The sequence below is a fragment of the Carcharhinus amblyrhynchos genome, chromosome 7, assembly GCF_965287045.1.
Source record: "Carcharhinus amblyrhynchos chromosome 7, sCarAmb.v2.hapA, whole genome shotgun sequence".
Classification (NCBI taxonomy): Eukaryota; Metazoa; Chordata; class Chondrichthyes; order Carcharhiniformes; family Carcharhinidae; genus Carcharhinus; species Carcharhinus amblyrhynchos.
Window position 1 is genome coordinate 101126768 of NC_137330.1, and position 576716 is coordinate 101703483.

General features: G+C 43.6%; 4 protein-coding genes across 11 annotated transcripts in view; 2 read left to right on the forward strand and 2 right to left on the reverse strand.

Moving 5' to 3' along the window:
• The window catches only part of atg5 (ATG5 autophagy related 5 homolog (S. cerevisiae)), a 156125-nt gene extending 130597 nt beyond the window's left edge, over positions 1-25528 (reverse strand). The window contains exons 1-4 of one of the 4 annotated variants that reach the window (XM_080192827.1): positions 25440-25528; positions 18554-18709; positions 15550-15677; positions 5442-5520 (exon numbers count right to left, since the gene is read on the reverse strand). In XM_080192827.1, the coding sequence (XP_080048953.1) occupies positions 5442-5520; positions 15550-15677; positions 18554-18661 (315 nt within the window). In that variant the 5' untranslated portion in view covers positions 18662-18709; positions 25440-25528. Of the gene's footprint in view, positions 1-5441; positions 5521-15549; positions 15678-18553; positions 18710-19227; positions 19298-24962; positions 24991-25396 lie in introns of those variants that run through there. The other 3 variants (XM_080192829.1, XM_080192830.1, XM_080192831.1) reach the window with 3 other exon arrangements.
• A 46940-nt stretch (positions 25529-72468) lies between these two features.
• Positions 72469-286883, forward strand: LOC145345157 (uncharacterized). Of its 3 annotated transcripts, XM_080192832.1 has the most exons (22): positions 72469-72759; positions 123020-123176; positions 193510-195716; positions 202871-206219; positions 209049-209093; positions 209177-209295; positions 218216-218387; positions 220986-221125; positions 225691-225817; positions 228654-228689; positions 232397-232545; positions 234958-235084; positions 241569-241714; positions 248021-248147; positions 256553-256585; positions 258179-258291; positions 260458-260587; positions 262317-262456; positions 264926-265049; positions 270269-270427; positions 275466-275628; positions 285138-286883. In XM_080192832.1, exons 1-22 carry the CDS (start codon positions 72485-72487, stop codon positions 285224-285226), a joined length of 8127 nt encoding a protein of 2708 aa, XP_080048958.1. In that variant the 5' UTR covers positions 72469-72484; the 3' UTR covers positions 285227-286883. The 3 variants fall into 3 exon arrangements, with proteins under 3 accessions (XP_080048958.1, XP_080048959.1, XP_080048960.1); XM_080192833.1 differs by lacking the exons at positions 72469-72759; positions 123020-123176 and adding an exon at positions 131838-131974; XM_080192834.1 differs by lacking the exons at positions 72469-72759; positions 123020-123176 and adding an exon at positions 179810-179900.
• rtn4ip1 (reticulon 4 interacting protein 1) lies at positions 286874-346057 on the reverse strand. Its single transcript, XM_080192835.1, has 9 exons — positions 345580-346057; positions 342828-342979; positions 334448-334516; positions 329651-329775; positions 323638-323686; positions 319905-320041; positions 316879-317062; positions 314281-314373; positions 286874-287088 (listed from the first exon to the last, which is right to left on the reverse strand). The coding sequence occupies exons 1-9, from the start codon at positions 345842-345844 to the stop codon at positions 286969-286971; spliced, it is 1194 nt and encodes a 397-aa protein (XP_080048961.1). The 5' UTR covers positions 345845-346057; the 3' UTR covers positions 286874-286968.
• A 92-nt stretch (positions 346058-346149) lies between these two features.
• Positions 346150-385969, forward strand: qrsl1 (glutaminyl-tRNA amidotransferase subunit QRSL1). Of its 3 annotated transcripts, XM_080192836.1 has the most exons (11): positions 346150-346275; positions 356603-356762; positions 360453-360551; positions 365698-365794; positions 367124-367294; positions 368070-368245; positions 371046-371158; positions 375046-375238; positions 378483-378600; positions 379896-380101; positions 384451-385969. In XM_080192836.1, the coding sequence occupies exons 1-11, from the start codon at positions 346252-346254 to the stop codon at positions 384663-384665; spliced, it is 1572 nt and encodes a 523-aa protein (XP_080048962.1). In that variant the 5' UTR covers positions 346150-346251; the 3' UTR covers positions 384666-385969. The 3 variants fall into 3 exon arrangements, with proteins under 3 accessions (XP_080048962.1, XP_080048965.1, XP_080048964.1); XM_080192839.1 differs by lacking the exon at positions 356603-356762 and having other exon boundaries at positions 346154-346275; XM_080192838.1 differs by lacking the exons at positions 346150-346275; positions 356603-356762 and adding an exon at positions 360202-360317.
• Positions 385970-576716: the final 190747 nt, after the last annotated feature.

The window sequence follows — 576716 nt, forward strand, 5'->3', positions numbered from 1 at the left end:
CTTGCTAGGCCATTTCAGAGCGCATTTTAAAAGTCAACCACATTGCTGTGAACATGGAGTTACATTTAGGCCAGGCAAAGGACATTAGTGAACCAATCGACAAAGTTCAACTTCTTGTTGGAGCCAGGAAAGAGCAAGCCTGTGGAACACTTAGTATTAATTTTTGCCAGCAAAACTTCATGGTAAAATGGCCAGTGGCATTCCCCACAACCAAACCATGCAATTTTACAAGTGGCTCTGAATGCTGTTAATGTAAAAAATCTTCCTTCCAATATTTTATTTCAAAACGTAGTTTGACAATTCACTATTTTTGATCTTTTTTGCATAAAATTTGACTGGGGTACAATTTTGTTTCAAGGTGCAACATATGGAAACAAATTTAGATTAGTTAGCCAAACAGAAGAGATACTTTATATCTCATCTCAAGCCAATCATGTAAATTTTTGGCAGTTTTGCTTAAATTACTGACTTTTTCTACTGAAAACTTTCATATGAAAGATGGGTGCATCATCAAGGCTGCTGCAACTCTGTATGCAAGAGGACAATTTTTGAAATACTTGTCAAGATCACTTTTCTGGTAAAAATTTTGCATTCTATTTGCTGCAACGTGACATTGAAGGAAGAACCCTTTTGCTCTTCATTCTTGCATCCAATCTATGCTAACTGATATTCAGTCCAAACCATAGGAACTTAAGACATAGGAGCAGAAATAGGCCAATTGGCCAACAAGTCACTATTCAATGAGATCATGACTGATCTGAAATGATGATCCTCAAAACCACTTTCGCATATTAATCCCATAAACACTTGAATCTTTTACTGATTAAAAATCTCAGTCTTAAATATATTTAACAACCCAGCCCTGACAGCCTTCTGCGGTAAAGAATTCCACAGTTTCATTATCCTCAGAGGGAATAATTCCCCATTCCGTTCTTAAATGGGCAACCCCTTACTCTTATGCCCTCTGGTCCTAGATTCTCCCACATAGGGAAACAAACTCTCAGCTTCAGAAAGGAAGAATGGAGGCTTTGTTAATAAAAGGAATAAAACATTGATTTTACATCTTGGCATTTATTTTCATGGATGACAGAAGAGATAAAATTCAGTCAGTTAGATTAGCTTTGACCAGTATTACAATCCCAGCTGATGTTATTACCGGACAGTCAGGTCAGAGTGGAAGCCAGTTCAATATATCCTAATTTTATTTTTCGATTAGACACACGGATGAACAGTTACAGGGCTGTCAGTTAACTTCTAACCAAAGAATAAAACATGTATTAAACAAGACTAACTATACTACACCACTCCTTCATTCAAACTATCCATTTACACATTTTTTTTTAAGAATAACACAAGTTACAACCTTTATCTTATACTCTAATGTTCTTACTGAGTACATAATCCATGTAAACCAATAGGTAAAATGTGGTCAGACATATCACGCTCCGAAACCAAGTGACAGGTGCTACCCAAAGCAACCTCTGTGAATTTCTCATCAAATCCTCAGGTGCTGGTTACATAGTGGGTCAGCTGGTCTCACTGGAACTTTTGACTTTCATGGGTGGAAGTTTCCAAATTCCATTCTTGAAGAACATGCCATGGAATATTCTCCCTGGCAATGCTTTCTCTCAGATGTCTTCACTGATGCACATCTAGGGTTTCAAACCCTCATTTCATTATTCCACTGCCCTGGACCATCACTGGCATTTAAGATTCCACATAATCTCTCAAATACCCAGACATGCCAACAGAACACCACTGCTTCACAGGCTGTGTTAAAGTGCAACCACGGTTGTATGGCTTCTCATGAACTGTCTTCAGATCTGCAAAGTCTTTAACAGGGAGCCTCTCTCTGCCCATTTCTTTAATTTCAGTGAACAGTACCTTATTTAGATTCTGACTCTTTGTCCCTTTGCCTTCAATGTTCCTGGATTTTCTCCTTTATTTTCTGGGACGTGTTATCTGTCCCTCTGCATTGTCCTGCTAGTAATGGCATGTTCCATGGAAAGTTTCTTGCTTCTGGGTTACCTGGTTCCTAAGCCGTTCTGTTTTTTAGTGCGAGCTGTTAATTGCTAAGCAACATCTTAAAAACCTCATTTCTGAAACCTGCAATTGTTTTTACATCATAAAACCTTAATTACATTGTGGGTAAAGTTTAAACTGAAACTAAAATGTACAGACTTGAATGCACCTTTGATTAACATGAAGCTAAACTGAAGCCTTAACTCTTTTTTACCACAGAAAGCATTCTTTCCAGATGACAATGAAGGATAAAGTTAAGACATAAGAGTGAATGCATGGAAAAAAGAGGTAGATCGTAAACAGCACCTCAAAAGAGGAATGAGAGGCGGAGAGGCAAAATGGTTTGGGGAGAGAATAGATTTTAATATAAAGCATTTTAGAATTGAGATGTTGATGAAGCAAGAGTCAAGTATGTCCACAAACGCAGGGAGATGGATGAACAAGAATCGGTCAGCAAGAGCATGTCCTCCACCTGGATGCTATGGATGAACCTGTATTTGTGGTCACCACTGCAGATGTCAGAGCAGCTTTCTCGAAGGGCAGTCCACAGAAAGCGACTGGCCTAGAAGGCCAGATGTCTTCACTGATGCACATCTAAGGTTTCAACCCCTCATTTCATTATTCCACTGCCCTGGACCACCACTGGCATTTAAGTTTCCACATAATCTCTCAAATACCCAGACATGCCAACAGAACACCACTGCTTCACAGGCTAGCAGGAGTATTCGCAGACTTCTTCAACCTCTCTTTACAACAATCTGAGGTCCCTACCCATTTCAAGATGACCATCATCCCGGTACCTTAAAAAAACCAAGCAATGTGCCTTAATTACTATTGGCCGGTGGCTCCAACATCCATCATTGTGAAGTGCTTCGAAAGGCTAGTCATGGCACGAATCAATTCCAGATTCCTGGACTACTTGGATCCACTACAGTTTGCCTTTCACCGGAACAGGCCCACAGTAGACGCCATCTCCCTGGCCCTGCCTTGGAACACCTAGATAACAAGGACATCTGTGTCAGACTCCTATTTATTGGCTACAGCTCAGCCTTCAACACCATTATTCCCTCATCTCAACTCCGTAGCACCTCCTTCTGCAACTGGATCCTGAACTTCCTAACTCACAGACCACAATCAGTAAGGATAGGCAACAACACCTCCTCCACAATCATCCTCAACATCGGTGCCCACAAGGCTGTGTTCTCAGCCCCTTACAATACTCCTTGTACTGCGTGGTCAAATTCCCCTCCAATCCAATTTTCAAGTTTGTTGACGACACCACCGTAGTGGGTCGGATCTCAAACAATAACGAGACAGAGTATAGGAATTTGATAGAGAATCTGGTGAACTGGTGTGGCAACAATAATCCCAACATCAACAAAAAAAGAGACTGCTGTCGATTTCAGGAAGCGTAAAAGGGAACATGCCCCTGTCTACATCAATGGGGACGAAGTAGAAAGGGTCGAGAGCTTCAGGTTTTTAGATGTCCAGATCACCAACAACCTGTCCTGGTTCCCCCTCATGCTTACACTAACATTAAGAAAGCCTTCCAATGCTCTATTTTCTCAAAAGACTAAGGAAATTTGGCATGTCAGCTACAACTCTCACCAACTTTTACAGATGTACCATAGAAAACATTCTTCCTGGTTGTATCGCAGCTTGGTATGGCTCCTGCTCTGCCCAAGACTGCAAGAAACTACCAAAGGTCGTGAATGTAGCCCAATCCATCACGCAAACCAGCTTCCCATTCATTGACTCTGTCTACACTCGCCGCTGCCTTGGCAAAGCAGCCAGCATAATTAAGGACCCAACGCAATCTGGACATTCTCTCTTCAATCGGGAAAAAGATACAAAAGCCTGAGGTCACTTTACTGTTCGTCCATCGTCGTCGATGAGGACCTTGACACCATTAGTCATTTTGAGGCTGATTGCGGTGTGTCCAAAGATGACTGATCAGGCCAATTCGGGCATAGAATGCCCTGGCACATATTGGACAGACTTATGTAGACACTGTAGTTGTTGCACTGGTTGTTCTGGACTTGCGCAGTTCACGCTTAAGTTGTGCTTCAGCAATGCACCTTGCTTCATAAGCTTGACAGTCCTTGTGGATGAGGCAGCACCAGGTAGGGCGGTTTTGTGCCAGCGTTTCCCAGATGGTCGTGTCTATTTCAAGCGACTTCAGGGGAGCCTCAAGCGTGTCTTTGTAACGTTTCTTCTGCTCTCCATGCAAGCTTCTTCCAGCAGAGAGTTCCCCAAAAGGGAGCTGCTTGCGTATGCGCTCGTCTGACATACGGATGACATGACCTGCCCACCGGGTCTGCACTCTCATCAGCAGTGTGTGGACTGATGGTAGACTTGCTGTAGAGAGAACTCTAGAAAGAACTTCTGGTGCTTTGTTCCCATACAGTGGAGCGTAGTCTACCGAAATCAGGACTTGCCTTTACTATTCTGCAGTTAATTTCTGTATCAATAACCACTGCTTGGTAGAGCAGGGTGCTGCCAAGATAAGTTAACTGGTCCACTGCCTGTAGCTTCTGTCCTTTGATTGTGATTATGGGTTCTGTGTACAGTGCATGAGGAGCAGGCTGGTGCATGACTTCAGTCTTTTTAAATGTTGATGGTGAGTCCAAAGTTATCACAAGCCGTGGAAAATTTGTCCATACTGACTTGCATCTCTGGATCTGAGTCAGTATATAGGGCGCAGTCATCAGCAAAGAGGAAGTCTCTCAGAACAGTCTCCTTCACTTTGGTAATAGCTTGAAGTCTCCTCAGGTTGAAGAGCTTCCCAGCCACTCTGTACTTGACGTACCAACCGACTCAAGAACAGCTCCTTCCCTGCTGCTGTCAGACTTTTGAATGGACTTATCTTGCATGAAATTGATCTTTCTCTACACCCTAGCAATGACTGTAACACTACATTCTGCACTCGTTTCTTCTCTATGGACAGTATGCTTTGTCTGTATAGTGCACAAGAAACAATACTTTACACTGTATGTTAATACGTGACAATAAATCAAATCAAAATTATAGGTATAGGTACATATGGTAACAATTTGGATAAGCAGCATACAGACCATGCACTCAAGAGTTGCTTTCAGAACTGCTTCATTTCTTCAAGTAAGCCATTTTCAAGCCCCATTGCTCAATTTAGATTATGACCTTCATAATTTGCTACTGTTTTGCTTCGATACAATCAACAAAGCATTATGATTTTAAGTAGTACAACAGGTAGTTTAATGCAGAACTTGAATATGTTGGAAATAGTACCCACCAAATTCCAATTAATTATTGCAATTAACACTGTAGTTTACAGACATGGGTGAAAAATAAACAAAGCAGCAGCTGTATTATAAGCCCAGGGTATTTGCTTTCATGCAGCAATTTTAACCCCTGCAGCAGCAGTAATAGTGCAAAATTACCTTGAAATGTACTATAACGTTCCATGGTAGTGCAGTGTTCGTCGCATGAAGATCAAAAAGTAAACCAATTGGATAATGCCTAAAGAGAAAGGAAACAAGAATGGTAATTGAAAAATGAACAAAAATGGCCCTTCCATCATTAAAAATGGTTTAAAAAATCTGTAACCCTATTTGATTAAGTAGATAACACATATGAATTTTCAGTACAGGCACCAGATGGTTGTATAAGTCATTAATACTCATCAACCTTTAATATGAGAAACTGATCGGTTTCCCATTTAGACTGTGATCATGTACATTGTATATGAATACTGCAATACTGTACTTTTGTCTGCAACATATGGCAAACTGCTTCTTTGTCTTTAGCATAAAACAGGCATGAGATGAATTAATCGTTTGGTAATAGAGAACATGAAAAAAGACTTTGATGGCATGTCTTTTTTTCTGAGCAATACTTGAACAATTTTAACTGTGAGCCACCAAGTCAGGTAACAAAAAGTGATAAAAAGTTTGGAACTCTTCTGCAAATGTCAATTTGTATTGCATCTGTTGTTAATTTCAAACCAAGATTGACAGATTTTGTGTTGGCCAAAAGTATTAATGAAGATGGGGCAAAGCTGGGTATCTGGGAGTATCTGGGTATCTGAGACATATAAGATGATGAATGGGATGGATAGGATAGAGGTGGAGAGACTCTTCCCACTCAGAAAGGATAGTAGGACTAGGGGGCACAGTCTCAAGATAAAGGAGGAGCGGTTTAGAATGGAGTTGAGGAGGAACTTCTTCACTCAAAGGGTGGTGAATCTCTGGAATTCTCTGCCCGTTGAAGTGGTGGAGGCTGCCTTGCTAGATATTTTTAAGACGTGGGTTGATGGATTTTTGATAAGCGAGGGGATTAAGGGTGATGGGGAGAGGGCGGGAATGTGGAACTGAGCCACGACAAATCAGCCATGATCTTATTGAATGGCGGGGCAGGCTCGAAGGGCTAGGTGGCCTACTCCTGCTCCTATTTCTTATGTTCTTATGTTAAGTCACAGAACAGTCATGATCATACAGAAAGGCAGTTGTATAAGCTTGAGGAATTGTCATTATTAGATCAGACTGGTGAACAAAACTGAAGAAGATCTGTTGGATTGAAATAGTGTCCAGTTATAAAATCCTTCGTTCTTGCATAATAACCTGTAAATCATGCCACAGTATCCACCTTTTTCAAATTCAGATCTGGATTTTCTGTTGTGACTGACATTTAATCCAACTTTTGACAATTAACTTTTTACAAATCATAATAAAGGATATTATTCTTTTAGTTCTCATTTATCTTTCAAAATTCTTGCCTTCAGCATCTCTGAGCTTAGATGGGGCTTCTGCATCTCTTCTATTGCTAACCTATATTCTAAGAATGCAACTTCACCTTAATTGACAATTGATTGCCTGAAGCCTGGTCCTCTTAAATTAGGTGTGCAGATTGTCCATTTCCCTTTCAGCTATAGCACGCGGTCAGTGACGTTCAAGTTTCTCTTCACTGCTGCACAGATGGATTGTGTTCCAGATTAGAAAAAAAATAGAAAATGCTGAAAAAACTCAGCAGGTCTGGTAGCATCTGTGGAGTGGAAAACACAGTTAACGGTCTGAGCCCGTATGACTTCTTCAGAGCTGGAGGGGTAGAAATGTAAGGGATTTTATACAGTGGAATAAGGGGAACAAAATAGGTCAGGGGTAGGTGGGAGCTCAGGAGAGATTTGACAAAGATATCATGGACATAAGACAATGAGAGTGTTAAAGACTAAGAAAGGTGCTAATAGTAGCCTAAAGTTCAGATGGCAGAATGTGTTAATAGCAGAATAAGGATCAGCACTCCCTGAAAGCAAAACGCAAAAGCAAATTACAAGATGGCCTTGTGGGGGAGAGTGTTGAGGGAAAAAAGGAGAGAGAGAAAAATGTTCAAAATAGAGGATAGAGTTCATGATCTCAAGTTGTTGAACTCAATGTTAAGTTCAGAAGGCATTAAAGTGTTTAATTAGAAGGCTGTTCCTCCAGTTTGAGTTGGGTTTCACTGCAACACTGCAGCAGGCCAAGGACAGAAATGAAACAGAGAGCAAGATGGTGAGTTGAAATGGCAAGCAACAGAAAGGTCAGAGTTATGCTTTCAGGCTGAGCAAAGGTGCCCGGCAAGGCAGTCAGCCAGTCTGTGTTTAGTCTTCCGAGTGTAGAGGAGACCACATTGGGAGCAGCAAATATAGTCGACCAAATTGAAAGTGTAACTGAAACTCTGCTCCAGCTGAGAGTTTTGGGTCTTGGACTATGAGAAGATAAAGGGACAGGCGTTACAACTGCTATGATTGCATTGGAAGGTGCAATGGGAAGGAGCTGAGGGGATGGGGATGATGGAGGAGTGAACCAGGGTGCCACAGAGGGTGTTGTGAGGGCAAGATGTATTGGTGGTGGCATCATGCAAGGGTGATCCTTTAAAAGAGGAAGGCTGCTGGGGTGAAAAACAAGAACAGTCCTACCAGGGTTATGGAAGGGAGGGGAGATGGGAGGGCACAAGTGCAGGAAATGGATTGGACTCAGGCCCTGTGAACCACAGTGAGGGGGATGGGGGGGAACAAGGCATACTGAGGCAGAGAAATGGAGGATGGGAGCATTTTTGTAACTATTCTGTCTCAATTTCAACAAAAACTGCATATGCTCAGTTTGAGGCTCGCCTTCTACCCTCATCATCAATGTAATACTTCTTGTTCACCAGTTAAGGGGAAAAACCAACATGGTTATTTACAGATAAAGGCTGTGCAGAGGCTTACAGCTTCATGGCTGCAATCAGGTCCCAAGAAAGTTCTGGCATAGAAACCACTGCTTACTCAGGTAAACACCAACCTGGTCCATCACTGGCTTACTAGGTCACATGACCCTTATTCTGCAGACTGATCCTTAATGGGACAATCACCAGATTTGGGATTTGGTGAGCTTATAACAAATATTGCTGGACAGCCAATCACCAGAAATGAAGAAAGAAAAGTCAAGGAAGGGAAGAGAAGTGTCAGAGTTGGACTACGTGAAGCTGAGAGGTGTCATTTGAAAGCAAAAATCAACACATTTTTACAGGTCCAGACATGAGTATGAAGCGGCACCAATACAGTCATTGATGTACTGGAAAAACAGTTGAGATGGAGCCAAAGTAAGACAAGGAACGTTCCATATACTCCACAATAAGATAGGAGGGATGAGAGTCCACGTGGGTACACACGGCCACATCCTTTACTTGGAGAAAGTGAGACCAGTTAAAAAGAGAAATTGTGGAGCCAAGAGAACACGTTCAGCGAGGCAGAGGAGAATAAGAACATGGTGGATGGGAATTGTTCGGGCTTCTGTTCAAGCAAGGAGTGTCCTTGGACTATTGTGGGACGATGCTGTCAGATCCATTGAGCTTTTCTGGCACTTTGTTTTCATCTACAGCTTATGCCTTTATTCCAGGACTTTCCTTCATCAAGCATTAAATGGTACAAATTTATGCATCAATCTAACTTTCAAAAATCAACATATGGTCTGAGGAAATGTATGTTAATGTTACATAAGAACATAAGAAATAGCAGCAGCAGTAGGCCATCTAGCCCTTCAAACCTGCCCCGCCATTCAATAAGATCATGGCTGATCTGAAGTGGATCAGTTCCACTTTCCTGCTTTCTCCCCATAACCCTTAATTCCCTTGTCTGTCAAAAACCTATCTACCTGTGGCTTAAATATATTTAGCGAGGTAGCCTCCACCACTTCAACTGGCAGAGAATTCCAGAGATTCACCACCCTTTGAGTGAAGAAGTTCCTCCTCAACTCTGTTCTAAACTGCTCCCGCCTTATCTTGAGGCTGTACCCTCTGATCCTGCTGTCCTTTCTGAGCAGGAAGAATCTCTCTACCTCTACCCTATCCATCCCTTTCATCATTTTATACGTCTCTATAAGATCCTCCCTCATCCTTCTAAACTCCAACGAGTATAGACACAATCTATTTAGTCTCTCTTCACAGTCTAACCCCCTCATCTCCAGTATCAGCCTAGTGAACCACCTCTGCACTCCCTCCAAGGCCAAAATATCCTTGCGCAAGTGCGGCGACCAAAACTGCACACAGTACTCCAGCTGCGGCCTCACCAGTGCCCTGTACAGTTGCAGCAAGACCTCCCCGCTTTTATATTCTACCCCCCTCGCTATAAAGGCCAGCATTCCATTCGCCTTCTTGATCACCTGCTGCACTTGCAGACTGGGTTTTTGCGACTCATGCGCAAGGACCCCCAGGTCCCTCTGCACCGTAGCATGCTGCAGCTTTTCGCCCTTTAAATAGTAATCCCTCCTACTGTTATTTCTGCCAAAGTGGATAACCTCACACTTGCTAACATTGTACACCATCTGCCAGGTCCTCGCCCACTCACTCAGCCTATCCAGATCCCTCTGCAAACTTTCCACACCCTCTGCACAATTTGCTTTTCCACTCATCTTTGTGTCATCAGCAAATTTCGACACCCTACACTCCGCCCCCTCCTCCAGATCATCTATATAAATGGTAAATAGCTGAGGCCCCAGCACTGATCCCTGCAGCACTCCACTAGTCACCAACCGCCAATCAGAATAGCACCCATTGATACCAACTCTTTGCCTCCTATTAGACAACCAATCCTCTATCCATGCTAACACCTTACTCCCAACTCCATGCCCCCTAAACTTCTGAGGCAACCTTTTGTGCGGCACCTTATCAAACGCCTTTTGAAAATCGAGAAACACCACATCCACCGGTTCCCCTCTGACTACCGCACGAGTCACATCCTCATAGAAATCCAATAAATTCGTCAAACACGACTTCCCCTTAACGAATCCATGCTGCGTCTGCTCTATCAAACCATTCTTTTCTAGGTGCCTCGCTATTTCTTCTTTGATGACGGATTCAAGCATTTTTCCAACTACAGACGTTAAACTAACTGGCCTATAATTCCCTGCCTTTTGCCTGCTACTTTTAAACAGCGGCGTAACATTAGCCGTTTTCCAACCTTCTAGCACTTCCCCGGAATCCAGCAAAGTTTGGTAAATAATCACTAAGGCATCTACTATCACCTCTGCCATTTCCTTCAGAACCCTAATGTTACTCCAATGCCATCTTGAGTGCCAACTCTCAAACTCTTCTTATTACTTGATCAATGATCAAGTCATTGGTTTCAGGGCTATCACTGACTACATCTCCTTTGGAGATCATCTCTCCAAAGCTTCCAACCTCAGTCACTTAATCCGCCACAGCTCACTTCTACCTCCTTCCCAAAATCCACAAATAGGATTGCCTTGGTAGATCCATCATTTCAGCCTGTTCTTGAACACCTGAACTTATTTCTTTCTACCTTGACTCTATTCTCTCCTTATCCAAACTCTCCCCACCTCCATTCAAGAGTCCTCGGGTTATCTTGAGCATATTAACAATTTCCAGTTTCTCTAACTGCTTCCTCTTCACAATGAATGCCCAATCCCCCTAAGTCTCCATTCCCACCAGTTCATGTCCAAATGCAGCAAGACCTGAACAATATGCAGGCTTGGGCAGACAAATGGCAAGTAACATTCACACCACAGGCAACAACCATCTCCAAGAAGAGAATTTAAACATCATCCTTTGACATTCAATGGCATTACCATCTCAGAATCCCCAACTATCAACATCTTGAGGGTTATCATTGATCAGAAATTGAACTGGATGAACCACATAAATACTATGGCTACAAGAGCACATCAGAGGCTAAGAATTCAACAATGACTAACTCACTACTAGACTCCTTAAAGTTTGTCCACCACCAACAAGGCAGAGGTCAGGAATGTGATGGACTGCTGTCCACTTGTCTTAATGAGTGCAGCTCCAACAACACTCAAGGAGCTTGACATCATCCAAGACAAAGCAGTCCACTTGTTTGGTACCCCATCCACTAATATTCATCACCCCCATCTTGGATGCACAATGGCATTAGTGTGTACCATCTACAAGGTGCACTGCAAAAACTCACCAAGACACCTGAGACAGCACATTCCAAACCCACAACTGCTACCATCTAGAAGGACAAAGGCAGCAGACACGCGGGAACATATCCACCTGGAAGTTAATATAAGCTATCTTATGACACTAACAAACTTTACTTAAATATCAAATGATCAGTCTCTCTCCTTTTCTATGGGAAAGGAATGCCCTGATGGATAGACTAAAAGTTTGTGAGGATCCAAATCAGGAATACCAACTTGTAACAACCAAAAAATTAATTAAGTTAGTTACTTAGGAAAATTACAAATACTTTTGGTGTGCTCAGTCTTTAAAAAAAAATAACCTTTGAAAATCTATTATCTGCCAAACTTCTCTTAGCATGCTGCTGTGGTATTCACTCCATCACCAGGAGCACCAACACTATTTCTATCACTCAATTTCATCTCTACTTCTTCCACTACTGAATCCTGCATATATGTTACCTTTACATTCTACACTTCCAGCACTCCCCCGGTTGGTCTCCCATCTTCCAGAAACTTACACTCTTCCAAAACTCTGCTTAATTCACAGCAAGTCTCCTTCAGCCAACACCCGTGTATTCTAGTCAAAATAAAGGTCGAGTGTCCAACAGGTCTATGAAATTATTATGTGCACTTATCCACTAACTTTCAGTGATATCTGTGCATGGATCGGGTTACTACGCAACCACAGTTCTAAACCTATTTAAAAAATACTCTGATCTATCTCTCCCCCCACCCCATATTGATCAATACTGCCCCTTTACGTCAGGAGGATTAGCAAGGTATTAACATGGTTACAGGGATAGAAGCATGGTGATATTCTGGTTTGTGCACTCGATGAGCTGGCTGAATGACCTCTTTCTGCACAATAGGAATTATATGATATGGCTGATAGCATCTTAATCTACCAATATCCCTTTGTAACTTTCCTCTCCCATCTTACTCACTGAGCCCTCAATTTAAGTGCTGTCATCAGTATTCACTCATTCAGGTTTTTCATAAGTATAGTAAAAAGTTGAGTTCCGTCCTGCAGATACCAAAGGGACATTATATCTCACACACATCAATGGAGCAAATAGCTATTATTCCAATTCTATCTCCTCCTACCCAACCAACCAGTTCACTGCCTGTGTTTATAGACTGTATTGATTACACCCAGAAAACCACCATTTTCCCTCCCAATATAACCACAAGTTTCCAAACACCATAGCCTGAAATGTTACCAAATGACCTACATCAGTTTCTTGCCGTCAACTGCCAGTTGACAGCATGACATGGAGATGCCAGTGTTGGATGGAGGTAAACACAGTAAGAAGTCTCACAACACTAGATTAAAGTCTAATCCAAGTCTCACAACACCAGGTTAAAGTTGGACTTTAACCCGGTGTTGAGAGACATCTCAGTGTTGACAACATGCCAGACTTCAAATGCTCTTTAATTACCTGCCACAAACCTGTTACATCGATAGTCACTCAACAAATCTTGTTATAAATAAACATAAGCTTCAAATGCAATCTCATCAACATTAGTATTTGAAAATCTAATATTTATTCTCCTTTCCATAATGTTTTCTGATAACTTTCTTTTATATATAAATGGCATTACTTGGCAGGATTTAATAAAACTGCAATTGCAACAGTAAAAGTTAAATACAGGTTGGTATTTTGGAGCAGCACCGTAGTTAGCACTGCTGTTTCAGAGCACCAGGAACCTGGGTTCAATTCCCAGCTTTGGTCACTGTCTGTGCAGAGTCTGCACATTCTCCCCGTCAGTGTGGGTTTCCTCTGGGTGCTCCAGTTTCCTCTTACATTCTGAAAGACATGCAGATTAGGTGCATTGACCTGAACAGGCTCCGAAGTGTGGCAACTAGGGGAAATCTCACAGTAACTTCATTGCAGTGTTAAGACTTACCACAGCCAAGGCCAGAATGCTTTTAAGATTAAATAGCCCGCTGAGTGCCTGTGAGTCTAAACACAAATTACCAACCTGCCTTTTCCCTTAACAAGCCTTACTTGTGACTAATAAATAAACTTTTAAAAACTTGTAATCATACAATGATCATTGCAAATCTCCCCAACAGAAAAAAAACGTAGAACATAGAACATTACAGCGCAGTACAGGCCCTTCGGCCCTCGATGTTACGCCGACCAGTGGAACCAATCTAATGGCCCTCTAACCTAAACTATTCCAATATTATCCATATGCCTATCCAATGACCATTTGAATGCCCTTAAAGTTGGCGAGTCAACTCGTTAAGAAGTGGACGAGAAACGCTGATGGAACGTTATCAACCTGAAACATCAACTCTGTCTCTCTCACTCCACAGATCTATTGTGTTTCTTTTTATGTTTGTGTTGTACAGGATACGATTACTCTATACATGATACTCCAGCACCATCTAGTGGCAAACGTGCATATGCATACAATGTGAGATAAAGCACTTGTCAAGAGAAAAGACAGGTTAGTATTTTGTTTAGATTCGTATGCACTCAGCAGGCTATCTAACCTTAAAAGTATACAGGTTTTGGCTACGATAAGCTTTAGCAATCGCATCAAAATAGATTTGCGAGAGATTTTACTTTGCAATCAGAAATAGAAATACAGACCAACTTTATTTTGTCCCACCACAGGGGTGCCAAGGTCAATTTAGTTTGATCTCATTCAATAGGATTTTACTGCACAGTCCATTAGTCAGTTAGCACATGAAGTTGCTTGTTACACACATTGGTCAATTTAAACGAATCTTGATAATTTTATGATTGTAGTTCTGCATCGTTACTGAAATCAGCTCCAATCTTCAAATAGGGGCAGCACAATAGCCCTGCTGCCTCACAGCACCAGGGATCTGTGTTGAATTCCCAGCTTGGGTCACTATCTGCACATTCTCCCTGCGTCTGCGTGGGTTTCCTCCAAGTGCTCCAGGTTCCTCCCACAGTCCAAAGGACATGCTGGTTAGGTGCATTGGCCATGCTAAAATTCTCCCTCAATGTACCCAAACAGGCGTAAGAAATAGGAGCAGGAGTAGGCTATCTAACCCTTCGAGCCTGCCCTGCCATTCAATAAGATCACGGCTGATCTGAAGGGGATCAGCTCCACTTTCCTGCCTGCAACCCATAACCCTTAATTCCCTTGTCTATCAGAAATCTATCTACCTGTGACTTAAAACAGTAAGAAATCTCACAACACCAGGTTAAAGTCCAACAAGTTTACTTGGTAGTGCAACCCACTAACTTTCGGAGCGCTGCTTCTTCGTCAAGTAAGTGGGAGTTCTGTTCACGAACACAGCATATAAATACACAAACTCAATTTACAGAATAATGGTTGCAATGCGAGTCTTTACAGGTAATTAAGTCTTAAAAGGTACAGACAATGTGAGCAGAGAGAGGGTTAAGCACAGATTAAAGAGATGCGTATTGTCTTCAGCCGGGACAGTTAGTGAGATTTTGCAAGCCCAGGCAAGTCGTGGGGGTTACAGATAGCGTGATATGAATCCAAGATCCCGGCTGAGGCTATCCTCAAACGTGCGTAACTTGACTATTAGTCTCTGCACTGTTGTGGCTTCTGTTACCAAATAGGTTTGTGAACAGAACTCCTACTTACCCAATGAAGGGGCAACGCTCCGAAAGCTAGTGGCTTGTGCTACCAAATAAACCTGTTAAACTTTAACCTGGTGTTATGAGACTTATTACTGTGTTTACCCCAGTCCAACGCCAGCATCTCCACATCATAACTGATAACAGACATAATATGCAGGAACCTTCCAATCCCCAATTATATAAAATGTGGATTGTGTTTGGTTAATGTAATTAAGATAAAGTATCAAAACACTAATTATTTAAAATATTGGGATCAATTTGAGTACCCAAATAAATATGCAAATGTACTCACATTCAAAACAGAACTATTGTAAGTATAAATCGATTGCCTGATTCTTTAAAAGTAGAGTTGAACGTGCTCTTTAGCAAGCTATAATTTTATTTTAATAGAGGACAAAATTCCAACTTTGAAGAACCTACGTCTACGGCAGGCACCAAAAGGCCAAACGCCTATGTAAAATTTACAGTGGAGAAGTTACATATGATCAGAAACTCACCACTTCAGAGGTACTCCTTCATATTCAAACCACATCTCTCCCACATCCTCTTGTCTCATAACTTTTTGGAAGTGCTTTTTAGCTTTGTCAGTCACCAACATCAAATAACTCACTCTTGGTAAAAGAAGCTGAAAAGAAATTGAGAAAAGAAATTACATTTATGATTGTAGAATGGTGAAATGCTGACATGGCCACATTACGTTATAAGAAACAGTATTGGCCTTTTCACAACAGTGAGGGTGGAATCTATTGTTTCATGGAGGCTTGCTGTGAACAAGAAGATCCATTCACATTTCAATTGAGAAAAGTCCATATAATTTTTTTTAAAAAATCATTTGAGGTGAGAGTGGCAATTCAAACTTTATTTACTATACTCAGGTGATAGCCATGACCTTACACACTTGCAGAAAACAAACAGGTTTTAATTACAAAGTAAGTTTATAAATCACTGAATAGGCTGATTAGCTTTAAACAGACAATTAATTAACGAGAAGGTAAAATTAGTTTTTGTTTAATGGCTGTGGAGTTGGCAAATTCACAAAATTAATTTAACCAGTTTAGTTTGGAAAACATTATTTCTACAAATTTTAGGAACAGGCGCCAGCCATTCAGCCTCAGGCACGAGTTATGGGCTCTGTAATAATATCTGTAATAAACTCAATGCATCTTTCTTTATGTACTTGGAAGTTAAAAATAAAATTTTTAATAAACTTAAATTGTAGTTTATACCTGAAACCACATTTTCTGACAAGCATTTTCTACTATTTGAAAGCTGGAACAAGAAATTACTACAACAACATGCATTTAAAGTGTTTTGCTGGAGCATTTTAAAAAGAACTTTTATTACATTTGAGGTGGAACATAAAGAGGATACCCAAGGCATTTTATAGGACCATTACAAAATTAAACACCAAGCTACATAAAGAGATATTAAGGCAGATGATGAAAGCTCCACAAAGTAAGGTTTTAAGTAACATCGTAGAAAGAAAGGTCGAAAGGTTTGAGGGCTTAGTAACTAAAGGCAAAGCTACAAATGTGGGGCAATTAAAATCAGCCACAATCAAGAGGCCAGATTTAGAATAGTACACTTATCTCAGAGTTGTGGTACGAGAGGACATTCCATAGAAAATAAAAGTGAGGCCTTGATGGATTCAAAAACAAGGATGAGAATTTTAAAACTGTGTTGCTTAACCAGGAGTCAATATAGGTCAGCAGGAATAGGGATGTTCATTGAACAACACTTGGTATGAGTTAGGAGACAGGCAGTAAAGTTTTAGACATTTATAAGTATCTAGAGGATAGAACAGCCAGGGACATATCAGAATGGTCAAATCTACAGAGTACAAAGGCATGGATAAGAGTCCAAAAGTAAATGAGCTAAGGCAGAAGCAGGCAATGCCACAGAGATAGAAATCGGCAGAGTTAATCATATCGTGAACATATGGTCAGAAAATCATCTTGGAATCAACATTGACCACATTTATGGAGAGATAACGGTGTAGCTGTAATGTTGCTGAACTCAGACTCTGGCTTCAAGATTTCAAATCCCACCACAGCAGCTGATGGAAAGGTGGGATTTGAACGTGGTTAATAAATCTGGAATAGAAGCTAGTCTGAGTTATGGTGACCATTTGACTGTCATAAAACAAATATCCCTTAAGGAAGGAAATCTGCCATTCTTATCTGGTCAGGACTACATGTCACTCAGACCCACAATAATGTGGTCAACTCTTAATTGCCCTCTGAAGTGACCCAAGAAACAATACAATTAAAAGGAAATTGGAAATGGCGAACAAATACTGGCTTTGTCAGTGACACCCACGAAACAATAAGAAAGAACATGAACATAATTTACTGTCTGCGAGGAACTGTGGCCTGTCGAGCACATGGAAAGCTTTACACTACGTGGGTACTTTTTTTCAATTCCAAGCTAACAAAGTCAACAAGGAAACACTTCATTTGCCAAATCTTTGCCCACTCGATTAACAGCAAATTAAGATATAGGAGGAGAGATTTGTTTTGGCTTACGTATATGACATTGAAAATACTTCACCCAAAACACTGAGTGGCAAAAGTGGAAGTGTCCTATCTTCCCTCAAGACTAGATATCAACTGCTACTTTAAAATATAGAGGGCTGACTGCTTCTATCAGGGCCTGGTTAGAAGAACGAACAATCAATGGGTGACCAACAAGAGGAAAAAGCAAAAATCTGCTTATGTTACAAATACTGCCCTTGTTTATCAAATAAACTGCTCACTACTTTTTAATATGAAACAATGCCAAAAGTAAAATCAGGTGTTTAAATATCCTGAATTTTAATAGAACGTTTAAAAGTTTAGTTTATTTATTAATGTCACAAGTTGGTTTATATTAACACAGCAATTAAGTTACTGTGAAAATCCCCTAAGCACCACACTTCGGTGCCTATTCAGGCACACTGAGGGAGAACTTAGCGTGGCCAATGCACCTAGGGAGCATGATCACACAGTATCAGGTACCCAGGTTCAGTTCCCAGCTTAGGTCACTGTCTGTGTGGAGTCTGCATTTTTCTCCCAGTATCGCACGGGATTCCTCTGGTGCTCTGGTTCCCTCCCACAGTCTGAAAGGCATGCTGGTTAGGTGCAATGGCCAAGCTAAATTCTCCCTCAGTGTACCTGAACAGGCGCCGGAGTACGACGACTAAGGAATTTTCTTGTGACACTAATAAACAAACATTAAACTTTAAAAATCCTAATCAGTACATCTTTCGTACTGTGGGAGGAAACTGGAGCACCCAGAGGAAATCCAGACACGGGGAGAATGTGCAGGTTCCAAACAAATAGTGACCCAAGTTGGGAATCCAACCCGGGTCACTGGTGCTACGAGGCAGCAGTGCTAACCATTGTGCCATCCCATAACCTGGAGATGAGTATAAAACATTATTAGAGGGTTAAACCGAATAGTACTTGCCTTATTCCATATACTAGAGATATGCAAACAATTATTTTCTTTCTTCATACTTACATAATAAGGTTCAGCCTCCCTTTCAGTTATTTCATCCTGAGATAAGGTGAAACAGGTTGGTATTCTTCCAAACCAAACATCCCGTAATACATCTCTGTCATCTGTCATTTTTCCAACTCTTGATGTAGCACATATAGACTGAAGTGCCTGTCAAAGCTTTGGGAGCAAAGACAAAAAATAATAATACATTCAGCTGACGAAACATTAGCAAACAATGACCTTGTGTTCATCCACTCTTCCCTCCTCCCGCTAACCCAGGACGAACTATTCACAACAGCATGACTGTACATAAGAACCTGAGTAAAGGGTGACTGCACACCCACATATTCCCCACAACCAGCCACCCACACACTATATAACCTATTATAACATATAACTAGATCTGAAAATCTTTAACGTTTTACATTGGGAGGTTTTGTGGTGCAGTGGACAGCATCCCCACCCCAACCTGAAGCACTGAGTTCAATTCCCATTCCAGACTTGATAACCAAGGAAGGTGCATTCCTATTGCCAAACAGGTTGAGTACAGACTTGTAAATGCCCCAACATACACTAAAGCAAGCAACAAGAGCAGGAGATTCCTAGTTAAGCAAGGCAGTACAGAAAGAGGCCATGCAGCTCATTTTGCCCATGTAATCTCTCTGCCTTACGCTTTTCCATTTTCAAGTACTTACCTACTTGCCTTTTGAAAGCTATGGCTTCTGATTCCATCACTTTTACAGCAAATGCATGTCCTAACATCCCTGGCATTAAAAATAAATCTGCTAGCCTCCCTGGGTTTACAAGGAAGAAGATAAATAGAATGTTTTTATTAATTTATGGGATGAGGGCATCATTGGCCAGGCCAGCATGAATTGCCCATCCTTAGTTGGCCTTCAGAAGGTGTTGATGAGCTGTCTTCTTGCGGCGCTGCAGTCCTAAGAAGTAGGTACATCCAATCTTCCGGCACTTCCCCACTCCGTCACACCCTCTTGTCTCTGACTATTAACCATATCAGAAAACACTATTCTAAGGGGTGTGATCATCCCCTGGAACAAGTTGCCCAGGTAACTTCCCCCTCCTTGATGCAACATTTCACATTTTCTATTTCAAATTTATCGGCTCAACTTAACAGCCAAGCTTTATTCTTATCAGAATAAAGGAAATAGGGAGTATGCCATTTGAACCTACTCCACTTTTCAATACAATCATGGCTGATCTTCTCCCTCAACTCCAGCTTCCTGCACTGACTTGATAACCTCTGATTCTCTTATTATCCAAAAAAATCTATCAATTTCTGTTTTAATTTCACACCCCGGTCCTAAATGACTGATCACTTATTCGGAGACTGTGATCCCGTGTTTGCGACTCCCAGGACAGGAAATACATCCTCCTAGCATCTACCCTATCAACTCCCTTAAGAATTGTGTGTTTCAATGAGATCATTCACAGTCTTCTAAATTCCAGTTTATTCAATCAATCCTCTGAAGTCAATCCTCTCATCCCAGGAATCTATCCACTGAATCTTTGTAGCATTCCCTCCAAGACTAGATTACCACAAATGTACACAGTACGCCAAGTGTGATCTCAAGTACAGTTAATAAAATTACAATAAGACTATTTCACTCTTCTATTCAAACCCCTTTGCAATTAAAGCTATCACACCATTGCTTTCACAATTGATTGTTGTAACTTAATGTTAACTTTATAATAAGCGCAAGGATACCCAGGTACATCTGAATCCCAACTTTTTCCAATTTCTCAAATTAAAAAAATTATTCGCATCCATCTCACATACATAATTTCAGACTTCCAATGAAGTCTTACTTTAGAGAAAAACAGACATTTAGATACATAATAATGAAGCATTTCAAATTGTGTGGATTAAAGCAGTCATAGAATCCATACAGTGCCAAAGGAGATCACTTGGCCCATCAAGACTACACTGACTCTAACAGAGCATCCCACCTAGGCCCCATTCCGTAACCCTATGTATATACCTCACTAATCCCCCAAACCTTTAAATCTTTGGACACTAAGTGACATTTTAGCATGGCCAATCAACGTAACTTGCACGTTGTTTGACTGTGGGAGGATATCTAAACACCAGGAGGAAGTCACGCAGACAGTCACCCAAGGTTGAAATCGAATCCAGGTCCATGCCACTGTTAGGCAGCAATGCTAACCACTGTGCCACCTTATGTCTAGTTATGAAAGTGTTGCTTTACAAGTGGTTCAAACTCTCGAAATACATTTCTGATTTAAATAAATATATCGACGGTGGGGAGGGGGGGTGATTTCAGAATAAACTTGCATCAAGATTGCAAAATCTAACTTCTGATCAGCACTTTTCCTTAACCCTGGGCCTAACTATGTGGATGCACAGGAAAAATACTGCAAAATACAAAAACAAAAGAAAGGGCTGCCAAATCGACATAATGGGTTCATGGCTTTTGGCAGCAATCCTTCAGCAAGTTCGTGCCTCAACAAACACACATGGTTGGGGAGAGGAGGGGACGCAACCCTCTGATATTGGAAGGAAAGTGTTTAAAAAGAGTACCAACTTACAGCGAGAGCATAAAGTCAGACACTGAAATAGTCACTCTTGTAACATGTCAATGAAAGCTGGCACTGAAAGGAAACTGCTGCATCAAGTCAGACCTTTCCTCTTATAGCCCATTGCCTCCCAGCCCCATCACAACTGCCATTATAATCAGTAAGGATAGACAACAACACCAGTGCTCCACAAGGCAGTATTCTCAGCCCCTACTATACTCCTTTTACACCTATGACTGTATGGCCAAATTCCCCTCCAATTCAATTTCAAGTTTGCTGATGAACGTAGTGGGTAGGATCTCAAACAATGACGAGACAGAGTGCAAGAATGGGGTAGACAATCTGGTGAATTGGTGCAATGACAATAATCTCTCCCTGAATATCAACAAAACAAAGGCAATTGCCATCAATTTCAGGAAGCGTAAAGGAGAACATGCCCCTGTCTACGTCAATGGGGCCAAAGTAGAAAGGATTGAGAGCTTCAAGTTTTTAGGTGTCCAGATCAACAACAACTGTCTTGGCACCCCAAACCGACACTATAGATAAGAAAGCTCACCAATGCCTCTACTTTCTCAGAAGGCCAAGAAAATTTGGCATGTCAGCTATGACTCTCACCAACTTTTACAGATGTACCATGGAAAGCATTTTTTCTGGTTGTATCACAGCTTAGCATAGCTCCTGCTCTGCCCAAGACCGCAAGAATGTATAAAAGGCCGCAAATGTAGCCCAGTCCATCACACAAACCAGTCTACCATCCATTGACTCTGTCCCACTGCCTCAGCAAAGCAGCCAGTATAATTAAGGACCAACGCACCTTGGACATTCTCTCTTCACCTTCTTCCTTCAGGAAAAAGAAACAAAATTCTAAAGTCATCAACTGACTCAAGAACAGCTTCTTTCCTGCTGCTGTCAGACTTTTGACTGGACTTACTTTGCATTAAGTTGATCTTTCTCTACTGCCAAGCTAAGACTGTAACACTACATTCTGCACTCTCTCCTTGCCTTCTCTAGAATGGTATGTTTTGTTTGCATAGCGTGCAAGAACAATACACTGTATGATAATACACGTACAATAAACATAGAACAGTACAGGCCCTTTGGTCCTCGATGTTGTGCCGAGCTATGTCCAAACCCAAGACCAAGTTATCCCACTCCGTATCATTTGGTGTGCTCCACGTGCCTACCCAGTAACCACTTGAAAGTTCCTGAAGTGTCCAACTCCACTATCACAGCAGGCAGTGCATTCCACACCCCAACCACTCTGAGTAAAGAACCTACCTCGGACATCCCTCCTATATCTCCCTCCGTGAACCTTATAGTTATGCCCCCTATTAACAGCTACATCCACCCGAGGAAACAGTCTCGGCACATCCACTCTATCCCCCTCATCATCTTATAAACCTCTATTAAGTCGCCCCTCATCCTCCTCTGCTCAAAAGAGAAAAGCCCTAGCTCCCTCAACCTTTCCTCATAAGACCTACCCTCCAAACCAGGCAGCATCCTGGTAAATCTCCTCTGCACACTCTCCAATGCTTTCACATCCTCCTTATAGTGAGGTGACTGGACCTGCACACAATATTCCAAATGTGGGTGCAGCATATTGCAATTGCAGCGTAACCCCACGACTCAAACTCAAACCCCCCGTCAATAAATGCTAACACACTGTAAGCCTTCTTCACGGCTCTCTCCACTTGTGTGGCAACTTTGAGATCTGTGGATATGAACCCCAAGATCTCTCTGTTCATCCACATTCCCTCAGAACCCTGCTGTTGACCCTGTAATCCGCATTCAAGTTTGCCCTACCAAAATGAATCACTGGGGACTTATCAGGGTTAAACTCCAGCTGCCACTTTTCTGCCCAGCTCTGCATCCTATCAATGTCTCTTTGCAGCGTACAAGTGCCCACCACCTCATCCACTACTCCACCAATCTTGGTGTCATCAGCAAAGTTACTAACTCACCCTTCAGTCCCCTCTTCCAAGTCATTGATAAAAATCACAAACAGCAGAGGACCCAGGACTGATCTGTGTACTACACTGCTGGTAACTGGCCTCCAGTCTGAAAATTTTCCCTCCACCACCACCCTCTGTCTATGAGACAGCCAGTTACTTACTTATCCAGTCAGCCAAATTTCCTTCTATCCCACACCTCCTGACTTTCTTCATGAGCCTACCACAGAGAACCTTATCAAACATCTTACTAAAATCCATGTATACGACATCAACTGTTTGACTACACACTTAGTTACCTCCTCAAAGAATTCAATCAAATTTGTGAGGCAGGACTTACCCCTCACGAAACCATGCTGACTATCCCAGAGTAAGCTGCATCTTTCAGAATGGTCATAAATCCTTTCTCTCAGAATCCTTGCCATTAACTTACCGACCACCGAAGTAAGACTAACTAGCCTACAATTACCAGGAATTACATTCCTTTTTCCTTTCTTGAAGACAGGAGCAACATTTGCCACTCTCCAGTCCTCTGGCACAATCCCTGTGGACAGTGAGGACACAAAGATCAAAGCTAAAGGTCCTGCAATCTCATCCTTTGCCTCCCAAAGTATCTTAGGATGTATCCCATCTGGCCCAGGGGACTTATCAACCTTCAGGTTTTTCAAAATTGATAATACATCTTCCCCCAGAACATCTACTCCCTCCATCCTGCGTCACACTCATCCTCAAAAACATGGCCCCTCTCCTTAAAGATACTTGAAGAGAAGTATTCATTCAATACCTCACCTATCTCTTCCGATTCCATGCACAAGTTCCCACTACTATTCTTGACTGGCCCTAACCTCACCCTGGTCATTGTTTTATTTTTCACATAAGACTAGAAAGCCTTGGGGTTTTCCTTTATCTGACCCGCCAAGGACTTCTCATGCCCCCTCCTAGCTCTCCTAAGCCCTCTTAACTCATTCCTTGCTCCTTGTAACCCTCAAGTCATCCAACTGAACCTTGTTTTCTCATCCTTACATACGCTTCCTTTTTCCTCTTGACAAAACATTCAACCTCCTTTGTGAACCATGATTCCCTCACTCAGCCACTTCTTCCATGCCTGACATGGACATACCTATCAAGGACACACAGTACTTGTTCCTTAAACAAGCTCCACTTTTCATTTGTGCCCATACCTGACAGTTTCTGTTCCCATCTTATACTCCCTAATTCTTGCCTAATCGCATTATAATTACCCATGCCCCAATTATAAACCTTGCCCTGCCATGTGACCCTAACCCTCTCCATTGCAATAATGAAGGGCACCAAATTATGGTCACTATCTCCAAAGCATTCTCCCACAAATCTAACACTTAGCCTAAATCATTACCCAGTACCCATCAGGGTGTGATGGAATACTTCCCACTTGCCTGGATGGGTCCAGCTGCAACAACGCTCAAGAAGCTTGTGGCCCCACCTCTTGTTGGCTTGTTCACATACTGTGTCAGGAAACCCTCTTGCACACACTGTACACAAAATGTCCCATCCGAGCTATTCGACCTATAAAGTTTCCAATCAATATTTGGAAAGTTAAAGTCATCCACGATAACTACCCTGTGACCTCCACACGTAACCATAATCTGTTTTGCCATTTCCTTCTCCGCATCTCTATTACTATTTAGGAGCGTATAAAAAACTCCGAACAACGCAACCAATCCTTTCCTATTTCTAACTTCAGCCCATATTACCTCAGTAGGCAGATCGCCCTTGAAATGCCTTTCAGCAGCCGTTATCCTTGATTAACAATGCTACTCCTTCACCTCTTTTACCACCTTCCCTACGCTTACTGAAACATCTATACCCAGGAACTGCCAACAACCATTCTTGCCCATGTTCTAAGCATATATCTGTAATGGCCACAACATCATAGTTCCAAGTACCAATCCATGCTCCAAGTTAATAATAAATCAAATCCATTTCCATTCAGGCCTCTGCTGCAGCATGATTCCAACTGGCAGGCCCCCACCACCGCAAATCCTTATCGGCCACGCGCTCACCAACGTGGCCCCGCCCCCTAGAACTCGGGGGGAGCCCCACAGAGGCCCCGCCCCCTTACCAATTCGGGTTGGGCGCTGGTGGCTCGCCCCGACTCCAGTCTCGCGCGCGCACGCACGCTGGCGGCCCCGCCCTGACTCCAGCCGCGCGCACACTGGCGGCCCCGCCCCCTCCAGCTCGTGCCGCCGGCCCGTTGCCCTGCCCCGCCCCCTTGCCTAACCGCCTTCAGCAGCAAAGCGACGGAAGTGACTGTAGAGGCCCTGCCATCAAACCCAACTCTTACACACAGGCCAAGCCTCTGCCCTTCCACAATGATTACCCTTTGCAGCCGCTACCAGCCCCCGCACTCATATATGGCTCACCGCCGTCTCCCTGGTTCTCGAGCAACCAGCTCCGCAGCTTCTTCACAAACTCAAAGCTAACGCGACGCTGCCTCGCACCGCCGCCCCCCCACACACACACAAACACACACGTCACCAACACACGTGACCCCCGACTCGGACCTTCCTCCCGACAGCGCCAGCGGCAGGATGGGTATGGGCGGAGAAACAATGCAAGCGAACTACGACAGCGCCACCTACTGCACCGGAGGACCAAAACATAATCTCAGTGCAAGCAGCCAATGCGTGAAAGGAAGGTTCATCCGTAGAATCTCTACAATGCTGAAGGAGACCATCGGGCCCAAGTGTGTTCTGATTCTTCCAACAAAGCATCTTACCCAGGCCCAACCCCCCACACTATCCTCATCACCCCATGCATTTACCCCACTAATCCCCCTAACATACACACATCTTGGGCCACTAAGGGTCAAATCCACCTAAACAGCACATCTTTGGACTGTGGGAAGAAACTGGGGCACCTGGAGGAACTCCACACAGACATGGGGAGAATGTGCAACCTCCACACACATAGACACCAGAGGCTGGAATGGAACCCAGATCGCTGGCAGTGTGAGGCTGCAGTGCTAACTATTCTGCCATCGTGCCACCCCAGACTTGAAATATTAGCTCTATTCTCTCCAAAGATCTGTCAGACCTGAAATTTTCTAGCATTTTCTGTTTATCTTTCAGATTCCAACATGCACAGTAATTTGGTTTTTAAAAGACTGCTGCCATCCACACCTTAGCTGCATACTTTTTTATCTTCATTTTGCCTATTGTAAGTCTCTTCGTGTTACGAAAAACGTTATCGTCTAAATCTCCCCTACTCTATCACAGACTTCACCTTTTATTCTTTCTCCCATCCACCGCTAGCTCAAAACCATCCTCAACCTGAAATGATAACTCTTGTTTCTCTGCACAGATACTGCTGGACAATGCTGAGTATTTTCTGTTTTTATTTCAGATTTCCACCAATCTTAGATGCTTCAATCCCTTGCACTTATTTGTGAAAAGAACAATGATTTTTAATGGGAGAACTTCTTGTTTATCCTTCCTACCAAAATGGACAATTTCACATCTGCCCACATTTTACTTCATTTACCAGATTTTTGCCCATTCACATAGCCTATTTATGTTACTTTGTAGCTTCCTTACATCCTCTTCGCAATTTACTTTTATATCTATCTTTGTGTCATCAACAAATTTAGCAACCATACCTTCTGTCTTTTCATTCTAGACTTTTTGACAAACTGTAAAAAGCACTGACCCCTATGGCATGCCTATCATGACATCCCACCAAACAGAAAAAGACCCAAAAATGACCCTATGTTTCCTGTTAGCTAGCCAATCTTCAGTCCACGCCAAAATGTTACAGCCTTTTATTTTCTGCAATAACCTTTGATGTGACAGCTTATCAAATGCCTTCTCAAAATCTAAGTACAGTATATCCACAGGTTCCCCTTTATCCACAGCACACATGACTCCTTCAAGGATCTCCAATAAATTGCTTAAACGTGATTTCCCTTTCACAAAAACCCATATTCAATCTGCCTGATTGACTTAAACCTTCCCAAGGTGCCCTGCTATAACATCTTGACTAAATGCTCCTAACATTTTCCCTATAACAAATGTTAAGCTACCCAGCCCATAATTTCCTGTCCCCCTCACCTTTTGATTCTCAGTAAACCAAGAGGATTCTTGTAGTCAAATTTTCAGGAGGTTGATTCTCAGGCTGGAACAAGTCCTCCCCCTTTCAAGTAACTATTGTTTATTACCTTGGTTGTTTGAATGACCTTATAGCTGGATAGATGGCTTTCAGTGGAGTGATATCTATTGTAGTATGCCCTTTATGGATATCAGCATGATAACATTAGAATGCAAACATGTCATGTGAGTGGAGCACGCACACAGACCTCTGATATCTTCAAGTTCTTACCAATGTATAATTGCTTTCATGTGCCTGGTCTTAATAAATGAACCCATGATGTGTTTAGCAAATCCCTTATTAGTAATTGGTGTCTTGTGCTTTTTATAGTCAATAAGTCCAAAGTATTTTATTATACTGACATGGTCTACATGCAGCCTCACGTTGGATTTTAAATTTTGACGATGAAATTACTTCTCATCGTGTGACTTGTACAAGTTCAAAGTCCTTTTTTTCCAAACATGCTGGTGTAGATTACAGATCCTGTGTTGTCGTTTGACACCTTAAAAGTCTGAGACAGCCAATGTTTTTGTGCTTGAATGACCCATTCAATCCTGGAAAAACTGGATAACAAAGACACCAATATTAGACTCCTATTTATTGACTACAGCTCAGCCTTCAACACCATTATTCCTACAAAACTCATCTCCAAACTCCATGGCCCAGGGCTCAGCTCCTCCCTCTGCAACTGAATCCTGAACTTCCTAATCCACAGACCGCAATCAGTAAGGATAGACAACAAAACCTCCTCCATGATCATCCTCAAACTGGTGCCCCATAAGAGTGTACCCTCAGCCCCTTACTATACTCCTTATGACTGTGTGGCCAAATTCCCTTTCAACTCAATTTTCAAGTTTGCTGATGACACTACCGTAGTGGGTTGGATCTCAAACAATGATGAGACGGAGTACAAGAAAGAGATAGAGAATCTGGTGAACTGTGCAACAGCAATAATGTCAATGTCAATGAAATGATGGAGATTGTCATCGTCTTCAGGAAGAGTAGTGGAGGACAGACCACTGTCTATATCAATGGGGATGAAGTGGAAATGCTCAAGAGCTTCAGGTTTCTAGGTGTCCAGATCACAGACAACCTGTCCTGTTCCCTCCACACCAATGCTATAGTTAAGAAAGCCCATCAATGCCTCTACTTTCTCAGCAGGCTAAGGAAATTTGGCATGCCTGCTATGACCCTCACCAATTTTCGCAGATGCATCATTGACAGTATTCTTTCTGGTTGTATCACAACTTGGTACGGCTCCTGTTGTGTCCAGGACCGCAAGGAACTACAAAGGGTAGTAAATGAAGCCCACTCCATCATGCAAACCAGCCTCCTATCCATTGACACTATCTGCTCTGTCTTCATCTCCTTTTGTTGGGAAAAAAGATACAGAAGTCTGAGGTCAAGTACCAACCGACTCATGAACAGCTTCTTCCCTGCTGCCATCAGATTCTTGAATGGACCTACTTGTATTAAGTTGATTTTTCTCTACACCCATGACTATAACTATATGACTATAACACTTCAACATGCACCTTCTCCTTTCCTTTCCTATGTATGGTATGCTTTTTATAGCATGCAAAAAACAATACTTCTCACTGTATACAAATGCATGTGACAATAATAAATCAATTAAAAAAATTGAAATTACCCTTTTGTTTCAGGAAGGACATTGATACAGCAACAGTCTTGAAGGTTCCTTTTTTTCCCTCCTGATTCAGGGGGACAGTCTTAATCCACAAAACCAGTCAAGTGGCTCTCAGGCAGCCACTTCAGGCTTTTGCTTCAGTTTTTAAAAACATAGAGTATTGACTGAAAGTTTGGAATATGCCATAATTCCGAAGTCTCCTAGTTTTCAGCCAATTAGTCATGTTCCACTGTCATCTTGGGTGATATTAATATTGTTCAGAGATTGAAACTTGAATCTGTCTAGTTTAAATGGATCAGAAACATGCGAGATGATACTTGATAAGAGAAAATCTATTTCAATAGGGTTTCACATTTTGAAATGCTCTTCAGCCCAAGTTGTTCAGAAATATTTTCTTTGTTATTTTTCTATTGCCTTACAATTTTTTTTACGAACCTGCCCCAGGCCAATGGAGAGTGCCGTTCTCCAAGCCCCCAGAATCAGGACAGGCATGTTGCTAAAATTCCAGCCAGAGAGTTTGGCGTTCAGCAGGACCAGTGAATTGCAACTGTGGGGTGAGGTCAGAGAGTCTGGCCCATTGCCTTCTCGACCAGTAATTTTGATTAATTGATGCTGGTGTCAGTTTGAGCTAATGCTTTTTCTATGTTTGTTAATGATCTTACATAAAGTAATTAATCTTCTACATGATTAAAAGCTCTTGGAGCTTGTTGAGGTCACTGATATTAAAATGTCCTGCTATTTCTAAATGATTTAATTATAGTAATTATACTTAACCTTAAATTTTCAATCTCATAAAGCAATTGTATTCAAAATAAGCCTGGCTTTTCTGTTCACTAAGTACCTTTAATTAGAACATTTGGAAAGACAACTGTACCCATATCAAGTTTATATACTTAATACTTCTTTTCAAATGTAAGAACTTGTGATCCTACAAAGTGAATGCTAGGGTAGTATGAACCTGATCCTTATTGTTCTGTTCATTTCATCTTCTGAGAAAAACTTCTGAGCAAAGCTTCTCCCTCCAAAGACTAAACAATAGTTATTTACATACTTGTTATATTAATTACTACAAAATACATCAAAAGTAACGCAGAACAGCTAGAGTGCTGTGTGCAGTTCTAGTCACCATACTATAAAAAGGACGCGTTCGGGACCAGATCGGAATCTTCAATGTATTTTATGCAGTTAGCCTAGGCATTAACTTCTTCCTTTTGATTTTGACATTAGAGTGAGCATTAGGTGTTTGGCTATAGGTATGATTCAATTGACTCACTAGGAAGCTTTTATCAAAACAAACTTTATTTAAGAACACAGTTAGAATTTAGGCAAAAGAATCAGCATAACCTTTAACAATTAAAATACTAAAACTTGGCAAAGTATAATTCTTAACAGCTAGCAATCACTATAATTCCAGCTGTAAACAACATGCCCCATAGACATAAACTCTTTTTTCAGTATCAGTTAGCACTAAAAACCAATATGCTCACCTGGCTGCTAGATTTCCAGCCTTTTAACACCTCTGAACAGAGATCCAGACAGACACCTGTCTTCAGACTCTCATAATGCAACCTCCAGAGAAAGATCCACTCCCAAGCAGCAGAATCTCAGAGAAAGAGACTTATTTCCTAGCAGATCCTAGTCTCTAAATCCAGAGACAGAAAGAGAGACAGAGAAAGAGAGCTTGGTCTAAAGATCTTAAACAGCAGACTGAGCTTGAGTTCTCTGTGTAAACCTAGCTCTACCATGTCACCTGATTTTTTTTCTGTCAATCAATCCAATCAACTCCTGCTCTTTCCAGGGAAATAACAAAACAGCCTTAGTCCGGAATAAAACAAACATTCTAGCAATTCGCGGCAATTATGCTGCTGCAGTAACAGCACAATGTTGCCAAATGTAGACCCAGCAGCTCCGGTTAGAACAGACTTAAAAAAAAACAATCCTATGCAAGATATATGACTCAAATACATTTCTCAAAGGCACAGTATCATCACAGATGTGATTGGACTATAAGGACACAGAGGAGATTTACAAGGATGTCACCTGGACTGCTGTGTTTCAGCTATGATGAGAGGCTGGATAGGCTGGGGTGGTTTTCCCCAGAGCAGAGGACACTGAGCCGTGGGGTGGTGGGGGGAGGGGGGGAAGAACTTCATTGAGAATTATGAGGGATATAGATAGGGTAGATAGGAAGACACTTTTGCCCTTAGTAGAGGGGTCAATGATCAGGGGACATAGATTTAAGGTAAGGAGCAGGAAATGTAATAGGGATTTGTGGAAAGGCTTTTTCACCTAGACAGTGGTGGGAATCTAGAAGTCACTGCCTGAAATGGTATTAGAGGTGGGATCCTCACAACATTTAGGAACCATTTAGATGAGCACTTGAAACGCCATAGCTACAGGACTAAATGCCAAAAAGTGGAATTAGTACAGGTAGGTACTTGATGGTGGCACAGACGTAATGGGCTGAAGAGCCTCTTTCTGTGCTCTGAAACCCCCTGGGGGCAATCTTGAGTCCATGCTCACCATCGGCGGGAATGGCAGCAGCGATTCAAAACTTTGTGAAACCCCGGGGTAACAGATCTCAATGGGAGGATCAACTTCTACCCATCGCCCTGTGATGTAATCAGGTTCAGGCCCACAACAGAAGACTCCCCGGCATCAGCTTTGAGGTTACGCCAAGCATCATTTGGGAAATTCCTCTTGGACCTTTACAAGTAAGGATTTGTACAGCAATTGCCCAGAAGTCCTAACTTTCTCTGGACGATTGCATTGCGTTGGGAATCATCTGAAAATTCAAGTTAAATTGCAAACTTTGAATAGTTCTGCCAGGGTTGCACCAATCAGAAAAAGTTAGAAGAATTAAAACCTCTTCTATCTTCTGGGAGCTATTGTAGAGCCCTAGGCTGATTCCACACTGCCCCCGCCATGGGACTCCCTGCACACCCTGACTATCCCTCACCAAGGTTTTTCCCACCATCCCAAAGCTCCAGTATTGTTTCTTACGTGCGAGACAGACAAAGGATATCATACATAAAGAAGAAAAAGAGAGGGTACAGAATGAGTGAGAGAGTTTAAAAGAGTTAGAATACAGTTTTAGAAGAATAGACCGAGAGTAAAAGAGAGAATTAGAGGGTATGTTGGGCACAGCTTGCAAGAAGTCACCACACTCTGGCGCCATCTTGAATTTTTGATTCCTGGGGGCAATTACTTTTTGACATTGGTTGGAAATTGTGGATCAACATTATTTGATGGAAGCAGACATTAGTTGAAGCTCCACTTCCATCTCTGTTAAAAGTCCAATCACCACCAAGTGGTACAAATTCGTACTCTCCACAGTGCAGTGTTGCAGTTGGAAAGAGTAAAAAACAGGGAAATGAAAAAAAATCCCCACTGTATTCTTACGCGCTCAGATAGGTATTAACAGACACCAAGCATTAAGTTATCCAACTGCTATTTTGGTCACTGTCATTGTTTTTCATAGGAGATTAAGAAGAGTCTACAAATAAATTCAGGCTGTGACAGGGAATTACCTCTGCTGCACTGCAAGGCTTCCTGTTTGTCAACGTGGTCACCATGGAAATAAAAGTTTACAATTGTTGTTCCTACCTGTTCCAAAAGCTGAACCGAAAGGATGTTCCTTCTAGAGTGAATGTGTGTATCATGACGTAATAAAAGTCCTTGCTTATGTTTCCAAGGAAATCTTTCACATGCCGCTCCATAATAAGAAAAAAAACACTCAAGCGTGATGATCTTATGAAATGGGCTTCTTGAGAAATTCTAACCAAAGAATACTGTACAGAGAGAAGCCTGATTTGAAACATCTTTCCACAAAGTTCAAAATCTGGAATTCGATTACTCCTAAACTCCGTGATCAATAGATCAATTGTTGTCTTCCGAACTGAGGTCAATTGATCTTTGTTGGGTAAAGCTATCACAGGATATGAAGCAAAAATGAGCAAAGTGGAGATGAGGGATAGATTAGCATGATCTAATTGAATGGCAGAAGAGGCTCTTGTGGCTGAATGGCCTATTCCTGTTCCTAAATTGCGTAGGCCGACTCCTCATGAAAGCTTGAATGAGTTAAATACTGTGGCAGAAACAATAACATTCCTGTTTAACTCACATAGCCTTCTGTCATTATAGCAGAGCTTAGCTATTATAAAGCAGTAGCAATGTTTCTTAAAGAGACTTCTTCACCACCACCCCTACCTCATCCCTTGTCCGTACTCTCCTGAGGCAATTACAATGCTGCAATGGGTTCAATAGATAGCATAATTCCCCCTTATTGAAGTACTTGGCCCAAGAAATCAATCTTAATGTATGACCATGTGTTCCAACTCTACTTATTTTAATGTTGGCAGCATCTCAACAAGAATAAATGGGCGACTGTCAGCAGTTGTCCCCCTTAGTTGAAGGGTCAGTCACAAGAAGCCATAGGTTCAAGGTGAGGGACAGGAAGTTTAGGGAGGATGTGAGGAAAAACCTTTTTACTCAGAAGGTGGTGACGGTCTGGAGTTGCTGCCTGGGAGGGTGGAGATGGGTTGCCTCACATCCCTTAAAAAGCATCTGGATGAGAACTTGGCACATCGTACGTAACGTTCAGGACTATGCACCAAGTGCTGGTAAATGGGAGTAGATAGGTAGGTCAGGTGTTTCATACATGTCAGTGCAGACTGGATAGGCCAAAGGGCTTCCTCTGAACTATGCGATTCTGTGAGTCTATGATTCTGTGATTAAAATCTTCTTCAGTCTTTGCCAAAGGCAGGTTGGCACACAACACCTTGATTAGGGCAAGGATGCAGATTTTGAATTCTCTCCAGCCAGAACGGGGATCAAGTCCCTTACTGTTGGCATCAACCTGATCCACATCAGCCATCCTGCCAACTGAACCAACCTGCTCCACAAGACCAAGTTGCTCTGACAACATACTGTTTTCACATGCATGTTTTAGTCCAGAGTAATGAATAGTGGCTCCATTAGTCTTCCCATCACATGGCTTACCACAAACCTTCCCCATTCTCACCATCTGCCATTGGCATTTATTGGAAGGACTTGCAGATTGATACTCAACCTGCTTGACCACATTATAAATGCCATTATAAATCTTAGAATGGAACTTGAACCTGAAGATTCTAGCTCAGAGGCTACCCACTGTGTCACAAGACCACCTCAGCACAGAAATACTACTTGGTTTGTTGGTGGCTATTCCATCCACTATGAGATACATCACAGACAAGTCTGATTCTGTTCTCACCTGATATGTAAGTGTGCTTTCAAGAAGAGGCCACTGCACAGTGACCAGGAGCAAGTGGTTTAACTTCTCTCCTTTTTTTAATTTTTTCAATGGACATGGGTATCATTGGCTGGCCAGCACTCATTGCCCATCCCTAGTTGCCCTGAGAAGGTGATGGTGAGGTGCCTTCTTCAATCATTGCAGTCCACGTGCTGTGGGTTGACCCACAATGCCATTAGGGAGGGAATAATAGGATTTTGACCCAGTGACTGTGAAGGAACGGTGATATATTTCCAAGTCAGGATGGTGAGTGGCTTGGAGGGGAACTTGTAGGTCCCATTTATCCGCTAACTTTGTCCTTCTAGATGGAAGTGGTCATGGGTTTGGAAGGTGCTGCCTCAGGATCTTTGGTGAATTGCAGCAATGCATCTTTAGACAGTACGCACCGCTGCAACTGGTGAGTGTCTGTGGTGAGGGAGTGATTTTTGTGGATGAGGTGACAATCAAGCTTTTTTGTCTTTGACAGTGTCAAGCTTCTTGAGTGTTGTTGGAGCTGCACCCATCCAGGCAAGTGAGGAGTCTTCCATCACACTCCTGACTTATGCCTTGGACAGGCTTTGGGGAGTCAGGAGGTGAGTTACTCCCAGCTGCTGACTTACTCTTGTAGCTAATGTGTTTATGTGGTAAGACCAGTTGAGTTTTTGGTCAATTGCACAATACAGTGACTTGAACAATAATTTAAGGTATATGCTTTGGAAAAATAACTAAGCTAGGATCTGTGGAGATGCTGTTTTTCAATGCTGTAGATTGGCTACATCTAATCATTGAAGCACAAGGCAAAGATAATTCTAACTGTTGCTCCAGAGGGAGCTGAAGCTTCTTTTTATGGCAAATCTAAGTGAAACAAACATGTTCTGATCATATTATTTATTTCTTCAGGTATTATTCAGAACAAGCACCATTAAAGCAAAGCAGCACTTCTTGTGTATGTATCAGCTCCAGTTGCATTGTCTCGCTGAATTTCTCTCCTCAAGGTACAATAATATCAAATCTTTTAGTGTTTTTAATTGAAAGTTCAAATATTGCCCATACACACTTAACTAGAATACCTGTAGTTCTGCTTTTCGGTTATGTCTACTGTGTCTAGACTTGTAAAGGTGTCTTTGGCAGATGCTCTCAATTTCAATTGTTTTTGAATTGTTGTTAGTGTTACCACTCAACAAAGTTGTTTTGTTCATGTTATTGTTACTATAGCTATACTTTGTTCCCTATTATGACAACGTAGCTACTAATTATCCTGAAAAATCCCTTTTCATTACAATGATAGTGATCCTAATTTCTTCCATTTCTCAGTGACACAACAGCATGAAGTTTTGATTTGGGCCTTTGGTCCGGTAGAAATCAGTAAGAAGTCTCACAACACCAGGTTAAAGTCCAACAGGTTTATTTGGTAGTAAACGTCATAGCTTTTGGAATGCTGTTCCTTCATCAGGTGAGTGGGGAGTTCTGATCACAAACAGGGCATATAAATGCCTTTATCTGCCCTGTTTGTGAACAGAACTCCCCACTCACTTGACGAAGGAACAGCGTTCTGAAAGCTAGTGGCATTTACTACCAAATAAACCTGTTGGACTTTAACTTGGTGTTGTGAGACTTCTTACTATGTTTATGGAGGGAGCTGTGGATCAGTTGCAGGAAATATCTATTACGGGGAGGAAGTGCTAGGGCTTTTAGGTAGCGTAAGGACTGATAAAGCTCCGGGGCCTGATGGTATTTATCCCAGGCTGCTTAGGGAGGTGAAAGATGAAATTGCTGGGCCTCTGGCGCAAATCTTTGTCTCTTCTTTGGACACAGGTGAGGTCCCAGAAGACTGGAGGGTAGCAAATGTGGTACCGCTGTTTAAAAAAGGTAGTAGGGATAACCCTAGAAATTATAGACCGGTGAGTTTGACATCGGTGGTAGGGAAATTAATGGAAAAAATACTTAGGGGTAGGATGTATGAGCATTTGGAGCGTTGCGATCTGATTAGGGATACGCAGCACGGCTTTGTTAGAGGGAGGTCTTGCCTTACGAATCTGGTAGAATTCTTTGAGGAGGTGACAAAAACGGTTGACGATGGGAGAGCCGTTGATGTCATCTATATGGATTTCAGTAAGGCGTTTGACAAAGTCCCTCATGGTAGGCTGGTAGAAAAGGTTAAGGCATATGGGATACGAGGTCAGGTAGCTAGGTAGATTGAGAACTGGCTGGGCAATAGGAGACAGAGGGTAGTTGTGGAGGGGACCTTTTCGGGCTGGAGGCCAGTGACCAGTGGTGTGCCGCAGGGCTCAGTACTGGGACCTCTCCTCTTTGTAGTATACATAAGCGACTTGGAAGAGAGCGTAGGTGGTGTGATCAGCAAGTTTGCGGATGACACCAAGATGGCAGGGTTGGTGGGTACTGAAGTGGAATGTCAGGTGATACAACAGGATATAGATAGGTTGGTGCATTGGGCAGATAGGTGGCAGATGGAATTTAATCCTGACAAATGTGAGGTGATGCATTTTGGAAGGGATAATGCAGAGAGGAGCTATGTGATAAAAGGCAGACCGATTAGGAGTATAGAAATACAGAGGGACCTGGGAGTGCAGGTTCACAAGTCCATGAAGGTTGCGACACAAGTGGAGAAGGTTGTTAGGAAGGCTTATGGAATGCTAGCCTTTATAGGAAGAGGTATAGAGTATAAAAGCTGCCGTCTAATGCTTCAGTTGTACAGAACGTTGGTTAGACCGCATTTGGAGTATTGCGTCCAGTTCTGGTCACCTTACTACCGGAAGGACGTGGAGTCTCTGGAGAGGGTTCAGAGGAGGTTTACCAGGATGTTGCCTGGCATGGAGGGGCTGGGTTACGAGGAAAGGTTGGAGAAACTGGGACTTTTCTCCTTGGAAAGACGGAGATTGAGGGGGGACATGATAGAGGTATATAAGATACTGAAGGGAATAGATAGAGTCAATAGTGAGAGACTGCTCCCTAGACTGGGTACAAATACGAGAGGTCATGATTTAAAGGTGAGGGGGGAGAGGTATAATTTGGATGTGAGAGGAAGGGTCTTTACACAGAGAGTCGTGGGGGTATGGAACGCGCTACTGAGTAGGGTGGTGGAGGCAGGAACGTTGGACTCGTTTAAGTTTCAATTAGACAGACACATGAGCGAAACGAGGATGGAGGGTTATAGTAGGGGCTATTAAATAAGGTCAGAGCCTCGGGAGACACCGGAAATGCAGACTTGTAAGTTAACGTTTTTGTCTTTTGTTCCACAGGTGGAGGTCCACCTCGTTGTCAAACAAGGGGCATGCACACGTGGGCTGCCCTTGGAGGTTCCGGGAGTGGCCTAGTCCTTCGTGTCGGTGTGTGTGCTTGATCCTGGACCGGTAGACGGGCACCGCAACAGCTCGGTGACTAGCACAGCTGGCTGTGCAGATACATGGATTTGGGCCTGTGTCTGAGGGAGTTTGCACATTCTCCCTGTGGTTGCGTGGGTTTCCTCCGGGTGCTCCGGTTTCCTCCCACACCCCAAAGATGTGCTCTTAGGCTGATTGGTTTACCAAATTGACACTATTCTCCCCTGAATCTGGCTAAGTCAGGGGTTCCATTCGTAGACACGCAGGGTAGAATAGGTGTAGGGTGATGCGGCGGCGCAGGCTCATTGGGCCGAAGGGCCTGTTTCCTGTGCTGGGTTGTTCTATGTTCTTTGTTCTTTGTACCCCAGTCCAAAGCCGGCATCTCTACATCATGACTACCAGTAGAAATCATGCAGTATGTAATTAGCATGCCGCCCTGTTCACTGTGTTGATTTGGGCTGTTATTTTCATTCTAACACTGAGTAGATGACTATTCAGCATGGATAACACCTCTGGTAGACGGTAAAGGAAGTGGGTAAAGTAGACAGTAAAGGTTTGGCGATGATTCTTGTAGATGGTACAGACTGCTGCCACTCTGCGCCAGTAGTGGAGGCAGCGAATGGTGCATGAGGTGCAAATCGAGTGAGTTGCTTTGTTCTTGCTTCTTTGCTGTGTCTCTTGAATGTTTGGGAGTTGCGTTCATCCAGGCAAATGGACAATATTTCACATTACTCCTGATTTGTGGCTTGTAATTGGTGGACAGGCTTTGGATTGTTAGGAGATGAATTACTCCCTGCAGGATTCCCAATCTCTGACTGAAGTAAGTTATTAATTAGTGTATTTATTAGTCACAGGTAGGCTTACATCAACGCTACAATTAAGTTACTGTGAAAATCCCCTAGTACAGTGGTATGTACTTGCTCTTGTAGCCATAGTAAGACTATAGGACCATAAGATATAGGAGCAGAATTAGGCCACTCGGCCCATCAAATCTGCTCTGCCATTCAATCATGGCTGATGTTTTTTCTCATCCCCAATCTCCTGCCTTTCCCCATAACCCCAGATCCCCTTATTAATCAAGAATTTATCTACCTCTGTCTTAAAGACACTCAATGACCTGGCCTCCACAGCCCTCTGTGGCCAAGTGTCCCACAGATTCATCATTCTCTGGCTGAAGAAATTTCTCCTCACTTCTGTTTTAAAAGATCATCCCTGTAGCCTGAGGTTGCGCTCTCTGGCTCTAGTTTTTCCTATTAGTTGAAACATCCTCTCCACGTCCACTCTCAGTATCCTGTGTTTCGATGGCTGATGATTGGCTTTGTCCATGATTATGACTTTTTTCCCTAATGGCTCTATTTTGAGGCATGGAGCTCTGGCTCCAATGGCTTCCCATCCTGGTGCCTGCAGGCCTCTCTAAGCAGCTGCTGGACTCTGCACACAGAAATGGCTCACTCTTACAATGAAACTCTTATCATCTTTGGAAAAATAGGAGATCATTGGCTGCCCACCTCCCTGGAGCAGGCTGTTGACTTTGCTCCCAGCCAAACCCTGGAAACTCACCTGGAGGTGTGTAAGCATCAGGGAACTCGTCTTTCATCAGGAACCTGATCATTAACTCTATTGTTCTCTACACAGGTGCTGACTGACCTGCTGAGCATTTCCAGCAATCTCTGTTTCCAATTTCTAGCGTGTATTCCCTTTGTATTTACATGAATACCTTAAATTAAAGTTTATTTATTAGTTACAAGTAAGCCTTACATTAAGACAGCGATGAGATTACTGTGAAATTCCCCTATGCCACAATGCACCTAGCCAGCATGTCTTTTGGAATGTGAGAGGAAACCCACACAGAAATGGGGAGAGAATGTGCAAACTCTAAACAGGCAGTCGCCCAAGCCAGGAATCGAACATGGGTCCCTGGTGTTGTGAAGCAGCAGTGCTAACCACCACTGTGCTACCATACCTTGGCAGTATTGTCACTCCCATAATGTAATAAATAAAAGAATGATCCCAGGGAGGTGTAAAAGGCAATGTTTAACCATAGGAGAAAGAACAGCTGTGGGAAATGTCCAGCTTAACAATTTGCAATCTTATTTATTATCTATTTAAATATGATCATTGGTACTTTGTCATAAATTTTATGGACAGGGTAATTGTGCCTTAAGTAGGTGCACTGGTACTGGACTTATTTTCAACAATTAAATGCAGTGCATGTAGATCATTTACCCTAGAATATAAATCAAAAAATGAACAACTACAGACAGAAAGCCAATTCACTGAGTAATATGATGCAGTTCTTTATTCTTGGGGCTTAGTTAGCTTTGATGGCTTGATGACTGGTTAGTGGTCCTGAATTATGCCAACAGCATAGGTTCGATTCCTGTACCAGCTGAGGTTATCCATGAAGGCCTTCTCAACCTTGCTCATTGCATGAGGTGAGGTGATCCTCAGGTTAAATCACCACCAGCTAGCTCTCCCCTTTGAGGAGGAGAGCAGCCTATAGTCATCTGGGAGTCTGGTGACTTTACCTTTAATCTTCAACTAGCCATGAAACATCTGTACCTTCTCCTACTGAGTGATTGGACATAAATGCATTCCTGTTTAGTGTGATCTCAATCTCAGTCAGAGGACATTGGGAGAAATAGCAGGCCATTTAGCCCCTGAGCCCATTCTGACATTTAAGTAGATCTCATCTGGTCTGTATCTCAACTTGATTCACTTGTTTTGATTCAGTAACCCTTACTGCTCTTACCTAACAATAATCTATTAGCCCTGGTTTTGGAGTTTTCAATTGACCCAGCCACAACAGTTATTTAATGAAGTAACTCCGGGTGTACAATTTTCCCAGGAATTATGGCAGGCGGGACAGAAAATGCAGCAGACCATGTGAAGGTCCATTGACCTTGGGTGGGAATTTCCACCTTAAGGTGGAAAATCCCACCCTGGATTTCCACTTTCCTTTGTGTGGAGGATTGAATCCTGAGGTCACCCCAAAATGCCCTCACTCTAATTTTAATGTTATGCTTACTTGTCTTGAAGTCCCAGCACATCTGAGTGGTTTCCCTCAATCTGGTGATGGTAATGAGGGGTTAGGGATAGGGTTGGTGTTTTCAAAGACTCCATTCCAAAGAAAGAAAGAGCTAACTTGTACTCATATTATGCTTCTCGTAACTTCAGGACAACCCAAAGTACTTTACAGCCAATTACATACTTTAGAAATTTGGTCACCACTGTAATTTAGGGAATGGAATTTTCTTTTTTAATTTGACTTGATTTATTGTCACATGCATTAACATACAGTGTATTGTTCCTTGCACGCCACTCAGACAAAGAATACCGTTCACATAGAAAGAAATGAGAGAGTGCAGAATGTAGTGTTACAGTCATAGCTATGGTGTAGAGAAAGATCAACTTAAAGCATTGTTAGAGAGTTTAAAAGAGTTAGAATGAACCTTTAGAAGCGTAGAACGAGGGTAAAATATAGAATTAGAAGGTACGCTGGGCACAGCTTGAAAGAAGTCGCCCTGCTCCGGTGCCATCTTGAAAAACAAGAAGAATTCACTGGCAACTGCAGGTGGCACTGCACATTTCATAGAACATTAAACAATTTAATTCAATATTTGACTCATGAGAAAATTAGCTTGAAGTCCAGCTGGGCGTCACTGTGGTTACAACAAAAATCTGTTCCCGATGACCAGGTGTTTCAGACAGGTTGTAACTTATCCAAAGACCATGATTCATAGTGTTCATTATGTAAATTATGAGCTTACTTATTAATGGAGTTACTGTGACTTAATGCCACTCCTGTGATGATCTTAATGTCAGGAGATCACACACAGTCAATGGGTAAAAGCACGAGAGGAGAAAGAGACATTATAGTTACCAGAGCCTCATTATTAATTGAACCACAGCTCTCCAGCCTGGTACGCGATGATATTGCTTAATACCAAGTCTCATTAGTTCAACTAGAAAACAAAACCTTTGTCCAGATTACCATGGAGAAAAATTTCCTCTTCACTGCAGCTGAAAGTTTGTGTTCCCTGGGAGCAGGAAAAAGACAAAGTTCTATTCCTTCAGGTTTCGCTGTGACGGTGCTGCCTCAGGATTTCTCTGGGCTTCCCCAGTAGCTGTCAATGGGTTTCACATCGGCACGAGTCAATCATCGCTATTGTAAGCAGACACAATGGTGCCCTCCCAACTTTCCATCTCATTCAGTTGTGGTTTTATTCAAAGAGCTGATAGTGCAGTGATGTTTGAAGAGAGCTGCAACAGAGGTCGTTATAGAACCTATACAGTGCTGAAAGAAGCCATTCGGCCCATCGAGTCTGCACCAATCACAATCCCACCCAGGCCTATTCCCACAATCCCACATATTTTACCCCGCTATTCCCCAACACTGGGGTCAAATTATCGTGGCCAATCAACCTGATCCGCACATCTTTGGACTGTGGGAAAAAAATACCCGAAACACCCGGAGGAAACCCACGCAGACACAGGGAGAATGTGTAAACACCACACAGACAGTCACCCAAGGCCTGAATTGAACCTGGGTGCCTGGCACTGTGATGCAGCAATGCTAACCACGGTGCCACCATGCCGCCCATTCACCATGGCCACTGCAAACTGCAATGTTTGTGGGGCAGTCTATAGTTTATTGAAACTGCTGAATTGTTCTAAATCTGTCACATGGTGATCTGTCAGAAAAGGGATTAGTTGAATTTATGTAGGATCTTTCATGATATCAGGACATCCCAAATTACTATACAGGCAATGAAGTGTAATCACTGTTGCATTGTAGGAACTGTGATAGTTAATTTCCATCAGTCCCATAAACAAAACTGAGGTATCTAGATCATCTATTTCTGTGAAGTTGATTGAGAGATGGCCCAGTGGTAAGATCGCTGAGCTATTAATCCAGAAACTCAGCTAATGTTCTGGGGACACAGGTTCGAATCCCATTACAGCAGCTGTGGAACTTGAATTCAATAATAAATATCTGGAATTAAGAACCTGCTGATGACCATAAAGCCATTGTCAATTATTGGGAGAAACCATCTGATTCACTAATGTTCTTTAGGGAAGGAAATCTGCTGTCCTTGCCTGGCCTATGTGACTCCAGAGCCATAGCAATATGATTGACTGTCAAATCCTTCCAAGGTCAACATGGGCTGGCCAGCCAGTGACAACCATGTCTGACAAATAAATGGAGACTGGGAAGGCCCAATTTTTTCTTCAAGTTATGTCTTCCTGAGAGAAGTTCATCCAAGGTCTCAGTCTGACATACCATCAAACTATCTTTCTTAGTATCAGCATTGAGTTGTCAGCCTAGGCCATATACTCAATAAGTCTCTGAGTGGGGTGCAACTGGATCCACCTGTTGGTCTGCATACAACAGCACTATCATTGAGCCAGACAGTATGTGGGCCTTCAGATTATTGCTCCCGAGCATGAGGCGGGATTCTTCTCCCAGCAGCTGGAGTTTGAGATGTGCTGCTCCACCATCAGAACCCTAACTTGGTTTATTTTTCTGATGTGTGGGATGGGCTACCCAACACAATTCTTGTTGCCAGAAAAGAAGCCACCATTACCTCAATGGTGCTGCAGTATGGCCACTGCCACAGCTACAGAAAAGGTGGTCCATGTTAACCGAGCAAAAGCACTCAGAATATTAACAGTCTAGTAGACCTCAACAGACAGCAAGCTATTCAGCCCAACGAGTCTATACCAATGTTTATTATCCTCATGGACCCTCTCCGACACTTAATTTTCCCTCTACCCATCTTTAATGCATGTTAAGCTCACCGGTAAGTGTGAGCATCTTTCCACATCAATGTGGCAGAGCTCTGTCCCTCGGGGCTACATTATTGTGCTGGCACTCAACACTACAACTCTGGGCCTTTCTCACCTTGAATCTGTCAACATTGCAGCCAAAAGGGTCTTGTCACAATGTAGGGAATGCAGCGCTGTTCCATACATTCTGTGTAACATCCTGAGGTCATTGACCATACATCCAGATGGTGATGTGTTGAGGGCAATGCTGCCTTTGGGCATGTTCTGGAAGTGCAAATGGTAGCTTTAGACAATATCGAGGGCAGTCATGAGATAGTAGTGAGGATGTAGTGAAGCTGAAGTGTGTCCTTTATAGTTGATGAAGTATGAAATTGAGGGCTTCATGGTTTCTTAACATTTTGGAGTTCACAAGGTTGAGGGCTGGTAACAAGACAAGACTGACTGTGTTTTAAGAAGAGGCATTTTAATGTATAGAAGATAAGTGTGCAAACATCGTAATCCTCAGTCGGTCCACATCCACAAAAAGATCAGGATGAATGCAGGCCTGCATTGCTAACTGAGCGTGCCAGATGTCAATGCGATGGAGTTGAAGGTGGCACAGCAGATTAAGTGATCTCCAAATAGAATAAGACTTGTGCAATGTCCTTGGCTGCATTAGCTTAAGTGTCAGCTATCAGTATCACTGTCGATGTGACACAGAATGCATTGACCCACTGGTGTAGATAAATCTCGTTGAGGAACTTTGTCAGACTGAAGGCACACTGCTATGTGTAGAGTGTAGCGCAGCTCCTTCCTCTACTGGGTTGCTGTAGTGCCTGTGATGCTGCAGAGTTGGTAGAAATAAAATGCCTTCTGATTTTGATTTGATTTGATTTGACTTATTATTGTCACATGTATTAACATGCAGTGAAAAGTACTGTTTCTTGCACACTATACAGAAAAAACACACCATTCATAGAGAAGGAAACGAAAGAGTGCAGAATGTAGTGTTACAGTCATAACTAGAGTGTAGAGAAAGATCAACTTAATGCAAGGTAAGTCCATTCAAAAGTCTGACAGCAGCAGGGAAGAAGCCGCTCTTGAGTCGGTTGGTACGTGACCTCAGGCTCTTGTAACTTTTCCTGAAGGAAGACGGTGGAAGAGAGAATGTCCGAGGTGCGTGGTGTCCTTAATTATACTGGTTGCTTTGCCGATGCAGCGGGAAGCATAGACAGAATCAATGGATGGGAAGCTGGTTTGCATGATGGATTGGGCTACATTCATGATCCTTTGTAATTCCTTGCAGTCTTGGGCAGAGCAGGAGCCATACCAAGCTGTGTTACATCCAGAAAGAATGCTTTCTATGGTGCACCTGTAAAAGTTGGCGAGAGTTGTAGCTGACATGCCAAATTTTCTTAGTCTTCTGAGAAAGTAGAGGCGTTGGTGGGCTTTCTTAACTGTCGTGTCAGCATGTGGAGACCAGGACGGGTTGTTGATGACCTGGACAACTAAACTTTGAAGCTCTCGACCTTTTCTGCTTCGACCCTATTAATGTAGAAAGGGGCGTGTTCTCCTTTATGCTTCCTGAAGTTGATGACAATCTCCTTCATTTTGTTAACATTGACGGAAATATTATTGTTGCTGTACCAGTTCACCAGATTCTCTATCTCATTCCTGTACTCTGTCTCATCATTGTTTGAGATCCGAACCGCTACGGTGGTGTCATCAGCAAACTTGAAAATTGAATTGGAGGTGAATTTGGCCGCACAATCATAGGTGTATAAGGAGTATAGTAGAGGGCTGAGAACACAGTCTTGTGGGGCATCGGTGTTGAGGATGATTGTGGACAATGTGTTGTTGCCTATTCTTACAGATTGTGGTCTGTGAGTTGGAAGTACAGGATCCAGATGCAGAGGAAGGTGCCGAGGCCCACACCATGGAGTTTGGAGATGAGTTTCGTGGGAATAATAGTGTTAAAGGCTGAGCTGTAGTCAATAAATAGGAGTTTGACATAGGTGTTCCTGCTATCTAGGTGTTCCAGGATTAAGTGCAGGGCCAGAGAAATGGCATCTGCTGTGGATCTGTTGTGACGGTAGGCAAACTGTATTGGGTCCAGGTAGTCCAGGAGGCTGGAATTGATTCATGGCATCACTAATCTTTCAAAGCACTTCATAATGATGGATGTCAGAGCCACTGGCCAATAGACATTGAGGCATGCTGCTTGGTTTTTCTTAGGTACCGGGATGATGGTCATCTTCTTGAAGCAGATTGGGACCTCAGATTATTGTAAAGAGGGTTGAAAAGTCTGTGAATACCTCTGCTTGCTGACCAAGCTGGATCTGAGCACACATCCAGGTACCCCGTCTGGGCCAGTTGCATTCCGTGGGTTGATCTTCAGGAAAGCTGCGCTGACATCTGCAAAGGTGACTCCAGGGCTTCCAGGGTGGAGGGCATGTTCTCACTGACCTCTTGCTCAAAACGGGTGTAGAATGCATTGAGATCATCAGGGAGGAGTGCGTTGGAGTTGGCGATTTTACATATTATCATCTTGTAGTTTGTTATATCTTGCAGACCTTGCCACAGTCGGCTGGGGTTGGTGTGGCTAGCCTGGGACTCAAGCTTGGTCTGGTACTGATTTTTGGCATCTTTGATGGATCTCCTTCGATTGTATCTGTCTTTCTTGTATAGGTCAGTGTTGCCTGACTTGAATGCCTCAGACCTGGTCTTCAGCAAGCAGCGGATATCCCTGTTCACCCATGGTTTCCAGTTGGGGAACACACAGATTTGCTTCTTTGGCATACAGTCTTCTACACGTTTACGAATGAAGTCAGCAGTGGCATATTCGTTCAGGTTGGACGCAGAGTTTTTAAATACTGACCAGTCCACTGACCCAAGCAGCACCATAGGAGATCATCCAATTCCTCAGACCAACATTGCACGATTCTCTGGCAGATTCTCCCACTTCAATTTTTGCTTGTAAGCTGGGAGCAGCCTTGTGATCCGATTTACCAAAGTGTGGGCAGGTGATAGAGTGATAAGCATGTTTGATATTTGTGCAGCAGTAGACTGGGATGTTTGGGCCACTGGTGGAGCAGGAGATATGTTAGTGGTAACTTGGTAGCACACTTCTTGAGCTGATATCTATGAACAATAATTATCTTATTAAGTATCATTACATACTGCTTTATACAATCAGTACAAGAGGATTTTATGTGGGCGTTAGTTCCGCCTAAGCAGAATGCGTCATTCAGGAATCTTTGCTTTCATGCGTTTGAAAGTTTGTTCACCATTTGGCTCAGGCATATCATCTGATAAAGTTATTTTTTCTTCAGCTTCTGCAGGTGCTGTTGGTTCAATTTGTGTAGAATCTGAATTTGATTCAACTGTGATCATCGGTTCTTGGATTTCCCAACTTTGATGTCAGATGTTGGCCTTTCAGATACCAACTCTGCAAATCCTCTTTTTGAAGTGAGGATTTGATCTGTGTGCCTCCCTCAAAACTCTTTTGTCATCAGCTTGCGCTATATAAGAATTATGTCCTGTCTGTGCGAGTATTGGGTCAGATACCCACTTCTCACTGGAAGAGTAGTTTCTTGCTAAAACGCTTTCCCCTTGGTTAAAACTTTTTGGTTTCAATGGCAAGTAACAGCTTTGTTTGTCACTCTACTATGGTAGCAGTATTAGGTGGTAAGAGCAAATCAAACTTGGTTCTCAATTTACTCTTTAAAAACAACATTGCCAGTGAGTTTTGGGTTGTCACATGGGCTGTGTTTCTGTAGGCTATGAGAATGTTGGCTAATGCTCTTTTGGCTAATGGTCCTTCATCCTATGATGCTTTGATGGCATCCTTCAATGACTGTAAAGTTTACTTATTCGTCACAAGTAGACTTACATTCACACTGTGATGAAGGTACTGTGAAAATCCTCTAGTCGCCACATTCTGGCGCCTGTTTGGGTACACAGAGGGAAAATGTAGCATGGCTAATTCACCTACTCTGCACATCTTTTGGACTGCAGGAGGAAACCAGAGCACCCAAAGGAAACCCAAGCAGACAAGGGAGAATATGCAAACTCCACACAGATAGCGACTCAAGCTGGGAATCTAACCCGAGTCCCTGACACTGTGATGCAGCAATGCCAATCACTGTGCCACTATGGCATCCCTGTACCAACTTCTCCATCAATCCATTGGTGGAAAGATGGTAAGGCATAGATCTGATATGTTGTACGTCAGGGTTTCTGAGGTAGTCCACAAATTTCTCTGATGTGAACTGAGTGCCGTTATCACTAACTAATTGTTCTGGGTTGCCAAATTGTGCAAATACTTTATCTGGTTGGACAAATGTCTTTTCAGTAGTCATCAACTTCATCTTCATGATTTCGAGCCATTTGGAACATGTGTCCATTCAGAGGAGAAACATATATCCCTCAATTGGTCCTGCAAAGTCAATATGAATTCTCTGCCATTGGTGTCTTGGCTGCTCCCGTGGGTGAAGTGATTGAAGAGGTGGAGTATTTTGTATCCCAGCACAAGATTGACACTGTCTTACTCCTTCTACAATCTATGAGTCTAGTCCTGGCCATCAGAAATAACTCCTTGTGAGTTCTTTCATACGTAGGACTCCTGGATGTCCATCGTGAAGCTGGTCCAGTATACAACTCCGCAAGCATGAAGGAATGATGACTCTAATTCCCCCATAGCAATACTCCATTTTGTGCTGTTAATTCAAGTTCCCTACTTCTGCACAGCTTGGATTCTTCCCTATATCCAATAGTATTCTTTTCAAAATCATGTTCCCGAGCTTCCCCATCGCCAGATCTGACTGTGAGCGTCTTTGTACTTGAGATGCTGTAATAAGATCACTATCAACTTAGGAAAGTGCAAAATTACCACATAGGGTGGCATGGTAGCACAGTGGTTAGCACTGTTGCCTCACAATGCCAGGGACCCAAGTTCAATCCTCGGCTTGGGTCACTGTTTGTGTGGAGTTTGCACTTTCTTCCCCTGTCTGCGTGCGTTTCCTCCAGGTGCTCCAGTTTCCTCCCACAGTCTAAAAGATGTGCTGGCTAGGTGGATTGGCCATGCTAAATTCTCCCTCAATGTATCCAGACAGGTGCCAGGATATGGCGACTTGGGGATTTTCACAGTAACTTCATTGCAATGTTAATGTAAGCCTACTTGTGACACGAATAAATAATAATAAACTAATTCCCTTGTAGTTCAGCTTTGTCCTGAATTGGCATTCATACATTTCTCAGATCTTCTGCATTTAATCTCATAATTATGTGTTGATAAGATGAGAAACGATCTCTGCAAATGACTCACAGCTTGAGAAGGTATTCCTTTGCACAGACTAAAGATTGTTGTGAAAGGCCTGTGGTCTGCTAAAATGACTTCTATATAGATAGCGATGAAATCTCTTGATTCCAAAAACTATGATCAGGGTTTTCTTTTCCGATTGGGCATAGTTTTGTTCAGCACTTTTCAAGTTCTCAAAGTGAAAGCTATGGGTGTTGCATCTCCATTTGGCATTAAATGACAGACAACTGCACCCACCGATAGGGCGATGTGTTATATGCGAGCTGTATTTTTAAATTAGGGTCAAAATGAACTGAGACAGCTGATTTTGTTGGCCTGTTTTTGACTTCATTATATGCCTTTTTGCAAACCATCTACTTACCTTATTGATTACTTGAAAAATTTGCATTTTTCTTTCTTCATACAAAGATAGTACTTTTCTAGATGCACCAATGTTATTTCCATGCTCAGTAAATGTTCGTGTCCATCTTTGCTTGTGATTAAAATGTTGTCCAAATAATACTGGACACCGTTAAGGCCACTTAGGATTTGATCCATTGATTTTTGCAATAAGGTTGGCACTGAAGTTATTCTGAATGGTAAGCATTTATACTGGAACAACCCTTTGTGAGTAACAATCTTTAGCAGTGGTTGCAACTCAGTTGCCATCTTTATTTGGAGGTATGCTTGGGACAAGGCTATCTTACTGAACTACTGACCCCCAGACAATCCAGTGAATACGTCCTCATTTGATGGTAAGGGGAACTGGTTGCACACAGCACTGGATTGATCATCATTGAGAAGTCACCGCGAATTTTTATAGAACCATCTAGTTAAATGACAGAGACAATTGAAGTTGCCTAATCGCTTGTGGTTATTGACTTGATCACTCCATCTTTCATTCATTTTTTGACTTCCATTTCAAGTTTATGCTTGATAGCATAAGGCACAGTTCTTGCCTTTAAGCATTTTGGGGTTTTACCTTGAACCTGGTCATTTCCCCTTAAGTATTTTCAAATCACTTCTTATATTGTTGTAAGAGTTTCTTTCCAACAGCTAAAAAGTTTATTTATTAGTGTCACAAGTAGGCTAACATTCGCACTGCAATGAAATTACTGTGAAAATCCCCTAGTCGCCACACTCCGGTGCCTGTTTGGGTACACTGAGGGAGAATTTAGCATGGCCAATTCACCTAACCAGCATGTCTTTGGAGTATGGAAGGAAACTGGAGCACCTGGAGGAAACTCACGCAGAGAGAACATGCAGACTCTGCACAGACAGTTACCCAAGCCGGGAATTGAACCTGGGTCCCTAGCACTGTGCGGCAGGCAGTGTTAATCACTGTGCCACTGTGCCGCCCAGAGCAGTTTTTCAGATTAACTACTTATTTCAGTGTGCACCACAATATGACTGTCATTGGAACTACCTCTTCTATCTCAGATCTCAGGATTACATTAGACGGCTTTTGTGAACCCCAGTTCCACTCATGTGAACATTCTACTTCTGCTTCCTACAGCCATGGTGCAGTGTTCATGGCTGTTTCAGCTATCCAGTTAGAAAATGCGGTGCTAAAAATCACATTGAAATTTATGTCAATGGCACTTGGGAGATAAGAATAGGTTGTTTCTTTTGTAGGTGGAAAGCTACAGAAGCTGATCTGGTTTCTTCTTATTTTCCAGGTACTATGCCCTAAGAAGTCATTGCCGATCATGGACGGATCTTTTGGTCATGTTTGACAGTGGTTTGCCTTTGCCTTCAGTTGACATTTGGCTGACCAGGATCTGTCTACTCTGGTTAGACTTCATCCCAATGACATGGTGTAGGTGACCAAGAAAGCACAGAGACAATTCACTTCACAGCAGGATAGGATGGGTGTCTGAGATCAAGAAGAACATATTTCAAAGGAGACTTCAATCAGCTGAATATTCAAAGAATGCAAATAATCTAGTGTTGGTAAATGCAATGTATGAATGCTTTGTGGCCCAGTGTACCAGATAAGCCACAAGAGGCTGTGCTCATCTCCAGCTGCTACTCATAAATGGAAATGCACGAGAAATGTAAACCGCTGGCTCATTGAATACAGCCAGCATAGAATAATTATGTTTGATAAGATCTGATGCAGAAATATTAAAGGCAGAATTTTACATGGCTGAAGTGGGACTGCCGTTGTGTCAAAACTGACAATGATAATGTTAGGTCTGCAATAATATGGGGCTGGATTTTCTGGGATGGGCGAGTTATGCAAAAGGTCATAGACACATACAGGACCAGGAGATCCTTCTGGCAGCCAATGGCAAGCTATCTCCACCACAAGAAAAAGGGCCGTGTCACCACACCAATGCAATTTTCCATCTTCTTTGTCACATCACTCCACTCCATCTCCATGATGTTCCCAGCCGGAGTGCAATTACTCTGTGGGACTAGCGGGAAACTATTCAAATTAGCTACCAAAGCACCAGTCAGGCAGCCAGCGGCTTCTATCAACCACAAGGACTATCAGTCCATAAATATGCAGATAATGTATGACCACAAAGAATCATGCAAGTGTGTGCATGTCACTCAGTAAGCAGACACAATGCATCCATTCTCTGATATTCCCAGGTAGCCGGGATGTTTACTGGTCCTGACACGTTGCATGCTGGTCCTGACACGTTGCATGGATGGTTATTCAGAGATATAGGGAATCCCCTGAAGAAATGGTTGATGACTCTGGAACAATGTCCAAGGACAGAGCCTGCATCTCATTTCAACGAAATTTGAGTATTGCTGAAAAAGGCCACTTGCTGTCAAAGCTTTTCATCTTGCACACTTCAGGACAATGCATAAGAATACCATTTCTAAAAAAAACAACAATCCATTTTGGGTAATAAGAGAATACTGATTGGCTAGCAAGTGAGCTCTGAGTGATAGCTACGTTGCCATGGAGAACACAAAAGTTAACTGATAATTGACAGTAAACTGCCAAGCTTTGTTTAAATTCAAGCCAAGAAGATTGACTCTGATTGCTCTGTTAATCAGAAGATTCCAGTAGCTGAGTCTCTGCAAATCAATATCACCTTAAAGGCTATCATAACCGTCTCTATGTAGATCCATGACATCACCATATGAGGAATGTTACTCAACCAAATCAATTAAAAAGCAGGACCTCTAGTGTTGTAATCTCAGGATTACTCCCTGTGCCATGTGCCAGTGAGGCTAGAAATAGGAAGATAGTGCAGCTCAACACATGGCTAAACAGTTGGTGTAGGAGGGAAGGTTTCAGATATCTGGACCATTGGGATCTCATCCGGGGCAGTTGGGACCTGTATAAGAGGGACAGTTGCAAGTAAACTGGAGGGGCATAAATATTCTGGCTGGGAGATTTGCTAGTGTCACACAGGAGGATTTAAACTAGTTTGGCAAGGGGTGGGACCAAAGCAAATTAATTGAAGGGGAACCAGAGAGTAGGGTCAGTAACACTTGGAGAAAGAGTAGGCAGGGTGGACCTGCGCAAGGATATTTTGGCCCTGGAGGGAGTGCAGAGGAGGTTTACTAGGCTGATACCGGAGTTGAGGGGATTGAGCTATGAGGAGAGGCTGAATAAACTAGGCTTGTACTCGTTAGAGTTTAGAAGAATGAGGGGAGATCTCATTGAGACGTATAAGATGATGAATGGGATGGATAGGATAGAGGTGGAGAGACTCTTCCCGCTCAAAAAAGACAGTAGGACTAGGGGGCACAGCCTCAAGATAAAGGGGAGGCGGTTTAGAACGGAGTTGAGGAGGAACTTCTTCACTCAAAGGGTGGTGAATCTCTGGAATTCTCTGCCCGTTGAAGTGGTGGAGGCTGCCTCGCTAAATATTTTTAAGAATCGGGTTGATGGGTTCTTGATAAGAGAGGGGATTAAGGGTTATGGGGAGAGGGTGGGAAAGTGGAACTGAGCCACAACAGATCAGCCATGATCTTATTGAATGGCGGGGCAGGCTCGAAGGGCTAGATGGCCTACTCCTGCTCCTATTTCTTATGTTCTTATGTTCTTATGTAATCAAAGAGGGTCTGGTGGACTGAAGTGCATTTGTTTCAATGCAAGAAGGCAGATGAACTTAGAGTTTGGATTAGTACTTGGAACTATGATGTTGTTGCTATTACAGAGAGTTGGTTAATGGAAGGACAGGATTGGCAGCTTAACGTTCCACGATACAAATGTTTCAGACAGGATAGAGGGGAATGTAAAAGGGGTGGGAAAGTGCACTATTGGTTCAGGAGACTATCACAGCTGTACTGTGGGAGGACACCTCGGAGGGTTCATACAGCGAGGTAATATGGGCAGAGCTCAGGAATAGGAAAGGTGTGGTCAAAATGTTGGGTGTTTACTATAGGCTGCTCAACTGTCAGTGGGAGATAGAGGAACAGATATGTAGGCAGATTTTGGCAAGGTGTAAAAGTATCAGGGTTGTTGTGGTGGAAGATTTTAATTTCCCCTATATTGACTGGGACTCACTTCGTGCTAGGGGATTGATGGGGCAGAGTTTGTAAGGAGCATCCAGGAGGGCTTTTTGAAACAGTATCTAGATCGTCCAACCAGGGAAGGGGTCATACTGGACCTGGTATTGGGGAATGAGCCCGACCAGATGGTCGACATTTCAGTAGGGGAGCAGTTCGGGAACAGTGACCACAATTCAGTAAGCTTTAAGGTACTGATGGATAAAGATAAGTGTAGTCCTCAAGTTAAAGTGCTAAACTGGGGGAAAGCTAATTACAACAATATTAGGCACGAACTGAAGAATGTAGATTGGGGGTAGATGTTTGAGGGCTAATAAACATCTGGCATGTGGGAGGCTTTCCAGAATAAGTTGATAGGGATTCAGGGCCAGCACATTCCTGTAAGGATGATGGATAAGTATGGCAAGTTTTGGGAACCTTGGATAATGAGAGATATTGTGAGCCTAGTCAAAGAGGAAAAGGAAGCATTTGTCAAGGCTAGGAACACATGAAGCAAGTGTGGAATACAAGGAAAATAGAAAGAAACTTAAGCAAGGAGTAAGGAGGTTTAAAAGGGGTCATGAAAAATAATTGGCCAAAAGGATTATATGAGAAAGAGCAAGAGGGAAACCAGGGAGGGGATTGGCCCACTCAAGGACAGGGGAGGGAATTTAGGCATGGAGCCAGAGAAAATGGGCAAGATATTAAATGAATACTTTGTGTAAGTATGCACCAAAGAGAAGGATTTGGTGGATGATGAGTCTGGGAAGGGGTGTATAGATAGCTTGAGTCATGTTGAGATCAAAAAAGAGGAGATATTGAGGTTCTTGAGAAACATTAAGGTAGATAAGTTCCCAGGGCCTAATGGGATATACCCCAGAATACTGAGAGAGGCAAGGGAGGAAATTGCTGGGGTCTTAAGAGAAATCTTTGTATCTTCACTGGTTACAGAGGAGGCCTCAGAGGAAAGGAGAATAGCCAATACTGTTCCTTTGTTTAAGAAAGTACCAAAAATAATCCGGGTAATTACAGGCTGGTGAGCCTTACATGAGTGGTAGGAAATTATTGGAGAGGATTCTTCGAGACAGGGTTTACTCCCACTTGAAAATAAATGGACGTATTAGCGAGAAGCAATATGGTTTTGTGAAGGGGAGGTCATGTCTCACTAACTCGATTGAGTCTTTCGAGGAAGTGACAAAGGTGATTGATGTGGTTAGGGCAGTGGACCTTGTCTACATGGACTTCATAAAGTCTTTGACAAGGTTCCACATGGCAGATTGGTGCAGAGGCTGAAGTTGCATGGGATCAGAGGTGAGCTGGCAAAGTGGCAAAGTTAGGCCGCACTTGGAATATAGTGTTCAATTCTGGTCGCCACACTACCAGAGGCTTTAGGGAAAGTACAGAAATGATTTACCAGGATGTTGCCTGGTATGGAGGGCATTAGCTCTGAGGAGAGGTTGGAGAAACTTGATATGTTCTCGTTGGAACGATGGAGATTGAGGGGTGATCTGATTGAAGTCTACAAAATTTTGAGGGGCATGGACAGAGTGAATAGTCAAAAGCTTTCTCCCAGGGTGGAAGAGTCAATTACTAGGGGACATAGGTTTAAAGTGTGAGGGGCAAGGTTTAAAGGAGATGTACAAGGCAAGTTTTTTACACAGAGGGTGGTTGGTGCTGGAACTCGCTGCTGGGGAGGTGGTGGAAACAGATACGATAGTGAGTTTTAAGGAGCATCTGGACAAATAAATGAATAGGTTGGGAATAGATGCATATAGTTCCCGGAATGGTAGGGGATTTTAGTTCAGTCGGGCAGCATGATCGGTGCAGGCCTGGAGGGCCAAATGGCCTGTTCCTGTACTGTAATTTTGTTTGTTTTTTGTTTGTTCATATCATTCGGAAGGACACACATAATAACAGATTCACATAAGACCATCAAATAAATCCATATCCATACATTCAAACAAAGATAATGAACAAATGCAGCAGATAAAAATTGGAAATAACTATCATTTAGGTGCACAGTAGTTTGTCTCAATGTTCCAGTTGCACAAATAGGAGGAATCCAGGTGCATCCAAGTGTGACCAATGTGGGTTGTTTCTATTTCTTATCCTGGTGCTGTGGCATGGTGTGCCCTCTCATTGCCAGTGGCGATGGAAACAAGCCGCTGACTATTATCGCCTCTTGCCTCAGATGACTTTGGCAGCCCTGGTGTGGTGGTAGCCCTCTCTGCACAGCAGCTGGTGGTTCACTGCTGGCCGTGGCATTCGGAAGCATCTATGGCATTGGCAGAGGGGTTGAGGACAGGACGTGGCCACCGGAAGTGCCCTAATGGCACGAGGAGCTCGATGTTACTCGAGGCTCCTCATCCCCTTGGTTCTGCTCTGTACATCAGAAGTAGGTGTACAATTTAAAAGAGGCTAGTTCTAAAACAGAGAGAGGGCAAATAAAGCAAGTGGATTGTGGTTAGTTGTTGCCTTCAGTTCAAGGCAAAGGAGGCATGTTTAAAAGCATAATATTTAACATATATGATCTAAGAATCACCAAATCTAGGTTGAGTCGATGCGAATCTAAATGGATTAGTAAATAATTCAAAAATGGTGTGGGAGGAAAATTAACTTGTCCAAATCTTACAGTGAGAAAGCAGATAAGGTTCACTTACTTATATTTGTAAAAGAACACGCAGAAGCCTGCCAAAAGATTCAAGAAAGAGTGAAAAACAATGTAGTTATTGATGCAAAGTACAACAGCCATGACTTAATATTAAGCACCTTGAATGTAATAAGATGTCTGAGGTACTTTACAGGAGCATCAAGAAACAGATATGTCACTGCTCCACATGAAGTTATATTGGGCTGGATTTCACTAGCTTCTGTGGAGACAGAACAGGAGGCAAGAAGATTGGTAAATGTCTTCAGAAGGAATGTAGAGGGGAGCCTGAGATCTGCCCTTTAATATGCAGTTAGTTGGAGCGGTTGCCCACTGAATAACCAATTCTTCTGATTAGGACTACCTTCCTAATCCACTAGTACGTTACTGGCAGACTCCAAGCAGCTTCCTGAAGGGTCTCCTTTACGACTGCTCCATGGCCCCCTGTGGTACTTTCCAACAGCAATGACTGCACCAAAGGGGCTATGGCTCTGCTGTAGGATGATGAATCCCCAGCACTACCTGCAAACCTCCCACCACCCAAACCCATTCCCAGTCCCGTAACCCAATCACCAGGGCATGCCTGCCTGACTGGCCACAGCAACATATGTAAAATAACCTTGTCTTTGAGGTGACTCAGCACAGAGACACTCTCTCCTTCATCCTGCAGCCTCAGCACTGGCCATTTCTTTCAGTGGTACTGTCAAGCCCTCTGCCCATTGATTGGGTCAGCAACTCTAGAATGTTTGATTTTATTTGATTTGATTTATTATTGTCACATGTATTAGCATACAGTAAAAAGTATTGTTCCTTGCGTGCTATACAAAGCATACTGTTCGGAGAGAAGGAAACAAGAGAGTGCAGAATGTAGTCTTACAGTGATAGCTAGGGTGTAGAGAAAGATCAACTTAATGCAAGGTAGGTTCAGTCTGACAGCAGCAGGGAAGAAGCTGTTCTTGAGTCAGTGGGTGCAAGACCTCAGGTTTTTGTATCGTTTTCTTGAAGGAAGAAGGTGGAAAAGAGAATTTCCAGGATGCATGGGGTCCTTAATTATGTTGGCTGCTTTTCCAAGGCAAAGGGAGGAGTAGACAGAGTCAATGGATGGGAGGCTGGTTTGAGTGATGGATTGGGCTACATTCACAGCCATTTGTAGTTCCTTGCGGTCTTGAGCAGAGCAGGAGCCACATCACGCTGTGATATAAAGGTGGGCCACTATTCACAATTGGACAGCAGTCCTGGTTGCAGCTTCTTATAACTGGCCACCACTGCTAAGTAAATTGCGATGATGTGGAGATGCCGGTGTTGGACTCGGGTAAACACAGTAAGAAGTCTCACAACACCAGGTTAAAGTCCAACAGGTTTATTTGTAGCAAATGCCACTAGCTTTGGAACTGGCTGTTCCTTCATCAGGTGGGTGGGAGTTCTGAACTCCCAACCACCTGACGAAGGAACAGCCAGTTCAAAAAGTTAGTGGCGTAATCTACAAATAAACCTGTTGGTCATTAACCTGGTAAATTGTGGTCCAGAGCCCCACTGCTGACCTATGTGGGGTCAAGTGCTACTTTCAATCCCACCCATAGGGCTTCTTACATCTTCAGAAAGTCCAGCCCATTAAATCTGATGACCTAAAGCTTGATTAAAAATTAACTTTCAAGGAAAACAGGACAGAGAGGTGAAGAGCTGTAGGTGAAGATTTCAGAGCTCAGGACCTAAGCACCTAAAGGCATGACCATCAATAGCGGAGTGATTAAAATCAGGAATACTCAAGAGGCCAGAACTAGAGGAGTGCAGATACCCCAGAGAGCAGTGAGGTCAGAGGAGGTTACAGAGGGAGAGGCAATGCCATGGAGAGCTTTGGAAACAAAATTAAGACATTAATTTTGCAGTCAATGTTGGTCACTGAGTATAGGGTGATAAGGGAAGGTTTAAGATTTAATTATTAATGTCACAATTAATCTTACATTAACATTGCAATGAAGTTACTGTGAAAATCCCCTGGTTGCCACACCCCGGTGCCTGTTCAGGTACACTGAGAGAGGATTTAGCATGGCCAATGCACCTAACCAGCACATCTTTCAGGGAATGGGACTGGCTTTGAGCAGAAGAATTTTGGATGACCTCAATTTGAGGAAAGGTAGAACGTGGGAGAGCTGTCAGCAGCAGGTAAGAATAGTCAAGTATTGAGGTAGTAAAGGCATGAATAAGGATTTCACAGCAGATGAGCTGAGGCAGGGATGAAGTCAGACAACAGTACAGAGGTAGAAATAGAGAGACTTAGAGACAGGGCAATGATACGATTGGATGAAAGCACACATTGTGGCCAAATGTGAGTCCAAGGATGCAAACAGGCTGGTTTAGTCTCAGACTGCTGCCAGAGGACATGATGGAGTTAGAATCTCATAGAATCCCTACAGCACAGAAGGAAGCCATTCAGCCCATCGAGTCTGTGCCACAATCCCACACAGGCCCTATTCCTGTAACCCCACATATTTACCCTGCTAATCCACCTGACACTAAGCATCAATTTAGCATGGCCAATCAACTTGATGCACACATCTTCGGACTATGGGAAGAAACCTGAGCACCTGGCAGAAGCCCTCACAGGCATGGGCCAACATTAAGGGCATTTAAATGGTCATTGGATAAACATATGGATGATATTGGAATAGTGTGGGTTAGATGGGCTTTAGATTGGTTTCACAGGTCAATGCAACATCGAGGGCCAAAGGGCCTATACTGCACTATAATGTTCTAAGTTCTATGTATGTGCAGACTCCACACAGGAAGTGCCCTGAGGCTAGAATTGAACCTGGGTCCCTGGCCCTGTGAGACAGCAGTGCTAACCACTGTGCCACCATACTGCCTTAAGTTGGTAACAAGGGAACTGAATTTAGTGTGTAGACTGAAAACAATAGTTTCAATCTTGGAGGAAATTTTTGCTCATTCCGTACAAGATGCCAAAGCAACAGTTTGCTAATGTTGCATGGGTTAGAACATAAGAACATAAAGAACATAAGAAATAGGAGCAGGAGTAGGCTATCTAGCCCTTCGAGCCTGCCCCACCATTCAATAAGATCATGGCTGATCTGTCGTGGCTCAGTTCCACATTCCCGCCCTCTCCCCATAACCCTTAATCCCCTCTCTTATCAAAAACCCATCAACCCGCGTCTTAAAAATATTTAGCGAGGTAGCCTCCACCACTTCAACGGGCAGAGAATTCCAGAGATTCACCACCCTTTGAGTGAAGAAGTTCCTCCTCAACTCCATTCTAAACCGCCCCCCCCTTTTATCTTGAGGCTGTGCCCCCTAGTCCTACTGTCCTTTCTGAGCGGGAAGAGTATCTTCACCTCTATCCTATCCATCCCATTCATTATCTTATACGTCTCAATGAGATCTCCCCTCATTCTTCTAAACTCTAACGAGTACAAGCCTAATTTATTCAGCCTCTCCTCATAGCTCAACCCCCTCAACTCCGGCATCAGCCTAGTAAACCTCCTCTGCACTCCCTCCAAGGCCAAAATATCCTTGCGTAAGTACAGCGCCCAAAACTACACACAGTACTGGAGTCAAGAGAGGTGGTGGTGAGGTAGTGCTGGGTGTTGTCAGCCTACATTATTTTCCAGTGAAAACTCAGGCTGCGCTTTCGGCTGTTGAGGGACTGCATGTAGCTGAGAAATAGTAGGGGGGTCAGGATAAATTCTTGGAGGACATCAGAAGAAAGTGCTGGAAAAGAAGTCAGTGATGGTGACTCTCTAGTTATAACTGATAGATAAGAATGGATCCAGGTGAGAGCAGTCCCACCCAGATGGAGGGGATGGTCAAGGATTGTTTACATGGTCTGGAAAAGAACTGCAAACTGCCATAGGAGGACTACATTTTAATATATTTAAATAAGTCGGGCTTTTCCTTGGGAGTCCATGCTAAGAACTGGACCTTGGCCCTCAGGTACAATCCAATACCAAAATCTGTCACCCTGGGTCAAAACCTTCAAATGACATGTTGGATTCTTCCAAGGGCCAACAATCTTTAATATCTGGAGTTCAAATTCCCTGCCCCTACTTACGCTTCCAACCTTGTAAAGGTCAAGCAAAGGTCCAGCTCTTGTGGAAATCCCGATATAAGATCAGGACTGGGATGACAAAGATCTGACTCCGATACTTTTGTGGATATACTGCTGATTTTCAGGTCTGTACAAGTCATTCATACAGCTTTTCACTCTGCCATTGGGCATGCGTATGTGTTTTTGTAACTTACTGTAGGAACACCCAGTGTGCGGAATCCTGGATTATCGACCCACATCCTCTGGAGAGTGTCATATAACTTCATCCAGGCACAGTGGGAGAAATTTTGTGCCTTCCCCTGTGGCAGGTTTGATGGTGGCCAGGAAGGCTGGGGTTGGGGTGGGGGTGGTGGGTGGCAATATTTATTGAGGTGGGAAGGTGGTGGTGAGGAACCCACCACCTTCCCCCTTCTACCCGATTAAGTCCATAGTGGGAAGGCCTATGGACAATCTTCCACTGGTGTTAACCCACTGGCAGGCGGAGGACTGGCCATGTAGGGACCACAACAAGCAAACCATGTCAGAGTTGCTTGCAGGCTCCCAGGCAAAGAGTCCCACTTCCCAAGGGCACACGGTGTATGATCAAGTGTACAACCATCAGGAAAGGTGGGCACACTGAAAGCCACCAACTAACCTTTGCTACTGACTTTCCTTTCCTCATTCCTTTGTAATCCCAAACCTGAGATCCTCAATCCTGCCATTACTCACTTCTGACTTGGGGTCCAGTGATGATCCTCAGCCTTGGCTGGGCGTCATACAAGGACCAGCCAAGCCTTCCCTGGAGGCCTCCGATTGGGTGGCAGCTCTTGGCAGGTAGAATTTCCACCCCCACTGTTCTCGATCCTGGGGGATGGCTCAACGTTGGCCTGACAAGGGGTGAAAAAAGATGCAGCAGAAAAGACAACGCGGGGCTCCCACTTTCCAACTGGTAGCCAAGACCCGTCACTTCATAAGATTCTGGCCAGCGTTCACATAAACAATTGCATCATCTAAGTACAGAATGGATGCACACACCAGTCCTTGGCCCAACAATAGCAGAGGTAATATATCACTGCATTTGTCACAAAACAAACAGCCACAATTGATTATATATTCACAGTTTTGTTTTCTAGTATAATTCACAAGGGAAAGTGTTTTGAAGGAGTTTATTATAGATTATGGATATTCATAGCTTGAACATTACAAATGGAGATACTTTTCAACACAAAAGATTGACATTAGTGCTGAGAAATGGACTGCTAGTGTCAGAATAGCAGTTACTACCTTGATTCATCAGGCTGCATACAGTGAACTCCTAGCTGATGCAGTAGGAGGCCAGTTATACTGGCAACAGTGAACACAATGCAGAAAAAGCACACCCCAGTTCCAGTGCTAAATTGTTCAGTAACCGTAAGTAGTTTCACAACACCAGGTTAAAGTCTAACAGGGTTATTTGGTAGCACGAGCTTTCTGAGCATTGCCCCTTCAGCAGGTGAGTCACCTGATGAAGGGGCAATGCTCCAAAAGCTCATGCTACCAAATAAACCTGTTGGATTTTAACCCTGGTGTTATGAGACTATTCACTGTGCCCACTCCAGTCCAACGCCGGCAGCTCCACATCATTACTCAGTAACGACAGAAGTGAGTTACATTGAAATGGTGGATGAGTCAACATTATGGAAATTAAAAGTTAATCTTTAAAATCTCCCTAACTGCCCTGGGGCCTTTTTAAACCTGGCTTCACATCATATTGTTTCACCTGGGGATGATTCACCTTTGGCTTTAGGCTTTTATTTAGAAGTTTGAGTGAATTGCCTTGAGGAAAATTAAACATGAAAACATTTTCCATTTTGGGCTCTTATAATCGGTGCTTAGAAATCTTCAGTCAAGAATACAACAAAGTTAGATGCAGCAAAAAGTTCCCTCTGATCTACCCGGTTGTATGTATGATGGGATTGGATCCACAGTGTGAGGATGCGGGGTAGATCATTTAGGACGGAGGTGAGGAGACATTTCTTCACCCAAAGAGTGGTGATACTGTGGAATTCATTACAGGGAAAGTAGTTGATGCTAAAATATTGAACGTATTCAAGAGGCAGCTAGACACAGCACTTGGAGCGAATGGGATCAAAGGTAATGGAAAGAAAGCAGGATTAGGCTATTGAGTTGGATGATCAGCCATGATCGTAATGAATGGCGGAGCAGGCTCGAAGGGCTGAATGGCCTTCTCCTGCTTCTATCTTCTATGTTTCTACGTAAAAGCCGAAAGGAAGTCCAATCGTTGACAAACCCAAACTCCAAAGCCATAATCATCATTAGAGTTGACACTTGGAATGTGCGAACACTCTTCCAGTATGGGATGGTGTCTCAGATGCTGTGAAAATTGAGAACATACTAATTGACGTCTTAGGCTTCAGCAAGATATGGTGGACAGGCCAAGTATGAATCAACCATAAGGATGCAACCATCTAGACCTGTGGACAAGAACGCCACATCCAAGGAGTTGGCCTCATACTCAATAGATGCATGACACAAACATTAGTTGGACGGAAGCCAGTAACCCACCACATCACCACTGCCAGATTCCAGACAAAGCAGGCCAATGTCACCATTGTGCAAGTTTACACAACATCAGAAGCAATCACAGAGAAAGATTAATTCCACCAGTAATGGAAGGATACGCTGGATGACTTACCGCACTGTGATATCATTGGTTACTGATCTGTAACCTCAATGCTGAGCTTGATGACAACTGAGACTAATTGGGTCCCGTGGGTCAGCAAGTAAGTTCAGTGGAAAGGGAGAACCTCTTCTCCTGGGATCAGCATTTGCAATACCTTCAAACATGAGAAAATCCACAAAATGACATGAATATCTTCCGATGGTAACATCTTGCCATGACAACGGATCAATGGTCCAAATTACATATGGACATATTGACCTTTTAAATAAGACATGTTTTTTTGTAAGGGACATACAAATCAAAGTTGGCTGAGCCAGCTGAGTAACCATTACTGGAATTCCAATGTGGATTATATTCAGTCTTGAGAGAGACAATAGAATGGTGCACCCTGTTTCAGACAGAGATATTTCCAAGGAAGAGGCAAGGCAGAAAATGAACTGTAATCTCCTGTGGAGATAATGGAAGCTGACTGCCATCTCAACAGAAATTACTACCATGTGAATTATATCCCAAACATATTTGTGGTTTTCCCTTTTCAGTAATACACAAGAAAAGGGGTTAAAAAGCAATTCTCGTCTCTGTGTGCCAACCTACTGCTCTAGTTCCACTGTACTAGTACATGCTGTGAGGGTCACAGCTGAAAAACATTCTCTGAGTCACCCCGGCAACTGGCAGGTAAAGTCTCACTCTCTCTTTGATTGCTGGAAGCAAGTCAAGTCAGCAAAGCTGCAGTTGAAAAGGAAGCAGGAAACTCTGTTCAGCTAAACTGCAGAACCAAGAATCTACAAATCAACTGCTGAAGTCAGTGCTACCGGAATCACCCACCTTAAAGGCTGCAATGTTTCACCATCTACTCTTCACGGACAAGTCAAACACTGATCCATATGTCATTTTTTTGACTCACTTTGGACTTTAATTTTTGGACTCACTTCTCGGGAGCGATTCTCCCATCCCGATCCGCAAATTTTCTGGTGGGTTGGCTCAGGAGATACGTGTGTCAGCCATTTTGGAGTTTGCGACCCGCCAACACCTCCCAACCAGGAAAGAATGGTGCCACTGGGACCACGCAGAAAACTGGCGTGCCGCTGATTTGCATTACTTTCCATACCTTAGCATCCCATTGTCAGGATCGACACAACAATCTCCGCCCACATTTGCACCTCCGACCTCTTTGGCGTGATGTCATCTTGGTGCGAATCAGAGTAGGTATATCAAAGCCTCAACCTGGTGTGGCGGCCTTGAACTGGCATGAGGAGATAAGTGCTGCGAGTGGAGCATGGGTGAAGTTGTAGACAGACCCTGGAGATGCCTGGTGGCCTTCCTCCTGCTGTCTTCAGGTGCTGAGCCAGTGATATCTGGGGTGGGGGTCTGCGGGGTGGTGGGGGGGGGCTTCTACTGCCTCAGAGCTCTCTGGATGAGGCTCCGTGAACGAATACTGCTCAGCCTTCCCTTCCAGGGCACTGTGCAGTGGCATTGCCTTGCTGCGGGGTGTAGTCGGGGACTCATCTGTGTTCCGGGGTGGGGGAGGAGTGCACAATGTGCTGACTGAGACCTAACCAGATGAAGCAGCTGCTGGTCCAGGCCGGGGTGCAGAGGTTCAGACATGAACTACATGGAATCTGCTGTCACTGAGCAGACATCTGGTGCTGCTTTGCAGTTTGTCCCTGCACAGTGACACAGACCAGCAACACATGCCTGAAACAGATGTTGCAGTTGGCTCAAGGGCGCACACTGACCTGCATAATCTGTGCCAGCGTTTGTCATGATGGGAATCTCACACAACCCTAACTGGGCCGTGCATGGCACCATGGATTGTGTGGGATTGCCAGCTCCCATAAGTGGGGGAACTGGCCCAAGTGAGGGATTGGAGTGGTGCTGGGTCAATGCAGCCAATGATAATAATCCATCATTCTATGCTCTTTCCAAACCCCATTGTGCAGGTGGATCTCGGTTTGTTCAAGCTGCAGCTGGCCATGTTGGTGGCAGCAGGAGCGGAGGAGGAGGAGGCGGCTCAGGAGGTCACCGCAAAGGCAGCCACCACTAGGCCCTCAGGATGGAGGGCAGGGAACTGCCGCAGAGGGCCAGGAGGTGGGTGAGAGGGTGCATAGAAGGTGGAGGGTGCCAAGGCCAAGGAGGTATTGGCCGCACAATTCATTCGAGGCCCTCTCAAAGGCAATGTGCCATCTCTGGCTGTGGCTCTCCAAGACCATGGTGCAGCACATTTGAGAGGTGCTCACACACCTGGCACCTCAGGAGAGGGATGGCCACCCGCTCCCTGTGGATGTGAAGGTTATAGCTGCCCTGAATTTTCATGCCTCCAGCTCATTTCAGGCACGCAGTTGCGACCTAGTTGGGATCTCCCAGACCTCCATGCACAGATACCCTGTATGCCCGGGCAGTACATTAATTTAAATGTCAGCCGTGCACACAGGAGGCCCGGGCACTTGGCTTCGCTTCCTTTTCTAGGATTCCTAATGTCTAGGGAGCAGTGGACCCGACGCACATTGCCTGCGAGTCCCACATGCAGGTCCGGAGCAATTTGTGAACAGGAGGGGGTTCCACTTCTTGAACATCCTAATTGTCTACGGCCATCTAAAGAGGATCATGCAGGTCGATGCATGCCATCCAGGGACTGTCCATGACAGTTTTGTCCTCAGGCAGTCGGACATCCTTGGGCTCTTTGAAGACCAGCCCAGGTGCTCCTGGTCGGCCTCTGTAAATCTGGGTGCAGGTTTCCACACAGTGTGACTGGCTGTGTGTCCATTCCTGCAGCTTATATATCGGCTCTGGCTTATTAGGGGAGTGCAGGAGCAGGGAGTGTGGCCAGTCAAGGGCCCATTGGCAACAAATACTTGTGAGAGATTTTGAAGGCTGCTTTCAGTTGAGTGTCATGTATCCCTTAGTATGCTGATTGGCTGCCATTCAATAGACTGCATGTCCGAGGTTGGGGGGGAGGGGTCTTAACCCCCAAGAACTAAGGGTCACTGTTTAAGAATAAGGGATCACCCGTTTAAAGCAGAGATGAGGTGAGATTTTCTCTCTCAGGGGGGCATGAGTCTTTGGAGCTCTCTTCTTGGAAAGGTGGTGGAAGCAGAGTCTTTGAATATTTTTAAGGCTGAGGTAGATAGATCCTTGGTAAGTAAGGAGGTGATAGGTTTTGGCAGGTAGGCAGGATATGGATTTGAGATTACTGTCAGATTATCTTATTAAATGGCGAAACAGGCTCCAGGGGCTGAATGGCCTACTCCTGCTTCATGTTTATATAGGACCTTTCATGGTCTGAGCTAATTCAATCGCACTTTCCAGCCAGTGAAATTCTTTTGAAGTGTAGTCACTTGTAATGTGGGAAACATGGCAGCTATATTGCACATAGCAAACTCCCATAATGTGATAATGATATGATAATATGTTTCAGTAACATTGGCTGAAGGATAAATAATGGCCAGGGTACCAGGGAGAAGTCCTCAGTCTTCTGCAAAAGGTATGGGATGTTTTAATTTACAGAGTCAGTAAACAGGCTCTTGGTTTAATGTCTCATTTGAAAGATGGTATTTCCATCAGTGCAGTTGTCTCCATACTGCACAGGGATATCATACTAGATTGTATGCTCATGTCCTTGGACTGGGCTGACACAATGGCTGATACCTTTTCCATCAGTAGAATATTTTGTTGTTATCCACACCAGCCGGCCTGTGACCTTTTAAATAATGTTGTGAATAGTCAGGAAAGATCCTTAGACAGTGCCTTCCAAACCCATGACTACTTCCATTTAGAAGGTCAAGGGCAGCAGGTACATGGGAACACCACCACCTGCAAGTTCCCCTTCAAGACACTCACCGTCCTGACTTGGAAATACATCACCGTTCCTTCGCAGTCATTGGATCAGAATCTTAGAATTCCCTCCTTTGCGGCATTGTGGGTCAACCCACAGAACATGGACTGCCTTCTCAAGGGCAACTAGGGATGGGCAACAAATGCTGGCCAGCCAATGGTGCCCATGTCTCACGAATGAATAAACAAAATAGTAGCCATTCTCATCCAAACTGAAATATACAAATTACACAAGACCCTTCTAGACAGTAGATGGAGGAAATTTCCATCCCTTTGAATGGGGGCTGAGTTTAAAGCCAGTCCCATACATCTTCTGTCTTCATCACAATCAGATTCCACATCTGACTCCTCAATTGTACTCCTGGTTTTGCACCAAGGTCTAAATTGTTGCCAAAGCAGCACCAGAACAGGCTCACATGTTTGGTTGGACAAAATATTTCACCGCCTCTCTGCTTTCATCAAACCTCTGTTTCTTCTCTAAAATAGTGGCACAGCCACCAACCACTCTCATCACTCCTTCCCTGAATCTCTTCAGTCCTGTCCTTCCTGATCAAAGTCACCCACAACATACTTTTGATATTGGCCACAATTCTGTGTCTTTCCTTGCCCCCTCAACTGTTCCTCTTTTATTGTTTCTCTTCTGTGGTTCACCTCACCAGCAGAGCCTTCATGCACTCCTGCTTAACCCAATGCAGGCAATAAACCGCTTCTAATCCTTGCAGTAAAGTAATTTTGAAACATAGTTGTTACGTAGAATATGCATAGTGAGATCCTTCAAACAGCAATGAGATGAATAACGGATTCTCCATGTTTTAGTCTTTGCTGAGAGATCAATGTTGGCCAAAACACTGGGAAAGCACCCAGACCTTCAAAGCAAGTACAGAGGAGATGTTAGGGGTAAGTTTTTCACTCAGAGAGTGGTGAGTGAATGGAATCGGCTGCCGTCGGTGGTGGTGGAGGCGAACTCGCTGGGGTCTTTTAAAAGACTTCTGGATGAGTATATGGGATCTAATGGGATTGGGGGTTATAGATAGGTCTGTGGCTTAGTAGGTATAGAAGTGATCGGCGCAACTAGTGGGCCGAAGGGCCTGTTTGTGCTGTAGTGCTCTATGTTCTATGTTCTACCTTCTTTGAAAACTGTCACAGAATTTTTTTATTCCACTCGCCAGGATCTAAATTTAGCGTTTCGTCTGAATGATGGCATCACTGTTAGTACAGGTGGGGAAGTGGCTGGTGGGAGCACAAGGGGGTGGGAGTGGGGGAGGGGCAGGGGTTGGTGCAGGGTCAGTTGCTCACAGGACCCTACGAATCATCTTTCAGAAACAACCAATTGATTGGCTGCCAGAGGGGCTGCCATCCCTAATATGCCTGCCCCCAAGATCTACACAGGAGGGCTGGCAGCTCAGCAAGGTTAGCAAGAAGGGTGGCCGTTTCCGCGGCTGTACCTGGAGGATGAGGGCACATCAATGGACTTTTATTCTCACAGGGAGATAAATGAAATCTGAGGCCAACTAACCTAGTTAGGGAGATCCTAGAGCACAGTAGGGGGCAGGATGGGGGGGTATAATCTCCTTGGGCAATATGGTGTCATTGGCCCATGGGATGCCATTCACAACAAAGGGACCCCTCACAGGGCCAACAACTGCCTAAAAATCGGAGGCTTGGCCCAGAGCCCACCACTCTCAGAGTGTAGATACCAGCATGCCAGCCTTTTCACATGACACATGGCCCCCAAATAAAATGCCAACAGAGGCAGACACACCACCCACCATTTTCCTGTGCTATTTTATCAGTCTTTCCACCTCCCAGTCCACCTGCAAAGATTCAATCAAATCAAGTCCTTTTTTTCCTATCCTGGTGCCTGTTCTGTTGGCTCACTTACTTTGCAGCCCGTTCTTTTTCTACTCCATCTTCAGTGACATAAGTTTTATATATTCTCCCCAAAGCCTCCACTTGGTTAGCACTGTTCCCTCCTTTAACAGCTGCTGCGATGAGTATTGAAGCCCAAGGTGTGCGACTGGGAAGAGCTACATCAGGTGGAAACCTTGTTGAAAATAGCAGACATTTGAATTAAAGTTTTGAAGACCAAAGTGGGTTCCATGTGAAAAGCATTGTAACATGGCTCAGATGGTTCCACTCCCACTCAACAGCCCATCAATATTGACTGTTTGGGCTCATGCTTGAATAATGACCTCTTTGTTAAATTGCTAGGGACCGTGGAATTGAATCCCATCCTACAAAGATCCAATGCAAGTGCAGTAATGATGCTGGGGACAACAGGTTAACTTGCGGGTTTATCATGATTTTTGGGTGGTGATGGCCCAGTGGTATTATTATTACACTACTAATCCAGAAACTCAGCTAATGTTCTGGGGACCTAGGTTCGAATCCTGCCATGGCAGCTGGTGGAATTTGAATTCAATGAAAAATATCTGAAATCTACTGATGACCTACTTCACCAATGTCCCTTTAGGGAAGGAAATTCACTGTCCTTAGCCAGTCTGGCCTACATGTGTCTCCAGAGCCGCAACAATGTGGTTGATTTCAACTGCTCTCCAAGGGCAAGTAAGAATGGGCAATAAATATTGGCTAGTGAGCAACGCCCATGTCCCACTAATTGAATAAAGAAAATAAAACTCTCACAATTGATATAGAAAAGCCATTTAATTATTAAAAAAAAATGTAAAGGAGAATCTCAAAGGCTGTCACTCATGTGTAATGTGTGCCAGTTTAAATTTTTAGATTAGGAGAGGACAAAGGATCTTGCAATAAACAAATTAGCTGCCAGGTTTCCTACATCATAAGAGTGACTACACATGAAAAGTATCTTGTCAGTTGCAGAGCATTCCAGGATGTACCAAAGCTGTGATAAGGTTCTATGTAAATGCAAATTATTTATTTATTTAAAATGCAAAGCAATTGAAAGGGTTGGCTTATGAGGAGAGACTGAGTAGACTATACTCATTGGAATTCAAGAATGAGGGGAGACCTTCTAGAAACATACAAGACTATGAAGGGAATAGACAAGGTAGAAGCAGGGAAGTTGTTTCCACTGGCAGTGAAACTAGAACTAGTGGGTATGGCCTCAAAATAAGGGGGAACAGGTTTAGGACTGAGCTGGGGAGGAACTTCTTCATCCAAAGATGTGAATCTCTGGAATTCCCTGCCCAATGAAACAGTTGAGGCCAGCTCATTGAATGCTTTTATGGCAAGGATAGAAACATTTTTGAACAGTAAAGGAATTAAGGGTTATGGTGAGTGGACGAGTAACAGCAGCTAAGTCCACAAAAAGACCAGTCATGATCTTATTGAATGGCGGAGCAGGGGCGAGGGACCAGATGGCCTCCTCCTGCTCCTAGTTCTCATGTTCTTAATACTGAACATCATTATATCCAGCATATACAATTGTTGTCAAAAATGTGCCATGGAGAACCTTAGTTTATATATATTTATTTTAATAATAATTTTAATAAGTTACATATTTAATTATTGTATGGACACATTAACATTTAGCATCATAACATAATTCACTCTACAGAGAACTAAACTGATTTTCTCCTGTAACCAGGTCCACATGTGGAGTATGATTTTCTGGACAAAAATGTCTTCTGAATGATTATGCTATGTTATTTGAAGTCAAGTAGAACTAACTAAACACTGTAATCAACATAGTAGACATGTAATGTCACCAAACTTGATTTTCTCATCGATTTCCAGCCTTTAGGGCAATATTGTATGACACAAGCACAGACTGGAAGAGCATGACCTACATAACAAAGTCCTGGGTAGGATTCTCCCCCAAAAGAAATCAAAGTGTCGATTTAGCATAAAATCTGCAGTAAATCTTGCTGGTTTTTTCACAGGATTTTCAAAATGAATTTTCCATGCTATGCACTGCAGAGTGAATCGTGCACAAAAATCAGTGGGCAGAGTCTACTCCTGTCGAAGAGGCCGGTAGCATAGTGCTGGGTGGGCCACTGCACATGCACCGATCTGTCAGCTCCGAGATCAGTGCAAGTTCAAGGAAATGCCCTGCACTTCCAGCCTCTTGATTGCTGGCCAGCTCAATCGATAGCCAGCACAGCAAACCCCCATCGCTGGCACACAGATTCCCTCACGCCCCTTACGCTGACCCCCTCAGATGTTCCCAATCCAGCCTTGACCCCTATTCCCCCCCCCCAGCCCCGCCTCGATCTCCCCCCCATCCTGGCAGTCCTGATCTTCTCCCCCACCAACCACCACTCCCACTAGCCATTCCAACCAACTCCCCCCTCCAGTCCTGACCCCTCCCCCTACCTGGCAGGCTGATCCTCACCCCTATATCCCGATGGCCAGCCCGATCGCTTGCCTCCCTCCCTCTTGTCACCGCATGTGCAGAGAGGCAGCGGGAACCCCCTGCTCCATTAGGCCCCATCCCCCCTGGCCCCGCCTCTTTGGCATTAACCAATGCCCAGTAGCAGTGCCAAGCTGCCCCTTCGGCACTGCTACTTTGCCACATGGGCAGTGTCAGGGGGCCAGGCTGGCATAGCCCATGGGGGCAACAAACCCCCCCCCCCCCCCACTCTTGATATCCTAGGGAGCCTCCGTGGCCCCCCTTTACTCCAGTGGGGTTGGGTTGCCAGCTCCCTGCAAATGAGGAGCCTATTGTAAACCCTGCTGGAGTGAAATTCTCCTGATTGAGGGCAGGGCCACAGGGTGGTGGCGAGGAGCCTAGCAGCCACGGAGATTTCAGTCCCAGGCCTGCTAATGGTATGCAAATTCTAATTTAAATAAATAATACAGCTCCGCACCAATTTCTGGCATGGAGCTGTTGGCACTGGAAGGCAGCAGCACCCAGCAGGAAGCCTGCTAAATGGCCTTCACTTGAGTTTCCCAGTCCATTGGGCTGCTAAAGCTGTTCTAATCTAGGTGAGAGGAACCATTGGCACAATACACACTGCAATATTTTAACAGTTTACAGTGATGATTACTCTCCATTTGAAAATGGTGCCCATTTGTTCAGATGAAGATTGGCAAGGTCATAGTTACAGCAGAGGTATCCCACCCAGCATACCTTAATTCTTTTATTGGGGAAAACCTAACAACATTCCTGATACTATCATCCCCAGTTGCTCGGAAACTATTGCAGGATTTATGTGTCCACAATTCCATTTCATGATCGCTGTGTGTAAAAGTATCGATTCTAATTACCTTTCACTACTATATTTTGAACACGTTACCGAATTCTAGCCCCACCATTCACCTGACGAAGGGACAAACCTGAAAGCTAGTGAGTTTACTATCAAATAAATTGGTTGGACTTAAACATGGTGTTGTCAGACTTTTTACTGTGTTTACCCCAGTCCAACGCCGGCATATCCACATCATGACTCCAAAGGTGTACAGGTTAGGTGCATTGGTTGTGCTAAATTACCATTTAGTGTCCAAAAATGTGTAGGTAAATGGATTAGTAGGTAAATATGTGAGGTTACGGAGATAGGGCCTGGGTGGAATTGTTGTCAGTGCAGGCTTGATGGGCCGAATGGTCCCCTGCTGCACTGCAGGGATTTCAAGGATAATTATACCACTTCTTCGGTGGTTCCTCTTGAAGCTGAGTAGCCTGGAGTCTCCTCCAATCTTCCTTGTAACTCAGACTGCCAGCAATCAACCAGTATTTGAGCTTTTCTCTGCAGTGGGCCCAACCCTGGAATGCCTCTCTCTGGTTTCTTGGTGACCAGCCAGCCCGGAGTACAGAGGGTGCAGTCTGAGCAGAACAGAACTGGATCGTGGCTCCCCCCACCCCTCGCCCCTGCTCGGCATTATTTACTAACACCCACTATTCACTGAGGCTCTTCCAGTTCCATCCACAGTCACTTCAACACTTTGCTGGATTATTCAGGAGTGGAGTAAACCTTTGCTCTATCCACTGATCTTGGTCATGTAACAGTTTGGACAATTGGTGGCGGTACTTCCCAAGTTAGAAAAGGGAGGCTGAGCCAAGGTAACCTGTTTGGAAAGAACAGTAACCGGGAAATTGGAAATCTGGCAGATTGATGTATTTTTTTTCTCTCTCCCTCTCCACATGTCGCAATGCCTGTTTAAACAGCACTCAATTGTTTGGCTTGGCAGTCAGATTGTGAAGAGGGACTGAAGTGAACTGGGTTCTCTTTTTTGTTTGCCCCTGTTTCTCTTACTTTGCTATATCAACTCGCCCCTAAGTTTGTGCGGTACACTCTGGAAGTGTATGCTTAACTGGGGTGCCTCCCCACCCTCCCCAAGTTACTGACCACCCAAAGCTGTGTCCACACTCACTGCCCCAAGAGGGGTGTGTGGGGGGGGGGGGGTGGTGGAATATGGAGAACTCGGGGGGCAGGACGCCGCCGCCAGAGGAGAAGCAGCAGAAAGGCTTCAAGAAGAAATTGCGCCGTGTCTTCCACCGCAGCAAGTCGAGCGGCGACCAGGAGGAGGAGGATACCCCGAGCGGCGGCAGCAGCAGCAGCAAGCAGCCGGGCAGCCCCGCTGTTACCGGCAGCTTCAGGAGAAGCTGGGGGAGCTGGCGACAGAAGAAGAAGCAGCAACATCACAGCGAGTCACTGACACCTCCACTGTCCCCGCCGAGAGACCGCATGTAATTCTATTCTTCTCATTTTGCTGGGGTTGCCGCCCACCCCAAAAAATACATTATTATTATTCTCCTTCCGGGTAAGGTGTAATTTTCTAACATATAGGGAGAGTCAGTCAGCTTAATGTCCAAGCAGGGAGGGTTGATGAAGATGACCTACAATAAACCTGGGTCTATAATAACTTATCCTCTGGTCCCCAGTCACTGGAGCATGTACTGGGATAGACAGGGCAGTCTAATAATGTGTTTGCAAAGTGGCTCCCAGAGGATTCTCTGCAGCAACAGAAACAGTCATTCACGTCCGATGCGAAATTACCCACTGCAGATAGATTGAGGGAATCTTAAACCATTCTGCTGGTCAAAGACCAAAAAAAAACAAACTGATGGGATTTAGAAAGCCGAGCAAACAGGAGGATAGCTAGCTAGCTAGAGCACACTTTCCCCAGCCACCTCTCCCACTTTCCAGCACCCCAACCCCTCCCTTCCCCCCCCCGACCCCCGCACCGATTTAGAGTATTGCAGAGAGAGGGTGCCAGTATATGCGTGTCAGTACAGTTACTACAGAACAGCAGATCCTCCTCCCCCCCCCCCCGCACCCCCTCCCCCCCAAAGACTGGACAGTGAGCTGTCAGGCTCTCATCTGCAATGACAGCTAGTATTGATCGATCGGGCAGATCAGCCACTATAGGCATCACTGATGAAACCAACACGGATGAACTTCCCCACACGCCGCTGTCAACGTGAGGCATGTTGCTATTTACAAAACAAGTCATTTTTCTTGGAAACGGGGGTGGGCGCTAGATGCTGTTTCCCCTAGTGATTTTGTCAACTATTTGTGTTCATCCATATGTTTTTCTGTGAGAGGATGGGAGGAGATGTTTTAACCTTACATTGTTGTGATCCGTCACATTAAAGGTGAAAAGACTTTATAGCACAGGGTCAGGATATATACAGGAGTCCGGGTCTACAAGCCTGGCTTCAAGAAGTCATGAAAATATAACCAAACCTTAGTTTGTGAAAGTGTAAAACTGAATCTAAGACGTCTCTGAAACTCCAGCTTGACAGAACTTTCAGAAACCATGGTTGGGGTGTTCAAACAGTGGTGTTGTATAAGATATGTGGTAATTGTTAGCTACGCAGATGATAAAGGGACAAGACTAAATGCCTGACTAAACTCTTTTATAATGGGTGCATTACACAGCAGTAGTATACATGGCCAAGAGTACAAATGATGTGGAGATGCCAGCGTTGGACTGGGCATAGTAAGAAGTCTTCTTACAAGACTCTCTACAAGGGTCTAAAGCCACTTTTATATTTGCACTAATGAACTGGCTCACAAATTTTGCATTACTAACTCCAACTCTGTTATTTTGGAGCCAGCAACTTGTTCCTGTCCTACAGACCTCAGCATCACATCCACCCGGACAACAGAGGAGGGTAGTGTGCTAAACATTGCAGTCAAGACAGCAAGGATTGGGTGGGGTAATACAGAAGAGTCACTGTTGAAGACATTGGTGACTTTGGTTAGGACTATTGCGCTGTTGTGTGACAGGCAACAACCAGATTGGTGGAAGTTATGGGAGAGATGGGCACCAAATGGGGAGGCAGTGCCTTCTTGAAAGACTTGAGAGAAGAAAGGGAGCTTGGAGCTGGGGCAATAGTTAGCGAAGACAACCATTTAGGAGGAGTTGATTGATTTTGAAATTGGGGAGAGAGTGTTTGTGGAGAAGCTAGATGGGTGTGAGTTTAGTGGTAATGGAGGAAGTATAGGAAGGTTGGAAAATAATGTATGGGGAGTCAGGATTTTGGGCTATTGTGGTGGCACTAGGGGAAGGTTTGGCTTTTGGGGTATGGGGAAAGGGAAGCAGCGTATACAGTTGCACAGATGGGTTATATCTTCATGATAAAATTCATGAGCTCCACACACTCAAGAATAAGTGTTACTGTAGTTGAGACCATCTAATCAGCTAACTCCACTGAATTCCTCTCTTTCTCTTCCCTATCAACATTAGTTGCCCCTTCCTCAGCTCGGGACTTGCATCTCTTTCAGCCACCTCCCCTCACACCATTTTCAAACTCATCTTATTCATGAAACACACCTCTCACTAAACTTTATTTTACTAAATTGTTGACCACCTGACTTGGCTCCCGTGCTGGCAGATAGTGCAAACGATTTCCTCTCCTCAGGCACCATACTCTTCCCTTTCACATATTCTTTTCCCAACCTCTCTATTGCCTCAAAAGTAAATTTCCCCTCTCTCCTTGCAAACTACCCATCTACCTCTAATTTCCCTCTCCTTTTGAGATTCTTTGAATGTGTTGTTGCCTTTCAGATCTGTGGCCAAATTCCTACGTTCTGTGTTGGGATCTCCATTCAGGTTTCCACCCCCACTACCGAAGTGAAATATCCCAAATCAAAACCACTGCACCTATGGTACTCTTATCACCCCTCATCCTTCTTGAGTTTGCAGAAACCTTTAATAAGGTCAACCCTGCCTGCCATCTCCAACACCTATCTTTGGATATCGAGCCTGATTGGAACTGTTTTCACCAGGTTCCACTCTTACCTACCCAATGATAGAGAATCTCCTACACTTGCTTCTCTTCCTATCCCTGCACCATTACCTCTGGAGTGTCTTTTATTCCTCATCGACTTCAAATACATATCATCCGTTCGTAAATGTATGTGGGTGACAGCCAGCTCTGTCTCGCAATCACCTGGCTTAACACCTGCATTACCTCTGTTCTTACCCTGCTTACCCAATATCCAGTTTTGGATGAAGCCCAATTTCTCGCACTTAATGATATTGCAAAGACTGAAGCCATTGTCTTGAGCTACCACAACAAACTCCAGTTTCTTGCCGCTTTGCCAAAACATTAGTGGATTAGATGGATTAGTCATGGCAAATGTGTGAAATTACAGAAGTAGGGCGAGAGGGACTGGATAAGATACTCTAACAGAGGGTCGGTGCAGATTCGATGGACTGAATGGCCTCTTCTGCACTGTAGTGATTCTATAATTCTATGATTATTAACTTTGTAACAGTTAACATCTGATTAGTAAGATAGTTTAAATTTTTCAGATTGCTAGACTACAGCTAATTTGCATATAAAGTTGCTGCATCTGCAAATCAAGTACATTTGAAATAGAGTATTTGACCCTGGAAGGCTGTGAAACGTAACTGGATGCAGAAAACTGATTGTGCCCCCAAGTGTGTGTATAAGGCAGTGTGGGAGAGTTGAGTCAGATTTGTGTGGGAAGTTCTGACTGGCAACAATGTTTTCAGAAACATAAGTGAGGAGAAAAATATGTAATTGTATTGGCCAGAGCTCGGGACTAGCACTGCTGCCAGAATCAGAACCTTCGGAGTTCAAGCACTACTCCAAGGACTTGAGCACATAATCTAAACTGACACTTCAGTGCAGTCCTGTGTGCGTGTTATACTGTCTTTCAGTTCAGATACTAAACCAAGGCCCTGTTTGTTCTGTCAGATGGAACAAAAAGATCCCTTGGCATTATTTGGAAAAGAACAGGGGGAGTTCCTCCCAGGGTTGGAGGGCACTCTAGTCTGTGGACGTACACTCCTGCCCCACTATCAGCTAAAAGGGTGAAAGGGCAGCCCGCTCCCCCTCCAGCTGGCAGACCCGCAGCCAGTTAATCTCCAGCTGGCTGTTAATTTATTTGAAGCAAGGCTTCAGAATCAGGACAGCCCATCTGAGAGATCTGCCAGTCAATCAGAGACTGGGAACTCCCCAGTACCGGCAGTGCCATCAGCAGTGGTGGCCACTGCAGATACTGCATCGATAGCGAGAGGTGGAGTATGGTGATGGATCCTGGCCCTTGGGTGAGTCTGGCATCTCACTGGGGCCAGGCTGGCAAGCCTTGCTGAGGGGGATGGGGTGGGAGGGGAACCTGGAAGGTGGGGGGAGGTTATATCATTGGGGAATGCTTTGATGATGAGGGGCCGCATTAAGAGAAGACTACTTCCTGCCAGCACGCCCAGCTTGGCCTGAGCCACTCTCGTCACCAGTTAAACCCTCATGGTGGTGCAATCAGGTCCTTATGAGATGTCAATTGCCTCGGAAGGCTGATGGATGGGCAGCCTCACTGTCATTAGTAAAATAGCAATGGAGGCAGGGGTAGGAGTGTAGGAGGTGAGCACATTGCTCACTGGATTTAATCTGTCGCCTATTTTCAAACCCCTTGGTGGGAGCAAGTTAAATATCGCCCTCAGTAACTTTGCTAGTATTCATATCACAATGAACACTTGAAACAGAAGATCCAGCATTTCTTTCATCATTGTTTGTCTGATCCTGCTACCGTGTAAATTGCTGCCTAATTTCCTGTATTCAACCAGTGACAACTTCAAATGAACTTAATTGGCAGTAAACAGTTTTGAGAAGTCTGGTGTCATGGAAAATGCAACTTTATAACTATATAAATGCAATTTTTATTTCCTGAAGCTTCTGGAAATACAACAGACACTGTATGTATTTAAGAACAAAGAAAAGTACATTATAGGAACAGGCCCTTTGGCCCTCCAAGCCTGTGCTGGTGCCCTAATTAAACGAAAAAAAGCCTTTGCCCTTACTTGGTCCTTATCCCTCCATTTCCTCCCTATTTAAGTACCCATCCAGATACCTCTTAAATGTTGATAATGTGCCTGCTTCACCACCTCCTCTGTCAGTGTGTTCCAGGCACCTACCACCCTCTGAGTGAAAAACTTCCCCCACACACCTCCCTTAAAACTTTCCCCCTCTCACCTTGAACCTGTGCCCCCTTGTAATTGACACTTCCACCCTTGGAAAAAGCCTCTGACTGTCCACTCTGTCTATGCCTGTCATAATTTTGTAGACCTTTATCAGGTCTCCCCTCAGCCTCTGTCTTTCCAGTGAAAACCATCCTAGTTTATTCAATCTCTCCTCATAGCCAAAACCCTTGAGATCAGGCAGCATCCTGGTGAACCTTCTTTGCACTCTCTCCAAAGCTTCCACATCCTTCCGGCTGTGTGGTGACCAGAACTGCTCGCAATACTCCACATATGGCCTAACCAAGGTTTTATATTGGTGCAACATGATTTCCCAATTCCTGTACTCAGTGCCCCAGCTGATGATGGCAAGTGTGCCATATGTCTTTTTAATCACCTTGGCTACCTGCATTTCCACTTTCAGGGAACTGTGGACCTGCGTGCCTGGATCCTTCTGTATTGTTATTCAGGGTTCAGCCATTTACAGTATAATTCACACCTACATTTGATCGTTCAAAATGCATCACCTCACATTTGTCTGGATTAAACTCCATCTACCATTCCTGTGCCCAAGTCCCCAATCCTGTTGTATCCTCTGACAATCCCTGACACAATCAGCAACTTGATCAATCTTTGTGTCATCCTCAAACCTGCTTATCAGACCACTCACGTTTTCTTCCAGATCATTTATATATAAACAACAGAGGTCCCAGCACTGACCCCTGCGGAACATCTCCAGTTATAGATCTCCATTCTGAAAAACACCCTTCCACCACTATTCAGTCTCCTTTAACCAAACCAGTCCTGTATCCATCTAGCTAACCATCCCCGACTCCCATGTGATTTTAGTTTTTGTACCCCTAATCCCGTGCATTTACCATGGCTAATCCACCTAATGTTTTGGACACTAAGGGACAATTTATCATGGCTAATCCATCTAATCTGCATGTCTTTGGACTGTGGGAGGAAACCGGAGGAATTCCACGCAGATACAGGAAGAATGTGCAAACTAGTGGCTTTTTTCAAATTAGATGTTAGTGATGGAACATTACTACGTAATGCATCTTTCTTGTTTATGCCTTAGTGATGCTGGGTAACAGGAGGATACTACCAATATATCCTGCAATTGGTTGATTGCTGGGCATTGGAGGAAATTTTAAGTATCTTTCTTTAAATCTGTCTCTGGTGCTGCCAGCCAAGCTGTTCTCTCAGCTGTATTCTACTGTCTTTGTGGTGACGTTTTCCGGGATTCCTCTCCTCTCCAGTCCGAGGTGTAAAATTCCCCTTTTCTTCTAGGCTTGTCAGCCACAGAACATAGAAAATCAATCCTCTCTTCCAGAATACTCTCAGACAACACTGGAGGATCAGCAACTCAATCCAATCTGAGGCAGAACACCCAATAAAGATGCAACCATCATTGGAACCTATCACATTTGTACAACTGTGCTTGTTTTATCAGCCTGTTTTATCATTCCCTGTAATGTGATGGCACCATCTCAGAAAATCTGCCTTGCTCTTTTCAGCTTTCTCAACCAAGTTAATCTTTTATCCCTATTTCTTGGCCATCAGCATTTGAACAAACATTTAAAAGATTTGACAAAAATAGATTGTCTGTGCTAAATAGAGAGAAGAATTTATTGTTCATGAGCTGAAAAGGAACATTAAGAACAGGATGAGGTAATTCAACCCTTCAGGCATGTTTCTCTCAGTCAATTAGATCACTGCTGATCTGCGCCACAATTTTTCAGCTTTGCTCCATATCCATTCATATTGAAGCACAGGGCTTATTTTTCATTTGTTCAGAGAATGTGGACACTAAGGCCAGTATTTACTGCCCATGTCCAATTGCTCTTGAGAAGATAAGCTGCCTTCTTGAACAGCTGCAGTCATTGTGGTGTAGGTACGCCCACAAGTTGATGATGTGGGATCCAGCAATGGCAATGTCATTGAATTTCAAGGAGAGGTGCTTAGACAATCTATTGTTGGTCATTGCCTGGCACTTGTTTGACATGAATGTTGCTAGCCATTTATCAGCCCAAGCCTGGATGTTGTCCAAACTCTGAAGGAATTCTGAAGAAATCATGCGCACTCAGAATCATAGAATAGTACAGTGCAGAAGAAGCCCTTTGGCCCATCAAGCCTGTACTGACGCATGAAATACCCTGACCTGCCCACCTACTTGCTAGCACTTGGCCCATAGCCTTGAATGTTATGAGTGTCAAGTACTCGAAATGTTTTCTGTTTCTCTCTTCAGATCTGCTGCATTTTTTCCAGGATTTTATCTTTTTATTTTAGATATCCAGTGTCCACAGCATTTTGTTTTTATCTGAAGTTGTGCAGGTCTTTCTGCAGGCAATCACAGACTGCTTCATTGTTTGAGGCATTACACATGTGACTGAACGCTGTGCCATCAACTGTGAACATTTCCACTTGTAATGAAGGATTGGCAATTGATGGAGTGGCTGAAAATTATTGGGCCTCAGACACTACTATGAAGAAACACCTACAGTGATGTTCTGGAGCTGAGATGATTGGCCTCCAAGATCCACAACTATCTTTCTTTGTTCTATATATGTTTCCAGTTACCCCCCACCCTCAACTTCTCATTGGCTTCAATTTTACAAAGGCTCCTTGCCGCCACACATGGTCAAATGCTGCTTTGATGTCAAAGGTAGTCATTCTCACCTCTGGAATCCTTTTGTCTATGTTTGAACAAAGGTTGCGATGAGGTCTGGAGTTGAGTGGTCCTGGCAGAACCCAAACTGAGCATGCATGATTCAGTTATTGCTGAGTATGTGTTGACAGTATGTCACTGTTAACAACATTTTCCATCACTTTGCTAACGATTGATTGCAGAACGATAGGGTAGTCATTGGCCAAATTGGATTTGTCCTGGTTTTTTGTGCTCAGGACAAACCTGAGCAATTTTCCACATTATCGGAGAGTGCCTGTGTTGTACTGGAGCAGAGTTCTGCAGAGAATCTAATTTAATTTTAGATTCAAGAAGCTTTTTTCCAGAAATGTGGGGGGTTAGGACTTTGATTATTACAAAATGTACCAGATGTATTGTTGGAATTTAAGCTATCTGATATGTTCAAAGTGGATGTTTGGATGAACACTTAAAAGTGAGTTTTTTGAGCACAAGCACTCAACTTGACCTAACTGCTTCAATTTAAAAGCTGGCAAGTTTCCTGTAAAAGTTTCTCATGAACAAATTGGTGCCATAAAAAATGAAGCTGATAATTATCTTTTCAAGTGGCAAAGTGCTGCAACTTGACATAGTGCCTTTTAACTTAAGATGTAGTGTTGTATGAATCTCATGTTGTAAGAGGTGGCATGCAGAGGGCAGACTTCAATACATATTGCTTTCTAGTACAAACCAGTAAAGGCCATTGGCTGTCTGCAAACAAATTCAGTTGAACAGACACAAAATAAAAATGGTGTGAGTGCCCTGACTGGGATAAGAAATCCCTGTTCTTCAAATTCTCAGAAATGCAATTGAAATGTAAGAAGTTGCATCTCCGTCTTCCCCTCCCTTTATAATAACCTAACACTCCTGGAGCTAACTAGGACATTTGCCAATCAGATAAATTATTGCACTAGGATTGGATCAAATCCTTAATGACAGCACTCCTGCTCACCACCACATACTCCCACAACTGAAGGAAGCCTTGGGCCGTCCTTGAAATAACCTCAGCCAAACTTTTATCGGGTCCATGCAATGTCAAACCAGTGTCTTAACTTTCTCAACATTGGAACATAGAAACAGGAGCAAATTGCTTGCCCCCTCAATCAGTTCAGCCATTCAATTCAATCATGGCTCATTTGAATCTTAATTCTATTTACCTGCCCTGATTCCTGTTACAATCATAAAAGGGGAGATTCTCCCAAAAGTACTGAATTGGTGAGAAAACTGGAGTAAATCATGATTGTTTTTCCAGTTCAACTTCACACTTGAATCTCCCCTCTCTGTGCAACGTAGAGGTCACAATCGTGAATCTCATTAAAAGCTGGGGGTGGCGAGGGGGGGTCACTAAAGCTTGTTTCTCTCAGTACTTCTGGTATATTATTCACATCTTGCTTTGTGAAGACTGAAGCAAAGTATAAATTTAACTCCTCAACCATTTCTTTATATCCCATTATGAATTCTCCTGTTTCTGACTGTAAGGGACCTACATTCGTTTTTGTCAATCTTTTTCTCTTTACATAATTATAGAAACTTTTACAGTCAGTTTTTATGTTCCCCGCCAGTTTACTTTCCTACTCTATTTTTCCTCTCTTAATCAATCCTTTGATCCTCCTTTGCTGAATTTTAAACTGCTCCCAATCCTCAGGCCTCTTGCTTTTTCTTGCCAATTTGTTTCTTCCTTGAATCTGATATTATCTCTAATTTCCCTTGTAAGCCATGGTTTGGTCACAATTTCCTTACCATTCTTGTGCCAAACAGGAATAAACAACTTCTGGAATTCACTTATTCATTCTTTGAATGCCTACCATTGCCTGTCCATTGTCGTTCCTTTCAGTAATGTTTCCTAGTCCATCATAGCCAGTTCATGCCTTATACCATCATAGTTACCTTTATTGAGCTCAGAACCCTGGTTTCAGAATCAGCTACATCATTATCCATTTTGATGAAGAATTATACCGTATTATCATCCCCAAAGACTCTCTCACAACTAGATTGCCAACTAATCCTTTCTCATTGCATTACACTTAGTCCAAGATGGCCTGCTCCCTTTTGGTTCCTCAACGTATTGCTCCAGAAAACCATTCTGTATGCACTCCTGAAATTACTCCTCTATTGTACAGTTACTAATTTGACTCTCCCAATCTATATGCAGACTAAAGTCGCCCATAATCACAGATGCTCCTTTAACACATGGATCTCTAATTTCCTGTCTAATGCTTTTCCCAATATTACTACTACAGTTTAGTGATCTGTATACCACCCCCATCTGTATACCATTCCTTATTATTTCTTAACTCGACCCATGCAGATTGCACATCATCTATGTTAAAAACTTTCCTCAATATTGTATCAATATCATCTTGGATCAACTTTGCAAGTCCACCACCTTTTCCTTTCTGTCTGTCCTTCCTAAACACTGATGAAGATGCATTTCTAGGAGAAATGTGAAATTGTCCATTTTGACAAGAAAAATGAAAACAAAACATATTATCTAAATAATGAGCAATTGCAGACTTCTGAGATGCAGAGGGATCTGGGTGTCCTGGTGCATGGTTTGCAAAAGGTTAGGATGCAGACACGGTGAGTAATTAGGAAAGCTAATAGACTGTTGTTGTATATTGTGAGGGGAATGCAAAAATACAGAGCTTCAGTTGCACAGGGCACTAATGAGACTACATGCGCAGTACTGAGTATAGTATTGGCCTCCTTATTTAAGGAAGGATATAAATGTGTTGGAAGTAGTTCAGTGAAAGTTTACGAGGCTAATACTTGGAATTGGTGGGTTGTCATATGAGGAAAGGTTGAGAAGGCTAGGATTGTATCCACTGGAGTTTAGTAGAGTAAGAGCTGACTTGATTGAAACCTTTAAAATCCTGAAGGGTCTTGAAAGGGTGGATGTTTCCTTTTGTGGGAGAACATAAGAACATAAGAAATAGGAGCAGGAGTAGGCCATCTGGCCCTTCGAGCCTGCCCCGCCATTCAATAAGATCATGGCTGATCTGTCGTGGCTCAGTTCCACATTCCTGCCCTCTCCCCATAACCCTTAATCCCCTCTCTTATCAAAAACCCATCAACCCGCGTCTTAAAAATATTTAGCGAGGTAGCCTCCACCACTTCAACGGGCAGAGAATTCCAGAGATTCACCACCCTTTGAGTGAAGAAATTCTTCCTCAACTCCGTTCTAAACCGCCCTCCCCCTTTATCTTGAGGCTGTGCCCCCTAGTCCTACTGTCCTTTCTGAAACTGGGTCATTGCTTAAAATAAGGGGTCACCATTTAAGGTAGAGATGAGGAAAATACTTTTCTCTGAGTGTTATGAGTCTTTAGAATCTCTGCCTTAAAAGAGGCAAAATCTTTGAATATATTTAAGGCAAAGGTAGATAGAAGCTTGATAAGCAAGGGAGTATAAGGCTATAAGGGAAAAGTAGGAATGTGGAGTTGCAAGTATAACAAGATCAATCATGATCCTATTGAGTGGTGGAGCAGGCCCATAGGGCTGAGAGGCCTACTTCTGCTCCTTATTTGTGTGTATCCTAATCTGTAGTTTAACATATAAGTTGGTACAAAGATAGTCCTTAATTAATAGCGCTTTTAGTCTTTGCTACAGTAAACATATTAAAACATTAAATTTGATATGTTCCTTCAGCTATAAACTAGCTTTTTGAATTTCTTTTTAAAATGTGTGGGTTGCGGCGAGGATCATAACATTCCGTATTTCTTAATACACTTACCTCACAAAAATCTACAAATCTCAGTCTTGACGTTTTCAATTCATCTCATCTCAAATTTACAGTATAGACACAATTTGTATGACAGTTGAAGGGGAAACAATCCGGTTTTTGAGTTAAGACTACTTTATGTGCTCACTACATTATTCTTTGAAAAGTTCAGAACAATTCTGCTCAACACTTCAATCCACTGTACATTTTTTTGAAGCTGCTGGTATACGTTAGATTGGAAAATCATGAGGATAGTGTCATTAATGTAAAAGGAACAGATGCCATTTTGGTACTTTGTGATTTGATGCCAAAGATCAGAATGGTAAGGTCATATTAGCTACAGATTTGAACTGGTTTGTGAATGTGGTGATTTCCTTGTAGTCACTTTTGTAACATCAATTGATTGCCCTGTGATTAGTTATCCTTCGAGAATCAGCATTAGGTCTCCAGTTTCACCACTGCTACGGTCAAAATGCCAACTGTATGCAGATGTATGAAATAAAGACAAATTTATTCAGCACTTTCACAATGTCTCAAATTGCTTCACAGTCAATTAAATACTTTTTAGTTGTAGTCACTGATGTAATGTTGGCAATGTTATCAAATGATGGAGCAGGCTTGAAGGACCGAATGGCTCACTCCTGTTCATAATAAGCACGTTTGTACATTATTCAGGGACGAATGAGATAAACTAGGGCAGGTGACCTTTGTCATCCAAAATTATCTTGTGAGTAGAGGGTAGAATCATGGCTAGAGTTCTGTTTATTTTGTTGATATTTAAAGCTTACTGTGACTGGGATTTGTGGAGTGAAATTACCACAACAGGAGTGCGTTAGAGGCTTGTAGTGAATCAGTAACCTGTTATACCCTGCACATTATTGTCAACTCAAGTAAAGACAAACTCGTTAAGTCTACTTAACATAACCACTTGCAAGGTTGAAATGAGTAATTATTCTGTTCTCTCAGTATCTAAACTGCATTCCTACCAGACATGCTGACTGCCTGCAGAAAAACCTGAACATTAAATCATCCTCCTGAAACATTAAAAAAACTCACTGTATATATGAATTAATTAGTAGACTTTCGTCACACCTGTCTAGTCCTGCTAAGAGTTTCATAGCTTTTGGGAGATCCCCCATCATTCTCCTGAACTCCAGCAAACACAATCATAATCAACTCACTCTCTCCATATATGTCTGTCCCGCCATCCTAGGAATCAGTCTTGTAAACCTTCTCTGCAGTCCCTCTATAGCAGATCATCCTTCCTCTGATAAAGAGACCAAAATGTCAAGTAATATTCCAGGTGTGACCTCACCAAGGCCCTTTTTAATTGCAACAAGATATCCCTGCTCTTTTCTATTGATTTTAATCTTGGCATTTTGTGTATTTACTTGTTACCCTACTGTGTCTTGGTGCTTTTTTTGAGGTGTAACATATTGTGATTGTATTGCATGGTAGATATTGAAAAAATATTGTAGTGAGAAGCAGCAATCAGGAGAGTCTTCAGAGTTGCTGATCAAGAAAGCACAGGTACAATTGTAAACTGTTCAGTCTTTGTCCTCTGGCCTCTTAAAAGTTATGGTGCACAGAGACACCTGAGGACTCCAGTGCTTCTCATTGTCAGCGAAGGCCTATGTTGTTTACTCATTTCACTTTGATGCTCAGGAGTCATTCGGTCTTTCAACCATATTGGATTACTGATAAAATAGAATCCAATTACACCTCTTCTATGAAATAATTACATTGAATAATATCATACACCCAGGCAGGAGAAAGTTTTTAAATTCTTCTACGGAATGGAAAAGATTGTGTATAGTTTATCAGGGTTGCAAGTTTGAATCTTTCCCCCAAATATGAGTTTACTGCTTTTGTGTTTATGTGGTGCAATGTGTTGAACACGTTAATGAAGGCTGAAGTAAGCAGTGAGAGCAGTGTTATTCTCTGCACAGTGGTATAAATAAACAATGGGATATTTTCCTGTCAAATTAACAATATTGCATGACGCTGTTAAAGTAAAATTTTTAATAGTCGTGGTGAAATCTCTTATAAGGTGCAGTCAAAGTAACACTGCATATTTAGACCATAAGAAATAGGAACAGGAGAAGGCCATTCAGCTTTCCAGGCCTGCTCCACCATTTCATAGAAATCATAGAAACCCTATGGTGCAGTAAGAGGCCATTGGGCTATCAACTCTGCACTGATCACAATCCCACCTAGGCCCTACCCCCATATCCCTACACATTTACCCATAAATGCCTCTAACTTATGTATCTTAGGACACTAAGGGGCAATTTTAGCATGACCAATCAACCTAACCCGCACATCTTTGGACTATGGGAGGAAACTGGAGCACTTGGAGGAAACCCACGCAGACATGGGGTGAATGTGCAAACTCCACACAGGCAGTGACCCAAGCTGGGAATCGAATCCAGGTCCCTGAAGCTGTGAAGCAGCAGTGCTAACCATTGTGCTGCCATGCCGCCCTTTGATTTAATAAGATCATGGCTGATTTACACTCACTAAGTCCACTTTCCAGGTTTCTGTCCGCAATCTTTTATTCCCCTACTGATTAACTAGCAATCTCAGCCTTGAAAATCTTCAAGGATTCACCCTCCACAGCTTCCAGAGGTAAAGAGTTCCAAGATTCACCGTTCTTTGAGACAAAAAATTCTTCCTCAAATCCATCTTAAATACGCACCCCATTAGATCATAGTTGTGCTTAATATGACTGAATATATGTATATCAGATGATATTTGCAACCAGATGCCAACCATATATGTTATATTCCATGTTTCTCACAAAAAGGCAAAAATCCTTTAATTAAAAAAGTCAAATCAGAAACTGGCCAAGAAAGCTTGCTTTTGTTAATGCAACATGCTTGAGTTATTGTCAACATTGCTCTCCATTTAATTGTCTTCATGTAACATTGCACTGAGTGCTGAACCAACCGTGACTGAGGAAATAATTTGATTCTAAAACATACAATGGACAGCATTCTCTGACATCATGAAATTGTTCAGTTATTACTAATCTTTCGTTAACTCTTCGAAGTGAAAGATCCCAGGTTGATTCTGAGTCTGATCTGAGGTTGGCATTCTGTGGAATGCTGGAGTTAGCCACTATCTCCAAACTCCAAAAGATCAGGAGTTGAGCTGGGGGAAAGGTGATGCTGTGGCCATCAGCCAGTTTTTTTTATTCATTCAAGTGATACGGGCATCACTGGCTAGCATTTATTGTCCATCCCTAAGTTCCCTTCAGAAGGTGGTGGTGGTGAGCTGCCTGCTTGAGCTGCAGTCCACATGGTGTAGGTACATCCACAGTGTTATTCGGGAAGATGTTCCAGTAACAGTGAAGGAACGGTGCCATGTTCAAGTCAAGATGGTGAGTGGCTTAGAGTGGAACTTCCAGGTGGTTGTGACCCCAGGTGTCTTCTGCCATTGTCCTTCCAGTGGTTTTCTCTGTAACCACATCCATAGGCTTGATTAATAGAAGGCACCAGTCAAAGGTACATATAATCAAACACTGAGTAATTCAACACAAGTGTTGAGATCTCTGTATTCCAACTTTGGCCTCTTGTGTATCCCTGATTTTCATCACTCCATCATTGGTTGCCATGCCCTCAGTTTGCTTGATCCAAAGCTCTGGAATTCACAGAATCATAGAAACCCTACAGAACAGAAAGAGGCCATTTGGCTCATTGAGTCTGCACCGACCACAATCCTACCCAGGCCCTACCCTCATATCTCTACATTCTACTTTAAAATCTCTCTATCTCTTGTCCTTTAGGACAACTATCTGTTCCCCTTGGAAATCTCACTCACAAGGAATGGAAATATTGAATGACAACATTTCTGTAAGAAACATGAACATTGTTTCTACTCATATTATAGATAGGCCAGTTAATTGCTGGGTTCATTATGTGTCAATCATTAGCCATTCTTGAAATTACTGATGATTTAAATATTCATTATATGTGTGTCAGAATCCAGACAGTCACTAGAGACAAACTTGCTCTATTCAGCTCATACATTCAGTCGTTAATTTAATCCATTTTAAAATCTAATTATGAAAATGGGTGTGAAGTTACTTGTGCTTCTTTCTGTTATGGGAATACCCCGTGTGGGTGGGTTGGGATGGAGAAATGGAGATAAGAGTGAGATTGCAGTGGAGCCTCATCTATCTATGTAAGAAAGTAGTGATATGCTTGCTGCTGCTGACTGAGGGAAGGCAGTGACACTAAGTGAACAGTTTAACTGGAAATGATCCCATTGCTGGGATCAATCCCCTTGCCATTTAGCCAGGGCATTTCTCTTCAATCATATTAATTTCCTCAATAACTAAGGAAGGGATCGCAATAAATGAGTACAGTGTGAAATGTGGAACCTATGGTTTGTGATTCATGCAGAACCTTGGGTCTGTGCAGAAACAGCCCATTTTTATAAAGCAATTTGAACATTTTTAAAATTCTGGATTAATTTCTGTGCACATGAGGGAGAAGATTATTAAATAAAAGCAAATTACTGTGGATGCTGGAATCTGAAAACAAAAAGAGAAAAGGCTGGAAAATCTCAGCGGGTCTGGCAGCACCTGTAAAGAGAGAAAAGAGTTGACATTTCAAGTCCAGATGAACCTTTGTCAGATTCAAAGGGCATAGAAAGTGGGAGATATTTAAACAGTGGAGTGAGGGAATGAAAGATGAGCCATCCTCACAAAAACAAGGGGAAAGACTGCTAATGGCAGTCCATAGAGAGAATAGAAGGTGTGAATGGCCAAAAGGCAGAGAAGCTGAAATCAGAGGGTAAAATGTGACAGATGAAGATGCGGGGGGAGATAGGTGGGAGAGAGGTAAAATTGAGAAAAGGGGGGAAAGGGGAAGCAAAAGGGAGATAAAATAGGGGGAAAGAGTGGGGGTGAAGAAAAATAAGAAAAGACAATAAAGAAGTAAAAGGTAGAGAACAGTTAAAAACAGAAAAAAATGATTAGATCCACAATGGAAATTATATCACGCAAAGATTGGAGCACTATAGATCCAGATGTATCTCCGAGTATTCTCCCTCAGTAATAGTCTTTACTTGCATTGGGCTGAATCTTCCCAGCAGTGGTAATCACTGTCAGATTGCCACTCCACTCTTATTTTATTTTACTTGGTGCTAGAGCATTTTGGGCTGGACTTCTGAACTGGACCTCTTCAGGAACATGGAGAACTTCTTCACTAAACAGGATCATTGGGGAAGTCCAGCCATGCCCTTCTTTATGGCACTGGCTGTCATATTTTGGTAAATCATCATTCACTAACACGGTAAAAAGCTATCAGATATTAAAATAGCTTTTAACTGTGTTAGTGAATGAGTGTTACTGGGATAAGTGAATAGAGTGGCACGGTGGTAGGATGCCAGCTGGGTTGGGCAATAAGGTGAGTAGAACATAGAACATTACAGCGCAGTACAGGCCCTCCGGCCCTCAATGTTGTGCCACCGTGCCACCAGTAGGGTGCCACGGTGGTAGAATGTCAGCTGGGTTGGGTGATAGGGTGAGTAGGATGGCAGCATGGTGGGTGGCAGGATACGTAGGGTGGTGAGATTGTGTCAAGTTGGGTTGGGAAAGTTGGAGGATTAGGGGCTCAGACAGTCACATGGAGTCAGAAGATTGGGGGCTGAAAGGTCAGAAAAGCATTGGCAGATGTCAGGGTTGGAGGTGACTGAGTGTCAGGGGTATGGGGGAGAGTCAGTCAGAGGATGAGGGCTGTCAGAGATAGAGATGTTGGAGGGTCAGGAGTCTGTGGGCCAGGGGATGATGTTGGAGAGTTGGGGGTATTGGAGGTTGGTGGAGTTGGAGGGTGGAATGGGTTGGAAGTTCTAGGTGTCTGTGGGAGAATGTGTTGGAGGGTCAGGGGAGTCGGGGGGGGAGTGATTCAGTGTGGAGTCAGGGCTGGCAGGCGGAGGGGGAAGAGGTTGATCAGTTGCATAATTACCCAGAAGTTAGGTGTCAATTTCTTTCCCCATCTAACATTGCCTGGGTGACCATTCAGATAAGTGAATTAATCCCTCTGACATTCCTGGCTGCAAGTCAAGAGTTGGAGATTTTTTAGAGGTTTTTGGTTATGGGAATTATCCATTGGAAACTGAAACTTCTAAGGCAAATCTCACGAATCTTTGCATTGGAACTTCAGAGAGGTCCCCCAGCATATCTCCCAAATAATCCAGGTATGACCATTTTGTTCATTCCAGTGTCATTAAACTCCACTTCCCAGACTAAACATAACTGCAGTTTTTCTGAATGGAATTGCCAATCTGCATTTAATTGTCAGAGGAAAGGTGAAGAGGGGTTGTAATACAGGATCTTAAATTTGAGAGGCATAGATGATATACAAACAAGCAGGTATATAAATGTTAAAAGCATATTAATGTTAAAAGTGCTTGTAAAACCACAGGAGAGTAGCACTCCAAAGAGATGTGATGAAATCAGCTCTCCTGTCATGGGTGGTTGATGTAGAAATTACAGTGAGCTAAATAAGTTTGTACAATTCCAATCAATGACTTTTAATAGGAAGTGGATAATTATCTGATTAGATACTATATAACCTATCGTTCAGAAGACGATTAAATGTTGCTGGGATAATTAAATAGAATGGTAGCATTGAGGATTATCTGTGGAATGGATTGAGTTGAAAATCAGAGTTTGCGATGTGCTTAGCTTTGTTTGCTAGCAATGGTGGCTTCTGTCTCAAGGCAGAACAGAGTGCTTGCTCAGTCCATCTTTTGAGAGAATGAAAGAGAATAAGTGCAAAGCATAACAATTTGAACCAGATCACGGAGGGTATATGGTTGCACCCTCCAGTCATTATTATTGTAAAAATAGATATAGAGCAGCATAAGTCAACTTGCATAAAAACTGTTGGACAACTGTCATAGAGTCATGGGGTCATAGAGGTTTACAGCATGGAAACAGGCCTTTCGGCCCAATTTGTCCACGCTGCCCCTTTTTTTAACCTCTGAGCTCGTCCCAATTTGCCGGCGTTTGGCCCATATCCCTCTATACCCATCTTATCCACGTAACTGTCTAAACGCTTTTTAAAAGACAAAATTGTACCGGCCTCTACTACTACCTCTGGCAGCTTGTTCCAGACATTCACCACCCTCTGTGTGAAAAAAGTGCTCCTCTGGACCCTTTTGTATCTCTCCCCTCTCACTTTAAACCTATGATCTCTAGAATTAGACTCCCCAACCTTGGGAAAAGATACTAACTTTCTAGCTGATCTATGCCCCTCATTATTTTATAAGTCTCTATAAGATTACCACCAAGCCTCCTACACTCCAGAGAAAAAAGTCCTAGGCTATCCAGCCTCTCCTTATAACTCAATCCATCAAGTCCCGGTAGCATCTTAGTAAATCATTTCTGCACTCTTTCTATTTAATCATATCCTTTTTATAATAGGACTATACATGGTATTACCAATGTCTTGTACAATTTCAGCAAGACATCCCAATTCCTGTATTCACTACTCTGTCCATCTGTGACTCCACTTTCAAGGAGCTATGAACATGTAGTCTTGGATCTCTTTGTTCTATAACTTTCCCCAACACCCTACCATTAACTGGGTAAATTCTGTCCTGGTTCGATCAATCAAAATGCATCACCTCGCATTTATCTAAATTAAACTCCATGTGCCATTCATCAGCCCACTGGTCCAATTGAGTAAGATCCCACTGCAGGCCTAGATAACCTTCTTCACTGTCCAATATGCCACCAATCTTGGCGTCATCTGCAAGCTTACTAACCATGCCGACTAAATTCTCATCCAAATCATTAATATAAATGACAAATAACAGTGGACCCAGCACCGAGCCCTGACACATATCGCTGGTCACAGGCCTTCAGTTTGAAAAACAACCCGCTACAACCACCTTCCGGCTTCTGTCAACAAGGCAATTTTTTTATCCATTTGGCTACCTCGCCCTGGATCCTGTGAGATTTAACCCTATGCAACAACCCAGGAAGACATGAATCTGTAGTAAGCATTTGCTACTCTTCAGATTTGGATTGAAGCTGAAATTACTTATTGTATATGTTGGACATGCTGTGGTAGCACTCTCGCATCTGAGTCAGAAAGCTCAGGGTATAAATTCCAGTCCAGACTTAAGCACAAAATCAAAGCTAATGCTCCATTGCAATACTGAGGGAACGCTGCACTGTTGGAAATGCTGTCTCCCTATGAAATATTGAACTGAAGTCTTGTCTGTCTCTCAGTGGGTGTAAAAGATCCAATGGCGTTGTTTCAAAGAGGTTGAGGTCGAAATGTTGCCTAATTTCAAGAAGAATTTAGATATAGGTCTAGGGGCTAAAGGGATCAAGGGATATGGGAGAAGTGGGGGTGGGGATATTGAATTTAATGATCAGCCATGATCAAAATGAATGGCGGAGCAGGCTCGATGGGCCGAATGGGCTACTCCTGCTTCTAGTTTCTTTGTTTCGAAGAGCAGCAGATTATCCCCAGTGTCTTGACCAATGGTTATCCTTCATTTAAGATCACAAGGAGAGACTACCTAGTCATGATCACATTGCAGTCTGTGGGAACTTGCTGTGTGAATTTAACTGCCAGGCTTCCTACATTCCAACAAGGATTACACTTCCAATCTACTTCTTTGCCTGAACAGGGCTTTGAGACATCCACTGACCATGAGAATGCAATGTAAATGCAAATCCTTTTCTTTTGCATTTCAGACTCTTTGGGTGGAAGTTTCCACACCGGGTATAGGGTGCTGGCTGAGGTGAGAAACTCAGCACGCAGCTCTGGTACACAACCCGGTTTTCTCTCCATAAAACCCTGTGCAGGAAAAATCTGGAGGAATGCCCCTGCACACACAAAAGGGCAACCATCTCTCCCTACCGTGGATAAGGGAAACCACCCCCACCCCTCATAATTTAGTCATTAATCCTTAGTGTGGAACCTGGCTGAAAGCTTTCAAAACAGTACTAGTGTTATGGTATCGTAGCATTGTCCTGCCCATCAAGTCAGTAAAAGACTCTGGTTAGACAAACAAGGCCTCCAATTAAAAAATCCTGGCTATTAATAGAAAACTGGTCCTTTAAGATACTTCTGCTTTCCTCAAGTCATTTATGGGAAACTTTATTACATATCAAAATTGAATTCTTTCAAGCCTGCTTTACAAATAATGATTGCAAACTTACTTGAAGCAGATTGCAATACAGCAGACAAGCTGAGAGCAATGAATTGCTGAGTCGGGTATATTTGCTCACCCTGTTTGTACAGTGTTAACATTCACAGTTTGTTCTGGAGCGCCCTGAACTATTTTTCAATGCCACACTTTGAATAATCAGTTGGGCAAACAATGGGCATGGAAATTAATACATGATAACATTTACTCAGCTATTTTAAGTGAGTGTCAAAGTTAATTAAAGATTTATTTCTGATCATTTATACCCAGGAACTGGAGTTCCAGTTGCCAGTCTGACGTGAACATGAACTGAATTGTTGATTTGCATTTGGGCTTTTTGTTTTGCTTTTGCTTAAAAAACTGTGCATTAAACTGAGAAGCTGCTGGTTGTACTTACAACAAAACTGTTGGCAAACAAAGATTGGGGACGAGGGTTGAATGGATAGAGTGACATGCATGGCTTCACTTCTCCCTATCTCTGTAATCTCAGGCCTCATAACCCACATGTGCTCCTGTAATTCTGGTTTGTTGGCACTTCATTCTGAGGTATGTCTGGTGTTGCTCCTGGCATGCCCTCCTGCACCTTTATTGAAAAAGCTTGATCCCCTGGCTCGATGGTGATGGTTGAGTGAGGAGGTATATAAGAACATAACAACATAAGAAATAGGAGCAGGAGTAGGCCATCTGGCCCTTCGCGCCTGCCCCGCCATTCAATAAGATCATGGCTGATCTGTCGTGGCTCAGTTCCACTTTCCCGCCCTCTCCCCATAACCCTTAATCCCCTCTCTTATCAAAAACCCATCAACCCGCTTCTTAAAAATATTTAGCGAGGCAGCCTCCACCACTTCAACGGGCAGAGAATTCCAGAGATTCACCACCCTTTGAGTGAAGAAGTTCCTCCTCAACTCCGTTCTAAACCGCCCCCCCTTTATCTTGAGGCTGTGCCCCCTAGTCCTACTGTCTTTTTTGAGCGGGAAGAGTCTCTCCACCTCTATCCTATCCATCCCATTCATCATCTTATACGTCTCAATGAGATCTCCCCTCATTCTTCTAAACTCTAACGAGTACAAGCCTAGTTTATTCAGCCTCTCCTCATAGCTCAACCCCCTCAACTCCGGTATCAGCCTAGTAAACCTCCTCTGCACTCCCTCCAAGGCCAAAATATCCTTGCGCAGGTGCGGCGCCCAAAACTGCACACAGTACTCCAGCTGCGGCCTCACCAATGCCCTATACAGCTGCAGAGGTTACAGATTGTGCTGGAGTACAGTTTCACTGCTGTTGGTAGCCCGCAGCCCCTCATGGATGCCCAGCCTTGAGTTGCCAGATCAATTTGAAGTCTGTCCCATATAGCATGGTGAAAGTGCCACACAACACAGTGGAAATTATTCTCAATGTGAAGGCAGGACTTCATCCTTTAGGACCCGACCAGCTTGATCAGTAATGCTGCTGCCAAGCCAGTCTTGGTGGTGTACATTGAAACCCCCCACCCGAGTACATTTTGTGCTTCCTCCATGTGTTGTCCAATAGGTAGGAGTACTGATTCATCAGCCAAAGGAGGACGGTACGTAGTAACCAGTAAGAGGTTTCCTTGTCCATGTTTAACCTGAAGCCATGGGACGTCATGGGGCCCAGAGTCAATGTTGAGGAGTCCCAGGGCAATTCCCTCCCGACTGTATACCACTGTGCTGCCACCTCTGCTGGGTCTGTCCTGCCGGTGGGATAGGACATATAGACAATGGTGTCATGGTCATCGGTAGACTCTTAATTCCAGATATATTTATTTCATTGAATTCAAATTCCACCATCTGTCATGGTGGTTTAAAACCCAGGTCCCCAGAACATTAGCTCAGTTTCTGGGTTAATAATTTAGTGAAAATACAATGAGGTCATTGACTCCCCTTTTTCTTAGTACAGCTGTAAGGGAATCACGGTATACTCCTTCTCCAGATTTGTATCCTGCCCACTCCTCTATCTTCCGCTTTCCTTCCAAATTCTTCTAAATTGAGATTTGGGAATACGTGAGCTATCCAAGGACCAGGATTCAGTGAGCTGCATGAAGTTGGCAAAGCAGGAGTTCAAAGTTTGGAACAGGCAAATTAATAATGGTTTACATCCAAAGAGGAGTCCTATTGGACTTGGAATATTAACTCACTCTCCCTGTCTCCCTCTACAGATACTGCCAGACCTGCTAAGTTTTTCCAGCACTTTCCGTTTTTAATTGATGCCAAATTCATATTGTGCTTGAGAATCTGGAGCAGAAAGTAGGGAGGCATGCCTCAAATTTATCTTCACCACAATGTCTGCTTTCCTTTCCTTTGTCTGGAGCTTAGGTTATTCATGTTAAACATATTGCCCAGCAAGCAGGCATAAGCAACTGGAAGCGAGTCTTTTGTAGAACCATCTGCTGGCCAATGTATTCAACACAGTTGACAATACTGTAGTGAGCTGCTACTTTTCCAGCTAACTTTACTGGGACACATTGAAACTGAAAATCTGCCATTTGCAGTGTCACTTATAGATGGGAGGGTGTAATTGCTATACAACATCTTCATATTTGCCTAGAATATGGACATTGGAATTTATTATGAAAATCATAAAATAATTTGCAATACTTTCAAGGTTCGAGGCTGCATTAGTGAAGTGATTGAATACAAATCTCAGGATCATACACTGCAGAAGGGGCCTTTTGGCCTATCGAGTCTGCACCAACACGTGAGAAGCACTTAACCAATATACCTAATCCCATTTACCAGCACTTGGCCCATTGTGCAGTCTCAGAGATTTCAAAGAGCAAATTTAAGACAAACAGTTGGGAATATTTTTTTCACACGAAATCTGAAGCAGAGTGCCAGCGCAATATATCAGGAAGATGGTAACGTTAAATTCTAAACTTTTATAAAGCGATAGAATCAAATGGGCCTGCAACAAATATGAATTGGTTTTGCTTAATATTTAACTTAATGTTGCCCTCGTTTAATGATCGGGTCACCTCAGGAGGTAGAAATAACCTTATTAGTAGAAATAGGCCACCTACAGCCGACACGTTATTCAGCTGAACTCTTGATCTGTTTGCTCAGGGAGGATCCAAGGAACTTAATGTATGAACAAGCGATTTGAATGATTCTTTCAGATGCTCTTGAGTTTAAAGAGCAGGTATTTAAATTCATGCCGTTCTGGTTCACAGAGGGATCCGTCAGCAGGTCATTTACAAATACCAAGTTGGATGTGGTATCTTAAAACATGCATTGAGTGACTGAAACCATGGAAGGAAATAAGACAATCAAGGCAATTTTCACATTCGTTGAAACAAGTATTGAGAAATTATAATTATCTACATTGTCTCACCACCTGAGTTGCAATTTATGTTAATTTATACTGTACAAGGAAGTGTGCAGAATAAGGCTTGTAGAAGGAAGCTTGCCCCAAGAAGTGCATGTTGTGTTTATCTTCCGTCTGAGCATTGCTCAGGTTGAGGAGAGTCCCTACAGTGTAGAAGGAGGCCACTTGGCCCATCGCGTCTGCACCAGCTACAATCCCACCCAGGCCCTATTCCCATAACCCCATGTATTTACCCTGTTAATCCCCCTGACACTAAGGGGCAATTTAGCATGGCCAATCAACCTGACCCATACATCTTTGGGCTGTGGGAGGAAACCGGAGCACCCGGAGGATATCCAGGCACACACATGCAAACTCCACACATACTGGGACCCGAGACCGGAATTGAACCCGGGTCTCTGGTGCTGTGAGTCAGCAGAGCTAACCACTGTGCCACTGTGCTGGAAGTAAAAAAGTTTATCAATAATTTATTGAGTATATATGTTATGATTCTATTGTCCTCTTCCTCAATTACTGTTTAGTTTCTGAAGCCTGGAAGTGTTTGTGGTGCTGTGCCATCTCCTAAAACTGAAGAAAGTTAATTGTTTTGGAGGAATTGGATCAAACCATTGTCCAAAATCATCATAAAATGGTGCTCAGTTCATTATCCTAGGCCTATCACATGACCGCATCCTGATATGAAAACCAATGAGACACATGAGGAGACAGGATTTTTCTATTCTTTGCATTAGTCAAATCCAAAAGGACCCAAGAACACGGAAGTATAACAGAGCCAAAGGAAGATCTTCAGCCAGACATACGTTGTGAGCTATTGTTAGTTTTGATTAATGGAACAACCAGACCATCAGGTTTTGCTGAAATTTAGTTGCTTCAGGCGGGACAGATGGTGCTGATGTGGCAAACATCTTTTTTCATTTGTTCTGATGGTAACTGTTCCTGTCAGACTCATTGAAATTTATGACAGCACAGTGGTTAGCACTGCTGCCTCACAGTACCAGGGACCTGGGTTCGATTCCCGACTTGGGTCACCGTCTGTGTGGAGTTTGCACATTCTCTCTGAGTCTGCGTGGGTTTCCTCTGGATGCTGTGGTTTCCTCCCACAGTCAGAAAGATGTGTGGGTTTGGTGGATTGGCCATGCTAAATTGCCCCTTAGTGTCAGAGGGACTAGCCGCACTAAATGCATAGAGTTATGTTGATAGGGCCTGGTGGGATAGTGATTGGTGCAGACTCAATGGGCCAAATGGCCTCCTTCTGCACTGTAGGATTCTATGACACATAGAAAATAAGATCAGGGGTAGGCTGTTGGGCCCTTTAAGCATGCTCCTCCATTCAGCATGATCATGGCTGATTGTCTTTCTCAAATTCTCTCTGTTTTCATTGCTCTATCACTGCAGACAAGAAATATAGCACAAGTTCATTGAAAAATGTAATTAGGAGAGGCTTGTGTTTGTATAGTGTCTTCAAAAAATATCATTCCTGCGGAGGTACATTGCTGCTGTGCAAGCAAACCTGGCAAGTAAATAGCACACAGCAAAATCCCATGAAGTGAATGATCGGTCTGTTATTGCGTTATTGGTTAAGGGAGGAATATTAATCAGGTTTCCAGCGTGGGATGAAGGAGCTTTGCTTTTCCCCTGTGGTGATTAAAGATAGATTGTTTCTTTTTGTGATGAAATGAAAGGCAGGATTGGTGAAGGTAATGTGATAGAATTTGCACATATGATGGACTTTCAAATGCAATATTAAAGGGGTGGTGGTAACTTGGCTACGTAATCGGCATGGGCAGTAGACTGACAGTGGTGGTGAATGGATGTTTCTTTTGACTGGAGTGGAGTTTGCTGTAGGGTCTCCCCTACAGGATTATTGCTGATATTATTTTGCAATATGTAAATGACATGGATACAAGGAGTGCAATTTTAAAGTTTGAAGATGATACAAAACATGGCAATATTGTCAATCGTGCGTCAAATCGTAGAATCTCTACAGTGCAGGAGGAGGCCATTCGGCCCATCAGGTCTGAACCCTCTGATACAAGAGGAATAGACGGGGCTCAATACACAGAGTGCATACTTCTTCTGGGCTAATAATACCGAGGGAGATGAAAAACAGAAAGTAATCTCATTGACAGCATATGAGGCCCCAGCATGCAGTGCAATAAAAAATCTTGACCTATCCAGATATCCCGACTCAAAAGCTTTTAATGAACTAGTAGACTTGAGCTAGTAGACCCTAAGACACTGTGACCCTAAGCCCTTTGTTAGAATCCAGTCGTAATACAGCAGGGAGAATCTTTGGGGAGCCTGTCACCAAATATTTGTGATGTGGAGATGCCGGCGTTGGATTTGGGTAAACACAGTAAGAAATCTCACAACACCAGGTTAAAGTCTAACAGGTGTTGTGAGATGTATATTTGGCCAGGTTACATAGATTGGCAGAATTTGAGCCACCCCTGAATGAAATGTTGCGAGACAGATTGGTATGCAGAATTAACAACTTGACAGCTCAATAAAGTTATTGGCAGAACGCAACCTGGATTTTTAAAAAATTAATTGAAACAACACTATCACTGGAAAACACTGAGATAGTGATCTGGTAGTGATAGTGATATGGATATGATCTGGTGGCCATTACAGAGACGTGGCTGCAATGTGACAGGGACTGGGAGCTGAATGTCCAGGGGTATCAAGTGTTTAGGAAGGATAGGCGGGAGGAAAATGGGGGGGGGGTAGCTCTGCTGATTAAGGATAGCATCAGGGTGGTAGCAAGGGATGATATTGGAGCCAAAGAGCAGAAAGTGGAATCGTTGTGGGTAGAGATTAGGAACAGCAAAGGGAGGAAGACGCTGGTGGGTGTCGTCTATAGGCCCCCGAAAAATGATCTGGAGGTGGGGCGGGCTGTTAACGCGCAAATAAATGCGGCGTGCAGGAATGGGACGGCCGTAGTTATGGGGGATTTCAATCTGCGTATTGATTGGTCGACCCATGTTGGACGCGGTGGGCTCGAGGAGGAGTTCTTGGAATGCTGCCGGGATAGTTTCCTTGAACAGTGTGTGTTGGAGCTGACGAGGGAGCGAGCTATCTTGGATCTGGTGTTATGTAATGAGGCGGGTAGAATCGGGGACCTTGCGGTGAAGGATCCTCTTGGGGAGAGTGATCATTGTATGGTGGAGTTTCTGGTGCAGATGGAGGAGGACAAAGTGGGTTCCCGGACACGTGTCCTTTGTTTGAACAGAGGGGAGTACGGTAGGATGAGAGAGGAATTGGCGAATGTGGACTGGGGGAGCATGTTGGAAGGTAGGTCTGCTGAGGAGCAGTGGAGGATTTTTAAGGAGATCTTTCTTGGTCCTCAGCAGAAATTTATTCCAATGGTCAAAAAGGACCGTAGGAGGAGAAGTAATAAGCCGTGGATAACGAAGGAGGTGAAGGAAAGTGTTAAATTAAAAGCGGAGGCGTTTAGAGTAGCTAAGAGTAGTGGGCGAGAAGATGATTGGGAGAGGTTTAAATGCCAACAAGGATTGACAAAGAAATTGATAAAGAAGGGTAGGAGAAGCTATGAAGCTGGGCTAGCGCTTAATATAAAAAAGGATAGCAAGAGTTTTTATAAGTATATAAAAAGGAAGAGGCTGGCTAGGGTGAACGTTGGACCCTTAGAGGATGAGAAAGGGGACTTAGTGGTAGGGGATGGGGAAATGGCTGAGGTCTTAAATAACATTTTTGTTTCGGTCTTCATGGAGGAGGACGTGAATAATTTGCCGGGTGTTAGCGATGGAAAGGTGGTAGGACTGGAGGGTCTCAATGACATTACTGTTACTAGAGAGGCGGTGCTCGACAGACTGGAGGGGGCTGATTGTGGACAAGTCCCCAGGACCGGATGGAATGCACCCGAGGGTTCTGAAAGAAATGGCAGAGGTGATAGTGGATGCCTTGGTGGTTATTTTCCAGACGTCGCTGGATTCCGGGGAAGTGCCGGAAGATTGGAAAACGGCTAATGTTACGCTGTTGTTTAAGAAGGGTGCCAGGCAAAAGGTGGGGAATTATAGGCCGGTTAGTTTAATGTCTGTCGTAGGTAAAATGTTAGAATCCATCATCAAGGAGGAAATAACAAGGCATCTTGAGGGAAATTGCTTGATAGAGCAGACGCAGCACGGTTTCGTTAAGGGGAAGTTGTGTCTGACAAATTTACTGGAGTTCTATGAGGATGTGTCTAGGGCGGTGGATAGAGGAGAGCCGGTGGATGTGGTCTTTCTTGATTTTCAGAAGGCGTTTGACAAGGTACCTCACAAGAGGTTATTGCAGAAGGTCAGGGGACATGGAGTTGGGGGTAGGGTGTTAGCGTGGATAGAGGACTGGTTGTCAAATAGGACGCAGAGAGTGGGGGTCATTGGGTGCTATTCGGATTGGAGGTTGGTGACTAGTGGAGTGCCCCAGGGGTCGGTGCTGGGGCCTCAGCTATTTACCATTTATATAGATGATCTGGAGGAGGGAACCAAATGTATGGTGTCGAAATTTGCTGATGACACCAAGATTGGTGGAACGGCAAATTGCGCAGAGGGTGTGGAGTGTCTGCAGAAGGATCTAGATAGGCTGGGCGAATGGGCCAGGAACTGGCAAATGGAATTTAATGTTGGCAAGTGCGAGGTGGTCCACTTTGGTAGGAATAATGGTAGGAAGGATTATTACTTACGTGGAGAAAAACTGCAGCAGGCGACAGTGCAGAGGGACCTCGGGGTCCTTGTGCATGAGTCGCAAAAACCCAGCTTGCAGGTACAGCAGGTGGTCAGGAAGGCAAATGGGATGCTGGCCTTCATAGCGAGGGGGATTGAATATAAAAGTAGGGAGGTCTTGCTGCGGCTGTCTAGGGCATTGGTGAGACCGCAGCTGGAGTACTGTGTGCAGTTTTGGGCGCCGTACTTACGCAAGGATATTTTGGCCTTGGAGGGAGTGCAGAGGAGGTTTACTAGGCTGATGCCGGAGTTGAGGGGGTTGAGCTATGAGGAGAGGCTGAATAAACTAGGCTTGTACTCGTTAGAGTTTAGAAGAATGAGGGGAGATCTCATTGAGACGTATAAGATGATGAATGGGATGGATAGGATAGAGGTGGAGAGACTCTTCCCGCTCAAAAAAGACAGTAGGACTAGGGGGCACAGCCTCAAGATAAAGGGAGGGCGGTTTAGAACGGAGTTGAGGAGGAACTTCTTCACTCAAAGGGTGGTGAATCTCTGGAATTCTCTGCCCGTTGAGGTGGTGGAGGCTACCTCGCTAAATATTTTTAAGACGCGGGTTGATGGGTTTTTGATAAGAGAGGGGATTAAGGGTTATGGGGAGAGGGCGGGAATGTGGAACTGAGACACGACAGATCAGCCATGATCTTATTGAATGGCGGGGCAGGCTCGAAGGGCCAGATGGCCTACTCATGCTCCTATTTCTTATGTTCTTATGTTCTTATGTTAGTGGGTCAGAAGTTATAGGGAGCATCAGACAGCAATGTCCTTTGGTTAAGGGAAGGGGCCCCATGTAACAGTGATCACTCGTCAACTGAGATCGCTTGCGTAGGTAAGATGCCAGAGAGTCCATTACAACATAGGAGCTCAAGTTGCATCACTAGATAGTCAAGGAAAAGCAATGACGGCCTTGAGAATACTAAGGAACATATTCCAGAAGGCTGTAGATGCCAGACGATGGATTATTGCAAGAATTGCTAAAGGGCACAGCTAAGGCAAAGTTATCAGAACAGGGAAAACACATGCTTTTCAGGGAAGAAGCCATGGCCAGTGCTGGATTGTACCATGCAGGTATACCCATGACCACAAACAGAGACAATGCCACCAAACCGTATCAGCATGACAAAGGTTGCCCCTATCATGGTGGAGTTGCTGGTAAATGGCCATCTGTTGAAAATAGAGGTGGATACAGGAGCTGCGGTCTCCATAATCGGGGTGCAGGCATGTGATCACCTCCGAACTGGTACTCAAATTCTAGCTTAGAAGGCACGAAAGTCAGACTAGCCATCTACACAGGGGATCCATTATGAATAAGGGGCACCCGATGACCCCAGTGATTTACAGGCAGAAATCAAACCAAATCTCACTCATCGTTGGACAAAGACCAAGTCTTATAACTTAGAACCATGGAACCATAGAATCCCTAGACTGCAAAAAGAGGCCCTTTGGCCCATCAAGTCTGCACCGATCACAATTCCACCCAGACCCTACCCCCATATCCCTACATGCTAATCTCTCTAACCTTAAGCACCTCAGGACACTAAGGGGCAATTTTAGCATGGTGAATCAACCTAACCCACACATCTTTGGATTGTGGGAGGAAACCAGAGCACCCGGAGGAAACCCACACAGACACAAGGAGAACGTGCAAACTCCACACAGACAGTGACCCAAGCTGGGAATCGAACCCAGGTCCCTGGAGCTGCAAAGCAGCAGTGCTAACCACTGTACTACCGTGCCGCCCAAATGGAGGGAGATTGGTTCCAGCAGATCAGGCTGAACTAATAGGAGATATTGGGCATGGGGGGAAGACTCTATGAAGTTATCAGCAGATACCCTGAAGTTTTCCAGGTAGGATTTGGAAGAAAATGAGGAGCCAAAGCCCAGATTATGTTGACCCAGATGCTATGCCTATGTATTTTTGGAGTCTGAACTTGGGTGTCTGGAAAATCTAGGCATCATAAGACCCATGCAATTTGTGGAATGGGCGCACTTATCATCCCTGTCCTTAAGCTGGACAAATTGGTCCGTCTCTGTGGAGAGTATAGTCTCACAGTCCATTGGGTTCCCAAACTTGACAAATACCCCATGTCCCGAATCGAAGACTTGTAAGCCAACTTAGCAGGCCAGACAGTTGGATATGATCCACGCTTATCTTCAACTTGAATTAGAGGAGCCTTCCTGAAATTATGTTGCAATTAGCACGCACAAAAGCATATACAAGTACACTCACCTTCCCTTTGGAGTCTTGTTAGCCATATTCCAATGGTCATGGAGAAGATACTCCAAGGGTTACCCAAAGTGGCAGTGTACTTGGATGACGCCCTGGTCAAGGAGACTTCAGAGCGAGAGTACCTGGCAAATTTAGAAGAAGTTTTGATGAGATTCTCAAGAGCTGGCATATACCTGAAAAGGGAAAAATGTGTTTTACAACCAAATCAAGTGGCTTATCTAAGCTTTGCGGTGGATGGCAAAGGTTTACATCTAGCTGTTCTCCTTTTTGTGAATGAAGGGTAATGCTAACGGAAGACTGGTCTTGGCGAGGTTATTACACCTTCCAGATCTCTGCTGCCCATGTCTTAAATTGCAGCAAGTCCTGATTATCTTTTGTCTCTATGCTCACTAACATACATTGCCTGGTAATACCTTGATTTCAAAATTGATTTCAAACCCTTCCATGGCTTCGCAATCTGTCATCTCCTCCAGCTCCGGAACACTCTAAGAAGTCTACGCTCCTCTCATTCGAGACACTTGAGCATCCCCAATTTTAATTGCTCCACCTCTGGTGGCTGTGCTATCAGCTGCTTGGGCCAAGCTTTGGAGCACCCTCCTTATATCTGTCTGCGTCTCTTCATCATTTTCCTCCTTTCAGGCACTCGTTAAAACCTATCTTTGACCAAACCTTTGCTCATTTTGACCTTATGCAGCTCAGTGTAATTTTTGTGTTTTATAATAATCTTATGAAGCACCTTGGAACATTTTATTACATTAAAGGAGATATAATTGTAAGCTGTTGTTGTAGCTGATTTAATGTAAGTAAGTGTGAAGCGATGCATGTTAGGAGGAATAATATGGAGTAGCTTAATCTAATTGGTGCAATCTGAGTGGGGTGTAAAAGCTAAGGGAGCTAGGGATATATTTGACAGGTTTTTGAAGGTATCTCAGCAAGTTGATAGATGGTCAGGAAAGTGCAGCTATAATTGATTATCGTAATGTGATATGGTTGTCACTGGCTGGGTCAGCATTTATTGCCCAGCCCTAATTGCCCCCAACTGAATTACTCGCTAAGCTATTTCAGATGACATTTAACAGTTAGCCACATTGCAGTGGATCTGAAGTCACATTTAGGCCAGACCAGGTAGATTTGCTTAACTAAAGGACATTAACAAAGTAGGTGGGCTTTTACAGCAATGGACAATGGTTTCATGGCCATCGTTAGATTTTTAACTCCAGATTTTTATTGAATTTAACTTTTAGCATCTGCCATGGGTATTTGAATGCAGTGGGATTTGAATCCAGGTTCCCAAAGCATTGCCCTTGACCTCTGCATTACTAGTCCATTAACAATATGGACTAGTAATGCAGGGGAGTGCTCCTCGAGGAGTCACTAACATAGTGACTCCTCGAGGGCTATGGAATACAAAAATAAGGAAGTCATACTAACCCTTTACTAATCACTGGTAAGGTTTCAACGAAAGTATAGTGTATAGTTCTGGACACCACACTTTTCACTGGGCGTCAAAGCCTTGGAGAAGGCACAGAGGGTATTTACCAGGATGGTAACAGGGATGAAGGACTGCAGTTGTGTGGACAGATTGGGGAAACTACAATTAGTCTTAGAGAAGAGAATGTTTAAGTGTTCTTAGAGAAAAGAAGGTTAAGGACTGAGATATTCAAAATTATGAGAGGTTTTGATACACTAAGTAAGGAGAGACTTTCCACAGGCAAGTGGGTTGGTTACACTGGGGGTCAATCTTACCAATAAATGGTGGGGTTGTTTACAGCGAGAAAACTTGTGTGGAAATTGGTTGGTTTACTCTGAGATCGTACGACACTCTGCCAAAAAGAAATCAAGGCTGCGTGTTTCATGGCATCATGTGGGGAGGGGTGGAGCCTCAACATGCCATGAAATCTTGCACTGAAATCAGGGCATCATCCTTAAAAGGCACCCCTATCAGAACACGGATAAACTTCTCCCTCAGCCCACCACAGAAGTTTCAGAGGCTCCCATCCTGACCTCCGATCGGAGTTAGCACTTCTCTGCATCCCCCCTGATCATTGTCCACCTCCCCCCACCCTGATATTTGGCCCAATTCCAATCCCCCCATCCTCCCAATCATCGGCCCTCTCTATCCCCTCCACCACAGTCGGAACCAGTGCCTAACTACAAACCTCTCCTCCTCCACCAACGCCACCACCACCCCCCCCACCCCTTTCGGCCAGCGACAGCATTCCCAGAGCCTCTGGCAGCTCATTTCAGACACTCACCACCCTCTGTGTGAAAAAGTATCTTCTTAAGAAGGCTTAAAGTCACTCAAATAATGGAGACAGCTAAGGGGAGAGAGGTGGTGTTATCTCCAAGACGGTTAATGTTACTTATGGGAGGGAGGACAGTCCAGCATCCCCTCCTGGCTACCACCACATAGAAATTAATCTTCCCCTCCCACTCCCCTATGACGCTCCCATTGGCACAGGCCACAAGGTTATGGGAAGAAGGCTGGGCGTGGGGTCAAATTTGACAACCCTTTTAAAGAGCTGGCACAAATACGATAGGCTGAATGGCCACCTCCTTTATGATTCTACTATCATGGACGCCATTATATTCATCTGAACCTCTGACAATGCAGCACTTCCAAAATACTGCATCGACATGTCAGTTTAGATTGTTTCAAGTCCCGATATGGGTGTCAACCCAATATTTGCATCAATATTTGCATCAATCAACTGTGTTGCCACCTTTGTGTTCGTTAGTATTCTGAAGGTAAAGGATGGAAGTTAAAAGTTGATCTGTGAGATTTTAGTAGGTTAAAGTGCTTCTCTCAACTGCAACTGCAAATCAAGTTTATGCATGTCTTTTTATAGTTTTGAAAGTTTGCAAGAAAGGATCCAGTGCTACAGTAAACCAGTCTCAATTCTGTTGGTTTATTCTCATGGGTACAACTGTTTTGGGCTTGTTGTGAGATTGAATTGATAATGAAAATTCATTTTCAGTTTAACTGTGCTACAACACAGGAGATCCTCAAGCAAAGCAATCATTTCAGTACGCACTCTGTCATTAGTTCGTACATTTTGCTTCCATTTCCACGGCTGCTTGATTTTGAACTATGCTATAGCACAAACCTGAAAAAGAGGCCAAAAAGTGAACCGTGAGCACAATGAATTTGGAGTTGTTTCAGATTGAAATAAGCTGCTTTCTTATTTGTTCTTGGGCTATGAGTGATGTTGGAAATCCCACATTTATTGTAATTCCTGAGGAGGTTGCAGATAGAGTCATAGAGGTTTACAGCATGGAAACTGGATCTTCGGCCCAACTTGTCCATGCTGCCCAGTTTTTAATGCTAAGCTTGTCCCGATTTCCTGCATTTGCACCATATCCCTCTATACCCATTGGCCCATATCCCTCTAAATGCTTTTTAAAAGACAAAATTGTACCTGCTTCTATTTCTGCCTCTGGTAGCTCGTTTCAGACACTCAGCACCCTCTGTGTGAAAAAGTATCTTCTTAAGAAGGCTGAAAGTCACCCTAATAATGGAGACAGCTAAGGGGAAAGAGATGGTGTTATCTCCAAGATGGTTAATGTTACTTCTGGGAGGGAGGACAGTCGAAATTCACTGAGGAGTTGGGTCATTGAGGAATTGACTGGGTCAGGGGAGAAATGAGGCAGGAAAAACAGAACAAAAAAAATGATTCTGATTAAATATAAATGTAATACGTCCTTGGAGGCAGATGTCCCTTCACCAAAATCTATCTATTTACAAATCTGACAGTAGCGTACAGAGTGCTTTCCGTTAGCCATCTACACTGGGAGTACCAGAGAAACTGACACTCCTGGTTAAATACAAAGCAAGAGGCTCCCTGATTGGCCCATCAGTTTGGCCTTTAATCAGGGCATTCATATTCTAACAGGCCAACCTCAATTGACTGATTAAAGTTGTTACAATAAAACACTCCCATCTTTCTGTCCTAACCCTGATGTGGAGATGCCGGTGTTGGACTGAGGTAGGCACAGTAAGTAGTCTCACAACACAGGTTGAAGTCCAACAGGTTTGTTTGGTAGGTGAGTGCAGGATTTGTTTCACAGACAGGACATATATAGACATAAACTCGACTATAATATAATGGTTGGAATGCGAGTCTTAACAGGTAATCAAGTTTTTACAGATGCAGACAATGTGAGTGGAGAGAGGGTTAAGCACAGGTTAAAGGGATGTGTATTGTCTCCAGCCAGGACAGTTAGTGAGATTTTGCAAGCCCAGGCAAGTCGTGGGGGTTGCAGATAGTGTGACATGAACCCAAGATCCCGGTTGAGGCCATCCTCATGTGGGTGGAACTTGGCTATCAGTTTCTGCTCGGTGATTCTGCATTGTCTTGTGTCGTGAAGGCCGCCTTGGAGAACACTCACCCGAAAATCAGAGGCTGAATGCCCGTGATTGCTGAAGTGTTCCCCGACAGGAAGAGAACATTCCTGCTCGACACTCACTTGATGAAGGAGCAGCGCTCCGAAAACTCGTGCTACCAAATAAATCTGTTGGACTTTAACCTGATGTTGTGAGAGCACTTACTATCCTAACCCTTTTTCAGCTTTATAAAATGATCTGTTTTAATGCAGTTTATCATTTTATCTCATTTTTAAATAAATACGCTATGGGTGATTTTCCTCAGGCTGCAATTAAAGCACTTCCTCTGGAGTCACAGCTAGCAGTGCTCTCCATCACTGACCCTCACAGAGTAAAGGGAACAAACAGCCAATTGGTATCAGGCTGGCGAGTATCCTTGCTATTGGAGATTTAAGCTGCTTTTGGGGGAAATGGGAATCTGATATCTTCTGGAAACACAAGCTGGCATTTTCCAGTCCTGCTGATGTTGGAATCATCACGGACAGGACGGAAAACTTGACTTTGGGTGGGAATTGTGGACTGAAAATTGCCAACCAGTGTTATGCACAGGAGAGGAGAGATGAGGTACAACCCCCTATTCCCTTCTCTTACTGTCCACAACGTCCGTGATCCACCCATTTTCAGGTTCAGTGTTCCCGCTGGTGTGAAAATGGGAATAATACATGCTGGGAACGCACGTCAGGTAGGATTCACCCACCTAATGAATACGCATTTATTCAATCTAGCTAGTCTGGCTTTTTGTTGATCGGGGCACCTTTTTTAAAGACCGCTCCCATCCCCGTGTTTGTGGAGGGCCCCCTCCCCACAAAACGAAAATGTAACCACAACCCACCGCCGCCACCCCCCCCAACATCCCAGCCCACCAGAGGAGCACCACCAACCTCTCAGCAAAGAGTGGCATCCTCTCTCTACCACTCAAATAATGGACCCCCACTCCCAGACCACACATGCCTGACTTCCCCCCTCAAGGTGCACCTTGCCACCCCCCCCCCCCCCCCCCCACCAGTCAGGCCTCCCCAGACCCCTCCCCCCTCAAATCCCCAATCAAGTCAACCTTCAGACCAATTGTGTACTGCCCTCTGGCAGCCTGGCACTGACACTCTAGCCTGTCGCCTTGAGCCTCAATGGGGCGAAGGAGATAAGTGCAGTGCCCCTCTGCCACTGCCAGGTTTCAGAGGAAGGGTTCCCCAAGGTTCCTGGATCCTGGGGGGGGGGGGGGCAAAAGGTTGACCTCACCAGTCTCCCTCAGATGGGAGTCTCATAGCAGGATTGCCCTTTCTAGCCCTGGTAGACCCCTGAAAGCCCCAGGCAGCTCTGTGATCATCAGCTTCATTCCTGCCTGTTGGCTGTGAAAATTTGAAGTGGCCAGGTCATTTTAATCTCTGTGCACCCTGGACAGCTGGTAGGCTTTGAAGTCACAGCAGCACTCCATTCAGCAGCACCCTTCCTCCCTTTTAGAAGCTGCAGGAATGAACAGACTCCTGCGAAATCCTCTTGAGAGAGAGAAAATGTCAATTTCACTGGGGAGGTTGGAGTTCCCTTCTCCAAGCTGTTCACTCAGCACAAACGTCTTCACATAGCTTTAATTTGAAGTCTCTGAGCCTTTCTAGTCAGCTGAAATCTTTGAAACCCTCTCTATTCCAATGAAAATCTTTGATCTCCTTCAATGTCATACTGCAGTGTTTTGATTGACAGCTCAGTCGATTTCTGCTCCACCTCCAGTCAAATGTATTTATTTATCATTCCTATCACACTTGAATGCATCTCAAGTACCCACATTGTTCATAACCACAATGTTTACAGACTCTAAGCTCAATTGATAGCTGGGCTTTCTTCAAAGGGAATAACTGGTTTCAGTTCCTCTTTTGTAAGCCACTTGCCATTTGGCAGTGGCAGAGGGGCAAATGGTAATTGGTCCCAGGTTCTTGAGCCCCTTGGGGTTCAATGTGCCAGGTGCATGCTTGTCATAACTAGCACCAAAACCTGCTCGGTGCATTTTCTGCTCAAGAGTTGGGTGAATGATGCGGTGGGGGGAGGGGGGGCGTGGTGGGGGGAGTGGGGGGAGTGGGGGTAGAGGGGTGGGGGAGGCGGTGAATGGGCCATCAAGGGGGTTTGAATAATAATCGGGTTGCTGCCTGCTATAGCTGTGAACTTGATCGGGGCCAGCAGGGCAGATCAGGTAAATTCCGATAGCCCTCATGCTTGGCAGGAATCCCAAATTTTGGCCAACGGCCCATTCAGCAGGACATCAGGATTCCACCAGCTGTCCGATGAGGTTGATGAATTCCCCCGTCAGTAGGTGTGATTATTTTTGGAAAGGTAGAAATGTGTGATTTTGGTCCCTCCCTTGCATGCGGTCAATTAAAAGAAGCAACAGTAGACAATCATAAGTTTAAAAATAAATATTATTTATTCACACACTCAACTCAAAAAAGTCTAAATGCTACATCATTCACATCCCCAAGAAAGACATATTTAAAGAAGATGGTGCACTTTTATAAGTGTTGAATCAAAAGAATTTTTGACTTGTTGTAGGAGAATCAGCCAGTCTGGGCACAGTAAAGAAGAGTCTTTAACAGCTCTTGAATTGTAGTTTCAATGGCCAGAATTTTACCAGCACGCCCACCCAAGGCTCAGAAGATCACGCTCGAGGCCAACAGGAAAGGCCATTCTGCAAGCCTCACCCGCCCTGATTTCGGGGTGAGCCTGTCGGTAAAATCAGGGCCTGTGGTCTAAAATAGTTAAAGTCAGCTATTCAGATTGTTGCAGAATTCCCTCATTAAAATGAATGCTCAGCAGGTCATGAAGCTTTATGGACTTGTGGCCTCTGTATCAAAGGGTCAAATTTCTTTACAGATGAACCTAAATTTTGGAATCAGCCTGTGAGGTTTTCCAAAGACTTTATAACATCCTGGTTCTGAAAAGGCAAATACAACGCAGATTTTTGAAGCTACTGCTTGCCATATTCTCCAGCAGATTGCCTTGGTCTCTCTGACTCTTCAGATGAAATTCTTCATCTCAAGCTGGTTTCAGTCACATGACCAATTCTGGCATCAGCCAACCAGGATGATTTGCAAGTCCGAAGCCATCACGACACGATAAGAGATAGATGGTGGTTTTTCACACTGAATTTGTGGATAACTCGTCTCATCAGCTTCCATTAGCTGGGGGGATTGGGTGGAGGGGCGTAGCTTGACATGGGAGCATGAGGTGCCATGGGAGGGAATGGAGGGCAAAGCGTGACGATGGGAGTATTGGATGGAAATACGGTGGTATGGATGGGGCTTGGTGGCTGGGGGCAAGGGAATGTGTGTGGTGAGGGATGGAGGTCCTTTCTGCTTTGATTTCAGTTGGGGCGAATTCCCACAGCAGAGAGCCAGGTTCAACAGTGCAGATCTGCATCTGGCTCCCCTGTGGCTGCTCCTGGCCTCTTTTTCGGGTTGGCTGGCTTGACTCCAGCCCATATTGCATCCCAGCATGAAATTCCCACCCTTGTGAACACTTTCTCCCAATGTGGACAGGCCAAGCTGGGAATTTTCCCAACTCCCGCTACCCACCTTGAAGATTAAAATGCAGGCCCTGAAGTTTAGAATTCCATTGATTCTGTGTTCGGAGTGACCGTTTGTGGTGGCACATTGGTTAGCACTGCTGCCTCACAGCGCTAGGGACTCAGGTTCGACTCCCGGCTTGGGTCACTGTGGAGTTTGCATGTTCCCCCCGTGTCTGTGGGGTTTCTTACAGGTGGTCCGGTTTCATCCCACCCTCTAAAGTTGTGTGAATTAGGTGAATTGGCCATCCTAAATTGCCCCTTAGTGTCAGGGGAACTAGCTAGGGTAAATGCATGGAGTTATGGGGATAATGCAGACCTGATGGGCCGAATGACCTCCTTCTGCACTGTAGGACTCTATGATCATACAATGACAGGAGTCAATTCCACAAAGGAGCACTGTCTGGATATATCTTTTCCAGTTGGGAGGCCCTCACCCTGGGTGATTCAGTTACAACTTTCAAGAAGGTTGAGATAACCTGGTGAATAATTGATTGCTTTATTATTATTGTCACATGTATTGGGATACAATGAAAAGTATTGTCTCTTGAGTGCTACACGGACAAAACATATCATTCATAGAGTAAATAGGGGAGAAAGAAAGAGTAGGGTTCAGAATATAGTGTTGCAGTTATCAACTGGGTGAAAAGAAAGATCAGCTTAATGTGTGATTGAACCATTCAAAAGTCTGATGGCAGCAGGAAAGAAACTGTTCTTGAGTCGGTTGGCACGTGTTTTCAGACTTCTATTATCTTTTTCCTGAAGGAAGAAGGTGGGAGAGAATGTCTGGGGTGCATCGGGTCCTTCATTATGCTGGTTGCTTTTCCGATGCAGTAGGAAGTTTAGACAGAGTCAATGGATGGGAGACTGGACTGGGCTACGTTCACAACCATTTATAGTTTCTTTTGGTCTTGGTCAGAGCAAGAGTCATACCAAGCTAAGATACATCCAGAAAAGATGCTTTCTATGGTGCATCTGTAAAAATAGTGAAAGTCATAGCGGACATGCCAAATTTCCTTAGGCTTCATAGAAATCATAGAAACCCTACAGTACAGAAAGAGGCCATTAGGCCCTGATCACCCAGGCCCTACCCCCATATCCCTACATATTTACCCACCCAGGCCCTACCCCCATATCCCTACATATTTACCCATTAATCCCTCTAACCTACACATCTCAGGATGCTGAGGACAATTTTAGCATGGCCAATCAACCTAACTCACACATTTTTGGACTTCTGAAAAAGTAGAGGCATTGGAAGGAGGAAGAGCAGGGGCACGTACTGAAAGGTATTTAAACAACGTATTGTCATGATTTTTAAGGATCAGATTGTTTCATTGAAATGATGAGGACTGCTTCTTCCGTGGCTCACTGGCTCTCAACCTCCTCCTGCATTCTGAGGAAGCTGATATTCCTCTCATACTGATGGCCTTGAAGGGCAGTCAGAGTAGCACAGCGGTCAACACTGCTGCCTCACAGCGCCAGGAACCCAGGTCCAATTCCGGCCTCAGGTGACTGTGCAGACTTTGCACATTCTCCTGTGTCTGCGTGGGTTTCCTCTGCATGCTCCATTTCCTCCCACATTCCAAAAATGTGCGGATCGGGCTGATTAACCATGCTAAATTGCCACTTAGTGTTGGGGGGACTGACAGCGTAAATACGTAGGGCTATGGTGATAAGGGCTGGGTGGGATTATGGTCAGTGCAGATTCGATGGGCCAAATGGCTACCTTCTGCATTGTAGGGATTCTGTAAGAATCTCTGCCCTAACAAAACCATGCAGGAAATATGGCGTGACCTGTGCATGTGTGTTTAGCAATGTTTGCTGTTGTACTGTAGGATTACTGTCAAAACTGCAAGGAATTTCAGCCATTTTCTTTCTCTTATTTTCCTTGAATTTTTCAGTGGAGGAAGTTTTAGTGTACTCTTTGTCTTTTCTGCACAATAATCTTCTATTTGTTTATCCTCCAACATTCATTTGAGTTTGAGTCCCAAACCAATGAGATGAATGTTTAATGCATATCTTGTAATGACGGATTCTTTATTTATGTGCAGTTCCATCTCAGTCGAACACTACATAGAATACTAGGACAAAGAAGGGGACCATTCAGCCAATCATACTTGTGCTGGCTCTTTGGTAAAGCCAATTATTGGATGCGGGCATTGCTGGTGGGCCAGCATTTATTACTGTGGGTCTGTAGTCACATGTAGACAGATTTCCTTCCTGATTTGGCAATAATTAACCAGATAGGTTTTTACAACAATGGTCTTATGGTCATTGTTAGACTTTTAATTCCAGACTTAAATTTTGCAATGGTGAGGTTTGAACCCGGGTACCCAGAGCACTACCCAGGGCCTCTGGATTACTGGCCTAGTGACGATATCACTACGTCCTCACCTCCCCCTCTCTTTCTCATAGTCCTGTACATTTTTCTCTTTCCAGTATTCTTCCAAATCTGTTTTGAAAGCTACCATTGAAATTACTCCTCTTCTAGGCAGTTCATTCCAGATTGCTAACAACTCACTGCATTTTAAAAAAGTTAGTTTCCATCTCTGATTCTTTTGCCAATTATTTTCAGTCCCCTGATTGACAAGTCTTTGTCACCAGAAACAGTTTTTCCTAATTTGCTCCATCAATACCTGCAGGACTTTTAACATCTCCATCAAATTTCCTCTTAATGTTCCCTGCTCTAACAAGAACAAGTCCAGCTTCTCCAGTCACTTCATCTAATTCAATATAACATAAAAGATACTCATCCCTAGTGACATTCTATTCACGCTCTTCTGCAGCCTCCCCAGGGCCTTGTTACCCTTCCTGAATTATGATTTATCACTTCAGCAACATGTCTTTCTCTTCAGCAGCACACAGAATTGAACAGTATACTCCAGCTGAGACCTAACCAGTGTTCTATGAAGGAGCAACATAGGCTCATCATTTTTATTCTCCATTTCTCTTGTTACAGAAAGGAAGGAGGGGATTAATTTAATCAGCACTAATTCCTTCTCTCACCACCCATCAATAAACAGAAAGGTGCTTTCGATTTCATAGAATCATAGAACCGCTACAGTACAGAAAGAGGTCATTCAGCCCATCAAACTTGCACTGCACCATTCCACCCAGACCCTATCTCCGTAATCTCACATATTTACCCTGCTAATCCCCCTGACGCTAAAGGGCGATTTAGCGTGGCCAATCAACCTAACCTGCATATCTTTGGACTGTGGGAGAAAACTGGAGCACCCAGAGGAAACCTACACAGACACAGAGAGAATATGCAAATTCCACACAGATAGTCACCCGAGGCTGGAATTGAACCCAAGTCCCTAGCACTGTGAAGCAGCAGTGCTAACCACTGTGCAACCATGCCGCCCTTGTTTCCTCCTCAATCCCGCAGTTTTGATGCGATCCAATTTTCTATTAATAACCTATAAACTCGAGATAGGATGAACTCAAAGGGTTAGTTTATTTGCACGCATTCAAAATGCGCAAGGAGGGTTGCAATGTGCATAATTGGGCAAGGGGTAGGGAACAGAAAGCTTTATGTTTCATTACAGGGACCACCAAAAAAAATATTGTTTCACGTGGGTCCCAGAGCCCAGAACAAAGTCTAATAGGCATTCTTCATGGAGGTTTGTGAGCTGAAAGCAAATATTGGTTAATTCACTTTTCTGGTAGTGTTGAGTTCACACAAGGAGCCAGGCAGGCAGAGGTGAATCAGTCTAGTTGGCAACAGTACAGAATTTCTTGTCAAAGCAGGGTAGATGGGGCCAGGTGCCCAATATGAGCCAGAGCTCCTTATTTGTGAGGCTGTTAGATAGATGATTAAAAAAGCAGACTGAGACCTTGCTGTTCAGCAATGCAATCATACTGGTTCGACAAGTCAGAGGCCCCGGTCACATGACTTCTACCTCTCCACTGTTTTTGACAAAGCATGTGCGTCCTTTGGGTGCCCAAGATTGTTGAATGTCTCAACCATTAAGAATTGGAAGGAAGGTTAAGGGGCCTTTGTCTTAGCAGACAAGTAAACACCTGTTGGCCAGCCTGTGTTATGAAATGCAAATGACCATTGTATAGCTCTCTTTGAATTAGGTCTGTGTAGCCTGCAACGTGCAGTTAGTGGTTCTCCTGAGATAACAATGTGTGAGATTCCCCAAAACTGCCAGATAGTTTATTTTGTTAAAGAGTCACAGACAGATGTAGATTTATCCATTTTAGGTCTGTGTCTAGTTTTAAATTTTTAGAGATAGCAATGAACATATCGCTATATATTTTACATACAAATCACAGGGTGAGGTCTTAGTCCCTCACAGTCTATCATTGAAGTCAAGAATCCCACATTCTTTTAAACATCTTGCTCAACATTGTTTCAAAGATTTGTGTACATTCACTGCTGGAAATCCTTGTTTTCATCCCCTCTTTAACATTGGTTAGTATAGCCTCACCTCATTCTTTTTATCAAAATGTATGACTTCAAATTCCTGTGTTAAATTACATCCACCATTTGTCTCTCCATTTCACTGGTCTGTTTAAATCTTTTGGATAACTATTATTACCTTCCTTATTGTTACCTATATTCCTGAGTATTTTATCATCTGCACATTTTGAAATTATTTCCTGTGCAGCCAAGGCAAGGTTGTTGACACTTATGAATGAAATAACCTGGATGAAAGCCTGGGCGTAATCTTAGCAACCATTCATGCCAGGTCCCACTGCAGCAAAATCAGACAAATTGGTGGCCCAGCTAAATCTTCATTCACTGCAGCGGGATGGGAAAATCCTGCCAATGTGAATGGCCATAACGTCCCAGGCCTTTGTTGTTATTTCTCCATCAAAGATCTAGAAATAGTACTTCCAGGGGAGTGATTGGAGCAGCATTTATTCACCATTTACTGTAAATAGGATAAAATGCTGGCATGAATTTTGCATAGAGGTGCTGGACTCCTGCACAGCCTATAAACATGAGGGCGGGCTAGCTTCTGGCAGCCTGGGAAGTCACAATTGGATTTCATGTTTATCTGGCAGTCAATTTCCTGAGGCCATTGCCTTCTAGCCCCACAGGGGAGGAAGTACTGTCACCCATAGCTGCCAGCCAATTAGATGGCCAGCAGCTCGCAAGTCTCTGTGGCGCCATCAGGTGACCACTGCTAGCACTGCAGTGCACAAAATGCAGGAGACCTGTGTTCAAGATGAGTGGGTGGCCTTGTGAGGGCTAGTCAGGCAGACCCCAGAGAAACTGAGGGATGGGAGAGGGTTGGCAATCAGGAGGCTGGAACAGGGATGGCCCTTCACACTCTGACGGGACCTAATGTTGGGAACAGAGATCCTTATTGGACCTGAAATAAAACCATCAAGGGCCTCATTATGTGGGATAGGCATTGCTGCTGTTTGTATGTATAAATTAGTTGGTAATTTAAGGTCCTCTATGAGCTCCATGTAGTGGGTCACCTGGCACACACCCCCCCCCCCCATGCTAAAATGCCAGCAGAGACAGGTGGGCAATGGGCATGGCAACCTCTGCCATCCCATTTAATTTTATACCACTTCACCCTAGCTATCAGCCTGCTGCCCTGTGTGGGGCAGACACATAATTCTGGCCACTGGTTCCATCAGAAGTGCTTCACGAAAATCCTTTTTTTGGTTTGTTTGTGCAGCAGAGGGCGCTGTGCTCTGCACCAAGCAATGCTTTATAAATAATTGATAATGCAATGTTTCAGATGATCAAATTGCAAAACAATGAAGCTGCAGGGCTGTGTTTGCATGTGCAATTTGCATGCAAACAATATGCATTTATCTTATTATTATTTGGAAATCAACAGCTGCAGTCGTGCACAGTTTTTGGTTTGCGACTCACCAGGAGACTCAATGCCCAAGATGTGCATCTGGACCCTGTGGAAGTCTCTTTTGCGCTGATATCCACGGGAATGGAAATTTAAACATCCAACAGGAAATTCCTCTGCTCCCTGGAACCCATTGCAAAAGTTTCCGACTCTGAGCTAGAATAGGAGACATCGGACAGTTCAATGGCACTTACCTAAATAATTGCCCAGGAAATGTTAAACACAAAATCGTCGCCTAATTCCTGGATTATTACAGAACTGACCTAAGATCATTCACACTGCCATCCACCCCCAGATCCCCCTTCGATCCTGGCTATTCTCCAACATTCTGACTACCCCTGGCCATCTGATTAACTCGCTGGACCAGATCTGACTTCCCATCAACAACCAAATCTACCCATCCACATAATACCCTAAACACCTGCCAGCCAATACAGCTGCAACCTATACATCTGCCACTTAACCCATCCACATGCTACTACACTCACCTCTACCCCATCCACATGCTACTGCTCTCACCTACCACCCCATCCACATGCTCCAACTCTCACCTACCAACCCACCCACATGCTACCACTCTCACCTACAACCCACCCACATGCTACCACTCTCACCTACAACCCCACCCACATGCTACCACACCCACCTACCACCTCAGCAACCCTACACAGCTACCCATTTACCTCACCCACATGCTCAATTCAATCACTCCTTCACTCACATTCGCATTGGATCTTTACCATTGCCACATGGCAGCTACTGCCATTAAAAAGGGAGACAATCTTCCCCTCAACACTGCAATGGAGTTCTTCGATGGAAATTCTCTTTGCATTTTTGGAGAACCCTGCTCAGAAGACCTGGCAAGAAATGCAGAGCAGCCTCAGGGTAGGCAAATACTGGACAATCCAATGATGATTGCTGCTCCGGGGAAGATCTGGGCCACTATTTCTGAATGAAGTTGTATATGTTTAGTCTATACAGTGAACATACTGGTGGCCATCAAGTGATATTGACCCAATAGTTTCTGGTGACTGAATAATGCATGAAGAACAAGACCACTAAGATCTTCTTTTAAAATCATTGGTTGCATTCTTTAGTATCTTGCGATAACACACATCCTAGGCTGGTTTCATAGAGCATTGATCTTCAAACTCTTAGAAGTATATTGTATAAGTTGACAATTGGCCCATCAAAACATAGAATCCCTACAGTACAAATGGCAACCATTCAGTCCATCGAGTATGTACCAACCACAATCCCACCCAGGCCCTATTCCCACAACACCACACATTTACCCTGCTAATCCCCTGACACTTGGGGCAATTTAGCATGGCCAATCAACCTAACATGCACATCTTTGGAGGAAACTGGAGCAAGTGAAAGAAACTCAATCAGACATAGGAAGAATGTGTAAGCTCCACGTAGACAATCACCCGAAGCCAGAATTGAACCTGGTTTCCTGGCGCTGTCAGGTAGCAATGCTAACCACTGTGCCACCATGCCAGCTGTTCACTAGGGCAATCCAAAATGAATAGCACAGCCACTGACACTTCCCAGAGCCCTGTAACCTCCTTTGCTTCAAATATTCATCGATCTTTTCCTAAACAGATATCTCCGCCACATTCATTCCGTGCAGCAATGCATTCTGTGCTTGAGGAACTGTCAAAAATACTTTAACCAACCTCTTTCTTCACTCTTTCCACATTAATGGTATATGGAATTTTTTTTCTCCTTTCTCCCCAACCCCATCCCCCATCATATTTCTTCTCTTTCTTGAAGCATGTTCCCTGTTGGGGAGAAGGAGAATCCAGCTATTCCCAATTCTGTTTTCATTGCACATTTTCTAGTAACCATCACTGGGCAGCATTCGATATTGAGGACCCACATTGTTGTGGCTGATGCATGGATAAATGTGAGCTTATCCACTTCGGTTGCAAAAGTGAGTAGGCAGATTATTATTTGAATGGATGTAAATTGAGAGAGGTTTACACTCAGTGAGACCTTGGTGTGCTCGTGCATCAGTTGCTGAAACTAAACGCGCAGATACAGAAGACAAATTGTACGTTGGCCTTCATAGCAAGAGGGTTTGAGTACATGAATAGGGATGTTTTATTGCAATTGTGTAGGGCATCGGTGAGGCCACATCTGGAGTATTGCGTGCAGTTTTGGTGCCCTTATCTGAGGAAGGATGTCCTTGCTATACAGGGAATGCAACGAATGTTTACCATGCTGATTCCTGGGATCTGTTATATGAGGAGAGATTAAGTGAGTTAGGATTATGTTTACTGGAGTTTAGAAGAGTTAGAGGGGACCTCATAGAAACTTGTAAAATTCTAACAGGATTAGACAGGGTAGATTCGGAAAGAATGTTCTCGATGATGGGAGAGTCCAGAGCTCAGAACAAGGAACAAAGCACAGGAAGTAAGAACAAAGCACATTCAAGATAGGAATAGATAGATTTCTGGGTAACAGTGAAATCAATAAATATGAGGATAGTGGGGGAAAATGGCATCGAGATGGATGATAAGCCATTACCTGCATGAATGGTTGGCTGAATGGCCTACTCCTGCTTCTATTTTCTATCTTCCTCACTCACTCATAGTTTTGGCTGTATGCTGGAAAGTTAGCCCAATCATAGGATATAAATCAGTTTCCATGGATTTTTTTTATATTTGTCATAATCTTATACAATAGCCTATTTTGGGGAAAATGTGTTGCTTATTGAAGGAGCTCGAGTCTGTAAAACCCAATCACTAAGTCTGGATTTATCTCCTTGTTTTATCTTGCTCTTTTCACCATGTTTCTGCTGTCCAAATCCTTTCTCTAGCTTTCTGCATGTTAACTAGGATTGCCTGGCCGTTACCCCCAGGTGATTCTGCTTCTCAGTAAACCAGCAGAATTTTCAACTCCCTTCTGTACGTAAGTGAAACTGAATAAATTATCAGTTGGCAGCTGTTGCAATGTACTCTGTCAACACCAGAGCAGTCCACAAAGGAGAATTTAATAAAAACCCACACAAGTCAAATCACAATGGGGAGCAGGAAGGAAGTCAATTTCAACTCTGGCTTTGTCTGAGGTGACATAAAACCGCTTTGGCTTCATTTTTGTGAATTTATGACACTGAAGTTGATGGATGAAAAGCAGTGGCGCAACAGGTCTGTAACTTTCCCAATATGTGCTGGCAATGGAGGGAGAACGTTCATTACCACTTCAGGGGTGATCTCATCTTGGTGGTATTTGAGGGAGGAAAATTGCCTGAAGCATTAGGAGAGTTCCTTGTTGCCTCAGGATTGTTAACATCCATTTGAACCAGTAGATTTGGCATCCTGTGATGGGGCAGGCTCGAAGGGCTAGATGGCCTACTCCTGCTCCTATTTCTTATGTTCTTATGTTCTTATGTTCTTATATAGCCCTTCTTCAGATCTGCCCTGGAGTGTCCATCCACGTCAGCTGTTCAAGTTGTGGAACTTAAACCCAAAGTCTTCTGACTCTGACATGAAGGGGTTACCAATCAATTCAAGCAGACAATGACATCAGAGGGAATGCATAGTCGAATGCTACATTAACCATGCAATTGCTTGGTTTTCTGGTTCAAAGGATGATTCCTGAAGAATTTTCCTTTCCAGTTTTTATCTGTTCCTTTCGTGATGGATCCTGATTTGTTGGTACCTTACTCAGAACAAGGCCATCAATTTTTATATTTAATCTGGAAACTGGGTCTGTATTCTCTGGAGTTTTGAAGAATGAGAAGTAACCTCTTTGAAACTTACAAAATTCTCACAGGATGTGACATGGTAAATGCAGGTAGAATGTTTTCCCTGGCAAGTCAGTCAAAAACCAGGGGACTCAGACTTGGAAGGTGGGATTGACCATTTATGTCTGAGATGAGGAGGAATTATTTCACTCAGAGGGCAGCGAATCTTTGGAATTCTTAATCAGCTCAATCATTGAGCCTGTTCAAGGCAGAAATAGATAGATTTCTGGATACTGATGACATCAAGGGAGATGGGAATAGTGGGGAAAATGGTGTAGAGATAGATAATCACCCATGACCTATTTGAATGGCAGAATAAGTTCGATGGGCCAAATGGCTTACTCCTGCCCCTACATTACTGAGTTCTATTATATTATGCTTGCCATTAGCTGTGCCTCACCTGGACCCAAGTACGTACATAGGAAGGGATTTTTATGGTTAACAGAAGTAAAACCATTTACAGAGCCATTTGTCAATTTGTATCAACCTGGTTCAGTAACTACTACTCTGATCAGAATCACAGTGCAACAGATTTGAGCCCACCCATGGATTTCAGTACAGCCCGCATCATCTCCCTCCAATGCCTCTTCTCCATTGGTCAGCTAAGTAGGCTGCTCTTCCCTGTTCCACTCTAACCTATCTAGTCATAATCAGAACATTTCCTGCAATTGATTCTCTTCATGTCTTTGATTTGATTTGATTTATTATTGATACACAGTGAAAAGTATTATTTCTTGCGTGCTGTACAATCAAAGCATACCATTCATAGAATACATAGGGAAGGAAAGGAGAGAGTGCAGGATGTAGTGTTACAATCATAGCTAGGATGTAGAGAAAGATCAACTTACTGTGAGGTACATCCACTAAAAAGTCTGATGGTAGCAGGGAAGAAGCTGTTCTTGAGTCAGTTGGTACGTGATCTCAAACTTTTTCCCGACAGAAGAAGGTGGAAGTGAGTATGTCCACAGTAATGTCCGAGTATATCCTCTCCCTATCCTTGGCCCCTTCCTTTTTCTCAACTGCATGCAACCCCTTGGAAACACTTATGTAAATACATCATGTCAGGCACCACATTTATAGTGATGACATCCATCTCTACCTCACCACCTCCTCTCCCAGTGTCTTTGTTATGTCAGGCTGCTTGTCTGACATCCAATATCAGATGAGCAGAAATTTATTCCAGTTAAATACTGGAGTAATGTCTTCAACATTCCCTTCAGGTTGAATTTCTTTGCCCTAGATTGAGACAGACAATTTGCAATCTTGGCATCCTCTTTACCCCTGAGCTCAGCTTCAAACCAATGAGCTCTTCATCACAAACCTGGTGTCGTAGTTAACCACACATGCTACCAGTCACCAAGACTGCCGACTTTCACCTCGATAACGTCAGCCAATTGCACCCCCCCCCCAACCACCAACATCCCCCTTACCTCAGCTCATCTGCTGATGAAAACCTCATCCATCCATTTGTCACATCTTCTCTTGACTATTGCAATGCATTCCTGACCGGTTTCCTACCTCCCACCTGACACAACCTTGAGTTCAGCTAAATCTCTACCGCCTGTCTTCTAATTCATAACACATTCTATTCACCCAACACTCCCATGCTTGCTCGTTGGTTCCCAAACAAAAGCTTCGGAATTCCTAAACATTCCCCTTTCTCTCTGTTTTTTAAGACATTCCTTAAGACCTATCTCCACCTGTTTTAATGTTTCATTTTTTTGGCTCAGCCGACTTGTTTTTCAATAATACTCCTGTGAAGCTCCTTGGGTCTTTCACCGTCTAAAAAGTGGTATATAGATGCAAGTTGTTGTTGCCTCCATCCCCATCACCTGCTGCAGGTAGGTGAAACCATAATCCAAACTAAAGCATGACCTTTAGCAAATAAATTTAAATATTAAAATAAATTGAATTTGTGTTGTGTCTAATCACTCAGAAATGACTCAGTTCACTTTGCTTAAACTGAATTTAGATTTTCAACATTCATTTTATAAGCCTTGCCTTGGTGCTCCAACAGCCTGTGTATCATTTCAATTGTCATGGTAACATTTCGGTACGAAATATTAAATGGAATTCAGCTCAAATATATAGGTTTGTAACTATTATTACACTTCTGCAGATCTGTCGGCACCAGTGATTGGCTGTTCACTAGGGGAGTCGCACAGGATCCTGAGGTGGTTTTCAAGTATGACTGTACTGTCGACATTGCTCAAAACACAAAGCAGGAATCCCAGAGCCCCACAAGTCCAAAAAGCCCAACAGAAAAATCTACAAAGGTAAGCAGAACAAAACCATGTTTGTGTCGGTTTCCTCTGGAAGCCAAAGGTAATGGCATTTCTTCATTATTTTCCTTCATTCTTAAGCATTGAAATTACTCTGTCGATAATGATGTACCATCTAAATAAACAAGGTTAGCACTTCTGCTAAAATGCTAAAAGAAAAGTACTTGAGATGCCTAGGTTAACTCTTATTTTGCTGTGAATGCGTATATTTCCTGCATGTCTTGTGTTCTGCATTCACTTATTTAGCCCAAGCTGAGATGAAGTAATTAGATACTGAGGATCTGATTCTATATGAGTCATATGATGTGATTGTGACTTCCCTATTGGTATCCTGTTCCATTTCCCTCAACGTTTCTGTGTAATCTGAATAAAATTCATGGGCTGGATTTTCACTGAGCTGGGATGGATGCACGAGAAACCCTTTAGAAACGTTGGGCAGGTCCCAGATCCTGGATTGCCAATTCCATTCTGGGGGTTCCTGGTTTCGGGAATGCCTTTTTCAGCATGTGGGTTGGTTCATGTCACAAGCCCGCATCCGACACTCCCAACTAGCCGGTTCCATTGTGGGACTCGGCATATTCTAATCTTCCACAGTTTTCACAGATTCAGGCCGGATTTTCAAAGATTTGTGTTTCCTCACTGGTAACATGAACCATAATCTGCATGCAGGGATCTTTTGAAATATGTGTTCAAAAAGTCCTCCTTATGATCCCCCATGCCAAGGTACATGTTTTGTCATGGACATGTAGTCATGGTTATTATAAATTTTTATGGTCAGCTGTTTAAAAAGCATATGTTTGCAAAAAGAAACATTATCAACCATTGTTTGGAAAAGGAATGTACAGACTTGGCACCTTTTTGTGTTGGTTCCAAATCCCTCATCAAACAGCTTTTGTCCAGAAAGGATCATAAAAGACATTAAGTGGGATTTTCGGGCCGGGCTCGCCTAAAGGGATTCAGGAACAGGCAGGAAAATGGAGTTGAATGGAGATTAAGATAGATTAGCCATGCTAAATTGCTCCTTGCCCCAAAGTGTGTAAATTAGATGGATTAACCATGTGTGGGTTTACAGGGGTAGGGCAAGGTAAATGGCCTGTCAGAGAGTTGATGCAGACATGGTGGGTCGAATGGCCGCTTCTGCACTCTAGGGATTCTGTGATCAGCCCTGATTGTACTGAATGGTGGAGCAAGCTGGATGGGCTGTGTGATCAACTCATGTTTCTGTTTCTTGAGTTCTTACTATATGATAAAGCCCTCAAATGTTATTTCTTTGATCTTCAGGTTAGCCATCTTTTCTTTGTATTTCACAGTAAGTTCAGTGTGTGGGATATGTTTCAGTGAAAAATGTTTAAACATTCTTATAGTGGCTGGTCCCACACGCAGGTGATAATCAAATGGATATTTTCCATGTTAAATACTTTCATGCTTCCCTGCTACATGCCACGCACTATTGCTGCTATTTTATAACGAGGAGTTATCACTTTGAGATTGCCCAATCAGCCCAACAGGTTTTCCCATAACTTCAAGATCTTTATTGTGGTAAAAGCTGTGTTGAGTGTTTTTTTTAAAGAGGCTCTATGTGAGTGAGAAAAGAATGATAGGCCTTTAATTAGCCACATGTTGTCCATTTTGCCTACACCTTGTAAATGTAAGAAAGTCTATTAAGCAGTGGCAAGGGAGGAAGAGAAAGATGTCTTGCTCACTATTCATTTTCAAAAAGAAAACACAGCAGTTGATCTTTGCAGGCAACTAATTACTTCACCTCCATTTCATTGAGAGAAAAGATCATTGTTAGTTATTGCTTATGCTTGTACGAGTGAGTGAGTAGGAAAGATAAAGAATCCTCATGCTAATGTTAATTCAAAAATAATGCTCATTAATTTCTGAAACTGACTAATAAGCTCACCTCTGTTTTGTTAGAAAAGACCAATCTTATCCAAGGGATGGATATAGACAGAGAGAAAGATAAAAGTTCAGAGAAAGGCAGGAAGGGTGTTGCTTTGCACACTCAAATTTTATTTTAAAAAACACAGTTGAATTTTGAATATAGACAAAGATCCATTGGTTATAATATTCCAAAATTCCCTGGACATGGGAAGGTTCCAGTGGATTGGAAAAAAAACTAATGTAACGCCCTTATTCAGAAAGGGAGGGAGGCAAAAATTGGAAAATCGCAGACCAGTTAGTTTAACATCTGTTGTTGGGAATCAATTATCAAGGAAGCAATATCAGCACATTTGGAAAGTGAAAACGCTATCCATCAGAGTCAGCATGGTTTTATGAAAGGCAAATCATGTTTCCCTAATTTGCTGGAGTTCTTTGAAGATGTAACAAAGTAGATAATGGGGATCCTGTAGATGTAGTATAATTGGACTTCCAGATGGCATTTGCTTAGGTGCCGAACAAAAGGGTAATTCACAAGATTAGATCACATGGGATTAGGGGTAATTTATTACCTTGAATGGGTGACAGGCTGATGTTCAGAAGACAGAGAGTCAGGGTAAGTTTTTTTTTCTGGACGGCATAAAGTAACTAGTGGGGTGCCACAGGATTCAATCCTTGGGCCCCAGCTATTTACAATCTATATTAACGATTTGGATACAGGAATAGAAGACTCTATAGCCAAATTTGCAGATGACACAATAATAAGTGTGACGGTAAGTTGCAATGAGGAAATAAGAACCCTACAAATGGATGTAGATAGGTTAGGAGAATCGGCCAAAAGATGGCAAATGGAGTTTAACATGGATAAGTGTGAGGTCATGCATTTTGGTCAGAAAAATGGAAAGGTCTCAGTCTTTGCTGGAACGGTGAGTGATTTCTGAATGGGGAACCTGGACACATGAGTAGCCGGCCCTCTGGCTGAAGTTTTCAGAAGATGTCCAATTAGGAGGTGGGAAAACATCAGGATACAACTATTTTCCTCAATTTTCCCCAATCCCACTGCCTCCAATGGCCTGGGAAACCTTCCCCTCTTTGAGGAACAGAGAGTCAGATGAGGGAGTCTGGCTGGAGATGAGGATGTACCCATCTTTTGTTGGCTGTTTTTGAAGAGGAATAAATGAGAGTAGGGCCAGGGTGTGTTGGTGATGGATTACAGTGGATGTGAGTGATATCAGAGTAAAATGGACATTCAGATACACAGACTTAACATATAGCTTAAATGGGAGTAGATTGTGAGATCAACCATATCACAAAAAGAAGAATGCATTGGTGGGAAGGTGAAGTGATAAGGGATGTGATGAGAACCAAGGAGAAAGGGTAAACAACAATGATGGTGGAGAAAAGTGGATCATAGATTTGAGGTATTGGAGGCTGCTGATATCCTTGGAACTGATCTTCAGCAAAGAGCTAGGAGACCAAAACACAAGAACAGCAGAAAATTAGCAGGGGAAGAAAGGTAGCTCAGTGGTTAGCACTGCTGCCTCACAGTGCCAGGTAACTGGGTTTGATTCCCGGCTTGGGTGACCGTCTCTGTGGAGTTTGCAGGTTCTCCCTGTGTCTGCATGGGTTTCCTACGGTTTCCTCCCACAATCAGAAAGGATGAGATGAGTTAGGTGCATTGGCCATTCTAAATTCTCTCTCAGTGTAACTGAACAGGCATGGAGTGTGGCGACTAGGGGATTTTCACAGTAACTTCATTGCAATGTTAATGTAAGCCTAATAAATAAAACTTAAAACTTATCTTCCGTACCTGTATCTCAAAGCTGCTATAGGACATGCATTTACAAAAGCTGGCAGATAGGGGAGCTCTAGCTTTTAATTTTACGCACAATCCATGTTCAAATAACAGATTCAAAGACGGGTTCTAACTCATGTTGTGTGAAACTGCCTTTGATTGTATTGCAGAAGTTCAAAGGGAATTTTTTACATTTTATATGGTGTACTGATAGGCTTTCAATAATGGTATCATCTACCTTTTATGTTATCATTTAACATGATAGTGTCACAAAAGCAGTTGACAAATTTATGTGGAAATCTGGACTGCACTTCAAAAGTCATGTTCCATTTTGTAATCAGTATCATGTTGTTATGGGCTGTGCAGACTAGTATTTGGCTGCATAGTGGCTATGTCAATGGACCAGTAATCTAGTAATCAATGACCTAGCTTTAAGTCTTGAAGGAGATTAAACTACTCAAATGGCAGTACTGGATTTCTCAAAAGCAGCTGACAAGTTCCTCAGGATTAGCTGTTGTCTAAATTTCATTACTATGGATTCAGGGGAACATTATTGAATTCGATCTGGCAATTCCTTACAAGAGAAGATAGAAGAGGTCTATGATTGGGAACCCTTTTCTCCTAGATATGTCTCTAGCCTGCCCCAGGAAGCTGTGTTGGTACTTCTACTCTTCTTGATGACCTTCCAAACAAGTTTTAAAAAAAAACAGGGTGTGACTATTTGCAGAGATCAGCACAGTTTACCTGTCAGAAATATCCTCAAGATCGATCAATTTACCGCATGGTAATCTTCCAGAATTACAAAAATGTCAGGGCCAATGGCAAGTGATATTCAATGCCAAAAAAGGCTCTTCTGTGCATCACCAATAAAAACGGATGGACCAAGAGGTAGTTTAAGTTAGATTCGCTCTGCAACCGTACTTGGGGTGGGGGGTTCATCTCAGCCCTTGTTGGGGATTCCACATTTGTAGATTAACATCCAGAGCAAAAGGGGTTCCTGAATTTCTGAGGAGAAATCTTTGGTATTGCAACAAAAATATCAGTTCCAACTTATCAAACATTTGTTCATCCAATTGGAGTATGCTAGTTGTGTGTAAGATTTTTATCTTCAATTAGGTATTAACTTCACAAGGGGAACACCTCCATCTGAAGCCCCCTTCTGAAGTCCAACATACCCAACTTAAGGTCAGGCAGCCTCCTGACCGCCATCTCCCTTCCCCTTACCCTCTTGCCTGAGGGCCCAATTACCTCCTCTGCGCTCCCCGCCCAAGCCGTCTCCTCCCACTCCCCCCCCTCCCGACCTCCGCGCCCTGAGATTCCTTGAATTTACCTGGGCCTCAGATGCCCAGACTGAGTAGTTCTCTAAGTGGGACTTCCTCCTGACTGAATAAACAGGAAGAGGGGAATGAAGAGGAGGGGTGAGTGTGGAGTGGGCAGAGGAGGTGGCGGGTGTTGAGCATAAGAAAGAGGGAGGGTGAAAAGCACTGTGTAGAAGTGGGCCTGGCAGGGATGTTGTGTAGGTGTGAATAGGCATGGGGGAGGACTTGTGCAGATATGAACAGGCAGTGTGGGTCAAGAGGGAAATAGGGTCCTGAGGGAAGGGTCTGTGATGTTAACTGGTTTATCCTGGGTGGGGGCATAGTGAGGAAATTGGTGATAGGAAGGCATGGTGAAGTTTAAAGAGGGCAGTGAGAGCTGGTCAGTGGGAGGGTAAGGGTGAGGGCATGACAATGATGGGCAGAGGGATGTTGAATATTGTTGGAGGGCATATGGAAGGAGAAGCTTGTTCTTAGAGAACCAGAATGAGGTGGGACGCATCTACTGTCAGAGGGGTGGGCTCCTCTGGAAGGTGGGGTCAAGAGGACATGGACAACCACCTGCGTGGGATGGGAGGTGGTGAGGGCAGGTTGAAGAGTAACTATGGAAAGGTCAAATATTAGATCTGGGGGTCAATGGGTGGTGTGGGTCAAGGGAAAAGGGCAATAGTATTGGACTGGACATCGATGGGAATAACAACCATGGCTGCTCGCAACTCAAGTGACCAAAACTACATGAAATACTCCAGGTGTGGTCTCACCAAGACCCTGTATAACTGCAGTAAGGTGTTTCTACTTCTGAACTTTTTGCAATGAAGGTCAACATACCACTGGTCTTCCTAACTGCTTGCTGCACCTGCCTCTCCGCTTTTATTGACTGGTGTATACAGACCCCTCTGTACACCCATACTTCCCAAATAATCACCCATTAAATAATACACTTCCTTTCTGATCTGTACAATGCACTGAATTGTATAACTTCACATTTAGCCACATTGTACTGCATTCGTGATGTGTTTGCTCACTTACTCAACTAGTCTAAATCATTTTGAAACCTCCTTGCATCCTTCTCACAATGCACATTTCCACCCAGGTTTGTGTTGTCAGCAAACTTGGAAATGGTACATTTGATTCTCTCATCCAAGTCATTTACATGTATCATGAGCAGCTGGGGTCCAAGCACTGATCCCTGCTGCATCCCACTAGTCGCAGCCTGCCATTTGGAAAAAGACCCATTTATTCCCACTCTGTTCCCTGTCTGCCAACCAATTCCCAATCCATGCCAACACATTACCCCCTATCCCATGTCACATCTCAGAGCCTCATCATCCAATTTGGGCATTACAGATGCTTCTTCCCCACCAGTCCTCTGAGTGTCAGTGAGCTTGATTGAAACTGCCATCTCCTGCTGCAGGTATATCTGCATATGGTGATCACCAGAATGTGACACCCTGCCTGAATCCACCAACCTGTGTGTCTCTGCACTGGTGATGCCTCTACAGGTGCACTTTCAGCTTCTGCGCCGATGTCCCTCCTCCTCTATGGTTGGAGGAACTATTGGAGAGTTTCCTCTTGTTCCTTTTCCACTTCCAGCTATGCCCTGTTAGTGAGAGAGGAGAAGTTGGTGATTGCATTAGCTGCCTCCAACATGGAGGAACACATGACCCTCAGCTTTCTATGTGACTGCATTATGCATTGATCCTTACTGGATGGAGGTTCCCGCTCGCCTTTCCATTTCCAAACACTCAGTCTGGTTCCTCCACTGCCAACTGGGAACTCCTCAAATTCAGTGCGGTTCTTAAAGTTAGGCCACCCCCTCCCGTCTTCCCTCTCTCTGTTACTTCTCAACTTTTCCTGCGCAAAGAAGGAAATGGGGTTGACAGCAATTGGCTTTCATGTATCTTGTTTTCAAAGCCTTACAGATAACCCACTGGATTGTTTTTCCATCTGATTGATGCCCTACAGATTGTCCACAAGGGTTCTGGGACAGCACCCTCCAGAGCGGTGAACCCATGCAGATAGATGGATATGACTCACAGAGGCATGTCATTAGCGGTGCTCGCTGCTATCCTCAACACCTAACCCTCTTCTGTCCCTACCCCAGACAGCATCTGAGCTCTCTGTGTGGAAGGGTCAGTGACTCAAGGTGGCCTGTCCACCTGCAGACTAGATGGACTGCAGTGGGGTAGTATGAGGCATCACCTTATCGTGTTAAGCAATTTTTTTTCAATGCATGGGCCCATGATTGGAGCCTTTGTCACTGAGGCTCATGCCTCCTGTGCCATTCAGTGAGATGAATGGTAAGGGTTTGCTTACCTAGCAGAACAGACAAGGTGATTCATCCATTTCCTGCACTGCAGTTCTCTGGTCTGGGCCCTGACCTCTTGGAAACTTCCTCCCTTGCAAGGCTGGTCTGATGGCTCAGCCTCCTCATGTCATCCTCTGGGCAGATGTCACCCCTCCTGGCCTCCACTGCATCGAACAGCACGTTGAGGGAGGTGTCATTGAATCTGGAGGGCAGACATTCGACAAGCCACCTACTTCTTCAATGGTGGGGAAGTTGATGTCCGAACACCTTTTGAATATAACACCCAGATTAGACACGTGAGAGACACATCCAGCCCGACCTGCCATGCAAAAACTCCCAACTGCATAATTTCTTGGTCACCATCATGCAATTCGTCCTGGAATGGGAAGTTCCACCCTATATCCCCAGAGTGTAGAACCAAACAAGTGTGTGTGGGGGCGGTGAGGGGTGGGGAATGGTGTCACAGCGAGTGGGGAGATGAGGCTCTGGGGGAGGGCAGAGGGGGCTGGGTGTGTTGGTTCAGAGGCCAGTGGGGTAGGGAGATAAACAGGGCAAGGCACTGAGGGGGGGAGGTGGGCTGGCAGGGGACAGCAGAGGGGAGGGGTCTCCAGGTGTTAGAATGAGGCTGCTGATGGCAGTGCCCCCATCACCTTTCCCACCCAGGACCCGAATAAAGTTCCCTTTCAGGCTTCCAATACCACTGAACTCTGCCAGCCTGAGGCTGGATTTGAAAGAGTTCTGAAGTGGTCAATAATTGGCAGTATAAGTGTTTCACTCGTCCCAGCTAAAGTTGTGGCGAGGTCAGGGCGGGTGGGAGACTGGTGGAAAAGCCACATGAAAAACTTTCCTTCCAACCCCCACCTACAAATCCACCAGCGCGGGAATGTAAAATTCTGTCCCTGATCGTGTAACAAATATTGAGGGTGAAACTCACCTTGGACAAAATGGGCAATCTGCAGCTTATTTTAAACACTTTGCCTTATATATACATACATACATACATAGTACTAGTATTTAAACATAGGATTCTAACTGGGGGCAAGTCAACATCTGTGGATCAGGCTGAAGTGGTCTTTCAGTTATCTGTGACCCAAATACACTCAGCTCCCACATTCAGCTGTTTAATCATTTGTAAAGTTAAACAAAGCTCTTGTTTGCTGTATGTCAGCCAAACCCCTGATTTAACTATAAGTCTAACTGCTAATTATGTTTATGATTCATTCATTGGGTGTGTGTTCACTTCTTACCCAAGCTATTCCCTTGCTGTTGTACTATTCAATCGGAAGTCGATCAGTGCGGTCAGGTAGGAACTAAACCATTTTTTAAAATGCTATTTAATGAAAAGGGAATAGAAAGAAAAGAGTCACACGGGCAGCATGCTTATTGGCATTGCTGTTATAATTCAATCAATAATGTCTTATCTTGCTGAATCAGCCCAGGTTTGTTTCCATCAAGGCATTAAATCTCAATGATAGCGGCTCTTTTTCTGGTAAGCCTATTTTGTTTCTCTAACATTGTTTTAATTAAAGATATAAATAAAAAGTTACTGAGGGCTTTGGTTTGGCGGACTTCACCAATTTTGTGTTCAGTGAGGTGTGGCCCAAACTGGAACAGTATTTGGTGACGGTAAATTAATAATAGCTTCAAGAGGGTGCCTACCCAGATTTGAACTGGGGAAGAGATCACATCTTATATAAAGCAAGGGGTAGAAAATTGTCACGGGCAGTAACATGAAAGAGGCAACATTGGATTGACTGCCCATTATATGCAGCCCTTGACATTTCATTGCAGTGACTGCAATGGGATTGAGTATCAAGCACTGTGTTTAACAGGTGGTTGATCTGATAATGTCCATTTTGTGTCACTATCCAAGAACTATTTCCACTGCAAGTGTTTTATGCGGTAGCACAGTGACACAATGGTTAGCACTGCTGCCGCACAGTGCCAGGGACCTGGGTGTGATTCCGATCCTGGGTAACTGTATGGAGTTTACATATTCTCCCTGTATCTGCGTGACTTCCCTTCGGGTGCTCCAGTTTCCTCCCACAGTCCAAAGATGGGTGGGTTAGGTGGATTATCCATGCTAAATTGTGCCAAGGTGTGTAGATTAGCCCAAAGTATATGTGTGGGGGAGAGAGCTTTTTAGAGGGTTGGTGCAGACTCAATGGGCCAAATGGCCTCCTTCTGCACTGTCAAGATTCTATGATTCTTTATGGATAAAGCATGATTCTTGTGATCTCCTGGACTGGATTTGATTTACTGAGGGGATCAGAGAGGAATTTTTCTCTCTCTGAGCCTAGAAAATTTGTTTTAGGTATTTTATTCCCCCCCAACCCCCACCAGCAAATAGAGATCACATGGCTAGGGTTGGTGGGGGTGGGTGAGAAAAGCTCTGTCTAGTTAAGGTTTTCTAGCCAACATGATCAGTAGCAAGATTGATGAGTTAACTTTTATTTACTGACCTTCTGTATTCATAGCTACAAATGGAATATATTTGTCTATAAATAGAATACTGCTTCCACTTCTCTTAAATTAAGTGTACAAAGATACAAATTCAAATATAAATTATCAAGTTAGAAATGGAAACGAATAATAAAACACAGGCCAGAAACATTGCAAAAAGCAGCTTGTGTTACTTAGATGCATTTTAATAATCGTATATTGTGATGTGAACAATTACCCCAACTTTGTTTGAGATTGTGCCCCAGTCACTGATGGTTCAGGAATCTGGAAAGAGAGAGACACATCTAGATGGTATCAAGAGAAGGTCAAATTGGGGAAGTGAGTGAAAAAGAGGAAAGAGATTTCTCAATGGTATTCAGTGTTCAGCTCAATTATGCAGTGTATGGCAAAAAGGAGCATGTACGACAAAGTCATCATCTGAACCCCATATTTATATGGCCACATTGACTCTCTGCTTAATTCAGGAGAGGAATCATTGATATTGGATGTACCTTTCAACCAAGTCACCAAGACACAGTTAAAATCTTTCATAGAATCTTACAATCGTCATAGAGTCATAGAGGTTTACAACATGGAAACAGGCAGGCCCTTTGGCCCAACTTGTCCATGCCACCCTTTTTTTTTAAAACACCTGAGCTAATCCCAATTGCTCGCATTTGGCCCATATTCCTCTATACTCATCTTACCCATATAACTATCTAAATGCTTTTTAAAAGATAAAATTGTACCAGCCTCTACTACTACCTCTGGCAGCTTGTTTCAGATACTCACCACCCTCTGTGTGAAAAAAAATGCCCCTCTAGACACTTTTGTATCTCTCCCTATTCACCTTAAACTTATGCCCTCTTGTTTTAGTCTCCCTTACCTTTGGGAAAAGATATTATTTATCTAGCTGATTTGTGCCCCTCATTATTTTATAGACCTCTATAAGATCACCCCTCAGCTTTCTTCCCATCCAGAGAAAAAAATCCCTATCTATGCAGCCTCTCCTTATAACTCAAACCATCAAATTCCAGTGGCATCCTGGTAAATCTGTTCTAATTTAATAATGTCCTTTCTATAATATGGTGAACAGAACTTTATACAGTATTCCAAGTGAGGCCTTATCAATGTCTTGTACAACTTCAACAAGGCGTTGCAAGTCCTGTATTCAATATTCTGACCAATGAAACCAAGCATTCTGAATGCCTTCTTGACCACTCTATTTACCTGTGACTCCACTTTCAAGGAGCTATGAACATGTACCTCTAGATCTCTTTGTTCTGTAACTCTCCTCAGTGCCCTACCGTTAACTGAGTAAGTCCTGCCCTTGTTCAATCTACCAAAATGCATCATCTCACGTTTACCTAAATTGAACTTCATCTGCCATTCATCAGCCCACTGGCCCAGTCATAGAATACTTTTAGTACAAAATGAGCTATTCACCTACTGCCACTCCCCAGCCTTCTCCCCACAGCGTTGCACATTCTTTCTTTTCAAATAATATTCCAATTCCTTTTGAACGCGTCAATTGAACCTGCCACTTTCAGGTAGCACATTCCTGATCCTAACCACACATAAGAACATAAGAAATAGGAGCAGGAGTAGGCCAACTAGCCCTTCGAGCCTGCCCCGCCATTCAGTAAGATCATGGCTGATCTGTCTTGGCTCAGTTCCACATTCCCGCCCTCTCCCCATAACCCTTAATCCCCTCTCTTATCAAAAACCCATCAACCCGCGTCTTAAAAATATTTAGCGAGGTAGCCTCCACCACTTCAACGGGCAGAGAATTCCAGAGATTCACCACCCTTTGAGTGAAGAAGTTCCTCCTCAACTCCGTTCTAAACCGCCCCCCCTTTATCTTGAGGCTGTGCCCCCTAGTCCTACTATCCTTTCTGAGCGGGAAGAGTCTCCCACCTCTATCCTATCCATCCCATTCATCATCTTATACGTCTCAATGAGATCTCCCCTCATTCTTCTAAACTCTAACGAGTACAAGCCTAATTTATTCAGCCTCTCCTCAAGCTCAACCCCCTCAACTCCGGCATCAGCCTAGTAAACCTCCTCTGCACTCCCTCCAAGGCCAAAATATCCTTGCGTAAGTACGGCGCCCAAAACTGCACACAGTACTCCAGCTGCGGCCTCACCAATGCCCTATACAGCCGCAGCAAGACCTCCCTACTTTTATATTCAATCTCCCTCACTATGAAGGCCAGCATCCCATTCGCCTTCCTGACCACCTGCTGCACCTGCAAGCTGGGTTTTTGTGACTCATGCACAAGGACCCCGAGGTCCCTCTAGCTTTTGCCAAATATCTTAAATTTTTGCTGTCAGATTCTCAATTCTTCCACCAAGGAACCACAAAATTTATATGGTCCCAACTGTGCAGACGGAAGCCATTAAACTCATCGAGTCTGCCCTGACTTTCTGAAAGAGCATCTTACACTCACCTTCTCCCTGTCCCATCCCCATAACCTTGCACGTTTACCATAGCTAATCCACCTAACCTACACAACTTTGGATTGTGGAAGGAAACCAGAGCACCCCAGAGGAAACCCATGCAGACACTAAGAGAATGTGTAACTTTCATACAGACAGTCACCCAAGGCCAGAATCAAACACTAGTCCCTGGAACTGTGAGAGATCAATGTTAACCACTGTGTCATTGTGCCACCCTTGTCCTGTGGCATAGTGGTTAGCACTGCTGCTTCATAGCACCAAAGAACTGGATTCAATCCCCGGCTTGGGTCACCATTTTCCCCAGGTTCTCCGGTTTCCTCCCACAGTCTGAAAGATGTGCTGGTTAGGTGCTTTGGCCATGCTAAATTCTCCCTCAGTGTACCTGAACAGGTCCCGGAGTTTGGCAACTAGGAGATTTTTTCAGTAACTTCACTGAGGTGTTAATGTAAGCCAACTTGTAACAATAATGAATAAACTACCCTGCCCATACTCCTCATGATTTTAAATACCACCACCAAAATTTGTTTTGTTGACTGAGAACTGCTTCGTAGGCCACACAAGTTAACCTAGCAGTGAGAAACCTAGAGGTATTAGGACCTTGGGTGGAAAGGAATGTTAAAGTGTGACGCAAATGTCACAAGAACTATTTTACAGATGACTCAAGTTGGAAGATTCAGACTGCAATTTTTGCTGGGGCATTGTTAACTGTGGGAAAACATAGAGAGGAGAAAATAATTTTAAAAAATAAATAAAGGTGATAGCAATGATAGAAGATCACAAGAACATGTAGAACAGAACAGTCGAAGATGACCTGAATGTCCAGACAACTTTATGCCTGCAGTTAAACCAAGAGGATACAAATTGTCCAAGTTAGTTTGTTAAGTACCATGAATAAAGAAAAAGTTAATTTTAAATCCCAGCGTGAAGTTTTATTTTTGATCCAGGAGATTTAATAACAATTGGAATTCGTGTTAAGCATAAAATAACTGGGAGCAAGGAAATCTCGAGCTTTGGTTTATGAGGGGATTGTGGTCAAGAAGTATTGTGGAGCGTATGGGACCAGATACAAAATTTCAATCCATGCTTCCAATGGACTGTATATATCTTAGCCTGCTGGAATAAACAGAGCTTCATGTTGTAATTGGTTCACAAATGAGGCAAGAGTGAGAGTCTTTTTCAAACTATCAAAAATGAATATGTTAAAAAAAAGTCATCATCCAAAACTCATATTTATATAGCCACATTGACTTTCTGCTTCAGTCAGTGGAGGAATAATTTATATCAGATGCACCCTTCAACAAAGTGCACCAAGACTTAAGTTAAAACGTTTTTTGGAATCTTGGAAATATATAATGCTTAAAGCACAAAAGCAGGCCATTTGGCCCATCATGTCTGTGCTTGCTCTCTGCATGAGCAATTCACCTACTGCCATTGCCCCGCCTTCGCCCCACATCCCAGCACATTCTTCCTTTTCAGATAATAATCCAGTATCTTCCTGAATGCCTGGATTGAACATGTTTCCACCATGCTGTCAGGCAGCACATTCCACATCCGAACCACTTCGCGTGATTTAAGACTGATTGAGTCAGTGAACTAGAAGCACAGGAACAAATAAAACAAGGATGCCTGCACTTTGAGGGCCAGACTTTCAGGATCAAGGGCTGTATGTGGTCCCAGGATCAATGTTTGGATACCCCTGCAAGGTATTCTGTACAAAGTGATATAACAGGAGTGTACTTACTGTGTGTAATATGGGTAGAATTATCCCATCCTGCCTCGGAGAACCAAGTGGGAGCCAAAAAGTCACATAAACCACCCCCCCCCCATCCCACTGTAAAATTGCAGTTCTCTAAACTGATGGGTTAATGGTGGGTCAGTCTTCCTGTTGGCTGGTGGCACGAATGCCATTCATTTACAACTCATGAATGCTCATGAAATGCTCCCTGCCAGCAACCCATCAGGTCTTTCAATCTTGTGTCATGCCAGCATGAAATTACATTGGTCTAAAACCCGATTGCTAACGAGTGATATACACAAAGCAGTTGTCAGTTACAAGAGACTTCAAGGTGAGTGCAACATTGCCATAGGGCTGTGCTGCTCCTAATGCATTGTGCACCATTCTGCCAGGGCAGACCGATTCCTGCCATCCAACTGCACATTGAGCTCGTCTTTGTTGACAGTGCCGTGCTGCTAGGGCCATGGATCATCCAGTGTCATTGTCTTGAATGAGTGCTGCATCTGGATACCTTCTCCCCTCTGGATCCACACACCAATGTCTATCTGGCCAGCATTGTGCTATGGGACTCATGCAACCCCGGCACAATGGTACAAAGTTCAGCTGGGGGTAGGGTGCAAGACAAGGCTGTGAGGTTGGGGTGGTGGCCTAATAAAGGAGGACTTGTGGAAGGAATGGGGAGAAGGCAGAGGGCTCACAACAGCACACAGGGGACCAGGAAGTGGGAAAACAACAAACAATAGAAGGCAAAGGGAAGACCAAGGCACGGGAAGCTGGACTCTAACAAAGCTGCATGGAAAGCTTATAAACAAAGGAGTCAAAGGGATACCACATTTACTAGAAGGGGATTCACAAAGAGTCTAGCTGCGATGGGTAGAGATCCAAATGGAGCATGCGTGGCTATAAGTGATGAGCTCAGGACAAAGTGGGGTTGAATCTCAGAACAATCTCTCTCTTGAGGCTGTTAGTTTTTTTCCTCTGGATTGCTGACATCCTGCATAGTCTGGTGAAGACAGGGTGGGCTGGAGAGAGTGATGTGAGTGTGCTGGGCTGGTGTTTATATTAGGTATCGGGACCTTCGACCTGTCAGCTGACAGAGGGCAGACAGCAGATCAGCTAGGTAACTCTGAGGAGAGATATGCATGCACATAATTTAAGAGGTTCCAAGTGCAGAATCTGATGCAGGAAGCTGCCATTCTGGCTAAGAGCTAAGGTACTGGCGGAGCTGCCCGCACACCACATAGTCTCAAAATGAGAGAATTCCTCTCATAATTTTGAAATTAATTAATAAACAATGGAATTTTACCAGAGGCCCTCAGCTGGTCAATGGGATGCATTTCTGGAGGAAAGCAAGGTAAATTGAGTCTTACTGTGTTCCCTCGCTTAGTAGAAGCATAGATCCTACTAACAGGTTCAAAATGCGAAAAGGACTCACAGTCCCATCCAATTCAGTTAGACACCATCCATTGCTGAATTAATTCCTGATTTAAACCATTGTTAAATACATCACACAGATTACAGAACAGTTAGAATATCAGAGCTCACACTGAAACTCCAAAGAACACTTCTGTGCAGTAATCTGCAATAAAAGAAGTCTGCAGTAATCTGCAGTAAAAAGTCTACAGCAAGGATTGTGGAGATCTTTGTTGCATGCTTCTGAAACTGGATGATTATTTGCTTGACAGAATGATATCAGAAATATAATTCACTAATAAAGTTCAAAATTTCAATAATTGATTTGTGTACATGAAAAACAGAAGGGTGGATGTTTAGGACATGAAGGGTTACTGGAGATTGGAGAAAGCTGCAAGTTCTAACAGTGTTTCTCATCATTAGGCTGAATCAAACAAGTTTAAATCATTACATTTGTTTTAACCAGTAGATGCTCCTAAAGTGAATCACACTTAGCTGGAGCCTCAAGCACGGTTTCTCTTTTTGGTCTTTCCAAACTTTAAGGGTCTGGTACCTGTGGCTGTCATTAGTCAAGTGCTTTTGCAACTCTTTGAATATGTAGTCTGAAAAGGATCCACTGCTACAAATAAAATAGATTTAAAGAATGAAGTAGATTGAGATTGATTAATATCAAATATTAAAACAATTTGACAAACATTTAACAACAGATCATTCACTTCAGTACAGCAGACTTCTTTGTGAACAGTTCATAAAATATTCTTCAAACAGGAAATGATACACACAGATGTTAATGCTTTTTTTTTGCAGTGGTTGCAGTTTCACCACATGCCTGCCCAAATTGCTGTTGTGCATCATTACAAATTCCTTTTCGGGTACACACCCAAATCCTTGAGTATCTCTTATTCACTCTTCCACTTCACCAAACTCTCATCTTTGCGATCTACTGCTCTTCCAAGTGTTTTGGTGACTTCTTTGTCAAGATTTGGGGGCAACACGGTGGCACAGTTGTTAGCACTGCTGAATCACAGTGCTAGGGACCGGGGCTCGATTCCTGGCTTGAGTCACTGTCTGTGTGGAATTTATACATCCTCCCTGTGTCTGCGTGGGTTTCCTCCAGGTGCTTCAGTTTCCTCCCACATTCCAAAGATGTATGAGTTAGATGGATTGGCCATGCTCAATTGCCCCTTAGTGTGAGGAGGATTAGAAGGGTATACACGTGGGATTAAGGGAATGGGGCCTGGGTGGGATTATTGTCAGTGCAAGCTCAATGGATTGAAAGACCTCTCTCCGCATTGTAGGGCTTCTATGATTCTAAGATTCTATGACTTCCCTTCAGCTTAAGTGCTTTGATGATTTCTGCCTCCATGTTAATACCTGTTGCTCTCTCTGCTCTGGTTTGTGTGCCCTCATGTACCTCCTGAACCTTTCTCCATGTCAGTTGTCCCATCACATCCGTGGCCTCCCCCTTACCGTCACCGTTCCATAAGTTTTCATCATTTTTAAGATTGCAATCTGTGATTACCCCACAAGGTCCATGGGGAATCACTGATTGTTCTCCATTTGGGGCTCAATGAGTATGAATTCCCCTGGTAATCAACTGGCAGTGAGGCCTTCCCACCTGGAACTCATTACCTAAGCCTATTATAAGGCAGGCCCAGGACTGGGCCTGCTGAACGGTAGTTCCAGTCAAGGACTAGTGTGTGTACACTATGATAGTGCTTTTACTTTGCATCCTGTTCTTTTCCAGCCGGGCTTCTTGACTCATTACACAATCATAGGTAAGGCTACCCCTGACTACTACTTGTTTTGTCTCATCACCTACATCTCTCCGACTCAAGCGAACCAAGGTTTGTGAGAAGTTTGTTGAAGTGCCTGTCCATGAATATAGAGGAATGTGCATAATCTGCAGAAATAGCAACAGGTGACCATGTAGCACCTCCAACCTGTTCCACCTGCTATTCAACTAAATCATGTATTTTAGTTACTTCTACCTCCATTAGTTCTGTAATCCTTAATAACCTTGTACTATTTTATGTTTTGAAATTTTCAATTGATCTTGTCGCATCATCTTTTTGAGGGAAGAGAGTCCCAGATTTCCGCTGCCCATCACGTGAAAGAAGAACTTTCTAAAATCTGCACTAAGAAATTAAGTTTCAGAAGAAATAGGTTCTTCCCATTTCAGGCAAACATGTATCTATATTATGTTTTTCATAACCATTGGATGTCTTAAAGCACTTTGTAGCATGCAAAATGCTTTTGAATTGTAGTCGTTGTTTTACTGTTGGAAATGGGACAGCCAGTTTGTGCATAACAAGATCCCACAGACAGTAATGTGATAATGATCAGACAGTGTGCTTTTCTGAGTTGGTTGTGGGTGAAGTATTGGTTGTGCCACCATGATAATTCCTCTTCTCATCTTCAAAACGGTGCGATGGAACCCTTTGCATCCAGCTGAGAGGGTAGATGTGGCCTCGGTTTAATGTCTCATCTTAAATGCATCCTCTGAAATCCCTCTGATGGGTTAGCAGCTCCAAGGTACTATAATAATGAGGCCAGTATACCAATTTGTGGTGGCCTTGCTGCCAGTTACACTGTGGCTCAGTTTGGAATTTCTAGGCCATGTGAGGTGCTTTGATTTCATGTAGTGGTGTGAAGGTGATGGAATGTACCTCAGTGTAAATCAGTAACATCTGTGCAGAGCAACTGGTGAGCAACTGAAGTGGAGCTTTCCATGATGTTGGTGCGAAGGCTTTAATGGACTTTTATATTTGCATCTCATAGCAGATGTCGGCCAGAGTTCTCCGACTGTTCATGTTGGCAGGATTCTCCGATCCCACTAGCAGCGCATTCCTGCCTGCATGTTTCACGCTGGCATGGGATGAGATCAATGGGAATTCCCAAAGACAGCGGTGAGAGTCCTGCCGCTAGCAAACAATGTGTCACTCCCACCAGCGGGAAACACACAGCTGGGAGGCCGGAGAATCTCTTGTTCTTCATTTTTACTTCTGATTTACTTAGGATGTTGATGTTCCGGCATAGGTTGATGGTGTACATTGTCAAACGGTTGGATAGATCACGTGTTACAACACTTTTGTACTGTACCTGAAACATTGAACAGGCTACAGACTAACTCACTGTGAGGACACTGAGGTACTTTGTATCTAACTTACCTCACAATTGTATCACATCCAGTGGATTAAGTTTAACTTTATTTATTAGTGTCACAAATAGGCTTACATTAACACTACAATGAAGTTACTGTGAAAATTCCTTCGTTGCCAGACTCTAGCGCCTGTTCAGGTACACTGAGGGAGAACTTAGCATGGCCAATTTGCCTAACCAGCACACCTTTTGGATTGTGGAAAGAAACTGGAGTATCTGGATGAAACCCATGCAAAATTATGTGGTTTGAATTATCTGGGAGCTTGGCAAAAGTGTTCTCCATGGCAATACCTTGACCAGGCAGTCACCTTGCCAAAATTGTTGCAAAATTTTCATTTTTGCATTTGTTCTGACAAGTATAAGATGGAAAGCTTTGGTAACATGTCTTTCTTTTTAACAAAATAAATTAAATTTTATTTTGAATACTTTTCATTCACCATGTCAGGTGTTTAGGTATACATTTTTCACCTGAGAAAGTGTTGCAGCATCAACAAATTTCTTACCCATCAAGTGGTCTCCGTCAACAGGGACCTGTTGTGATGGCCTTGCTAGGAGAACATGCAGACTCCGCATAGAGAGTGACCCAAGCCAGGAATTGAACCCAGATCCCTGGTGCTGTGAGACAGTAGTACTATAGAATTAACACAGGAATACCCAAACATTAAATAGGGGTTACCATACAACAACTTTCAACGGTGATTGATTGCAAAAGGCCTGGTATGCTCAATGTCAAAGGCCATTATATAATTTTACATTCCACTTCATTGCATCTTTCAATTCAGTTTAAATTCTGGTATAAGCCACATTGCCTTATACAAATTCTTTAAAAGACTCATTACTTGTAGACCAGTGAACAGAGCGTAATGCCTGTCAGCAATAATGATTGAGATGGCTGATACATGCTGGTAGTTGCACAACGCCACCGTTTGTTTTAGTATTCAGCTTTGACTTGTGCCACAATAAACATAGGTGTGGTAACTCAGCCCCAGAATACACACCCTTTTCCGATTAGTGATTACCTCGTCTATGTAGTAAATGTCAACACAGCAGAAGCTTTTGACAAGCAGTTTGGAATATAAAGATCAAAGACCAAATGATCATTCAAATACTCTGTTTCAAACACTGAGCCTACGAACTTATCATTTTGCCTGCTGGCTGATGGGTGGGGTGAGCTGGTAAGATTGCCAGAGAGCTGAGAAATCATGATCTTATCAAAACCGGATATCTGGCAAGATCATCCATGTGCTCAAAAAAGGCGCAAGGCTGATTATAATATTTAAATTCTATGTTAATGTGGATTACATATGGTCCCGACTAATGAGGACCTGTCGTGATGGCCTTGCTGGTAGGACCAGACACCATTGAGGCCTTACTTTACCACCAGTTGCTGAACTAATTTGAACCTTAGGAATAGAATAAATTTTAGTCACTTTCCAGATAGCTTCTTTTTTTATTCACTCACGGGCCGTTGGTGTCGCTGGCTGGGTAACTTCCTGAAGACTGAGAAAATTAGAAAACAAAAGCGCATCCCTTTGTTTTCCTTCCCTAACTCCCTTAATCGTCCAACTCCTGGCACTTTAAGTCGCGCTTCTTGCCGTAAGCATTACCTAAGGTATTTCCCCCACTTTGAACCAATTTGAACCAAATTCCTAAATATATTCATTGTCTTTGTCTCAGTCAGGCTAAAGTCTCCCTTCAGTGACCATGCACTCTTACTGATCAGGGAGCTAGCCTTTTTGTATCCGTCCAATTCCGATACTTCAACCTGCTTTTTAATCAAAGTTTTAGCCAGATGCCTTTATCTATGAGAAGAACAAAGTACGGACACAGATATATAACGCAACAAACTTTATGAAATATATTTAATCCATAAATTACCCACTACGTATACAAGAAACACCCAAGATTCAGCTATACTATCCGTAAAGATGGCTTAGTAAGCTGTGGTTCCGGTCCATGAGTCTCTGGTTCATCTTTGAGAAGGTCATTTTCACTGGCTGTTTCTTCCTTGCTTGCTTCCTTCCTTCCTTCCCTGGTCTGGTCCGGTCCCGATTGTCCCCCATCTCGAGCCTTCACTCTCAAGATGTCTGGAATGCCTATTTTATCCCCCTATGGCCTTGTGCTTTTTCCACCTATCCTTGGCCATCTGCCAATGGGGCCTCAGGTTGGCGGGGGGACTGGTCTCAGCACCCAATGGTTTAGTTGATGAACTGTTGACAGGACACCTGAGCCTGCCCCGGATGCCTTGGAGTCTGCCCCATCTAAACTGCAGGCAATAGGCTGGTGCATGTCAAATAGGAGGAATGATCACTTGATGGGTTATAGATAGTGCGGATCCAGACATGACCCAGCAGCCTGTCTGTATATTCAAACTTTGGTCAGTTCTGATTTTCTGCAGGCTATTTGTTGGAGTTGACTGTAGTTTAATTTAGAGTGCCCAATTCTTTAATTTCAAATGTCCAAGTTTATTTTGGGTTCAGCACCACACCTTCAGTTAAGAACATGGATTAAGCCTGACAGATTATGCGCTGTGACTCTGTGTGCTTTTCTTCCAGTAAATTATTCGGCAAAATTACTTTGCATTTTAAGAGGAATGAAGATCCATACTATTGTACACAGTTCTATTATTTCTCCTTTTTTTTGCATACTTCTATGACCCATGTTTAGTTAATTTCAATTTTGTCCATTAGATTTTTTTCAGATGCATTCTTCATTGTAGAGTTGATAGGTAAGAAATTTGATGATGCTGCAACACTTTCCCAGGTGAACAACATATGCCTAAGCACCTGACATGGTGGATGAAAAGTGTGCATTTATATAAAAACTAGGACATGTTACCAAAGCTTCCAACCTTGCACTAGTCAGGACAAATGCAAAAGTACAAAATTTCACGACAATATATTCAATACAGATTGGCAGGATATTACTACGGAGAAGGCTTTCGTCTAGCTCTCAGGTAATTCAAATGTTCCTTTGTTTGCAGAGAACAGATCCCTGTGTATGAATGCATGTCCCTTTCTAGCCAATGTAAATGAGCCAAGCTTGACAAAGCATCCTAAATTAGTGGTTGGTGCAGCTAGTATAGTCAGGATTGTTCAGTAGGTGCTTCCCAAATGCAGAATCATATCGAACAGTAAGTATTTTACTGGTTGAGTACAGTCTGTACTTTACCTGTAACATACAACTTAACATAAGAATATAAAAATTAAGAGCAGAAGTGAGCAATTCAGCGCTTTGAGCCTGCTCTGCCATTCAATCAGATCATAGCTGATCTCTCTCTGTCTCAGATTCACCACCTCACCTGTTCCCCATATTACCTTACTCATTTTTTTAATCAGAAATATATCTATCCCCTTCTTGAAATCATTTAATGATTTAGACTCCACTGCACTATTGGGCAGCAAGTTCCACAAATTCACCGCCCTCTGCGAGAAGTAGTTCCTCCTCATCTCAGTTTTAAATCTACTGCCTCTCAATCTATACCTATGACTTCCTGTTCGAGATTGCCACATAAAAGGAAACATTTGGTCTACATTTACTTTATCAATCCCTTTTTAAAATTTTATATGCCTCAATCAGATCCCCTCTCATTCTTCTAAACTCCAGTGAGTACAAGCCCAAACTGTTTAATCTCTCCTCATACGTCAACCCTTTCATCCCCGGTATCAATCTGGTGAACCTCCTCTGAACTGCCTCCGATGCCAACTCATCCTTCCTCAAACAAGGAGATCAAAACTGGACACAATACTCCAGATGTGGTCTCACCAACACTCTATACAATTGCAACAACACATGCTGTTTGATTCGATCAACCAATTTCTGAGATAATAAAGTCTACATACCTGGAATCACACCAGTACTGAAATTCATACTCTGAACAGCATCCTGTGAGTGAAAAATACATAGCTACTGCATTATGGCACGATAAAAATGCTTGCTCAACCTGTTCAAATTTTTGAAATGCTTTGCTATTTGCAGGGTACTTTGTGGTAGGGCAGACCAATTTCAGGTCCAAACATGATGAACTTTTTTCTGAGATTGCATGACACACACCCCGCAATGATTGACAGGATAGCCACTGTCTGCAACTTTGGTGAACTCTATTTCTGTATCAAGGTGAGCGAACGATTAGGGCCCTATTTATGAGATTGCTACTAAGGTCAATTTCAAAGTGCGTGAAGCTGAATGAGTCCCAACAAAAACATTGACTCGTGAAGGTAGCCTTGCAGTAGACAGTAGTGGAGAACCCATAGGCAAATTTCTCAACTAGCACATTGAAGAAATTCCTCAATGCTACAATGTAGTGGCTATGCAGGTGGTATATTCCACTAACAGGGTGCTACTATCTGGCCAAAAAGACATTCTGTCTACCACACAGTGGTAGACAGAGCAACTTTCAGGATCAGTGTGACACCAGCTATGTAGGCTGTAATTGGCAATTGGCTGATTGAATCAACAGCATTTTCCTTCAGTTCTTCAGCCTTAAATGTACTCAATGACTCAGTATCCACCTCCCTCTGGGGTGGGTGATTCCAAAGATTCACAATTATCTGAGAAAGAAAATCTATTCACATCTCCATTGGGAAGTGGCTGGCCCTTTATCCTGGCACAATGCCAGGCAATTCTAGACTCATTAGCCATCTAGGCAGCCCCTCAATCTATTCTGTTAAGCCATTGCTGGATTTATATATTCCAATGTGAGTCCAGGAAAAGATCAGCCATTGTTTTTGTTAGAGAGGAGAAGGTTAAGAGGTGACTTAATAGAGGCATATAAGATGATCAGAGGTTTAGCTAGGGTGGACAGCGAGAACCTTTTTCCTGAGATGGAGATGGCTAGCACTAGGGGACATAGCTTTAAATTGAAGGGTGATAGATATAGGATAGATGTCAGAGGTAGGTTCTTTATTCAGAGAGTAGTAAGGGCGTGGAATGCCCTGCCTGCAACATTAGTGGACTCGCCAACTTTAAGGGCATTTAAACCATCATTGGATAAACATATGGATGATATTGGAATAGTGTAGGTTAGATGGGCTTTAGATTGGTTTCACAGGTGAGCTTAACATCGAGGGCCGAAGGGCCTTTACTGTGCTGTTATGTTCTATGTTATATGTTGTATGATCTTATTGAATGGTGGAGCAGGCTTGAGGAGCTAGGTGGCCTACTCCTGCTCCTTGTTCTTACGTTCTTATCAAGTTTTATTCTTTGATTTGATCTGATTTATTATTGTCACATGTATTTACATACAGTGAGAAGTGTTGTTTCTTGCGTGTTATACTGACAAAACATACCATTCATAGAGAAAGAAATGAGTGAGTGCAGAATGTAGTGTTACAGTCATAGATAGGGCGTAGAGAAAGATCAACTTAGGTAAGTCCATTCAAAAGTCAGACAGCAGCAGCGAAGAAGCTGGTCTTGAGTCGGTTGGTATGTGACCTCAGACTTTTGTATTTTTTCCCCCAAAGGAAGAAGATGGAAGAGAGAATGTCTGGGGTGCATGGGGTCCTTAATTGTGCTGGCTGCTTTGCTGAGGCAGCGGGAAGTGTAGACAGTCAATGGATCGGAGGCTAATTTGATGATGGATTGGGCTACATCCACGACGTTTTGTAGTTCCTTGCAGTCTTGGGCAGAGCAGGAGCCATACCAAGCTGTGAGACAACCAGAAAGAATATTTTCTATGGTGCATCTGTAAAAGTTGGTGAGAGTCATAGCTGATATGCCAAATTTCTTTAGCCTTCTGAGAAAGTAGAGATATTGATGGGCCTTCTTAACTATAATGTAGGCATAGGTGGGAGCAGGACACCACGGAAGGTATAGTTGCATTTTACTCAATCTGTCCTCAGAGGATAACCCTCTCATCCCAGGAATCAACCCATTACAACAACAACTTATATCTGTATAGCTCCAGGAGCATTATTTTACAAATATTTTCTTAAGTCACAAAATGACATGTTAAGTCAGATGACTATGAACTAGTCAAAAGCATAAATATAAAGGCTTGTCTTAAAGAAAGAAAACAGTGCCCAGTGAAGACACATCCTCTTCGTAACTTCAAAAATGGTCTGTGTTCATTAGAAATGGTGTTTTATTTTTGAAAATGGACACCAACAAGACTGTTAAGATGGCTGCTAAGGGTCAAGTGATTTTTTACAAATTCAATACAGGTTACCTCAAGTTTCTGGAAAGTTCCTAGTTGAATCACTTTGGGTGGGGCCTCCCTCTTGATGGAACTCCTCTGTGAAATTCACACCTGCCATTGTTTGTGGTTAATTTTGAACTCAAAATCATTGGACTGATAGACTGGCTGGAACTCGCCAGTTGCTGCCAGCGAGAATAGAGAATTTGGCGCTCAGCCAATTCTTCATTCCCAGCAGCAGGACTGGAGAATTGCAGCTGTGATTGAGGTTGGAAAATCCTGGCCTCTGTGTCTCAAATTTTGCAATTTGACAAAAGGGAACTGCAGAAACCAGTTATCCACAATTAGGTGTGAATGACAATAATCTATCTCCATCATACAACATTGGCATTTAGTTTTAAACCATCCTGGGTGGACAATAGCTATTGGCTATGTGCCCAGAACAGGCTTCTGAAACCAAAATCCTTTATTATCCCAAGAAGAGGAGAGAATCATCAGTAAGCAATGAACCACTGCACAATATCTGCTGCAGACCAAGGCAGTAACACCGAGGTCTTTTTTAATCGTGGAAGCTGCTATATCTTAAAAAATCTCCCAGCTTAATTCTGAATCCAAGTCTATCTGTAAAAAATCTGACCCTCTGGTAAGTGACTAACAAGTCAAAGGGATTCAGCAGCGACTCTGCCATAATGCACCAGAGACCAAAGTCACCTAAACTACTTTTTTGGGGTAAATATGCTGCCTTCAGTAGGTTTGTAAAGTAAAAATGCACTGGTCTCAGGAAGGTACCTTTTCTGTGTGTGTGTTCGCGTGTGTGTGAGTGACATAGCATTTAAACCTTTGGAGTAAATGCAAGAATAAATAATTTCCTTTGTTTTAACTCACAAAATCTTGCTGCTGTTATTTAAAGTGAAATGGAATGGTGTTGCAGAACAGGTATGCTGGCCAGCATAGTTATTTTTAGCTCCCATTGGCCTCTGATCCTTGCTCTGGTAAGACTGAGAATCCAGCCCAAAAAGTTTGCAGGTTTTCCTCACTGACTATAAGAGCCATTATTAAGTTATTTCTGGCAGTGCTGCCTGAGTTTCTACATGCCATGAATCCACAGCATAAAATACACTTTAAATGTGCAAATTCAGTTTTCATATTGGCACATTGGGACTATTGAAGCTGGGACTGGGGCACATTGTTTAGATGGTATCCAACACATTGCATAGTGTTGATGCCACGTATACTAACAATGAAGAGGTGTGCCATTTCACAACAGTGAGAACTTTCAGCTGCAGAAGCACTTCCAATTTTTGAACCAGTTTAAACAATCTTTAATACTGAAAATAGTGATTATGCTTGCTTACTTATATTATAACAATTCCTTATTACCACTTCAACTGATTAGGACAGCCGCCAGAGTGTGGCAACTAGGGGAATTTCACAGTAACTTCATTGCAGCGTTAATGTAAGCCTTACTTGTGACGAATAAATAAACCTTACTTTAACTTTACTCTTGTGGAATTCTCTGTCGAAGTGAGGGTATTCATCCCATCAGTTTATTATTTGGGTGGCGTTAAGTGCAGAGAATTATTGAAGTATCAATTGAGTTGCAAATTTGTTATAAATACTGTCTTTTTGGAATATAATGAATGCTTTACAATATTGTAGGTGTTTGGAAATGTAATTACCTTTAATTTCATTGGAATTAATCTGTTTGCCGAGTTCTCTTGAACTAATTCTGATTGTTGTCATCACAGATGAAATAACGGGCCACAAAGGCACAGACTATTTTCATAAAAAGTGCAAAAGACATGCCGGAACCACATGCAGAGCTCTTGTGTTATTTACTGTCACTTAGTATGACTAGTAAATTGTTAAGTTGAATGAAGTACTCATTGAGTGCTTGCAGTAACTAAGACATGTGTAATAGGAAAATGAAATCAAGTGCAAGGTTGGTAACACGCAGACACACGCACACACACGCTATGTTATTTTGTTTGTCTGTCTTATTTTCCTATTTGCATACTAGGATGATCTTGTTTCAACAGAAAATGCTCATTAGGTATGTGTGAACGAGCTGAGAAATTGCTGAGTCCACCCATGTAAAGTACCTCTGTCAACTTCATAAACCGGCAGAAGCTGATTAACAGCTTCAAAAAAGCCAGCCCAGCTCCTGATGAAGCTGAAAGACATAAATGTGATTCTGTGGTATGTGAAGACAAAGAGCGGATTTTTTATTGTGTTCAAGAGTATAGTTCAGCAGTAATGGTGATTTGGAACTTCTTAAAGGAAGATATGAGTGCTGAAGGATTGAGATTTATTTTCTGCGGTGATTTGGGAGCGAATCAAATGCATTTTCTGATTTTTTTGGATCCCACTGCAATTATGCCCTTCAAGTCAACTGTGCCTGGCAATAGGAATCTACAACAAAAGAGAGCCTAGGTAGCTCTCCTTGTCATTCAATGGCTTTACCAAAACTAAATCCCTTGCTGTAAAAATCCTGGGGGTGGGTTTGGGTCACTGGCTGTGCAGAGTCTGCACATTCTCCTTGTGTCTGTATAGGTTTCCTCCATGTGCTCCAGTTTCCTCTCACAGTCTGAATGACGTGCTGGTTAAATGCATTGGCCATGCTAAGTTCTCCTCAGTATAATTTAACAGGCGCCGGAGCGTGGTGACTAGTGGATTTTGAGAGTAACTTCATTGCAGTGTTAATATTAGCCTACTTATAACGCTAATAAATAAACTTTAAACAAAGCGCTTAGGCTTCTTTGGCAGCAAAATCCGTGGGCAACATGGTAGCATAGTAGTTAGTACTGTTGCCTCACAGCGCCAGGGACCTGGTTCAATTCTGGCGTTAGGTGACTGTCAGTGTGGAGTTTGCAAGTTTTCCCTGTGCCTGCATAAGATTTCTCTGGGTGCTCTGGTTTCCTCCTATAGTCCAAAGATGTGCAGATTAGGTGGATTGACCAGGCAAAATTGACCCTTAGTGTCCCAAGATGTGTAGTTTAGGGGCATTAAAAAATGGACTATGGGGATAGGGCCTGGGTGGGCTGCTCTGCCAGAGGATCAGTGCAGACTTGGTAGGCCGAATGGCGTCATTCTGTAGGATTTCTATGGTTCAAATCCCAAACTTGTGATCTCCACCTCTGAGAAAGACTATGGGAAAACCAAGTTCACGCTTGGACACCCAAGAATCAAAAACATGAATTTATATCGAACTTTTCACAATCTCAGCACAACCCAAAGAATTTGACAGTCAAGGCAGTAAGTTAGATACTGTACATAATCAATCCTTCATCTTCACTGGATGAAAATATCTCAAACTGCAATGTGAGGATTACCTTTGTCACACAATCAATCATGGTTTGAGAAGGTGACCCACCACAATTCCATCAAGGACAAAAAATGATGGACAATAGGCCTTGCCAAAAAAACGCAAACATCCTGAAAATTAATTTGAATAAACACATTTTGCTGGAAGGATTTTTCTGAACAGTTGTAAGGGCCTGAGTACAACTTTACTCTGCTTTAGTAAACTTCACCCCAGAGACATCAGACTATTTTGTGAGCACAACCTCATCTCTGTCAAGGTTTAATTGTTTTGAATACACTAAATACAGTAAATACTGATGAGAAATATTAATTTAGGATCTCATTCATCTCTTGAGGATCCACACGTAGATTACCTTGTCGATCCTTAAGAGGCCCTACTCTCTCCCTTGTTACCCTTTTGCCCTTTATGTATTTGAGGAAACTCTTTGGATTCTCCTAAGCCTTACCTGCCAAAACAATCTTGTGCCTCCTTTTTGCCCTCCTGATTTCTCTTTTAACTCTACTCCTGCACCCCTTATATTCTTCAAGGGGTTCACTTGATCCAGCTGCCTATGCTTGTCATGTGCCTCTTTCTTCTTCTTGACTAGGCCCTTAATATCCCAAGTCATTCAGGTTTGCTACTTCTGCCAGTATCACTCCGTCTTCAGGTGAGTGAGGACTTGTGTTCACAAACAGGACATATAGATGCAAACTCAATTTACAAGATAATAGTTGGAATGCGAGTCTTTACAGGTAATCAGGTCTTAAAGGTACAGACAATGTGAGGCTTAAGCACAGGTTAAAGAAGTGTGTATTATCTCCAGCCAGGACAGTTAGTGAGATTTTGCAAGCCCAGGCAAGTCGTGGGGGTTACAGATAATGTGATATGAACCCAAAATCCTGGTTGAGGCCGTCCTCATGGCTATCAGTTTCTGCTCAGTGATTCTGCATTGTTGTGTTGTGTTGTGAAGGCTGCCTGGGCATGGTACATTGGGGAAACTATGCAGACGCTACGACAACAGATGAATGAACACCACTTGACAATCACCAGGCAGGAGTGTTCTCTTTCTGTTGGGGAACACTTCAGCAGTCGCAGGCACTTAGCCTCCGATCTTCAGGTAAGCACTCTCCAAGGCGGCCTTCCCCTCCTTAATGATTAATTCTAAAACCTTCCCCATGGTGATGTTGGACTAAAAAGCCTATAGTTTCTTCACCTACCCTCAAAAAAATCTACAAGGTTCTGATCCATCACTGCTTGCCTCCTCATCACCTAGTTGTGGTACTGATTGGGGACACCACTCTCCCAGTGTGGCTCTCAGTATGCCGAGGCAGGACTTCCTATCCCAGAGAGGCAGATATTCCACTGTCAGCTCATTAACAATCAATTGGCCAATAAGTGACTGCGGGGCAGCCATTCTTCCCCTGGCGGTCTCCCCACTGACTTTTTAGTTGAGGATGCAGGGGCCAAGGTATCCCCATCAAACCCAGCCCCTTGTTTTCAGATCTTGTCATGACTTCTCCACCCCCCCCATCTCATTATCTACTCCATAGGAGTGAAAACAAATCCAATGCAAATAACATCAATGCAATCTAGTCTTGTGTGGCTGTGACGTTCATGTTAGCAGGCTACCATGGAATGGTATCTCATGCAAGACCTTATCTGCAAAACTTATGGTGGATAATTGGGAAGGAAGATAACTTGATTCAATGATTTCTATCTCAATATGGGCAGGGGATGCCTTAGTAGTATTATCGCTAGACTATTAATCCAGGAACTCAGCTCATGTTCTAAGGACCTGGGTTTGAATACTGCCTTGGCAGATAGCAGAATTTGAATTCAATTAAAAAAATCTGAAATTAAGAATGTATTGATGACTATGAAACCATTGTTGAATGTCGTAAAGACCCATCTGGTTCACTAATGTCCTTGAGGGAAGGAATTCTGTCGCCCTTACTGGGCTGGCCTACATGTGACTCCAGAGCCACAGCAATGTGGTTGACTCTCAATTGCCCTTCAAGGATAACTAGAGATGGGCAATCAATGCTGACCAGTCAGCAACGCCCACGTCCCATGAATGAATAAAAAAAGCCTGTGACTATGTTATTGCTGATATGCCAATAATCATTTCGTGTATTGAACCTCCAGTTACGTGCTGTAATCACTTGGCTGGCACTGATGTTTATATGTCTGAATATGATGAGAACACAGCTGGAACTATACCCATTTACAACAAATGTTTATTTTTAGCAAGCACGAAGAGGCATAGTCAGGCAGAATGGAACTTGCAAGCACTTTGTGAAGAGATTGGGTGGAATTTCACTGGCTCGCCCCGCCCATCGATGGGCAGAGCTCGGTGAGAAAACAGGATCATGCATGATTTCTCCGCTCTTGTGATTTTGCGACAGCCTGATTTCTAGTGCATTCTGCCTCTCACGGGAAATAGGTGAGAGGCTGAATAGTTTATTTAAATATATTGTAATGTTCATTTACATGTGTTTAGTGAGCCCAGTGCTCAATGTTCATATTCACTTGCTTTTATGGCCTCGCCAGGAGGTTCTTTCCAGTGAGGAAGACATCTGCTCCCCACCAATGGAGAATAGTCTTGTTGGTCTCCCTGATGTAACCAGAAGCTATTGAGATCCCCAGGGAGGCCAAAGGCAAAAGGGGGGGGGGGGGGGTTCCCCTTGGATAGTGCAAGCTTGACAGTGCCAGGATGGCACCTTGGCACTATCAACCTGGCACCTGGGCAATGCCCAGCAGGCAGCTTGGCACTGCTTAGGGGTGGAGCCTATGGGGGTGGGGTCTATGGGATTGGGGCCTATGGGGGCAGGGAATGAAGGGACGGCTGAATGTCTCTTCCCGCTCAGAAAGGACAGTAGGACTAGAGGGCACAGCCTCAGGATAAAGGGGGGGGGGGCGGTTTAGAACGGAGTTGAGGAGGAACTTCTTCACTCAAAGCGTGGTGAATCTCTGGAATTCTCTGCCCGTTGAGGTGGTGGAGGCTGCCTCGCTCAATATTTTTAAGACGTGGGTTGATAGGTTTTTGATAGGCAAGGGGATTAAGGGTTATGGGGAGAGGGCGGGAATGTGGAACTGAGCCACGACAGATCAGCCATGATCTTATTGAATGGCGGGGCAGGCTCGAGGGGCTGGATGGCCTACTCCTGCTCCTATTTCTTATGTCCTAATTGGGGGGGAAGGAGCCGCTGCGCGCTCTGCAGCAGGGTTGGGGGTGGGGACAAAGGGGACTGCTGTGCCCTCTGCAACAGGATCGGATGGAGAGGGGCTGCTGCCACTGTGCGGTTGCGGGACCCCCCGCAACCTCCATAACATCGGCCGTGCAGTCCCCTCCTCCCCCACGGCCTGATTGCCAGCCTCAACTCCATCCCCGCCATCCAACAACCCCTTCCGCCATTCCGACCACCCTCAGCAGGCTGCACTCCGCCTCCCCTAGATGGCCAGCCCCAATTGCTGGCGTACCTTCTTCCCCCACTGATCCCCACTACAGAGTGGCAATGGGAGCCCCAACCCCACCAATTGTGCCCCCCCCCCCCCCAGAAGTCCTGCCCCCCTTCCCCATCAGACATGACTCCCTTGACACTGCCTGATGCCTAGTGCCACGGGGCATTGACACTTTGCCCTTTGGGCAGTGCCAGGGGACAGACTGGCACTGCCAAGGTGGCAATGCTCTACATGCACCACCCCCCCGCAACCCCCCCCCCCCCCCCCCCCCCCCCCCCAGTGTCCAACCTGAAGGAAGGGTGGGCCTTAGTTCACTGCAGTCCTCCCTCACTCGAGCAGGAGCAGGCTGCCAGCTCCCCCCCTTGTGGTGAACTATAGTAAGCTCCTGCTGGAATCCTGGCCAGGGTGAGATGCTAGCAGACCCAGAGATTTCAGTCACAGGCCCACTAATAACCTTTAAATATTATGCAAATTAAGTGCTGCATACATTATGCAGCTCCACACCAATTTCCAGTGTGGAGCTGACAGCACCGGAAATCCAGCACTGGGAAATGCGCTCGGGCCCCCGGGCTTCCAGCAGGGATCCCATGAAATGGCCCCTGCTAAAGTCCCCTGGCCTGCTGTGCTAGCAAAACAGGACAATGGGCTGGGAGAATCCTCCCTCCCCCCCAAGAAGGTTGGGTCCGCACATAAATGTTCTGCCATTTCCAGTACCCGTGTTTCATCCTGGATGAAAGGGAAAATAGAAGCTCAGTGGCTTCTATCATTTCTTTTCATCACAATGGCCTCCCCAGGCAAACGTGATCTGGGGAGGCAGTCATACGACTGAAGCTGGTTTCAGGGGCCATACCTTTATTACCCCAGGACCCAGCAGTTCGTCAGAATCATCGATCATCGGCCAGTCTGAGAACCAAGCTCTGAAACGTGCTGCAGATCTTGATATGCCATTGATTGCAATTAATGGGAGCCCCAACAGAGCACCCTTTGAGGAAGCATAAATCAGTGACGGCAACTTCTGGATCTTTTGTTATTCTGCAACTCCAGAAGTTGCTGTGAGTTTTGGCACAGTAGTGATGGCGAGTGCTGAAATTCGCTGCCATTACCACTGGCCATAATTGAATCTGCTTCCACTACTCTTTCAGACAGTACAGCCCAAGGAAAATAACTTTAAATGTATCCACCAGTGTTTAACAAGAGCTAGGTATTTTCTGTGCTTCCCTGCTGCATTATAAACATTTGCCATTCAATATGATCATGGCTCATCTTTCTTGGCCTCAACTCCAAATTCCTGCCTGTTCTCCCTAACCCTTCAAACCATAATTAAAAAGTTGTCTATCTCCTCAAATTTACTCAATGTCTCAGCATCCACCACACTCTTAGATAGTGAATTCCACAGATTCATGACCATTTGAGAGAAATAGTTTCTCATCTCTGTTTTAAATCTGCTACATCTTAATCTAAAATTATAATCTCTTGCTCTAGATTGCCCCACAAGAGGAAGCATCCAGTCTACATCTACTTTGTCAATACCTTTTATCTTTTAATGTACCTCAATTAGATTGCTTCTCATTCTTCTAAATTCCAGAGAGCATAAACCTCAATTGCTTAATCTCTCTTCATATCTTCAATCTTTCCCATCATCTCTGGAATCAATCTAGTGAACCGCCTCTGAACTGCCTCGAATGCCTCTACATCCTTTCTCAAATAAGGGGACCAAAACTCTTTTCCTCTAATATAGCTTAATGAGTGGAAAATTGCTAGTCCAGCATTCTTTTCTGAGCATGTCTTGTGGAGAGCTTGTGACCTGATGCAATGATCTTGTAGGATTGCCTGTAAAGTCCATCAGTTCCTTGGGATTATTGACTGTCTAGTGCTGATGTCCAAATTACTAACAGTACTGTAAAGCAAATATGATGGTGATGTTGCCTCTTGAGGCACAAGGGACCTCCTCAAAAGGCTTTCTCCCCCTAATACCTTCAGGAGCAAATAAAAATGTTACCTTTTGCAGTGCTGACCACTATTTTTGTCTCAATGTAGTTTTCTCATTGATGGGTTCCATGCAGAGGCCAGAGTTTGTTACAGGACTGTGGCTAATTGAAGGTGTTCTGTAATAGAAAGCAAACATTGCCTACAGACCCTCACAGTAACTGATAAGTGAGATATTTTTGTTCTAAGTAATAAATTCCTCATTGGTTGTCAGACATCTGAGGCATGTTACTTTCATAAACATAATATTGAAGTCTGGCACACTCCTTTGTGTTGTAGTAGTGATCAGAAATGTTTGTGCACAGCAGATGCATTCTACCGCATCTTGTGAATGAGGTCTGAGTCAACTTGCAGAAAAGTGGTTTATTATTTTCTCATTCTTATTAGCAATGATTGCAGCTAACAGCATGCCATCTTCCACATAACTAATTATATACAACGTACTGTATTTGGCAGCTAGTTATAAAATTGTATAATTAAATTCAAGACGACTTCTCTTCTCCACATAAAAACAAAAAGTGCTGGAAAATCTCAACAGGTCTGGCAGCATTTGTGAAGAGAGAAACAGAGTTAACATTTCATGTCTGTATGACTCTCCTCACATACCTTCTACGGTTCCCCCAAAACACACACACTAATTTTGACCTATTAAGTTTGTGCCTCTCGATAAAAGGTCGCCACACATCTCAGGTGTTTTGAGCTGACTCAAGTCTTAGAATCGTGCAGTACGGAAAAGGCCCTTTTGTTCATCAACTCTGCTCCAACAATAACTATCACTAAAGTTCAATTTTCCAGCACTTCTCCCATATTCTTGAATGTTATGATGTTTCAAATGCTCATCCAAATACTTTTTAAAGATTATAACGTATCCAGCCTCTATTACCTTCCCAGACAGTGCATTCCAGATTCCCACCACCCTCTCAGTGAAAAACATTTTCTTAAATCCTTTCTGAATCTCTCGTCCCTTAACCTAAAACATGATTGACTGATCAACCAAGGGGAACAGCTGTTTCCTATTCACCTTGTCCAATCCCCTCATAATCTTATATACCTCATAATCTTATGCCCCTCCCTCAGCTTCTCTGCTCTAGAAAAAAAATCCAAGCCAATTCGTTCTCTCCTTAGAGCTCAAATGCTCCACCCCAGGCAATATCCTGCTGAATATCCTCTGTACGCCCTCTAGTGCAATCATCGGAGCACCTGGAGGAAACCCACACAGACACAATTGACAATCAACTTGGAATATTGCATGAGATTTTAATTTATTCAAAACCCACCTACTTGTTCAGAGTTAAAATCAGGCCTGGTGTTTCTGTTTCCTTCAGTTTTAACTGCAAAGGAAGCTTGTACCAAAAAGATATATTTTACTTGCAGTGAATTGTTATTACAGCATTAAATCACTGGCAACCTATTTACAGTCAATTTATAGCCAGCCACCAGCATTGTGTTTGGTGCCAGCCGACAGTTTGCAACTAGCCAGCAATTTAGATCTATCAGCCAATACATAATTGATTTGCTACCTACTATCAGACAGTCCATAGTAAGCTACCTGAAACATAATCAGAACGCAAAGTGTTGAATTAAAAGCGGAGGCGTTTAGAGTAGCTAAGAGTAGTGGGCGAGAAGAGGACTAGAACATGAGAACATAAGAAATAGGAGCAGGAGTAGGCCATCCAGCCCTTCGAGCCTGCCCCGCCATTCAATAAGATCATGGCTGATCTGTCGTGACTCAGTTCCACTTTCCCGACCTCTCCCCATAACCCTTGATCCCCTCTCTTATCAAAAACCCATCAACCCGTGTCTTAAAAATAATTAGCGAGGTAGCCTCCACCACTTCAACGGGCAGAGAATTCCAGAGATTCACCACCCTTTGAGTGAAGAAGTTCCTCCTCAACTCTGTTCTAAACCGCCCCCCCTTTATCTTGAGGCTGTGCCCCCTAGTCCTACTATCCTTTCTGAGCGGGAAGAGTCTCTCCACCTCTATCCTATCCATCCCATTCAGCATCTTATACGTCTCAATGAGATCTCCCCTCATTCTTCTAAACTCTAACGAGTACAAGCCTAGTTTATTCAGCCTCTCCTCATAGTTCAACCCCCTCAACTCCGGCATCAGCCTCGTAAACCTCCTCTGCACTCCCTCCAAGGCCAAAATATCCTTGCGTAAGTACGGCGCCCAAAACTGCACACAGTACTCCAGCTGCGGCCTCACTAATGCCCTATACAGCCGCAGCAAGACCTCCCTACTTTTATATTCAATCCCCCTCGCTATGAAGGCCAGCATCCCATTCGCCTTTTCGCCTTCCTGACCACCTGCTGCACCTGCAAGCTGGGTTTTTGCGACTCATGCACAAGGACCCAGAGGTCCCTCTGCACCATCGCCTGCTGCAGTTTTTTGCCACGTAAGTAATAATCCTTCCTACCATTATTCCTACCAAAGTGGACCACCTCGCACTTGCCAACATTAAATTCCATTTGCCATTTCCTGGCCCATTCGCCCAGCCTATCTAGATCCTTCTGCAGACTCTCCACACCCTCCGCGCAATTTGCCGTTCCACCAATCTTGGTGTCATCAGCAAATTTCGACACCATACACTCGGTTCCCTCCTCCAGATCATCTATATAAATGGTAAATAGCTGAGGCCCCAGCACTGACCCCTGGGGCACTCCACTAGTCACCATCCGCCAATCTGAATAGCACCCATTGACCCCCACTCTCTGCCTCCTATTTGACAACCAATCCTCTATCCACGCTAACACCCTACCCCCAACTCCATGTCCCCTGACCTTCTGCAATAACCTCTTGTGAGGTACCTTGTCAAACGCCTTCTGAAAATCAAGGAAGACCACATCCACCGGCTCTCCTCTATCCACCGCCCGAGACACATCCTCACAGAACTCCAGTAAATTTGTCAGACACGACTTCCCTTTAACGAAACCGTGCTGCGTCTGCTCTATCAAGCAATTCCCCTCAAGATGCCTCGCTATTTCCTCCTTGATGACGGATTCTAACATTTTACCTACAACAGACTTTAAACTAACCAGGGTTTAAATGTCAACAAAGATTGACAAAGAATTTGATAAAGAAGGGTAGGAGAGACTATGAAGCTGGGCTAGCGCTTAATATAAAAAAGGATAGCAAGAGTTTTTATAAGTATATAAAAAGGAAGAGGCTGGCTAGGGTGAACGTTGGACCCTTAGAGGATGAGAGGGGGGACTTAGTGGTAGGGGATGGGGAAATGGCTGAGGTCTTGAATAACTTTTTTGTTTCGGTCTTCACGGAGGAGGACGTGAATAATTTGCCGGGTGTTAGAGATGGAAAGGTGGTAGGACTGGAGGGTCTCAATGACATTACTGTTACTAGAGAGGCGGTGCTCGACAGACTGGAGGGGCTGATTGTGGACAAGTCCCCAGGACCGGATGGAATGCATCCGAGGGTTCTGAAAGAAATGGTGGAGGTGATAGCGGATACCTTGGTGGTTATTTTCCAAACGTCGCTGGATTCCGGGGAAGTGCCGGAAGATTGGAAAACGGCTAATGTTACGCCGTTGTTTAAGAAGGGTGCCAGGCAAAAGGCGGGGAATTATAGGCTGGTTAGTTTAACGTCTGTTGTAGGTAAAATGTTAGAATCCTTCATCAAGGAGGAAATAACGAGGCATCTTGAGGGGAATTGCTTGATAGAGCAGACGCAGCATGGTTTCGTTAAGGGGAAGTCGTGTCTGACAAATTTACTGGAGTTCTATGAGGATGTGTCTAGGGCGGTGGATAGAGGAGAGCCGGTGGATGTGGACTTTCTTGATTTTCAGAAGGCGTTTGACAAGGTACCTCACAAGAGGTTTTGCAGAAGGTCAGGGGACATGGAGTTGGGGGTAGGCTGTTAGCGTGGATAGAGGATTGGTTGCCAAATAGGAGGCAGAGAGTGGGGGTCAATGGGTGCTATTCGGATTGGCGGTTGGTGACTAGTGGAGTGCCCCAGGGGTCGGCGCTGGGGCCTCAGCTATTTACCATTTATATAGATGATCTGGAGGAGGGAACCGAGTGTATGGTGTCGAAATTTGCTGATGACACCAAGATTGGTGGAACGGCAAATTGCGCGGAGGGTGTGGAGAGTCTACAGAAAGATCTAGATAGGCTGGGCGAATGGGCCAGGAACTGGCAAATGGAATTTAATGTTGGCAAGTGCGAGGTGGTCCACTTTGGTAGGAATAATGGTAGGAAGGATTATTACTTACGTGGCGAAAAACTGCAGCAGGTGATGGTGCAGAGGGACCTCTGGGTCCTTGTGCATGAGTCGCAAAAACCCAGCTTGCAGGTGCAGCAGGTGGTCAGGAAGGCGAATGGGATGTTGGCCTTCATAGCGAGGGGGATTGAATATAAAAGTAGGGAGGTCTTGCTGCAGTTGTATAGGGCACTGGTGAGGCTGCAGCTGGAGTACTGTGTGCAGTTTTGGGCGCCGTTGCGTAAGTACGGCGCCCAAAACTGCACACAGTACTCCAGCTGCAGCCTCACCAGTGCCCTATACAACTGCAGCAAGACCTCCCTACTTTTATATTCAATCCCCCTCGCTATGAAGGCCAACATCCCATTCGCCTTCCTGACCACCTGCTGCACCTGCAAGCTGGGTTTTTGCGACTCATGCACAAGGACCCCGAGGTCCCTCTGCACCATCACCTGCTGTAGTTTTTCGCCACCTAAGTAATAATCCTTCCTACCATTATTCCCACCAAAGTGGACCACCTCGCACTTGCCAACATTAAATTCCATTTGCCAGTTCCTGGCCCATTCGCCCAGCCTATCTAGATCTTTCTGTAGACTCTCCACACCCTCCGCGCAATTTGCGTACTTACGCCTTGGAGGGAGTGCAGAGGAGGTTTACTAGGCTGATGCCGGAGTTGAGGGGGTTGAGCTATGAGGAGAGGCTGAATAAACTAGGCTTGTACTCGTTAGAGTTTAGAAGAATGAGGGGAGATCTCATTGAGACGTATAAGATGATGAATGGGATGGATAGGATAGAGGTGGAGAGACTCTTCCCACTCAGAAAGGACAGTAGGACTAGGGGGCACAGCCTCAAGGCAAAGGGGGGGCGGTTTAGAACGGAGTTGAGGAAGAATTTCTTCACTCAAAGCGTGGTGAATCTCTGGAATTCTCTGCCCATTGAAGTGGTGGAGGCTACCTCGCTAAATATTTTTAAGACACGGGTTGATGGGTTTTTGATAAGAGAGGGGATTAAAGGTTATGGGGAGAGGGCGGGAATGTGGAACTGAGCCACGACAGATCAGCCATGATCTTATTGAATGGCGGGGCAGGCTCGAAGGGCTAGATGGCCTACTCCTGCTCCTATTTCTTATGTTCTTATGTTCAATGGTCTGGTAACCCATATCACTAGACTACTTGTGAGGTCAGAGACAGAAATATGGCAGAGCTCCCACAGAAAATATGAAAGAAGAAGCAGCGCTGCAGAGCAACAAAACAGAAACTGGCGGCATGATGGCTCAGTGCTTAGCCCTGCTGCCTCACAGATTACTGATTCCAAAATTCTTTCTGATTTGCTTTGAAATTGAATCAAATTAAGTGCCAGAGGATAACAGAAACATGCTAATTTAAGGGTTGTGACTGGAATTTACTCCTCCTTTAATTTACATCAATGGGAGAAATTCCATCTAGTATCTTTGAAAGCCTAACTTTGTGAGTTAATATGGAAAAGAGCATAAGAGATCATTATAATATGTCAGCGGAGATGATGAGGATGAAGAATTAGATAGTGAGAAGAGACCTTCAGTTGAATAGGATACATCATGTTATGGGCATTGGCCTAATGCTCTTGAAAAAGACAACAGTATTTTAACAGTTCTAACATCTGATGCAATGATCAATCATGTGATACTATTCAATTAGTAACATTAGTCTTCCAGCACTTCATCCAAATGGATATTCTTCCTGTGGGCCCAGTCAGGTTCACTACAGGTAATTTTATTGTGGTGCTCATAAGAAAAATCACCACAGCTAAACCTGACCTTCTCCTCACCCAAATTGATGCACCAGACATTGGATAGGCTGGGATTGTTTTCCTTGAAGCAGAGGTGACTGAGGGGGGCATGATTGAGATGTACAAAATATGAGAGGAATAGATAATGTAGACAGGAAAAAAATTGTTCTCCTTGCTGGAAGGATCAAAGACTAGGAGGCATAGGTTTAAGCTAAGGGGCAGGAGGTCTAGAAGGCAAATGAGGAAAAAAACCTTTTATCCAAAGAATGCTGTGGAGTCTGGAACTCATTGCCTGAAATTATGTTGGAGGAACAGACCCTCATAACATTTGTATTTAGATGTGCACTTGCAATGTCAAAGCATACAAGGCTTGGGGCTGGAAATAAGATTAGAATGGTTAGGTGGTTTGTATTTGACTGGCACAGACACGATAGGCTGAAGGATCTTTTTCTGAGCTGTTTACCACAATTACTGTACGGCCCTGATTTTACCAGCACGGCCGCCTGAGACTCCTAAGATCAGGCCTGAGGCCAATGGGGAGTGCTGTTCTGTGAGCCTCGCCCACCCCAATTTCGGGGTGGCCATGCCAGTAAAATCAAGGCCTATGACTCTATGATATCCACACCTATAGTCATTTAAGTAAAGCGAGGGGAAGAGGGGTGGTCTCTGGATAGTGCTCTAGAGCCTAATTGGTCTAACATCACATTGTCCAATTGACATTGGGAATAACTGAAATACCCACCATTCACCTGAGATCAGCCAACAGCATAAGGTAATGACTGAATGGGGGAATGTTCTGTTTTGCATAGCTCAGTACCATGTTGGTGTAAATCACTACCACCAAGCCACAGCACAATTCTTTTTTAAGGAAGGGTTTCTTCATCAGACTTCATTAATTGAGATTTAAAGCGAATTAAAGATAAATGAAGGCATCAAAACTTGCAGTGTTAACCGCAGTGCAGTGTCTAAATTGCATCACTGACTCTGTTCAAAATTAATCTTTCAATAATCCAAAGCAAATTTAGAAAGATGGGCTGGAAATGTAGTTGTGACCCACTAAATCACTTTGTTTGTTATTTGATTTATATCTCTTTATCCCCCCTTTCGTATTTTGCTTCCCTTTTCACATTTGATTTATTTGCTTGTTAATTATTCTTTCTTTCTCATCCTGATCCTCAGGTTTTCTCACCTATGCCCTATTTATTTTGTGTGCAATTCACCCTTGATCTTGCTTCAGATTTCTCATGTTGATGATATCTCCCTTGCAGTTTGTATCACACATTCCTTTGAAAAGAGGCAATTTCTGGTGCTGGTTTTTAGCTTTCTCTGCAGGTTGATCTTTTTGTTGAAGAACCAAGTCTCAGCTTTGCTGCCTTTTCCACCTGCCCCTCTGCCACCCTATTGCTGTCTCTTTCCTACTCCCTTTATAGGTTGAAAGAATCATATTTCTGATGTCAATGGAGACAGAGTTTGGTGTTACTCCCCAGTCAGGGGCTGGGATAAGTTGGGAGTGGTGTGGAAGTATTGTGGCAGTTACAGCAGAGCGCAGCTGCAGCAGGAAGGTCAGGTATTCTTATGATGCTGAAATTAGCAGACTTCTTGATAGGTAGCAATAAAAGTACATTATTTATCTCACTGAACAACATCAATTTACAGAAAGGGATTGTAGTAAAAAGAGATTGAAAGAATACTGATTCCAGAATTCTTTCTGTTTTGCTTTGAAATTGAGTCAAATGACATGTTGGAGGATTACAGAAGCATTAAAGTCAGAAGTGGGGATGTTCGCTGATAATTGCTCAATGTTCAACACCATTTGTGACTCCTCAGATGTTGAAGCAGTCCATGTTCAAATGCAACAAGACCTAGTCAATATCCAGGCTTGGGCTAACAAGTGGCAAGTAACATTCGTGCCCCTCAAATGCCAGGCAGTGACCATCAGTAATAAGAGACACTCTAACCGCAGCCCCTTAACATTCAATGGTGTAACCATCACTGAATCCCCCACTGGCAACATCCTTGGTGTTACCATTGTCCAGAAAGTCAACTGGACTCGCCACAAAAACAGTGGCTGCAAAAGCAGGTCAGAGACTAGGAATACTGTGACAAATAGCTCACCTCCTGACTCTCCAAAGCCTGTTCACAATCTTCAAGGCACAAGTCAGGAGTGCAATGGAATACTTCCCCCTCGCCTGGGTGGATGCAGCTCCAACAACACACAAGAATTTTGACACCATTCAGAACAAAGCAGACTGCTTGATTGGTTTAGGTCGGAGTTGAGGAGGAACTTCTTCACTCAAAGAGTGGTGAATCTCTGGAATTCTCTGCCTGTTGAAGTGGTGGAGGCTACCTCGCTGAATATATTTAAGTCACGAGTAGATAGGTTTCTGATAGACAGGGGAATTAAGGGTTATGGGGAGAAAGCGGGAAAGTGGAACTGATCCACTTCAGATCAGCCATGATCTTATTGAATGGCGGAGCAGGCTCGAAGGGCTAGATGGCCTACTCCTGCTCCTATTTCTTATGTTCTTATGTTCACTCACACAGCACCTTTAACATAATGAAACATCCCAAAGTGCTTCAGACAAGCATTTTAAAATAAAATACGATAATGAATCACATGAGGCAATATTAGATCAGATGACCAAAAACTTGGTCAAAGAGGTAGTTTTTAAGGAGTGTATCAAAGGAGGTAAGTGAGGTAAGAGGCAAAGAGGTATGGGAATGGAATTCCAGAATCTGAGGCCTAGGCAACATGGTGGAGGGGTTAAAATTGGGGATGCGCAAGAGAGCAGAATTAGAGGAACACAGATACCTTGGAGTGTTGTGGAATTCGTATTTATTTATCATTTGTGTACAGCTCAAATCTGAAGATTCTTCATTAGCTGATAAATTCCGTTATCCACCAGGGGGTGAAATCTCCATACAGTAATCAAACATTTTAGTTACTGATTAACATTTCCATTAGCACATTAAACAACTATGAATTACTATGAAACAGGTCTATCAGCCCAGTCCTGGTTTCCAACAATACTTGCAAAGGTTTCATTTTTTTCAGGAGATTTACTGCATACATGAGGGAGATGGTAAAGAGACCTGTGAGTGCAGAATGGGATAATAACAGTGGGAGAATGCCTATGTGGAGCTTAAAAACCAGCATTGAGCAGTTGGGCTAAATGGTTTTAGTGCTGTACTTTTTTTTTGTAATTCCATGTAAGTTGATATCCTTGTCAATGGAAACCTTGTTGTTTCAGTAGACTGAAGTTCAATGGACTGTGATTCAGCCATGAATCAGCACATGGTTGTGAAACTTCCTTTTCTATGTTTCTAGGCAACATAGCACATTGACATTTGCAGTTTATTGAGGAAGTTATATATCTATCATTTACAGAGACATCAATCTTCAGTAATGTTTAGACTGTGATATTACCATTGCACTGTCACAGAGTGAATCATGGATTCATAAAATGGCCAATAAGATGCTCAAGAAGTTTTCCCGTCTGTTTGGTGTTGTCAGTGATTTACAAGTATTAAATTGACTGTATGTTCAAGTATGCAGGAGAAAGTCAACAGGCTTGAAACAATTAACACAATTCCAGTGTAATCTACTGTTCACATCACACTCAGTGCAATATGCTGAGCCCATCATTAAATCACATTCTGTCTCCACCCTTAAGTCAGACAATTTATTGTTCCATTTTTACTTAACACATTTAAAGCAGCATCTAGGCCTTTTGGCTAAGATGCAAATGAGATCAAGCATTGGAGAAGGTGCAATGCCTGTTCCAATCAGCTTGGATCATGTAGATCAAGCTCAGGACAGGAAGCGGTGGGCCTGACTTGTCAGCTTGAATCTGGAATCTCTCACTTGTTGAGACTTTGAATTGGACTTTGATTGGATTGAATTGGATATGAACAAAACAAATTTCCCAATGATCAGGTCTTCAATGGAAACATAAAGTGCTCCAGAAGATCAGGGAAATCTCCTATAAATTATACAACTTCCTACTATAACATATTTTTTGTAAAATTTCCATCAGTGAACCCCATTCAGTTTTTACTAAGAATTGCAACAGGCAAAATCCTATTGTGTAAGAGAAGCTAGACAAGCATATCTGGACGAAGGAAACAGAGAGTTATGATGGTAAATTTGGGAAGGATAGATGGGGAGAGGATTGAGTGGAGTATTAACACCGGTAGGGAGTGTTTGTGCTACATGGCCTGTTTCTAAAATATCGCAGCTGTCCACTGATTTGAGGATGACATCTACAAGGAGGTCTTTGCTGTGGATCTTCATGCAATTGAACACGCTAATTCTTGACCCACAGATCCATGGGCACATAGGGCAGGATGTCTAATGAGGTATTCGGATCCAGGGTTTAGAATCGCTTCCTTTTCTTCCCTCCTCTGCATATCTCCACCTCATAATTAAGATGTTGTGACTCAAAGCATGGTCTCCATTTTGAATGATTGGGTAGAAAATTCCTTCCAGTCATTAATATTAACACTGCCATGCTTCAAGAAGAACTTCAAAGTGATTTTGAAGCATTTTTATTGTCTATCCCAGGAACATTGGCCATCTAAAGGTTGAGATAACAGGACCTGGCAGGAGAGACACTTTTCTGCCATTTGGACAGTGTCTAATCCATCTAAATTGATTTTACAGGAGATATGCTTGGATTCTTATGGAGCTGGCTTCATGAGGGGTGCAAATATTTGTTCGGTGATCCTCTCATTGAACCTGAAGGATGCAGCAAGGCCGTTGCTGATGGAATTTCTCTTGCGTTCTTATATGTCGCTGATTCTTTTTTTAACTCCATTTTTAAAGTTACAAAGTCCATTACAAAGTCAGAGCAGGATTCGTTCCTTGCTTGCTCCAAAAACCAAATTCAAATTCCAACTGAATCCAATTCATGTTCCTTTCAAGGGAGACAAACAAGATCCAAGTTGACAAGATAAAGCATTGCACCCCATCTTGAGCTTGATCAGGTGCTTGATCTTAGCCAAAAGGCCGAGACAGAGGTTGCACTGCAGAACAGGATTGTAGTGACAACAATTCTTTGCACTCTAGAACTTCTGTTGGATTGTGGAGGTCTTTGTTGTCAAACACCTGCTGACATTGTTTGTAGAAGGCTAAGCTGGCGCAGTTGACCTGATGTTGGATCTCTTTGTAAATAATGGTCTTTTGTAAGGCATCGCTAGCAAATTATGGTAAGTACTCAACATATTCCAGCATCTCTCCTTCAATATATATGGGATGTGGATTATTTGTCTGACCAGGTATACATTGATAAATGGGTTTTGGCAATATTCAAGAACAGGCCAAGTATTTTGTATGCAGAATTGATGAGATCATAGTGACTTGCAAATCTGATGCAGGGTGAATAACGATACTGAAGTCATCTGCAAACTGTAGATCATGTATATCTATGGTGGTCAGTTTAGTTTTTGACATGGAGGCAACTGAACTTAAAGAGTTAACCATTCAGGCAGTATTTAGTATTGACACCAGTGGGGCAGTGGAGCTTAGCTAAGGTGAACGTAGATAGATTCTAAATAGTATGGAGACTATCACATAGCCTTTTCTGACACCAATCTGGATTTTGAAGACATTGGTTTCAGATTCCCTAATCAAGACCATTGCGGTCAGATATTCATGATGCAATTGCAGGATTGTGATGAAATTTCTTCGACATCCAAGACTTTGGATCACAATCCACAGAGCCTTGCAATTTACTTAGTCTAATGGTTTGGCCAGGTTGATGAATCCAATGAAGAGTTCCTGGTGTTCCCAACATTTTTCTTGGATTTGTTGGCAACAAGCAGACTGAAGACTGGTGGCATAAATATCATCTGTTAAGATTTCGATGAGAATCTAAGAAATACAAGATGTCATTTTCCAGTGATTGTCCGAGTTACTGCCTGAATTTTTAGCAGTTTTACACAAGGTTTACTGGATAAAACCGAAGAAGACATGGTATAGGATAAAGCTAATTGGCCTATCATTTCTCTTCCTGTCAGGCATATACCAGGCTAACGTATCTCCCCATGTAATTTCCTGATGAAATAACCTCTGCAAATATTCCAATATCTCCAAATGAATAAATCAAACTCTAGAATATTTACCCATCTTCACATTACCACTCCTGAATGGAATAAAACAATCCCCCTCTCCCCCAACTACTCACCGCAACATACATTTTTTAAAGTCATTTATGGGATGTACATGTTTCTGGCTAGGCAATCATTTATTGCCCATTCGTAGTTGTCTTTTAGAAGGTGGTGATGAGCTGCCATCTTGAACTTCTGCAGTCCATGTAGTGTGAGTACTGATGTGGAGTAAGTGCTGATGTCCACTTGTGAAGCTGTAAATTTTTAACTTAAACCTATATGTCCCTGGTCTCAGTTTAGTTTACTGTTGCCAACAAGTGTATGAGTATCAGACGAGAAGACCACTAGCATGGTTCTAAACCAATATGAAAGCACCTATGTGTTCTATGCAGGACCTGATCGATTCAGTCAGCACTTAACCAATCACATTTGAAAACAGATGTTTATAACTATTTTATAAAGATTAATTGAAGCATCAACAGGACAAAACCTGCCAGTGACAAATCAATAGTGAGAAAGAGGACATGGGAGAACTCTAGCTCTTGTATTTGTATAGTTCTTTTCATGTACCTAACAAGTAAAACGAACTCAAATTAAGAGGGGCAGCCCCCCAAAAAGGAAGGGGGGAACGGCCCAAACAGAAACCAAAGTCCAAAGAAAACTTAAAACATTGAATCAAAACGTGATTATAAGGGTCTAGAACACACATCAGCCCCTGCGGTGCCCAGCAGGCATGTCTTACCAGTTCACTAACCAAAGCATAGTTCTATTATTATTAATGAAGCTGATTATTGCTGCAATATAAGATTCAGCTGTGTGTTTAGGGAGAGGGGAGTTCAACATGAATACAAACACATTTTCTTCATCTGACACCTGTTTCAATACTGCTCTTTTCTATTGGATAAGTCCTTTGAGCTGAGTACTGACAGCCAATATATAATTAAACATTATTATCTACAAGGACAGGTGTCATAATTGTTTTGATGTTATTCACTTGACCTCACTCCACAGAAGAGGCATAAAAATATACTTTATCTAAGTGGGTTCAACGATGTTACAATCATATTACTGGACTATTAACCCACAGGTTGAAATCTCAAATCCCACCCATAGCAAATTAAGAATTTGAAGATTATGAGGGGTATGGACAGAGTGGATAGTCAGAAGCCTTTTCCCAGGGTGGAAGTGTCAATTACTAGAGGGCACAGGTTTAAGGAGTGAGGGACAAGATTTTAAGGAGATGTACGAGGAAAGTTTTTTTTACAGAGGATGGTAGGTGCCTGGAACTCACTGCCAGGGGAGGTACTGGAAGGCTCCTGCAAGGCTGTCAATTATTGAGGTGATCTACTTTGCTCCCCCTGAGGAGAGTTGTGGGTCTTGAGGACAGCCCTAGAAGGAGGCAGCTCAGTGGGGAAGAAGCAGGAGATGAGAGAGGAGGAGAAAGACGAAGCAGAAGCAGATGACTCCAAATAGAGAGATGTCCTTGCTGCACAGTGAGGTAGCCTCTTCTGCTAACATCTGGGAACAGGACCTTCCTCCTCTGCTGTACGGCCTCCAGCATTAGATCCAGGTTAGCAACAATAAAGAAGGGGCTGCTCTGCCATGGGCGCTAGGTCATGGCATTCCTGAGATATTTTACTTCCTTCTGGTGCTGTGGATGGCATTGGCACAAACCATATTGTGGATAACCAGCAGTTTCAGTGTTAGCTGTTTTGGGATGTCCATATGAGGCCTAGTTTGACTAACCTGCCTCAATTCTTACTCTCCCTGCCCCTAAGCGGATAAGAAACATGTTAACCCAGCTTTGCACCAAAGATGGGTTTTCTGACCCAAAAATCCCACACACCCTCTCTTGAAAAAAATTTACATTTTATTGAATATTTTTATCTTGCATTCATCAGGACTATTTGCAAGAACACCAATGTAAGCTGAAACAAAAAATATTATACTGTATGAGAAGAGAATACTGATTAGTTGGCAGTCTACTGTGCCTCTATCAGTCTACTGATTTGTAGACTAAAAGAGGCATTACCCGAGAGAATGCACCAGCTTATGGTGAATGACAGTTAACTGCCAAGTATTATTTGAAATTTAAACTAGACATCTTTGATGAACAGTCACCCAGACTTGAAATATTAGCTCTGTTCAATCTCTGCAGATGCTGTCAGATCTGTTGAGATTTACCAGCATTTTCTGTTTTTCCTTCGGATTCCAGCATGTCCAGTAATTTGGTTTTATTTTAGCTTGACTCTGATTGGTCACGGCATTGCCTTGTGGAATGAACCAGTGAATGGCTGTCACTTATTTTATTTAGTTGAAACAGGAATATTTTCTTGCTGTCTGCAAAAAGTGGGGCCCTGTGTATTAATATATGTAGCTTCAAATAAATATAAAGGGGCCGCGATTATGACTGACAATCTGAAATCGGTTGTCAGCATAATTCTCAGTTAGCACTCTCTTTTATTACAGTATACTTTTGTTTTTTTTTCTTTACATTGGTATTCTTGGAAATTGCTTTGACAAAATGTCACTTTTTTCAGCGATTCTCATGCATTTTCTTTCATTCTGTATGCAAATCAAAAATGACTATTCAAAAGCTGTCAACGTTCTATTCAGGCTGGAAAAAAGTTGGGAATTCCTTTCAAATAATGTGACTAATTTGGGAAATTGATCATATACTGTTTATCAGCTTTTCTTGTAATTGTAAAGGAAAAGTAAAGTTTATTTATTAGTCACAAGTAAGGCCTATATTGACGTTAATGTGAAATTCCCCTAGTCACCACATTCCGGCACCTGTTTGGGTCAATGCACCTAACCAGCACGTCTTTCAGACTGTGGGAGGAAACCGGAGCACCCAGAGGAAACCTACGCAGACACGGGGAGAACGTGTAAACTCCACACAGACAGTGATGCAAGCCAGGAATCAAACCCGGTCCATGGCACGGTGAGGCATGATGTGGAAATGCGGTCGCTGACACGGCCCCTGGGGCCGTGAGGCAGCACTGCTAACCACTATGCCATCTTTATTTTACTTTAATTTCAAAATAAGTTTTCATAAGCCTGAGATAGAGAGATTTTTGATCAGTAAGGGAATTAAGGGTTATGGGGAAAGGGCAGGAAAGTGGATGTGAGGAATGTCGGATAAGCCATGATCCTACTGAATGGCAAAGTGCCAAAAAATGCAAAGCGTGACAAAGAAATCCTGGCATATTTTCTGGTGGTACATGGTACGGGGTCCTTTGTTTAAAGTTACTCAGTGCCTGATCAAAGAACCTGGCATTGGGAAGCGGAGAATAGGGGGAGCAGTTGAAGGGGGGGGTGGGCATTGAGAGTTGCTCCCCTACCCATTCTTGCTCGTTTTCGAGGTGCACAATGGGAGCCTGTAGGCTGAATTTCTTCTACCATAAATCTATTCAAGCAATGGAAAGACATTGCAAAAAGTGAAGATACATGAAAACAGGTCAGCTAGACAGTGAAAACCTGTGGGGAAAACACAAGTAGGGAAAAAAAGAAAACAGGTTTCAACTTGGAACATGAGTGGGAAATAGCTAACCTCTAAAATTCCTTAAGTACATGTTCAGACTAGTGAACATTCAAGGGTGGAAGGGTCAGAGTGAAGTTGAAAGTTGGAGTGAGCAGCAGCGTGGTGAGGTTTATACCAGACCTGATGGAAAGTCATTGACTTGAATATTCAAGATTGAAATATTCAAGCACAATCTGCATCAACAGAAATGAATATAGTACAATGGACTGGAAACTTCTATTCAGCTTTCAGCCTTTGTCTCCTTCAGTTTCATGGGAAAGGGTCAGGAGAAGGGCAGTCGCATCTCAGGGTGATTGAAGGGTAAATAAGGATATTTCTGATAGAGCAAACTTTCTGCAAAACAACAAGAGGAGCAGAGAGGAAGATGTGCTCCATGGCACAGCCATGTTTGCGTAACATGCAAATCGCAGAAGATGACATGTTGGGATACAAGAGGGGAAGACGAGGACAGTGAAAATATTGGAAATGGTTTGGGACACAATCAAGGGCAGCAAAAGTCAGCTGGAAAAAATGGAAAACATTTTAGAACTGCTAATCATTAGAGCTGGTGTGGTAAGGATGGGCTCCAAGAATCTTTGCTGGTGATCATGAGAACTTGGTTGTGATTCTGGGTCAGAGAAACTGTGAGCTGCCATCTTTTGGATATGATATTCACAGTTTGTCAGTGACTACAGCGTGAGTTGCTATGAGTTGCAGAGCTTTTGTGGGGTCTTTTGTAGGTTCATAAATCCTGGTTTGATATTTGTGGTTTAAGTATAGCTGTAACCTAGTTGTTGCCACATATCCTGATTAATGAATATATGTATCATATCAATTCAGTTATCGGTCACCGTGAGAACCAGTAACTTGGCCCAGCCAATTCCCTGATATTAATATTACTTTTCAGATAGAAAAAAAATCTAAACACACAAATTTGAAAGATATTGAGTGCGTCATAAAACAGGATTTGAACTTTGAGAATGGACTGATTATATTTGCGCAATTTTCCACCTGTACTATGGACATTGTGGTAGATTTTTAACTTGGCATTACTGATCAGTCATCCATTACAGAAACCATGCAGATATCCATGGACCAATTGGGCTGAATGGTCAGTTTCTGTGCTCAATACCCTATGTAATCACTTCCATTACAATTTCTACTGCAAGCAGCAATGATAGTTTTGCTTCAAGTCTGATCCACAATTCTAAGTTGACATCAAGGAAGCAAGTTGAAGATTCATCCCAATATTCATCTACTTCTATCATCACTCATCACGAGAAGATTATCATCTGTTTATGGACGAAGAAAGCTAATTGGGTCCACTTTAATTCAGTCATCCAAAACAGCCCTACACTCCCCCTATTGCTCCATCTTGTCGTTTCTTAAATTATTGCAAGAATTTTGCCTCCACTGCTTTGTTTGGAAATTAATTTCATGCATTGATCTCCAACTCAATATGAAGAACCATCTATTGTTGTCAATCTCTTTGACCAGACCATAGTGATGTAATTTTGCCCTGCTCTCATTGTTAAATTTACAGTAATATTTCAAATTACTGTTTTCAACACCATTTACAATTTTATGTAACTTTATAAGACCACCTTGGATGCTTTCTTTCCAGGCTGAAGAGTCCTAAGCTGTTGTCTTTCCACATAAGTTAATCCTTCAGCGTTGGAAATAGCATCATGATTCTTCTTTGTGCTCCTGCCATTCTTTGAATATCTCCTCTTTTTCTTGGCGACCCTAACTGGATACTCAAATGCAGTTTATCCAGGGCACTCTGCAGCTTGATCACAATGTTCTCTCCTGAGTTATCCCCAGGTAAGAAAGGGGGGAAACTTCTTGCTCATAATTGAGCAAAATGTATATGTTTGTATAGAATTGAACACAGGTACGCAGACCACTGTTGATGTGTCACATTGCAAAGAGAAACCAAGAAAATGAAATGCAGTGTGAAGAAAAAATGAATACACTACTACTTTTTTTCCCCTTCCACTCTGAATAGCAGCACACTCAAACTTACTTAATGTTTTTCTGCTGTATACACCTGACTTTGTTCTTTGCTCCTTGACTGTGTCTGCAGTGTGCGGCAATGTAAATTCCATGCAAATCAATATTACATTGAACACAGACTTCCTCTGATAACAGCATGTGCTACTCAGCAAAAACTGTCCCTTGAACAATATGCACAATTAGATGGATTGGCCATGATAAATTGCCCCTTAGTGTCAGGGGGATTAACAGGGTAAATACATGGAATTAAAAGGACAGGGCCTAGGCAAGATCGTTGTCGGTGCAGGCTCAATGGGCCAAATAGCCTCCTTCTATATTATATAGTTTCTATGATTCTATGATTTGTTGCTGAATTTTTGTAAATCATTTATGTTCAATCAGTGTGATTTTAACTTTGAGTGATTGTAGAAAACAGAGAATATATGCTCAGTAGCCTTTTGCACACCTCTCCTGATTTTCAGGATGTTTAATGGGTGGTTGATCCAATAACTGTCCTCAAAAGTTAAAATCAACTCCAGTGATTTAGATTGTGTCCAGTACTACTGTGCCTTTGGCAATATGGCTTATGTGGAGACAGACAAGTGAGGCAAATTCACAAGCCCCTTAACACGTGCTAACATGATGCAACATTTTGTATTAAACTACTACAACTGTTTTCCTGCCATAGACTATCAATTCCCACTCTTCCTGTCTGTACATCTGCTCCATAATGCTGGAAATAAAAGGAGAAGCATTGTTGTTAAAACAGCACCATTTCCTTATTCACGCATCATAATTTTATATGCCAAGGGGAAGTTTTGCTAAAACTAGACAAGGCACTAGTTAGACCACACCTGGAATACTGTGAACAGTTTTTGTCCCCTTGTCTAAGGAAAGATATTCTGGCATTAGAGGCATTCTAGAGAAGGTTCGTTAAGTTGATCTCGACTTTAGAGGGGTTTTCTGATGAGGAGAGGTCAAGTAGGTTGGGCCTCTCCTCACTGGAGTTTAGGAAAATGAGAGGCGATCTTATTGAGACATATAGGATTCTCAAGGAGTTTGAAAGGGTAGATGCTGAGAGGATATTTCTTCTTGTGGGAGAGTCTCTAGGGCCAGAAGGTATAATCTCAGAATAAGGAGTCGCCTATTTAAAATAGAGATGAGGAGGAATTTCTTCATTCAGAGGGAAGTGAATCTGCGGAATACTTTAATGCAAATGGAGGCTGGGTTATTAAGTGTGTTTAAGGCTGATGTAGACAGATTTTTCATTGGTAGGGACATCAAAGGTTATGGGGATAAGCGGGAAAGTGGAGTTGAGGATTATAACACGTCAGCCATGATCTCATTGAATGGGGCAGCAGCCTCAATAGGCCAAATGGCTCCTATGCCTCATGGTCTCCCTGTTCTTTTTCCTCCTGTTGCAGTCCATATGGTTTAGATACATCTATAGTGCTGATAGGAAGGGAGTTCCAGTATTTTGATCTAGTGACATTGAAAGAACATTGATATATTTCCAAGTCAAAACGATGTGTGGCTTGGAGGGGAATTTGGAGGTGATGTGGTCCTATACATCTGCTGCCCTTCTCTTTGGTGGTAGAGTTTAAGGATTTGGAAGATGCTATTGAAGAATGCTTGGTGAATTGCTACATTGCATCTTGTAGAATGTACACACAGTTGACATTGTGCTTCAGTGGTGGAGGAAGTGAATGTTTATTATAGTGAAAAGGGTGCCAATCAAATGGATGTTGTTGAGCTTCTTCAGTGTTGTTGGGATTACACTCATCCAAAGCAAGTAGGGAGTATTCTATCACATGGGGAAGGAGTGGCGTAATGATATTATCATTGGACTAGTAATCCAGACACCCAGAATAATTCTCTGTTGACCTGGGTTCAAATCCCATTATGGCAGATGGTGAAATTTGAATTCAGCAACACTCTGGAATTAAAAGCCCAATTGAGGACCATGAAACCATTCTCGATTGTTGTAAAACCCGATCTAGTTCACTAATACCTTTCGGGGAATGAAATCTGCCATCCTTACCTGGTCTGGCCTACATGTGATGCCAGATCCACAGCAATGTGATTGACTCTTAAATGCCCTCTGAAATGGTCTAGCAAGCCACTCAGTTCAAGTACAATTAGGGATGGACAAAAAATGCTGGCCCAACCTGTGATGTCCACATCCCACGAACTATTAAAATAAATCCTGACTTGTATCTTGTAGATGGTGGACAGGCTTTGGGGAGTCAGAAGGAGAGTTATCTTCCGCAGAATTCCCAGCATCCAATTTGTTCTTTTAGCCACTGTATTTATGTGGCTAGTCCAGTTCAGTTTCTACTCAATGATGATACGTTAGTACATTGATAGTGGTAAGTGAATGATGGTGATGCCATTGAGTGTCAAAGGAGATGGATGGATTCTCTGATGCTGAGATTGGTCATTGCCTGGCACTTGTGTGGTGCAAATGTTACCTGTCACTTATCAGCCCAGGCCTGGCTATTGTCCAGGTTTTGCTGCATTTGGACATAGAATCAAAGAATCCCTACAGTGCAGAAAGAGGCCATTTGGCCCATTGAACTTGCATTGACAACAATCCCACCCAGACCCTATCCCACATATTTACCCTGCTAATCCCCCTGACACTAAGGGGCAATTTAGCATGGCTAATCCACCTAAGCTGCACATCTTTGGAATGTGGGAGGAAACTGGAGCACCTGGAGGAAACCAATGCAGACACAGGAAGAACATACAAAGTCCACACAGACAGTTCCGGAGGCTGAAATTGAACCCAGATCCCTGGCGCTGTGAGGCAGCAGTGCTAACCACTGTGCCACCATGCTGCCTCAAACTGCTTCAGTATCTGAGAAGTTGTGAATGGTGCTAAACATTATGCAATCAAGTGGGCAAACATCCCTACTTCTGACCTTATGGTGGAAGGAAGGTCTTTGATGAAAAAGGAGTTGAGGGGGTTGAACTATGAGGAGAGGCTGAATAAACTAGGCTTGTACTCGTTAGAGTTTAGAAGAATGAGGGGAGATCTCATTGAGACATATAAGATGATGAATGGGATGGATAGGATAGAGGTGGAGAGACTCTTCCCGCTCAGAAAGGACAGTAGGACTAGAGGGCACAGCCTCAAGATAAAGGGTGGGCGGTTTGGAACGGAGTTGAGGAGGAACTTCTTTACTCAAAGGGTGGTGAATCTCTGGAATTCTCTGCCCGTTGAAGTGGTGGAGGCTGCCTCACTAAATATATTTAAGACGCGGGTTGATAGGTTTTTGATAGGCAAGGGGATTAAGGGTTATGGGGAGAGGGCGGGAAGGTGGAACTGAGACACGACAGATCAGCCATGATCTTATTGAATGGCGGGGCAGGCTCGAAGGGCTAGATGGCCTACTCCTGCTTCTATTTCTTATGTTCTTATGTTCTTATGAAGCAGCTGAAGATGGGCCTAGGATACTACATAGAGGGACTTCTGCAGTGCTTTGATTTGCTTTGATTTATTATTGTCACATGTACATGTGTATACATTGAAAAGTATTATTTCTTGCACGCTAAATAGACATAACATACCATACACGGAGAAGGAGATAGTGCAGAATGTAGTGTTACAGTCATTAATAGGCTGTAGAGAAAGATCAACTTAATGTGAAATAGGTTCATTCAGAAGTCTGATGGCAGCAGGGAAAAAAATGTTTTTGAGTTGGTTAGTATGTGTCCTCAGACATTTGTATCTTTTTTCCAGATGGAAGAGAATATGTCCAGGGTGCGTAGGGTCCTTAATTATGCTGGCTGCTTTTTGAGGCAGCATGAAGTATAGACAGTGTCAATGGATGAAAGAATGGTTTGAGTGATGGACTGGACTTTGTTCACAATCCTTTATAGTTTACTGTGGTCTTGGACAGAGTAGGAGTCATACCAAGCTGTGACACAACCAGAAAGAATGCTTTCCATGGTGCATTTGTAGATGTTGGTGAGAGTTGTAGCAGACATGCCAAATTTCCTTAGTCTCCTGAGAAAGTAGAGGCATTGGTGGGTTTTCTTAACTATAGCATCCGCATGGAGGAATCAGCACAGCTTGTTGGTGATCTGGACACCTAAAAGCTTGAAGCTCTTGACCATTTCTACTTCGTCCCCACTGATGTAGATAGGTGCCTGCCCTCCACTACACTTCCTGATGTCGATGACTATTTCCTTTGTTTTGTTGACATTGTGGGAGAGATTTTTGTCATCGCGCCTGTTCACCAGAGTATCTCTTTCCTGTAGTCTGTCTTGTCATTGTTTCAGATCCGACCCACAACAGCAGTGTCATTACCAAACTTGAAAATTGAGTTGGAGGGGAATTTGGCCACACAGTCAAATGTGTATAAGGAGTATAGAAAGGGGCGGAGGACACTGCCTCAAGGAGCACCAGTGTTGAGGATGATGGTGGAGGAGGTGTTGTTGCCTGCCCTTATTGACTGCGGTTTGTGGGTTAAGAAGTCTAGGATCCAATTGCAGAGGAAGGTATCGAGCCCCAGGCCATGGAGTTTGGTGATGAGTCTTGTAGGAATAATGTGTTGAAGGGACAGATGTCGTGGAACTGACATGATCGATCACTACCAACCACAATTGTTTGCCTTAATGCCAGGGTTGATTCCAATGAATGAAGAGTTTTCCCACTGAGTCCCATTTTTGCTAGGGCTCCCTGATACGATACTCAGTCAGATGCTACCTTGGTGTCAAGGGCACTCACTCTCATCTCACTTGAGATTGCTCCTGGTGGAGCTGGAAACTGAATTGAGAAAAAATATCAATGGAGTTCCAGGAAATTACTACAGGGGTTGCCACTGTCATTCCAACTGATGGATGGACTCACCATAATGACCCTTTCATTCTACCCCCTATGTTCTTTAAGTTAATTACTTGTCTGACAAGAACATTAATAGAGAAAGTTCGAAAGACTAGGATCAAACTACGTCACCCATATCAAGAAAAGAAATGGAACAGAATATGGGGCAAGACTTCCCAGCCGTTCCTGTAGATCTTGCCGATGGTAACCCCCACTGTGGATTTCCAAGGCGGCGGAGGGTGTGAACAATGAGAAACCCCATTGACGGTGGCGCAGGACTAGACAATTCCACTGCTGGTTAATAGTGGGCCACCTCTGCCACCGCAAAATGTGGTATGGGGGGGGGGGGGCGGTGTGGGACGTGTTGGATGGGGGGGGGGGTGAAATGTGCATTCAATTGATGAATCCCACCGTATATGGATGTGTATAAACCTATGTATGCAACGCATCCAACCAAGCACATATACCTTACCAAAGTAACCTGCTACCCACCCACACCCCCCACCCCGCCCCCTAAGGAACTGCATTGCAAAAATTGGAAAAGAATTAAATACAACTTGTCCTGTGATCCCAACATTTTGGCAGAATATAACCAGGGGGATTTTCACATTAACTTCATTGCAGTGTTAATGTAAGCCTCTTCGTGAGACTAATAAAGAAACTTTAGGAGCGGGTTCCTTGTAATGTTTGGGGTGGGGGCGGGGGAAATGAGGCAAGAGGATTGTAGCCGAAGAGGTGGGGCATCTGAAAGATGAGTAATAAGGTATGTGTTGCTGAATGTAGCATAGGCAGTTGGGATGTAGCGTAACTTGTCCGACAGAAGTCACAGACTTTCGAGCAGTCTAGCTGTGGATAAACGAGCAAACTATTGAGAAATGGTAAGTAGGAGCCATGAAGAAAATGTTTTCGGACTTTTAAAGTGTGCTTGAGGGTCAGAAATTGTTCGGATTATCGCTTTCCGCAGCGTGAATGTTGTTGCAGTATTAACTGGGTCTGTGTCTGGGCAGATTCAACTGGAAGTGCTGGATTCCAGAGAGTCGGTTTACTGGCATTAAACTTAACTGTCGAAAAGATCGCAGTGGCTGCGCTGATAATGAAGTGAGTTTATACAGAAAGGGTTTGATCCCCGGTCTCCTGTGGGTGTTGGATTTCAGCGGGGTTTGGGGGCGGGGCGGGGCGGGGGGGTTGCGCGGGGGCGGTGGTTGTTGGGCATTAGAACTAGCCCTTCCTCAGCGCTCCTGGCTCTGGGCGGGAACATCAGCGACAGCTCCCAACCTACTATGTTTTTTTTAAAGAAAAGATTCATGCTGGAAATGTAAATCTGTACACAGAGCGACTGAGTTTATTGCCCGCTGTGGTCAAATTGCCTTCCGCGATCAAATTGTCCCTTTGACGTTCCAGGGCAAAAGGCGCATGTGAGGAATAACAAATGTGTGGTGGGGAACGCCTTGTGCCTGGAGCACATAAGAATATGGGACAGGAGTAGGACAATCAGCTCCTGGTGCTCAATTTTTCCTCCATCGTGGCTGAGCTGTGCCCTAAAGCCATATTCCTTAATGGCTTCATCTAATTAAAAAAAAACCTCAATTTTGAAAGTTTCAATTGACCTAGAAATAGTAGCTTGCTCCTTGATGATACAGTTCAATTTTTCTAATGCCCTTTGTGTGAAGGAGTGCTTCCTGATTTGGCTTGTCTGATCTGGCACTGTAACATTAAGCAGCTTTGTTCTGGATTCATAGTATCATAGAATCCCTACAGTGCAGGAGAGGCTGTTCGACCTGTTGAATCTGCATCAACTCTGACATAGCATCTTACCCAAGCCTTCTCCCTGACCCTATTGCTATAATCCCACAAATTTACCATGGCTGATCCACCTAACCTTTGGACACTAAGGAGCAATTTTGCACGGTAAATCCACCTAACCCACACGTCTTTGGACTGTGGGAAGTAACCGGAGCACCCTGCAGAAACCCACGCAGTCACAGGGAGACTGTGCAAACTCCACACAGTCACCCAAGGCCAGTTTTGAACCTAGTGTCTGGTGCCTTGAGGCAGCAGTGCTCACCATTGTGCCACCATGTCACCCCTCAAATGCTCCACAAGAAGAGATTTTTTTTCCCCTCAGCCTATTTAATTATTTTGTCATTGTAAACATATATATTGGATTGTGCCTCTGAATCCTCCACACACAAGGAAGTGTGAGCAAGTCACCCAACTTTGTAATTTAACTCTTTACCACCCCCCCCCACCCCTCTGTACTGTGCTGGGGAATTTACACAGCCTCCTCTCCAAGACCAATATGTCCTTCCTGCAATGCGGTGCCCAGAACTGAGTTCAGTATTTCAGATGTGTCTAACCAAAACTTTAACAATAAAAGCAGCTGTTGGTACAGGTACTCTGGACTTGTGAACAAAGAACAATACAGCACAGGAACAGGCCCTTCGGCCTTCCCAACCTGCACCGATCATGTGTTCCTAACTAGACCATCCGTTTGTATCCCTCTTTTCCCAGTGTGTTCATGTGGCTACCCAGATAAGTCTTAAATGATCCTAGCATGTCTGCCTCAACCACCTTGCTTGGTAGTGCATTCCAGGCCCCCACCACCCACCCTCTGTGTAAAAACCATCCCCTGTATATCTATTGAATCTTGGCCCCTTACCTTGAACTTGTGACCTCTTGTGTTTGTCATTTCTGACCTGAGAAAAAGCTTCCAGTTGTTCACCCTACCTTTGCTGTTCATAATTTTATAAACTTCTATTAGGTTGCCCCTCAACCTCTGTCTTTCCAGGGAGAACAACCCTAGTTTACTCAATTCCACCTCATAGCTAATACCCTCCATACCATGCAACATCCTGGTAAAACTTTTCTGCACTCTCTCCAAAGCCTCCATGTTCTTCTGGTAGTGAGGCAACCAGAACTGGACGCAGTATTCCAAATGTGGCCTAACCAATATTCTATATAACTGCAACATCACATGCCAACTTTTATACTCTGTGCCCCGTCCAATAAAGGCAAGCAGGCCATATGCCTTCTTCACCACCTTTTCCACCTATGCTGCCACCTTTAAGGATCTGTAGACTTGCACACCCAGATCCCTCTGTGTATCTACACTCCTGATGGTTCTGCTATTTATTGTATAGCCCGCCCCTGCATTAGATCTAATCAAGTGTAATGCTGTGAGTACCCAGGTTCAAATCCTGCCTCAGCAAATGGTGGAACTGAAGTTCAATAAAACATCTGGAATTAAAAGGGGTGGCACGGTGGCAGAGTGGTTAACACTGCTGCCTCACAGTGCCAGAGATCCATGTTTGATTCCCGGGTTGGGTCACTGTCTGTGTGGAGTTTGCACATTCTCCTCATGTCTGCATGGGTTTCCTCCAGATGCTCCGCTTTCCTCCCACACTCCAGAGATGTGCGGGTTAGGTGGATTTGCTATGCTAAATTGCCCTATAGCGTCAGGGGGACTAGCTAGGGTAAATGCACACAGTTATGGAGATAGGGCCTGGGTGGGATTGTGGTCATTACAGACTCAATGGGCTGAATAGCTTCCTTCTGCACTGTAAGATCCTACGATTCTATGAAAAGTCTATTGATGACCATTGTTGAGTGTTGTGAAAACCCATCTGGTTCACCAATGTCCTTCAGAGAAGGAAATCTTCATAGAAATACTGAGGCTACAACAGCGGGTCAGAGGCTAGGAATCTTTTGGAGAGTAGTTCACCTTCTAACTCTGCGAAGCCTGCCGACCATCTAAAAGGCACAAGTCAGGAATGTTATGGAATACTTTCTACTTGCTTGGATGAGTACAGCTCCAACAACATTGAAGAAGCTCAACATCATCCAGGGCAAAATAGCCCATTTGATTGTTATCCCTTCTACAAACATTCAATCTCTCCACCACCAATGAACAGTGGCAGCAGTGTGTACCATCTACAAGATGTACTGCAGGAGCTCACCAAGATTTCTTAGGCAACAGCTTCTAAACTCAAGACTACTACCATTCAGAAGGACAAGGGCAGCAGACTCCTGGGAACACCACCATCTGGGTGTTCCCTTCCAAGTCACTCACCATCCTGATATAGAAATATATCACCGTTCCTTCACGGTCACTGGATCAAAATCCTAGAACTTCCTCCCTAAGGCATTGTGGGTGTACCCGCACCTCAGGGACTGCAGCCATTCAAGAAGGCAGCTCACCACTCCTTTCCCAAGGGTGACTAGGGATTGACAATAAATGCTGGTCAAGCCAGCAATGTCCACATCCTGCAAAATTATTTTTTTAAATTACTTTTGTATTCCAGACCCCTTGAGATAAATGGCAACATTTGTAACAGGTGTTTTTGTGACTAATGTCTTCATTAATTTAGTATTCACAATTTTTATAGAATATTATCAGCATTTACCTTGGAACACCTGTTTAATCAATTCACTGTTGCTGTACACTCCATATTTTAAATGGCCTGTTGGTGCGGCAAGACCCTTGTTTCCCATCCTTTCTCAGTCAGATTGATTACGGTATCTCCTGAATGAAACTTCAATGGATTCACACTTCCTAGTCACTCTCCCGTAATATATTTCTAACCAGTTTTACTGCTGGCCTCGAAATTCCTTATAAAATTTTTTTTGTATTGCTTTTTACAACTCTTAAGATTTTCTTTTTATGATGTTTTTGCAGCTGTCCCAGTCTACTGAATTAATCAATTTCCTTGGCACTTGTGAAGCTATCTTTTGAATTTTATACAGTATCTTACCTCATTGGTTTACCAAGTTTCCTGAAGTGGAGGCTTTGCCTTTTTGGAGACATGTAGTTAACTTCTGCTGTACTATATATTCCTCTTGCATACCTCCACAATGGTTAGAATTTAAATGGAACTAAACCACTTCCTGCAGTGGGTTTGCCTTGGATGTTCTGATAGCCCCTACATTTGCATCCTGCTTCTGGCTTTGCCAACCAATCACTTGAGCATGGGCTTGATGTTGACTGACATTAAATAATGGAAGGATTTTTATTTAAAGGGGCTTTGAAAAAGGAAAGAATGGTTACATCCTACATTGGTTCCAAGAACATAAGAACATAAGAAATAGGAGCAGGAGTAGGCCATCTGGCCCTTCGAGCCTGCCCCGCCATTCAATAAGATCATGGCTGATCTGTCGTGGCTCAGTTCCACTTTCCCGCCCTCTCCCCATAACCTTTAATCCCCTCTCTTATCAAAAACCCATCAACCCGCTTCTTAAAAATATTTAGCGAGGCAGCCTCCACCACTTCAACGGGCAGAGAATTCCAGATATTCACCACCCTTTGAGTGAAGAAGTTCCTCCTCAACTCCGTTCTAAACCGCCCCCCCTTTATCTTGAGGCTGTGCCCCCTAGTCCTACTGTCTTTTTTGAGCGGGAAGAGTCTCTCCACCTCTATCCTATCCATCCCATTCATCATCTTATACGTCTCAATGAGATCTCCCCTCATTCTTCTAAACTCTAACGAGTACAAGCCTAGTTTATTCAGCCTCTCCTCATAGCTCAACCCCCTCAACTCCGGTATCAGCCTAGTAAACCTCCTCTGCACTCCCTCCAAGGCCAAAATATCCTTGCGCAGGTGCGGCGCCCAAAACTGCACACAGTACTCCAGCTGCGGCCTCACCAATGCCCTATACAGCTGCAGCAAGACCTCCCTACTTTTATATTCAATCCCCCTCGCTATGAAGGCCAGCATCCCATTCGCCTTCCTGACCACCTGCTGCACCTGCAGGCTGGGTTTTTGCGACTCATGCACAAGGACCCCAAGGTCCCTCTGCACCGTCGCCTGCTGCAGTTTTTCGCCACGTAAGTAATAGTCCTTCCTACCATTCTTCCTACCAAAGTGGACCACCTCACACTTGCCAACATTAAATTCCATTTGCCATTTCCTGGCCCATTCGCCCAGCCTATCTAGATCCTTCTGCAGACTCTCCACACCCTCCGCACAATTTGCCTTTCCCCCAATCTTGGTGTCATCAGCAAATTTCGACACTCTACACTCGGTTCCCTCCTCCAGATCATCTATATAAATGGTAAATAGCTGAGGCCCCAGCACCGACCCCTGGGGCACTCCACTAGTCACCAACTGCCAATCCGAATAGCACCCATTGACCCCCACTCTCTGCCTCCTATTTGACAACCAATCCTCTATCCACGCTAACACCCTACCCCCAACTCCATGTCCTCTGACCTTCTGCAGTAACCTCTTGTGAGGTACCTTATCAAACGCCTTCTGAAAATCCAGAAAGACCACATCCACCGGCTCTCCTCTATCCACCGCCCTAGACACATCCTCATAGAACTCCAGTAAATTTGTCAGACACGACTTCCCTTTAATGAAACCGTATTGCGTCTGCTCTATCAAGCAATTCCTTTCAAGAAGGAGAAGATGGAATCAAAATATGGAGAGGCTGCCCACAACTCTAATTTCCCACCCCAGCCCCATTCTCTGAGGGTCTGCAGAGAAGTGATTTTCCAGTAATTTTTCAGGTTATCTCCAATTGCAATGGGATCTTGATCAATTGGGTCAGTGGGCTGATGAATGGCAGATGGAATTTGATTTAGACAAACGCAAGGTGACGCATTTTGGTAGGTTGAACCTACTCAGTTAATGGTAGGGCGTTGGGGAGAGTTACAGAACAAAGAGCTCTAGGGGTACATGTTCATAGCTCCTTGAAAGTGAAGTCACAGGTGGACAGAGTGGTGAAGAAGGCATTCGGCATGCTTGGTTTCATCGGTCAGAACATTGAATACTGGAGTCGGAATGTCTTGTTGAAGTTGTGCAAGACATTCCAAGGCCACACTTGGAATACTGTGTGCAATTCTGGTCACCTTATTATAGAAAGGATATTATCAAACTAGAAAGAGTGCAGAAAAGATTTACTAGGATGCTATCTATTCTTGATGGATTGAGTTTTAAGGAGAGGCTGAATAGACTGGGACTTTTTTCTCTGGGTCTATAGAGGTCTACAAAATAATGAGGGGCATAGACAAGTAGATAGTCAATATGTTTCCCCAAAGGTAGGGGAGTCTAAAACTAGAGGGCGTAGGTTTAAAAAGAGAGGGAAGAGATGCAAAAGTGTCCTGAGGGGCAATTTTTTTCACACAGAGGGTGGTGTGTGTCTGAAACAAGCTGCCAGAGGTGGTAATAGAGGTGGGTACAATTTTATCTTCTAAAAAGCATTTAGATAGTTACATGGGTACGATGGATATAGAGGGATATCGGTCAAATGCAGGCAATTGGGATTAGCTTAGGGGTTTAAAAAAAAATAAGGGCAGCATGGACAAGTTGGGCTGAAGGATCTGTTTCAGTGCTGTAAACCTCTATGACTCAATAACTACAGCTACAGTGTGTTGTGCCATGTGTAATATTACTGGAATTTAAGAACTGTTGTCAAAAGGAATGTTTATTTGTGAGTCCAACAAGTAAACATTTTGGGGGAAATGTTCTGGAAGGCTAATTTTAACAGCGTAAATGTAATCTTGTGTGTTTAAGCTTTATTTTCTTCTGTTAAAAATATTTTAATTTAATATTTTAAATCTCCAAAAGTGTTATTTTAGATTTTCAGCATCTGAACTATTTTGCTTTGATGTCACTGGAATCTGTGCATAGTTGTGATCGCATATGAAATTTCTCTTTTTGGGATTTGATTTCCATGGAATTTACAAGCACTGCTGCCTCACACTGCTAGGGTCTCAGATTCAATTCCAATCTTGGGTATGGAGTTTGCACGTTTCCCCTGTGTCTGCCTGGGTTTCCTCTGGATGCTCTGGATTCTTCCCACAGTCCAAAGATGTGCAAGTTAGGTGGATTGGCCATGATAAACTACCCCTTTGTGCCCCAAGATGCGTGGGTTAGGGGGAATTAGAGGACTATTCCATCACGCTCCTGACTTGTGTTCTGTAGATTGTGGATAGGCTTTGGGGAGTCAGGAAGTGAGTTACTCACTGCAGTATTCCTAGCTTCTAACCTGCTCATGTAGCCACTATGTTTATGTGGTGAGTCCAGTTGAGTTTCTGGTCAGTGGTAACCCCAAGGGTGTTGACAGTGGGGGATTTAGTGATGGAATACCATTGAATATCAGGGAGCAGTGGTTAGAGTGTCTCTTATTGGTGATGGTCGTTGCCTGACATTTGCGTGGCACAAATGTTACTTGCCACTTACCAGCCCAAGCCTGGACATTGTCCAGATCTTGTTGCATTTGCACATGGATTGCCTCAGTATCTGAGGAGTTTAAATCCTTTACATTTGAAAAGTACTCCTGAAAGATCTGATGGCCCTTTGATTGCCACATGTGTACAGACTGTAACTTCCTGTGTCTAAGGGAATCCAGCCACTATAGTAACACATTCTCTATTGATATTCTTGGTGCAGACTTGATGGGCCAAAGGGTCTTTTCTGCACTGTATTACTCTATCACTCTAGCTGACTGGTCTCGCTAGTATCACGCTCCTTAGGATAGGGCTGTCTGATTTGATCAGTGGTCAGGGTCATGATGGTGTTACTGCGAATGAGGCAAGTATGGGGATTGAGAAATTAGAAGTGTAGGAGCCCTTGCATCAGTTGGAGTTTCTTGTAGCTTGTATGGATGACAGCGGGCTACAATGTGTTTTTTTTTATATTTATTCAGGGGACATGGGCATCACTGGCTGGCTAGCATTTATTGCCCATCCCTATTTGCCCAAGGGCAGTTGAGAGTCAACCATTTTGATGTGGCTCAAGTCACACGTAGGCCAGACTGGGTAAGGACGATAGATTTCCTTACCTTAAGGGCGTCAGCGAACCAGATGACTTTTTCCAACATCGGCAATGGTTTCATGGTCATCAGTAGATTCTTAATTCCAGATAGCTTTTATTGAGTTCAGATCCCACCATCTGCCATGGCAGGATTCGAACCCAGGTCCTCAGAACATCAGCTGAGTTTCTGGATTAATAGTCTAGCGATAATACCATTAGGCCATTGCTTCCCCATATACAAAGAACAAAGAACAACCCAGCACGGGAAACAGGCCCTTCGGCCCAACGAGCCCGCGCCACCGCATCCTCCTACACCTACCCTGCGTGTATGAGCATGGCCTACTGGTACAGGACATCATTCAAAAAAATAACCAAAATACTAGGTTAAAGGGGGGATTAATTGGTGTTTTACATAACATAACAACTTCAGGAAGCATAGTGAAATACATGCCCCTGTCTACAGCAATAGGGATGAAGTTGAAATGGCTGAGAGCTTCAGGTTTTTAGTTGTCCAGATCACCAACAATCTGCCCTGGTCCTTCCATGTTGACGCTATAGTTATGAAAGCCTACCAATACCTCTACTTTCTGAGGAGACTAAGGAGAAATGAATGTCTGCTGTGACTCTGATTAACTTTTACAGATGCACCATAGAAAACATTTTCTCTGGTTGTATCACAGTCTGGTATAGCTCCTGCTCTGTCCAAGACTGTAATAAACTACAAAGGGTTGTGAATGAGGCCCAGTCCATCACTCAGCTTCCCATTCATTGACTCTCTACACTTCCTGCTGCCTCAGAAAAGCATAATCAAGGCCCCCACGCACCCTGGACATACTCTCATCCATCTTCTTCCATCAGGAAAAAGATACAAAAGTATGAGGACATGTACCAACTTTCTTCCCTGCTGCCGTCAGACTTTTGAATGGACCTACCTTGCGTTAAGTTGATCTCTCTCTACACCTTAGTTATGACTGTAACAATATTTTCTGAACCCTCTCCTTTCCTTCTCTATGTATGGTACACTTTGTCTGTATAGCACGCAAGAAACAATACTCTTCACTGTATACCAATACATATGGTAATAATAAATCAAATCAAAATTATGGATTTGACAATTCCACAGGGTTTCCTGTAAGCCTCCGTACATGCCCCTAGTATGGGGGCAGCATGGTGGCACAGTGGTTAGCGTTGCTGCCTCACAGCGCCAAGGACCCAGGTTCAATTCCCGGCTTGGGTCACTGTGTGGAGTTTATACGTTCTCCCTGTGTCTGTGTGGGTTTCCTCCGGGTGCTCCCGTTTCCTCCCACAGTCTGAAAGACATGCTGGTTAAATGCATTGATCCAAACTGACGCCAGAGGGTGGCAATTAGGGGAATTTTACAGTAACTTCATTGCAGTGTTAATGTAAGTCTTACTTATGACTAATAAATAATTTAGTAAAATTTGGAAATAAGTGAAATCATGTCATGTTTCCAGCATATTTTAGGCAAAATCCCCTGCCTGTGCCCAACCGTACCACCCATTAAATGTTCAGACCAGTTAATTGTGGTCAGTTTATGTTTCAATCGTTCAAAGTCAGTCTTACTTGAGTTTATCATTCAACCCCTACAAGGAGGCCATTTGGCCCATCAAATCAGTACCAACCCACTTTTTAAAAAATTCTTACTTAGACTCTATCCATGTAACCCCACATATTTAGCACACTGATTCCCCTAATCTACATGTCTTGGGACACTAATAGATGATTAAACGTGGCCAATCCATCTACCCTGCATAACTTTGGACCGTAGGAGGAAACCCACGCAGACAAACAGAAAACATGCAAACTCCACACGAACAGTGACCCAAGGCCGGAATTGAAGCTGGGACCCTGGTGTGTGAGGCAGCAGTGCTAATTTATCATATTGGTCCAGAGCTTGTGGGATGTAGTATCTTGAGAGATACATTAGATAAACATTATCCTGTATTTGTCGTATAACTTGCTGGGCGTGTGAGCTGATAATGATATGGGGAGGGAGACAGGGCATCTCAAACCCAAGTGAATGGCAGGACTAACACTGTCTTCTGAACCAGTATTAGTTAAAGATTGAGAAAGAAACAGAGGAACAAAGGAGAAGGGCAGATTAGAGTCAAATCAAAGACAGTAAAGGAAATGAGAGAAAGAACGATTGGTTTAAGAGAGGTTCTCATTTAAATTACTTCAAGGAAAGATTTGTTAATGCATTTCATGGAGGCCTGAATAGAAATTACAAATGTGATCACTACCATTAAGGGGCAGAAGTGAGTCCCACCATAGAATACACTTTCAAGTGCAGACTAACTGAAAACATGCCCCTGAAATGCCAAAAAAATTAAAGTAATTTCAGAGTCAATAACCCTAGACTCCAGGTTGCAGGATATTAGATGGTCATCATTGTTTTTAATGGATGTGTAATATCCTTTAGAGTGCTGTGAATATGTAATTCATCCAGGAAAATGTCCTATTTCTAAACAGTTTGTTCTTTGTTATACTGATCTTAGAAGTGGAAGCAAAACTGAAAATAGTTTGGTGTGTTAGTATTGGCATAATTGATAAAAAGTTAATCTGTGTAAGTCTGAAGTAAAACAGAAATATTGGTGAGTTAACATCTGAGAAAGAAAAGTTAAAGTTCTGTGCACCAAAGTTGATGAATGTTTTCACCAATTCATGTTAGCTTGCATTTTTAGATGCTGGCTGATCCACATTTCCGTTGGAACTCAGGGTTGAATCTGTGTTCTAGCCAAATGGGCTGCCTGGTTTTTAACTGAACTGGTGCGTGTGTGTGAGAGAACAAAGAACAGTACAGCACAGGAAACAGGCCCTTTGGCCCTCCAAGCCTGTGCCGTGCATTGGTCCAACTAGACCATTCGTTTGTATCCCTCCATTCCCAGGCTGCTCATGTGACTATCGAGGTAATTCTTAAACGATGCCAGCGTGTCTGCCTCCACCACACTACTTGGCAGCGCATTCCAGGCCCCCACCACCCTCTGCATAAAAAAACGTCCCTCTGATATTGGAGTTATACCTAGCCCCTCTCACCTTGAGCCTGTGACCGTCATCTCCGACCTGGGAAAAATCTTCCTACTATTCACCCTATCTACACCCTTCATAATTTTGTACACCTCTATTAGGTCTCCCCTCATTCTCCATCTTTCCAGGGAGAACAACCCCAGTCTACCTAATCTCTTCTCACAGCTAAGACCCTCCATACCAGGCAACATCCTGGTAAATCCTCTCTGCACTCTCTCCAAAGCCTCCACATCCTTCTGGTAGTGTGGCGACCAGAATTGGATGCAGTACTCCAAATGTGGCCTAACCAGTGTTCTATACAGCTGCAACATCAGACTCCAGCTTTTATACTCTATACTCTGTCCTATAAAGGCAAGCATACCGTATGACTTCTTCACCACCTTCTCCACCTGTGCTGCCACCTTCAGGGATTTGTGGACTTACACACCTAGGTCCCTCTGTGTTTCTATACTCTTGATGGCCCTGCCATTTATTGTATAGCTCCCCCCTACATTAGTTCTTCCAAAATGCATCACCTTGCATTTATCTGGATAAATGTGAGTGTCTAAATGTGCTTCTGAGAGAGAGATGGGCAAGTGTCTGTGTGAGAGAAAGAGTAAGAGAGAGAGAGAGATGGGCGAGTGTGTGCATGTAGGAGAGAAAGAGAAATGGGTGAATGTCTATGTGAGGGACAGATGGGGGAGTGTGTGCCTGTGTGTGAGAGAGGGAGAGAAATGGGTGAATGTGTGCATGGAGAGAGAGAGAGATGGATGAGTGTCTATGAGGGAGAGATGGGGGCGTGTGTGTGTGTGTGTGTGTGTGAGTGAGAGAGAGAGAGACAGGTGTGTGTGTGTGAGAAGGGGTGGCGACAGTAAGACAGAGTGGAGAGTGCATGCCTGGCTGAGTCCTGGCTTTAAGGTTCTCATTCATCTTCATGCACACATGCCAGAAGGCACTGTCACAGGGGTGACGGTGATGCAGTGAGCATCCTAAGATTGGAAGTGATCTGGCTACATTCACAGCCTTTCATGCTCTAACGGTTGTCTTTACTTATTATTCATTTATTTAAATGATCAGTTTATTTTTGTGACTTTTTGTTTGGCACAAAATGTTATATATTTTCATATGTCAACTTTTTTTTGAAATTCATGTTAAATTTCTGCAAAACTTCCCAAAATCTGACCCTGATGAAAGGAAAAAAAATGAAATTGGTTCCCTCTCCCTCATGCAAAAAGGTTGAACAAGCCTGATCTTGACCCAAGATCACCTCACTATTTCAACTCAATATTGATCTTTCCAATACAATTCAGCATTTAATTTGACTTACTCAGCTGCCACTTTCTGTTTATTTTCAGCCAGGTTCCTGGGATCTCCCTTCATTATTCCATGCACATTATTTTATTTCAGTTTCTGATTTTGTTTTGCCTTCATGTGAAGCACTTGGCATTGCCCTGCAACGAAATTCCCCTGTCGCAAGTCTGTCCAATTATCAAGTATATTCAAATCCAATTGTAGGTTAAAGTGAATGCGGAAGATGCTGGAAACGTTGAAATAACAACTGACGGAAGGTCATTGACCTGAAACGTGAATTGTAAATGCAATTTGCCTTGATTATTTGCAGCATTTTCGACGGGAGAGAAGTGGGGGTGTGGTTGTAGCCTGCTCTGTTCAGTCATCCACCGTCTTAAGTTACTGAATAATGCCAACAATCAGCCCCTTTCTTCTGCTTTCATCTGGCCACCGCCTCACGTCAAAATTACAGTCCTGCATTGTTTCTGTGAGCATTTTACTGCTCCCTTTTGGTTTCCCGCCCAGTGGCTATTACCTTACTTGGCTGTCGCAACTCCTCAACTGCCGGACTCCTAGACTGAGCTCGCGGCGCAGACACAGCAGCACTCACCTGGAGCTCGCGGCGCAGACACAGCAGCGCTCACCTGGAGCTCGCGGCGCAGACACAGCAGCGCTCACCTGGAGCTCGCGGCGCAGACACAGCAGCGCTCACCTGGAGCTCGCGGCGCAGACACAGCAGCGCTCACCTGGAGCTCGCGGCGCAGACACAGCAGCGCTCACCTGGAGCTCGCGGCGCAGACACAGCAGCGCTCACCTGGAGCTCGCGGCGCAGACACAGCAGCGCTCACCTGGAGCTCGCGGCGCAGACACAGCAGCGCTCACCTGGAGCTCGCGGCGCAGACACAGCAGCGCTCACCTGGAGCTCGCGGCGCAGACACAGCAGCGCTCACCTGGAGCTCGCGGCGCAGACACAGCAGCGCTCACCTGGAGCTCGCGGCACCAAATCTATTTCGCTCTCCCCTTCCGTTTCCCTTCTTGTACCTCAGTGGCCCCTCAGCCATGTTTCCCAATTCATCGACAGGGCTATAATCATTGATGCACGGCTGGAAAGGAGAGAGTTGCGATCTTTCTGAGCTCTGTTTCAGTCTCATGGAGAAATTAAGTAAATATTGGGACAGTTGGGAAGGCGTCTATTCAAAAACAAATCTAGTGATCACTCGCCCCGTACCATAATTTAACAATAAAATTAATGTCATTTTTACTTGCTTATCCACTCCATAGGTCAAACCTTTCTGGAAGTATATGGTTCTAGCCTAGATTATATTTGCAGATTGTTTGAAATTTTATACTGTCTTCAAAACGTACATTTTTCCTTGGGATGCATATTTCTCTTAAACTATGTTTTTTTTCCCTTTTAGTTTCAAAATATTCGTTTTTCTGGCTCTGGAAAGGCAGAAGAGGGGAGAAAAAAGCAAGTGCTGGATTACCTGGGAGGTTTTTTTAGTTCTACTAGAAGAAAGAGTTCAAAAAATGAATCTCCATTCCCAAGCCAAAACAGTTCTGTAGACGAATATTCTTCATTGACAAAGGACATCAGTTATTCAGAGAAGTGTGCAGTTGTGGAGGAAACTCCGGATTCAGAAGTATCCTCATTTCCTCAAGAGCACAGGAGGAAAGAAGTGACAGAAACAAAAGCAGTTGACCCTAGTCCAGCAGAGATATCAGAGGGCTCTCCAGAGGAAGGAGGTCTGTTATCAGTTGCTGGTAATCCAACCCAGCCGCCGGTGAGTTCAACTGAAAAAACTGGGTCAGCAAATCAGAATGTCGTAGTAGTTGATGCCAACTTGCAGAACCCCCACAGGGAAGCTGAAAAACAAACTGTGCTTGAGAGCCTTGGAGAACAATTAGCTTCAAAGACTGTTGCAAAGGAATTTGCAACCACCTTTGTCGGCAACGTGTCAAATACACTTGGAAGCGTGGTGGTAAATAAGGAGGATACTTCATTATCTTCAGCCTGTGCAGACACAAGCTTGCTCTCGGATGACAGACGTGTTGAGGAATGTGAAATTGGTGAACTTGATACCTGCTCCTTCAATGAAAGCATATCCCCGGCCACTAGGCAAACAAAGGATAGCAAATTTGTAAATAGTGACAGGCTAGTTGAGGGTCGGTATGATTGTGAAACTATTGCTAACTGCGAAGATATCCCAGCTGTGAGTGAGTGCATTTTACCAATTTCTGAGACTGTGAGAATCGAACACATAGCTGAGGTAATTGAAAATGATGTGCATCCTCCTAAGATCGAAAAAAATTCAAATGTAACATTGACAGCAGCATCTGTTTCATTGCCAATTAACAATATTGGTGCAAAACCAGAGGTTTTGGAAAATACTTTGAAAAATGAGGACACTGTCCAGTTGAACCATCCCATGGTTCAAGAATTTGAAAAGCAAACTGAAAATTACAATATTCCTGATAAGCTATTGTGTGAATCTACCTTGGAAAAGCAACTGAATTCATCCAAGAAGGACATATTCGCATCAGTTACTAAAAAAAGCCGGGTTGCAGAGACAGGAGGTGTGTCTCACATTGGTGAGGGTGCAGTTATCTCACAAGACAGTGAACCATTCACCACAGGTAACCTATCAGGAGAAAATCAGAATGGTATAGTGGGACCAGAATCAAATGCAGATAAAGCAGTTACCAACTCTCTCGTTGACATAGTAATTTCTAAAAACACAGCTGAAAAATCAACTGATTCAGTTACAGGTTTAAAAACAGATTTGAATTCAGCAACGTTAGAGTCTATCGAAATGGATAAGAAATCTCCCACAGAAGCCAAACGTGGGAAAAAAAAGGGGAAAAAGAGGCGATCCTTTAAATCTGGTCAGCAGTCTGATAGAGATATCGGGAATGCAGACACTAATACAGGTCAAGAAGAATTCAAGGAAATACCTTCCAGTAAGCAGCTCCCTGAAGTTCCAGTTAAAACTGCCTCCTCACCAAAACAAAACACTCCTTTGGTCCCGCATCAAACATTGCCAAAGTCATTTCCATCCAGTAAAGACTCTGCACAAGATGCATCCAAACCACATACAGCAGGAAAAAAGAATGCAGAACAGATGCCTTGCAGTCCAGCTTCAGGTAATAAAATAGAATCCCCAGTAAAAGACTCTTCGAAAAAGGCGTCAAACGCAGAGGCTGGGTTCAGCAGTTCTGAAACTTGCACAGTGACACAGAGCAGTACCTTGCATTTTGATCAAGAATTGGAAAAGCACATTGCTTCAGTAAACTCGGATGTTAAATTTGTTGTTGCAAATAATGGAGTGGTTGATCATCCTACAAGTAAGGAGGATTTCATTCTTTCCCTACAAGGTGCAGCCACTCATGAACCAGGTGAAAAAAATATTAGTTTAAATTCTGCAGGTCTGAATAGTGCTATTGCTTCAGTTAGCCCAAAAAGTGATCAACAAAACATGGGAAGCCCCATTAAAAATCGTCTGACTGAGACTGCTGATACTGGAATACTGAAAACTCTGGAAATTAATGACTTGGAAGAAGAAACTAACAGTCGTCATGCAATTACTTCACAAATATGTTCCACAGTGACAACAAGAATAAGACTGTAAGTATATTCTGTTTTTTAAAAAAATTGCCATTGCCAACATACCAAAATCACCAATTTCTAGCTAAAATGTCCACATCCCAGTTCCTGTCTGTTTGGACTGAATTCAGTGATGTGTAACTGCACACGAGCTGAGTTTCAAACCTTAGTTTTAGAAGTAAATATGCTATATTCAAATAATCACACAGTTTTCCACGTTCATTTACAAACCAGTGTTTCATATATTATTTGCTGGTCTGCTGTCATAGAACAAAGAACAAAGAAAATTACAGCACAGGAACAGGGCCTTCAGCCCTCCAAGCTTGCACCAACCATGCTGCCCGACTAAACTAAAACCGCCTACCCTTCCAGGGATCATATCTCTCTATTCCCATCCTATTCATGTACTTATCAAGATGCACCTTAAAAGTCACTATTGCATCTGCTTCCACTACTTCCCCTGGCAGTGAGTTCCAGGCACACTCTGTGTAAAAAATCTGCCTCATACATCTCCTTTAAACTTTACCCCTCACACCTTAAACCTGTGCCCCCTAGTAATTGACTCTTTTTTAACCTGGGAAAAAGCTTCTGACTGTCCACTCTGTCCATGCCTCTCATAATCTTGTAGACTTCTATCAGGTCACCCCTCAGCCTCCATTGTTCCAGTGAGAACAAACCAAGTTTCTCCAACCTGTCCTCATAGCTAATGCCTTCTATACCAGGCAACCTCCTGGTAAATTTATTCCATACGCTCTCCAAAACCTCCACATCCTTCTAGTAGTGTGGCAACCTGAACTGAACACTATATTCCAAGTGCAACCTATCTCACATTATACTTTGTAAAGCACAAGAATTGGACTTTTGCAAAGCCGTCTGCAAATTAGCCATGCCTTTAACAGCATTATATATCTTTGTTGTAAACATTCTCTGGTCAGTTATTTCTGGTTGCTGTAGCTGACTTAGCTTATAGGTTGATAGATGCTTGTGAAAGAATATGCCAGATGAATTAATAAAACTTAATTGCCAAAATTAATTGATCCGTAATTAATTAAAGCATAAAATGACTGCCCTTTTCACATACATGTTTGATGCTTTGAAGTATGTTAAATTTCAAAAGAAAGAGGTCAGTGAATATTCTGTGACGATACACTTGGTAAGTCAGGAGATGTGCTTTTTTTTTAAAGCTAGAGCAACAATGACTTGCATTCATGCATGGTAGAAAAACAAAGTACTGCTTTCAGCTAACAGAAAGCAAAACACAGCAGATGCTGGAAACTTGAAGTCTGGAGTAATAGCCTTCTGAAGTGGATTTTTGAAATTCAGGTAGGAACTCGAGCATTGTTTCTGAGAAGGTTAGCTAAAAAAACTGCAGTCTTTCTGGTTCTCATGCTGGGTGTTATTCAGAAATATGCCTTGGTTAAGTGATGTTTGGAGGATTAACATTGCATTTTTACATATCTATAGAATATGGAAGAAAGCTTGTAAATAGATCAATCTGTAAATACAGTAGTTTGGAATGACTCAAATCAACTTGTATAAACTGGAAAATTTACAAAATTCACAAATTAAAGTGGTAGAAGTATGTCCAATAGATTAGGTATAAAATAATTATTGACTCTAGGGCTACATTACAATGGTATTCATAATAAAAAAAGTAAAATATCTGGCAACTCATGCTTGTAATTATATAAATATTCACTTTGGTTCGGTGGATAACACAAGACTCATTCCAGAGACAAGAGCACATAATGTAGGCTGAAGCTTTAGGGAGGGATTGTAGAAGATATTAAACCACTAATTGAAGGTGGTGGGACTTTTCTTGTTACCTCTCAATCAACACCACCAAAACAGTCAGTTATTTTTGAGATTACATGCTACATAGCCTATAAAAGAAGTGATTCGACTTGCAAAATATTTAATTGTCTGTGATACACTTTGGACGTCATGAAGATGTGAAAGACACTAGATGAGAAAATTATTTTCATTCTTTAAAGTAGGTAAGGAAATAATAAAAGCCTAAGCTCTCCGTTGAGGCCGGTTGAAGACTGCTTGGGATTGCATGGGCCCTGATTTCCTAGTGAATTGCAAAACTTCCTGCCACAACCCCCACCCAATCACTGACAGCAATGAAACCCTCCCATGGCAATATGGGTTGCTGAGTCGGAACCCTCCAGACAAGACCCCCTTCTCAACCCCCATTACAGAATCACATAATTGATCTTCTCTCCATAACCCTGCATGTTCATTTTTTTAAATAACAGTCTTAATTCCTTTTTGAATGCTTCAATTGAAAGCTCCACCACACTTGTAAGACAGTGCATTCCAAGCCATAACCAATCACTGCATGAGAAAAATGTTTTTCATTCTGTCACGAATGGGAACAACTCCCCCCCCACCCCGTCCACCCCCAACCCCCTGCATTTAGTCAGAACAGACCCTTCATGAATTTGGAAATCTCTATCTAAGTCTTCCTTTCTCTAAGTCTTAATTTCTCCAATCTGTTTCATAATGGAAGTTCTTTACCCCGAAATCATTCTTGTGAATCTTTTCTGCAGTCTCTTCAATGCCTTCACGTTCTTCATTTAGGATGCAGTAATCCAACTGAGACCGAACTAGCAACTTATACAAACTCAATGCAATCTCCTTAGTCTTGTACTCTGCCCCTATTAATAACATCCAGGTTAGTGTATGCTTTAATAATCATTCTTTCAACTTGTCTGCCACTTGCAATGACTTATGCAATCGTACACCCAGGTCCCTTTGCTCTTGCCCCCATTTTAGAGTTGTACCACTTGTTTTAAAACATTTCCCATGTTTTTTCTACCAAAACAAATCACTTCAAATTTATCTGCATTGAGCTTCATCTGCCACCAGTCCATCCCTTCCACCAACTTATCTATGACCTTATGAAGTTCTATACAATCCTCATCACAGTCCATTTGATGAACCCCACCCTCCCACCTTCTTCCCCAGCTCTCCTCTTGATCCCCTGGCCAGCTGATGCCCCCCTGCCCCCTCCCATCTCTCCTGACTCATCTAACCACCTACCCAGCTGCCACCCTGCTCACATATCTCACCTACCTACCCACTTGTACACCTACACACTCACCCATTCACTCATTCATTGTCATTCACTCACACACCGAGTTGCTTGGGGACATTTAAGCATTGAACAGAATATAGCAGCTAATGCTGTAAAACATGGGCACAACTTCTATGCTGATTCTGTTCACTGCTCTCTCTGAGGATTTCTGTTCTGAGGGAGTTCTTCTGCATCATGAATTGGAAATCAGGGCCTTTTCAATGAAAGTGGATAGTTTCTGTGTGATCAACATCAGACATGTTCTGACTGTGATTGGAGACTTTGGGGTGAGCTCTTTCAGAGAATGATCCAAATTGTTCAGTGTTTTTCAAACAATGTTCACAAAGCTTCTGGGCCTTGTTTTCTCCTTGACTTTACTGGCAGTGTAAACCAGAGCACTGTTTTCATTGGTTGTAGCCTCCTAACACCCCATTTAAACTTTTAGGGAGCAGCTAATAATCACCCTCAAGCTGTTTTCTGCCCTAAGTACCTTTAGGGGTGGCACAGTGGTTAGCACTGCTACCTCACAGCACTAGGGACCAGGGCTCGATCCCCGGTTGGGTCACTCTGTGTGGAGTGTGCGTGTTCTTCCCCATGTGTGTATGGGTTTCTTCTGGGTGCTCCAGTTTCCTCCCACAGGCCAAAAGACCTGCTGGTTAGGTGGATTGGCCATGCTAAATTCTCTCTCACTGTACCCGAACAGGCACCAGAGTGTGGCAACTAGGAGATTTTCATAGTAACTTAATTGCAGTGTTAATTTGCCTTGGTGGTTATTTTCCAGACGTCGCTGGATTCCGGGGAAGTGCCGGAGGATTGGAAAACGGCTAATGTTACGCCGTTGTTTAAGAAGGGTGCCAGGCAAAAGGCGGGGAATTACAGGCCGGTTAGTTTAACGTCTGTGGTAGGTAAAATGTTAGAATCCGTCATTAAGGAGGAAATTGCGAGGCATCTTGAAGGGAATTGCTTGATAGGGCAGACGCAACACGGTTTCATTAAAGGGAAGTCGTGTCTGACAAATTTACTGGAGTTCTATGAGGATGTGTCTAGGGCGGTGGATAGAGGAGAGCCGGTGGATGTGGTCTTTCTGGATTTTCAGAAGGCGTTTGATAAGGTACCTCACAAGAGGTTACTGCAGAAGGTCAGAGGACATGGAGTTGGGGGTAGGGTGTTAGCGTGGATAGAGGATTGGTTGTCAAATAGGAGGCAGAGAGTGGGGGTCAATGGGTGCTATTCGGATTGGCGGTTGGTGACTAGTGGGGTGCCCCAGGGGTCGGTGCTGGGGCCTCAGCTATTTACCATTTATATAGATGATCTGGAGGAGGGAACCGAGTGTAGGGTGTCGAAATTTGCTGATGACACCAAGATTGGGGGAAAGGCAAATTGTGCGGAGGGTGTGGAGAGTCTGCAGAAGGATCTAGATAGGCTGGGCGAATGGGCCAGGAAATGGCAAATGGAATTTAATGTTGGCAAGTGTGAGGTGGTCTACTTTGGTAGGAAGAATGGTAGGAAGGACTATTACTTACGTGGCGAAAAACTGCAGCAGGCGACGGTGCAGAGGGACCTCGGGGTCCTTGTGCATGAGTCGCAAAAACCCAGCCTGCAGGTGCAGCAGGTGGTCAGGAAGGCGAATGGGATGCTGGCCTTCATAGCGAGGGGGATTGAATATAAAAGTAGGGAGGTCTTGCTGCAGCTGTATAGGGCATTGGTGAGGCCGCAGCTGGAGTACTGTGTGCAGTTTTGGGCGCCGCACCTGCGCAAGGATATTTTGGCCTTGGAGGGAGTGCAGAGGAGGTTTACTAGGCTGATACCGGAGTTGAGGGGGTTGAGCTATGAGGAGAGGCTGAATAAACTAGGCTTGTACTCGTTATAGTTTAGAAGAATGAGGGGAGATCTCATTGAGACGTATAAGATGATGAATGGGATGGATAGGATAGAGGTGGAAAGACTCTTCCCGCTCAAAAAAGACAGTAGGACTAGGGGGCACAGCCTCAAGATAAAGGGGGGGGCGGTTCAGAACGGAGTTGAGGAGGAACTTCTTCACTCAAAGGGTGGTGAATCTCTGGAATTCTCTGCCCGTTGAAGTGGTGGAGGCTGCCTCGCTAAATATTTTTAAGAAGCGGGTTGATGGGTTTTTGATAAGAGAGGGGATTAAGGGTTATGGGGAGAGGGCGGGAAAGTGGAACTGAGCCACGACAGATCAGCCATGATCTTATTGAATGGCGGGGCAGGCTCGAAGGGCCAGATGGCCTACTCCTGCTCCTATTTCTTATGTTCTTATGTTCTTATGTTTAATGTAAGCCTACGTGTGACATTAATAAATAAACTTAAACTTACTTACACTTATGCATTCTATATTCTTTGTGTTCCATGGAGTTATTTATATAACCGGAAATACCCCTGTATCCAGTTATTTGCAAGTTGCAGTCCCACACGACATTCCAATGTCTCCAGACTTATTTTCCATTATTTCATTGTATATATTTATTTCACGGACTGGATTTTACATTTTACAGCAGGTTATGGGTGACCAAAGAGAAACTGAGTGGTCCACTTGCTTCTGCCCCTGCCATATCAGCTTGTTCAAACAGGTGTGTCAGTCGGATGGCCAATTATTGGCCACCCTGCAGGAAGAAAGCCAATTGAAGGAATAAAGGGGAGGTGGAGGTGGGGGCAGGCTGTAGGCCAGGACATCATCAGCAGAGGGGCAATGCCACAAACAAGAAGCTAGTCATGGTTACAAACATAAAGGCCCTTACTCCCTGAGTGATTCTTATTTTTTATCAAAGGCTCAAAAAATGTCATAAATGAATTTTAAAAGAAATACAGATGCTGACACCTTCACCAGCACAATCTACTATTACATTCAGCCAAGGACCCATTAGCAGGCCTGTTTATCTGCCCTTGCACCATCTTGCCCCGGCTACTGTACAACAAATCTTTTCGTGGCTGAGTCTTCACAGTGCAGCAAGCAACAAAACGTGTTGGACAGCTGAGTTGCTAACAAGTTCAACAGCTTGTTCATTTGTAATTTGAAAATGGCAGATGGGCTGCTGAATTCTGCTCCAACTCACCGTCCACAATTTAGGAAATTGGCACGTTATCACATCCTATTTTATGTTCATACAGCGTGATGGCCCCGCCCAATTTCTAGACATAAAACCCAGGTTCACGTTTCCAATATTAGTGCATGTTAAGTTGCATTTGCACAAAGTACACACATGGATGCCTGACAGGCCAACAAATAAATGTGTGAAAATGTAAGACCTCACAGGGTGGCAACCATTTTATTTCTTGGTCTTGACTGATTTAAGTCTGTTTGTCAATGGTTGCTGGTCACCTTGGTAATTAAATGACATAATCTGATGAAGAGTCACCCTGACTCAAAATGTTAGCTCTGTTCTGTCTCCACAGATGCTGGCAGACCTGCTGAGATTTCCAAGCATTTTCTGTTTTTGTTTCAGATTCCAGCATTCACAAAAGTTTTTCTTTATCTTTGACATCAGTTGATCTTCTGTATAATCTTCAGATGAAGCAGTAGGGTTAGAGGGTGGCTCATTGGATAAGGGTAGGCCATAATAGTGACAACACTATTGAATGTAGCAGTTTAAGAAAAAAGCAGATATTTTGTCATTGGCAGTAGAGGGGAAAGGAAACTCTAATTGAAATGAGCATTTTTTTTTCCAAGTCTCCTTTTATTTAAGAGAAGGAAATCCATTGCACAGTAATTTTATTTATTTTAAAAATAATATTTAATATTTTCCAGTCTGTTTTCTGGGGTCTGGAGAGATCTAGGATGATTATTTCCTTGCTGATAAAGGTGTTACTCCAGGATGCTCCCCATTATTGATGCCAATCATGCAGCCTAGTGGTGAGGGAGATTTCTTTAAAAATCAAACCTCAGTGAGACTAATTTATTTTTTAAAAGGAGAAAAAGTACAATTTCTTAGGTTTCCTTCCTCTTTAAGTATGAGAGAAAAGACCTCACTGCCAGATTAAGAGTCTAATAAATCTGTGCAAGTTTATGACTAGAATGTGGAGCAAGCTTGTTCATCTTTCCTTGTGCAACTTATATTTTATTTCATTGTTCTCACAGCCCATCAACTGGAAAGGGAGATGCACCTGGCACCTTTAGCGCTTCAAATCAACATGAAACCTGCACTGACACTAGAACAGAGGAGGAAGAGACCATTAGAATTACTCTGCCCAAGAAAAAGAAAGCTACAAGTCACCACACAGTTGACTTCTTTGCCACCAAGGACCTGCCTTTAGCCTCAACCAAGAATAAAAAGTATGTCGGTAGCCTAAAGATTCAAATACACAAGTCCGCCAAACAAACAGAATCTCCTGCAACCCAAAGAGGCAAAAATCAGCCCATAGCTCCCATGCATGCTGAAGCATCTGGAGGTGTAAATGAAGACATGGGGCATAAAGTAGATGGAAATTTAAAAGCAATCAATGTGGATGATGGTGATACAAAGCACATTTCTGCAGAGAAACACAAAAATGAAGAAGTGAACAGCACAAGTGCCCCCATTGAAAATGCACTTCTAAAAACATTTCCTGATACTCAGACAGGTGGATCAGAAGAAAATAGCTCGCTTGGTATTGTTTCTTCAGTATTGTGCCCAGACACTGATGTGAACAATTGGTCATTTGCTACAAATATCCCTACGTCTGGAATAAATTTATCTGAAATTGATGCCCCTACAAAAGGTATTGACTCAGTTGCAGTCACCAATGATTTCGACCTGTCTGTACCATTGACTGGAGTAGGATTGCAAAATAGAGAAATGGAAGAGAAGAGCTCATTACCTCTAAGTGTACTGATTTCTGAAACAACAGAGTCTGAAATTGAGAAAGGTGCCCCTGCAAAGGGTGTTAATGAGTTAAAGGCTTTGCGAGATGAGGCAAAAGTTGAATTTGCCCTGCTTGTTCAGCAAAATATACACCATGTGGAACATCAAGACATTGAGACTAAAGACACAACATTACCTCAGAAAGTTCAAGCATCTGCAACTGAACTGTTTGATGCTAAGGCCACAAATGTGAACCATGCTAGTAACCAAAATGATAGACAAAATGTTGCGATATTTGAAGGTGCGCAACAAAGTCCACCAAAACCACAACCTAAAGACATAAAGGATGTAGGTTCACCTGAGAGAGCACAAATGTCTGAAGCAATGCCTGAAACTGAGGGAGAGATGACTGCAAAGAGTGGTACTAAGAACTACCACTTGGTTGCAGGAAAAGCTGAGCTTGCTCAAAAGAGTTCACCAACGTTGCAAATAAATGATTCCAAAGCACAGAACATGTTTCTGCAGCCCATACAAATGCTTAAAAGCACTGAGACTGAAATGAAAAAAGACACAGATGCAAAAATTGTTAATGAACAGCAGGAATGCCTGGGTAAGATAACAGTGGAAGGTGCCTTGCCTATACAGTCAAATTCACCAAAGACACAACAAAGAGCAACTAAGGTGGAGGACACAACACCTCAGGGTGTAGATGTGTCTGAAACAGAGAAGGAGGCATTGACAATATATTTCAATGTGGAAAGATCAGGCACAGATACATTAACAAGTGATATTGTCCTGCCTTTGCAAAAGAGCACAATGGATTCAACATGTAAGGAAAAAGAAATACATAACTCTCCAGCTTCGTGTGTGAAAGACTCTGAAATCACAGTGCGTGAAGTTAAGACAGACACAGCTACAAATATTGTTAGTAACATTGAGTTGGGTCCAAATGGAGCAGCAGTGGAATTTGTACCGCCTTTACTGCTGAACACATCCATGCTAGAAAATATTGACTCTGAAATAAAAGCAACAATACTACCAGGGGCTGAAATGAATAACAAAGCATCTGCAAACAGTTCAAATGAGTTTAATACATTAATCAGTGATGACCTCATCCCACCTATGCAAAAAGGGGCCGTTAACTTGCCACATAGAGAAGCCAATGTATATGACACAGTGTCTACCACAGTGTCTGAAATTCAGAAAGGTGTCACTGAAAATGGTGCCAGTGACAGAGTGACTGGCTCCGCTGGAGCAAATGGGGAGCTTGCTTTCCCTGCAGGGCAAAATGTGTCTGCTTTGGGGAATAGAGGCTTTGGAATAATGGAGGCAACCTTACCTCAGAATACAGAAAAACCAAGCAGCACGGGGTCCAAAATAAATAAAGATTTTCATACTACTGCAACTTTTGAGCAAAAGGCTAGTTCAGAGAATATAATAAACAACCTTGATTTACCTGTGTTGACAAGCACTCCTAAAATGCAACATAAAAACACCGAAGCAGCTGCAGGAAACCTCCCCAGAACAGAAGATACCCAAACAGCAAGTTCTACTGCAAAAAATTCAGAGCTGGGTGCAGTAACAAATGCATTTTCTCTGTCAGGTCAGAACATAAAAGAATCACAACTAAGTGAATCTGTGGTCAAAGAGGCTTCTGGTGTTGGCGATACCTTGATAACTAAAGTGATTGTTGATCCAAATGCAGACCTAGATTCATTAGCGGATGGCTTTGCATCAGTTGTGGAACAAACGGCAAGAACACCCAAGGGAAGTGAATTGAATGTTTCATTCACTGAAGGCAATAGTTTAGACAGCTCTTCAGATATGGAAAGCTTCACAGAAACAATTCGGAAATTTGGGAATCCCATTCATCTGCCCCAAAAGAGGCAACGAGTTCCTAAAACGCCTTTTGTCCCTCCGTTTGCCATGCCACCAATTCAGGAAGACCATACCTCACCAAAAAAGGAGAAAACATTTGATCCAAGTTCATTCAAATGTGGTCTAATGAAAAGCAATAGGAGTACAAACAGAGCACCTCTATCTCTCCTCAAAATGCAACAAATTGAAACAAAGTCTAAAGCAGTCAAACGTGTGTCGGCAGAGCAGAGCTTGCTTTTTAAATCTCTGACAAATAAAAGTTCACGTATACGTTTCTCAAAACAGAACACGGAAAACGATCAGGCTTCTGCATCAGAAAGATCACATTCGGAGGTTGATCATATACTGACCCAAACATCTGTACCATCAACCGAACATGTGATAGAATCAGCTGATCTCTTGCCATCAGCATTGAGAAATGGTAGCGTTGAAGAATTTCAATTTGATATATCAAATCCAACCTTTCCAGAGATCCATTTGCTGAGCTTCTTGGAAAATAATGTGGAAGCTAATACCTCTGAGATGCAAAATAAATCTGATAATTTACAAGAGCAATTGGAAAATGGATTAACCATGCCTGACTTGAAACCAAGTCACTTGGAAATTAATACAGATTTTGGGAGAGATATTACGAGCAGTTGTGCACTTGACGGTGTACCAGCATATCAGGGATCAAGCACTCTCGATGAAAATCAAAATCCCTTAAGCTTATTTAATACTGATTTGTTCACTTCCAATTCACTATTGCCTCGTCTGCCAGAAGTTGAGGTAAGTTCATTTTGGTTATTATTTAGGACTACACTACTTACCATGAAACTTTACATTTAATATTATGATATATATTTCTAAAAATATATCAAGTTAGTTAACAAATAGTTGTCTGTTTTTGAATGAATTGTATTGTTTATCTTTTAAGTGTATGTTATAAAGCATCCTTGACAACTACCATGCTAGAGTAATTTTCAAAATGTATAAATTATTACAAAATAGAATGGAAATGCTCACAAAAGTAATATCTCGAATTCTTTGCGCGAAACAAGCATTCACTTGAGTCTCCTATCTGTACAGCTATATAAAACTGAAAGGGAATGTGCAGATTAGGTACTGTGAGCGTGAAGTTTGTATATTAATTTAGCACATCAGTTAAAGTTGATAATATTTTAAGTTGAATTCTATTTTTCATGACAAACCGTTATTAAAATATAAGTATTCTCCACCACTTTTGTGTATGTTGAAGCTATGGGGTATTGTAAGACACTTATAGATCTATCCTCCTTGTTGGAAGAAATGAGGTCTATGAAGGAGACCTGATATTGTATGTTGAAACTGGGTAAAGACTTATTCAACTCTCTCTGTCCATTGAGTGATCCTCGTAACATTACAAATTTAATTTGGCCACCATTACACTGTGGAATATCTTCATTGATCATAAATACTGCTTTGAAGGCAAGCGTATAACAGTAAAATTTAGTATGTTAATTCAGCTAAAAGCTTTTTTTATTCAGTTGTGGGACATGGGCATTGTTGACTGTCCAGCATTTATTGCTCATCCCTAGTTGCCCTTGAGAAGGTCGTGGTGAGCTGCATTCTTGAAACTTGCTGTCCAAATACTGTGGGTTGACCCATAATGTGGTTAGGGAGGGAATTCCATGATTTTGACCCAGCAACTGTGAAGGAATGACAATATATTTGCTTGGTCAAAACTGTCAGCCAGTGATCCCTGTTTCTCATCACTTTTCCAATTACATTTACCAGAAAGTATGTATGTGTGCATGCATGCATGTAAAACCAGGATTATGGCTTAGCTGTAATATTCATGGCCAGTTTTCCTGCTTGAATGACCATTTTAGTAAGCTACTAGGGATGGACAGACCAGCACCAGTGTAATCTTGTAATTCAAAAGAACAGTTGGGTGCAGAATGGAGAAAACGTATAGAGGAAGACTTATATGGTCAGGTCTGTACAGCAGTAGGAAGAAATTGTTTACGTATCTAAATGAAACATTTTGTCTACTTTTTCCAATTAAGTTTTGAGTTTGCTTACATTATGGACATGGGAAAAACTTTCAGAATAACAAATATATTTTACTCTCCCCTCTGAAAGGAAACAGGATAAGAAGTTCACAATATTTCTGTCAGTCATCAGATGAGCCAAATGCCCGTCTTTATAATCTGCTTCAGACATTTCAATATATTTAGTTTTAAAGCCTTTGTTGACATAGCTGTGCAGTGGAATTACATAACGAATACTTAGCTGAGCTCTAAACCACTGACAGATTCAACTCTTGACGGGGTTGTTTACACAGCTGTGAAAAGGATTGTTTGACAGTTCTACGAGCCATCTTTCTTTGAAATTAGGTTTTTAATGCCTGTTTATTTTGACATGATTAAGAAGTGTAACGAAGATTAAAGCTTTTTTCAATTGGGGTGGGAATCACAAAGTTGCCCCAACTATGTTTAAATTCCTGTCTGTTTCCCAACAAGGGGCTTTATTATTTGAAAATTGGATGCAATGCCTACCTACATTTCCTCAGAGACTGCATTGAAGTAAATCATTGTACATGAAATACTTTGGAATGTTTCTTAGCAGTGTGATTAGGTGTTATATAAATAAATACAATTTGTAAATTATCACACAATGGCTGGGATTTTTTTAGACCAGAAAGGTGCTTATATACCTATAGGAGATCTAGTGGGGTCAGCTCTGTAGGGGCAGCCCAAAAGAATCAAATAGCCTTCTGGCACCTAATTAATTGATGTTGGGTCATGTCTGTGTTTGAGATCCTCACCAATAGAAGCCTACCTGCTGACTGTTGAGGCCAGCAACTTGTCACTGCCACCAGAGCCATTGGGAATGTTGGTTGCTGCAGGCACTGTACCCACCCAAAGCCAGGATCCTATGGAAGGCCACAGGTGAATGAAGGCAAGATGTGGCACATGGGGAGGACAAGGATAAAAGAGGCTTTCAGTGGCCACTCCTTGCCTAATGTTTGACTCCTTGATTGGGCACAGCGTGCCTGGTGGTGAGGGAACTCTGTTGGATGGACACCGGCAAACTGAACAGGATTTGAAGGGTGCAGGAGATGCATATGACGTCTACTAATTGTGGCAAGCTCAAAGATAATTGGCGGATTTTCCGGCCGCGCTCACCCCAAACTTGGAAAATCACGCCCGAGGTCAACGGACCTTTGTATGATCTCTCCCCGTCTGCTACAATTCCCATAGTGGGCAGGACAGGAAAAGTCCCGCTAATAGATGACAGTTGTATTATTAATGAGCCTAATTGTCATTTCCCAATCAGTGGCTGAGAATCGCAGTAGTTCCCTGTGCTAAGAGCTTGACAAAGTGCCTTTCTGAGAAGTGGGTCTGGTCACCATGACATCTGCCAAGGTGGACTGCATAAAATCTAGCCCATAGATTGCACGTTTTATGACCATTAGTTGTATACTTAACAGAAGAAAATTCAGGAACTGACTCGGGGGAAATGATTTGTGGAGTTCTTCCAATGTCCAGGTAATGTGGGTGAAACATTGCAGAAAATAATTGGATGTTAAAATATATTTAATGACAGCTAACTAGATTTTGATTCCATTGATAGGTACCTGGAACAAGAGAATTAACATTAAATTCAAGACCTGGAAAGGTAAGAATCATGTGCCAATAATTAATGAAGCAATTTGTTAATGAACCACAATGCAGGGCTTTTAAATACCATCTATTTTTCAGATTGTGATTTACAATCAGCCCAATCTTTGTGGAGAAGCTATTGAAGTCTTCCATGATGTTCAGGATGCTACACCCTGGATGCTGGGCCCTGAAACTTCCATCAGGGTAGTAAGAGGCTGGTAAGATATTCAGTTGCTTTGCAGTGTGGCACTGTACTCTGTTAAAGATACCAAGTAATACAAGTTATCGTTCATGCTCATTGCCCTGAGATACTAACTAATGTTCATATCAAATTGAACTTCATTGTAATACTGTTCCCTATGACTTTGTCATAGCGTTGTTCTTGGATAATATTGCAAACAAAGTTATACAAAGAACAACACAGCACGGGAAACAGGCCCTTCGGCCCAACGAGCCCGCGCCGCCGTCCCATTGTCTCAGTGACCTATTCATGATTTTAGTCTACGCCTAATATGCGAGGATCAGGGAGGTCCAATATAGGGACAATTTGTTACCCTATCAATCAGCCTAAAAGCGCATCTTTGGGATGTGGGAGGAAACCAGAGCACCCGGAGGAAACCCACACAACCACGGGGAGAACGCGCAAACTCCCACAGACACAGGCCCAAATCCATGTGTCCGCATGCTATTGCCTCATGCTAAAAACTGTGCGAAATAAGTAGAATCCCTACAGTGCAGAATGAGGCCATTCAGCTCTTTGAGTCTGCACTGACAACAATCCCACCTGGGCCCTATCTCTGTAACTCCACACATTTACTAATCCCCCGACATTTCCCCCCCCCCAGCACTAAGGAGCAATTTAGCATGACCAATCAACCTACCCTGCACATGCTTCTTCCGGTTTTGTGGACTGTGGGAAGAAACCGGAGCACCCATGCGGACACGGAGAGAATGAGCAAACTTCACATAGACGGCCACCCAGAATAGAACCCGGATCCCTGGCACTGTGAGGCAGCAGTGCTATCTAAGTGCTAACCACTGTGCCACCATGCCGCTAATATTCAAAACATTGAAAGTATGAAATTGAACTTATCTGTGTTTTGTCTCAATAAAAATAAATTAAACAGTGAAAAATTGAAGTAGAATCAGAAAAGCTATAAACATATGTTTGGTCAGTATCTGAAAAGAGAAACAACAGATTAAAATTTCAAACAGAGACTCATCATCTAAGATTAGCAGACATGTAGTTTTTGTGTTCAGCATTTGGTGATTTAGATATGATTCTGCATCAAATGCTGAGAGTTCAGGCGGGTCTGTAATTTGAGCTTGCTAAGACATGAAGGAACTCTGTTGTATCGCAGTTGGGGAGTACAATATTTCTTTTGATTTTGTATGAGGTGATTTATAATGACTAATTGTGTAGTTATGCAACATAAAAGTTGGCACAAAATGGTTTTGTTCCACACAGGCACAACCAGATGTAAATTCATTTTAATTCAATAGCAGAATTTAAACCTTATAACAATATCTCACTTGTTATAATTCCTTTGACAGATAGCTTTAAAAAATGTGAATTCTCAGTAACCAACTTAAAAGAATCACACAAGATTTCAAGTCTTCTCACGGACTGGCCCAGCACTCATTGCCCATCCCTAATTGCCCCAGAACTGAATGGCTTATTGGGCTGTTACAGAGGGTACTTTAGATTCAACTGCATTGCTGTGGATCTGGAGTCACATGTAGGTCAGACCAGGAAGGATAGCAGATTTCCTTCCCTGAAGGGCATTAGTGGACCAGATGGGTTTTTACAAAAGTTGACAATGGTTTGATGGTTGTCATTAGACTTTTAATTCCAGTTTTTTATTGAATTCAAATTTCAATATCTGCCACAGTGGGATTTGAACCCAAGTCCTTGAGCATTACCCTGAATTTCTAGATTACTAGTTGAGTGATAATACCACTATGCCATTGCCCCTCTGAAACAAACTAAAATCAACATCAACCAAAAATTACTTAGGAGACAACTAATGTTTTTAACCAGTGTGTAGATAATCTTTAGTAGTGTCTGAATATGACAGATAACTGCATAACATATATACATTAAGCACGGTCTCTTCAGAATTGCACTTTCTATAGGAAAAAGTCCAAAATCATTCCCAACTTCCCATGGCTGACTTCTCCCCATTTAGCTGAATCGTAATGTCCAGAGTCCATTGAAAATTATTTCTGTCAGTCCTCTGAGAATTCCTGAAGCTGCCTCCAGCAGTATGGCTCACTCCAATAATTTTTCCCCAACCATAGCAGGATGAATCCTTAAATGTCCACAGATTCCATTTTGTTTGACCAGGTAACATCTTCCTACCCATATTCGTAGCTCACAGTGAAAACAGCCTTTTCACTCTGTTGACTGCAGCAGCTGATCCATATTTCTCTTTCTCTTGGACCCTCTGTTCAAAGTCTCTGAGAATTAAATCTGCAATAGCAAAAACATTTGCCTCTCTGTTTGTGTTCCGGTGTTAAATCTGACATAAATATTTCAGTAGAACTAATAGGAGTAAAACCATGATCAGGCAGGGGACGAGGCTGGCCCATTGAATGGAGGGGAGGGGGTGGGCGAGTGGGGAGGTAGGCGGAGGGATGGGGAGCGAGGTGTACTGACGCCTGCGCTTGTGGTTTCATTAAGCTAGGGTAGAGGAAAGGATCAGGGTGAGCAATGAGATTAAACCGAGGCTTTACCTGGTGCAATTTTTCAAAGCCATCTCAGCCTTTTGGCTAAGATGAAGCGTTAGAGCAAGCTGGGGAGGGGATGCAAAGTCTTGTCAGCTTGGATCTTGTTTGTCCCTCATGTGGGAACCATGATTGGACTTAATTTGAATTAGCTTTTTTGATTGAAAATAAAGTACTGCAAGGTACCAATAAAAAAAATTAAAAAAAACACTTGGCCTCCCCCCAATCTGGCTCCCCATGGTAACCAGGTTACACCAGCTTGTCATGGGGCAGAACAAACAGGAAGTCACATGTCTCTTTTCATTGCGTTGTTTTAATTTAAAGAGCCAGTCCAAAATGTAACCATTTTATGAAACCTTGCATTCTTAAAACCTCTCTGCAAATGATGAAAAACTATCAGCATGGTAATAAATTTTCTACAACACTATCAAAATTTATCATTGTAAATATCTCATCATCTATTTTACTAAATATAGTAGAAATAATATTCTCTCCCTTGTTGTTACCTTACACCATTAAACAGTCCGATTTGGTCGCGTTATAAGACTTACGTTGTCACACCCAATCTCAAGTAACTATTTGGATTTAAAGTTCAGTTTAGATGAGATTTTGGAATTCCAACTCTCTTCCAAATGAAAGTTCATTTTACTCTTGGCGGCTTCATTTCACATCATTTGCAGTAGCAAATTTCCTTTCTGACTTTGACTGGGTTTCTAAGTCCCGGGTTAGAAAACCCGTACTTGATTTGGTCTGGTTAAATTTGTCCAGAACAACGTTGCTGATATCTGATTGTCCCTCAAGCTTTCTGGTGTGAATCGCAAACCCAGAAGAAACTCTGTCATAATGCTCCTTAATCTCTAGATTTAGCAATTTCCATTGTTCTGCTTTAAACCTTGGCCCGGTTCTCCCATTTTGAGGCCAAGTGCCCATGCCAACAGGAAAACGGGAGTGTTTCCCATTTGCTTTGGCAGCATCTTTCACTTGCGGATTCACCCACCTGAAAGATTCAAAGAAGCTCATTTTGAGAAACCTGCCGGCCTGCCCCACTGTCCCGAGACCATGTTGCCATTTATAAATGACGACCCGGTCTCAGCACTCACTTACCGGACCTCCTTCCCCCAAAAAATGAAATGGTGCCAGTGCTTGCCCCCAGCCCGAGCCCATCCAACCCCCGGGATCTTTGAGGGACCCTACCTCTACAGCCTGGCAGCAGCAGAGAGGCAAATGGCCACTGGACCTGCTTCCTCGAGCCCCCTCGAGGCCTAAGGCACCAGGCCAGGGTGTCAGTGCAGTAGTATCAAGGGGCAGTGCACTGTTAACACTGCCAAGATTCTTGGCATAAGGGAGGCTGTGTGGAGTGATCTGAGGGGAGAGGGTGCTGTGTGGGGAGCTTGAGGGAGAAAGGGGCTTTGAGGATGGTCTGAGGGGGAGGGGTGGCCTGAGGGGTTCAGGCCAGGTCAGCTTGTTGCCTGCTTGGTGTGTGGATGGGGTGAATCGTGTTTTGGGTGGTTGGGGTTGGGGAAGGAGGGTGCGGGGGAGGGGGCAGATGCCCCTCTTTTCTGAGGGTTTGATGGTGCACTCCTGGATCATTGATTTTCAGCACTCCATGATGGAAGGCTAGTGAATGGCCTGCCAAAGCCGCTAATGACATTCAAAGGAACAGGTTTACATAATTATCGGGTTGCTGCCCAGTCTGGGTGGGAACCAATCAGGGCCAGCGAGGCAGATCGAGTGAATCCCGAGAATGCTCATGCCCAGCGGAAATCCTGATTTTTTTTTCGGGACAACGTGCCATTCATCGAGACATCAGGATTCCCGCCAGCTATCTGAAGGGATTGGAAAATCGTCCCCTACATTGTCATTTGGGTGTTGACCTCTTAACGCAGTCTCTAAACCATCGTTTCCCGATTTTCATTCTCTTTCATGACTGCATATTGTTTTAATATCCAAACCTATAAAGGAAGCCACAATGAGCCATACAATTGAATCATCCTGCAATTTGAATGCAGAGGTACTTATGTGTTTAAGTCATTTTCCATGATTGATACTTTTAGCATTCTTCTCCAGGAAATGCAGATTTAATACTGCCTCTTTCTGTGCAAGCAGCTCATTCTTTTGCCAAGTAAAATCTTGAATGACTTCATAAACATTCTGATTTTTTTTTTTAGTCAGTTCATAAATTCATTTAAATTCTTTTGCTTTTTTTCATTTTACAGCTCAGCATGGTGGCACAGTGGTTAGCACTGCTGCCCCACAATTCCGGCCTTGGGTGACTGTCTGTATGGAGTTTGCATTTTCTCCCTGTGTCTGTGTGAGTTTTCCCTGGGTGCTCCTCTCGCAGTCCATGCAAAATTGCACCATAGTGTCCAAAGATGTGTAGATTAGTGGAGTAGGGTGGGGTGTGTTGGAGAGTCGGTGCAGATTTGATGGGCCAAGTGGCCTCCTTCTACATTGTAGGGATTCTATGATATGCTTTTCATGATTATTTTCTTGCAAGAAGTTTCGATTTACATCAAAAATGCAAATCCTTCTTCGTAGCACTGTGGTGTCTGTAACAGTCGTAGTTGAGTCTTTTAGTTTCAAAATGTTACTTTCCTTCGTTGCATTATCATGTTTAAGTGCTGTTGCTGTCTGTTTCAACATCTCTTGCTTAGGGTCTGCATGCAGGTTTGATTCAGATAGCTTCAATTCATCTCCCATTGTTATTAACTTTTTGTTATCAGTTTAATGTTCCAATGCTCCTTTAAGTTCAGTAATCTCAGTTTTTGACTCTAAACACATCCTTAGTTCAAAGAGTCACTGAAATCTTGCTGCCATTTATGACTTTTGGTCCCACTGAAGGCAAATAGCCACTGAACCTGCTTCCTCGAGCTCCCTGGCCTAAGGCGCCAGGCCAGGGTGTCAGTGCAGTAGTATCAAGGGGCAGTGCACTGTTAGCACTGCCAAGATTCTTGGCATAAGGGAGGCTGTGTGGGGTGATCTGAGGGGAGAGGGTGCTGTGTGGGGAGCTTGAGGGAGAAAGGGGCATTGAGGATGATCTGAGGGGGAGGGTTGGCCTGAGGGGTTCAGGCCGGGTCAGCTTGTTGCCTGCTTGGTGTGTGGATGGGGTGAATCGTGTTTTGAGTGGTTGCGGGGATGGGTGGTTGGTGTTGGGGGCGTGGCGGATGTCCCTCTTTTCTGAGGGTTTGATGGTGTGCCCCTGGATCATTTATTTTCAGCACTCCATTATGGAAGGCTAGTGAATGGCCTGCCAAAGCCGCTTATGACATTCAAAGGAACAGGTTTACATAATTATCGGGTTGCCACCCAGTCTGGGTGGGAACCCAATCAGGGCCAGCGAGGCAGATCGAGTGAATCCCGAGAATGCTCATGCCCAATGGAAATCCTGCCATAGGTTTCTCATTGAACCCCATTGACAATGATGGGACCATAAAATTTCCCCTGCCAACGAGTGACATGCTGCCTCCCACTGCCTCGAGACACCCTATGGAATGAGAGCCAACAATTTCCACAGCAGGATTAAAAGTCATGAATTTCTGTCCAACATTTTAATTTTATAGTTTCACTGATTTTTTTTCTGAAACCACTGGTTTGTTTGCCAGCTCTAACCACCGAAAATGTGGCGACCTCACCCTTAAACACAAAGTCATTATAATCCTCTTTGCTCTGGTCTTCTCCAGTGGCAAATATGTTCAAAGCTATCAGTTTGACACAAGCTGTCCATACCATACAGTGTTCTCTGAAACTGCACCAGGTGTTCCCACAAAGGCCGCTGCTTTCCTGTTCAGTTTTGAACAAACCGCTTTGACATGTTCCCTCTTGTGACAAAAGAAGCATGTTGGCCTCATTGAAATATACATACTCTCCACACTTTTTAAACTACTCTGCCTTCATTTTTGCTATTTTCCTCACTGTAACCATTATTCTGCTCATTATTAGATCCCATACCTCTCTGATTTCTGTGTGGATCTGCATACAATGGCCTTCTGCTGTTCACGTGTTTGTGAGACAATTTGTAGTCATCAGCCATTGTTGAAGATGTCTTTGTTTTAGAAGCTTTATGATCTTCTAGGTAGAACCTCGTTCCTAAAGGAACACTGTTTTTCAATTCTTCCATCAGCATTACTCTCTAAGTAGTTTTCAAAATCTTAATCAATCTTCATAGCCTTATACCACCTACTCCAATAAAACCTCACTTTCTCTGGCAAACTTTATAGAAGTCTGATATTTCTAGCATTAGCTCATGGGCATTAAGAACAGCATTCTTCACTGTTTCGTAATAATGAGATTGTAGATCTGAAAGAGATCAATACGCCTCTATTGTGGAATTTAGTGCTTTCGCTATGAACAAGCTTTTCAATAATTTTGTCCACTTTTCCTGTAGTCACTGCCATTCTGTAGCAATTTTCTCAAATGACACGAAATATGTTTCAACCCATTCTTCACTGAATGTTGCCCCTTTCCCTGAAATGAGTTGTCACATTAAAATGATGGTTATTCTCAGTGAACTTAATTTCGGCAGGCGACCAAGCTCAAAGAGAAATATTCTGTGCACAACGGTTGACAGCCAATACACTGTGTTCCTTTCTCATGTCTAAGCCCCCTCCCCATTTCAGGAAATCAACCTTCAGAAAAATCATTGGGTCACCTGACACAGCCCCAAGACAGATGCTCGTTTAAGTGAACTAGAGGGAGGTCATGGTCTACAACTCTGGCCGCCAGACATCCCGCCAGCTGTTCAGTTTAGACCGGTCAGTAGAAGACCAATTCAGGAAACTTGTGGTCTTGAAACCCAGCCTGCAGCCATTGAATTATTGTTGTTTTATATGATGTGACGTGATGACAGGGGCTCAGGAGTGGGAGTTGGCAATCCACACACTTCCAGCTGTGATTCTCACCCACCAAAATGCCCTGTATTATTCAGCCCCATGAACGAAATCAGAGTCGTTGGGTGGGATTTTGCGGCCTCACTCATTCCAAAATCATAGAATCCTGCCTGTCTATCCCCCCCTCCCCGTTCCCCCCACACCCCGAACGATTCCCATGATGGCGGGACAGTAAAATTCCAGCTGCTGTCAATTTTTCTCGCTCCCCAGCACCTTCCCAAGCTTATATTTTTAAATTTCTTTTTCTAATTCCAGTTGTTTTATTTGCAATTGAATTCCAAACAATTCAACCTATTCGCTGCTGGGATTATTTTCTCCCCCTCAAGATTCAGATGTTGAATCAATTTTCAGCAATCACTGCCTTCCTTAGCCCTGGCTTGTAAATCTATTTCCGGTTTCTCAGCCACCATCTTCAGATTAACTTTTGTTAACTGTTGCAAGATGTTCACTCTTAGTCCACTCTTTCTATAAGAGACTGAGCAATGGGACGAAGTCATGCCGTTTGTTCAATGAATTTAGCAAAAGTAAAAACCTAGTTCACTTAACATCTGCCAATCCAGTGTACTTACTCATTCCCAGCTTCTGGGTTTGTATCCGAGACAATTCCCCCAATTCGTTGTGATCTTGTGCAAACTGATAACTTAAAAATCAGACATGAATTATCAGTAAGCAACTTAAGGAAATTGTGTGACATGTTTCAAGCTTAAGATTTTTGCTGTAACAGTCAAACCAAAATCAACACAATCAATTACTTAATAGGTAACTAATATTCTGAACTACAGAACAGATTATTCTGATTAGTGTCGTAACACAACACATAACTTTGCAAAATTGCAGTCTTTATAGGAAATATTCCAGAGTCATTCTCAGCTACCAATGGGTTCACTGAGTTCTAAGTCCTCTAACCACTGAAGGTCCTTTCTCATCGTCCTTTGAGAATTCCTCAACCGACCTCTCGAAGGTTGGCTGCCAGGGCAAATCTTTAGGACGCTTAGAAGTTCACGGGTTCCATCATTTTGACTGGGGTACACCTTTGTATCCACTTTCTGTCTAATAGCTAACAGTGAACTGACCACAGCAACTGGTCCCTCACCCTTCTCCCGCCACGTGCTCAAAGTCTTTGCGACAGTAAGCCTGCGAGTGCAAAATCATCTGCCTCTCCCTTTGTGGTAAGTTGTTAAACCTGGTGCATGCAGTTCAATAGAACAAAACTGAGATCCTTGTCTCCATGGCAACCAGTTCACAGCAGCTTATTGCTGAGCAGAACCAGCAAGAGGTCACATGTTCCTTTTCATTGCATCATTTTACCCTGTGTTTAAAGAGATCATCGAAAACATAAGCGTCTTATAGAACCTTGAATTCTTAACATGGCCCATATCCCTCTTTACTTTGGAATGTTTATTATGAATAGATTAAAAATGGTAACTAGACATTAAAATTTAAGTAGAATTGTTAGTGTGAGACAAAATACCAAGTGACTGACTTTCATAATATTGATAGTAATATTCTAAACTTTTCCCAACAGTTGGCTTATTTATCAGAAGCCTAACTTTGAAGGCGATAAGATTGCATTGGAGGAAGATACCTTGCAGCTTTCAGATGTTTGGGGAAATGGTGTAGCTGAAGACAATTGTGATGATACAAACATATTTACCCCAAAAGAAATTCTTATTGGCTCTTTAAGAAGGATAGTCAAGGTAAGTATGCTTTATAAGTATTTCAGTCAAAATTAAACCAGTTATTGATGCATATATTGGATCTCGTTTATTGTCAGTGTGAAAGATTGGAGTCAAGAATTATACGCAGATTTTTCTGCCTTAACATTTTGCTGGGAAATTGTAATAACTTCAATCAGGCCACTGAGGTTGGCCTATTGGAATATGAACTTCCAGATTAAGGAGTCAATTGATGGGCCAATTAGGGACTGTTTAACTGGGAGTGTCAATTCCTCTGGCACTCCTAAAGGTAGACTGCCTACTGATAGTACTCTGTGTACTGCTGTTGGAATTGTAAATAAAAGGATTCTGGTGAATGGACTTCTGCCTCCTAAGACTTATTACAGTAACTATCCAGGTATGCAAATCAGAACTGTTCAAAGTCCCTGACTCTAACTCTGAGTCAGAAATCTTTTTGGAAGGTCCCAGGGAGATTGCCCAGAAGAAGTGGCAATTCAGTGGCAATTCCCACGGAGTCAGTGCATTGGATGTCCAAGGGACCCCATAGCACATCTTCCAGACTACATCTGGTTTCTAACTATCTGGAGATCAGAAGACCTGGTCCACTGAATCCAGTCCAGAGTTGTGTAGGTTAGGTGGATTGGCCATGGTAAGTAGAACATAGAACACTACAGCACAAACAGGCCCTTCGGCCCACGAGTTGCGCCGATCACATCAACACCTACCAACCTACAGACCTATCTATAACCCTCAATCTCATTAAACCCCATATACTCATCCAGAAGTCTTTTAAAAGACCCCAGCGAGTTCGCCTCCACCACCACTGACGGCAGCCGATTCCATTCACTCACCACCCTCTGAGTGAAAAACTTACCCCTAACATCACTTCTGAGCTTCCCTCCTTGCACCTTAAATCTGTGTCCTCTCGTAGCAACCATTTCAACCCGGGGAAATAGCCTCTGAGAGTCCACCCTATCTATTCCTCTCAACATTTTGTAAACCTCTATCAGGTCGCCTCTCAACCTTCGTCTCTCCAGGGAAAAGAGTCCCAGCTCCCTCAACCTAACTTCATAAGGCATGCCTCCCAGTCCAGGCAACATCCTTGTAAATCTCCTCTGTACCCTCACAATAGCTTCTACATCTTTCCTATAGTGAGGCGACCAGAACTGCGCACAATACTCTAAATGAGGCCTGACAAGGGTCTTATAAAGTTGCAGCATTACCTCCCGACTCCTAAACTCAATCCCTCGATTAATGAAGGCCAGTACACCATACGCCTTCTTGACCACCTCCTCCACCTGCGAGGCCGATTTAAGAGTCCTGTGGACCCGGACCCCTAGATCCTTCTGCTCTTCAACACTACTCAGACTTCTGCCCTTGATAGTGTACTCGTTCATCCTGTTGGTTCTGCCAAAATGGACGACTACACATTTATCCGCGTTGAAGTCCATCTGCCACTTCTCCGCCCAGTCCTGCATCCTATCTATGTCCTGCTGCAACTTTTGCCATCCTTCCAGACCATCCACAACACCACCGACCTTAGTGTCATCAGCGAACTTACTTACCCATCCCTCCACTTCCTCATCCAGGTCATTTATGAAAATGACAAACAAGGGTCCCAGAACAGATCCTTGAGGCACACCGCTGGTGACTGACCTCCATTCAGAAAAAGCCCCATCCACAACCACTCTCTGCCTTCTGCAGGCAAGCCAATTTTGGATCCACAAGGCCAAAGGCCCTTGGATCCCATGCCCTCTCACATGAGGTTACAGAGATAGGGCAGGGGGAAGGAAGAGATGGGCCTGGGTAAAATGCTCTTTTGGAGAGTCGGTGGAGACCTGATGGACCAAATGCTCTGTAGGGACTCTATGGTTCTATGGGTGCTGACAATTTGTTGCTGCTGAGCAAACCTGTGCTTGTGGCAAGACAGCAAGTCAGTCATGTCTTCAATGTGAAAAGTAGCTATGAGTAGCAAACAGAATTTCTTCCTATACGAAGTTTGTGAAATTTTGGAACATTTGTTGATTGCTATCCTTGGGTGGGATGTAAAGCTTACAGGATCTTTTGGTCTTAACATTTTAGGGTTTTCAATACAAAGTAAACAAGAAATGTTACGTAGATTGGAGGGGAAGAAAGAGAATGAATGGCTACACCATTCTTGATGTTTATAGTTGACGAATCTGGTTGGCATAAATGAACCTAAATTTGTTGGTTAGCATCATTTGGGGGAGGGTGAAAGACGAAGGGGGAAGTGAAGAGATAACAAAAATAGAATGTCTCAAATCCAAATGAATGGAAAAAGTATAAACCCAGAAACAACTGAATACACTGTTCTGTTGTACTGCACGCTGCTAATCACCATGTTTTCCAGAATTTAGTGTTGGAGAAAATAGTCACAAATTTGCATGAGGTCTAAAGGATCATCTCGAAATAAAGGTGGTCTAAAAATATAAGTACCATGATGACAGTAGACATGACATCCTGTAGAAGGAGATTATAATGATGCCTTGATTCATGTCAGCATGTTTTGAGATCATCACATTTTAAAACTTTTTTGTTGGGTGTCAAATAATTACAAGGAGTATGATGGCCTGAAGAACTCATTTGTTACTTTTTCAGACATGGGGTTTACCTGAAATAGAACTATGTACAGAACTGCATGGTTTGCAAAGCAAAACAACATATGTTGATGATATGGAAGAAATACATTCATATGGGATTCTGGAGCCAACATTATCCCTTGAAGTGTATGCAGGAGCGTAAGTAGAATGTGTCAATCCTACAAAAGCTCTATTGTTGTACTGACAGAAAGTGAATTTCAACTGAATGCCTGTGCCCGCTTTGCAAGAATTAGTTTACATAACACCCTACTTCCAATCTTCTTTTGACTAAGAATATTATTCTGTTGAAATTGCCCCCACAGTAATTTTGCTGGCTGTAACTTTGTGGAAAAGTCTGAAATGCTCAATAAATCAAATAAGTTAGCAAAAGGATAACATTGTAATTATGGAATGAATGATGGTATGATCTTTGTCCTCTGAATTTATAAGGAAAGTTGGAGTCTTGCAAACTGCTGCACTGAGTACAGTTTTTGCTCTTCAACTGATAGGTGAAACAACCTAGGACTTTGATCTTGTTCTAGTCAAAACAAACAACTTAGAGATATTCGGCTTGTTTGGAACACGGTAACTAGATTGGGAATTTTCTATTGGTAACCCATTACTTGTGTGATCCTGTGCCAATGATATACCTTGTTTTTTTTTACATATTAATGTATAACTTATGTGTGCACTATACGAGATGTTGTTAATGTAACGTGGGTGTGTATTTCCAGTGTTTGTGGTTGATCAAATATTTATTTGTTTTATCTTCTTTACTGTCCCAGTGATGGTTCGCACAGAGATACCAAACTCCCAGAGGGATATCAAACAAGCATCAGTTCCTTTACATGAGAAAATAAGGTTCCTGAAGTCTATTTCAGGCTGGGGCACTACAGGCTCATTTTTTTTGTCACTACCAATATGGCAGCCCATGTACTTGCAGCTTGCCTTGTGAGTGTACTTCCCTGCTTGCCAGATTGGAATTTATGAGACCATTTTGCACCCAAAAAACAGTTCTCAAATAAAATTCTTAAATAAAATTTGCACTATGTTTTTTTCATTGATAGCAAATTGAGCCTTACTTGCATGTTTAATTCTCAAGCTCTTTAATTTCTGCTGACGGACTTGAAACATTGACTGAAATTTTCCAGCTGCTCACGCCAGAGGGATCTACCAGCCCTGCTGATGGCGCTCATTCCCCCCCCCCCCCACCCCTCCAAACCACCCCAACCCACCATCCTCATGGGTTTCCCTGCAATGAGGGGTGCATTCAACAGGAATCCTCATTGGCAACAGCGAGACCAGAAAATCCCTATTGACTGACTAAATGGATTTTATTCTCCCCTAATTTGATGTGCGTTAATCCATTCAGAAGTTGATAGCTTGCTTCTTTTTTTCACTTTTCCTACTGCTTTATTACAGCAATGATATTTGGTTTGCTTTGCTGAATGCATTAGAATTTTGTATTGAACTATATCTTGAGGTGTAGAATTGAAAGGTGACTTTATGCTAAAGTTGTTCTGAACCTTGGTTAGAACATAGTTGAGATACATCATACAATTCTGGTCATTCGATACATAAATCATGAAAAGTTAGCATGCAGGTTCTGCAGATAATAGGGAAGGCAAATGGACTCATGGCCTTCATTTCAAAGAAAATGAGTTATGAAAATAGGGAAGTCTTGCTCAAACTGTTCAAGGCACTAGTTAGACTACATCTGGAATACTGCAAACAGTTTTGGTCACTATATCTAAGGAAAGATATGGCATTGGAGGCAGTTCAGAGAAGGTTCACTAGATTGATCCCAGGAATGGAGTAATTTTCTTATAAAGAGAGATTGAGTAGGTTGGGCCTGCACTTATTGGAGTTCAGAAGAATGAGATTCAATTTCATTGAGATATATAGGAATCTCAGCAGGTTTGATGTTTTAGATGCTGAGAGGTTGTTTCTTGTTGTGGGAGAGTTTGGGACCAGAGGACATAAGAATAAAGGGTTGCCCATTTAAGACAAGATGAGGAGGAATTACTTCTCTCAGAAGGTAGCGAATCTGTGGAATTAACTACTGAGAGCTGTAGAAGTTGGGTCATTAGGCATGTTCAATGATCTTAGTGAATGGTACAGCATACTCAGTGGGCTAAATGGCCTAATTCTGTTCCTATGTCTTATGGTCTTAAGATGATTAACTGCCAAGCATTGTTTGAAATTTAAACCAGGCAACTTGACTCTGATTCAGTCAAGGCATTGCCCTGAGGAATGAACCAGCAAATGGCTGTCATTTATTTTATTAAGTTGAAACATGTGAATACATATTACTTTTGCCTGCAAAGAACGGGGCTCTGCCTATTAATATACGCAGCCTTCAGTCAATGCAAATACAGCACAGTGCAAGTCTGGTGGACAGTCTTAAATGTGGTTGTCAGCGTAATTCTTAGCCCACCAAAGATAGTTTAGTAAATGTTGCCCAATCACGGAATCACATTTAAGGGGTGATTTGCACCAGTTGGGACTGCTACGGGGAGGTGGGAAATCTGGTGGTGGTGTTGGAAGACCAGCTATGGGGGCGGTTGCGGAGCTGGTCAGTGATCGGGAGGCCGGCAGTGCAGGACCACTGTGCTTGTGCTGATCTCTGCTGTGATAGATCGGTGCACGTGCAGTACCTCGCTCAGTGTTGTGCTGCCAGCCTCTGCAATGGGAATAGGCCACACCCCTGATGGGGCTCTCTGTGATGCAGAGAGTGTCTGAGATTCGTTCTGAAAGTCACACTAAAAAAATCATGGGAGTTACTCCAGTTTTTGTGTGAATTCAGCATTTAGAATTTTTTTAGGGAGAATTATCGTCCCCTAATGTTGGACATTGTGTTTTGAATTTTTCAAGCGTGGGCTGGTGGGGTATGGTCTGTACCTCGTCCTTTGCAAACATCCAAAGGGACATGCTGTTAGATATGATCCACCAATATGGTCATATTGTCTGCATACGGAGCATCAGTCTGGCACTGGAATTCATATACCACATTATTCATCTTGTGTAATCGGCAGAATGTCTTTTTGGCTGGGCAGCAGAATTCTGTTAGGGGCAAATACCACTCTTGTTGGTACTGCATAGTAACTATCTAGCGCATAAGGCCAAATTGATAGCATGTGGAATTGTAAGAATTCTTGCTGTGTCCATGTGCTCATTTGACATTGCTAGCCTATTCGTCAGTGTTCCTCTGAAGCAGGCCATAGATATTTGCGCTGCAGCGATTTACCACAGTGATTTGGACCCACCACCATCAGGTAAATCAGTATTCATCAAGTTATGAACTCAGTAACTCGTGCAGTTGAGTTCAATTTTAATGAAACCCTACATGCCCAAATAGATGGTGTTGCCATGGGATACTCTTGAGGCACAGCTCTTGAAAATATCCTTGTTAGGTTGCATGAGAAAAATGTCTTCAATGGAATGATACTCCAACCTCCTACCCCTTTCATATTTCCGATATCTGGATGATGTGTTTTACATATTTAAATTCACAACCGCATGTAATAATTTCCTTATGCAACCTTAATGAGCTCCCACGTGTGCTCAACTTCACCTTTGAAATGGAGCAGTCAAATGAACTCCTTTTCCTTGATGTACTAGTTGAGAAATCTGCCAGGTGGTTCTCTACCGCTGTATACCATAAACCTACTTTCATGGTAAATGTATGCATTGGGATTTTTACTGTTCGATAGACTCTAAAAGATTGGCCTAATCGGCAACCTCATAAATAGGGCTCCTGGTGTTTGCTCGCTGTGCAAACTCAATGCTGAAATAGGGCACATTTTATTGGATAATGGATATATTGATCAGATCATTTTGCGATGTGTATCACAAAAACTCATGAAAGTGCCCAATATATCTTGGATTACCCTGGAAAAAGATATCTCAAAAATGTGAGCATATGTTCAATGTTGCTTATGTGTAGTAATAACATGAGGAAATTTCACCACTAACAGGATGCTGCTGTCAAGTCAAAAAAATGTTCCGCCAATTGTATAAAGTGGTATACAAGTTTCAGTGTCAGTGTGATGTGTGACTGGAAGCTACATATTAATATACAGGCCCCTGTCTTTTGCACACTGAAGGAACAGGTACACACATTGCGCCTATTTCGGCTTAAAATAAGTGACAGCCATTCACGGGTTCATTTCTCTGAGCAATGCCCTGGCCAATCAGCATTAAGTTGTCTGGTTTAAATTTCAAACAATACTTGACAGCTAACTGTCAGCCACCATCAACTGGTGTAATCGCCATGGCACTGCCTCTGCCAATCAGAGTCTACTTGCAAATTAATCAACACTATCTTCTCATGTAGTATAAATTGTTGTTCCCTTGTCTGATGAGTGCAAAGTGAAAAGCTTTGCCAAAAAGGTTTTTTTTTAGCAATACAGAAGATGATCACCAAGAAATCCAATAGGGTATTCAGAAGAATCATTTTACTCAGAAAATAGAATATGGAACTCCACCACATTGAGTGGTTGAAGCAATTAGATGTATTGAGGGGGGACAAGATAACTAAATGACAGAGGAAGAAATAGAGGCTATGCTGCTAGATTTAGATGAGGAAAGGTGGGAGAAGATCTTGAATTGAACATAAACACTGGCATGGACTAATTTGGTGGAATGGTTTGTTTCTGTACTGGATGCTCTACGTACTATGTAAACTGCAACATAACTCTTACTTGTTGACATTTCTTTCCTAGTTGGCTTCTGTTTGAAGAGCCTTTCTATCAAGGAAATTCATACTTTGTGGAAGCTGGTCATTATCCTTGTCCAGAATATTGGGGTGCAATGGATCCATTCATAGGCTCACTCAAACCATTGAAAATGGTAAAAGAAAATTCTTTTTGACTAGTATATGAAAACTGTTTCACTTTAGACATTTAAGTGTAGCACAGTGATGGACTTCTGTAATCTATCTAGATGCATATTTGATCTGTACTTGTGGTGACTTTGTTTCTTACATATTTAAATTAAATAATGTAAAGGGTTTGACGGATTGAGCCTTATGTAATAATGAACAAGTTAATATTTTGATGCTCTTTGATTTCACGCAAATTAAGTTTGTCAAGGGAATGTTGGTCTTGCCTTGCCATTTTAACATTTACTCTGTACCAGAGTGTTCTTGTGTATTCTGAGGTGTGAAATATTAATGCAATTCCTCTTGCACATCTTTAGAAAACAGTAGATTTTCCATCATATAACATTGAAGATGTTTGATCAAATCAGTTCAATGTTAAAGGCATAAAGGAATGTGCAGAGCAAGATAGAACTCTGCAGTGTCAATGGCAGGTCAACCAACCCCACAATATCTCTCAACTGTCTGCTCTGTCTAATATTGACTCCATTCTTCCATACAGTTTTCCACAGATTCACTATTCTCTGTGTAAAGTACTTAAATCTAAACTGTGCATTCCCTTTATGCCAGGATTTAGAGTGTGTAGGAACTCAGAATAATCGGGTTTCAATTTACATTATCCTTTTCAGGAACCTGATTAGTTGGATCATATCTTCCCTGAACTTTCTTTTATCCGAGAGTAAACAATCCCATGCTTGTTAACTAATGCAAATGGTCAGAAGCCAGTTTGCTGGTCCTTTTACTTCACATTCACTTGTCCCTGGATTTACTTTGCTGCCAGTATGGTGGCCATAATTCTACTCAATATTCCATGTTTGGGTGTTCCAGCCCTGCTGCAGTTCCAACCTGACCTCCTGAATTTTATGCTCTAAACTCTGACAAAAATGTGCTCTATTTTTCCTAGGGATACTGCTGCCACGTACCATACCATTGGTTTCAGTGAGCCATCCACTAACAGTGATCTGGAATCCCTCTCCCACATTCTGTCCTGTGGACTAGAACAAGTTAGTTCCCCTGTCTTATTCATATGAAATGCCACTTGCCTTTCATCAGCCCACCTTTGCCTGTTCCCCTGGGGTGGAATTTACCAGTGCTCACCCCACGGTGGGTTTGCCCATGTTGGAGGTGGCTAGCCATCGGTTGCCAGCCATCGGTTGCCTGCGGGATCTTCTGGTCCAGTTGAAGTCCATGGCATTCTGCACGTATGCTGCTGTCAGGAAACACACATTGGGGATCAACTTAATTGGATGACTCTGCTGGCAGGAAGAGCTGAAGAATTCTGCTTCTATGTTTAAACTTCCCCATGTCAATTTGGAGTTATCTGTAAATGTAGGTAGTTGTGTTCCTCATCCAAACCCCAGACCAACAATATATCTTGTAAACAGTGACAAGCAGTTTGTGATTGCCTGCTAAAATGGTGCGGTTCCATTAACTGTCGCTCTACGTTTTTTTGTCCAATTTTCAGTTCACCTCAAATATATTCTTCCAATTCCATGTTTTCCCATCTTGTGAATCAATGAGTTGTGTGACAAGTCATTAGAAGTCTGCTTCCAATCTAAACACATAAAGAAGAACACAAGAAATGGAGCAACTATAGACTTTATGGCCTGTTGAGCCTGATCCACCAATCAGTATGATCATGGCTGGTGTAGAGCAACAACTCCACTTAACCATCCCCATAACTCTTCATTCCGTAAGAGAACAAAAACCTGTTTATCCCAGCCTTATTCAATGATGGAGCATCCACATCCCACCGGGGTGGAGAATTCCAAAGATTCACACCTTTTAAGTGAAGTAATTTCCCCTCGCCTCAGTTCTAAGTGATTGTCCACTTATACTGAGACATTGCCCCCATGTTTTAGACTCCCCGACCAACGGTGAATTTTCTCGTTTCGCCCACGGGAATTGGGAACGGGCAAGGGGCGGACCATGGAAATGTTGAGTTGGGTGGGATTTTCAGGTATTGGGGTGAGCGTGACTGGAAAATCCTGCCCATGGGCAGAATTTTACACCCCCGTTGAGGCAGGGGTCAGGGTCAGAAAAAGTAGTGAGCCATTCACAAATCTATTGACTTTGGTAGAACTGGAAGATCCTACTGGCAGAAGGGCTGGAAAATTCTGGCCTATGTCGCAGCGTCAACCCTGTCAAGCCCCTTTCAGAACTTTATAGGTTTCAATTACATCCACACCATTTCTGTCATAAAGAAGGTCTGTTGAATCCTCACATAATTTCAGTTTTCTGGGGGAAGCGCTTCCCCAGAAAATTCCAAGCTTATCATGCCTCACCCCATTGGTGACTCATTGGTCTGTCCCTTGTTGTCTTTTTGTGCACTTTACCCACAACAAGTGTTGAGATTGCTGGCCCATAGTTCGCTGCACTATGCCTCTTTTAAATACTTCCTAACTCTCATGACTGGGTTTGCTAGTTCATTCTGTCTTTGCCTTGTCTTTTCTTATAAACTTTCTCAGCCCATCTGTCATATAAAAATTCATAACAATTCGGAGAGAAGCTGTTGTATCGGTAACTTCCTTTCCTTCCTCCCAACTTTTCCCTTGAAAACAAAAATGTTGCAGTTATCTGGTCAATGTCCCTTTCTGAACATTTGTGATGTGATAGTACTTTGGGTAACACTAATCATTGAAAATGGTAACAATTCCTTTTGAAAAACTGATTTGTGATAGTTAATCTGAATGGTGGCCATTTACAGTTACTAAGGCCTATTATTTAAGAAAAGAAATTTAAAAGCCCTTGTGCAGTAAGTTGTTCTGATATTATTTTATTAAAGAAGAAAATGATCCTTTTTTTCAGGGTACATTGAAAGTGGAAAAGCCTAATGACAGCAAAGTAAGTGTTGTTTTGGCATTACATTTCAGTCAATAAAATTAATCAAATAAAAATTCTTCTGTAATAATGCTACTTTTGTGCACTGCTTGGACATGTGTGCAACGGAATAGGTGTGTACTTTATGACTTAGACCAGGTGAGATTATTTTCTCTCTTCTAATTCTTCATTTTGTGAAGTTGTGATTCATGCAGTATTATAGCATTAGAGATGAGAAGATACGTCTATCTTTATAAATGATGATACTGGCCCAAAACAATTGGATAGGATGGGTGCTGATTCATAGATTTGTAAGTTTAGGGCAGAATTTTATATGGGCTAATTATGAAGGTTGCTTGGCTGGTCCCGTCCTGGCTCAGTTCCATTTTCTTGAAGGCAAAATTGATGGCCAAAGAGCTACCCACTGGCAAGTAATACATGGCCAACTGAGGATACTTAATTGACTATTAAGGCCTATTGTCTGAGGCTGGCTGGAATTTTCGAGTTGACCTTTGGGCTCCCAGCCTCAGGGGACTGGGTCAGCTGCTTGGAGAAGGCCTCCAAATGTTAGATCTGGGCCTGCATTCCAGCAAGGTTTTGAGGCTCTGCCTAATTAGAACATAGGACAGTACAGGCCCTTCGGCCCTCGATGTTGTGCCGAGCTATGTCCGAACCCAAGATCTAGCTATCGCACTCTATTATTCTGTCTTGTGCGGTCCCATGGAAGAGTTCCAAAATGGTGAGGCCATTTTTAATTAAGTTTTTTTAAATATGCAAAGAGACTGCCTCAAAATGGTGCTGCCCCCTGTCCTGCTGTCAGACACATTCTTTGTGTGTGTTCTATTGTTGAAAACCTATAAATGTCTTCTCTGCATCTATTACCTCAATGTTTTTGTCTTTTAAAAAGCACTTTTTAAAAAAGATACTATTATTAAAAGACTCCTTACCTCTCTACAGATGCAAACATGGGATTGCTGATATATTGGCCGGAATTTTTCAACCTCACCTGTGGCTGGGATTTTCCAGTCATGCTGCAGTGAATGGAGATTTGACTGGAATGCCAAATTCACCATTCTCATTGGCAGCACAGGTGGGACATCTGACATTGGAAAATTCCAGCCACTATAGAACTATGTTATAGCAGTATAGTAGGCCATAAAAGTTAGTAAACTGTTGTGTTGCAGGTAATGGATATCTTAGTGACAGTAAAATGATAATTGAGGTTGATGAAGTTATAAACCACGTAAGTGAAGATGGAGGTCATTGTGATTTGAAGCTCAAAGCTACATGAAGTGAAATCGTCCAGTGTAAATTTGACAGAGTGACTTGCATAAGAACATAACATAAGAAATAGGAGCAGGAGTAGGCCATCCAGCCCTTCGAGCCTGCCCCGCCATTCAATAAGATCATGGCTGATCTGTCGTGTCTCAGTTCCACATTCCCGCCCTCTCCCCATAACCCTTAATCCCCTCGCTTATCAAAAACCCATCAACCTGCGTCTTAAAAATATTTAGCGAGGCAGCCTCCACCACCTCAACGGGCAGAGAATTCCAGAGATTCACCACCCTTTGAGTGAAGAAGTTTCTCCTCAACTCCGTTCTAAACCACCCCCCCTTTATCTTGAGGCTGTGCCCCCTAGTCCTACTGTCGTTTCTGAGCGGGAAGAGTTTCTCCACCTCTATCCTATCCATCCCATTCATCATCTTATACGTCTCAATGAGATCTCCGCTCATTCTTCTCAACTCTAACGAGTACAAGCCTAGTTTGTTCAGCCTCTCCTCATAGCTCAACCCCCTCAACTCCGGTATCAGCCTAGTAAACCTCCTCTGCACTCCCTCCAATGCCAAAATATCCCTGCGTAAGTACGGTGCCCAAAACTGCACACAGTACTCCAGCTGCGGCCTCACCAATGCCCTATACAGCTGCAGCAAGACCTCCCTACTTTTATATTCAATCCCCCTCGCTATGAAGGCCAGCACCCCATTCGCCTTCCTGACCACCTGCTGCACCTGCAGGCTGGGTTTTTGCGACTCATGCACAAGGACCCCGAGGTCCCTCTGCACCGTCGCCTGCTGCAGTTTTTCGCCACGTAAGTAATAGTCCTTCCTACCATTCTTCCTACCAAAGTGGACCACCTCGCACTTGCCAACATTAAATTCCATTTGCCATTTCCTGGCCCATTCGCCCAGCCTATCTAGATCCTTCTGCAGACTCTCCACACCCTCCGTGCAATTTGCCGTTCCACCAATCTTGGTGTCATCAGCAAATTTCAACATCATACACTCGGTTCCCTCCTCCAGATCATCTATATAAATGGTAAATAGCTGAGGCCCCAGCACCGACCCCTGGGGCACTCCACTAGTCACCAACCGCCAATCCGAATAGCACCCATTAACCCCCACTCTCTGCCTCCTATTTGACAACCAATCCTCTATCCACGCGAACACCCTACCCCCAACTCCATGCCCCCTTACCTTCTGCAATAACCTCTTGTGAGGTACCTTGTCAAACGCCTTCTGAAAATCAAGAAAGACCACATCCACCGGCTCCCCTCTATCCACCGCCCTAGACACATCCTCATAGAACTCCAATAAATTTGTCAGAAACGACTTCCCCTTAACGAAACTGTGCTGCGTCTGCTCTATCAAGCAATTCCCCTCAAGATGCCTCGCTATTTCCTCCTTGATGACGGATTCTAACATTTTACCTGCAACAACCGTTAAACTAACCGGCCTGTAATTCCCTGCCTTTTGCCTGGCACCCTTCTTAAACAACGGCGTAACATTAGCCGCTTTCCAATCTTCCGGTACTCCCCGGAATCCAGCGACATCTGGAAAATAACCACCAAGGCATCCACTATCACCTCCGCCATTTCTTTCAGAACCCTCGGATGCATTCCATCCGGTCCTGGTGACTTATCCACAATCAGTCCCTCCAGTCTGTCGAGCACCGCCTCTCTAGTAACAATAATGTCATCAAGACCCTCCAGTCCTACCACCTTTCCATTGCTAACACCTGGCAAATTATTCATGTCTTCCTCCGTGAAGACCGAAACAAAAATGTTATTCAAGACCTCAGCCGTTTCCCCATCCCCTACCACTAAGTCCCCCCTCTCATCCTCTAAGGGTCCAATGTTCACCCTAGCCAGCCTCTTCCTTTTTATATATTTATAAAAACTCTTGCTATCCTTTTGTATATTAAGCGCTAGCCCAGCTTCATAGTTTCTCCTACCCTTCTTTATCAACTTCTTTGTCAATCTTTGTTGACATTTAAACCTCTCCCAACCCTCTTCGTGCCCACTACTCTTAGCTACTCTAAACACCTCCGCTTTTAGTTTAACACTTTCCTTCACCTCCTTCGTTATCCACGGCTTATTACCTCTCCCCCTACGGTCCTTTTTAACCATCGGAATAAATTTCTACTGAGCACCAAGAAAGATCTCCTTAAAGATCCTCCACTGCTCCTCAGCAGACCTACCTTCCAACGCGCTCCCCCAGTCAACATTCGCCAATTCTTCTCTCATCCTACCGTACTCCCCTCTGTTCAAAGACTTCCATTCAGTCTTTGGCTGCTGCTAATGTTCTGAGAATTGATGTGTGGTGTGATGGTGACATTATTGGTATCTGCTGATTTTATACTTCAGTGCTCAGGAAATGTTTATTGACATGTAAGGATGAATGTTTCTCTTCAACTCCCATTTAACCATGTACTATTGTTAACTCGCATTGCAGGTTATTGTGTACGAAAAGCCTTTCTTTGAAGGTAAACAGCTGGAACTTAAAACGGATGTATTCAGCTTTGTTGGACAAGATGAAAAAACAACGTTGTGCCACATTTATCCATTCACAAATATTGGTTCGCTGAAAGTTATAGGAGGATTGTAAGTTGTGTTTACCCACTGATAAATGTTAATTTTAATCTTTTTGTTGTGGTGTGCTGATTAATGCTGTTTGGAGCAAGTGTATTTACTTTTGGTCCAGCAGAGCTGGGAAATCGTAATTATGGAAATGTTGCAGCTGTTCTTTATCCACAGTACGGTAGAGGACTAGCACCAGGTGCATTATTCATTCATGAATAAAGAAGTAAAGCTGCTAAATTGCCCAATAGCTCCACCATTGTATGACTAGCCTTGCTCATAACATCATCAAATTATTGGCCAACTAGGAGAGGATTTAACATGCACTGGAATCTGCTAATTACAAGATGGTTTGGAGTTGTTTGTTTGTTTATTTATTTATATATACTAGTGTCACAAGTAGGTTTACATTAACACTACAATGAAGTTATTGTGAAAGTCCCCAGTCACCACACTCCGGCACCTGTTCAGGCAGACTGAGGGAGAATTTAGCACGGCCAATGCACCTAACCACCACGTCTTTCGGACTATGGGAGGAAACCGGAGCACACTGAGGAAACCCACACTGACACAGGGAGAATGTGAAAACTCCAAATGGACAGTCATGCAAGCTGAAAATCGATCCCAGGTCCCTGGCACTGTGAGGAAGCAGTACAAAATTGTAGTCAGATCATGGAGTTGAGAAAATGAAGTTTTATTGATTTATGATCATCACCTGTTGACATTAGATTAATTTAATTATCAAATGATATTTTTCTTTCTTAAAACAAATAACAAGCTGAATAAAATTCCTGTGATGCCTAAAAATGATGTTGACCTTACAACAGAGATTGGTAATGCTAGCGCAAGGTTTGAATGGAATTATGTAGCAATTAAAGAGCAAATCAACGTGTTGAGACAATGTATTGACGAGGGTGGCACACTGGTTAGCAGTGTCGCCTCCCAGCGCAGGGGACCTAGGTTGAATTCGGGCCTTGGGTCACTGTTTGTGGGGAGTTTACACATTCTCCCCATGTCTGTGTGGGTTTCCTCCACATGCTCTGGTTTCCTCCCACAATCTAAAGATGTGTGGGTTAGGTGGATTGACCATACTAAATTACCCCTCAGTGTCAGGGTGCTAGCAGGATAAATACGTAAGGTTAAGGGGATAGGGTTGGATGGGAAATATTGTCGGTGTGGACATGTTGGGCTGAATGGCCTCCTCATGCACTGTAGGCATTCTTCATTCCCATACTATATTTATGCCCTCCCAGTGACATATTTGGTAGCAGGGAGGGTATTTAAGCAGGAGGGAAAGTGACTTGTGGAGACCTTGCCACCTTCTCATCTTCACCCTGCCATCAATTGAGACCTTTAAATGGGCGGTTAAGCCAGCTGTAGGCAGGCCTGTTGTCACATGGGGAGCATGACAATGGTGTTGGTTGTGGTATCCCAGTGAGGACACAAAGACACTCACGCAGTGCCTGATTGAAGACCATGCACCAGGGAACAGGTGGCCGTCTGGGAGCAGTGTCTGCTCTTGCTGGCAAACTTCCTATACAGCCTTCCAACAACTCCAACCCGCAAAACCATTCTCGCTATTACTTGCTTCTGGCCTGGTGCACCTCTCAGGGCAAAGCCCTCCTTCCACATTATCCCCCTTGTCTTTTTCAGGCCAACCCAATGCCCAACCCAACGTGACCACTGCCGTCCGCCCCAGTGGTGTTTGTTCCTTAAGCCAGCGGGAAGACCAACCCACCATCAGGAGAATTGCAACATGATGCTATGCCTGAGGGTTTCTGACTTTTTGGCTCCCACTAGATTCTCTGCTCCTGCCTGCATCAAACCCTTTACGAAACCTGCTGTGAGCAGGATGGGAGGAGAACCCAGCGCACCATCTTTTGGATCATAAATCAAGCTGAAGTCCTGTCCGCCCTCTCAGGTGGACATAAAAAATTCCATGCTCCTAATTCCAAGAAGAACAGAGAAGTTACTCCTGGCGTCTTAGCAATATTTGAGTTGAGTGTTGGGGCTAGTCAGGTCAGGTCCAGTTGAGGATGATTGGGATTGGAGTCGGTGTTTCAGAGGGTGTAGTCCAGAGTGTCAAGGGGGGAAAACAGGGAGATGGGGTCAATGTGAGTAATTGTTACCCAGGGGTTAGACTAGGTCTTTTTCCTGTCTAACCTTTTCTGGGTAGCTATCAAGCGAAGCAAGTCAGAACATCCAGAACCAAGTTTCTCACTCTAGTTCGGAGTTGGAGACTTTTTTAGAAAGGTCCCATGACCATACTTCCTGTGCAATTCCCATGGAGTCCTTGCATTGGAATCTCGGAGCACATCTTCTGGTTATGTCTGGTTATGACCTTGCTGAGGCTCTGGACCAATTAGTTGTCTGCATTGGCTGAACACAGTTAATTAACAGCAATTCAGCCCATTAATTGTTTTTACTCTCTCCTAGTTGGGTCGGTTATGAGAAGCCAGGGTTTCAAGGTCATCAATATGTACTAGAAGAAGGAGAGTACCAAGAATGGTATGAGTGGGGAGGCTATGATGAACATCTTCAATCTTTGCGGTTTATCCAAGTTGTAAGTTTTCCTTCGCTTAGTGCAAAGTTATTTTTGCAATTCAACAATTTTTATGTCAGTTTTTATATCACATTCTTACCTACACCCCCTTCCACACCCCTGAAAAACTTTCAGATGATGATAATTTGTATAAACATGTGATTCCATGGGTACCATCAGGATTCTGTGTGTGCCTGGGCTGTGAGGGCCATTGGAATACTTCATTGCTTGTAGATATTGGATTCAAGCCCAATCCAGTTGTCACGGGTCAAGTTTCCGGCAGATCTCTGAGCAGTGAGCTGAAATGAACATAATAGCATTAAGAAGCAGGAACAGGAAGTGACCTGTTGTGCCTGCTTATCATTCAATAAGAACATGGCTGATCTTGGTATTCAACTCCACTTTCCCACCCATTTTCTACATCCTAAGAGATGAAAAATCTGTTCATTTCAGCCTTTAATACAATAAATGATGACACATCCCCTTGGGATACAGAATTCCAAAAATGCACAATCCTTTGAATGAAGAAATTTCTCCTGTTCTCAGTCCTAAATGAGCCCCTTATTCTGAAACCATGCCTCCTTGTTTTAGGTTGCCCAGCTAGCAGAATAAATGTTTCAGTATCTACCCTGTCAGTCGTATTCAGAATTTTCTCTGTTGCAATGAGATCACCTCTCATCCTTCTAAATTCCAGAGAATATAAAATCAATTTACTCAGCCTCTCATCATAGAATGATCCTCTTTTCCGAGGAGTCAGTTAGTGAACCTTCATGGTACTGCATCTAATGCCAGTAAATCCTTTAAATATGGGGAACAACATTTCACACAGTATTCCAAGCATGGTCTCACCAAAGCCCTGTACAATTGTAGAAAGACTTTATTATTGTTCTCTAATTCCCTTGCAATAAAGACCAACTAACCATTTGCTTGCTGTACCTGCATGTACCTAAACTTTTATCTGTTCTTTGTATAAGTACACCAAATCTCCCTGACCATCAACATTTACAAGTTTCATGACTTCTAAAAAATATTTTGTTTTTCTATTCTTGTGACCACAGTGAATACCCTCACACTTGCCCCACGCTGTATTTCATCTGCCAAAAAGGTGACAAAGCCTACCCCTTTGTCCTTGCTATGGACCCATGACAATGAATGAGAAAAGATCAATTAAAACAGTGTGAAATACAGGATGGAACTCCCTGGGGGGAGTTTTCCCATCTGCCCACAATGGGAATCATAGCAGGTGGGACACAGACCATGCAAAGATCTGTTGACCTCAGGTGGGATTTTCTGGTTTTGGGATGACCATGACCAGAAAATTTCTCACCCCTTATGTCCTCAGCTGCTTCAATTACCGTGAAGGCCCTTTTCGTCTAGTCTTACATTCTTGTTCTGAATGTTGGTTGCATTGTGAACGATCCTTCTCCACTGATTTCTATTTTCTATTGCCCACACTGCCTGTCCCATAGCAAGGCCTGTCCACATTCTGATATGGGTCTTCCTTGTTTTCCAGCACATCTTCAAGATGTTTTGCCTGGCATTATCTCTTCTTCCAAACAGTCTTCTCCTGTTCGCATCACTTATCCAAAAAGTTTGAGTTTACATAGAAACATAGAAAGTAGAAGCAGAGGTAGGCCATTTGGCACTTCGAGCCTGCTCCACCATTCATCCTGATCATCAAATTCAATATCCTGATCCCTCCCCTCTTCTTCCCGTATCCCTTGATCCTTTTAGCCCCAAGAGCTATATCTAAGTTCTTCTTCAAATCAAGACAACATTTTGGCCTCAACTACGTTCAGTGGTAGTGAATTCCACACATTCACCACCCTCTGGGTGAAGAAATTTCTCCTCTCCTCAGTCCTAAAATGTTTACCCCTTATCCTCAAACTGTGACTTCTAGTTCTGGACTTCCCATTGGGAACATTCTTTCTGAATCTACCCTGTCGAACCCTGTTAGAATTTTATAAGTTTAAATGAGATCTCCTCTCTCTTCTAAACTCCAATGAATATAATGCTAACTGACTTAGTCTGTCTTCGTGTGACAGACTTGCTATCTCAGGAATCAGCCTCGTACACCTTTCCTGTAGTCCCTCTATAACAAGGACACCCTTCCTCAGATAAGGACACCAAAACTATGCACAATACTCCAGGTGTGGCCTCACCAACGCAGCAAAATATTCCTATCACTATACTCAAATCCTCTTGCTATGGAGGCCAACATATCATTTGCTTTCTTTACTGCCTGCTGTACCTGTGCACTGAAGCATCCCTGCATCCTCCTCACAGCTCACCTTCGCACCCAACTTTGTATTGTCTGCAAATTTGGAAATGATACATTCAGTTCCCTCTTCCAAATCATTAATATAGAATGTGAACTGTTGGGGTCCTAGCATAGATCTCTGTTGAACCCCATTAATCACTGACTGCCAATCAGTAAAAGATCTATTTATGTCAACTCCTTGCTTCCTATCTACTAACTGTCTGTTCATCTCAAGACATTACCTGCAGTCCCATGTGCTTTAACTTTACATAGTTTTCTGTTATGTGAGACCTTGTCAAAAGCCTTCCGAAAGTCTGAATAGCCACATCCATTGGTTCTCCTTGGTCAACTCTACTAGTTACATACTCAAAAAATTCCAATAGATTGTTCAAGCATGATTTCCCTTTTGTTAATCCATGCTGACTTTATCTGATTAAACCACTGCCTTCCAAATGCTGAATTATGAAATCCTTGATAATAGACTCTAGCAAATTCCCCAGTACCAATGCTAGGCTCACTGGCCTATAGTTCCCTGTTTTCTCTCTGACTCTCTTTTTGAATTACGAGAGTACATTAGTTACTCTCCAATCTGTTGGAACTATTTCAGATTCCAAAGAATTTTGATTGTTTGAGGCAATCATATCAAAGAATTTCCTTTTCAGGCCAGCTTTTTTGAACACCCACTTGTTTGTCCTCTTGGTCGTCCATGACACAGGTAATATCTGACTGAGTCTTCTTGGATTTCCAGAAGTAAGAGTCAATGGTGTTAGATGCAAGATACTAGCATGAAAGATTGACTGACTGGCAGAAGGCAGAGAGTGCGGACAAAAGGGTCTTTTTTTAGGATGGCAGTCAGTGACCAGCGGAGTTCTGCAGGGGTCGGTGTTGGGACCACAGCTTTTCACTTTATGCATCAGTGATCTAGATGAAGGAACTGAGGGCTAAGTTGGGGCTAAGTTCGAAGATGATACAATGGTAGGTGGGGTGACAAGTAGTATGTAGGAGGCAGGGAAGCTACAGAAGGTTAGGCGAGTGGGCAAAGAAGTGGCGGATGGAATACGAAGTGGGAAAGTGTGAAGTTATGCACTTTGGTAGGAAGAATAGAGGCATAAACTATCTTCTTAATGGGGAGAGAATTCAGAAATCAGAAGTGCAAAGGGATTTGGGAATCCTAGTTCCAGATTCTTTGAAAGTTAACTTGCAGGTTGAGTTAGTAGTTAGGAAGGCAAATGCAATGTTAGCATTAATTTTGAGAAGACTAGAATACAAACACAGGGTGCATTGCTGAGGCTTTATAATATTCTGGTCAGACCACATTTGGAGTATTGTGAGCAAATTTGGGCCCCAAATCTAAGGAAGGATGTGCTGGCCCTGGAGCGGGTCCAGAGGAGGTTTACAAGAATAATCCTGGGAATGAAAAGCTTGATGTTTAAGGACTTTGGGTTTGTACTCGATGGAGTTTAGAAGAATGAGGGAGGAGCTCATTGAAACTTGCAGAATACTGAAAGGCCTATGTTGGTTGGATATTTCCATTAGTAGAAGAGACTAGGATCCAAGCCTCTAAAACCAACATGAGGAGGAATTTATTCAACCAGGTGAATCTATGGAATTAATTGCCAGAGAAAGCAAGGTCATTGAGTGTGTTTAAGACAGAGATAGATATGTTCTTGATTGGTAAAGTGATCAAGAGTTATGGGGAAGAAGTGGGAGAGTGGGGCTGAAAAACTTATCAACCATGGTTGAATGGCAGAGCTGACGCAATGGGCTGAGTGGCCTAATTCTGCTCCGAGATCATATGGAGAACTTGGGCAATAAAACATGAAGATCGTTACTCAGTGAGATCCGGTGAGAGGGGCAGCTGAAGGAATTCTGAGGCAGCTATACTTTCTTTTGGAAATGCAGAGTTCATGGAGTTTAATTTACCATCAAGAATGAACTTGTGAATCAACTTCATGAGCTCTCTTTTGGATGTAATGAGCACCTCTTCTTCTCAATCTACTGAGAAGCCAATTCGCCATTGGGGGTCAATGCATATGCAATGACAAAACCAAGAAAGATTTCTCTACCAAACTTGGCCAAATTTTCTGTGGGCTTCGAAGGAGGGCAGACTTATTATTCTCAGAGACTTCAACCCAAGAGTTGAAAGAGATTCCAATTCCTGGAATGGTGCTAGTGGCAAGGAAAGAATTGGAAATGTCAACCCCAATGACATTCTTCTTCTTGACAAATGTCTAATTATGTCTAAGTATTTTGCCTTTGTTTACTTATCTTCACCAATATGCTGTTCCACCAGAAGAACAAGTACAAAACTTGTTCCAAGCAGCTGATCAATTATGTTATAATTTGTGCCCAGAATCATGATAGCTTAACAACCGGAAAAATAACAGGGGCTGATGATTGCTGAACCTATCATCAACTTATTCATTACATTATGGCCATCAAACTAGCTCCCAAATGATTGATCTTTCATGAATATCTCTTTTGTTATACCAATGTTGAAGCTCTGAAGGATCCAATCAAAAGAGACTGATTTGAACAATGCTTTAGGGAAATCTTCCAAACTTTAGTCAAGACCATAAGAGTGTCTGCAGTGCTTAGGATGTCGTTAAGTCCAATATTATCAATGCCTGCAAAGAGGCATATGGTTTTTCTATAGGGAAACAATAGGATTGATTTGATAAAAATAATCAGGAATATCAACAAACTGATTGAAGTGCCTCAGAATGATCTGAACTCAAAACAAAAGAAACTGGCTTACCAATAAGTAAAGGCTGAGGGACGAAGGTGCACCGGCAATATGAAGAAGATGTAATGGACAGACAAAGCAAAGGAAATTCAATATCTTGCTGACATGAATGAAATCCTTAGCTTCTTCACTGCCTTGAAGGCCATCTATGGCCCAAGTACTCATGGACCAGCTCCTCTGGGGCCTAAGGGCAAATGAAATCTGATCAAGGAAAGAAAAACTGTCAGCACCCATTGGATGTGAGCATTTTGGTAACCTTTTCAGTCAAGAATCAATTGCTGGCAAGAGCATTTTCAACTTAATGCCACAACACTCAATTAGAAAGGAGCTTGGAACTCCGCCAACACCTGTGGAGGGGATGAAAGCCATCACACAAATGACAAATAACAAAGCAGCAGGAGGTTGTGGAATTTCCGCTGAAACCTTTAAGCAAATTAAGGAGGGGAATTAACGTTAAAGTTCCTTATTGTACAGATCTGGAATGAAGATGTCCCGAAATAGCTCAAGAATGCCACAACTATGACAATCTTCAAAACAAAAGACGTATCCACATGTGAAAATTACAACGGAATCTCCCTGTTTTCCATTGCAAGAAAGTTCATCCCCAAATCCATATTAATATATATATTAACCCTTTGTATAGCATCTTATTGAATGTCTTTATGGAAATCCGGGTATACTGCATTTATCGTTCTCCTTTATCTACCACCTTGACCAAAAGACACAGGAGCAGAATTAAGCTACTCAGCCCATTGAGTCTGCTCCACCATTCAATCATGGCTGATATTTTTCTCATCCCCATTCTCCTGCCTTTTCCCCTTAACCTCTGATCCCCTTATTAATCAAGCACCTAACTATCTCTGACTGAAAGACTCTCAATGACCTGGCCTCCACAGCAGAGAGAGGCCTATAATGGCTGTTCTTCCCTTCCCCTCCTAACCATGATATGCTATGATCAATTGCTATCAACTGCCACTGCCATCATAGCTGAAGTCAGTAATGATGTGTTAGCCAAGGATTAGTCTAAAACAACCAATCTGTCACTGCATGATATTGCACACTGAATGAAAAGATCCAGCTTAAGTGGCAACAACACTTATGGTATTTCTCTGGAACGAATTGCTGGAGGACTGATGGCTCAGTTGTGTATCTGATATTGGCAAAGGGTAGAGCAATCAATTCCTATCATATTTGTCAATCGTCATGGGTTTGAAATGTAGTGATTATCTTTTCACTTTAAAATCCACCAGAAGAGTCTCTGCATACAGCACATCATTATGCCTTATATCGTTAACTTTTAGTTAACTTTTTAAAAAGATTATATTGGTAGACTGGAAGTTGAATTTTTTGGCATTCATTGCAAACATTGGAAAAGTTAAGTTACTTCTCTTTTTTGGTTTCTTGATTGAGATTTTTATTTTTCTGGAATATGCAGTAATTTTCTTTCTGAAGGGAATTATATATCTGTTAAATGATTAATGTATTTTTTTTATGCACAGAACTTGTCAACTCCAGTCATTGTACTGTACAATGAAACAAACTTTTCTGAGAAAAGTAGAAATATTGAAGTGCTGGGGCCGATTCCAGACTTACAAGATACTGATTACGGATTGAGGACGGAATCTATAGATGTGCTCAGTGGAACGTAAGTCCAATTTAAATTATTTTGAAACAATAGTCGACAGTTCAGCTACTGTTTTTTTGCAAAAACATTAAGAACATAAGAACATAAGAAATAGGAGCAGGAGTAGGCCATCTAGCCCTTCGAGCCTGCCCCACCATTCAATAAGATCATGGCTGATCTGTCGTGGCTCAGTTCCACATTCCCGCCCTCTCCCCATAACCCTTAATCCCCTCTCTTATCAAAAACCCATCAACCCGCGTCTTAAAAATATTTAGGGAGGTAGCCTCCACCACTTCAACGGGCAGAGAATTCCAGAGATTCACCACCCTTTGAGTGAAGAAGTTCTTCCTCAACTCCGTTCTAAACCGCCCCCCTCTTTATCTTGAGGCTGTGCCCCCTAGTCCTACTGTCCTTTCTGAGCGGGAAGAGTTTCTCCACCTCTATCCTATCCATCTCATTCATCATCTTATATGTCTCAATGAGATCTCCCCTCATTCTTCTAAACTCTAACGAGTACAAGCCTAGTTTATTCAGCCTCTCCTCATAGCTCAACCCCCTCAACTCCGGCATCAGCCTAGTAAACCTCCTCTGCACTCCCTCCAAGGCCAAAATATCCTTGCGTAAGTACGGCGCCCAAAACTGCACACAGTACTCCAGCTGCGGCCTCACCAATGCAGTATACAGCCGCAGCAAGACCTCCCTACTTTTAGCTGCTGAAAGATCCCTGCCATTTAATTCCAGTGACTTTGCTACAATGACAATTTTAGTACTTGGCCTGTCTATTGTCCTTTATTCTCAGAGGGTGCCCACACTCACTGGGCAATCCTACCTACATTACGTGTGAAACTGACTGTATTTCAAAAGTACAACATTGGTTGTGAGCACTTGGGGGATGTTCTGAAGTCATGAAATGCTCTGACTATCCTTTTTTGTTCTTCCTTTACTGAAATGGTTTTTCTGTCCACTAACAAATCATTGAGTCATAGAAACTTCAGGACCACAGAATATAATCATCTAATGATTAGTCTAGATGGTGATCTTATATCAAGAAAAGTGCAATTCATAGATTTCTAATCTAAAAAAAACTCTGTGTGGAATATATGCCACTACTTCCCCCAAAACTGCACCAACAATCATTCTTCATTCTGGGATTCCATTCTCTCTTCTCCAAAATGCTCTCTTTCCTAGTTCACAGGTGTAGTTTTTCCCTTCAATATTCATTATATTTACATGAACAATGTGACTGTCAGACCTTCATCTTCCAGTTCACAAGAACTAAACTCTCTCCAAATTCACAGAGATATTTCACCTCTATCTGATTGTGAAACAGTGACTGAGCTACTTTCTTCATTATTCATAGCTGCTTTAAGTAAAGAAAACATTCTTAAGTTGAAAAACTAAAAGATGTCTTTTCAACATATTCTATCATCTTAAAAGGCAAGCCTCCTGAGTTCTATTTTGAGCTTGTGGAATTGTGTAACAAAAGATTCTTGTCTTGGCTTGAACCATTGCTATCAATTTAACTTCTGTCAAATGACTAAAATACAAGCTATGATATATGATCCTGAGGGGTCTTGACAGTCAATTTGGAGAGGATGTTTCCTCTTGTGGGGGTCACTGTTTAAAAATTAGGGGTTGCCCTTTTAGAACAGAAATGAGGATATCTTTTCTGTTAGAGGAGTCTTTGGAATTCTCTTCCTCAAAAGGCAGCGGAGGCAGAGGCTTTGAATAATTTTAAGGCAGAGGTGGATAGGTGAGAATGTGGAGATGAGATTATAATCAGATCAGCTATGATCTTATTATATGGCAAAGAAGGCTCAAAAAGTCTCACTGCTGCTTCTAGTGCATATTTTGTAATAAGAACGAACAAATGCCTCATGTAGTGGCTGTGGTACTGGACTTAAAACCTAGAAGCCGTGAGTTCAAATGCCAGCATGGCATATTTAAAGTTGAATTCAGGAAGCACACTGGCCCTGGCTCTGTTGAGGTGCAACCTGTTGGCATGTATAGGTCCCATCTCCTCCAGAATGGGTGCCATTATTCTTTCTCCTGCATCATTTGCCCTGCCACGCATTCAAAGAACAAAGAAAAATACAAGAACAGGTCCTTCGGCCCTCCAAGCCTGCACTGACCATGCTGCCCAATTTAACTAAAACCCCCTACCCTTCCGGGAACCATATCCCCCTATTCCCATCCTATACGTGTACTTGTCAAGACATCCCTTAAAAGTCACTAATGTATCCGCTTCCACTACCTTCCCTGGCAATGAGTTCCTGGCATCCACTACTCTCTGTGTAAAAAATCTGCCTTGTGTATCTCCTTTAAACCTTGCCCCTCGCACTTTAAACCTGTGCCCCCTAGTAATTCACTCTTCCACCTGGGAAAAAGCTTCTGACTATCCACTCTGTCCATGCCTCTCATAATCTTGTAGACTTCTGTCAGGTCGCCCCTCAACCTCCATCGTTCCAGTGAGAACAAACCAAGTTTCTCCAACCTCTCCTCATAGCTAATGCCCTCTATACCAGGCAACACCCTGGTAAATCTTTTCTGTACCCTCTCCAAAGCTTCCACATCCTTCTGGTAGTATGGTGACCAAAATTGAACACTATTCCAAGTGCGCCCCAATTAAGATTCTACAAAGCTGCAACGTGACTTCCCAATTTTTAAACTCAGTGCCCCGGCTGATGAAGGCAAGCATGCCGTAAACTTCTTGACTACCTTCTCCACCTATGTTGCCACTTTCAGTGACCTGTGTACCTGTACACCCAGATCCCTTTGCCTATCAATACTCTTAAGGGTTCTGCCAATTACTATCTATTTCCTATCTGTATTAGACCTTCATCTGCTCTGCCCTCCGATTTCTATACTCACTGGCATTGGGATTAATGTGGTGATTACTACCTTTAAGGTCCTGCTTTTCATTACGTAATTCTTGGGATATAAGTATCCCCAGCAAGGCCAAAATTTATTAGGCATCCCCTATTGCCCTTGCTTGCTAGTCTGCTTTCTAGATCGGCAACTAACTGCTCACCAATGCTCAGTTTGTGTTCCATAAGGGTACTCTACTCCAGACTTCATTACACTCTTGATTGTTCATCAAGAGCAGTATTCTCCAATATATTACCCGCTAACTACATGTAGCAAATTGCATTTCTGATTAGCAAGTAAAAAATGAGTAATGGAGACTGTTAATATTCATGTTCTGCGTGGCATGCACCTTCTCACCTTTCTGTGCGAATGGGAAATGCACGTTGTACATGCCTGTAATGTGTTTCCTATGGCGGTTAATGCATGTTGCGAATGAGCTGTCACCATAGCTACAGCTGTGGCGTACACCATAGCAGTTCTTATTGGACATCATTTGACCAACGTTGGCTCCATCTGACTGTATATATAGTATGATCTTATCTTAGACCACATATATCCAGTTGTATGTCCTATGACAAATTGCCCTTTAATTCCTGCACTTGTATGAAGCAACTGAACCATTCACAACTACATTGCAGGTAAACAATTAATTTGTTTACTTGATGTGAGAAAAGTGAGTTTCCTTCCTGCAGGCAGAAAAAGACAATCATGAGAAGAAATACAGGTTTGAATTGATACTCTTAAGAAGCATAATTCATCACTTAATACCAGCGCTTGAGACTGCAAAGTTCATTAGCTCGTGTTCAGGGAGGTGGATGGGAGGGGGGGGTGGGTAGGTTGGTGGATGGAGATGATGGCAGCATAGTGAAATTGCCATTGGACTAGTAATCCAGAGGCCCAGACTAATACTCTGGGGACATGGGTTCAAATCCCACCACAGAAATGGCGTGACCATTACCATCAAGCTGGGGAATCAACCCTGGCTCAATAAACATGCCGGGAGCAGCAACAGATATATCTAAAAATGAGGTGTCAACCTGGTGAAGGTACAAGAAAAGACTATTTGAATGCCAAAGAATGGAAGCAGCATACAATAGACAGAGCTAAGTGATTGTACAACCAATGGATCAGATCTAAGCACTACATTCTTGCCAGTTACAGCCATGAATGGTGGTGGACAATTAAACAATTAACAGATATCCTCTATCTCCAATGATGGGAGAGCCCAGCACCTGAATGTGAAAGACAAGGCATTTGCAACAATCTTCAGCCAATGTACAGATTGGATAATCCATCTCTGCCTCCTCCTGAGTTTAACAGTAAGAAGTCTCACAGTGAGTGGAGAGTGGAAACGAAGGGGCAAACCCCAAAAGCTTGTGGGTTTACTACCAAATAAACTTGTTAGACTTTAACCTGGTGTTGTGAGACTTCTTACTGTGTTTACCCTAGTCCAACACCGGCATCTCCACATCATGTCCTCCTGTGTTTGCCAGGATTATGGATGCCAGTCTTCAGCCAGTTCAATTCATTCCATGTGAATCAAGAAATGGCACTGGATACTGCAAAGGCTATGTGAGAACATTCCAGAAATAGTACTGAAGACTCCTGTTCCAGAACTAACTGCACCCCTAGCCAAGCTCTGTACAGCTACAAGAATGGCATCTATCCAGCAATTTGGAAAATTATGAAGGTATGCCCTGTCTACAAAAAGCAGACCAAATCCAACCCAGTCAACAACCGCCCATCAGTCTACTCTTGATCATCAGCAAAGTGATGGAAGAGGTCATTGACAGTCACTATCAAGTCATTTACACAGCAATAACTTACTCACTGACAAGTCAGTTTGAGTATGCTAGGGTTTCTCAGCTTCTGACCTCATTATAGCCTTGGTCCAAACATGGACAGAAGAGGTGAGAGTGGCTGCCCTGAACATTATGGCTTCATTTGACTGTCGCATCAAGGAGCTCGCGATAAACTAAAGTTGCTAGGAATCGGGAAAGAGCTCCACTCTTTTTTAAGAAATAGCCTACGTTATTTATTAAAAGAGGAACTCCTCTAGTACTTTGTAATTTCAGTGCAATATGTCATCAATGGTTTGACATTATTGGGTTTGTGCCTGTGCTGTCACCATATTGTAAGCAGTTGGAACATCACAGAAGTGGAAGGCAGCTGGTTAAGTTAATGTTTTCAGAAAATGAGTTAGAATCATAGAATTCCTGCAGTGCAGAAGAAGGCCATCTGGCACATTGTGTCTACACCGATCACAATCCCACCCAAGCCCTGTAATCCCATGAATTTCCCCTGCTTGTCCCACTCAAATCCATAGCCAATCAACATAACCCGCACACATTTTGGACTGTGGATGGAAATTGTAGCACTCGGAGGGAGCCTACACAGAGACAGGGAGAGAAAATGCAGACTCCGCACTGATAGTCACCCAAGGCCTAAATGAAAACTGAGTCCCTGGCGCTGTGAGGCACAGTGCTAACCACCGTGCTACTGTCTTCGCTGCTTTCAAATGTTACAATTTGCCATGGTGGGATTTGAACCCAGGTCCCCAGAGCTTTACTTTAGGTTTCTGGAACCAAGTCCAAGGAAGGAGGACGACCAGGTTCTCCACTTATCCAGTCCATGTATCAATTTCGAGCACCAAATTGGTGAGAGTTATAGTGGATATGCCGAATTTCCTTCACCTTCTGAGAAGGTGGATGTGCTGGTGTGCTTTCTTAACTAAATTGGTGTGGAAGGACCAGGACAGATTATTGGTGACCTGAACACGTAGAAATTTGAAGCTGTCGACCATTTCCACTTCATCATCTTTGATGTAGGCAGGGGCAGGTCCTCCACTATGTTTCCTGAAGTCAATGTCTATCCCCATCATTTTATTGACATTGAGAGAGAGAGATTATTACCATTGCACCACTTCATCAGATTCTCGATCTCTTTCCTGTGCTCTGTCTCATCATTGTTTGAGAGCCCACCCACTAGAGTGGCGTCATCAGTAATCTTGAAAATGGGGTTGGAGTGGAATTTGACCGCGCAGCCTTAAGTGTATAAGGTGTATAGTAAGGGGCTGAGGACACAGCCTTGCAGGGCACCGGTGTTGAGGATGATTGTGGAGGAGATGTCATTACTTATCCTTACTGATTGCAGTCTATGCGTTAGGAGCCTAGTATCCAGTTGCAGAGGGATGAGCCGAGCCCTATGCCATGGAGCCTGGAGATGAGTTTTATTGGAATAATGGTGTTGAAGGCTGAGCTGCAGTCAATAAAAAGGAATCTGATATAAGAGTCAATGCAACATTCCATGCAACAAATTATTCTGGACAGGAAGTATAAGTCTAGCCTCTTCTTTCCATGATGTGTTTGTTCCAGTATTGGAATCTCAGAAGTTGCTAAAATTGAACTTTGGTTTAATAATTCATTAGTGTAACAAGTGTAATCTCACCTTGATTTGTAGGTGGGTTGCATATGAGAATACTGACTTCACTGGAGAACAATACGTTCTGGAGAAGGGGCTTTACAGCAGCTATGAAGACTGGGGAGCAATTAATTCCAAGATTTCTTCTATTCAACCTGTTCTGTTGGTAGGTGTTTAAGTTTACCCTTTGTGTTTTTAAAATTGACGAGAAAATTGAACAGACTCGGTTGATGACTCAAAAAAATACCCCAGTAATACAAGCGTCTTTAACAAGAAAAAGTGTGGATTTGTAACAAGTTAAATGACTTTTATTTTTGATATTTTGCTATTTTAAAATTGTGGAACAACTATTTGGAACTGAAGGGAAGAAAAATCCGGAGAAAAAGCAAATAACAAAGAACAACCCAGCACGGGAAACAGGCCCTTCGGCCCAACGAGCCCGCGCCGCCGCATCGCCCTACACCTATCCTACCCTGCATGTCTACGAATGGGACCCTACTCAGTCAGATTCAGGGAAGAAATAGTGTCAATTTGGTGGAAACCAATTAGCCTAAGAGCACATCTTTGGGGTGTGGGAGGAAACCGGAGCGCCCGGAGGAAACCCACGCAACCACAGGGAGAATGCGCAAACTCCCACAGACACAGGCCCAAATCCATGTATCTGCACAGCTAGCAGTGCTAGTCACTGAGCTGTTGTGGAGCCCGTCTATCGGTCCAGGATCAAGCACACACACCGACATGAAGTACTAGGCCACTCCTGGACTTCCAAGAGCAGCCCACGCACAACCCGCCGTGTGCATGCCCCTCGCTTGACACGAGGTGGACCTCCACCTGTGGAATAAAGACAAAACATATTAGTTATACAGCCTGCCCTTCCGGTGTCTCCCGAGGTTTACCCTATTTAATAGCCCCTACCATATCCCTCCATTCCCGTTTCACTCATATGCCTATCTAACTGCATCTTAAACGAGTCCAACGTGCCTGCCTCCACCACCCTACTCGGTAGCGCATTCCAGACCCCCACAACTCTCTGTGTAAAGAACCTTCCTCTTACCTCCAAATTATACCTCCCCCCCCTCACCCTTAATTGATGACCTCTTGTGTTCGTACCCAGTCTAGGGAGCAGTCTCTCACTATTAACTCTATCTATTCCCTTCAGTATCTTATATACCTCTATCATGTCCCCTCTCAATCTCCTTCTTTCCAAGGAGAATAGCCCCAGTCTCTTCAGTCTCTCCTCGTAACCCAGTCCCCCCATGCCAGGCAACATCCTGGTAAACCTCCTCTGCACCCTTTCCAGAGACTCCACGTCCTTCCGGTAATAAGGTGACCAGAACTGGACGCAGTACTCCAAATGCGGTCTAACCAACGTTCTGTATAACTGAAGCATTAGACGGCAGCTTTTATACTCTAAGCCCCTTCCTATAAAGGCTAACATCCCATAAGCCTTCCTAACAACGTTCTCCACTTGTGACACAACCTTCATGGATTTGTGGACCTGCACTCCCAGGTCTCTCTGTACATCTATACTCCTAATCGGCCTACCTTTTATCACATAACTCCTCTCTGCATTATTCCTTCCAAAATGCATCACCTCGCATTTGTCAGGATTAAATGCCATCTGCCACCTATCTGCCCACTGCACCAACCTATCTATATCCTGTTGTATCACCTGACAATCCAGTTCTGTACCCGCCAACCCTGCCATCTTGGTGTCATCAGCAAACTTGCTGATCACACCACCTACTCCCTCTTCTAAGTCATTTATGTAGACTACAAAGAGGAGAGGTCCCAGTACCGAGCCCTGCGGCACACCACTGGTCACTGGCCTCCAGCCCGACAAGGTACCCTCCACAACTACCCTCTGTCTTCTATTTCCCAACCAGTTTTCAATCCACCTAACTGCCTGGCCTCGTATCCCATGCGCCTTAACCTTTTCTACCAGCCTACCGTGAGGGACTTTGTCAAACGCCTTACTGAAATCCATGTAGATGACATCAACGGCTCTCCCATCGTCAACCGTTCTTGTCACCTCCTCAAAGAATTCCACCAGATTCGTAAGGCAAGACCTCCCTCTAACAAAGCCATGTTGCGTATCCCTAATCAGATCGCAACGCTCCAAATGCTCATACATCCTACCCCTAAGTATTTTTTCCATTAACTTCCCTACCACCGACGTCAAACTCACTGGCCTATAATTCCCAGGGTTATCCCTACTACCTTTTTTGAACAACGGGACCACATTTGCTACCCTCCAGTCTTCTGGGACCTCACCTGTGTCCAAGGAAGAGACAAAGATGTGCGCCAGAGGCCCAGCAATTTCATCTTTCGCCTCCCTAAGCAGCCTGGGATAAATACCATCAGGCCCCGGAGCTTTATCCGTCCTTACGCTACCTAAAAGCCCTAGCACTTCCTCTCTCGTAATAACTATATCCTGCAACTGAACCTCCGCTCCCTCCAAGAGACCGCACGATTCCGAACCCCTCTCCTTCGTGAATACCGACGCAAAGTATTCATTCAGGAGCTCCCCCATTCCCTCCGACTCAATACACAACTCTCCACTCTTGTCCCTAAGAGGACCAATTTTCCCTCTAACTACTCTCTTGCCTCTAATATAGGAATAAAATGCCTTAGGATTATCCTTAATCCTACCGGCCAAAGCCATCTCATGCCCTCTCTTCGCCCTTCTAATTCCCCTTTTTAGCTCCCTCCTACTCTCTCTATATTCCTCCAGCGCACACTCCATACCCATTTGTTTTGACCTATCATACGCCTCCCTCTTCTTCCTAACCAAGTCTTCAATATCCCCCGTAATCCACGGCTCTCTAATCCTACCTTTCCCATCCTTTCGCTTAACCGGAACAAACCTCCCCTGCAACCATTTCATTTTGTCCCTAAAAGCCTCCCACTTGCCAACCGTGGACTTGCCAGCTAACAGTCCCTCCCAGTCAGTTTGCTGCAGCTCCCTCCTAATCCTGCCATAGCTCGCCTTTCCCCAGTTCAGCACACTTCCGCTTGGACGGCACTCGTCCCTTTCCATTTTTATCCTAAAGTAGACGGACTTGTGGTCACTGTTCGCCACATGTTCGCCTACCTCTACCTCACCCACCTGCCCTGGCTCGTTTCCCAACACTAAATCCAGTATAGCCCCTCCCCTAGTCGGGCAAGTTACATACTGTTCTAGCGACCCTTCCATAACACATTTCACAAACTCCTCTCCCTCCGTACCCCCAGCTCTAGGCCCCCTCCAATTCACTCCGGGAAAATTAAAATCACCCACTACAACCACTCTATTCTTTCTGCACCTGTCCAAAATGCCCCTGCAAATTCCCTCCTCCACTGACTTTGGGCTGTTGGGTGGCCTATAGTACACCCCTAGCAGTGTGATCTCTCCCTTTTTATTCCTCAACTCCACCCACAGCGACTCAATCCCTATCTCTTCCATATCGCCCTCCCTCTGCACTATTGTGATGTTTTCCTTGACTAACAGTGCCACCCCTCCACCTCTCTTCAACCCTCCTCTGTCACACCTAAAACACCTGTACCCAGGAACATTCAGCTGCCAGTCCTGCCCTTCCCGTAACCACGTCTCCGTTACAGCCACCACATCCAACTGCCTCACAAACATCAAGGCCCTAAGCTCATCCGTTTTCCCTGCCACACTCCTAGCATTGAAACAGACACAGTTCAACCCACAAATGTCCCTCGGAACCACCTTCTCCCTTATAATTTTCCTTTCACCCGTCTCTCTCCCAGCCACCTCCCCACCCCCCCTCCCTATTAGTTTAAATCATTCCTGAACACCCCAGCTAACCTCCCTGCTAAGACACTAGTCCCCCTCCCGTTCAAATCCTCCCCACCCCTCCTGTACAGTTGCCTTTCTCTCCTAAACACCTCCCAATGATCTACATAAGTAAACCCCTCTACCCTACACCAGTCCCTCAACCATGCATTCAACTGCATGATCTCGTCATTCTTAGCCCTGCTCATACTGGGCAGCAACCCAGACAGTGCCACCCTAGAGGTCCTGCCCTTTAGTTTGGCCCCCAACTCCCTAAATTGCCTACGGACCTCTCCCCTACTCCTCCTTCCTATATCCCCTTCCCCTACGTGTACTATGACCTCTGCCTGGGTCCCCTCCCCTTTCAAAATTCCCTCTACCCTTTCCATTATATCTTTTACCCCTGCTCCAGGGAGGCAGACCACCATCTTGGAGTCGCGCCCTTGCCCACAGAACCTCCTATCAATCCCTCGGACCCTCCCATCCCCTACCACTATCACCTTACCAGACCCTTTCCGTCCCTCTAAATCAGTCTCCCCTTCATTCCTATTTTTCTGTGCCCCTGCCGACGAACCTTGGGGGGCCTCCGGGGAGGCCGGGGGACCCTGACTACTCTTCTTCTTCCTCTTTCCTCTCCTAACAGTCGTCCATCCTCCCTTCTCTTCCGCCCTTGAGACCTCCTCCTGCTCATGTTTCCCAGCCATTATCTCCTCATTCTCCCTAACTAGAAACGCATCTTCCAGGCGCCCCTCGAGTTGCCTGATCCGGGCCCTCAATCGCTGCAGTTCTAAACATTTACTGCAGATGTGTACCTTGGGGACCCGTGACACCACCAGGAACTCCCACATGTGGCACCGGACACAACTTACATTCCTCCCTATATTCCCTGCCATGTCCCAACCTCCTGTAAGTGCCCAAGGTAGGAATCTGTCACTCACCTTCTCCAAGCCTGCACTCGCCTAAGCCCAGCAAGCCAAAGCCCTTCTCACTCAGTTCCCACTCACTCCGCTGCCCGCTCCCGACGCTGCCCGCTCTATACTGCTACCCCTTTTTTATACCCCCCGCTCCCCCTTAACGACAATCCCCTGGCCTAACTTCCGGTACGGAAGTAAACTACACTCTAACAAGCCCCGAGAACCGGAAGTACAGGAAAAAGCGGTTTTCACTTTAAATCAGCCACTCACCACAGCCACAGCCACCAGATTCAATGCTCCGGAGAACAATGAGTGCTTCTCCTCTACTTCTCAAAAAAGCTTCCACATTGCTCCTGTTTAATTTCATTTTTACCTTTGAGACAAACTGACTAAAAATTGTGTAAAAGGTTGAAATTAAATCATCCATCTGTATTGCTTAACTTTCTGTTAAAGCGGCATTTATCTCCCTGGCTGCTTAACAGATCAATATTAAGAAATTTGATGATGAGTTAATGTATTCTAGATGTCTATGATATTAGTTAAGATGCTAGACTTGTGTGCACTTCCTTTAGGAGGAAAAGAAATGGCCATCCTTCTTTCTACAATTTTGGCAACATGTACTGGTCTAAATTGTTAGGTTAGCATCTGTAAATATGTCAAGATATACTTGGTACCAGTGATAACACTAGCCACCTCAGTTTTGCATCCCCAGATTCTCAACATGTACTGAACAGAAATACCTACACTCCAATCAACTATATTTTCTTCTTTCCTGCCCTGCTTCCCAAACTACCATACATTTTGTTATTTAATATAAAATCTTAAGTATTGATGTTGAAAAATGACAAGTCCTGTTTCTCAAATACTCTTAAGCTGAAAGCTACACTTGTTCCTGAATCTGTGTCTATAATGCCACCAGAGATCTACTCATTTGATTCTGATTTGATTTGATCTATTATCATCACATGTATTAGTATACAATGCATCTACATATAATTTGCTAATGAAGCCAAGATGTGTGGTTTGTTGAAGAACCAATTTATTATTCAAACTTCAGTGTCAAACATTATAACAAAAATGATTTTGCTTTTCACTTATAAACCCTGATGCAATCATGCGGTATATGTCTTTGGACTGTAAAGCTAAAGCCGTAATTGGCAGCTGAAACAATAGTCTATGATGCTATACTCTGAAATGGCACAAAGATTAATTCACACTGTAACCACAATATAATATCCCTTTGGCCATGCAAAGACATCAGAGTATGTTAATGTGATAATACGAAACCAATACACAACTAGGTGCATTTTTCTGCTTGCAACAGTTGAAGTGGGATTATTCACACTATTTTCCCAACATCTTAGGATGGAAAGAATGTACCAAAAAATAAAATACGAATGATATACAGTAGCAATTTTTCACATGCATACTTTCTTCAAGACAGGCTACAGCTTGCTACATATCTAACTGCATGGTGTACATGTTCACAATTTTAGTTCTCAAACCGCATGTGTATTGACAATTTATTGTTTGTGTCTGCTTAAAACTCTCAAAAACTTTATTGGTAACCCATGACGACATATCCAAGGTACTGTAAGTTTATGAACAGGCAAATAAATTATTCTTCAGTTATCCCTTGAGCAAATGTGCTTCTAAAAATTATGACATTTATATTCATGGTGTGGACCCAACATGATTAATACAAACCGGTCAGTTTTGAAGATAATGCTAAGTAAAGGAGATGGTAGAATTTGAGAAGATAGTCCAGGAAGACAGCATGAATTGGTCAAACTGAGTAAATAGTTAGAACAATAGCAGACAAAATTTAATGTAGATAAGTCTAAGACTTTTCATATAGAATAAAAATGAGTGACAAGTACTATATAAATTGTATTGAATCAGCTTAAGATGAAGCTGGAATGTTAGGTATTCTGGTGTATTCTGTGACGTGGCCACTTACTGAAGAGCAACATAACAAATAGATTGCAGACTACGTAACCCATAGATGTGAACCTATATTCATGATGTAGTCTAACCAGGGCACGTGATGCCTAAACTTTACAACCCTTTGGTCAGACCAAATTCGTTGGTACTGTTCCCAATTCAGGTCCCCAGGATACAAAGGAAGCATTCATGCACTATAAGAAATAGTGCTGTGTTTCTTCCTGCACCAGTTCAGTGCAGCGGAGAGATGCAGCCTTGATAAAAGTTCCCTGAGGGATCACCTTATAGAGATTTATGAATTGCTGGATAATATGGAAGAGTAAATCTACTTGAAACTACAATGTGACAGTAGAATGACTTTGATTGAAATTAGGAAAAAGCCCATTTCTGATTTGTGTCAGTAAGTTGTTCTTCTCAGCAGTGATTAAGACGTGTGTGTAATATAAGGGTGTTTGGCAAAGCAAGAGTTAATGTGGGAATGAAAAACAATGCCGCACACAGTGTGGAGTGTCAGATGATATGAACTGTACGTTGTGGAGTCTGGAAATAGCCAGCATGGTGACTGCATTCATGCATGGCAGTACCTTGGATGTGTCGTCATGGGTTGCCAGTAAATAGTTGATGTTCAACCACTCAAGCCTCCAGACCTCTCTGGATTAAAACTGTATGGTAGTGAAGGATGCACTCCAAAATCATGGGAAGTTGGAGAGGAACCCAGATTGTCAAAGTTTGAAAAAGTAAAGAAATTGAATACTGACCTGGGAGAAGAGAATTGAAGACATAGTTGGAGATCACCTGAAAAAACAGAAGTTCTATTGTGGACGTGGAGGCTGAGGGTCTTCACCAGAGCAAGTGGAAGTCCATTGTGAGAACTGATTGAATGTAGAGTCAAGGAATCAAGCTAGGAAAAGAGATAGAAAGGGAAACAGTTCCACAAGAAAATGTTCATACCAAAGCTGAGTTGAAGGAACTCAACCAGAGATGCAGCCAGATGGAACAGCAAGCAGGAAAGGTTCTCAAAAAAGTCACTGTCCTGAACAATGAAGAATCAGTGCATGCCTGGAAAATACACGAGATGCTAAAAAAGATGTTGAATATAACTTCAGAAAGAATTGCATTGTAAATATTATTAGTGACCAAACATGTAATGAAGCACAGAGTGAGTTCACAAAAGTTCAGTAAGAAAGTAAACAGGTGGAAGAACAGCTGATTACCTTTCAATGTCAAATGAAATGCGAGCAAGTAAAGATTGTGTTTGGGCAAGGACCTCAGGGGGCATTGCAGTATAAGAATGTAAGAGTGTTCAGCAGAGCAAGGACATATGGGAGTGGAGAACATACTGCCTGTGGTAGGATGTAGTGAGTTAAATGATAGACTGTGTGTAGTAGAGACTGGAAAGAGCCAGCATGGAAACAGCTCCATGCAGGTAGTACTGGCTATACGTTGAGTATGGATTACCAAACAAAAAGTTTATGTTAAACCATACAAGCCTCCAGACCTCTTCATGTGATACTAAGGAACCTTAACAGTGTGAATCTCAGGGTAAGAAAGCACAGGAAGGAACACTGAATAATTTAAGAATGTATGATAAAGGCATTTTTGGGTGGGTTGAATTAAGATGGATAGAATGAATTTCCATCACTCTATCCAGCTTGTGACAACTGTCTTATTTTCTTCTTCTCCATCTGAAGAGTCCATCTCAACAGACACTGTGTAAAAGCTAAATGTGTAACCTGACATTAACGATTCTCCACTTACTTTCTCATATGAACAAGCTCTGTCTAGAACTTAATGCAAGCAACTGTTTTCAAGGAATGGGGCAGAAGAGGGAGAAAGGGGACTGTTTATAGTCATTAAGGGCAATTAGGACCCTTTTTACAATTTGTTAATAGCTTATTGGCCTTTATTGCCATCTATGTGTTTTTGTTTCAGGATGTGAAGGACAGCGAACTATCTAAGTTTAAGGTATGATCCTTCATGTATTTTTTATGTTTGTGCTATGTCGAAAGTTCCTTAGGGGTAAACAAATTTTGAACGAAGATTTTCCCAAATGTTTAATATTAAAGTAATTTATCACAACCTGCAGTTGAAAGCAACTGAAGTTGCTAAGATGTTATTTTGTGCTCAACTGTAAGTGACAGACCTTGGTGCTGGCCTTGAAGATTTCACCATTCCTAATGTTAATTTCATTTTGGCACTAACTATTACTGTATGTTGCATGTTGCATGCATCTCTAGTTTCCTTATTCTTACCCCGTCCAACATTACCACTACTGTTTAGTGGCCTACATGCAAATTCCCACCAATGATTGCTGCTCCTTAGTTCCACCCAAACTGATCTTACATCTTGACCTTTTGATCTAAAATCCTTTCTCAATTAAATACTGATTTCCTCTTTAATTTGTATTTTCTGAAGGCTCTTGCTAAGGGCCCACACAGGAGGTTTGTAAATACAATTAGAGCAAATGGGATGGTGGGTGGGTGGAATATACTGGTATGGATTGAGAATTGGTCATTGAGAAATCATAGAGTAAGAATAAACTGGTTATTCTCAGGATGGTATTCTGTGACTAGAGGGGTACTACAAGGATCAGTGCTTAGTTTGCAATCTGTATCAATGATTTGGATGTGGGGATCAAATGTAATATTCCTATTTCGTTGATGACACAAAGCTAGGTGGAGTGTAGGATGTGAGGAAGTTGCAAAGGGATTTCAACAGGATTTGAACAGGCTAAGTGAATGGGCTAGAACGTGGCAGATGGAATATAAGGTTAAGTGTGAAGTTATCCACTTCAGTAGGAAAAACAGAAAGGCAGAGCATTTCTCAAATGTTGAGAAGTTGGGAACTATTGGTGCCTGAAGGGACCAGTATGTCCTTGTCCATGAGTTTCTGAAAGTTTGCATGCAGATGCACCAAGCAATTAGGAAAGCAAATGGTATGTTGGCCTTCATCACATCTTTGAATACAGGAGGAAAGGTGCCTTTTTGCAGTTGTATAGAATGTCATGGAGTCCTCATCTGGAGTACTGTGTATAGATTTGGTTTCCTTACCTAAAGAAGGATATAATTGCCATGGTGGGAATGCAATAGAGATTCACCAGGGTACTTCTTGGGATTTACTTATGAGGAGAAATTGAGGAGACTGGGCCTCGTTTGAAGAATGCGAGATGATCTCATAGGAAATTACAAAATTCCTGCAGGGCTTGATAAGGTAGAGGTGGATAGGATGTTTCCTGTGGTTGGTGAGCCTGGAACCAGGGGATACAGTTTCGGAATAAGGGCCACTTAGGACTACGATGAGGACGAATTTCTTCATAGGTGGTGAACCTTTAGATTTCTCTATCCCAGAGTGTAGTCAAAAATCAGTCATTGAGCATGTTCAAGACACAAATTGGTAGATTTCTGGAAAATGACATCAAGGGACATGAGATTGTAAGGAAACATTACGTGGAGGTAGATGATTAGCCATGGTCTGTTTGAATGGTGGAGCAGGCTCGATGGCTATTTCCTATGTTAGAGACTTATTCTTTCTCATTGTGGATAAACCTCTTAAATGCAGGTGCAATTTTTTTCGGAGCCTGAACTTCAAGGAAGTGCACAAATCTTCGACACAGACACAGCTCAATTTCCAGCTGGTTTTTCACCCAAGTCCTGCAAAGTTCAATCTGGCAGGTGAGCAGAATTGAATGAGATTATGAACAATATAAAGGAAATCCTGAAAAGTTTGTTACATTTTGGATTATTTATTTCAGATGTTTAATATTATATAACACTGTATTTGCAATCTATTTACAATCTATCACAGTAAAAACTGCTAATCTTTCCGAGGGATAGTCCATTCTAAATACTGGGCTTTTAACAGGTCCTGCAGATAAACTGCCTTAAATTTTAATTGAAAGTTGTCTTTGGTAACGTTTCAAAGTACAATGCTTGGGGCAGCACGGTAGCACAGTGGTTAGTACTACTGTCTCACAATGCCATGGGTTTGATTCCTAGTTTGGGTGACTGTGTGTGTCTGGAGTTTCCATGTTCTCCCTGTGTCTGCATGGGGGTGCTCCTGTTTCCTCCCATGTTCTGAAAGACGTGCTATTTTGTTACATTGACCCGAACAGGCACCGGACTGTAGTGACTAGGGGAATTTCACAGTAACTTCACTGCAGTACTAATGTAAGCCTAAATTAACTTTATTTATCATATTGACACAGTTTGTGAGACTACCTCATTCACTACAAAAAAAACACAAGTCCACACAAAAATCCAATACAAATCGCTCCTGTGAAATGCAGCTGTTTTGAGACCCTTTGCATGCATGACATTTTGTTGAAAAAGATTTTTTGCTTCCTCTTTGCCTCGTTGTATAGCATCTTCAATAATTGAGTACTGCATGATTGGACCTACAAGGTACATGTGTAAGGCTAAACTTTAATTTTAGCAATATCAGCCTGATTATAGCTGATACAGATGGAAATCCTGAGTACTGTAAGGTTCTTTTCAAATGAATTGAGGTTTCTAAGCCTGATGGGCATAGGCAGACATCATGTGATTACTCATAGATTAACAATCTTGCAGGATATTATTGACTGTAATTGACACAGATGAATTGTGTGTGTGTGTGTGTGTGTGTGTGTGTGTGTGTGGATGGGGGGGCCGGGGATGGGGGCAATGGCAGTGGATGCAGATGAGAAGTCGAGAAATAACAATTGGTGTAATTGTGTTTCTTTTTCTGAAATGGGGGAGAATATCTGTTGAGGAATTTGACAATAGAAATATTATCAGTGCATTGATACCCCTCATCCCACCACCATCTCACTCCAGTGGAGAGAGTGGACATGCACTTGAAATGGGATTAACAGAATAAATATAAGAGCATGTAGGCCAGAATCTTTAGGATGGCGGGGGTACAGCCATCCAGAGTTGGCACGGAACATATCTCTGCCAACTCTGAGAGCATTGCTCTCATTTTTTTTCGCTCTGACGAGCATCAATTGGCAGTAGGCTGGACTGCAGCCTCTCACTCAGAAAGAATTAGATTGGCTGACAGCTCTTCAGTCCCTCCAGGAACAGCACTGTGGTGGCCAGAAGAGGTATTGCAAGATGCTTCCTGAGACAAAGCCCAGGGAACCAGAGAAAAAGCTTTGTTGCAGGGACCCAGCTGGGAAGGATAGGGAAATCCTGGGATGCTGTGAGGAGGTTGACAGGATCTGAGTTGTCAATTGCCCACACCAGCCTAAAATTCTAGGCTGGGTGGGAAAGGCCACTTAAGGGCCTCAATAAGGACACCCCCATGGACCTTCCAACTGTCCCTAAGCACCCATACAATGCCACCTAACCCTTTCAACCGGAATCCCCTGTTATGTGGTCACTACAAGCCCCCAACTGCAACACTGCACTGACCATGTGACACCCACCCCCCGCTACCTAACCCCTCCCTGACCATAACTAGTGCCTTAAAAATCAGGGGTCCATGGCCTCCTTGCATCTGACTCTGTAGTCCTTGGGTGAAGGCCTCAGGAGCTTACTGCACAATACAGTTCTCATCCATCCCGAGTGGTAAGGTTGGATGAGAAAGGATCACCTAGAAAGTTGGAGTGGAGTGGCAAACCAACACTCTAATTGCCATTGAAGTTCAGAACCTTGTATCTGACTGCATCATAAGAATGGAAAATGCTGAAAAGAATTAGCAAGTTTGGCAGCATCTGTGGTGGGAAAAACTAAGTTAATGTTTTGAGTTTATATAATTTCTTCAGAGCAAACTCCTCTTCTTACTTTCCTGAACAGAAAGAAAATAGAAAGGTACATGTTTGGAAACTGACCAATTCACTGTATTTCTGTTTGTAGTTGGGTGGCTTATGATGCAGAGAATTTCACTGGCAACCAATATGTGCTCGAGGAGGAATCTTATTCTGATTTGATGATGATAGGGTGTGCAAATGATACCCATATCAGATCCGTGAAGACAGTAGGCTTTGTAAGTATCTTTTAGCTTTTACTAGAATAATATCTGATGTTGTTGGTGTTTTGTACAACAAAACAGCTGTCAATTTTAAATGTTAAGTGCAAGTTGCATGATTCATTGCATTGGCAGATGGCCACAGCATCCAATCCTAATGTTATTCTTTGTGCTACAACTTAAAGATTACTGGCACACAAGCCCTCGAACAAAAGTCATTTGGTCTTTTTATAAAATATGCATGTAGACTGTGAAGCTGTGTTCTTTTGCATATCACCCTTGGAAGGCTTGAAATCTTGTATCTTCAGCAAGTGTGGAAAGATTAATAGGGGAGGCACAGTGGCACAGTAGTTAACATTGCTGTCTCATAGTGCTAAGGGCCCAGATTCAAATCCAGCCTTGGGTCACTGCCTGTGTGGAGTTTGCACATTCTTCCTGTGTCTGCGTGGGTTTCCTCTGGGTGCTCCAGTTTCCTCCCACAGTCCAAAAATGTGCGGGTTAAGTTGATTGGCCATACTAAACTTGACCCTAGTGTCGGAGGGGGAGTGAATATGTGGGGTTATGGGAATGAGGCCTGGATGATGTTGTGGTCAGACAGGCTCGATGGGCCTTCTGCACTGTAGGGATTCTATGATTCTAACTGGGAGTAGCTTGAAACCTATTTCCTGTTGGGGATCCCTACCTGTCTATTGCTTGTGAATCAGCCCAGTCCTGAATCGAAGTGCAGAACATGTGTTTTGTTTGACATGTTAATGCCGAATTGTTTTTAGATCACAGTGCTGTTACTCACAACCTGTATCTCTTAAATTTCTCAAGATTGTACTAATAATGTGAGAAGGCACAGAAAGAGGCAATTTGGCTCACCTTGCTTGTGCCAGCTGTTTGAAAGTGTGACCCAGTTAATCCGGTTGCCAGATTCTGTTTCCCCATTTTGCTGCAAATTTCCTCACTTTGATGATTTTATGAAGTTCCTTTTTGAACACAATTCCTGAAATGTGATTCTACCACTCTTTTAGGCAGTGCATGTGGGATCATAACAGCTCACTGCATAATCTTCCTTTCCCATCATGTTGCTTCTGGTTCTCTGTCAAATATCTTAAATCTGCATCCTGTCGATTTTGACCCTTACGTCACTTCAAAGACTTCTTTCTTATTTACTCTATCAAAACCCTTCATAATTTTTGAACATCTATATTAAATATTCCCTTAACCGCCCTGATCTAAGAGAACAGTTCAATTTGTCTAGTCTCTGTATAACTGAAATCTTGTATTCATGGTACTGTTCTAGTAAATCTCCTCTGCACCCTGTCTAAGGCCTTGACATTCTTCTTATTAATATTGCCCAGAGTTGGCACAGTACCACACCTGTGGCTTAACCAATATTTTAAGAAGGTTTGGCATAACTTCCATGTTTTTGTGTTCTATATGGCTCTACTTATGAAGACAAAGAACGTACATGTTTTTCTTGACAGATTTCTCAGCTTGTCCTGCCACCTTCAAAGACTTGTGTTCATATACAAGGGTTTTCTTGTACTCTTTTAAAATAGAACCATTGAGTTTATAAAAGCAAAATACTGCAAGTGCTGGAAATCTGAAATAAAAACCGGAAATGCTGAAAAAGCTAAGCAGGTCCGGCAGCAGCTCTGGGGAGTGAAATAATGTCAGTGTTTTGAATCCATGTGACTCTTCTTCAAATTACCTCTCTTCATTCTTTGAAAACAATTCACACCATTTTTTGTTTCCACAGTGCTTTTCTGTTCCAGAAATAATTCTCTTTGAACGGGAGAAATTTGAAGGAAAGAAAATTGAACTTGCTTCAGAAGTGCGGAACCTGGCATTGCAAGGATACAATAATCACATTTTTTCTGTCCATGTTACTGGGGGCATGTAAGTACATACTTGTCCTAATGCATTTAAGACACAAGAAACTCTTTATAAAACTTGTCAAGGTGAACTTAAGTCATACCTATTGCACATTCATTGTTACCAAATTATATTTAACTCTACACTGGATTCCAACCAATGGCTTTAAAGAAGAAACAATTAATTCAGATTTCCAAGATGAACTCAAATGGTGAATAAATATTTTGTTTTTGTTTAAAACGTAAGTTCTGATAAATATATATCACATAGAGGGGGATTAAGAATTTCATTGAAGAGGAGTTAGCATGTTGTACAAACAAGCCACAATGTATATAAACTTACACAGTCCTCACCAGATACAGGGGAGGTTCCAGAGGACTGGAGAAATGCAAATGTAATTCCATTCTTTAAAAAGAGATCGAAGGAAATGCCAGACAACTATAGGCTAATTAGTCTTACATCAGTGGTGGGCAAATTAGTAGAATCACTCCTGAAGATAGAGTTAACTGTCACCTAGAAAGACGTGACTTTTCAGGGATAATCAACATGGATCTGTTACAGGAAGAATTTGCTACACAAATTTGATTGAATTATTTGAGGAAGTGATAAGAAAGATTGATGATGGTAGCGCAGTGGATGTTGTGTACATGGATTTTGGCAAGGCATTTGACAAGGTCTCATGTGGCAGGTTGGTCAAAAAAGTAAACGCCCATGGAAATCAGGGTAATGTGACAAACTGGAAAAAAAGCAACAGGATGCCGTTGCGAATGGAAAGTTATTTCAAGTGGTGTTCCACAGGGCTCTGGGAGTTGTTAGGACCTTTTGTGTTTGTGTTATAGATTAAAGATTTGGACGTGGATGCAGGGCGCACGATTGGGAAATTTGCAGACGAGACAAAGATTGGCCGAGAGTGGATAGTGTAGAGGGTGGAGTCGGTGTTAAAGTGGCAGATAGAGAAGTGTGAGGTAATACACTTAGGTTAAGTAGTTATTGTGAATATACTAAGGGTAGATGAAGTGCGGGATCTAGGTGCACAACTACACAGGTCCCTAAAGGCAGCGATTCAGTTTACATGGATTTGAAATATTGGGCAGAATGTTACACTCTGTGCACAGAGTGCTGGCTGGGGTGAGAAAACCAGTGGGTATCTCTACAGCTGCAGAGCCAAGTTTTCTCTTTAGATTCTCTGGCATTCTGACCACAGAACATCTGGAAGTTGGTGTGATTTCTGTTGTCATGTGGCCGGGTGACGCATGATAGAACTGGCGATGCCAGCTTCACAGAGAGGGCACAGAGACCCCCCTCACCTCATGCTCCAAAGCAACAATTCCACCTCCAGGTCCCTTTTTCCTCCACCAAGGAGCAATGCTTATCTTTGCAACCCTGCAGGTTCCCTTCAACTGCTTCCCTTTTGTTTCAGTTGTTGTTGTAAACATCACCAACAAGGCAGGTGGGATGGTGGTGATTTCATTATGGCGGAGGAATGGTGTCACAGTGATCAGCACTACTGCCTCACAGGGACCGAGTTCAATTCCCGGTTGGGGAAATCACATGGATTTCCTTGGGGCGTTCTGGTTTCCTCCCACAGTCTGAAAGACATGCTGGTTTGGTGCATTGCCCATGCTAAATTTTCCCTCAGTGTACCCGAACGGGCGTTAGAATGTGGCGACTAGGGGATTTTCACTTCATTGCAGTGTTGATGTAAGCCTACTTATCAGACTAACAAAATAAACTTTAAATGTGTGGCGGAGATGTCCTACAAATACATTTAAATTTATTTAAATGAGATTCCTACCCAGAGAAAATCAGTAAATGAAGGCTCACTCGTGAGAATCTTATTTTCCGATTGTCGTGAAATTTTCCCACTTTGCAATTTGCACTTCTGGTGAACACAGGTATAAAATTACCCCCATTAAGTTTGTTTCTCTCTCCACAGCTGAGCTATACCAGCATTTTCTGTTTTTATTTACTGAACAATGACTGCTCATAACTCCAAATTCTAATATTTACATGGCAGAAGGAGGCCAGTTGACCTATCATATCTGCACCAACCACAACCCGCCCAGGCTCAACCTGCCCCCGTAAGCCTACCTATTTACCCTGCAAATCCCCTGACACTAAGGAACAATTTAGCATGGCCAGTCAACCTAAGCAGCACATCTTTGAAGTGTGTGAGGAAACTGGAGCACACGGAGACACGCAGACACGGGGAGACCGTGCAAACTCCATGCAGACAGTGACCTGAGGCTGGAATTGAATCTGGGTCCCTGGCGTGAGGCAGCAACGTTAACTACTGTGCAGCGCCAGGAATCTGGAACGTTCTCCCTTGTCTGCGTGGGTTTCCTCCGGGTGCTGCAGTTTCCTCCCACAGTCCATAGGTGTGCTGGTTAGTTCTTCAAATGATGCTGTCCATGAACCATCGTAGAACAACTTTGCTCTTGAGGACTAATGATTAAATGTGTGATACATTTTTTGATTTATAATCCGAAACAGATGGGTTCTTTATGAATGCAGTAACTACAAGGGAAGTCAGATTTTGCTGCAGCCCTGTCAGATACCCAACTGGCACCAGCACACTGGATGGCACAGGATTGGTTCTCTACGCCCTTTGATCCAGGTCTGTACTTGTACAGGTGTAAAGACTTGGTATATAAAATTTGAAGTGTGAACCTGATAGTGATAACTGTGGGATGGATTTTGCGCTCCTGTTTTCTTGGTGTGGGGTTGGCAGCGGGAGCGGAAAATCCTGCAGGAGACCCAAAGTGCTATTTAAACTGGTGGGATTTTAAATAGGGATAGTTCCCTGTCTCCGCACCGATGATATAAAGGGAATCTGGTGTTGAACGTCGGGATCCCCATGAGAGTACATTAAAACATAATCATCAGTATTGTACCCCTGGTAACTACCTCCCCAGATTGTCCATTCATGTCGGTGTACCCTGAATCCCACAGCAAGGAAGTACGTTGCATGGGGTAGGGGGGGAGACAGAGTGGGGATTGGTTTGGAAGGTTGCATGTGAAATGTTCCAGAGAGTTGGGGGTTCTATTTGTACAAAGGGCACCCTTTGAAAATTGCACCCTCATCTTTTAAAATATGAGTTGCTGGCAAGGCAGTTTTCACCACAGCCAACCCCGACAGCTTGGCATTGTGGGACCTTCTCCTTTTGGATTTATTTTTCTATGTTGCTCACAGTACATTGAAGGATGCTGCTATTGGGGGTTTGATGGCTTCCATGCCATTTTTCCTGCCTGCTGCTACACTCTGCAAAAAAAAAGAGAAAACTCCACCCTGTGAGATATTTTTTCATCTAATCAAAAGTGCTAGTGACACCTAATGGAGAAATTCATACATGCCAACAACATCTGCCTCACAGTTCAAGACCCAATTTCAACACCTTGGAATGGACCTTAAATGATGGTTTATTGAAACTTGAGTACTAACGTACATGGTGCATGAAGCCCACCCCTTGCAAAAACAGTATCCAGCGTATTGCATCTTCACAATGCAAAAGCCAATTAAGAGCTCAACATGCAAATGAATGGCTACAAATTAAAGCACCACCCAACTCCAATATACCTCAGAGTGACCCTAGATAGGACGTTAACCTTCCAGGAAAACCTAAAATGCAGCCAAGGCCAAGTCCAAGATCTTGATTACCAAACTAGGCAGCTTAAAGTGGGGGTATGTTATTATTACCCTCTAAACCCAGCACTTACACTCACATATTCAGTTACAGAATACTGCACCCCTATTCAAAATCATCGCATGCGTAGTTCACGTGTACACACACACACACACACACACACACACACACACACATGTTAATACCCAGCTACCATGCATATAATTACACTCAGCACCACTCCCTTGGCTCCCTGTTCTGGCAAACATCATTCCTCCACATATTTTCCAACTTGCAACAACTCAAAAGTGATAAAAGCTTGCAGTGCCCTCCACCTGCCTCTTCATGCAAATCTATTCAACACACCTAAGGTATGACTTCCTTCAAAAAAGCCAATCTGGAGTAACCCTCCAACACAAAACTTCAACACATTTTCCATCTGGACAAATGAATGGGAATCATTGGATGTGTCAAACAAGTACCTGGTCTCAACCCAACCCAAAGGCTACCTGGCTTCAATCTTCCAAGGAAGAGTGGTCTATCCTCAACAGGTCCAGGACCAACCAGTTACGAGTGGTGTGCCTCAGGGATCTGTTTTGGGGCCACTGTTGTTTGTAATTTTTATTAATGATCTGGATGAGGGTATAGTTGGGTGGATTAGTAAATTTGCTGATGACACCAAAGTTGGAGGTGTGGTAGATTGTGAGGAAGGGTGTCATAGTCTGCAGGGAGACTTAGATAGGTTGCAGAGCTGGGCTGAGAGGTGGCGGATGGAATTTAATGCGGAGAAGTGTGAGGTAATTCACTTTGGTAGGAGCAACAGATGTGTCGAGTATAGGGCTAACGGGAGGACTTTGAATAGTGTGGATGAACAGAGGGATCTAGGTGTATGTGTACATAGATCCCTGAAAGTTGGGAATCAAGTAGATAAGGTTGTTAAGAAGGCGTACGGTGTCTTGGCGTTTATTGGTAGGGGGATTGAATTTGGGAGTCGCAGCGTCATGTTGCAACTGTACACTACTCTAGTGCGGCCGCACTTGGAGTACTGTGTGCAGTTCTGGTCCCCGCATTACAAGAAGGATGTGGAGGCGTTGGAGAGGATGCAGAGGAGGTTTACTAGGATGTTGCCTGGTATGGTGGGGAGGTCCTATGAGGAGAGACTGAGGGATTTAGGGTTGTTTTCGTTGGAAAGAAGGCGGCTAAGAGGGGATCTTATTGAAACATATAAGATGATTAGAGGTTTAGATAGGGTGGATAGTGATAGCCTTTTTCCTCGGATGGAGAAAGCTAGCACGAGGGGGCATGGCTTTAAATTAAGGGGGGGTAGCTACAGGACGGATGTCAGGGGTAAGTTCTTTACCCAGCGGGTGGTGAGGGATTGGAATGCCCTGCCTGCTGCAGTTGTAAATGCGTCTAGTTTGGGGGCGTTTAAGAGATCTCTGGATAGGTTTATGGACGAAAAGGGATTGGTATAGGCTAGTGGGTCATTGTTTTTGTAACTGGTCGGCGCAACATTGTGGGCCGAAGGGCCTGTTCTGCGCTGTAATGTTCTATGTTCTATATGTTAACCACGGCTCCTGCTTGGCCAATCTCCACATTTGGGGCATTAGTGCCAAGTCCCTATGTGTCTGTGGAAGAGATCAAACTATGCACCACATGGAAGAGTGTCTGATCCACACACTCAGTGGAGACCTTTCTGCACTCAACCCAGCAAGACTGGAAAAAAACTGCTTGGTTTAGGGATTTTGCATGCACTAAATAAATACATTGGAGAAAGACAAAATGATGATTATTTTGTGAAAAGTAGTAATTCTAAGGTAGAAATTAAACACGAGTCTGTATTCCTTCAGTGTTCCGAGTACATTTTTCTCAGCTGTAAATGTTTATGGAAAGGTGGGACTACAGGAGATTGGTTTGCAAGATATTGGCTGAAGATATGAGAGATTCTCTCAAGATTTATTCTCAAGATATTCAAGAAATTTCAGCAATATACTCTTTTGCTCGACAGATTTTGTCGAACCAGCGATATGTTTCTAGCATTTTTCGTTTAAGTTGCTGGTTTCCATCCTTGCAGTTTTCCTATTGATTTTCCATGTTAGATCATTTGTGAAGATTTTTTTGGCAGCATGATTCCTTACTATTTCTGTATTTCCAAATGGCAGGCACATTGAGTTCTATCAGCACAGCTGTGGTACCAGCTGTTGTGAGTCTGGTATAAATTTTTCCAATTATTTTCTACCTCCCTTATGACAAAGTGCCTAGCCTTCACTGAACAACTTCCAATGGCAGCAAGGAAAATTTAAGAGCTCTTTAAACAGGGAAAGAAGATTTTATAATTATCTCATGGTACAGTGTACTGAAGCTTAAACAACCCTGCAACATTGTTGGTGCTTTAATTTAGCGAGTCCATTACATTTTTGCTTTGAAATGTATATTTTCCTGTTTGTTTCAGCTTATTTTTTTAAAGAAGAAATTGAGGTAATTTGCAAAAAAGCAGTTGTTAGACCAGGTCAGGAGGAGTTTTCATTTGCCTTCTTCATTTGACTGCAAGAGGTTCCCTTTAGTATGAAATGTTTATACTTTTCAATTCAGTGAGTGCTTAGATGTTTATGGGCTAGAATCATAAAAAAAACAATAGGACAGGCTTTCACAGTGTTTCAAGTTTAACAGTGAGCAAGATTTGTTTTATTTTAGTTAAACCTATTTAAGTGAAATAATATATGTACTGACTTTTGTACACACACACACACACACACACACACACTCAAACTACCATGGGCGGCATAGTGGCACAATGGTTAGCACTGCTGCCTCACAGCACCAGGGACCCAGGTTCGATTCCTGACCTGGATCACTGTCTGTGTGGAGTTTGCCCATTCACCCTGTGTGTGTGTGAGAGTGTGGATTTCCTCCAGGTGCTCCGCTTTACTCCCACAGTCTGAGATGTGCTGATTAGGTGCATTGGTGTGCTAAATTCTCCCTCAGTGTACCCGAACAGGCACCGGAGTGTGGCAACTGGAGGATTTTCACAGTAATTTCATTGCAGTGTTAATGTAAGCCTACTTGTGGCTCATAAATAAACTTTACTTCTACACACACACAGTCAAACTGCACACACAAGCACTCAAATTACACCACACACGTGCACACTCAAACTACACACGCACACTCAAACACAGATTACAGAGTCATGAAGTATAGGTTGGCCAAGTTAGCCAATTAAAGCTAAAAAGGAGTTCACAGTCTGTAATTTGGTGACTCAGTTGGCTGCAGACTGGACCGGTGGTCTTGTTGCTTTTACTCAGTGGTCTTCTGCTTTCAAAGTCACAGCAGTTTAAAACTGCAGGTGGATGACCTGTCTGTGTCTGGAGACAGATGTGGAGCTGAATTCTTCCTTACAATTATCTGTCTGTTACACATGGAGAAAGAGTCACACAGTATCAAACAGGGCTCAAAAATTGGGAAATTGGGTGGTAGAGAGAGAGGAAGGGCCCCTCTCAGCTTCTGAATTGCTTGCCTCAGTTCTGCTGCGAAAATGTGTACTTAAAACAAAGGGTTAACTTGTCATGTGACTGGTCTCTCCATTGACTAGTTGTTCAAATGGGATTGTATATTCCAATTGCAACTTGACTAGGTCAGATCTGGAACTTCCCCCTCTTAGCCAGGGTCCCATTGTTCAAGTGAATAGCTTTGATGATTTGCCTATCTTGAGTATCTGAATGTTACACTAATAGAAAATGGAATTGGTTCATTCGGATTTGTCTGAGGTCATTGTCTTTGATGGGTTTAAGCAGACATGCCGTCTCCATCTGAATGGAGTTGAAATGTGGAGTGCACAATCATGCAAATTAGGTAGCCATTCTGGCTATATGAGTTCAAGACACCTTATTCTGTTTTGCAAAAAGTCTTTAAAAGTCAAAAAGTTGTTTTTAAAAGTTCAATTCATGTTTCCAGCTAGTGGATTGAAAGTCATTATTTGGCATTAACATAGCTTGATGACACAGTTTTCATGCTGGAAGACTCTTTTCTCCCCTTCCCTTTTCAGCTATTTCTGGTACAATTTGTGAAATTGCAAAGAATGCAAATGTATCTACTTATTTAAACAACAAAATACTGAATGTAAGTAAGAGTGATGGCTTAAGCTTGCAATAATCTAGAATATTTTAAAAAGTTGAAAGTTATGTCACACTTACCCATTCTCTCTTCTTTACAGAGTAGAGTGTATTTCAGGCTACGAAACAGAGGTACTGGAACATTCATGACATTTTTTGGAGAACTGAATGACATCAACATGGTACGAGTGCAAGCTTTAGAAAGCACAGGAATGGATGACCAAATCTGGTTTTACCAGGATGGATTTATCAAAACCAAGGTACTGGTGATATTGAGTCTGATCAGAAAGACACTGTCCTAACTTCTCCAGTAGAGTCTCCCTGAGTGATCATCTTTTAACTAATGAGCTTTTCAAAATGGGAACTCCTGGGTTGGATTTTCAATTGCCGATGGGGTCAAGACCCAATGCAGGTGTGATTTTAAAATCTCACTCCAGAGATCATTTCGGGTATCGAGAAAGTCTACAATTTAAAAATATTACTGTGTGGGGTTGGAGTAGGGATCTGGAACCCAGACACCTCAAATTAATGGCCCGTTTAGCTCCTTTAGGAGCTTGTTAACAAGCTGGAGAGGCTGTGAATCCAATTTTGAAATGGCGTTCTGGCGAATCCGAACAGTCAGGTGCATGCTTGTGCAGGGCTGCCAAGTTCAAAAGTGGGGAGAACTAAAAGTTTGCTTGTATTGGGTAAAATGTGTTGTACATGGGAGATCTTGTGCCAGGACATGCACATTACTTTCATTGCAGTCGTGTACTCGCTCTTCCTTGGTTTAATGCTGCTGGTCTTCCTAGGGGTGGTCTGACCTCAGTGGCATGGCTTTTGACATTGGTGCCAAGCAAGCAGGTTCCTGGAAACACTTGGCACTAACATTTAAAATTGGGTTTCGTGAAGGTCACAAGAATTTATCTGAGCAAGGGGTTCCTGACCCTGTTTTGAAAATCTGGCCCTTATGCTTGACTACAAAATGCACTATCTGTGATTGAACCAAGATCACCAAAGGAAAAACACTTTCACTAATCATTAAAATTAAAATTTATTCTCTTTATTTAACTTTGGCGATGTACTTGGTAATTCTTTCTCCTCTTCCTCCTCCTCCACCTCTCCCATTCTCCGATTCCTGAAATAATTTTATCGATTAGACAGTTACTTTAGGTAGGTAAGACAAACATAGTGTTACAAATGTTTTCTGTTGAAAAATACTGCAGCATAAATATAACTGTAGGAGTTGAATCATTTTCTGGTTTCATTTGTGATCAAGGAGCCAGAGTAAAATTGAAGTCAATGGGATACAATGGGGAAATTCTCAATTGGTTGGGGAAATATCTAGCACAAGTAGAACTATAGAAAGGAGACAGAAGGAGACCATTTGGCCCAAGAGTGTGATTGAATCCATTTATGTGGATGTGGGCAGCTCCAACAACGTTCAAGAAGCTCAGCACCATCCTGGGCAAAGCAGCCCACTTGATCAGCATCCATTCCACCACCATAAGCGTTAACGCTCTTCAATGCCAGTGCACAGTTGCTGCACTTTCTACTGTTTGCATGATATACTGCAGCAACTCACCAAGACTCTTTTTACACCACCTTCCAAACTTCTGCCTAGAATAATAAGGGCAGCAAACTCATGAGAACACCACCATCAGCCAGTTCCCTCCACAGCACACACCATCCTGACTTGGAATTATATCACCATTCCTCCATTGTTATTTGATTTGATTTTAGTTTCTTCACATGTATTATCAGACGGTGAAAAATATTGTTTCTTGCACGCTATAAATATAGAGAAGGAAACAAGAGAGTGCAAAATGTAATGTTACAGTCTAGAGGAAGATCAACTTAATGCAAGGTAGGTCCATTCAGAAGTCTAATGGCAGCAGGGAAGAGTCTTGAGTCGGTTGGTACACGACCTCAGACTTTTGCATCTTTTTCCCAATGGAAGAGAGAATGTCCGGGGTGCATGAGAATTGTAGACAGAGTCAATGGATGGGAGGCTGGTTTGAGTGATGGATTGGGCTACATTCACAACCTTTTGTAGTTTCTTGTGGTCTTGGGCAGAACAGAAGCCATACCAAGCTGAGATACAACCAGAAAGAATGCTTTCCATAGTGCATCTGTAGAAGTTGGTGCGAGCTGTAGTTGACATGCCAAATTTCCTCAATATTTGATTTGATTTAATTTATTAATGTCACATGTATTAACATACAGTGGAAAGTATTGTTTCTTGCGTGCTGTACAGACAAAACGTACTGTTCATAGAGAAGGAAACGAGAGAGTGCAGAATGTAATGTTACAGTCATAGCTAGGTTGTAGGCAAAAATCAACTTAATGCAAAGTAAGTCCATTCAAAAGTCTGACAGCAGCAGGAAACAAGCTGTTCTTGAGTCGGTTGGTACATGACCTCAGACTTCGGTATCTTTCTCCCGAAGGGAAATTGGGTAGATTCCAGGAATTTACTTCCTAACTGCACTGTGGGTGTGCCCACACCAAATGGACTGCAGTAGTTCACCACCACCTTCTCAGGGGCCATTAAGAATGGGCAGCAAATGCTGACCATACCAGCAACGCTCTTGAAATAGAACACAGAAATACTTGGATGTTAAATAGCTTTGTGTGAAGGCAATGACCTAACAGCTACAACATTTCAACTGCCCATCCTCTCATTTTGGAAAGCCGATGTGGAATTTGTGATGTACATGTGAAAGAAATGCTGGCTACTACATGAAAAGAACAAAAGGTTTGAAGGTTTAACTGCTTGTAGCCCATGGGAATTTTGTACACAGTAGTAAATAGCTTTTTAGCTGTCTGAAAGAATCATACACTATTCACAGCAGGCACAATAGAGCCCAGTGACCAGATTGGATACCATTTAAAGGAACAGTTGATACTAGTAGGGCCTGTCTTAGTTTTATATCAGATCATATACTGTTGAAAGGCCATAACGATGTGCAGTCCTTAAACATTCCTCAAACATTGTTATTTGTAATTTGCAACAAAAAAAAGTGATGATATATGAAGGATAGCCAATAAAGCAGCAACTTGTGGCAAGTCTGAAGTTGGGGAATAGATAGGGCAGGACTGAAGATGTTCTACTCTGCAGCTGTCTGTGCTGACTTTGATCTAGGAGTGTACAATACCGAAACCAGATACCAGAAATATGAAAAACTAATCTTATTCTTGCATGAACATTAAACAATTCATTGTAATAGGCATGAGTGGGATTCTAGCTTGTATAAGGTATAGGAATGTAATAAATGAAAAGAAACTGCATTTGCTTATTTAGAGAATCTTTCTTGAACAGGTGCCTCAGTGCAACGACAAAATGCTTCAGAAAATTGACACTGAACAGATAATAACCAGATCAAGTCACATACATCAAAAGTCCCTTTGGGACTTCCAATTAGACTTTACTTATTCTTTCATGGGATGTGGGTGTTGCTAGCTACATCAACTTTTTTATTGACTGTCCCTAATTGCTTTCGAGAAGATAATGATGGACTGTCTTTTTGAATCTTTTCCACTGATGTGCTGGGCTCCCCCATCATTGAGGATGGGGATATTTGAGGAGCCCCCTCCTTCAGTGAGTTGTTTAATTGTCCGCCATCATTCACAACTGGATGTGGCAGGACTGCAGAGCTTAGATCTGATTCGCTGGTTGTGGGGTTGCTTAGCTTGTCTATTGCATGTTGCTTTTGCTGTGTGACATACAAGTAGTCCTGTGGTTGTAGCTTCACCAGGTAAGGATTATGTCAGGATTTGACCAGAGTGGCCAAAAGTGGTGCTACTGAGACATTCTTGGAAATGGACATTGAAGTCCCTCCATCCAGAGTACCTTCTGCATCCTGGTCACTCCTGGAGCTTTCTTCAAGTGGTGTTCAACATCGGGGCGTGCTGAATCACCAACTGATGTAGTGGGGCTGGAGTGGATTAGTGGGCAGTAAGTAATCATCTACAGATTTCTTTGCCCATGTTTGAGCTGATGCCATGAAACCTCATGGGATCTAGCAATATTATAGAGAACTCACAGGACAGCTTCATCTTTACTGTTGTGCCCCCACCTCTGCTGGGTCTGTCCTACCAGTGGGACAGGACATATATGATAATAGTGTTGTCTGGAACATTGACTGGAATTCTCCTGACCTCACCCGTAGCTGGGATTTTCCAGTCCCACTGCAGTGAATGGAGTTTTGGCTGAGTGTCATATTCTCCCTTCTCGCTGGCAGCGATGGTGGGGTGAACGAGATTAGAGAATTCTAGCCATTGCCTTTAGGGTATGATTCTGTGAGTAGGATTATACCAAGTTAATAACCTTGGTAAACTCAGGCCCATGGACAAGTCTGGGACAACTCTTCCAGTTTTGGCACTAGCCCCAAGATGTTGGTAAGGAGGATTTTGCAGGGTCACCAGGGCTGGATTTATCACTGTCATTTCTGGTGCCTAATTTGACACTGGACGATCTGTCCAGTTTAACCATTTTTTGTTGACTTTGTAGCAGTTCTATACAACCGAGTGGCTTGCTAGATTATCTCAGAGGCCAGTTAAGGGTCAACAATTTGTTGCGGGTGTGGAGACTCAGGGAGGACAGGACAGCAGATTTCCTTCCCTGAAGGGCGCTAGTGAACAAAATGAGTTTTTGCAACAAACAGTAATGGTTTCATGCTCACTTTACTGAGACTAGGCTTTAATTCTAGATGTATTAACTGAATTAAAATTCTACCAACTGCCATTGGTGGGATTCAAACCCATTTCGTCAGATTGTTAGCCTGGTAACATTATCACCATGTCAATGCCTCAACCCCTTGTGGTATAGTTGCAATAGTCCAATCATAATTTTTACTCATGGGCTATTTGAAAACTAATCATATGTATGGTTAATGCGGTTAATGTTTGATCATTGTCAATCCTATGCAGTACTAACTCACAAAAGAACATTTTCCCAACTGTAGTGTGTGACTGGCATGGTGGCACAGTGGTTAGCACTGCTGCCTCACAATGCCAGGGACCCGGGTTCGATTCCTGGCTTGGGTCACTGTTTGTGTGGAGTTTGCACACTCTCCATGTGTGTGCATGGGTTTCCTCTGGGTGCTCTGATTTCCTCCCACAGTCCAAAGATATGTGGGTTAGGTGCATTGGCCATGCTAAATTGCCCTTTAGCGTCAGGAGGACTCGTTAGGGTAAATGCATGGGGTTACGGGGATAGGGCCTGGGTGGGATTGTGGTTGGTGCGAACAAATGGCCCCCTTCTGCACTGTCGCTTCTATGATTATTGATTTGTTATTTTCTTCTTTCACTTCTCTACAGATGGCAGAAGATTGCTGCTTGGATATAATTGGAAGCTTTTTCGGTCCAAATTCGAGATTAGGAATCTCAGTAGAGGAAAGTAAAGTCATTCCTTCCTGGAACATCAGTTCAGATGGAGTCATATTGAGCAGGATAAGGCCTGACCTAGTTGTTGATGTAAAAGGTGAGGTGTTGGTCTTTTATTCTTGTCTATAATGATGGGTCCATTGCATTTCTCAACCAATCAGCACTTGTGTTGACTTGATGTGAATAAAATATAAGGTAGGGCTACTTTTTCATTACTACTATCTTCCTCAATCCACAAATGTTCCCAGATCATCAGCATTCACTGATTTTAGTTCCATACAAATGCTCCATTGGTAATGTTCCAAACAGAAACGGGGGTGGGGGGTGGGGGGGAGGTGTTGGTGGGGGGTGGAAATCAGTAAGTGTATTTTGAGAAATTATTTTCCCGTCACTCCCTACTTCCCCACTCCATGTTTGCTTTTTGGATGTGTGGTCAACACTAACCAGATTCAAGCATATATCATGAGCATCCTCACATCTGGAAAGCCAGATGAGGTAAGATTGCTCTGTTCTTTTCCTTGCCCGTTTCCTGAATTTAAAAATTCTCTTTTACCATTGACCATAGCGGAATTTGAATATTTCCCAAGCTTTTCCTCGAAACCATTTGGTTGTTGATGCTGTGCTATTGTCACTTTGTTAGAAGATCCACACTAGAAAGACGTTAAAAAGAGCACTCACTTGTAAAGTTCATTGCAGTTATTATAGATATATATAAAGTTATGTGGAGTTTGTACATACCTCCCCCCATGTCTCCATGGGTTTCCTCTGGGTGCTCCGGTTTCCCCCCATATTCCAAAGATGTGCAGGTTAGGTTGACTGGCCAAGTTAAATTTCCCCTTGGTGTGCCAGGATGTATGGGTTAGAGGGATTAGTGGGGTAAATGTGTGGGGTTATGGGGTTAAAGCTGGGGTGGGATTGTTGTCAGTGCAGACTTGATAGGCCAAATGGTCTCTTTCTACACTGTAGGGTTTCTGTGCTATTCAGATTGAAGTGTGGATCTCACATACGTTGCATTTCTCAACCAAGAAAGGACATGCAGCTATATATTGTTAGTGTACAGATATTTATTTTGCTAAGCATAGCCAAATTTGATGGCAGTAAAACCTAATTTGTATGTGGTCTCAGATACAACAAATTGCATTTATATAGCAAAAGCAAAGTACACCAGATGCTGGAAATCTGAAATTGCATGTGTATAGTTCCATTAGAATGGTAAAAAGGTCCCTGGGCGGTTCACAGGTAAACCGATAAAACCCAAGGAGGTTTAAAGAGGGAGATAGCTTGGGGAGGGAGACAAAAACAGCAAATGTTGGAAAATTTCAGCAGATCTGACAGCATCTATGGGGAGAGAGCAGAGCCAAAGCTTCAAGTCTAGATGACCCTTCGTCAGAGCTCTGATGGTTCTGCCATTTATTTGATAGCTCCCGCCTGAATCGGATCTGCCAAAATGCATCACATTGCATTTGTCCAGATTAAATTCCATTAGCTATTTCTCCACCCAATTTTCCAGCCTATTTATATCTTGCTGTATTCTCTTATAATCTGCATCATTATCTGCAACTCAAGCAACCTTAGTATCATCCACAAACCTGCTAATCAGACCAGCTATGTTTTCTTCCAAGTCATTTATATATATATATTACAATCAGAGGTCCCTGCACTGATCCCTGTGAAATACCATTAGTTACAGAACTCCATTCAGAAAAAACACCCTTCCACTGTCTTCTATGGCCAAGCCAGTTCTGAATCCATCTAGCTGGTTAACCCTTGATCCCGTATAATTTAATCTTTTGCACCAGCCTGCCATGAGGGACCTTGTCAGATGCTTTGCTGAAGTCCATGTCGACAATATCCATGGCCCTTCCCTCATCAATTATTTTTGTCAGCTCCTCAAAACACTGTCAAATTAGGAAGACATGATCTCCTTCATACAAAACCATGCTGTCTGCCGCTAATAAGGTCATTCAGTTCCAAATGTGTATAGACCCTTTCCCTAAGAATCTTCTCCAACAATTTTACTGTCACTGACGTCAAGCTCACTGGCCTATAATTACCCAGGTTATCCTTGCTACTCTTCTGAAATAATGGGACAACATTGGCTAATCTCTACTCTTCTTGGACCTCACCTGTGGCCAACGAGGAAACAAATATTTCTGTTAGAGGCCCAGTAATTTTCTCTCTTGTCTGCCTCATAATCTGGGATAGATGCCATATGGCCCTAGGGATCTGTCTAATTTAATACTTTTTAATGCACCGAACATTTCCTCTCTCGTAATGATGACTTGCTCTCGAGGAATTCCATACCCCTCCGAGACACCATCAATCAATGGAATTAGGAAGGGATACAGATTGACAGAGTCTTACGGAGGCATACAGATTAGCAGAGAGGTTTAGAGAGGGAGATAGATTGGCAAAGAGATTTTGTGAAGAAAATTTGAAGTGAAGGATCTAGGCAATTAATATATGATACTCATGGTAGAGCAGTGAAAATTGATTTTGCTGAATGGGTTAAAGCTGAAGGAGTGCAAATATCTCAAGAGAATTGTAGGACCAGAGGAAGTTAAAGAGAGAGAGAGAGGGAGGCAAGGCCAATTGACAGTTTTAAACATAAAAATGATCATTTTAAAGCTGAGGTATTATTGAACTGGGAGTCACTGTAGGTCAGAGAGCAGAGGGGTATTAGCTGAATACGTTTGGCATGTCTCTTATTTTCAAACTTACATTATAATTTACAGTGAGTGATACAAATTTTCAATAATTGAATAAAAACAGAAAATGCTGAATAAACTCAGCAGGTCTGGCAGCGTCCGCAGAGAACCCACCTGGATAAGTCTGGATAATTTAACTATATTTCTCTCCCCACAGATGCTGCCAGATCTGCTGAATTTATCCAGCATGTTTATTTCAGATTTCCAGCATTCACAAAATCTCTTTGCCAATCTATCTCCCTCCCTAAACCTCTCTGTCAATCTGTATCCCTTCCTAATTCCGTTGATTGATGGTGTCTCGGAGGGGTATGTAATTCCTCTGGAGCAAGTCATCATTACGAGGGAGGAAGTATTTGATGTATTAAAAAGCACTAAGTTAGACAAATCCCTAGGGCCACATGGCATCTATCCCAGGTTATGAGGGAGACGAGAAGAAATTGCTGGGCCTCTTCAGAAATCTTTGTTTCCTCATTAGCTATCCTCTAATCCTCTGGGACCTCACCTGTGGCCAATGTTGTCCCATTATTTCAGAAGGGCAGCAAGGATAACCCGGGTAATCACAAGCCAGTGAGCTTGACGCAGTGATAGTAAAATTGTTGGAGAAGATTCTTAGGGATAAGGTCTATACACATTTGGAACTGATGATTTATCGAATGTCAACATCAGGCAATATTGATATTTGATTTGTGGCTCAGCAGTAATTCACGAGCCTCTGAGACAGCAGTTTGTGGGTTCGAATCCCACTCTAGTGGACTTGGACACAAAATCAACGCTGACACTGAGCAGTCCTGAGGGTGTTATAAAAAGAAAGTGCGAGAAAAACTCAGCCAGTCTGACAGCATCTGTGGAGAGAGAAACAGAGTGAACAAGTCCAATATGATTCTTCTTTGGAATAGTACTGAGGATGTCCTGCATTATCTAAATTTTGTCCTATGAGTGAAACATTAAACTGAGGCCCAGACTCCCAGTCAATTTAATGTGAAAGACCCCATGGCATTACTTTGAAGTTGAACAGAGGAGTTCTCTGTTTCTTGCTCAACATGACCAAAACAGCTTCTTCTTCTGCTCCTCGAGATAGCAACCCTGATTATTTGAGGGTTGCTGAACCATTGCTGTGCTGTCATTTTACTACAGGGCAGATGGAAGAAGGGAGGTCTTGGGGCGCAGTGGGTAGCGTCCCTGCGCCTGAGCCAAAAGCTCTGGGTTCGACTTCCACCCCAGGACTTGATGGCCAAGGAAGGTGTGTCCATAACGTAATCAAGCAGGTTGAGTGTGTCAAGCTGAAAAATCCTTCCAACATGCCAGTGGCTGGTGATAAAAGTGGGAGAGACTTCTGGTCAGTCATGCTTGACGTGGAGTGGCACTGCTCAAGTTATAAGCCCTTGGTGGCAGCCTAGCGACCTGTTCTGGGAATTACTCACCACGGAAACAGATGGGAAGTCTGCCTTTGAGCACCACTAGGTTTGGGAAGAGAATTGCAATTGGAGAGGGAAGACAACCTCAGCCAGAATAGGAATCAAATCCTGTGCTGTTGGCACAATTCTGTATCATCATTGAGTCACTGTCACGCCCACATACCCCTAACCGTCCTGCAAAAGTAGGCTATCCGATCATTATCACATTGCTCTTTGTTAGAACTTGCAAGTGCAATACAGAACTTGCACTGTATTTTTAGTGCAAATACAGATTGCATTTCAACTGTGAGATTCCTGAGCTCAAGAGCAGCATTATATAAATACAAATCCAGCAGCATTATATAAATACAAATACAAATACATATATACCTCAGCTATATATTATTAAATTTTAGCATTTCTATTTAACTACTATGATCTTTTTATCTCACATCTTTAAAATACTCTGTTTAAAATGACTTGTATTTGAGAGAAAGAGACTTTCAGATTTTTGGGTATTTGGCAGCAGGTTTGAACACAGGATTTCTTGTCAACACATAGGCCGGAATTCTACCATCCCATCGCCACTGGAATTCTGGCAGGTGGGGGGTGGTCCATTGAAGTCAGGCGGTAATTTCCGGTCTTCAGGCAAGCATGGCCGGAAAAACCTGACAGTAGTTTTCTGCATTGGCCCGAGCTGGAAATGACCTCCCCTCTCTCCTTATAAAGGTGTCCCTTAAGAACTTAGGCCAGAATTCTCCCGTCGGGCCCGCCACTGGAATTTTAGCGGTCGGGCTGCAGTGAATGTGAAATGCCATTGACGCTTGGGTGGGAATTTCCAGCTTTTAGACCAGCGTGGCTGGAGAATTCTGCCCTAGCCTTTGACCAAGGTTCTGGTCATCACTTTAAATAGCTTGGTGTCAGGTTTTGCTTGATAATTCTCCCGTGAAGCACCTTACATGTTTTATGACAATCAGGTTTAAGGTGCGAGTGGCGAGGTTTAAAGGAGGCAGGTTTTTTACACAGAGTACTGGGTGCCTGGAACTCGTTGCTAGAGGAGGTAGTGGAAGCAGAAATGATTGTGACTTTTAGGGGGCGTCTTGACAAATATATGAATAGGATGGGAATAGAGGCATATGGTCCTCTGAAGGGTGGGGGGAGTTTTAGTTAAATCGGGCAGCATGGTCAGTGCAGGCTTGGAGGGCCTGTGGTGTAATTTTTTTTTGTTCAATAAGCCGACCACAAGGACTGCAGTTCTTTTTGCTTTAATAGTCAATTAAGAAATTGAAAATTCTCCGCATCATTTGGTCACAAAAGTTAATGTTGGTACTTGGACAGCTGTGCAGATTACATGAGCTGTCGGGAACACAATGTGCTTTCTCTGCCAATTTATAAATTATTCAATGATGTTAGAAAAAGTTTTGTTATACTATTTCAGCACACAGACTGGATACGTGGTAGTACTGATACACACCCTATTCTTTCGGTTACAACATTATTTATTTACTGCCTTCAGAAGCCTTTATCTTTGCCAGTATTTATTCATTCTGAATTTCTATCATTGCTGAACTTGTAACCACATGGCAACTATTAATTAAAAGACCATTCAGTCCCTCAGGCTTGTCCCTTTAGTTAACTAGATCATGGTTATTCTCCACCTCAACTTAAATTACCTGCTTTTGATCCTGATCCCTTGGTACTGTTACCTAATAACAATCTTGTACATTGTGGTGTACCACTGGTTATTAAGGAACGTATTTCTTTGGAAGAAATAGCATGGTATGGAGTGAAATTTTTCATCAATATTTGATCTGTCTGCACAAGTATAGCTTTACATTCTCGTGGTACAAACAATTTCAAAAATGCTTGTGATTCATGTCTGAGGTATGTGGGAGGCAGTCGTTGGGTAGCTGAGGTATTTTTTCTGCTGGGCAGTGACAACCATCCAACTAGGCAAATTTCTTTTTTAGTCATTAATTTTATTCAGAAGTTTACTTTGCTGCATGTCCCTTGCTATACTTCATTCATCCAACTTGATTAATCATTGATTGTCATTCACCAATCCAACTCCAAGCAGGTCAGATCTCCTATGAACATACGGGGCAGGAGGATTGGGGCACAATTAATGTGGAATTGCTATCCTAAATTCCCAGGTCGTTGGTGGGGAGGGGGAATAGTGGGTTCACTGACCTCTTGTGATGATCGGGATGAAATAATTCTGCAGCCTTTTCATCAAAGGTGGTAGAATCATAGAATCCCTACGGTACAGAAGGAGGCCATTTGGCCCATTGAGTCTGTACTGTCCACAATTCCGCCCAGGTCCTATTGCTATACCCCTCATTTACGCTGCTGATCCCCCTGACACTACGCTCAATTTAGCATGATGTGGGGATGCCAGCGTTGGACTGGGGTAAGCACAGTAGGAAGTCTCACAACACCAGGTTAAAGTCCAACAGGTTTATTTGGCAGCACTAGCTTTCGGAGCCTTAAGCTCCTTCTTCAGGTGAGTGAGGACTTGTGTTCACAAACAGGGCATATAAAGACACAAACTCACTTTACAAGATAGTGTTTGGAATGCGAGTCTTTACAGGTAATCAAGTCTTAAGGACGCTGGCTAGAGTGAATGTTGGACCCTTAGAGGATGAGAGGGGGGATTTAGTGGTGGGAGATGAGGAAATGGTGGAGGCCTTAAATAAGTTTTTTGCCTCGGTCTTCACGGAGGAGGACGTGAATAGTTTGCCGGATATTAAAGATAGAAGGATGGTAGGAGTTGAGGGCCTGAATGAGATTACTGTCACTAGAGAGGTGTGCTTGATAGACTAACAGGACTGATGGTGGACAAGTCCCCAGGACCGGATGGAATGCATCCCAGGGTTCTGAAGGAAATGGCAGAGGTGATAGTAGATGCCTTAGTGATTATTTACCAAACTTTGCTGGATTCCGGGGAAGTGCCGGAAGATTGGAAAACAGCTAATGTTACGCCGCTGTTTAAAAAAGGTTGCAGGCAAAAGGCAGGGAATTATAGGCCGGTTAGTTTAACGTCTGTAGTTGGAAAAATGCTTGAATCCGTCATCAAAGAAGAAATAGCGAGGCACCTAGAAAAGAATGGTTTGATAGAGCAGACGCAGCACAGATTCGTTAAGGGGAAGTCGTGTTTGACGAATTTATTGGGTTTCTATGAGGATGTGACTCGTGCGGTAGACAGAGGGGAACCGGTGGATGTGGTGTTTCTCGATTTTCAAAAGGCGTTTGATAAGGTGCCTCACAAAAGGTTGCTTCAGAAGGTTAGGGGGCATGGAGTTGGGGGTAAGGTGTTAGCGTAGATAGAGGATTGGTTGTTTAATAGGAGGCAGAGAGTTGGTATCAATGGGTGCTATTCTGATTGGTGGTTTCTGACTAGTGGAGTGCCGCAGGTATCGGTGCTGGGGCCTCAGCTATTTACCATTTATATAGATGATCTGGAGGAGGGGGCTGAGTGTAGGGTGACGATATTTGCTGATGACACAAAGATGAGTGGAAAAGCAAATTGTGCGGAGGGTGTGGAAAGTTTGCAGAGGGATCTAGATAGGCTGAGCGAGTGGGCGAGGACCTGGCAGATGGAGTACAGTGTTAGCAAGTGTGAGGTTATCCACTTTGGCAGGAATAATAGTAGGAGGGATTACTATTTAAAGGGAGAAAAGCTGCAGCATGCTACGGTGCAGAGGGACCTGGGGGTCCTTGTGCATGAGTCGCAAAAACCCAACGTGCAGGTGCAGCAGGTAATTAAGAAGGCGAATGGAATGTTGGCCTTTATAGAGAGGGGGATAGAATATAAAAGCAGGGAGGTCTTGCTGCAACTGTACAGGGCACTGGTGAGGCCGCAGCTGGAGTACTGTATGCAGTTTTGGTCGCCGCACTTGCGCAGGGATATTTTGGCCTTGGAGGGAGTGCAGAGGAGGTTCACTAGGTTGATACTGGAGATGAGGGGGTTGGACTATGAAGAGAGACTAAATAGACTGGGTCTGTACTCGTTGGAGTTTAGAAGGATGAGGGGGGATCTTATAGAGACGTATAAGATAATGAAAGGGATGGATAGAGTAGAGGTAGAGAGATTCTTCCCGCTCAGAAAGGACAGCAGGACTAGAGGGCACAGCCTCAAGCTAAGGTGGGGGCAGTTTAGAACGGAGTTGAGGAGGAACTTCTTCACTCAAAGGGTGGTGAATCTCTGGAATTCTCTGCCCGTTGAAGTGGTGGAGGCTACCTCGCTAAATATATTTAAGTCACGGGTAGATAGGTTTTTGACTGACAAGGGAATTAAGGGTTATGGGGAGAAAGCGGGAAAGTGGAACTGATCCACTTCAAATCAGCCGTGATCTTATTGAATGGCGGGGCAGGCTTGAAGGGCTAGATGGCCTACTCCTGCTCCTATTTCTTATGTTCTTATGTTCTTAGGGATAGATGATAAATGCTGACCTTGCCGCTGGACTCACATCCCAAGGTCAAAATTTTTTGTAAGAACTTCTCTAGAGGACTTCGTATTCTAAAGTCTTTGTTTTAAAAATTTCAAAATTAAATCGGATAATCTAAAGCTATATTGATGGCAATGTGACTCAACTTTGCAAATGAAAATTTTAATCATGTCAGAATTTAAATTTAGAACAATATACTGCAATTTTTTTAGCAGCTCTTTTCCCTTTTAGGGATGCAGTTTAATGAATGAATTTTTAAATAAATCCTTAAAGGTAGGTTGCTGCGCCAAATTCATTTTTCTGAGGAATCTCGATTTGATATCTTGTCCAACCTAAATATAAACACCTCTATGCAAAGGCTTAAAGTGATATGTTTGACTCATCTCGGTCTATTTCCCAGTGGGATGTGAATCCACAGCACAGAATCATTCATAAATTCAACACTAATTTTTGGTGCAGTTTTCGTTAGAAATCTAATATGGAAGCAGGCAAAGATCCACCTAGTTTCTGCCAACAGTGGTTATGGAATTCTCAGTTTTTAAAATTGTAGTTAACAAAAGGTGGTCTTCCAGTGTAAAGTCATGTCCCATTACCACATGCTCATATTCATTTTCTTACTAAAATTAGAATTTTAACTCTAATCAGTGACCAGCATTCATCGTCAATTTTCCTCTCTTCACAAACACCTGATGGTGTCACAGATCAAGGCTGTACAAGCTGCAAACCCATATCCAGGGTTCCGGCTTAGAAAATATACCTCACATCAGGTCCCAGCAGGCAAGAGAGGGATGTGAGGCTTCCATCCATAAGTCTGGGCTGCAATTGAACAAAAAGGCCCAAAGGCGACAGGATTCTGATTGACGCTGCTGATTTTACATGAAATAATAGCTTAACCCTTTCTCTTAGCAAGCACCCATCCAAAATGGAAAGGGTCATTCATACACACTGTTGCAAGGATTGTGTGGTCATCAGGACTGGTAGTTTTTTTGTCAGAACTTTTAAGAATGAGCTTTTTAATGCAACATGTCTAATTGTTGTGATCTTATTGCTTTTAAGGTGGTCAGCATTTTGACCAGAATCAAACCATTCTCAACAAATTTGATGAGGTTCAGCCAACACAAAGGTGGGACCTGGAAATCCTTTGAATCTTTCCTGGTGGAAACAGGAAATGAAACACTTGAGGCACTTTCGAAATATTGTAAATCTCTCCATTTTACTGTCAGCAGTGCAACTTCGCACTCTTCAAGTGAACTCCAAAATAGCACATCGGAATTCAGGGCAAGAGTGGTGGAGAAGTCATCTCAATTATATGTTTATTTCTAATTAGCTACCGCTCATTCTATGCAAAGTAATCAAGTCTGAGGTGGTGTCTCATGTCTTTATCGTTTGGCAGTAAGCCTGGCTGGAGCTGTTTCAGTATCCAAATGAGAAAACTTCATGCCTGGTGCAAATGCTTTGAAATCCTATATATTTTTTAAAACGGTTGTATTTATGATTGACAAGCACTATGGTCACTCGCTGGTTTTATTGAACACTGGAAGTCTGGTTTAGTATTTGGGTTTAATACCCTTTGTTGCAAGTGATATAATGCATTAAGATTGCAGAAGTATTTTTCCCTTGGCAAACATAAAACTGACCCAACACATTGTGTGACATAATTACTATGCATGTCTTGGCAATTCATCTCAGTTTCCACTCATTTCAGAGGAGGTACCCGGCCATACAATGGAACAAGCAAGATTAAATATCTGTCACATTGAATGTGATAATAAATGTAAATGATGACATAACATTTCAAAGTATTAAATGTTTTGTTATTCTCACTTTGAGGATAATAAGATAAACTATTGGTTAACAGGTGACTGTTATAACACTTAGACATTACTGGCCACAAGCTGAAGTACGATTAGGTGGCAACTGCTGTACTACTGTTTCCAAGTTTGTTCTGAACAATGAAGTACAGAACATCTAGTTGTCATCTGAGGTGGATGTGAGATTCTGAAACCGTGATGATAATGGTGTTTTCTACTCATAAATAAATTAAGTAGAAGCCATTTTAATTTCAAGGGCAATTTAAGAACCTGTTGCTCCTTGATGGGAGGTGATGATTTTTGGAGAATTGAATCACTGCCAGTGTGTGTTGGTGTTTACACTGTTAACCTGTCGTACATAGTTCCAACCGTTAATAACACAAAGATTTTAAAAGATGAAAAATTCCAAATCAACTACCCAACAGCAAATCCCACTGTGGTACAGTGGTGTTGTATCATTTATGCTTGTGTAGCTCATTGAGACATCTTACTGGCAGGCCCAGAGATAGCTTTTATGTTTGGTGAATCAGCAAATGTTTGTAAATGGCAGTTTTGTTTGATAACTGTGTCAGATTGTAATGTGCACAGTTTGCAGCGATTTCTATCTTGAGAATTTTGTAAACTTTTAATTGATCATGAGAATTGTACACAACTTCTGATGAGTAACATAGGCATTTTTGGTAGTAGTTTGCATAATGGGAATAATTTGGGAACTGCACCGATGTAGTTGTATAGTTTTACACTGTCAAGTTTTATATCAGTATGTTGGTTTACTTTATCTATGTTATCCTCATTCCTCACTTTCGTCACCTGAATTACTTTTTGACATAAAATTGGACAAGTTTTTTCTTTAACTTTTATGCATCTGAGTGGTGGACATGAATAAGTGTGTTTTATTTTAGCCTCACGGTTGCAGTAGTATTGTATTCATTCATTCCTGAACCATGTATGTAACAACTTTCCTCAATAAAATGTACAACGTTTTGAGTTATTTGCTGGAGACAATGTTTATTGCAATTATTCAAAATAGAATTAAATGGATATATCAAAAACCAGTCTGTACAGTTCTTCAACTCTTATAAACATTCTGTACTCCTGTCGATTACAGTCTTCCCTCGTGCATGACCACCTTCCATTTTCTGGAAAGCTTTGGGAACTTCCGAGAATGAGAAAACCTGCTCAACAACTGGTCGAATCTGACACGAGATAAAAAGGATTAAGAAATTACTTTCAGCAATTATTCAGTGTTTTACAGCATAAACAATAATTTCACTTGTCTCGGGTGTTAGTTCCTTCTCAGGTTTTTTTTGGGGGGTTGGGGTTGCAATGGGGTGACTGACAGAAGTAAAGGTTATAATAAAGAACACAGCACGGGAAACAGGCCCTTTGGCCCAATGACCCTGCGCCGCCATCTTAACACAGCATTTCCTACACCTACCTTGACCCGTGTGTATGCGTATGGTACCCCCATTGGAAACCAGATTCAGGGGAGAATAATTTAGAGACAATTTGTTACACCAATCAGCCTAAGAGCACATCTTTGGGGTGTGGGAGGAAACCGGAGCACCCGGAGGAAACCCACGCAACCACAGGGAGAATGCGCAAACTCCCACAGACACTAGCCCAAATCCATGTATCTGCACAGCTAGCAGTGATAGTCACTGAGTTGTTGTGGTGCCCATCTGCTGGTCCAGTTTTAAGCACACACAACGACGCGAAGTACTAGGCCACTCTCGAAACATCCAAGAGCAGCCCACGCACGACCCACCGTGTGCATGCCCCTCGTTAGACAACAAGGTGGACCGACACACCTGCAGAATAAAAGAGACAAAACATCAACACGTAGCATTAGATTTCCAGTAACGTCCCAAGGCTCTGATCCTGATTTAAAACCCTCTCCTATAACCCTCCATCCCTGTTTCACTCATGTGCCTAAGTAAACCTTAAACAAGTCCAGCGTGCCTGCCTCCACCAACTTACTTGGTAGTGCATTCCACACCCCCACGACCCTCTGTGTGAAAAACTTCCCGCTAGTATCCAAATTATACTTCTCCCCCCTCACCCTTAGCTCGTGACCCCTCGTGATATTTGTCTCCAAGCTAGGAAAAAGCCTGCCATTGTTTATCTATACCCTTCATTATTTTATACACCTCTATCAGATCCCTCCTTAATCTCCGTCTCTCTAAGGAAAAGAGCCCCAGTTTACCCAATCTTTCCTCATAACCCAGTCCTTCCATACCAGGCAGCATCCTGGTAAACCTCCTCTGCACTCTCTCCAGGGTCTCCACGTCCTTCCGGTAGTAAAGTGACCAGAACTGGACGCAGTACTCTAAATGCGGCCTAACCAACGTTCTGTACAACCGTAGCATTAGACGCCAGCTCTTATACTCTATACCCCTTCCTATAAAGGCTAGCATTCCGTAACCTTTCTTCACAACCTTCTCCACCTGGGTTGCCACCTTCAGAGACTTGTGCACTTGCGCTCCCAGGTCCCTCTGCATTTCTATACTCTTAATTGGTCTACCCTTTATCATGTAACTCCTCCCTGCATTATTCCTTCCAAAATGCATCACCTCGTCTTTATCAGGATTAAATTCCATCTGCCATCTATCTGCCCAATATATCAACCTATCTATATCATGCTGTGGCATCTGACAATCCTTCTCGCTATCTGCCAATCCTGCCATCTTGATGTCATCTGCAAAGTTGCTGATCACACCACTTACTCCCGCTTCCAAGTCATTTATATATATTACGAAGAGAAGAGGTCCCAGCACTGAGCCCTGCGGCACACCACTGGTGACAGACCTCCAGCTAGAAATGGACCCTTCCACTACTATGCTCTGTCTCCTGTTGCCTAGCCAGTTTTCAATCCCTCTAGGTACCTGTCCCTGTATCCCATGAGCCTTAATCTTTTCTACCAGCCTACCGTGAGGGACTCTGTCAAACGCCTTACTGAAATCCATATAGATGACATCAACGGCTCGTCCATCGTCAACCATTTTTGTCACCTCCTCAAAAAATTCTACCAGATTCGTCAGGCTGAACAAAGCCATGCTGCGTATCCCTAATCAGATTGCAACGCTCCAAATGCTTATACATCCTATCCCTAAGAATTTTTTCCAACAACTTTCCTACCACCGATGTCAAACTCACTGGCCTATAATTACCAGGGTTATCCCTACTGCCCTTTTTAAACAGCGGTACCACATTAGCTATCCTCCAGTCCTCTGGGACCTCACCTGTGTCCAAAGAAGAGACAAAGATTTGCGTCAGAGGCCCAGCAATTTCATCTTTCACCTCCCTAAGCAGCCTGGGATAAATGCCATCAGGCCCCGGAGCTTTATCAGTTTTTATGCTACCTAAAAACCCTAACACTTCCTCCCTTGTAATGGATATTTCCTTCAACTGGTCTACAGCTCCCTCCAAGACATTACAAGACACCAAGCCCCTCTCCTTCGTGAATACCGACGCAAAGTATTCATTCAGGATCTCCCCCATTCCCTCAGACTCAATGCATAGTTCCCCTCCTTTGTCCCTAAGAGGACCTATTTTCCCTCTAATCACCCTCTTGTTCCTAATATAAGGGTAAAATGCCTTTGGATTTTCCTTAATCCTATCTGCCAAAGCAATTTCATGCCCCCTTTTTGCCCTTCTAACTCCCCTTTTGAGCTCCCTCCTGCTTTCTCTATATTCCTCCAGTGCTCTCTCCATTCCCAGTTGCTTAGATCTAACATATGCCTCTCTCTTCTTCCTGACCTAGTCCTCAATATCCCCTGTAATCCACAGCTCTCTAATCCTGCCTTTCCCATCCTTCCTCTTTATCAGCACGTCTTTCCTGCAACATTTTCAGTTTGCCCTTGAAAACCTCCCACTTGCAAGAATGGCGAGAAGTCATCCAGTTCACCACACTGGGTAGTTGGTGGTAACTCCACATGAAGTCCCCTGTCAGTCCAATTTTCTCAGTATTAGGTTTCAAACCAACACAGCTGCTCAGATACTGGTGCATTGCCCTTATATGTTGTGGGCTATAACTTCCAATTAGCATCTGAAAGTGATGTCTCGCTGGAATTGTTAGACTTTAATGTGCTCTTACCTGTTCCTGCAAACTGCACTGAAATGTCCAAAGGTCAGAGCTGCTTGGGGACCTGCAGCAAACAGGTTCCTGCAAACCCTAGTGTGACAAAGCAGCATTGGATTCAGGGAGGCCACAACATGATTGCTCTAAAGCAGGTGAACTTCAATGGCCCAGTGAAATTGACAGACTATGGAGAATGTATGTGTTCAAGGTAAGTGAATGGTTGGTCGGGGGAGAGGGAAGTGTGTGTTGGAGGTGGGTAGGGGTGGTGGAGGGTCCAGCCAAGTCAGGAACGAGAGTCGGGCAGACGGTGGAGGGGTTGACCTGTAAGGCTGGGGGTGAGGAGAAGAGTTCTGTGCTGGGGTCTGTCTGGGGATTTAAAATACTTATCCAGAAGTTAGAAAAGATCTTATTTCTTCCAACTTTTTCTGAGTAACTATTATTGTAACCCTGGCAGAAACATCTGAAGTTAGCAATTTAAATCACTTTGTCAGATGGTTCCCAGCACAATTGGCCAGGGGACCTTAGCACTTCTGGACAACTGCAGCATAAACCAGGGGACTTCCTAAAGGGATTCCCCAACACATCTTTGGGATAGTCTGCAAATCTGACATTGGGGAGAAAGGAAGTAATGTATCTTTGCAGTAACTTCTGGCGAAAGTAGAATCTCATTTGAGTTGTAATTATTTTAGATTGCTAAGGACTGGTACCAAGAAATACATTAATTTGAACAGAAGAAAAACATCTGATCCCAGCCTTAAATTTGGATTTGAGTTCCACTGCAGGGCTTGAGCACGAAAGTTAAGGTTGCCTCCAGATGAAACAAGACCCCCTCCACCCTGGTGAGATGGATACAAACTATATTGAAGGGACTAACTACAACGACTTATTGTTCAAAATTACTTCATTGGTACGTCTGATGGTCATGAGACGTCTTGTGGTTATAAATAAACCACATCAAATTATTAATAATCTTAAAGACCTCAATTAGTGCTCAAAATTAGGGAAGAGAACATAAGAACATAAGAAACAGGAGCAGGAGTAGGCCATCTAGCCCTTCGAGCCTGCCCCGCCATTCAATAAGATCATGGCTGATCTGTCGTGGCTCAGTTCCACATTCCCGCCCTCTCCCCATAACCCTTAATCCCCTCGCTTATCAAAAACCCATCAACCCGCGTCTTAAAAATATTTAGCGAGGTAGCCTCCACCACCTCAACGGGCAGAGAATTCCAGAGATTCACCACCCTTTGAGTGAAGAAGTTCTTCCTCAACTCCGTTCTAAACCGCCCCCCCTTTATCTTGAGGCTGTGCCCCCTAGTCCTACTGTCCTTTCTGAGCAGGAAGAGTCTCTCCACCTCTATCCTATCCATCCCATTCATCATCTTACATGTCTCAATGAGATCTCCCCTCATTCTTCTAAACTCTAACAAGTACAAGCCCAGTTTATTCAGCCTCTCCTCATAGCTCAACCCCCTCAACTCCGGTATCAGCCTAGTAAACCTCCTCTGCACTCCCTCCAAGGCCAAAATATCCTTGCGTAAGTACGGCGACCAAAACTGCACACAGTACTCCAGCTGCGGCCTCACCAATGCCCTATACAGCCGCAGCAAGACCTCCCTACTTTTATATTCAATCCCCCTCGCTATGAAGGCCAGCATCCCATTCGCCTTCCTGACCAAGGGTGATGCGGTCATAATGTCACTGGACTAGTGAGCCAGAGGCCCAGGATAATGCTTCTGCCAGCTTTAAACTCCATTGATAAATCTGGAATATAAAAGCTAGTCTTCGTGATGGTGACCATGACAACCATCTAATTCACTAAAATACTTTAAGGAAGGAAATGAGTCATTCTTACCCATCCTGCCCAATATGTGACTACAGACCCTGCTGTCTGCAATGGCCTAGCCAGTTAAAGGGCAATTACAGCTGAACACCAAATGTTGCCCTTGCGGTGCACCCATATCCCATAAAAAAATAAAGCAAAAGAGAGGCTTAACCGAATGTTATATAACTGCAACATAACCTCCACCCCTTTTCATTGCAGCTCCCTGGAGATAAAGCACAACACAGTCAATATGGTGGCACAGTGGTTAGCACACAGCACTCAGAGACCTGGGTTCAATTCCAGACTCCTCATGGGTTTCCTCTGGGTCCTCCAGTTTCCGCCCACAATCCAAAGATATGCTGGTTAGGTGGATTGGCCATGCTAAATAGCCCCTTAGTGTTAGGGGATTAGCAGGGTAAGTACATAGAATTATGGGGATAGGGCCTGGGTGGGATTGTTGTTGGTGCAGGCTCAATGGGCCGAATGGTTTCCTCCTGCACTGTAGAGATTCTATGATTCTACTTCTAAATAATTTGTGCAGTAGCAGGTTCTTCCGTTTAAAATAAAAATCTTCCGTTTAAACCAAAATAGAAAATAAAGTTCCACAGTGGATTGCTTGAAGCATGAATATAATTTAATGGGACACTAACATTTTACAAAAATAAACAAACTTGGTAGTACTCAGGTAGATTAGCAAGATATCTTCACACAATACATTCCTGAACCAGCTAAGTATCTTGGCATCAGCTCAGAATGGTATACTGTAATGTGTACAGGTTAACAATTTTAAAAACAACACCTGCATTTCTACCAATCTCTCAACACATTGCTGCTATCACCACCAGCAGACTGGTGTGGCTGGGTTAAGGATTCATTGGGCAGGTGGGGAGGGTAACTGGAATGCTGGCAAACCCAATTTTAAGACCTTTTTGTAGATAATCCAGAAACTGAATTCTTTTAAGATTTGACACTGCTGATGACTTGCTTAGTTACGTTGTCATGCAGAACCCTCTAGCAGTTCATGATGGGACTGCAGTTAAAACCACAACATTATTGACGCTTAGTTGCAGACGGCGTTGAATAGTGTAAGCTCATGTAGGATAGAATGTTCAGATCACCCAATAAGGATGAAGATTAAGTTAACCTGCGCTTGGTTGAACAATCTCCAAGTTCTAAACAATTCTCACGACCAGTGTAAAGAAGTTATTTTGTGATAAATCACTGTTTAATATTTAAGAAGGTATTTTGTTAGCTGTTTAATTCCCATTTGCTCTTCCCTGAAGGCAGTGACCAATGTTCGAGTGCAAATCCACTGGCCAAATTCTGTTCTTCACCCTTTTCTCATCAGATTAACATGGAAATTCCAGATTACAAATAGTGTTTTTAAATTTTATTTATTATTGTCGCAAGTAGGCTTACACTAACACTGCAATGAAGTTACTGTGAAAATCCCCTAGTCGCTACACTCCAGCCTCTATTCGGGTGCACGGAGGGAGAATTTAGCATGACCAATGCATCTAACCAGCACGTCTTTTGAATTGTGGGAGGAAACTCCATGAGGAAACCCACGCAGACATGGAGAGAACGTGCAGACTCCACAACAACAAACTCTATATTTAACACTAATTAGGAGCAGGGGTAGGCCACTCGGCTCCTCAAACCTGTTTCGGCATTCAGTAAGATCATAGTCGATTGAATTGTAGCCTCAGCTCCACATTTCCGCCTACCCCGCTAACCTTTCCCCTGTTGTATTTTATTTGTGTCCATTTAACAGATAATTGTGGCTTGTATTAATGAATGGCTAAATTATATTTTCTTGCACTTAAAAAAATTCAAGTGCATATAGAGATTTTTGCGACCAAAAATGATCAAAACTGTGGATATTACCCGGCAGTTGGTCATCTATCCAGGGTTACACCCAGCATGCTGATCAACTAAAAAGAAATCAATGGTTTGGGTTCCTTTTTGGATTTGAATTATTATTGTCACATGTCATATTGTCAACCCTGAAGAGTGTGAGGTGACGTACTTTGGAAGGAGTAATCTGACAAGGAGGTATACTATGAAAGGGCTGACACCAGGAAGTTCTGAAGAACAAAGAGACCTTGGCGGATTCGTCCATAGATCTCTGAAGGCAGAAAGGCAGGTTAATAGGGTGATGAAAAAGGCACATTGCACACTCGCCTTTATCAATCGGGATTACAAAAGCAGAGAGGTCATGATGGAGTTGTATAGAACTTTGGTGAGGCCACAGCTGGAGTACTGTGTGCAGTTCTGGTCGCCACATTATAGGAAGAATGTGAATGCACTGGAGGGGGTGCAGAGGAGATTCACTAGGATGTTTCCTGGAATGGAACATTTAAGTTATAAAGAGAGGTTGGATCAGCTTGGGTTATTTTTCTCTGGAGCAGAGAAGACTGAGGGGGCGACCTGATTGAGGTGTTCAAGATTATGAGGGGCGCGGACAGGGTGGATAGGGAGGAGCTGTTCCCCTTAGTTGAAGGATCAATTATGAGTGGACACAAGTTAAAAAAGCGAGGAATGGGAGGTTTAAGGGGGATTTGAGGAAAAACAGTTTTACCCAAAGAGTAATGATAATCTGGAATGCACTGCCTGGAAGGGTGGTGGAAGCAGGATGCCTCACATCCTTTAAAAAGAACCTGGACGAGTATTTGGCACACCATAACATTCAAGACTATGGGCCAAATGCTGGCAAGTGGGATTAGGTGGGCAGGTCAGGGCCTTTCATGTATCGGTGCAGACTAGATGGGCTGAAGGACCTCTTCTGCACTGTAGTATTCTGTGATGTATTTCTTGCACACTATATAGCCAAAAAATATACTGTTCATAGAATATATAGCAGAGAAGGAAAGGGTGCAGAATGTAGTGTTACAGTCATAGCTAAGGAGCAGAGAAAGATCAGCTTAAAATAAGGTAGATCCATTCAAAAGTCTGATGGCAGCAGGGAAGAAGCCATTCTTGAGTCACACTGGTACGTGATCTGAGACTTTTATATCTTTTCCCAACAGAAGAATCTAAAGGAAAGCCATTGACCTGAAACATTAACTCTTGTTTCTCTCTCCACAGATCCTGCCTGACCTGCAGAGTATTTCCAGCATCCATTGTATTTTATTTTAGTCAATTCTAAATGTTGGGCCCAATTTTACCATCAAGTTGCACCTGTTCTTGGGCGTGAAAACTTGGTAAGACCCTTATAAGACCCTTGTCAGACCCCACTTGGAGTACTGTGCGCAGTTCTGTTCGCCTCACTATAGGAAGGACGTAGAAGCTATTGAAAGGGTACAGAGGAGATTTACAAGGATGTTGCCTGGATTGGGAGGCATGCCTTATGAAGATAGGTTGAGGGAGCTGGGACTCTTCTCCCTGGAGAGCCGAAGGTTGAGAGGTGACCTGATAGAGGTTTATAAAATGTTGAGAGGAATAGATAGGGTGGATTCTCAGAGGCTATTTCCCAGGGCTGAAATGGTCGCTACGAGAGGACACAGATTTAAGGTGCAGGGAAGCAAGTACAGAGGAGATGTTCTATGTTCTATGTTCTATGTTAGGGGTAAGTTTTTCACTCAGAGGGTGGTGAGTGAATGGAATCGGCTGCCGTCAATGGTGGTGGAGGCGAACTCGCTGGGGTCTTTTAAAAGACTTCTGGATGAGTATATGGGATTTAGTGGGATTGGGGGTTGTAGATAGGTCTATGGATTGGTAGGTATTGATGTGATCGGCGCAACTCGTGGGCCGAAGGGCCTATTTGTGCTGTAGTGTTCTATGTTCTAAAGTCGGGTGTGAGGCGAGTAGCTCGATCTGCACCACCTCCACGCCGGTTCCCCCTTTACCAAAGCCCGAAAATGACCACAATCGGGCTCAACAGCCATTTAAATTCATTTGCATACAGTTAAATTGACTTAATAAGCTGCATGCCCAACCTTATCAGCACTTTCCCCTTTACCTGTGCATTCGCCCATCTAGAATCGGTGTGAAATAGACATGCTCTACAAAATTTGGGCAATTTGGGCACTTCAGTTAGTGAGGAGGTAAGTGCTGAGCGTATGATGGCTCTCTGTTTGAGATTGGTGGGAGGGTGGGGGGCAGGTCCGCTGCCACTCTGCCTGAGATCAATGAGGTGGAAGTGAGGGACGGACCCATGATCGGTCTGGGTTGCGGCGGGGAGGGGGGGGGGGGGCGGTGTTGGAATGGTGGGGGGATAAGGGGGTCAGTAATGTTGTGGAGGTGGGCCAATGTCCGTGGGGGGCCAGGGGAAGTGATGTGGCAGGGGAGCGATGGAATAGGAGAGCCACATTCTACCATTTTTTTTCTGCTTATGCACAGTTGGAGGCGCCGATCGGAGCTGCAGGATTTTGGGTGCGTTAAGTCCTGCCCACAGACTTGTGCAGCGTGATTCAGATTCGTTATATTTTTGCAGGCAGAGTGTGTATGGGAGCACCTGAGAATGGGTTTAAAAGTCAGATTTGAAACACTCCCAGTTTCAAGTCCACCCAGCAATTAGAATCAAAATGATAAAATAGAGTGCATTGACTCAACCTAAATTGGCCTATCTCCAGCTTGAATCCTGTACCCATTGTCTTACTGTGGAATTTTAATTTGAAGTGAATGCGCCTTCTTGATAACAATTTACTATCTTGTACACACCTGCACCTCAATCAATTTAAGGTTGGAGAGCTCAGCTTTCTCCCTTATAACTCAGTCTTCCTCACAACACAGTTTTTTGGCTACCAATGACATAGTCTTGCTTGAACTGCTCTCGCACAATAGCTTGCACCAATATAGCACCCTTAATGCAGAAGATACCACAACATGTGTTGCAATTGTGCTCATAGTCGAATAGATGGTCAGTCATTCATAGAATCGTAGATTGCACACAGTGCAGAAGAAGACCATATGGGGGCCTTCACCAACAACAATCCCATCCAAGCCCCATTCCCATAACCCCACATATTTACCCTGCTAGTCCCCCTGACCCTAAGGGGCAATTTAGCATGGCCAATCCAACTAACCTGCACATCTTTGGACTGTGGGGGGGAAAATGGAGGACCCGGAGGAAACCCACGCAGATATAGGGAGAAAGTGCAAACTCCACACAGACTGAAAGGTTACTATGCACCCGAGGCTGGAATTGAACCCGGGTCCCTGGCGCTATGAGGCAGCGGGTGCTAACCACTGAGCCGCTCACTGTGGCAGAGTTAGAAGAAGTGAGTGGAAGCATGATCTCAGACTTTTCAAGGTAGACAAAACTGGAAAGGTCCGAACAACTGAAGGCTCCACTGCCAATTTAGAGAAGGAAATGTGTGAGGAAGATATACAAAAGGCCATTATCACAGGGAGGAGGAGGTGATTTTGAAACATAGCACAATGTTCTGTTTGCAGATTAATCCTCCCCTCAATGGTGGGCAAAACAAACACCCTTCAATTCCACTCTTGGTTAGTTTGACTAATTTGCGTTTAAGTCATTCATTTTTGCCTCTAAACTTTCAGATCCATGTAACTTTTTTTTGTAAGTCCTACTGCCTCCCCAGAATTGATGCGCCCACCCTCCACAATTTAATATCTCCAAAACAAAAGACCCAATTTTATGAATCTGAAGTTAGAAGCATGAGGGGCAGGATTTTCAGGCCCTTCCCACCAGTGGGATATTCCAGTGCTGCTGAAGGCGATCCCCCCCTCTCCCCTGCATCAGGTTCTGCAGTGACAGGGCGGGTGATCCCTACTAAAAACCTGGCAAGACTGGAAGGGCCTGCCCGCAGCCAGTGGCAAACCTTCTCTACCACCGGAAGACATGCTGCAGGGAGAGCCAGAAAATCCCAGCTGAGGAATCCCAACATTGATACTCGGGGTTCCCTCTCTAGAAGTCCTTCCCTCCATTTTAAAATTCTTTACAAAAAAGTATGCATTGCTTCCTATTCTGTAGAATTTCATAGAATCCCTAAAGTGCAGAGGAAGCCATTCAGCCCACTGGATTTGCAGTGACTCTCTAACAAAGTATCTTACCCAGGCCCAGTCCCCCATCTGATCTCCATAACCCTACACATTTACCATGGCTAATCCATTAACCCACACATCTATGGGCAGTGGGAGGGAACCGGAGCACCCGGAAGAACACACGCAGACATGGGGAGAACATGCAAATTCCACACAGACTCCACCCAAGGCTGGAATTGAACACAGATCTCTGGATCTGTGAAGGAGCTGTGAGCAGCAGTGTTAAACACTGTGCCATCAAGCCACCTTTTGTCATTTGTTTATTTGCAAATTCCAGTTTTGAACTTACCGTCACTGTTGTAAAAGATCTGCTGCATGTCTTTCCACAGTAAAAAGTCTGACAACACCAGGTTTTAGTCCAACCTATTTATTTGATAATATACTCACAAGCTTTCGGGGTTAGTCCCTTCGTCAGGTGACTTCGTCATTCACCTGACGAAGGGACTAACCCCGAAAGCTTGTGAGTCTATTATCAAATAAATCGGTTGGACTAAAACCTGGTGTTGTCAGACTTTTTACTGTGTTTACGCCAGTCCAACGCCGGCATACCCACAGCATGTCTTTCCAATCAGAGGTTTCCCCTTTATAAATGTGATCCCTGGATTGTGTAATCACAGCCAGAGTTCCCACTGTTGCACACGATTTTGCTCAGCAACCTGGGCAATTTTTATGCCTCGACCAATATCGCTTTTAACAAATTGCTAATTTATCTCATTGCTGTTCCTGGAACTTCATAGGATTGTAGAATTTACAGTGCAGAAGAGGCCATTTGGCCCATCGAGCCCACACCAACAACAATCCCACCCACATCCTATCCCCATAACCTCACATATTTACCCTCCTAATCCCCCTGACACTAAGGAGCAATTTATCACGGCCAATCAATTAACCCGCACATCTTTGGAGTGTGGAAGGAAATTGGGCACCTGGAGGAAACCCATGCAGACATGGGGAGAATGTGAAAACTCCATACAAACAGTGGCCAGAGGCTGGAATTGAACCTGGGTTCCTGGCGCTGTGAGGCAGCAGTGCTAACCACTGTGTCACCCCCTTGATACATTGGTTCCAACATTTTATACATCAGAACAGCGAGCACAACTCAAAAACACGTCATTGGCTGCAAAGCACATTGCAACGGCCAGGTATCCTAAAAGGTGCAATATAAATGCAAGTGTTTTCGTTAAAGAATAACTGTTGCAGGAAGGCCCACAAGATGTAGGAGCAGAAATAGGCCATTTGGCCCATTTAGTCTGCTCCACTATTCAATGGGAAAGTAAGTGAAGATCTCAGGTCAGATGGAGTTGAGCTCAGATGTAATTCTCTTTGTTAAGAATGCCACCACTTGCTCTTGAGGTTCACAAGTGGAGGATGTTCATTGAAATGAGGTACTTGAAAACTGCCACTATTTGTAGAAAGCTACTCCTGCCCAAGCCAGGAAATTGTGAAAGAAAAGGCAAACATGCTTTCCTTGATTCAGTGTTGCAGAGGCAATAAAGCGATGCCAAAAATCTGGGTGGTCCCTCTGCACTGCACCCTTACGAAATGAACATGAGCACAGACTGACGGGGAAGCAGCCGCTTTATATTTTGAATAAGCCACGTTTCCAAGCATGTTTTGGAATAAAGCAACTTTGAAATTCATTGTAGTAGCAGGAACAGTAATAACAAAACCCTGCTGATTAATAATGCAAATAGCGAAGCCCGGAGCTTTAAACCGAACTTACAAACCGGGTCAACTGGAAAATTCTGCTGCTTTGAACTTTTATGTTTCAGTGGCCAGCACATCAAAAGATTAGTGATGAATACTCTTAAATACAAAATGACAACTAAAGTCATTCAGCTTCAATTATCACGAAGGCTTAAATTACCCACCCCTTTCCTGTTCAAAGTGCTGCTGGAGCTGTAAATAGTTTGAAAATTCCACTGAATCCGAACTGTGTTATCATTAACTAGCTTACGAAACAGGCTTCAATCGAGTGCAGAGTTAGCGTATTTACAGCAATGCATGGACGGGACGAGTAAGAACTCAAATACCGCCTTTAGTATTTTATTTATTAGTGTCACAAGTAGGCTTACATTAACTCTTGTTAATGCAGACCTTGCCATAGTCAGTGGGAGTCTGTATGGCTAGCCTGGGACTCCAGGCTGATCCAGTTCTGTCTTTTGGCATCTTTGATGGCTCTCCATAGGTTATATCTGGATTTCTTGTATAGGTCAGGGTCGCCTGGCTTGAACACCTCAGATCTTTTCCTACCTGTTTGGGTACACTGTGGGAGAATTTAGCACGGCCAATGCACCTAACCAGCATGTTTTTCAGACTGTGGGAGGAAACTGGAGCATCAGGAGGAAACCCACGCAGACACGGGAGAACGTACAAACTCTGCACAGACTGTGACCCATCGAATCTGCTATTCTGGCGCTGTGAGGCAGCAGCGCTAACCACTGTGCTGCCCTGTTAATTCCCCCAACAACAGTCAGGAAAGGGTCAGTGGGACATAGGGGTTAGAGAGTTAAATATAGAGAGTGCGACTTTGACAAGCCCACTCCCTATTCCATGATGGTGTATATCAGGGTGACTGTGTCCCCGGTGAGAATGTGCTTGACATAAAGCTAATGGAGAGAAACCCCGTGACTTCAATGACTAGCTGAACCCCTGGAAAGGTCCCAGTGTGATTCCTGGTCTGTGCTGAGATAGCACTTTTCAGTTGAGGCGATGATATCGATGATGCTACAGCCTCACTGTTACTAAATGGGGCCAAGAATCCAGTAAAGAAGTGTTTTCCGGTCCACACATTGACAATTTCTCATATCGAGGATGAATGTCTCTAGTGGATAACTGGGTGGAGGTGAGATGTCAGTGTTCACGGTTGTTTATAAACTCTATTTCAGCCTTGCAGGCTTTCTGACAGTGAGGACATTGGTTGTCAGTCAGTAGAGGTGGTGGTGGATTGTTGGCTCAAGCTGCCCTCACTTTCCATCTCTTAGTGTTCACTCTCCATGGGAACTATAAAAATCCATCCCAGGACGTGAAAAAAACTACACTGCCCACAATATCATTGCCCAATATAAAGTCTCATTTGCAGTAAGTAATTTTGAAACAATTCCAACTACAAAGGGCCCCTTGAACAGAATACAGCTTAAATTTACTCAGTCTAACAGGTAGAACATACACTTCCCTTCAATACCCTGGATTGAAACATTCCAATTCCGTGAATCTTCTGCAGAAAGATCCAAATCCTTTGCTGACTTAGCTATGACTGTAACACTACATTCTGCACTCTCTTGTTTTTGTCTTTATGAACAGTATGCTCTGTCTGTGTAGCATGCAAGAAACAATACTTTTCATTGTGTGCTGATACATGTGACAATAATAAATCAAACACAATAAGCTCTGAGCTGAACCAGTATCTTTCAGGATGACAATTTTTCTGGGCTCTTTCTTGGACAGAAATGGATTGCCTTCTCCGTCCAATACAAACCCTTTGTTATCTTCTCCAGTTCTCCCTACTCCTACTGTGAAAACATTAGAAGCATTGAATGTCTCACAGGTTTTACCGTCTGCTGCAACGCATTCTGTGGAAGTCTGTCACTTGCACCTGTGCCAATATTTTAATATCCATTTCCTTTTCTGGTATGGCTTTTTTTTAAAGATTCCTGATCTTATTGCTGCCACCGGTATACTGTTCAGATTCCAATAATGGGCTTTGTGATCCCAGTCTTTTGGTAATAAGTGTACATTGATTTCTTTAGGTACAGAGTGAAAGAGATTCCAGTACTTTGGATGAGGTGTCAAGTCTCATTTGGAACTTTAACATCACAAAGTCTTCACTGAGAACATTGTATCCAGTCAGTGGAATATCTGCTGCAAGTCACCGTTACTGATCTTTTCTCTCTGTGCAAAATGAATTTGAATATCGGAGCACAAATTCAAAATTTGCAGATGAAATAGACCGATTAACTACGAAGATTACAATCAACTCAAGAAGGATCGAGACAAATGGTTAGATCGAGCAGATGGACGTCAGATATAACTTACTGCAGACAAATGTAAGGCAATGGGTTTTCGGAGGTTGAGCAAGGAGAGAAAACGTACTGTTAAAAAATAAACTTTCAAAGGAGTACATAAGGGCCTCATCCAACTGTCTATATGTCATCTGTACATCATCTTCACTGGCATTAATAAAGTTAAAGTTTATTTCTTAGTCACAAGTGAGGCTTACATTAACACTGCAATGAAGTTACTGTGAAATTCCCTGAGTTGCCACATTTCGGCACCTATTCGGGTCAATGCATCTAACCAGCACGTCTTTTAGATTTAGGGAGGAAACTGGAGCACCCGGAGGAAACCCACACAGACACAAGGAGAATGTGCAAACTCCACACAGACAGTGACCCAAGCCAGGAATCGAACCCGGATCCCTGACACTGTGAAACAGCAGCACTAAACACTGTGCCACCGAGCCGCCCCGGGCCTGCAGATTTTGCAACATTAGCTTTGTGAGGTGGCAGATAGAGGAATAAATCACAACAGTATCCCTCATAGGTGGCACAGTGGTTGGCACGGCTGCTTCACAGTGCCAGGGACCCGGATTTGATTCTGGCTGCGGGTCACTGTCTGTGAGTCTGCACATTCTCCCCGTGTCTGCGTGAGTTTCCTCCGCGTGCTCCAGTTTCCTCCCACAGTCCAAAGATGTTAGGTTAGGTTGATTGGCCATGCTAAAATTGCCCTTAGTGTGGGGGGGATTAGCAGGGTAGATATGTGGGGTTATGGTGATTGGGCCTAGGTGGGATTGTGGTTGGTACAGGGTTGATGGGCCGAGTGGCATCTTTCTGCCCTGTAGGGATTCTATGAATAAAGGGGCAGGAAAATGCAAGGAATCAGTTACACTCATCTTTAAAGTGCAGAGGACATGTCAATAAGTAAAATCCTCCTGGATTCCTGTTTTAATAAATAGGAGCAATAAAAAAAATGCAATGGGAAAGGAAATGGGCAAGGGAGTGACGATCTGGAGAGCGCACTTTCACAGAGGCAACAGAAGCAGCACAGGGTCCTTGAGCTGCAAACCTTGGTGATTCCACAGGGCATTTGTTTTGAAATTTATCCCAGTAAAACAAAATCCCACTAAAAAGGATCTTCATTTGAAATCAAGAATTTCACCCACTGCTTTGCTAAATTTGCTCCAAGGAAGGGAGGCCTGGGCTCTCCCTCAATAGCTATCCACAGCTGGAGGATGTGTGGGTGTCTGCTGAACCCAGACTCTCAAATTGCCTGTGAATTTCCCTGAGACAAATTAGAGTGCCAATGCCCATTGCCTGGACTCACACACAAGAGTGGCCAGAGTTGTCATGTCAAGACAGCAGGACTAAGGAAGAGCTGGTAGGGGAAAGTCAAAGAAAAAGAATTAATACTTGAAGCAACAGCCCATATTTAGGGCCTTACCTTGGGAATATTTCTTTAACACGTCACTGGAAGAGGGATTGAGAGGGCTTTGGTTATCACAGCTGGTCTGAGCAGCCTTTCAATGGGATTTCACTATTTAGCAAAATCAATCTCTGTAAGAAAACTAAAGCAAAATCGACACTAATGTAAACAATGCTGTTTAAGAACCTGACACTGGTATTTGTCATATTCAATGACTTGGTGACCTTGTATCACTTATTACAGTAACTATAGGCCAGCGAGAATGATAAAGCACTGTGCTAATCGCACAGACTGAAAACAATGCATGCCTCACTGTGCTCCCACAATCTGCCTAGCAACAGAACAAACACTCACCTTAAAATGTGTACACTCCATGGCTCAAGAGGTCTACGGCTGCCAACTAACATTTGGCAGCAGCTAACAAATGTCCAATCTATTTCTCGGGATAAAAGCAAAATAGTGTGGATGCTGGAAATCTGAAATGAAAAGAGGAAATGCTGGGGAAGACACAGTAGGACTGGCAGTGTCTCTGGAGGGAAACAGGGTTAAGGTTTGGAGTCTGTGTGACCCTTCTGGCTTGGGATATCCGTTCCAGTAACTGCAGAGCAAATGCATATGCTGTCAATTCCTTGGAAGAGCAAATAGGATCATGAAAGAGGTGCTGTTTAGAGAAGGGGTTCTCTCCACTGTACATTCACGGAATTATTGTTAATAGTAGTTGGATTGGAAACACAGGATCCAAGCAACTATTTTGTGCTCTACTGAACATAACAGGATGTGGTGGAGACAGTGAAATGCAGGCCAACCAGCTGGACTGTACACTTGAATGATGGAATAAGATGGTTACCAGGGCACTGCTCTCCGTTTAATTGCTTAATTCACAGGAATGAATCAGGAACAGTTCATGCACAGGGCCCACAGCCAGACTGCTCTGTTATAACCAACATGTCACCAAGCCATAAGGAGGAAAAATGTCCCAGGAGTGATCCCTGCCTTTATCTGGGGTGATGGTAATGATGCCACAATGACCTTTGAGGTAAAACCAGGTAACATCCCAATTCCCTTTTTCTACCAAAAGACAGGAAAGCAGAAGCATCAGCTGAAGGCAGAATCAAACACAGCTATGTTGCCCTCTGCACCAACAGCCAAGACTGGCTTTCCATTCTTGGGATTGTTCCCAATGGGGAAGTGCATTGGAACAGGATTCCCATTCACCAACCTCATTTCTACCTCAGATGACCTCCAGGGGGAGACCATTGCAGATGATGGTGGTGATCTCCTGGGGGCATTTCCAGGGTCCCCGCTCACTTGCCTCGGGTAGGTGAGGTGTGGTGTGATGAGATGACCAGGCCTGGCTTTTTATCTGAATAGGAACCCATCTCTCCTTATTTTCAGGATAAGAAAAGCTTGTCAAGGAGTTCTTCTGCCCCTCTTGAACTTCCCTGCCAGAAGTAATGAAGGATGTTGAATACGTGTGTGCAAGTTGTCGTAACTTAAGGGGATGCCTTGCTAGGGTGATGGAAGGGGCAAAGTAGCTATTTTGAATTGTATTAGATTGCAAAGCTCCTTTAACACTCGGCAGTGGGGGAGATTTGGAAAAAAATTTTTCAAATTGAAACAAGTTTCTTTGTTTCACCCAGCAGTATTGGTTCTCACTTCCCTGCTCAAAGTCAGGAGAAATGTTCTCCATCCTATATCTGCCCCTATATCTTATGAACTTATGAACATCACACACCTGGAGTGCAAATGATCCCACGGCTTGTGTATCCACACCAGTGTGCCAGATAACTGCAGTGGAGTAATTAACAGCACTGTCACCCAAAGGAAGACAGCACCACCTTCTGATGCAAGAACCAATTGCTGATCAGGTATAGTAAACTGTGCAGATCACTCTCAAACAAGACAAGCACGCACAGCCAGATAGAGACAAAGCCTCTAGAGTGTTTCTTTTGACAGCCACATTGATAGAAGATATGCATGCTTTGAATGCACATTAAAGATCGGCACTCCAAGCCAGTTCTGATGAAAACACATTGACTTGAAATGTTAATTTTGTTTTTTCTCTCTCTACAGATGCTACCTGACCTGCTGAGCATTTCCTGTTTTGGTTTCAGGTTTCCTGCATTTTGCTGTTGTTTGGATTCCTGGGTGAGCAGTGGTTTGTGAAGACAATGCCAGGCTTCGGGCAATTAACTGAAGATCTTTCTGCCTGTTCACATTGGCCTCACACATTCTGTTAACACTGTTTGATAAAGGACATTTAACACTCCCCCACGGCTGACATTCCACTCTCAAAACAACAAGACTGGAGCCGAGTTAATCAGTCACCAGGCTAATAACATAATAGTCACTACACCTTAAAATTAACTCATTACGTTCAGCTCTTTAAAACATTTCAATCTGGTAAGGAGTTAGAATCACAGATTCACAACAGTGCAGAAAGAGGCCATTTGGTCCATCAAACTGACAACAATCCTACCCAGGTCCTATCCCTGTAACTCCATGTATTTACAGTGCTAATCCCCCTGATGCTAAAGGACAATTTATCGTGGCCGATCCACCTAAACTGCACATCTTTGAAGTGTGGGGGGAAATCGGAGCACCCGGGGGAAACCCACGCAAACACAGGGAGAATGCGCAGATCCCACATAAACAGCCACCCGAGGCCGGAATTGAACCTAGAGCTGTGAGGCAGCAATGCTAGCCACTGTGCCACCTAGCTGCCCCATCCATACAAGCAGTAGAAATGTATTTAATAGGGGATGTGAACTTTGCACAGTTATTACCAGGTATGAACGAGTATACCAGATGTATTAGCAGTGGAAATGTATCTAATGTGGGATGTCAACACAAAGAGCTACTACCAGATATTGTGGCTCCATTCAGAGGCAGCTGTGCAAGCTAAAGTGTCATCCTCAATTTTGAAGAACATATAAGAACATAAGAACATAAGAAATAGGAGCAGGAGTAGGCCATCTGGCCCTTCGAGCCTGCCCCGCCATTCAATAAGATCATGGCTGATCTGTCGTGGCTCAGTTCCACTTTCCCGCCCTCTCCCCATAACCCTTAATCCCCTCTCTTATCAAAAACCCATCAACCCGCTTCTTAAAAATATTTAGCGAGGCAGCCTCCACCACTTCAACGGGCAGAGAATTCCAGAGATTCACCACCCTTTGAGTGAAGAAGTTCCTCCTCAACTCCGTTCTGAACCGCCCCCCCTTTATCTTGAGGCTGTGCCCCCTAGTCCTACTGTCTTTTTTGAGCGGGAAGAGTCTTTCCACCTCTATCCTATCCATCCCATTCATCATCTTATACGTCTCAATGAGATCTCCCCTCATTCTTCTAAACTCTAACGAGTACAAGCCTAGTTTATTCAGCCTCTCCTCATAGCTCAACCCCCTCAACTCCGGTATCAGCCTAGTAAACCTCCTCTGCACTCCCTCCAAGGCCAAAATATCCTTGCGCAGGTGCGGCGCCCAAAACTGCACACAGTACTCCAGCTGCGGCCTCACCAATGCCCTATACAGCTGCAGCAAGACCTCCCTACTTTTATATTCAATCCCCCTCGCTATGAAGGCCAGCATCCCATTCGCCTTCCTGACCACCTGCTGCACCTGCAGGCTGGGTTTTTGCGACTCATGCACAAGGACCCCAAGGTCCCTCTGCACCGTCGCCTGCTGCAGTTTTTCGCCACGTAAGTAATAGTCCTTCCTACCATTCTTCCTACCAAAGTGGACCACCTCACACTTGCCAACATTAAATTCCATTTGCCATTTCCTGGCCCATTCGCCCAGCCTATCTAGATCCTTCTGCAGACTCTCCACTATCCTGCCAAGCAATCCCAAGGAAATATCTGGAATCAATCTATAAAGACATTCTTGCCGAGATTGCTTTGGGGGAAGGGGGTTGCTGCATAGGATTAAATATACGGGAGAAAAATAAAATCAGGAATAGATGAGCGGTACAGTGGTTAGCACTGCTGCCTCACAGTGCCAGGGACGCGGGTTCGATTCCTGCTTGGGTCACTGTCTCTGTGGAGTTTGCACGTTCTCTCCGTGTCTGTGTGGGTTTCCTCCAGGTGCTCCGGTTTCCTCCCACAGTCTGAAAGACGTGCTGGTTAGGTTAGGTGCATTGACCCGAGCGGGCGCTGGAGTGTGGTGGCTAGGGGAATTTCACAGTAACTTCATTGCAGTGTTAATGTAAGCTTTACTTGTGACTAATAGATAAACTTTAGATGTTGTATTTTTAATAGTTTGGGAGCTTTGTCATTCATGTCTAACAGGAGACATCCAGGTGTCATTCACATAGTAATCTGACAGCAATCAGCTGCAGGAAGGTTTGCTGAGTCACTCCCATTCTCAAATATCTGAAGTCTAACACCACTGATTAGAAAAATGCACCTAGCTTAAACAGTGCCATTAAAACCTGTGAAATTACAGCAGGAGACAACACACAACAATGGCCGTGTTTCGGGCACAACAGGAAACATTAATGTGATGGCCTCTCAACCATCATTTGTACAGAACTTCTTTTCATTCCTTTTGTTGCCCATCATTAGTTTTATTGCCTGAAAACTGCAATTATCAGATGGCCCTTATCCAGGTGTGAACATCAGCCATTGGATCCTTAGGTAAAAGCAAAATATTGTGGATGCTGGAATCCGAAACAAAAACAGAAAATGCTGGAGAAACTCAGCAGGTCCGACAGTAAGTGTGGAGAGAGAATAGAGCCAACATTTCGAGTCTAGATGACTCTTCATCAGAGCTGATCCTTACATGGAGCCCTGTTTATATCTTTACCATCTGAGTGTAAACCATAAATCCTACTCCAATCCTACCAACTATCCTGGCTTGAGACAATTCACATCTCTTTAACCTGTGATAATCCCTCTCTCCACTCACGTTGTCTGTAACTGTAAAGACTTGATTATTTGTAAAGGCTCGCGTCCCAACCATTATCTTGTAATTGTGTCTCTGTCTATATGTGCCCTGTTTGTGAATCCAACTCTCCATTCACCTGATGAAGAAGCAGCGCTCTGAAAGCTTGCGATTCCACATAAGCCTGTTGGACTGGACAATTAGCTCCAACATTTCAGATATACAAATTACACCAGAAGTTTACATTCGCCAACTTATCCTGAAGTCTGCTGCTCACATCCCACCCTACACAAAATTCGATCCCGACCCTCGACAGCCTTCACAGTCTCCCAATCCCTCAGCACAGCCTTTGTATTTCTTCAGCCCATGCTCGAACCTCACATTCTGGAATTCTGTCCCTAAATCTCTCCCGTTTATTCCAACCTCCACAAAAACTCTCATCCCCAACCTCTACCAATGACTATGCTTTTGTTTTCCTAATTAGTCCCCCTTGCACCCCATCTCAAAAGTATCTTGAGATTTCTTTTATATTTAAAAAGGTGCTGGTTATAGATGCACACCTCAGATACCTTCCTTGTTACTGTGTCAATTTGTCCAATTTAATATTTGTAACCTAGGCAGCAAAGATGTGAAAAGCTAATGTAGAAGAAATCGGGTGCCAGGCTTCTTTCCAGGTATATTTATAGACTGAGAATACAAGAACATTTTCATATCTTTCAAAACCAAGCAGCAGAATGGGATCCAATAAAGAAGCTCTGTCACAGAGTGCAATTTTCAAAACAGCAACAAACATCTCAAATTCAGTGCCAGAGTGGAGCTAAGCTCATCTGAAACCAGAACAGAAAATGCTGGAACTACTCAGCAAGTCTGACAACATTCAAGGGAAACAAGAATTACTTTTCGAATGATTTTACCAGAACAAGACCTGAAATGCTGGTCTTCATTTTACTGGCTCCACGAAGATGGGGTTGGAAGCTAAGAGGTGAGGGCAGTAAGCGGGCAGCCATGTCGCCACTGTTTCTTGGCACAGTCTTGCTGCTTGGGAACTTTCCCAGGGGCAGGCTGCAAACTGGATTGCTGTCCATCTTGATTAACTGATGGAGGCCCTGCCTCTGCAGCCTCATCAGAACTTCACTGTGCAACAAACTAGTTAACTGAACGGGCCAACTGGTGACAGATACCATTGAAGTGGGAATCATATATTTCAGGGTGAGAAACAAGCTATGGAGGTACAGAGGGTGTGGGTGAAAAGAGACAGCCAAATACCGCACCCACCTCCATCACCACCTCCCACCTGCAGAGTGCAAACACAGAATCACAATCACCAAAAACTAGTGTAGAAGAGGCCCTTCAGCCCATCAAGTCTGCACCGATGCATGAAAGGTCCTGACCTGCCCACCCCATCCCACTTGCCAGCAGTTGGCCCATAGCCTTGAATGTTATGGTGTGCCAAGTACTCATCCAAAAACTTTTTAAAGGATGTGAGGCATCCCGCCTCCACCACTCGTCCAGGCAGTGCATTCCAGACCATCTGGATAGAAAAACACATATTTCCCCAAAAGATTTACCTGTCTGGACTTGCACTGTGTGGAGGGGGAAAAAAAGTAACATTTTAGATTTTATCAATAGTGGCTGTAAGCTAAAAAGGCAATAGATCTAATCATCAAAGGCAAGTTAGGCCGCAGTTGAAACATGGTGTATTCTTTCTCTAATTTCCCATTGGAGAGCGAACATTAAAGCTTGAGAAACTATGCAACCAGCTGATAGCAGGGATGAGAACTTGTCGTTCTATACAGAACTGAGTACTACTGGGACCATTGTAACTGCAGTGGAAAAGAGATTCCATTTTGCTTTCATACAATGATTCAAGCTTTTGATGAAGTGAATATGGAAAAGCTATCGCAAGTCAACAATTCATAAAGACTCAATTATGTATCCCCGGTTATAGGCATTGTAATACACGGCTAATCTAGACTCAGGCGTACTGATTCCTTAATAAAGCATAAGCATGAACTTCAGCAATTGGCTAATTCGTGACTGTTACAAATGCAAAATGGACTCAATGCCACAATAATTAAAAAAACTTAAACACTTCAATCCTTCCATTTCTTTCTAATAAGAATGAATCAGAACCAGTGCCAGAAAGATATTGTAATTCAGGAATTTCAGTGGTCCAGTAACTGTCCTCAGCAGTGTTCAGGAAAAATACATTTACCAAGAACATGGGATGATGCATCATAGATTGAGATGGAGAGCGTTGTCTCTTTTCTGGGAAAAAGCCGACAAGTATTTTATGCAGAGGAAGACACAGGGTTATGGGGAAATGGAGCAGGGAAACGAGTTTAGTTGTGGGTTGCACCAGCACAGAGCTGGTTCAGACATCCTGAAGCATGCGCTTGTGCGGTAAACCTCATGGCTCTACCTATCACACAGCAGATACAGTCTGTTCACTAGGTGAGATACATCTCACCCACAGCATGCCACAGTCATCATCCCAAAATCAGCACCTCTGAATACCATCACAGTCCACTCAGCCATAAACCTAAAACGGAGCAATGTCCAGGGTGCTGGGAGTCATTCTTTTGGAATCACACATCACAGAAGAGAGAGGCACATGGTCCTGTGCTCTCTTATCTCTGTGAAAGAACAATCCAACTTGTTCCATTCCCCTGCTTATTCTCCATAGCCTTGCAATCCCTTGAAGTGAATACGCAATTCTTTCAGGCAGTGCAATCCTGATCATGACTCACTGCGTGAATAAAAATTCTCCTCGCCACTCTGATTCTTTTGCCGCTTATCATAATTCTGTATTGATCCCCCCTCCCTTTAGTTATATATTAGTGTCGCAAGTAGGCTTACATTAACACTGCAATGAGGTTACTGTGGAAATCCCCAAGTCACTACACTCTGGTGCCTGTTGGGTTACTCTGAGGGTGAATTTAGCATGGCCAATGCACCTAACCAGTACGTCTTTTGGACTGTGGGAGGAAACCAGAGCACCCAGAGGAGACCCAGACAGACATGGGGAAAATGTGCAGACCCCACACAGACAGTGACCTAAGCCAGGAACTGAACCCCGGTCTCTGGCGCTACGAGAAGCAGTGCTAACTACTGTGCCATCTTGCCAACCTGGTCTAAGAACATGGAGATTTTCAATTTGGTTATTATTGTATTATTGTATTAACATACAGTGAAAAGTATTGTTTCTTGCGTGCTATACAGACAAAGCATACCATTCATAGAAAAGGAAACAAGAAAATTCAGAATGTAGTGTTAGGCATAGCTAGGGTGTAGAAAAAGATCAACTCAATACAAGGTAGATCCATACAACAGTTCGTTGGTTTGTGATGTCAAATTTTGGTATCTTTTTCCTGACAGAAGAAGGTGAAAGAGAGAATGTTCGGGGTGTGTGGAGTCCTTAATTATGCTGGCTGCTTTGTTGAGGAAGTGTAGACAGAGTCGGCAAATGGGAGGCAGGTTTGCGTGATGGATTTTGTAGTTCCTTGCGATCTTGGGCAGAGCCATTTGCACAGCAGATGATACATACATTGAGGAAAAAAGGACAGAACAGAGGAAAACGGGGGAGGGGGGTGGTGTGGAGTAAGGGGAGAAAGATACTAATCCTGCATGCTAGAAATGTGTCGGGATGACTGGATTAACAATTGTCTTTCACATTTCCCCCTGGCTGAAAAGCCACCTTTCATTGATAACCACACTAAATTTGCAACATTCTGCATAAACTAAGTAAACAAACCAAATCCAGGGGCAGCTATTTACATTCTCGATGCTTGTGTAATCTAAAACAAAAAAGAGCACGCATGTGACTCAAATAATAGCTCTTTTCAGATATGCGACTGCTCAACACTTTTTCCCCCTCACTGCTCGATCTTAAAGCAATTATGCAGTGGAGGAGGATTTGGAAAAGCGCTGAATGGGTTTGTCAATACATTAATCTCATCCAGCTTGTTTCACTGCTAGCCCTGCGCAGACACAAAAACACACACACACCATTCACAGTCTCCATTTTGTTTAAATCCTGGGTTTTAGGAGGGTGCGATTCAACCAAACATTTTCCAGAATTAGTTTAATATAAGAGCTAGTGAATGAGAGAGAGCGAGAGAGAGATAGATATAGAGAGAGCAAGCACATGACAGGACAAACAAGAGCTGGGGAGATAGAGAGAGATTGGGGAGGGTGAGGGAGCAGGGTGCAGGTATGGGACGGTGAGAGAGAAAGATGGGGAAGGGGGGAATGTGAAAGACAAAGAACAAAGAGAACACAGGAACAGGCCCTTCGGCCCTCCAAGCCTGCATGATGCCTGCCTAAACTAAAACCGCTTGCACTTATGGAGTTCCTTTCCTTCCATTCCCATCCATGTATTCGTCTAGTTGCCCCTTAAATGCTGCTATCATACCTGCTCCCATTACCTCCCCGTTCCAGCCATTCACCACCCTCTGTGTAAAAAAACTTGCCTCGCACATCTCCTCTAATTTTTCCCCCACGCAGCTTGAACCTATGTCCCCGAGAACTTGACTTTTCTACCCCAGAAAACAGCATCTGACTTTCTACTCTATCCATGCCACTCAATCTTGTGAACCTCCATCAGGTCATCCCTCAACTTCTGTCATTCCAGTGAAAACAAACTGAGTTTATTCAACCTCTCCTCATAGTCAATACCCTCCAGGCAAGGCAACATTCTGGTAAACCTCTTCTGAACCCTCTCCAAAGCATCCACATCCTTCTGTTAGTGTGGGGACCAGAATTGTACACAATATTCTAAAATGAGGCCTAACTAAAGTTCTATACAACTGCAGCATGACCTGCCAATTCTTATACTCAATGCCCCAACTGAAAGCAAGCATGCTGCATGCCTTCCTGATACCTTATCCACCATTGCCACTTTCAGCGATAGGTGGGCATGTACACCCAGATCTCTCTGCTTGTCAATACTCCTAAGGATTCTACCATTTATTGTATAATTCAAAATGCATTGGATCTTCCAAAACGCATTATCTCACACTTCTCCGGATTAAACTCCATCTGCCATTTCTCCGCCCAAGTCTCCAACCGGTCTATATCTTGCTGTATCCTATGACAATCCTCTTCACTATCCACAATTTCACCAATTTTTGTGTCGTCTACGAACTTACTAATCAGAGCAGCTACATTTTCCTTCAAAACATTTATAGTTACAACGAACGGCAAAGGACCCAGAACTGATCCCTGAGGAACACCGCTGCTCTTTGACATTTGACATTTAGCAAAATTGATCAGATTTAGGCATAAGCCCCCAAAATTAGATTATTTTTGTAAATGCGTAGTTTATGCAGTTTAATGTGGAAGTTGCTATCACATGGAGGAGGTGAGGCAATCATTATTGATGCATTTCAGGGGAAGCTAGATAAGTACACAAAGTAAAAAAGGAATAAGAACCCAAGAAATAGAAGCAGGAGTCAGTCATCTTCAAGCCTGCCTGCCAATCAATATCTATGCCAACCTCAGCTCCTTTTCTATGCTATTCGTGGGTCATGGAATGCCCTGCCTGCAGCAGTTGTGGACTCGCCAACTTTAAGGGCGTTCAAATGGTCAGTGGATAGGCATATGGATAACATTGGAATAGTTTAGGTTAGAGGGTCATTAGATTGGTTCCACTGGTCGGCGCAACATCGAGGGCCGAAGGGCCTGTACTGTGCTGCAGTGTTCTATGTTCTATTTCCCTATATTCCTCAATCTATCAAATAGTTATCCACCTTCACTTCAGATACTACTAATGATCCAGCCTCCACTGCCCTTTGGAGCAGAGAATTCCAGAGATTCACCACGCTTTGTGAGAAGAGATTTCTATGCACCTGTTTTAAGTGACCAGCCCTTCATCTTGTAGCTATGTCCCCCTGTTCAAATCTCTCCCACCAGTGAAAACATCTCACCATCCACCCTGTTAAGCCCCCTCAGGATCTGATATGTTTGAATAAGGTCAAACAGAACAATATATTGATAAGTCTGGCTGAAATAGAGTAGGGAGGAAACTTGTATGGGGTATTAAACCGATTGGCCGAATATCCAGTTACTATGGTGCAAATTCAATATGAAAGAGTAGCTTTAAAGACTCATCTTGAAAATTTTCCTTGTCAGAACAGTTTTACATAAAATACTTATTTTTCCTGTCATTCAAACTGACCTTTCCGTCATCCACAAGTTCCGTTATTTCATCCAGAGTTGGACCACTTGGGGAAAATATGGCCCAGCGATAGTGAACCCCCTGCCTCAGATGCTGCAATGATAAAGACAGAAAGCGTCACAACAGGGCAAAGAGCCTCTGATTACCTCATGAATGTTTCCTGAACGTAGATTATCTCAAAATCTATTAGGATCACAATCACCCTGAAGTGTTGTTTACTATATTTGGCAGAAAATAGTTTTTTTCTCCAACTGATTACCTTAAAATAAATTAACAGAATACAGTGGTTCTTATAAGTTCAAAAGATTTAGGAGCAGAATTAGACCATTTGGCCCAATGAGTCTACTCCACCATTCAATCACAACTGATATGCTCCTCGTCTCCATTTTCCTGCCTTCTCCCCATAACCCTTCAACCCATTACCAATTAAAAATCTCTCTAACTTCTCCTTAATTGTACTCACTGTCCCAGCATCGACAGATTCACAACCCTTTCGGTGAAGTAGTTTCTCCTTAGTGCTGTTTTAAATTTGCTACCCCTTATCCTAAGACTATGATCTCTCGTTCTAGAATGCCCCACAAGAGGAAGCATCCACTCCAGGTCTACTTTATCCATATTGTTTACCATCTTAAATACCCTAATTTGACCTTCCCTCATTCTTCTAAATTATAGAGAGCATAGGCCTAAACTGTTCAATCTCTCTTCATATGACAAACCCCTCACCTCTGGAATCAATCCAGTGAATTTCCTTTGAGCTGCCTCCAAAGCCACCTCCATGAAAAATAGAACAGATTTCTAGTTTAATCAGAGCCTAACTTCACATCTCCTCGTAACTTGTGAGTTATTTCAATGAAGGATAGACTATAAAGATTTTTCTAAAATTCCTTGTTGTCTATTAGCTTAGGAGTCAAAACAAAGGCTGGCATGGACAAGTTGGGCCAAAGGGCCTGTTTCCACATTGTAAACCTCTATGATTCTATTCAGCTGTAAAAAATTGCTTGGCTTTAATTTATCACTGTCCGTCAATTCATCTTTCAAAAGCAAGAGTTTGTTGTGCCACAGGCTCTCGAAATACATTTGGAACTACAGAACATTCTGAAAGGCAAGGACATGTTGAGTGGTAATCAAGTAATTGAGTGGTAGCATTGGGAGACCAGCAAGTAAACATCCAATTTTATATTCCCTTCTAAAGATCTGTATAGGTGATCAGCAAGTGTTTTTTATTCCCTATATATTTCACTGTTTAAATTTTCATTATATGCACATACGGGCCTCTCTAGATACAGAGGTCTGAAGGATGTGTGGCATTCAGCTGCAAGTTGCCTCGTCTCTTCAAGGCCATGCTTAGGTAATTCCAGTGGGGAGCTGGACTATATGACCTTATCCTGAAGTTAGTCACAGGTATACCGGAAGCAATGGAAGTTATGCATAGAAATTTGAAGCAGGATTAGGCCATTTGGCCCTTCAAGCCTGCTCCGCCATTCATTTTGATCATGGCTGATCATCAAATTCAATATCCCGATCCCCACTTCCCCCCATATCTCTTGAGCCCTTAGACTATATCTAATTTCCTCTTGAAATCACACAACATTTTGCTCTCAACTTTCTGTGGTAGTGAATTCCACACATTCCCCACTGTCTGGGTGAAGAAATTTCTCCTCACCTTAGTCTGAAAAGATTTACCCCTTACCCTCTTTGTTAGATAAACTGCTGCTTGAAGATAGTTCAGGCTATCACAAAATCATCAAATTCACTGGGAAATGACAGAATGGCTCATCTCCACTCCCATAGAATCATCGAATCCCCACAGTGAAGGAGGAAGCCATTTGGCCCATCGACTCTGCACCGATCACAATCCCACCCAGGCCCTATTCCTGTAACCCCCACTAATACCCCTGACACTAGGGTCAATTTAGCATGGCCAATCCACTGAACCCGCAAATCTTTAGATTGTGGGAGGAAACAGGAGCACCCAGACAAAACCCACGCAGGCACGGGGAGAATGTGCAAACTCCACACAGACAGTGACCCAAGGCCGGAATTGAACCCAGGTCCCTGGTGCTGTGAGGTAACAGTGCTAACCACCGTGCCACTGTGCTGCCCTAAATTCCTTAAGAATTGCTTGACTGCAATTAGCTGTTGTTCAAAACAAAGTGTAAAAACAGCCCCCCCTTTATCTTGAACAGAGTTGAGGAGGAACTTCTTCACTCAAAGGGTGGTGAATCTCTGGAATTCTCTGCCGTTGAAGTGGTGGAGGCTGCCTCGCTAAATATTTTTAAGACGCGGGTTGATGGGTTTTTGATGAGAGAGGGGATTAAGGGTTATGGGGAGAGGGCGGGAATGTGGAACTGAGCCACGACAGATCAGCCATGATCTTATTGAATGGTGGGGCAGGCTCGAAGGGCTAGTTGGCCTACTCCTGCTCCTATTTCTTATGTTCTTATGTTCTTAAAATCTTTTAATTTTCCACCAGATTAAAAAATAGACAGACCGTGTATTTATATAGCGCCTTTCATAACCTCAGGAAGTCTCAAAATGCTTTACAGCCAAAAAGGACTCCAGAGAGAGATTTAAAGAGAGATTCTGAAATAATGTTACCTTCAGGACTTTGCTGCCCAAGGTGATCCCTGACTTAACTATTCCATTAGCAACTCCGAGACTATCAGCGTTGATCATGAATGGTGTCACTAATGTAACGTATGTCGCTCCTGACCAGGGCTTCAATAGGTTCAAGGCCCAGGCTTCACTCCGTCCACCCACATTATCCAAGATAAAGTCAAACCTGCACAAAAAGATAAATGAATATTACATAGATAGTGGAGCACCTCTACACATACCCGGTGATCTGCCTTCGATATCAAACTTGCCTTTGGGAGACAGGCATTGTTAAAGGCACCCCATAATAGCGTAGGACTGGGCTTTATGTCTTCAACTGAAGTTACCAGATTCAGCAACATGGGCGCTGGTGTGAAAGGTTAGAAAGCTCCCTGAGAGCGAAGAGGAAAACAACAGTGGACAACTCTTGCAGTGTCTAGCTGTTGACAATAGGCGCCACAGTGTGGCAGTGACTAGGAGATTTTCACAGTAACTTCACTGCCGTGTTAATGTAAGCCTACTTGTGACACTAATTAATAAACAATGGAATGGGTCAGGCTGCACACCAGGACCATTCTAGTGTTGGGATAAATACATCAACTTGTAAGTGAATCCACTTTCAATAATTCCCTTCCGCCTCACCCTTCCATAATAAGCAGTTATGCACAGTGCAGCCGTGTGTGGCATCTACAAGATGCACTGCAGAAACTCTTCAATGTTGCTTAAGCAGCATCTTCTAAACTCACAACCACTACTATGTGGAAAGACCAGGGCAGCAGACACTTTGGAATACCACCACCTGGAGGTTCCCCTCCAAGCTACTCATCATCCTAACTCGGAACACGTCACAGTTCCTTCACAGGGTAAAAATCGTGGAATTCCCTCCCTAATATCACTGTGGGTGGACTTACAGTAAATGGGCTGCAGCGGTTCAAGAAGGCAGCTCACCACCACCTTCTCAAAGGCAATTAAGAACTAGTAATGAATGTGGGCCTAGCCAATGGGGTCCACATCCCTTAAACAAATAAAAAACTCAACTATGTACAGTACTGGTCATCCTATTATAGAAAGGATATTACTGAACTAGACAAAGTGCAGAAAAAATTTACTAGGATGCTACCGGGACTTGATTGTTTGAGTTATAAGATTTTTTTTTACAGAGAAGGTGGTGGGTGCCTGGAACTCGTTGCCGGGGAGGTAGTGGAAACGGATACAGTAGTGATTTTTAAGGGGAGTCTTGACAAATACATGAATAGGTGGGAATAGAGGGATATGGTCCCCATAAGGGTAGGGGTTTTAATTAAATCAGGCAGCATGGTTGGTGCAAACTTAGGAGGCTGAAGGGCCTGTTCCTGTGCTGTAAATTTCTTTGAGACACTGGGTAAACTCGGGCTTTTTTCTCTGGCACAGAGGAGAGTTAGGGGCGATCTTATAGAGGTCTATAAAATAATGAGGGGCACAGATAAGGTAGGTAGTCAATATCTTTTCCCAAAAGTTAGAGTCTAAAGCTAGAGGGCATAGGTTTAAGATGAGAGGAGAGATACACAATAGTGACCAGAGGGGCAATTTTTTCAGAGGGTGGCAAGTGTCTGGAACAAGCTGCCAGAGGTAGCAGTACAGGTGGGAACAAATTTTGTCTTTTAAAAAGCATTTAGCTAGTTATATGGATAAGATGGGTATAGAGAGGTATAGGCCAAACGCGGGGAACTGGGACTAGCTTAGTGGTTTAAAAGAAAAGGGGCGGCATGGACAAGTTGGGCCGACGGGCCTATTTTTGTGCTGTATGCTGCTATGACTAACAAAGCTGGAATCAGCTGCAAAGTATGTGCCAAATGTTGGCAAAATGCAAAAGAACTCTTCTCACTTAGGGCCAAGTGTTCACATAGAAGTCTCTTGCACAAGCTGAGGGGCAATCACAGAGAAAACAGTGTGAGTGGGTGGAGTGGAGGACAAACACAGATGTTCCAAATGAGCCTCCCAATGCAAACATTATCCTGACTCTGGCAGAATGAGAAAAGGTGATGGCACCATTTCAGAAACAGCTTTTTTATTTTGATTAATTTGCATTGGATGAACAAGCTTAAAAACAACCACCTGAACAAAAACCAAAATTGTAGCGCAGCATTATTAGCATGAGCACTGTACAAGGAAGGTGATGTCACCCCTCAGTCCTCTGCCATTCCCCACTCATTACTAAACTCTGTATTTCAAGAGGGCAATGATACAGCAACTTTAATCCCGTTCCCTGATTCCAATCTGTGCACTCACTTCCTTCCTGCAACTTCATTCTGCACAAACTGATGACTTGAACATGTCAGGATCAGCTTTGGGGCACTCTGCTCCTGGTACAGGGTGGTGCCTGATGAGATCATGGATTAGACAATCAACCTTAGAGGTCAGCAGAACCAACGAACGCACGTCATTCATTAGGGTTATAACCAATTCTCTGATTCACGCTGCTTCCGGGCAAGGCTCTCATGTCATAGAATCATACTGTGCAAAGGAGGCCCTTCAGCCCATCAAGTCTGCCCCAACACAAGAGAAACACCTGACCTCCCACCTAATCCCATTTACCAGCACTTGGCCATAGCCTTCAATGTTATGACATGCCAAGTGCTCATCCTGGTACTTTTTAAAGAATGTTAGGCAACTTTCCTCTACCACCCTCCCAGGTAGCACATTCCAGACTGTCGCCACCCTCGGGGTAAGAGAATTTTTCCTCACATCCCTCCTAAGCATCCTCTCCCTCACTTTGAACCCATGTCCCTAAGTGATTGACCTTTCAGCTAAAGGGAACAGCTGCTCTTTATCCATTCTGTCCATGTCTCTCATAATTTTGTACACCTTGATCAGGTCACCCCTCCGTCTACTCTGCTCCAACAAAAACAACCCAAGCCTATCCAACCTCTCTTCATAAATTAGATGTTCCATCCCAGGCAGCATCCTGGTGAATCTCCTCTGCACCCCCTCCAGTGCAATGTTTCCAAAGATTTTACCACCATCTCTTTTACAGCGAAAAAAAGACTTACATTTCCAGATCCTTCAGTTGTTTCTCCAAGCTCAGAGCTTTATAATTAATGACGAGATCTGCACCCAAATCCTTCAAGAGTGAGAAGGCATTCTCAGAACAGGTGGCGGTCACATGGGCTCCCCAGCCTTTCAAAAGCTAAGGACGAAAACCCCAGCGGTGAGGAGAAAATATTTTAACCTAATACAGCCAAAGTTACAAAGACTGATTTAGAGACTGATTCAGCAAATATTTGGTGTGATCTGATACTATAATATTTCATATCAAGACCCAGTGACAATCAATCATTAGAATTAAATCTGGCACAGACCTTAAATTGGGGAATTTAAAATAATGTAATGGTTAACCAAGCAACTGCTCAAACATGTGTGGGTTAGGTTGATTGCTCATGCTAAATTGACCCTAGCGTCAGGGGGATTAGCAGGGGAAATACGCGGGGTTACGGGAATAGAGCTTGGGTGGAATTGTGGTCAGTGCAGACTCGATGGACTGAATGGCCACCTTCTGCACTGTAGGGATCCTATGACATCTAGCAATTAAAGACAAGTTATCTGTTGAACCTCTTCTTAATTGTATGGGCCTTGCCTATGTCGGAGCTCAGCCATGCAGCTCAGGAAGTCCAGTCCCCACTGTTGGATCAGCTACCTGATGCCTGGAGGTACATCAACACCCATAGGCTAGAAAATGGGAGAATCCAGGTAGTCCTGTAGGAAATGCCGGTCGATGGGCACTGAATTCCAGCCTTAGGTGACTGTCTATGTGGAATTTGCATGTTCTCCCCGTGTCTGCATGGGTTTCCTCTGGGTGCTCTGGTTTCCACCCACGCTCCAAATATGTGCAGGTCAGGTGAACGGGCCATGTTAAATTGTCCCTTAGTGTCAGGTGGACTGGTAGAATAAATATATGGGGTTACAGGCATTGGGTAGGATTGTTGTCGGTGCAGGCCTGATGGGCCGAATGGCTGCCTTCTGCACTGTGGGGATTCTATGAATAAGGACTCAATTTGCATCTGTTTGCAGGTCCCAAGAGTCATAAATCCAGCACACACTCACCGGGCTAGTGTGCCAGGAATGGTGAATGGGGTCAGGCATCAAGGGTGGCTGATTGCCATTTGACCACACTGGCAAAATGGCATCAGGAGAATAAACAAACAAACAAACTTTCATTTGTACAGCACCTGTCACATCCTCTGGATGCCCAAGCACTTCACAGACAAGTAATTACTTTTGACGCGCAGGCACTGTTGCGATATAGGCAAACAACTTGTATACCACAAGATGCCACATACAGATAGTCGAATAACGTGTAATTGGTGTTGATGGGTGAAAGATAAAACAAAATTGACCAAGTCAGAAAGCTCCCTGGCTCTATGATTAGTCATGATGTGGAGATGCCGGCGTTGAACTGGGGTAAACACAGTAAGAAGTCTCACAACACCAGATTAAAGTCCAACAGGTTGAAGTCTCTAATTAATGCCATGTGTGTGCATTATGCCATGCCTCTCTGAAAAAAGTGCTCATTTTTACCTACATTAGCCACATTACCAAGAATCCATTCTGACCCAGCCTTCAAATTTCTTTTCCAAAATTGCACTGAGACCTTCTGTGGACATAAAGCATCCTTGGCGCACATCCAAATTCTTGCATGGAGCAAAAGTTAGTTGATTTGCTCTGCAAATACATTTAGTAACTTAACTGAACCACAACTGAGCCATTTGGAAATTGCTTGTGTGCATACCTAAGTTGGTCAGAGACAGTTACAAGGCCCTGCAGTTGATAAAATAAAAGATAATGTATAATTTTCTGTTGAATTACTGTTCAGTTTTGTAAAAATTAGGTTGAGATATCGCAGCAAAAGAGTTGTCACTACTTGGATTTGGCGGGAAGGGGGGAAATGTCTCTGTTTTCCTCTGATCTAACCGAATGTGTGAACTGAGAATTTAACAGTCACAAATTGTCTGATGAAAGGAGCCCTTTCCAATTGTCCTATATCTCAAAGGATTCTGCTATCAATCAGTCTAATGATACTTCTTTGCATGAATCACAGATAGCAGAAGTAAGATGGAAAAGACTGGAAAAGACATAATGCCTACACATATTCTGTTTGAGAAGACAAGACCCTGCAGATTAATATATGCAGCTTCCAGCAAGTGTAAGCAACAAAAGTGTGGGGGAAGTAACTGTTCTCAGTGACAATGTCTCAACCAGAGGCAATGTTCCTTTTTTCAAATTAAACCAAAAACTTTGGGCGGTTGGGGGGGTGGGGGGGGGGGGTGTGTGTGTGTGTGTGTGTGTGTGTGTGTGTGTAGGGGGGGTGCAAGGAGGGAGGGAGGGGTGTAAACTGTTCCCCATGACAATGGTCAAATTTCTCCAACCTCACACGTGGCTTGCATTCTCTGATCGCGTTGCAGTGGACGCAGTCTTGGTAGAATGCCAGGGGAGAACAAGATTGGAGAATTTCAGCCAATGCCCTTGACCAACCTTTCCATTTGCCAACCAATCAGTACTCATTTCTCAAGCAATGTAAGTTGCTGCTCCCTTTGAAATTTGGCACTCATTGAGTCTATCCTGATGAATACAAGACTACAAGCTTCGGCAGTTTGTCCTTTTCTTCAGCAATACTCAACTTCTGTACTACCAAGCAATGAAATACTTGAAATAGAAAGAAACTGCAGAGTTATGGAAGAAGGGCAATGGGAGTGGTACAGATTGGATAACTCTACCAAAGAGCCTGCACGGGCGTGAGGTGCGAAATGGCCTCTTCCTATGGTGCACTATTCAATGACTCCAACTCAGGTTGTGTGTGGGAAGGGGGGGTGAAGAGGAAATTATCTCCCCAGGCGCATACAGTAACAAAAATGGATTCCAAGCCAAAGGAGATATTAAAAAGCATGACCAAAAGATTAGTCCAAGTCATGGAGAATTTTCAAGGGGTCTAAATATGGAATAGATGGAGAGGGAATTCCAGCATTTAGGGCCTAAATGTTGAATGCACAGCTCTCAAGTGAATTGGGATGGCAATATACAAGAAATGTCAAAAGATGTCAGCCTGCACAGCCCCTCTCTTTTTGCAGTTTTTAATTATTCAAATTAGGAATACTGTTTTAAGCTGGAGAAAAGAATAATGCTTTCTGGCTCTCCTGAGTGAAGTAACTGTTTATCATTGTTTATACATGAGGGGAGGCAAAACTAACTCCATTTACGGAGGTCAACAGGAAGCTGTAGTCAAAAACAAACCAAACTGGTGGGGGAACTGAGGTCACAGGTTCCTCAGCACATAACCTCTTTAAATTAAATAATGGTCTCTTATGCAACATTAAAGTACACACTTTGGGTGGCTGATACCTGTTCAGAAGTTGTTAAATTGGTAAATTTCCCACACACTAATCTGGATTTGGATTCATTGGCCCAGAATTCTCCAGTCTCGCTACCACAGCACTTAGCCAAATCTCCACTCACAGCAGCGGGACCGGATAATCCCAGCCGTGGGCAAGGTCAGAGAATTTTGGCCATTAACTTTTTAATAGAAGTGGGAGGAAGAGGAAAGACTTTAGATCTGATCCAAGGGTGAAACAGAATTGTCCCACAGAGTCTGTAATTTAAGATTTCAGTGAAACAACCTTAATTGTTTTACAAAAGCATGATTTCACACAGTCACTTTGTTGTGTTAAGAAGTGGCAAGGTGCTTCAGAAGAGCATTATATCATTTAAAAAAAAGACACAAATTCCTTTTACCTGAATAGCAAAGGTACCAATCCCTCCGGATCCCCCAAGGATCAGAACCCTACAAACAAGAAGTGAAAAAAAACCCAGCATGATGAAAGCCAATCATTCCTGCCTCCTATAATTAAAGTCCTCAAATATTAGTGCACTTAAACACAAAAAATTACTGAGTTTGGGAAAACGTTAATGGTTAGTTCAGTAAAGTGAATTCATTCAGTTATTGAATGCTCTTATTCATTTTTATTCATTCAAGCAATGTCCAATGTCCTGTAGACCAGGTGGTTTAGCCTTGGTAAACGCACAGGGTTATGGGAATAGGGCAGAGGAAATGGGCCTGGGTAAGTTGATCTTTCACAGAGTCGGTGCAGACTCTTCCTGCATTGTAGGGATTCTATGGAATCTGTGTGCTGGGCTTCCTCATCATTGGGGATGGGGATTTCCCAAATAGGAAACATATCAACTGTTTCTTCACTGTCACTGGGTCAAAATCCTGGAATTCCCTCCCTTACAGCACTGTGGATGTACCTACACCATATGGACTGCAGTGGTTCAAGAAGGCACCTTCTCAAGAACTATTAGGAATGGGCAATAAATGCTAGCCTTGCCAGCGACATTCACATCCCTTAAAAGGATAAAAAAACTGGATGATGGACCCTGATGACCCCCACCCAGAATACATTCTCTGTCCTTGCCACCCTCAATGCTTCCTCCAAGTGGTATTCAACTTGGAGGAGTACTGATTCATCAACTGAGGCAGTGGGGGCAGGGGGGGGTGGGTGGAAATGGTAGGAGGCCATCAGGAAGAGATCTCCATGCCCATGATCTGGTGCCATAATGAGACTTCATTGGGTCCAGAGTCAATGTTGAGGACTCCCGGGGCAATTTTCCCCCGACTATATACCACTGTGCTGCTACCTCTGCTGGGTATGTCTTTTCTTATGGGAATGGTGATAGCGGTGTATGGGATGGTGTCTGTAAGGTACAGTTTTGTGAGAATGACTATGTCAGACTGTTGCTTGACTAGCCTGTGAGACAGCTCTCCCAATTTTGGCACCAATTCCCAGAGGTTCATAGGGAGGACTTTACATAGGTTGACGGGATGAGTTTCCCTAGTTGTTTCCGGTGCATAGGTTGATGCCAGGTGGTCAATCTGGTTCCATGCCTAGTAGGCCTTGTTAGCAGTTTGAAATAACGGAGTAGCTTGCTGCTTTATTTCAGACGGCCTTTATCAGCAAAACACATTGCTGTGAGTCTGGAATCACATGACAGCAGATTTGCTTCCCTGAAGGACAGTAATGATTTCATTGTGGCACAGTGGTTGGCACTGCTGCCTCACAGCACCAGGGACCCAGGTTCAATTCAGATCTTGGGTCACTGTCTGTGGAGTTTGCACATTCTCCCCATGTCTGTGTGGGTTTCCTCCAGGTGCTCCAGTTTCCTCCCACAGTCCAAAGATGTACAGGTTAGGTTGATTGGCCATTATAAATTGACCCCAGTGTCAAGGGATTCGCAGGTTAAGTGTATGGGATCATGGGAATAGGGCCTGAGTGGGATTGTGGTCCGTGTTGACTCGATGGGCTGAACGGTCTCTTTCTGTACTGTATATTCTATGATTCTATTTGACTTTTGAATTGAAATTTCACCATCTGCTGTGGTGGGATTTGAACCAGGGTCACCAAAGCATTACCCTGGCTATGCCACTACCTCTTGCTACAGGGGTAATCACAGTCCTTGAAGGATACCATCACCAACCATTTCAAATTATAATATATAATAATTACACAATTAAACATCTGAATACTGACAATCGAGACTAAATGCTCCCTGTGTGAAGCTGGTGATGCGATGGTGTCATATTCACTTTTCTGGATGAGCAACGACAGCCCTTAGCCTGGATTATTGGGAAAACATTTAGAATTTAGCACTGTAAGTGACAAAATTCTGAAAGGGTTTGATAGGATGGAGGCTGAGAGATTATTCCCATTGGTCAGGGAATCTAAAACACAGTCTCAGGATAACAAGCTGATCGTCAATGTAGAATCCCTACATTGCAGAAGGCAATGTAGTGTCTTACCCAAACCCGCTGCCCACTGCCCCCCCCGCTCCACCCACCTCGCCACTGCCCCCCGCCCCCCCACCCCCTGCCCGCCATCCCCCCACTGCCCTGCCCCCCCACTGTCCCGCCCCACTGCTGTCCCCCCCAACTGCCCCACCCCCTGCCCCGCCCACCCCCCCCCCCATTCCTGTAACCCCGCTAATCCACCTAATCTTTTGAATGCTAAGGGGCAATTTAGCCTGGCCAATCCAACTAACCTGCACATCTTTTGGACTGTGGGGGGAAACCAGAGCACCCGGAGGAAACCCACACAGACTAGGGGAGAAAGTGCAAACTCCACACAGACAATGACCCAAGCCGGGAATCGAACCTGGGTCCACGGAGCTGTGAGGCAGCAGTACTAACCACTGTGCCACTATGATGCCCCCTTTAGGATCAAGATGAGGAGAAATTTCTTCATTCAAAGGGTTGTGAATTTTTGGAATTCTCTACCCCAGAGGCTTGTGGATGCCCCATCATTAATAGATGTAAGGCTGGGATAGACTGATTTTTGGTATCTCAGGGAATTGAGAAACATGGAGGGGGGTGGCGCAGAATGGAATTGAAGTCCAAGATCAGCCATGATCATACTGAGTGGCGGAGCGGGGTTGCCAGGCCATGTGGTCTATTCCTGCTCCTATTCCTTACGTTCACTCCACTCATGTAAAGAGTACAGGAGTGGAGCTAGTTGGATAAATCTTTCCAAGAGAAGTTTCGAGTACAAGAGCAGGGATGTGTTGTTGCAACTATACAGGGCCTTGGTGAGGCCACACCTTGAGTATTGTGTGCAGTTTTGGTCTCCTATTCTGAGGCAGGATGTTCCTGCTCCTGAGGAAGTGCAGCGAAGGTTTATCAGGCCGATTCCTGGGATGGTGGGACTGACGTACGAGGAGGGATTGAATAGGTTAGGATTGTTTTTGCTGGAGTTCAGACAAATGAGGGGGGGGATCTCATAGACAATAATATTCTAACAGGAGCAGACAGGATAGATGCAGGGAGGATGTTTCCAATGGTGGGGATGTTCAGAACCAGGGGTCACAGTCTGTGGATTCAGGGTAAGTCATTAAGGATGGAGGTGATTTGATTTTGATTTGATTTATTATTGTCACATGTATTAACATACAGTGAAAAGTATTGTTTCTTGCACGTTATACAGACAGAACATATCGTTCACAGAGAAGGAAATAAGAGAGTGCAGAATGTAGTGTTACAGTCTCGGCAAGGGTGTAAAAAAGATCTGAAGCAGCAGGGAAGAAGCGGTTGGTACATGACCTCAAACTTTTGTATCTTTTTCTCAATGGAAGAAGATGGAAGAGAGAATGTCCGGGGTACATGGGGTCCTTAATTATGCTGCTGTTCGATGAGACATTTCTTCACCCAAAGAATGGAGAGTCTGTGGAATTCATTACCAGAGGAAGTAGTTGATGCCAAAACATTGAACGTAATCAAAAGGCAGCTAGATATAGCACTTGGGGCAAATGGGATCAAAGATTATGGGGAAAAAACAGGATTATGCTACTGAGTTGGACGATGAGCAGCGGAGCAAGCTCGAAGAGCAAAACGGCCTCCTCCTGCTCCTATCTTCTATGTTTCTAAGGAGCCAGTGTGGACATAATGGGCTGATTGGCCTTCTTCTGCGCTCCAAGATTCTAAGATGCCAGATGAGGAATGAGACAGTGGCGCAAGAATGACTGCAGCCATCTGACATTCCCTTTGCAGTCTTCCCAAGCTGAATGAGAGGCAGAATGTTGAAAGCAGGCCATCTGGTCGGGGCCTGCCCTTGAATGGGAAAGGGAGATACCAAGTGAAGAGGAAACACCATGTAAAATAAACACAAAACTGACCCAAATTCTGAAACTCATTCTCCAAGAGCTTACAGTCAATTCAGTGCATTCAGTGCAAAGCTAGCCGAGGGTATAAGGGAGAAAGTAAGGTTGGTGAGGTCAGATGGAAAGGGCTGGGAGGAGACTCATTAGGAGTTCCAGCAGGTTAGGCCCAAAGGCCTGTTTATGTGCTGTCATTGTAGTTCCCCTTTCCCTGAAGATACTGAACATAAGAACATAAGAACATAAGAAATAGGAGCAGGAGTAGGCCATCTGGCCCTTCGAGCCTGCCCCGCCATTCAATAAGATCATGGCTGATCTGTCGTGGCTCAGTTCCACTTTCCCGCCCTCTCCCCATAACCCTTAATCCCCTCTCTTATCAAAAACCCATCAACCCGCTTCTTAAAAATATTTAGCGAGGCAGCCTCCACCACTTCAACGGGCAGAGAATTCCAGAGATTCACCACCCTTTGAGTGAAGAAGTTCCTCCTCAACTCCGTTCTGAACCGCCCCCCCTTTATCTTGAGGCTGTGCCCCCTAGTCCTACTGTCTTTTTTGAGCGGGAAGAGTCTTTCCACCTCTATCCTATCCATCCCATTCATCATCTTATACGTCTCAATGAGATCTCCCCTCATTCTTCTAAACTCTAACGAGTACAAGCCTAGTTTATTCAGCCTCTCCTCATAGCTCAACCCCCTCAACTCCGGTATCAGCCTAGTAAACCTCCTCTGCACTCCCTCCAGGGCCAAAATATCCTTGCGCAGGTGCGGCACCCAAAACTGCACACAGTACTCCAGCTGCGGCCTCACCAATGCCCTATACAGCTGCAGCAAGACCTCCCTACTTTTATATTCAATCCCCCTCGCTATGAAGGCCAGCATCCCATTCGCCTTCCTGACCACCTGCTGCACTTGCAGGCTGGGTTTTTGCGACTCATGCACAAGGACCCCGAGGTCCCTCTGCACCGTCGCCTGCTGCAGTTTTTCGCCACGTAAGTAATAGTCCTTCCTACCATTCTTCCTACCAAAGTGGACCACCTCACACTTGCCAACATTAAATTCCATTTGCCATTTCCTGGCCCATTCGCCCAGCCTATCTAGATCCTTCTGCAGACTCTCCACACCCTCCGCACAATTTGCCTTTCCCCCAATCTTGGTGTCATCAGCAAATTTCGACACCCTACACTCGGTTCCCTCCTCCAGATCATCTATATAAATGGTAAATAGCTGAGGCCCCAGCACCGACCCCTGGGGCACCCCACTAGTCACCAACCGCCAATCCGAATAGCACCCATTGACCCCCACTCTCTGCCTCCTATTTGACAACCAATCCTCTATCCACGCTAACACCCTACCCCCAACTCCATGTCCTCTGACCTTCTGCAGTAACCTCTTGTGAGGTACCTTATCAAACGCCTTCTGAAAATCCAGAAAGACCACATCCACCGGCTCTCCTCTATCCACCGCCCTAGACACATCCTCATAGAACTCCAGTAAATTTGTCAGACACGACTTCCCTTTAATGAAACCGTGTTGCGTCTGCCCTATCAAGCAATTCCCTTCAAGATGCCTCGCAATTTCCTCCTTAATGACGGATTCTAACATTTTACCTACCACAGACGTTAAACTAACCGGCCTGTAATTCCCCGCCTTTTGCCTGGCACCCTTCTTAAACAACGGCGTAACATTAGCCGTTTTCCAATCCTCCGGCACTTCCCCGGAATCCAGCGACGTCTGGAAAATAACCACCAAGGCATCCACTATCACCTCCGCCATTTCTTTCAGAACCCTCGGATGCATTCCATCCAGTCCTGGGGACTTGTCCACAATCAGCCCCTCCAGTCTGTCGCGCACCACCTCTCTAGTAACAGTAATGTCATTAAGACCCTCCAGTCCTACCACCTTTCCATCGCTAACACCCGGCAAATTATTCACGTCCTCCTCCGTGAAGACAGAAACAAAAAAGTTATTCAAGACCTTAGCCATATCCCCATCCCCTACCACTAGGTCCCCTTTCTCATCCGCTAAGGGACCAACGTTCACCCTAGACAGCCTCTTCCCTGAAGACCATGAAGAACATGCCATTCAGCAAAAAGCAGCGACATTACCGTTTCCCTTTGCAATTGTCTTTGTTCAGTCCTCCATTGTTCACTAGGGCTGACCATGCTGTCAGAGCCACATAAGGTAAAGCTGCAGCTTGTCTGTGACTGAGGGCTTTAGGCTTGTGAGCCACCTGATATGAGATAAAACAACTGGTTAGTTCAAATGAAGCAACTTTTTTTTTCTTTCCGTCAGTCATCTTTTAATAAAAAAACCAAGGTCCCCCTCTGCTTGATTTCCCCCGTGCAACCATCACCCGGAGACTGAAACTCCACCAGTGGTTCAGGGTGTAAATATGCCAAGGCATCAGCTCCATTTTCAATGCCTGATCTGAACTGAAATAGTTGGGGATGGCTCCCGACAGTTATTTAGTAATCTCATGCTGCAAGTGTAGATACGTGACTGATAGAAGAGAAGATCTATCCTTAGCATTGGTGCCTCTGCAGTTCTAAAACCTCTTTGTGCACATCATCCGAATTCACAGGTGTACACACTGCCTGGATGCACAGACTAAGTATTAGATGGTGGTTAGCAGTAAGGTGGTTTGCAAACAGGTCAGTGCCTTCAGCAGAGATGATGCCCTCTGTCACTACCATCTGTATCATTAAGAGCTGAATGAAAAACATTCTGCACTGTTTCCTAATCTTTTGCAGAGCAGTAGCAGGCCGCTCAGCCCTTTGTGGCTGTTGCCCCATTCAATTGGATCATGGCTAATCTGAAGTGGGGGTGAGTGAGAACAATAGGGACAGGCAGCAGTTTGATCTTTCACCTTTCACAGTACGCCAGCTCTTGTAGAGGCGCAGAGTTCTGTATGAAGCAAGTCATCAATTTAATTCCACAGAAAACTCAAGCTTGGTATATTCTGCCATAACATCAGTGTACTGTGCTGTCACATCATCAGCACAGCAAAATTGTACTTTGACAAAAGTGGCATTTTTATGGAGGAGGTATTACTGCAGCTCATTTAATATAATGTAACAGAAGATTTGAGTGACTGACTGCATTAACTGGATGGTGGACTGACAAGACAGCTTTTATCAATGTCTACGACAAAGATTCGTTTATAGAAAGGAAAAAGTATCAAAAATTGTATTCCCACAAACTATACCTTATTAAGTATGTTGATCAAACAATAAGAATTCTACTCTGGAAAACATTATCAAATCCTCATCTAAAATGACTGTCTCCCATGTGTCTGAAATATCCCTTTGATATTTCACTAGAGGGCACTGCTGCCCCGTTTCACATATCCAAACTAAGACAGTGTGATGAGGGAGAGTGATTCAGTCTACCTCCCAGTGCTGTTAAGGAGACACTGCTGGAATATATATGAAGGCATGTGGCCAGCGAAAAGAAAACTCAAACTCAGCTGTCCTCATCTCAGAGGCTGAAGTGAACATACAGTGCAAAAACAGGCTAATTCAACTCAACTGGCTCATGTCAGTGTTAATGCTCCACATGGGCCCCTCTTCATCTAACCCCATCAACGTTATCTTTTATTCCTTTCTCCATCATGCATGTGTTTGTCCAGCTGGTCCTGCTATTCCTTGAGATAGCGAATTCTGCATCCTAATCATTCGCTGGGTAAAGAGGTTTCCCCACAATTCCCTATTGGATTTAGAAGTAAGAAGTCTTACAACACCAAGTTAAAGTCCAAGGGGTTTATTTGGAATCACAGGCTTTTGGAGCATTGCTCCTTCATCAGATCAGCTATGAAGGAACAGTGCTCCGAAAGCTTGGAATTCCATGCAAACCTGCTGGACTTTAACCTGGTGTTGTGTGACTTCTTACTGTGCCCACCCCAGTCTAACACCGGCATCTCCACATCATGGATTTATAAGTGACTGCCTTCTCTTTATGGCCCCGCCCCTGTGGGTGGCACGGTAGCACAGTGGTTAGCACCGCTGCTTCACAGTGCCAGGGACCCAGGTTCGATTCCCAGCTTGGGTCACTGTCTGTGTGGAGTTTACACATTCTCGCCTTGTCTGCGTGGGCTTCCTCCGGGTGGTCTGGTTTCCTTCCATAATCTGAAAGATGTGCAATGACCCGACCAGGCGCCAGACTGTGGCGACTAGGGGAATTTCACAGTAACTTCATTGCAAGCCTTACTTCACTTTGCTCTTGGACTCCGCCGCAAGTGGAAACATCCTCTCCACGACTACCTTACCGAACCCTCTCATCATCTTAAGAACTAATATTAGGTTTTACCTCGATCTTCTCTTTTCTAGAGCAAAGAGCCCCAGCCTGTTCAATGTTTACTATTGGGCAGTGCCTCTCATTACTAAGATCATCTTTGTGAATGCTAACATTCTGTTGTCTCCCATCCAGCCTCCAAACCAGACTCCTATCCATCGACTCTGTCTACACTTGCCTCAGAAAAGCAACCAGCATAATTAAGGACCCCACGCACCACGGACATTCTCTCTTCCACCTTCTTCCTTCGGGATAAAAATATAAAAGTCTGAGGTCATGTACCAACCAACTCAAGAACAGCTTCTTCCTTGCTGCTGTCAGACTTTTGAATGGACTTACCTTACATTGAGTTGATCTTTGCTATGACTGTAACACTACATTCTGCACGCTCTTGTTCCTTCTCTACGAACGGTATGTTTTGTCTGTATAGCGCGCAAGAAACAATACTTTTCGCTGTATATTAATATATGTGACAATAATAAATCAGATCAAATCAATGTCTTCTCCCAGGTCACCCAAGTGACAGAGCGGAGTGCTATCAGTGTCTGTCAGACAACAGCAAGTGCCATCAGGAGAAGAGGGAGAAGTGTTCAGAGGGACAATAAGATAACAAGTGAAGTCTGTTCCATTTTACAGCCAGGCAGGTTAGTAACAGGCTTTAGGAACTGGAGTGGGCAACTCAATCCCTTGAGCCTGCTTCTCCGTTCAATTATATCAAGGCAGCTCTGCATCACAACTCCATTAACTCATTCTTGCTCCACTGCCTTCAGTATTCCAACTGAACCAAAGTCTATCAGTGTTGGCCCTGAAATCTCCAATTGGCACAGCATCGATTGCTGAGTCAGAAATAAAGATTTCCATTCCCCTCTGTTGTGTAAAAGTGCTTCCTGATTGCCTTTCTGCCTCTCATTTTAGAACTAATTCCCCCCAGCAAAGGGAATAGTCTCTCTGTATCTATCAAGCCGGTTTACACATCACGATTAGATCTATACTTAATGGAATTCAGGCTGAGCTTCTGAGAAGTGCCCTCCTGATTTAACACTCTAAATCCTGGTATCATTCTGTTGAACCGGCACCTACCACCCCCTCCCAAACTGGTACATGTTCCAGGAAGAATGTTGTCTGTTACTGACTGCAATGCTTCAGCTGAGGTCTGACTGAGGCTCTGTACACCTAATGCAACATTTCTCCTCCTTTGTATTCCAGCCCTGTCACGATGAAGGCCAACATTCAATTAGCCTCTTTGATTGTTTTTTTTTGTACCAAGCTTTAAACGGTTTGTGTGCTTGGACTCTCAAGTCGCTTTGCTCCCCGGGAGTAGTTAATTTCGCAGTGTTGAGAAAATTACTCTGAGTTATCTTTCCTGGGTCCAAAGTGAATGACTTCACACTTGCTGAAGTGAGATTGTGTGGTTTCAGCTGAAGTGGTGTTACACCAAAGAAACTGAACCACAAAATAGAATCACAGAATCCCTACAGTGCAGAAGGAGGCCATTCGGTTCACTGAGTCTACATCGAGTCTCCGAAAGAGTATCTTACATATGCCCACCCCGTGCGCTACCCCCATAACCCCACACATTTACCCAGCTAGTTCCCCTAATCCCCTACACATCTTGGGACATTAAAGGTCAATTTAGCACGGCCAATCCACCTAACCTGTACATCTTTGCACTGTGGGAGAAAACCTGAGTACCCGGAGGAAACCCACTCAGATACGGGGAGATTGTGCAAATTCCACACAGTCAGTGACCTAATGCTGAAATTGAACCTGGGTCTCTGGCGCTGTGAGGCAGCAGTGCTAACCACTGTGCTGCCTAACAGGAGCCATTCCTGCACCTCTTACTACAAGCAAGCAGAATGCCCCATGTATATTTTAAACACTCTGGATTTCATTCTGCTATCACATAACTCTGCACGCCCTACTATGTACTACCCCAATCCATTTCTACATCAACAACCAGAATCAATTAGTCAATTAATCTTCTACAAACTGACTGGGATTCATATAATCTCTACAGTACAGAGAGGGGCCATTCGGTCCACTGAGTCTGCACCAACCACATCCCATCCAGGCCCCATTTCCCTAACACCACACATTTACTCTGCTAATCCCCTTGACATTAGGGTCAATTCAGCATGACCAATTAACCTAACCTGCACATCTTTCAGACTGTGGACGGAAACCAGAGCACCCCAGGGTCGGGGGGGCGGGGGGCGTGCGCGCGGAGTGTGGAGTGCAAACTCCACACAGATAGTGACCCCAGGCCAGAATTGAACCTGGGTCCCTGACGCTGTGAGGCAGCAGTGTTAACTACTGTGCTACCGTGTTGCCCAATTGCTCATGGCTAATTAATGCATCTGTATACAGTACACAACTTCAATTGGGCTGTGGCAATGATGGGAAGTTAGAAGTAAACAACTATATAAAATCACAGATATTGGCAAGGATCAGAATCGGGGGAACTCTCCCAGCTTTAAACATCTTGTGGCCGGTTCCCTGTTCATCTTCTGTCTCTCCTACATCTCACTGTACCCATTCTCCACAACAAAACCAGGAGAGGATGAAAAGTTGTAGTTTAACAGCGAGACATCCAGTATCCTCGCTCATCGTACCTCATTTGCACTTGCCACAACAAATTCTGCCAATGTCCCCTGTTTCCAAGGTGGCACCGCTGCCCAGACCTGCAAGAAACCAGTTTAAAAGATCAACAAAAGCATTGTATTTTGTACAATTTAAATACAATAACAACTTACATTTATATGGTGTTCTTAACACAGTGAAACATCTCAAAACACTTCATGTGAGCCTATTACAACCAAAGTTGACAACGGGACTTCAGAAACTATGAAGAAATTGAGTATAGATTCTGCCTTTCATTGTCTTACGGTATCTAAAATCTATTTACACCCATCAAGCAATCCTGAAGTGAAGTCACCGTTGTAATGCATGATACTTAACAGCCAATGTGTGTACAGCAAGGTTCCACAAACAGGAAAGTGACAATGACCAGATAATCCGTTTAGCAACATTGGTTGAGGGATAAATAATGGCCAAGACAATGGGGATACCTCTGCTGTTCCCCATTGAATAGCGCCGTTAGACCTTTCACAGGACAGACAGTCTAACACCTCATCTGAAAGATGACACTTCTAACAGTACAGCACTCTCCAGTTCAGCGCTGGACTGTTAGCCTACGTCACATGGCCAACTCCCTGGAGTGAAAAATGAATCTGTAGCCTTCTGGCATAGAGGCAGGTATGCTACCACAGATATAGCTGACATCTATTGGAAATTGTCATGATAATGCCGTCAACTATTTTCTCCCCATCTCTTTTATTTATTAGTCACAAGTAAGGCTTACATTAACACTGCAATGAAGTTACTGTGAAATTCCCCTAGTCGCCACACTCTGGTGCCTGTTTGGGCCAATGCACCTAACCAGCACATTTTTCAGGTTGTGGGAGAAAACCGGAGCACCCGGAGGAAACCCACGCAGACACGGGGAGAACGTGCAAACTCCACACAGACTGTGACCCAAGTCATCCCATGTTGAAAGAGCGTTCCACAGTTACTAAGATAAAGACAAAATACTGCAGATTCTAGAATCTGAAACAATAACAGAAAATGCTAGAAAATCTCAGCTGGTCTGACAGCATTTGCGGATAGAGAATAGAGCCATCAGTTCAAGTCTAGATGACTTTTCATTGGAGTTCTGACAAAGGGTCATCCAGACTTGAAATGTTGGCTGTGTTCTCCATCCATAGATGCTGTCAGATCTGCTGAGATTTTCCAGCGTTTTCTGTTTTCGCTTCACAAGTTTTCACAGTAACTTCATTGCAATGTTAATGCAAGCCTACTTCTGACACTAATAAATAAACTTAAAAAACTACTGTCCATAACTGTCCTCAAACCATCATTCTTTATGTGTTAGACTAAACAAAAATTGGCGGGGAGTATAACTTTATTGAAAGAGATAAGGTTTATAGGGCTCTTTAAATATTTGACAGTTGCTTCAATCAAAACAATTACTCACGTCTTCCACGTAGATTCCTGAGGATGGGCGGTGGGGCGGGGGGGGGGGGGGTAGTTTTCCCAACCTGCCCGTCGCAGGAATCATAGCAGGGGTGGGGGTGGACCATGCCAAGGTCTGCTACCTCAGGTGGGATTTTCCGGTTTTTGGGCAGGCGTGGCCAGAAAATCCCACTCCCAGTCTGTGAACTTTATACTCCAAAGGAGATGGTCCCCCTGTCAATATAGACTGTTAATTTAAAGCCATTCCTATCCAGATTACCTAATAAAAACGATCCTGCTCTCCAAGCAGCTGGTTAGGTCATTGCACAATATGAAAGGCAGCTTTTATCCTCAATCTATGCGCACAGTGGCACAGTGGTTAGCACTGCTGCTTCACGTCACTGTCTGTGTGGAGTTTGCATGTTCTCTCTGTGTCTGCGTGGGCTTCCTCCGGGTGCTCTGGTTTCCTCCCAGAGTTCAAAGATGTGCGGGTTAGGTTGATTGGCCATGCTAAAATTGCCCCTTAGTGTCCGGAAATGTGTAGATTAGAGGGATTAGTGGGTAAATATGGAGGGATAAGGAGGTAGGGCCTGGGTGGGATTGTAGTCGGTGCAGACTCAATGGGCCAAATGGCCTCTTTCTGCACTGTAGGGATTCTATGATTCTATACTGGGTTTATTAACTCAAGGTTCATGTCCTCTGCCAGAGTCTGAGTACGCCAATCTTACACCAGTCTCAGACATCTAAAACACTGCTACCCCTGTACCAACCCACACTCAGTCACCCAACATTCCTATTCATCCCAGAGTTTACTGACTTTGTTTGCCCCAATGAATCATAAATTCATAAGAAATAGGAGCAGAATTAGGCCATTCGGCCCATCGAGTCTGCTCTGCCACTTGACCATGGCTAATATGCTCCTCATCCCCATTTTCCTGCCTTCTCCCCATAACCTTTCAACCCATTACCAATTAAAAATCTCTGTAACTCCTCTTTGAATTTACGCACTTTGAGGCTGCGAATTCCACAGATTCACAACCTTTTGGGAGAACTCGTTTCTCCTTAACTCTGTTTTAAATTTACTACCCCTTATCCTAAGACTATGAGCTCTCGTCCTAGAATGTCCCACCAGCGGAACATCTGCTCCACATCTATTTTATCCATACCTTTTATCATCTTGTACATCTCAATTTGATGTCCCCTCATTCTTCTAAATTCCAGAGAATAAGGGCCTAAACTGTTCAATCTCTCTTCACACGACAAACCCCTCATCTCTGGAATCAATCTTGTGAACCTCCTCTGAACTGCCTCCAATGCCATTACATCTTTCCTCAAATAAGGGGACCAAAACTGTGCACAATACTCCAGGCGCAGCTCACCAATGCCTTGTATAGTTGCAGAAACACTTCCTTACCTTTATAATCCATTCTTTTAGCCATAAATGTCAACATTCCATTTGCATTCTTTATTATCTGCCGTACCTGCATGCTAGTTTTCTGTGACTCATGAACAAGGATACCCAGGTCCCTCTGCACCAGAGCACCCCAAAGTCTCTCCCTATTTAGATAATAAGTCGCCTTCCCATTTTTGTGACCAAAATGCATGACCTCACACTTACAATCTCATCTCAGTTTTCAAACTCCTTCCGCGGTTTGGTGCCACCCTGTCATCTTCTACCTTCCAGGCTCACATGCAGTTCCTGTTCTTCTAATTCTGGGTTCATTCTGACCTATGCTCTACTCACAGTGTACATACCATCAGCCCCTCCATTGCCGAATGCAGGCTCCTCAACCACCCCCACCACCATCCTGCTTTCAATAATCTCCTCAGAAACATTGCTTACCTCTGTCTTGGCTCCCTTGCCCGAGCACTCTCCATATTTTCCTTTTCACACCCCCCAACTGTCCTCACACTCTATCTTCCTCATGTAAAGCATTTTCACAGAAGGAGATCATTTGGCCCATCAAGCCTTCAATGACAACAATCTCACCCAGGCCCTATCCCCTTAAAAACCCGTATTTACCCTGCTAGTTCCCCGATACTAAGGGTCAATTTAGCATGGCCAATCCATGTAATCCGCACATCTTTGGGCTGTGGGAGGATATTGGAGTACCCGGAGGAAACCCACGCAGACATGAGGTGAATTTGCAAACTCCACACAATCACCCATGGCCAGAATTGAACCCAGGTTCCTGGCGCTGTGAGCATCTAGTGCTAACTACTGTGCCACTGTTCCGCCCACAAAAATGTCTTATAGGAACATACGAGCAGGAGTAGGCCATTCAGCTCGTCAATATAATTACAACTGATCGGACACTTCAATGCCTTTTACCCTGCACTATCCCCATAACCCTTTATGTTGGCCCGTATAAGGAGGCTAGATTGGAAACAGCCATTGAGGCCCAGCAATTCTGTACTGAAGACTGAGTGCAAAAAGATCCCCTGCTGTTACAAAGGTGTGTTGAATTTTTTTTTCTGCTATTACTTTTAAGCAGCTAATCTTGTTATTGGCTCACTTAAAGTGTAATTTTTAGTTTTATTTTAATGACTGCAGAAGAGTATTATTTAGTATGTATAAATGAACATAGATTTTGTTATCTGAACAAAGTACAAAAAAGATTACAACACAGAAACAGGCCCTTCGACCAGGCTGCCCGACTGAACTAAAACCCCCCCCCTACCCTTCCGGGGACTGTATCCCTCCATTCCCATCCTATTCATGTATTTGTCCAGATGCCCCTTAAAACCCACTATCATATCTGCTTCCACCAGCTCCCCCCAGCAGCGAGTTCCAGGCACCCAACACCCTCTGTGTGAAAAACTTGTTTCAAATCTGTGTGACTACTATATAAATCTGCTTTATTTGTTATATAACTTTAAAGTAAAGTTTATTTATTGATTAGTCACAAGTAAGGCTTACATTAAGACTGCAATTAAGCTAATGTGAAATTCCCCTAGTAGCCGCAATCCGGCCTTGTTCAGGTCAATGCACCTAACCAGCACATCTTTCAGAATGTGGGAGGAAACCAGAGCACCCAGAGGAAACCCATGCAGACACAGGGAGAATGTGCAAACTCCACGCAGACAGTGACCCAAGCCGGGAATCGAACCTAAGGGGGCACTGTGAAGCAGCAGTGCTAACCAATGCCTATGCGTGGCATGCTTAGAAGTATTCACGTGTTTTAATTTAGATATGAAAACTAAAAGCGGAGGTGATGGCCAAGTGGTATTATTGCTGGACAATAAATCTAGAAATTCAGCTAATGTTCTGGGGACCCACGTTCGAATCCCGCCACAGCAGATGGTGAAATTTGAATTTAATAAAAAAAAATCTGGAATTAAGAATCTACTGATGACCATGAAACTATTGTCAATTGTCGGAAAAACCCATCTGGTTCACTAACATCCTTTAGGGAAGGAAATCTGCTGTCCTTACCTGGTCTGGTCTATATGTGACTCCAGAACCACAGCAAAGTGGTTGACTCTCAATGGCCTTCGGGCAATTAGGGATGGGCAATAAATGCTGGCCACCCAGCGATGCCCATGTACCATAAATGAATTAAAAAAAGTTGACAAGATGAAAGGTCAGAAATTCTCAGAGCATGATTTGGATATCTTATTGCATGAGGCTGATCAAAGGAGAGTTCATATTTTGGGTCATGGAAAATATAAACGGTGTATTTATCGTTATTACTTTTCTGCCTTGTTTAACTCAATGATCTCATATTTAAATGTTATGTTTTGATATTTCAATAAAGTGTGTGTAGAATTTTGTAAAGTTTAATAAGAACGTAAGAACATAAGAAATAGGAGCAGGAGTAGGCCATCTAGCCCTTCGAGCCTGCCCCGCCATTCAATAAGATCATGGCTGATCCGTCGTGGCTCAGTTCCACCTTCCCGCCCTCTCCCCATAACCCTTAATCCCCTCTCTTATCAAAAACCCATCAATCCGCGTCTTAAAAATATTTAGCGAGGCAGCCTCCACCACTTCAACGGGCAGAGAATTCCAGAGATTCACCACCCTTTGAGTGAAGAAGTTCCTCCTCAACTCCATTCTAAACCGCCCCCCCTTTATCTTGAGGCTGTGCCCCCTAGTCCTACTGTGTTTTTTGAGCGGGAAGAGTCTCTCCACCTTGAGCGGGAAGAGTGTCTAATGAAAGCATTTATTAACAAAAATAATATTATGAATGCAAAACTTTGACACCACTGAACTGTAGCTGCTGCAGTATGACTTTTTTTTAATTCACTTATCATAGAATCCCTGCAGTACAGAAGGAGACCATTTGGCCCATTGAGTCTGTACCAACAACAATCCCACCCAGGTCCTATCCCCACAACACCACATATTTACCCTGCTAATCCCTCGACACTAAGGGACAATTTAGCATGGCCAATCCACCTAACCTGCACATCGTTGGACTGTGGGAGGAAACCGGAGCACCCAGAGGAAACCCATGCAGACATGGGGAGAATGTGCAAACTCCACACAGACAGTGACTCAAGCCGGGAACTGAACCCAGGTCCTGGCACTGTGAGGTAACAGTGCTAACCACTGTGTCATGTGCCGCCCATCTATGGAGACAGGGCAAACATATCTCTGATGAGGATGGGACTTGAACCTGCATGTGCAGAGCATAATGGACTAACAGTCTTAACCACTGGGCAACCTCATCTTTTCCAAATTTCTTGCAACAAAATACATTTTTTTCTCTCTTACACAGTGATCAGTAAAGGAGAAGTGGGTGGGGAGGTGGATAAGAGAGGAGGGTTTGGACATATTAATCATAAGTTATAAATGTAGTCTGAATCTTCTCTCGCAATGTCTGCACCTACGTCGAAGCCTTAAAGGAATTTCATTGATTTTCAGAAGCCAAGCTAAAAGTGCGAAATATCAGAAGTGGTGGAACATAACTCCAGGATTTCAATTTGCAGTGGCTTCTATCAGAGAGACAGTTCACATTAGCTTTCAGGAGGTTTGCACTTGTCACCTCAAGGAATACATTTCCCTAAAGCATTTGAAATAGCCAAGTTGCCCATTGTATTTCCCATTGTAAAGGTAGAGCTCATTTCACACTGTATCTTAAGAGGCTTCAAAGGATCAACATTACATCAGGAAGGCTCTTAAAGTTGGGATAAAAAGCACTGCTTAAAATGCATAGCAAAATTCAAATGAACTTTAGCTGAAACTTACTACAGAAACTTCAAACCCACGGGTTTTTTTTACATATGAACCTACTTTTTATGGAATTAACAGTGTGTTGTGACAAAGTGGTGAAGCTTTGTTGCACTCCGTTTATGGCAATAATAGCCTTTCTGAGATAATGGACCAAAACTGTACACAGTACCCCAAGTGTGGTCTATCCAAACTTCCATAAAATTGAAGCAAGATTTCACCACTCCTGTACTCCAATTCTCTTGTGATAACATTCCATTAACCTTAGTAACATTCTCTCTTCCACCTTCTTCCTTAGGGAAAAAGATACAAAAGTCTGAGGTCATGTATCAACCAACTCAAGAACAACTTCTTTCCTGCTGCTGTCAGACTTTTGAATAGACTTACCTTGCCTTAAGGTGATCTTTCTCTACACCCTAGCTATGACTGTAACACTACATTTTGCACTCTCTCCTTTCTTCTCTGTGAACGGTATGTTTTGTCTGTACAGCGCGCAAGAAACACCGTATGATAATACATGTGACAATAATAAATCAAATCAAAAGTACCGATCCTTACGGTATCCCACCGGCCACAGCCTGCCAACATGAGAATGACCCATTTATTCCTATTCCGTTTTCTGCCTATTAGCTAATTCTTATTGTCAACATTCTATCCCATGCACTTTTATTTTGCTACCTGTGTGCTTCTTTGGGCAGCACGGTAGCACAATGATTAGCACTGCTGCTTCACTGCTCCAGGGACCTAGGTTCGATTCCTGGCTTGGGTCATTGTCTGTGTGGAGTTTGCACATTCTCCTCGTGTCTGTGTGGGTTTCCTCCGGGTGCTCCGGTTTCCTCCCACAGTCCAAAGATGTGCGGGTTAGGTTGATTGGCCATGCTAAATTGACCCTAGATGCATAGGTTAGAGAGGATTAGTGGGTAAAATATGTACGGATTGGGGGTAGGGCCTGGGTGGGGATTGTGGTCGATGCAGACTTGATGGGCCAAAGGGCCTCTCACTGTACTGTAGGGATTCTATGATATTCTTGCCACATGTAACTGAGCAGGGTCAGGTCTGTAACTGAATCAAAGGGACAAGGAGAACAGATAACCACCAGTTCCTCCAGTAGCATTTGATAAAACAATACCAGGGTTCAGAAGAGGTACAAGAAAAGAAAACATTTGCTGATGGACAGGCTTCCTTGTGCTCTCGCCTCAGAGTCCGAAGGTGTGGATCCAAGTCCCGCAGGGTCATGAATTAGTCCAGGTTGACTCTTTAGTGGAATACTGAGGGAGTGCTGCGCTGTCCGAGAGGTCACAATTTGGATGAGATGTCAGATGTCTTGGGTAGCTACGAATTATCCCATAACATTGTTCAAACAGCTGAGGTGATCTCACTAATGTCTTGGTCAATATTTATTCTAGAATCATGTCACTAAACAAGTCACCAAATAGATTATCTGGTCATTATCACATTGCTACTCAATGGGCTTTAGATTAGTTTCACAGGTTGGTGCAACATCGAGGGCCAAAGGGCCTGTACTGTGCTGTAATGTTCCATATTCTATGTTCACGATACTTTGCTATGCACCAATTGCCTGCCACATTTCCTATGTCACAACAGTGCCTAAACTTCAAAAGTACTTATTTTGTTTGTAAAGTGCTTTGGGCTAGTCCTATATACAAGTTATTTCTTTCCTATCTCATGCTGATGGATGACGACAGTTCTGGGTGCTGGAGCCAACCATTAGAATGTATCTGCCAGTTACTGTGTTCAGAGGTGACAGGCTCTCTCTCGTACATAAGCAGCAACACAATCCAGATTACCTCATCTCCAGGTTTGAAATAAGACACATCCAGTCCAGTTTCCATGACGACACCCGAGACATCCCGGCCCAGGATAAGAGGAAATTCACTCCCAGCAGCTTTGATATGCAGGGGGTCACGTTTCATTCTGAGTGCAGCCGCACCGTAACCTTCTGGAAGAAAAAAAATCCAGACCATCAGTAATGGCCAACCAATAGCGGCGGCAACAAAGCAGGCCCTCGGCAGTGGAGAGTCACACATAGCACAAAATGCCCAAGATTAAGGAGTTAGAGAATGGAAATATGGAATTCTCACAATAATCAACCGCAACTAGACTCTTGAGATACATCACTGCATCAGCTTGCTGCACAACAGTGGAAGGATATAATTTCTATCAAATGTCGAGTGAAATCGCAGGGAACCTTTTTTTTCTCATTCCAAAGGCTCACTTTAAACAGGGCAGTTTGCTGATACAGCATCATGACATTTGATAATTTGCTGTATAGGAGTGCAGAAAGAGATGGACTGATTTCCCACAGAGGTTCACCACGATTGCAAATAAGGGATGTCACCACCCCCTCCCCGTTCTCGAGGTGACTGAAGCCTCCAAAACAGGTGTTTTAGACTGAGCCAAGCACCCAGCTGACACAGCCATCTGGTTCTCAATCATGATGGCACCAAGTGGAGCCTGTTGGCTCCCCAGTGGCAGGGTTATTCCAGGAAGAATATTGTCCACCGGACTATAGGAGCAGCACACACATTGACATAAGGCTTGAGAACAGGCCACCTGCCAGCTCATGAAGACAGCAAAGGGAGAAGCCTCGCCTTATCTTACATATCACACACCCCACTATCCAAGATAAAATTGTTCACTTCACTCAAGTCACAGCACTTCCATTCACTCAGAATAATTAACCATACAGTAGGAAAGAAACTGCCTCCCCCACCTCCGATTTTTCATTATTACTGAATCACCCAAACAAGTATGGAATCAGGGACGACAAAACAACATTTTAAAACAATTAATATGATTTTTTTAAAAATTCAGACCAATGCACAATGGCCTATCTTACTATCTCAACAACATGATAGAAGCTATTTTCCTTACATGCTTATACAGCAAACCATTGAGAAAATACAGATACATTGTAATAGCTGTTACACAGTTACACAACACAGAAAAGGCCCTTCAGCCTTCGATAACATGTCAGCAAAAGATAAAATTCAGTATATGCAAAGTTGTCATTTCTTAGAATCCATGTAGTACAGAAGGAGGCCATTCAGCCCATTGAGTCTGTATAGAGCATAATGCCACCCAGGCCCTATCCTTGTAAGACAAATGCATTTACCCTGTTAATTTCCCTTACACTAAGGTGCAATTTATCTTGGCCAATCAACGTAACCCACACACCTTTGGACAGTGGGAGGAAACAGAAGCACCCGGAGGAAACCAACACGGACATGGGGAGAAAGTGCAAAGTCCAGACAGACAGTGACCCCAGGCCGGAATTGAACCTGGGATCTTGGCGCAGTAAGACAGCAGTCCTAACCACTGTGGCACCATTTATTTTATTCGTATCTCAAGTAAGCTTTCACTGACACTGTAATGAAGTTACTGTAAAAATCCCCTAGTTGCCACACACTGGTGCCTGTTCGGGTACACTGAGGGAGAATTTAACATGGCCAATGTACCGAACCAGCATCTTTCAGCCTATGGGAGGAAACCGGAGCACCTGGAGGAAACCCACGCAGGCATGGCAAGAACATGCAGATTCCACACAGACAGTGGCTCAAGCCAGGAATCGAACCCAGGTCCCTGGCGCTGTGAGACTGTAGTGCAAACCACTGGGTCACCGTGTAGCCCATAAATGTGTACTCTAGGTGAGACAGACTAGGTGAGACAAGCGTCAGTGCTTACTTGGCCAGTTATAGTTTGACATTATCCAATCTATTACTTCACATAGCACATTGGTCGGAGTTTTCCCCATGCCTCAGCAGTAAATTCAGCGCAGAGCCATATAGAATAGAGAAATCCCAGTGTGTCAGGTTAAACTAAACCAATTCTTTTGGGGAAGGGAGGTGCAGGATAGTGACAACAATTGTTTGCAATACCCTTCAATTAGGAAAGGGAAAAATAGAAACAGCAAAAATTTGTTGATCGTCAGCTCTCTGAACTGATGATTTGTAAATGCAGAGTAGAGCAGATCTAAAACAGTCAGACCACATCAAGTAAACGGTAAGAAGTCTCATGACACCAGGTTAAAGTCCAACAGGTTTATTTGGAATCACAAGCTTTCAGAGCACCACTCCTTCATCAACTGACTCATCTGATGAAGGAGCAGCACTCTGAAAGCTTGTGATTTCAATCAAACCTGTTGGACTTTAACTTGGTGTTCAGAGACTTCTTACTGTGCCCACCCCAGTCCAACACCAGCATCTTTACATCTCATCAAATGAAGAGGAGTTACCTTCATGAAAAGATGACATTTTTCATTCATTTGCAAATATGCATCAGAATGACACATCAAGTCATATTTCAATACGTCAGTTCGCTTTGCATCAGGAAGTTGACACATGGACTGCAAATAATTAGCCATTTTTCATAAAGACAATGGTTTAAAAAGCAGATCCACAAACAAACACTTCAATAACTCTCCACACTTGATCCAAATGTATAACATGAAGATACCAATATATACTCATACATAAGACACCGCACACTGTTCAAATGACAACAAGAAGCTTTCAACTTAAACAGTAAAAATATACTTACTTCTCATAGAGATGTCAATAGGATTCAAGCTGGAAGCATGAACCTTAATCATAACCTCATTGGGGTACTGTATAATTGGAAACATAGAATTCTTCGTAAAACGCAGCAGACTGTTACTCCCATATCTATCAATCACCCAGGCTGGCATAACAGTCTGTTTACGTGAAGAAGTACTAATCTCTCTACAAGTGGCATTCTCAAAAACCTTTGCTCTAATTCTACCTAAAAGTCCACTCCCAATCTTCCTATTTGCTGGTTGCAACATGGGGGTATGAGTTTAAACTATGAAACTGCAGATGTCATTTAAAAGTGAACACTTCCATCAATACCAAGAAAGTCAAACACAAAGGTTATTCCTGAATTGTAATCACTAGCAAAAGTCTGAAGATCAAACGTTTTATTTGATATAGAATTAGTCCTCAGTGTATTAAATGCTGCAATCTCCTGATTAAGGTCAATGTGAGCGTTGCAGCCCGTCTGACATTCCCTCACCAAACCTCCCAACCAGCGCCGACTTCCTGGTTAGGTTGCACCAATCAGCGGGCTTCTTGTTGCCCGGTGGCTGCGGAGCTAAAACATGGCGGCGCCCATGGCTGGCGGTTGGTGAAGATCAGACTCAGACTGGAACCAAATCCCCCCGGACATTAACCGACACAACCGCTGGAAGATAACATGTGGGGCTGGACCCTCAGAGAGGTAAGGACCGAGGAGGGGAGGGGAGGGGGATTTGGGATAGTTCGTGTGAAGAAACTGTTCACAACCCCTCGGTGTCACCTCTGATCCAGTGGTGGGTTTGTGACCATATTCAGTGTTAGTGAGCACGGACTGTTCCCACCTCTTCAACATCAGCAGAACTCGCCCCTCTCTCAACAGAGTCACTGATAACCGGCTGCCCCTGATCGTACAGGATTGTTCTGTCTTGGGCCAACTCAATGTGGCACTGCTGCCTCACTGTGCCAGGGACCCGGGCTCGATTCCTGGCTTGGGTCGCTGTCTGTGTGGAGTTTGCACGTTCTCCTTGTGTCTGTGTGGGTTTCCCCTGGGTGCTCCAGTTCTCCCCAGCCCTCCCTGCCCCCCCAGCACCCCCATACCCCCCCCCCCCACGCTCCCCCATACCTCCCCCCCCCCCCCCCCCCCCCAACACACTGTCCAAAGACGTGCAAGTTAGGTGAATTGGTCATGATAAATTCACTCTGTGTACCCGAACAGGCACCGGACTGTGGCGACGAGGGGATTTTCATTGCAGTGTGAATGTGTGTCTACTTGTGATTAATAAATAAACTTTGCTAACTGTCCCAGGCACCATGTATCCGTAATGCTGCTTTACGTGTCATAGAATCATACAATTTAGAAGTGGCCCTTTGGCCAATTGAGTCTAGAAATCATAAAACACTACTGTGCAGGAAGAGGCCATTTGGCCCATCGAGTCTGCACCAACCACAATCCCATCCAGGCCCTACCCCCATACCCCTGCACATTTTGCCCACTAATCCCTGTAACCTACACATCTCAGGACACTAAGGGGCAATTTTAGCATGGCCAATCAACCCACCCCGCACATCTTTGGACTGTGGGAGGAAACCGAAGCACCCAGAGGAAACCCACGCAGACATGAGGAGAATGTGCAAACTCCACACAGACAGTGACCCAAGCCAGGAATCAAACCCAGGTCCCTGGAGCTGTGAAACAGCAGTGCTAACCACTGCTACCATGCCGCCCCCAGAGTCTGCACTGATATGTGCGAAATACCTGACCTCTCACCTAATCCCATTTACCAGTACTTGGCTTATAACCTTGAATGTTATGCCACGTAAGTTGGGCTTTTAGATTTCACTCGTGCACAGTGTTTGCCCTCCCCCCTGTCCTCCCTTTTTCATCCTGTCATGGGGCTGGTAGCACCCCACCTGCTCTAACAGATCCCCAATAACAGAGTATCCTCTATCTGACCTGCCTAGCGAGTCAGGCACCCTGGTCTCAACTCATCTACTGCTGAAACCCTCATCCGTGCCTTTTTTTACCTCTAGACTCAACTCTTCCCGCTGACTCCTGGCTGGTCTCCCACATCCTACAGTCCCAGATCATCCAAACCTCTGCTTCTTTGTCTTCACTATTATCAAGTACCATTCACCTATCACCCCTGTGCTTACTGAATTACACTGGCTTCTGGTCAAGCAATACCTTATTTTAAGTTCCTCATTGTCAGTTTGAAACCACTTCATGTCCTTGTTGCCCTTCCCTATCTCTGTAATCCTCAACCTCACGACATTTGCACCCGTTTAGTTCTGGCCTCTTCAACCCTATCTTTACTTGCTGTCCATCCTCTTGCCTCATCCCTAAACTCTGGGGTTCCTTTCCTTCACCTCCTACTTGCTTTCTTTTAAGACACTCCTTAAAACCTAAATCTTCAAACAAGCTTTTGGTTATCTTCTTATGTGACATAGTGTCATATTTATGTTCCTGAGAAGTACTTTGGGACGTTTCTTTGCATTGAAAGTTCTATATAAATATAAGTTGTTGTTGAAACACATTTACTTGTTAACCAATTAAGGACACATTTTTTTCTTCTGTGCTCTACCTAATTTTTCCCAATGATTTCTTTCACCCGGTGCATAGGGGGACAGGGAAGGAGGAGAACCTCCTTGTGAACTGCTCCTGGGCCTGGCAAGGTGTGCCATCTACGAGTACAGGCAGCGGACAATCGAAAGGGTCGTCTAACCTGACTGCGGCTATATTCGCAACCAGGTGTCCCTGGAAAGGGAGCATGCGGTGGCCGAGGGCACAGTTGATGCCTTCTGTGCCTGCTGAGCATTGTAGGAACTGGGGTGTATTATTGACCCCAATAATCACATTTTAATTTCATATTTAAGTTTCCTTTCTGCTTTGTTTCTTGTTTTGGGCTGTTTCCCTCCTTTTAGGGAGCTTGTCCCTATGTTAGTTTGATTTTGTTTATTTGGTTGAACAAAAAGATAAACTGAATGATTTTTAATTGCAGATTTTAAACATGTTAAATGAGAAACCTTTCCTCTAATTTCCTTTGTTGTCAAGCACAGTCTATTCATTTAAGTGCACGCATGTGGTAACTTAGTGACCGAACTGCATAGGAGCTTCTGGTGGCTGTGAGTCCCAGAAAGAACATTATTGGTGAGCTTCCCTAACTCACTATCTGCTACTGTTCAGCCAACTGTGGCATCCAACCAGAATGGAGATTAACTGATTGATATTGGGTTTAGAACATAGAACATAACAGCGCAGTACAGGCCCTTCAGCCCTCGATGTTGCGCCGACCAGTGGAACCAATCTAATGACCCTCTAACCTAAACTATTCCAATGTTATCCATATGCCTATCCACTGACCATTTGAACGTCCTTAAAGTTGGCGAGTCCACAACTGCTGCAGGCAGAGCATTCCACGCCCTTACTACCCTCTGAGTAAAGAACCTACCTCTGACATCCGTCCTATAATTACCACCCCTTAATTTAAAGCTATGTCCCCTTGTGTTAGCCATCACCATCACCATTAGAGAATGCATTCAATAGGAAGAAGCAGCAGGTGAGAAAAGAATAAAAACCAACAGCTGGGAAATGGTTTTTTTATAACATGAAAACAATAACTGAGGTGTTTCACAAAAGTAGGGTGACCAAAACCTTGGATTGAAATTATAGGCTTTAAAGGAGGAGAGAGTGAAAGAAAATTTCATACAACAGGCCTCGGAAAATGTCAGTGATGAGGTGAATGAAGGCAGATGTAAAAGAGGTCAGAATCTAACGAATAACTCCCCCTCTTCAACTGAAGATTCACACCCAGCATGGTCCTCCACTGTGTCTGACCTGTCCTGTGCACTTCTGCTCATACCCCTTCCTCTCCCTCTGAGAACCATGATAGGGTATTTCTTGTCCTCACCTTCCACCCCACCGACCTCTGTATTCAACAAAGCAATTTCCACCAGCTCCAGCATGATGCTGCCGCCAAACCCACGTTCCCCTGCCCTCCTCTTTCACCATTCCGAAGGGACTGTTCTTTCCATGACATCCCTCCCTTCCCTGAAGCATCTTTCTGTGAAAGCACAGGAGGTGCAGCACCTGTCCATCACCACATCTCCTTTCACCATCCAGCTCTCCAAACAGTGATTTCCTTGTACTTGTTTTAATTTGGTCTGTTTTATTCAGTGTGCACAATGTGGGTCTCTTCATCATTGAGCAGCCCAAATTCAAACTGGATGACTGTTTTGTGGAACAACCTCCATTCAGTGCACAAGCATGAAGTTCCTGTTGCTTGTCATTTAATTCTCCCCTTTGCTTCCACGTTGACCTTCATATCCTTGGCCTGCTACAGAATTCCAGTGAAGCTCAACACAAGCTTAAGCACCTCATTTTGGATTTGGAACATTACAGGATTCAACATGAAGTTCAACAACTTTAGACCATAACTGCTGCCTTCGTTTTCTTCTGTGTTTTATTCTCCACTTTTGTTTCATTTTGCTGAGTTGACCTTTTGTTTTACACCTTCATGTCTTGTTCATCCGATCCCTATGTAACCATTCACACCTCATTTGGACATGGCCTTGGTTTAGGCTATTTGCCTTTATTGCTTCCCAAATCAGTCCCATAACTTAGTTCTGTAGGAGCCCTTTACAAAGTTACATATGACATCCCATGTAATTATGACTGTGCTGCAAAACCTCTACTCAACCTACTTGCTCTGGCATGGTGGCACAGTGGTTAGCACTGCTGCCTCACAGCGTTAGGGACCTCAATTCAATTCCCAGCTTAGGTCATTGTCCGTGCGGAGTCTGCACATTCTTCCCGTGTCTGTGTGGGTTTCCTCTGGGTGCTCTGGTTTCTCCCCACAGTTTGAAAGATGTGCTGGTTAGTTGGATTGGCCATGCTAAATTCTCCCTCAGTGTACCTGAACAGGCACCTGAGTGTGGCGACTAGGGGATTTTTGCAGTAACTTCACTGCAGTGTTAATGTAAGCCTACTTGTGACAATAATAAATAAGCTTAAACTTGACATCTCAGTAGTCTTTGACATGTCACAACACCATCCTCATCCAATAGTTCTTCTCTGTTACCTGATTCCATGGGATTACCTGCACTTGGTTCCATTCTCACCTATCTGCTCAGAATCAGAGTACATCCAGTGATGGCTTCTTTTCCCGCCTTTCTTGTGAGATGACCTTTGAAGCCCTCCAAATAAATTTTCTTTCACCCTCTGTAGGGGGTCCCAGGTTTAAATCCCACCATCTCAAATAGTGAAATTTGAATTCAGTAAAAATCGTAAGTAGAAGTCTAATGATAGCTATAAAACCATTGTTGATTGTTGTAAAAATTAATGTTCACTGATGTCCCTTAGCAAAAGAAATTTGCCATCCTTACCATGCCTGGCCTTCATGTGACTCTAGGTTCACAGAAATTTGGTCAACGCTTAACTGCTCCCTCAAGGGTAATTAGAGGTGGACAATAAATGCTGGCCCAACCAGCAGTACCCACATCCCATGAATGAATATTAAAAAAAAATGGACTGCAGCCATTGGCACAAACTGTACATCTGTCAGAGACTCGATGGGCTGAATGGCCTCCTCCTTTTCTATTTTACCTGGAAACTAGAAATCTTAACCCAAGATGATCTCCAGATAATTAGCAGTTTTTAAGCTAAACCCAGGTGGAGAAGGTAGTCAAGAAGGCATGCTCACCTTCATTGGCCGGAGCATTGAGCTTAAAAATTGGCAAATCGTGTTGCAGCTTTATAGAACCTTAGTTAAGTCACACTTGGAATATAGTGTTCAATTCTGGCCGCCACACTACCAGAAGGAAGTGGGGGCTTTAGAAAGGTACAGAAAAGATTTACCAGGATGTTGCCTGGTATGGAGGGCATTAGCTATAAGGAGTGGTTGGAGAAACTTGGTTTGTTCTCACTGGAACGACAGACATTGAGGGGTGATCTGATAGAAGTCTACAAGATTATGAGGGGCATGGACAGAGTGGATAGTCAGAAGCTTTTTCCCAGGGTGGAGGAGTCAATTACTAGGGGACGTAGGTTTAAGCTGTGAGGAGCAAGGTTTAAGGGAGATGTACGAGGCAAGTTTTTTACGCAGAGGGTGGTGGATGCCTGGAACTCGTTACTGGGAAAGGTAGTGGAAGTAGATATGATTGTGAGTTTTAAGGGGCATCTAGACAAATATGTAAATAGGATGGGAATACAAGGATATGGTCCCTGGAAGGGTAGGAGGTTTTAGTTCAGTCAGACAGCAGGCTTGGAGGGCCAAAGGGCCTGTTTCTGTGCTGTAATTTTTTTTTGTTGAAGCCATTAATGACAATCAAACCAATGGTTAGGCAGTTAGCTTTGTGGTCCAAATAGATTTCTGATTTTACGTGTTTTGGTATTATTACTAGAATAGAGAGAGGACAGAAGGATGACCGAAGGTTTCATTGATGGCGAAACTTTCTTGAAATTAAATAACAACCCTGGATTGGGCTACATTCATGACCTTTTATAGTTTCTTGCAGTCTTGGGCAGAGCAGGAGTCATACCAAGCTGTGATACAACCAGAAAGAATGCTTTCTGTGGTGCATCAAAAAAAGTTGGTAAGAGTCATAGCTGACATGCCAAATTTCCTTAGTCTTCTGAGAAAGAAGCAGCATTGGTGAAGATTTTCTAACTATAGTGTTTGGCATAGGGGGCTAGGACAAGTTGTAGGTGATCTGAACACCAAAAAACTTGAAGCTCTTGACCATTTCTACTTTGCCCCTGTTCTCTACTATGCTTCCTAAAATCGACGACAATCTCCTTCATTTGATTTTATTTGATTTATTATCACATGTACTAACATGAAAAGTATTGTTTCTTGCACTTTATACAGACAAAACATATTGTTCATAGAGAAGGAAATGGGAGAGTACAGAATGTAGTGTTACAGTCGTAGCTAGGGTGTAAAGATAGATCAACTTAATGCAAGGTAGATCCAGTCAAAAGTCTGACAGCAGCAGGGTAGAATCTATTCTTGAGTCAGTTGGTATGTGACCTCAAAGGAAAAAGGTGGAAGAGAGAATGTGGGCTCCTTAATTATGCTGGCTGCTTTGCCAAGGCAAAGTGTAGACAGAGTCAATGGATGGTAGACTGGTTTGCGTGATGGATTAGGCTACATTCATGAACTTTTGTAATTCATTGCGGTCTTGGGCAGAGCAGGAGCTATACCAAGCTGTAGATACAACCAGAAAGAATCCTTTCCATGGTGCATCTGTAAATGTTGATGAGAGTCATAGCTGACATGCCAAATTTCCTTAGTCTTCTGAGAAAGTAGAGGTATTGGTGGGACTTCTACTATAGTGTTGGCATGGGGGGACCAGGACAGGTGGTTGGTGATCTGGACACCTAAAAACTTGAAGGCTCTTGACTCTTTCTACTTCCTCTCCATTGATGTAGACAGGGGCATGTTCTCCTTTATGCTTCCTGAAGTCGATGACAATCTCCTTTGTTTTGTTGACATTGAGGGAAAGATTATTGTTGTCGCACCAGTTCACCAGATTCTCTATCTCATTCCTGTACTCTGTCTCGTCATTGTTTGAGATCCCACCACTATGGTGGTGCATCAGCAAACTTGAAAATTGAATTGGCGGAGAATTTGGCCGCACAGTCGTAAGTATATAAGAAGTATAGTAGGGGGCTGAGAACACAGTCTTGTGGGGCACCAGATGATCATGGAGGAAGTGTTGTTGCCTATCCTTACTGATTGTGGTCTGTGAGTTAGAAAGTTCAGGATCCAGTCGCAGAGGGAGGAGCAAAGGCCAGACTGTGGAGTTTGGAGATAAATTTCATAGGAATGATGGTGTTGGCATATAATTCACACAAAATTGACAGATGAAACTCATATGGTTAGACAGAAAAGAGAGCTGCAGCAGAGGGAGACTAGCAAAGACACGTTTGTAAGGAGCTTTTTTGAAATTTGTTGATGGGATATGGGAACCATATCAAGCTCAGCCAGCATTTATTATCCATCCATAATTGCCTTTGAGAAGGTGGAAGTGAGCTGTCTTCTAGAACCACCGCTGTCTACATGGTGTAGGTACACCCATAGTGCTGTTAGGGAGTGGGGAGTCCAAGGTTTTGACCCTGCAACAGAGACCCCGATAATCACATTTTGATTTGACTCGTCTTAAGTTTCCTTTGTACTTTTTGTTTCCATTCGGGCCGTTCCCCCTCCTTTTGGGGAGCCGCCCCCTTTTTCTTTGTCCGAACGTAATTTAAGTTTGTTTACTTGGTTCGACCCGCAAGAACTGAAGGAACAGTGATATTTTCCCACGTCAGGATGATGAGTGACTTAGGGGGGATCTTCCAGGTGGCAGTATTCCCATTCTAATGCCCTTGTCCTTCTTTCCAACCAATGTGCCATGAAAACTGTCCCATGAGTGATGTGAAATTTTGTACAACGGTAATAAAAATCAAATTTAAACCAAATATATTTGTTTCATCTGAAACAATATTTAATCCAATCAAAACTACAACTCATAAAACTCATGAAAATTAATCATTAAATACTTTAAAAGTGAAGCATCCATCTTTCAATTCTGCAATGTGAGCATTCTAAACACCAATGACCAAAGGGTGAAATTGAGATGATGTGATAGTTTTTACTAGTCACCTTGGAAACCAAGCAACAGCTTTTGCGTGCTTTTTTATTAGTAGGAAAACAAGACAAAACAGCTGGCAGATGCAGTGAAGTTAAGCATATCCATACTTCTTTGCCAGATCTGTTTTATATCCCAGATCTAAGAAGAAAGGAATAAGTTTAATTCCTCTGCTTATTCGATTCATAATGCAAAAAAGCAGAGTTCAAACACCTGTACCGAATGCTTGTATGGGGAACAGATTTAGGGCTATGAATAGTTAGAAATAGTTGAATTGAGCAGATTTTAAAAATGTTGGTGCAAGCTGTCAACTATATCAGGAATCAGGTTGTTGCTTGATTAGTCTGTGAGACCACTCTCAATTTTGACACAAGCACCCTGATGTTAGCAAGGAGGATTTTGCAGGGTGGACAGGGCTGAGCTTGCTGTTGTCATTTCCGGTGTGTAGGTCGATGACGGATGGTCCATCGGTTTTGTTCCTTATTGAGTTTATTTTAGAGATTTGGTACAACAGTTGGCTTACTGGGCCATTTCAGAGAATATTTAAAAGTCATCTGAACATACGAAATTGAGCAGGAGTAGCCTATTCGGCCCCTCAAGCCTGCTCCACCATTCGATCAGATCATGCCTGATCTTTTTGTGTTTGAGTTCCACATTCCATCTATCTCTGATAACCTTTGTTTCCCTTGCCTAACAAGAATCTATACCTTCCCTCTTAAAAATATCCAATGACCCCACCTCCACCACCTGCTGAGATCCCCAGTTTCACAAGCCTCAGAGAAAAAAATACTCCTCATCACAATGCTAGAAGGGCCAGCCCTAATTTTAATACTGTGTCCCTTAGTTCTGAACTCACCCGTAAGAGGAAACTTCCTGTCCATGTCAGCCATGTTGCTGTGGGTGTGGAGTTACATGCAGGCCTGACCAGATAAGAAGAGCATAAAATACAGGTAAATGGGACAAAACGCGGAAGGCCCTTTAGCACGAGTGTTGTGAGTTGGACAGTTGTACTCCTGCTGTTGCAGTTTTGCTGTTCAGTTGATAACCATCACTGAAGACCTCGGATTGAACACAGCTGTTGGTAAATGCAATTCAAAATGTCAATCAATTGATGGGAAAATGAGAGATCATATCTTCTAAGAGCTGAGATAGAGAACTTTTTGAAGCTGCATGTTGTACATATAGGGAGTGAAGTGAGTACTTGTGATTTTTGCAAAACTAATCGACCATTTAAAGTGAAATTTACCTCCTTATCTGAAATATCATTTGTCTGTTAACTTGTATAAGAACATAAGAAATAGGAGCAGGAGTAGGCCATCTAGCCCTTCGAGCCTGCCCCGCCGTTCAATAAGATCGTGGCTGATCTGTCGTGGCTCAGTTCCACATTCCCGCCCTCTCCCCATAACCCTTAATCCCCTCTCTTATCAAAAACCCGTCAACCCGCGTCTTAAAAATATTTAGCGAGGTAGCCTCCACCACTTCAACAGGGAGAGAATTCCAGAGATTCACCACCCTTTGAGTGAAGAAGTTCCTCCTCAACTCCGTTCTAAACCGCCCCCCCTTTATCTTGAGGCTGTGCCCCCTAGTCCTACTATCCTTTCTGAGTGGGAAGAGTCTCTCCACCTCTATCCTATCCATCCCATTCATCATCTTATACGTCTCAATGAGATCTCCCCTCATTCTTCTAAACTCTAACGAGTACAAGCCTAATTTATTCAGCCTCTCCTCAAAGCTCAACCCCCTCAACTCCGGCATCAGCCTAGTAAACCTCCAAGGCCAAAATATCCTTGCGTAAGTACGGCGCCCAAAACTGCACACAGTACTCCAGCTGCGGCCTCACCAATGCCCTATACAGTATCTACTTAACATTGTTAAAGTAAAAGTTACAAAAGCTGAAATATGGTTGGCACTTTCTTCATTTAGTAAATTTGCTTATTTTGGTTTCTGGTCCCTCCCCCTGCCCCCAGCAATCGTAACAATATACAACATATTAATCTTTAGATTTTGCGGCTCGTTATAGTATAATAAATGAGCAGAGTCTGCCATTTTGAATAAAAAAGTATGACCTCAAAAATCAGAAACAGCTCCTCAGAAATGTCATTGCAGAAGGACTATTTATGCAAGCCCTTTAAACTTTTGGTGATTAGTTCCATTCTGTCAAAGAGGGAAGTGACATATTTTTCCTGCAGAAGAGTGTAGCAAGATTTAATGGTGATAGATTACATGGAGTGCTGGGGACTTGAACGAATGCTCAGAGGGAGTTGCCTGCAATGCCAACTCATTAGATAGAAAGGTATTGATGTGTTGGAAAGCCTTTTCTTATCCTACTGATTCTTATGTGCGAGATTGTCAGCATTCTTCGCAGCCTAATAACTTAAAAACCTTTGTTAACATTATAGGTTACGCAAGCTTTAAGAGAAGGTCGAATCAGTCCAACTGAGTTGTGCCAAAGATGTCTCTCTTTAATCAGGAGCACAGCATTCTTGAATGCCTATATCACTGTCCCTGAGGAACTCGCCATGAAACAGGCCACAGCAGCAGAGAAAAGGCTGCAAAGAGGTGACATAGAGCTTTCTCACTGTCTAGTACCAAAATTTCTGAGTCACCTGATTACATGATTTTTAAAAAAAAAATTGGGTTACACAGCATTTCAAACTTTCTAAGTGCACTTATTTTATTCATTGGATTTTTTTTTTAGTTTCTGGATTGATGCTATCTTACTTTTCTAGTTGCTTTCCACAATGGCAGATGACAAGATGAAAATTTTGTGTTTGTTTTGCTGAAAACAGCAACTTGCTGTCCTTTTCTCCTTTCCAATTACTAGATAACTATCTATTGAGGTAATGCTACCAACTCGCTCATGGGCCTTATGTACACACAAATGAAGTGCAGAAAGATTGGACAAAGATTTGATTAAAATAAGAACATAAGAAATAGGAGCAGGAGTAGGCCATCTAGCCCTTCGAGCCTGCCCCGCCATTCAATAAGATCATGGCTGATCTGTTGTGGCTCAGTTCCACTTTCCCGCCCTCTCCCCATAACCCTTAATCCCCTCTCTTATCAAGAACCCATCAACCCGCTTCTTAAAAATATTTAGCGAGGCAGCCTCCACCACTTCAACGGGCAGAGAATTCCAGAGATTCACCACCCTTTGAGTGAAGAAGTTCCTCCTCAACTCCGTTCTAAACCGCCTCCCCTTTATCTTGAGGCTGTGCCCCCTAGTCCTACTGTCTTTTTTGAGCGGGAAGAGTCTCTCCACCTCTATCCTATCCATCCCATTCATCATCTTATACGTCTCAATGAGATCTCCCCTCATTCTTCTAAACTCTAACGAGTACAAGCCTAGTTTATTCAGCCTCTCCTCATAGCTCAATCCCCTCAACTCCGGTATCAGCCTAGTAAACCTCCTCTGCACTCCCTCCAGGGCCAAAATATCCTTGCGCAGGTGCGGCGCCCAAAACTGCACACAGTACTCCAGCTGCGGCCTCACCAATGCCCTATACAGCTGCAGCAAGACCTCCCTACTTTTATATTCAATCCCCCTCGCTATGAAGGCCAGCATCCCATTCGCCTTCCTGACCACCTGCTGCACCTGCAAGCTGGGTTTTTGCGACTCATGCACAAGGACCCCGAGGTCCCTCTGCACCGTCGCCTGCTGCAGTTTTTCGCCACGTAAGTAATAGTCCTTCCTACCATTCTTCCTACCAAAGTGGACCACCTCACACTTGCCAACATTAAATTCCATTTGCCATTTCCTGGCCCATTCGCCCAGCCTATCTAGATCCTTCTGCAGACTCTCCACACCCTCCGCACAATTTGCCTTTTCCCCCAATCTTGGTGTCATCAGCAAATTTCGACACCCTGCACTCGGTTCCCTCCTCCAGATCATCTATATAAATGGTAAATAGCTGAGGCCCCAGCACCGACCCCTGGGGCACCCCACTAGTCACCAACCGCCAATCCGAATAGCACCCATTGACCCCCACTCTCTGCCTCCTATTTGACAACCAATCCTCTATCCACGCTAACACCCTACCCCCAACTCCATGTCCCCTGACCTTCTGCAATAACCTCTTGTGAGGTACCTTGTCAAACGCCTTCTGAAAATCCAGAAAGACCACATCCACCGGCTCTCCTCTATCCACTGCCCTAGACACATCCTCATAGAACTCCAGTAAATTTGTCAGACACGACTTCCCTTTAATGAAACCGTGTTGCGTCTGCCCTATCAAGCAATTCCTTTCAAGATGCCTCGCAATTTCCTCCTTAATGACGGATTCTAACATTGTCATTCTAAAATGACTAACTTTAATTTATTCTACATCTTTTACAGCCATTGTACATCCTAATAAATTATTTTTGAAATATAGCTTCTGTTTTGTAGGAAAATGGAGCAGTCCCCAGATTAACCGTGGGATAAATCAGTGGTTTTCAGATTATTTTTCTGCTGACCCACTTTTACGAAATGGCCACCCCTTGCGACCCATTGACTAGGCAAGCTGGTCCAGTTGCCATCCGAACAGGATTTTCTGTACATTTAAAAATATACATTACCTTTTCCTTTGATAAAGTGTATATAACTTGAATTGTATCTGGCAATATTTAACATTTTCTCATGCTGGCTCTGTCATCATCTGAGTCAAGAGATTCTTATTATCATACCGCCTTCTACAGAATGTGCGCTATAAACAGAACACCCCACGTTTTTTTTCAGAACAAGATCACAGAATATCTCACCATGTTTTGAACACATCTCAGGATGCTTTGAACAGGATCATAGGACATCTCGCAATGTTTTGAACAATATCACAGAACAAGGTGGCGCCATAATGGTATAACCACTGGACCAGTAATCCAAAAACCCAGAGAGTAATACTTTGAACCCTGGTTCAAATCCCATCACAGCAGAATTTGAATTAAATAAAAGTTAAATGATGAGCATGAAACAATTGTCACAAAAAGCCATCTGGTACTCTTATATGGGTGGCACAGTAGTTAGCACTACTGCCACAAAAGCGCCACGGACCCAGGTTCAATTCCAGCCTTGGGTGACTGTCTGTGTGGAGTTTACACATTCTCCTTGTGTCTGTGTGGATTTCCTTCGGGTGCTCCAGTTTCCTCCCACGGTCCAAAGATAGAAGCATAGAAGAAAGGAGCAGGAGGAGGCCATTTGTCCATTTGAGCCGGCTCCACCGTTCATTACGAATATAGCTGATTATCCAACTCAATAGGCTTTTTCCCCATAACCCTTTGATCCCAATTGCCCCAAGTGCTATATCTAGCCGTCTCTTGAATATGTGCAGATTGGGTGGGTTGGCCCTACTAAATTGCCCCTCAGTGTCCCAGGATGTGTAGGTTAGATAGATTAGCCATGGTAAATGCACAGGGTTAAGGGGATAGGGCAAGGGTAAGGGCCTAGGTAAGACACTTTGTCAGAGAGTTGGTGCAGACTAGATGGGCTGAATAGCCTCCTTTTGCACTGTGGTGACTCTATGATCTCACCATGTTTTGAGCAGCATCACAGATCAATTCGCAATGTTTTGAAAATTCCCTGTTTATTTTAAACAGGATACCCAGCAACCCATTTTCAGCACCACAGCGAACCACGTGTGGGTCGCAACCCCCAGTTCGAAAAACCCTGAGCTAAAGGATCGGATGGTCGAATTTTGATGGTGTCGGTTGAGAGAGAAATGTTAACTAGAAGGGAATAGGAGGGGCTTAGTCTAATGCCTCATTAGAAAGACAGGACCTCCAACAATGTTGCAGTTTCACATTGCTGCACCTAATGTACAAATCCCCCTTAAGTTGGTGTCATAATCCTTCATCTTTCTGGGTAGAGGCACGGAAACTATCGATTGCGTTAGTCACTTTTTAAATCTGCATTTTTGTCTTCAGTTAAAGCCATTCGAGATAAATTGAGATGATCTAATTTGGGTATGTTGATAGGATTAAACTGGTATGTATTTCAGATTGTTCCTGCTTTTCCACCCTGGCAAAGCTAAAATTTCTAATTAATCAAAGTAGATCTGTTCTGATGCCCACACATGATTTGGTAGCCCATCTAGAAGACAGCAATGCACTTCCAGCCTCTACTACTCTGTAAAAAACCATAAGGTAGTACCATGGTAGCTGCCAGCTATCTGAAATTATTATGTCAAGTTCAAATTGCTTTGTAATTTATTCTGGTAAAATATAAGTTATGATATGAGACATTGTTTCACTATATTAACATTTCTGCTTCATATTCAGGTAAATCTCTAGGTCCCTTAGATGGGGTTCCAGTTGCTGTTAAGGATAACTTCAGCACAGCTGGTATTGAGACCACATGTGCATCAAATATGTTAAAAGGTAAAGGCTTTTTTTTGAAAAAACAAGTTTGCTTAAATTTGAAGCAAATGAATAATGGAAATGATAATGGAAGTGATAATGGAAGTGAGAGAACCAGTCAATCTATTTTAATATTCCTGAATTGTTTTCAATATTCTACATGAGTGAAAATGTTCTATTCAAGACCAGCCCTTGAGAGTTACTGAATGCCTAATCACGTAGTGGTTTCATTTGTCAAGTGTTCCTCTGACTACTGTCTGTTCTCTGTAAATTGCATTTCATTCAGAATGCAGCAACCTAACATTTCCACCCACGCAAGATCCCTCAGCTCTTTCTGTAAGCTTTCAGGATTTTTTTAATCCATGAATTTGGGAATGAATTAGGTTTAGATGTTGAGCTTTAGTGAAACACAGCCTAATTATAACCCATTCCAAACCTACCTGCTTGCCACAGAGTTAAAACCAAAGATATCTGGGTTAGGTTGATTGGCTATGCTAAATGCCCCTTAGTGTCCCAGGATGCATAGGTTAGCAGGGCAAATATGTGGAGTTATGGGGATAGGGCCTGGGTGGGATTGTTGTCGGTGCAGACTCAATGGGCCAAATGGCCTCCTCTGCACTGTAGGGTTTCTGTGATATTTTTAAGAACCTAATGGGGGAGAGCTTGTAGAGTTAATAGATCACGCCTCAGAAAGATCACCACAATAAAATCAATCAATTTATGACCTTTCTTCCACTGTCCCAGCAAATATTTTCACTCATTCATAGAGGCTTAGAAATGTGGTGTTTTTATTCATTCATGGAATATGGACATTGCTGGAAAAACCAGTATATTTTATCAATTATTTATTGTCCTTGGGAAAATGGTGGTTAACCACCTTGTGGAACCATTGCAATCCTTGTGATAAAAGCAAAATATCGAGGATGCTGGAATCTGAAACAAAAACTGAAAATACTGGAAAATCTCAATCCTTGTGGTACTGTTAGGAAGGGAGATCCAGGATTTTAACAAGGCAACATTGAAGGATAGTGACACATTTCGAGGACAGAATGGTGTGTGACTTGGAAGTCAACTTGTGGGTGGTGGTGTTCCTTTTGTTCTTTTAGGTGGTGGAGGTTGCAGGTTTGGAAGGTGTTGTGAAAAGAGCTTTGGTGAGTTTCTGTAGTGTATCTTTAGAACATTGTCTCTTCTTAGAGAATTCGAGGGGACCTAGGTAGTGTGGTTGGGGTAGCAGAAATGCTAGGCAATCAATGCAAAAACCCTAACAAGAGGAAAGTTTAAAAAATAACCACCAAGGGTCAGATTTTCAAACAAGGCAAGGAGCAAATAGGTTAGCTTAGAAAAGGAACAGAGTGAATAGATTGTTATTTTTGCCTTATTTTTTGGGGGGAGAGAAGTGAGACTGAGAGAAGCGACTGTCATTTGCAAGCTTATTTATTGTTTGTAAAATTAAGCAACATAACAATTTGAATCTATCATCAAGAGTTTCTGAATCTGCTTTTTGGAAAAATAAGAGAAAGACATGTTTTTGTATGTGAAAGATATAGTAGGCAGTTCAGATCACAAGGATGTCCTATTACCAATATTCCTGTGTTGCTCTTAGGCTCACATTACACTGGAATGGAGTTACTGTGAAAATCTCATAGTTGCCACACTCCAGCGCCTGTTTGGGTACACTGAGGGAGAACTTAGCATGGCCAGTGCACCTAAATCAGCACATCTTTCAGACTGTGGGAGGAAACCGGAGCACCCAGAGGAAACGTATGCAAACACGGGGAGAACATGCAGACTCCACACAGACAGTAACCCAAGCTGGGAATCGAACTCGTGCCGCCGTGATCTTCCATACAGTTAGATATTGAGCAGTATGGGCACACTCCTGAACAAAGGACACTCAAATCACTACCCAAGAGAATATCTGACATGACATATTCCCATCCTTGTCAAGCTCTAACCATTCTCTTTAACCCAGCAAACTAACTTCGTGGTCATTGTCCTCACCTAAGATTGCTGTGTAATGTGGCTGACTCTCTGGCAATTTCTACTTGTACATCCCCTCAGCTACGCCACCCAGCTTCCTGCTAATTCTAGCTGCTCATCATTCTCATGTTCCTTGGTGATCTTTTAATTGTGATGCCTGTGCTAGGTGGAAGTCCCACCACTACCTCGAATACTATCTTTCTCCTAGTTTAAGAAACCTAAAATTCTCCTTTTCAGCCTTGTCTTCCTAACTTGCTTCCCTTTTGCACTTTTCTACTATTTCCCAACCTCCCTTAAAATGATTTGAGAATTGTTCCGATATGTGCATCTCACGAGTAGAAATGAAATTTTTGTTGCTGAAGGCAAGTAGAAATGGTGCTGCTTGAACCTTTTGTTTTGTGAGATGAGACGATCAGTGATCTCTAGCCGTTGGCATGCACGTATTCATGGCAATGTTCAATTTTTAGTTTAGTCTATTTCTTTCAGTGAGTGCAGCATTTTGGAGCTCCAATAAATGAGACTATCAAATGCAGGGGGCATGAATTTGTCCCTGTAGTCTGTCAGTATGTGCTATCGAACAGAAGCCAGATTTTCCTCTCGTGCAAAAGAATTATTACTAGTCTTGTTTTAGCACATGTCTTGATGAAATGACGGTGGCAGAAGGCCAAGATTGTCAGTGGCAATTCGTATGCAGATTCTACAGACCTGAAAAGGAGGGTTAACGTAGAACATAGAACACTACAGCACAAACAGGCCCTTCGGCCCACGAGTTGCGCCGATCACATCAACACCTATCTATAACCCCCAATCCCATAAAACCCCATATACTCATCCAGAAGTCTTTTAAAAGACCCCAGCGAGTTCACCTTCACCACCACTGACCGCAGCCGATTCTACTCACTCACCACCCTCTGAGTGAAAAACTTACCCCTAACATCACGTCTGTACTTTCCTCCCCGCACCTTAAATCTGTGTCCTCTCGTAGCGACCATTTCAACCCGGGGAAATAGCCTCTGAGAATCCGCCCTATCCATTCCTCTCAACATTTTATAAACCTCTATCAGGTCGCCTCTCAACCTTTGTCCCTCCAGGGAAAAGAGACCCAGCTGCCTCAACCTAACTTCATAAGGCATGCCTCCCAGTCCAGGCAACATCCTTGTAAATCTCCTCTGTACCCTTTCAATAGCTTGAAAATGTTGAAAATAGGTTGAAAATGTTCAGAAAAATCGAGGGGATCAGCAGCCTGCCCAAAAAGAAACACTGCATTTTCTTTCCTTTGTACGTAGAATAGAATGCATGGAATCCTTACCCACCCCTCCACATGCCGAGGTATCGTTGTACAACTGCAGATTACCAGGCATGGGAGAGGGAAGCACTGCAGCTGAGCTTAATCTTGTCCCTGTCTGCCCACATTCACCCACACAGCACGTTTGACAGGGCTCACTGCTCTAACTCTGGCCACCTCTCCCCTTCACACACACTCCCTCCTGCCAAGCCCCAGATGCCAAATGTCAATTACAATACCCTCAACCACACTGGTTGAGATTAACTAACTCAATGCAGACCTGACACTCAGGCTACTTGTGGATTATGACTCAGCATACTATGCAATTATCCACTGGGGAAAGATCCTGTTTTAACATCAGTCAACAGTTGTTTTTTTAAAACAGTGAATCTATTAACCTTTTCTCTAATTTATCTCTTCCAGTTATCACATGCTAATGATTTGGGAATATTTCAGAACGTTTTGTAAAATGTGTCCAGTGTACTGGAATAACTGAGTGCTTGCATCAGGGAAACAGGCCAATTGGCTTGTTGTGTCCATGCTGGCTTTCTCTTCCCTATAGCCTTGCAGATTTTTTCCTGCTGGTACATACTCCATTTTCTTTTGAAAACCACAATTGAATCTGCCTCCATCATTCTCTCTAGCACTGTTTCCAGATTCTAACCACTCACTGTATAATAAAGATTTTCCTTATCGGACCATTCTTTTATTGTTCACCTTCACTCTGGATATATTCAGTATTTCAACTACTACTTCTTTTACTATGGCTTCTTCTTCATTGGTAAGGGCAGATGCAACGTACTCATTTACTACCTAAGTCATGCCCTCTGCCTCCAGGCAAGGAATCCCATGCATGGATCCCTTTCTTATTCCCTAATGGGCCCCACTCCTCATCTTACTTCCCTTTTATTATTTGTATGCTATAGAAAACTTTTGGATTCCTTTTAAGTTAGTTCCAGTATCTTTACATATTCTGTCTGCCATATTTGCAGAATCTAGTCATTCTTAGCACATCTCAATCATTGCCAAGTCTCTTCGTGTGTAAAGCCAGAATGTAAACCATTGTGGTCCAGCGTATGATATGCTACAAAGTGTAAAATTTAAACGTATAAAATCTCATTGCTTGCAAAGGATAGACTGTACAGCCTCGTCAATTACACCCTCATATTTTCAGATAATCTAATAAGTAATGAAAGTTCAACTTAAGCACCATGTTTTATCATAAGGTACCCTTTTCCTCAAGAGAAATAGTTAAACTTGTCCAGTAGGACTGGTTTAACAGTATTTTCCTCTCCGATTTGTTTTACATTTGTCACAGGAAGACCAATAAGTCAGACCAAACCCTGTTGTAGTCATGCAAATGAAATGCTTCCATTAATTGAAGTAGCTACATTGTTTCTTTCCCACACAATTTAAATATTGTTTTAAATTTCGGTGACACAGTGGTTAACTCTGCTGCCTCACAGCACCAGGGACCTGGCTTGGGTCACTGTCTGTGCAGAGTCTGCGTGGGTTTCCACCAGGTACACCAATTTCCTCCCACAGTCCAAAAGAGGTGCTAGTTAGGTGCATTGGACATGATAAATTCTCCCTTAATGTACCCAAGCCAGAGTGTGGCAACTAGAGGACTTTCACAGTAACTTAATTGCACTGTTATTGTAAGCCTACTTGCGACCCTAATAAATAAACTAAACAAATGTGTGGATGTAAATTTCAGAACTTGCCTGAGAACTGATCAAATGCCGGGTTCTGACGGGACAGTGTCGTACCAGTGGGTTTCAGATAAGAGAGAAAAGCAATCAATCTGAAGAAGATTCTGTCCTGACAAATTATTTGACTCTCTGATTCTTGTTGTCCTGGGGCCCCGTGACGTATCTAAGGAGATTATCTTATTGGTTTCAGGCTATGTTCCTCCGTTTAATGCCACAGTAGTCCAAAGGTTACTGGACCAAGGTGCTGTACTGATGGGAAAGACCAATCTTGATGAATTTGCAATGGGGTAAGAAGATTCCATGCGTTGAGTTACCTGAAGCAGATTCCTTTTTCTGGATATGTTTACAATAAAATAAGTGTATGTGAGCATTTATTTACATAAGGAGATATGGCAGTCCAGCAAATAGTAAACGTCACACTCCAAATTAACAAAACTTTATGGGAGGACAGTCAGTTAAAGATTAACCTTTGCGGCCGGGGAGTTTAACATTAACCTGCAGCTAGAAATGTACAGGGACTTTCTCGAAATGAAATTCGGGATGAATACTAAGGTCTGAGCTCCAACAGGAAGGAATCCATTTGCCACAGACTGACCATTGGTCTAGAGTACTTGACTCAGTTAATCCTATTATACAGCCTGGCACTCTCACAACCTCCGCAGGTCAGCAGGGTCCATGAACGTCAAGAGCATGTCATCGGCGTAGACCAAAAGGACCACCCTAATGCACGGCCAATGCAGAACCAACCCCAGCAAAGTCCTGCACAAGGGTTATACAGATGGTTACAGTTGGCCAGACACGGGGTAACCCTGACCCTCTTCTCTTCCAACCCAAAGGGGCACCATTAGGTACCTGTCAGCCTTAATTAGTCACTCTGTGGTGGTGCACAGATCAGATCCACAGACGAAATGCATCCCGAATACTTTAGGGTGGCACGTCGGCAGGGTGCTTAGTACTCCTGGCTCAGAGTACCAGGGACCCAGGTTCAATTCCAGCCTCAGTTGACAGTGTGGAATTTGCACATTCTCCCAATGTCTGTATGGGTTTCCTCCAGGTCCTCCAGTTTCCTCCCACACTCCAAAGATGTGTAGATTAGGTTGATTGACCATGATAAATTGCCCTTTAATGTCGGGGGATTAGCAGGGTAAGTATGTGGGGTTACGGGGATAGGGCCTGGGTGCAATTGTTGTCGGTGCAGGCTCAGTGGGCCAAATGGCCTTTTTCTGCACTGTAGGGATTCTATGATTGAACCTTCATAGCTGTGTGCTAGCTCTACTAGTGATCAATTTATTCTCATCTAACTTTCCTCTTATTTCCCCATACCTTTTACAATTTTACTACTTCAAATACTTACCTCATTTCTGTTAACTGATGTGAGTGATATGATATGCTTTGATGTTTAGATGGAGGTGATCTGGCTAGCCATACTTAAAAAGGAATTATAGTTGTTGTAACCACAAGTTACCCCCCCCTCTAGATTCAGGTGTTTCTCCAGCCACAGTTCAGGATGAGATGTTCCAGGAAATAATAAAGCCTCAGTGGTGTCATGCTGTAGTCTAAAGCTAAGAAACTGATAAATCATTATGCCCGTAATATCGCAAATTTCAATTTCCTAGGAGTGGGAGTATTGATGGCATCTTTGGACCTGTGAGAAACCCTTGGGGATATTCTGAGCAGTTCAGAGAGCAACTTGGACATGACAATGAAATGGATGATTGTGGTTGGGTGATAGCAGGTGGCAGTTCTGGAGGTAGTGCAGTAGCAGTTGCTTCGCGAACATGTTTTGCGTGAGTATTCCAATACTTTTCCTTCCCAGTTGTTTTTTCTGAATCCTCGGATATGTATTTTTAAATGTAGCATAATCACTAATTACTAACTTAAGATTTCAATATATCATTAGGCAGATATCTAGGAAAACTCGAGTCAATCTTCTAAAAACTGAGTTGGTATATTGTCATTTGCTTTGGCATGCTGGAACATTGCTTAAATACTCTGCTGTAGTGTTATCATCAGAACTTAAAAGAAAATTAATTTGTGACATTTGGCTGCGAGATCAGTATTTATCACTGGGGTACACTGGGAAAGTGGAGTTGTGATATGGACTTGCCGGCATTGGACTTGGGAAAGCACTGTAAGAAGTCTCACAACACCAGGTTAAAGTCCAACACATTTATTTGGTAGCACAAGCCACAAGCTTTCAGAGCACTACTCCTTCATCAGGTGAGTGAAGGAGCAGCGCTCCAAAGCTTGTGGCTTGTGCTACCAAATAAACCTGTTGGACTTTAGCCAGGCATTGTGAGACTTCTTGCAGTTAGAGTTGGCCCTTTACTGCACCTGCTACAGTTGTTTCATCGTGGTGTTTTGTAGAAAGTTCCAGGATTTTGACACAGTGATAATTTAAATTATTTATTTATTTGTTCATGGGATATGAACACATTTACTAGTTGCACACCCTTCTTTATTAATGTCATAAATTCCAGTGGAAGTCTTTTCATATGAGGGGATAATATTGACACAGGAGAGCTGTGACATGAAGTACTAATCGTACAATGTTTCTCCCAGCTCTTTAGGTTCAGACACAGGTGGTTCCACCCGCAATCCTGCAGCCCACTGTGGTATTGTAGGCTTCAAGAGCTCCTATGGCTTGCTTTCTCGTCATGGTCTCATACCATTGGTCAACTCTATGGATGTTCCTGGTGTTATGACCAGATGTGTAGACGATGTAAGCACGGTACTAGGTAGGTTAAATTTTAATGTTTTAAAAAAAACTATTTATATTTCACAGGACCTTTTAAAGCTAAGTGTGAGAGGGCCAAGAGCTCTCAATGGTGAGACATGTATGTAAAAATGCAGCTCGTAATTAATATAAGCAGGGGCAGGAGTGAACTAAAGAGCTCCTTGATCCAATTTAGCCATTCAACATGATCACTGCTGATTTTCTGCCTCAACAATATTTTCTCAGCCACTTCCTTTATCATTTGATTCTCTGAGAGATCAAAAATCTTGAATCTATTCAAATATGGAACATCCACAACACCCTGTGGGTGGATCCTTCCAAAGATTAACAACCCTCTGAGCGAAGAAATCTCTCATCATCTCAATCCTAAATAATCAACTCTGATCCAGACTCCCCAGCCAGGACAACAGTTTTTCTCTCTTTACCGGCTCAAGCCTTCTTCAGAACCTTGTATTTTTCTTGATCATTCATTTTTCCAAACTCCAGAGAGAATAGGCCCAATTTACTCAGCCTCTCATCATAGGCAACCTCTAATTTCAGGAAACATTGTAGTGAACTTTCGCTGTATTACAGAAGGTACAGGAAAGATTTACTGCAATGGTTCTATGGATTGAGAAACTTCAGTTAAGTAGATTGGAGAAGCAAGGGTTATTCTCTGCAGAGAAGAAGAGATTGTGAGGAAATTTGGTAGAGCTGTTTAAAATCAAGAGGGGTCTAGGTAGAGTAGATGAAGAAAACTGTCCCCATTGACAGAAGGCCAAAGAACCAGAGGTCACTAATATAAGGTGAAAGACAAAAGAACCAAAAGTAACATTCAGCGAGTGACTAGGATCTGGAATGTGACATGAGAGAGTGGCAGGGGAAGATTCAATCTTGGCTTTTAGAAAGGAATTAAACAAACTTCTGAAGAGAAAAATGTTGCAGGGCCATGGGAAATGGGGGCTACTCATATTCTAGTAAAGTAAGCCAGCAGGGCCTTGGTTTAACTCGAACAAAGCACCCCTCCCTCTGCACCACTTTAAAGTAGCAGCCTAGATTAAAAGCTCAGGTCTAAAGTGGAATTTGAACTCTCAACCATCCAATTCACATACAAGCATGCTGCCAACTGAACATGATTTCCCTTTCACAAAATCATGTTGACTCTACCTGATTGACTCAAGTTTTGACAAGTGCCCTGCTATAGCATCTTTAACGATTGCTTCTAATATTTTCCCTATGACAGATATTAAGCTAACCTACCTGTAATGTCCTGCCTTCTGTCTTGCTCCCTCTTTGGAAAACAGCAAATGTTTTTTTTCAATCATAATTTCCCAAATCCAGGAAGTTTTGGAAAATTAAAACCAATGTATCAACCATCTCATTAAACACTTCTGTTGAGACCCAAAGATGATATCCATAGGACCCAGGGATTAGTCAGCCCGCAGTCCAGCAATTTGCTCAGTACAACCTTTCTCGTGATTTTATCAAGTTTCTCCCTGCCTTCCATTTACTGATTGACAGCTATTTCTGGAATGTCATTTGTACTTGTGAAGACTGAGATAAAATATCTGTTCAATTCACCCGCATTTCCCTACTTTCCAATATCATTTCCCCAGGCACATTTTCTATGAGACCAATGCATATTTTTTCTTATTTAAATATTTACCGACTCCAAAACCTTCATGCCCTTCCTAAAGTATGGTGCCCAGAAATGTGAACACGATACTCCAATTGAGGCTGATCTAATATTTCATACAGCATTCATATAACTTCCTAGTTTTTGTAATGTGTGCCTTTATTTTTAAAGCCTAGGTGCCCATATGAATTATTAAATTGTTTGATATCTTATTCTACCATCTTCAAAGTTCAGTAAAGGTATTACCATACGCACACCCCCCCACCCCCCACCCGCACTGTCCCACCTGTCTCTCTCTTCTTGCACCCCTTTTAAAATTGTGCCATTTAGTTTCTACTGTGACTCCTCAGTCTTCTTACAAACCATATCACCTCTCATTTTTCTATGTTGAATTTCAACTGCCCATGTTTTTGTAAAGTTTATTTATTAATGTCACATGTAGGCTTACATTAACACTGTAATGAAGTTACTGTGAAAATCTCCTAGTCGCCACACTCTGCCACCTGATCAGGTACACTGAGGAAGAATTTAGTATGGCCAATGCACCTAACCAGCACGTCTTTCAGACTGAGAGAGGAAACTGGAACACCTGGAGGAAATCCACGCAGACACGGGGAAAGCATGCAGACTCCACACAGACAGTGACCTAGCCGGGAGTCGAACCTGGGTCCCTGGAGCTGTGAGGCAGCACTGCTAACCACTGTGCCACCCACCCACTTCATCGGCCTGCCAGTGTCCTCTAGAACTGAAATTCTTGATGAATCCAGTTTCATACCGATAAGGTTACATCATGTAAAGCAATCATGTTTCCACAGTAGAAACTGGCCTGGATTCCAAAAATACCATCAAGCACCCTCCAGGAAAATAGAAAAGAGAAGCCAATTTCTCATCTCTGCTAGGAGACAGTTTTTGAGTGGTACAGTGATGGAGCAGGAGCAGGTCACATACACTCTTCCTTATGTGCCAGACAGAAGGAAATTAAAGTGGGGAAAGAAAGAGAAAGCGGAACCAAAAAAAATGGAAGCATAATATCTAAAAATAAGTTGTCTTATAATCTGACCATCATTACCTATTTGCCACTTGTGCATCTGTAAATTGCCAGTTTGGTCATTCAATGTACTGTGTACTGAGTGATTGCTAGCTTTGGACTATGTTTTTAGTAACTTATGCTGTGATTCTGCATTAGGTGTCCTTGCTGGGCATGATCCCAAAGATTCCACCACCATACAGGATCCGTTTGAACCCTTTGAATTACCTGACGAGATAGATGTAACTGATCTACGTGTGGGGATTCCGAAGGTGAGGCCCATCCCTGCTTAGATTTGATAATCCCGTTGCAAGGTGAAATCAATTGAACTTTCACAACGTATTTCCTGATTGCGTAAGTTCTTCAGATTAAAGGACAACATTGCAGCACCTTTTTAAACTTCCTTGTTTGTATTCATTGACTGGTGGGATGTTGGTGTTGGGAAATGCAACCAGTGTTAAGCTGTCAGTGTTAAGCACAACATCAAGGCCCCTCTCATCTCTGTCTGAGAAAGACTGCCAATTTGTGTCAAATAAAGCAATGCGTACTGTCTTGGTCCTAACTGAACTCATTCCAGCCAGTAGACAAAAGGAAGTTTCATCCCATCAGCACTGGCTGGGTCTGAGTTCAGGCCCCAGTGTCTAACTAACAATCCCAGCAGGGTACGTTCTCCATCAAACCAAATACTTCTCTTTTAAGCCAGAAGAAATAAAGAAATTTAAAACATTCTTGCCGGTCATTTTAAGCTGGGCAGCACGGCGGCAGCGGTTAGCACTGCTGTTTCACAGCGCCATGGACCCAAGTTCGATTCCCAGCTTGGGTCACTGTCTGTGTGGAGTCTGCACGTTCTTCCCATGTCTGTGTGGGTTTCCTCCAGGTGCTGAATGCACCTCATCACCACACCCTAGGGTGGCTAGGAGATTTTCACAGTAACTTCATTGCAATCTAAATGTAAGCCTACTTGTAACACTAATAAATAAACTTTAAACTTTAAAACTTTAGGATCTTTTTGAGTATCATTTCCATAGCAAAAGGAGTCATATTTTGGGTTGGGATGAGCCTAGCAATTACACTTCACTGAAACCTACGTTCAGCTTAGTCATTGGGCATTTCTCTTCAAACACAGAAACTGGCATTTTTTTTCCATAATTAGAATTCAGCAGAGAGCTGCCAACATTTCCTAACCCATTCTAGCCAATGATAGAACAGTATTCAATCAGTACTAAGTTAGAAGATGCCTTACTTCAATCTAAACATCCTATTAAAAGTTACTTTTAAAGAAGCACACACAAAAAAAAAGTTCTTTCCTTAGGACTTGAGGCAGTGGCATTATTGCTGGATTGGTAATCCAGAGATCCAGGTTAATGCTCTGTGTTTGAATCCCACCACAGCAGATGGTAAAATTTGAATTCAATTAAATTGAAAGTCTAATGATGGCCATGAAACTGTTGTTGTAAAAACCCATCTGGTTCACTAATGTCCTTTAGGGAAGAAAATCTATTGTCCTTACCTGGTCTGGCCTATATGTGACTCTTAAATGCCCCCAGGAATGGGCAATTAATGTTGACTCAGTCTGCAAAGCCCACCTACCCCACCATCACCGTTCTGCTTTAAAAATGACTAATTGGTAAGCTCTGATACTGTGATTCATTTTAATTGAATTATTTCAATTTATTGCTAACTCTTCTGTCCTCACTGTAAATATTAACATATTCCTAGAGCTGCATAAACTAACGCTGGAAGGCACTGACAATTCCCACAGTCATTGCAGGAAACAGACTTTGCTTTATAAAGGGTCAGAAAATGAAGTCAGGTGACTGGCACCAACATTTTGATAACAAGATCCCAACCGTTATTTGCTGTTCAACCCAGCAATTAGGTTGTTACCCCTGTATCAAGATAGCTTTGATCAAAAGCACACATGATATCCTCTGTGGCCATGACAAAGGTAAACTATCTCACCTTGTTCTTCTCAACCTGTCTGGAACCTTTCACACAACTGACCACCACATCCTCCTCTGTCACCCAGTTGGACTGAACTGCAGTTACATAGTTCCATCCTTGGTGATCTATTTTCACACACAGTATGACTGTGTGGCCACATTCCCTTCCAATTCCAATTTCAAGTCTGCTGATGACACCATATTAGGTTGGATCTCAAACAATGACAAAATGGAGTAAAGTGTTGTAAAAGTTTTATTTATTATTTTCACAAGTAGGCTGACATTTACAGTGCAATAAAGTTACTGTGAAAATCTCCTCGTCGCCACACTCCGGCGCCTTTTCACATACACTGAGGAAGAATTTAGCATGGCCAATGCACACAACTAGGCCTAGTTTATTACGATAAGCTGTGCTTCTAGCTCATGTTGCTCTGCTTAAAAAAGGCTCAAAAAGTATTCTGGGAAATTATAGGCTGGTAAGTTTGACATCAGTGGTAGGTAAATTATTGGAAGGAGTACTAAGAGATAGGATCTACAAATACTTGGATAGACAGGGACTTATTAGGGAGAGTCAACGTAGTTTTGTGCGTGGTTAAACATGACCTACCAATCTATTAGAGTTTTTCGAGGAGGTTACTAAGAAAGTGGATGAAGGGAAGGCAATGGATGTTGTCTATATGGATTTCAGTAAGGCCTTTGATAAGGCATGGAAGGTTAGTTGGAAAGATTCAGTCGCTAGGTATACATGGAGAGGTAGTAAATTGGATTAGACATTGGCTCAATGGAAGAAGCCAGAGAGTGATAGTGGAGGACTGCTTCTCTTAGTGGAGGTATCAGTGCTGGGTCCATTGTTGTTTGACATCTATATCAATGATCTGGATGATAATGTGGTAAATTGGATCAAAAAATTTGCTGATGATACAAAGATTGGAGGTGTAGTGGACAGTGAGGAAGGTTTTCAAAGCATGCAGAAGGATTTGGATCAGCTAGAAAAATGGGCTGACAAATGACAAATGGAATTTAATGCAGACAAGTGTGAGCTATTGCACTTTGGAAGGACAAACCAAGGTAGAACATTCAAAGTAAATGGTAGGACTCTGAAGAGTGCAGTAGGACAGAGGGATCTGGGAATACAGATACATAATTCCCTAAAAGTGGCATCACAGGTAGATAGGGTCGTAAAGAGTGCCTTTGGAACTTTGGCCTTTATAAATCAAAGTGTTGAGTATAAGAGTTGGAATGTTATGGTGAGGTTGTAAAAGACATTGGTGAGGCCGAATTTAGAGTATTGTGTGCAGTTTTGGTCACCTAATTACAGGAAGGATATTAATAAGGTTGAAAGAGTGAAGAGAAGGTTTTCAAGGATGTAAGCTGAGTTACAGAGAAAAGTTGAATAGGTTAGGATTTTATTCCTTGGAGTGTAGAAGAATGAGGGGAGATTTGATAGAGGTGTGTAAAATTATGATAGAGTGAATGCGAGCAGGCTTTTTCCACTGAGGCTAGGGGAGAAAAAAACTAGAGGACGTGGGTTAAGGGTGAAGGGGGAAAAGTTTAAACGGAATATTAGGGGGGGCTTCTTCACACAGAGTGGTGGGAGTGTGGAATGAGCTGCCAGATGAAGTGGTGAAAGTGGGCTCACATTTAACATTTAAGAAAAACTTGAACAGGGATATGGTCCAGGTGCAGGTCAGTGGGACTAGGCAGAAAAATGGTTTGATTCCGCTGATAAGGGCCAAAAGGCCTGTTCCTGTGCTGTAAATGTTCTGTGGTTCTACTCTTACGTTCAATGCTCAGTTTTTGTTTTTCTGAAGTAGGTGACTTGTGGGAGATACTAAATAAGGGCCTAATGATAACCCCTCCCGCTTAAATTAGAGAATAAGTTGGAAAAGCAGGCGCCAGGGCTGTTCTCACTTAATAAGTGAGACTGGAGAAGAGACCCCCCCACCCCCACCAAAAAAAATCATTTGAGAACAGTTTTTCAATTGAGGGATGAGATTGGGTATTATTCTGAAGTCCTTCAAATCCTCTCTAATGCATCCATCTGGAACCTATTCATTAAAACTTAAAAACAAATTTCCCCAGTTGATTCTTCATAATTAAAATGCTTGATGCAAACTTGCCACACAACTCTAACTTCTTACCTATTGGTATGAAATAGGTGGGATCAGATATTTCATTTTTCCTGTAATTAACACTCTTCTTGCTTGTTTTGAAAGGAATATCATGCCCCTGGGTTGTCCACTGAAGTACTGAGATGCTGGACAAAAGCCGCTGACCTATTTGAAAATGCGGGTGCCAGAGTTGTTGAAGTCTCCCTCCCTCATACCCAGTATTCAATTGTGTGCTATCACGTCCTCTGCACAGCAGAAGTAGCATCAAACATGGCGCGCTTCGATGGACTAGAATATGGTATGGAGCAGCAGTGGTATGGGTAAAGACAAGTTCATGCAATCTGTCACCTCAGTCAGACAATAATTGCTGTACATGTGTAGAATTAAGAACACTGTCCAATGAATAGATGTGTCATAACTTCAGAGTGATGTTAAGACCTTTTTAAGGTGAGTGGAAAAATTAATTAGGAAAGTGAACGCGTTTTAAATGGAAAATCAAGATGTCCATTCAGTGTGAGCCAGTCAGTAACTGGCAAAATCATGGATATGAGCTAAATTGAACCAGGTTAGAAAGGCTGGCTGGCATCATGGAGATTTAAGATACTATTTCATCTTTATGCCAACAAAAATTACCCATCCCCAGGGAGAACCCAACTATATTTCTGCCAGTTTGTGAATCTCGATCTGGGTGGTGTCAGTATACAATTTTTCAAACATATCGAAATAGATAGGCAGGAGAAGACCAGCAAATCCATCAGATCTGCCTCCACATCTTGATGGACGGAGCACATTTCTAAACATTTCCTATTCTATTGCTATACGATAATTTCTCCCTTGCTTTCCATGACTACAACGGTTTAAGAACTGTTGTAATCATGGAACGGTTCACCACCTCACGGGCAATTGGGGATCATAGAGGTTTACAGCATGGGAACAGACCTTTCGGTCCAACTTATCCATGCTGCCCTCTTTGTTAACCGCTAAGCTAGTCCAAATTACTCATGTTTGGCTGATGTCCCTCTATACCCGTATCGGCAATAAAAATGCTTGCCCAGCCAGTGACACCCACACCCCATTAAAGAATAACACTGTTCCTTATTTCAAATCAAATCAAATCAAAATCAAAATATTTCAACCCTAATAACAAATGCAAACTGTGTTCCATTACAGCAGAAACCCTATTTGGTCCTTGCTCATTTTCTACAAAGAACTATTTCTGGCAGCAGTCACTGAGTTCTATAAGGAGCATAAAACATTAACAGCTTTTCCTTTCCAAATCGCATGTGATAAAACCAATTGTATCGCCCAACCTGATAGACATCATCTAAATCATACTGAACATCCAACCTGAAACCTCCTGCTCTCCATGGTTCATCCACTGACTGAATAAACTGAACAACCCAGGGAAGCATCACCATTGTTTCAACCTGATCCATCACAACATACGAGAACAGCTAATATTTTAAAAGTTATTAACAAAGTGCTGAAAAATAAGAAGTTAAAAGCTGTCTTCTATGCCGTGACGAAGGACTGACAAAGCTGAGCATAGACTAGGAGACTGATGGAGTCAACCTTCAATCTGACCCTGGAAAAAAGACTGAGTGCATTCACCATATCCGTGCCCCTCCTGATCTTATACACCTCTATAAGATGGCCCCCTCAGTCTCTGACGCTCCAAAGAAAAATGTCCTAGCCTGTCTAATCTCTCACTATAACCCAGTCCCTTGAGTCCTGGCAACATCCTTGTAAATCTCTTCTGCACTCGCTCCAGTTTAATAACATCTTTTCTATAGCAAGATGACCAAAACTGAACTCAATACTCCAGGTGCGGCCTCACCAATGTCCTGTACAGCTGTAGTGTACCTTCCCAACTTCTATGCTCAGTACTCTGACTGATGAAGGCTCAATAAACAGTTTTGCTTGATGCATATAAGCAGAGAAGCTGAATATGAATCCCAATGCTGCTCCAAACATATTGAGCATGTTGGCTGATTGCTCATCACTACTGTTTGGCTGTGCCTGCCTCAATTACATCATTTCAACCTCCTGTTGCCCTGGTGCTAATTCAGCTGCCAGAAGATTCCCCTTTTAAAACCTTCTCCCAGGAAAATGCAGATACCAGGAGCTACCCACAAGTATATCAAAACTAGGAGCAAGAGTAGGCCATTTAGCCCTTCGAGCTTGCTCTGCCATTTATTATGATCATGGCTGATCATCCAATTCACTAACCTGATCCCACCTTCCCCCATCTCCGTTGATTGCCTTAGCCCCAAGAGCTGTATCCAACTCCTTGAAAGCTGAAAATGTTTTACATAAGAACATAAGAAATAGGAGCAGGAGTAGGCCATCTAGCCCTTCGAGCCTGCCCCGCCATTCAATAAGATCATGGCTGATCTGTCGCTGCTCAGTTCCACTTTCCCACCCTCTCCCCATAACCCTTAATCCCCTCTCTTATCAAAAACCCATCAACCCGCGTCTTAAAAATATTTAGCGAGGCAGCCTCCACCACTTCAACGGGCAGAGAATTCCAGAGATTCACCACCCTTTGAGTGAAGAAGTTCCTCCTCAACTCCGTTCTAAACCGCCCCCCTTTTATCTTGAGGCTGTGCCCCCTCGTCCTACTGTCTTTTTTGAGCGGGAAGAGTCTCTCCACCTCTATCCTATCCATCCCATTCATCATCTTATACGTCTCAGTGAGATCTCCCCTCATTCTTCTAAACTCTAACGAGTACAAGCCTAGTTTATTCAGCCTTTCCTCATAGCTCAACCCCCTCAACTCTGGTATCAGCCCAGTAAACCTCCTCTGCACTCCCTCCAAGGCCAAAATATCTTTGCGCCTCTACTGCTTTCTGTAGTAGCGAATTCTACAGGCTTGCCACTATATAAATGCAAGATCTTTACTCGTAATTTTGCAATTTTTCACATTTTGACATTAGAAGCTGTTCAGTTAGCCTAGAATAAACCAGTGAAACTGTAAGAGCACAGGGATCCCATATCCTGGCAAAGAAATGCAAAAGAACCAGATTCATCCTCAACACAAAAGCAAAATACTGTGGATGCTGGATATCTGAAATAACAAAAGATGCTGAAAATATGCCACAGGTCGTCTGTCAAGAGAGAAAATAAGTTAATGTTTCAGATCGTGACCTTTCATCAGAACCAGGTTCTGAAACACTAACTGATTTTCTCTCCACTGGTGGTGCCAAACCTGCTGAATATTTCCAGGAGAGAGAGGGAATGGTTTGAAGAGAGAAGTCCAGAGCTTTGGACTTAGATATCCAAAATCACGTTTGCCAATAGCAGGTTGAAACACTCAATTGCCAGTTGTTTTATATTTGTCACTTGTTTGACAATGGATACTTGTCCATTAAACAATCAGTGACATTTGTACTGTTGACGTATCTCATTCTCCGGTTGAAATGATGTAATTGAGGCGGGCACAAAGAAAGCATGTTTACCAACTGCTGGAGACATCTGTTACATATCTGCAAATTGCAATGGTATTCTGCCCTGTTATTGATTACAGACCTTTTTATTTAAAGGACACCGCAGTGAAGTCAAAACTTCCACAGAAGCCTTGTATGCAGCAACGAGACATGAAGGATTCAATGATGTTGTCCGGGGAAGAATCCTGGCAGGGAATTACTTCCTTTTAAAACAGTAAGGGGGGCTTCTTACTCACCTTCATGCTGGCGGTTTCCTAAAAAACATCACTGGTTTTAATGTGCCTTATCTCTTATCATGTGGGTCAAGCACATTCTTTAACATGTGGTTAGCAATTCAGCCAAGAGGCTGGGTTCAATTCCGGTCTGCGTGGATTTCCTCCAGGTGTGCCAGTTTCCTCCCACGCTCTAGAGTTGTGCAGGTTAGGTTGATTGGCCATACTAAATTGCCCCTTAGTGTTGGGGGGCCATTTAGGGTAAATACATGGTGTCAGGGGGAATAGGACCCTGGGTGGGATTGTTGTCAGTGCAGACTTGATGGGCAAATGGCCTCCTTCTGCACTGTAAGGATTCTATGATTCTAAGTAGAGAAAATTAATTTTTCTACAATTTTAATTCAGTAATAATGTTAATTAAATATGCATTTCTAATTTAAATGTTAGTTTATCTAAGCTGAAAGAAGTCTCGCATCTGATCAGAAGGTAGTGAGCATATAATTTAGACTAATACTACAATTCAGTACTGAGAAAGTAGCCTCAAGGAAGTTGCTATCCTTGAGATAAGGCATTCAGCTGTCTGGTTATTATGGGACACGGTAAAGTCTCATAGAATTATTTAAAAAGGGTTTGCAAGATGTCCTGATTAAAACTTTTCCCTCGCCAGCAACCATGGGAAACAAATTTATTCATCTTTAATTCATACATGCAGAAACCTGAGACAGTTGGAGAGGCAATGGTGAGGTGCTATATAGATCATAGAATTCCTACTCTGCTGGAGGAAGCCATTTGACCCATCGAGTCTGCACCGACAGCAATCCCACCCAGGCCCTATCCTCGTAACCCTACATATTTACCCCGCTAATCCCTCTAACCTACGCATCCTGGACACTAAGGGGCAATTTATCATGGCCAGTGCACCAAACCCGCACATCTTTGGACTGAGAGGAAACCGGAGCATTTAGAGGAAACCCACGCAGACATGGGGACAATGTGCAAACTCCAGAAAGACAATGATCCAAGACCAGAATCGAACCCAGGCCCCTGGAGCTGTGAGGCAGCAATGCTGACCACTGTGCTACAGTGCTGCCCCTTCAGATAATTCAGTGTTAGATTTTGAAATAAAAAATATTAATTTGTTCAGTTTCTGCACACAACTTATTAGTGTGGGAGAGAGGAATCACCTACATTACTGTCACATTAAAATGTTGTCACTGTGGTGTTGCAACATTGTGTTTCTTTATCACTTTTTCTATGATATAAATGGTCTTTTTATTTCCTTGTTGAATTATCTCAGGAATTACGATCAATTTTTTGTAAAAGCCCAGAAAGTGAGACGTCTCATTGCCAACGATTTTCTGAAAGTATTTCGATCTGGCATTGATGTCCTCCTTACACCCACGACTCTCAGTGATGCCTCCACATATCTTGACTTTATCAAAGAAGATAACAGGACAAGGAGTGCCCAAGAGGATATTTTCACACAGTCTGTTAACTTGGCAGGTACGCGTGGCACTTTCCATACCAGACTCTGCAGATTTTGACCTAGAGATGATTTAAAAAATATATATTTTTCACTACTTTCCATGAATTACTTTATACATCTTTAGTAGTCCATCTAAACATTTCATATTTCTTTTGTTTGCTCTTCATTAAAGAAAATACTCTGCCATCAATGGGAAGCTGCTTAATCACTGTAGCCTAGATATTCCATTGTTGGTGTAATTTGGGCAGGAATGACTGTCAACTGTCAGAGTGGTGAATCTCTTTGCCGCAGAAGGCTGTGGAGGCCAGGTCATTGAGTGCCTTTAAGACAGAAATAGGTAGGTTCTTAATTAATAAGAGGGCCAAGGGTTATGGGGAAAAGGGAGACAAACAGGGATGAGAAAAATATCAGCCATGATTGAATGGCGGAGCAGACTTGATGGGCCAAATAGCCTAATTCTGCTCCTATGTCTTAGGGCCTTATTGGGGGATTTGTACCTAATACAAGTGATTTGCAACCCATAAGAAAACCTTGGACAGGTACATGGATGAGAGGGGTGTGAAGGGATATGGTCCAGGTGCAGTCAGTGGGACTAGGCCGAAAAATGGTTCGGCACAGCCAAGAAGGGCCAAAAGGCCTGATTCTGTGCTGTAATGTTCTATGGTATCCAATTTTCCATGGCCAATATATTGGCATAATTTAGGATGTAGATCTGAACAGATTTAGGGAGTACCCTAGTGGTAGGAGCACACAATTACTCAAATTAAATTTAAAAGGACATATATGATTTATAAAATTCTAAAAGCCTTTTTAAATAAAACCTAAATGGAAATTTTAATCCATGAGTAGACTGAAGGGGCAGCTGATATAGAAGAGACAATGTACAACAGAATTAAGTCCATAGTGCCCACGGGTCCCCAGATAGACCCTATGCAACATTGTCTTCAATCCACCATGTAGATGATGCTGTACAAAAGGATAGCAAGGTGATGTTCAGCGCCATCCCCATTGGTAACCGTTTCAGTGTGGCTGGTATTAATTGGCAAGCCTCAGATGATTGCTTCAGAACTGGGCTGGCATATCCAGTTAATATTAAACAATCATAGAATCCCTACAGTATAGAAGGAGGCCATTCAGCCCATCAAGTCTGAATTGACCACAATCCCACCCAGACCCCACCCCTTAACCCCATGTATTTACCCTGGTAGCCCCCCTGACTCTAAGGGATAATTTAGCATGGTCAATCCATCTAACCCACGCGTCTTTGGACAGAGCACCCAGAGGAAACCCACGCAGACATGGGGAGAACATGCAGACTCCACACAGACAGTGACCCGAAGCCGGAATTGAACCTGGGTCTCTGGCGCTGTGAGACAGCAGTACTAACCACTGTGCCACCGTGCTGCCCAATTTTTTGTGGGAATAGCAGGTATTCTTGTAGCATTTGGCACACCATCACATCAGCCTCCGTGCTGACCCAATAAAAAACAGTTACCTTCAATTATTTCAGGACAGGGAGGAATTTAGCAATATATAGAATAAAATCTGAGAGCAACATGATGGTTCTCTACATTTGCAGCAGTATTGCGGGTGGAGAGGAGGGAGGGATAGGGTCAAAGGGAACTGAGTATTTAAAAGTATTGGGAATGAGGCTCAGAAGGAAAGATACAGGCTGACATTGGGCACTATTGTGACAGTGTTTTGGGGAAGAATAGTATTCCTCCTATATTCCCCTATATGTCACTAATGAGGACTTTTGAAATATTATGCACATATTTAAAAGAATGTTGGTGTGTTTATGAGCTCCCTTAAGGTCAATCCTGTGATGGGTGGCTCTACCTATCAGGGATTTGTTTTTTCAAAAATACCATTAAAAATATTGAGAGGAAAAATGCTTGGGGTTTTTAAGCATACATCTTGTAAAACACTGATTGAAGCAGATATTTTTATTGATAACAGATTAGTTAACATTCTAAGTTTTGCCATTGATCAGAAATTGAACTGGACCAGTCAAAAAAGTACAGTGGCGACAAGAGCGGGTCAGAGGCTGGGTGCCCTGCAGAGAATAACTCATCTGCTGACACACCAAAGGCTGGGCACAGGGTACAAATTTGGATGAGTGGAGCTACAAAAATATGAGCCTTGTCACCATCCAAGTCAAAGCAGCCCACTTGATTGGCACCCCATTTATCACCCACTCCCCACCGATGCACATTGGCAGCAGTGTATCACCTACAAGATGCAACTCACCAAGACTCCTTCGACAGCACCTTCCAAACCTGCGACATCTGCCAACAAGGCAGGACAAGGGCAGGCACTTTGTTTGCTGAGTTTGCAGATGATACAAAGATAGGTGGAGGGACAGATAGTATTGAGGAGGCGGAGAGACTGCAAAAGGACTTGGACAGGTTAGGACAGTGGGCAAAGAAGTGGCAGGTGGAATACAACATAGGAAAGTGCAAGTGGTGGGAAGAATAGAGACATTGACTATTTTCTAAATGGGGAGATAATTCAGAAATTGAAAGCGCAAAGGGACTTGGGAGTTCTAGTTTAAGATTTAAGGTTAATTTGCAGGTTGAATTGGTAGTTAGGAAGGCAAACGCAATGTTAGCATTCATTTTGAGAGGACTAGAATACCAACGCAGGAATGCACTGCTGGGGTTTTATAAGATCAGACCACACTTGGAGTATTGTGAGCAATTTTGGGCCCCATATCTAAGGAAGGATGTACTGACCTTGGAGATGGTCCAGAGGACGTTCAGGCAATGAGAAATCCATTTGTGTTTTCATATAGCCAACACTTGAAAATTAATCAATATATAACTAAAAGGCTGTGATTTTCCCTAAATATTTGGAATCTGCATCCAGGACAATGCGTTTGTTGACTAAACACATTTTTTTGAAAGATTTGAATAACAAGATTAATGGTTAGCAGCATTGGTAGAAATGCTATTCTTGATAATAACACCACACACCTCAGCATCCATCCCTCACAATCCGGCCTTCCCAATCATCTCCCAATTCCCATAACCACTGAATCCCAGACTCTAAAAGCTGGCCCTCCTCCACCTTCCCAATTCCTCAACTCTCCATTCAGTTCAGAACGTGTGTCTTTGATCTTGCAAAGTTTATCAGCCATTTCTGCCATCTCGGCATCCTCGTTGTTAAAGTTTTTTATTAGTGTCACAAGTAGGCTTACATAAACACTGCAATGAAGTTACTGTGAAAATACCCTAGTCGCCACAGTCTGGCGCCTGTTCGGATACACTGACAGAGAATTATCATGGCCAATGCACCTAACCAGCACGTCTTTCGGATTGTGGGAGGAAACCAGAGCACCCGGAGGAAACCCACACTGACACATGGAGAACATGTAGACTCTGCACAGACAGTGACCCAAGCCGGGAATCAAACCCAGGTCCCCTGGTGCTGTGAGGCTGCAATGCTAACTACTGAGGCACTGAGGTTTGTGTATAACTTGATTCCTGAGATCTTAAGACATGGTGGAAGTCAACCCCAAAGAAAGCACCGAATTAAAAATGAATAACATAGAGATTTAGATACTCCTGAGCTTATCAATTTTACACACACAAGCTGTTTTCAGTTTTATCCAGATCTATGGTGGAACAGGTTGAATATGGTCAGTGGCTCAGGATCAATAAGGACCAAATATCTTGTTTCCTTTTATAATGATAAAATCAATTGACAAAGAGAGACTTTTTTCATCATCCAAAAGGCAGCACATAGATTTAATCACTTTGAAGTGCAGTGATTGTTCTTCAGTCTGCAAATAAGGGAGATATTTTTCACTAATTGAGTGAAATAAATTGCAGAGCAACCAGGAAAAGGTAGAGAAGATAGGACAAACTCAATACCTGTTACAGAAAGCCAGCATCCAGGTTCGAATCCCACCACGGCAAATGGTGGAATTTGACTTCAGTGAAAAAACATCTGGAATTAAGAATCTACTGATGACCATGAAACCATTGTCGATTGTCAGAAAAACCCATCTAGTTTAATAATGTCCTTTAGGGAAGGAAATCTGCCATCCTTACCTGTCTGCCCTACGTATGATTCCAGAGCCACAGCAATATGGTTGACTAACTGCCTAGGCAACTAAGGATGGCAGTAGTTGCTGGCCAACCAGTGATGCCCATGTTCCACAAATGAATAAGAAAGAAGACAGTGGGCTGAATGGTCTTTTGCTGTAACTATTCTATGACTTCCTATGTTCCAGATTTTTTTTTTACTGTCAGGGAATGCTACAAAATGAAGCAACTGAAAGGCAAGGAAGTAAAGTCAAAGCATTATGAGGTTGAAACAGATTTTGTTTTCATCTTGTAAATGTCTTAATCTTCCTTTTCAGGTTTGCCAGCTGTAACAGTCCCAGCTGCTCTATCGAGAAGAGGATTGCCGCTAAGCATTCAATTTATTGGACAGGCCTTTTGTGATAGGCAACTCCTGACAGTTGCCAAATGGTTTGAACAACAAATCAAATTTCCACACATTAACCTGCAGGGACTGTTAAATAACTGCAGCGAGCTCCACAGTCGGAGCTCTCTGACATTTCCCAAATCTTGATGGTTCTGACAGTTTAAAAGCAGAAACATAGAGGGAGCAATGACCTAGTGGTATTATCGCTGGACTATTAATCCAGAAACTCAGCTAATGTTCTGGGGGACCCAGGTTCAAATCCCATCACGGCATCTGGTGGAATTTGAATTCAGTAAAAAGTATTTGGAATTAAGAATGAATCTACTGATGACCATGAAACTATTGTTGATTATTGGAAAAACCCATCTGGTCCACTAATGTCATTTAGGGAAGAAAATTTGCCATCCTTACCTGGTCTGGCATACATATGTCTCCAGAGCTAGAGCAATGTGGTTAACTCTCAACTGCCCTCCACTGGCAACTAAGGATGGGCAATAATTGCTGGCCAGCCAGCGACACCCATGAATGAATAAAGCAAATGACATTTTCTTTAAAAATTGGAGCTTGGGTGTCACAAACAAGCACAGCACATGTTCTAATATTGTAAGATGGAATGGAAAATATGTTTTTTTTTCTTATTTGTGTTTTTCTTTTTGCCTGTGGGAACGAGTTGTTGGAAAAATGTCTTTAATTTTGTTTTACACTGAACTGCCAGGAGAATCGAACTGAAGTTGGCTGCTATGATAGATTATTAACACCGTGTTTGAGAGTCCCATAAGAAGATGTGGATCAGTGGCCATATTGGGACACTGCAAGAGGATCCCATCTGTTTGAAAAGATGCAAGGTCGGTTGCACCAGTCCCCAATGTTCCAGATAAAATTCTGGACAGGGACACCCCATTGCGTTGCGTTGTGTTGATGAGCCATGATTTTCCAAGGAAATACAATCCTGTATTGAGTTACCATAAGAGTAGGAGCTGAAGTAGGTCATTCGACCCATCAAGCTTGCTCTGCCATTCAATGTAACCTGCGAGGGAAGTATCTCCCTCCCATCTATTGTGTCAGAACTTCTGAGAATTGATGTGAGAAATCCTCACGTCCTGATGTTGATATGAAACCTGTGAAAGAAGCTTCCTTCTGGAAGAGAATCTAGCACGTTGACCTAATTTCTGTACAACAAACACATCTAGTCAGTGAATAGTAGTGCTGTGAACTCAAATTTAATTGACATGAAAAAGTGCAAGCAAACTGCCAAAAATCAGTGGTACATTATTATGTCTATTTTACATGGATCTAACGCAGTATGTTTTGGAAAAGAAAGCAGTTGTCTGCCTGACGTATCCTTTTGCTGATCTATGTCTGCACTGTCAGTTATATATGTAGGAAATCAACACACAGCAAAGCTTCCAGGTTACAGTGTATCTCAGTTTTTGTCTCCCTGCTTTTTTTAAGACAAATAAATATTTATGTTTGGTGAAACTTGTTCATTTAGTTGTTGCACTCATATTATTGACATTCTTTCAAGTACTTGGATCAGACAATGAATTGAGACAAATTTGGCTGTGATTCTATGGAGGGAGGATGGTGTATTTTATAGAATCATACAGCACAGGAGGAGAACATTCAGTCCACCATGTCTATACAAGCTCAGGGAAAGAACTGTCCAGTTAGTCCCATCCCCTCTTTACCCATAGTCCTGCATGTTTCCCTTTCAAATATATATCCAGTTCCCTGAAGGTGACCTGAATCTGTTTCCACCAGATTATCATTTGCTGCTTCTGCTCATTTCACCCTTTATATGCTTTTGCCAATTTAAATCTATGTCCTCTGCTATCCATCTTCTTGCCAATGGAAACAGTTTCTCGCTATTTAGTTATTGAGTCATAGAGATTTACAGCATGGAAACAGGCTCTTCAGCCCAACTTGTCCATGCCACCTTTTTAAGCCCCTAAGCTAGTCCCAATTGTCTGCATTTAGCCCATATCCCTCTACACCCATCATACCCATGTCACTGTCTAAATGCTTTTTAAAAGACAAAATTGTACCAACCTCTACTACTCTGGCAGCTTGTTCCAGACACTCAACACCCTCTGTGTGGAAAAAGTTGTCCCTCTGGACTCTTTTTAATTCTCTACTCTCACCTTAAACCTATGCCCTCTAGTTTTAGACTCCCCTATTTCGGAAAAAGATGTTGACTCTCCAGCTTATCTATGCCCCTCATTATTTTATAGACGTCTATAAGATCACACCTCAATCTCCTACGCTGTAGGAAAAAAGTCCCAGTCTGTCCAGCCTCTCCTTTGTAAATCAAACCATCAAGATATGGTAACATCCTAGTAAATCTTTTCTGCATTCTTTCCAGTTTAATAATATCCTTTCTATAATAGGGCAACCAGAATTGTACACAGTATTCCAAGTGTGGCCTTACCAATGAGTTATACAACTTCAGTAAGACATCCCAACTCCTGTATTCAGTGTTCTGACCGATGAAACCAAGCATGCCGAATGCCTTCTTCACCATTCTGTCCACCTGTGACTCCACTTTTGAGAAGCTATGAACCTGTATCCCTAGCTCTCTAGCGGTATAATACAATCTTGTACTGAGTTATCGTAAGACATAGAAGCTGAAGTAGGTCATACGACCCATCACCCTACCATTAACTGGTTTGATCTACCAAAATGCATCACTTCGCACTAATCTAAATTAAACTCCATCTGCCATTTGTCAGCCCGCTGGCCCAATTGATCAAGATCCCATTGCAATTGGAGATAACTTTCTTCACTGTCCACTATGCCACCAATTGTGGTGTCATCTGCAAACTTAGTAACTGTGCCTACCAAATTCTCATCCAAATCATTAACATAAACGACAAATAACAGTGGACCCAGCACTGATCCCTGAGGCACACCACTGGTCACAGTCCTCCAGTTTGAAAAACAATCTTCTACAACCACCCTCTGGCAATCACTAACCCTTACTATTTGGAACGCACCCTTGCTGTCCCCCTGATGTTTTGGGGCAGTGGCAGGCTGCTGTTCCGCTCAGAATTTATCCTGTACCACCATTTTTCATCTATTTTGTACTAGGCGGAAAGGAGTCCAGGTCTTTCTAAATAAAGTTTTTACTTCAATTGATTCATTGTTACCATTGCCTTAGTGAATCTGTCAGCCTCATCCTGTTTCTTCTCTTCAAGCCTCTTTCAGTCCACATCTCAATGTCATCCCTCCATCTGATGTTTCTTCTTCCTCTCCTGTTCTTACCCTCAATATCTCTTCCAGTTGTTGCCAAGACAAGGCTGTTAAATCTTTGTTTCCAATGTCTGCACTTAGCTACCTTTCTCTCTCTAACTGTACTTAGCAAACCTTTTTGATTTTAAAACTTCCACTCTTGATGCAACCCACTCATTCGTTTTTCTGTCCATCCTTCTTTCAGCTGATCAAGTTGGTCTGTATCCTCCAGCTGATTTGCTGTGCGATTGAACAAGTGAAAACTGGTGCCACAAACTAATGGGCCATCTATCTTCTGCTTGCAAATTGTGAGAAGTTTGTTAACCTGTGCATTGATCAAAGGTTAAGGGGGAACTGTTGTCATACTTTTAGGAGCTTAAGTTTATTAGTGTCACAAGTAGGCTTACATTAACACTGCAGTGAAGTCCAAAGATTTGCTGGTTATGTTGATTGGCCGTGATAAATTGACCGTAGTGTGAGGGTGATTAGCAGGGTGAATATGTTAGGTTATGGGAATAGGGTGTGGATGGGATTGTGGTCAGTGCAAACTCGATGGGCTGAATGGCCTCCTTCTGCATTGTGGGGATTCTATGATTCTAAGTTACCGTGAAAATCCCCTAGTTGCCACATTCCTGTGCCTGTTCAGGTATGCTGACGGAGTATCTAGCACAGCTAATGCACCTAACCAGCATGTCTTTCGGACTGTGGGAGGAAACCAGAGAACCTGGAGGAAACCCACGCAGACAGCGTGTAATCTCTGCATAAACAGTGACCCAGGCAGGGAATGGATCCCAGGTCCCTGGTGTTATGAGACAGCAGTACTAAGCACTGTGCTACCAATTTGTTTGTCTAGCATGAGTTATTAGTCAGAATGCCACTAAATACACAAATATACACCATTGAAAACAGTCGAATGCTTATGAAATTCTGAACAGTGGAAGCGAACAGGAAGAAGTTCTCTTTGGATCCTGATTGCCGGCTGTGCTGAGAGTTTGGGTGAACAGAAGATCCACAACACAGTCTGCGGTGAAGCAGTGAATGATTTGAAGATTGCGCTAAATCCTGTGGTCGGATTCAGAGGAGTGATCAGTGACAGAGTGCCTCACAAGTTCTGACCAATTAAAATATCAGCCTCCATAATTTGAGTTATTCCTGCTACAAGAGCCAATGGATGGTTCAAAGCGGGTTGCTTAGTTTCTCTATTAATGGGGTACAAATTATGAATTTCTACTTCGGAAAAATCTGTGATCTGGGCATGAGTTGCACTCAAAAATGCATTAGTTTTGATAAATACTTATTTTTCTTCAAGTTTCAACAATTTGAATGTTATTAAATATAAATTTTCCAAGAACCAACTCTCCTTCAGTAAGTTAAAAAGAAAGTTTGCATTAAAAGATACCTTAGTTAAAGTTGTAACCTGGATCTGCTATATTAATTTAGGTGGAAATAGATTTAGCACAAAAAACAGCATTTTAATCAGCGCCTGGTCTACCATCTGTGAGTAACTTGATATTAAATAACTGGAATTCACAGAATTGTTACGGTGTAGAAAGAGGCTATTTGGCTCATTGTGTCTGTACTGGCTCTCCAAACAAGCATTGTGACTTAATGCCATTCTCCTGCCTTTACCCTGTACCCCTGCACATTGTTTCGAAATAATTTTCTAATGGCCTCTTGAATGCCTCGATTGAACCTGTCTCCATCACACCTCCAGGCACAGCATTCCAGACTCCAAATGTTCGCTTTGTGAATTCTTTTCTCACCGAATTTAAGAACTGGATGGAACCATTTACCCTCTTAAGGGCAACTAGAGATGGGCAATAAATACGGGCCAGCCAGTGATGTCCATGTCACACAAAAACAAGCTATATTAATATGCAGTCATCCGTTTCTTAGTTAATGGAAGATAGAGCAAAGTTTCGAAACATGCCAGTTCCTTGCATCTAAAGAAAAGCTTAATTTTTAAGAGCTTCTTTGATGTTCACAAATGAGCAGAATTAGAAGCAACTCACAAAGGTGATTTGTTTCGTGTGAGGGCAGGACTGCGTTCAAGCACTTTTTTAACTAGCATACCAATCAAAGAGACTGGATTGATACAATTTGCACTTAAAATTTTATGATCTTTTGTGCCATGTTGGGTGAATGGCACTGACAAAACTAGTAGAAACTCCTATTCACTGTTTCCGGCTGTTAGTCCAATCTGCAAGTTAAAGTCAGACAATAAATATTGCATTTCTTGGTAACCATATGCAGCTGATTTCACATTACACCGGCAACAGTGACCTCAATTAATCGTCTGATTCAAAAGTCAAGCACATCAAGGGCATGGACTATATCATGACAACTGCTATCTGTTCAAACACCCACTGCTGACGCCACAGAAATGGAACAAAACCCACAAATAGCATGATTGAATGACATCTTTCTCATAGGTGACTTGAACATAATGTGCAATGTTCCACATTTGTTTCTGGTACTGAGTTGAGCTTCCTTTGTTTTGTACCATGCTGTGAGTCGCTATTTGAGGATGGATGGTTGGTGAAGCAGGAAACCCCCTGCCAAGTTCAGGAATCTGGCAGCACAGTGGGCACATTGGTTAGCACTGCTGCCTCACAATGCAAGGACCCGGGTTCAATTTCACCCTCAGGTGACTGTGTGAAGTTTGCACATTCTCCCCCAGAGGAAACCCACGCAGACATGGGGAGAACATGCAGACTACCCAGTCACTCGAGGCTGGAATTGAACCCGGGTCCCTAGCGCTGTGAGGCAGCAGTGCCAACCACTTTGCCACTACACCTTCCCATGCCAAGTAGAAGAATACAAAGAACAAAAGAATCTGAAGGAATAGAGTTATTAGCTGTACTCATGTCCTTCATCTCAGACCTTCTAATCATAAAAGCTGAGTGAACATTTTGATTTGATTTGATTTATTATTGTCACATGTATTAGTATACAGTGAAAAGTATTGTTTTTTGCACACTATATAAAGTATACAGTTCATAGAGAAGGAAAGGAGAGAGTGCAGAATGTAGTGTTACAGTCATAGCTAGGATGCAGAGAAGAACAATACAGCTCATTTCAAGCCCAGTATGTCTCTTCTTTGGAACTGTAGACAGGTTAAAATGGTAGAGAGGCATTTCTAACTCTCCCCAGTTCCAAAGAAGTCATATGGACTCTAAATGTTAACTCAATTCCTCTCTTCATCAGACCTATGGACTTTTCCAGCATGTTCTCTTTTTTTCAGATTTCCAGCATCCACAGTATTTTGCTTTTATTCTGAAACCTTCAAATCAATTTGATTCATAAGCGCCCCCAGGCAACTATTATTTCTTTACTTACTTTCTTTAATTTTCATTTTTTCATTTAATTTAATTTTCATGATTCAAATTGGAACTCTTATTTAAATTAGCGTGGTTCTGTTTCCTCTTTGCACAGTGATGGTGTCAAAGTTCAAGATGAGTTATTTGAAGCTTTTAAAACTGCAATTTGTTTGTATGTTATTAATGGACTGCCACTAGCTATGAGTAGTAATGAGTCAGGTACATTGCAGAGTAATGAAATGAAGAAAGAACAATACAGCACAGGAACAGGCTCTACGGCCCACCAAGCCTGTACCAAAATGCAGTTTCTATCCCTCTGTTCGCTTCCCGTTCACATGTCTATCAAGATACACCTTGAGCGTTGCTAACGTGCCTGCTTCCACCACCTCCACTGCTAAGGCAAAGGAGAAAGAGTTCAGTAACTTTAGAGCAACACATACTAGACAAAAAAATACAGTTCCATTTCATTGTTCTTGTCAACAAACAGTGCGTTGTCACTGTGCTAATTCTTTACTCTGTTGGCCTGGTTGAGGCTAATAAACTTGCCAACAGTGCCAGACTGTTGATGAGACCTGTTCAGCAAGTCTTCTGGGGTACCTTAGGTTTGCTTTTGCACCCTATTAGCCAGTCACAATGAACATGTTTTTCTGTTATTTTTGATATACTGCAATCCTGAAATTTAAAATAGCATATAACCACGAAAGGCTGAATGCTTTATGCCAGGATGCAGCTGACTGTTGAATTCTATTTGTCTTATTATAAGACAGACTCTGACGACTTCTCTTTTAAATAAGAGAAAAGGGCAGTTTAATATCCTGCTTGGGTCATAATTTCTATTGCAAATATAATAAACATCTATGAAATCAGATGGTGTTATTTACAGAAGGTGTTATTTAGATCAGCAAATCCATCCCTTTTAAATTACCTCTTCAGTAGATTTACCCAGCCTCACAAACTACTGTCATCACTTAAAAGTCACAATATAATCAAATCCCTACAGCGCAGAAAGAGGCCATTTGGCTCATCGAGTTTACACTGACTCTCCCAGCAGAACATCCCATCCAGGCCCTATCCCCCTAAGCCTCTAATCTCCTTAACCTACACACTAAGAGGCAATTTATCATGGCTAATCCACCTAATCTACACACCTTTGTGCGAGTGTGGGAGGAAACTGGAGCATCTGGAGGAAACACATAGAAATGGGGAGAACGTGCAAACTCCACACAGACAGTCACCTGGGGCTGGACTTGAACTCGAGTCCCTGGTGCAGTGAGGCAGCAGTGCTAATCACTGTGTCGCCACACTATCTTCTTGACCAATATTTAATACCATCACATCCCTCAGAGATCCTGCAAGAAAAAGTTCCTTTTTCCATCGTTCTGTGGTCATAACCACAGATGCTGCTTCATTTGAGAGTGATTTGATTTGATTTGATTTGATTTATTATTGTCACAAGTATTAGTATTGTTTCTTGCATGTTATATAGACAAAGCATTCTGTACATTGAGAAGGAAAGGAATGTCACTTATTTATGTTCAGTCAATAAGTAAAGTCCTTCCTTACTTTCCTGTTTGGAAATTATAGTTCTTGCTCTATTTTTCAGCTGCTGGCTGAACAGCTTCTCTGATGTTTAAAAATCTTTGTCAATAAGTGAGTCAATGAAAGTTAGGGCAGGATTCAATGTTCTCCCCTTGTGGCCAGATGGGATGCGAGGGTGGTAGGGGGTGCATTTGATCAGGTGGAATGGTAGAGGATGGGGCCACATTCCTGCCTCGACCCCAATTAAATCCATAGCGAGAAGGCCCATGGGCATGCTTCCCACCCACTGCCAATTAATGCCCTTAGGCGGGTAATTAACCAATTAAGGGCCTCACCCCCTCCCCCATTCCCCCACATTGCTTCTGGTACTGATGGGTGGAGGGGAGGTGGGGATGACTATGTGAGGCATACATGTGTCTCCCAGGGTTGGCAGATTGGTGATGGGGGTTTCTCAATCAAATTAATTTCCTGCCTGGCATCAGGAAAGATGGGGTGGCGGGGGTGGAGACAGGGAGAGGTAACCTCTTGTTCTTTCTGCTGATTCTCCCAACATCACGTCACCCCATCCCATCAGCACTCAGTTGTGGCTAGCATAATGGCACCAGCCACCACCTCATGTGGTGCTGCCATCCAATAGAAGCTCCAATCTCTGATTGGCTGGCAGCTCACTATGGGTGGGACTTCCAAACCCCATGGGGCGGGGAGGGGGTGTCATTGATCCAGGGAAAGGCCAGCCGCTGTCCAGGTAAGTAGCTAAACGGCACTTAATGCAGCGGACTGTCCCTAAAAGAGGGGATACCTGTCTCTTGCTGGCTCCTCAGGTGTTAGGAGAGACACCTATTGCCCCCATTTATTACAGTCCTTAGCATAGTATAGACCTTGTTAGGTTTTATTACAGCTGACCCAGTATTCATATAGTAGCTGAGGTATTTCTAATTCTAATGATTAAATCCATCATTAATTTCTCAGTGGTTAAAGAAACAATAAAGTAGGTTGCAGAAATGTTCAGTGGCCTTGCTCAAACATTGACATTTTCCTTTTCTGCACATGTTTGAAATGGAAACCACAGAAAAGTTACAGCACAGAAGAAGGCCATTTGGCCCATGTTGTCTATGCCAGCCCAAGGACATCCAGGTGCCCTTTCTAACCCCACCTTCCTGCACCCAGCCCACAGCCTGCAGCTCACAGCATGTAAGGTCCAGATCCAGATACTTCTCAGTAGAAACCATTGTAAAGTTAAATGATGAGGAGAAGTTCACAAAGGTGCTATTTACAAATTACTTTGATCCATGGAATAGTTCCATTTTTTAAAATTTTATTCTGACTTTATTTTAAATGGCATTCCAAGCTGCTGAAAGCTGGGCAGCAAATCAAAAGGAATAAATTGTACTGTTGTTGCTGATATTCTTAGCTGAAAGCTACCCCAAATCCTGTTTTTATCAGAGCCTCTCGCTCTCTTCCCCCACAAAGCAACCCTCCTGCCTTTTGATGTATCCTACATTGCAACAGCTTCTTCACTTCAAAAAGCACTTCATTGGATGTAAGTGCTTTGCAATGTTCTGAGGTCACAAATAAGCTTCATAATTGTAAGTCTTTCATGTCGCAAGCCATGTCTCCTCAAGTACCGAGACTTTTCTCTCAAAGAAGCTGATTAAAGCTTTATGATGCTTCACTTTTAAGAATTTACAAAGTCTGAATAACGAGGCTCGAAATACTTAAAATATTGTGGTGACCATGCAGGGTTAATACATGCTGTAGTATCAGGTGGGACACATTAAGAACATAAGAACTAGGAGCAGGAGTAGGCCATCTGGCCTCTCGAGCCTGCTCCACCATTCAATAAGATCATGGCTGGTCTTTTCTGGACCCAGCTCCACTTAAACACCAGTTCACCATAACCCTGAATTCTTTTACTGTTCAAGAATGTATCTATCCTACCCTTAAAAACATTCAATTGCTTCACTGGGCAGGGAATTCCACAGATTTTCAACACTTTGGGTGAAGAAGTTCCTTCTCAACTCAGTCATAAATCTGCTCCCCCTTATTTTGAGGCCATGCCCCCTAGTTCTAGTTTCACCTGCCATTGGAAACAACCTCCCAACTTCTATCTTATGCAGTCCCTTCATAATCAAATAAGAACATAAGAACATAAGAAATAGGAGCAGGAGTAGGCCATCTGGCCCTTCGAGCCTGCCCCGCCATTCAATAAGATCATGGCTGATCTGTCGTGGCTCAGTTCCACTTTCCCGCCCTCTCCCCATAACCCTTAATCCCCTCTCTTATCAAAAACCCATCAACCCGCTTCTTAAAAATATTTAGCGAGGCAGCCTCCACCACTTCAACGGGCAGAGAATTCCAGAGATTCACCACCCTTTGAGTGAAGAAGTTCCTCCTCAACTCCGTTCTGAACCGCCCCCCCTTTATCTTGAGGCTGTGCCCCCTAGTCCTACTGTCTTTTTTGAGCGGGAAGAGTCTTTCCACCTCTATCCTATCCATCCCATTCATCATCTTATACGTCTCAATGAGATCTCCCCTCATTCTTCTAAACTCTAACGAGTACAAGCCTAGTTTATTCAGCCTCTCCTCATAGCTCAACCCCCTCAACTCCGGTATCAGCCTAGTAAACCTCCTCTGCACTCCCTCCAAGGCCAAAATATCCTTGCGCAGGTGCGGCGCCCAAAACTGCACACAGTACTCCAGCTGCGGCCTCACCAATGCCCTATACAGCTGCAGCAAGACCTCCCTACTTTTATATTCAATCCCCCTCGCTATGAAGGCCAGCATCCCATTCGCCTTCCTGACCACCTGCTGCACCTGCAGGCTGGGTTTTTGCGACTCATGCACAAGGACCCCGAGGTCCCTCTGCACCGTCGCCTGCTGCAGTTTTTCGCCACGTAAGTAATAGTCCTTCCTACCATTCTTCCTACCAAAGTGGACCACCTCACACTTGCCAACATTAAATTCCATTTGCCATTTCCTGGCCCATTCGCCCAGCCTATCTAGATCCTTCTGCAGACTCTCCACACCCTCCGCACAATTTGCCTTTCCCCCAATCTTGGTGTCATCAGCAAATTTCGACACCCTACACTCGGTTCCCTCCTCCAGATCATCTATATAAATGGTAAATAGCTGAGGCCCCAGCACCGACCCCTGGGGCACCCCACTAGTCACCAACCGCCAATCCGAATAGCACCCATTGACCCCCACTCTCTGCCTCCTATTTGACAACCAATCCTCTATCCACGCTAACACCCTACCCCCAACTCCATGTCCTCTGACCTTCTGCAGTAACCTCTTGTGAGGTACCTTATCAAACGCCTTCTGAAAATCCAGAAAGACCACATCCACCGGCTCATGTTTCTATTCCCCTAAATTCCAATGAGTATAGTCCCAGTCTACTCAGTCCCTCCTCATAAGCCAACCCTCTCAACTCCAGAGAACTCCATTAATAAATAGAAAATGGTACAGGGATCAACTAGACTTAGAACTACCTGAAGATGGGGTGGGGTTAATTCTGCTCTGCAATGTCTAGCAAAACAGATCTTCCTGTTAATGTAAAACTTCATGCTAACTTTGCAACGTTATTTCTAGTCTTCAGCAAGCATCGAGGAAATGCATCAATTTTTAATGTCTTGCACTCCAAGTTAACCTGCACTCATCACAGCTGTGTGGTGCATTGCCTCAGATAGTCCTGTGGCACCTTGGCTTGTGGTAATCACAGAAGATGCAATATTACTTAAGGAATTCTTGACTTATAGCGGGATGTCAAACAAGACACTGTAGTTATTAGCAAACTAGGAATTTATTGGAGTCACAAAGAAACAAAAATTGCATTACAAAGTCTGAAACTAAAGTTCTTCATAGAGAGTATCCTATGTGGATGTATCACAGCTTGGTATGGCTCCTGCTCTGCCAAGATCGATACAAAGATCGCAAGAAACTACAAAGGGTTGTGAACATAGACATCACGTAAACCAGCCTCCCATCCACTGACTCCATCTACACTTCCTGTTGGCTTGGAAAAGCAGCCAGCATAATCAAGGATCCCACACACCCCAGGCATTCACTCTTCCATCAGGAAAAAGATAAAAAAGTCTGAGGACACTTACCAATCGACTCAAGAACATCTTTTTCCCTGTAGCCATCAAACTTTTGAATGGACCTACTTGCATTAAGTTGATCTTTCTCTACACCCTATCTATGATTGTAACATTACATTCTGCACTTTCTAGTTTCCTTTTCTATGAACAGTATAATTTGTATAACGCACAAAAAACAATACTTTTCACTGTATGTTAATGCATGTGACAATAATAAATCAAATCAAATCAAGACTTTTAAATGAACCTATCACATATTAAACTGATCTTTCTCTACACCCTAGTTATGACTGTAACACTACATTCTGCACTCTCTCCTTTCCTTCTCCCCATGTACTCTATGAATGGTATGTTTTGTCTGTATACTGTGCAAAAAACAATCCTTTTCAATGAATCCCAGTACACGTGACAATAATAAACCAAATCAAAACAAGTGTAGGGTATAACTGTCCCACCATAACCCTATCCCCGTAACCCCACATATTTACCTTGCTAATCCCCTGAACACTCAGGGGCAACTTAGCATAGCCAATCCATCTAACCTGCACATCTTTGGAGTGTGGGAGGGCAATTGAAAATCAGGAAGCTCGTTCACGCCAGAGTGAAACGCGCTCTTCGGATCTCACAGGATTTTGACCCCTCTCCATGATCCCACAGATAAGATAAAAATGAAATTGTGAAGCAGCTTTCACTACCCTGCAAGGCTTGGGTCAAATTTGTATTGCTTTCTATTTGTAAAAGGATTAACTCAAGTCATTAAAATCACCAATAATTATTATTAAACTGTATACCTGATAAATGAAAAAAAATTTTGCTTGAGTTTGGGTTATGTTTTCCAGCAAATCCTTTACTTGTGAGATCTATTTAATCTCCAGACAGCACAGCAGTGTGGTTCTGCAGGTGGCAGTAAGACTCTGTACCTTCACGTGTAAGGGGGTCAATGACTGTTCGAGGCTATTTAAGTAGGTAAGCTGTTTATAGACCCAGCCATTTCTGGTCTGTGGGATTTGGACCCCTGCACCCCCCCCACCCATGGGATTGTGGAGAGGGGTCAAAATCCCGTGAGATCTGAAGAGTGCGTTTCACTCCGGCGTGAATGAGCTTTCCAATTTCCATTGGCCCTCGCCGATGATGTAATTATGTTCCTGCCCACAATGGGCACGTACCTGATTTTAGTACATTTTAATACATTTAAATATGACTAAGTAGGCCCCACGCCAAATTACGTCCCCTGCCCCAGTATTCCATCGTGACATCACATTGGTGAGGCTCTTGACAAAAACATGTCAAACAAATTCCACCCACGCCCCCCACCAGCCCCCTCCCCCCCATCCCCTGGGGGCGCAAAGGTAAGTATAACTCCCACTGGAGAGGGACATGGCCAGGCAGTGTCCTGGGAGAGCCAACCTGGCAGTGCCAACCTGTTAGTCAGCGGGCAGCGCCAGGGAGGGCCTGAGTGGGATCCCCATGGGAAAGGGGGGGGGTGGCAGAGAGTGGTTCATTCATTTGCAGTGACGGAGGAAAACAAGGACTCAGAGGCCGTGTGGATGCCAATGATGTGCATGGTGGGGATGGAGAGTGGGTTGGGGGAGAGTCCCTGATATCTCCACAGTGGCTGGGGGGAGGTGGGAGCAGAAGGTTTTTTTTTGTTCTGATCCAATTAGAAATCTATGTGCTGCTGGCCTTGCAGGTTCTAAGAGTTCATGTCCCACTGGGGGAAAGGTTAAACCACACCCATTCATTTGTTTTAGTCTAAGAGGCTCAAAGTCTGGAGAGAAAACTGGCCAGTGAAACTGGAGAGCTACACACCAGTTTCCTGTCTGGCACATTGAAGAATTTTGGTAAGGTTCGGCCCAGGGTGTTCATTCTTCTACTAAAATACAATTACCATGGTGGCTATGGTAACTACAACTCCCCACCCAGGTTAGGAACTGCAACCACCTATCAGATTAAGAATATTCATCCTGAAGTTAGTTTTATTTTATGCCGATGTCATATACAAACATTTTTAAGACTTACAATACCAACTGATGTGCAATCCAGCAGCAAAATGAAACTTCTTATAAATCATATGATCAATACAATGGCACAGTGGTTAGCACTGCTGCCTCGCAGCTCCAGAGACCCAGGTTCAATTCTGGCCTTGAGTGACTGTGTGTCTGGAATTTGCACGTTCTCCCCATGTCTGTGTACGTTTCCTCCGGGTGCTGCGGTTTCCTCCCACACTCCAAGGATGTGGGGGTTAGGTGGATTGGCCATGCTACGTTGCCCCTGAATGTTAAAGGGATTAACAAGGTAAATATGTGGGGTTACACGGATAGGGTCAGGGTGCGACTGTTGTCGGTGCAGGCTTGATGGGCCAAAATGGCCTTCTTCTGCATTGTATTCTATAATTCTCTGATAAGTATATAAGAACATAAGAGCATAAGAAATAGGAGCAGGAGTAGGCCCTTCGAGCCTGCCCCGCCATTCAATAAGATCATGGCTGATCTGTCGTGACTCAGTTCCACATTCCCGCCCTCTCCCCATAACCCTTAATCCCCTCTCTAATCAAAAACCCATCAACCCGCATCTTAAAAATATTTAGCGAGGCAGCCTCCACCACTTCAACAGGCAGAGAATTCCAGAGATTCACCACCCTTTGAGTGAAGAAGTTCCTCCTCAACTCCGTTCTAAACCGCCCCCCCTTTATCTTGAGGCTGTGCCCCCTAGTCCTACTATCCTTTCTGAGCGGGAAGAGTCTCTCCACCTCTATCCTATCCATCCCATTCATCATCTTATACGTCTCAATGAGATCTCCCCTCATTCTTCTAAACTCTAACGAGTACAAGCCTAGTTTATTCAGCCTCTCCTCATAGCTCAACCCCCTCAACTCCGGTATCAGCCTAGTAAACCTCCTCTGCACTCCCTCCAAGGCCAAAATATCCTTGCGTAAGTACGGCACCCAAAACTGCACACAGTACTCCAGCTGCGGCCTCACCAATGCCCTATACAGCCGCAGCAAGACCCCCCTACTTTTATATTCAATCCCCCTCGCTATGAAGGCCAGCATCCCATTCACCTTCCTGACCACATGCTGCACCTGCAAGCTGGGTCTTTGCGACTCATGCACAAGGACCCCGAGGTCCCTCTGCACCGTCGCCTGCTGCAGTTTTTCTCCACGTAAGTAATAATCCTTCCTACCATTATTCCTACCAAAGTGGACCACCTCGCCCTTGCCAACATTAAATTCCATTTGCCAGTTCCTGGCCCATTCGTCCAGCCTATCTAGATCCTTCTGCAGACTCTCCGCACCCTCTGCACAATTTGCAGTTCCACCAATCTTGGTGTCATCAGCAAATTTCGACACCATACACTCGGTTCCCTCCTCCAGATCATCTATATAAATGGTAAATAGCTGAGGCCCCAGCACCGACCCCTGAGGCACTCCACTAGTCACCATCCGCCAATCCGAATAGCACCCATTGACCCCCACTCTCTGCCTCCTATTTGACAACCAATCCTCTATCCACGCTAACACCCTACCCCCAACTCCATGTCCCCTGACATTCTGCAATAACCTCTTGTGAGGTACCTTGTCAAACGCCTTCTGAAAATCCAGAAAGACCACATCCACCGGCTCTCCTCTACCCACCGCCCTAGCCATATCCTCATAGAACTCCAGTAAATTTGTCAGACACGACTTCCCTTTAACAAAACCGTGCTGCGTCTGCTCTATCAAGCAATTCCCCTCAAGATGCCTCGCTATTTCCTCCTTGATGACGGATTCTAACTATATGTTAGATAGCAAATTGTTTAGCTGTTATAAAAATGAACTTGGAGGATTTGTCCTTGTGGAGATGTGGGGTGTTCATGTTGTAATTTCTTCGCCTCTTCATACTCAACATATTCTCAGTCCTGACATTGTTCTGGTAACTCAGCTCTTGTTATCTAATTTGTTTTCTCTGCTATGAGCTCTACAATATCCCCCTGTATGTAATGAGTACTCCAGGTATGTAATGAGTCAGATTTTACTCATATCATCTTTAGTGTTTTCATTATAACCTGCAATATTTCCTAACACCACTTTAGTATGAAAGGATAGAAAACAAAAGTATTATTTAAATGGAGAGTGACTGCATAATGTTGTGGTACAGAGGGATCTGAATGTCTTCATACATAATCACAGCTATAGCAAATAATTTGCAATGCAAACAAAATGTTGGCCTTTATTGCAATGGGAATGGAGTACAAAAATAGGGAAGGTTTTTTTTTTATTCATGCGTAAGTCATGGGTATCGCTGGCTGGTCAGCATTTATTGCCCATCCCTAGTTACCCGAGGGCAATTGAGAGTCAACCACATTGCTGTGGCTCTGGGGTCACATATAGGACACACCAGTTAAGGATGGCAGATTTCCTTCTTTAAAGGACATTAATGAATCAGATGGGATTTTCTGACAATTGACAATGGTTTCATGGTCATCAGTAGATTCTTAATTCCAGATCAAAGAACAGGAACAAAGAAAATTACAGCACAGAAACAGACCCTTCGGCCTTTCAAGCCTGCGCCCATCGTGCTGCCCAACTTAATTAAAACCCCCTACTCTTCCAGGGACCATTTCCCTTCAGATCTTAATGAATTCAACTTGCAGCTTCTGCCATGGTGGGTTTCGAATCTGAGTTCCCAGAACATTAGCTGACTTTCTAGATTAATAGTCTAGTGATAATACCACTAGGCCATGCCGCCCCAATATGAAGAACTGCTAAAACCCTTCAGGATTTGGGTGAGATCGCACCTACTGCACAATGCACAGTTTTGATCATTTTGTTTAAGGAGGGATATATGTGCATTAGAAATAGTTTGATTCCTGGGCTGAGCAGGATGGTCTATACTTACAGGAGATTAGAAGAATTGGTATGATTTTATTGGAATAGATGAGATTATGACTGAACTGGATTGGATAGATGCTGAGGAGATGTTTCCTTTTGTGGGGAATCTATAACTAGGAGATGCAGTTTCAAACAAAGGATCTCCCACCTAAAATGGAGTTGCGGAGAAATTTCTTCCCTCAGACTGTCATTAATCTTTGGAATTGTTTACCCAGTAAGCAGTCAAGACTGAGTCATTGAATATTTTCAAAGCATAAGAACATCATAAGAACATAAGAAATAGGAGCAGGAGTAGGCCATCTAGCCCTTCGAGCCTGCCCCGCCATTCAATAAGATCACGGCTGATCTGAAGTGGATCGGTTCCACTTTCCCGCTTTCTCCCCATAACCCTTAATTCCCTTGTCTATCAAAAACCTATCTACCCGTGACTTAAATATATTTAGTGAAGTAGCCTCCACCACTTCAACAGGCAGAGAATTCCAGAGATTCACCACCCTTTGAGTGAAGAAGTTCCTCCTCAACTCTGATCTAAACTGTGCCCCCCCCCCCCCCCCCGCCCCCCCCCCCACCCCCCCTTATCTTGAGGCTGTGTCCTCTAGTCCTGCTATCCTTTCTAAGCGGGAAGAATGATGTAGGCAGTGCTTTTTTTGTTCAACTCTTCCTTTTAAGCTACTTTCTTCCCTGGGTCCCTGGTGCTGTGAGGCAGCAGTGCTAACTACTGTGCCACCGTGCCACCCTTAGGTAACAGGCTTCCTTATTGCTTTTCATTCATCATCATCCTTTCTTATATAATCTGCTCAAACATCCAGAAAGAAACCATTGCACCATGTAATAAAGACACTGTTTTGTGTTTCAACATGAACAATAAAATGTTGAGACCAATTCAAAGCGAGAGCTTCGTCCAAAGAAACACCACACCACTGAACAGTGCCAACATTGACTTTAGATGCCCTATTTTCACTTTACCTAAAGTAGTCCCATTTTTACAAACAAGATTCATATTCCACCTGTCAGCAGTAATTAATAATCACTAGGTCCACAAGCAGAATACACAAAGGAATAAGGCAAATATTATTTGTTATTTTCAAATGAATAATATGCATTAGCTCTAAGTATCTCACAAGCTTTTATCTGTGCAGTGTGTTTCTGTATACATTTCCTGATGCTGCAAGTCTTGATACGGATTTATTACCATCTTGAATGACAGCTAGCTCATGACTAAAGCTTCCCATTGTGATTCCCAGTAAAAAACCGATTGAGAATCAGCTTTCCACTGAATAATAGTTCAAAATTAAAAGAGAAAAGGCTGGAAATACACAGCAGGTCTGGCAGCATCTATGGGGAGAGAAACTAAGTTAACATTTCATGTTAAGGACCTTTCATCAGAGTCGCTGTTCAGAATAATAATTTGGAAGTTGATTCATAGAGTAAGCCTCTAATTTCTCAGTAAAGTGTGGTGGATGAGGAAAGCAATGCCAACATGACCATTTCTCCCAAAATGTGCTGGGGAAAAGAGATCCCAGAGACAGACGGCAATACTTGAAAGAACCATTAAATTCATGGATTCAGACTAGATTCCATAATGGCTCAATTTGTTGTTTTGTGGGCATGTATGCCAAGGCCATGGGAAGACACTGGGCTCTCTTCTCAACATCTATTTCTATCCCATCCACCTCCAAAAGACTGGAAGTTTCAGCTCCTGCAGGATATATTTCTGGATATATCTACAGGACATTCTACAGAGGAGCAAAAATATTATCTGTAACACAAGGGTTCACACAAGATTATATCAGTAAACGTGGGTTTCTTTCATCTCACGTTGAAAATGCTGGCAGTCGCTGGATTAATCCTTTAGTAAATCCTGGTGGTTGCTGCCATCTATATGAATGTAGTATGTCTAGCTTTTTATTTTTTGTCACTGTTCTTTGATGTATACAAGAGATAAAGATTTTATAATCAAGCTTGACATTTGGATTTCCAGTCTATAACTGCTTGGTATTTATACTCATAAGATCCCTACAGTGCACAAGGAGTCTATTCAGCCCATCGAGTTGGCACCAACTCTCTGATAGAGCAGCTTACCCAGGCCCTGTCCCCGTAACCCCACATGCTTACCCTACTAATTCCCCTAAACCATACACCTTGGGATACCAAGCCAATATGTCTCCTGTTCCATCAGATGCCCAAACATTCTAGACTACTGCTACAGGAATATCAAACATGCTTAGCACTCTATCACCCACCCACACTTTGGCAAATCAGATCACAAGGCTGTACTCCTGCTCCTGGCATGCAAGAAAAAACTGAAACAGGAAAATTGTTAAACAAAGTCATGCAATGTTAGTCTGAGGAATTGGATGATCTCTGTCGGATGAGATCTACGAGACTGCTTAGAATCTTTAACCTGATGTTGTGAGACTACTTACTGTGCCTGTCCCATTCCAATGCCGGTAACTCCACATCATGACTGCCACTGACACGGCAAACTGCCAGCTCAAAGTGGAGAGGATCTCCAAGCAGATCGCACATATCAACACAGACATCAAGTTTCTACAAAGATGCAAGAAAGCAGTGTCTGTATCTGTAAAGACTTGATTACTCATATTCCAATCATTATCTTGTAATTGAGTTTGTGTCTCCCTGTTTGTGAACTGAACTCTTCATTCACCTGATGAAGGGACAACGCTCCAAAAGCTTGTGCTACCAAATAAAGCAGTTGGAATTTAACCTGGTGTCATGAGACTTCTTACTGTGCTACCCAGTCCAACACCAGCAACTCCACATCATGCTCAGAGTCAGTAGATTGGTGAGTACTTAAAAAATCTGTGACCAACTTGAATGAGTAGGCTACTACAGCAACTGACTTCATTAGTAAATATGTAAAAGGCTGTGTGCCAAAGAAGCAAATCCATGTGTTTCCCAGCTGGGAATCATAGATGAACAGGGATATCCACTGCTTGCTGAAGTCCAGGTCTGAGGTGTTCAGCTCAAGTGACCCTGACCTATACAAGAAAGCCAGATATGACCTACAGAGATCCATCAAAGATGCTGATGACACCAAGATTGGGGGAAAGGCAAATTGTGCGGAGGGTGTGGAGAGTCTGCAGAAGGATCTAGATAGGCTGGGTGAATGGGCCAGGAAATGGCAAATGGAATTTAATGTTGGCAAGTGTGAGGTGGTCCACTTTGGTAGGAAGAATGGTAGGAAGGACTATTACTTACGTGGCGAAAAACTGCAGCAGGCGACGGTGCAGAGGGACCTCGGGGTCCTTGTGCATGAGTCGCAAAAACCCAGCCTGCAGGTGCAGCAGGTGGTCAGGAAGGCAAATGGGATGCTGGCCTTCATAGCGAGGGGGATTGAATATAAAAGTAGGGAGGTCTTGCTGCAGCTGTATAGGGCATTGGTGAGGCCGCAGCTGGAGTACTGTGTGCAGTTTTGGGCGCCGCACCTGCGCAAGGATATTTTGGCCTTGGAGGGAGTGCAGAGGAGGTTTACTAGGCTGATACCGGAGTTGAGGGGGTTGAGCTATGAGGAGAGGCTGAATAAACTAGGCTTGTACTCGTTAGAGTTTAGAAGAATGAGGGGAGATCTCATTGAGACGTATAAGATGATGAATGGGATGGATAGGATAGAGGTGGAAAGACTCTTCCCGCTCAAAAAAGACAGTAGGACTAGGGGGCACAGCCTCAAGATAAAGGGGAGGCGGTTTAGAACGGAGTTGAGGAGGAACTTCTTCACTCAAAGGGTGGTGAATCTCTGGAATTCTCTGCCCGTTGAAGTGGTGGAGGCTGCCTCGCTAAATATTTTTAAGAAGCGGGTTGGTGGGTTTTTGATAAGAGAGGGGATTAAGGGTTATGGGGAGAGGGCGGGAAAGTGGAACTGAGCCACGACAGATCAGCCATGATCTTATTGAATGGCGGGGCAGGCTCGAAGGGCCAGATGGCCTACTCCTGCTCCTATTTCTTATGTTCTTATGTTCTTATGTTCTTATGCTAAAAAACAGTACCGGACCAAGCTAGAGTTCCAGGCTAGCCACACAGATGCCCGCCGACAATGGCAAGGTCTTCCAGGTGTAATTTGCTAACACTAAACAGTCAGAAAAGCTGGCACATTTCGAATGGAACAAATAATTTACAGACACATGAGCTTGACAATTTGGGAAGTTGTCCCAACTTCTTGTGGCACACCACGTTGGCAAACTCACCCAGTAGGCAGCAACGCACTCACATGCTATAATCTCCTTGGATGACATGAGCAGGTTTTGCTGCAGGGGATATCTGTAGCTGCTAAAGCATGGTGGTCCCAGACATTAGAAGGAGATGGCAGTCTTGGGTAGTTGCACAAAGCTAGCGCCTGTGAGTCAGCATCTGGTTTTATCCTGTTGTCTTCAATGGGAAGGAACATTGGCTGGACTGTGAAAGTGATAGCTGATTCACTCTCACTCATTGAGCTAAATATTCATTTTCTTGGTGCCACTTCAGAACAATACTACATTTTTACACTGATGCCCATTCCTCATGAGGAAACAACACTGCCAACTGCTACCTGCGTCTCTTTACACAGGTATTCTCATTGATATGAATAGGTTAACACACATGTGCCAAGTAGTTAGCAACTACTATTACCAAGATGGGGCACAGGAAAAGGATAGAGAATCTGGTGAAATCGTGTGATGACCATAATCTTTCCCTCAATGTCAGTAAAATGAGGGAGATTGTCAACGACTTCAGGAAACATAATGAAAGGCATGCCCTTATCCATTTCAACAATGATGAAGTGGAGATGGTCGAGAGCTTCAAGTTTCTAGGTGTTCAGATCACCAACAATCTATCCTGGTCCCTCCACACCAACATTATATTTAAAACAGCCCAACAATGCCTCTACTTTCTCAGGAGGCTAAGGAAATTTAGCATGTCTGCTACCACTCTCAGCAATTTTTACAGATGCAGCATAGAAAATATCCATTCCCAATGTATCACAGCTTGGTATGGCTCCTGCTCTGACCAGGACTACAAGAATTTACAAAGTGCTGTGAACATAGCCCAGCCCATCACACAAACCAGCCTCCCATCCATTGACTCTGTCTACACTTTCAACTGCCTCGGAAAAGCAGCCAGCATAATCAAGGACCCCACGTACCCTGGGCATACACTCTTCTACCTTCTTCTATCAGAAAAAGATACAAAAGTTTGAGGTCACACATTGACCAACCCAAGAACAACTTCTTCCCTGCTGCTGTCAGACTTTTGAATGGACCTACCTTATATTAAGCTGATCTTTCTCTACACCCTAAATATGACTACAACAGGATATTCTGCACTCTTTCTTTTCCTTCTCTATGAACAATATGCTTTGCCTGTATAATGTGCATGAAGCAATACTTTTGACTGTATCCAATACATGTGACAATAATAAATCAGATCAAACCAAACTGGCACTGCTGTTTGCCTCTGTGGAATGGGCATTGTTGATGTAGCACCAGTCTGAAGTGGAACCATGCAAGCGGTTTTTTTTATCCCATTGAGCGCTCCTGCCAAGACCAAAGTCTTTTATTTCACAGACAATAAAATGATCAGTAAGGTTTTTCCTTGTTGCTTTACCGAGCTTCACCTTGGTTTTATTGAACTGCCTCCCTTTCATACAATGGTAGTTAAGGATTTGGGAACAAATTTTAAGTAAAAAAATCTGGCCATCACGATGCTTGACTGGGCCAGAACCAGGCCTAGTGCTGGAGCTGGATAAAGAGTAAATTCCATCAGATTGCAAAGAGTCACACATTGCCATGGAAAGCTGACCTATAAATATTCAGTTCACTATTTGAATACTTGTTCCTTCATCTGGCTCCCTCACACAATCATTTTATTCTGCATTAAGACACATTAATTTCCACCTAAATTTCTTCACTAATCTTATTTGCCCAGCTTAATTATAGCCATTAATATCTAATCAGTATGTTTGGAATAAATGCTTCATTATAGCACTCCATAGTAAGAATAATATAGTCTAGAGGCAATTTTCCCTTGATCCCATCAAAGTCATTTACTATGAAGGCAGCTGAGTGTTTGGCATCTAAATGCTAATTTGCACCATTACTGTCATTAAACCTACTCAGAATCTGAAACAAAACAGCAACACGAAGACAAAGGGACTTCAGCACTGCTTTTCACAGTTGGCTCTGTGATTATTATATTATAATGAAAGCCTGACTAAAATGTTCAATAAACATTGAACAATGAACAGCTATTGACCCGCATCCTATTTCTCATCTAAGTGCTACCCCTCAGTGACAACATCTGAAAATCCGACGTCAGTTTTCACATGCACACTGAACCCCACCACTGCTTCTCCTCACCCCTCCACTGTCTAAACGAGCAAACTGTAAGGGCGCGAGAGAACCTTGTGGCGTCTCACTTAGGTTCAGACCTATAGTCTGGATGACCAGAATGAGCGATTCAAAACCTGAACAGAATGAGCGATTCAATACCAGGCAATGTTTGAAAACAAACGTTTTTAATCAGACAATTATTAAACGATTATTAGTGATTGGAAGAAAAGGAAAGAAAGGTAACTTCATTAAAAATAATACTTTGGGCGCAATCTTACTGCCCATTCACGCCATACTACCACTGCAGCGAAGATGGTGGTTTCGGCAACAAGCCAAATCTCCATTCACTGCAGCAGGATGGGAAAATCCCACTGGCGTTAACAGTTGGAAAATTTCATCCTTTGGGTTTATGTATCTGTATGTGTGTATACATATATATATAGAATTTATATATAGAAAGAAAGACAACTTTACATACATATAATGTTACAAATATATGCTATATAGATTATGGCTGGAATTTCACCACGTCGTCTGCCCTGCAATTGAGGAGGGAGAGGTTCACAGAATAGAATTCTCTGTTGGTCTCAGGTGCGATTTTACAAGCCTCGCCTGAGCGAAGTCATAAAATGTCAGCCAATATTACAAATGTCAACCCCCAATTGGCCTGTTCCCAATAGCTCCCCAAAATGGTGTAATTTCCCTTGGTTCACACATCAGCAAGTCTCCGAACAGCCTTGCATGGGAATGGACACACCAATTAATAGCCCGTCCTCTCAGTCTCGAGTGGTGGGCATTCCCTTGATACCCAATTTCTGGCTCCATGCACACTTTTCAAGGCTTCTGTGCAGACTTACTCAAAACAGAGGTCTGGTAAGCATGAGTCCTTATCTCCTCACAGGTGTTGCAAGGTTTTGTAGACTTATAGATATTCATGCATTTTTTGATGGTGTTTCTCATCTGCTGTCAGTCAGGTTGTGTGTCGATCCATAAAGCTCCATTCCTGATTCCACACTATCACTGATCCCCAAATGCAAGGTGATGCACTCTCAGAATTACAGAATTGTTATGGTGCAGAAGGAGGCCTATTTGGCACAATCCTGTCTGCATCGATCAATCTGGCTTGTGGTTCAAGGGTCATCTAACGCAATAAGAAAAATTACTTTTGTTAAACAAGACAACTTTTATTTTTGTAAGTCCAGCTTGAAATGGGGAGACAATGATAGAAACAAAATACCACCAGTGAATGGCCAGAATGAATAACAAAGTAATTGGAAAACACATCTACAACTGATAATATCACTAATGATTAATTACTTGACTTATTCAAAACATAATAGCACTTCATTTTAAATCAAGGTCTACAAAGTAATTTTAAATGTTTAGTACAGACTTAATACAAGAACAAAATAGAAATAAAATACAAAATTGCAACAATTAGTGGCTGCAGGCCTCAGGCCTACAAAACTAATTATCTGACATAGAATCGTTGATGAGCAGAAATTTGCCCTTATTTAAGGTGAGAATGAAGCTATTCTGCACCGCATCAAATTCCACTTCCTTGCCACACCCTATTTCTCTTCCTGGAAACTGTCAGAGGCTGAACCCGATTGTTCGCAATCTTATTGTCACATTTGACCCTAAGATGAGCTTCTGACCACATATATACACATCACTGAGACTTCCTATTTTCTTCTCTGTAACACTACCTGACTCCATCCCTCCGTCAGCTCATAGGCTGCTGCTGAAACCTTCATCCATACCTTTGTCTCCTCTGGATTTGACTGTTCTGACACAGTCCTAATTTTCTCCACATATTCTACTCTCCATAAATCTGATCTCATCCCAAACACTGCTGTCTGCATTTTAAATCACACCAAGTCCCTTTCATCTATCATCTATCATTAGCTCCCGGTTAAGCAATATCTTGATTTTAAAATTCTCATCTTTGTTTTCAAATCCATCCAGGGCCTCCTGGAACCAGCGGCGATGGTCATCTTCAGCTGGCCTAAAAGATCCCGCTAGTGGGCAGGACAGGAAAATCCAAGGGTTCACAGGAATATTTTTAGGCTGAAAGGACAGCATGCAGCAGCACTGGAAGTAGGGATTTCATCTGCAAATGGATAAATAAGTTTAAATTTATTTATTAGTATTCCATTATATTAACACTGTAATGAAATTGCTATGAAAATCCCTCTTTGCCAGACTACGGTGCCTGTTTGGGTACAGCGAGGGAGAATTTAGCATGGCCAATATATCTAACCAGCACACCTTTTGGACTGTCCTCCAGCATCCCAATCCTTTGAAACATCTGTACTCTTCTTGAGTACGCCTCTTGAGTATCCCCAAATTTACTTGTTCCACCATTGATGTCCGTACCTTCAGCTGCCTGGACCCTAAGCTCTGAAAATCCCAAACCTAAACCTCACCAACTCTCTGTCTTTCTTTTCCCCTCTAAGAAGCTTCTTGAAATCTATCTGCAGGTTTTTGATCACTTGCCCTATTATCTGTTTATATGTTTCAGTGTTAGTTTTGCTTTGACATTCCTTTGAAGTGCCTTGCAAATCTATTTACATCAAGATAAATAGAAGCTGTCTTGTTGTTTTTGAACATTCTGATTAAGATGTGAAGATGTATAGATATGAGAAATTGAATACTTTCTCATGCATGTCCCAGTCTGAACAACGGTGACTGCCTTAAGTAACCTGTCATGGTACAACCAACTCACCAGATAGCTAAATTTAGTCAGTACATATAGAGGAATGGTACTCTTTTGGCTTTGATAGCATGGCAGCACAGTCGTTAGCTCTGCTACCACACAGTGCCAGGGATCTGGGTTTGATTCCCGACTTGGTTTGCTGTCTGTGTGGAGTTTGCACATTCTCCCCACGTCTGTGTGGGTTTCCTCCAGGTGCTCTGGCTTCCTCCCACAGTCCATAAGACATGCTGGTTAGGTATATTGGCCATGCTTAATTCTCCCTCAGTGTACCCAAACTGGCGCCGGAGTGCAGCGACTAGGGGATTTTCATAGCAATTTCATTGCAGTGTTAATATAATGGGATACTAATAAATAAACTTAAACTTATTTATCTATTTGTAGATGAAATCCCTACTTCCAGCATGTTGTCCTTTCAGCCTGTAACTTGGGTCATCTTCCCAAAATGTTCCTGTGAACCCTTGTCTTTAAAGAGGAGTAAGGCACAGTGTGGGATTTTCCAGCCCTGCCCACCAGCAGGGTCTTTCAGACCAGCCGAAGATGACCATCACTGCTGGTTCCTCAACAGCAGGACAGACAAGCCATGCGAATTGCCATTGACTTCAGTGGGACTGGAAGATTTCCATTGCAGGAAAGCTCGCCCTGGGATGTAGGGAGGCAGGGGAGGGAGTTGGGGGAGAGGAAGTTGGGGGTGGGGGATTTGGAAAATTCCAGCCGTGGGATGGAATACAGGGCTAAACGATCATTTAATAATGAGTCCAGAAAGTTAACATTTCCACAAAGTACAGAAATATGAAAATACAACTGCACCCCATTAAGCAGCTCCGAAACAAAATAGTACGTTAGAATCACCTAATCGTACAGCAAAAGGAGGTGGCCATTTGGCCCATTGTGCCTGTGCTAGCTCTTGAAAAGAGCTATCCAATTAATTCCCCATCTCCGTCCTTTCCCCAGAACCCTTTCAAGCATTTATCCGAAGTCATTTCAAAAGGTATTATTGAATCGATGTCTAACACCCTTTCAGGCGATGAATTCCAGATTATAAAAACCAATTGCATTAAAAAAAACGATTTGCCTTATCTTTCTCTTTGGTTCCTTTGTCAATTATTATGTCGTCTGATGCTCCAGTCTGCTTCCAGATAGCAGAAACCCTTATCTTCTGTATCAAAACCCTTCATAATTTTGAACACCTCTTAACCTTCTCCACTCCAAGCACAATCCCATCTTCTTTAGTTTCCCCCCTGCCCCACCTTACTGAAGAAGAGGTTTGCAGGCTTTTTGATGGAGACAAAACTGACATATTATGTCTGCAAAATGAAAGAATGCAAGTACGCTGAAGTCAGTGAACATTGCCCAAAATATAACCTGCTTGACCCTCAGACTGTGCTGTTCATGCACAGTAATGGTCAACAAGACATTACTTGTCCTACTTGATGCATGTAAGCAAGTAGTCCTAAGATACATCCTCTATACTTGGTGACTTGCTAACTGATCCCATTATTCACCAGTACAAAGCAGGATAGCCATACTAGTGTCATGCTGTTGTTTCGAAAACTCAGAAATTCAGGTCACGCACTGAGGAGGAGGAGCAGACATCTGTCCTCATTAGAGACAGAAGAACTGTGGAAGACTGTCAAGGGATAAGGAATGTGAATCAGAAAGTCGTGCATTAAACACCTTCACAAGTTTGATTCACTGTCAAAATAATACAAGGTGATAGTAACTAGCTGGCAAGAGTACTTGTTACTGTTCTTCCTCAACAGCAACTACTGGTTTACTGGCAAATTCTAAAGGAGATGAAGAAATTTCAATATTTAAGTTTTTAGTTTAGTTTTGGTTTGATGTTTTTAAATCTCTATTGTAATGTAATTGTAAGTACAATTAGGAGCGTAAGAGTATATTTGACCCAAGAGCAAAAATGACAAAAAACACTACACTTGCTGAAGATCTGAAACAAAATGCAGGAACTGCACAGTAAGAACATAAGAACATAAGAAATAGGAGCAGGAGTAGGCCATCTAGCCCTTCGAGCCTGCCCCGCCATTCAATAAGATCATGGCTGATCTGTTGTGGCTCAGTTCCACTTTCCCGCCCTCTCCCCATAACCCTTAATCCCCTCTCTTATCAAGAACCCATCAACCCGCTTCTTAAAAATATTTAGCGAGGCAGCCTCCACCACTTCAACGGGCAGAGAATTCCAGAGATTCACCACCCTTTGAGTGAAGAAGTTCCTCCTCAACTCCGTTCTAAACCACCTCCCCTTTATCTTGAGGCTGTGCCCCCTAGTCCTACTGTCTTTTTTGAGCGGGAAGAGTCTCTCCACCTCTATCCTATCCATCCCATTCATCATCTTATACGTCTCAATGAGATCTCCCCTCATTCTTCTAAACTCTAACGAGTACAAGCCTAGTTTATTCAGCCTCTCCTCATAGCTCAATCCCCTCAACTCCGGTATCAGCCTAGTAAACCTCCTCTGCACTCCCTCCAGGGCCAAAATATCCTTGCGCAGGTGCGGCGCCCAAAACTGCACACAGTACTCCAGCTGCGGCCTCAGCAATGCCCTATACAGCTGCAGCAAGACCTCCCTACTTTTATATTCAATCCCCCTCGCTATGAAGGCCAGCATCCCATTCGCCTTCCTGACCACCTGCTGCACCTGCAAGCTGGGTTTTTGCGACTCATGCACAAGGACCCCGAGGTCCCTCTGCACCGTCGCCTGCTGCAGTTTTTCGCCACGTAAGTAATAGTCCTTCCTACCATTCTTCCTACCAAAGTGGACCACCACACACTTGCCAACATTAAATTCCATTTGCCATTTCCTGGCCCATTCGCCCAGCCTATCTAGATCCTTCTGCAGACTCTCCACACCCTCCACACAATTTGCCTTTCCCCCAATCTTGGTGTCATCAGCAAATTTCGACACCCTGCACTCGGTTCCCTCCTCCAGATCATCTATATAAATGGTAAATAGCTGAGGCCCCAGCACCGACCCCTGGGGCACCCCACTAGTCACCAACCGCCAATCCGAATAGCACCCATTGACCCCCACTCTCTGCCTCCTATTTGACAACCAATCCTCTATCCACGCTAACACCCTACCCCCAACTCCATGTCCCCTGACCTTCTGCAATAACCTCTTGTGAGGTACCTTGTCAAACGCCTTCTGAAAATCCAGAAAGACCACATCCACCGGCTCTCCTCTATCCACTGTAGATCAATGAATAATCAGTGATTTCTAGCAGCTTGTTTCCAAAGCAGCTGAAGCAGTCTATGTTCAAATGCAACAAGATCGGGACAATATCCAGGCTTGGGCTGACAAGTGGCGAGTAACATTTGTGCCATGCAAATGCCAGGCAATGACCATCATCAGTAAGAGGCACTCTAACCACCGACCCTTGACATACAATGGTGCTACCATCACTGAATCCCCCACTGCCAACATCCTTGGGGTTACCATTGACCAGAAACTCAACTGGACTCACCACATGAACACAGCAGCTACAAGAGCAGGTCAGGGGTTAGGAATACTGTGGTGAGAAACTCATCTCCTGAGTCCCCAAAGCCTGTCCATCATCTACAAGGCACTAGTCAGAGGCATGATGGAATATTCCCCACTTGCCTGGATGGGTACAGCTCCAACAACATTCAAGAAGCTTGACACCATCCAGGATGAAGCCGCCAACATGATTGGCACCTCATCTATAAATATTCAATCCCTCCACCACCGACACTCAGTAGCAGCAGTGTGTACTATCTACAAGATGCATTGCAGCAATTCACCAAAGAGCAAAGAACAAAAAACAAAGAAAATTGCAGCATTGGAACAGGCCCTTCGGCCCTCCAAGCCTGCACCAACCACGCTGCCCGACGGAACTAAAATCCCCTACCGTCCCGGGAACTATATCCATCTATTCTCATCCGAGGGTGGTGAGGGATTGGAATGCCCTGCCTGCTGCAGTTGTAAATGCGCCTAGTTTGGGGGCGTTTAAGAGATCCGTGGATAGGTTTATGGATGAAAAGGGATTGGTTTAGGTTAGAGGGTCATTGTTTTTTAACTGGTCGGCGCAACATCGTGGGCCGAAGGGCCTGTTCTGCGCTGTAATGTTCTATGTTCTATGTTCTATTCATGTATTTGTCCAAATGCCCTTAAAAGTCACTACCGTATCTGCTTCCATCACCTCCAGCACCAACCACCCTCTGTGTAAAAAACTTGCCTCGTACATCTCCTTTAAACCTTGCCCCTTGCACCTTAAACCTGTGACCCCTAGTAATTAACACTTCCGCCCTGGGAAAAAGCTTCTGACTATCCACTCTATTGATGCCTCTTATAATCTTGTAGGCTTCTATCAGGTCGCCCCTCAATTCCGTCGTTCCAGTGAGAACAAACCAAGATTTTCCAACCTCTCCTTATAGCTAATACCTTCTATGCCAGGCAACATTCTGATAAATCTTTTCTGTACCCTCTCCAAAGTCTCCATATCCTTCTGGTAGCGTGGCGACCAGAATTGAACACTATATTCCAAGTACAGCCTAACTAAGATGCTGTAAAGCTGCAACATGATTTGCCAATTTTTAAACTCAATGCCCCGGCCGATGGTGGCAAGCATGCTATATGCCTTCTTGACTGCCGTCTCCACCTGCGTTGTCACTTTCAGTGATCTGTGTACCTGTACAGCCAGACCACCTCTGCCTATCAACATTCTACTATTTATTGCATATTTCCTATCTTTATTAGACCTTACAAAATACATTACATCACATTTGTCCAGGTTAAATTCCATCTGCCATCTCTCTGCCCAAGCCTTCAACCTATCTACATCCTGCTGTATCCTCTAATGGTCCTCATTGCTGTCCACAAATCCACCAACCTTTGTGTCGTCCGCAAACTTACTAATCAAGCCAGTTACATTTTCCTCCAAATCATTTATATATATTACAAACAGCAAAAATCCCAGCACTGATCCCTCAGGAACACCACTTGTCACAGCCCTCCATTCAGAAATGCACCCTTCCACTGCTACCCTCTGTCTTCTATGACCGAACCAGTACTGAATCCACCTTGCTAGCTCACCTCTGATCCTATGCGACTTCATCTTCTGCATCAAGAGGGATCTTGTCAAAGGCCTTACTGAAGTCCATGTAGACAACATCCACTGCCCTACCCTCATCAGTAATCTTCGCCACTTCCTTGAAAAATCTGATCACGTTAATGAGACATAATCTCCCCTTCACAATGTTGCCTCTTGCTAATACATGCACTTATTTCCAAGTAAATCCTGTCTTGAAAAATCCTCTCCAATAATTTCCCTACCACTGATGTAAGACTCACTGGCCTGTAATTACCTGGATTATTCTTGCTACCGTTCTTAAACAAACATTGGCTATTCTCCAATCCTCCGGGACCTCCCCTGTAGAGATGCCGGCGTTGGACTCGGATAAATACAGTAAGAAGTCTCACAACACCAGGAAACAGTGTTTCTTCCACACACAAAGAACAAAGAACAACACAGCATGGGAAACAGGCCCTTCGGCCCAACAAGCCCACGCCTGACGAAGGAACACCGTTTCCGAAAGCTTGTAAGATTACTATCAAATAAACTGTTTGGACTCTAATCTGGTGTTGTTAGACTTCTTACTGTACCTCCCCTGTAGCCAGTGAGGATACAAAGACTTCTCTCAAGGCCCCAACAATTTCCTCCCTTGCCTCTCTCAATATTCTGGGACATATTCCATCAGGCCCTGGGGACTTGTCTATCTTAATGCTTCTCAAGAACTGCAATACCTCCTCCTTTTAGATCTCAACATGACACAAACTATCTACACACCCTTTCCCAGATACATCATCCACCAAGTTCTTCTCTTTGGTGAATATTGATGCCAAGTACTCATTTAATATCTTGCCCATTTCCTCTGGCTCCACACATAAATTCCCTCCCCTGTCCTTGAATGGGCCAATCCTCTCGCTGGCTACCCTCTTACTTTTTACGTATGCATAAAAAGCCTTGGGATTTTCCTTAATCCTGCTGGCCAGATATTTTTTGTGACTTCTTTTAGCTCTCTTTACTCCATGCTTAAGTTTCTTTCTACCTTGTATTCCACACTTGCTTCATGTGTTCCTGTTCTCCTAGGCTTGACAAATGCTTCCTTTCTCCCTTTGACTAGGGTCACAATATCTCTCATTATCCAAGGTTCCCAAAACTTGCCATACTTATTCTTCATCCTTACAGGAATGTGCCAGTCCTGAATCCCTATCAACTTACACTTGAAAGCCTCCCACATGCCAGATGTTGATTTGCCTCAAACATCTGTCCCCAATCTACATTATTCAGTTCCTGCCTAATATTGTTGCAATTAGCCTTCCCCCAATTTAGTACTTTAACTTGAGGACTACACTTTTCTTTATCCATCAGTATCTTAAAGCTTACTGAATTGTGGTCACTGTTCCTGAACTGCTCCCCTACTGAGACGTTGACCACCTGGCTGAGCTGATTCCCCAATACCAAGTTCAATTACTAGGGGTCCTCCTGAAACTTGAAGAATGCAATCCTTTCTCTAGTTTGGAGAAGGTTTCTCCGCTCTTTCTCTCCCCTGTTTAGGGCCCTGTATTACCAATTCAGCAACATAGCCACTTCTCTGTCTTTATCACGTTGCAAAAGGTATTTTCCCTCACTTTTATGTTGAGGAAAATGTTGGTAACTCTGTGTTCCCTGACAAACTATTTTGTTTTTAATAATGAAACTGGTGTTTATGATGTATTGGCTGTAATGGCTACTTAACGACAACCCAAACTATGTGCTAATTATTCAGACCGTCTGGATATACCAGCTTACATTTTGTCACCATAGCAACCTTACTGATTCACGAGAGAATGGATTCTCAAATACTGGAAAGAAATGTACATTTGATGTCTGTGTCTCTTAATTAGTTTGGTCCCAAGATAATTAATATTCTGCTTATATTTCTTATTTATTCCTGATTGGCTGAAATTACCATTAAGCAACTCTGGTGCCAGACTACATAATTCTGAAGCAGTTTTCAGGTCTTAGGGGTTAGGATTTAAAATGCATTATTAAATATTTGGGACATTTTCTCATCAAAAGGATTTGTCTTCCATTTTCCAGGTAGACTTGTGTCTTCTGCTGAAATTTGCCCATTTGAACAATCCACTCTTGACTAGGAAAGGGATTTTAACAATGACTTCATTGCAGTGTTAACGCAGGCCTATTTATGACACTAATAAATAAGCTTTAAAACCTGTGGTGAATATCTATGTACAAGGACTTGGCCACGTAGAAGATGGAACTATGCTGCATAGATTGAATCATACTGTGGGTTACTTTCTTAGCCTTTCATTTAAGTGTCCAGTGGCGCACCAAAGGGATCTGTGCTGAGTCCCCGAATATTCGCCATTTCTATAAGCAATGACCATGATGGTGGCAGGATTAGTAAGTTGGTGGATCACACAAAGATTGGCACATGGTTGGTTAACAGTGAAGCTGAGTCTCTTGAGCTACGGGAAGACATAGACGGGATGGTCACATGGGCAGAAATGAATCCTGAACAGTGTGAGGTGATACACTTTGGAAGGAGTAAATTGACAAGAAAATATTCAATGACTGCTATGACACTAGGGAGTTGTATGGAACAAAGGGACCTTGGCGCAGATTAAGGGAAGCATTGCTGTAAATCTAGTTGCCTTGTACTTGGAATGAAACCAGGGAATATTGGAAATGTTCAGTAGGTTATCTGAATTAAAAGACATTACAGATGTACAGCATTTAAAAAAGAACAGTATTTCCTGCATCATTTTTGCAGTAGCTGAGTGATTAAGGGTGCATGTGTTTCAATCTCCTCAATAGAGTGTAGATCCTCTTGTTCCTTCTGATGATATCTGTGACAGTGTGTCTGCCAGTATTTGATATTTTCTTTGTTGCCCAAATGGCATGTTGGTAAGGTGGTGAAAAAGGAATATGGAACACTTGCCTTTATCAGTCGAGGCATAGGCTATAAAAGCAGGGAAGTCATGATGGAGTAGTATAGAACTTTGGTGAGGCCACAGATAGAGTACTGTGTGCAGTTCTGCTTGTCAATTTATAGGAAAGATGTGATTGCACTGGAGGGGATACAGAATGGATTCAGCAGGATACTTCCTGGGATGAAGCACTTAAGTTATGAAGACAGGTTAGATAGGCTTGGATTGTTTTTGTTGGAGTAGAAAAGACTGAGGGGCGACCTGATCGAGACATACAAGATTATGAGAGACATGGACAGAGTGATAAGGAGCAGCTGCTCCCCTTAGTTGAAGGATCACTCATGAGGGGAAACAAGTTCAAGGTGTGGAGCAATGGGGATATGAGGAAAGCCTCTCTAGCCAGCAGGTGGCGATGGTCTGGAATGTACCACAGGAAAAAGTCTGACAACACCAGGTTTTAGTCCAACCTATTTATTTGATAATATACTCACTAGCTTTCGGGGTTACCCCCTTCGTCAGGTGAATGGAGAGTTCTGGCCTCAGACAGAGCATATAAAGCACAGACAGTTTAGAGATTACTGATTAAAATGCGAATCCTTACACCTAACCTGCTGTTCAAGACCTGAAGTGGCTGATAATGTGAGTGGAAGGAGCACTGATCACAGTTTAAAGAGATGTGTATTGTCTCCAGACAGTACAGTAAGTGAGGTTTTGCAAACCCAGGCAAGTCATGGGGGTTACAGATAGTGACTTGCCTGGGTTTGCAAAACCTCACTTACTGTACTGTCTGGAGACAATACACATCTCTTTAAACTGTGATCAGTGCTCCTTCCACTCACATTATCAGCCACTTCAGGTCTTGAACAGCAGGTTAGGTGTAAGGATTTGCATTTTAATCAGTAATCTCTAAACTGTCTGTGCTTTATATGCTCTGTCTGAGGCCAGAGCTCTCCATTCACCTGACGAAGGGGGTAACCCCGAAAGCTAGTGAGTATATTATCAAATAAATAGGTTGGACTAAAACCTGGTGTTGTCAGACTTTTTACTGTGTTTACGCCAGTCCAACGCCGGCTTACCCACATCATGTACCACAGGGACAGTAGCGGAGGCGGGATGCCTCACATCCTTTAAAAAGTGCCTGGATGAGCATTTGACACATCATAACATTCAAGGCAATGGGCCAAGTGCTGGTGAATGGGACTAGATGGGAAGATAGGTGTTTCACATGTATCGGTGCAGACTTGATGGGCTGAAAGATGTCTTCTGCATTGTGTGATTCCATGATTCCAAGTGATCTTTATTGGAATCTAGTTTTTGAAAATTACATACCAGTTGTAAGGATCTTCATGTGAAATAGATTTGAGAGCTTTAAACTCAATTCTGAGTGGATTTGGGTCCAAATGACAAAATATAATTTGCTATAAATTCAATAATCATATGACTGGCCCAGGCAGTGATAAAGTATGAATTGCAGCTTAATAGCATTGTTCTGAGAAGTTTTTTTTGTACTTATTAGATTCACAAGGCTTAACACTGCAATGAAGGTACTGCAAAAATGCCCTTGTTGCTCACTCTGCCACCTGTTTGGGTACACTGAGGGAGAAATTAGCATGGCCAATGCCCCTAACCAGCATATCTTTTGGATTGTGGGAGGAAACTGGAGCACCCAGAAGAAACCCAGTGAGGCAGATTAAGGAAAGCATTGCTGTAAATCCAGTTGCCTTGTACTTGGAATGAAAACAGGGAATATTGGAAATGTTCAGTAGGTTATCTGAATTAGAAGACATTGCAGATGTACAACATTTAAAAAGGAACAGTACAAAGGGAAGGCTGAGGACTGATTTTATTACCTGCATCATTTTTGCAGTAGCTGAGTGATTAAGGGTGCATATGTTTCAATCTCCTCAATGAAGTGTAAATCCTCTGGTTCCTTCTGATCATATCTGTGACAGTGTGTCTGCTGGTATTTGATATTTTCCTCGTACGTACGCTGTGATTGAGTCATATCTCACCAATCTTAATTTGGGTGGCATCTTTGTAATTTCTTTCATGTTCAGAAGGCCGAATTGCGATTTATGATCTATTCTGATTTTGAAACGCAATCCCATGCGCCCACATTGCTGCCAATGCCACTTTTTCTATTGTGTTGTTTTGTTAATGACCTAGAGGTGGCACTGTGGCACAGTGGTTATCATTGCTGTCACACAACACAAAGGATCCGGGTTCAATTCCCAACTTGGGTCACTGTCTGTGTGGAGCCTGCGTGGGTTTCCTTCGGGTGCTCCGGTTTCCTCCCACAGTCTGAAAGACGTGCTGGATAGGTGCATTGGCCATGCTAAATTCTCCCTTAGTGCACCTGAACAGGTGCTGGAGTGTGGACGCTAGGGGATTTTCACAGTAATTTCACTGCAGTGTTAATGTAAGCCTACTTGTGACACTAATAAAAAACTGCCCCTAGATCTGTAAACAATGCATCTGCTGCTCCTATGGGTGGTTCTTCTGGACCACAATGTACCAGGATTTCAGAAGAGATTAGGTGTTGTTTAATCCTTTTTAAAGCAATTTGCTAGTCCACATTCCAGCACACTGTCTCAACAACTGTCTCAAGAATTCATTGACCTCTGTGAAATTTGGTAGGAACTTGCCTTCTAGGGTGACCATCCCGAAGAATCTTTGCAGCTCAGTCATGTTCCTGGATTGTGGAAACTCTGATTGCATTTGTGGCTTGCATTCTACGACCTAGTGCCGATTCTCTGTGCATTTTTAATGATTTCTTTTATACTGTCGATCACGCTACCAGCCCCCACCCCAGGGTGAGTTAGTCACTCTGCTATTTACAATGCAGCCACCTCTTTAATTGGTGTAGAATCAGGTTCTTTGTTTAAGCAATGGCGGCAGGTAGGCTAGCGAGGCTGGAGACTGACCTCTCAGCAATGTCCTGGATGCCTGTGTCCAGCTAGCTAAATTGACCCGGTCAGATCAGGAAACTGGAGGCTGACTGGAAAATCCCAATCAACTTCCTTTAAGTGTGCTGAACAAGGCTCTCTGCCTTATTGGGGTGGAAAGTCCTGTTAAACACAACCTGCCTTAGCAAAATTGGCTAGTGTTGGGGCTAGCACACTTTCACTGGGACCTGGAAATTGAGCCCCTTATCTTTGATTTGATTTGATTTGATTTATTATTGTCACATGTATTAGTATACAGTGAATAATATTGTTTGTTGCTCACTATACAGACAAAGCATACCATTCAAGGAGAAGATGCAGAATGTAGTGTTACAGTCATAGCCAGGGTGAAGAGAAAAATCAACTAAATGCGAGGTAGGTCCATTTAGAAGTCTGATGGTAGCAGTTCTGGTGTCGGTTGGTACGTGTCCTGACTTTTGCATCTTTATCCCGACGGAAGGAGGTGGAAGAGAGTATGTCCGGGGTACATGGGGTCCTTAATTATGCTGGCTGCTTTTCTGAGGCAGTGGGAAGTGTAGGCAGAGTCAATGGATGGGAGGCTGGTTTGACTGATGGACTGGGCTTCGTTCACAACTCTTTGCAGTTTCTTGCGCTCTTGCACAGAGCAGAAGCCATACCAAGCTGTGTTACATCCAGAAAGAATGCTTTCTATTTTGCATCTGTAAAAGTTGGTGAGAGTTGTAGCTGACATGCCAAATTTCCTTAGTCTTCTGAGAAAGTAGAAACGTTGGTGAACTTTCTTAACTATAGTGTCACATGGGGTGGAGTTTTTTTTTGTTGCTTCCATCCTTTGACTGACAGATCTTTAACTAACATTCCTAACATGTGAAAAATAATCACTCACATTATTCGTAATTACCATTCCAATCTCTTGGCTCAATGCTCTGTCCTTCAATTAATATAATTACTGCTGGGATATCAGAGCATTACACCTTTATTACCAGCTAATTAGCCGTTATCCAGGGGCGGCACAGTGGCCCAGTGATTAGCACTGCTGCCTCACAGCACCATGGATCCGGGTTCGATTCCTGGCTTGGGTCACTGTCTGTGCAGGGTTTGTACACTCTCCCTGTGTCTGCGTGGGTTTCCCCTTGGTGCTCTGGTTTCCCCCCACATTCTGAAAGACGTGTTGGTTAGATGCATTGGCCATGCTAAATTCTCCCTCAGTGTACCTGAACAGGTGCCAGAGTGTGGTGACTAGGGGATTTTCACTGTAAATATAAATCTACTTGTGACTAATAAAGAAACTTTAACTTGAGTTGTTGTATTGCTGTAGGCTATGGGAGGAATCTATTGTTATCAGTGAAGTAGCTGTGAGTTTTCATTAGTTACTGGTGAAACCAAAGTTCCTTCCATCTCTTGTTTCCGGCCTGTGAATTGCTTCCTCTCATTTGGATCCCAAGAAACTGCCCCCCCACCAGTCTCCACATGTCCGATATCTTGTGATCAGAACGATCAAGCTTCCAGGAATGCCTCCAATCCTGAATCAACCTCAGTAAACTCGACTTCAGCCATTGTCTCAATCTGTCTCATTGTCTGAGATAGAGACCAGGGTCTAGGCCTGGTCTGGGCCTGGGCCCTGGTCAGAGTCCGGGCACTCCCCAGAAGATACGCTTTGGGATCCTTTGGATGTTCCAACTCATTGATCCCGTGGAATTACTCAGGATGTTTGACCTCCTGGTTTGCAATTCCTTGGCTCCTCAGGGTTATCCAAACCATCTCCCACTCTGAGTTAGAATCGGAGACGGTTCCGACTTACTTACCTAGATCATTGCCCAGGAAATATTAAACAGGAAGAAGCCTAGTCTTGATAATAAGAACATAAGAACATAAGAAATAGGAGCAGGAGTAGGCCATCTAGCCCTTCGAGCCTGCCCCGCCATTCAATAAGATCATGGCTGATCTGTTGTGGCTCAGTTCCACTTTCCCGCCCTCTCCCCATAACCCTTAATCCCCTCTCTTATCAAGAACCCATCAACCCGCTTCTTAAAAATATTTAGCGAGGCGGCCTCCACCACTTCAACGGGCAGAGAATTCCAGAGATTCACCACTGACCACCACCCCACCCCCCCCAACCCCCACCTCCCCCACCCAGTCATCTATTCTTCTCCAACTCCACCCTGAACCTCACATCGCCCGACTCCCCAAGACCCAACCTGACCTAACCTGACTGCAACCCAACACACCTGACATCCTGACATCTCACCCTCTCCAGCTGACACCCTGCAACCCTATCCATATGCCATCCTATTCAGCTGCCACTGTGCTACCAAACCCACCTGCCACCCTACCTACCAGTCACCCTACAAACCTACCACACTGCCCAGCTGCCACCCTACATAATGCCACCCTACCGCCCTCTTCCCTCACCCACCTGCCTTCCCTCAGTAGCTTTGAAGAAGTTTTGGAACGCGTAAACTCTTTAATGCTCAAATATGGCAGCTGGTGCCTTTAAAACAGGCCGCGGTTTCTGTGCAGATTCTCTCTGCTACCCCTCCGAAGTTTCCTGCACAGACTGAATTAAGCAGGATTTTCCATTGGAAGATTGCTGGGAAAAATCGGAGGAAGTGTGTCTTAATTTGCCTGATGGGTGTCGAAAGAAGGGGCTCCTTCTCAGTTGATATAAACAATACATAAGCTTATCTGGGTTACCGGCTGTATGTGGTTAGAGTGTTGCAAGATAAATTTTCCAGATATAATTCAGCTATTTATTTTTGCAAATAACAGCATTGTCTATTTAAGCACAGCAGCATACACAGGGAAAATATATTTAGCTGCAATCAGTAATCAGGTGTAGCCCATAGGACACACTATCTTGGCAAATAATGGATGCTGAACTGTCTCCAGTTACGAGAAAATGCAACATGCGTGCCGTAACCTTGTACGAATGCAAATATTGGAACACTGATATTACTGCAGCTTGATTTGTGCCCCAGTAGGCTCTTGGTGTAACTAAATATGCTAGGAATATGTTCAGGGCTATTTCTCTGAAGCTGTGTTTTTTTTTTAGCTGTTGCTCAGCTTTTGTTAGTTCTCTACAACAGTTACTTGCATTTATGCAGAAACTTTAGCATAGTTAACCATCCCAAGTCTTTTTGCCAATTTATAATCGCACCAAAATCTAATGCCAAGCCATATAAAGAGATTTTAGGAGAGCTGACCAAAGCTTGGTCAAAGAGATAGGGTTTAAAGAGCATCTTAACTGATGAGAGAGGGAGGTAGGTGGAGAGATGTATGGAGGGAATGTCAGAACCTTGTGCTCAACCACTATTGATGGAGTGGTAAAAATCGGAGATCATAAAATCCCTACAGTGCAGAAGAGGCCATTCAGCCCATTGAGTCTGCATCGACTCTCTGACAGAGTATCCTACCCTGGCCCTATCCCCAAACTCCCACACATCTACCATCCATCTAACCTATACATCATGGAACACTAAGGAGCAAATTAGCATGGCCAACCCACCTAATCCTCACATCTTTGGACTGAGAGGAAACTGGAGCATCTGGAGGAAACCCACGCAGACACGGGGAGAGCATGCAAACTCCACACAGACAGTCACCTAACCAGCATTGAACCCGGATGCCTGGCGCTGTGAGGCAGCAGTGCTAACTGTGTGTCGGGACTGACATAAGAGGAGAGGCTGGATTAAGATTATATTTGCTAGAGTTTAGAAGAGTTTAGATTCTCACAGAAACCGATAAGATTCTGACAGGAAGATGGCGGGGGAATCCAGATCCAGGGCTTGCAGTCCGACGGTTGAGGATAAACATTTTAGAACTGAGATGAAGAGAAATTTCTCTACCCAGAGAGTGGTGAGCTTATGGAATTTGCTTTCACAGGATACAGCTGAGATCAAAACATTGTATATTTTCAAGAAGGAATTGGATATAACTCTGAGGGCAAAGGGGATCAAAGATATGGGGGAGAAGGCAGGATCAGGCTATTGAGTTGGATGAACAGCCATGATCATACTGAATGGCATAGCAGGCTCAAAGGTCAGAATGGCCTTTTGTGGCTCCCACTTTCAACGTTTCTATTATAACTGGTGCACTTGGTGCCTGCAGCTGCATCCGCACTGTTTCCAGGGGTGGAAGGCCCAACTGCAGCTGACACCCTCCTCCCCAGAATGAAAATGAGACCATTCAGGAATGTTTGTCCTGAGTCAGCTTCGCGGATTTGGAAGATTTCCCACCTCTGTGCACCTGACCCAGGAGCAAAGATTCAGGGCTAAAGATCAGACTATTAAAATTGAGGCATTACCAGCTCAGGAGCTGGTGGAAGGCAGGCAGTCAGCACAGGGCTGAATAGTACGATAGGAGCAGGAGAGTTTTGGATTGGTCCATGTTTATGGAGGGAGCATGGTGGGACGCTCGCCACAAGAGCATTGGAATAGTCGAGTCTGTAGGGAATAATAACACATGGATAGGGGTTTCTGCAGCAGGTGAACTGTGGCAGAAACAGATGACGCTAGTGATGGAGTTGGTACATCATTGGATGCTTTTTTGAATTCATTTGTGAGACATGGGCGTCACTGGCTGGCCAATATTTATTGCCCATCCCTAGTTGCCTAAGGGAAGTTGAGAGTCAATCACATTGCCAAGGCTCTAGAGTCACAAATAGGGCAGACTGGGTAAGGACAGCAGATTTCCATCCCTAAAGGACATTGACAGATGGGTTTTTCTGACATTCAATAATGGTTTCATGGTCACCAGTAGATCCTTAATTCCAGATTTAAATGTAAGTTTATGTAGGTGCCAAATTGGATGCCAATGGTGTGCCTCAGACAGGGAAGAGGGAGGGGGATAGAGCTGGTAAGTCGGGAATGGAGTCTGAGGGGGAGACCAAATCCTTTAGTCTTCCCAATTAATTGGAGGAAACTCCTGCTAACCTGAGACAGCCCCAGTGTCGGATAAATGGCATGACAGATCAAAGGCAGCAGACGGGTCAACACAGATGGTGATGTGGGCAAGTTGGGCATTATTACTGCGCAGTGTTAGGCTGCAACATATGTTTTCTAACATATTTGTCTGGAAAAACGGAGAACTAATTGGAAACTGCAACTCCAGCCTCGTGTTGTGTTGTTAGATATGCTTTTTCCACAGAGCTCCAGATTTGAATAAATGTATGCGAGTGGATTTCTAATTTGGCTGCATTGTCACTTGGCATCTATATGTTTTGGTCTCATTGCATTTCAAAAGCATTGCCGCAGTTCGAAACTAACATTGAAAGGATAGAGTGGTTCATTCCAAATTCTAACATTGCTCAGAAAATGTGAAATCTGACACAACTCAAGTTCCATTCAATTCCAAATTTGCACAGGGAATGAAAAGCTTACACAAAGTTCCCCGTTGCATGACTGCTCCACTTAGAACAATCTCCCTCAGTAATTCAGCACTCACTGTGAAAGTAAATGAACTAACTCCTTGGGGTTATTAATTGCTGCACCTAAGGTTTGATTATTTTACATGAATTAGTATTTGCCAATTATTCTGCTGCTTCAGTCTGTAATTTAATTATACGTAACTCTATTGGTTTATTTTGGTCTGAAAATGTGGTTTAAATTCAATATTTCAGTACATCCAAAGAGAACAGCAAAGATCCACAGGGAGATGAGGAAAAATTCCTGTTTACGCAGCAGGTTGTTAAATGCATTGCCTTGAAAGGGTGATAGAAGCTGATTCAATAATAAGTTTCAGAGGGGAATTGGGATTTTATACTTGAAAGGCATAAATTTACAGCGCTTTGGGGAGAGAGCAAGGAAGGCAAAACTAATTGGTTAGCTCTGACAAAGAGCTGGCATGGACCCGATGGGCCGACTGTCCCTCTTCTCTGCTGCAAGATTTTGACTTATACTATAATCATCGTATAATTCTCAGGTGAACTTAATACATAGAGTATGAAAAATAGAGTGTTAATCCTATGGCTCACACAATCTGCAAGGGCAGTTTGCATTTTACAGATTACTTGCCTGCCACAATTAAGGAATTTAGGAAATAAGAGCAGCAGCAGGCCATTCGGCCCCTTGTAACTTATTCCACCATTCAGTTAAATCATTGTTGATCTGCGTTAATGTCATTTTACCACACTAACCCCATATTGGGGATAGAGATTGGCGCAACTTGTGGGCCGAAGGGCCTGTTTGTGCTGTAGTTTTTCTATGATTCTGTTCTATATCTCTTGGCTTTACTAATTAGAATTCTATCAGTCTCCATTTTGAACATACTCAGTGACTGAGCCTCCACAGCCCTCTGGGATAGAGAATTCCAAAGATTGGAAAGATTGGAATTCTTTGCCAGGAATTCCCAAGCTCGCCCGCGGCTGGGATTCTCTGGTGCCTCTACAGTGAATGGAGTTTTAGCTGAGCACCAAATTCTCCATTTTCACTGGGAGTACAGTTGGGGCGAACAAGATTGAAGAATTCCACCGCTTCTGAGAGAAGGAATTCCCCCTCTCAGTCCGATATCTCCAATGTCTATTTTTGAGATTGTTTCCTCTGGTCTAGACACACCCACCCCACAGGCCGGGAGATTCTCCTTCCTGCTCAATGGAAGAAGCCAGTGAGTGGTAGTGGAGGATTGCTTCTCTGAGTGGAGGTCTGTGACTAGTGGTGTGCCGCAGGGATCAGTGCTGGGTCCATTGTTGTTTGTCATCTATTTCAATGATGATAATGTGGTAAATTGGATCAGCAAATTTGCTGATGATATAAAGGTTGGAGGTGTAGTGGACAAAGAGGAAGGTTTTCAAAGCTTGCAGAGGGATTTGGACCAGCTAGAAAAATGGGCTGAAAAATGGCAGATGGAGTTTAATGCAGGCAAGTATGAGGTATTGCACTTTGGAAGGACAAACCAAGGTAGAACATACAAGGTAAATTGTAGGACACTGAAGAGTGCAGTAGGACAGAGGGATCTGGGAATACAGATACATAATTCCCTAAAAGTGGCGTCACAGGTAGATAGAGTCGTAAAGAGTGCTTTTTGTACGTTGGCCTTTATAAATCAAAGTATTGAGTATAAGAGTTGGAATGTTATGGTGAGGTTGTATAAGACATTGGTGAGGCTGAATTTAGAGTATTGTGTGCAGTTTTGGTCACCTAATTACAGGAAGGATATTAATAAGATTGAAAGAGTGCAGAGAAGGTTTACAAGGATGTTGCCAGGACTTGAGAAACTGAGTTACAGACAAAAGTTGAATAGGTTAGGACTTTATTTTCTGAAGCATAGAAGAATGAGGGGAGATTTGATAGAGGTGTATAAAATTATGATGGGTATAGATAAGTGAATGCAAGCAGGCTTTTTCCACTGAGGCTAGGGGAGAAAAAACTAGAGGACATGGGTTAAGGGTGAAGGGGGAAAAGTTTAAAGGGAATGTTAGGGGGGGCTTCTTCACACAGAGAGTGGTGGGGGTGTGGAATGAGCTGCCCGATGAAGTGTAAATGCGGGGTCACTTTTAACATTTAAGAAAAACTTGGACAGGTACATGGATGAGAGGGGTGTGGAGGGATGTGGTCCAGGTGCAGGTCAGTGGGACTGGGCAGAAACATCGTTCAGCACAGCCAAGAAGGGTCACAAGGCCTGTTTCTGTGCTGTAATGTTTTATGGTTTATGGCTTATGTATTTACCTGTTGAGCTCTGTAAGAGCTTTGTAAGTTTCAGTGAGATTGCCCCTCATTTTCTTAAACTGTAGAGGATACAGGCCCACTGTCCTCAATCTGTCCTCATTGGCCTCTGGGGTAGAGAATGGAGGGGTAACACTGCTGCCTCACAGCGCCAGCGACCCGGGTTCCATTCCCGGCTTGATTCACTATCTGTGTGGGGTTTGCACATTCTCTCCCTGTCTGCGTGCTTTTCCTTTGGGTGCTCCAGTTTCCTCCCACACTACAAAGATGTGTGGGTTAGGTTGGTTGGCCATGCTAAATTGACCCTAGTTTTGGGAAATAGCAGGGCAAATATGTGGGGTTATGGGGATAGGATGGGATTGTTGCAGGCTTAATGGGCTTAATGGCCCCCTTCTGTACTATAGGGATTCTATGATTTTATGAATCAGTCTGGTGAACCTTTGTAATCCCTGTATGGAAAATGCATCCTTCCTTAGGTAAGGAGTCACAAACTGTAGAATACTGCAGGCGCAGTCTCACCAAGGCTCCAGACATCTTTACTCCTGCACTCAAATCCCCCTCCAACTTCAATGGAGTGTCATGGAAATTCTGGGAAAATAGTAGAATCTGTAATTAGACTGTCACTATTCAGGGATTCAGTTCCAGCAGAATTTCAGGGAAAATTTATCCCCTCTGCGGAGAAGTTTCAGGATTTGAGAAATTACGATGAATTGTAAGTATTGGTTGACTGTCCCTTTTGCCCTTATAGGTTAAGAAACAAAACAGTAAAGCTAGTTGTTGGAGCGGACGCAACTCTAGATTTGCTTTAGTCTAATTAACATTGACCTTTGTCATTCATTTCAGCTCTACAGAAACAGAATGAAGTTTGCTGTATGTTATTATACCTCCTTTCTCGTATGTTTGGGGCATTATTGTGGCATTCAAAGTGTGAAACAGGTTTTCAATTCATGATGTGAATAATTCAATGCCTTTGTGTAAGCTGATCTGCTTTGTTCTGCGGTGTAATCACTTCGTCATTTCAGTGGTGTGCAGTTGTTAAACATGGAGGCTGCAGGGCTGCTGTCTTCCTGTAGACAGTAAGTGCACGAAAAGCTGTGTTTGCTGTGACAACAACAGTAAGAGGATCCTGAGTACATGTTCTGTTTGCGGAAAGGGACCGTGATGGATAGGGAGATTTTAAATGGGTCGATAGGAACAGCAAACGTGATCAACGTTAATGATTTGGAAATCTCCTCCTCACAGAAAATATATAATAATTTTGCCTGAGATTTATCTACTTTTACATGAACGGGACAGTTTGATTTTTTTCCCTCCTGAGTTTGCTTCTTTGTTGAAATATTAATGTCATAGAAATCATTGAAACCCTACAGTACAGAAAGAGGCCATTCAGCCCATCGAGTCTGTACTGACCACAATCCGACCTAGGCCCTACCCCCATATCCCTACCCCTCTAACCTACGCACCTCAGGACACTAAGGGCAATTTTTTAGCGTGGCCAATCAACTCAACCCGCACATCTTTGGACTGAAGGATTGTCCTGAAGGATGGTCTGTTTGTTGCTTTGCCTTATTTCTGCCATTTATGTCAATTAAAGGATTTGAGTCACATGGTTTATCATTGGGGTTTTCTGCATAATACAGAAGCGCTGAGGAAAGTTTAAGTTTATCTATTAATGTCACAAGTAGGCTTGCATTAACACTACAATGAAGTTACTGTGAAAATCCCCTAGTCGCCACATTCCGGCACCTGTTCGAGTACACTGAGGGAGAATTCAGTATTGCCAATGCACCTAACCAGCATGTCTTTTGGATTGTGGGAGGAAACCGGAGCCCCTGGAGAATTCGCACAGACCCATGCCGGGAATTGAACCCAGGTCCCTGGCACTGTGAGGCAGCTGTGCTAACCACTGTGATACTGTGCTTCCCAAAAGGTGATGGATTAAGGGGAAGCAGAGGATTCAGATGTCTAAGGAGAGGCAGAGTGTGAAAATCATTCGATCCCTTGCTGGAGTTTCCTTGCGACAGTGTCCCAGTGATTCTGCAGCAACATGGAAGGAGCGTACCTTTATGCCTCCAGTCACTGCGGAGGAAGATTAAGAACATAAGAACATAAGAAATAGGAGCAGGAGTAGGCCATCTAGCCCTTCGAGCCTGCCCCGCCATTCAATAAGATCATGGCTGATCTGTTGTGGCTCAGTTCCACTTTCCCGCCCTCTCCCCATAACCCTTAATCCCCTCTCTTATCAAGAACCCATCAACCCGCTTCTTAAAAATATTTAGCGAGGCAGCCTCCACCACTTCAACGGGCAGAGAATTCCAGAGATTCACCACCCTTTGAGTGAAGAAGTTCCTCCTCAACTCCGTTCTAAACTGCCTCCCCTTTATCTTGAGATTAGACCCTACTGAGAACATCATAAAATACAGACCTTCTGAAAACAGCAGGAAATGCTGGATAATCATCGAAAGAGTTGTGCTGATTCAAACGTTAACATTTCTGGCAGCCCTTCATCTTTGCAGTATGACTGAAGTAGCCTCAGGAGCCAGATTCGATGCTTTTTATTGGCTCAAGTTAGTGAAAGAAAGAGTTTGCCATATAAAGCATTCTTTCTGGTTGTATAACAGCTTGGTACAGCTCTTGTTCTGTCCGAGACCGCAAGAAACTACAAAGGGTCATGAATGGAGCCCAATCCATGACTCAAACCAGCCTTTCACCCATTGACTCTGTCATCACTTCCTGCTTCCTTGGCAAAGAAGTGGCACATGGATTACAATGTGGAAAAGTGTGAGGTTATGCACTTTGGAAGGAGGAATGGAGGCATAGACTATTTTCTAAATATGCTTAGGAAATGCTTAGGAAATCAGAAATACAAAGGCACTTGGGAGTCATTGTTCAAGATTCTCTTAAGGTTAATGTGCAGGCTCAGTCAGCAGTTAGAAAGGCAAATGCAATGTTAGCATTCACGTCAAAAGGCTGTATAAGGATCTGGTCAGACCGCATTTGGAGTATTGTCAGCAGTTTTGGGCCCCATATTTAAGGAAGGATGTGCTGGCCTTGGAAAGCGTCCAGAGGAGGTTCACAAGAATGATCCCGGGAATGAAAAGTTTGTCATATGAGGAATGGTTGAGGATTCTGGGTATGTACTCGTTGGAGTTTAAAAGGATGAAGGGGGATCTTATTGAAACTTACGGGATATTGCGAGGCTGATAGAGTGGATGTGGAGAGTGTGTTTCCACTAGCAGGAAAAAACTAGAACCAGAGGGCACAACCTCAGGCTAAAGGGACAATCCTTTAAAACAGAGATGAGGAGGAATTACTTCAGCCAGACCATGGTGAATCTATGGAATTCTGCTGCAGAAGGCTGTGGAGGACAGGTCATTGAGTGTCTTTAAGATAGTGAGAGAAAGGCTCTTGATTAATAAGGGGATTGGGGTTTTGGGGAAAAGGCAGGAAAATGGGGATGAGAAAAAAATTAGCCATGATTGAATGGTGGCGCAGACTCAATGGGCCGAGTGGCCTAATTCTACTTCTATGTCTTATTGATCTTCCAGATTTTGTTTTGCTATCCTGAGAGGGTCAGAGAGAATTTTTCAGAGTAATGTTTACCTCATTGGCCCTGGATTTTTTTTCCCTGATTATTTTCCCTGTCTTATTGCCTCTCAGAGAAGCTTCATGGCTCCCAGAATACAGAAAAGGTGGGGGATGGTGGACAAGGGTGGGTGGGGGGGTGGAATTGTGTGTGTGTGGGGGGGGGTGGGGATGTGGTAATTGTGGGGAGATGGGAGAATAGAAGGCGTGTCAAATAATGCCACATTATTTGTGGATCTTCTTATGTCCACTTGGCAATCAAGCTATTGGTCTAATTTCTCTCCCAGAGGAAGGTGCAGCACTCCTTCAGTGCTGCATGTAAATGTCAGCCTAGATTATGTGCTGCAGAATTGAATTCACCCTGCTTCCCCTGAGAGGACAGTTTGCAGAGCCTGGGTCCATGGAGCAGCACCGCAGGAAACCTGATCTCCCACGGGTGGCCAAGGGCTGTGGAAATATCTTTGAATGCCATCTATCCACTGCACCACCAACCTCTCACGTTGCTCAGTGCAACTCACCCCTATCATTCCCCCATTCATGTCGCAAATCAGGACTCACACCTAATACTCGAATATTCCACCTCACCCCCCCCACACCTTCCAAAGATGCCAGCTTCACAATCCATTTCTTGCAGCTTCACATTCCCGCTGCTATGCCAGGCATTATCACCCAAACAAGGTGCTACACAATTACTAACATGCTTCCCTCTCTCTTGCAGGATAAGGTGGTACACAATAACAGGGAACATTAGAGAACTGGCAAGGGACAGGCACACTTGGCATCTCCTGAGCCTGACAGAGGAGATGATGCCCCACACGATTGGGCCATCTATGAATGAGGCTGTTGTATCCAGTGTTATTGAGAAGACTCATGATGTTGGTACATTCCTGCCTTAGCCTCTTCCCAATTTCCATCTCGCTGCCACCTCCCCCTACTATCTAGCATGAAGAGCAAGTTGCAAAGTGTGTGACTATGGACAATTTGCTTTCCCCCCACCCCCAACAACTAGTCCTCGCCTCCCCTTCGAGTTTATACAAACAATGCCAGCTACCCAAGTGAAGCAGGCCCAGGAGGAAGAGAGAGAGAGCAACACCATAGCACAACTGAAGAGATACTGCTGGCCTCAACAATAACTCGGCTGGCACCCATCAGAGTTCAGAGGACAGTATGTGGTCAGGATCTGCAGATGGTGACTCGCCAGGCACAAGCTGGCTGCAGGGGGGCAAGGATAACACATGTGCCAACTCGCTGGAGGATAAGGTTGCAGATGACTTTGACTGCCTTCGCTGAGGACTTCAGTAGGAGAGCACTGTTCAGGAGGGACACAGAGATTCTTGTACATGGACAGGCTTTCCAGAAATCCCTTTGTAACTGTTGGTGCAGTGTCTGATGTACTCTCAGCCTGCATTGTGGCACAGGTGGGAGTCTGTGTGCTGCGCTGCCACAGTGTGCCACTCGCTCGTGGCAGGATCTTATGGCCCCACCATTGGCAATGCGGTTTCCTGTTGAGCACACTCTTCACCGCCAGAAACCCATAAGATTTCTCTGGCATAACTAGCAACAAGATTTTGGCATCTGTTTCTCTCTCTACAGATGCTGTCAGACTAGCTGAGTTTGTCCAGTAATTTCTCCTTTTATTTCAGATTGCCAGCATCTGCAGTATTTTATTTTTATATAAGAGTTGGGGGGTGTTTCAGTTATATAAAGGCATTAGTAAGACCACATTAGCAGCATTGTGTACAGTAATGGTCTCCTTATTCAAGGAAAGATGTAAATACATTCGAAGCAACTCAGAGGAGGTTTGCTAGATCGATACCTGGAATGGACACAGGTTGCCTCATGAGGAAAGGCAGGATAGGATAGGCTTGTATTCACTGGATTTTCAAACAGTAAGAGGCAATTTGATGGAAACATAAAATCCTGAGGGGATTAGACAAGCTGGTTGTGGAAAGAACATTTCCTTTTGTGGGAGACTCTAGAACCAGTGTCTTCCGTTTAAGAAGGAATTTCTTCTGTCAGAAAGTCACTAGTTTCAGTGGAGGTTGGGACATTGAATATATTCAAAGCTGAGTTTTATTTCTGATCTACGAGCGAGCCAAGGATGAATGGACAGATAGAGAAATGGAGTTAAGACAATTGGATCAGCGTAAGCTCATTGAATAATAGAGCTTAATGGCCAAATGGCTCCTATTTCCTATGATCTTGTGTTCTCAACTGTTATATGTCAACTTATTAATTGTCACGAGTGTTGCCAGTATCTCTCTCCATTATTTTTTAGCATTTACCTAAGTGAACTGTTGGTGTGTGTCAAATGGGATGTGCACTGTGCTTTCATTGCACTATTGGATGTTTAAAATGTTTATGTCATTGTATTTTCAGATATTTTCTGAGAAAGCTGATGAATTGAAAGTAACAATAAATCCAGGTTCCACAAGTGCTAGGAAAGATTTACAACATACACGCTCTGAATGGCAGGAACAAATCAATCCTTGCATTGTGTTGGCTGCTGGCTGCGGAATATAATTGGGACATACACACTGGGCAATACTGTGGAGTATAATTGGGGCACATATACTGGCAGCAGTGCTATAGAATATAATTGGGACACACACTGGGCAGTGCTGCAGAGTATAATTGGGACACACACTGGGCAGTGCTGTAGATTATAATTGGGACACACACTGGGCAGTGCTGTAGAGTACAATTGGGACACAGACACTGTAAGCAGTGCTGTAGAATATAATTGGGACACAGACACTGTGAGCAGTGCTGCAGAGTATAATTGGGACACAGACACGGTGAGCAGTGCTGTAGAATATAATTGGGACACAGACACTGTGAGCAGTGCTGTAGAGTATAATTGGGACACAGACACTGTGAGCAGTGCTGCAGAGTATAATTGGGACACAGACACTGTGAGCAGTGCTGCAGAGTATAATTGGGACACAGACACTGTGAGCAGTGCTGTAGAATATAATTGGGACACACACTGGGCAGTGCTGTAGAGTACAATTGGGACACAGACACTGTGAGCAGTGCTGTAGATTATAATTGGGACACAGACAGTGGGAGCAGTGCTGCAGAGTATAATTGGGACACAGACACTGTGAGCAGTGCTGTAGATTATAATTGGGACACAGACACTGTGAGCAGTGCTGTAGAATATAATTGGGACACAGACACTGTGAGCAGTGCTGTAGATTATAATTGGGACACAGACACTGTGAGCAGTGCTGCAGAGTATAATTGGGACACAGACACTGTGAGCAGTGCTGTAGAATATAATTGGGGCACAGACACTGTAAGCAGTGCTGTAGATTATAATTGGGACACAGACACTGTGAGCAGTGCTGTAGAATATAATTGGGACACAGACACTGTGAGCAGTGCTGTAGAATATAATTGGGACACAGACACTGTGAGCAGTGCTGCAGAATATAATTGGGACACAGACACTGTGAGCAGTGCTGTAGAATATAATTGGGACACAGACACTGTGAGCAGTGCTGTAGAATATAATTGGGACACAGACACTGTGAGCAGTGCTGCAGAATATAATTGGGACACAGACACTGTGAGCAGTGCTGCAGAGTATAATTGGGACACAGACACTGTGAGCAGTGCTGTAGATTATAATTGGGACACACACTGGGCAGTGCTGTAGAGTATAATTGGGACACAGACACTGTGAGCAGTGCTGTAGAATATAATTGGGACACACACTGGGCAGTGCTGCAGAGTATAATTGGGACACAGACACTGTGAGCAGTGCTGTAGATTATAATTGGGACACACACTGGGCAGTGCTGTAGAGTATAATTGGGACACAGACACTGTGAGCAGTGCTGTAGATTATAATTGGGACACAGACAGTGGGAGCAGTGCTGCAGAGTATAATTGGGACACAGACACTGTGAGCAGTGCTGTAGAATATAATTGGGACACAGACACTGTAAGCAGTGCTGTAGATTATAATTGGGACACAGACACTGTGAGCAGTGCTGTAGAATATAATTGGGACACAGACACTGTGAGCAGTGCTGTAGAATATAATTGGGACACAGACACTGTGAGCAGTGCTGCAGAATGTAATTGGGACACAGACACTGTGAGCAGTGCTGTAGAGTATAATTGGGACACAGACACTGTGAGCAGTGCTGTAGAATATAATTGGGACACAGACACTGTAAGCAGTGCTGTAGATTATAATTGGGACACAGACACTGTGAGCAGTGCTGTAGAATATAATTGGGACACAGACACTGTGAGCAGTGCTGCAGAATGTAATTGGGACACAGACACTGTGAGCAGTGCTGTAGAGTATAATTGGGACACAGACACTGTGAGCAGTGCTGTAGAATATAATTGGGACACAGACACTGTGAGCAGTGCTGTAGAATGTAATTGGGACACAGACACTGTGAGCAGTGCTGTAGAATATAATTGGGACACAGACACTGTGAGCAGTGCTGTAGAATATAATTGGGACACAGACACTGTGAGCAGTGCTGTAGAATGTAATTGGGACACAGACACTGTGAGCAGTGCTGTAGAATATAATTGGGACACAGACACTGTGAGCAGTGCTGTAGAATATAATTGGGACACAGACACTGTGAGCAGTGCTGTAGAGTATAATTGGGACACAGACACTGTAAGCAGTGCTGTAGAGTAACAAGAACATAAGGACATAAGAAATAGGAGCAGGAGTAGGCCATCTAGCCCTCCGAGCCTGCCCCGCCATTCAATAAGATCATGGCTGATCTGTGATGGCTCAGTTCCACATTCCTGCCCTCTCCCCATAACCCTTAATCTCATTGCCTATCAAAAATCTATCAACCCGCGTCTTAAATATATTTAGCGAGGCAGTCTCCACCACTTCAATGGGCAGAGAATTCCAGAGATTCACCACCCTTTGAGTGAAGAAGTTCCTCCTCAACTCCGTTCTAAACTGCCCCCCCTTTATCTTGAGGCTGTGGCCTCTAGTCCTACTGTCCTTTCTGAGCGGGAAGAGCCTCTCCACCTCTATCCTATCCATCCCATTCATCATCTTATATGTCTCAATGAGATCTCCCCTCATTCTTCTAAACTCTAACGAGTACAAGCCTAGTTTATTCAGCCTCTCCTCATAATTCAACCCCCTCAACTCTGGTATCAGCCTAGTAAACCTCCTCTGCACTCCCTCCAAGGCCAAAATATCCTTGCGTAAGTACGGCGACCAAAACTGCACACAGTACTCCAACTGCGGCCTCACCAGTGCCCTGTACAGTTGCAGCAAGACCTCCCTACTTTTATATTCAATCCCCCTCGCTATAAAGGCCAGCATCCCATTAGCCTTCCTGACCACCTGCTGCACCTGCAGGCTGGGTTTTTGCGACTCATGCACAAGGACCCCGAGGTCCCTCTGCACCGTTGCATGCTGCAGTTTTTCACCATGTAAGTAATAGTCCTTCCTACCATTATTCCTACCAAAGTGGACAACTTCACACTTGCTAACATTAAATTCCATTTGCCAGTTCCTGGCCCATTCGCCCAGCCTATCTAGATCCTTCTGCAGACTTTCCACACCCTCCGCACAATTTGCCGTTCCACCAATCTTGGTGTCATCAGCAAATTTCGACACCATACACTCGGTTCCCTCCTCCAGATCATCTATATAAATGGTAAATAGCTGAGGCCCCAGCACCGATCCCTGGGGCACTCCACTAGTCACCAACTGCCAATCCGAATAGCACCCATTGACCCCCACTCTCTGCCTCCTATTTGACAGCCAATCCCCTATCCACGCTAACACCCTACCCCCAACTCCATGCCCCCTAACCTTCTGTAATAACCTCTTGTGCGGCACCTTATCAAACGCCTTCTGAAAATCAAGAAACACCACATCTACCGGCTCTCCTCTATCCACCGCACTAGACACATCCTCATAGAACTCCAATAAATTTGTCAGACACAACTTCCCCTTAACGAAATGGGACACAGAAACTGTAAGCAGTGCTGTAGAGTATAATTGGGACACACACTGGGCAGTGCTGTAGAGTACAACTGGGACACAGACACTGTGAGCAGTGCTGTAGAATATAATTCGGACACACACTGGGCAGTGCTGTAGAGTACAACAGGGATACAGACACTGGGAGCAGTGCTATAGAGTATAATTGGGACACACACTGGGCAGTGCTGTAGAGTACAACAGGGATACAGACACTGGGAGCAGTGCTATAGAGTATAACTGGGACACACACACTGGACAGTACTGTGTTGTGTAATTGGGACGCACACTTGGTGGTGCTGCAAAATATAATTGCGACACATACACTGTGCAGCATTACTGTGCATGTTCTATGGCCCAGAATAAAGATTAGAGTCATGTAGTCATGCTCTCCTGACTGCACTGCAGAAGGGGGTGGTGGTATTGTAGCATTGTCAATAGACTCGTGATCCAGAGTCACAGGTAGTGGTCGGGTGATGTTGGTTCAAATCCCACCATGGCAAATGGTGAAATTTGAATTCAATAAATCTCTGTAATTAATGTCTAAAAACCATTGTAGATTATTCCAAAAATCTATCTGGTTCACTAATATCCTTTTGGGAAGGAAATCTGTCATCATTGCTGGGCCTTTATGTGACTACAACAACATAACTGCTCTCTGAAACAGTCGATTTTGGGGCAATTAGAGGTGGACCTTCCAGCTGATGCCTACATCCCATGATTGAATAAAAAAAAAGGACCAACATCGAGCAGAATCACAGTTTGATCAAATTCATTTGGTTGCTATATCACCAAAGTATTAATTCAAAACAGACCTGTGTTTAAAGATCAGATGGCAAAATTCCCTATGTACTTACGTGATTTCACCCCAACACTCTCCTGTGGGTCTGGGCATCTGAAGGTTTAGGTTACATTTAGTTTGTTCTCTATTGGGCCAACATTCTGATCTTTTCAATGAAAATCCAGGAAGACAAATCTTTAATTTGTGAATGGGTCAATAACAGAATAAAACAAGTATGTACATTTAGATCAGCAAGAGCTGGAGGTGCTCTCCAATACAATGTTCCTGTCACCGTGCCAAATTGCCTGCCATTGTACCTGTAATGGAGAATGATCACAGCTGCAGCATCTCTGCTACATGGGCAGAATTGTGTTCAATTGCTGGATCAATATGAATTACAAGCTGGATTGAAGCCAGCTTGTGCTGCGCGCACATGTCTGCCCCTTTATCACCCATCGCGACTACAGCTCTCTTTGCTTTCATTCTTGTGTATTCCCCAGCACAGTCATTAACCCAATCATTACTGCTGTTTGGGAGATCCTGTACTCTGTTTTAAAGAGACAATTGTTTTAAAAATTGGAGCGGAATGATATTCTGGATAAGAACACATTTTGAGTAAGTGTTTGATTTGCTCACAGTCGTTGCTATTTACACTGACTATAAAAGGAGTCAAAGGTCATGGGGGGGTGGGGGGCAGAATGTGGTATTGAGCTCACAATCAGCGGCATGGTGGGCAGCATGGTGCCACAGTGGTTAGCGCTGCTGCCTCACAGCACCAGGGGCCTGGTTCAATCCCAGCCTTGGTTTACTGTCTGTGTGGAGTTTGCACATTTTCCCTGTGCCTGTGTGGGTTTCCTCTGGGTGCTCCAGTTTCTTCCCACAGTCCAAAGATACGTGGGTTTGGTGGATTGGCCATGCTAAATTGCCCCTTAGTGACAGGGGGCACTTGCTAGGGTAAATGCATGGGGTTGTGGGAATAGGGCCTGAGTGGGATTGTGGTTGGTACAGACTCAATGAACCAAATGGCTTCCTTCTGCACTGTAGGGGTTTTGTGATCAGGTCTGCCATGATCTTATTGACTGGCAGAGTAGACTTGAGGGGCTGAATGGCCTACTCCTGCTTCTAATTCATATGTTTGTACGTAAATCACCTTTTTATTATAACTTCTGGAACACAAAGCACTACTTGCCACATTCGGATGACAATGCCTAACTAAACATGATGCGGATTTTATCATAGGGAGAGCGATATTAGAACTTCTTCACCGAGACACAAAACTGTAATCATTGAACCGCTGGAAATAATTACCGTTCAACAGGAGTGCCTCGCAGTTCCTACAAAATTAACTCTTATCTGATATGGGTAAGAAGCAAAGAAACAAATCCTGCTGAAATACATCTCTCTTGTGAATATACAGGGATGTGTTTGTGCTGTTCACCTCCACTTCTTGCCTCTGGCTTTCTGTCACTCACAGCCCAGCATTAAACCTAATGCATATTGCAAATTATTCAGTAATAATCTCATATTCCTCTCACATTCTGGGTCTCTAGCACAGGTTTATGCTTTAATGTGTAATGTCAGCCAGCTGCATGAGCAACATACATTCCAATGAGGCCTTTCTTTCTGACTGTGCAAGGAGCACTTTGACTTTGACTGATTGTGTAATATAGGCGATATTGTATCACCTGTCCATTCATACATCTGTAACGTCCCAACTATGTTAGGGGTTGTGGGTTTTAAATAAAAGGTAACAGTGTAGTTTGCATGTGTAGATTCAAGCTAACAACAACACAAGTTTATTGCAGGAGCTGTTGCCTGCACAGAGGAGAAATTAATGCTAAACAGGAGTCTGTAAAACACCCCAATGACATCTCTATTAAGTCATGTGACCATAAAGCAATCATGGAACCACTTAAATATATAATAACATCCCTCCTGATTTCTGATGTTAGTGGGGCAGTTATGCAATGAGCTGGTTTAATTATATTTTCATCCAAATTCAAGCATTTTTTCTTTTTATTTCAGATTTTCAGCATCCGCAGTCTATTGCTTTTGAGTTTTAATGAAATTTTGTGACTCATAGTGATCACTGATGTCTGGGTGGGTTGCTGAGAAATCAATGGGCCCTGTCTTGGTTGCATCTGTCAAGCCAAAACAGCCCTTATTTTGCAGCACAGTGATCTACTCCCACTGTGAGAAATTATTATAATCCAGTTACCTGTTACTTATAACTCCCGTTACCCACAAGGAGAATAAAGCCACAAGATTCCATCTGGCTAAACACATAAAAATAATTTTATATCCAAAATCATAAAAGTAAAAGCAACTTACAGTCTTCATCTTACATCTAATGTTCAGAATGAACATAAAATAATCAGGTGAGTGAAGGCCCTTTCGTCAGGTGAGTCCCAAAAGCTAGTGGTGTTTGCTACCAAATAAACCTGTTGGACTTTAACCTGGTGCTGTGAGATTTCTTATTGTGTTTACCCCAGTCCAACACTGGCATCTCCACAATCTGGGAGCTCAGCAGGTTTGGGCACTTCAAGCACAGCAGGATGTCTAAAGAGAGAGGCTTGCAAACCGTTCTAAAATGGGCCCTTCTGGATCTGCAATTTATAGTTTAGGGGAGGCAATGGCTGAGTGGTATTATTGCTAGACTATTAATCCAGAAACTCAGCTAATGTTCTGGGGACCTGGGTTCGAAACCCGCCATGGCAGATGGTGGAATTTGAATTCAATAAAAAAAATCTGGAATTACAAATCTACCAATGACAATGAAACCATTGTCGATTGTCAGAAAAACTTGTTCGGTTCAATAATTCAGGAAGGAAATCTGCCATCTTTGCCTGGTCTGACCTACATGTGACTCCAGAGCCACAGCAATGTGGATGACTCTCAACTGCCCTCTGGACAAGGGCATCTAGGGATGACAATAAATGCTGGCCAGGCAGCGATGTCCATGTCTCATGAATGATTTAAAAAATGCTTCTAAAAATGTCAAGGTTTTGATCCACAAACAGAACTGGAAAATGCTTTAAATTGATAAAAAGAGGAACTTGGGAAAGAATCTTAGTTCCTTCTGTGAGGGGATCATGCACCCACTTCCCTCTGCCCCACACTGGAACCAGAGGGTTACCCCTTTTATTTATTAGACTGTGATTTTGTGCCTTTTAAATGGACTTGAAACAGCTATCCATGGCGCAGCAACCCAGCTGGATGTAAAATAAGGAAAATATTTAACTAAAATTGAAAAACCACCCCAAAGTGAAAATATCCCTGCTATGTGGTTTTCTCTGGAGATTGTTATAGTACAGCCAGAGGGCACAAGTTCACTAGAGTGGTGTGACCTTTCCAAAATGTGTTGTGCAAGGTCTGAGCAATGCCTGGGAATGATCAGAGTGCTTTCAACTAGATTGGGTGGCACAGTAGCACAGTAGCACAGTGGTTAGCACTGCTGCTTCATAGCTCCAGGGACCTGGGTTCGATTCCTGGCACGGGTCACTGTCTGTGTGGAGTTTGCACATTCTCCTCGTGTCTGCGTGGGTTTCCTCCGGGTGCTCCAGTTTCCTCCCACAGTCCAAAGATGTGCAGGTTAGGTTGATTGGCCATGCTTAAAGATTGTCCTTTAGTGTCCTGATGTGCGTAGGTTAGTGGGTAAAATATGTAGGGATGTGGAGGTAGGGCCTGGGTGGGATTGTGGTCTGTGCAGACTCGATGGGCCGAAGGGCCTGCTTCTGCACTGTAGGGTTGTATGATTCTATGATTCATGCAGCAGATCAGCTAGGGGCAGCACAGTGGCACAGTGGTTAGCAATGCTGTCTCATAGTGCCAGGAGTCCAGGCTTGATTCTTGGCTTAGGTGACTGTGTGGAGTTTGCACATTCGCGCTGTCTCTGCGTGGGTTTCCTCTGGGTGCTCCGGTTTCCTCCCACAGACCAAAGATGTGCGGGTTAAGTGGATTGGCCATGCTAAATTACCTCTTCATGTCAGTGGGACTAGTTAGAATAAATCATGGAGTTATGGGGATAGGGGTTGGGTGGGATTGTTGGTGGTGCAGACTTGATGGGCCGAACAGCCTCCTTCTGCACTGTAGGGATTTCATGGACATGTCCTGACAACATTCAAGACATTTACAACTGGTTTTGAAGCATACAACTTCATTAAAATGTCACAGAATCCACCTTCAAATGTGCCCCACTCAAATGTGTATCTTGAAAATATTTGCATGGTGCTATCTCAGGAGATGGTTTCCATAAAATAAAATCTTTGAATTCAGTGTCAGAAAGAGAATAGATGTCCTGGATTGCCTTCAAAGCTAATGAAATTCTCCTTATTATTGCTCCCTGTGTCAAAGTGAAAAGATTAACAGGCATGACTACAAAATGATGCATATTGTCAGCAGTTTTACAAGGTGGCGGATTTGTATATCATTAAGCTGGGAGGAAAGCCATCGTATCAAAGTGCAAGAATGCAACGGGTTTTATATTGAATTCCTGTTTGCTGATTTGTCTTAAAGCATGCCGTGAGAGGTGGGGGTAGTGGGAGTAATAGATGAATATAGCTGGCTTTGGCAGAGGTTGATGTTAATTGGACTTATATTAGTAACTTGTATCGAAAGAGAGAAAAAGCATCATTTATTATTTACTCACAATCAGATTTGCTTCTTAACATTAACTACTCAAACTAATTAATCTCTCCACTGTATCAGCCACCACTTTGGAAGAACCTTATTGACACATAGTCATCCAATTTTCTATTTCTGTGCAATGAATAATTAATGTCTCCACAAGTGAAAGACGTTCTAAATAACTACACTTCCCAATACCCCAACTATTCTCCATTGGGAAATAAAGGAAGCGACAGGAGACCTCAGCATCTGATTCACTCCACGGATCCTGGCTCACACGTCGCTTAATTCAAACTTTGTCTGACCGCCAGCTGAGGAATCTCTTCAGAAACTTGTCAAACGACATTGCACATAGTCGTGACATTCAGAGCCAATATTATCATCACACACACGCACACACACAAATCACGCTTCCTGATGTCACTAACCTGTAAATGAAACCACATAAATGTCAAGTAAGGCCACTCGCCCAACCCTAGCAATAAAGCTGCAAGGGAATATTGACAGAAGAAAATATCACACAATGAATCGGGGATAAGGAAGCTGATTTACTGACTGGTAATGGCATGTTGGAATTTGTCGTACAGTATTTTCCACCTCTTTTCCCACTTACGTTATGCAGACTGCCATCATTTTACTGCAGTCCTTAAAATGGGCAGATAAATTACTGACCAAAAACAGTCGGCCATATCTTTAACGTAGGAATATTGCAAGTCTTGTGGCATCAATAAAATGTTTTATATGCATTGGTGGGACATGGGCTTTACTGGCTGGCCAGCACTTATTGCCCATCCCTAGTTGCTCTTGGGGGGCAGTTGAGAGTCAACCACATTGCTGTGGCTCTGGAGTCACATGTAGGCCAGCCCAGGTAAGGATGGCAGATTTCCTTGCCTAAAGGACATTAGTGAACCAGATGGGTCTTTCCAACAATTGACAATGGTTTCATGGTCATCAGTAGATTCTTAATTTCAGACATTTTTTATTGAAATCAAATTCCACTATCTGCTGTGACAGCATTTTTGAACATTAGCTGAGTTGCTCGATTAATAGTCGAGCAATAATATCACTAGGCCATCCCCTCCCCCAGATTGTTTCACAATTTCAATGGTTTCATTGTTTAGCCACTATCTGAATGCACTTTGCACGTAATGATGGGTTGAATATGCATGGTGCACACCCAGCATAGCAATATTTGATATCGTGTACCTAACATACATGCCTTAAATTGATCTCTCAGGAAAAGCTCAGTTGAAGGTTTAATATTGATTTTTCTGGGGGGGTAGTGGTGAGTCAGGTGGCACTTCCTGGCCCCAGAAGAATTAACCATTGTGATACTCAATCCTCAGTGCAGGGACCATCCCCAAAAGTTGCCTCACCTAGAATCCCTATGGTACAGAAGGAGGCCATGCAGCTCATCGGGTCTGCACCGACCACAATTCCACCTAGGCCCTATTCCTGTAACCCCATATATTTACCCGTCTAATCACTCTGACTCTAGGGTCAGTTTAGCATGGCCATCTTTAGCCTACTCAGATGAGCTAGTCCTTATGGATCTACTATGTTTTCTGGCTCCAATTGGGAAGCTGCTTGAAGGAATGTTACATGGGGCATAAATGCACAAGATACAACGTACAGACCTACTCCTGCTTCTATTTTCTATGTACGTTTCTATGTAACATGGCTGCAATGATGTAGGGTTTTCAAAGCGCACTGCACAAAAGAAAATAAATGGCTTTGAGAGATAGCCATGCTACCAAACTGGACCATAATACAGGACACATTACTACAAAAAAGAATAACAACAACCACAACACAACAACTTTCATTTATATAGTGCCTTTGATGAGGACGGCACAGTGGTTAGCACTGCTGCCTTGCACCAGGGTTCAATTCCAGCCCCAGGTGACTGCTGTCTGTGTCGTGTTTACACTTTCTCACCATGTCTGTGTGGTTTCCTCTGGGTGTTCCAATTTTCTCCATAGTCCTAAGATGTGCGGGTTAGGTTGACTGGCATTCTAAATTGCCCCTTAGTGTCTGGGGGGGTTAGTGGGGAAATAAGTAGGGTTGCAGGGATAGGGCTAGGTGGGGATGCTGCGGTGTGGGTTTGATGGGCTGAATGGCCTCTTTCTGCACTGCAGGGATTCTATAATTCCCCGATGTAGAAAATGCCCTATGTTGCTTCACACAGGAGGGACTGGGTGAGTGTGGGCAAGGGGATCATTAATGGATGCCAGCTCTGAGGGTTGGGAAGGCATGTGGAGGTGGACCATAGTAAGGCCCGAGGTAATGGGAGGAGATTGACGGATGACAGATGGGAGAGAAATGGTGATATTGGGTGAGGGGGGGGTGTTGGTGGGTGACAGGAGGGCAAAGGGTGGTGGAGCAAGTCTGGAAAGTGGCAAGGACAGTTAGTCAACCAGTGAGATGCTTTGAATTGGGAGATGGGTGGTGCTGGGTGGCTGGGGTTCAAGGTCAGCACAAAGTGGCTGATTAAAGGGGCACCCTGTTAATTAAGAGGCAGCTGGATGTTAACCAGGCTCAGGTGTATTTTCCTCTCTGCGGTGAAGCTCACACAGCAGCAGGTTCCTGAACCATCAGTCCAGTAACATCAAGATAGCAGCTGCCAATAATTCTGTACCATTTAGCAATGGCTGCAGTCAAAGGCAGAAATGAAGGGGGGTAGAGAGGGAGGGAGGGAGAGAGGGAGGTGGATGCCTCCAAGGGGCATGGTGGGTGAATGGCAGCAAACACCGACTCCAAACCTCCATCCTCCCATGTGAGTATTCTTGATTGATAAGGGTTCATGTGTTAAGGGTTCACATTGATAAGTCCATCTAGACAACATCAATTGCACTGCCCTTATCTACTTCCTTGTTTACTCCTTCAAAAAACTCAATCAATTTTGTGAGACATGATTTTCCACTCACAAAGCCATGCTGACTGTTCCTAATCAGTCCTTGCCTCTCTAAGTGCCCATCGATCCTGTCTCAGAATACCTTCTAACAACTTACCCGCTACAGACGTTACGCTCACTGATCTGTAGTTCCTATGCCATTCCCTGCAGCCTTTCTTAAACAAAGACACAACATTTGCCACCATTCAACCTTCAGGCACCTCACCTGTGGTTGTCGATGATTCAAATATCTCTGCCATGGGACCCGCAATTTCCTCCCTAGCCTCCCACAACATCCTGGGATACATTTTCATCAGGTTCCGGGATTTACCTACCTTTTCTACACCTCCTCCTCTATTATATGTACATTCCTCAAGACATCACTATTTATTTCCCCAAGTTCCCTAACATCCATGCCTTTCTCAACAGTAAATACTGATGAGAAATATTCACTTAGGATCTCACCCATTTCTTGTGGATCTGTACATAGATGACCTTGTTGATCCTTAAGAAGTCCCACTCTACATTCAGGAAATATTCCAATTTTCTCAGACAATAAAGATTCAATTATAAGAAAAAGCCATCAATTTTTTCCAAGGCTCTACGTGGTGTTCGGAGTGAGTACAGATGTTTCGCAATGGCTGGAATCTGTCTGATGTGCCGCCAACATCTTCACAAAGTACCCTGTCAGTTATAAACTTCTCCTTTAATCGGATAAATGTCCTCAACGCAACACAGTGACTGGTGCTCGCACATCTGCTGATTGTTGCCATGGTGAGATAGCCACCCTGGTGACAGAACTCCACACTGAACACCCCCAATCTCGATCCTGAACTAATTACTCCCGCCCATTACTGCCCGAGAGATTTGCTGCACGCTGTACTGCAGAAAGAGGAATACCTGCCAGATTTCTTTCAAATAATACCTGCAAACGTCAGATCTATCAAACTGAGCGGGCGATCAAATGTCAGTGCCTTGGGCAGGCTTCATCTTTGCATGTTGAACTAAGTCAGAATGCAAATGTGCTGACCCACTTATTGATTTTCTGCTCCAATCTTCTGTTTATTGTTAACACTTCCCAATTTATGCAAAATCCACTTTAGCTAGAGACAGCCCATCCATCTCTATGGCAATGGCTCATTCTGTCAAGATGCTGGGCTGCACCACAAGAGTCAAACCCCCTACCCCACCGCCTCCCGCAACTCTGGCAAAAAATGACAGCTACTCAGCTTAACAAGGGGAAAGCTTTCTTGATTTATTTATTTATTGCCCCATGCTTGCTGGAGTCAATGCACTGACTGATCACTAATTATGCGTTCAAATTGCACAGGAGCCTTGATAAACAATGGAGTATCTCATCTGTGCAGGTTCCAGAGGTGCCCAGAAATCGACTAATTAATCATTTTTAGTCAATGCCCAGTGAGCCACACAACCTGGAAATTGGAACTAACTCCAAGCAATGAGGAGGGATAAGGGGAGTTAATTGTGCTGTGGTGTAATGTATGGCTGTAATGTATGACCGGAAATGTAGAAGGATGGAGCAGGAAGATGTGTAAAACAAAGTCCATTACAAAACCAGATTCCACGATTTTTAAAAATATTCTTTTACGGGATGCGGACACTGCTGGCTAAGCCAACATTTATTACCAATGTAGAAACAAGAAATACTGGATAAACTCAGCGGGTCTGTCAGCACTTGTGGAGAGAGAAACAGTTAATATTTTGAATCCGTCCCATTGCTCATCCCTAGCTGCTCTTGAGGAGGGTAACTAGGGATGAGCTTTCTTCTTGAACCTCTACTGTCCCTGAGGTGTAGGACATCCACAACGCTGTCGCTACGACAACAGATAAACGAACATCGGGCGAAGATCGCCAGGCAGGGCTGTTGCCTTCCTGTCGGGGAACATTTCAGCAGTCAAGGACATTCAGCCCCTGATCTTTGGGTAAGTGTTTTCCAAGACAGCCTTCAAGACACACGACAATGCAGAATTGATGAGCAAGAAACTGATAGCCAAGTTCTGCATGGCCTCAACTGAGATATCGGGTGCATGTCACATTACAAGTAACCCCCACCATTTGGCCTTGGCTTGCAAAATCCTACTAACCATCCTGGCTTGAGACAATTCACACCTCTTTAACCTGTTATTATTCCTATCTCCTGTAAAGACTTGATTACTAGTAAAGACTCACATTCCAACCTTTGTCTTGTAATTGTATCTTTATGTATATATGCCGTGTTTGTGAAATCTACCTCTCCACCCACCTGATAAAGGAGCAGCGCTCCGAAAGCTTGTGATTCCAAATAAACCTGTTGGACTTCAACCTGGCAATATAACAGGAATATATATATTTTATCCCTGTGCAGGGATATAATGAAAAGGCAGTGAAATGGCACTAAACCATAATGCCCATTTGGGGAGCTGGTACAGGTGTAATGGGCTGAATGGCCTCCTTCTGCACAGTAACAATTCCGTGATCCTGTGAAATCAGCTAACTGAAAAGATAAAATGGCAAAAGAGACAGCGTATTAATAATGGCAAACAGACAGATAGGGTAAGATTGACACAATTCAGGAAGCTCAACATAGCTTATGTTGAAGTTACACAAGATCTCCTGACACAATTGGCAGCCATTTTCACGATTTTACTACATCCATTTTAAAAAATAATAGTTCTTGAAGCTTCCATTTAAACACAGTTCACGTCTGGAGTTAAGAACATGCCTTCACTCGATACGACATGAGTAAGTGCTGCTTAATAAACTGTCATTTTGCTCATGATTGAGAATGGACGGATGGGATAGTAACTGACAAGACAGGATTTATGTTGAATGACTTGGCTGGGGGATCAATTCCCAACTCTACCCTTGAATAGACATGCTCAGAGAGCAGCCACTGTGGACTCACACTTGCCTTTGTTCCACATGACGTTTGCAGAACACCAGTTAACAACAAGTAAGTGCAAAGAGCCACCATTTATTACCATTGTACAGCGATGGCTTTCAGCTTTAAACCATTCTGATTGGACAATAACAGTTGATCATGTGACCAATACTGCTTCAGGTACTAAAATCCTTTATTAATCAAAGACCCAGAGAAACCCGGACAGCCAGGCGAAGAACAAATCTGCAGAATATCAGCTGCAAACAAAAGCAGTAACACCAAAACCTTTAGACTTAGCACTGCACTGCTGCCTCACGGCACCAGGGACCCGGGCTCGATTTCTGGCTTGGGTTACTGTCTGTGTGGAGTCTGCACTTTCTTCCCGTGTCTGTGTGGGTTTCCTCCGGGTGCTCCGGTTTCCTCTCACAGCCTGAAAGACATGCTGGTTAGGTACATTGGTCACGCTAAATTCTCCCTCAGTATACCCGAACAGATGCCGGAGTGTGGCGACTAGGAGATTTTCACAGTAACGGAATTGCGGTGTTAATGTAAGCCTACTTGTGACAATAATAAATAAACTTAAACTAAGGGCTTGCTACTTCTTAAAAAGCCTCCCAGCCTGATAGCAAAATACAAGCCTAGCTGTGACAAAAATGTTATTTCCCTGTATGAAAGCCAGAAACGCCTCATTTAATAACGCACTGAACTTTGATCTCTTTGACTCGCAATGATCCTGATACCTGACTCCAGCTATTTGAATTCAGCCAAACTACAAATGAAAAGTGGAACAATCCCTTTCTTTACAGGGACTGCAATGACTGTTCTCCCACAATAAACCAAAACATAAACCAAAGGAATTATTCTTTTATTTATAACTTCTACAAGTACATTATTCCCTCTAACTGATTTTTCCTCAAGTGTTTATATATATGTTTGTGTGTGTGTGTGCCTGTGTGTCTGTGTGTGTGCATCTGCGTATGTGTGAATGCATGCTGAATTATTAAAACTTATTTATTCGTCACAAATAAGGCTTGCATTAACACTGCAATAAAGTTACTGTAAAATTCCCGTAGTCGCCACACTCAGGCACTTGTTCGGGTTAATGCACCTAACCAGCATGTCTTTCAGACTGTTGGAGGAAACCAGAGCACTCAGAGGAAACCCACCCAGACACAGGGAGAACATGCAGACTCCACACAGACAATGATGCAAGCCAGGAATTGAACCCTGATCCCTGGCACTATGAGGCAGCAGTGCTAACCAGTGTACCACTGTGCCACACCTGTATCATTGTAGCATTCACACTTTCAGGATAAATGTATGAGGAAATGATCCTATTTATTTAAACCCACAAAAGCTTGTTGCTTTTAATTAAATTAACCATGCATTCCCAGGGCTAAGGAACACATAAGAACATAAGAAATAGGAGCAGGAGTAGGCCATCTAGCCCTTCGAGCCTGCCCCGCCATTCAATAAGATCATGGCTGATCTGTCGTGGCTCAGTTCCACATTCCCACCCTCTCCCCATAACCCTTAATCCCCTCTCTTATCAAAAACCCATCAACCCGTGTCTTAAAAATATTTAGCGAGGCAGCCTCCACCACTTCAACGGGCAGAGAATTCCAGAGATTCACCACCCTTTGAGTGAAGAAGTTCCTCCTCAACTCCGTTCTAAACCGCCCCCCCTTTATCTTGAGGCTGTGCCCCCTAGTCCTACTGTCCTTTCTGAGCGGGAAGAGTCTCTCCACCTCTATCCTATCCATCCCATTCATCATCTTATACGTCTCAATGAGATCTCCCCTCATTCTTCTAAACTCTAACACATCTCTAAACACACACACACTCTAAACACACACATCTCCCACTCCAAAACCACACAGATTGCAACAATGAGGGAAAGGTTATAAGGATGTCAATTCTCCCTGACCTTGTCCATAGCATTCAGAAATAAGCTGCTTCATTTGGTTTTTGTCAAGGTCACCTGGCTCCAGACCTCACAACAACCTAGGGGCTAAACACGGACTAAGGAAATTAATTCCAGAAGTGAAGTGAGAGTGATCTCCCTTGACATAAATGCAGCATTTGACTGAATGTGGCGTCAAGAAGCCCGAGCAAAATTGGAGTAGTTGGGAATCAACGGTAAACTGTCATAAGGACATAAGAAATAGGAGCAGGAGTAGGCCATCTAGCCCTTCGAGCCTGCTGTCCACTGGCTGAAGTCATAGCTAGCACAAAAGAAATGGTTGTGGTATCTGGGGACCAATCATCTCAGTTCCAGGACCATGCTGCAGATGTTCCTCAGGGGAGTGTCCAAGGCCTGTCTATCTTCAGCTGCTTCATCAAGGGCTGTCTTCCCTCCAACGGAAGGTCAGAGATGGGGAAGTTTGCTGATGATTGCATGGTGTTCAATACCATCTGAAACTCCTTAGATACTGAGAGCGCCCATGCCCTCAGGCAGCCAGACCTGGACAATATTAACACTTGGGTTGATAAATTATAAATTCATGTCACACAACAGCCAGACAATGACCACAGCATTGTGAATATTTTAGATGCCAGCAAAGGTTGATGAAAAAAGAATCCTACACACAAGAAAAAAGGATCTTACACACAATCAGGGACTCCAGAGTTAACTCCAAAGCAGTTGTAAAAACACCACAGATGGTGCTCAATCTGGGGTTTGAGTTGTGGTACAGAACTTGTATTTCAAACCTATATTTAAAATCATTTTATAATAAGTATAGAAGGAGTGTTTATTCTGGGGGAGCCCTGAGGAATAAGACTCAGATTTAAGTCTCTGAAGACAACAAGTGCTTGATCAATCTTGAATATCTTGGGGGCGATTCTCTCATTCTGACCTGTTAATTTTTTGGTGGGTTGAGCCGGGCCGGGAGATTCGTGTGTGCGCCGAATCGCGGGATTCGTGCATGTTCCTGATGTGAGCGTATCTCCCAGCGACGGAAATCTGGCACAGGTGGGACCATGTAGGAAACTGGCTGTAACAGATAAGTAATTTCAATCTTATTTTAATGTGATCATCGGACCCAGGACTGAATTCTCTGGGCCCGATAGCATCTCCCATCGCGTCAGTGCAGTTTCCCTGCGATGGGGTTTAGAGTAACTCCCCACTTTCAGGGAACTAGAAGGAGACCCTGCTGGAATGAAAGGGGGGGCAATCAGGGACTCCAGCAGGTTGGGTGGTGGGATGGTGCCCCCTGGGCATGGGCAACCTAGCAGTGCTAGCCTATGCCCCTGGCAAAGTGCCTATGCCTGGGCATGGGGCAGTGCCAAGGGGATGGAGCCTAGGGAGGCAGTGCGTAAGGGTGGGGATTAGGGGGCAGCTGGGAGCAGGACCTCGAGGTCAATCAGTGGGAGTGGAGTTCCCACTGCCATTCTGTAGACGGTATTGGTCGGGCTGGAGGGAGGCCAGCGATCGGGGCAGGCTGGAGACGGGGGATGGTCTGCTGGAGGGGGGGTGGTCTTCCTCCCATGGGGGAATATCTGGCAGGGTGGAGGGTGGTCTGCCTTCTGTCGGGGTGTCTGCAGGGGTGGGGTGGGGGGTTCGAGGAGTCATCAGTGCTGGGCAGGGCTGGAGATTGGGGCGCTCTGGGATGGGAAGGAAGTCGGAACTGGCCCGGGAATGGTCATGGGTGCCACAATTGGGCCATGGGTGGGGGGGGGAGGTTGTTGAGGGACAACACTGCCAGAGTCCCAGGCTGGCCAGCAAACTGCAGAACTGCAGTCTGACAGATTGGGGAGTCACTGTGTATGTGCAGAGGTCCAGAACTGTCAGACTCCAGCGTGAATCGGCCCCGCCCCACCCCCCCCAGCTTTTTATGATATTCACAACTGTGACCTTTGCATTGTACAGAGTGGGGAGATTCGGGTCTGAACTCCCACTGAAAAAAACAATTGTGATTTACACCAGCTTTCTCATAAATTCAGCACTTAGACTTTTTGGGAGAACCGGGCCTCCCTTATGTCATGGATTTCCTTGCTATTTCATTGAGGTTGAGAAATTGCTCTTCAAATTTATTTTAAATCCCTGATTGTAGTTATGTCTGAACTACAGACATAGCCAACCGTGTTGGCTGAGTCTATCAACGAGTAAACCTAAACACTTGCTTCAATCAGGGAGAAAACTGCAATTATCAATCCCCAAAGTGACCAAGTAGTTATTTTTAAAGATGAGAGACTTTGATGAAGAAGGGATAGTCAGAGGTGACAGCACAAGTACAATGAATGCTCATCGACACAGAGTAACAGATATAGGGCAGGATGTTCCAGCCCTGCCTACCACTGGGATTGTCCAGTCCCACCGACAGACTGGAATGCTGAATCCCCCTCGGCCGCTCATCCCAAGATGTGGCTTGAATTTCCCAGCCATAGGGTGGGATAGGGACACAGAAATTCCAGGGCCGGTAACTTCATGATTATAGAATGCATGTCTGCACATCTGGGGGCTTTAATAAGTGGTGCTCGGAAAAGTGGCAACATTCATTGTCAAGAATCGGAGATGGCATCCTCTGCATGGCTAGCCTGCATTGCTTATCCAGATAATCCTGGGTACTGTATCCACGATGCGCCAGGTTTCCCAGTCCCACCCAGCCCAGAACCAGAAGTTGCCACCCGCGGTCAATGGACCTTTTGCATGCCCATTGAGCCCTCAGTCCCTCCCATGATGATTCCCCTGGTGAGCAGGACAAGAAGATTTAGGCTAATGTGTGGTCCCAAGAAGACGTTGTTTAAAAAAAGGGCGGGCAGAGGCAGAGAGACAGAAAGGCAGAGAGAGCTGTAAAGAGAGATGTAAAGAGAAAGATGTGGATCGCGAGGAAGAGAGAGGGAGGTGTTTACAAGAGGCAGAGAACAGTAGTGGGGCGAGAGAGATGTTGATTTGATTTATTATTGTCACATGTATTAGCATACAGTGAAAAGTATTGTTTCTTGCGCGCCATACGGACAAAGCATACCATTCATAGAGAAAGAAAGAAGAGATTGCAGAATGTCATGTTGCAGTCATAGGTAGGGTGTAGAGAATGATCAACTTCATGCAAGGTAAGTCCATTCAAAAGTCTGACAGCAGCAGGGAAGAAGCTGTTCTTGAGTCAGTTGTTACGTGACTTCAGACTCTTATATCATTTTCCCGAGGGAAGAAGATGAGAGAGATGTTTCTGGGGAGTTGCTGAGAGCTTTATTGATGTTTTTACAGAGTCATCACTTTAACCTGTGGTCTGAAAAGTGTGGTGAGAAAAGTGTTCAATTGTTAAAGTGAAGTTTTCTTTTTTCATTGCTAATTACTGTTGATTGACATTTTGCTTTGACTTGTGACCTTTTTAATGGTTAATAAACTTCCGGAATTCATCATTTAAAGCGTCCTTTCTTGCCAGACATTTAAGCCCTGAGAATCTGGTGTGATTTACGATTGAGGAGGTTGTTGCCAGCAAGTGAATCCCATCAATCTGAGCTCAAATAAATTAGGAAAGGCATTTATAGTTTAGAGCAGAAAGGGGGTCTGATCAGAATGAGGAACTGGTTCAATGTTTAGATCAGGCAAAAGACAATCCAAAAGGATATCATGAATGTATTCATATTCAAAGATCCCCTGGTACAGTTGCCAGCAGTACTCTTGAGTCACAAGCAAGAACAACTTGTAAAAGAAGCACACAGGGGTATTAGACAAGTACATTGCTGTGCCGCAACTACACTCTGCAAATTGGCTTGACTGTACAGGCAGCGAGGCATGCATCAAATCTGTAACCATTATGTAGCAATTTGTGAGCACTGCAGGGGCATAATGCTTCCACAACATACTGGAACATCACTCCAGCACATCCTATTTAAAGGTTTTAATGGCTACACGCTGCTCTATTGTAATCTTAGACAGTTTCAATTTTCCGATATGCTGACTGAAACTTAAAAATAAAGCAAATGGTAGGGACAATCTGCAATAAATCACAGAATCCCTGCAGTGCATCAAGTCTGCACTGACTCTCTGACGGAGTATCTTACCCAAATCTCATTCCTGTAATCTCACATATTTACCCTGCTAATTCCCCTAACCTGCACATCTTGGGACAATAAGGGGCAATTTAGCATGGTCAATCCATCTAAGCTGCGCATCTTTGGACTATGGGAGAAAATCAGAACACCCGGAGGAAACATACGCAGACACTGGGAAACTCCAACAAATTCCACACTGACAGCCACCTGAGGCCGGAATTGAACATTGATCCCTGGTGCTGTGAATCAACAGTGCTAACCACCAAGTCATCATGCCACTCAAAATAACTACAATTTAAAAGTCCTGATCGTAATAATAACCTGCAACTGTAGCCATCCTGGGAGAGGACTTGCTGAGAAAAGGAGTCATCAGTGGCTGTCAGACACATATGGAATGCAGCCTTTGAGTGACCCTGTTTCCAGTCCCTCTAAAGTTTCTTCCAGCTCCTGCCCTGATCAGATCATCGAAATCCTTATTATCCATTATTCTGTTCTTTGGGACATCTTGACAAATACATGGCTAGGATGGGAATACAGGGATCTGGTCCCCAGAAGGGTAGGGTGTTTTAGTTCAGTCGGGCAGCATGGTTGGTGCAGGCTTGGAGGGCCGAAGGGCCTGTTCCTGTGCTGTAATTTTCTTTGCTTTTATTATCCATTTCTCGCGCCCATTTGATCTGCCCAATCAAACAGCTGTTTGCCCCTTCTCTTTATTCTTATTCACTTTGCCAAATTTACTTCTCCCACTTCCCGTTTTGGTCCCCTTTCTCAGAGCACGGATTGGAAAAGGCCGGAGGCCATTCATCCTCAGCTTGCTTCCTCCTATGTCCTTTTCTATCCGAGTTGGCTCAAATATAGTATGCTGGATTCAAAATTCAACTTCAGGTTAAAAGTCAAATTCAGATGAGGAAAGATGGTGTCTACCATCCTTTCTCTAACCTGTTTACCTCTCTTTTAGGTATTAGTAACAACTACCTACTTCACAGGAGTGAAGAGTTATTCTTTCCACTAAAAATAATGGTGGATAATTGGCTTTGGAAATGGAGGGAATTGAACACAAAGTTTCCAGCTGTCTCTTTCAGATTAATATATGCAAAGGTTATAGAAAAAGGAAACAAAAACTACAGAAGTCATGCCCCGTGAAGCTGAATAACCACGATGGTTATAGAATCTGTCTGCTGGCTTCCCCCAAATCAAAGTTAAAATGTGCCCGTTAAAAATAGGAATTTCACTTTGTGTTAAAAAAAATCATTTAATGTCCAAAATAAGGGTTGAAAGAAAACATAAATATTAAAAAATTATACATTTCAGCACAGTACTATTGAGTTATTCTTTGAGACACAGTCAGCACCAGACGTGTAATCATAGCACTTGGCTGATGACTGGACTAATCTCACGGTGATAAATATTCACTTTCTCATGGCAGCTATTGTGAGTTATGTAGTTTGATGCTTTTAATATTGAGAAGGTTTATTACAGTTCTACCTCAGAAGCTTCAATAAAACATGGATCCCTTGTCACCAAAATTAATTTGGTGTATGATTGATAAAAAAATTTTGCACACACACGCAAAGGAGTTACAACATCTGAACTGACTCTTCCTGCACTTCATGAATCTCTCCAACCTCTGTTGTTGGCCTATGGGTCACATGTTTATGCAGCTTTGGTTCAACAACCTGTCCTGTCCCACCTCTATACACCATCCCGCAGTCGGAAATAAATAAACAAAAACAGTAAAATCCAGAGAAGCTCAACAGGTCTGACAGCATCTGTGAAGAGAGAATAGACTGAATGTATTGAGACTGAATACCCTTCGTCAGAGCTGGGACTGAGCAGTGGTACCTCTAAATCAGTCTTTTGCACACTTTATTGGGTTCAGTAAATATTGCAAACATGACAACAAAAGTTCTATCTTAATGAGAAGGCCCCCACCTCAGTGAGCAGACTCTGTCCTCACTTTACATCAGTGGAACAGGGAACAAGACAACAGCCTTGAGAAAATTGCTGATTTTCCTTTAACTACAAAGAACTGGTGACTGGTCTACAAGTTACCCACCAAGAATTCCTGTGATGTTAGAGTATCTCTAAGAGGTTTTTAAAAACTTCATGCTCACAGCCTTAGGTGATATCATTGTTGGAAGGAAATAGTTCCGGTGACAGGAATTTCATTTTCAGTTTCAGTTTGGAGCTGCAGGTTTGAGTTTTTAGTTTTAGAAGGGACATCAAGCTAAAAAGAAATGTTTGCCATCTCTCCCTGTTGGCTAACTGAAAACAACATCCTATTTTCCTGAAGGGTGAAAACCTGCTATTGTTGGGGGCTGGACCAGAGCTTCTCTGGTGTTTTGGGAAACTGTCTTGTCTTCAATCCATTTGGAATGAATCCAGAGAACTACAGGCTTCAACCAAAGACTCAATTTCAATATCGCATGAACAGTAGACTTTGCTGTATTGAACCTGTTTAAAGGGTTTTGTCTACGGCAAGGGTTTTGGTTTGATTGGAACACATTAGTGATCTTTGTTATGGGTTATACATTATTGTGGTTGTTTTGTTTCTTGTTTGTAATTGATAACAGATTTTGCAAATTTTCTTACTATACATGTTAACTATATTCTTAAATAAACCTTGTTTGATAAAAGCTCCCCAGTGGGTCACTGGAATCATAGCTGAGGTGAAACATCTCATGCTTATCCGGTTAAATTCAAGATGCAAAACTTATGATCCAGGCGGGCTCCATGGAGTTTCTGACCCGATCTATAACACTCCTCTCCACAGACATGGGCATTAGACTTAATAACCTTGTGACAACTATTCACATGTCCCCTTTAAAACTCCAGATTGATCCAGTCCCTGCTTCACACTGTTTTCTTGATGATCTTGGGCTTACCACCATAAGCAAGAAACCTCTTGTTAAACTTACATCTCACAACATGCTTCACAAAATTATCCCTAATTGAACCATGCCTGAGAATACTATTTGGCTTGCTAAATTTATAAAATGGAGACTGGATATCCACACATAGACACGGGTCAAGGGAGGGTAGGAAAAATACATTTGTTAAGATGGTAGCGTGGGCTCGTTGGGCCGAAGGGCCTGTTTCCTGTGCTGTGTTGTTCTTTGTTCTTTGTTCCTATTTATAGTCCCACGAATACAGCAAACAGAAATCTATTAAAAACAATGGAGAATTCCTAACCTAGGCCTAATTAAGACCTCAGGGCCTTGTTGGGCTCTCACAACATCCTCCTGATCAGATGGCCCATCCACATTTAGAGCCTAATTCCACCTTTAACTCTACCTCCCTGTTATATGATCATCTTCACACTGAAGACTACACTGATCAGTGATTTCTTATTTGGCTTACATGGGGAAAATTTGAACAATAAGGCAGAGTTTCAGATACTGCCCTATCACCTCTACCCTGTCAGCGCTCCGAAAGCTAGTGGCTTTTGCTTCCAAATAAACTTGTTGGACTTTAACCTGCTGTTGTGAAAATTCTTACTACCTCTACCCTAGTCAGGCCAGGTTACTGGCCACATTTCTCTTTGGGAAATGGATCCTATGGGGTACTGGGTCGCCGGGTCTCCCAACTATGATCTGGATATCGGCATCTGGATTACAACTTTCTTTGAAGATGTCACCTATTGTGGGCTCGACAATAAGTTAAATCCTTCAGAGCGAGATATTGTGTATGCACCTATTCAACTCTGCAAACTGAGTACAATTATTAGCCACTGACATGTGTACAGTTGTTCCTAACCTTCACCAATGACTCAGTTGAAGAAACAGTTCACAGAGCACAATACTTTCTGTCACAAACTGAATTGTTAAACATTTGGCAAACTTCACCTTAGCTTCAGGATATCGGTCAAGGTGCCACAGGAGCAATGGGTCACTAACACTATGTAAAGGATGTCTTGGAAGTACATTTGATACCATTTCTTATTTCATTCCAGGGCTCCTTGCATGAGGGCTGGTGACCATCATTTTGTTTTCAACATGTAACGGGTGTGATTCTCTGCTCTAGCAGCACAGCGGGCTGGGAGACATCAACAGAGGCTGTTTCGCGGGCTTCCCACTGGGCACCATGACCTCTGTGTATAAGATTTTACAGATATATGTGTGTGTATAAAAAGATGGTTAGAGTAAACAGCTCTGATTTCAGTACTTAAATTTGAATTTACATCCCACTGGGGAGGTGGGGGTCGGGGGGATCAGGTCTGGCCGGAGTGGAGAAGGAGGGAGATATTGGGGCTGGCCCAGAGAGGTCTTGGAGGCCAGCGATTGGGGGGGGGGGGGGCTGGTGGGTGTGGAGGGGGTGGGGGGTAAGGGAGTCAGAGGGAGAGCATTGGGAGTTGCAGGGCTGGCCAGCGATTAGGTAGGCCGGCATTGCAGGGCCACTGCTCATGCGCCGATCTCAGTGCTGACAGATCGGCACATGCGCAATGGCCCACTCAGCGCTATGCTGCCGGCCTCTCTAGCGCGAATAGACCCCGATCCTAGATTTTTAAAGTGAATCTCGCTAGGGCACTCCATGAAGCAGAGTGTGGGAGATTTATTTTAAGAATCCTGCTGAAAAGACTAGCGGGAATTACTCCTGTTTTCACACAAATTGGCACTAAGGATGTTTTTAGAGAATACCGACCAATATCTTTCCCAGCGATTCTCTTTTAGAATGACATGAAGCATAAATAGGGCATCATTGACAGTCAGAATCTTTTTCCCAGGGTTGAAATGTCCAATAGTAGGGGAGGGGGGAATCGTTCAAAGGAGATGTAAAGGACAAGTTTTTTTTATACAGAAAGTGGTAGGTGTCTGGAACACCAGGGGTGATGGTGCAGGCAGATATAATAGGAGCATTTAAAGAACTTTTAGATAAGCACATGAATATGCAAGGAAGAGAGGCATATGGACTAAAGGCAGGCAGAAGGGATAGTTTGATTTGACGTCAAGTTCAGCACAATATCGTGGGCCGAAGCGCCTGTTCCTGAGCTGTACTGTTCTATGTTCTATGGCTTAACCTACACCCCGACATTCAAAGATCATCTTTTGCCATCATATTCCACCTGCATCCTCTGTGTCCACAATGGGGTACATCCTCATTCTCTTGGGGGGGATGCCACTTTCCCAGCAATGGCACGTGGATCTGGACTCCTGCTACAAAGTGTTGGCTACACCTGTTACACAGGATGAATGAAGCAATGTTCAAACTTCCCCAAGTAATACTGCTGAGCAAATTTGTGAGTAGCAATTATTAATACTCTATTATGTGTGGGTTGAAATTAGTTTGGCGCTCAGAAAGGAGCCTCTTGACTTTTATAAATGAGTTCAGCAATGCAATCAATGGGAGCATTGGGAAAGGGCTGGTAATAAATAAGGCTGAAAACTACAGTTCAGCGAAGGAGAGAGCTTGATCCAGCAGTGGTGACGTTCCGAAATGCCACACAAATCAATTTCTGGCTAAATTAATGCACTCCAACACCTCATGGATTTGAAACTGTCCGGGCAGAAACCATCAATGTCACAAGATCAGAATGCAATGGGGATAACTGCTTTACAAAAATATTCTCGATTACATGCAAAGCTCTACAAAGCATAGGAATTGCTTTCAGCAGAGTCTGATTGCAATCTCACAAACCTTAAAAAGACCCAGTTATAGGAATGAAAAGTCTGAACAATTTCTTGGCAATTCATAGAATTACAGAATCTCTATAGTGATGAAGGAGGCCATTCGGCCCGTTGAGGCTGCACTGTCAGAGCATTTTTACCGAGAGCTACCCCTCCCCGCCACCCGCTCTCCATCACCTGCATATTTGCCATGGCTAATCTGCCTAAACTATGCACCTTTGGACATGAAAGAACAATTTAGCTCAGCCAATCCATCTATCTTGCACGTACAATCATAGAATAGTAGAATCCCTACAGTGCAGATGGAGACCATTCGCTCCATCGAGTCTGCACTGACCACAATCCCACCCAGGTTCTTTTCCCGCAACCCTGCTTACTTACCCTACCAATCCCCCTGACACCAGGTTCAATTTAGCTTGGCCAATGAACCTAATGCACACATCCATGGATTGTGGAAGGAAACCGGAGTATCCAAAGCCAACACAGAAGCAAACTCCACACAGAAGAGACCCACGATCAGAATTGAACCCGTGTCCCTGGCACTATGAGGCAGTAGTGCTAAGCATTATGCCACTGTGCCACCCCAGAGCCACATCCCAGGTTAAAGAGAACTGGGGCCAGAGAGTTCCAATATTTTTATGCCAGTGTCAGTGGGCGAACTTTCCAGCCCTTCCCACCAGCACGATCTTCCGATGTTGCTGGATTCCCTTGCATCAGGTTTCTTGGTGGTGTGGTGGGTGAGCCATGTGTACAAAAATCCATAGACTTTGAGAAGATCCTACCCGATGCCAATGGCACACCGCATCCGCTGGGGGAAGTCTTGCTACGGAAATGGGCAGGAAACCCCAGCTAAGGTCAATTTCACTCATTGCTGCCTTGGACAGCTTTCAGGGTGAAATTTGTTTTTTGTAAAGTTGTCATCAGCAGCAAAAAAAAACTGTTTGAGTGTTCTTACTCAAATAACAGAAATGAAACCCCTGCAAGTTTAGAGCCAACTGGATGGTATCTGCGCACACGCTTGTGAGGGGAGTGGAGGGAGAGCAGTTGGTGGAAGGTGGGGGTATTGGAGTGGGGTTGGGGGGCTGGGGGAAGGAGGCATTCGTAGGGAGGTAGGGACTGGGATTTGTGGCTATGAAGGGGACAATCGACTCCTTCTGCACTGTAGGGATTCCAGTCGATCATTCACCTTCTGAGCACTGTGTTACTGCCCACCTTTGGACATTGGTGCTGAATTTGTCACTTTGCTGGGTGGTCTTTGCCCAGAGCTGGAGTAGAGGACATTGCAGTAGCACTCTACTACATTTAGTACACACTCGAGTGAGGTGTCACTGAATTTAGGGGCAGCATGCTTCTTGGCTTCAGTTCCCAGTGGCTAATATTATGCAGCTTTAAATTTAAACGCTTTCCAAGCATTCCGGTTTAGAGAGACAAACAAGGACAGTAATTCGGTCATTTCTTTATTTAACACTTCTAATATCAACTCAAACGTGAACATTTGCAATTCATGAACTGTTAGCTGAACTTCAACTCGAACTGAAATCAACTTTCAACTGAACTTTAACTCTTAAGCTGCACTTTAACTGAACATCAACTTTAACTATTTAACTGAAAATAAGTACTACCAAGTTTAGGAAAACCTTGGCCAAGAAATACCTGCAATACAGAATCTTTCTTGTTCTCTAAAGTATCCTTCAGGACACAAATCTTTGGTGATGGTTGGTCTCTTTGACCAACCATTGCAAGTCTTTTTATTCACAATTCTCCACTTGCTTCTGGAAGATTCTCTGTCATCCAGCCAACTGTGTAACCAGAAATCGATCACATGGCTCGAACATCCAACAAAACTACTTTCAAACGATGTCATTATGCTTAGTACATTTGACATATCCCATACATAACAGCCATATAAATCAGAAATGTAATGTCTGGGTCAATGTGAACAACATCCCTTATCTGCGCCAAAACAGGAAGCTTTACATCACAGACCAGAGCTTCTTAAGACCTGAATCTGGTTTTAATCTGTAAGTTGATCAAAAATCCTAGCATACTTAGCTCTCAGCCAGAATAGCCATTTTAAAGGCACTATTGTCTTAGAATGCACAAACTGGAGAAGCATCATGAAGGTGACAATCACCTCAAGCATCAATGGGTGGAGCGCGCAGAGGCCAAGCGCATACAGCGGAAAGAGAGTGCAGAATCCAGAGCATCTCACCCACCCACCTCATCAAACATCACCCACCAAACCTGCACTAGAGTCTGTGGCTCCAGGATTGGACAATTCAACCACCACAGAACCTGTGTCCTCGGAGAAACACCAGAGCCCGTGACTTCCCCCCTTGGCCTTACAATCTACTGCCTTTAGGAACATAAGAACTAGGAGCAGGAGTAGGCCATCAACCCCTTGAGCCTGCTCCACCATTCAATAAGACCATGCCTGATCTTCTCGTGGACTCAGCTCCACTTACCCGCCCGCTCACCATAATACTTAATTCCTCTTTTGTTCAAAAATTTATCTATCCTTTCCTTAAAAACATTCAATGAGGTAGCCTCAACTGCTTCGCTGGGCAGGGAATTCCACAGATTCACAACTTTTTGTGTGAAGAAGTTAAGACTCAACTCAGTCCTAAATCTGCTCCCCCCTATTTTGAGGCTATGCCCCCCCCCCCGCCCAAGTTCTAGTTTCACCCACCAATGGAAACAGCTTCCCTGCTTCTATCTTATCTATTCCCTTCATAATCTTATATGTTTCTATATTAATCACAACTCTGTCAGTACATTGTGAAAATGAGATGTCTCCCTGGGTGAGACTGCTCCATACATTTCCCTCAGTGACACTGATGTTAATGCTGATAACTCAGGGGTTTTATGACTGTACTATCAATATTATCCCTAAAGTGCAAGAATTAATGTCTAAAATACATCAACCAGGACTTTCCTTGGAGCTGCACTCACTCTACCACAGGAATCTTGTTTAGTGGGTCATAGAGTCATAGAGGTTTACAGCATGGAAACAGGTCCTTCAGCCCATCTTGTCCATGCCATCCTTTTTTTAAACCCCTAAGCTAATTCCAATTGCCTGCATTTGGTACATATCCCTCTATACCCATCTTACCCATGTAACTGTCTAAATGCTTTATAAAACACAAAATTGTACCCACCTCTACTATTATCTCTGGCAGCTTATTCCAGACACTCACAACCCTCTGTTAAAAACAATTGCCCCTCTGGATACTTTTGTATCTCTCCCCTCTCACCTTAAATTTATGCCCTCCAGTTTTAGACTCCCCTATCTTTGGGAAAAGATATTGACTATCTAGCTGATCTGTGCCCCTCATTATTTTATAGACCTCTATAATATCACGCCTCAGCCCAGAGAGAAAAGTCCCAGTTCTATCCAGTCTCTCCTTATAATTCAAACCATCAAGTCCCAGTAGCATCCTAGTAAATCTCTTCTGCACTTTTTCAAGTTTAATAGTATTCTTTCTATAATAGGGTGACCAGAACTGAACACAGTGTTCCAAGTGTGGCCTTACCAATGTCTTGTACAACTTCAACAAGACATTCCAACTCCTGTATTCAATGTTCTGACTAATGAAACCAAGCACGCTGAATACCTTCTTCACCACTCTGTCCACCTGTGACTCCATTTTCAAGGAGATATGAACCTGTATTCCTAGATCTCTTTGTTCTATAACTCTCTCCACCATTAACTGAGTAAGTTCTGCCCTGGTTCAATCTACCAAAATGCATCACTTCAAATTTATCTAAATTAAATTCCATCTGCCATCCGTCAGCCCACTGGCCCAATTGATCAAGATCCCATTGCAATCCAAGATAACCTTCTTCACTGTCCACTATGCCACCAATCTTGGTGTCATTTGCAAACTTACTAACCATGCCTTCTAAATTCTCATCCAAATCATTAGTATGAATAATATTTAAATAATATATGAATAACATTTGGTCCATCGAGTCTGCACCGACTCACTGAAAGAGTTTCTCATCCAAACCCACCAACCAAATTTATCCCTGTAACCCTACACATTTACTATGGTTAATCCCCCTAGCCTACCCATCTTTGGACACTAAGGGGCAATTTAGCATCATTCACTTAATCTGCATGTCTTTCAGACAAACCAGAGTACCTGGAGGAAACCCATGCAGGCATAAGGAGAACGTGCAGACTCTGTAAAGGCAGTGACCCAAACCAAGAATTGAACTGGGTCCCTGACGCTGTGAGGCAGCAGTGTTAACCAATGTGCCACTGTGCAGCATTCAATCTGAATGAATCTGCATTCACGATAAAAGACGTTGGGCAGAATCTGCTCTGTGCATCTTGCTGGCTAGATAATCTCCACGTCCCTTGTAGAAGATCAACACTGTCCCTAAACACAGAGTCTGCAGTCCTGTGAGTTGTTCTTCGCAGAAACTGTATTACGGTACTGAGCTGAACTGAAAATTGGTCAATAAAATGGAAACATTTAATGAAGAATTTATGAACAGCAGCTGTATGTGAAGTGTTTTTCTTTCTGCCATTCATTAACTCTTGGCATTTAGACGGCAGCTCCAATGTACAAAGTGTAACAAGGTTCTTTACAGAGTAGCAGCAAGAGGAATGGAACACCAAGCTAAGGTACAGAGTGTGAGCATTAGAAGAATACTGGGACTGGTTGTTTTCCTTCAGACAGAGAAAATTAAGAGGAGTTTTGATAGAGACATTTAAAATCATGAATGGTTTTGATGGAGTAAATAAGGGGAAACTATTTCCAGCGGCAGAAGTGTCCACAACCAAAGGAAATGGATGTAAGACGATTGGCAAAAGAACCGGGCAAAATGAGGAAACGTTTCTTCACACAGTGAGTTGCTGTGATCGGGAATGCACTGCTTTAATGGCTGGTGGAAGCTGATTCAATAGTAACATTCAAAAGAGAATTGAATAAGCGCTCCAAAAGGAAGTTTTTCAGGGCTATGGGGAGTTGGATCAGTTGAGTAGCTCTACAGAAGAGCTGACACAGGCACGATGGGCTGAATGGTTTCCTTCTGGTATGACAACATTGGCTATCCTTCGATTCAAGGATGACATCTACCCTGCCCTGGATATACATGTGGCAGACAGGCCAAATTATGACTCGTGGATCTTTGGGCACACGGGCCAGTGAACTCCATGAAGTATTGCGGGTGCTAGAATGCAGGATTTGCTTCTTTTTCCTTTTCTTCTCTGCCACTGACCTTGCCACACCTTAAGGTGATGGACATTTTGAATGATTGGGTAATAAGATCCTCACAATCATTAATGTCAAGGCTGCCTTTCTTCAAAGAGAGTTTCAAAGTGTTGGGATCGCGTTAGCTATTGAGAAAATGCATTAACCCCATTGTCCCAATGCTCAGACATGAGGTCACCCAATAAAGTCATAAACTGTTTATTCAGCTTAGAATTGTGGAGCATATATATTGAGTATGTAAACAATTAGCTAGTGTTAATTGACAAATAAATGATGGAGGTTAGAAAGGTTGTTCAGTCCTGTCATAACAATCCAGCATTAGCTCCTTGCTGATTATAAATTTACAGTTCGGATCAGTGAAATTGACATAAATTGATAGGATTAATCCTATGAGTAGACTCCTTCTCGAGCTGACAATCTATTGAAGATGAGATTAAAGTCTGTCACCAAGGATGCCCGGCTGGTTTAGCAAATCTGCTGCCATAATTGGAATATCAGCAGAAATTCTGTATGTGGATCCCTGCGGTTCAAGGAGGCAGCTCACTGCCACCTTCCCAAGGCTACCAGGAATGGGCAAGAAATGCTGACCAAGCCAGCAATGCCAAAATCCCAAGAACAAAGAAATAAAGAATGAACCAGCTGACTTGCCAACTTGCCAACCAATTGAGGTGATAAGTCTCTGTTCATGTAGTTGCTATCCATTCTTCCTGGATCCCCTACTCCTGGGTAAATTCACCTTGCGCGCTGCAGGTAACTGTATCTGGATAAGTTGGCATGCTTGCACGGTGGTTAGCACTGCTGCCTCACAGCACCAGAGACCCAGTTGTAACTCTGGCCTCAGGTCACTGTCAGTGTGGAGTTTGCACGTTCTCCCCATGTCTGCGTGGCTTTCCTCTGGATGCTCTGGTTTCCTCCCACAGATGTGGATATGCCGGCGTTGGACTGGGGTAAACACAGTAAAAAGTCTGACAACACCAGGTTTAAGTCCAACCGATTTATTTGATAGTACACTCACTAGCTTTCGAGGTTACCCTCTTTGTCAGGTGAATGGAGAGTTCTGGCCTCAGACAGAGCATATAAAGCACAGGCAGTTTACAGATTACTGATTAGAATGCGAATCTTTACACCTAATCTGCTGTTCAAATCTTAAAGTGGCTAACAATGTGAGTGGAAGGAGCACTGATCACAGGTTACAGAGATGTGTATTGTCTCCAGACAGCACAGTAAGTGAGGTTTTGCAAACCCAGGCAAGTCACGGGGGATACAGATAGTGCGACATGAACCCAAGATCCCTGTTGAGACCGTCCTCATGTGTGCGGGACTTGCCTGGGTTTGCAAAACCTCACTTACTGTACTGTCTGGAGACAATACATATCTCTTTAACCTGTGATCAGTGCTCCTTCCACTCACATTGTCAGCCACTTCAAGATTTGAACAGCAGGTTAGGTGTAAAGATTCGCATTCTAATCAGTAATCTGTAAACTGTCTGTGCTTTATATGCTCTGTCTGAGGCCAGAACTCTCCATTCACCTGACGAAGGGGGTAACCTCGAAAGCTAGTGAGTGTACTATCAAAAAAATCGGTTAGACTTAAACCTGGTGTTGTCAGACTTTTTACTGTGTTCCTCCCACAGTCCAAAGGTGTGTGAGTTAGATTGATTGGCTATGCTCAATTGCCCCTTAGTGTAAGGGGGGCTAGCAGGGTAAATATGTGGGGTTACAGGGATAGGAGCTGGGTGCGATTGTTGCAAGCTTTATGGATTGAATGGCTTCCTTGTGCACTATAGGGATTCTATGCTTCTACACATTTATTGGATTTCAAGGAAACTTGTACATCTAAGTGATACACTTATATATGTTGACATCTCCTTGGCATAACTGTGCACATTTCAATGTAATTTTACAGAGAAATTTTTCTACATGTATGAAACACAGAATGATGACACCTTCTATTACAGAAGCTGGGCACAATCTCTGACAACGCACAAGAATTAAGAGGATGAAGGATCATTTTTGTCCGCTTTGTTGTAATTGAGTCACAGCTCTTAGACTCATAATTGTAGTGTGCGCAAGTCAAGCACCCAGTTCACCAGCTGAGACCTAACGGATACTGTCATCATTCAGAGGAAAGTCAAAAGGTTGATTAGAAAGAAGATGTGCCTGAACCAACTACTTTTCTTTGATTTGATTTATTCTTGTCACATGTATTAGCATACAATGAAAAGTATTGTGTTTTGCATGCTATACAAACAAAACAAATCGTTCTTAGAGAAAGAAAGGAGAGAGAGCAGAATGTAGTGTTACAGTCATAGCTAGAGTGTTGAGAAAGATTAACTTAATGTGAGGTAGCTCCATTCAAAAGTTTGATGACAGCCGAGAAGAAGCTGTTCTTCAGTTGGTTGGGATATGACTTTAAACATTTGTATCTTTTTCTCGACAGAAGAAGGTGGAAGAGAGAACGTCTGGAGTGCGTGGGGTCCTTAATTATGCTGGCTGCTTTGCAAGGCAGTGGGAATTGTAGAGAGAGTCAACAGACGGGAGGTTGGTTTGTGCAATGGTTTGGGCTACATTCACAAACTTTTGTAGTTTCTTGTGGTCTTGGGCAGAGCAGGAGCCATATCAAGCTGTGAAACAAGCAGAAAGAATGCATCTGTAAAAACTGGTGAGAGTTGTAGATGACATGCCAAATTTCCTTAGTCTTTTGGGAAAGTAGAGGCATCAGTAGGCTTTCTTACTATAATGTCAGCACGAGAGGACCAGGACAGGTTGTTAGTGATCTGAACACCTAAAAACTTGAAGCTTTCAACCATTTCTACTTTGTCCTCATTGATATCGACAGGGGCATGTTCTCCTTTATGCTTCCTGAAGTTGATGACAATTGTTTTGTTGACACAGAGGGAGACATTATTATCATCGCACTAGTTCACCAACTTCTCTATCTCATTCCTGTTTCGTCATTGTTTGAGATCCATTAGGTATGTCAAGAACAGAAAGTTGGTTAGGGTAAGATTAGGGCCAGTTACAGACAGCAGAGGGAAGTTGTGTGTGGAACCGGAAGAGATTGGAGAGGCATTGAACCAATATTTCTCTTCGGTGTTCACGCAGGGGGACATGAATATAGCTGAGGAGGACACTGGGTTGCAGGAGTGTAAAATAGACAGTATTGCAGTTGATAAGGGGGATGTGCTGGATATTCTTGAGGGTTTGAAAATAGATAAGTCCCCTGGTCCGGATGGGATTTACCCTAGGATTCTCTGGGAGGCAAGAGAGGCGATTGCAGAGCCTCTGGCTCTGATCTTCAGGTCGTCGTTGGTCTCTGGTATAGTACCGGAAGATTGGAGGACAGTGAATGTTGTCCCGTTGTTTAAGAAGGGGAACAGAGACTTCCCCGGGAATTATAGACCGGTGAGTCTTACTTCTGTTGTGGTCAAGGTTTTAGAAAAAATTATTAGGGATAGGATTTATAGTTATTTGGAGAGTAATGAATTGATTGGAGATAGTCAGCATGGTTTTGTAGCGGGTAGGTCGTGCCTTACTAACCTTATTGAGTTTTTTGAGAAAGTGACCAAAGAGGTGGATGGGGGTAAGGCAGTTGACGTGGTATATATGGATTTTAGTAAGGCGTTTGATAAGGTTCACCATGGTAGGCTTCTGCAGAAAATGCAGATGTATGGGATTGAGGGTAATCTAGGAAATTGGATCAGGAATTGGCTAGCAGATAGGAGACAGAGGGTGGTGGTTGATGGTAAATATTCGTCATGGAGTTCGGTTACGAGTGGTGTGCCTCAGGGATCTGTTTTGGGGCCACTGCTGTTTGTAATTTTTATTAATGATCTGGATGAGGGTATAGTTGGGTGGATTAGTAAATTTGCTGATGACACCAAAGTCGGAGGTGTGGTAGATTGTGAGGAAGGGTGTCATAGTTTGCAGGGAGACTTAGACAGGTTGCAGAGCTGGGCCGAGAGGTGGCAGATGGAGTTTAATGCGGAGAAGTGTGAGGTAATTCACTTTGGTAGGAATAACAGATGTGTCGAGTATAGGGCTAATGGGAGGACTTTGAATAGTGTGGATGAACAGAGGGATCTAGGTGTATGTGTACATAGATCCCTGAAAGTTGGGAATCAAGTAGATAAGGTTGTTAAGAAGGCATACGGTGTCTTGGCGTTTATTGGTAGGGGGATTGAATTTAGGAGTTGCAGCGTCATGTTGCAACTGTACACAACTCTGGTGCGTCCACACTTGGAGTACTGTGTGCAGTTCTGGTCCCCACATTATAGGAAGGATGTGGAGGCTTTGGAGAGGGTGCAGAGGAGGTTTGCCAGGACGTTGCCTGGTATGGAGGGGAGGTCCTATGAGGAGAGACTGAGGGATTTGGGGTTGTTTTCGCTAGAAAGAAGGCGGCTAAGAGGGGATCTTATTGAAACATATAAGATGATTAGAGGTTTAGATAGGGTGGATAGTGATAGCCTTTTTCCTCGGATGGAGAAAGCTAGCACGAGAGGGCATGGCTTTAAATTAAGGGGGGGTAGTTAGAGGACGGATGCCAGGGGTAGGTTCTTTACCCAGAGGGTGGTGAGGGATTGGAATGCCCTGCCTGCTGCAGTTGTAAATGCGCCTAGTTTGGGGGCGTTTAAGAGATCCGTGGATAGGTTTATGGACGAAAAGGGATTGGTTTAGGTTAGTGGGTCATTGTTTTTTAACTGGTCGGCGCAACATCGTGGGCCGAAGGGCCTGTTCTGCGCTGTAGTGTTCTATGTTCTATGTTCTATTACACTAAGGTGGTGTTGTCGGCAAAATTGAAAATTGAGTTGGAGGGGAACTTGGACACACTGCCACAGGTGTATAAGGAGTATATCAGGGAGCTGAGAACACAGCCTTGTGAAGTATTGGTGTTGAGGATGATCTTGGAGATGATGTTGCTTACCCTTACTGATGGTGATCTGTGTGTTAGGAAGTTCAGGACTCAGTCGCAGAGGGAGGAGCTGAGGCCCAGGCCATGAAGTTTGGAGATGAATTTCATAGAAATAGTGTTCACCCATGGGGCCAGGATGCATAGTCCTGTCTTCTCCCTTCGTAAAACATTACATTTTCAAAGTTGTTGTTGCGCTGCCTCCGGTGGTTTCATAATCAGATAATCTGTTTTTGTGATGTTGATTAGGGAATAAATATTGGCCATGACATGAGGGATAACTCCTCTGCCCTTCTTTAAAATAGTGCCATCAAATCCTTTACATTCACCAGAAAGAGCAGACAGAGCCTTATTTCAGAATCTCATCTGAAAGATAGCACCCCAACAATCCAAAGATATGCAGGCTCAGTGGATTGGCCATGCTAAGTTGCCCCTTAGTATCCAAAGGTTTGTAGGTTAGAGGGTTTAGTGGGGTAACAGGGGGTCAATGCGTAGGGTGGGCCTGGGAAAGATGCTCTGCCAGAGAGTCAGTGCACATTCAATGGGCCGAATGGTCTCCTTCTGCACTGTAGGGATTCTACTCTATTCTATGATACCTCACTGATGTGTTAGGATAAATTGTTACGATCAAATCCTTCATGGGGCTTGAACTTCCAACCTTCTGGATTAGAAGCAAAGTGCTACCAACTAATTCACCTGCTGGTTCTACCACTGCAGAGTTGAAAATGTTAGTTGGAGCTTGCATAGTAGACTCTAATCAAATTTAGAAATCTGGGTTGGAAAAGGGCACAAGAGACTCGTTTCAAAAGTAAAATGAGGTCTTGTTCAGTTCAGACAGACAATAGAATCCGCTAAATGAAATACCCTGATCAATTCAGCAGTTGCCCATATGTTGTACTGAGCAGGCCTCTGGCCTACTGAATCAATCATAGAACCCCTACAGTGCAGAAGGAGGCCATTCAGCCCATCAGGTTTGCACCAACAATAATCACACCCAGGCCCTATCCCCGTAAGCCCACGTATTTACCCTGCTAATCTCCCTGACACTAAAGGGCAATTTAGCGTGGCCAATCAACCTAACCTGTACATCTTTTTGGACTGTGGAAGGAAACCGGAGAACATAGAGAAAACCCATGTAGACATGGGAAGAATGTGCAAGCTCCACACAGACAGTGACCCAAGGTTGGTATTGAACCTGGGTCCCTGGCACTGTGAGGCAGCAGTGCGAACCACTGTGCCACCGTTTACACCTGTAAACTGAGTACAACAATAGTGCATCTTTCTCCCCACCATCTTATACATCCTTTATTTCCATAGAAACCCCCTTCATTCAATTGATCATTCAATTTGAAGAGATGAGCTTTTGCCGTGTCAATCATCTTAAATGGCAGTGTACCAAGTGTGTATCCTTGATCACCTCCAAATCAATGAAGCACCATAACTAGACAAAATCTGACCTACTCTTTAGCTTTTCAGATCTGCATGAACAAAGGGGGTTCAATACCATCCAGTTAAAGCAGAATACCTTCATGTTTCCCTTTAATGAGATATCTCTGGGCCTCTGATCTTGATGGTTTTTGTTATAGGACTGGAAAGGAACGTTTTGTTTGTGTAATCCTTTATGTTTTCATTACTAACCACCCTCTCCTTTCCTAACATTCACTCTGACTATACTTTGATGAAATATTTAAGGCTATTCTTAGGCATTTCTCTTACAGAGTGGATATGGCTTTAAGCTGGGACCTAGCAAAGCTTTCAAAGCAAATTTAGAACCAGGAAAACCAACATCATACTATTACTGTCAAACCTACCCTGGCACAATGATCCTGCATTGTCCATACAGGGGCGGGGGAGGGGGGTAAAAGGACAGAATATTATTCGTGGAGGATAACGGGCCAAGGTTGAGCAATGGACGTGTGACAATGGAATAATTCTTCAGTTCTAATTGAAGAAACTGGTGTCTTTCTCCTCAGAGCAGAGCCGTTCAAAAGGTTTAAGATGTTTAAAAAAAATGATGGGTTTCGTTAATGTAAAAAAGAGAAGAAACTGTAGTTTGAAGAGCCAATAAGCAGGAGTAACAAGATAGCACAAGAAGCAACATGAAAAAGAAACATTTTTTATGCAACGAGCAGTTTGAATATACAATGTACTGCCATATAGGATGCTGGTTGCAAGAGAAGCCTTCAAAGGGAATTGCAAAAATTACTTGAAAGAGAAAGTATTTGCAGGGATATTGGTAGATTTTTGGGGTCAGACAGGGAGAGGACATGTCCCCTTTTCTTCACACTCTGCCACTTTTCTTTTGGCTCATGTCCAACTCTTGTTGCTCCCTGTGATGTCCTTATCTTGTGGCTTGTTGTCTTCTTGTCTCCTGGGCCCTTTTCTTCTTATATATTATTATTCATATTAGTTTTTACTTGCATGGGGTGGTGAATGGGGGGTGTCCCAGTGTGGCAGAAGGGAAAGAGTAGGTGGGGGGGGGAGCGGGGAAAGAACAAAGGAAAACAGGTTAATGGTCTGCTGCTGTCATATTTCAGGTGGTTGGGGGGAGGTGGTTGTTGAGGTGATGTGTGTTAGGAGGAGGGGGCTGCAAGCTTGGAGGTTCACAGGATGGGATGGATGTCCACGTGGTGTAGGAATGGGACTAAGTAGGTTTTGTTTCAAAGGAGCTGGTGCAGATTAGATGGGCCAAACAGGCTCCTTCTGTGCGATATTGTTTTATCATTCCATGATGCTCTAAACTTTAGGGATTGAAGATTTTTCAAATCTTTCCTTCAGGTGATTAAAAGGGTTGGATAGAGTTCATGGTAAGTGTACTTGTAACTGAACTGTGCAAGAAATAAGATTAATGAGTCAAACAGCTTTTTCTCATCAATGCAATCATAGAATCATACAGTACAGAAGAGGCTCTTCGGCCCACTGAGTCTGCTCTGACACATTAGAAGCACCTGACATCCCACCTAATCCCATCAGCGAGCATTTGGCCCATAGCCCTGAATGCTATGCTGTGCCAAGTGCTCATCTAGATGCTTTTTAAAGGATGTGAGGCAACCTGCCTCTACCGCCCTCCCAGACAGCGCATTCTAGACCATCACCACCCTCTGAGTAAAAAAAAAGTATTTCTTCACATCTCCCCTAAATCTCCTGCTCCACACCTTGGATCTATGCCCCCCCATGACTGACCCTTCAACTAAGGGGAGCGGCTGCTCCTTATCCACTCTGTCCATTCTCTCATAATCTTGTACACCTCGATCAAGTTGCCCCTCAGTCTTTCCTATATGCAATAACAGTTAATAGAGAGCTATCTTACCAAAGAGCTTAGGAGGCCTGGAAGTCATTTCAAATTAATTTATCAGTTTCTGATTGGACAATTTTAAAACTACTGTAGTTTGGCATTGATTTCAGATGGGGTTATAATTCCTCAGTCTTTGATTTCGAAGTATGGTATACATTTCAATGGTTGCATGGTTGCTGTAAGAGCTGATCACATGATTTGATGGTGATATCATAAGGATGTTGCAAAGATTGCTGCTTTACTTTCAGTTTGTTCTCAGTACAGGCAACAACTGCTACAATTAATCTGTAGTTGTTGTTAGTTTGAATCTATGTGTGTTAACCATAGCTTTTCTTTTTGTTTAAATCCCACTACCCCTAACATAGCTGGAACATTAGACATTCTGAATCTGAATATATCAGATTCAGAATGTTTCAGATCACTTATGGCTGTGTGTTTTGGTTCCTCAGTGTAATTACAGTTAATTTCAGATTTTTCTCTCTGTTGGGAGTGTTTCTTCAGAAGGAACTCTTCAAATGCAGACAGTAAAAATATAACAAAACTTGCTCCAACTTATAAATCAAAGAAAGGGTTGAATAAAGAAACTTGATTCTAAACTTGGGGCTACACCCTGGGCCACTCCAAGCTCCCCACAATTCCCAACAGGTTCTTATTTATTGTGACTCAGCTGGTCAGCTGACCATCACATCATTCTGTAATTGGTTGCATGGTTTACTAGGTCAGCTGACCTTTACAGCTTCTTACCATTGGGCACATTACATCCAATACAAAGTTGTCACCAGTTACATTCTAACAGGGAGAACGCATTCATTTCTCATTGCTGCCCATTAATCTGGCCAGTGGCTCAATTTCATAATTACAAAACTAAAAAAACTGTTTTTTTAAAAAAATTGTCTCTACTTTTCATCGGTTAGATAAATCTCTAGGTGCTAAAAGGATCACGGGATATGGGGGGAAGGGGAGCTCAGGATATTGAATTCGATGATCAGCCATGATCAAAATGGATGGTGGAGAAGGTTCAAAGGACCGAATTGCCCATTCCTGGTTCTAGTTTCTATGTTTCTGTTTTTTCCCATTGCTGAACACCACCATGTCAAGCACCCCCTTCCCAATCCACCCCTCAGATTGAAGCTCCCGAGTATTCTTAAATTGTGCCTTTTACTCTACAATCAAAGTCATGAAGTCATGGAGTTGTACAGTGCAGAATAGGCCCTTGGGCTCATTGAGTCTGCACCGACGATAACTACCACTAAAGTTGACTTAATCCCATTTTCCAGCACTTGTCCCATATCCTTGAATGTTTTGATATTTCAAGTGCTCATCCAAATACTTTTTAAAGGTTGTCAGGCTTCTAGCCTCCATTACATTCACAGGCACTGCATTCCAGATTCCCACCAACCTCTGAGTGATTTTTTTTTCAAATCCCCTCTGAATCTCCTACCCCTTACCCAAAGACGATGCCCCCTCGTGATTCACCCCCTCAACCAAGGGGAACAGTTGCTCCCTGCTCACCCTGTCCATAGCCCTCATAATCTTATACACTTCAATCATGTCCCCCCTCAGCCTTTTCTATTCTAAAGAAAATATTCTAAGTCTATCTAGTCTCTCCTTATAGCTCAAGTGCTCCATCCAAGAACATCCTGCTGAACCTCCTTTGTACCCACCCCCCCTCTAGTGCAATAACATCCTTCCTATTATGAGGTGACCACAGCTGCACATAGTACTCCAGCTGTGGTCTAACCAAAGTTCTGTACAGCTCCAACATAACCTCCATGCTCTTATAATCTATGCTATGTCCCAAATGCCTTCTTAACTATGCTGTTCATCTGCTCTGCTACCTTCAGGGATCGGTGAATAAATACTCCAAGACTCCTCTGTTCCTCTGAGCTTCAAAGTATTCTGCCATTCATTAAATACTTCCTTGTCACTTCTTCCAAAGTACCTCACATTTAACAGGATTAAATATCATCTGCCACTGCTCTCCGCATCTGACCCTCTGGATAAAAGAGGTTTTCCTCGCATCTCCCTAAACTTCTCACCTTGAACTATGTACCCTTATGACTGATCCTTCAACTAAGGGGAACAGCTGGTCCTTATCCACTCTGTCTATATCTCTCAGAATCTTGTACATCTTGATCAGATTACCCCTCAGTTTCCCCTACATATTATAACAATTAATAGAGAGCTAACTTAGCCAGAGACCAATGGAGACCAGGAAGTCATTTCAAATTAATTTATCAGTTCCTGATTAGACAATTTTAAGATTACTGTAGTTTGGCGTTGATTTCAGATGGGATTGTAATTCCTCGGTCTTTGATTTTGAAGTATGTTATATATTTATATGGCTGCATGGTTGCTTTAAGAGCTGTGTTGCTCTTAGGTTGTTGCAGAGACTGCTGTTTTACCTTGTTGGTTAAATACCATCTGCCACTGCTCTCCCCATCTGACCAACTGATCTAAAGGCACGTACAACAATTCTCTGAAGATTGTTGCTGTTGAGGGGCTTGGACTCCAAGGATGTATAAGAATCTCTGTTTTATTCCTTGTACAAAAACTCCCTATGCTACAATCTCTGCTTTAATTCCAGCTGTCTTGTTACACATGATTTTGCTGGATTTTATTTGGTGACTGCTATGTTAACTGTCTGACTTTTGTAATAAGCTCTTTATAGTTCGTCTGCTGCCTTGATTTTAATACTGCCGTTTAGCATCACAAGTTCCTTTCTGAAGGTCGTATCCTTAGAATCCAGCGACATTATGTCCATCAGGAAATATCATGAGATTGTGCCATGCAGCTATAACAAGTGGCCTGTGACAATCAGATATATTGTTGTGTTATTATAATCATATGGGATGGGGTAGGATAAAAAGATACAAAGCTTGGTAAAGTAATGCAGATGCTGGGCATCCAAAATAGAAACAGAATATTCTGGAAAAACTCAGCAGGTCTGGCAGCAACTCCGGAGAGAGAAACATTTTGAGGCTTCTTCAAAGTAAAGGTGGTGGAGTAGCCCTGTTAATTAAAGATCTCAGCGGTGAGAGGTGGCCTTAACTTGAAAGAGCAAGGTGAGGGGCTGGGGGAGGGCTGGGGAGGGAAATGGGAGACGATGGGATCCCACTCAAAGAATCAGGTTGGGTAGAGACAGGCAATTGAAAAGGTAAAAGAGGAAACCAGTGATAATAGTTTATAGGCTCATGAGAGTAGGGTAAAAATAAATGGGTGCTTAAGAAAGGTATCATGGGTGACTTTAAATCCATATGCAGATTGAATGAATCAGATTGGTAAAGACAGCCTGGAAATAAGTTCATAGGGTAGTTTCTTTAAGCAATACATTCCAGAACCAATCAGAGAACAGATTGTTAAAGACCCAATAACATGCAGCAGGATTAATCAATAATCTCATAGGTGACAGCAATCAAAACATAACAGAATTTCATGTTCAGTTTGAAGCTGAGAAGTGTGGGTCTAAGGCTAGTGTTTTTAAACGTAGGTAAAGGTAATTATAAGGGTGTGAAGCAATAGTTGGCTGAACAGAACTGAGAAACTAGGTTAAAATGTGAAACTAGAGTTGCAATAACAGACATGTAACAAAATATTTAATAGCTTTCAGCAGAGATTTATCCCAGTGAGAAAGAAAAACACTTTGAAAAAGATGCATCATTGGTAACTAAATCAGGAAGTTAAGGATGGTATCAATATTCAAGTCCGCAAAGATTAGTGCAGGTCAGTAGATTAGACAGATTTTAAGAAACAGCAAAGAATGACAAAGAAGGGAAAATCCAAATCTTCTAAGGAGGGGCAATCGTTATCAGGTTGCTGTTCCACTCCCAGTTTTCCTTGCCATGCCAGAGCTCCATATTTCTGTCTGAATCTTCTGATCCTGGCTTCTTAAGGAATAAGAAAAATACCTTCAATCCAACTGCTTCCTCACAGCTTGGACCATCAGGTGGAGATAAGCCATGTTTTATTGCATAAACTGTGGCATTCTAGTAAGTGTCCACCATCGGACTGAGAAGCTGGGATATTCAAATAGCTTTCCAGTGTGTTAGTGGATGAGGGTATGAGTGAAGGGATGAATGGGTGAGTATGAAGATGGGTGAGAGTGGATGAGGTAAATATGAAAGGAGGTAGGGTGGCAGATGGGTAATGTGGTAAGTGGGTAGGGTAGTAGATGGGTAAAGTGGCAAGAAGATTGGGTGGCAATGGGTAGGGAGATGGTTGGCAGGTGGGTTGGGCAGCAGGTCGGTAGGGTGGCAGGTGGGTAGGGTGAGGTGGGAAGGTAAGGTGAGGTTGGATCAGGGCTAAGTCAGGGTGTGAGGAGAGTAAGGGATGAGTTTGGTTTAGGTGGGTGGGGCTAGAGTCAGGGAGGAATCATGGGGTAAATTGAGCGCTAAGGTCGAGTCAATTTGGATCGAGGGGAGGCAAAGCTCAGGAAGTTGGTCAGGGAGCGTCAAGGTATATGTCAGGGGTGGAGCTGAAGGGGGGATGAGTGAGGTGTTCACCAGTTCTATAATTACCCAGGTATTAGACGAGGAGTTTTCTGTTTAACATTTCCAGAGTAACTAATCCAGTATGTTTGTTCTGCCTGATCACATTATGAATTTTGAAGTATCCTGTTTTAATCTCCTTAATAATGGATTCTAACAATTTCCCTCTGACAGATGTTAGGCTTATTGGTCTATATTTTCTGCTTTCTGCCTCTCTCCTTTCTTGAATAAAGATGTTACATTAGCTATTTTCCAGTCACAGTATCACTGAATCTCAGAATTGTTACAGTGCAGAAGGAGGCCATTTAGTCCATTGTGTCTGCAGTGGCTTTCCAGGCAAGTATTATGGCTTAGAGCCATTCCCCAGCTTTTTCCCTGCACCCCTGCACATTGCTTCTATTCATGTAACCATCTAATGCTGTCTTGAATGCTTCAATTGAAACTACCTCCACTATGTGCTCAGATGGTGCACTTCAGGTTCGAACAAACCATTCCTTGCTGTTTCAGTATGACCTCTGGTTGCTAAGCAACAGACTAATTTTTCTTTAAACCCTGTTTGCTTTAATGTCATAAAACCCTCATTAGAATTAGAGCTTTCTTAACGCACAAATACAGAAACCCAAATAAAGCTTACCTAAATCACTTATTTATTCATTATTTCTAATATCCACAAAACAAATATGAATTACTTAAAACTACCTCTACTTCCTGACAGTAGAAAAGCAGCATATTATTTAAATAGGGATATTGCAGAACCCCATGTACAGAGCGATCTGGGTATCCTGGTGCATGAATCACATAAAATTACTATGCAAGTATAACAAGCGATAAGGAATGCAAATGGAATGTTGGTGTATATTGCAATAGGAATGGAATATTTAAGGGAAGTTTTACTGTATCTGTACTTCTTCTTAGACAATCCCTTGGAGTCAAGGATGACTTAAGCTGTACAGGGCTTTGGTGAGACTACATATGGAATACTATGTGCAGTTTTGGTCTCCTTATTTGAAAAATGATACGCTTGTGTCAATAACATCTCTGAGAATGTTCACTCGATTTATTCCTGGAATGAGGAGCTTATCCTGATGAGAAAAGGTTGAACAGGTTGTGCCTGTATCCATTGGCGTTTAGAAGAATATGAGGTGATCTTATTGAAACATATAACATCCTGAGGGGACTTGACAAGCTGGATGTGAGGGTCTAGAGGACTTGACAGGGGAGGCGAGGGTTTACAGGGACAGACAGCAGAGGTGAGGCCACAATCATATCAGCCAGAGTCGATGGACAGAATGGTCTACCCTTGCTGTTGAGTCCTACGTTCCTATGTAAATCTGCGAACAGAGCACACTTTTCCAAAAGAGATTTACTCCTTTTAAATTATTCTTGCTAACATCAGAATAATGAAATGAGTGCCTGAACTCCCTTATAAACCAAGTGGTGTATTTTACAGACTCCCCACTGTTGATTTTCAAGTATGCTGACAGCACCACCACCGTGGGTCAAACAATGACGAGATAGAGTATAGGAATGAGAAAGGGAATCTGGTGAATTGGTGCGGCAACAATAATCTCTCCCTCAATGTCAATGAACGAAAGAGATTGTCATTGACTTCAGGAAGAGTAAAGGAGAACATGCCCCTGTCTACATCAACAGTAGAAAGCATCGAGAGCTTCAAGTTTTTAGTTGTCCAGGTCACCAACAACCTGTCCTGGTCACCCCATGCTGACACTATGGTTAAGAAAGCTGTAACTATAGCTTTATAGCTATATTCCAGTATGTTTGTTCTGCCTGATCACATTATGAAGTCTCATAACACCATGTTAAATCCAGCAGGTTTACTTGGAATTACAAGCTTTCGGAGGGTTGCTCCTTCTTCAGCTGACTCTGGTAATGTGAGCAGAATGCTATATTAATGAAGGTTTGAAAATGACATGCACTGCCCAATTCTGAAACAAGCATTAGATACTTTCCATGTGCAAGGAGGGGTCCCAATGGCTGTTTGGGGCCCCCTCTTCACGAGTGCTCTGCTTTGAGGCGGTGGGGATTGGGGACAATGCTTTGCACCTGAATAAGCCCATGTGTGTGGCAAATGTTTGCTCATGTTAGTATGGGGAGAATCGAGGAGGACAAAACAATTATTAATGAGGGCAGTTCCAGATGTGACAAAAGTAGCCAAATGGGTTTAAGCAGAGGAGGTTCTGACTCAGCAACAGAGACAGGTAATGCAGAGCACGACATTGTCTTATTTTCCTACAGAATGGTGCAGTAGTGAGAAAAACAGTGGGGAAGCCATTAGCCCCAAGGACGGCTTCCTCTGTTGTACTTTTAGTCACTTCAGCAAAAATAAATTACGGGGCTTGTCTGATGATGTGATGCTGGTGGGCTAGACTCTGATTGAAAGGCATCCCCTATAAAAAAATGAAAATAGAACCCCACCCCCCATTTGCCTCTTTGAGCCTACTCCACCATTCAGTATGATAATGCCTGATACTATACCTCAATACTATACTCCTGCATTCTCCCCCTACCCCTCACACCTTTAGTGATTAGAAATTTATCCATTTCCTTATTAAAAATACTCTGTGATTTGACCTTGGCAGCCTTTTCGGTAGAGAATTCCACAGGTTCACCACCCTCTGAGTGAATAGATTTCTCGTCATCTCAGTCCTATATGGTCGTCCCTGTATCCTGAGATTATGATCCATTATTCTAGACCCTCCAGTCAAAGGAAACATCCCTGCATTCAGTCTATCTGTCAGCATTTTATACATTTCATTTAGATCCCCCTTCATTCTTCTAAATTCCAGTGAATACAGGACTGATTGACCCAATCTCTCCTTGTATGACAATGTTGCCTTTCCAGCAATCCGCCTGTTGAACATTCGCTGCACTTCCTCTATGGAAAGTATACCTTTTCTTAAATAATAAGGCCAAACTGTGCACAACACATGGGAATGTGGGTGTCACTGGTGAGACTGCCCTTAATTTCTCTTGACAAAGAATGTGGTGGTATATATGTGCAGAACCTAAAGTGCAAGGCATCACTGGGATGGCTTTTGGAGGGGAGAAATGTGGCAGAATAATCTTATTTATTCACGGGATATGGGCATCACTGGCTGGCCAGCATTGATTGCCCATCCCTAGTTGCCTGGGGGCAGTTAAGAGTCAACCACATTGCTGTGGCTCTGGAGTCACGTTTCAGTCAGACCACATAAAGACAGCAAATTTCCTTCCCTGAAAGACATTAGTGAACTAGATGGGTTTTCCTGACAATTGACAACGGTTTCATGGTAATAATTCCAGACATTGAATTCAAATTCCACCATCTGCCATGGTGGGATTTGAACCCAGGCCCCCAGAGCATTAGTTGAGTTTTTGGGTTAATAGTCTGGTGATAATACCACTGGGCATTATCGCAGTCCAGATGGAGCTATGCTTCTCAATAATGAGAACAGGTTGCCTAAACCTTGGTTTGTGTCCCCTTGTGTATGGAAGAGTGACGGGTGATCTGATTGAGATGCAGAAGGCATTGATAGGTTATATAGAGAGAGATTATTTCCTCCTGTCAGGCAAACAAGAAAAAGGGGACATCACCTTCAATTTATGAAAGAAATCAGGAAGTGATTGTTCCCAACAGAGAGGAGTAATCACCTGGAATTCTCTGCCACAAAAGACAGTGGGAGCTTTCAAGGCTGAGTTGGATAGAGTTTGGTTAGCTCTGGGTTTGAGGAACATGGAGTGAAGTGGCATTGAGCTACAGATCAGTCATGATCCAATGGAGCAGCAGAGCAGCCTGGGGGCCTATGTTCCTTTGTTCATCGATGTGTGCTTGCTCCCCAGGTGTTTTCCACACTTGGAGCCCTGAAACAGGCTTGGTGCACTGAATATAAAGGGCAACGATATAAAAAGATATCAGTTAAAAAAAAAATCCTCTGAGCTTGAAAAGAGAATCTCTTCATAAAATATCTGCTTGTTTCGCCTTGTCTTTTTTTTAAAAAAAAGGCTTTGAAGTTATTTCCTCTCATTTATTTCAAGGGCATATTCAAACTGTCATAAAACATTTTCCTGCAGCAATTGAACTGAAAGTTCTGCCAGTACGGATTCAGGTATCCGGCAGTAGGATGTCTGAATACATGACTGTTCTCACTGACGGTTACTCAAAGACAGGAACAGTTTGCTCCCCACTGGGTTCATCTTTCCCCTTCTGCTGGCAGCATTGTAGGCTGAATTTTCTGTGCCATACCGGGATAAGCAGCAATCAATGCTGTTCATAAAGAAATGTAAGTCCAAACACTTCCTTTTCTAGTGGGGCTGAATCTTATAATACACTACACAAGGACTCAACTGTAAAGGACACATGAAAACTAAATGCCCATTGTCAGCTGCACTGAGGCTGTAGCTTTTTTGTTTTGTTTGATGTTTGAATTGATATAACATGAGAAAAGTTTATATAACATGGTGACAACCCAGAAACCTATGCAAATAATCCACCATTACAGGCATAGGTTCATGAGGGAGATTTGATTGTTATCAATACCAGGATCAATGGCATTTATAGTGCCTGAATCACATGTTTAATCAGGCTTTCTTAAAATATTATACTAAATTATAATACCTTATGACTGAGTTGAAGCAGTGGAAGCTGGAGTCTCCTGCGGCTGTGATACTGTACGATGAGAGCAGCTGTTCAGATCTCATTATTTCGATTGGATAACAATACATTATAATGACAGTTTCAGCTCCCATTCCTCATTGGCTGAACCTATCCCCCCTCCCTTCCTCCCTCCCTCCCTTCCTGCCCTTCATCCTTCCCTTCCTCCCTCCCTTCCTTCCTTCCTCTCTCCCTCCCTGCCTTCCTCCCTTCCCTCCCTCTCGCCCTTCCTCTGTTCCCTCCTTCCCTTCCTCTTTCCTTCCCCCCTTTCTTCCTTCATTCCTCCCTTCTCTCCCTCCCTTCCTTTCTTCCCTCCCTCCCTCCCTCCCTTCTTCCTTCCCTCCCTCCCATCCTTCCTCCCTTTCCTCCTTCTCTCCCTTCCTCCTTTCCTCCCTTCTCTCCCTCCCTTCCTTTCTTCCCTCCCTCCCTCCCTCCCTTCTTCCTTCCCTCCCTCCCATCCTTCCTCCCTTTCCTCCTTCTCTCCCTTCCTCCTTTCCTCCCTTCCCTCCCTCCCTTCTTCTCTTCCCTCGCTCCCTCCCTTCCTCTGTTCCCTCCCTCCCTTCCTTCTTCCTCCTTCCTCCCTCTCTCCCTTCCCTCCCTTTCTCTATTTCATTGGTTGAATATGGTACTTTCTGGTCTGCAATGTAATACCACACTGTGTAAACATCAGTAATGGCATGCCATATTTTTTGAAATTGGGTACAGAAACACATTGTTAAGATGGCTGATTCAAATCGTGTGACTTTTGACATTTGGACAACATGGAGTATTAAGTTAGGTGCAAATAGCTCACTAAATATGAACGCGGATGAAGGTACTTCAAGTCATTTGTGGAATTCACACATCCCGTTGCTTAAGGATGGGCCAACACCTGAACCCTACTGATTTTCCATACTATCTGTCTCCATTTTCCAACTGGACAAAAGTGAAGTTTGAAACTCAAGGTCACTATCAACTTCACATTGGAAACAAAGGCCTTCCCCATTCAAACTGGACTAGATGGGCCTCAGAATTTTAACACAGCATCATGTGAGCAAAGCTGTTTTCAAGAACCTTTATTCATCCAGGATCCGACAGGTTCATCGGAACCATCAGAGCCATCAGCCAGACTCTGAAACTCACTGCAGGTCAACAGGCAGACAAGGTACAAAAGCAGAAAAATACTGCAGGTCTGACAACATCTGTGGAGAGAAAGTAGAGCCAACATTTCAAGTCAGATGACCCTTTGTCAGAGCATTATAGTATTTTGCATTTAGGCAAAGTACTTGTTCCAGTTTCAAAATCCACCTGAAAACCAACATAATAGATGTTCAACTACAAAAAAAACTTCATGACCTGCTGTGAACCCTTCACTTTACATGCTCCTTTCTTCAACTTTAACTCATCACATCCATTCAAGAAACCACAGACTTGTGTGGAAGACCAGAGTTAACGGTAAGCTGTAAAAGAGCACTATCTTCATCTGTACCGTGTGTGTGTGTGTGTGTGTGTGTGTGAATAAATAACCTTTTTTTAATCTCACCAAAGTTAGCTGCTGCATTGTTTAATTGGAATACACACTCCAAGGATAAGACACACAGCTTTCCATACAACACATACTGATTACAGGCAGCACAGCGTGTCCATGACAAGTAGCTCTGAGCAGCCCCGGGTGGCTTCAGTGATCGACTTTTTACATTTTCTTACAACATTATAATCCCCTCACATTATTGCTGCGCACGTATCAGTTATCTTATTTATTTCACAAAATGATTTGGGGTGATCACTCATATGGTGCATCAGGTCTGATGTGGCATTGCAAAAGGGACAATAAAGAATATAAAATCTTTTGTAATAGTTCCTGTTTGTTACCGTGCTGCCCGTTCCATTTTAGCTGAGTGCTGTCTACTCTAATCACACTAACTAATCATTATGTTGCGCATTTTAATTGATGGTGCCAAATGTCAGTATAAAGATAAGCCAGTCACTGACTCCCACTGGCTGACAGATGGCCTTTTCAGCCTATTCTGTTTTAAAGTCACTGCACATTGCAAATCTCTTTCCCCCTTCATTTTATTCCTACGTGTGTGCACTAAACCCTCAGAGCTTTTCATGCAAATGCGTACAGCAGAACAACACCTAGGCCTGGATTTTCTGTCCCTGCTGTGGAGAGCTCTCCTGAGCAGTGAGCCAGTCAAATCTCCCAGCGGGAAAGAACACTAATAAGAAAACTGGTCTGAACTGGTCTTCTATACTTTAAAATGGAACACCAGTTAACAGGGGAAATAAGGATGCAGGCCTGAACCGCTTTTTCTCTTCTGGGCTGTTTTACTTCTGTTGACTTTGGCGGGGCTGGAAGATCCTGCTGGGGGGAGGAGCTGGAAAATCCCACTCATATGCCAGAATTTTACCACCTCACCCGCCCAAGACTCATAAGAGTCTGCCCGAGGCCAACGGAGAATGCAGTTTTACAAATCTCACCCTCCTCGATTCTGGGGCAGACGAGGTGGTAAAATAAGAACATAAGAACATAAGAAATAGGAGCAGGAGTAGGCCATCTAGCCCTTCGAGCCTGCCCCGCCATTCAATAAGATCATGGCTGATCTGTTGTGGCTCAGTTCCACTTTCCCGCCCTCTCCCCATAACCCTTAATCCCTTCTCTTATCAAAAACCCATCAACCCGCTTCTTAAAAATATTTAGCGAGGCAGCCTCCACCACTTCAACGGGCAGAGAATTCCAGAGATTCACCACCCTTTGAGTGAAGAAGTTCCTCCTCAACTCCGTTCTAAACCGCCTCCCCTTTATCTTGAGGCTGTGCCCCCTAGTCCTACTGTCTTTTTTGAGCGGGAAGAGTCTCTCCACCTCTATCCTATCCATCCCATTCATCATCTTATACGTCTCAATGAGATCTCCCCTCATTCTTCTAAACTCTAACGAGTACAAGCCTAGTTTATTCAGCCTCTCCTCATAGCTCAATCCCCTCAACTCCGGTATCAGCCTAGTAAACCTCCTCTGCACTCCCTCCAGGGCCAAAATATCCTTGCGCAGGTGCGGCGCCCAAAACTGCACACAGTACTCCAGCTGCGGCCTCACCAATGCCCTATACAGCTGCAGCAAGACCTCCCTACTTTTATATTCAATCCCCCTCGCTATGAAGGCCAGCATCCCATTCGCCTTCCTGACCACCTGCTGCACCTGCAAGCTGGGTTTTTGCGATTCATGCACAAGGACCCCGAGGTCCCTCTGCACCGTCGCCTGCTGCAGTTTTTCGCCACGTAAGTAATAGTCCTTCCTACCATTCTTCCTACCAAAGTGGACCACCTCACACTTGCCAACATTAAATTCCATTTGCCATTTCCTGGCCCATTCGCCCAGCCTATCTAGATCCTTCTGCAGACTCTCCACACCCTTCCAGCAATAGTGTCACAGTGCACAGGGGCAAAGCATAAAGCCTCCTTTGTGAAGTCTAGTCAAATCACATATTTAATTTGAGCTCCAAGTCATTATTATAGCTGAGTTAGCATCCGCAGTTGTGGTCAAGATGTGCACAAGTAAGACATTGGCAGTATGAGATGAAGGCTCTAGCCTGAGTCTAGGCCAGAGGAACATGTAGCTTAGGCACCCCGGGGGGCACATAATACATCAAGCAGGCTCAAGTGACGCTCCTTAAAGTGGTTGAGTTCTCTCTGGATCTCCATCTCCAATGCTGCTAAGATCACTTCAGATCTCTTCCTCCCACCTCCCTTCCTTCCTACTTCCTCCCTTCCCTCTCTCTCTCCCTGAGGGAAATCATGCCTAATAAATTGGAAATTTTTGAGGAAGTGACCAGTTGTGTAGATGAGGGTATTGCAGTCAATGTAGTCCAAATGGATTTCAGCAAAATTTTTGACAAGGTCTCATATGGGAGGTTTATAAAAATGGCTGGTGTGAACCCCCACCGGTGGGGTTAGAAACTTCAGCGAGTCCAGACGATTGAGTCCCAGGCTCGCTAAATAGATGGAAATTAGCATTTCCATAACGTAATCAGCCTCGTGCTGTTCCCCAACGCGAGGCTGATTATGTGAAAAAAAAATGGCCTGGGAAAATGGTGACCAGCCAGACGCCAGTCGTGGTTCCCGTTTTTGGCCACCTGCTGACACTCCCCAGCCGTACTTGAGCAGAGCAGCGGGCCAGGAAAATTGAGGCCAATTGAGCTGTTTGGGATTGTGATGTGGTGGCCATTACGGAGACTTGGATGTCTCAGGGACAGGACTGGGTACTTCAGGTGCCAGGCTTCAGGTGCTTCAGGAAGGACAGGGAGGGTGGCAGAAGGGGTGGTGGCGTGGCACTGTTGATCAGGGATAGTGTCATGGTTACAGAGAAAGAGGATGTCGTGGAGGGATTGTCTACAGAATCTCTGTGGGTGGAAGTTAGGAACAGCAAAGGGTCAAAAACTTTGCTGGGTGTAATCTATAGGCCGCCCAATAGTGACAGGGAAGTTGAAGTGCAAATAGGGAAACAGATTCTGGAGAGATGTTTTAATAACAGAGTTGTCGTGATGGGAGACTTCAATTTCCCAAACATCGACTGGAATATCCCTAGGGTAAGGGGTATAGATGGGGAGGAGTTTGTTAGGTGTGTTCAGGAAGGTTTCCTGAAGCAGTATGTGGACAAGCCTACGAGGGGAGAGGCTGTACTTGACCTGGTATTGGCGAATGAACCAGGGCAGGTGATGGATCTTTCGGTAGGAGAGCATCTTGGATATGGTGACCATAATTCTATCTCCTTCACAATTGCGTTGGAACGAGATAGGATCAGGCAGGCTAGGAAGGTGTTTGTCTGGGGTAAGGGGAGATACGAAGAAGTCAGGAAGTTACTTGGACAAATAAACTGGAAGGAGGCGTTCTTAGGGAAAAGTACCGAAGGAAGGTGGCAGATATTCAAGGAATGTGTGTCTGGAGCTCTGAATGACAACGTTCCGATGAGACGAGGGGGTTTTGGTGGGTCGAGGGAACCGTGGTGCACAAAGGATGTGTTGAACCTAGTCAGGAAGAAAAGGAAGGTGTACAAGAGGTTCAGGGAATTAGGAGATGTTAAAGATCTTGAGGAGTATAAGGACTGTAGGAGGGAACTTAAAAGGGAAATTAGGAGAGCCAGAAGGGGTCATGAGAAGACCTTGGCGGGTAAGATTAAGGAGAATCCCAAGGCCTTCTATAAATATGTGAAAGGTAAAAGGATAAGAAGAGAAGGGATAGGACCTATAAAAGGTGAGGGGGGAAAGGTTTGTGTGGAACCAGAAGAAATGGCGGAGGTGCTTAACGAGTACTTCGCCTCAGTATTCACGGTGGAAGCCGATCTGGGAGATTTTGTTATGGATTTGCAGCAGATAGAAAGGATTGAGTACGTGAATATTAAGGAGGAGGATGTGTTGGAACTTTTGAATTCTATCAAGGTAGATAAGTCGCCGGGACCAGATGGGATGTACCCCAGGATACTGTGGGAGGCGAGGGAAGAGATTGCAGAGCCCCTGGCGATGATCTTTGCGTCGTCAATGGAGACGGGAGAGGTTCCAGAGGATTGGAGGATTGCGGATGTAGTTCCTATTTTTAAGAAAGGGAACAGAGATAGCCCGGGAAATTACCGACCGGTGAGTCTGACCTCAGTGGTTGGTAAGCTGATGGAGAGGCTTCTGAGGGACAAGATTTACGAACATTTAGAGAGGTTTGACATGATCAGGAATAGTCAGCATGGATTTGTCAAGGGCAGGTCGTGCCTTACAAGCCTAGTTGAGTTCTTCGATAATGTGACTGAACACATTGACGAAGGAAGTGCCGTGGACGTAGTGTACATGGACTTCAGCAAGGCGTTTGATAAGGTCCCCCATGCAAGACTTCTTGAGAAGGTGAGAGGGCATGGGATCCAAGGGCCTTTGGCCTTGTGGATCCAGAACTGGCTTGCCTGCAGAAGGCAGAGAGTGGTTGTGGATGGGGCTTTTTCTGAATGGAGGTCAGTCACCAGCGGAGTGCCTCAAGGATCTGTTCTGGGACCCTTGTTGTTTGTCATTTTCATAAATGACCTGGATGACGAAATGGAGGGATGGGTAAGTAAGTTCGCTGATGACACGAAGGTCGGTGGTGTTGTGGATGATCTGGAAGGATGGCAAAAGTTGCAGCAGGACATAGATAGGATGCAGGACTGGGCGGAGAAGTGGCAGATGGACTTCAACGCAGATAAATGTGTAGTCGTCCATTTTGGCAGAACCAACGGGATGAACGAGTACACTATCAAGGGCAGAAGTCTGAGTAGTGTTGAGGAGCAGAAGGATCTTGGGGTCCGGGTCCACAGGACTCTTAAATCGGCCTCGCAGGTGGAGGAGGTGGTCAAGAAGGCGTATGGTGTACTGGCCTTCATTAATCGAGGGATTGAGTTTAGGAGTCGGGAGGTAATGCTGGAACTTTATAAGACCCTTGTCAGGCCTCATTTGGAGTATTGTGCGCAGTTCTGGTCGCCTCACTATAGGAAGGATGTAGAAGCTATTGAGAGGGTACAGAGGAGATTTACAAGGATGTTGCCTGGACTGGGAGGCATGCCTTATGAAGTTAGGTTGAGGGAGCTGGGACTCTTTTCCCTGGAGAGACGAAGGTTGAGAGGCGACCTGATAGAAGTTTACAAAATGTTGAGAGGAATAGATAGGGTGGACTCTCAGAGGCTATTTCCCCGGGTTGAAATGGTCGCTACGAGAGGACACAGATTTAAGGTGCGGGGAGGGAGGTTCAGAAGTGATGTTAGGGGTAAGTTTTTCACTCAGAGGGTGGTGAGTGAATGGAATCGGCTGCCGTCAGTGGTGGTGGAGGCGAACTCGCTGGGGTCTTTTAAAAGACTTCTGGATGAGTATATGGGATTTAATGAGATTGAGGGTTATAGATAGGTCTGTAGGTTGGTAGGTGATGATGTGATCGGCGCAACTTATGGGCCGAAGGGCCTGTTTGTGCTGTAGTGTTCTATGTTCTATGTTCTATGTACGCTGCAGTTGGCCTCAGCAAGCTGAGAATGACACTCCTCCCCCTCAGGGAAGGGAAGACCCACCCTCAAGAACTGCCGACCAATCTTGTACCGGAATCAGAGGTGGCCGCTGTTAACATCGCAAGAAATCCTGAAGAAAGATTCAACAGGAGTTCAGAAGAGCGAGAGGTGATGTGATTGAAACATGTAAGATTCTTTGGGGTTTAGACAGGGTGAAAGTTGGGAGGATGTTTCCACTCATGGGAGAGTGTAGGAACATAGTTGCATAGCTGGGCATTTTTGAAAAAGGGCGGGGGGAGTGTTCATTTAAGATTGATTTGAGAAAGAATTTCTTCTGTCAAAGAATGATGAATCTTTAGAAGTCTTTACCCCAGGAAGTGGTGGACACTAAAGTCCCTTGAACATTTTCAAGGCTGAGATTTATAATCAGTAGGGGAGAGAAGGTAGGAAAGTGGACTTACTGAGTGTTAGATCAGCCCTGACCTTATTAAATGGCAGAGCGGGCATGAAGGGCTGAATGGCCTACTCCTGTTTCTATTTCTTATTGTCTTAAGGTCCATGGATGCAGACCTGAGGTCTTCAGTCACAGCTGGATCAGGGACCTGAGGGAGGGGGAGGTGGAGGGAATGGTTATGTCCTGGAAGCCAGTACATAGGCACAATGAGGTTGTGCCATCTTTGGTGGGCAAACTCCTCCACCTTTTAAGACAACGAAGTTGGTTGGCCTTCTTTGCTCTGCCTTCTCTAGCCACACATAGTATTTCAACAGAGGCTGAAATAAACCCTTAACTGGACATTAATTGGCAAGTTAAGAGCTTCAGTAGGCCTAAGGAGAAGTGGGCTGACTAGTGCCTTACCTGCTGCATTATGGGGAACAACTTAGTGGTGGGCGAGAAGGTGCAGCACAGTGGCACAATCGTTAGCACTGGGTTCCTGGCATGGGTGACTATGCAGAGTTTGCATGTTCTCTCTGTGTCCGCGTGGGTTTCCTCCGGGTGCTCCGGTTTCCTCCCACAGTCTGAAAGCGTGCTGGTTAGGTGCATTGGTCATGCTAAATTCTTCCTCAGTGTACCCAAACAGGTGCCAAAGTGTAGCGACTAGGGGATTTTCACAGTGACTTCATTGCAGTGTTAATGTAAGCCTACTTGTAACGCTAATAAATAAATTTTAAACTTTAAGACGGTGGACTAGCCATCAGTTCTACTTGTTGTGACCCCCTCCCTGCAAGTATGTTGTTGGGGGGGGGGGGGTGGGTTGGTGGGGGGCGGGGGGGAGGGGGGGCTGTAAAACCATCCCATTGCCCCTTCCTCTCATACGTGAGATCACTGTGTTCCAGTTTTAACATATCAAAGGCTCAGGAGCTGGGCAGATTTTTACAGCCTTAATTTTTAATTGCAGAATAGGATCATTTCCAAGTCCTGACCCCAATGATTTCTGAGGTCTGCCCATCTACATGATCTTTCCAAAGACACCTAAATAACGTTGCCAAGAATCCTGTCCATTTTAGGATAGCAGATGGGCTGCACAGGCAAAAGGGCCAATAGGTGTGTCTGTGTTTGTGGGCAGCTGGCAGAGCCTGGGCACTACTATATGAGGAAATACAGCACTGGACAGTAACATGGTGGCACAGTGGTTTGCACTGCTGCCTCGGTGCGTCAGAGACCTGGGTTCGATTCCGGCTTCAGGTCACTGTCTGTGTGGAGTTTGCACGTTCTCCCCGTGTCAGCGTGGGCTGCCCCCTGGTGCTCTGGTTTCCTCCCAGTCTCCAAAGGTGTGCAGGTTCGGTTAAATTGCCTCTTAGTATCGGGGGCCTAGCAGGGTAAATATGTGGAGTTTGTGGATAGGCCTTTAGGGATTTCTATGAGAGGGCCTCAAGATGGAGGTGACCCCTGAGGATTTCAAAATTTGCCATAATTATTTGTGGCCACAGTTGCTAGGCCTTAACTCTAGTTCCAATGGCTCTCTGGCGCATCACCAGAAAGCTGCCTTGTTTGAACTGATAATCTCCATACACAGTGGGAAGCCACTTGATGTCAGTGACATAACAGCAACAGTTCAAAATAGCCCTTAAGTGGGTCTTTAATTGCACCAATTTCAAATTCACCTCCATGGAGATGGCAACTGTCACAGGCCCCAACCTGCCTCTGGGAGGAACCACACAGAGACGGGAATGTACCTTCCAAACGGACGCCTCCTTATTTTCCCAAATCACCTCACCAACCAATTCATGTTGGATGAGGAAAGTCCAGCCTCTGCCACTAGCTCCCCCACATTGTTCAACAATATCCGTTGTTCTGTTCTGACCAGAGGGCCTGCTAACTAAAACGCTCAGAGATAAGTTTCTGCCCAGAGGTGGGTGTGGAAGGGGAGGGGGGAGTTGCTTGTTCTCCTGCTTGTCTGCCATAATCCTGACGGGAGGGTTAGAGAAACCTCAGGTGGGCGGAGTGTCCATGGCTGTTCTGCCTAAGTTAGGGTGGATGAACAGGGAGTATCTCTGAAAAATTTGACCAATTTTCAATCAACTGCAATTCTGGTGCCTGAAGAGAAACTACTTCCCTTTTGCTGCTGGATTCCCACTTAGGAACAAGGTTGACTCTTGAAGAAACTCAATCACATTGTACATTCCAGAGTTGAAACTTGAACTTTTAATCTGCTGGGCAAGTTTGGGGCAGGATCAAATTTAGAGGGCAGCATGTAGAGTCATAGACATGAATAAAGGCTCTTCAGCCCAACTTGTCTATGCCACCCTTTTTTCTTTAACGCCTAAGCTAGTCCCAGTTGCCTGTGTTTGGCCTATATCCCTCAATAGCCATGGTATCCATGTAACTATCTAAACACTTTTTAAAAGACAAAATTGCACCTGCTTTTACTACTAAATCTGGCAGCTTGTTCCAGATACTCAGCACCGTCTGTGTAAATAAATTGCGCCTCTGGATCCTTTTGTATCTCTCCCCTCTCACCATAAAACTATGCCCTCTAGTTTTAGACTCTCCTACCTTTGGGGAAAAGATGTGGAAAATATGGAGGGGCTATTGGGTGTATGGTCTAAGAATATGTCATTTTATTGGAAAGTCTTGTTTTGCTTTATTGCTGGGCAAATTCATTTTTGTCTATATTATTCTTTCTGTCGAATATTTATATTAATATTTCACATCATGGCTGCAATAGCTCGCCTGCCGCTCTCTGAATGGCTGACACCAAGGGGGACATCAAGAGCTTTGATCCTGCAGTGCATGAGGATAGCAAGGTGTACATGGATCACAAGAAGTGAATCGATTGACTCTCAGGGAAGGAGAACTGCAGCGAATACTACAAAGATCAGCTTCCTATGATCGCTGGTAAATCTCAAAGACGAGAGGGTAGATTCATTCCCCGAAAGAGCTGAGGGGCTTTTTTAAAAAAAAATGTCAGCACTTGTTTCGATGTGGAAAGGATGCCGTATTTGCCTGGAAAGATGGTGCCCTGAGCGACTGGACAAGCAAATCGAAAATGCATTCTGTGAAAGTGAATTGAATTCAATTTCCCTCATTTTGTTCTCACTCTCTGCCGCAGGGAGCTGTCAACAGATCAAGAGTTGTTTAGCAGTGTGTGAGAGACAAAGGTGCTGAGGGCTATCGATAGCGCCGTCAAGATAGGCAGCAGTGACACTTCCCCCGCACAGTTCTGAGAGCCAAGAGACCACTCAAGTTCGCAAAGGGTAAATGTGGTCAGGTATCTTGATTCCCATTTGCAAATCACCATGCCAGAGTTAAAATGCAAGCTTGTCACGTCTGTGACCACTAACTGCCGATTCTTCTCAACTCTCTCTGGAATAAAGTGCCTGCCTGCTCATCATCATTGTGAGCAATTGGATGGCGGGGAGGTAAAAGGTGCACGTGACTTAGAATGTCAACATCCACTTCCCAGCCTGTAGGTTGGCCTATTGGAATATAAGGTCCCTAATTAAGGAGTCAAATGATGGGCCTGTCAGGGAATCTTTTCCTTGTATTTAACCGGGAGAGTCAGTTCCTCTGGGACTCCCGGAGGTAGACTGCTGACTGACAGCGCTCTGTGTACTGCTGTTGGAATTGTGAATAAAGGGATTTTGGTGAAGGCCTCTAAAGACTTATCACACAGCCCCAAGAGCAAACGGAAGGGGCAGGAAGAATCTCTGGGGTGCCGGGGATGCCCAGCCATTCCCTCAAACTCCCACTCAATCAGTTTTGAAAGATGGATGTCACGATACACTTTCATTCATGAACACGAAGGTATTTATTAATAAGGATTGTACAGCAGCTGCCTGGACTGTAGCCAGCTCCCAAAACATATCTGCCTTGGAGACCTTCTCACCATGAGGTGATTCCACACTCTGGCCAGGCCAGCTGACCCTTACTCTGCCCTTAAAGGGACAATCATCACAAGGGGTAAAAAGAGCAGGTTACTAAGAGAAGGCAGTGCTTTCCCATGTCAGAAAGTTAAGGGAGATTGAGAAGACAGCCTTACATTAGAAAGCAGAGTGCTGGGGGCCCAGAATATGAAGCAACAAAATCCAACTGTAGAACTCTCTCAATTCAGTAACTTATTAAGTTGTCTGTTACTTGGATCTCCTTCTGTGGCTAAAGCAGTGTCGAATGGAAAACAGATGCTTAAACGTGCATTGACCCGATGGTCTCCCACAATGGATATTTTTCATCATTGCAGCAAGACGTTCAGCAGCAGCAACAGCTGGAGTCCTAACCACGGCAAAGCAGACTCACTCCCAGATGTTTCCATTCCTTGGAGATATAACTTGGGCAACCTGTTATATTAATGGCGGTGTAATGAATCGGAAATGATTTTCAGAGCATCTGCTGAATTGTGGCTACATCTGTTGGTAGAACTCGATCAGTATGACAGTGAGTGCAGTGTTAAACTTGTCTGGGTGCCAATTCACTGGTACCTGAAACTTAATAATTAATCAATGAAGTATGTGATATTTTCCTTTTTTTAGACACAAGATACCCACCTGTCCCTAACATTACAGACAGTTGGGAGGGAAGGAGATCCTCTAAATTTCTGTCTGTGGCTAAAGGATGAATTCTTGTAAGGGCCTGGCTGTTGGCATCCAAAACCCCCAGAGAGAGGATGACCTGTGGCAGACCATGCCACCATAGAATCATAGAACCCTACAATGCAGAAAGAGGCCCTTCAGCCCATCAAATCTGCACCGAACACAATCCCATCCAGGCCCTACCCCCATATATCATACCCACTAATCCCTCTAATCTATGCATCCCTGGACACTAAGGGGCAATTTCTTAACATGGCCAATCCACCTAACCCACACATCTTTGGACTGTGGGAAGAAACTGGAGCACCCGGAGGGAACCCACACAGACACGAGGAGAATGTGCAAACTCCACACCGATAGTGAAGCGAGCCAGGAATCGAACCCAGGACCCTTGAGCTGTGAAGCAAAAGTATTAACCACTGTGCTACCATGCCACCCAGTCTGTGTGTGATGTGTTGCAAAGCCAGAGCTGAACACTGTCAGCTGTTGTCACCTTCTTTGTTCTTTAATCTACTTTCATATGACTCATGCGATGGCGGGGGTGGGGGGTGGGGGGTGGGGGTGGGGGTGGGGGGGTTGCACGGTAGCACAGTAGTTAGCACTGCAGCCTCACAGCAAAGGAGACCTGGGTTTGATTCCTGGCTTGGGTCACTGTCTGTGTGGAGTTTGCACATTCTCCCCATGTCTGTGTGGGTTTCCTCCGGGTGCTCTGGTTTTGTCCCACAGTCCAAAGATGCGTAGGTTACGTGCATTGATCATATTAAATTGCCCATTAGTGTCCCTGGATGCATAGGATTAGCAGAGTAGATACTGTAGCCTTTCTGAAGTGAATGGAGATTTAACACAACCCCCAGGAGGGGGGGTGGAATGAGGGGGAGAGGGTGGTGAGCGATACACCACAGTGGGGCTGTAAAATCCTGGCCAGGGTTCCTGGAGATGGAATAATAGTATGTATGCAATCTTCCTGGTCAATCGGCAAGCAGGGAAGATGGAGTGAGAGGCCAAAATTCCAATTCACACCAGGAAATTGTCCCCCTTATTTATATGACTTATGTAATGTTTAGTTTTAGTTGTTGTATCAATAGCAGTTTAGAACTTGCAGCTACAGTCCCTGTCTTGTAATTTTTTCACCAGTTTTTCAGAGTTGCACACAGCCACATACTGATGCACAAGGCCTTTAAGGGATCAGTTTGCAAATTAATTTTCATCAGCTGAACTTAACCTGAAGTGGCTCCTTCCATCTAACATTGGGCAACCGCTCAGTAATAAATGGCAGTTGATTCCGAGTTAGAACCTTAGTTAGGCCGCACTGGAATATAGTGTTCAATTCTGGTGTTCCGGGATGCATAGGATTAGCGGAGTACCAGAAGTAAGTGGAGGCTTCAGAGAGGGTACAGAAAAGATTTACCAGGATGTTGCCTGGTATGGAGAGCATTATCTATCAGGAGAGGTTGGAGAAACTTGGTTTGTTCTCACTGGAACGACAGAGGTTGAGGGGAGACCTGATAGAAGTCTACAAGATTATGAGAGGTATGGACAGAGTGGATAGTCAGAAGCTTTTTCCCAGGGTGGAAGAGTCAAATACTAGAGGGCATAGGTTTAAAGTGCGAGGGGCAAGGTTTACAGGAGATGTACAAGGCAAGTATTTTACACAGAGGGTGGGGGATGCCTGGAACTCGCAGCTGGGGTAAGTAGTGGAATCAGGTACAATAGTGACTTTTAAAGGGTGGATTGACAAATCATAGAATCATAGAATTATAGAATCCCTACAGTGCAGAAGGAGGCCATTTGGCCCATTGAGACTGCATCAATCACAATCCCACCCAGGTCCTAGCCCCATAACCCCATGCCTTTACTCTGGCTATTCCCCTGACACTAAGGGACAATTTAGCATGGCCTCCAGGATTTCTCCACTGAAAAGAAATAAATCTTACCTTGTGCTTTTGTCACCTTTCAGTGCCTGTCATCTAGTTTTGTAGGTAGGTTTGTTACTGTGCAGCCTTCCCATGATTTCCCCTTAAATTGGAGACTTGACTCTACTGACATAATTGAGACCTGACTTTTCCATGTAAAGTAGGCTCTCACTTAACTTGAACAAGTGGTCCTTCCATTCATTGTCTGGTGTAAGGTAATATTGTGGGATGATGAGAATGCATTGAGGTCATGCTTTGTATGTCCAACTGTCCGTCTTGTCTGTCTGTCTGTCTGTCTATCTCTCCGTATATCTATCTCCCGGTGTATCTATCTCTCGGTGTATCTATCTCCCGGTGTATCTATCTCCCGGTGTATCTATCTCTCCGTGTATCTATCTCTAGGTGCATCTATCTCTCACTACATTGATCTCTTGGTATATCTGTCTCTCGGTACACCTGTCTCTCGGTGTATCGATCTCTCGGTGCAACTATGTCTCGGTGTATCTGTCTCTCGGTGTATCCATCTCTTTTTGTATCGATCTCTCAATGTCTCTGTCTCTCGGCGTATCTATCTCTCGGTGTACCTGTCTCTCGGTGTATCTGTCTCTCGGTGTATCTGTCTCTCGGCGTATCTATCTCTCGGCGTATCTATCTCTCGGTGTATCTGTCTCTCGGTGTATCTATCTCTCGGTGTATCTGTCTCTCGGTGTTTCTATCTCTCGGTGTATCTGTCTCTCGGTGTATCTGTCTCTCGGTGTATCTGTCTCTCGGTGTATCTATCTCTCGGCGTATCTATCTCTCGGCGTATCTGTCTCTCGGTGTATCTGTCTCTCGGTGTATCAATCTCTCGGTGTATCTGTCTCTCGGTGTATCTGTCTCTCGGTGTATCTGTCTCTCGGTGTATCTATTTCCCGGCGTATCTGTCTCTCGGTGTATCTGTCTCTCGGCGTATCTGTCTCTCGGTGTATCTGTCTCTCGGCGTATCTATCTCTCGGCGTATCTGTCTCTCGGTGTATCTGTCTCTCGGTGTATCTATCTCTCGGTGTATCTGTCTCTCGGTGTATCTGTCTCTCGGCGTATCTATCTCTCGGCGTATCTATCTCTCGGTGTATCTATCTCTCGGCGTATCTGTCTCTCGGTGTTTCTATCTCTCGGTGTATCTATCTCTCGGTGTATCTGTCTCTCGGTGTTTCTATCTCTCGGTGTATCTATCTCTCGGTGTATCTGTCTCTCGGTGTACCTGTCTCTCGGTGTATCTGTCTCTCGGTGTATCTGTCTCTCGGCGTATCTGTCTCTCGGCGTATCTGTCTCTCGGTGTATGTATCTCTCGGTGTATCTGTCTCTCGGCGTGTCTGTCTCTCGGTGTTTCTATCTCTCGGTGTATCTATCTCTCGGTGTATCTGTCTCTCGGCGTACCTGTCTCTCGGTGTACCTGTCTCTCGGTGTATCTATCTCTCGGTGTATCTGTCTCTCGGCGTACCTGTCTCTCGGTGTACCTGTCTCTCGGTGTACCTGTCTCTCGGTGTATCTATCTCTCGGTGTATCTGTCTCTCGGTGTATCTATCTCTCGGTGTATCTGTCTCTCGGCGTACCTGTCTCTCGGTGTACCTGTCTCTCAGTGTACCTGTCTCTCGGTGTTTCTATCTCTCGATGTATCTATCTCTCGGTGTATCTGTCTCTCGGCGTATCTGTCTCTCGGTGTTTCTATCTCTCGGTGTATCTATCTCTCAGTGTATCTGTCTCTCGGCGTACTTGTCTCTCGGTGTACCTGTCTCTCGGTATACCTGTCTCTCGGTGTATCTATCTCTCGGTGTATCTGTCTCTCGGCGTATCTGTCTCTCGGTGTTTCTATCTCTCGGTGTATGTATCTCTCGGTGTACCTGTCTCTCGGTGTTTCTATCTCCCGGTGTATCTATCTCTCGGTGTATCTATCTCTTTGTATATCTACCTCTCAGTATATCTATCCATCCATCTATTTATCTATCTATCTGTCTGTCCGTCTGCCTGTCTATATCTTATCATTCCCCACTCCCGTCATTTTAATCCTCCTGTCCACACCATTCTTACCCAGTTGAACAAAAAGTATGGTTTTTTATTCCTTCACATTGCTAATCCCTCAATCCAATTCCCAACCATGCCTCCCCCCCACCACCCCTACCTCCAGCTGAAAGCAAACTTGCCCTGTTAAAAATGGGGAAAGTGACCTGGTAACTGGGCACTGTGCTTCTTTTCTCTGTGTTATTGCCGGGAATGGGCAGGAAGATTGCAGATGTGAATCAACAATAATCATCTCCCTGATGCAACTGCTTGTAAAAGCTCCATGGTGCGTCATTTATCCTGACTTCCTGATGTCTGTTAGCTTTCGGTGCAGCTCAGTGAGCGCTTTGAAAAGAGAGGCACACAGTTGTGTGCTCTGCATTTGCTGACACAGCCCACTGATGTGCAGGGTCTGGTGTCTGTATAAACTGCCAAGCAGGGCGTAGCACAGCAGAACTGCCACATTCCTTACATCCATCTCACATGTAGTGCAAGCCTGTTACTGTGAGTTCATTCCATACCGACATGAATAGAAAGGTTCTATTAATAGCAAATGGCTTCAGCATTCTTGTCAACGGTCAGTCCTCAGTTACCTGACCTCACTGAGCATGAGAGTGAAACTACATTGTCTCCGGTCTAGCGGGGGGGGGACAATCAAATAAATTGGGGCTCCCCACCCTGCTGCCCCCAAACCCAGCACCCTTTGTTGGAAAATGTGTGTGTGGGAGCACTGAGTAAAGTTTGGCATCATGCGTGAAGCCCCTGAATATGTCCATGCAACTTTTTATCTAGGGTTGGAAAAGGAGGGGTGGAATCTCCACTCTGATTCCACCCTAAATCAGTTAGGATCTTCGCAGAGAATATTGGTGGGCATTAGGCCGCCTTTCTTTTTCTTTCCTTAGCAGGGATCACAATTGCCCACTCCTTCCCCATCCACTGCAGGGAAATGTTGGTGGTAAACACAGTAAAAATTCTGACGACACCACATCATGAATGTTGGTGGTGTCAGGGGTGTGTGGAAAGGCAGTTGGGCAGCCCGGGGTGATAATACTAGTCTCTTATATGTGAGAGGGAGCAGAGCTGATGCAGCGCTATTACTTGCTTAGGCAGCTCTGTTTGCAGCAGAATTCCTTACATAAGAACATAACATAAGAACATAAGAAATAGGAGCAGAAGTAGGCCATCTAGCCCTTCGAGCCTGCCCCGCCATTCAATAAGATCATGGCTGATCTGTCGTGGCTCAGTTCCACTTTCCCGCCCTCTCCCCATAACCCTTAATCCCCTCTCTTATCAAAAACCCATCAACCCGCGTCTTAAAAATATTTAGCGAGGCAGCCTCCACCACTTCAACGGGCAGAGAATTCCAGAGATTCACCGCCCTTTGAGTGAAGAAGTTCCTCCTCAACTCCGTTCTAAACTGCCCCCCCTTTATCTTGACGAACACAGAGCCGATCTTATCCTCTCACCCTGTTGGCCAATGGGCTGGTAAAATTGCTAGAGAACCGAGAAACCAGGCCTGATCTCTTGTCTCTCACAATGTTACTGGCACCAGCAAGATCAGCCTCAGGCCCTTTTGGGCACAAAGCTGATCTCAATATTGTGTGGGGCCGCAATTATCCCGGGGGATGGAGGGAGCAGGGAATGGCAGGGTGTGGTGGAGCGGTGATGAGACATGGACACACGCATTGTGGGGGATATAGGTGATAGGCCATGGAGGCTGGCTGTAGATGAGGGAGGCACGTGCACAATTGCACCCCCTGCTGCTATCAGCCGGAGTTCTGGCGATTTAGCCCCCCACCCCTCCCCATTCACCCTGCTGACAGATTCTAAGTTTGACTTGATTTTTTTGATAAATTTTTATTTGATTTTTGAGTCGCCCAAAAAAGGCAAAAATTTCTCCCGTTTTCACGTTCGTTCGGGACTTAGAATTTTTTTGGCAAGATCGCCCTCAGAGTGTTTACATGTGCCTCATTTTTATGCCATCAGTAACAACAGCTTGCACGTATATATCTTTAAGATGAAGAGTCATTCCCAGCTGACCAAGAAGCAGCTGAAGGAGACTGACACTGAGGCAAGGTGGGCTGTTAGCCAGGGTGACTGAAAATTTGATCACAGAGGTGTGATTTAAGGAGAAGTAGAGGCATTTATGATGGGAATTCCAAAAATAAGATCAAAACAACTAAAGGTTCTGTTACTCATCGTTGACAGAAGAGGGGAAAAAGATTCGTTAGGTGGCTTGCTTGCAGTGCTTGTGAGATCATTTACAGTTAGTTAAGATTGAGGATGGGAAAAGGTTGCAAAGTGTTTGGAGGACAAGGATAGGATAACTAACTTCCTCATGTTTAAAGGGATAGAGCATGTTATGATCCCCGTTGATATTACTATTGGACTAGTCAAATCCCAGGGTGGAACCCGGCTTGATAGACCACAGCTTATATTCTTTATTTAGATTCTGAGCTGAATCACAGGATGAACTTTTAACAATAGGAATACAGCATTTATTAAACAAGAAAAGATTAACTACAACACACGACTCCTTCACCCCAACTATGCTTTTACAGGTATACACAGATTTGTAAGAATAACACAAATTACAAAATCTATCTTATACTTTAATGTTCAAATAAGTATACAGTCCATGTAAACCAATAGGCAACTTGTGGTCAGACAACCCACACTTTGAAATCAAGTAGCAGGTGCCACCCAAAATAACTTATGTGGATGTCTCAACTTCCCCAGAGGCTTGTCATTCTATAAGCCATTGGCCTCACTAGAACTCTGTCTTTCACATGAGGTTTTCCAATCTCCATTCTTGAAAAACATGCTTGGTATCATATCCCAAATTATGGTTTCTCTTCGATGCCTTCATTAAGGATCCACCTCCAGAGTTTTAATCTCTCCTTCTGGTGTTCCTCTGACCTGGATTCCCAAGTGTAACCAAGCTTTCTTTCCATACACTCAGGGGCCCAGCTATGCCAACAGAACACCATTGCTTCACATTTCCATAGAAAGGAGTCACCAACATTGTGGTCACCTCAGATCTTTGGTTTCTCGCAAGTCCACATCAATTTCCATCTGCTTTTTGCAGCCTTACATTTTTGTAGATTATCTCTGTTCCTCACTGTTGACTTCACTAAAAAGGATCCCTGTACTTGTTCCTGGACACCACAGACTTCCTAGAAAGTTCTTCTGTCCCATTCCCTGGTTTCTGGGACTTTACTGTTCTTTAGTTTGGAACTTACCTTCTGTCCATGATCCAGATTCTGTGAAAAGTTCTTTCCCTCTGGATTATGTGTGCCAACTGAGCTCAAACTGATTTTTCAATCTCTGTTTTGAACCTTGGTTAGAATCATAGAAAAATCATTTCATAGAATCATGATCATAGAATCCTAGAATCCTGCAGTGCAGGAGGCCATTCAGCCAACGAGTCTGCATCGACCACAATCCCAGGCCTTATCCCCATGACCCCATGCATTTGCCCTAGCTAGTGCCCCCGACATTAAGGGGCAATTTAGTATGGACAATCCACCTAACCCACACATCTTTGGACTGTGGGAGGAAACTGGATCACCCAGGGGAAGCCCACACAGACATGGGGAGAACATGCAAATTCCACACAGACAATGACCCAAGCCAGGAATCGAACCCAGTTTCCTGGCACAGTGAGGCAGCAGTGCTAACCACTGTGCCACTGTGCCATATTGCTGGCAAGAGCCCAGATTTTTTATACCCTGTGTTTGTTTTCACATTGTAAAACCCTCATTATAAATGCAAACATCTAATCCAACCCACAGACTTATGGGGAAGTTTTAAGAAGAAAATTAAAACCGCAAAAATATGAATTAAACTTAAACTGGACTATACCTTATTCCTATCACACACAAAAACAAGTCTAAAATGCTTAAAATTATGGGTGATTATGTGACCTCCCCTCAGCATTTTACACAGTGGTGGGAGTGATGGCATTTTATGATCCTGCTGCTGTCAATAGAAATTGCCATTAATGCCTCCCCATGCCACCATGAAACCCATGGCAGGGGGTTGCACCACCAGCGGGACCAGAGAATCCTGTTGGCATAAACAGCCAGGGAATTCCAGCCTATATCAGCACGCGCAATTGTAAATCAGCACGGATGAGGTGATGAGCATAAGAGGCTTAGATTGGAAGCTTCCCCTCCCATCAGCAATGGGAGTCATGGTGGGTCGGAGTGGAGAATATACCAGGATGAAAGAAATTAGTTTTCCCAACAGCAGAAAATGACAGTTGGAATGTGTGGTCCCGACTCTAGTGTGGGCCAGGGAATGTAGAGCAGAGTTTTGGACAAGTTGGAGCTTACTAGTGACTTAGCAAGAAAGTCTTTTGATTTGATTTAATTTATTATTGTCACATGTATTAACATACAGTGAAAAGTATTGTTTCTTGCGCGCTATATAGACAAAGCATACTGTTCATAGAGAAGGAAATGAGATCATGCAGAATGTAGTGTTATAGTCATAGCTAGGGTGTAGAGAAAGATCAACTTAATGCAAGGTAAGGCCATTCAAAAGTCTGACAGTAACATGGAAGAAGCCGTTCTCGAGTCCTCAGATTTTCCCGAAGGAAGAAGGTGGAAGAGAGAATGTCTGGGGTGCGTGGGGTCCTTGATTATGCTGGCTGCTTTGCCGAGGCAGTGGGAAGTGTAGACAGAGTCAATGGATGGGAGGTTGGTTTGCATGATGGATTTGGAGTCATCAGGTCACGGGTGAAAACTGCTCACATGAGATGTTCAATGGAAGAGGCATTAAAGTAGGGGTGAAGGCGGTCAATTGATGATAGGTGGTATAGGGGAGTTGATGGCCTAGTGGTATTATCGCTGGATTATTAATTCAGAAACTCAGCTAATGTTCTGGGGACCTGTGTTCAAATCCCACCATGGCAGATGGTGGAATTTGAACTCAATTAAAAGTATTTGGAATTAAGAATCTATTGATGATCATGAAACCATTGTCAATTGTTGTAAAAACTCACTTGGTTCATTAATGGGAAGGAAATCTGCCGTCCTTACCTGACGTACATGTGACTCCACACCCACAACAATGTGGTTGACTCCTAACTGCCCTTGGAATAACAAACCATTTAGTTCATGAGCAACTAGGAATGGGCAATAAATACTGGCCCAGCCAATGAAACCCATGTCCCATGAATAAATAAAAAGGTGCTCATGGCAAGACATAGGGTGTCATGCTTAGGTCCACTTGGTTGGTAATGGATATGATTTAAGGTCAACTAATTCACCCAAGTTGCTAAACTGATTGGTCTGAAATAGTGGCCAAAATGGAGAATGGAGTTACTCACTGGGGAGTAGAGTTTGTGGAGGGCAATGGTTTTAGCCTTCATGGCATTGAGCTGTAGGACAATTGGATGCACAGAGGTCAATAAGAATCAAGAGAATTGGGTAAGATACAAAACTGAGTGTCATCTGTGTGCGTGTGAAAGCTGCCCCCATACTGCTGAACTGTGACTCAGTGAGAAGAGGAAGAAATAGACAGTAGATCAAAGAAAATACTGAAAGAGGGGCAAGCGATGTCATTGTTAGGAATAGGGCTTGGGTGGGATTGTTGTTGGTGCAGACTCGATGGGCCGAATGGCTTCCTTCTGCACTGTAGGGATTCTATGATGACATATTGGATGAGGCTGGGCTGCCCCAAAAAGTTAGAATATGAAGGAGATAGGTGGCAGGGCCAAGAGCACCATTTGATGCAGAGATGTTCAAAGTAACAATCACAGAAAATGCAGCTTCTGAAACTGGCTCCTAGATATTCACAAGTTTATCTCAATGTTCATCATTTGATGCAGAATCCCACTGGGCTCTGTAAACATCAAACCTGATGAGAGTTGGTGTTCTGTGGCAGAGAGAGCTACCCCAGCTCTTTATACTACATCAGACGGCACAGAATATGTACTTTAACTTCAACTTCAAGGAAAGACTAGAAAGAAGTGCCATGATTGAAACTCACAGCCTCCGCACAGACCAGAATGAGATTAATCCCTACCAATTAACATATCCATGGTGTATTCCTATGTGTGCTACTTTTAGACGGGTCAAAAAACCTTTGGGTTTCTCCTGTGAGGCTCCACTGTTAGCGTGAGCCTCACTAGAGGGAGAAGTGACTTGGGGGAATCGATAGCCTGCACTGGTGTCTGTCAGGGTGCACAGTCGCTGAAACTTGTTGCAACAACAGAGGGGAATGTATGCTGAACTACAAGTCAGAAAGCCTTTTTCACATGCTGCCTACAAGTGGCCCAGATGGCATTATTAGCATGCAGAGGGAAAATAATAACACCATTTCATTAAATGCCACAGGGCAATGTTAATGATTGAAGGAGCACTATGTCTCAATCGTCACTTTAGCAGGTGCGGCCCATGTTCCAGCTGCTGACACAGCATCGATATAACTGTTTTTGCTCTTTCAGATTGAGATATTCACTTCTCTGACTAATTTCCAGTAAAGATGCGGGGGAGGGAAGGGGATGGGGTGGTTGGGTTGGCAAGAGACAGGCTGTCACTTGTTGGCTGAGATTAGTAAGACTGATGTCATTATTGACCCAGCAGCCTCAGGACAGTGCAGCTCATTTCCTCAAGTACTGGGGCTAGCTCTGTCTCACACATATAGGCTTAAAGGGGCACCCTCTTCAAAAGTAAAACATCAGGAAAAACAATCGCATCAAAATTTGTCAATTTGCACGTGACAACTTTACGACAAAAATAACTTGTGGTTCTTCTTGCTTCTCTGGCCCATGACAAAGCAAAGAGGAACAAGATGGAGACAGTGACTCTTTAACTCACTCAGCAAATAGGCTGGATACGGTGCAGCAAAATACTCAGCCTGTTTCTGCAAGTAAAGGCACCAGGGGATTTTCACAATAACCCCATTGCAGTGTTGATGTAACCCTACTTGTGATACCAATAAACAAACTTTAAACATTGTGATTGATATATGTAGGTTGGGGTGCATGCTGCCCCTTTAAAAGTGTGGGTGAGGTGACCTCCCCCCCCACCCCCAATGGAGCTAGCCCCACCAAGGGTGGAGCTTGGGGAGTCAGTTGAGGACTGACTGTGTTGTTATGCACACTTTGAATGAAGTGTTCTCTTGTTTAGTACTCCTCGTGGTCTATTCCACACTCCACAGGGTGAAACCTAAACATAATAACCATCATATTTTCCAGTAGTTAACACACGGTAGCCCAGTGGTTAGCACTGCTGCTTCACAGCTCAAGGGTCCTGGGTTCGATTCCCGGCTCGGGTCACTATCTGTGTGGAGTTTGCACCTTCTCCTTGTATCTATGTGGGTTTCCTCCAGGTGCTCCGGTTTCCTCCCACAGTCCAAAGATGTGTGGGTTAGGTTGATTGGCCATGCTAAGAAATTGCCCCTTAGTGTCCAGGGATGCACAGGTTAGAGGGATTAGTGGGTGGGATATGGGGGTAGGGCCTGGGTGGGATTGTGTTGGTGCAGACTCGATGGGCCGAAGGGCCTCTTTCTGCACTGTAGGGATTCTATGATTCTTGAATTCTTCTTACTGCAGTACAGTCCTGAAAATGTGCAAACAATCACCCGTTGATAAGATCTTTTTAAATATTACAGAAAGAAACACCTATGTAGTTAGGAGAGGACAGTGATAATGAGAAAAGCAGGTTTCCCCCTACCTAACCCAGCTATCCCTGGGAGCAAAGAAAAAAGCAATTGCTCCAATCTTCAAATAAAATCTCTTCCAGAATGATCCCAACCATTTCATTTCTGGTGAACATTTAGCCCTGGTGTTTTACATTTCAATTAAAACTGATGGAGACATTCTGGTGCAGAGGGTTACTTTTTCAGCTGATGTACGGCAGGAATACTTGAGAGAACTTTTGATATTTTTGTTGGAAAACTCTGGCGTGTGTTATGAGACCACACCGAGCGGAATGTTTCCATCTCTGCACTCAGAGAGAATTCCACTTCCCCAACTGGGAATAAACAATCCTCAAAATTTCAGCACTTCCATTCAGGTATCAAATAGCCCTCTTACAATTATCAATGTGCTTTAAAACATCATTGGCAGAGGTGGGTGCTATTGAAAGCAGATTGGTGATCTTAAAACTTGCAACCTGTCTAACAGTGGAAAATACAATAATATTGGGCGCTGATTTGCCCAGAGGGGTAACAAAGGATAGAAACAACAGGACTTAGCCAGCAATACTGTTTCTGCTTTCCGAGTACACCAATGTTAAGGGGAGGCATGGCCTAGTGGTATTGTCACTAGATTATTAATCCAGAAACTCAGCTAATGTTCTGGGGACCTGGGTTCGAATCCCACCATGACGGATGGTAGAATTTGAATTCAATAAAAAATAACTGCAATTACAAATCTACTGATGAAGCATTGTCAATTGTTGATAAATCCCATCTGGTTCACTAATGCCCTTTAAGGAAAGAAATCTGCCGTCCTTACCTGGTCTGGCCTACACATGACTCCAGAGCCACAACAATGTGGTTGGCTCTCGGGCAACTAGGGATGGGCAACAAATGCTAACTAGCCAGCGACACCATGTCCCATGTATGAATAAAAAAAAAGTTAGGGGATAGACAGAAATGTTCTAAAACTTAGTTCAAGCTCCCAGAAATATCTTGGCCTTTTATATTTGATTTGATTTATTATTGTCACATGTGTTAGTATACAAGTATTGTTTCTTGTGCACTGTACAGACAAAGCATACCGTACATCGAGAAAGAAAGGAGAGACTGGAGAATGTAGTGTTACAGTCATAGCTAGGGTGTAGAGAAAGATCAACTAAGTGCGAGGTAAGTCCATTCAAAAATCTGATGGTAACAGGGAAGAAGCTGTTTTTGAGTCAGTTGGTATGTGACCTCAGACTTTTTATGTTATTGGACTTTCAAGCTGATTGGCTTACCAAAATCTGCCCAACCCACAACATTTACTGGGATGATTTCCGGCCTTCCAGGGGAGACACCTTTTTTCTGACTCAAACACTTCCCTGGAGGAATGTCCTCAAAAATAGACCTCACAATGACAAAGTCCGAGAGCTCCTGCCAGGAGAGACGGAGGAAATGAGGGTGGGGACAGGAGCATGGAGTTGGGAGGGCAGTTAGGGCATATCTTAGGGGAAGCATTACTCAGCCACCTAAAAGCAAGGGAAATTGCCAGGCTAGGTGGACTTGGCAGCAAATACACCTCACACAATAAACAAAGCAGCTTGCATGCAAAAGAAATCCCATTCAACTTGGCTCTTGATGCATATTTTAACATTTTTTTGAAGTCGGTGAATTCTCCTTTGCACATATGTTATCTCTTTCTCAGCAGCAGGGGTGCCACCTGATCTATCCAGTTGAATTTTTACTTTGAATTCCGAACGGTATTCTTCACAGAGACTTGTTTGATGTCGGCATCACATTCTATCTGTGCTCTGCCGCTGTAAGGGGATTTCGAATTGGGCTCATGAGACATGGGGCCTTTGAGTCTTTGTTATCTCTGAGAACATCAGAATCATTTAACCCCTTGAGTCCAAGACTGATTTTTACCGCAGATCCATTTACAGAATAAAAGCACAACAGTGCTCCCTGGATAAGAAAAAATAATGCGCAGAATGATGTTTTGTGGTAGGAAACCTGCCACAGTTTTTTGATTCATTCATGGGGCACGGACATCGCTGGCTGGCTAGCATTTATGGATGTAGACTAGCATTTATTGTCCATCCCTTGTCACACTTGAGCTGACTTGTTCGCTATTTTAGAGGGCAGTTGAGAGTCAACCACATTTCTGTGGCTCTGGAGTCACATGTAGTAAAAAGTCTGACGACACCAGGTTTTAGTCCAACCTATTTATTTGATAATATACTCACAAGCTTTCGGGGTTAGCCCCTTCGTCAGGTGAATGGAGAGTTCTGGCCTCAGACAGAGCATATAAAGCGCAGACAGTTTAGAGATTACTGATTAGAATGCGAATCCTTACACCTAACCTGCTGTTCAAGACCTGAAGTGGCTGACAATGTGAGTGGAAGGAGCACTGATCACAGTTTAAAGAGATGTGTATTGTCTCCAGACAGTACAGTAAGTGAGGTTTTGCAAACCCAGGCAAGTCACGGGGGTTACAGATAGTGCGACATGAACCCAAGATCCCTGTTGAGACCGTCCTCATGTGTGCGGAACTTGGCTATCAGTCTCTGTTCAGCGACTCTGCGCTGTCGTGTGTCGTGAAGGCCGCCTTGGAGAATGCTTACACATGGCAAAAATAATCAAATTAAATCAAGTGAAGCAGAGAGGCTGAGAGTGCAGGGAGGGAATTTGGTGCTTAGGACCTAGGCAATGGAAAGCACTAATAACACAATTCCTTTTTGTTCATTCATTCATATGTCCTGGGTGTCTCTGGCTGGTCAGCGTTTATTGCCCATCCCTAGTTGCTCTTGCTCAGACAGCAGTTGACATTCCACCATATTGCAGTGGCTCTGGAGTCACATGTAGGCCAGAGCAGGTAAGGTGGCAGATTTCCTTCCCTACAGGACATTCCTTCCCTAAACTCAACGAACATTCTGGAGGTCGGGGTTCAAATCTTGCCACAACAGATGGTGGAATTTGAATTCAAGAAAAATATCTGGATTTAAGAACCTACTGATGACTATGAAATCCTTGTCAATTGTTGGAAAAGCCCATCTGGTTCACCAATGTCGTTTAGGGAAGGAAATCTGCCATCCTTACCTGGTCTGGCCTACATGTGACTCCAGAGCCACTGCAATATGGTGGAATGTCAACTGCTGTCTGAGCAAGAGCAACTAGGGATGGGCAATAAATGCTGTCCAGCCAGAGACACCCAGGACATATGAATGAATGAACAAAAAGGAATTGTGTTATTAGTGCTTTCCATTGCCTAGGTCCTAAGCACTAAATTCCCTCCCTGCACTCTCAGTCTCTCTGCTTCACTTGATTTAATTTGATTATTTTTGCCATGTGTATTAGTATACAGTGAAAAGTATTGTTTCTTGCGCATTATACAGACAAAGCATACCGTTCAGAGAGAAGTAAAGGAGACAGTGCAGAATGTAGTGTTACAGTCATAGCTAGGGTTTAGAGAAAGATCAACTTAATATGAGGTAAGTCCATTCAAAAGTCTGATGGCAGCAGGGATGAAGCTGTTCGTGAGTCGGTTGGTACATGTCCTCAGACTTTTGTATCTTTTTCCCGCTGGAAGAAGGTGGAAGAGAGAATGTCCAGGGTACATGGGGTCCTTGATTATTCTGGCTGCTTTTCCGAGGCAGAGGGAAGTGTAGACAGTGTCAATGGATGAGAGGCTGGTTTGCATGATGGATTGGGTTACATTCATGACGCGCTGCAGTCTTGGTCAGGAGCAGGAGCCATACCAAGCTGTGATACAACCAGAAAGAATGTTTTTCATGGTGCATTTGTAAAAGTTGGTGAGCGTTGTTGCTGACATGCCAAATTTCTTTGGTCTTTGGGGAAAGCAGAGGTGTTGGTAGGCTTTTTAAACTATAGTGTTGGAATAGAGGGACCAGGACAGGTTGTTGGTGACACCTCAAAATTTGAAGCTCTCGATCACTTCCACTTTGTCCCCATTGATGTAGACAGGGGTATATTCTCCTTTACGCTTCTGAAGTGGATAACTATCTCCTTTGTTTTGCTGACATTGAGGGAGAGATTATTGTCGTTGCACCAGTTCACCAGACTCTCTATCTTTTCCCTGTACTCTGTCTCATCTTTGTTTAAGATCCGATCCACTACGGTGATGTCATCAGCAAACTTGAACATGGAGTTGGAGGGGATTTGGTCACACTTTCCTCTTTTAAGGTACTTCTTAAAAAGTATGTCTTCACCAGACATTTTGGTCATCTGACCTAATATGGTGGCTTGGTGTCATCATTTATTTTAAATAGCCTGGTGAAATCTCTTGGGGCCTTTTATTACAGTGAGGTGCCGTAAAAACACAAGTTGTTGTGAATGTATCTGCATGAGTAAGTTATGACGCAACAAGACACATAAATAAAATGTGACACTAGCCTCGCTACTTGCCACTGACACACAGCTTTCTTTCACCCATTTCATTAATTGTCTGCGTGACAAGAATTTTCTGAGCTGCGGTCTGAGGTCAATGACATTCTCAATTTTTGAAAGGTTGTTCTTATTATTGTGAAATCTTGAGTTTTCTGTATTTTGGATATGCAGGTTGGAAAGATCTCGAGGTTATGTCAGTGCTTCCCATTTTCCTTTCACAGAATTGTGGAATAATACAGTGCAGAAGAGATCCTTTGACCCATCGGCTCCATACCAACACCTGAAAGGCCCTGACCTGCCCACCTAATCCAACTTGCCAGCACTTTGCCCATAGCCTTGAATGTTATAGCATGCCAAATGCTCATCCAGGTTCTTTTTAAAGGATGTGAGGCATCTCGCCTCCATCATCCTCCCAGACAATGCATTCCAGACCATCACCACCCTCTGGGTAAAAGCATTTTTCCTTGAATTCCCCCTTAAACTCCAACCCCTCACTTTTAACTTGCGTCCCCTCATAACTGACCCTTTAACTATGGGGAAAAGCTGCTCCCTACCCACCCTGCCCATGCCCCTCATAATCTTGAACACATCAATCAGGTCGCGCCTCAGTCTTCTCTGCCCCAGAGAAAACAACCCAAGCCTTTCCAACCTCTCTTTCCAGGCCACATCCTGGTGAATCTCCTCTGCACCTACTCCAGTGCATTCACATACTTCCTATAATATGGCAACCAGACCTTCACATAGTGGCCTCATCAAAGTTCTATACAACTCTATTATGACCTCTCTTCTTTTGTAATCTATACACTGATTGATAAAGGCAAGTGTGCATAAGCCTTCTTCACCACCCTGTTTACCTACCTTTCCGCCTTCAGAGATCTACGGACAAACACACCAAGGTCCCTTTGTTCTTCAGAATTTCCCAGTGTCAGATCTTTCATAGTATACTTCCTTGTCAAATTACTCCTTCCAGACTGTATCACCTCACATTTTCAGGGTTAAATTCCATCTGCCACTTATCCGCCCATTTGACCATCTCGTCTTTATCTTCCTGGAACCCAGGACACTCACCGTCGCAGTTGATGATGCGCACACTATGTTTGATAGAGAAAGCCTGGGGCACTAAAGCCTTACACTGACACACTTCCTCAGATTATTGGACATTTTTTCCCTCAGGCATTGTAGGTATTGGAGATGGGGCAAAGCTGTTAAGTTTGTGGCACATAAAAGAGTTTCCATTAGTCCTAGATCTTTCCTCCCTAAGATAATGTTGTTTTCATCCAAGCGGTAATATTGTCTCACTCCAGACCATCCACTGCAGACTTTGCAGATTTACTGCAGCCCGAATAGATAAAATGGATTAGCTTTAAGTGCAGGTAGCAGTCCCTCAGCAGCTGCTGCTGGCTGGATCCCCTAGCAAGCGCGATATCTTTTATACTCAAGAGTAATAAATGGGGAGAATGTTCTAACTCTATCCTTGAACAGACCTCATTAAATCAGGGGAAGTGGGCGCAATAAGGTTCAATCTCTGCCAACTGGGTGTAATAGAAAACTGCTACATCAGAGGAAACCACTGGATTTGTAGATTAATGCCACACCGTCACATTGCCGTTAATACCAGTCAGTGCTAACACTGGTTTCCGAAGTTGATGAATGTGGTGAATAATGGCTTTCACAACCTGTCCACAATGTGAGAAACCCGTGACACTGTAAATAACTGGCTGGATCTGAGTCACATTAAAACCTGACCTTCATAATGGGGATGACTCTGATGATTGTCATTAAAAAGAAAACAAGGCTCCACTGTGCTTATTCATTCGTAAGGTTTGAATCTTTGTGTAAGCAATTGCCTTTCTAAAAATATACACATGCACCATCACTTTTTCCCGAATATGATTTTCAAACTGCCTGTTATTGACTCATTGCATAGAACATAATTCCATTGTAACTATCAAAACACTTTGTAGGAATGATCTTTTCCCACTGAATGCTGTCTTCACTGTAGATCTTTTTGCACAAAGTGATTATCAAGGATGACAGTTCGAAGTGAAACTCCTGCGACTAGCGTTAGCTGATTGGGTGTCAGATTGGAAATGCTGTGGGGCTGCAAGAACTTCATTTTCCTGCAAGCCAGGCTGTTCACATCGACAGTTACGCGTGATTCAATTTTCAATTCACCTGAGAAACTTCTCTCTTACTCTAAACCGTTCCTCTTTCTGAATTAACCATTGTGTGTTGCAAAAGAGCAAAAATCATGTTGAAATATAAATATATCGCATCCGTATCCATGCATTTCAAAGCTGTCATTTCGCCAGAAGACCAAGTTGAATCCTTCTTGTCAGATCATGCCTTCTAGGTTTCTCACCAACCATTCTTGCAGGGTACCCTCTAATCCTTTATAGACGTTATAATAGCTGATCCATAATTTCCTGCTGATGCCCTTTTATAAAGAGAGGTTTGCTGTCAGCTGTTTTCTAGTCCTCAGGCATTCAACTCAATAAAGATAACGAAAAGGGCACGACGATTCCCCTGACTGTTTCTTCAAGTATTCTTAAACAAAGTCCATCCAGGCCTGGTGCTGTGTCCTAACTTATTCCATCTGTTAATGGTGCGGAGATGCCAGTGTTGGACTGGGGTAAGCACAGTAAGAAGTCTCACAACACCAGGTTAAAGTCCAGCAGGTTTATTTGGTAACATGGGTTTTTGGAGCGTGGAGAAATAGATTTGACAAACATGGCATATTAGACAAAGACACATTATCTTGCAATTGTGTCTTTGTCTAGATATACTGTGTTTGTGAAACTTACCTCTCCACTCACCTGGGGAAGAAGCAGTGCCCCAAAAATTTGTGATTCCAAATAAACCTGTTGGACTTTAACCTGGTGTTGTGAGACTTCTTACTGTACCCATCTGTTAATGGATATTATTACTTCCTTTAGCTCCCCAAAACTTCCCGTTCTTTTCTCCGTGAAGCAAGGAAAGAAAGACACATTTTGTACATATACTTTCCCTTGGCCACTTCCATTTTCTTTTTTAATAACAGAATGGGGAGAAATGACTTCATTGAAATGCTTGACATTCAACATTTCCTGCTGCCACATTTCAATTTTTGACGTTAGCTCTCCAAAGCAGTTAACCTCTTCAATCTTGCTTTCACATTGCTCTCGGCCCAATTTGGTACCCATAGTTTGATACTTTAGGAGCTGGGGTCAGGTCTGTGTAGAGTCAGTTTACTGGCTACTGCTCTTTGACAAATCTCCATTATGATGGGCAGGAATTATGCACACATCTGGAGGTGTGCTGCCTATCCTATGGGGTAAGGGTAAACCTAACACTGAAGCATCCTATGGACCCTTTCCCTTTTGAACCATAGAATGCCGGCTGTGCAGAAGGTGGCCATTCAGCCCATCGAGTGTGCACCGACCACAAACCCACCCAGACCCTATCCCCTAAACCCGTATATTTACCCCCCTAATCCCTCTGACACTAAGGGGCAATTTAGCATGGCCAATCAATCTAACCTGCACATCTTTGGACTGTGAGAGCAAATCTGAGCAAAGAACAAAGAACAAAGGATAAAAAACAGCCCGGGAAACAGGCCCTTCAGCCCAATGAGCCCGCGCCGCCATTTTAATATTACCAGTCCCCCCCTCCACCCATGACCCTTATCTATTGTTTTATGGCAATCCACATTGAGGGAAACTAATTTAGGAGCAATTTATTACTTCCAATCAGCCTAATAGCACATCTTTGGGGTGTGGGAGGAAACCGGAGCACCCAGAGAAAACCCACACAAGCACGGGGAGAATGCACAAACTCCCACAGACACCGGCCCAAATCCATGTGTCTGCACAGCAAACAGTGATAGTCACTGAGCTGTTGTGTGGCCCAGTATCTGGTCCAGTTTAAGCACACACTAACGACATGAAGTACTAGGCCAATCTCGAACAACCAAGAGCAGCCCAAGTACGACCCATCGCCTGTATGCCCCTCGTTGGACAACAAGGTGGACTGACTTAAACCTGTGAATTAAAAGAGAAAAAAACATTATTATCATACCATATCCTTTTACATTACCAGGGACATCCCACTGCTAATGACCTTTATTTAAAACAATCTCCTATATCCTCCCATCTCCAAGCCACTCATGTGCCTGTCTAAGTAACTCTTAAACAACTCCAGCATGCCTGCCTCCACCACCTTACTTGGCAGAGCATTCCATACCCCCACTATCCTCTGTGTGAAAAACCTCCCTCTAATATCTGTGTTATACCTCTCCCCCCTCACCTTAAGCCTGTGGCCCCTTGTACTGTGTGTCTCTAACATAGGAAATAGCTTACCTCTGTTTACTCTACCTATACCCTTCATAATCTTATATACCTCTATTAGATCCCCCCTCAGTCGCTGTCTTTCAAGGGAAAACAGCCCCAATTTGCTCAATCTTTCCTCATAACCCAGTCCTTCCATACCAGGCAACATCCTGGTAAACCTCCTCTGCACCCAGAGGAAACCCATGCAGAGATGGGGAGAATACACTAACTTCACACAGACAAGTTACCTGAGGCCGGAACTGAACCTGGGTCCCTGGTGCTGTGAGGCAGCTAACCACTGTGCCAATGTGTGTAAATAAGAGATTTAACTGTACAATTTCCTGAATGCCTGAGCTGTTAATTGTATATTTGTTGTGTTTAATTGCACGTAGGTGGTGGATATCAACTGGGGATTCATCTGTGCTCGATAATTAGAAACAGTGGAAACTATGGCTGTTGGATTAGGAGGTACGCGTTTCTACAATGGATCTCCATAAATAAAGGCCTCTAAAAATGCACAAAGGCTTAGGGGAAGATGGTGGTGGAGCAATAATGTCACAGTAACTAGCAAACCACAGACTCAGTTAATGTCCTGAGATATGGGTTCAAATCTGACCACAGAGGCTGATAGAATTTAAAGGCCCACTGCTCTTGTGTGTTCATTATCACCCCAGGGTAATGATATTTTGATCTTAAGTTTCCTTTGTAACTTGGTTTTAGTCACAGTGTCCTTTTAAGGCCCTGCCCCCCCCTTACCCACAAGTGATGCGATTTGTTAATTTATTGAATTATTTCACTTCAATTTGTGATCATTCTTATTTGCTCAAAATGAAGAATATAAATAGAAACAGATGGATACCATTCCCTGGCTGATTAAATGCCCCCCTCACCCACCACCAAACATAGGTGGTGGGGGGGGTGGTGCGGTGAGAGTATTTATTTATTATTATTGTCACATGTAGGTTTACGTTAACACTGCGATGAAGTTACTGTGAAAATCCCCTAGTTGCCACACTCTGGCGCCTGTTCGGATACATTGAGGAAGAATTTAGCATGGCCAATGCACCTAACCAGCACACCTTTCACACTGTAGGGGGAAACTGGAACAGTTGGAGGAAACCCAGGCAGACATAGGGAGAATGTGCAGACTCTGCACAGAAAGTGTCCCAAGCTGGGAATCGAATCCACGTCCCTGGCGCTGAGAAGCAGCAGTGCTAACCACTGCGCCACCATGCCACCCATGTTTAATTTTGCCATGCGTGTGAGGAGAAGGGTTTGGAGATTTCTTTCTTCATGGAGAAAATCTGTTGAAGGTTCAGAGGGTTGAGGCAAAGACTGTTTACTATTTTAGGGAAAAAGAGCTTTCTTCAGCAAGAGAAGAGAGAAGGCTTTGGACAGAAAGTGGAAGAATGGGTGGAGTTTTAGGTTAACCTGGCAAAGGACTAGCACAAACATGATGTCCTCCTCTTGCAACTTTAACAGTCCTTTACATAATCTGGAAAAGTGAGGCAAACAACCTTAGCATTAAACATGTAGCAGGAAAGGGAACATTAAAAGATATTGTGGAAGTATTAAATCTCTCATAAAACATCATGAAAAATATTGTTTCTTGTGCACTATACAGACAAAGCACACCGTTCATAAAGAAGGAAAAGAGAGAGTGCAGAATTAAGTGTTACAATCATAGCTAGGGTTGTAGAGAAAGATCAATTTAATGTGAGGTTCGTCCATTCAAAAATCTGACGGCAGCAGGGAAGAAGCTGTTCTCGAGTTGGTAGGTACATGTCTTCAAATTTTTGTATTTTTTTCCCCATGGAAGAAGTTGGAAGAGATTAAGTCTGGAGTGCGTAGGCTCCTTGATTATGCCCCTGCTTTTCAGAGGTAGCAGGAAGTGTAGACGGAGTCAATGGATGGGAGGCTGGTTTGAGTGATGGACTGGACTTTGTTCACAACCCTTTGTAGTTTATTGCTGTGTTGGACAGGGCAGGAGCATAACAAACTGTGTGATACAACCAGAAAAACTGCTTTCTATGGTGCATCTGTAGAAGTTGGTGAAAGTTGTGTGGACATACCAAATTTCCCTAGTCTCCTGAGAAAGTAGAGGCATTGTTGGGCTTTCTTAACTAGAGCATCAACATGGAGAGACCAGGACAGTTTGTTGGTGATCTGGACAACTAGAAATTTGAAGCTCTCAACCATTTCCACTTCATCCCCATTAATACGGAGAGGGGCATGACCTCCACTATGTTTCCTGAAGTCAATGACTATCTCCTTTGTTTTACTGACATTGAGAGATAGATTATCACACCAGTTCACCAGATTCTCTCTCACTTTCCTGTACTCTGTCTCATTGTTAAGTTCCAACTCACTACAGTGATGTCATTGGCAAACTTGAAAATGGAGTTGAAGGGAAATTTGGCAACAGTTTCCTCCTTTAAGACACTTCTTAAAAAATGTCTTCATCAGAAATTTCAGTCATCTGATTTAATATCGCCTCCTCTGTCTTGGTATCGGATATAGTCCGAGGTGTATAAAGGGGCTGAGGACACAGCTTTGTGAGGCACCAGTTTTGAGGATGATCGTGGAGGAGGTGTTGTTGCCTATCCTACCTGACTGCAGTCTGTGGGTTAGGAAGTCTAGGATCAGTTGCAGAGGGAGAAGCCTCGAGCCCCAGGCCTGAAGTTTGGAGATGAGTCTCACAGGAATAATGGTAAAGGCTGAGCGGTAGTCTAGGAATAGAAATCTGACATAGGTGTCTTTGTTATCTAGGTGTTCCAGAGTTGAGTGTAGGGCCAGGGAGATGGTGTCTGCTGTGGACCCGCTGCAGTGATAAGTGAACTGTAGTGGTCGCAGGCAATCTGGGAGGCAGCAACTGATAACGTGCCATGACTAACCTTTCAAAGCACTTCATAATGACCAATGTCAAAGCCACTGGACGAGTCATTAAGACACGCTGCCTGGCTTCTGTTTGATACCGGGAAGATTGTCATCTTCTTGAAGCAGGTAGGGGCCTCAGATTGATGTAAAGAGAGTTTGAATATGTTTGTGAATGCCCCCGCCAGCTGGCCCACGCAGGACCTGCGTGCTCGTCTGTGTACCCCATCTGGGCCAATCGCTTTCCGTCGGTTGACCTTTGAGAAGGCTGCTCTGACATCTGCAGTGGTGACCTCAGATATAGGTTCGTCTGAGACTTTGGGGACGGAGGGCATGCTCTCGCTGCCCTCTTATTCAAAATGGACATAGAATGCATTGAGCTCATTGAGGAGGGGTGCATTGGAACCAGCAATTTTACCTGCCTTCATCTTGTAACCTGTTACGTATTGCAGAGCTTGCCGTAGTTGGCGGGAGTGTGTGTGGCTAGCCTGGGACTCTAGCTTGGCCCAGTACTGTGTTTTGGCACCTTTGATGGATTACTGTAGATCACATGTGGCTTTCTTGTCCAGGTTAGTGTCACCTGACCTGAATGCTTCAGATCTGAATTTCAGCAAGGAGTGGCTATCCCTGTTCATCCATGGTGCCTGGTTGGGAAACATGTGGATTTGCTTCTTTGGCACACAGTCTTCTACACACTTACTAAAGAAGTCAGTTACTGTAGTGGTGTACTCGTTCAGGCTGGTCACAGTGTTTTTAAATACTAACCAGTCCACTCACTCGAAGCAGCCCCGTAAGAGTTCATCTGATTCCTCAGACCAACATTGTACGACTTTCTTTAACGGGTTCTCCCATTTCAGTTTTTGCATGTAGGCTGGGAGCAGGAGCACAGCCTTGTGATCTGATTTGCCAAAGTGTGGGTGACCGATAGAGTGGTAAGCATGTTTGATATTTGTGATGTGGAGATACCGGTGTTGGCCTGGGGTAAACACCGTAAGAAGTCTCACAACACCAGGTTAAAGTCCAATAGGTTTATTTGGTAGCAAAAAATTCAAATACTTTCTAAAGATTGCTAGTGGCGTTTGACACCAAATAAACCTGTTGGACTTTAACCTGGTGTTGTGAGGCTTCTTACTGATATCTGTGTAGCAGTGGTCTATGATGTTTGGGCCCCTGGTGGAACAGGAGATGTGTTGGTGATATCTTGGTAGACCACACCTGAGCTTGGCCTGACTGAAGTCCCTGGCATGATGAACAAGGCCTCAAGATTATCTCAGGGCTATTTGTGGTGGTGTCCAGTGTGATCTTCATGTCCACTTAGGGTGGGTTGTAAACTGTGATCAGGGTAACAGAGATGAGCTCCCTCGGAAGATAGTGTAGACAGCATTGTAGCATCAAGTATTCTAGGTCTGGGAAGCAGAAATTCGCCAGTGTTACATCTAGGCACCACGAGGTGTTGATTAGGAGGCAGGTCCCACCTCCGCTGGCCTTGCCCGAGGCCACTGTGTGGTCCATTAGGTGGATTGAGAAGCCCTCTGGTTGTAGGGCACAGTCCGGTGAAGCAGGAGTGAGCCATTTCTCTGTGAAACAGAGCACTCAGCAGCATAAGCATCATGCAGCATAAATTCCTGAAAAAGGAATGAAAATACACAAGAAAATGGAAATGCAACACAGCATAGCCTGGTATATGAATCACCATGGCAACTAAAGATCTTTGAAGAGTAGATTGAAAGCAGCACTCAGCCTATTGGGATTGGCTTCTCATTGCAATAAACAAAGTTCCGTTTTGGTCCTCATGGCATTGATTATTTATAATTGCCAATGCAGGGGATAATTGCAGCCCCAGTTAGGTTTGTATTGCTGGGCCGTGGCTTTCGTGAATTTATTCAAGACTATCCTTCACTGTTCAAATAACAGTTGTTAAGCAGGTTTATAAGATCCGTGGGTTTATAAATAGAAGCAATAAAGCAAGGATTTGAGTTATAAAGTGAGACTCGATAGGCTTGGATTGTTTTCTTTACAGCAGAGAAGGCTGAGGGGGGAACATGATTGAGACGTAAAAGATTATGACACGGTAAATAGGAAGCAGCTGTTCCCCTTGGTTGAGGGGTCAATCACGAGGAGGCATAGTTCTAGGGTAAGGGGCGGGAGATTCAGAGAAGGTTTGAGAAAAGAAAATGCACTCAGAGAGTGGTGGGAATGTGGGATGCTCTGGGAAAATAGTGGATGCCGGAAACCTTACAACCTTTAAAAAGTATTTGGATGAGCATTTGAAACATCACAACATTCAAGGATATGGGACAAGTGTTGAAAAATGGGATGATTTTGTTGCTAGTTATTGTCAGTGCAGACTTGATGGGCTGAAGGGCCTTTTCTGCACTGTATGACTTTATGACTACGGTTAAGTAATGCTGCACCTCTACAAATCATTGGCCAGACCATATTTGGAGCATTGTGTCCAGTCCTGGGCACCTTATTTAAGGAAGAAAGTTAAAGGTCTAGAGGAGCGCAAAGAAGATTTCACTACAATGATACCAGGTATGAGGAAGTTTAGACACAAGGAAAGATTAGAGGAATTAAGTTTATTCTCCTTGAAGCAGAGAAGATTACGAGCTTATTGAAGTGTTCAAAATGGTGAACAACTTTGACGGGGTAAAGAAGGATATTCTCTTTCCACCAATTGGTATGATAGTGACAAGGGAATCACAATTTCCAGATGGTCAGCAAGACAGCTTGGAATAAGGTGAGGAGAAGCTTCTTTACTCGGAGTTGTTGGGATTTGGAATGTACTGCTGTGAAGATGGATTCCATAGGTGGCTTCAAAAGAGAGCTGGATATATATTTAAATATGATGGATTTGGAAGGCTATGGCGATAGGGCTGGAGAATGGAACTAGTTGGGTAGCTCTTTGGGAGCCAGTGCAGACATGATGGGCCCAGTGGCCTCCTTCTGTGCTATAAAATTCTAGAGCTGGCACAATTGTGCTCAGAGTAGAAATAAACAATTAGTGCTCCCTTCCTGAGAATAGGTTGATTTGTATAATGAGGCATGGCAATATAGAGTCATACAGTCATACAGTGCAGAAAAGGCCCTTTGGCCCATCAAGTCTGCACCGACAATATCTACCACTAAAGTAGCGCTAATCCCAGTTTCCTGCACTTGTCCCATATTCTTGAATATTTTGATATTTCAAGGTTCATCCAAATATTTTTCAAACGTTGAAAGGTTTCCAGCCTCAACTACCTTCCCAGGCAGCACATTCCAGATTCCCACTAGCCTCTTTGACCATAGAGATTTTTCTCAAATCCCCTCCCCATCTGAAAGACGTGCTGGTTAGATGCATTGGCCATGCTAAATTCTCCCTCAGTGTACCCGAACAGACGCTGGAGTGTGGTGACTAGGGGATTTTCACAGTAACTTCACTGCAGTGTTAATGTAAGCCTAGGTATGACACTAATAAATAAATTTTAAACTTTAAAACTTGAATCTCCCGCACCTTACTCTAAACTATGCCTGCTCAACCAAGGGGAACAGCTGCTTCCTTTTTGCCCTGTCCATACCGTAGATGCAGCCTGGGAAAGTCAAGGGATACACTGGTAGTGAAAGTGGAAAACAATTGGCTGTTAAGGAATGGAGCCAATTGAAGGAACTATCCCTGAATGCTGCAAGAACAGCAAACAAATATCATAAAATATCTCATTTATACAGCTGTACAGAATTCTGGCTGAAGCTCCTGTACTTAATTTTACAGAAATGCTATTCACGTTTCTGCACAAAAATTAAAAATTTAAGATTACATTATTTATTTGAACAATAGTGTTTATCCCTCAGCCCCATGGGGAGAGTTCTTCTAACTTCATAAAACTTTGGCCATGAGCAGATTACTCAATTTTCCAACCGGAAGAATAAATGCTGTCGGTTTTGGGGGATGCCTGCATCTCTTTAATCTCTTTAGCATGAGGCACTTTCTCCATGAAAGGATGTGAGAAAGTGGGGGACATGAGACTGACTGGCAATATATGGACATGCGAACATGCTCTGATAGAAAGATGCTGAACAGTTAGTCCATCAAACCTACTCTACACTATGGTGGCCGGAGCATTATAACTGCTCCCTTACACCTCTCATCATCTCCTTCTCACCCTCACCGCCATGTATCCTCCTGGGTTCAACAAAAAACACAAGGGCAATGAGGGTAAGCATACTCTGATAAATACTTCCCATCCCCCTCCACTGACTGAAACAACCTAGGAAATCACATCAACAAAGTGTTGTCAGTAACAGCACTTGCTTTCTGTGTAAGTCACCTAATATTTAAAAATGGCCTTTGGTACTATTTTTATATAGATTAGTTTTTGAAAGAAATGACATTTATATAACTCATTTGAGTTAAACCTTAGGTTATACACTCATAATGAGGACTCTGGATTGTATCTGGCCTGTTTCACGCTTAGCCTGGCAATAGCTGATGGCAATGCAGGCCCAAAAAAGACCTGTTTAAACAAATTACATTAAATTATCTGAGATTGGCACGGTTCACCTTCATCGTAAAAGTATACAAATATTAAAAAAACAGAACCCTGAGGAATGTGTTTGTATGGATTGGAAACAGCTTGTAAATTGAATCTGTGTCTACATATGCCCTGTCTGTGAACACAACTCTTTACTCACCTGATGAAGGGGCAGTGCTTTAAAAGCTTGTGTTACCAAATAAACCTGTTGGACTTTAACCAGGCGTTGTGAGATTTCTTACTGTCATAGGGATCAGCCCGCAATTTTTCATATTTACATGAATGACCTGGAGAAAGGAACAGAACGTAAGGTTTCCAAATTCGTCAATGATACAGAAATAGGTGGAAGGCCAGGTTGTGGTGAGGATATTATAATTCTGCTACAGGATACAGATACATTTGGTGACTGGGTGAAAACCTGGCAAATGGAGTTTAATGTGGGGAAGTGTGAGGTCATGTGAGGTGGGAGGAATCAAAAGGCAGATTGTTATGTGTGGAGTTACTGGGGCTGGGTCTGGATGGGATTGATGTCAGTGCAGACTCAATGGGCCAAGTGGCCTCCTTTTGCACTGTGGGGATTCTACAATTCCATCTAATTGGAGAGAGACTGCAAGTGAGTGAAGTACAGAGAGATCCACGTGTTCAAGTGCATTAATCACAAAAGGCCAATTAGCAGGTCTAGCAAGCAGTTAAGAAGGCAAATGCCATTTTGGCCTTTGTTGCATTGAGGTTGGAGTTTAAAAATAGGGAGGATTTGTTGCAATTGTACAGGGCGGTGATGAGTCCTCTCCTAGAATACTGCATACAGTTTTGGTCCCCTTACCATAAAAAGAATATAGTAACATTGGGAACAGTACAAAGAAGATTCACCAGGCTAATCCCTAGGATGAGAGGGTTGTCCTATCAAGAAAAATAGTCTGGGCCTGTATTCTTTGAAGCTTAGAAGAGTGAAAAATGACCTTATTCAAACATAGAAGATCCTGAGGGGGCTTGACAGAGTAAATGGTGAGATGTTTCACTACTGGGAGAGTCTCAAACAAGGGGGCTTTAGCTATAAGATAAAGAACTGATCACTTAAAACCGAGACGTGTAGAAATTTCTTCTCGTAGTGGGTAGTGAATCTCTGGAATCCTCTGCTCCAAAGGGTAGTTGGGCTGGATTATTTGAAGTATTTAAATTGAATTGAATTGATTTATTATTGTCACGTATATTGGGATACAGTGAAAATTATTGTCTCTTGCGAGCTGTTACAGACAAAACATACCATTGATAGAGTATATAGAGGATAAGGAAAGGATTGGAGCAGAATATAGTGTTGCAGGATATGGTGTAGAGAAAGTTCAATTAAATGTGTGATAGGACCATTCAAAAGTCTGATGGCTGAAGAAGATGGTCTTGAGTCGGTCAGTACATGTTTTCAGACTTTTATATTTTTTTTCCGATGGAAGAAAGTTAATTTATTAGTCACGAGTAGGCTTATGTTAACACTGCAATGAAGTTACTGTGAAAATCCCCTAGTTGCCTCACTCCGGCACCTGTTCGGGTACAAGGAGAGAGAATTTAGCATGGCCAATGCACCTAACCAGCACGTCTTTGGATTGTGGTAAGAAACTAGAGGATCTGGAGGAAGCCCATGCAGACACAGGCATAATATCGGGACTCCACACAGACAGTGACCCAAACTGGGAATCGAACCTGCGTTCCTAGTGCTGTGAGGCAGCAGTGCTAACCACTGTGCCACCCTGCTGCCCCCTGGATGGGATTGTTGTTGGTGCAGACTTGCCCCCCACGAAGAAGGTAGAAGAGAGCACGTCCAGGATGTGTGGGGTCCTTAATTATGCTGACAGCTTTGTCTAGGCAGTGGGAAATGTAGACAAAAGTGGAGGGTGGATAAATATTTGATAGATCGAGGAATAGAGGGCTATGGGGTAATAGCACAGAAAAGGAGCTGAGACCAGCATAGATCAGCTATGATTGTATTAAATGGAGGGGCAAGATTGAAGAGTCTGGAAGCCCACTCCTGCATCTGTATCTTGTGTTCTTGTGTGCACCAAGGTGGCCTGTAACATGGCCTTCCCCCACACTGACCAAGCGAAGCATTCAATTTCACAACTGACAATTTAAAAATAAGATATTTGTGACAGGGTCACAGAGAGCTGGGCTGCCCAAGTGAAACTGCTGTCAGGCTTGGGTCATTCAAATGATTTGTACAATTCATAGGAAACCAACTCACGATTGTATATTCCTTAATGTAAATATCATAAAATGCATATATCCCAGTTAAAATGTAACACATGTCACAGGGTCAACATCAATGAGAGAACCTTATTTGATGTCTCGGTTAGAACTCACAATATTAAAATCCCCCATCACCTGCTGCACGATGAGCCAGTCCCCTAGACAATTTCATGCTTCAATCATAGACTCCATACAGTGCAGAAGGAGGCCATTCAGCCCATCAAATCTGCACCAACATCTGTCCCACCCGTTTCCTGTAACCCCATGTATTTATCCTGCTAATTCCCCTGACACTAAGGGGAAATTTTGCATGGCCAATCCACCTAACCTGCAGATCTTTGAACTGTGGGAGGAAACCGGAGCACCTGGAGGAAACCCACACAGACATGGGGAGAATGTGCAAATTCCACACAGACAGTAACCCAAGGCCGGAAGTGAACCTGGGTACTTGCAGCAGACCGGTATGCCACCATGTCAGTTTTAAAATAAAATTAGAAAATGCTGGAGGAACACATTGGGTTTGTCTGTGTGTCCAGAAGAGAAAAGACAAGTCCCAGTCTATCCAGACTCTCCTTATAACTCAAACCATCAAGTCCCGGTAGCATCCTAGTAAATCTTTGCTGCAGTCTTCCTAATTTAATAATATCCTTTCTATAATAGGGTGACTATGCATATTTTCACAATTATTCTGTGAGGTAGTTTGTCCAAGAATGCATTGATGCAGATGACATTTGCCCTTTGACCATGGACACCACTAAGCCCAAATCTCTGCCTATCGATTCCCATTGCTTGGCTTTCAGTGGGTTCTGAGCACTGTGCCTGCAATTTCCCAATTGTTTGTGGCCATCAATACACAGAAAATTTACTCCTTCTTTTCTATTTCCCCATGTTTTCTTTTCTTCATGGTTGAATCTTCATTCTTGTCACATTCTGTTGAACAATACAATACACTCCTTGTCTCTTGTATTGTAGCCTGCTCTCACCCACTCTGAAGAAAGCAGCTCATTATTACGTGCTATTTCATCAATAGCTGCTTCAAAGTTATTAATTCTTCCCTTCAAGTTGAAAGAAAGGCAGCTCTAAATTTCTCCTCACCACCTCCTCCTTACAATGTCAACTGCCCAATTAACTCATTCCCCCACCACAAAGACACTTATGTCAGGCGCTTATTTATTGACTGCACCTCAGGCTTCAACACCGTTATTCCTGCAAAACTCATCTCCAAACTCAGTGCATGGGGCTTGGCTTCTCCCTCTGCGAATGGATCCTGAACTTCCTAACCCACAGACTGCAATCAGTAAGGAAAGGCAACAACACCTCCTCCATGATCATCCTCAACACCAGTGCCCCACAAGGCTGTGTCTTTAGCCCCTTATTATACCCCTTATACACCTATGTGTGGCCAAATTCCCCTCCAACTTCATTTTCATGTTGACACTACTCTAGTAGACTGCCATCTCAAACAATGACGAGATGGAGTACAGGGAAGAGATAGAGAATCTGGTGAACCAGTGCAACACCAATAATCTCTCCCACACTGTCAGTAAAACGAAGGAGATAGTCAGCGACTTCAGGAAGCACAGTGGAGAACATGCCCCTGTCTACATCAATGGGGATGAAGTGGAAATGGTCAAGAGCTTCAAGTTTCTAAATGTCCAGATCACCAACAACCTGTCCTGGTCCATCCATGCCAGCGCTATAGTAAGAAAGCCTCTCAGAAGATTAAGGAAATTTGGCATGTCCACTTTAACTTTCACCAATTTTTAGAGATGCACCAAGAAAGCATTCTTTCTGTTTGTATCACAGCTTGGTATGGATCCTGCTCTGCCCAAGACCGCAACAAAGTACAAAGGGTCATGGACGAAGCCCAGTCCATCACACAAACCCACCTCCCATCCATTGACTCTGTTACACTTCCCTCTGCCTTGGAAAAAGATTGGCCGAGTGGTTAACAGTGAGGATGAGTGTCTTGGGTTACAGGAAAATATAGATGAGGTGGTCAGATGGGTGGATAAGTGGCAGATGGAACTTAACCCTGAAAAGTGTGAGGTGATACACTTTGGAAGAAGTAATTTGACAAAGAAGTATACTCTGAAAGGCTTGACAACCGGAAGTTCTGAGGAACAAAGAGATCTTGGCGCATTTATCCATAGATCTCTGAAGGCAGAAAGACAGGTTAATAGGTTGGTGAAAAAGGCATATGGCCTTTATCTCTCACCTTTATCATTCAGGGCAGAGATTACAAAAGAAGAAAGGTCATGATGAAGTTGTATAGAACTTTGGTAAGGCCACAGTTGGAGTATTGTGTGCAGTTCTGATTGCCACATTATAGGAAGGACGTGAATGCACTGGAAGGCTGCAAAGGAGATTCATCAGGATGTTGCCTAGGATAGAATATTTAAGTTACAAAGAAAGGTTGGATAGGCTTGGGTTGTTTTCTCTGGAGCAGAGAAGACTGAGGTGCAACCTGATTGAGGTGTTCAAGATTATGAGGGGCGAGGACAAGGTGGGCAGGAAACAGTTGTTCTCCTTAGTTGAAGGATCAGTTACGAGGGGGCACAAGTTGAAAATGAGGGGTGGGAATTTTAGGGGGGATTTGAGAAAAGATATTTTATCCAGAGGATAGTGACAATCTGGAATGCACTGCCGTGGAGGGTGGAAGAGGTGGGATGCCTCACATCCTTTAAGAAGTACCTGGATGGGCAGTTTCACATCATAACATTCAAGACTATGAACCAAGTGCTGGCAAGTTGGATTAGGTGGGCAGGTCAGGGCCTTTCAGGTGTTGGTGCAGACTCGATTGACTGAAGGGCATCTTCTGCACTGTCACATTCTGTGATTCTGTGAAAAGCAGCCAGGATAATCAAAGACACTACGCATCCCGTCATACTTTCTTCTACCTTCTTCCATCGAGAAAAAAAATACAAAGATCTGAAAAGACATACCAATAAACTCAAGAGCAGCTTCTTCCCTGCTGTCATCAGACCTTTCAATGGTCCTATCATATATTAATCTTTCCCTTCACCCTGCCTGGGTGGCATGGTGGCACCGTGGTTAACATTGCTGCCTTATGGTGCCAAGGACACGGGTTCAATTCCCGGCTTGTGTCCTTGTCTGTGCGGAGTTCACATGTTCTTCCCGTGTCTGAGTAGGTTTCCTCGGGGTGCTCGGTTTCCTCCCACAATCCAAAAGACATGCTGGTTGGGTGCATTGTCCATGCTAAATTCTCCTTCAGTGTACCCAACACAGTACAGGAATGAGATAGAGAATCTGGTGAACTGGTGCGGCAACAATAATCTCCCCCTCAATGTCAACAAAACGAAGGATATTGTCATCGTCTTCAGGAAGCATAAAGGAGAACATGCCCCCTGTCTACATCAATGGGGACGAAGTAGAAAGGGTCAAGAGCTTTAAGTTTTTAGGTGTCCAGATCACCAACCACCTGTCCTGGTTACCCCATGCTGACATTATAGTGAAGAAAGCCCTCCAATGCCTCTACTTTCTTAGAAAACTAAGGAAATTTGGCATGTCCGCTACAATTCTCACCAACTTTCACAGATGCACCACAGAAGTCATTCCTTCTGGTTGTAACACAGCTTGGTAAAGCTCCTGCTCTGCCTAAGACCACAAGGAACTACAAAAGGCCGTGAATGTAGCCCAATCCATCACGCAAACCAGCCTCCCATCCATTGACTCTGTCTACACTTCCTGCTGCCTAGACAAAGTAGGCAGCATAATTAAGGACTGCCACAATCCAGACATTCTCACTTCCATGTATATGGAACTATAAAGATATGGCTGTGGATTTTCCACTCAGTACGGTTGTTCATAGCATATTTCAGCCATTTTTGTGCCTAATATTCTCCAACAGGAATTTTACAGCAACCTAAAGTGGATTGGCTAAGAAGCTGCCATTATTTGGTTTGCATATTATATTTCATTGAAATAGGGTTGAATCTGATATCTGTTTGGACCAGGGTGGAGCAGAATTCTCATTCAACCTATCTGACAAGAGACTACGGGAAGTTATAACATCCTTTGGTGTATAGTTTTGCAACACACTATTTGCATAGATTTTGGTTTATTTTTTACTCCTCTGTATTTTGACATTCTATTTCCTTCAACCATCAAGTTTGTTCGGGACCTAAACTGGCCAAAGTTTGGTTGGTAATTGAACCCTACCCGCCTGCCAATTAAATGCTTTGGGTAACTCATATGTTGGAAAGCTAGCAACATTGGAACATAGGAAAAAGAATAGGTCACTTATCCCTTGAGCCTGTTCTGCCATTCAATGGAATCATGCCTCATTCCGTATGCACGCTTTTTCCATGTATCAATTTGGGAAAGATGATTTTGTCTTTAACCTTCAAATGATTTCACAATAACTTCATTGTAGTGTTTATGTGAACCTTACTTGTGACTAATAAATAAACTTCATTTTGAATTTTCCACTTTGTTAGACATGTCTTGGCACAATGGTTAGCACTGCTGCCTCACAGTGCCAGGGACCCAGGTTCAATTCCTGGCTTGGGTCACTGTCTGTGTGGACTTTGCATGTTCTCCCCCTGTCTGCATGGGTTTCCTCCCACAGTCTGAAAGGCATGCTGGTTATGTGCATGGGCCATGCTAAATTCTCCCTCAGTGTACCTGAACAGGGACCAGAGTGTGGCAACTAGGGGAATTTCACAGTAACTTCATTCCATTGTTAATGTAAGCCTTACTTGTGACTCATAAATCAACTTTATGTCTGTCTACCTCTGTCTCAGATCTGAATTAGTTTTGGGAACAACTTGTATTGGGGGTAATTATTGGTACTCTGCTCATATCCCAACCACCCAATTCATCAGACAAACATGATGTAAATGTGCAAACTGATAACCTTTCCACCACCAAACGTCTTGATCATTTATGTGCAAGGACCACATATGTTATGACACCTCCTGAGCCATTTCAACATATATGATCATCCTTCAACTTAACCTTCTGGTTCAATGTCAGGCTTCCTTCCCTCATTCTGCCCTTTTCATTGTAAGGAGTCTCACAACACCAGGTTAAAGCCCAACAGGTTTATTTGGTATCACGAGCTTTCAGATCGCAGCTCCTTCATCAGGTGAGTGATCAGTCATCTCCACGGTCATATCCTTTTCATGACTCTCTTTCTGCCTGGGGCTTTGCTCTTTTACTGATTCTGCTAAATGTGCCTCAGAAATGAAATCTTCATTTCAGACTGTCCTCTGAGAAACAGTTCAGCTCACATTCTGCCAGTAGTCGTGTGAGGTGCGTTACAGTAAATAAAAAAAATTACCAAATTCTGTGACATCTGATGTTCCTTCCAATTTGGGGTAAGCATTTTCTTAACAAGAGCATAAATAAAAATTTATACAATTTGGGGTGGCACGGTGGCACAGTAGTTAGCACTGCTGCCTCACAGTGCCAGGGACTTGGGCTCGATTCCGGGGTTGGGTCACTGTCTGTGCGGAGTCAGCACGTTCTCCCCATGTCTACATGGGTTTCCTCCTGGTGCTCCCGGTTTCCTCCCACATCCTAAAATTGTGCTGGTTAGATGCATTGGCCATGCTAAATTTTCCCTCAGTGTACCCAAACAGGAGCCAGCGTGTGGTGACTAGGGGATTTTCACAGTAATTCCACTGCAGTGTTAATGTAAACCTACTTGTGACACTAATAAATAAACTCAAAAACTTTTTTTTGTACTGCATGCTCTGCTGCTCCTTTTGAAGCAGGCCCTGACGGTGGATTACTCTATTCATTCTCATGAAATTTAAAAACACTTCTCAGTGTAACTGAGGTCTGGAGCGGGACACAATTTCCTCTTGGAACACGAAAGCAACAAAAAACTACGCAGAATATCTAGTTTCTCCTGTTGTTGTTCGATTGATCGGAAACTCTCCAACCCACTTTGAAAGGCAATCAATCAAAATGAAGAGCCAGTGCCCTTTAAGTTCTGCAAAATCTATATTTAGCCACTGCCGCACTCCAGCTGGTCATTTCCATGGTTGTAAAGGTGCCGATTTTAATGTATTCAGCTCCCTTGGACTCAAAGAACTCAATCTCCAGCCAGATGTCAGGAAAATGCAGGGGTATTTTATTTATTATATCTTGCAGGTTTCACATTCTAACCCCACTGCACCCAGCAATCCCAGGGTAGAATTTAAGACCCCCAGAAGGCCACATGACTTGCTCCTTTAAAGGGCACTGCACTTCACATATAACAAGGATGCTGGTTTATTTTCAACTGCTTGCTCTACTCTAAACTATTTCAGTGTGTCTTCTATGTCCTGATGTGACCCTGACTACTAAAGATAGCTTCTCGCTAGACTCCTTGTCAAGCTCATACCTAAGTCTTGATCATGAAAATCCAAAGTAACTACAAAACATACATTTCAGGAATTACAGCTCTGGTTTCCCACACAACATTCCCTCTAATTGACAACTCATGACCTGGATTCTAAATCTAGGATCTGTGTTGGCCACCCATTTATGATGTAGTTGTATGCTCTTACCAATAAAGGGTGGCACAGTGGTTAGCACTGCTGCCTCACAGTGCCAGGGACGCGGGTTTGATTCTGGCTTGGGTGACTGTGCGGAGTCTGCACATTCTCCCCATGTCTGCATGGGGGTTGGTGGTGGGGGGTGGGGGGGTGGGTGCGAACCATACGAAGGACCATTGACCTTGGGTGGGGTTTTCCGGCTTTGGGGCGAGTGTGGCCGTAAAATCCTGCGAATGTTCTCAGTCTAAAGTCTCTTCAGCTCTATTTTCTGCCTTTGAGCAGAGGATACTGAATGAGGACAGCAATAATCTGGCCTTGCTTAGCTCCGGAACTATCCATTAACCTTGTATCCTTCAATTAGTTTGCTTAAACAACTGAGGGCGCTTGTTGGTCACATCATGAGAGAAAACTAACCAGGAATCTAAGAACAGCTAATAAGAGATTTTATAAGTACACAAAAGGAAGTGAGTACCTAAAGTAAATGTTAGTCCTTTAGAAGCAGCAGCAGGAGCAATTAATATGGGGAATGAGAAAATGGCAGAGATATTGAACAAATGTTGTGTGTCTGTCTTCACAGTGGAAGATACAGGTTGCACATCATTAATAGAGGGTATCCTGGCTGCTAAGAGAAGTGAGGAAATTAAGCAAGTTATCACTAAGAAAAAATACTTGAGAAACTTAAGAGACTGATGGCTTACATTCTAGTGTTCTAAAAGAGCTCGCAGCAGAGGGAAATGCACTGCCTATGATTTTCCATAAATCCTTAGATTCTGGAATGTCCTCAGCAGATTGGAAGTGAGCAATTTTAATCCTGCTGTTCAAAAAAGAAGGAAGAGGAAATAGAGAACTACAGGTCAGTTAGCCTAACATCAGTCTTCAGGAAAATGTTGACTCCACTATTAATTAATTTCATGGAATCATATAATGCTTACAATGCAGAAAGAGGCCATTCAACTCATCAAGCCTACACCAGCAACAGTCTGACCCAGGCCCTCTCCCCATAACTCCATGTATTTACCCTGCTAATTCCCCTGATACTAAGGAGCAAGTTAGCACGATCAATCAACACACATCTTTGGACCGTGGGAGGAAACCCATGCAGATACAGGGAAAATGTGCAAACTCCACACATAGTCATCCAAGGTCGGAATTGAACCAGGGTCCCTGGCACTGTAAGGCAGCAGCGTTAACCACTGTGCCAGCGTGCTGCCCAATGCATTAACATAGGGAAATCATGGGGTTGATTTTCAGCCTGCATTTGCTGTCAGAGAGAATGGTGACACAGGCTGCAAATCCAGAGAGATGTTCCCCACCCCTTGCCAGTGATATAGTAAGGTTCATGCTAATAAAGGGCAAAAGCTTCATTTAAATGTAATATAATAAATTTTAATATCATTATTTGCACTCCCCACGCAATATATTGACCCCAGCCGTATTTTCAAACCTTGTGGAAGTGACAAATTTGCTTAACCGTTGGGTGCCCCCCTCCACCCCCCTCTTGTGAGTACAGCCCCAAGGGCAGAGGGACATGGTCAGGCAGTGCCCTGGCACTGCCCCTGGCACAGGTTGGCATTGCCAGGAATTTTGGAATCTCATAACCAATGCATCCACTATCCCTTCTGTAACCTCCTTTAACATGATGTGGAGATGCCCGCGTTGGACTGCAGCAAACACTGTAAGAAGTCTCACAACACCAGGTTAAAGTCCAACAGGTTTATTTGGTAGCAAAAGCCACTAGCTTTCGGGGCTTTGCCCCTTCATCAGGTGACTCACCTGACGTTGCCAGCATTGATCCTGTGGTGAGGGTAGAGGGAGTTGCAAACTTTGATCATGGGGAGGGGGGGTGGGAGCGAGATGCTGGCTTTGATCATGGGGAGGGGGTGTGGGGGGAGATGCCAACTTTGATCATGGGAAGGAGGGGTAGGGGTGAGATGCCAGCTTTGACTGTGGGGAGGGCGATGGGGGTCCCTCCGCCTCTTCCCTACGTCCTCCCCTGCAAGCAGGGAATCTAGTGGGTGCCAATTAGTGCAGGTCCAGACCAGTGTGGACTGGAGACCTTGAACTCCCAGTGGGGAAGGAGACGGGTTATAATTCTATATGATCCCCTGCTGCTGCCAGGCTACAGATGAAGGGTCTTCTAGAGGACCTGGGGGTTGGCTGGATTTAGGCTGGGGGCAAGTGGTTGACCTTGGGGCTCTTCCATTGGGACGGGTATCTTATGGCTGATTTCCTTGGGGAAAAGTGGAGATCACTCTTAGCATGGTGATCTCAAGCAGCTTCCTGTTAAAAAACCTTCATTCATGTCTGTACAGTGAAATCTTTGGAATGCCCTGGTCAACTTAATATCCATGCCTCCTGGACAACTGGAAGTTTTCAAAATCATAGCAGCACTCTATTCTACAGAAGGGATTGCCCTTGATTGATTTCAGAAGCCCCAGGTGTGAGAACGCCCCCTTGAAGTCCTTTGGCCGACAGGAGATGTCACTGATGTGGGGGTTCCCTTTTAAAGCCTAAATGAGCCATAGGTGCAGGCTGGCCACTTTGAACTGCTCTGATTGACAACTCCAGAGCAAATCAAACAGCTCACTGTTGATAAAAATAATTCATGCCCTAGTAAGCCTCAAGTATTTTCTTTTTTCACCACAGCTGCCTATTTATCCCTTTTCTTTTAAAAGTGTTTCTACTCTCTGAGCCTTCCTAGAAAGCTGAAAGGCTTTGAAGTGCACTACTTACATTCAATTTCACTCTTCCATATCTTTTAAGAGCGTCCTGATTGACAGGTCCAGACAATTTCATAGCAGGTAGCAGGTTTTTTTTGTTTTCCACAACAGTGTTTGTTTTTGTCTCCCTTCATTCATAGAATCCTATAGTGCAGAAGGGGGCCATTCAGTCCATCGAGTCTGCACCGATCACAATCTCTTGAACCTGAAAGCGTCCTTTTCTCCATCTGCAGCTTTTAAAAAATAGGTTTGTGCTTTGCCCTGAAGACATTGGCTTATTGCTTTTTTGTTCAGACTGGATCTTTTCAAAACCTCATGCTGGAATATAATGTCTGCAGTGGAGGTTGTTTTTAGTAAGACAGTGTACCTTTAAGATTTTTTTTAAATTATGTTCTCTGCATAAGCTTATGTCATTGTTTCTGAGTTGTCTGTCTAAGTCCTTTTATTGTTCCTTCAGTGGTTTAAATGGGATTTGTTTAATTTTGATCTGGGATGTTTTATGGCCCTGCATTGTTAGGAGGAAGGTCATGAGTTTTGGACAGTTTTTTTCCCTTCCTAGTGAATGTAAGGTTTTATTCCCTATTTTGGCTGGCTGCAAATTAAGTTTGAGTTTTAGAAGGGACATCAAGCTGGAAAGAAATGTTTTTCACTCTCCCTGGTTTTGGAAAGTCTACTGGTCAGCTGAAAGCGAGGCCTTCATGGAGTAGAGAATCTGCTGTTGGTGGCTTGACCAGTGTGTCTCCCTGGTGCTCTAGCAAACTGTTCTGACCTCAAACTGTTCTGACTGGATCCAGAGGGCTACTAGAAGTTACAAGGCTGGGAAGTCAGGGTTTGCAATTCTCCAACCAAAGGACTCAGTTCCAGTATCACGTGAACATTAGTCTTTGCTGTGCTAAAGGTGTGGAAAGGGTTTTTGTCTATGGGAAGTTTTGGTTTGATTAAAACATTTTAGAGTTATTTGTTAAAGGTTTTACATTATCGTAGTTGTTTTGTTTTTGTTGGTAATTGATAAAAATCATTGCTATTTTTCTTTCCATCCATGTTAACTATATTCTTAAATAAACTTTGTTTAAGAAAAGCTCCCCAGTGGACACCATGCTTACCCCAGCCAAATGCAAAGTGCAAAACTTATAATCCAGATGGGCTCCATGAAACATTTTGGATTTTCTGACCTGAATTATAACATTTGGCCATAGAAGAGGCTAGTGCCATTCCCCTGGTGCCCTAGTAGTGACACCCTGATAATAACACCCTGGTAGTGACACCCTGAGAAAGGGAGGAGTGGATCTAAGATTAGTGTTTTAAACTTAAATAAGGGCAATTATGAGGGCTGGTGCCCCCACTAGCAGGCAGACCAGAAAAGCCCACCTTATACCTACAGCACTGTGAACAGTTTTGATCTCCTTATTTAAGAAATGATACAAATGTGTTTGAAGCAGTTCACAGAAGATTCACTTGACCGATACCTGAGGCAGGGTAGGTGACGGGGATGGGGAGGGTGTTTATCTTACAAGGGTAGGTTGGACAGGCTGTTCCTGTCTCTGTTAGAGTTTAGAAGATTGAGAGGTGACCTTATTGGAATATGTAAGATCCTGAGGGGGCTTGACAGATTGGATGCTGAAAAGATGTTTGCCCTTGTGGGAAAGACTAGAATTAGGGAAGTAGAACTAAAAATAAGGGGTCGCCCATTTAAAATGGAAATGATCATGTTTTTTCTCTCAAAGAGTCATGAATCTTTGAAATTCTCTTTTCCCCAGAGAGTGGCGGAGGAAGAGTCAGTGCAGATTTTTGAGGCAGAGGTGGATAGATTCTTAACTAACACGGGAGTCAAAGGCGGGAGTCAGATCACAATCAGATCACCATGATCTTATTGAATGGCAGAGCACGCATGAAGGGCCAAGTGGTCTATTCATCCTCCTAATTCTTGTCCATATGTCTGTAAATGCAGAAACAATACGACATGAATAGCAAGGGGAATAGTAATATTAACTGGGATAGGGTTAGTGTAAATGGTATAGAGGGTGCGGAATATTAAAAATGAATTCAAGAGGACTTTTTTAGCTGTTATATATCAAGCCCAAAAAGACGTGGATATGAACTTGAAGTGATGTCATGAACAGAGCCAGAGAGAGACAGAACACAAACACGTACCGCACAGTTCATCTTCTGCGAACACAAACATGAAGGGGCCAAATGACCTTCTCTGTGCTGTGAATGTTCTACGTTTCCATGTGTTTATTTCCAGAAAGGAAGACCTCTCACCTGAGAGGTGGTGCCGAGATGTGTCAGCCCTGATTATGCTCTTCAGGATGTGGGTATGCCGGCGTTGTCAGACTTTTTACTATGCTCTTCAGTCCAGGAATGAACTTTTCACGCTGAGCCAACAGCTCAGCTCTGATGCTATGGTTCAGATAGAACATGGCACATTCTCCAAAGGTACAGCTTGTACTCTTAAAGGTGTCTTGACAATATTTGTCACACACTCCTTGTTTGACTGCAGTCCTGTGAAGTGTGTTCGCACCACTCAGTCAGATGCCATCACTGCCAAATATCGAAGGGATTGTGGTGTGTTCGCAGAGATAAACATGGTATTCAGGGGGCAGCACGGTGGCACAGTGGTTAGCACTGCTGCCTCACGGCACCCAGAGACCAGGGTTCGATTCCGTCTGGGGTCACTGTCTGTGTGGAGTCTGCACATTCTCCCTGTGTCTGCTTGGGTTTTCTCCAGGTGTCCTGGTTTCCTCCCACAATCCAAAGACATGCTGGTTGGCTGCATTGGCCAGGCTAAATTGTCCCTCAGTGTACCCAAACAGGCGCCGGAGCATGGAAATTAGGGAATTTTCCCAGTAACTTCATTGCAGTGTTAATGTAAGCCTACTTGTGACTAATAAATAAATAAACATTTCAATACATAAACAGGTGTCTTCCTCACGTAAACTGAAATGCCAACCTCCAGGGCCGAAGGAGAATAGAACTACCCCCCCACCACTTTGCTCAGCAGCTGTTCCTGCTCCACTGGCAAAGGCTTTGTGTCACATGCTCTCAGTGAGTCCTACTCCCACTGCAAGTGTGTGGAAACAGTCCAATTAAACTAGCACATCGAGCACCAGTGAAGATTTGTACTCACCAGAAATCTTTAGCACGAGAGCAAACAAAAAGGTGATACCAGAATTAAAAAAGACGCACATTATTTTGGCCGGAAAAATAGATTCCAACAACAACTTGCATTTATGTGACTCCCTCAATGCATGATAATGTCCCATGACTATTCATCCAAATACTCAGCTAATGTCCTGGGGATCAGGTTTGAATCCTGCCATGGCAGGTGGTGGAATTTGGATTCAGTAAAAAGTACCTGGAATTAAGAATCTACTGATGACCATGAAACCAATGTTGATTGATGGAAAAACCCATTTGGTTCACTAATGTCCATTAGGGAAGGAAATCTGCCCTCTTTACCTGGTCTGGCCTACATGTGACTCCAAAACCATAGCAACGTGGTTGACTCACAATTAGGGATGGGCAATAAATGCTGGCCGGTCAGTGACATCCATGGCTTTGTGAGTGGAAAATCATGTCTTTTGAAGGGGTAACCAAGAAGGTAGATGAGGGCAGTGCAGTTGATGATGTCTACATGGACTTTAGCAGGGCCTTTGACAAGGTACCGCATGATAGGTTGTTGCATGAGGTTAAATCACATGGGATCCAGGGTAAGGTATCTAAATGGATACAAAAATCAGCTTCTTGACAGAATAAGAAATCTTACAACACCAGGTTAAAGTCTTACAACACCAGGTTAAAGTTCAACAGTTTATTTGGTAGCAAATGCCACTAGCTTTTGGAGCACTTGCTGCTCCTTTGTCTGGTGAGTCAGGTCAGCACTCACCTTACGAAGGAGCAGGAAGTGCACCGAAAGCTAATGGCGTTTGCTACCAGATAAACCTGTTGGACTTTAACCTGGTGTTGTAAGACTTCTTACTGTGTTTACCCCTAGGTCCTTGGTTATCCTCAACCTAGCTGGATGCCTGGTGGAAGAGGCAAGGACAAGGGAGAAAGTTCCCTTTCTCAATAAGGACATTGGCATAGAATCTCTTGGGTAGAGTTGAGGAATGGCAAAGGTAAAAAGACCCTGATGGGAATTAGGTACAGGCCCCTGAGCAGTCGTCAGGATGTGAGGCTGAAAATAAATCAGGCGATAGAGAAGGCATATAAAAAAGATAATATTACAATAATCACGGGGAACTTTAATATACAGGTGAACTGGGAAAATCAGGAGGTGGTGGATCCCAAGAAAAGGAATTTGTGGAATGTCTAAGAGATGTTTTTTTGGAGCAGCTTGTGACAGAGCGTGCTAGGGAACAGGCAATTCAGAATTTGGTGATGTGCAATGAGGCAGACTTGATTAGGGAACTTAAGGTGAAGAAACCCTTAGGGAGCAGTGACCACAATATGATAGAATTTACCCTGCAGTTTGAGAGGGAGAAGTTGGAATCAGATGTAACGATATTACAGTTAAATAAAGGTAACTACAAAGACATGAGGGAGGGGCTGGCCAGAGTTGATTGGAAAGGGAGCCTAGCAGGGAAGACCGTGGAACAGCAATGGTAGGAGTTTTTGAGGGTTATACGGGAGGCACAACAGAAATTTGTCCCAAGGAGGAAGTTTGATAAGGTTCACCATGGTATGCTTCTGCAGAAAATGCAGATGTATGGGATTGGTGGTAATTTAGGTACTTGGATCAGGAATTGGTTAGCAGATAGGAGACAGAGGGTGGTGGTTGATGGTAATTATTCATCATGGAGTTCGGTTACGAGTGGTGTGCCTCAGGGATCTGTTTTGGGGCCACTGCTGTTCGTAATCTTTATTAATGATCTGGATGAGGGTATAGTTGGGTGGATTAGTAAGTTTGCTGATGACACCAAAGTCGGAGGTGTGGTAGATTGTGAGGAAGGGTGTCGAAGTTTGCAGGGTGACTTGGACAGGTTGCAGAGCTGGGCCGCAAGGTGGCGGATGGAGTTTAATGCGGAGAAGTGTGAGGTAATCCATTTCGGTAGGAATAACAGATGTGTTGAGTATAGGGCTAACGGGAGGACTTTGAATAGAGTGGAGGAGCAGAGGGATCTAGGTGTATGTGTACATAGATCCCTGAAAGTTGGGAATCAAGTAGATAAGGTTGTTAAGAAGGCATACGGTGTCTTGGCGTTTATTGGTAGGGGGATTGAACTTAGGAGTCGCAGCGTCATGTTGCAACTGTACACAACTCTGGTGCGGCCGCACTTGGAGTACTGTGTGCAGTTCTGGTCCCCACATTACAGGAAGGATGTGGAGGCTTTGGAGAGGGTGCAGAGGAGGTTTACCAGGATGTTGCCTGGTATGCAGGGGAGGTCCTATGAGGAGAGACTGAGGGATTTGGGGTTGTTTTCACTGGAAAGAAGGCGGCTAAGAGGGGATCTTATAGAAACATATAAGATGATTAGAGGTTTAGATAGGGTGGATGGTGATAGCCTGTTTCCTCGGATGGAGAAATCTAGCACGAGGGGGCATGGCTTTAAATTAAGGGGAGGTAGTTATAGGACGGATGTCAGGGGCAGGTTCTTTACCCAGAGGGTGGTGAGGGACTGGAATGCCCTGCCTGCTGCAGTTGTAAATGCGCCTAGTTTGGGGGCGTTTAAGAGATTGGTGGATAGGTTTATGGACGAAAAGGGAGTGGTTTAGATTAGTGGGTCAATGTTTTTTTTTTAAAAATAAGACTGGTCGGCGCAACATTGTGGGCCGAAGGGCCTGTTCCGCGCTGTAATGTTCTATGTTCTATGTTCTATGTTCTATGAAACATGCTAAGGAGAGGACGAGACATCCATGACTGACGAGGGAAGTTTAGGACAGCATAAAAGCAAAAGAAAAAGCATACAAAGTGGCAAGGATTAGTGGGAAGCTAGAGGATTGGAAAGTCTTTAAAAGTGAGCAAAGGACAACTAAAAAAGCAATAAGGGGGGATAAGATAAAATATGAGTGTAAATAGCTAATAATATAAAAAGCAATAAGGGGGGAGAAGATTAAATATGAGTGTAGGCTAGCTAGTAATATAAAATAAGATAGGACGGTTTTTTTTTAATATATAAAATGTAGGAGAGAGACACTGGATCACTGGAAAATGAGGCTGGAAAAATAATAATAGGAAACAAAGCAATGGAAGTGAATAGTTACTTTGCATCAGTCTTCACAGTGGAAAACATCAGTGGGATGCCAGAGCTCCAGGAGAATCAGGAGGCATAGGTGAGTGTAGTGGCCATCACCAAGGAGAAGGTTCTGGGGAAATTGAAAGGGCTGAAGGTGGATAAATCACCTGGACCAGATGGACTACACCCCAGGGCTCTAACAGCAATAACTGAGGAAATTGTGGAGGCATTGCTGGTGATCTTTCAGGAATCACTGGAGGCAGGGACAGTACCAGAGGACTGGAAAGTAGCTAATGTAACACCACTGTTTGAAAAGGGAGCGAGGTAGCAGACAGGGAATTATAGTCTGGTTAACCTGACTTCAGTCATTGGCAAGGGGAAAAACTAGAACCAGAGGGCACAACCTCACGCTAAAGGGACCATCTTTTAAAACAGAGATGAGGAGAAATTTCTTCAGCCAGAGAGTGAAGAATCTGTGGAAGTCTTTGCCGCAGAAGGCAGTGGAGGCCAGGTCATTGAGTGTCTTTAGGACCGAGATAGAGAGGTTCTTGATTAATAAGAAGATCAGAGGTTATGGGGAAAGGGCAGGAGAACGGGGATGAGAAAAATATCAGTCATGATTGAATGGCAGAGCAGATCTGATGGGCCGAGTGGCCTAATTCTGCTCCTATGTCTTATGGTTTTATGGTCTGTAGGACAAGAATATCCAAAATACACAGTCACCAGGCCTAGTAAGAGGTGGCTGAGATCATCTGTGACGCCTCCCCCATTTAGGGATAGTCCCTTTAAGAACAACACAGCAGAGTAAGAGTCACATAGCCTATGTGAGCAATCAGGATGGAATCACCCCTGGAATCTGTAAGCTAAAGGGGCACTTTGGGAGCTCGCTACAGCCATGAGGCAGCTTCACAATTCTTATCAGTAAATTATTTTGTCTTCATGAATAAAGTCTGTGAAAGTGTAGGTTTACAGCCCATGATGTGGATTCAATCTTTTAATCCTTTATTTATCCTGCTGCACAGTGCATAATTACCTAATCCTGGAGTGGAAACTATCCCTGGAAGGTTTCTGGTTAGGTATTAGTGACAAAATGGCAAGAGGTGTTTAGAAAATCCTCGATTAAAAAGGAGCAGTCAGAGGCAATTGTGTTGGAGCCAAATCTTCAACGTGGTGACCTGGTTAGTGAGCACGCTCTTAATCCAGCACTGCCGAAGGCATTGCAGATGATGGTTGTCTATTTTATTAAAACTATCGATGGCACACTCAGCGTTTTGGCTCAGAATATCAGCACTCACACTGAGGAATAGCAGGGTACCCGTAAGAGGCCAAATCATAGAGTCATAGAGGTTTACAGCATGGAAACAGGCCCTTAAACCCAACTTGTCCATGCCACCTCTTTTTTTAACCCCTAAGCTAGTCCCAATTTCCCGCGGAGGACAAAGGAGGAAAGACTCCTCCTGTCGGGAATGCAGCTTCCTCAGGTGAGGCCTGCTTACTATCCTTGGAAAAATCAGCTGTATGGTATGTCAGATATCCTGATTGATCTGGGCAGCACAGTGGTTAGCACTGCTGCCTCACAGTGCCAGGGACCCTGGTTCGATTCCCGACTTGGGTCAGTGCCTGTGTGGAGTTTGCACATTCTTTCTGTGTCTGCATTTTCCTGCGGGTGCTCCGGTTTCTTCCCACAGTCCAAAGATGTGTGTGTTAGGTTGATTGGCCATGATAAATTGCCCCTTAGTGTCAGGAGGGTTACCAGGTTATGTATGTGGAGTTACAGGAAAAGGGCCTGGGTAGGATTGTGATCGATGTAGATTTAAGAACATAAGAACATAAGAAATAGGAGCAGGAGTAGGCCATCTAGCCCTTCGAGCCTGCCCCGCCATTCAATAAGATCATGGCTGATCTGTCGTGGCTCAGTTCCACATTCCCGCCCTCTCCCCACAACCCTTAATCCCCTCTCTTATCAAAAACCCATCAACCCGCATCTTAAAAATATTTAGCGAGGCAGCCTCCACCACTTCAACGGGCAGAGAATTCCAGAGATTCACCACCCTTTGAGTGAAGAAGTTCCTCCTCAACTCCGTTCTAAACCGCGCCCCCTTTATCTTGAGGCTGTGCCCCCTAGTCCTACTGTCCTTTCTGAGCGGGAAGAGTCTCTCCACCTCTATCCTATCCATCCCATTCATCATCTTATATGTCTTAACGAGATCTCCCCTCATTCTTCTAAACTCTAACGAGCACAAGCCTAGTTTATTCAGCCTCTCCTCATAGCTCAACCCCCTCAACTCCGGCATCAGCCTAGTAAACCCCCTCTGCACTCCCTCCAAGGCCAAAATATCCTTGCGAAAGTACGGCGACCAAAACTGCACACAGTACTCCAGCTGCGGCCTCACCAATGCCCTATACTGCTGCAGCAAGACCTCCCTACTTTTATATTCAATCCCCCTCACTATGAAGGCCCGCATCCCATTAGCCTTCCTGACCACCTGCTGCACCTGCAGGCTGGGTTTTTGCGACTCATGCACAAGGACCCCGAGGTCCCTCTGCACCGTCGCCTGCTGCAGTTTTTCACCACGTAAGTAATAATCCTTCCTACCATTATTCCTACCAAAGTGGACCACCTCGCACTTGCCAACATTAAATTCCATTTGCCTGATAGGCTGAACAGCCTCCTTCTGCATTGTAGGGAATCTATAATTCAAGGGTTCTATGATTTGGAGAACCAAGGCTGGAGGAAGAATACTCACGTAATCGGTTTTCCAGAGGGAGATGAGGGTAGGCTCCCAGTTCAACACAAATACTGGGAGTATTTGGAATTTGAAGGGGTACATCATATCCTGTCACTGAGGCCTAGGGCACAATCAATAACCCTGGTCTATTCTCATGCACTTTCATAATTTCCGAGATCACCAAAAAGCTGCCAGACATAGTGGGACCTTGCCCTATGGTGGAGTGAAGATCTCGTTCTTCCAAGACTTCTCAGCAGCGATACAACAGAGGTGCAGAGGTTTTGGTGAAGTTAGAAAATATTGGAAAGCTATCGGGATGCAAACTGCGCTGCCAAATCCTGCTACTCTGAGGGTTATGTATGACAGATCCTCAAGCGTGTTCGACAATCCTACTGAACCTTCGTCTTTTCCAAACTCCACAAAAGGCAATCATTTGGAAACCTGAGTTGGTGTTGTATGGGTCTCCCTCGCACACTGTCAAAAATGTTAATTTTTATGCTAAGTTGGTTTTTCAAAAGGGACTTCCAATTCCACCTTCAGGAACAACAAGCTACTGGTAAAATTCTGCCCGTTGTTCCTCAAGCTTTAGTTCTGAAGAGAAACTCAAGTATGCTTTAGCTTTTATTCCTGAACGGAAACGTGTTTTTCTCAAGGGACCAATAAGGGGTTTCAGAGCCAGGGCAACCTAATGATGTTATCATAAGACAACGATATGTGTTAATGACTACAGAGAGGAGGTCAGTGAGTGAGACAGGTCAGAGACAGCACAGTATCTATGGAGGTGGGGGAAGGAACGGAGGAATTTAAGCTGCAATCTGATAGGAGATTTAATTACATTGGTCTCTTCTTATTACACTAGACAGAAAATCCTGAGTAGAGAAAGGTTTGCTCATTCCAGTATAGAATCTTGTATTGAGTAGGTGCCGCCCTTAATTTCCAATATATATTGCTGGCAGATAAGGTACACACTCATAAACCCACACTTGTAGTTTCTTTCTCTGCTGCATGCGATTAATAATGTTATCTTACGCAGCGTGACAAAGGTATTAATTATATCATGTGAGCTGATTTTATATTGTACCTTTTATTTTGTCTTTTCATTTTTCAGACAAGATTTCAATTCATTCAAAATCCTTCCACTTGAATAGAATTGGAATTGAACTCTTTGTACATCGCAGCAGCATCAATGCCGAAATTGGAAGTAAAATGGATTTTTATTCTAACAGTAAAGATAATTGTGTGATATATATTTTACTTTACAGGAAAGATGATGGCCATATTCTCCCAAGCCGCTGCCAGTGGGTTTGATGGCAGACATGGGGGAAAGAATATGACGGGAGGCCCATAGTCAAAGAGTCATAGTTACAGGACAAAGAGATCCAGAGTTACAGCTCATAGTTCCTTGAAAGTGGAGTCACAAGTGGACAGAGTGATGAAGAAGGCATTCAACATGCTTGGTTTCATTGGTCAGAACATTGAATACAGGAGTTGGGACTTCTTGTTGAAGTTGTACAAGACATTGGTAAGGCCATCCTTGGAATACCATGTACAATTCTGGTCACCCTATTATAGAAAAGAATACTATTAAACTAGAAAGAGTGCAGAAGAGACTTACTAGGATGTTACCGGGGCTTGATTGTTTGAGTTATAAGGAGAGCCTGAATAGACTGGGACTTTTTTCTAGAGAGCATATAAGGGTGATCTTATAAAGGTCTATAAAATAATAGGAGCATAGATCAGCCAGATAGTCAATATCTTTTCCCAAAAGTAGGGGAATCTAAAGCTAGAGGGCATAGATTTAAGGTGAGAGTGGAGAGGTACACAAAGGTCCAGAGGGGTAATTTTTTCACACAGAGGGTTGTGAGGGTCTGGAACAAGCTGCCAGAAAAAGTAGTAGATATGGGTACAATTTTGTCTTTTAAAAAGCGTTTAGACAGTTACATGGGTAAGATGAGTATAGAGGGATACAGGCCAAATGTGGGCAATTGGGACTAGCTTCAGGGTTTAGAAAAAAGGGTGGCATGGACAAGTTGGGTCGAAGGTCCTGTTTCCATGCTGTAAACCTCTTTGACTCTATGACTCTGTGTTTGGGTCATTGTCTGTGTGGAGTTTGCACATTCTCCCCATGTCTGCATGGGTTTGCTCTGGGCGCTCCAGTTTCCTTCCACAGTCCAAAAATGTGCAGGTCAGATGGATTGGCCATGCTAAGTTGCCCCGGTGTGTCAGGGGGACTAGCTGGGTAAATCCATGGGGTTGGCAGGATAGGACCTGGGTGGGATTATGGTCGGTGCTGGCTCGCTGGGCTGAATGGCCTCCTTCTGCACTGTAGGGATTCTATGATTCTATGCATATCCTTGTCCTGCCCGCCATAGTTCCTGTGGTGGGCAAGATGGGAACATTTAGTCCTCAGAGTGGGAAAATTTCTCTCAGTATATCCTCCGTCACCGGAAGTGTGATGGAAAACCCCATTGCCAATTTCCCACTTAAAAAACAATATATTATTATAATAATTGCCTTTACAATAAAATGGCAATTAACCAACATTACCATTGTTCAAATTAGGATTCAATGCCAGCCATATTCAAATAACATCACGGCCCACCCTGGACCTATTTCAACTACTTCAGTCCCATCTATTTAACAATCCAAACAGCCTCTTAATCCCACCCACTAGGCAATCCCACCTTCCACCACATTGATCAAATCCCATCTTCTACTATATTCTATTAGCTGGAGGCTTGTAATGACTAAAGAGAGATAAGACAGCATTCTACCAGCTCATTTCCTTTATAATGGTGGAGCAGGCTCGATGGGCTGAATTCCCTATTCCTGCTCCTAGTTCTTATGTTGCTATAAGTTTTATATTTATTGTTTACAACCAAGCAAAGTTAATAATAACTTTCCTAACATTACATCCTGTTGATTTTGATTAGGGTTTTGGGCTGGTTGGATAGCAGTTTTAACCCAGCGACCTTATCATTAACTGCTTCAACGGTTTTTATGTTGGAAAAGCTGATTTGAAATGCTCAGGGATCGTGGGAATAATTGAGTTTGCCCATTACTCCGCTCCACTGGACTTTAAGGAGGCACACTCTTCATTGCGAGAATTTAAGGACTGGCAAGCTGTCATGTCTCATTTCTTAAACAGCAATGTCGCTCAGTTGTCATGGTAATATTTTTGTGATAACTCTGTCTACACTTCCCGCTGTCTCGGGAAAGAAGTCAGCATAATCAAGGACCGCACATACCTCGGACATACTCTCTTCCATCTCCTTCCATCGGGAAATGGTGCAAAAGTCTGAGGTCACGTACCAACCGACTCAAGAACAGCTTCTTCCCTGCAGCCATCAGACTTTTGAATGGACCTACCTCACATTAAGTCGATCTTCCTCTAAACCCTAGTTAAGACTGTAGCATTACATTATGCACTCTCTCATTTCCTTCTCTATGAATTGTATGCTTTATCTGTATTTCTCTGTAGGCAGCATGGTAGCGCAGTGGTTAGCACTGCTGCTTCACAGCGCCAGGGACCTGGGTTCGATTCCTGGCTTGGGTCACTGTCTGTGTGGAGTTTGCACGTTCTCTCTGTGTCTGTGTGGGTTTCCTCTAGGTGCTCCAGTTTCCTCCACATTCTGAAAAATGTGCTGGTTAGGTGCATTGACCTGGACTGTAGCAACTAGGGGATTTCATGGTAATTTCATTGCAGTGTTAACATTAGCCCTACCTGTGGCTAATAAATAACTTTATAGTGAGCAAGCAACAATACTTTTCACTGTATGCTAATTTATGTGACAAAATTAAATCAAAAATCATTCCGGTTTCCTCTCACAGTCTGAAAGATGTGCTGGTTAGGTGCATTGGCCATGTTAAAATTCTCCCTCTGTGTACCCAATACAGGTACTGGAGTGCCGTGGCTAGGGGATTTTCACAGTAACTTCATTGCAACGCTAATGTAAGCCTACTTGCAATAAAAATAAATAAACTTAAACTTCAAGCCTTTACTGGGGCTTGTAAATGTGACTCCAAACTAAGAATTCTCCTAACTGAGTTAAGCTGACACCATTGCATATAGGTTTTTAGTGGCTTTAGTTCATTGGACTAATGTTTTTTAAATCTTGATGGCAAATGGAGTTTAATGTGGATAAGTGTGAGGTTATCCACTTCGGCAGAAAAAATAGAAAGACAAATTATTACCTAAATGGAAAGCTGATTCAAAATGCATCTGGGTGGAAGGATCTTGGTGTCATAAGAACATAAGAACATAAGAAATAGGAGCAGGAGTAGGCCATCTAGCCCTTCGAGCCTGCCCCGCCATTCAATAAGATCATGGCTGATCTGTCGTGGCTCAGTTCCACATTCCCGCCCTCTCCCCATAACCCTAATCCCCTTGACTATCAAAAACCCATCAACCCGCGTCTTAAAAATATTTAGCGAGGTAGCCTCCACCACTTCAACGGGCAGAGAATTCCAGAGATTCACCACCCTTTGAGTGAAGAAGTTCCTCCTCAACTCCGTTCTAAACCGCCCCCCCTTTATCCTGAGGCTGTGCCCCCTAGTCCTACTGTCCTTTCTGAGCGGGAAGAGCCTCTCCACCTCTATCCTATCCATCCCAAACAACATCTTATACGTCTCAATGAGATCTCCCCTCATTCTTCTAAACTCTAACGAGTACAAGCCTAGTTTATTCAGCCTCTCCTCATAGCTCAACCCCCTCAACTCCGGCATCAGCCTAGTAAACCTCCTCTGCACTCCCTCCAAGGCCAAAATATCCTTGCGCAAGTGCGGCGACCAAAACTGCACACAGTTCATGTCTCTGTTCATGAATCGCAGAAAGTTGGTATGTTGGCATCTATTGCAAAGGGACTAGAGTGTAAAAGTAGAGAAGTGTTATTGCAATTGTATCTGGAATATTGTGTCCAGTTTTAGACTCCTTAAATTTTTCTCTCACCAGTAAAGAGTACTTGCCCTGCTGAATGACATGTCAGATGAATAGACAGGAGTTAAATCTGCTGCAAATGTAGCAGGAGAAGCCCAAAGTAAAATATTTCAAAGCACTTTCCCATCTTAAATAAGGGGTCAGCACAGTGGCACAGTGGTTAGCACTACTGCCTCACAGTGCCAGGGACCTGGGTTTGATTCCCAGCTCGGGTCATTATCTATGTTGCATATGCACATTTTCCCCCTGTCTGTGTGGGTTTCCTCCGGGTGCTCCAGCTTCCTCCCACATACCAAAGATGTGCTGGTTATCTTATCTGGCGGCCATGCTAAGTCACTCCTTAGTGTCGGGGGATCAGTAGAGTCCTGCGTGGCATTGTTGTCGGTGCAACCTCAATGGGCTGAATGGCCTCCTTCTGCACTGTAGGGATTCTATGATTCTAAGTCAGGAAAAGACTACTGAAGGCGAACACTGATTATTGCAATCACTCTCACTAACAATAACCGATTCAAAAACCAGGAAACACGAGGAAATGTCAAACTTGTACTATTAATTCTTTCATTAAAAACATTTTCAAACTTGAAAGAGAAAAATGCTGGCCGATATTAACAACGTGAATAGTGACAGGATACACATCAATATTTTAATGACATTTGAAGGGCAGAGAATTGAAAAGTGGGTTGCCACATCGCATGGAAAGAAGTAAAACTGGGGGAGAAAAGAAGTTGTCATCGGGCAGTTTTTCATTAAATTATAACTAGTTTATTAGAGTATTTTGACCAAGATTTTGACCAAACAGGAGGTCCACTATATTGCATCAAGAGATGTGGATCTTCTCAAATCTGATTTAAAGGGTGAAACCCTGTGTCTTTAATATAATGTGAATTGGGGAGGCTGTGAATAGTGATATCACAGGGCTAGTAATCCAGAGACCCAGGGTATAGATCTGGGGATCCAGGTTCGACTCCTACCATGGCAGATCGTGAAATTTGTATTCAATAAAAATATCAACATTTAAAAGTCTAATGATTACCCTGAAACCAATGCCGATTGTTGTGAAAACCCATCTGGTTCACTAATATCCTTTAGGGAAGGAAATCTGTCATCCTTACCTGGTTTGGACTCAGATCTACAGCAATCTGGTTGAATCTTCAATGCCCTCTGAAAGGAGAATTAGGGACGCGCAGTAAATGCAGACCCACCTAGCGATGCTCAGGTCCTGTGAACTGAATTAAAAATAATATAACATTAATACATATAGTGTACATGTGCAGCCTTTGTACAAGGGCCAAAATAATATGTGGCAACTCTAAACAGTGCCTTGTACCGTAAATTGATTAGCACCACATTCACAAATATTCCCTCCCGCCACCAGCAAAGCTCAGTAGCAGCAGTGTGTACTAACTACAAAATGCACTGCAATAATTCACCAAAGATCCTTAGACAGGACCTTCCAAACCCACAGCCACTTCCATCTAGAAGGACAAGGGTAGGAGATGCATGGGATCACCACCACCTGCAAGTTCCCCTCCAAGTCACTCACTATCCTGACTTGGAAATATGTTGCTTTGCAGTCACTGGGTCAAAACCTTAGATTTCCCTCCCTAACGACATTGAGGGTCAACCCACAGCACATGGACTGCAGCATTTCAAGAAGGCAGTTCACCACCACCTTCTCAAGGGCAGCTAGGGAAGGACAATAAATGCTGGCCAGCCCATGTCCCATGAATGAATAGGAAAAGGATATTCCAGGAGGAAGAACCATTGCAATCAAATTGGCCAATGTTTCTCTTCATGAATTTATAGATAGCACAGTTGTTCTATCCTTGATTCTGACCCTGCTTCTTAGACTTAAAGAAATACTCATTTGCTGAAAACAGCTGTAATCATAGCCGTCTGCTGTTCCCAAGTATTTCAATTGTCTTGCATTAAACAATGACACACTTGCATGAAGGTAAATGAATTTAAAGATAAGCTGGTGTTGTTACAATTCTGATCCTCACCTTTTGTTGTTGGCAAACTCATTCTATATCCTTGGCAGTTTCAAGCAGTAGCATATTAGTCCTAAAGCTTGTGAAGAACTGCAGACAAATTAAATAATTTTGGAAATGTTAATTTGCGGAGAAAAAATATTTTTATTCAGAAAAATGAAATGTCAATTAGTGTATTGTACATTCATTTAAAATAACGCATTGTTGTGTTTTCCTGCTTTAGGTGGTAAATTCAATAAAGAACTGTTGAGGTGTTTTGCTTGCTGGGAGAAAATAAAATCCAACGATCTTCCATCTCTCAAAATCCCGTTCAACATTTCAATGAGGAGCTTTCTTGCAGCTGCTCCTCCAATCAGAGGCCATTCTTTCCCGCTTTTGTTTCTGATAGGTGAACTAGTGAGCCTATCAACAGCTAATGAGGGAGGGAGACAGTCTCTGATTGGAAGAGCAGCTGACACCGGCATTGGTGAGTTTGCTGAACCCAGGAATGTGAAGTAACAGAGACTGAGGTCAGGGAGCCAGGTACATCTGAGTCAAAGCCCAAGTTCAAGTCAGGGCGATGAGGTTGAGATTGAGTCATGTCCAGCCCAGGAGAGAGAGAGAGAGATACCTCACTGTCAACCATAAAATAGAGGCTATTTGGCCCGCTGAGCCTGCACTAACTTTCCGAAAGAGCAATATAGCTAGATCCACCCTTCTCCCCCATGTCCATAACCTCAGGATTTACCATGGCCAATCCACCTAACCTGCTCGCCTTTGGACTGTGGGAAGCCTAAATATTACTCCCGGCATGGTAATTTCAAGCACCTCTCTGAGTCTTCATTCTGGTCTCTGGACTGTGAAAACATTGAAGTGGTTTCTGCCACAACTGCAGACAGTTTGATGCCTGTTTGGAATCTGGCTTATGCTCTTAGACTTTATTCAGCAGGACATCAGTATTGTGTGTGCCTCTGTGCACTGAGGAATGTAAAGAATCACAAGGTGGGCTTGAATACTTCAACGCTGGGAGCTGCTTATTGAAAATGTGCATTCATTCACAATCAGGACTAAGATTGGGGCCCACACTGGTTGGAACTAATAGTACCAAGTCTCACAACACCAGGTTAAAGTCCAACAGATTTATTTGGTAGCAAAAGCCACTCGCTTCCGGAGTGCTGCCCTTCGTCAGGTCATAGCTCAGGGGTCACATGACCCATACTCTTAAAGGGGTAGTCCTCACCCCAACATACCAAAGACTATACACAGACATCACAATCAGGATCACAATCAATTTATCTTCTTGAAGATTACATAGATCCAAAGAAAGGAGAAGCAGGTAGGAGGCCATTCGGCCCTTCAAGCCTACTCCACTACTCATCTTGACCATGGCTGATCATTAAATTCAATATCCTGATTTTCCCATCCCCGCCCCCCCCATATTCCTTTATCCCTTCAGCCACGAGAGCTATCGCTAATTTCTTCTTGAAATCAGACAATGTTTTGGCCTCAACCACATCCTGCGATAGTGAATTCCACACATTCACTAGCCTTTGGGTGAAGAAATTTCTCTTCACCTCAGTCCTGAAAGGTTTACCCATTTTCCTCAAACTATGACCCCTACTTCTGGACTCCCCCTCCATCTGTCTGAATCTACCCTGTTTAACCCTGTTAGAATTTTAGAAGTTTCTGTGAGATCCCCTCTCACTCTTCTCAGCTCTAAGTTTGCTCCTCTGCCCCCTGAGTGTGATAAATATGCAATGTGTGCCTCCTCCTCCACAGCTGCCCACGAGCGAAAAGATTGGACAAAACCAAGCCAGCTTTAGTTCCTTGGTTAAATAAATGATTCACTGATTTTTAATCTCGAAAACTAGGAAGACCCAATTAAGCTGCTTTCTACGCTGACTGAAATGAAACAAAACGTCCCCTTGGTAAAGGTCAGTGACTCCCTTTCATTAATCAGACATTCTCATTCAGAAGCAGAACTAGTGTGTGCACAAATCAAAGATAATAGAGATAAAATACTTCTTGTCTCGTAACTCCTGTCAAGGGGGAAATCAGTTTGTCACTCCTGGCTTTTTACTTTGAAATCTGGGAGCTTCTTCTTTGTCCAACCTTCCCAATTGGACCAGGTGATGGCCTAGTGGCATAATCAGTCACCAAATTATTAATTCAGAAGCTCAACTAATGTTCTGGGGACACGGGTTCGAGTCCCGCCATAGCAGATGGTGGAATTTGAATTCAGTAAAAAAAATCTGGAATTAAGAATCCACTGATGACTATGAAACTATTGTTGATTATTGGAAAAACCCATCTGATTCACTAATGTCCTTTAGGGAAGGAAATCTGCCGTTCTTACCTGGTTTGGCCTACATGTGGCTACAGAGCCACAGCAATGTGGTTGACTTTCAACTGCCCTCAGGCAACTGGGGATGGGCAATAAATGCTGGCCAGCCAGCGATGCCCATGTCCCACAATTGAATAAAAAACAGGTAGAAAGGTGCAGAGTAGTGCGTTCCTGAGGCATTGTGTCATGGGCTGTATAGTCTGAGTGAAGCAAGCCATGCCTCCCCCCTCCTTTTATAACAGCACTAGCTGCCATAAAACTCATCAGTTCAATGATCCAATCACCTTGAGGAGTCAGGGAAAAGGTAACATTGCCAGACAAGTGAGTGGGATTGGGAGGATGCGGTGTCAACTTGTTGGGTGGGGGCTCATTGTTTGGAAGGTTGGGTGATGAGTGGCATGGGAGGGAGGGAGGGAGTTGGGTGGTGAGTGGGGTGGATGGGGTGGAGCACTCGGTGGAGGTGTGGGAATTTGATGGTTATGGGGGTAGGGGGAGGGGTTCAAGTGGTCTTGTTGAGTTGGAAGGGCCTGGCATTGAGTAGCCAATGGGGAGGGAGAATGTGGAGGCCAGCTGGTGTGGGTGGTGGGATTGAGTAGTCAGTGGGGTGGGTCAGGAGGTCAAGGGGGAATGGTTGTTGGGAATGCTGGGTCTTTTGGAAGGGTCGGTCTTCCTGTGGGAGTCAGAGATATGTTGGGGGGGTGTCCCATGAGAGGTTAGGGAAGTAGCTGGGGGGTGTCCCACAGGGGCTCAAAGGTGTGGGGTTCTCCCATGGGTGGGGTGAGGCTCAATACTACAGTTACCCAGGAATTAAAAAAGACTTTAATTCTTCCAGTTTTGTCTGGGTGACTATTGCTGTCAGACAGTAAGGATCACCCAAAGTTTGCAATTTATATGGTATGTTTCGGATAATTCCCAACGGAGGGAATCTTCCCAGGTAATTGTGGGCAATCCTCAACTGGGGACTTCCAGCTGGGGGCCACAGGCTTAGGGCAGGAGGGTGTTTCCTTAGTAAATCTTTTGGACCCTCCAGTTAAGGTGCCCTGGAACCTATAAGATTGAAGATATCTGCAGAAGTAAGGAATAGAGAACATTGAGGGATTGATTCTTGTCATATTTCAATGAATGGGTTTAGTCTGAAACGTAACTTTTACCCTTACCAATCAGAAACTGCCAGAGCAGGACTGGTGTTCCTGACTATCAAACAGTTTTGCGGTTTCTGGCCAGTTTTCGGTTTATATATATATTTTTAAAAACAGTAGTATTTTGCTGGAGTGGGCCTGGGGTGGGATTGTGGCCAGTGTAAACACGATAGGCCATTTGACCTCTTTCTGTACTGTAGGGATTCTATAAATCCCAAATCCTGCCACCCTTGGCTACCACCTGGTTCACCTCGAGTTTGTACCAGCCTTGCACAGGCTGTCTTCTTGAACTGCTGCAGTCCCTGTGCTGTTGGTGCACCCAAAGGCAGGGAGTTCCAGGATTTTAACCCAACAGCAATGAAAGAAAGGCAATATATTTCCAAGTCAAGATGGTGTGTGGCTTGGAGGGGAATTTCTAGGTGGTGGTTTTCCCAGGTATCCGTTGCTCTTGTCTTTCTAGATGGTATGTGTTGTGGGTTTGGAAGGTTTTACTGAATAAATCTTGTTGAGTTGCTGCAGAGTATCTTGTAGATGGTACACACGCTGCCACTGTTTGTCAGAGGTGGAGAGAGGGAAGGCTGAAGGTGGTGGATGGGGTGCCAATTAAATGGCCTGCTTTGTCCTGGATGGTGTCAAGCTTCTTGAGTGTTGTTGGAGCTGCACCCACCCAGGCAAATGGGGAGTATTACATCACATTCCTGATTTGCATTTTATAGATGGTGGACAGACTTTGGGGAGTCAGGAGGTGAGTTGCTGACCACAGGATTCCTAGCCTCCGATCTGCTCTTTAACCACAGTATTTACATGGTGTGGCCAGTTCAGGCTCTGGTCAATGGTAATCCCTGGGATGTTGATGGGAAGGACTCTGCGACAGTAATGCCATTGAATGTCGTGGGGAGATGCTTGAAGGGGATTATTTGTGTGGCGTGTATGTTACTTGCCAATTATCAGCACAGGCTTGAATGTTGTACAGAACTTGCTGCATATGGACATGGACTGCTTCAGTAACTGAGGAGTTGCATGGGGTACTGAACAGTGTGCAACCATCAGAGAACATCCCCACTTCAGAGCCAATGATGGAGGGAAGGTCATTGATGAAGTAGTTGAAGATTGTTGGGCCTAGGACACTACCCTGACAATGCCCTGGGACTGAGATAATAGAGCTTCCACAACCACAACCATTATCCTTCGTGCCCTTTGTCCATTTTTGGACCAAGACTATAATGAAGTCTTAATGAGAAGCTAACTGGCCCTGATGGAACCTAAGCTGAGTGCCAATGAGCAGATTATTGCTGAGCAAGTGCTGCTTGTTTGCACTGTTGATGACGACTCTATGTAATCGGGGACCTGAAGGGGGAAGGAGGTCATGGCAAGCCCCCAGAGAGGGCAAACCTTGGTTAGCTATGTGACCTTTCCACCAATGGAGAGCGATCAGCTTAAAAGAAAGCGCCGGCTTTAAACTCAGTTATTGGATTTGAAATCAGTAGGAGTATGACCAGTATCACTACACTCTGTAGGTACAGTCTTTTTGTTTGTAAATAAATAGTTCGTTTATGAACTGGTGGTTGCTTGGATTTGCTGTTATTACAGGCGGTAATTGGCCTGGTTGGATTTGTGCTACTATTTGAGTACAATTTATAATCTGGTCAATTTTTTACATTGCCAGGTAGATGCCAGTGTTGTAGCTGTATTGGAACAGCTTGGCTAGTGGCACGGCAACCTCCGAAGCACAAGTCTTCCATTGCCGGAATAATGTCAGGGCTTATTGCCTTTGCAGCATCCAGTGTCTTCACTATTTCTTGATATCATGTGGACTAAATCAAATTGGCTGAAGACTAACATCTATGATACTAGGGACCACAGGAGGAGGCTAAAACCAGGGGGCAGCATGCTCCACAGTTTGGGCATAAGCAGATTCCTTTGTTAAAATTCTTTCATGGGATGTGGGTGTCATTGGTTCAGCCAGCACTTATTGCCCATCCTTCAATGCCCATGAGAAGTTGGTGGTGTGCCATCTTCTCGAATCGCTGCAGGCCATGTGATATAGATACATCCACAGTGCAGTTAGAAAGGGAATTCCAGAACTTGGCTATTGTCCAACTCCACTTGTACAGTGCAGACTATTTTCCTATGTTCCAAACCAGTGTAGGTTTAAAGGGTGTCCAGAATAGCAGTGCCATTGCCCTTTTTACCCCAGTAGTGATCTACGCTCAAGCCTGCATATGTAATTGTCTGGGACATTTGCCAGGTGTTACATGTGTTTGCTGGACATGTTGGAGCAGGAGAAGTATAAGAAGGAGGAAAGAGTGGGTGGGAGAGTCAAGGCCATGTGCCCTATCCTCGTTTATTTTTATCCAATACAGTACAGCACACACATTGCAAACTTAACTCATGTGTATAAGGTGACTGTAACTTCCCACAAAGAGAATTCCTCCTGCCTTTAGCTTTTCAGTCCAGGGTTTCAATCAGGATTGCACCATATTTTATATTAACCCTTCCTGTAACCATCAGGAAATATCACTGAAGTCAGACAGTGCACGGTCCTTTGATGCATCCACATGAATGATAGCACATGTACTTAGCTACATGGAGAGCCAGGCTCAATTTGTGGAAGTATGTGCAGCATTCCTAAAGTGCAAGGTGCCATTGACTGCATGCATACCCATCAGTATTCATGTACCTGTGGGCAACAAGAAGCTATTTATTAATAGAAAGGTATTCATAACTATGCAAATGGTCCATGAACTCTGACAGTAAACACTGCAGGTGATTGTTGGTTTTCCGGGAGGCCTTCATGCTATTCAATGTCCCATTATTGTTTCTGGAGGAGGAACTGACTTGAAAGCATTGCCTCCAGGGATGCCTTGGTCATGCGCTCTTGATATTGCCAATAAATCCTGAGTAAAACCCAAATCTCCCCAGCTTAGAACGAGGTGTATTTAATTAGCTGAGCTGTTACGAGAGTAAAGCTTTGCCAGTTTCAGGTATGTTTCCAGTATCTGTGACAGGCACGCTGGCACAGCGGTTAGCACTGCCGCCTCACAGCGCCAGGGACCCAGGTTCAATTCCCGGCTTGGGTCACTGCCTGCGCGGAGTTTGCACATTCTCTCTATGTCTGCGTGGTTTTCCTCTGGGTGCTCTGGTTTCCTCCACAGTCCAAAAATGTATGGGTTAGGTTAATTGGCCATGGTAAGTTGCCCCTTAGTATCAGGAGGACTAGCAGGGTAAATATGTGGAGCTACAGGGATAGGGATGAGTGGGATTGTGGTCGGTGTAGACTCAATGGGCTGAATAGCCTCTTTCTGCACTGTAGGGATTCTATGATCTCACCTTTCGCACCATGAATCAGACTGAGGGGCTAGATATGTCATCATAGGAAGAGGAATCAGTTGTTTGGCAATTATTTTGAATAGCAAGAATGATGGAGCCATCAGGATTCTGAGGAGGATGATGAAGCAGCCGCTACACATTGGGAATGAGATAAAGTTGCAGAAGTACCAGGTACACACCTCCAGCATTTGCTCTTCTGGATCCCATAAGAAACTTGTCGATTGCTTCTATTTTATTTGTCTTGCATGATGCAACAATAATGAAATTGTTGACTAAAATCATAGCAACCAAAAACTAACGCTCAATCTACAACAGAGCCAGAAATAAGGTGAAGAAAACCCCATGGGTGGCATGGTGGCACAGCAGTTAGCATTGCTGTCTCACAGTGCGGGACTTGGTTCAATGTCAACCTTGGGTCACTGTCTGTGTGGAGTTTGCACATTCTCCCAGTGACTGCATGGGTTTCCTCCAGGAGTTCCGGTTTCCTCCTACAGTCCAAAGATATGCAGCTAAGGTGGATTGGCCATGCTAAATTGTCTCTTAGTGCCCAAGGTAGATTAGGTGGATTAGCAATGGCAAATGCCCCAGGGTTGCGGGGATAGGATGGGGGAGTGAGCCTGGATGCGATGTTCTTTGGAAGAGTCATAGAAACATAGAAACTAGAAGCAGGAGTAGCCATTCGGCCCCTCAAGCCTGCTCTGCTATTCAACATGATCATGGCTGATGAATCCCCCTTTCCCCATTTCTCTTGATCCCTTTAACCCTAAGAGCAATATCCAATTTCTTTTTGAAATCACACAACATTTCTGACAACATAAAGCACACAATGTAGAGTAGAGAGGACCAGCTATTATTTTGCAACCCTGTAACCGTAAGATGGAACTTTTCAGGATCTTAGCAGAGTATTGGTTCTGGTCAGAGAACTGGTATGGGACTCTCAAGCTCCAGTTTTCTTTCTCGATCTTGTCCCTTTAACTGTGAAAAAAAGAGTGGGCAGTATTTGCCCCTTTTCTCTGGTGCAGTGAGGAGATTTGGAGCCGAGAACCAACTCCACTGAGATTGGGGTGCCCCATCTGTGCCAAGCTGTGCCAGGCAGCGGTGCCAGGGCACTGCTTGGCTATGAGTCTCTCCCTCAGGGCTCTAGTAACTTTTGAACCCCTCCATAGATTAACATCCAGGTGAACCTGTTGTGAACCTTGCCGACGTGATGTCAAATTGACGAGCTATGAGAATCTAATGAGGGGAAGGGTGTGTATAATTATAGTGACATTTATTTAAATTAATGTAAATCAGGTTTTCGTCCATTATAGGCGTGAACCTAATTCCATTGCAACGAGGGGTGGTGAAAATCAGATATCACGAAGTTCCTGATTTCTGGGTTTCACCAGAAGGTGATCTTGTGGACAGAGAGGGTGGGCTCAAGATCCCGCCCATAGTCGTTTTCATATTAGCCTGTTTTAGTTCTGATTCTGTAGAAACAGCAACTGAGAACCATTTAGATGACTAAATCAGTGCCTTTATGCTATAGCGGAATTGAAGAAAGAATTTTGAACGAGAAACCTCCCAAAAGTGAGGATTCTTGTCTCTGCAATCATCAACAAATCCCCCAGATCACAATGGCCTCCTCACTGGGTAGAGGGTCCCTGGCTGTGAGGTGCATTAAAAGAACACAGTCAATGTTGGCACCACAGTCTAATCAAGAAGTAGGAGGTCCACTGGTGCTTCGGTCTGCCTGGTTGTCCTCGTATGACCCATCGCGTGTATGGGTGTGGTATGACCCATACACGCGATGGGCCATACGAGGACTGCTCTTGGATGTTTTGAGAGTTGCCGAGTGCTTCACGTCATTAGTGTGTGCTTAAACTGGACCAGATGCTGGGCAACATGACAGCTCAGTGACTATCACTGCTAGCTGTGCAGATACATGGATTTGGGCCAGTGTCTGTGGGAGTTTGCGCATTCTCCCCGTGCTTGCGTGCTTCCTCCCACACCGCAAAGATGTGCTCTTAGGCTGATTGGTGTAACAAATTGTCCCTAAATTAGTCTCCCCTCAATCTGGTTTCCAACATGGAATGCCATAAGCATAGACAAGGGTCATGGGTGGAGAGGGGACTCACAATGTTGAAACGGCGGCGCGGGCTCGTTGGGCCGAAGGGCCTGTTTCCTGTGCTGTGTTATTCTTTGTTCTTTGAAGTGAGGTGAAACTTATGGAATAACCGTTAACAAACAGTCCATTTTACAACACAGATACACAGCAAAATGAAGTCTATTTACTCAGCCCGTAGTGAACAGAATCTATTTCAGCATAGTCTCGACACACATTAACAAACAAACATCACCTGAACAACAGCTGCATTACGCAATAAAAGCAGAATTATATTTTCCAATAGCATGCGGTGAGTGGAGAATAGTTACGTAATACAAATTATGTGTAGGCATGATTGACCCAAACATCTCCATTCTTGCCTAGGTTGTGCATTATACGCAGCTCTGGATGAATTCTCTTGACAAAGGGAGAGTACGCTGCCAGCTAACAGCAAGGCCAATATTGCAGTGTGTTTATAGGTACAGGAATTTGAAATGTGAGATAGTTTGTTGGATAAAGTTCAGGAAAGGAAAGAATGAACGCACAGTTCTAAGTTCAAGTTTGCTGTATTAATAGCTGTTTTCCCCAGCGTGTGTTAGCTTTTCAACTTGTTAGCAGCTGATTCAGTCTCCAACATGTACCCCATTATGCTAATACGGTGTAATAAACTGTAGGATAATGCTCCGCTCTTATGTTTTATTTCTCATGAAAGCCTTCACGCTCGCCCTTGTATTCCCCCAGTGATACAGCTCCCATCATTATTCTGTCACATCCAAGGAGCATAGACTTGATTCTACAGGTATCTGACCCCCCAAGTCCCCTTGCCAGTAGTCACCAGATCCAACTGAATTCAGATAAGAAACCTCACAACACGAGGTTAAAGTCCAACAGGTTTATTTGGATTCACGAGCTTTCAGGAGTGCTGCTGCTTCCTCAGGTGAATTATATCACGATTTATGCCTCTGTCAAAGCTACTCCAAGATCAGCCTTCGAGCTTCTTTTACCAATACCCACTGTCTCCTTGAGCCCATGACCCCTGCCACCATCACCCTCACTGGGAACAACAAGTCTTATTGGGCTCTTTGTCACCAAGGTAAAGTCAATCGATCCAGCCTTTGCTGCCTACCCTTTCACTTTGTACCTCGGGACAAAATCTCCCACAACTCTTTAATGTGGCAGCTCTTTCAGTGCGCTAAGTGTCAATGGATTGTGATGCGGGGCGTGCCAAAGAGACTGGTGCAGATCACTTCATTATTAAAACCATAATGACACCGTAAATTTTTTGGGAGAACGCTACCCAAAAATGAGGGCAATGCATTTGATGTACGCTACTTGGTAAGGGTGGCTTAGTGGCACATTGCTTCCTCACAGCAACATGGACCCAGGTTCAATTCCAGTCTCGGGTCTGTGTGGGTTTTGCACATTCCCTCCACTTTTGGGTGGGTTTCCTCTTGGTGCTCTGTTAAATAACTCCTTCAAGCTGGTGTCCCTTCACCAATATTAGATTTATTTACTTTGTAAGTACCACTCAGTCAGATACTCCCTCATACAGAGTGTAAACCTGAAGTGCCTGTCACCCTGACATTCTCATTTTATACACATGCAGAGCTCCCAATTGGACAAGCAATACTGCTTAATCTGAGAGCTTGTGTTCTAAGAGATGGAGTTGGCACTTTCTCCCTGTATCTGCGTTAGTTTCCTCTGGGTGCTCCAGTTTCCTCCCACAGTCCTGAGATAACAAAGAACAAAAATCAACACAGCACGGGAAACAGGCTCTTCAGCCCAACGAGCCCGCGCCGCCATTTTAACATTATGAGTGCCCTCCTCTACCTATGACCTTTGTCTATGCCTACTGGGGAAAATTGAGGGAAGACTAATTTAGGGACAATTTGTTACACCAATCAGCCTAACAGCACGTTCTTTGGGGTGTGGGAGGAAACCGGAGCACCCAGAGAAAACCCACACAATCACGGGGAGAATGTGCAAACTCCCGCAGACACCGACCCAAATCCATGTATCTGCACAGCAAACAGTGATAGTCACTGAGCTGTCAAGTTGCCCATCAGAGGTGCAGGTTAGGTGGATTGGCCATGCTGAATTGCCCCTTAGTGTCCCAAGGTGTGTAGGTTAGGGGGATAAATGTGTGATGTTACTTGGATAAGGTCTGGATAAGATGCTCTGTTGGAGAGTTGGTGCAGACTCGATGGGCCAAATGGCCTGCTTCTGCACTGTAGGGATTCAGTGATTCTGTGTCCAAGACACTCAGCTCTCTCTTCCACCTCCTCCTACCCCATACTCTTCTAAAGCTTATCTCATCCAGGAATCCAAACTCCTTCTCCCTTGGCCCATTGCCACTAATCTCCTGCTCTCCTGCGTTCATACTGCATGATTCTGTCAATGACATTAAATTTTGCAACAATTAACAAGATTAGAGAGGAGAAGAGGAATCATTTTTTTCACTTGTTGGGTGGCAGAGACCAGGATCTCACTGCCTGAAAAGATGACAGAGAAAGAAACCATTATCATATTTTAAGAAATATTTGGATGTTTATTTGAAGAGCTGTGAGCTGTGGAGCCATCAGTCTCGAGCAGAAAGGTAGGATTTAGTTCTGTCGCTCTGCATCAGCCAACGCAGGCACAACAGGTCAAGGGGCCTACTTTTGTGTTGTAAATGTTCTGTCATGTCCATGAAAAGCAAGCCATTCAGCCAAATAGATCTTGGTGTTCAACCTCTGGCGAACCTATTCAACATATCTTTCCAAACCTTTCCTTCACATTTAGCTCTCTAACTATCCAAAGACGTGCTGGTTAGGTGCATTAGCAATGCTAAATTCTCCCTCAGCGTACCCAAACAGGTGCCAGAGTGTGGCAACTGGGGGATTTTCACAGTAACTTCATTGCAGTGTTAATGTAAGCCTATTAGTGACACTAATAAATAAACTTTAATTTCCCCTCGAATGCAACTGCTGTATTCGTCCAAATTCTTCCCACTCTTCTCTGCCCTCAGGCATTGACCCCCAACTTTCAAACCCACCATCATCACCCCTCCTCAAAAGCCTCCTTGTCCGTCTGTCCAAGCAAACTATGTTAGGAATGGGTTAACAGACCTTCCAATTAAATGCTAATTTGATGTCAATTATTCAATAGAAGTCACTGATCTACAAAGGGACTACAGATGGCTCTGGGTCTTGGTGGAGAATTGTACGTGGAGTTGGATCAAAGAAATAAAGCTAGTTTATGAAGAAGCAGAACTCGTGTCTCCTTTACTGAACTGCAACCAAGAGGCTCAAACAAACTATTCACACATCTCTAACCTTTCATTCTTGTTAGATTTGCACCTATCTCACTCACTCCTCTCTATTTGAATACTTTCGCCCTGATTTCTGCCTCTCCTCCGTAGAATCATAGAACAATAGAATCCCTACAGTGCAGAAAGAGGCCATTCGGCCCACAATCTCACCCAGGCCCTATCCCCGTAACCCCCCAACATAGTTATCCTGCTAATCTCTCTCACATTAAGGGGCAAATTTGCATGGCCAATCCACCTAACCCGCACATCTTTGGACTATGGGAGGAAACCGGAGTACCCGGCGGAAACCCACACAGACACGGGGAGACTGTGCACACAATCACCCAAGGCCAGAATTGAACGCGGGTCCCTGGCACTGTGAGGCAGCAATGCTAACCACTGTGCTACAGTGACAATCTAATTAAAATCACAAACAATACTCTCTGTGGACAGTGCATTATTTCTCCTCACTTTTTTTTGACCTCTCTCAATGTTGCTATTCTCCTCCTGCTCCCACTCAGGATGAATGTCTCTACCTTCGCCCCCTCCCCCACCCTCACACTTTGAGACTGTGATGAAAATTCACAGAGGTATCCTGAAAGTGGTCTGTACAGCAATCCTATAAAACTCTTGGGGAAACTGCAAATTAAAGTTGATATACATGAGCAGCATTCTAATATTGCATAATGAGGACCAAGGAGCTTTCATAGCTACCAGGTGCACCTCCAATGTGAGCAGACTGTAGTACACTGTGATGGCACGGTGGCCTCACAGCATCAGGGACCGAGTGTGATGTTGCCCTTGGGCGTCTTTGTGGAGTTTGTATGTTCTCCCCATATCTGCGTGGGCTTCCTCTGGGTGCTCCAGTTTCCTCCCAAGATCCAAAGATGTGCAGGTTAGGCGGATTGGCCATGCTGAATTGCTCCTTAGGGCAATTCAGCATAGCTAATCATGTTGAATGTGTAGATTAGGGGTTTAGTGGGGTAAATGTGTAGGGTTACGGGGATAAAGTAAGATGCTGTTTTGGAGAGTCGAAGCAGATTTGATGGGCCAAATGGCCTCCCTCTGCACTGTAGGGATTCCATGGAAGCTTTTCTAGGTCGCACAGGAAGCTATTTTGCTCTGCCAAGATAACTGAAAAAAAGAGTTCTGTTTATCCACTCCTACCTTACTCCGCAACTTAAGGTCAAACAAAGTGAGTGAAGCTTGTACAACCTAAAAGCATTACATCGAATGAGATTTTCCCATGAGATTAAAAATTTGCTCCTTATTTGTGCTCAACATGTGATTGCTAATGGCATCTTCGAATCAGGGAATCCTTGCTACGAGGTTGTGTCATTCAGGCTGAAATAGTTTTTAAAGAGCTAACTTTACACCCTGTCCGATCATGTGTGCTCTGTTTCCTTGGCAGGTTTGGCGTGGTGGTTTGCCAGGGCTTCTCATTGCCAGGGGCAGGACGAGGAGGTAGATTCCAAGTCCAGCTCAGCCAGAACTGAAGTTGAAACCATGCTGTTAGTCAACACCGCACACCGAGGCAACCACCCAGCCTCAACTTTGCATTGTAAAGATATAAATTATTGTCTATTCCTACATAGGAAGGCTGAGAATAAAAGAAAAAGAGAACTCAAATGTATGAAAGGAACTACAAGCACATACACTGAATTACATAGAAACAGACATAGAAACTAGGAGCAGGAGTAGGCCATTGGGCCCTTCTAGCCTGCTCCTTCATTCATTGTGATCATGGCTGGTCATCAAATTTAACATCCTGATCCTGCCTTCCACCCATATCCCTTTAGCCCCAAGAACTAGGTCTGATCCCTTCAGGAGTTCCCCTGTGGTAATTTTGGAAGGTGGGTCTTGGAGAAATGGTGTGTTTGGTTATTTGTGCCAACACTCTGCAGGTGAATCCTCAAAGAAATCTCAATCATTTAAATTCAAAAACATCACTAGCCCATCATTCGCAAACAACTCCCTGTAACACTTTTAGGGTAAGAGCTAAAGTCCTAAGGTTGGAATGAACGGATATAGAAAGATGGCTGAACACATGGGCCAAGTTTTCAACTCTTGGTTGGGAATTCGGCAGCCGGTTCAGTTCCAGGTTACAACCTCTCTGCACAGCCGCAATGAAACAGCGGAATTTTTAATTGGAAAGGGGCAGTTTGACCCAGGGCTAGAACAAAGAACAAAGAACAACACAGCACAGGAAACAGGCCCTTTGGCCCAACGAGCCCGCACCTGGAGACAGGACATAGTTACCAAGAGTCCATTGAAAGGACGAACAGCAGCCAAGACTGGGCCTACCATGCACTATGGCCCTGGGGGAAATGCAAGATCGAGCCAGCACTGCTGGAGCATACTGACATGGACTATACTGATGTCTCACTGGGAATTCACACTGAGGCTCTGGCCGAGTTGTGGGCACGGGGTGGGGAGGTGGTAGTATTCTTTTCCTGGTACCTGGCAGTAAAAATCCCCAGCAGGCAACTGAACGAACATGGTTGAAGGTGACAGAAGAAGTGTACTGATGTGGTTTCACCAGCGGGACCTGGGTCCAGCACCACAAGAGCATCAATGGCCCCATAAGATCTAGGAAGATGAGTATTGGACACCACCTGGGTGATAAGCCTCGAACTACATATACAACAGCATGTACACAAGTTCGATAGATACTGCTCACTTAACATTGCCAGAGCAAATGCCCAACCACTTCAGTCAGCTCCTCTCACATTGGGGTCAAACAAGAAGGGGGCACAACAGAGGAGAACAATAGCTCAAGTACTCAAGATAAAGGGGGGGAGGTTTAGAACGGAGTTGAGGAGGAACTTCTTCACTCAAAGGGTGGTGAATCTCTGGAATTCTCTGCCCATTGAGGTGGTGGAGGCTGCCTCGCTAAATATTTTTAAGATGCGGGTTGATGGGTTTTTGATAAGCGAGGGGATTAAGGGTTATGGGGAGAGGGCGGGAATGTGGAACTGAGCCACGACAGATCAGCCATGATCTTATTGAATGGCGGGGCAGGCTCGAGGGGCTAGATGGCCTACTCCTGCTCCTATTTCTTATGTTCTTATGTTCTTATGTTCAATGTCATGTTAAAGAAGCTACAAGAAGGATGCCTAGTCATATACCATTCTTCTCTCATCCTACAGGGAAAGTACTGGCACAATAGCCACAAGATGGCGCAGACAGAGAGAGTGCCAACCCTTCACCAACTCATGGTCATAGAGGAGATGATTCTGGGTAAATCTCCAGATGCCATTGTGGCAGGCCACAGATGATGACAAGCTGGAAGCTGAAAAGTTTAGAGTCATTTGACAGTTCTATTCTCGGCTCAAGGGCATGGAGGAGACTCTTGCCCATTGCACATGTTTGATTTTTAACTGCTGTCACCTATGGGGTTGGGGGTGCTCTTACAGTTCTAAGCAACACTTTTTTCTTGTTTCTCTTACAGGCCCTGCATATCCTTTTAATTGACATAAAGAGGTCACTGTGAGTGGTACATCATCATCTACGATATATATTAGCGCTAAGATATGACATGATGATGCACCACTGACACCAATCAGTCATATGTTTGATTCTTGAGAGTGAGATTGGAAGCATACCTAGGAATGATATACCCTGCTTAGAGGTATTAGTAATAAACAAGTGTTAAGTAGGTCCCATAATATGTCTATAGTCTAAGAACCAAATCTCATATCTAGAGATCTGAGACAAAAAGATTACTCGTAGGACATGGTGACAGCAGTGGAGACATCAAAGTGAAAGGCACTGGTGTTATCAAAGGAACAACAGAATGAAAAAAACCTTTAAAAGCAACTTGGAAATGGTGGCAGTTGATGGAGGCTGACAGGGGAGAGGTAATGATGACTGCCCATGAGCAATCTTTCCCTTATTCTGTCCAATCGAGTGCCTCAATGTCCCAACAGGAGGCCAGCAATGGGAGTTACAGAAACACAATTTTCTCCAGTTCCAGGCAGTGTCAGGTCTTCATGTAAAAAAGCTAAAGCTCCAAGATAGTTAATTTCTTTGTGCAATTGGTGTGATAGTAGTTGACATTCTCGGGGCGACCAGTGCAGGACTCCACCATTAGTTCTAGAGGAAGGAGTAATGGTGGAGGGATTGAATGGAATGGAAAACATTCCAACTTTCATGAGACCAGAGATAATCTTACATTGAATCAATTGGTCAAGTATGTGAAGCAGGTCAATCTTCGAGCATTTAATAAGGTTTTAATTTGTGGTGCTTCCAAGCTTCATTTCACTCGGCACATTGGGTAAAATCACAGACAGTGACCTCATCCATCTGAAAGCCTGCCAAACAAACCAAAAGAGTGGGATGTCTCTTGTAGAACTCGAAACATATTGTATGACATTAGATGTAATTCTGAGATTTGACAACACATACTAAACAATCCTGATTATGCCAATTTAAGATTGTTGTTCGTGCCCAGAGTGAGGCTCAATCATGCTGAAGCCAGATATATTTACACGCAGGACCTTGTGTTTTGCAGACAAAAGGAACATGTCCACACATTGCATCTTTTTCAATGAAACAAATGCTTAGGGAACAGACACTTCATGGCTCATTCCTCAGGGCAATACCTTGACTGATCAGAACTGACCTGTTTCAATTTGAACAAAGCTGTGAAACTAACTGTTCCATGCTCCATGGTGAAACCTCCACCTATCAGAGTCCATTTGCTAACCAATCAACAGTCTCTTTTCATGCAGTATGATTGTTATTCACCTGTTATGAGTTCTTGCAAGCTACGCTGATGGTTGCAAGATGAAAAGCTTTGATAGCATGTCTCTTTTTTCAACAATACTCAAGTTCCGTACTATCAAATGACTATTAGTTTCATGTAATTGTTAAAAGGTAGGACAGCATATTTTATGTTTAAAGTTTATTTATTAGTGTCACAAGTAAACTTATATTAACACTGAAATGAAGTTACTGTGAAAATCCTCTAGTCGTCACATTCTGGGGCCTGTTCAGGTACACTGAGGGAGAATTTAGCATGGCCAATGCACCTAACAAGCACATCTTTCGGACTCTGGGAGGAAACCGGAGCACCCGGAGGAAACTCACGCAGACACAGGGAGAACTTGCAGACTTCGCACAGACAGTGACCCAAGCCAGGAATCAAACACGGGTCCGCGATGCTGTGCGGCAGCAATGCTAACCACTGTGTCACCAATTATGGGGAGAGGTGTACTATAAAAGGTTAACAAATGTGATAGGCTATTAGATGATGTAGACGATGATGTACCTGAGAGAGACAGGATAGAATTATGCCTTAGAGGCTCATGCCTCTTCTGTAACCTGTTCAGAAGTAATATTGATAAGCAAGTGTTCAGCAGACACTGGCGTATATTTACAGTTTGTCTAAGAACTTAAATCCCATGCCTATATTCCAAGAAAGAAGGACCAATCTCAAAATAGTCTTCACTGAAAAATGTTTCAACATTTTGTTGGCTAAATCATAGAATCCCTGTGATGCAGAAAGAGGCCATCAAGTCTGCACCAACAACAATCCCACCAAGACCACATCCCGGTAACCCCACCTAGTTACCCTGCTAGTCCTCCTGATACTAAGCGCCAATTTTAGCATGGCCAATCCACCTAACCTGCATGTCTTTGGACTGTGGGAGGAAACCAGAGCACCCGGATGAAACCCACGCAGACACAGGGAAAACGTGTAAACTCCATGCAGACAGTCACCCAAGGCCAGAATTGAACCTTGGTCCTTGGCGCATGCTAACCACTGTGCCACGTGTTGCCCAAGAAACAAAATACAAGAAATAAAATTACATATAGTTATCCTTCAACGTAGGGAAGGAAGTCTGACAGTTAAAGTCTGTGGAATTTTCTGGACGGTTTTCCATCCGGGAGCTCGTTCTTTTTACTCCACTTTGCTCAGAGACTGCTGTTTTGAAGTTGAGATTTAGCCAATGAAAGCCAAAAGTCACATTGATAGAATTGAGGAAACATTGGTGGCCGAGGACACAGAGAGAACGCGCTCAGGACGCTGCGTTATCTGTCTCACCCCAGCCCTCTGAACCCAAACTAACATCCAAATTATTGAAACCTGAAGCTTTATGGTTTGCTTTTACTTCCCACAGCGCTGGAATGAAACAAACGAGCTATTATCTCAACTTGAAATAAGTAAAGCCTCATTTAGGTTTGTGCTCTTTATCAAACCTGGCTGATGATTAACTAAACCAGCGGTGAATAACAGCATCACCTCAAAGTACTGCAAGGTGTTCTTTGCCAGTGACGCAATCAAAACTTTGAACAGGATGCAGCCGTATGTAATTGGGATGCCTGTGTTACTAGTTTACCAATCCAGTCCAACTTTGCCCAAACAATTCTTCCAAGATCAGGCAGTTTTGCCCAACTTGTAACAGCTCATAGCTGCTGTGTCACTCGTATTTACAGCATTTCTTTTCATAATCAGGTGCCAAGACTGCAGGCACGTTATTCAGCAGCTAATCAGATAAACCATTTACAATTAAAAGTTATGCTTTAACTCCCTTGCGATTAAATCTTCACTACTTTTCAACAAAGGACAAAGACTGCAAATAGGAGCAACAGTCAAATGTGGTAGCAGGATATCAACGATGTGCAAACATGCTTGAGTTCTGCTCAGCAAGTAATTAAGGGTGATCATTTTTTGAAGAGGTGTGTTGGGGGGAAGGGGGTTGGGAGGAAGCATTTTCAATGCGGTCCAGATAGTTTTGCACGATTTACAGGAAATGAAAAGCATACCAGATGCATTGCAATTACAAAGGGTGTTTCTTGTGAGTTCATTTTGATAAGAATCTTCTAAGAACATAAGAAATAGGAGCAGGAGTAGGCCATCTACCCCTTCGAGTCTGCCCCTCCATTCAATAAGATCATGGCTGATCTGAAGTGGATCAGTTCCACTTTCCCGCTCCCTCCCCATAACCCTTAATTCCCTTGTCTGTCAAAAACCTATCTACCCGTGACTTAAATATATTTAGTGAGGTAGCCTCCACCACTTCAACGGGCAGAGAATTCCAGAGATTCACCACCCTTTGAGTGAAGAAGTTTCTCCTCAACTCCGTTCTAAACTGCCCCCCCCCCCTTATCTTGAGGCTGTGCCCTCTAGTCCTACTGTTCTTTCTGAGCAGGAAGAATCTCTCTACCTCGACCCTATCCATCCCTTTCATTATCTTATATGTCTCTATAAGATCCCCCCTCATCCTTCTAAACTCCAACGAGTACAGACCTAGTCTATTTAGTCTCTCTTCGTAGCCCAACCCCCTCATCTCCGGTATCAGCCTAGTGAACCTCCTCTGCACTCCCTCCAAGGCCAAAATATCCCAGCGCAAGTGCGGCGACCAAAACTGCACACAGTACTCCAGCTGCGGCCTCACCAGTACCCTGTACAGTTACAGCAAGACCTCCCTGCTTTTATATTCTATCCCCCTCGCTATAAAGGCCAGCATTCCATTCGCCTTCTTGATCACCTCCTGCACCTGCAGGCTGGGTTTTTGAGACTCTTGCGCAAGGACCCCCAGATCCCTCTGCACCATAGCATGCTGCAGCTTTTTGCCTTTTAAATAGTAATCCCTCCTACTATTATTTCTGGCAAAGTGGATAACCTCACACTTGCTAACATTGTACTCCATCTGCCAGGTCCTCGCCCACTCGCTCAGCCTATCCAGACCCCTCTGCAGACTTTCCACACCCACCGCACAATTTGCTTTTCCACTCATCTTTGTGTCATCAGCAAATTTCATCACCCTACACTCAGCACCCTCCTCCAGATCATCTATATAAATGGTAAATAGTTGAGGCCCCAGCACCGATCCCTGCGGCACTCCAGTAGTCACCAACTGCCAATCAGAATAGCACCCATTGATACCAACTCTCTGCCTCCTATTAGACAACCAATCCTCTATCCACGCTAACACCTTACCCCCAACTCCATGCCCCCTAACCTTCTGAAGCAACCTTTTGTACGGCACCTTATCAAACGCCTTTTGAAAATCGAGAAACACCACATCCACTGGTTCCCCTCTGTCTACTGCACGAGTCACATCCTCATAGAAACCCAATAAATTCGTCAAACACGACTTCCCCTTAACGACTCCGTGCTGTGTCTGCTCTATCAAACCATTCTTTTCTAAGTGCCTCGCTATTTCTTCTTTGATGACGGATTCAAGCATTTTTCCAACTACAAACGTTAAACTAACCGGTCTATAATTCCCTGCCTTTTGCCTGCTACCTTTTTTAAACAGCGGCGGAACATTCGCCGTTTTCCAATCTTCCAGCACTTCCCCGGAATCCAGCGAAGTTTGGTAAATAATCACTAAGGCATCTACTATCACCTCTGCCATTTCCTTCAGAACCCTGGGATGCATTCCATCTGGTCCTGGGGACTTGTCCACCATCAGTCCCATTAGTCTATCAAGCACTACCTCTCTAGTGACAGTAATCTCATTCAGGCCCTCAACTCCTGCCATCCTTCTATCTTTAATATCTGGCAAACTATTTGCGACCTCCTCCGTGAAGGCCGAGGCAAAAAACTTACTTAAGGCCTCCGCCATTTCCTCATCTCCCACCACTAAATCCCCCCTCTCATCCTCTAAGGGTCCAACATTCACTCTAGCCAGCCTCCGCTTCTTTATATATTTGTAAAAACTCTTCTTGTCCTTTTTTATATTTAGTGCTAGTTTAGCTTCATTGTCTATCCTTCCTTTCTTTATCAACTTGTCAGTCATTCTTTGCTGATTTTTAAACCTCTCCCAATCTTCTACTCGCCCACTACTTTTAGCCACTCTAAACGCATCACGCATCTAAACACTGTAAACGTTCTGAAACAAATCATTGTGTTTCAGGTGCCATCCTTGTGCCCCAACAAGAAAGCAGTCATCATGTAGAATGAATATCTCTTTAAGTGATAATAACCTATGAGCGTTCAATTTAAGTCAGCAGGCATTTGTCACACCAAATTGCTGACTCACTTACGATGAGTATTGGAACTACTGATAAAAGGGGTAGAATTGAAATCGCATAGAGGGAGTTTCAAGAGAAGTCAGATTAACAAGCAGAGCTTGAAGGCAAGTATGTTTCTTGAACATGCATGAAATATTGCTTTGATGGCTAGGTCAGCAGAGATTGCCAATTCCTAATTGCCCTTGAGTAGGTGGTGGTGAATTGCTTTCTTGAACCGCTGCAGTCCATCTCGTGTAGGAACACCTCACAGTGTTGTTCGGGAAAGAGTTCCAGGATTTTGACCCAGCAACAGTGAAGCGACGGTGGTGTGTGGGTTGGAGGGGAAGTAAGGAGAACTCATATGGGTGGTTATGTTGCCCTGCGCTTGCTACCCTTATCCTTCGTGGTGGTAGAGCTCACAGGTTTGGAAGATGCTGTTGAAGCAGGATTGCTGCCATGGCATCTTGTAGATGGTACTCACTGATGGCACCGTGTGCCTGTGTTAGGATTGCTGACTCTGGTGCTGGACATATTCTGGGAAATGTCAATGGAAGTGACATCACAGAGAGCTCCCGGAAGTGACATCACAGAAAAGTTCTGGAAGTGATATCACGGAAAGCCACAGGTCCAAAGATGTGCAGGTTAGGTCGATTGGCCATGCTAAAATTGCCCCTGAGATGTGTAGGTTAGAGGGATTAGTGGGTAAAATATGTAGGGATACGGGGATAGGGCCTGGGTGGGTTTGTGCTCGGTGCAGACTCGATGGGCCGAAGGGCCTCTTTCTGCACTGTAGGGTTCGATGATTCTGTAGGAGTCTGGCCAGTGAATGAAAGTAGCTCCTGAGGAAGAGGCATTAATTTAAAGCTCAAGATAGCCTCGCCAAACAGGCACCCCACTACGTTCTGCAAGTTTCAGATGGTCAGTTTTCACACCAAGAAGCCTACAAATAGAGCTTGATGGCAGCAGTGTTCCTGTTAAACTGATCCTGTGTGTGGCTGCATGAGCACTGTTTCATGTTAAATACAGAACATAAGCACCTCCACAAAAATATTCAAAAATATTAAAGAAATTGGACAAGCACAACAACAATCAAACTTGGGGCAAACAGGCTGTGGTGCCTGGCCTTATCACAAATCTCTGCCAGGAAAATCTTATTATCTTTCCCTGTACAGCTTCCAGTAACCCCTTTAAGCATGACTGTGACTGTTGACACTGCCAGCAACACACTGAGGGTGCACGCCCCGTACATGCAATGTTAGATACCTGCATTAAAAATCGTACAGAGCAAACAAACATAAAACAGAGCTTCTAGCACACCTCTCCCACCACCCCACCAGCTTCCTCGCTCCCACATCCCCTCATTCCCTCTATTCCCACATCCCCTTGCTGCCTCGCTCCCACATCCCCTCACTTCCTCACTCCCACATCCCCTCACTTCCCCACTCCCACCTCCTCATTTCCCCCCCCACACCTCACCTTGCTTACCCAAACTGCCTCCTCGCTTCCCCCTCAACCCCCTTCCTCACTTCCATTCCCCAACGCCCCTCCTCGTATATCCCCCTCATACCCTCCTCATTTCCCCCACCCCTTCACCATTGATGTTGCATGACAACACTGCACACGTGCGCAGGATGGATACCAAAAACAAGGAAACAGTTTCAATCTCCCAGAGTGAAGACGAGGCGTATGATACTGAAACATTAATTCTATTTTCTCTCTCCGTAGATGCTGCCAGATCTGTGAGTCTTCCAGCATCTTCTGTTTTTGTTTCAGATTCCTACCACCTGCGATATTTTATTTTTAATATCTGCAATGCTTTCTTTGACCACGGAGTGAGTGATACAGATTGCGATGGACATTTGGCCTTTCTGGGATGGTTGGCAGCTCTAGCTGCTGGGAAATTGAACATTGAAGGTGGTGGATGGGGTGCCAATTAAATGGGCGGCTTTGTCCTGAATGGTGTCAAATGTCTTGAGTGTTGTCAGAGCTGCACCCATCCAGGCAAGTATTCCTGACTTGTGCCTAGTGGATGGTAGACAAGTTCTGGAGAACCAGGAGGTGAGTTACTCACTGCAGGATTCCTAGTCTCTGACCTGCTCTTGTAGCTATGGTATTTGTATGGCTAGTCCAGTTCAGTTCCTGGTCAATGTGGGAGGTAACTCACACAGACACGGGGAGAAGGTGCAGACTCCACACAGATAGTGATCCAAATCAGGAATCGAACCCTGGTGCTATGAGGCAGCAGTGTGCCACTGTGCTGCAATGTGGAGATGCCGGCGTTGGACTGGGGTAAACACAGTAAGAATCTCACAACACCAGGTTAGACTCCAACAAGTTTATTTGGTAGCACAAGCCACTAGTTTTCGGAGCGCTGTTCCTTCATCAGGTGAGTGGGATTTCAGTTCACAAACAGGACGTATAAAGAAACAAACTCAATTTACAAAATAATGATTGGAATGCGAGTCTTTACAGGTAATCAAGTCTTAAAGGTAAGACAATGTGAATGGAGAGAGGGTTAAGCACAGGTTAAAGAGGTGTGTATTGTCTCCAGCCAGGATAGTTAGTGAGATTTTGCAAGCCCAGGCAAGTTGTTGGGGTTACAGATAGTGGGACATGAACACAAGACCCCGGTTAAGGCCGACCTCATGTGTGCAGAGCTTGACTATCAGTCTCTGCTCAGCGCCTCTGCGTTGTTGTGTGTTGTGAAGGCCACCTTTCACAACACATGAAAGCGCAGAATCGCTGAGCAGAGACTGATAGCCAAGTTCCGCACACGAGGACGGCCTCAACCGGGATCGTGGGTTCATGTCACAGATCTGTAACCCCCAGTACTTGCCTGGGCTTGCAAAATCTCACTAACTGTCCTGTCTGGAGACAATACACACCTCTTTAACCTGTGCTTAACACCCTCTGCACTCACATTGTCTGTACCTTTAGGGCTTGATTACCTGTAAAAACTCGCATTTCAACCATTATTTTGTAAATTGAGATAGCGTCTTTATATGCCCTGGTTGTGAACCGAAATCCCACTCAACTGATGAAGGGGCAGTGCTCCGAAAGCTAGTGGCTTGTGCTACCAAATAAACTTGTTGGACTTCAGTCTGATGTTGTGAGATTTCTTACTGTGTTTACCCCAGTCCAACGCCGGCATCTCCACATTGCAGCACAGTAGCACAGTGGCACAGTGGTGAGCACTGCTGCCTCTTGTGCTACCAAATAAACCTGTTGGACTTTAACCTGGTGTTGTGAGGCTTCCCACTGTGCTGTCCCCCCCCCCCCAAATCCCGTGAACCCTGTGGCACTGAGACAACTGAGACAACTTAGCACCTGTAATGTTTAAGATGATCGTTTTGGTTTCGATAAGTGCAGAAAGCCTACAGAATATAGCAGAGACCGTTTGCAGACCTCCAATACATAAAAATGCAAGGAGGAAATGTTCGATGGTTGCCAATTTTCTTGGTAGTTAAGCATTCATGGTCTGGGCCTGACTTCTCCCTCTCTGGTTTAAAAATAAAATCAATTCAAAGCTGAACCACCCCTCCCCCCTGACCACCTATCCCTGACTTTGATTTCTGAAACTGCGGCTGGTCAAGAACGGTATCAGGTTACCTAGGCAACAGCTCGAATGTTACTGAAGGGAGATAAAAATATCTTTAGTTACAGCACTGGGGGCCTGCTGCATTATTAATAATAAGACTTGGATCTCGTTTGACGAGTAATTCTAAGCAGAGGACTGACACAAATAAAACACAGTGCAATCATTCAAGACTCAGAGCCCTGGATGAAATATAATTGTAGAAATGTCACCCAGAATATAAAAAGAAGGAGCAGCTCTGACTTCTCGAAAGCAGCCTTGCCTCGATAGGGAAGATTCATAATCAGAGACGGCACGAAGCATCAGCTTTCAAAGATGTTGATTTGTCCGTCACAGTGGGATGTTATTTCATCTCCAGCTGTCATGGTTATTTTCTTTTGACAAAGGAAGACATCAAAGTTAAGCTTTGATGCCGGGATAACCAAATGCCAAGCTTAATTAATAAAAATATGGCAAGGAGAGCTGAACTAGACTGAAAGAGAAATCGCGTAAATCACTTGCCTTGGTATTATTTTGAGGATCCTGCAATTAGGCTGTTATCGTTTTTGATCAGAATTCCATAACAATCGGTGCTTCTAATGCACAAATTTTATCCCAGGTTAGACTTCTGCATAAAGTCTACCTCTTTCTTTCTTTCTTAATTAATGTCGTAATTTGGCAAATGACCAAATTGACAAAACATCAAAGGTGACTTGTTTTCTCTGACTCCCTCAGTCCATTTCGCCTGTGCGTTTGTTCCTTGCTGGCAACGGATATCCCTCATCAAGATGCATCACCGAGATCATCAGTTGAGGGAAGACATCTGTCTCCAGAATCTAACTAGCACCAGACCCATTGATAACACCCTGGCCTGAATTAGACTATCCTAAAATATGGCTGGGTGATAG

Excerpts from the sequence above, each read along its gene's own strand:
- LOC145345157 (XM_080192832.1), top strand. The coding sequence starts at position 72,485 with ATGGAGAACTCGGGGGGCAGGACGCCGCCGCCAGAGGAGAAGCAGCAG. Across the intron at positions 225,818-228,653 it reads CACTCAAACCATTGAAAATG|GGTACATTGAAAGTGGAAAA; the intron begins GTAAAAGAAAAT and ends CCTTTTTTTCAG. Across the intron at positions 270,428-275,465 it reads ATGGATTTATCAAAACCAAG|ATGGCAGAAGATTGCTGCTT; the intron begins GTACTGGTGATA and ends ACTTCTCTACAG.
- rtn4ip1 (XM_080192835.1), bottom strand. The coding sequence starts at position 345,844 with ATGTTGCAACCAGCAAATAGGAAGATTGGGAGTGGACTTTTAGGTAGA. Across the intron at positions 334,517-342,827 it reads ATTTCAAACCTGGAGATGAG|GTCTGGGCAGCGGTGCCACC; the intron begins GTAATCTGGATT and ends GGTTTCTTGCAG. Across the intron at positions 320,042-323,637 it reads TTGGTACCTTTGCTATTCAG|CTTTTGAAAGGCTGGGGAGC; the intron begins GTAAAAGGAATT and ends TTTCGTCCTTAG.
- qrsl1 (XM_080192836.1), top strand. The coding sequence starts at position 346,252 with ATGTGGGGCTGGACCCTCAGAGAG. Across the intron at positions 346,276-356,602 it reads GGGGCTGGACCCTCAGAGAG|GTTACGCAAGCTTTAAGAGA; the intron begins GTAAGGACCGAG and ends TTAACATTATAG. Across the intron at positions 367,295-368,069 it reads GCTTCGCGAACATGTTTTGC|CTCTTTAGGTTCAGACACAG; the intron begins GTGAGTATTCCA and ends TGTTTCTCCCAG.